The 551,004-nt window shown below is 42.6% G+C and overlaps 14 protein-coding genes and 1 pseudogene across 24 annotated transcripts; 6 read left to right on the top strand and 9 right to left on the bottom strand.

Moving 5' to 3' along the window:
• Positions 1-1,611: 1,611 nt before the first annotated feature.
• Positions 1,612-18,037, bottom strand: LOC139541764 (guanylate kinase-like). The gene is made up of 7 exons (XM_071346719.1): positions 17,926-18,037; positions 17,483-17,524; positions 6,285-6,381; positions 5,993-6,131; positions 5,467-5,551; positions 5,232-5,317; positions 1,612-1,647 (listed from the first exon to the last, which is right to left on the bottom strand). The coding sequence occupies exons 1-7, from the start codon at positions 18,035-18,037 to the stop codon at positions 1,612-1,614; spliced, it is 597 nt and encodes a 198-aa protein (XP_071202820.1).
• Positions 18,038-18,267: 230 nt separating this feature from the next.
• LOC139541742 (guanylate kinase-like) lies at positions 18,268-22,857 on the bottom strand. The gene is made up of 6 exons (XM_071346711.1): positions 22,737-22,857; positions 22,258-22,299; positions 21,952-22,048; positions 20,475-20,613; positions 18,490-18,574; positions 18,268-18,374 (listed from the first exon to the last, which is right to left on the bottom strand). The coding sequence occupies exons 1-6, from the start codon at positions 22,846-22,848 to the stop codon at positions 18,268-18,270; spliced, it is 582 nt and encodes a 193-aa protein (XP_071202812.1). The 5' UTR covers positions 22,849-22,857.
• Positions 22,858-30,009: 7,152 nt separating this feature from the next.
• Positions 30,010-81,993, bottom strand: LOC139540730 (E3 ubiquitin-protein ligase RNF220-like). The gene is made up of 15 exons (XM_071344647.1): positions 81,719-81,993; positions 78,615-79,357; positions 43,987-44,113; positions 43,135-43,177; positions 41,396-41,488; positions 41,178-41,220; positions 39,283-39,326; positions 36,982-37,069; positions 36,262-36,364; positions 35,889-35,975; positions 35,707-35,762; positions 34,084-34,174; positions 33,422-33,530; positions 31,448-31,522; positions 30,010-31,315 (listed from the first exon to the last, which is right to left on the bottom strand). Exons 2-15 carry the CDS (start codon positions 79,228-79,230, stop codon positions 31,244-31,246), a joined length of 1,647 nt encoding a protein of 548 aa, XP_071200748.1. The 5' UTR covers positions 79,231-79,357; positions 81,719-81,993; the 3' UTR covers positions 30,010-31,243.
• A 38,648-nt stretch (positions 81,994-120,641) lies between these two features.
• Positions 120,642-123,357, bottom strand: LOC139541765 (uncharacterized). 2 transcript variants are annotated; one of them, XM_071346720.1, is made up of 3 exons: positions 123,155-123,357; positions 121,689-122,332; positions 120,642-121,468 (listed from the first exon to the last, which is right to left on the bottom strand). In XM_071346720.1, exons 1-3 carry the CDS (start codon positions 123,170-123,172, stop codon positions 121,120-121,122), a joined length of 1,011 nt encoding a protein of 336 aa, XP_071202821.1. In that variant the 5' UTR covers positions 123,173-123,357; the 3' UTR covers positions 120,642-121,119. The 2 variants fall into 2 exon arrangements, with proteins under 2 accessions (XP_071202821.1, XP_071202822.1); XM_071346721.1 differs by lacking the exon at positions 123,155-123,357 and adding an exon at positions 122,550-122,994.
• A 924-nt stretch (positions 123,358-124,281) lies between these two features.
• On the bottom strand, positions 124,282-128,354 carry LOC139541743 (DNA methyltransferase 1-associated protein 1-like; annotated as a pseudogene).
• Positions 128,355-129,796: 1,442 nt separating this feature from the next.
• LOC139540732 (galectin-3-binding protein A-like) lies at positions 129,797-141,186 on the bottom strand. The gene is made up of 6 exons (XM_071344648.1): positions 141,061-141,186; positions 135,417-135,507; positions 135,021-135,212; positions 133,579-133,710; positions 132,685-132,958; positions 129,797-132,555 (listed from the first exon to the last, which is right to left on the bottom strand). The coding sequence occupies exons 2-6, from the start codon at positions 135,475-135,477 to the stop codon at positions 131,463-131,465; spliced, it is 1,752 nt and encodes a 583-aa protein (XP_071200749.1). The 5' UTR covers positions 135,478-135,507; positions 141,061-141,186; the 3' UTR covers positions 129,797-131,462.
• A 13,355-nt stretch (positions 141,187-154,541) lies between these two features.
• LOC139540734 (adenine DNA glycosylase-like) lies at positions 154,542-171,972 on the top strand. Its single transcript, XM_071344651.1, has 15 exons — positions 154,542-154,847; positions 155,138-155,262; positions 155,795-155,834; positions 155,907-155,980; positions 156,095-156,136; positions 156,233-156,304; positions 156,855-156,968; positions 157,094-157,191; positions 157,596-157,740; positions 157,862-157,949; positions 158,231-158,413; positions 160,786-160,931; positions 161,165-161,317; positions 169,330-169,380; positions 169,581-171,972. Exons 1-15 carry the CDS (start codon positions 154,736-154,738, stop codon positions 169,707-169,709), a joined length of 1,572 nt encoding a protein of 523 aa, XP_071200752.1. The 5' UTR covers positions 154,542-154,735; the 3' UTR covers positions 169,710-171,972.
• A 2,225-nt stretch (positions 171,973-174,197) lies between these two features.
• Positions 174,198-179,271, top strand: LOC139540735 (very long chain fatty acid elongase 4-like). Its single transcript, XM_071344652.1, has 8 exons — positions 174,198-174,289; positions 174,714-174,777; positions 175,530-175,717; positions 175,969-176,049; positions 176,142-176,198; positions 176,626-176,740; positions 177,815-177,942; positions 178,304-179,271. The coding sequence occupies exons 2-8, from the start codon at positions 174,720-174,722 to the stop codon at positions 178,469-178,471; spliced, it is 795 nt and encodes a 264-aa protein (XP_071200753.1). The 5' UTR covers positions 174,198-174,289; positions 174,714-174,719; the 3' UTR covers positions 178,472-179,271.
• A 70-nt stretch (positions 179,272-179,341) lies between these two features.
• LOC139540733 (zinc finger protein GLIS1-like) lies at positions 179,342-425,647 on the bottom strand. Of its 2 annotated transcripts, none has more exons than XM_071344650.1 (11): positions 425,415-425,647; positions 424,916-425,232; positions 235,860-236,085; positions 232,841-234,275; positions 214,492-214,653; positions 211,328-211,426; positions 207,636-207,813; positions 204,267-204,453; positions 182,083-182,237; positions 180,551-180,709; positions 179,342-180,242 (listed from the first exon to the last, which is right to left on the bottom strand). In XM_071344650.1, exons 2-11 carry the CDS (start codon positions 425,184-425,186, stop codon positions 180,106-180,108), a joined length of 3,009 nt encoding a protein of 1,002 aa, XP_071200751.1. In that variant the 5' UTR covers positions 425,187-425,232; positions 425,415-425,647; the 3' UTR covers positions 179,342-180,105. The 2 variants fall into 2 exon arrangements, with proteins under 2 accessions (XP_071200751.1, XP_071200750.1); XM_071344649.1 differs by having other exon boundaries at positions 211,316-211,426.
• A 4,005-nt stretch (positions 425,648-429,652) lies between these two features.
• Positions 429,653-432,388, top strand: dio1 (iodothyronine deiodinase 1). Its single transcript, XM_071344653.1, has 4 exons — positions 429,653-430,234; positions 430,355-430,498; positions 430,792-430,991; positions 431,566-432,388. The coding sequence occupies exons 1-4, from the start codon at positions 429,895-429,897 to the stop codon at positions 431,629-431,631; spliced, it is 750 nt and encodes a 249-aa protein (XP_071200754.1). The 5' UTR covers positions 429,653-429,894; the 3' UTR covers positions 431,632-432,388.
• Positions 432,389-435,558: 3,170 nt separating this feature from the next.
• On the top strand, positions 435,559-436,662 carry LOC139541744 (dynein light chain Tctex-type 5-B-like). Its single transcript, XM_071346712.1, has 3 exons — positions 435,559-435,570; positions 435,705-435,776; positions 436,297-436,662. Exons 1-3 carry the CDS (start codon positions 435,559-435,561, stop codon positions 436,660-436,662), a joined length of 450 nt encoding a protein of 149 aa, XP_071202813.1.
• A 671-nt stretch (positions 436,663-437,333) lies between these two features.
• Positions 437,334-462,788, bottom strand: LOC139540737 (single-stranded DNA-binding protein 3-like). 5 transcript variants are annotated; one of them, XM_071344655.1, is made up of 17 exons: positions 462,608-462,788; positions 461,839-461,911; positions 461,643-461,704; positions 461,467-461,551; positions 452,970-453,059; positions 442,626-442,700; positions 441,999-442,061; positions 441,715-441,852; positions 441,360-441,424; positions 441,230-441,278; positions 440,778-440,813; positions 440,500-440,554; positions 440,278-440,342; positions 439,858-439,936; positions 439,385-439,413; positions 439,040-439,141; positions 437,334-438,597 (listed from the first exon to the last, which is right to left on the bottom strand). In XM_071344655.1, the coding sequence occupies exons 1-17, from the start codon at positions 462,661-462,663 to the stop codon at positions 438,568-438,570; spliced, it is 1,152 nt and encodes a 383-aa protein (XP_071200756.1). In that variant the 5' UTR covers positions 462,664-462,788; the 3' UTR covers positions 437,334-438,567. The 5 variants fall into 5 exon arrangements, with proteins under 5 accessions (XP_071200756.1, XP_071200755.1, XP_071200758.1 ...); XM_071344654.1 differs by having other exon boundaries at positions 437,334-438,600; positions 462,608-462,787; XM_071344657.1 differs by having other exon boundaries at positions 437,334-438,600; positions 461,839-461,873; positions 462,608-462,768.
• Positions 462,789-465,844: 3,056 nt separating this feature from the next.
• On the top strand, positions 465,845-473,616 carry LOC139540738 (acyl-coenzyme A thioesterase 11-like). 5 transcript variants are annotated; one of them, XM_071344660.1, is made up of 8 exons: positions 465,893-466,141; positions 467,638-467,707; positions 467,873-467,933; positions 469,156-469,251; positions 469,393-469,516; positions 470,120-470,239; positions 471,219-471,362; positions 472,482-473,616. In XM_071344660.1, exons 1-4 carry the CDS (start codon positions 466,006-466,008, stop codon positions 469,231-469,233), a joined length of 345 nt encoding a protein of 114 aa, XP_071200761.1. In that variant the 5' UTR covers positions 465,893-466,005; the 3' UTR covers positions 469,234-469,251; positions 469,393-469,516; positions 470,120-470,239; positions 471,219-471,362; positions 472,482-473,616. The 5 variants fall into 5 exon arrangements, 4 of the variants coding, with proteins under 4 accessions (XP_071200763.1, XP_071200761.1, XP_071200760.1 ...); XM_071344659.1 differs by lacking the exon at positions 469,156-469,251; XR_011668265.1 differs by lacking the exons at positions 469,156-469,251; positions 469,393-469,516 and having other exon boundaries at positions 466,008-466,141.
• Positions 473,617-481,009: 7,393 nt separating this feature from the next.
• Positions 481,010-484,083, top strand: LOC139540740 (fucose-1-phosphate guanylyltransferase-like). Its single transcript, XM_071344663.1, has 4 exons — positions 481,010-481,259; positions 481,428-481,595; positions 482,116-482,208; positions 482,391-484,083. The coding sequence occupies exons 1-4, from the start codon at positions 481,187-481,189 to the stop codon at positions 483,785-483,787; spliced, it is 1,731 nt and encodes a 576-aa protein (XP_071200764.1). The 5' UTR covers positions 481,010-481,186; the 3' UTR covers positions 483,788-484,083.
• Positions 484,084-506,247: 22,164 nt separating this feature from the next.
• Positions 506,248-526,615, bottom strand: erich3 (glutamate-rich 3). The gene is made up of 15 exons (XM_071344664.1): positions 526,439-526,615; positions 524,531-524,624; positions 522,254-522,379; positions 521,835-521,906; positions 521,554-521,682; positions 519,803-519,961; positions 519,354-519,566; positions 517,260-517,437; positions 516,873-517,059; positions 516,380-516,612; positions 514,881-515,015; positions 513,188-513,640; positions 511,559-511,693; positions 507,861-511,460; positions 506,248-507,740 (listed from the first exon to the last, which is right to left on the bottom strand). Exons 1-14 carry the CDS (start codon positions 526,477-526,479, stop codon positions 507,886-507,888), a joined length of 5,730 nt encoding a protein of 1,909 aa, XP_071200765.1. The 5' UTR covers positions 526,480-526,615; the 3' UTR covers positions 506,248-507,740; positions 507,861-507,885.
• Between the last annotated feature and the right edge of the window lie 24,389 nt (positions 526,616-551,004).

Raw genomic sequence — 551,004 nt, forward strand, 5'->3', positions numbered from 1 at the left:
GATGGCCACTCCAATACCTTGATTTTGTTGTCCTTAAGCCATTTTGCCACAACTTTGGAAGTATGCTTGGAGTCATTGTCCATTTGGAAGACCCATTTGCGACCAAGTTTATACTTCCTGACTGATGTCTTGAGATGTTGCTTCAATATATCCACATCATTTCCCCCTTCTCATGATGCCATCTATTTTGTGAAGTGCACCAGTCCCTCCTGCAGCAAAGCACCCCCACAACATGATGCTGCCATCCCCGTTCTTCACGGTTGGGATGGTGTTCTTCGGCTTGCAAGCCTCCCCCTTTTTCCTCCAAACATAATGGCAAACAAGCAGTTCTATTATTGTTTCATCAGACTAGAGGACAAAAAGTACGATCTTTGTCCCCATGTGCAGTTGCAAACCGTAGTCTGGCTTTGGAGGTTTTGGAGTAGTGGCTTCTTCCTTGCTGAGCGCCCTTTCAGGTTATGTCGATATAGGACTCGTTTTACTCTGGATATAGATACTTTTGTACCTGTTTCCTCCAGCATCTTCACAAGGTCCTTTGCTGTTCTGGGATTGATTTGCACTTTTCGCACCAAAGTACGTTCATCTCTAGCAGACAGAACGTGTCTCCTTTCTGAGCGTTATTACGGCTGTGTGGTCCTATGGTGTTTATACTTGCGTATTATTGTTTGTACAGATGAACGTGGTACCTTCAGGCATTTGGAAATTGCTCCCAAGGATGAACCAGACTTGTGGAGGTCTACAATTAAGGTCTTGGTTGATTAAGGTCTTGTGATTTTCCCATGATGTCAAGCAAAGAGGCATTGAGTTTGACGATAGGCCTTGAAATACATCCACAGGTACACCTCCAATTGACTTAAATTATGTCAATTAGCTTCAGAAGCTTCTAAAGCCATGACATCATTTTCTGGAATTTTCCAAGCTGTTTAAAGGCACAGTAAACTTAGTGTATGTGAACTTCTGACCCACTGGAATTGTGACACAGTGAGTTTAATAAGTGAAATAATCTGTCTGTAAACAATTGTTGGAAAGATTACTTGTCATGCACAAACTATAGTTTGTTAACAAGAAATTTGTGGAGTGGTTGAAAAACTAGTTTTAATGACTCCAACCTAAGTGTATGTAAACTTCCGACTTCAACTGTACCTATCAAATGCCCTATTCCCTTACCCATGATCTATTGACTCTAAGAATGTAAGACAATCTTCTTGGGTCCTAGGCAGGTGTTGGAAACAAAATTGTTTTCCAATCGTTTTGTTCTGAACAGAACCATTATTATAAAAATGTCAGAAGTGTAAAATAACGTTATTAACCGGTTTTCAGTTTTTTTAAATAGTTTCCTTGTTCTGGAACAGTATAGATCACTTTCATTCTGATTCTGTTTCTCGAATCAGTTCCAACACCTGGTCTTAGATGCATATTGTACGTTTCTCTACAACGCTCAGAACAGTTGTTTATGTGGCTAAATCAGCTGATGTCAGGGGAGTGGATCTTATTGTGTTTCGGTGTTGATGCAGTATCATAGATGGTGTCGTTCATACTGGAGTAAAAGTCTTCATATCTCCTGTAAAGTACCAGGCAAGAGGAAGACTGGGACACTGTTACTGTAGCTCCTTATGACTTGATGACCTCCTGAACTTTTGTTATTTCCTGTTGAGGAGAGGAGTAGAAGGCGCTCAAAAAACGTGAGTAGCGGTGCGACCCACAAATTATGAGCATTAGGCCATACAAATGTAATTAAATGCTTAACTGATTACCTTCTTTACTTTTCGCAAAAATAAAATCGAAATCGAAAACATTTAAAAATTGTACAGGAAAAATTGCACGATTATAGCAAAAATAATGTCCTCAATCTTTCAGTAAAGAGATACACAACTTCCTCTAAGATTATAGCTGAACTATGCCTCTTTTAGCCTCACCAAGAGGTTAGCCTCACCAAGAGGCTTGATTGGGTCGGTAAGTGTTGGGCTAAGGTCGCCATAGTATTTGAAGAAGGCACACTTGCTTTTTCCATTCGCTTTTTGCCTCAATTTTCAAAAAATAGAATCTGTGAAACATTTAATAAAATCTGTATGGCCTTGGGAAGGAAAAGGCACAACTCTCGCACACAATTGCCAACTTGGGTAACACTGTACCATCATTTAAGATGCACCTATAAATATGTAACTACACAGCAATAACTGTAGAAAAAACATTGTAGTTGCATATGAAGTGTTATGTAATAACATAGTAAGAGTTTATCAGTATAGGTTATTACACAACCGGAACACAGACTGCCATTGAAGGTAAATCCACATATGTTGCGAAATGACTCGTGTTCTATATTATGTTATTACACATTTCTTTGTTCCAGTATGTAACTCATAGGTTTTGTAGTTACACTTTTGGAAGTCACCGGTGTATTACCATGTTATGAACTCCTAACCCAACGGGTAACATTGCTACATGTAACTACAACGGGCCAGTAAAACCAAATCACCAGCTAGTCTCACGGGTTGACATGGTCTTGATATGTGGATCTTAGTAGACTAGGACCTGGTAACGACACTTGTAACAAGGATAAAGATTGAGTCTGTCAATAGAAAATCACATGAAAGGTATACCGTATTTAAACAGATGGCTTAAGATGAACGTACCGAAACCCCCATTAAATGAAAACTCTGTGAGAAAATCTGTTGGCCAGTAAGTGGGAGGGTTTTCAGTGGTTGAATGAACTGTATTCAGAGCAAGCTAGGCGACTGAAAAAAGGTAAGCGTGAATACCAAATACTGAGAAGTGCCTAGGAAAGGAATACTGTACATTCTTAATCGGGATCGGGCCCTTAATGCCCACAACATTACATCTAGCTCTAATGTAGGAGTAGCAATACTTTTTGATGACATCATTAATCAATCAAACACGCCTGAGCCAGCATCGGGCTGTCACTCACACGCTCAGCATGGAATAATGCGACCAGCAACAACAACCGCTTAAAACAACCTGTGGTGGCCTAACACCATCACTATCTCACTATCACCAATAGCCTAGTGGTGACAACAGTGACACATCAAATTGGCGAGAACAATTTTTGGAAAACATATAGACATGGCATAAAGAAAGAGAGCATTTACACACAGCATGCTGTTAAAAGCAACTCATTCCTTTGAAATGCACAACTATTACTTCCCATTGCAGACATATTTTATCACGTTCAGCAGATCAGCAGATCTAAAGTTTAAATGCAACAATGTTTTGCAGGCATTATTTTCAGAGAGATAGCTAACAGCAAGCGAGCTGAATAAAACAGTGGCACTCACCAAATGATGATCGTTTGAAAACAGTAGGCCTTCAACTTAAGTTACTCAATGAGAGGGTGCAGCGCTGAGCTAGCCTGCAACTTCACTTCCTGGAGTAGCTCAAACTGCTCCAGTTGGTTTCAATGCGCTATTGAGTCTTCACATAGGAATTAATGGTGTCACGTGATGATTGCTTTGTCATTCATATATAGGGGCTCCCGAGTGTCGCAACGGTCTAAGGCACTGCAACTCCGTGCTAGTGGCGTCACTACAGACTCTGGTTCGATTCCAGGATGTATCACAACCGACTGTGATTGGGAGTCCCATCGGGTGGCACACAATTGGCCCAGCGTCATCCGTGTTGGGGTTTGGCCAGGGTAGGCCGTCATTGTAAATAAGAATTTGTTCTTAACTGACTTTCCTAGTTAAATAAAGATTTCATTAATTAATTAATATGCGGTCTAGTGTCTGAGGGCCTCGCCAATGGCTGATTTAGCTAGCTAGATTTTTCTCCCCAGAGACCACCAAAGAAAAATCCTGATTGGACCTTTTTTTCTCTTCAGTGTTTAACCCTTCCCTTTCCAACACAAACTGAAGAGGTGAAATCCGAATATCATTTAAATGATAGAAAAAATATTAAATTAAAAATGTTAATAAAAAAATAATACATAATTCTACACATCCTTAGAGCTTTTCTGAAGGCTTTTTCTCCCGGATCCCCACTGATCAAATGTTACGGTTAGAAGAATGTTGTTACAAAGGTTGCATATGAATTTACAATGTGCTTACCCAAGAGCAAGCAACTTAAGGTAGAGTGAAGTAACCTTTTGAATTACTATATAGTTACAAAGTCTCTTTATTATAGGTCTATTAAAGTATTTTGCCTTGTGATCTCATGTGGCAAGCCAAAAATTCCATCCATGCAAAACCCGCTGAATAGAAGATCCTGTATAGATTGTATTTTCAACCAGCAGCTATCAGGACATAACACTGATCACATTTTTTCACACTTTTTACAGTGTTAGTTTCATCAGCCGTGCAAAATGATACAAAACACAGGAAAAAAACAGAAGTTTGACTGCACTGGGCCTTTAATGGATTTAATAAAGATTCATTTTCAAAATCAATCTCATTTAATACAATGCTGTAGATGAGTAGCTAGGCCTGTAGCTACATTACATTGTCAAAAACAAACATTGTTAACAATGTACAAATCTGTGTCTTCAATTGATTGTGTATCTAAAAAGTTCCTTTATGATTATTTTGAATTGATTTTATGCCATAAATGCTAAAACGTTATCATTAGGAGATAGTGTCCAGGTAAACAAAATCAAAGCATGTCGTACCTTTTCCAAAAACGGTAATTACATATTAAGTTGCTTGCTCTTGGGTAAATACATTGTAAATACATGTATATTCTTTATAACAATATTGCAATTACAATGTTGTTTGTCAAATGTTGTTACGTAGTACAAAGTAACTAAAAGGGTTATGCCTAATGTCTCCTCAGTTATCCATTTGGGTAGGAGTTCTTGACATGGTAATACACAGGTGACTTCCAAAAGTATAATTACAAAACATATTTGTTGCATACTGGATCAAGGACATGTGTAATAAAATAATAACATAAAATAGATCATGAGTCACTACACATGTGGAATTACCTTCAGCGAGTGGATTTGTGTGGAATTACCTTCAGCGAGTGCATTTGTAATTACAAAGTCCTTGTTCCAATTGTGTAATTACCAATAAACGCTATTAAAATGATATTAAATAGCAGGTTTGGCCTTGAAAGGCCTTCATCAGAATCACATCCGACATTTCCTGTTGAGACAGATATGAGAATATAAAGTATGTTTACAGAACCTCAGTACATATGATTCTTGTCCAACATGGACATCTAGTCATCAGCAACTCCTCCATCTACTCATTAGACAATCGTCTTCTCTTCAGACTCACCTCCTTAAGAACACTTTGCAACTTCTCATAGGCCTCATCCAAGTCATCGTTGACAATGACAATGTCAAACAATCCAGGCTCGTTGCCTGAAATAGGAGAGTGAAGAAACAATTATGAGAACACTACTCAAATCATTGTCAAAGGCATGTAAATGGACTATCCTTAGTTCAATTCCTATCCGTCAAGCATGTGTAGTCTTAAAACCAGTTAACACAGGATAGTATGGGGGACCTACACTCCTCCATGTCAGTCCGGGCTTCTTCTAGACGGCTCTGTATTTTCTCCTCTGTCTCCGTCGCTCTACCCCTCAGACGTTCTTCCTGTCCATATCAATGGTCCCCAAAACAATGACAGTTTATACAGTAGCAGAGAGGTAGGCAACTAGATTCAGCCGTGGGCTGATTCTTTTCTGAGCGAATGGTCAGTGGGCTAGAACACAATTATAATAATTTGTACACTACAAACGGACCACAAATAAGCTCAAATGTATTACGTATTTCACAATAGCATAATTTCATAATCACATATTTCTCAATTTATTCATGGGAATAGTTTGGAACAGGATTCATGAATGACATTTATTTTTTCGTTGAATTCCTAGTGATATAACAGTCTTCTTGGTCCAACAACATATGTTTTCTTATTTTTTTACTTAAAACTTTGGGGGGCCAAATAAAAATCGCTTAGGGTCCAAATTTGTTGCCTGTTGCGGACCCCTGCAGTGGAGGAACCCTGTGGAATGTATGGTTGTGGACTCTTACCAGGACCTCAATAGAGGGGGGCTGGATAGAGATGTAGATTGGGTCCAGGTTAGTCTCCTTGATGTGCCTCACTCCTGCGATATCCACGTCCAAGATACAAATGAGGCCCTTGGCCCTCACGTCCTGTACAGCGCTCTTACTGTGGAGAAAAACAAATAAAATAGCTATGTTTATTCATTGCATCCACGATTCCACAAAACAAACTAGAAATGATATATCTTTCCACAACTATCACTGATTCATACTGTAAAACATTTCGGTTCCAACAGAAAGTTCCGGAAATATACTCGACCTTGTTCCGTACAGGTTGCCCGAAAACTCATCAGTCTCAATGAATTCCCCCTTGTCAATATCCTCCTGCATAGCCTCCCTGTTTGTGAAGTGGTAATCTTGAAACGGACAGGAGAGAAGAAGAAGAAGACGAGGTTAGTCATCAGTCAGGCTGGATGGAGTTCTCTCAAAACAACAATGGGTAAGTTCACAGGGTACAATGCATTTACATTGTTTAGTATTCAGGCGCTAGAACATGTTTTATAGAATGAATGCAAGGACACGTATTGGTAGACAGGGAAATTAGCATTCACATCACTACACATTACTGTGTCCCTACCATTGCGATTATCTTATTCCTCCACAACATCACAGTGGATCAAACACAGTGGGGAGAACTCTGTAGGTAACACAGGACAACCTTGTCACGATCACATTTACAGGGACAACAACACTCAATATTGAACCTAGAGCCACTGACGTCAACACATACTCATTAGCATTACAACATTACAGGTTGGTTCAGAATGAATCCCAGCACATTACAATGTGTCCAGGTAAAAGGTAGATGGATAGAGGATTTCAATGGATGAAGGTGAAAATTATTTAAACGATTAATGAAAAATAGACAATGAATGTATAGGGGGTAGTAAACTATCACAGACTGAATCCAACAAAGCTCACTGTCATGGTGGTGCAGTTTCTGTGTAATTTTTCGTTGGAAAACACAAAGGTATATTGATCAAAGAAATAGAAGAGTCTCAAGGATATTTGCCTTTACAACAGGACCAGACCTCACTAGCAGCTATGATCCATACTATACATTAATATTATTGAACTGGAGCTATATTAAACAAACGGCTGTACTATGAAGCCTATCAATTTCAACAAATTGTTGTGATGCTAATGATGGGTACATAACAGATGTTTTATAGGTGTGACGACTTCTCTCTTTGGGTCTGGAGAGGGGATCCACTACTGAGGAATTACAGGGGGCTAATTTCAAATGCTTTTTACTCCAAAGTGCAAACTGGCATTTATGTTCCTTTGAATAATAGATTGAGTACTTTCCGTGACTACTAAGCCCTTGGTGTTTGGTCACTCTGTACTTGAAATATGAAAGTAACCCCCATCACTCTCTCTTAGTAATGTGTTTATGAATCACATTTAGGTGTGGTTCGATAGAAGCCTAAATTTGGAGGATAGCTACACCTGCGGATGAAACAGAGGATAGGACGTCTGCTACGGGCAGTAACGTAGCTCCCAGAAGCATAGGCAGACTGAACAGGCCTATGGAGAAAACAAAAAAGGCATAAACAAATATGTATATCCCTGTATCTAACAGGGGGATACTTGGGAGAGCCATTGGTGCAGTTCGCTTGGGAGTAAGAAGCATTGGCGCTTCAGTGTCAGTAGGTATGGAGTAGTGTACATATAGTACATATCCTTTATCCCTTTACACTTGTGTGTATAAGGTAGTAGTTGTGGAATTAACATCTGCTAACCATGTGTATGTGACAAATAACATTTGATTTGATTTGATTTAGTGTGGGAGAAGAGGTGGTGTGTAGGCACAAAAAGGGCAAAAGGGTATTGAAAGAGTGGATTTTTTAAAATGTAACCTTTACTTAACTTGGCAAGTCAGTTAAGAACAAATTCTTACTTTACCATGACGGCCTACCCCGGACAAACCCTCCCCTAACCCGGACGGCGCTGGGCCAATTGTGCGCCGCCCTATGGGACTCCCGATCACGGCCGGTACTGAAAAACCTGGAAGTAGTTTTTTTATATATACAGTACCAGTCAAAAGTTTGGACACACCTACTCATTCAAGGGTTTTTCTTTATTTTTATTATTTAATACATTGTAGAACAATAGTGAAGACATCAAAACTATGAAATAACACACGGAATCATGTAGTGAGAAAAAAAGTGTTCAAAAGATAGCCACCCTTTGCCTTGATGACAGCTTGCACACTCCTGGCATTGTTGCAACCAGCTTCATGAGATAGTCACCTGCAGTGACGGATTTAGGTATAGACGACATGGGCATCTGCCCAGGGCGGCATCTTGTCCGGGTGCGGCACAGCGCGCACGCACAAAAAAAATAAATTGGGATGGTGACATTTGTGCGATAGAAATTAGGTGGTATACAGAAGATAGCCCTATTTGGTAAAAGCCAAGTCCATATTATGGAAAGAACAGCTCAAATAAGCAAAGAGAAACTACAGTCAATGCGGAAAATGTCAAGAACTTTGAAAGTTTCTTCAAGTGCAGTCGCAAAAACCATCAAGCGCTACGATGAAACTGGCTCTCATGAGGACCGCCACAGGAAAGGAAGACTCAGAGTTACCTCTGCTGCAGAGGATAAGTTCATTAGAGTTACCAGCCTCAGAAATTGCAGACCAAATAAATGCTTCACAGAGTTCAAGTGACAGACACATCTCAACATCAGCTGTTCAGAGGAGACTGCGTGAATCAGGCCTTCATGGTCAAAGGGCTACCCAGACCCCTCTTTTACGCTGCTGCTACTCTGTTTGTTAACTATGCATAGTCTCTATAACTCTACCTACATGTACATATTACCTCAATTACCTTGACTAACCGGTGCCCCCACACGCGGACACCAACGCCAGACAAGCTAAACACGTTATTTTCCCGCTTTGAGGATAACACAGCATCACCGACGAGGCCAGCTACCGAGAACGGTGGGCTCTCCTTCTCTGTGGCCGACATAAGACAAGGCTGCAGGCCCAGACGGCATCCCTAGCTACCTCCTCAGAGCATGCGCAGACCAGCTGGCTGGTGTGTTTACGGACATATTCAGTCTCTCCTTATCCCAGTCTGCTGTCCCCAAATGCTTCAAGATGGCCACCATTGTTCCTGTACCCACTGAAGTAAATGACTATCGCCCCGTAGCACTCACTTCTGTAATCATGAAGTGCTTTGAAAGACTAGTTAGTCAAGGATCAGATCACCTCCACCTTACCGGTCACCCTAGACCCACTTCAATTTGTTTTCCGCCCTAATTGGTTCACAGATGATTCAATCGCCATCACACTGCACACTGCCCTATCCCATCTGGACAAGAGGAATACCTATGTAAGAATGCTGTTCAATTACTATAGCTCAGCATTCAACTCCATAGTACCCTCCAAGCTCATCATTGGGGTACTACCCCACCCTGTGCAATTGGGTCCTGGACTTCCTGAAGGGCCACCCCCAGGTGATGAAGGGAGGAAACAACCTCTCCACTTCACTGATCCTCAACACTGGGGGCCCACAAGGGTGCGTGCTCAGTCCCCTCCTGTACTCCCTGTTCACCCATGACTGCGTGGCCATGCATGGCTCTCAGAGTGTGGTGTCAGGAAAACAAAGGAGATGATGGTAGACTTCAGGAAACGGCAGAGGGAGCATATCCACATCGACGGGACAGCAGTGGAGAAGGTTGAAAGTTAAGTTCCTCTGCATACACATCACTAACAAACTGAAATGGTCCACCCACACAGACAGTGTGGCGAAGAAGGGGCAACAGCGTCTCTTCAACCTCAGGAGGCTGAAGAAATTTGGCTTGTCACCTAAAACCCTCAAACTTTTACAGATGCACAATTGAGAGCATCCTGTCTGGCTGTATCACCGCCTGGTACGGCAACTGTACCACCCACAACCGCAGGGCTCTCCAGAGGATGGGGTGGTCTGCAAAACGCATCACCAGGGCACACTACCTGCCCTCCTGTACACCTACAGCACCCAATGTCACAGGAAGGCCAAAAAGATCATCAAGGACAACAACCACCCGAGCCCCTGCCTGTTCACCACACTACCACCCAGAAGGTGAGGTCAATACAGGTGCATCAAACCTGGGACTAAGAGACTGAAAAACAGCTTCTATCTCAAGGCTAACAGACAGAGAGGTTGCTGCTTAAATACAGACTTGAAATCATTGGCCACTTCAAAAAAATGGAACACAAGTCACTTTAATAATGCCACTTTAATAATGTTTACAAATCTTGCATTACTCATCTCATATGTATATACTGTATTCTATACTATCTATTGCATCCTAGCCTATGCGCTCTGACATTGCTCATCCACATATATATTCTTATTCCATTCCTTTATTTAGATTTGTGTGTATTAGGTATTTGTTGTGGAATTGTTCGATATTGCTGCACTGTCGGAACTAGAAACACAAGCATTTCGCTACACTCGCAATAACATCTGCTAACCATGTGACCAATAAAATTTGATGTGATTAGATTTGTTTTTCAAAAGCACAATGACCCAACACACCTCCAGGCTGTGTAAGGGCTATTTGACCGAGAAGGAGAGTGATAATCAAATCAATTCAAACGTTTTGTCAAATGCACCAAATACAACAGGTGTAGACCTTACAGTGAAATGCTTACATACAAGCCCTTAACCAACAATGCTTTAAGAAGTTAAGAAGAAAACAGTTAAGAAAAAGTTAAGAAACAAATGTAAGTAAAAAAGAATTAAACAGCAGCAGTAAAAAAACAATAGCGAGGCTTTATACGGGGGTACCGGTACAGAGTTAATGTGCGGGGGCACCGGTTAGTCGAGGTAATTGAGGTAATATGTACATGTAGGTAGAGTTAAAGTGACTATGCATAGATAACAAACAGAGTAGCAGCAGTGTAAAAGAAGGGTCTGGGTAGCCCTTTGATTAGCTGTTCAGCGGTCTTATGGCTTGGGGTAAGAAGCTGTTAAGAAGCTTTTTGTCCTAGACTTGGCGCTCCGGTACCGGTTGCCGTGCGGTAGCAGAGAGAAACAGTCCATGACTAGGGTGGCTGGAGTCTTTGACAATATTTAGGGCCTTCCTCTGACACCGCCTGGTATAGAGGTCCTGGATGGTAGGTAGCTCGGCCCCAGTTATGTACTGGGCTGTACGCACTACTCTCTGTAGTGCCTTGTGGTCAGAGGCCAAGCAGTTGCCATACCAGGCATTGATGCAACCAGTCAGGAAGCTCTCGATGGTGCAGCTGTAGAACCTTTTGAGGATTTGAGGACCCATTGCAAATCTTTTCAGTCACCTGAGGGGAATAGACTTTGTCATGCCCTCTTCTGTCTTAGTGTGTTTGGACCATTCTAGTTTGTTGGTGAGGTGGACACCAAGGAACTTGAAGCTCTCAACCTGCTCCACTGAAGCCCCGTTTATGAGAAAGGGGGAGTGCTCTGTCCTGCTTTTCCTGTAGTCCACAATTATCTCCTTTGTCTTGATCACATACATTGAGGGAGAGGTTGCTGTCCTGTAACCACACGGCCAGGTCACTGATCTCCTCACTATAGGCTGTCTCATCGTTGTTGGTGATCAGGCCTACCAAAGTTGTCATAAGCAAACTTGATGATGTTGTTGGAGTCGTGCTTGGCCATGCAGTCATGAGGGAACAGGGAGTACAGGAGGGGACTGAGCACGCACCCCTGAGGGGCCCCCGTGTTGAGGATCAGCGTGGCGGATGTATTGTTACCTCCTACCCTTACCACCTGGGGGCAGCCCATCAGGAAGTCCAGGATCCAGTGGCAGAGGGAGATGTTTAGTCCCAGGGACCTTAGCTTAGTGATGAGCTTTGAGGGCGCTATGGTGTTGAACGCTCAGCTGTAGTCAATGAGTAGCATTCTCACAAAGGTGTTTATTTTGTCCAGGTGGGAAAGGGCAGTGTTGAGTGCAATAGAGATTGCATCATCTGTGGATCTGTTGTGGCGGTATGCGAATTGGGCAGGTTACCTCAGTGTTCTTGGGAACAGGGACTATGGTGGTCCGCTTGACACATGTTGGTATTACAGACTCCGTCAGGGACAGGTTGAATATGTCAGTGAAGACACTTGCCAGTTTGTCAGCGCATGCTGATGGTAATCCATCTGGCCCTGCGGCCTTGCTCTTATGCATGCTTCAGTGTTATTTGCCTCGAAATGAGCATAGAAGTGATTTAGCTTGTCTGGTAGGCTCTTGTCACTGGGCAGCTCGTGGCTTTGCTTCCCTTTGTAGTCTGTCATAGTTTGCAAGCCCTGCCACATCCGACAAGCATCGGAGCCGGTGTAGTACGATTCCTTCTTCGTCCTGTATTGACACTTTGCCTGTTTGATGGTTCATTGGAGGGCATAGCGGGATTTCTTATAAGCTTCCGGGCTAGAGTCCCTCTCCGTGAAAGCGGCATCTCTACCCTTTAACTCAGTGCGGATGTTGCCTGTAATCCATGGCTTATGGTTGCGGTATGTACTGTACATACGGTCACTGTGGGGACGACGTCATCGATGCACTTATTGATGAAGCCAGTGACTGATGTGGTGTACTCCTTAATGCCATCGGAAGAATCCCGGAACATATTCCAGTCTGTGCTAGCAATACAGTCCTGTGGCTTGCTTAGCATCTGCTTCATCTGACCACTTTCTATTGAAAGGGTCACTGGTGCTTCCTGCTTTAGTTTTTGCTTGTAAGCAGGAATCAGGGGGGTAGAATTACGGTCAGATTTGCCAAATGGAGGGCCAGGGAGAGCTTTCTACACATCTCTGTGTGTGGAGTAAAGGTGCTCTAGAGTTGTTTTCCCTCTGGTTGCACATTTAACATGCTGGTAGAAATTGGGTCAAACATATTTGAGTTTCCCTGCAATTAAGTCCCCGGCCACTAGTAGTGCCGCCTCTGGATGAGCATTCTCCTGTTTGCTTATGGCCGTATACAGCTCATTGAGTGCTGTCTGTGCCAGCATCGGTTTGTGGTGGTATATAGACAGCTACGAGAAATATAGATAAACTCTCTTGGTAAATAGTGTGGTCTACAGCTTATCGTGAGATACTCTACCATAGGCGAGCAAAACCTCAAGACTTCCTTAGATTTCGTGCACCAGCTGTTGTTTACAAATATACATAGACTGTCACCCCTTGTCTTACCAGAGGCTGCTGTTCTATCCTGCCGAAAAACCTTAAAGCCCGCCAGCTGTATGTTATTAATTTCGTCGTTCAGCCACGATGAAACATACGTTTTACAGTTTTTAATGTCCCTTTGGTAGAATATACATGATCGTAGTTTGTCTATTTTATTATCGATTGATTGTACATTGGCTAATAGGACCGATGGTAAAAGGTAGATTACCCTCTCGGCGACAGATCCTTACAAGGCACCCAGATCTTCGTACTCGATACCTCTGTTTCTTTCTCCTGCGAATGACGGGGATGAGGGCCTTGTCGGGCGTCTGAAGTAAATCCTTCCCATCTGAATCATTGAATAAAAACTATTCCTCCAGTACGGGGTGAGTAATGTCCTGATATCTTGAAGATCTTTTCGGTCATAAGACACGGTGGCAGAAAAATTACGTACAAAATAAGTTAATAATGCAAAAAAACATACAAAATACCACAATTGGTTACGGGAGCGTAAAACGGCAGCCATCTCCTTCGGCGCCATTCTTCTGAATCAGATGACCTGGCCTCCACAATCACCCGACCTCAACCCAATTGAGATGGTTTTAGGATGAGTTGGACTGCAGTGTGAAGGAAAAGCAGCCGATAAGTGCTCAGCATATGTGGGAACTCATTCAAGTGTTGGAAAAGCATTCCTCATGAAGCTGGTTGAGAGAATTCCAAGAGTGTGCAAGGCTGTCATCAAAGCAAAGGGTGGCTACTTTGAAGAATCTAAAATATATTTTGATTTGTTTAACACTTTTTTGGTCACTACATGATTCCATATGTGTTAATTCATAGTGTTGATGTTCTACAATGTATAAAATAGTAAAAATAAAGAAAACCCTTGAATGAGTAGGTGTGTCCAAACTTTTGACTGGTACTGTATATATTTTACAGTTTATGGGCAATATGATATGATAGTTGTTTACAATTAGGCTAAATGTCTTATAAATGTCCTATGAATATAAAATTATAAAAAATGACTCAAGAGCCATAAGAGTCTAGTAATATATCTCTGATATAAACTCAGCAAAAAAAGAAACGTCCCTTTTTTAGGACCCTGTCTTTCAAATATAATTCATAAAAATCGAAATATCTTCACAGATCTTCATTGTAAAGGGTTTAACACACTGTTTCCCATGCTTGTTCAATGAACAATAAACAATTAATGAACATGCACCTGTGGAATGGTCGTTAAGACACTAACAGCTTACAGACGGAAGGCAATTAAGGTCACAGTTATGAAAACTTAGGACACTAAAGAGGTCTTTCTATTGACTCTGAAAAACATCAAAAGAAAGATGCCCAGGGTCCCTGCTCATCTGTGTGAACGTGCCTTAGGCATGCTGCACGGAGGCATGAGGACTGCAGATGTGGCCAGAGCAATAAATTGCAATGTCCGTACTGTGAGACGCCTAAGACAGCACTACAGGGAGACAGGACGGACAGCTGATTGTCCTCGCAGTGGCAGACCACGTGTAACAACACCTGCACAGGATCGGTACATCCGAACATCACACAGCGGGAGAGGTACAGGATGGCAACAACAACTGCCTGAGTTACACCAGGAACGCACAATCCCTCCATCAGTGCTCAGACTGTCCGCAATAGGCTGAGAGAGGCTGGACTGAGGGCTTGTAGGCCTGTTGTAAGGCAGGTCCTCACCAGACATCACCGGCAAAAATGTTACCTGTGGGCACAAACCCACCGCCGCTGGACCAAAACAAAGATCTCTTCACTGACGAGTCACGGATTTGTCTCACCAGGGGTGATGGTCGGATTCGCGTTTATCGTCGAAGGAATGAGCGTTACACTAAGGCCTGTACTCTGGAGCGGGATCGATTTCGAGGTGGAGGGTCCGTCATGGTCTGGGGCGGTGTGTCACAGCATCATCGGACTGAGCTTGTTGTCATTGCAGGCAATCTCAACGCTGTGCGTTACAGGGAAGACTTCCTCCTGCCTCATGTGGTACCCTTCCTACAGGCTCATCCTGACATGACCCTCCAGCATGACAATGCCACCAGCCATACTGCTCGTTCTGTGTGTGATTTCGTGCAAGACAGGAATGTCAGTGTTCTGCCATGGCCAGCGAAGAGCCCGGATTTCAATCCCATTGAGCACGTCTGGGACCTGTTAGATCGGAGGGTGAGGGCTAGGGCCATTCCCCCCAAAAATGTCCGGGAACTTGCAGGTGCCTTGGTGGAAGAGTGGGGTAACATCTCACAGCAAGAACTGGCAAATCTGGTGCAGTCCATGAGGAGCAGATGCACAGCAGTACTTAATGCAGCTGGTGGCCACACCAGATACTGACTGTTACTTTTGATTTTGACACCCCCCCCCCCCTTGTTTCAGGGACACATTATTCCATTTCTGTTAGTCACATGTCTGTGGAACCTGTTCAGTTGATGTCTCAGTTGTTGAATCTTGAAATGTTCATACAAATATTTACACATGTTAAGTTTGCTGAAAATAAACGCAGTTGACAGTGAGAGGATGTTTCTTTTTTTGCTGAGTTCATGTCATACTACGTACATTCACTTTAATGTTGTTTTCTGTCTTTAGTTATACTTATGTATGATGGAAAACATCTCTTTTGGCTCTTCAGCGAGCTGTCTGAACATTAATAGTCTATGCAGTAATATAACATTTGTGTGCAGATACAGTGCCTTCAGAAAGTATTCAACCCCTTGGCTTTTTTGTTGTGAAACAGCCTGAATTGAAAATGGATTACATTGATATTTTGTACCACTGGCCTACACACAATACCCCCTAATGTCAAAGTGGAATTATATTTTTGAAATGAACAAATTAATGAAAAATGAAAAGCTGAAATATCTTGAGTCAATAGGTATTCAACCCTTTTGTTTTGGCAAATTTTCTCAACAAGTCACATAATAAGTTTTTTTTTAATGACTACCTCATCCCTGTATCCCAACACATACACTTATCTGTAAGGTCCCTCAGTCGAGCAGTGAATTTCAAACACAAATTCAACCAGAAAGACGAGGGAGGTTTTCCAATGCCTCAAAGAAGGGCACCTATTTGCAGATAAAAAAACAGACATTGAATACCCCTTTGAGCATGGTGAACTTATTAATTGCACATTGGATGATGTATCAATACACCCAGTCAATACAAAGATACAGACGTCCTTCCTAACTAGTTGCCGGAGAGGAAGGAAACACCTCAAGGATTTCAACATGAGGTCAGTGGTCACTTTAAAACAGTTAGAGTTTAATGGCTGTGGATGGAATAACAACGGTGCAGTTACCTCCAAAATACTAACCTAAATCACAGAGTGAAAAGAAGGAAGCCTGTACAGAATAAATATATTCCAAAACATGCTTTCTGTTTGCAATAAGGCATAAAAGTAAAACTGCAAAAAATGTGGCAAAGAAGGAACTTTCCAACACAGCACATCACCGAGTACCACTCTTATATCATATTTTCAAGCATGGTGGTGGCTCCATCATGTTATGGTTATGCTTGTCATCAGCAAGGACTAGGGAGTTTTTAAGGATGAGAAGAAACAGAATAGAGCTAAATCCGAGGGGAAAACCTGGTTCAGGCCGCTTCCCAACAGACACTGCGAGTCAAATTCACCTTTCAGCAGGACTATAATCTAAAACACAAGGCCAAATATACACTGGGGTGTCTTACCAAGACAACGTTGAATGTTTTTGGGTGGCCTAGTTACAGTTTTGACTTAAATCTGCTTAAAAATCTATGGCAAGACTTGAAAATGGCTGTCTAACAATGATCAACAACGAACTTGACAATACTTTTTTAAAGAATAATGTGCAAATATTGCACAATCCAGGTGTGCAAAGCTCTTAGAGACTTACCCAGAAAGACTCACAGCTGTAATCGCTGCCAAAGGTGATTGAACCATCTATTGACTCAGGGGGTTGAGTACTTATCAATATATACATTCTTTTTATTATTATTATTATTCTTTTTACAAATGTTTAAAAAATTCTTCCATTTTGACATTACAGAGTATTTGGTGTAGATTGTCAGAAAATTACAATTAAATCCATTTTAATCCCACTTTGTAACATAACAAAATGTGGAAAAAGTCAAGGGGTGTGAATACTTTCTGAAGGCACTGTAACTGCCACCACTCAACATTCATGGCACTGCAACACACATTAAGTTTGAGGCCTGGCGTTCATACAGTAGGAAATTCTTACTAAAGATACAGTAGAAGACCAGCTTCATTCTTGGCCTGGAGAGCACCACCAATATCCTTCTGGGTTTACTGACATGATCTGTGTTTATGAGTAAGAGAATGATACTGTACCTTTGCCATCTACCTCTCCTGGACGTGGGTCCCTTGTTGTATCTGTAAGGACACATTCAGTGAGCATAAATGTAACACTCATCTTATTCTGTGAGCATACATGTCATAAATGATATCAATAACCTCAACTAATGATGAGCATTCAAAGATATGCCAGACAACCCTAACTGTATGCCGTTTCTTTTGTGCTCAGTGGTCTACCTCATGATCCAGTCGATAGCCATCAAGAAGTGAAATGGTGACAGTGGATATCCCTGTCTCGCACCAATCAGCACAGCCATAACTAAACTGTTATACAATTGTTTGAATATGAGTGGTCTACAGAAATATCACACTCCAAGTACTATGACATACGGCCTGTAGTTAGATAAGGCTGAGACAGTGGGGATAGATCCTGCTGCGGCTACCACTGGAAACTACATGTTGGGTGACACAATACGTACGTGATACGCTGAAGCCGAAAACTCCCTTGTAGTCCTTCAGCAGCTTCTTCAGCAGAGTGCTCTTCCCTGCCCCTGAGGGGCCACTTATGACAACAGGCCTGGGTCCTGACATAATACTGACGCAAAGGGAGAGAGGGATTGAATACAACGAAGGATTTTGTTACAGGACACGTGTGGCATAATAACAAAATGATTCTTACGAATTGCATCTTTCTTTCTTGGTTGACTGAACTTTAGTAATTTCCTGTAGAGACAAACGTGTGAGAAAAATGTATGTGAGACCACTACCGACTGACTCAAATTTTGAGAATTCTACTTTGTCCCTATTCTACATGCAGACAATTATCCTCTCTTCAGACTCACCTCAATAAGAACACTTTGCAACTTCTCATAAGCCTCCTCTAAGTCATCATTGACAATAAGCATGTCAAACACTCCAGGCTCGTTGCCTAAAATAGGAAAGTGATAAAATAAGGCATAGCATGGATTATTATTGGTTCCATCCATATTTTCCAAAGATTTGCAGTACAACTATGTCTATATGGGATCGTAAGGGGGACCTACTGAGCTCCATGTCAACCCGTGCTGCCTCCAGACGCTTCTGCAGACTCTCCTCTGTCTCCGTATTTCTGTCCCTCAGACGCTTTTCCTGTACACATCAATTGTCCCTAAAGCTATTACAATATCTACATTTCAAGAGTACATTCATACGTTTCAAGAGACTCATGTCACTAGCTCAAGGATGACAGTTCCAAGGGCTAGCATATGTGACCCGTTTCAAGATGTCGCACGTCACTACTTTGCAGAAGAGGCATTTCAATGTTGTTGTTGTTTTTTTAATCAAAAGGCGTTTTTGGGCAGAAATGCCTTCTTGAACACGTGAACTTTCATGTGCTTTAATAACAAACTTGTATGACATCTGTAAATACTAATAAACATTTTCAATTACAAGCCTAGTTGGTTTAGCCACTGACAAAGGCAGGAACCTTCCCACTTGCCATGATTGGTTCAGATAATGGATGGGTTGGACATGCTGAGAGAGGAGTTCGGATTGGTTTGCCATGTAGCCCACTTCTGTCTATAACATGAGCTGCTCAGTATGTGTAGTAGATCATCCTGGCTTTTTTGAAAGACAATGTTAGCCATAGAGAACTGCAAAAGTGTGGCTACTCCTCTCAACAACATTGTTGCCCCGAATTTAGCAGACGCTATCGACAAAGATCAGTGGGAAAAGGTTGTGATGGACTGACGTTCCTTTCTGCACACGGTTGACCGGAGTGACTTGACACAATAACGGGCCAAACAAGCTATAACAAGCTACAAACCAAATGGAAAATACACGCTTCTGTGAAGCATTCAACCATATATACGGGTAAGAGTCTAGCTACATTTTTAGATATTATATGTTTCTAATTTGGTCAGAACGTCGTTTTCTTTGCAAGTTAAAGTGTACTAGTGAAGGTTAGCTTGCTGGCTCGTGTATGATATGTGTAGTAATATTATTCGTATCTCAGAAATATATTTGCATTGCTAGTTATAGCCTAATGTTAGCTAGCTAGCTAACATTGAAACTAGTTGGTTAGCTTTAGCTACCTGCAAATTCATACTCAAGCATTTCATGGGTGGTAGCTAGCTATGCCAATTGTTTGTACTGTAGCTATAGTTTGGGAATATGGTTAATTGTTTAGCTAGCTAGCTACATGTCTAAACAAAAGACTTCACTTCGCAAGAGAATGATTACATGACCCATCAAGTTAGCCAGGTGTGTCTACTGGAGATTACGGCCATCTATTATATTTAATGAATATGTGTACATGTGTAGACAATAGTGGCCCATCCACTTAGCTAGATGTGGCTGGGGGATGGTTATAGCATTTCCTTCACATGACCCATCAATTTAGACAAGTTTCTGGGTAAGCATAATCTAATAATAAAAATATATATATATTATATTTTTATCTGGACACTGAAAGTCAGATTCGGATATAGGCCAAGGACTAGATAAAGTGTATTTTTACCTGGAGTTTTACCTTATTGTAGGTTTCTACTTTCACCACTTTTAGTCTTGAAATCTTTGGTTATTCACCTTAAAGAGATGGGTGGGGCTAAGGCTTAAGAGGGTGTGAACGATGCTGAATGTCTGTAGACAAAGAAGAGCTCTCCGCTATTGTAGGTGTACCAAAACATTCAAGGGACATTTTCTCAAAAGTGGGGTTACAAGCTTATCAAATTTCAAAGCAGAATAACGTTCCCATTCTTCCTCATCTGCAGTGTATGATATACCATTTTGTAGCGCAGAGTCTCTACTTTTATCCAATAATAGCGGTCCAAGCACAGAACATTGAGGAACGCCAAAGTACACAGTAGTACCCTTTGCGTTGTTTGATTGTGGACTTGTTGCAGAGTTTACAGTCGCTCAGCCATGATAGTCTGCATTCCAGTGTGACATATGTCTACACCTCAATAGGAGTATATCAAATGAGGTTCTTAAATGTTTCATAATGGGCCATGCTGACTATTGCGGCTCTCAACTCTGAATTGGGCATTACCAGGATCTCTATAGAGGGGGGCTGGATAGAGACATAGATAGGGTCCAGGTCAGTCTGCTTGATGTTCCTCACTCCCTGGATGTCCACATCCAGAATGCAGATGAGACCATTGGCCCGCACTTCGTCTACAGAAGACTTGCTATGTAGAAAACAGAAGATATAAGTAATGTTCATTCATTGTTTCACAGTTCCATTGAACAGCAGAGACAAGGACATATGCATCTTTCCACCTGGATATGGACAGTAGGCTTACAACATGGGGGCTTTTAAACAATAAATATGGACAGCGTAAGAGTGACTCCTCACACCAGTGACTATTCCTCACATGCTCCAGTATGACTAGGCTAGAGGATAGTGACATTAATCCTAACACCAAAAGCAGGGTCCAGTGGTTCTCCGTTAGCGTCAAGACTTATCCTCAGCAGGGGAGGGACAGATTAAACATGACACTGCAGGTCACGAGCTCTACGGTGGCTCCTGTGCTATCTGGGTATGTACAATGGAGGATAAAGCTAATTCTGTCCCAGGGATCACAATGGACCAGCTCTTAAAGGAGAAGTTCACTTTTCTTTAAACCAGGTCTGTATTTTGGATGTAAATGGCATGTTATAGAAGAGTCCAGACTGTTTGTTTTGTGCGTTCACTTGGTTTTGAGAAACTTACCCCAACCAGCGATACAGTTACTCATGCCTGTTCTGCAGTTCCAGGGCGTGAGTAAAACAAGCTCCCAAAACACCCGAATACATCCTTAAAAAAAATCTGCAACACTCTCAGTATGGTGATGCAGATCTTTAGATGATGTACACATGAAATTGGTGTCATTCCGAACTTTATCCTTAACGTTATTTTCCATTTTGTGTGACTCGAGCGGTTTCCCTTATCCATCTATGATACTTCTCTGTGTAGCCCGTGCATGCCCACTTGGAAAAGTATGTCTTGAGTTGCACAAAATGTAATATAAATGTTGCGGATAAAGTTTGTAATGACACAATTTCATGGGTAAAACATACTGAGAGCGTTGCCGTTTCTAATAGGGCTTATTTGTTTTAAGTTTCTTTAGATTCTGTATCCTTGCCCAGGCACTGCAAAATGAACAGGAGGAAGTGTATCGTGGGTTGGGGGGTACATTTCTCAAAACCAATTTGGTTAAAAAGTGAACTTCTCCTTTAAAGTGATCTATTCAATCCCATGACAGTAGAATCACTTGTGGGTTCTAGTCACTAGTGGAACAATTACTGTACTTGTTTATTTAAAACCCAATGAACTAGCATACTGTTCCAAAACTGCAGTACCATTCCCCACATTCTCAGGTAAAAAATAAACACATAAAGATTCCTGGATTTCCTGCCTATTCCCTCCTTGATTTCAGTCATCTTTCATCTGGGATTTCTGGAAAACCTGAGAAGTCACCGGAACTTTGCAACTCTGACTGTAAGACATTTTGATGTCAACAGAAAGTTATCAAAATGTACTCTACCTTGTTCCATACAGGTTCCCTGAAAACTCTGCATTCTCAATGTATGTCCCATCGTCAATATCCTCCTGCATAGCCTCCCTGTTTGAGAAGTGGTAATCTTCAAATAGACCGGAGAGGAGAATAATCCGTTAATTGCTGAAGCCAGCATTTAAAGTTACAAAATCAGAAGTGAAAACCAGAAGTTACAAAACCAGCGTGGATTAGAAGCCTGGAGAGCATCACTGATATCCATCTGGGATTACTAACATGACTGAGATGGGTTTACTGACACGATCTGCGTTTATGAGTGAGAGAATGTTACTGTACCTTTGCCATCTACCTCTCCTGGTCGTGGGCTCCTTGTTGTATCTGTAAGGACACATTCAATGAGCATAAATGATCAACATCCATCATCGACATCCAGGCATACAGAATGCCATCAACAACCTTAACCTTATGTGCATTCAAAGACATGCCAGACAACCCTAACTGTATGCCGGTTCTTTTGTTATTCAGTGGTCTTCCTTGCAGCCAGCAAGAAGAGGAATGGAGATGGAGGACATCCCTGTGTCACACGGATCAGCACAACCATAGCTAAACTGGACATGGGATGGTATACAGAAATATCCCACCCCAGGTCCAATGACGAACAGCCTATGCTTGGATACAAATTGGATGCACTAAACCAGACCAAAGTCCTATGACAAACGTGGCCTAGAGGTAGAGAAGGCTGAGACAGTAAGGACAGATAGGGCCAGGCAGGATATCGGGATAGGAGTCAAATGGCGGGTAAAGCACAAACGTACGTGATACGCTGAAGCCAAAGACTCCCTCGTAGTCCCTCAGCAGCATCTTCATAAGAGTGCTCTTCCCTGCCCCCGAGGGGCCGCTCAGAACAACAGGCCTGGGTCCTTCCATAACACTGGAGAGGGAGAGAGGAAATACAGTGAAACACCCTCTTGTACTGTAAAATTATGTACATTTAGATCTTTTTTTTTACATTCACCAATGCATTTGCTACACAAAGAATCTTAAACTAATTGAATGGAGCCACGCAATCCGTTTTAGACACTTTGGGATAATTTAGGCATGACATTTTTTGGGACAAAAATGCTTCAGTTAGTATATGGTGGCACCAGCCATGTAAACAAAACCAAAGCATGGATTGTTGTCTCTCTTTGTACAAAGACTGCTTATAGGGTAGTCGAAGTCTGTGCACGGTTGTGTGACAATAGCGACCTTCTATGCAAAGTAGCGAAGACTGACGTAGCCTTTCGCTGTTCAGTAGCCCACCACTGTCTAACCTGCCACTACCACAACCAGGAACAGATATACCAAACAAAAAGAAATGCAGCACACTCAAGATTTATTCTGTAACCTTCAAAATTATTAAGTCAGGCCCTGGCTAACTCCACTCGTAGGAGCCAATCTGCGTAGAGTGCTTGGAAGCTAACCAGCTAGCGAGGCCTATAGCTGAGCAGTTCTTCCTCTGGCCTTAGGCTCAGATGCTAACGTCTAATCCACTGATCCAGTGGATTTAATGGCTACGCTACGATCAGACATGGGGGGGGGGGGACGACGACATGTGACTGCACATTAGGACCACACAATGAGTGTCAATTAAAGGGTCAAACACAAAACCCACAAAAACCTTAAGAGAAATTGCATTTTCTACCCCTGGGTGTTTAATCTAGCTAGGTGGTCATAATCACTACTTTCATTTAGATCAGAGATGTGCAGCTATTCCGGTAACACTCTGTCAGCCCTATGGGAATTATGCAATAATTTTCCACGAAACCAACATTAGGTTCACAACAAATTCATCACATCAGCAATAGCCCAACTCAACATTATACAAATGGGTAGACATGTGATTTGATGGAGCAGGTTGGATGATAGGACCTTGTAAGAGGGATTAGGCCTATATTTCACGGGCCACTACAAACAGATGCCACGCTCTCGAGGTGCATTTAAAAAGGCCTTTTAATTAAGTCAATCCAGGTCAATGAGGATGATCGCATAGGAACTGGTCCAAATGGATCATCAGGTACAGAGCTGGGTCAACACCCTTACAGTGTATCTGCCAGAAGAAAGGCCTATTGTTTTGTCTATTGTGACTCGGACAATAAGGATATTCCCAGATATACACCATGTTCAAATAGGTGCGTTTCAAGTCAGTCAGTAGTGGTGGCAAAACACTGGAGGTAATGTCTGAAGCTCTTCATCCTATTGGTGAAAGGATGTTCTTGCTGACTTTAGACTCAGTGGCTAATCAGCCAATCTGACCTATTTCGAGTCCTGTTTGACTCCCTATATCAATGAGGTCGTGACCATTCAAGGATGTTTCCTGGGAGAACACACTCAAGGCTGTCAAACTCTTTACTTATTTCATTGGAGTGTATACCAGACGTAACTCTAAGAGATCCGCAGATCATTGAACCATCACAACCCCAGATTCCTGTCTGCTGACCTTAGTTGGGCATTTCATGAAAACAACAGACCAGACCGGCCATAATTGAATAAATGAGTTAAGGGTCTATTGTCTACCCCTTAAGATGACTCAACTTCACAAAGACAACATACTGTAGCTGTTACTGATGTTAGATCTAATCATTGTATAACCTGTTCAAATATACGTTGTCAATATTTCAGGGGAATCCTACTAACGCGTACAATTTATAATCTCCAAGCACCGCAACAAAATAACATTCAAGGACTGCACACTTGTTAATGAATTCCAAATGTCGATGTGGAGTCCATAAAAAGCAGTTAGTTGTACATTAAGTAATTGCCAGGTTACATTGATTACTGAAGACAGACCTCAGTTTCAACTTGATGTACTGTATAATAGCTATGTCCTACTGTATATTAGCTATGTCCTACTGTATATTAGCTATGTCCTACTGTATATTAGCTATGTCCTACTGTATATTAGCTATGTCCTACTGTATATTAGCTATGTCTTTCTTACATCTTTAAAGTTGAATGTTTGTCTTACCTTATCTCAGTGGCTGTACTGTGTGGCTGTAGAGAGGATGTCTCGGAGGGATTGGGACAGAGGAGAGAGCTTTACCTGGGTGTGTGTGTGTCAGTTGTTGGTAGGTGTGTGTCAGACTGATTGACATAGACAGCTTACTGACAGCCTCAATTACCACCTCCTCCCGTCAGCTCATCAGCCAATCGCATGCTGGCCTTGTTTATCTGAGCCGTCCGAACAGGTAGCGCCTTAATTACTTCAAGTCATGTGACAAGGACTGGTTCTGTTGGCTTCTCGGCTCCGTTTTTTCCTGATTTGTCACAATGTATCACTGGTCAATCAGGTTGTCGTCCTCCGCTCTTGGCTACCAAACCCTGTTTAATGATAAACTTCTTAATGAGGAGGAAATGTGACTAAGGGGAACAAAAGGCCACACCATCATCCACTTTAGTATACACAGACACAGTCAAGAGATAGAGAGCTTGTTTGATCTAGTAGATTTGCAGTCTGTAAGTGAGAGGTGGCTGTCCTGGCATGGTTGGTGTTACATGCAACACTGGTCTCACATAGAGGATGGGTCCAGATTAGGGTTGTGGCGGTCTTGACATTTTGTCAGTCGGGTGATTGTCAAGCAAATAACTGCCGGTATCACGGTAATTTACCGTTATTAACATAAACACATTTAGCATCTCCTAGCTTCCATGCATAGCCTTCCATGCATAGCCATCTACATTTTAAAAAGTATTATAAATCCATGTAATATAGCCTACACTTTTACAATAAATCCATTATTTATTTTAGACAGGTCTAAAGAAACATGATATGAAGAAAATGTAGTCTATTTCAGAAGAACATAATTGCACACTCTGAGTTGTCCTTATGCTAGGTCCTGATCTGGCTATGCCATATTATCACAGCTCAGGCTAAGACCCAGATGCAGACACAGGAGGCGGATAGTACGAGTCTCAGAGTTTATTACAGTACAAGGGGCAGGCAATCGGTAGCTCAAGGCAGGCAAAGAGTCGTAATCCAAATCAGAGTCAGGCAGGTACAGGACGGCAGGCAGGGTCAGGACAGGCAGAAAGGTCAGAACTGGGAAGACTAGAAAAAGCTAAAACGAGAGCACAGGAAACACAGGAACACGCTGGTAGGGCTTGACGGGACAAGGCAACAGACAAACAGAAAATGCAGGTATAATACACATGAGGTAATGGGAGACACCTGTTGGGGGTTGGAGACAATCACAAGGCAGGTGAAACAGATCATGGTGTGACTGTAACCCCCTAAGGGCGCAACTTGGCATCCTACCCTGGGACATACCTGGTTGACTGGGGTGTTGACAGCGGAAGTCGGCGATGAGGGCTGGGTCCAGGATATTCCTGGCGGGGACCCAACACCTCTCCTCCGGGCCATAACCCTCCCAGTCAATCAGGTACTGGAATCCCCTGCTTCGACGTCGAACACTCAGGTGGCTGTTTACGCCGGATGGCCGTTGACAAGGCGGCGGGAGAGGTCTGGGCCCGGAAACAGGAGACAAAGGGCTGTGGGACAGGGGTGTAATCCTAGATAATGGAAAGTGGGATGTAGACGAAGGGTGCGGGGCAACAGAAGGCGAACAACAGAGGGGCCAAGGGCCTTAGAAATGGGGAAAGGGTCGATAAAACGGGGGGAAAGTTTGTGGGACTCCACCCGGAGGGGCAGATCCAGAGTGGAAAGCCATACCCTCTGCCCAAGACGGTAGCGGTGAGCAGGGGTCCGGTGGTGGTCCGCCTGTCGTTGATACCTGGGGATGTTCTTGAGAAGAGCGGCCCGGGCTCTCGTTTCCAGGTCCTGATTGGCTCGCTTTGACTGGCCGTTCAAAACCAGAGGACAGGCTGGCTGACGACCCAGTAAGGGTGCACAACGCCTTTCAGATCCGGGATGAGAACTGAGGACCGCGATCGGAGACCATGTCGACCAGAAGTCCATGGATCCGGAAGACGTCCTGAGTTGGGCCGTCTCCTTAGCTGAGGGTAACTTAGGAAGGGGGATAAAATGGGCGGCTCTGGAAAACCTATCCACCACCGTAAGGATGGTGGTGTTGCCATCTGACGGAGGGAGACCTGTGACGAAGTCCAAGGATATATGGGACCAGGGGAGGTGAGGAACAGGCTAAGACCCAGATGCAGACACAGGAGGCAGATAGTAAGAGTCTCAGAGTTTATTACAGTACAAGGTGCAGGCAATCGGTAGGTCAAGGCAGGCAAAGAGTCGTAATCCAAATCAGAGTCAGGCAGGTACAGGACTGCAGGCAGGGTCAGGACAGGCAGAAAGGTCAGAACTGGGAAGACTAGAAAAAGCTCAAACTAGAGCACAGGACACACGGGAACACGCTGGTAGGCGAACTGGCAACAGACAAACAGAAAACACAGGTATAAGTACATGAGGTAATGGGAGACACCTGTTGGGGGTTAGAGGCAATCACAAGACAGGAGAAACAGTTCAGGGTGTGACACATATGGCTGTAGTCTACACTACTTCATTTAGCAGAAAAGATTTGCTTAGAATTCCGTGGCATTATTTTATAGTATGAAGAATACAATTGAACATAGCCGAATAAAATACAAAGGATATTTTCTCCAAACGAGTTGACGGAGTGCGCACATACAGCTATTCAGTGTTGAGCAGTTAACAAAGAAACAGGCCCTCCTATATACTTAATTTAGAGTTATTTCTGCAACTTTAGCTGTGATACAAGCGTTAGGCTATATGTTTAGATTTTTAATACATTCTAAGGCTGCATGATCAGACTCTAATGATCATTTGAAAAAAATTGTTTGAAAAGCATGAACACTGCTTTGTTTGCACACACTTCATCAGTCTCTCATTCACAATTTGGCAAGCACTTGATAATTCCTCGAATTTCCCGGCTGCATCCCCTTTGTGTGGCTGTAATGCCCGCAAAAAAGAAATCCATGCCTTTTGCGGCCGGTGGCTGAATATAATCATTATAATTCCCTTCTCCCGACTGCGTGCTCCTCTCACCTCTCACTCACATGGCTCTCTCAGATATCTCAATTCTTATTAGCCAATGCCCGTCACGTGATCAGGTCCTTCTCACAGTCTACAAGTGCAGACAAACATTGGGGAAGCAACTGCAAATTCCGGGGTGCATATTGAAGATGTTGGAAGAACTGTCCACATTTACTTTTCGTCAGCCAACAAGATGAGGAGGCCTAACAGACAACAAAAGCACTAGCCTATGTCAATCGACTATCCTCTATAGTACAAAAGTTGACCTATTCTATTGGTTAATTAGAATCTCTGTGAGAAATAAATATTTAAAACATAGTCTGAGACAGTTGTGGGACGCGATAGATCCCAAGTTAATACAACCACTAGCATAAAAAATAAGTTGAAAGCAATGAGGCTGATGCAACAGATCAGAACGTTTAGCTTAAAATGTTGATGAACTGTTAGGCTATTTCTTCACATTTTTAACGCAGCAATGTGCACAAGGCAGAAGGCTATCAGCGTGAATGTTCCAAAATGCTATCAACTAGCGGGAGAACACCATTCTCAAAAGTGACCTCAAATGCGGTTATGCATGTAATGCTTTATTATAAAGGTGCATTTTTATGGTGAAAATTATCATCCCCAAACTCACCACCTATGTATGCCAGTTAGGCTCTGCACCGGTTGGAAAGCGGATGAATGTGCTTAATTTTAAGACGTTATTTGGCCGCTTTAATTGTGATACAAACCTTATTCAAAACATACAGGCCTACGGGCTAGGCTTACATGAGGTGTGCAACTATGATTTGAAAAAGTCCCTCAAAAAAAGGCATGAGCTGTTTCTTACCGTACTGCACACAAGCAGGGCATCATTCACAAGTGATAATACACCATTCACAAGTGATAGGCTAATATTGTCACCCATCAGACTAATCTTGATTTAATATTTTCTTTACACATACTAAATAATATATGTGTGAATTTTGTTTTGATTTACAATGGACCATTATCATGCACCGTCTTGAAACGGAGCAGGGGGGAAAATATATGTAATCTATGCACTTAAATAGCGAATGGAGGACGCTTTTCCCGTGGTTCATTTTCATGCAGGCCAGGTAGGCTGTACTCCTGTTGTAAAGAGAAGCAATGTGCTTAATACTAGGAAAGTTAAGAAATAAATATGAAGTGTTTTGATTTAGATTTTTGAATAGATTCGCATTGATGTCAGAGTGATTCGAGGGACAATAGAGTGCTGAGTACCAGGCAGTTTGGTAGGCTACTAATGACCATCAGCAGCATCAGAGCTTGCAGAAGCCTAGTTACCGTGAATAAACGGCCACGTGGAATTTGACTGCGCTCGTGACTCGTGACCGCTGGTAAATGGTCATCATAACAGTCCCAGTCCAGATGCTCCTTCCCCTCGGGTCCCCCACCCGTCTCAGGTGAGGTGATGGTATGACATGTGTTATTACATGTGACACTGGCATCTAACTCAATTCCTGGAGGGCAGAGTGTCTGCGTTTTTTTTCTCGCTCCTCCCTTGTAGTTAATTGATTAATTAAGGAATTGATAAGTTAGGAACTACCTGGTTGTCTAGGTCTAGGTGATAACAACAACCAGTAGACAAATAGCTTTTCCCGGGAATTGAGTTTGACATCCCTGGCATATAGAGGATGGGTCCTGACAATACTGATGCGTCATTGTGAAGACTCCACTTTTACTCTACTCAGCCCATGGAAATAGTCCCCCCCCCCTCTGGCTTCATTCGCTCTCTGTCCATCCCACCCTACTGCCCTACCAGGTCAGACTCCTTAGCTCATATCCTTTGTCTTGGCAGGAACAGTGGGCGGTCAGAACATGAAAAAAAGCTCTGAATAATAGGATTTAATGGCTTAGTCTTGACCTGACCTGACCTGGACTAATCCTGAAGTAACCCATTTGTTTCTTAAAGGACAATTGCATAGACATACAGTATATCAAGGCTCCGGACCGGACAGATCAACATGCAAGGAGCTGCTTGGCTTTTTATGATGGAACAAATCACACCATAGATAAGGGCAACAGGTCAGAACTATATCATCGAACTGTGAACATCATTTAGATCAAGAGACTTTGGTAAAACTTTATAAAAACTTTCATGAATAAGAATGAAGGAACTATTTATGAACTAAATAAGTATTTCATTTTTTTGTAAAAGTACAATTCATAAGCGTAACAATAATAATTTACAAAGCATTTAAACATGTATAAGCATTTATAATTGTTTACCGGTATTCATGACAGTTATTATAAAGTGTAAAAGCGAGATTATGGTTTTGATCTTTAACATTGTACACACATTGACTCTAAGGCCGGGATTAAATCCGATCGTGGGTTATAGGCATTGCAGCTTTTAAAGTCAATTTCCAATTTGAGCCGACACATGCAGCTTTACCGTGAATGGGATCTATGCGAACACGGGAACATTGCCTTTAAACGTCGCAGTGCCTATAACCCTCGATCAGATTGAATCTGGGCCTAAATCAAAAATCAGTGGAATAAATGTTTTTCAATGATATCGTTAGTGTAGATATTTTTTTGATATATATTTATGCAATAACCATCTTTTTTAAAGACACATTGTTTTTTTGTAACATTGATTAATTACACTTTGTACTCCTGTACAAAGAAACACAACCTAAACGACAAACACAAAATAATTAAATCTCAAAATATGACAATTGCTATGTTCACACTTTCCTCCCACCCTAACTAACCAAAAAGCATGACTTTATAAGAACATGACCGTAAACACAACGGGAGTGTTAATCTTTTTCACATACACAATTGAAAACATACACAAAACTATTTACATGTGCTTTATCTTGATAAAAACAGACAACTATTATTTCTAAAAAGAGTATACAGAATATTATAATAGTCCAGAGTGATCTAAATCCATCTGAAAGCTTTCTTTCAGTGCCTGAGCGCTGAGAATACTTCAGTTCTTGTCATTTATTTCATTTACGTATATACCTTATGGTGATTAATGGATTGAGCACAGAGTCCTCCTCTTAGAACTGTCCTGGCTCACTAAAGGTGGAGGTGAGCTCGGTACAAACGAACACCATCCAGCTGGGCAAACCAAAGGTGAAATGTCAAACCTAAAACGTCAAAGGACATGAGGACTGATCGTTGTGCAATACCCAGTCATGGGTACCATCTATTCATGAGGTGCGCCCCTACTCAGTTCGGAAGGTGGGTGGGGGGGATAGGTTAAGGTGCAAAGACAAGGGTGATTTCTGACAGGCCAGCTGCCCTTATGTCCCCCTCAAAGGTCTGTGCTTCACTGGCCCCGCCGGGTTACAGATACACCCGTCTCAGGTCCCCAGGTGAAGTTATGGTGTTACACTGTGGACAAAGCTTCTTAGCCCCCTAGAAGACAAAACACAGCCATGTGTGACTGCTTGACAGAAATACCATTTGTTGTATGTAATATTTCTAATATCATGCTCCTTAGCTTAGCATTATCTGACAGGATTTCTTTCCGTTTTTCTTTATTCTTACCAGTGTGCGGAGCCAGCACTCCTCACAGTGGACGTGCCAGCACTGGATGGAGGTGAGGGGCGTAGTATATGTGTCCTATAGGGACAGGCACACAGACAGACATACAGACAGAGAGAGAAACAGTATGCGATTACAGTGCTGCACAGTAAAACACATTCCACATTCTGTCCTGTTCCCGCTCTGATTAAATGGGAGACAGCTGTCACTAGATGGCGCTACGTGTCTGTATCTGCTGTATTAGTGCGGCTTGAGAGGATGGATGAGTGGATGGAGGAGTTAAGTAGCTAGGATGGATGAAACAGCTACCCCTTGACTTTTTCCACATTTTGTTACGTTACAGCCTTGTTCTAAAATGAATTAAATCGTTTTCCCCCCTCATCAATCTACACACAATACCCCATAATGACAAAACAAAAACTGGGTTTTAGGTTTGTTTAAAATGTATCAAAAATGAAACACTGAAATATCACATTATCACAACATCACATATTCAGACCTTTACTCAGTACTTTGTTGAAGTGCATTTTGCAGTAATTACAGCCTCGAGTCTTCTTGGGTATGACGCTACAACCTTGGCACGCCTGTATTTGGGGAGTTTCTCCCATTCTTCACTGCAGATCCTCTCAATCTCTGTCAGGGTGGATGGGGGAGCGTTGCTGCACAGCTATTTTCAGGTCTCTCCAGAGATGTTCGATCGCGTTCAAGTGCAGGCTCTGGCTGGGCTACTCAAAGACATTCAGAGACTTGTCCTGAAGCCACTCCTGCGTTTTCTTGGCAGTGTGCTTAGGTTCGTTGTCCTGTTGGAAGGTGAACCTTCGCCCCAGTCTGAGGTCCTGAGCGCTGTAGAGTAAGGTTTTCATCAAGGATCTCTCTGTACTTTGCTCCGTTCATCTTTCCCTCGATCCTGACTAGTCTCCCAGTCCCCAATGCTGAAAAACATCCCCACAGCATGATGCTGCCACCACCATGCTTTACAGTAGGGATGGTGCCAGGTTTTCTCCAGACGTGACGCTTGGCATTCAGGCCAAAGAGTTCAATCTTGGTTTCATCAGACCAGAGAATCTTGTTTCTCATGGTCTGAGAGTCGTTTAGGTGCATTTTCTCAAACTCCAAGCAGGCTGTTATGTGCCTTTTACTGAGGAGTGGCTTCCGTCTGGTCACTCTACCATAAAGGCCTGATAGGTGAAGAGCTGCAGAGATGGTTGTCCTTCTCGATGGTTCTCCCATCTCCACACAAGAACTCTGGAGCTCTGTCAGAGTGACCATCGGGTTCTTGGTCACCTACCTGATCAAGGCCATCTCCCCCGATTGCTCAGGTTGGCCGGGCGGACAGTTCTAGGAAGAGTCTTGGTGGTTCCAAACTTCTTCCATTTAAGAATGATGGAGGCCACTGTGTTCTTGGGGACCTTCAATGCTGCAGAACATTTCCACTACCCTTCCCCAGACCTGTGCCTCGACGCAAACCTGTGTCGGAGCTCTACGGACAAGTCCTTTGACCTCATGGCTTGGCTTCTGCTCTGACATGCATTGTCAACTGTGGGACCTTATATAGACAGGTGTGTGCCTTTCCAATCAATTTAATTTATGACAGGTGGACTCCAATCAGTTGTAGAAACATCTCAAGGATGATCAATGGAAACAGGATGCACCGGAGCTCAATTTTCTGAATATTTATGCAGAGTAGCTGTGATACATTCCTCAAAGGTTAAATTAAATCAATTGTTCAATTGGAATGTGCTTACTTTGGGTCTCATAGTGTGTTTAATTAGTTCAATGAAAGGTTATCAGTATACAATTCAGTACATCCGTTGAACTAGATTCCTCCCAGTGCTGCTATACCAACTAGCCTGGATCCCAGACGTCTTTGTGCTCTCATCCAACTCAATTGTTCATTGTCAAGATAAACAATGATAATGAGTAACAAGGAGTTGGCAAGACAGCACAAACAGGCTGGGATTCAGGCCATACACTCACCATACAGATGAGACATTTGTATCTGTCTCCTCTGGACATCTGCTTCTCTAGGTCTCGTATCCGAGTTTTTAGTGCATCGAGTGTCGTGAGTGCCGAATCCTCAGAGACCCTGAACACACACACACACACACACACACACACACACACACACACACACACACACACACACACACACACACACACACACACACACACACACACACACACACACACACACACACACACACACACACACATACACACACACACACACACACACACACACACACATACAGTGAGAGAGAGGAAGGGAGTGACAGGAGAAGAAGAGGCCAGAGTCATTTATAAATCGAAGACGGATGAAATGATTAGCTGGTAGACATGTACATAGAGAATGAATTTTAGGAGCAGTCACATTGCCAGCATTCACTGTCTCATTTATCATGGGAAGAGAAAACAGTGCTGAGAGAGGGGGAGGGCAAGTACCACACACACAGACACACAGGCACACTCACATTCATACACACTCAGTCACCACCAGTCGTCCTCTATGAGTTGAGCTTGATTTATAGATGAGCTTAGGGGAAAGATAGAGTTTAGGTTGGGATTTCTGGGACGGTTTACAGTACCACGTAGTTAATGGTAATGTGGAACATTTTCACAATTTTATTTTCAGAACTTACGTCTCGATGTCACTGTTTTTACAGGTCCTGTGTAGGCAGATTATGCTGTTGTCCAGTTTGTTGCGTTCTCCGTTGCTGGTGGATGGACATCCTGTAGCAAAAGAGGACTATCATTTTAAATTGGGACACCCCCCAATCATTACAGTTCTTCTCAATCACGTACAAGCATTTTTTTGGGGAACAATGTTGTTGATTTTCAAAAACAGAGTCCACAAGACACAGAACTCTGTGGCCTTTCGCAAAACAGTAAATGCGTTTTCAAAATGTGGTTGCCTTCTCAAAACAGAAATACATTCATCAGAACGATATTATAGCATCAAAATTGCAAATGCATTCATCGAAAGAACACGACTGCCTGCAAAAAAGATTACCGCATCAATAGCTACTTAAATCTCGAGTCCAAGCAGAGGAAACAGAAAGTTAGTCTGTTTTAGAAATCCCAGTAGATCAACACATTTTCTGTGCAGTCAGCAAATCCTCATAATCCGAAGTAAAACGATCCAAAGGTACTCTCCTTTTATGCATATTTCACCAAACAATTTCATACACATCGAATCAAGTATTACTCCAGGTAAAAAATAAAAATAGGATTCATTCATCGGTATCATCACAATCCAATTCTATGTATTCAATACGAAGGTTGGTTTGCTCATCGTTTTGGAGACTTTCCATTGGTGCACAGAAACACAACAGAAATAAGGAATGGAGGAACACAGCTGATATGAATGTATAGGCCTAAATCCCAAGCTCTATAATAGAAGGTCCAATGTTTGAGATGATCACCCAAAGTTACTTAGACGTAGCCCAATTTCATTCTCTGCAACTCTCCATGTCCGCAATATTGTAAAAAATCATAGCAATAAGTCTGTCCCCATTGACTAGATCTTTCCATGTACTGTACATGCTATGGCACTGATGGGATGACTTAGAATTTTGTACAGTAGTATTTACTGATTGACGGAAACAATGAACACAATTGCACACATTTCTCTTCTGATGAAAACAATGTGTTAATATTCTGTGACGAAAACACTTAAAGGTGCAATACGCAGGAATCGATCCGCCATTTCCTGGTTGCTAAAATTCTAATAGTTCGCCTAATTTCAGTTTATGTGACAAAACAAGCAGTCATTGTATAGAGTATAATTGTACCATCTAAACCAAAAAAATCTTGTATTTTTAGCTATTTGAAAGTCAAAAAACGTGAACTAAAGAACGGGACGCATAGAAATAGCGAACATCGAACATACCTACCGCTTCTTAGACTCGCTTTCAATGACAACGAGAGATCTATAACTCTCATTTCTATGTGAATTTGGTCGGGCCGCCCAAAAAGTGACACATTGTAGCTCTAACAGCGAATTTTGCATTCAATGCTGACATTTGTATTTAATGGTTTGCAAAAGGTGGTCTAAGATATGCAAGTCGGGGAACCAAGGCAAGAAAATGATCAAAAGTTGTGTAAGTGTATTTGATCATTGCTGTTCTGCTTTAGATACATTTCAACACAGATCCAAAAATGACTTGTACACAATTGAGAAAAAGTGTCATATCCAACTAATGAAGTACTACACATGAACTCAATCGAGAAACCACATGTACTGATACTGTAGCTGTTCTCACCCTCATTTGTCCATTTCGAATGTTCCAGAGTTACTCTGTTGGACAGAGTTCCAACACTGAGAAGCAAAAGTAGGATCGTATTTACAACTAATAAGACAGTTAATGCAGATAATAATAACAACACAAAAATGAGGCAGTGATGGAACATAGGCCATGGAAGTACCGCCTGTGATGGTGCGTACTTTAAAACAGCCCCCCTCAGTGCTTTCCTCTCCTCCACCTCCCCAGGCTCCCGTTGTGAACAGGGGATGATGTCTGCCTCTGTATATCTGGATCACCAGGCTAAGGAAACACATACATGCAGTGGAACCATAGAAATATACATGGTCGAATGGATGTTCCAATTGAGGGGAATACGAGCACTTTGTGATGTCCAGCATTTCTCACCGTAGGTTCATTTCTTCTTTCTATGCCTGACTGTTGCTGCATTCAACAACGGCACATTGTTCCCTTGTTGAATTATTTGTTCTGTGTGCAACAATGTAAACCTCTTCAATGCTGACACATTCTTGTCAATCATGTGGAATTTCGGAGATTGGTCAATTAGAAGGATACTGTGCTCTTCCGTAGTCCGCGGTGTCGTCTCCATCAACGTCCAGGTCAGCATCACTGTCACCGCGGCCCTCATTAGATGTGCTGCTGCTCACAAATACCGACCCTGAGGAGAGCCTCATTATTATCTCCATCCCAAATGGCACTCTATTCCCTATATGGCGCACTACTTTTGCACGGTAAAGGGAAAAGGGTGCCATTTGGGACATACCCTCTCTGGCATCCTCACTTTCACCTAGCAGATTCTCACATGGTAGACGGTGTCATGTTGACTATTGAGTGCTAAGAGCAGATGCTCAGGGCCAATGAGAGGTGAGCTGTTTTTGCCTGTCTAAGGCCATTGAAAGGTGACACTTGAAAACCCATTTTCAGTAGTAAATTATGAAAACCACATGAGATTTCTCCATGTCACCTACAGTATCTCCCCTAAAGAATTCCGGGAACGTTCCCAAAATTCCCTGGTTTTCCAGACATCCTGGTTAGAAGATTCCTGGAATTCGGAGGGGAATATGATTTCTGGAATACCTGGAAATGTTGGAATCCTATCTGCAACCCATATACTTAGGGTAGTGCTTTCTTAGGTAAGGGAGCGCAAATTCAGCCTTATAGATACTGCAGCATAATCTGGACTGAAAGGTCCAGTGTCTTTCTAACCGCCACCCAGTCACATTATCCACCCCAGTGCACCAGACCCAAGACCCAGTCAGAGGGTCACCCAGTTACCTTTAAACCCCCCCAGCATGGATGTCATCTGTAACCTCCTCCGCTCCCTCCACTGCACCCCCTCTCCTCCCAGGTCCACCAAAATGTCCTGAAAAGACACACACAGACACGTATGCATGATGAAGCCACGCAGCCAGACACATACACACAAACTCACAGACACACACACCATTTTGTTTTTGCCTAACGCAAATGCATATCTCATAGCCCTTGGTTGTCACTGATGTATCTCCTAGGGGTAACCTAAGGTACAGTAGAAACATGGCCACACTGAGCCTAATGGGCAGCAAACAATATCAGGGGTTTAAGCACAGATGGGCACAACACTCTTTTAACCTGTTTCAGGACCAATTCACCTGACCTATCCGTCATCAATCTTTCTAAGACATCCAGTACGGTATACAATATGACGGCTGCCAAGAAATAGCTAGGCTTGCTGTCGCGCAGGTTAGCATTTGTATCATGAATCTTGTTCTGGAGGCAGCTTTGCAGTGGTCACTAGCTGGCACAGTCACAAAAGTCATAAAATCATTCATTACGCACACCTGGCCCCTATTCCCACTGATTGTATTTGTATATAAACTCAGCAAAAAAGGAAATGTCCTCTCACTGTCAACTGCGTTTATTTTCAGCAAACTTAACATGTGTAAATATTTGTATGAACATAACATGATTCAACAACTGAGACATAAACTGAACAAGTTCCACAAACATGTGACTAACAGAAATGGAATAATGTGTCCCTGAACAAAGGGGGGGGGGGGTCAAAAGTAACACTAACAGTCAGTATCTGGTGTGGCCACCAGCTGCATTAAGTACTGCAGTGCATCTCCTCCTCATGGACTGCACCAGATTTGCCAGTTCTTGCTGTGAGATGTTACCCCACTCTTCCACCAAGACACCTGCAAGTTCCTGGACATTTCTGTGGGGAATGGCCCTAGCCCTCACCCTCCGATCCAACAGGTCCCAGACGTGCTCAATGGGATTGAGACTCAGGCTCTTCGCTGGCCATGGCAGAACACTGACATTCCTGTCTTGCAGGAAATCACGCACAGAACAAGCAGTATGGCTGGTGGCATTGTCATGCTGGAGGGTCATGTCAGGATGAGCCTGCAGGAAGGGTACCACATGAGGGAGGAGGATGTCTTCCCTGTAACGCACAGCATTGAGATTGCCTGCAATGACAACAAGCTAAGTCCGATGATGACGATGATGATGATGATGCTGTGACACCGCCCCAGACCATGATGGACCCTCCACCTCCAAATCGATCCCACTCCAGAGTACAGGCCTCGGTGTAACGATCATTCCTTCGACAATAAACGCGAATCCCACCATCACCCCTGGTGAGACAAAACCGCGACTCGTCAGTGAAGAGCACTTTTTGCCAGTCCTGTCTGGTCCAATTGCTGGATTTGAGCCCACAGGTGACGTTGTTGCCGGTGATGTCTGGTGAGGACCTGCCTTACAACAGGCCTACAGGCCCTCAATCCAGCCTCTCTCAGCCTATTGCGGACAGTCTGAGCACTGATGGAGGGATTGTTCATTCCTGGTGTAACTCGGGCAGTTGTTGTTGCCATCCTGTACCTGTCCCGCTGATGTGATGTTCGGATGTACCGATCCTGTGCAGGTTTTGTTACACGTGGTCTGCCACTGCGAGGACGATCAGCTGTCCATCCTGTCTCCCTGTAGCACTGGCTTAGGCGTCCTGAAAAGGACGTTTATTTTTTTGCTGAGTTTATGTGCCCTTTGGTTTCCATTGGGGTGTCGATTATTGTTAAAATGTCCGTTGGTGTGTGTGAGTATCTGTGCTGTGTGTTTTGTGCTTTTTGTGGACTTTGCAGATGGTTACGGTCTCATCCCGTGTGTTAAGCATTGTGCACGTGTGTTACTTATTCAAGGTACACCTCGCTCTTTTGTTTGGGTTTCAACACTGTGTTTTTGTTAGGTGTTTGTTTGGGATTCGTCCCTGTGCCTTGGCACGCCGTAATTTTGGTTATAATAAAAAAGACTTTTACGCATTCCTGCGCCTGTCTCCCGAATCATTCATGCCAACCTTAGAAAACCAAACCCTAACCTTAACCACCCTGCTAACCCTAATGGCTAACCCTTACATTAATTTAAGAACAAAAAGCACTTTTTTTTTCATGAATTTGTACAATAATGCCAATTTTGACTTTGCAGCTGGCCTATCTAAGAGGAAATTGCTCAGTTTTGCATCCAGGACAACACTCATGACAATACATTTCTACTTGCTACTGTCGCCTACAATACAATGCCAGTTACTATTTAAGAATATACCTGAACTTCGTCAGCTTTCCTCCTCTTCAGCTTGCCGATCCTGACTGAAAGAGCACCCACACAGACAGACATGCAGAGAGGGTTAACTAGAATATGTCCGTAGAGCTAAGTATTAGCAATTGGCTGCACAACTCCTTATTTGGAGTGAATGAGCAACACATGGTACAGTAAACACCCACATAAAGACCCGAAGGAAGGAGGTAAAGTAGAGAGGTATTGCTTCTGCTTTCTAACAATGGGGGTAAACATGAAAGACGCTCCTAATAATAAATATAGACCGGAATACAGACAAATACATGCACAAGCACGCACACACAGTCTTGTATAACTAACCTTGTGGGGACACACAATGCAGTCCCATTCAAAATCCTATTTTCCCTATCCCCTAATCCTAAATCTAACCCTTAAACTAGCCCTAACCTTAACCCTAACCCTAGCTCCTAAACCTAACCCCAGACCTAATTCTAACCCCAACACTAATTCTAACCTTAACTCTAAACCCCCCTAGAAATAGAATTTGACATAGTGGGGACTAACAAAATGTCCCCAGTTGGTCAACATTTGTGTTTGTTTACTATTCTTTTGGGGACTTCTGGTCCCCACAAGTATAGTTAAATACGTCTGCCCACCCACCCACCACACACACCCACACGCACACCCACACACACACACCCTACCCTACCCCCACACACTAAATGACACACACAATAAGAAACATAACACAGTAGAACAATAACTGTGGACTTCTCTTTTTTTTTTTAATTGTTTTCTTAACTGCAGATTGCCTATGGGGACATTAACTTTTAGGAGAGTGTAATTTCAGTAGGATGACAGTAGCCACCAGGGACAGAGAGCCACTAACCATGACCCACCCGGATAATGAGGGTTAAGGAGATGGTAATAGATGAGGGCCTCGGGTGTGTCCCAAATGGCAAACTATTCCCTTTATGGTGCACTACTTTGGACCAGGGCCCATGAGGATCTGGTCAAAAGTAGCACACTATACAGGGAATAGGGTGCCATTTGGGAGCCATTTGGGACGCAGCTCTTGTCAAACGGACAAAAAAAAAGACAGGCTGATTAACTAACAGCTAGAGGAGGCCAATCTTCTCCCCGACGTCTCTTTAGAAACTCATTATACTGTACTGTATAATCTGTCATAAAAGCTAGTAGACCTCGACAAAGCCAACGGAGACCTATTCACGTTGGAGATAGAGGAGGAGGAAAGGTAGGTTTCTCTACTGGATACTGGACAAACCATGGTTTCAGAAGTAACTACTTATACACGTGTACTGCACAGCAAAGATATGGCGAACGATCAGCAGACTACGAGCTACAATGTGGAACATTGCTCGTCTAAATTATTTTTGTGTTTATGGTTGAAAAATCGAAAGTCTGTTTCCCAAAATATATAATTTATTTAAAAAAAAATGTCTGTGAGAATAGTTGTCAATATAATTATTGGGGTATAAAGTCGGCCATATTGTGGCTCGTGCCTCTTACCAGTTTGTGTGCTGTCTGGGGAGTTTCGTTGTGGGGATGAAATGGGGTGGGTTTGGCGTAGCACCTGCACCAGCGGAGGTAATCGACTGTTAACATATCACGAGGTGAAAGGTCAAGGGGTTAATAGATCCTCTGCTCGTGTTGGTGCTAGGTCAAAAATGGACACTTCCTCTCAGTGACAGTTGTAGGGACAGTCAGACTGGTTGCTCAGTTGCCCCCAGTTCAATGCCTCTTCTAACAATCTCCATAAATATATCCTACCCGATGACTGGCCTTTTGAGTATAATTTTACAGCCAAATACCCCATTGCAAAAGCAGCAACCCAACTACCCCACCCATCGGAACCGACAAACAGCTCTTCTTTGAAATCACATTTATTTCTGACCACATACCATTCAGTCTTGTATGTCTGTTGGTCCTCACACGAAGAAACGTCTGTGCAATAAGAAGAGAAGATAAAAAGAACTGTCAAATGTGTGTGTGTGTGTGTGTGTGTGTGTGTGTGTGTGTGTGTGTGTGTGTGTGTGTGTGTGTGTGTGTGTGTGTGTGTGTGTGTGTGTGTGTGTGTGTGTGTGTGTGTGTGTGTGTGTGTGTGTAGTGAAGCGCCTACCTGGTATCTGTCTGAGTGGGGGTCTTCAGGTGGGCAGGGGGGAGTGGTGGGGGATCCCCCCTCACGTTTAATGTGCAGAGATAGTGAGAGGGACTGTGGACAAAGCACAGAGTCAAACAAAGGTGTGGGTATGTGTGTGCGTGTGCATGTCAGTTCACGTTTTTTCCCACATTTTGTTACATTACAGCCTTATTCTAAAATAGACTACATCATTTCCCCCCCCCCCCCCCTCATCAATCTACACACAATACTCCATAATGCCAAAGCGAAAACAGGTTTTTAGACTTTTTTGCAAATGTATAACTTTTTTTTTTACTGAAATACTGAAATAAGTATTCAGACCCTTTGCTATGAGACTTGACATTGAGCTCAGGTGCGTCCTGTTTACGTTGATCATCCTTGAGATGTTTCTACAACTTGATTGGAGTCCACCTGTGGTAAATTCAATTGATTGGACATGATTTGGAAAGGCACACACCTGTCTATATAAGGTCCCACAGTTGACAGTGCATGGCAGAGCAAAAACCAAACCATGAGGTCAAAGGAATTGTCCGTAGAGCTCAGAGACAGGATTGTTTCGAGGCACAGAACTGGGGAAGGGTACCAAAACATTTCTGCAGCATTGAAGGTACCCAAGAACACAGTAGCCTCTATCATTCTTAAATAGAAGAAATTTGGAACTACCAAGACTCTTCCTAGAGCTGGCCGCCCGGCTAAACTGAGCAATCAGGGGAGAAGGGCCTTGGTGAGGGAGGAGACCAAGAACCTAATGTTCACTCTGACAGAGCTCCAGAGTTCTTCTGTGGGGATGGGAGAAACTTCCAGAAGGACAACCATCTCTGCAGCACTCCACCAATCAGGCCTTTATGGTAGAGTGACCAGATGGAAGCCACTCCTCAGTAAAAGGCACATAACAGCCCACTTGGAGTTTGCCGAAAGGTACCTAAAGGCTCTCAGACCATGAGAAACAAGATTCTCTGGTCTGATGAAACCAAGATTGAACACTTTGGCCTGAATGCCAGACTCGATATCTGGCATTCTCGATGTCTGGAGGAAACCTGGCACCAACTCCACGGTGAAGCATGGTGGTGGCAGCATCATGTTGTGTTTTTCAGCAGGAGGGACTGGGAGGATCAAGGGAAAGATGAACGGAGCAAAGTACAGAGAGATCCTTGATTAAAACCTGCTCTACAGCGCTCAGGACCTCGGACTGGGGCGAAGGTTCACCTTCCGACAACAACCCAAAGCACACAGCCAAGACAACGCAGGAGTGGCTTCGGGACAAGTCTCTGAATGTCCTTAAGTGGCACAGCCAGAACCCGCACTTGAACCCAATCTAACATCTCTGGAGAGACCTGAAAATAGCTGTGCAGCAACACTCCCCATCCAACCTGACAGAGCTTGAGAGGATCTGCAGAGAAGAATGGGAGAAACTCCCCAAATACTCCCAAAAACTCCCCAAATACAGTTTGCGTCATACCCAAGAAGACTTGAGGACTTGAGGCTGTAATTGATGCCAAAGGTACTTCAACAAAGTACTGAGTAAAGGGTCTGAATACTTTTGTAAATGTGATTTAAAAAATAAATAAATAATTTAACCTGTTTTTCCTTTGTCATTGTGGGGTATTATGTGTAGATATATGTGGGGGGAAAAAACGATTTAATCAATTTTAGAATAAGACTGTAATGTAACAAAATGTGCAAAAAGTCAAGGGGTGACCATAAGTGCATGTATTTACCTTTGAAGCCCCTAATGGATTGTCCCTCTGCACTGAATTAATACTGTCAAAGGGAAGATAGAAAGAACATTTAAAGGGTGCCCAGACAGGAAACAAATGCTACAATATTGAACATTGACACTGTTTATTGTTGCCTAATTTCCATGCCAGTGGTACCGATAGCCTATCTAATGTCCAAGGTTCACATACATGCGCACACAACACACAACACACGCACACACCTAGTACCCAAGGGCCATGTTTAATTTGAAGCCATTATTGTCCTCAGCACGGTTGTTAAGCAGATTTGGCAAGTAATGTCTTTATTGGACAAATCATTCTTGTGGCCTAAGCAGGTAGTGTGTGTGTGTGTGTGTGTGTGTGTGTGTGTGTGTGTGTGTGTGTGTGTGTGTGTGTGTGTGTGTGTGTGTGTGTGTGTGTGTGTGTGTGTGTGTGTGTGTGTGTGTGTGCGCGCATGTTAGCTGATTATGGGCATTGAGAGCAGGCATTATAGAGGCATTATATTGGCCTAGCTGTAGGAAGTGTCGCCTGGGGCAGGAGGGCCGTTATGAAATATGCTGAGAAAAATGAGGCACCTTGTAAACATTACACTCCAGTGACAAAGGAGACAGGAAATATGATGGAGGGGCCCTCCAGCTATCTGTAAATATTAATAATCACAACCACATCTGGAAGCACTAAACGAAAGAGAGAGCGAGAGAGACAGAGAGAGAGAGAGAGAGAGAGAGAGAGAGAGAGAGAGAGAGAGAGAGAGAGAGAGAGAGAGAGAGAGAGAGAGAGAGAGAGAGAGACAGAGAGAGAGAGAGAGACAGAGAGAGAGAGAGAGAGAGAGAGAGATGCCTATATGCCTACCTGATTTGTAACTGTGTCAGTCTGCCCATCTCCTGCTCCATGTGCTCCTGTAGCTCACCTGGTCGTAACACAGCATGGCACACAGGACACACTGGGGCCTGGGAGTCATACAGGACGTTCCCCTTACCTACTGACACAGAGAGGGGAGGAAAGGTGGAGGGAGGAGGCAAGAGTACGTCATTAGAATATTCGGTGTCAAATCGGATTCAGGTTTAACACACACACGTGCTCGAATGCTAATGCAAACACACACACACACACACACACACACACACACACACACACACACACACACACACACACACACACACACACACACACACACACACACACACACACACACACACACACACACACACACACACACACACATGAACACAAGTACACACACACACCGCCCCCCACACACTCACCACCACCCTGTCAGTGAGCCTACATCATAGGCTGTCAATGGGAACATTAGCCCGGCCCACCCGGCCCATTGGGTTTCACTGATGGTATATGGCCATAAGCAGCCAGCTGGGAAGGGAGTTATACTATATCAACATTTTACCAGGTAAATGAGGTGATTTACTCCTGAAAGCCATTAATCACATGCAGAAAGGTATGGCCATCTCTCTGCATCGTATTTCCCTCTATATCTCAACACAACCAGACTAGAGAACGCCATAATATAGCCATTACAGAGGGAATATACAGTACGGTCAATAGCAAGGACATGAATAAAAACAAAGGCCTCATACAGTAGGCCGACTTATCACCATTAAGAACACCGTCACGGTATCACGCCAGCCATTTCACATTTACATCATTTAGCAGATGTTCTTATCCAGAGCAACTTACAGTGGTGCGGGAATACATGTTCATACGTGTCCCCCGTGGGAATCGAACTCACAACCCTGGCAATGCAAGTGCCATGCTCTACCAAGTGAGCCACACATATTTTTTAAACCTGAGAGCCTATTAGGGGCCTGCAGCATGTATAGTCACCTATCTGCTTCCCTCAGGAACCTATTACACAACACATCAGCGACACTCATAAGGACAAAATACATGACATGTGGCATGCTGGGAGCAGGTTGGCGTCCCCTCTGACATCAGCTGAGCTACGAGTGCCTAATGAGCACCCAAATAGGGAAAAAATGGTTGCTGAATAAAACATGGCCGCAAATAGCAAAAAAAAACACTCAGTGTCCTTGGGAAAGTGACAGGTCATTCTGTGTTCCTCACGCCTTTTTTGCATCCCTCGCGGAAGCCTAAATGAGTTTTCCCGACACGCATCGAGCGTTGCCGGGCTTTCAGCGCTCCCCGGCCCGGAACATGCAGGCATTAGTAAACAATGAAATCTCGGGGCTGAAATTGAATTTATAACCACATTACCTGGTGAGATAAGCGTCTCTGAATGGCGCCATGATAAGAGGAATGGGATTTGATTTTCAGGTGGTTTATTGTCCCCGTTTTTGTAGACTCTCCCTCCCCATCCTCCCTCCACCATATCCTGTCGACTCTTGTCTGCACCAGGCAACCTCCATGTTAGGGATGGTTTCCCAGCCCTGATTGAAGCTATATCTGTCCTAAAAAGCACTTTAATGACCAAGACTTAATTATGGCGCGTGTGTGTGTGTACCTGCATGCGTGCACGTTCGAGACATCCCAACCACCCTGTACACATGCTTCCTCCCCCTCCTTTCCTACTTCTCTCCCTCCCATAGCCGCGGGAAGTAGGGGTGCTGCACCCCCTAAAAAATCAGAATAAAATAAATATATTATTATTATTTTTATTTTTTTGTCTTGTCCTGTATTACTGGACCGATATAGTCACCTGTAGCGCTGGCAAAAATGTAATTCTGCGCCATCATAGGTGAAAAAAATCTCAGAACCTCCACCCCCCAAACATCTTCCTGCGGCTATTCCCCCTCCCATTCCCCCTTCCCCCTCCCAGAAAAATGTGTCAGCACACACCGCTGAGCCTGGGGGGGTCTCAGACACATAACAAGGAGGCAGTAAACTAGCCTATGTGGCTAGCTAGCTATCTCCCCATTGAACAGGAGCTGATGGATTCCCCCTCTGTCTGGAAAGCTGTTCCCCCCAGGCTACCAAAGCTGTGTAGCACTCTCATCTGTTCTGTTCTCTGTTCAGCGGTTGTCCCATCCCTCACTAAGGAGGCTGGTGGTTAGGCCAGTGGTTAGGCTACACTGTCTCTGTTTCTGAGGACAAACACATGCATGGTGGCATCATGGTTAGGCTACCTCCTAGGTTACATCCTGAAGCCTTTGACTCTACAATAATATCCATACAGTTGTAGATGTACTGTACAGCTAACTTGCCGTATGTTGTGGCCTGTCAGAGGAAATGGTTTGTTGCAACAACAAAAAAACGGAGAATGTCAGAAGGAAGTTTACAAGTCACTTCATAACACTCCTGTAATATAATCTAATGCCATTTAGTAGACGCTTTAATCCAAACCGATTTATAGACATGCGTGCATTTTTTTACTTACGGATGGTACCGGGAATCGAAACCACTATCCTAGCGTTGCGAGTTTCATGCTCTCCCAACTCCTATGGTAACATTTTTTGTATCTATAGTAGAAATCCCATTTTCAAATCTCAAAATCAATCAAGATTCAGGAAAGAGTCTTTCTGTTATGGTTTGTTGTTATCAGGAGGAAATCATATGGACGACGGAGCAGTATGACTGCATGTCAGCACAAAATAAATGCAATCTATATCTTATCTTCCAAGGCCTTTCACAGGAGACACCTGTGAGACGAATGTTCTGTAGAAATACTGTGTTGAGTTTTTGTCTAATCCCCTCACAATTAAATTACATAAAATAGGAACCCTCATATGGTTCGTGATGTACAATGTATTTCAATACACTAATGCTCTATTTGAGGGAAATTATATTTGATGACCGACAGAACTGTTGATATTGATAGGTTATAGGATCCTGGAAACACAGGAAGTGCTTAAAGTCATAGGCCTGCTGTATGTATGGGACATCAATTCTATCCCGTATAGCCACACCACCAATACAGAGAGATCAGACAACCACACACACACACGCACGCACGCACGCGCACACGCACACACATGCACGCACACACACACACACACACACACACACATCCCTAAAAAGACCATAGTCACCCTGTGGGCTGTGGTAATCGCTGATGCCAGCGCCCATATGACGGGTGCCACTACTGTAGAGACACACGTAGCTGAGATGGCTGACGTGACCTTTACAGAATGCCACATGTCATCAGGGCTTGATGTCACCCAGGGCATGAACAAGGCTATATGGACATGTTGTAAAGAATAACCCGCAGTGACAAAATCTGAAGATGTGGTATAACTATGATTGATAGACATGGGCAATGGTCAAGATTGGATTGTTTTGAATGGCTGGGTTATGGTACAGGCAAGCCTCCAGAAAAGAAATGAGGATTATTTGTGTGCCTTGCTGTATGCCAGTCTCAAGGTGCCGTCCTCGTTCATCACACAGCTCCTGAAAGGAAGGCTGGAAATCAAGGCTGTATGCCTATCTGGTATGATAAAATATTGACACCTCGCCCTAACTACCATCATCAGACCAAAAACAATTAGTTTCCCTTTCCACTTTAACGTCATAATAAGCACAGGCTCTATTATGTGAAATCAGTGGGTAGATTGCTGAGGCTTGTGGGGGCTGTAGTTGGCAAGCGTTCAGAGGAGACCTGAGTCGTAAAAGTAATTGGCTCCCACCACACCTGTGCCCCGCCCCTTCCTGTCTCCCACGACAACCTGCTTCCCATTTAAAACATCACATCAAAAAATATGAAAGGATATTACTCAGCGCTTTTCTTCCTACCTGTAACACACTTCCTACCTACGTCCCAAATGGCACCCCATTCCCTATGTAGTGCCTATGGGTCCCTATGGGTCGTGGTCAAAAGTAGTACACCATATAGGGAATAGGGTGCCATTTGGGACGCCGTCAAGCTCTCTGAAGTAAGTGGCGGAAGGAAATGGGCTGCCGTTTGTTTTTATTGGGGAAATAATGGCCTATTGAGAGGTAGGCTATTTAACGAGTGACATAATAGGCCATGTACTGTAGCTGCTAACACATATGCTGAGGAGAGCCATTTCCCATTTCCGTGGTTTTCAAAAGATTGGTCGTTTTTTCCCCAGAATTTTTATTTGTCCCAGAATTTCCCGGGTATACAATAAAAAATAAAAGCAAATGTGATGTTGAGAAATACCCTTGCCTAACTGTTTTTACTGGTCAATTACCGTAATACACACATCCTCTGATTCCCAAATGGCACATTATTCTCTACATAGTGCACTACTTTTGACCAGAGGATCCCAGTTCCACCTCACACCACCCAATCCATTGTGTATAATGTCTTAAAGATACTGCACCACCACCACCATCCTCACCGCCACTCCCTCATTGCATTTAATCAATGTCTCATTAGGACTGTAATGACTAGTCATTGACTAATAAAGGCTGTATTAACTCATTGTTGAGGGGTCTTATGTCTACATTGTACATTAGAAGTACACATGGAGGACAGCACTGTAATTCCCAGTAGGACAGGGGCCGGGGAACCCTTTTGTAATAGGAAATTCATCAGGGACCCGCTCATAATCAGAACACAACTTGAGTGAGATATAAATAGGATACAATAAGTTTGACTTTGACTTTGAAACGCATGGCCCGAACGAACAAAGTCTTGAGACCTGCGAAGGAACATTTTGTAGTTTTCAAGCTAATTTCCTGCAATTCTACACATTTTGTCACGGGGAAGAGAGTTTGTGTCGATGCAGCTTTAATGCAGAAATCCTGCTATTCTACACAATTTGTCATGAGGCAGGGAGGGGAAAAAAGGCGTTTTAAAGCTTGAATTACAGTGCATTTATGTTACATTTTAAATGGATTGCATTGAGTTGACAAATGTATAATTGGTGGAGCATGGCCGCGGGAAGGTGGGGTTCTGAGGGTGCTGCACCCTCTGAAAAATCTGAATTTAAAAAATATATCATTACAAAAATACCAGTCAAAAGATTGGATGCACCTACTCATTCCAGGGTTTTTCTTCATTTTTACTATTTTCTACAATGCAGAATAATCGTGAAGACATCAAAACTATGAAATAACCCAAAAAGTGTTAACTTCTTAGGGATAACCCCCTTTTTCAATTTTTGCCAAAATGACATACCCAAAACTAACTGCCCTGAACAGGCCCTGAAGCAAGGATATGCATATTTTTTTCATTTTTTATTATTTCACCTTTATTTAACCAGGTAGGCCAGTTGAGAACAAGTTCTCATTTACAACTGCGACCTGGCCAAGATAAAGCAGTGCATCAAAAACAACACATGGGATAGACAAACGTACAGTCATTAACACAATATAAATATCTATATACAGTGTGTGCAAATGTTGTAAGGAGGTAAGGCAATAAATAGGCCAATAGTAGCAAAGTAATTACAATTTAGCAAATTAACACTGGAGTGATAGATGTGCAGATGATGATGTGCAAGTAGAAATACTGGTGTGCAAAAGAGCAAAACAAGTAAATAAAAACAATATGAGGATGAGGTAGGTAGTTGGATGGGCTATTTACAGATGGGCTGTGTACAGTTGCAGCGATCGGTAAGCTGCTCAGATAGCTGATGCTTGAAGTTAGTGAGGGAGATATAAGTCCAACTTCCGAGATTTTTGCAATTCGTTCCAGTCATTGGCAGCAGATAACTGGAAGGAGGGGAGGCCAAAGGAGATGTTGGCTTTGGGGATGACCAGTGAGATATACCTGCTGGAGCGCGTGCTACGGGTGGGTGTTGTTATGGTGACCAGCGAGATGAGATAAGGTGGAGCTTTACCTAGCAAAGACTTATAGATGACCTGGAGCCAGTGGGTCTGGCAACAAATATGTATTGAGGGCCAGCCGACGAGAGCATACAGGTCGCAATGGTGGGTGGTATAAAGGGCTTTGGTGACAAAACGGATGGCACTGTGATAGACTGCATCCAATTTGCTGAGTAGAGTGTTGGAGGCTATTTTGTAAATGACAAGTCGAGGATCGGTAGGATAGTCAGTTTTACGAGGGTATGTTTGACAGCGTGAGTGAAGGAGGCTTTATTGCAAAATAGGAAGCCGATTCTAGATTTCATTTTGGATTGGAGATGCTTAATATGAGTCTGGAAGGAGAGTTTACAGTCCAGCCAGACACCTAGGAATTTGTAGTTGTCCACATATTCTAAGTCAGAACCATCCAGAGTAGTGATGCTGGTCGGCGGGCAGCAATCGGTTGAAGAGCATGCATTTAGTTTTACTAGCGTTTAAGAGCAGTTGGAGGCCACGGAAGGAGTATGGCATTGAAGCTCGTTTGGAGGTTTGTTAACACAGTGTCCAAAGAAGGGCCAGATGTATACAGAATGGTGTCGTCTGCATAGAGGTAGATCAAGGAATCACCCGCAGCAAGAGCGACATCATTGATATATACAGAGAAAAGAGTCGGCCAGAGAATTGAACCCTGTGGTACCCCCATAGAGACTGCCAGAGGTAAGGACAACGGGCCCTCCGATTTGACACACTGAACTGACACTGAAGCCTTGGCCAGGTCGATGAAGAAGGCTGCACAGTACTGTCTTTTATCGATGGCGGTTATGATATCGTTTAGTACCTTGAGCGTGGCTGAGGTGCACCCGTGACCAGCTCGGAAACCAGATTGCACAGCGGAGAAGGTACGGTGGGATTCGAAATGGTCAGTGATCTGTTTGTTAACATGGCTTTTGAAGACTTTAGAAAGGCAGGGCAGGATGGATATAGGTCTGTAACAGTTTGGGTCTAGAGTGTCACCCCCTTTGAAGAGGGGGATGACCGCGGCAGCTTTCCAATCTTCCAATCTTTCCAATATTCTTGGTACCATTTGAAAGGAAACATTTTGAAGTTTGTGGAAATGTGAATTGAATTTGGGAGAATATAACACAATAGATCTGGTAGAAGAAAATACAAAGAAAAAAAACAACCAGTGTTTTTTTTACCACCATCTTTGAAATGCAAGAGAAAGGTCACACTTATAGCCATCACACTGGTTGTAATTCCGATAGTGTCCACGAGATGGCAGCAGTGTATGTGCAAAGTTTCAGATGGATAACTTGAAGTATGACTGAACCTTTTAGTGTGAAGTCCCCAGGTACATTTGGACAAATCGTGAAGGAGACATTCGCATTCATATTCCATTTTTTCTGCAAGAATATCATCAAATTTGTATACTTGGACTTTGATTTAGCTTTCCAAGTATTAGTAGCCATATTATAAATTCCACATGTGCAAAACAACCAGTTTTCATAACTTCATAACTATGAATATCCTTAGAATTTTTGTCCAAAATAAAAAGGCATGCAGTCGTAGAAGGTTAGTTGTTACATTTTACGACATATAGGATACTCCTCGTAAAGCCCAGCTCATTGGCTATCTAGCTAGCTTTGTTTGATCCCGATTGGTGCTTATTTTACAAAGATACAGTCGTTCAAGTGATGGCCACCCACGTCATCGGCGTGCCATGAAGGCGACCAAATATAGTGACCTATAGGATATACTACCCCCCTAATGAATATATGCTATATGGACCTTTTTAGGATATGAAAAATGATTTTATCTAACAAAACGACACTTCATGTTATCTCTGAGACCATTTGGATGATAAATCAGAGCAAGATTTCAGAATGTAAGTACACATTTCACCTTCAGAGGTGAATTTATCAAACCTATCGCATTGAAAAAAGTGTTTTGTTGTTAGGAGCTCTCCTCAAACAATAGCATGGCATTTCTTCGCGGTAATAGCTACTGTAAATTGGACAGTGCAGTTATATTAACAGGAATTTAAGCTTTCAGCCGATATAAGACACTTATACTGTATGTACCGACATTTGTTGTTTCTCTAAAATCTGCGATCTTGACATAACGTGCTGCATGATTTACAACTGTCCTGTTGACGGGACAAATCAAAATATATTTTATATTTGAGATTCTTCAAAGTAGCCACCCTTTGCCTTGATGACAGCTTTGCACACTCTTGGCATTCTCTCAACCAGCTTCATGAGGTAGTCACCTGGAATGCATTTCAATTAACAGGTGTGCCTTGTTAAAAGTGACTTTGCATTTGAGCCAATCAGTTGTGTTGTGACAAGGTATCTGACCTGCCAAAACATTACAATACATTAACTACAGAATTCACAACACACTAAGTGGTAGGGGTGGGGTGATACACAGGAGATAGCCCTATTTGGTAAAAGACCAAGTCCATATAATGGCAAGAACAGCTCAAATAAGCAAAAGAAATGACAGTCCATCATCACTTTAAGACATGAAGGTCAGACAATTCTGAAAATTTCAAGAACTTTTAAAGTTTCTTCAAGTGCAGTCTCAAAAACCATCAAGGACTATGATGAAACTGGCTCTCATGAGGACCGCCACAGGAAAGGAAGACCCAGAGTTACCTCTGCTGCAGAGGATAAGTTCATTAGAGTTAACTGCATCTCAGATTGCAGCCCAAATAAATGCGTCACAGAGTTCAAATAACAGACACATCTCAACATCAACTGTTCAGAGGAGGACACTGCGTGAATAAGGCCTTCATGGTCGAATTGCTGCAAAGAAACCACTGCTAAAGGACACCAATAAGATTAAGAGACTTGCTTGGGCCAAGAAACACAAGCAATTGACAGTATGAGTCCAAATCTGCGATTTTTGGTTCCAGCCAATGCAGAGTAGGTGATGATCTTCACATGTGTGGTTCCCACTGTGAAGTATGGAGGAGGAGGTGTGATGGTGCATTGCTGGTGATAAAAAAAAAAATCAAGGCACACTTAACCAGCATGGCTTCCACAGCATTCTACAGTGATACGCCATCCCATCTGGTTTGTGCTTAGTGGGACTATCATTTGTTTTTCAACAAGACAATGACCCAACACACCTCCAGGCTGTGTAAAGGCTATTTGACCAAGAAGGAGAGTGATGGAGTGCTGCATCAAATGACCTGGCCTCCACAATCACCTGACCTCACCCCAATTGAGATGGTTTGGGATGAGTTGGATCGCAGAGTGAAGGAAAAGCAGTGAACAAGTGCTCAGCATATGTGGGAACTCCTTCAAGACTAGAAAAGCATTCCAGGTGAAGCTGGTTGAGAGAATGCCAAGAGTGTGCAAAGCTGTCATCAAGGCAAAGGGTGGCTACTTTGAAGAATCTCAAATATAAAATATATTTTGATTTGTTTAACACTTTTTTGGTTACTACATGATTCCATATGTGCTATTTCAGACTTTTGATGTCTTCGATATTATTCTACAATGTAGAAAATAGTACAAATAAAGAAAAACCCTTGAATGGGTAGGTGTGTCCAAACTTTTGACTGGTACTGTATATATGGCCTATATGTACATATATATATATTATTTATTTTTTGGTGCACTGGGCCTTTTCTACTCCTGTGTCCAGGCCTGGTTCTGGTCAGTCAAAAATATTGCTGCCCCACAAAACTAGAATAATCCCAGTAAGCAAAATGAGGTTGAAAAGACATCTAAAATACGTATTTTCCAGACGTTGAAGTTAGGTTCAATTTAAATTATTGGGCACACAAAATTGCATTCAAATGGATCCCGATTCCGATTTACGAAATGTACCGTATGCCTTTCCTACGCACGTCTTTCCTACGCATCTCTCAGTAGTTGCTATCGTCCGGGTTTGGCCGGTGTAGGCCGTCATTCTAAATAAGAATGTGTTCTTAACTGTCTTGCCTAGTTAAATAAAGGTAAAATAAAAAATCAAGAAATACAATTTTAAAAAGTATACTTTTTTTTAGACTTATCTTATTCCAGTAGCGTGTTTAGGGAAGCCAAGCCAGAGAAAAAGGCATATTACAACCTATGTGTTGTGATAATTACGTTTTTTGCTCTATAACCTGTTTGCTCTACAACCTGCTACCCTCTGTAGCGCTACGGTCGGATACCAGGCCGTTGCCATAACAAACGGGGATGCAGCCAGTCAAGAAGACCTCAACAGTGCAGCTGTAGAACCTTTTTGAGGATCTGAGGGCCCCTGCTAACTCTTTTCAGCCTCCTGAGGGTGATGAGGCGTTGTCGTGCCACCGAAAAAACTTGAAGCTCTAGACCCGCTCCACTACAGCCCCGTCGATGTGAATGGGGGTGTGCACGGCCTTCCGTTTCCTGTAGGCCACGATCAGTTCCCTTTGTCAACAGGGTTTTCACTGCATTTATCTAAAGCCAACCCTTTAAATTTGGTGTACCTTTAATTATAATTTTCGACAGACTCAGTAGAATATATGGAGAGAACAGTTCAGAATATTATGGATTAATGAAAGAAAGCAATGTAAACACACTCATAGGTATATTCGTCTCCTTTTCAACACCTATTGGGAGATTCACTCTGGTCTTGTATATTTTTTAGGCTTAGGAAAATATTTATGAATGACAAAGAAAAACAGTATATCAGAGTAAATCTCCCACTTGGTGCTGAAAAGGAGACAAATATTGAGTTGAGCAGCTGTGCTCCTAGTGGAATTCAACCTCAAATTGACTCATTGTGAACCACCTCAGCCCCATAGCCCTTCTCTGATGACCCACCGATCAATGACAAGGCCCTTTGACCACAGGTCAATCAGAACAAAGACCTCCAACCGATATTGCAAACCTCTCTTTTTCTCTCTGTGTCTCTTTCTGTCTCTCTGTGTCTCTCTGTGTCTCTGTCTGTCTGTCTGTCTGTCTGTCTGTCTGTCTGTCTGTCTGTCTGTCTGTCTGTCTGTCTGTCTGTCTGTCTGTCTGTCTGTCTGTCTGTCTGTCTGTCTGTCTCTCTCTCTCTCTCTCTCTCTCTCTCTCTCTCTCTCTCTCTCTCTCTCTCTCTCTCTCTCTCTCTCTCTCTCCTCTCCTCTCCTCTCCTCTCCTCTCCTCTCCTCTCCTCTCTCTTCTCCATTACAGGTCACTATAGTTCCGACAGCTGTGGCCATGGCCGTGCATGTCCTCGGCCAATCATCTCTTTCTATCCGCAAATAAGAAAGAGAGTGGACTCGACAGCCATGTCTCAACTACCAGGTTCTCCTCTTAGACCGTGTTCACCCCGAAGGCAAACTCTGCCTCTAGTCTTTTCAGACTGTAATCAATCCCGCCTCTTTGAAATGCATGGCTCAATGATCTTTGATACTGATCTACAAATCTGGGAAAAAAGGGAAAGGAGAGAGTGTGAGTTGCGGTGAAGATAAGGTTGCCCTTAGGGCTGGTCATTATATAGATAGGACTATATCTAAACCTCAGAACTACAAACACAATATTTATGGGGTAAGCTTTCTCTGTCCAACACCTGTAGAGGAACAGTGCCCCTCCGCTTCAGTTTCCCATTGTGTCATATGGATGCCTCTGGCTTTGATGTTACTCTAACACATTATGAAGGCTCACACATACTTATAACAAGCGTTATACCTGCATTATAAAGCTTTATGCCTGCAGGTTTTAAGTGAAGCGTTAGTGACGTGATGATATAAGCCGGTTCACAAATCAAAATCAAATCCAATCAAAGTTTATTCGTCTGAGAGGTAACAGCTGTCACAGGCTAAGTGACGGTTAGGTCAGCTGAACACTGGTAATCAAGTGGGAGATAACATTTACATTTAGCGGCTGAGCATAGGCCCTACAGTGACCGTTGGATCCCGCTGTCATGATGACACTATCATCCGGCTATAAATCTTGGTGGACTGCTCTAGTTTTCTTATCTGAATTATCTGGACTATGAGTACACCAGTCCTTCCACCTGAAAGAGAGACATTTCTCTCTTGTCAATAAAGTGTGTGGTTGGCTGTGTGTGTGTGGCCTGAGTGGGTCTGAATGAGGCATTAAGAGGCTAATAGAGTAATCATAGCCCCTCGTTAAAGGTCTAATTAGATTGGCCCTTAAAATACAGATTGCTATTAGTCGACCCACTGATTAACACACACTGCTGGCCTGGGCTTTTCTTTCTCTTTCTCTCTCTCTGTCTCTCCCTCTCTCTGTCTCTCTATCGCTCCCTCCCTCTCCCCCTCTGTCTCTCCCTCTCTCTCCCTCTCTCTGTCTCTCTATCGCTCCCTCCCTCTCCCCCTCTGTCTCTCCCTCCCTCTCCCTCTCTGTCTCTCCCTCTCTCTGTCTCTCTATCGCTCCCTCCCTCTCCCCCTCTGTCTCTCCCTCCCTCTCCCCCTCTGTCTCTCCCTCTCTCTCCCTCTCTCTGTCTCTCTATCGCTCCCTCCCTCTCCCTCTCTGTCTCTCCCTCTCTCTCCCTCTCTCTGTCTCTCTATCGCTCCCTCCCTCTCCCCCTCTGTCTCTCCCTCTCTCTGTCTCTCTATCGCTCCCTCCCTCTCCCCCTCTGTCTCTCCCTCTCTCTCCCTCTCTCTGTCTCTCTATCGCTCCCTCCCTCTCCCCCTATGTCTCTCCCTCTCTCTCCCTCTCTCTGTCTCCCTCTCTCTCCCTCTCTCTGTCTCTCTATCGCTCCCTCCCTCTCTCTCTCCCTCTCTCTGTCTCTCTATCGCTCCCTCCCTCTCCCCCTGTCACCCACTCTTTTTTTCATGCTCTCTCTCCCCCTCTGTCTCTCCCTCTCTCTCCCTCTCTCTGTCTCTCGCACTCTTTTTTCGTGCTCGCTCCCTCTCTCCCTCTCCCGCTCTCCCTTTTCCTCTGTCTCTCACTCTTTTTTCGTGCTCGCTCCCTCTCTCCCTTTTCCTCTGTCTCTCACTCTTTTTCGTGCTCTCTCTCTCCCTCTCCCGCTCTCCCGCTCTCCCTTTCCCTCTCTCCCTCTCTCCGTCTCTTTTTTTTGTTCTCCCTCTCTCCCTATCTCGCTCTCTTTTTTGTTCTCCCTCTCTCCCTCTCTCTGTCAACAGCCTGTCAATTAGTGCTTAATGGGGGAAAATGAAAGGCTCATTCTACGAAGCTGATTGCATCAAGTACTTTGACCCTGAACGCTCACAGTCAATGGGACTTCTAGATAGCAGGGTACCTCGAGTCACGGACGCACGAACGCATGAACGCACGCAGACACACAAACACACGCAAGCACGCGCACATACTGTACATAGTCACACCCAGACACAGAGACACACACACACATACACACTCACACCTGTCCCCCATACACCAAAGGTGTGAGAGGTTGGAAACAGGAAAACAGTACTAATAGCGACCAGCACCACATCACACGTAGCCCTCAAAGTGATCCGGCTTCCTATCATGTCTCTCCGCATACAGATAACATCAGATGCTGTCTCACAGTCACATACCACTGTTGCTGGGATGAGGGACATAGCAGAGAAAGCTAGCATTCCTAAAGTGCCGATCTAGGATCAGTTTGAACTGTTGGATCATAATGACCAGGATCACATGGACAGGTCCTAGATCAGCAGTCTTACTCTGAGGTGCTTTGTGAATACGGGCCCTGGTGCACTGATCAACCAGTGTTTGTGTTTCCCCACACAGCCTGGCATAGTAACTGTCTGTGTGTCTGTGTGTCTGTGTGTCTGTGTGTCTGTGTGTCTGTCTGTCTGTCTGTCTGTCTGTCTGTCTGTCTGTCTGTCTGTCTGTCTGTCTGTCTGTCTGTCTGTCTGTCTGACTAAACGTCAGCTTCTGTATCTGAGAGACGATCCTTTCGTTACGGAATACATACAACTCACTGGGCACAAATGTCAAATCAATGTTTCAACGTAATTTGATTGAAATGACGTCGAAACAACGTTGATTCAACCAGTGTGTGCCCAGTGGGAAGACACATGTCTAAACACACACAGAGTCATGCAAGAATCGCTGGCAGGTCTGGACGTCTGACCCCCCCCCAGAGTAGCTGGTTCACATTTAGTGTGCCAGTGTGGTTGAACAGGGCAGTGGTTGACTTATTCAGGGTAAGACAATCAGTCAGACAAGACACACAGACACCGACCCAGCACTATCACTGGAATAAGGGCAGCCAAACAAAGGGAGCCTTCACACCACAGTGGAGAAACACAGTGGCCGATGTTTTGTGCCAGCGTGTGTGCGTTTGTGTGTGTGTGAATGCGCATTTGCCTGTGTGTTTGTGTGCACGTACAGTACCAGTCAAAGGTTTGGACACACCTACTCATTCAAGGGTTTTTCTTTATTTTTACTATTTTCTACATTGTAGAATAAGAGTGAAGACATAAACACTGTGAAATAACACATATGGAATAATGTCGCAACCAAAAAAGTGTTAAACAAATCAAAATATATTTTATATTTGAGATTCTTCAAAGTAGCCACCCTTTGCATTGATGACAGCTTTGCACACTCTTGGCATTCTCTCAACCAGCTTGACCTGGAATGCTTTTCCAACAGTCTTGAAGCAGTTCCCACATATGCTGAGCACTTGTTGAGTGCTTTTCCTTCACTCTGTGGTCCAACTCATCCCAAACCATCTCAATTGGTTTGAGGTCAGGTGATTGTGGAGGCCAGGTCATCTAATGTAGCACTCCATCGCTCTCCTTCTTGGTCAAATAGCCCTTACACAGCCTGGAGGTGTGTTTTGAGTCATTTTATTCTTGAAAAACTGTGTAACCAGCAAAGCACCCACACACCATCACTCCTCCTCCTCCATGATTCACGGTGGGAACCACACATGCGGAGATCATCCGTTCACCTATTCTGCGTCTCACAAAGACACCAAAAAAATCTCAAATTTGGACTCAAAATGACGGACTGTCATTTCTCTTTGCTTATTTGAACTGTTCTTACCATTATATGGACTTGGTATTTTACCAAATAGGGCTGTCTTCTCTGTACCACCCCGACCTTGTCACGACACAACTGATTGGCTCAAATACATTAAGAAGGTTGTTAACTACATGATTCCAATGTAGAAAATAGTCAAAAATAATGAAAAACCCATTGAATGAGTAAGTGTGTCCAAAATGTTGACTGGCACTGTACATGTGTGTGTGTGTGTGTGTGCGTGCGTGGGTATACGCGGGCGGGCGTGCATTCGCGCAAATGCACGCATTTGACCGCATACGTGTCTGTAGCCCTGGTGAGCTCGCTCCTCGCTCATCAATACGCCCCCAGCGATATTCCCTCCCCGTCTGCTAACACAGGAGAACAAAGACCATTGGCAACGCGGGCCAGTTATAGATCCTCGCTTCTCTGTTCTTGTTCAATCCCAAGTCGTGCCGCGGTGCTGTAGCCAGGCCACTTCCAGCTGAAAGGTCAAGCTCCTCTCTCCTCCACTGAACAGAGCTTCAAAAGAGTGGCTTGAGCTAATGAGGCTGGACCTCCGCCAGTTAGAACCTGGCCTCGGTTCTAGCCCACCCAGACCCAGTGGTACGATACTGCTATAACAGTGACTGTCCTGGGATTTTGTATACTCAATACTGTATAATTCTGTATAACATTATCTGCATTACAATGTGCGTGGCTGGCATAGAATATAATTAATCAGATCGGGGACCCCCCCCCCCTCCCCAACACACACACACAGTAATGCTGTTAAATCTATTTGAGAGTTTTCGAAAAAAAATTCTTAGAGAGACAGACGCACGGCTTAACCGAGGAGTAAGCTTACACTACGGCAAGCGAGATATGGGGAATTTCACACCGTCGCAATTCCTACAATTATTTTGATTATTTTATGACATTGGGTTCTCATTCCATTATGGACTGACCTCTTCATTCGCCTGCCTCTAACCAGGTTTATACTGTCCAGCACTGCTTGTGTGGTCTACGAGGACAATTAGCATCATCCACCATCAACCCTCCTCAAGCACTCTGCCAAATCACCCCTGACACAGACACACACAGACACACACACACACACACACACAGACTCTTTACCACCATAATAAATAGCTGAGACAACACATAAAAGGTTATATACAGCTGGACCACTGTTTTCCTACCAATTACCAGATCAGTGATTTAAGGCCACAGTGGACTGGTATTCTCAGTGGTGCACAGAGAGGTGTTTAGTTTACACCCCTCATACAGAGCTGGGGGTGTAAGGAGGGGGTGAGGGGTCACTCTCTGTACACTTTTACCTTTAAGGGGTACAGTACCAGCTCATTACTAGGCACTATAGGTAAGCTGAATGTAATGACTTATCAGTGGAATACTTATTGGTCAACTGGTCGCTGTGTGTTTAGTGGTGGACATTCATGGTTACTTCATCTGTATTGAGGGAACAGAATCACGTCCCAAACGGTACTCTATTCTCCATATAGTGTACTACTTTTGACCAGACCCCGGTATTCAAGTTTTTAAAAAGGCTTCTAAAGTTAATAATTGACACTTTAAAAATGTAAGACTTTATTTGCCCTAATGAATAATGTATCCACCCCTACAACAAAATATCAGGATAACAGTTAACATTTCCTGTCTCTGCAGGATTATTTTATTGCTGTGAAAAAACGGGTCAAATTAAGATAGCACACCTGTATAGGGAATAGGGTATCATTTGGGATGCATAGAGGTTTGTGAGAAAAAATGTGTGTTGTTGCTGTGGTTCAGAGGTCACAGGTCATATGAGTAGCACTTTCTAGGTCTGTGGGTCCCTCTGCTTTTATAGATCTGCCTCACAGCTGGGTGAGAAGTAAGCAGCAGGAGGTCTGAGTCTAATGCTGTATAATGAGGTCTGTGGCAACACACACATGCATGGATCGGCGCGCGCGCGCACACACACACAAACACACAGAGTATACACACGCACGCTGGCACGCACACTGGCACGCAGGTAGGTACGCAAACACACACACACACACTCCCTCCCTCCCTCGCTTCCAACTGCCCACACACAAACAAACAAACAAACAAACACACACACACACACACACACACTGTTAGACTGTCATCTTGTGTGTGCTGATCTTCAGTAAGTGTCTGTTTAAGCTGAGCATTTGCCCTTCCTGCCCTTTCTATCTGCCTGAGTGATTTGTTAGACTCCGGGGACAGAACAGGGGATGTGGTCTTTTTTGACTGAGCCAGTGATCGACAACCGCAGCCCCATTCCCCTTCGCCCTAGGATCCGTCCCAAATGGCAACCTATTCCCTATACAGTGCACTACATTTTGACCAGAGCCCATAGGACCGAGGTTGGCTATAACCGTGATTTTTTTGGGGCCCTTCAAAGTAAAAAAAAAAGAAAAGTTTTTTTTTTAAATAAATAAATACAAAAATTACCAGGAATTCAGCTACAAATTTGTTTCATTTAGGAAATAAAAAGACGTGATTGTGTCTCAATGTAATCAAGGTATTAAATTCTCTTTGAGGTCAATTTGTAGTGTACAATTATAAATATGTTTCAGTCACCCGACCATCCGCTCCGAAAAAAATCGGCCCACACTTAGATAAAAAGGGTTCTAAAAGGGTTCTTTGCCAAGGGATTGGGTTTTTGCCAACAACCATTTTCATCTGAAGAACCCATTGTTGGAAAACAAGAGTTCAAAGATCCTTTTTGGAAGATGAGGGTTCTTTGTAAGGGAAAGGGTTCTACCTAGAACCTTTAACATCCTAAGAACGTTTTTTGGGGGGGAGGCAGGATGGATTCCTTGGAAGGCAAAAAGGATTCTACATACAGTAGAATCCTTCTGAATCTGAATAAGCTTTTTTATTGTGATTTTGTTTTTATTTCTTTTAAATAGTGCCTTAGCATTAGAGTTTACCTCAGTGTTGACACTTTAACACGAGGAGTTGGAGAAATCTGAAACTGCTACGTTTAAAAAGAGAACGTGAGAATGTTTCAAACCGTACCTATATGGGAATATGTGTGCATGTATCTGCTATTCCCTTAATCATTTTACATAATATGTCAAATTATTCATTGCTGACCTCGATATCTTTGCTGAGATTCAAATGAGTGTTTTCTGTTATTTTATTGAGCAGAGAGTAGGAGAAACAAAGGGAACATGAGTGAACCAGCAGTGTATTGTATGCTATACAGCAAATTGGCCAATTTGACCTACTGTTGATTCAGAAGTTAAATTAACTCAACACTCAGTGGTGTAAAAAATGTCCAGTTTTGGTGTTAATCAGAGTAACCAGAGTTTAGTGTGATTGTGTACTTTCTTCTCTGTGTAGAGTAAAACACTCAAAACCACGCCCATCGTTATTGTTACGGTAGTCCTCCTCCTCTTCAACCGAAGAGGAGGAGTAGTGATTGAACCAAGGCGCAGCATGTGGAAAATAAGCCATCTTCTCTTTATTAAATGAAGACACGACTAAACAACTAAGACAGAAAACGAACTAGACTTGCATAAACTAACAAAATAACAAAACGAATGTGTAGACAAACCTAGACATACGAACTTACAATAAAACACGAAGAACGCACGAACAGGGAAAAATAGACTACACAAAAATGACGATGTACAAACATACCGAACAGTCCCGTATGGTGCGACAAACACTGAAACAGGAGACAACCACCCACAACGAACACTGTGAAACAACCTACCTAAATATGACTCTCAATTAGAGGAACGCCAAACACCTGCCTCTAATTGAGAGCCATACCAGGCAACCCTTAAACCAACATAGAAACAGACAACATAGAATGCCCACCCAAACTCACGTCCTGACCAACTAACACATACAACAAACTAACAGAAATAGGTCAGGAACGTGACATAACCCCCCCCCTTAAGGTGCGAACTCCGGGCGCACCAGCACAAAGTCTAGGGGAGGGTCTGGGTGGGCATCTGACCACGGTGGTGGCTCAGGCTCCGGACGCTGTCCCCACACCACCATAGTCACTCCCCGCTTCTGTATCCCCCTCCCAATGACCACCCTCCAACTAAACCCACCTAAATGAAGGGGCAGCACCGGGATAAGGGGCAGCAGCTCCGGAATAAGGGGCAGCAGCTCCGGGATGAGGGACTCTGGCAGGTCCTGGCTGAGGGACTCTGGCAGGTCCTGGCTGAGGGACTCTGGCAGGTCCTGGCTGAGGGACTCTGGCAGGTCCTGGCTGAGGGACTCTGGCGGGTCCTGGCTGAGGGACTCTGGCGGGTCCTGGCTGAGGGACTCTGGCGGGTCCTGGCTGAGGGACTCTGGCGGGTCCTGGCTGGCGGCTGGCTCTGGCGGATCCTGGCTGGCGGCTGGCTCTGGCGGATCCTGGCTGGCGGCTGGCTCTGGCGGATCCTGGCTGGCGGAAGGCTCTGGCGGATCCTGGCTGGCGGAAGGCTCTGGACGGTCATGGCTGGCTGACGGCTCTGGACGCTCATGGCTGGCTGACGGCTCTGGACGCTCATGGCTGGCTGACGGCTCTGGACGCTCATGGCTGGCTGACGGCTCTGGACGCTCATGGCTGGCTGACGGCTCTGGACGCTCATGGCTGGCTGACGGCTCTGGACGCTCATGGCTGGCTGACGGCTCTGGACGCTCATGGCTGGCTGACGGCTCTGGACGCTCATGGCTGGCTGACGGCTCTGGACGCTCATGGCTGGCTGACGGCTCTGGACGCTCATGGCTGGCTGACGGCTCTGGACGCTCATGGCTGGCTGACGGCTCTGGACGCTCATGGCTGGCTGACGGCTCTGGACGCTCATGGCTCGCTGGCGGTTCTGGACGCTCATGGCTCACTGGCGGTTCTGGCAGATCCTGTCTGGTTGGCGGCTCTGGCAGATCCTGTCTGGTTGGCGGCTCTGGCAGATCCTGTCTGGTTGGCGGCTCTGGCAGATCCTGTCTGGTTGGCGGCTCTGGCAGATCCTGTCTGGTTGGCGGCTCTGGCAGATCCTGTCTGGTTGGCGGCTCTGGCAGATCCTGACTGACGAATGGCTCTAGCGGCTCCTGACTGACGATCGGCTCTGACGGCTCGGGACAGACGGGCGGCTCTAATGGCACTGGGCAGACGGATGGCTCAGATGGCGCTGGAGAGACGGATGGCTCAGATGGCGCTGGGGAGACGGATGGCTCAGATGGCGCTGGGGAGACGGATGGCTCAGATGGCGCTGGGGAGACGGATGGCTCAGATGGCGCTGGGGAGACGGATGGCTCAGATGGCGCTGCGGAGACGGATGGCTCAGATGGCGCTGCGGAGACGGATGGCTCAGATGGCGCTGCGGAGACGGATGGCTCAGATGGCGCTGCGGAGACGGATGGCTCAGATGGCGCTGCGGAGACGGATGGCTCAGACTGATCCTGTCTAGCGGAAGGCTTTGGCTGCTCCTGTCTGGCGGAAGGCTCTAGCGGCTCCTGTCTGGCGGAAGGCTCTAGCGGCTCCAGTCTGGCGGAAGGCTCTGTAGGCTCATAGCAGACGGGCGGCTTTGCAGGCTCATGGCAGACGGGCGGCTTTGAAGGCTCAATACAGACGGGCAGTTCATGCGGCGCTTGGCAGACGGACAGTTCAGGCGCCGTTGGGCAGACGGCAGACTCTGGCCGGCTGAGACGCACTGTAGGCCTGGTACGTGGTGCCGGAACTGGAAGCACCGGACTGGAGACACGCACTTCAAGCCTAGTGCGGGGAGCAGGGACAGGGCACACTGGACTCTCAAAGCGTACTCTGTGCCTGGTGCGTGGTACCGGCACTGGAGGCACCGGGCTGAGTGCACGCACATCAGGACTAGTACGGGGAGAAGTAACAGTGTGTACAGGACTCAGGAGACGCACAGGAGGCTTAGTGCGTGTTGCCGGAACTGGAGGCACCGAACTGGATACACGCACCATAGGAAGAGTGCGTGGAGGAGGAACAGGGCTCTGGAAACGCCCTGGAAGCCTGGTGCGTGGTGTAGGCACTGGTGGTACTGGGCTGGGGCGGGAAGGTGGCGCCGGATATGCCGGACCGTGAAGGAGGACACGTGCTCTTGAGCACCGAGCCTTTCCAACCTTACCAGGTTGAATGGTCCCCTTAGCCCTACCAGTGCGGCGAGGTGGAATAGCCCGCACTGGGCTATGCAGGCGAACCGGGGACACCACCTGTAAGGCTGGTGCCATGTACACCGGCCCGAGGAGACGTACTGGAGGCCAGATACGTTGGGCCGGTTTCATGGCATCCGGCTCGATGCCCAACCTAGCCCTCCCAGTGCGGCAAGGTGGAATAGCCCGCACTGGGCTAAGCACGCGTACTGGGGACACTGTGCGCTTTACCGCATAACACGGTGTCTGACCAGTACGACGCCCTCTTACTCCACGGTAAGCCCGGGGAGTTGGCTCAGGTATCCAACCCGGCTTCGCCACACCCCCCTTTAGCCCCCCCCAAGAAATTTTTGGGTGAGCCTCTCGGGTTTCCAGCCACTCTGCCTTGCAAGCGCCTCATAGTGCCGCCTCTCCGCTTTCGCTGCCTCCAGCTCCGCTTTGGGGCGGCGACACTCCACTGGCTGTGCCCAGGGTCCTTTACCGTCTAGGACTTCCTCCCAAGTCCATTCCTCTTTCTCCCATTTCTCCAAATAATTAAGCCTCTCCTGTTGCGTGTTCCACTGCTCGAACTTATGCTGCTTGGTTCTGGATTGGTGGGTGGTTCTGTTACGGTAGTCCTCCTCCTCTTCAACCGAAGAGGAGGAGTAGTGATTGAACCAAGGCGCAGCATGTGGAAAATAAGCCATCTTCTCTTTATTAAATGAAGACACGACTAAACAACTAAGACAGAAAACGAACTAGACTTGCATAAACTAACAAAATAACAAAACGAATGTGTAGACAAACCTAGACATACGAACTTACAATAAAACACGAAGAACGCACGAACAGGGAAAAATAGACTACACAAAAATGACGATGTACAAACATACCGAACAGTCCCGTATGGTGCGACAAACACTGAAACAGGAGACAACCACCCACAACGAACACTGTGAAACAACCTACCTAAATATGACTCTCAATTAGAGGAACGCCAAACACCTGCCTCTAATTGAGAGCCATACCAGGCAACCCTTAAACCAACATAGAAACAGACAACATAGAATGCCCACCCAAACTCACGTCCTGACCAACTAACACATACAACAAACTAACAGAAATAGGTCAGGAACGTGACAGTTATTATATTTCCCAGCATGCTCTACTGCAGGTTGATTTTCAGAATTGTTTGTTTCAAGATCTGTATTTTTGTGCATTGATTGGTTGATCAACCTTATGCTATACACAAGATAAATAACATACATATTTCAAAACTAATCCAATCTGTTAGTTACAATTGTTGGATATCCTCACTCTGGCTGGATTCCAATAGGAATTACATCACTTTGAAAGCCCTCAAAGAAAGGCCTTGGGATATATGTTATGTGTCGTTAACAATAGTTACATTTTAAAGGCTAATAAGGCTGGTGGAACCGTTCATAGAGGGCTTCTAGGAAAAAATTGTTATTTGTAGAAGCATTTATAAAGGGCTTTAGGTAGAACCATTAACAGGGGGTTCTATGAAGAACCATCTGCAAAGGGTTTTACCTAGCACCAAAAACGGGTTCCCCTGTGGACAAACCGAAGAACCCTATATGGTTCTACTTAGCACCTTTTTTTTCTAAGAGTGAAGCCTTCCCTATAGCCACCCACCCAACGCCCCCTCCACCCTTCATCTCCTCCTCCCCACTGGGTTTCCCCCTCTCCCACTACCTCTTCCTCCATGGGTCTTTGAAGTGACATCAGAGAGAGAAGCGTTCGGAATCACATGATGCAGCAAGTCGATCAGGTGCAGGGAGACGGAAGCTCTGTTAAAGCAGACTGTTGATTTAACGACCCCTGGTCCGCTCTCATAATGAGACCCGCTCTCTCCTTCTCTCTCTCTCTCTCTCTCTCTCTCTCTCTCTCTCTCTCTCTCTCTCTCTCTCTCTCTCTCTCTCTCTCTCTCTCTCTCTCTCTCTCTCTCTCTCTCTCTCTATCGTTCTCGTTATCATTCTCGCTTTCGCTCTCTTTTATTTATTTACTTAGCTCTGTCTCTCTCTTTCTCTTTCTCTCTCTCTCTCTCGCTCTCTCTCCTCCCACATCCTGTTCAACTGTCGAATGATTATTTGTGACAACATGAGGGGAATGCAGAAAGATAAAAGGAAGACAAAAGTTTCCAGACAAATGGTAGTTAATACAGCTGTAAAAAGATTGTTCACTGAGCAGCCAAACAGGTGTCGTCAGTCCTCACCAATGACCACTGTGATAGGGACGCCCTCCCAGCATCATACAGTGTTACCCTGGAAGAGTCCCGAAAGGCACCCTCTTCCCTACATAGTGCACTACATTGGGAATATGGTGCCATTTAGGACTCAGAGTTACCCTCTCTCTCTCCCCATGCTACTGTAAAAATCCACTGCCAGACCTATAACTCCAGTCTCGCCCCATGCCATGGAGCTGTGGGGGCGCTGGGCTGACTGACACATTGTAACTGGGCTCCTTTTTAGACCTGGAGAATGAGAACATATGGATTCCATGTCACTGGCAGACAACCCCCCCTTGTCCCTATACACTGAACGGGTGTGTATGGTGAGTGGATGAAGATATGTGCACTATACACTGAATGTACAAAACATTAAGAACACCTGCTCTTTCGATTACATAGACTGACCAGGTGAATCCAAACTGAAAGCTATGATCCCTTATTGATGTCACCTGTTAAATCCACTTCAATCAGTGTAGATGAAGGGGAGAAAGCAGGTTAAAGAAGGATTTTTATGCCTTGATTCAATGGAGACATGGATTGTGTATGTGTGCCATTCAGAGGGTGAATGGGCAAGACAAAAGATTTAAGTGCCTTTGAACGGGGTATGGTAGTAGGTGCCAGGCGCACCGATCTGTTTTTCACGCTCAACAGATTCCGTGTGTATCAAGAATGGCCCATCACCCAAAGGACATTCAGCCAACTTGAAACAATTGTGGGAACCATCGGAGTCAAAAGGGTCCATGTCCCGGCGAATTGAGGCTGTTCTGAGGGAAAAAGGGTGCAACTTAACATTAGGAAGGTGTTCCTAATGTTTTGTACACTCAGTGTAGATAACAGTACAGTGAAGTTTACCCGGGACTATAGACTGGAGTGGGTGACTAGAACTATGATGCCGTTTAGGGCATACATTGGGTTGGAATAAGTCTAAAAGTCCCCATGTAGTCTTTTTATTTGTATTTTTAAATCATCACTATATGTCTAAGAAATCACTGTGTGTGTTCATTTCATAAAAATAACTCCAAATATATATATTTTTTCATTTATTTCCCTGAGCCTCCTTTTGCCATTGATATAGAAAGTCTGATCGTGTGGGCGCATTGATACAAATGTAAAGATATTTACATACACAGCCCTGATTGGCGGATAGGATCTGGTATAGACTCTAGAGCAGGGGTCTCCAACCTTTTCGAGCGTGAGAGATACTTTATCAAAAATGAAATGTGGAGAGCTACAAATGTTTTTCTAGCCATTCAATCGGCCCATTCTTCTCTTCTCCCATGAAACTCTTCCCCACAACTCTTTCCAAGTTCCTTAATGTTAGTGTGCAAGAGAAAGTAGGGCACTATGTTCTGCCAATATAACTGGTAAAATAATGTTTAATACACAACTCGAAGGGGGGCCCCCCCTGTCTATTTTCCAAAATGATGTTCTCAGTTAAATTTTTCCTGGCTTTAGATTTTGTTTTGTTTTTCACTCTCAAAGTTACAATTGTTCGTAGAAAAACAATGAAGTTGGATGTTCGGAGTCCATTTCAATCCTGAAAGCACATCACACAACCATGTTTATCTAGGACTGGAAGAAAACGAACTGTTTCATTTTTTAGTGTAATTCCCACTTAATTGCATGTGTGGCCCTTTAATTTCACATCTAGCGAGTGAGGAATGTGCCATCTAATGTGCCAGTCTAGCGATGGTTCTGTACTGCTGCTGCTCATTTCATGGCAAAGTTTGCAAATGATAGACACAAATGATATACTTACTCGTGATATACTGTACCAGTCAAACGTTTGGACAAACCTACTCATTCAAGAGTTTTTCTTTATTTTTACTATTTTCTACATTGTAGAATAATATTGAAGACATCAAAACTATGAACTAACACATATGGAATCACATAGTAACCAACCTTCTTAATGAGTTTGAGCCAATCAGTTGTGTTGTGACAAGGCCCTACACAGAAGATAGCCCTATTTGGTAAAAGTCCATATAATGGCAAGAACAGTCCAAATAAGCAAAGAGAAACGACAGTCCATCATCACTTTAAGACATGGAGGTCAGTCATTTCTGAAAATTTCAAGAACTTTGAAAGTTTCTTCAAGTGCAGTCACAAAAACCATCAATGATGAAACTGGCTCTCATGAGGACCGCCACACGAAAGGAAGACCCAGAGTTACCTCTGCTGCAGAGGATAAGTTCATTAGAGTTAACTGCATCTCAGATTGCAGCCCAAATAAATGCGTCACAGAGTTCAAGTAACAGACACATCTCAACATCAACTGTTCAGAGGAGACTGCGTGAATCAGGCCTTCATGGTCGGATTGCTGCAAAGAAACCACTACTAAAGGACACCAATAAGAAGAAGAGACTTGCTTGGGCCAAGAAACAAGAGCAATGGACATTAGACCGGTGGAAATCTGTCCTTTGGTCTGATGAGTCCAAATTTGAGATTTTTTGTTCCAACCGCTGTGTCTTTGTGAGACACAGAGTAGGTGAACGGATGATCTCCGCAAGTGTGGTTCCCACCGTGAAGCATGGAGGAGGAGGTGTGATGTTATGGGGGTGCTTTTCTGGTGACACTGTCAGTGATTTATTTAGAATTCAAGGTACAATTAACCAGCATGGCTACCAAAGCATTCTGCAGCGATACACCATCCCATCTTGTTTGTGCTTCTTGGGACTATCACTTGTTTTTCAACAGGACAATGACCCAAAACACACCTCCAGGCTGTGTAAGGAATTTTTGAACAAGGAGAGCGATGGAGTGCTGCATCATATGACCTGACCTCCACAATCACCTGACCTCAACCCATTTGAGATGGTTTGGGATCAGTTGGACCGCAGAGTGAAGGAAAAGCACTCAACAAGTGCTCAGCATATGTGAGAACTCCTTCAAGACTGCTGGGAAAGAATTCCAGGTGAAGCTGGTTGAGAGAATGCCAAGAGTGTGCAAAGCTGTCATCAAGGCAAAGGGTGGCTACTTTGAAGAATTTGAAGTATAAATACATTTTAATTTGTTTAACACTTTTTTGGTTAATACATTTTTGTACATTAGTGTTATTTCATATTTTTGATGTGTTCACTATTATTCTACTATGTATAAAATAGTAAAAATAAAGAAAACCCATTGAATGAGTAGTTGTGTCCAAACTTTTGACTGGAACTGTACTTCTGTCAGGTAAGCCTACTTTGCAGTTAATATTTATTTGAGAAGGTTTGGGGGAAAGTATTTCTGTCAACCCACAAGACGGTTATCACACCAATTGGTTACACACGTTGTGATAGACAAACACGCGCACCACACAGGGTAAATATTGCTGGAAATTAATTGGCAGATATTGTTTTAGGTTTGGCTTTTTAAGCCAATAGTGGCTAACCAGGGGTTGGATAATATCAATGTTGTATTGATTAGATAGTAGCTAGGAGTTTGCGGTGTCTAATACTTTTGAGATTTGTTTATGACAGTTTGCAGTGGAACACGTGAAAATTGAATGTACTTTCAGAATTGTTTGGCGAGCTATATAGGTTGGCTGCGACCCCTGCTCTAGAGACTACCTCTTTAAAGTAGGAGGATACATATGCAAATAAAAGATGACTGGTTATTGTTCACAATAATCTGATCAGATTGTGATGTCATGATCTGGGCCATGACATCACAAAACGCCATCCCACCTGAACAGGTTTAAATTCCAGGTATTTTTTTTAAACAGCTCTTACACAATAGGGCATTATCAAAATGTTCACATTATCTGTGTAACTTTTTTGACTGCACTGCCCCTTTAAGGATTGTTTGGGATGGGGGTTTATCCTCTTGTGATATACAGTGCATTCGGACAGTATCCAGACTTTTTCCACATTTTGTTAGGTTACAGCCTTATTCTAAAATCAATTTACACACCATAAATGACAAAGAAAAAGCAGGTGGTTACAAATTTTTGCTAATTTATAAAAAAATAAAGAACGGAAATATCACATTTACATAAGTATTCAGACTCAGTACTTTGTTGAAGCACCTTTGGCAGAGATTACAGCCTTGAGTCTTCTTCGACATGACACTTGTCACACTTGTATTTGGGAAGATTATCCCGTTCTTCTCTGCAGATCCTCTCATGCTCTGTCAGGTTGGATGGGGAGCGTTGCTGCACAGCTGTTTTCAGGTCTCTCCAAAGATGTTCAATCAGGTTCAAGTACGGGCTCTGGCTGGGCCACTCAAGGACATTCAGAAACCTGTACCGAAGCCACTGCGTTGTCTTGGCAGTGTGCTTAGGGTCGTTGTCCAGTTGAAAGGTGAACCTTCGCCCCAGTCTGAGGTCCTGAGCACTCTGGAGCAGGTTTTCATCAAGGATCTCTCTGTACTTTGCTCCGTTCATCTTTGCCTCGATCCTGACTAGTCTCCCAGTCCCTGCTGCTGAAAAACATCCCCACCGCATGATGCTGCCACCACCATGCTTCACCGTAGGGATGGTGCCAGGTTTCCTCCAGACGTGACGCTTGGCATTCAGGGCAAATAGTTCAATCTTGGTTTCAGCAGACCAAAGAATCTTGTTTCTCATGGTCTGAGAGTTTTTAGGTGCCTTTTGGCAAACTCCAAGTGGGTTATTATGTGCCTTTTACTGACCAAGGCCCTTCTCCCCCGATTGCTCAGTCTGGCAGCCAGCTCTAGGAAGAGTCTTGGTGGTTACGAATTTTTTCCATTGAAGAATGATGGAGGCCACTGTGTTCTTGGGGATCTTCAGTGCTGCTGACATGTTTTGGTACCCTTCCCCAGATCTGTGCCTCGACACTATCCTGTCTCGGAGCTCTACGGACAATTCCTTCAACCTCATGGGTTGGTTTCTTGCTCTGACGTGCACTGTCAACTGTAGGATCTCATAAAGACAGGTGTGTGCCTTTCCAAATCATGTCCAATCATTTGAATTTATCACAGGTGGACTCCAATCAAGTTTTAAAAACATCTCAAGGATGATAAATGGAGAAAGGATGCACCTGAGCTCAATTTCGAGTCTCATAGCAAAGGGTCCGAATACTTATGTAAATAAGGTATTTATGTTTTTTATTTTTAATACAATGGCAAACATTTCAAAAAATCTCTTTTTGCCTTGTCGTTTTAGAATAAGGCTGTAACGTAACAAAATATGGAAAAAGTCAAAGGGTCTGAAAACTTTCCAACGGCACTGTATCAATGTGCTGTGTGTGGGTGCCGTGGATGGATAACTTCCACAAACTGCCTCTCCTGTCCAGAAAAGATTAAGGTAAAAAAAATAGAATAACAGAGGTCCCCATCCCCTGCGAAGATGAAAGCTCGTCAACTTAAGAGTACATTAGAAGAACCAACTACTGCCACAACAGGAGGGCAACAGTCAAACATAGTCAACCACGGCCCTTGAACATCAAACACAGTCGTCATTACATTAAAAATATTTATTCTCTTATGTGTCTGAAATCAGCCCACACGGTCAACACAGAGCAGCAGTGAAGATCCAGGCTCAGACATTCTCTTCATCTATGGTAACACAGCTGTCAAATGGATCGTACCATTAGAACCTTTAGATTAGGGGATTTTTGGATGGGTTATTCTCTCTCTTTCTTATTTTAATGACCCCCCCCCCCCCCCCCTTGCTGTGTGTGGCAAGGAGAGGGAAGACCACTGTAGCAGATGTACAGTACAACCACAAACTCAAACCGTGACTCGGGAACTCAGCAGCTTGACGGAATCTCGGATTAACGCGCCCTGCTCCCAGTTTCTTGAATTCGACACAGATATGGTGGGAAGCCTTCCTTATCAGGATGGGTGGTGGAATCTGCTGTTGAGGGAATGAGTTATTATTCTATGGGATAACTGGAATAACTGGAGAGAGCTGCTAAATCCTCCACTGATGGGGAAGCGAGGCCCAAGGAAGTTAACAGAATGGGAGTGGGCAAACATTTGAGCATTGCACTCCAGGGCTGGATTCACCAGATGTGTTCAGTGTTCAAGAGTCGTTTACGGTATGTTATACAAGCCTGTGACGGGATTCAAGGTAACACCAACCTGCCTGTACAGAATCAATATCCCATAGATTAATCGTAGGCTACTTCCTAAATGACACCCTATTCTCATAGGCCTCCCAAAGTAATGCACTTTGTAGGGAATAAGGTTTTTGGGACACAGATTTCAACTTGGCACAGGGATTACTTCTCATGTGATGCTTTATGGGTTTAGTTGGTTCCAGACACAGTTTCCATATGTTGTGTGTGTGTGTGTGTGTGTGTGTGTGTGTGTGTGTGTGTGTGTGTGTGTGTGTGTGTGTGTGTGTGTGTGTGTGTGTGTGTATGCGTGCGTGCTTGCGTGCGCACTTGTCTATCACCTATGTGTGTGTGTGTGTGTGTGTGTGTGTGTGTGTGTGTGTGTGTGTGTGTGTGTGTGTGTGTGTGTGTGTGTGTGTGTGTGTGTGTGTGTGTGTGTGTGTGTGTGTGTGTGTGTGTGTGTGTGTGTGCGTGCGTGTGTGTGTGTGTGTGTGTGTGCGTGCGTGTGTGTATGCGTGCGTGCTTGTGCATGCGTGCGTGCGCACTTGTCTATCACCTATATGTGTGTGTGTGTGTGTGTGTGTGTGTGTGTGTGTGTGTGTGTGTGTGTGTGTGTGTGTGTGTGTGTGTGTGTGTGTGTGTGTGTGTGCGCGCTGAGTGTGTTCATACAGTGTGTGTGGTGTGGGTGCAAGGTAGACTGCCTCTTATCAAAGCTGTGGGTCCTCATTCAATAACTGGGAGGCATGTTATCCAGTGCAGCTGTCCAGCTGAGGGTGTATTGAGTGAAGCCTCCTGTAAGACACAGTTTACATCTAGCTGACAACCCAGGGGAGGAGATCAACAGGAACCGCTCGATGCTCATGCATACACATCTATCTGCTCCACTCTCTATTCCCAAGATGTAGTCTCTCACACACGCACCCATACACACGCATAGACGCACACACAAACATGCTCAGACACAGACACACACACACACACACACACACACACACACACACCTGCTCCTTTCTCTGATGGCATAATTATTCTACCAACTGCTTTTCTCACATGCTCACGTTTACTATTCTTATAGCTAGACGCTCCAGCTGCGTCCAGTTATCCGAACTCTCCCTTACAGTAACTGAAGCTCGCCACCACACTGTGTGATAACGACGCAGGGAATCACGGGAAGATCAACACTGTCTGTCTGGGTCTTGAACGCTGCGGTAGGACGTGGTGTTTTGTCATTCTCTTCCTCTGTTCCCACTTCTGTCCTCGTACCCCGTTAGTTACAGCTCAAGTTTGAAACATCTCCCTGAGGAAAATAAGCATGATTCGCCTCGCTGGAGACATCTGCCCTTTGAAAGAGAGAGGCTGTTTGAACAGCTGTCACATCCCACTGCTCGTCTGAACATCTTCAGATGAAACAGAGAACGTCTGGGGCCGTATGTATCTCAGCTTCTGATCTTGGATCAGCCCCCCCCCCATCCATGTAGTCATCCGTTGTTATCTAAAAAGTGATCCTAAATTACACTCTGAGACGGTTGATACATATGGCCCCTAGGGTAATGTTGTGGTTTGGATACTAGAGGAGACGTCAACGAGCAACACGACGATACAGAAGACAACAGGCGAACCCAGTAAGGATTGCCACATTAAGCCTGTCTGGCCAAAGCAGGTAGAACCGTTTTAAACTGATACACTCACACCAAATATCCCCATTCACAGTGAGATACTGTAGGTAGACATCCACTGGAGAGTGTACGCGAATGAATGAATCTCTAAGCGCATAGAAGCGGATAGAACAGAGAGAGATACCTGTATATAAAGAATGCCTGTGAACAAATGTGCTGCTTTTTTGTGTGTTTTCTGTGTTCATTGTGATGCATACGGTCACACATTTCCATATGTCGGCTACGTTATGTTCATGTACTGTATTGTGTCATGTATTGTCATGTACGGGCCAGGTGGTCTACATAGCAACCAAAGAGTTCCATCCCCGAAGATTTGAAGCTTAACACATAAGACCTGAAGTGGCTGCCTGTTAGTCAGTCAAGAGGAACCAAACGTCAGCCTTTCGAAAAGTCCTGGGAGTTCAATTGCATTAAAGCCCTTAGTTTGCCTGAGCTTCGATAAAATTGGATAAAGCAGGAAAAGCTGCTTCCATCAATCAGAATTAATTTTCCCCAAACTGATTTGAGCTGCATAGTACCCACTATGGGTTGGGGAACCCTATTCTGCCCCTGTCCATCTCTGTACTTTAATCAAATGATCCTCTATGTTTGGAGGTAATTTAAACTAGGTTTGTCATGATACCAGTATCGCGATACTAGGACGTAAGGAAGGAAGGGAAACAAAACATGAAGTAGACTTACTTTCTTGAGGAAAACAGTCCTAATGTTGGAAAAATCTGCTTTATGTTGTCACCAATGTTCCCTATAAGCTGTGCATGGGCGCGCAGCTCCCCCGAGACTGCCGCACAGAAGAAATATCAGCCCGCACAAAGAAGCACGACTTTCTAGTGTCCGCTATAGTTAACACTATCAACGTTTCCCTTTACTGTGCGAATTGTGAATGAATCAACGCAATACTAGCCACTTTTAATGCAACATACCGAAACAAAACAAACTATACAATACATTTTCTTGTAGGCAGAACACATTGGAGTAGGATTCTATTGCATTAACAGGCTCGACTCAGGCCCATACTCTACACAGACCTGTGCGCCATAACCACTCAGAGCTGCAGTATTCAAATAGACCATTGCCATATATGGATCTGTGCCATTCACTTTGAACTGGACTGTGTTTACAGCATGAGCAGTCATGAGTAGATGCGCTTGTTTTGAGATCAAAGTGAGAGCTGCATGTAGCCAGGTGTGTACACTTGTTCATGTTCTTTGCTAGTAAGTGAGCCCAGGTATAGCTAATTTCTAGTCAGCAATGAGGGAGTGGCTGCTTCTTACAAGTGCACAAAACATGTGCATTTCTAGCCATCTTCGAAAAACATATTTTTTTCTGTCTTAAAGGGGCAGTGTTGTATTTTGAGACAGGCTTGAATAAGCTAAGTAGCCAATAGACAGAGGGCATTTGTCTGAGTCTTTGTAATAATGGTATGGGAATAATAATAAATCGTTTTTTGTAAAGTGGTTTCTTGCATCAAACAACACAATATTTTCAGTCACCTCCTTGTCTGGAGGACAAGTAGATAAACAGGTTAATGTCAATGCCCTGCGTGTTTTCTTCAAAAGTCTCATGGAATGTAGTCCTACATTGAACACCACACATCGGCTGCTACTGTAGGCTGAATGATAGAACACTTATTTCCATGTTAAAAGGTTATGGGATGCATTTTCGCCATAGTTTTTCTATGGTAGGCCACTCTGATAGGCCTATGTTATGATCAAATAGCCACAGAAGCCTACTTGGCCACTGTTATAACTGTAAATTAAAGCAGGTACAGCCTCAGTGTTTTTACATTTACATTTAAGTCATTTAGCAGACGCTCTTATCCAGAGCGACTTACAAATTGGTGCATTCACCTTATGATATCCAGTGGAACAACCACTTTACAATAGTGCATCTAACTCTTTTAAGGGGGGGGGGGGGGTTAGAAGGATTACTTTATCCTATCCTAGGTATTCCTTAAAGAGGTGGGGTTTCAGGTGTCTCCGGAAGGTGGTGATTGACTCCGCTGACCTGGCGTCGTGAGGGAGTTTGTTCCACCATTGGGGTGCCAGAGCAGCGAACAGTTTTGACTGGGCTGAGCGGGAACTGTACTTCCTCAGAGGTAGGGAGGCGAGCAGGCCAGAGGTGGATGAACGCAGTGCCCTTGTTTGGGTGTAGGGCCTGATCAGAGCCTGAAGGTACGGAGGTGCCGTTCCCCTCACAGCTCCGTAGGCAAGCACCATGGTCTTGTAGCGGATGCGAGCTTCAACTGGAAGCCAGTGGAGAGAGCGGAGGAGCGGGGTGACGTGAGAGAACTTGGGAAAGTTGAACACCAGACGGGCTGCGGCGTTCTGGATGAGTTGTAGGGGTTTAATGGCACAGGCAGGGAGCCCAGCCAACAGCGAGTTGCAGTAATCCAGACGGGAGATGACAAGTGCCTGGATTAGGACCTGCGCCGCTTCCTGCGTGAGGCAGGGTCGTACTCTGCGAATGTTGTAGAGCATGAACCTACAGGAACGGGTTCAGTGTTCACAGTACACGCTCGCCAGAAGTTGCATAGAATTTTCACAACGTTCAAGTTTGCGCTCAGCAGACCTGGAATTTGCTAAAAAAAATTGAGGGAACATTGGTTGTCACCAAGAGTCACGTTTGTTTATTTTGCAAGCTATAGCACACAATTGTTACAACACTAACTTAGGAACACACACACACGGGTGCAAGCGTACACACATGCATGCACACACACAGCCACGCATGCGCGCACACACACCTGTTTGGCATCTTTCCTATCCTGTCCTTATTTGGGGCTTCATTATTGGGATTCCTGCTGCTCTGTCTCCCAGTCAGCATCCACCCTGTCCCTGTTATTCAACCAGCAGCATGTTGTCAAAAACAATAAGTTTTCTCAGAGTCACACACACACACACACCCAAACGTTTCTCAAGACAACTCATCCAGGCGCCAGGCCTTGATGTGTGGGATGAAACGTTTCTTTAAGGTGATACGGGGGGATATCACCCCTCTTCCCCGCTCCATCCTCCCTCCATCCTTCCCCCATCTCTCCCTCTCTCTCTCACACTCTCACACTCTCTCTCCTCACTCATTGTCATTATTTTCAACATGGCCCTCCTCTGATCTACTAAGGATTGTGGGTCCTCTCTCTACGGGGGATTTCAACGTCAGGCGCCACCTTGATGGCCGTGAGGGGGTTTGATTTCCCATCATGCTTTGTGGTGGCGTGTCTACCTTCCTTCCCGCTCTTTGGAGGTGGAGGCGAGGGGAGGCGAACGCTGTGGTGCCCCCGCACTGTCGGGCAATTATCCTCTAGCATAATAAGGAGTGGCTCTCGCCCTGCCGCTCTGACTGACACCTCTCCTCCTTATTTGTCAACAAATCAGATGGCTCATCATGGCGTGGGTGGCCATATTGAGCTAAGGGTGTCGTTTGTGGAGCTGAGCGTCTCTCGCTCTCTGTCACCTCGTTATCTCTGACAGGGTGTCGCTTGCTCAAACTTCCCCTCCTTTGTCATCTCTACATACTTGTGTCTGTGTTCAACCAGAATGGCAAAAAACTATATTCAGTGTAGGTACTAATGTTCATTTTGTGACCAATGACCAGAAACATGGACTAGGGGCTGTTTTCCACCAAGTGTCACATACTTTGCACAACCAGGAAAAAAACTTTGGTTAAGATTGTCAAAGAGTAAAAAGGGCACACTCCATAAAGACACACATACACTGACAAGATGCAGGCCATAACTGTCATTCGATCGATTGTATTGAAACCATGGATTTTTAAAAGAGTGCAATGCGCACAATTCTTACATGACAACATATAAATGTGTTATGATGAGCAGTACACATGACAATAGGGCGATACTCACAGCCTTCCTTACGGTCCTCAGGACTAGACAAGGCCTCACTGTCTGACAGCAGGCCAGACACCGCAAACAACTTCCTCCCAGAATCCTCAGCGGCTTTGAGCGACCACGGCGAACCAGAGAGAATACGCCCTCCTCCAAACTCATACTGCTTCCTTTCCGAGTCGGTATAGCAGCCCTTGAGCCTCTTAGCAGGGGTGAAGGCTGACTGATAACCCCTGACCTCCCTCTCCTCAGGCGGGGAGGAGAAGGGTCTGAAGGCCCCTACCCCGCTGTGGTTGAGCATCCCTAGAGATGAGCAGTCCAGGTTGGGGGGGTGGAACTGGGGGTGGAGGTGGAGCAGGGAGGCAGGGAAGTCTCTGGCGGGGAAGGTGCCATGGCTGGAGACGGGCCCCTGGCGGTGGTACATGGAGGCAAATGTGTAGGAGCCGGAGGGGAAGGGGAGGTGGAGGTCCTTCTCGGAGATGGGGACCCCGAAAGGCCGTGGGGCCTGGCAGGGGATGGTGGAATCGTGGCCAGCCTCGGCTGTGGAGGCCAGCACCATCAGGGCTGGGGAGGCCAGGGGACTGGGCAGGTAGGAGGAGCTGTTCATCTTAAAGGAGGGCCGGTGGAGGTCCATCCAATCCACGCCTCCCTTAGTCCTATAGAGGGAGGGACTGGTCAGGGGGAGGGGCTGAGTGTTGGTGTGATTTGAAGATGATGTAGTCAAGGTGGAATAACTTCACTGTGAGTCCATTCTCATAGGGCTATATAAGGAGAGAAGAGCATTGATTATCCAAATACAATTGTCAAGAACGAAGGGTATTTAAGAAAGAGATATGGAAGACAAAAAGAGAACGATGACTCTCACAATGAACTAATGCAAATGCTGAATAATAAGGTTAAAATAAAACATGTGCAAAATGTTTTTTTTGTAAATCTGGACAATTCTGTTAAGAAATACTTTGATAGCACTGGAGAAACTGTGTTCGTTATTTGTAACTGAGAATATATTTAATTAAATGAAGAGTTAAGCTTAAAAAGAAACACGAAATATAGCAGAACATATTGTAATAATTAATATAATGTAAATAAAATCTTGAAATGTTGGTGTAGTTTACGGGGTATTTGTTTATGACTTATTAATAGCCTATCAATCTGTATATGTCTGCAATCTGCCCAATATCAAAAAAAGATGATAATAATCATCACAGTAAATAGGAAAATGTGGCTTATTACTTATTTTCCTTTTTTTCTATGATATTTATATGTGAAACAGCAGTTATTGTCAAATTAATATTCTATGACAAGTTAATGAAATATGAATCCAATAGAAAATATTTTAATACTCTTACATTTCCATGTGATTGACACTACAACTTATCGATTGATCTTGGGATGAAATTCGTTTTCGGTTGTGGCCCGCATAAAAGGTTATAAAATCATCCCAATATTGGTGTCTAACAAAAGATCATTCTAAAATCTAATTGTACGGATGTTCAAGAGGATTGTGAAACGAATAATTCATGTTTTTCGATGTTAAAGTTTCTGAAATTAACTAATTTGTAGGCTAAAGAATAATATCTGAACAGCAGTTTTATTTAATTGAAAATTATCTTTAGTTGTGAAAGAGAGAGTTTTGTTAGTGATAATCTCCACTTTTATTGAACAGTAGCTAGGTTTCTATCCAATTGGCGACAGATTTTCATGCGAATATTCTAAAATCCGCATAAAAACAAGATGCGCATTTTCCCACCAGAGATGTGCTTCCATCTAATTGACTTTTTGCAGATAAAGGCTGTGCGTGATCACATAGTGCACATAGAAAACTTTTGCGGTTAAACTCCCATATACAGAATCCAAAATACAAGTGTAATTAGTTTCCATCTAATTTTGTATTATACTGATGGTTTTCTCACCCACAAAATGTGCGTTATATAGCGAGTGTGCCAGATCTGGTACTGGCATGTGCGCTCTAGCCAACAGCGCGCAGATACCCCTACATCCCTCAAACTCAACTCTGGACCTCGAAGCCAGTGCCACTGCGTTTTTTCATTGTACCCTTCTAACCAGCGACTGATTTAGACCTGGGTGCAATTCATTATCAGATAGAACAGAAAACCAGCAGACTCCGGACCTCGTAGGGTAAGAGTTGAAACACCCCTGGCCTACGTGATTAGATTTTTACGGTCAAAAGAGCAAGATGTGTTTTATTTGTCAAACGGCAGCCAAGCATCGATGATCATGTCACCAGCATAAGACCCTCCATATTTGGAAAAGACATCAAGCGCATCATCCTGCACTTTCACCCCCCTGCGAAGTTCATCATCATTTATTTCACCTGTAGCCTAATAAACTGCATGCTTTCACGGCGACATCGCGTGACTCCAAGTTTACTTCGAAACCTAGTTTATGATAGACTCACATTTTTACTGTATGAATGTGCAAAATTCTAAACTTTTGTTAAACGAAAAGCAACACAATCCCATGAAGGAGCCCGCGTGTCAACGGCATTCGTGGCTTGTGCTCCCGGTGAATTTTGAACCCCTTAGCATACTCATTCCAACAAGTGTTATAACATCCCTCAGACCCCTTTCAAGAAATTATGTCATTTTCGTTTATTTTATGTATTATATATTTCGACGTAACACGCCAGGGTAAGTTGGAAATATTTCACGCAAAAAAACTCCTCAGGAAAAACCTGCCGTTCCATGTATTTGATCTGTTCAGAGCTAGCTCACCTGATTAAACGTGTCAACTAAGCAGCAAGCCCTTGAGGCGAATCAGAGCTAGTTCAGGGCTACAACCAAATTGTGAAACGGCTCGGTGTCCCCGAGGAAGAGATTTGAGAACCGCGCAAGATGTTGGACAACTGAATGCCCAACAAACATCTTGGAAAGTAGGCTATTCAAATGAAATGCAAACCCTAATTTGCGTGAAACACGACAGCAGTCTTCAAGAGCAAATATCTGATCTTGTCAAACATTTAGCCAGATAGGCCCTAATGATCAATTATAATAATTAATAGGATATTGCATGAAGGTCTTACAGAAGCCAACAAAATGTAATTTAACCCATTAGCCCTACCACAACAATTTTACAGGAAAAGTTGCCTGTAGCCTACTTACCTAGTTAAACGCTGTCTCGGAGTTGTTTTAGCCACACAACGAAATCTTTCTCTAGTTCGAATGTCAGCGATGGTCGACACTTTATTCCGTCCGAGCAAAAGAGAAACACGCGCTTGCAAAGGTAGAGATTATTTCCAAGTATTTTTGCAGTAAAATGTAAGCTTGGCTACAGTATTTTTTTTTTACATGGACAGACCAGTTAGAATTTTAAGATAAGAAGTGGAACAACGTGAGGACGAAGCGAAGCTCACAGGGCTGCGGCTGCTGCTGCTCAGAGGCTTTCCGCGCTTCGAATGACGATTCCCTCATCCTCTCCCACTCTAGCCTATCTCTCTCCTCCGAATCACTCTCCCGGGAGGGTCTGCGACCTGCCTTCAGAATGTGCAATGTTACCCTCAGTAGGTTACTAGCCTCTATTCTCCACGTGCAATTGGAAAATGTTCTGAAATGTGATTAAACCGTTATCAAACTGTTTTAAAAAAATAATTCCGCTTTCTGGCAGAGCCAACAAATAAGTTACATGCAAGACCATTCAAATCCTTAGAACAAGATGCTTTAGTCCTGATTTTAAATGTGCGGTATATTTTAGATCCAAAACACACATACATGTTCAGGTACAGATATTGTCTCACTGTATGAATAGTTAGTTGCAGGATAGGACCCCTCATACCCTTTGAGATTTTACATTTGTCATTATTTCAATGCACCCAAATGACACATTTAGTACATTTCAGTATAATGAACTACTAGGCCACTTAAGTGTAACCGTGACAGAGGAAAGTCATTCACCTTAAAAATGACCAACACTAAGCCTGGTCCAGGCTTACTAAGATGCATAAAAGGTCTGTCTCACATGTTAAGGAAAACAAATGGACATTTCTACAGAACTGTGAAGGGGAGAGGATGGAATTGTCTCCTTTCCTTTATTCAGTACAGGCCTGCTTAGTTTGATTGCCATGTCCTGTGTTTTTGATTTGGCAAAACATCCTTAAGGGGATTACGATGCAAAAATAATAATTTCATACTGTATTTATTGGGTGTCTGATTTTTATTGACTGAGGGCATAGGCCATGTAGCCTACCTCCATCAGCTTAAAACTCTTAAGGATTATCCCCTTGGTACCATTTGAAAGGAAACACTTTGCCATTTATGGAAAGGTGAAAGGAATGTAGTAGAATTTAACCCAATAGATCTGGTAAAAGAGAATAAAAAGAAAAAAAAACAGTTCTTTTGTATTTTTTTGTACAGTCATCTTTGAAATGCAAGAGAAAGGCCATAATGTATTATTCCAGCCCAGGTGCAGTTGAGATTTTGGCCACTAGATGGCATCAGTGTATGTGCAACGTGTTAAACTGATCCAATGAACCATTGCATTTCTGTAAAAAAAAATGGTATCAAGATTGCCCAAATGTGCCTAATTTGTTTATTAATAACTTTTCATGTTCAAAGTTGTGCACTCTCCTCAAACAATAGCATGGTATTATTTCACTGTAATAGTTACTGTAAATTGGACAGTGCAGTTAGATTAACAATACATTTAAGCTTTCTGCCAATATCAGATATGTCCATGTCCTGGGAAATTTTCTTACAACCTCACTTACAACCTCATGCTAATTGCATTAGCCTACATTAGCTCAACCGTCCCATGGAAGGGACACCGATTAAATATACTTGAGCGTTCCATTATAGAAGAAACCCACATATGAATTAACACTGTTGGATGGAATAACTCGAGAAAATCACAAATCACTCTTAATGTGTTTTTATCAGTATTGGTATCGCTTAAAGACTTTTGGGGAATAATGTAATTGAAATAATTCCGTCTTCCCCTGAGCCAATCCAGAGGTTCCGTTGGGCTAATCTAATGTGACATGCAATTTTGTGTCTCTGACGGTCCGACTATTGCTTCCCCTCAGGTCTCAGTCTGTAATGAACAGCCATTTGAGCGCCAGCGAGCCCCTGTGGAGAGACCTCTGAGACTGGGAATAGGAGTGTTGGGAATATTTGGGAATGTCACAATCAAGGAGAAGATGTGGGGGGGGGGGAATTACTTTTGGTGGAAAATTTGGAATGGTAAGTCCAATGTGGCATAACTTGGCATGTGACAGAAAATCTAAGAATGCATTGCCTTGCCACATGCTGGCTTTCAAAACTGTCCCCGAAATTGGTAGCTTTTCCATTAGAATTGTATAGAGAAATTCAATCCCCACTGTACCCTATGTTGTCTACTATCATAAAGTTGAACTCTTCACTCACCTCTTCCAGTCCTCAAACCCTTCACTGCCCACCCCAGTTTCTGAGGGGAAATAGGGAGGCAGACAGCAGACTGACTTTTACGGGAATATACAGAGGGGACATCAGACTGACTGGCTGCCTCTTTGTCTCACCTCCAGACTTACAGTATGTAACATGCCTTGATGTGGGGTCTGACATGGGATGGTCGTTACTTCAGTAAGGGAATTGTGCTAGCTGGTCTGTGATGTTCTTTAAGGGTTAGACTCACCGACCATACTGCACCGGATAAATAGGGTTTACCGATATATAAATGGCCATTCCAGCATTAGCCGCCTTTGGAAGTCTGGAAAACATAGAGACAGTTTAACATTAGACTCACAGTTCTACGTGATTGAATGAACCATTTAATTTACAAGGCACTGCCAAATTCCAATTTTGCCCTTGGCTGGAAATGACTGGTTAGTGAACATCCAAACAGACACACACCATCCTGTTAACAGCTGGCTTATACCCCTCCGTCCTATTATCCCATTCCACAGGGACGGACTGGGACCAGAAATCATCCTGGGTATTTGTAACACACCGGTTCCTATTTTTCCTCGAGGCGCCCACACCGGCCCGTTTGTTTTCCTCGAGGCCCCCATTATTAGACAAATAATGATTATTCTGACAAAGCAACGACAATCTAGACGGGCCCACTGGGCTAAATATGGACCAGCCCATCTGGCATTTGCCTGAACTGCCCTATGGCCAGTCTGTTTCTGCCCTTCCGTCCTTCACAGACCACTTGTGGCTCTGGGTGGTGGTGATCCTTGCCTTGTGTGTCCTGCAGGCCCACTCAAGTGTAATGATGTCCCTGCCTTTGCCAGGTTATGGCACAGTGGCACTAGGGCCTGTCCTGTATTGGCCGGGGGTGTACTGCACTGACTGGCGCCAAGAATAAATTGTCACCCCCAGCCACAGAATCTGACTGGTCAGTCAGCAGCAGCCAATTAAAGGGCTGCCTGGGCAGCAGAGAATGATGTGATGTTGATTGGATGTCTTCATTTGTGGCAGGTTGTGAGTCATTTGGCTGGCTCATGTTCATCCCTTCTGGAGGCAGTCATTTTAATCCGTTTGACCACATACTTCTTTACAATACGTGCATCGTCAATTTAGATAAGCCTACATTTTGAATGGCTCTTATAGTTTACATGATGTAAATATTCCTAGCAACTGCTGTAGTATTAACCAATATTTATATAAATTAAAATGAGCTTGTACGGTAAACTCAGCTCATAGAGTAACAACATTGTCGTGACTTTACTTTCATTAATCTGAAGACTGTTAATTATCTAATCAACTAACTATTTTTAATTGTTACCCGTTTACATTAATCATGTAACAATTAACTCATTAGGATTTGGGGCACCACGAGAGCGGTTCTTTAAAGAGCTACCATCTCCTGAATTAAATTCTAAAGGTCTATCACATCCATAAACAGTCAACGTATTTAACATAACCTTGTATCATATTGTTATTCTGAATAATCGAAACCTCCTGCATCTGCAAACCTCCTGGACTGACACAATATGGCTGCTTGTTACAAAAGACACGGAGAGGGTGAGAGAGAGAGAGGGACAGAGACATAATACTTTGGTACATTCAGAAACTACTCTCACAGTAATCATATACTTTGCACACAAACCGCCGCCCTTTGAGTAAGAAATCATTAATGTATTTACGTGAAATGTCTTTTTTCTTTGTGTATTTCTGTCAGAACCAGGCCGCCTTGGAAAGGGAATTGGGCATTTTTGCTGCACGCTTGTAAGGCTCTGATTTTCCAAAAGGGGTCCCCACCCGTCTTCTACTGTTGTTCTCCTCTGCAATTGTCCTGTATCCAGTGACTTTTTGGGTAGTCCTGAACAGAACTAGAGTTTATTCTACTTCCATTCACTCTGGAAGATGCTTCTTTGAAGATAGGCTAGCCAGCCCTGTCGATGGTTCCCAGTGGGGTGATGAGAGTAGCGTACTATGGTGGTTTGAGAAGAGTAGTAGAATGGTCACACTTAAGTTCACTTCTCTAGAGACTTTACTTAGGACAGCTAATCAGCCGTACCAGTGATTGTCCGGGTGGTGACTTTATCGTCTCAACCTCGTGTTGAGATTCAGAGTTCGAACCACTTTGGACGTAAGCTGCAGCTCCACGTCTCTCTGGTCTAATATTTTTATTCTTAACCCATCATTTTATACAGTTCGTTCAAAAGGGGCGGTTCCATCAGGCTGACACCCTTTATAACATGTTTAATGACATCACAAAATAACAACCAAACCAACATCAGTGTTATTTTAGGCCGTCTCTGACCCGTGTTCTATGTTAGAAATATTGTTCCAGTATTCGCTTTAGAACGTGTTAGAGTTTCGGCGGGAAAATGTCTGTGAAACAAAAGCACATTCCTGTGGTGAACATTGGAGATGTTGCTGAATGTTCTGTCCTTGGTTTACAACAGGGTGTGAGCTGTCAACCCCCACCAGTTCCCTTCTCCCTGGTTGAAGTTATTTATTGCCAAGCTGATCTGACCTATTTGGATCCTCACACGACAGTCATGACAACATACAGTGTAACAATATAAGCTCAAAACATACAGTGTCCTAACGAGATTTTGTCATGGGTCCGAAAGTTACTTTTAAATCCATGTATTACTTTTTTTTTGTCTTCCTCTCATTTGGTTCATTCCAATTTCAAACGTTTTCTCTTGAACCAGATTTATACATTCATCTTTCTCATAAAAGCAATCATAGGATAACTGAGGTAAATTAAATTAGCGTTTGATATGAGATTTCTACTTCCTTATTATGATGCCAGAGAAGATTATTAACCCTATAACTTAATTAAGTAAGTCTTTTAACTTTCTTACTTCCTAATTGGATAGTTGGAGTACAACAGAGAGTAAATACTGAGAGTTAATCACTATTTCTGCATCCCAAATGACACCCTATTCCCTATATAGTGCACTACTGTTTGGGCCCTGATCAAAGGTAGTTCACTATATAAGGCATAGGGTGCCATTTGGGACTTAGGCTATTCCTCCTACCTGTTCAGTGCCAATAGTAAACCTCGTTACAGCAATCATCTCCACATACTCATTAGAGGGAGTTAAGATTTAAGGTTGATTTTGAGTTCTCCAGAAGTCCAGGAGGTCCATAGCAATACAAGTATTTTGCACAACACCTAACCTTGAATGTGACCATATTTAGCGTTTCCTCTATGTTTTAGCAGAGCAGCCCTGACAGTAAAAAAGGCTAACCTTAATATCGAAACAGATGGAGAAGTGGTGGTTGCATTTGGACAGAGAGAACCAGAGGCTGGCAGTGTAGTACAGGGACTCCAAAACGCACACTAGCCAGAGCTCAGTATGTTAGAGACAGCTGGGTAGTGGGTAGTTGTACGACTGAGTCCTACGGTGCTCAGTATATTAACATAGAGACAGTCAGCTAGTACTGCCATGGAGAGAGAGGTTAGCCACTATATTAACATAGAGAGAGACAGCGCTGGAGCAGTCTGCCAAAGAGTGAGCAGAGAGCGAGAAAGAGAGAGAGAGAGAGAGAGAGAGAGATGAGCTGTCTTCACGGCGACTGTGTGCGTACGTGTGTGTGACAGCTCCCAAAGCAGCCGGCGAGCGTGAATGTGAGGAGGAATACAGAGAGGTGCATTATGGTCCCAATCATTGATCGCTTCCTCCCAGGGGGCTGATGTCAGACCCCCCCAAACATATGAAGGGTTAACCCCTGACACGCCCCAGCATCCTCTGTTTTCAAAGCACTCTAACTCCGGTCATCTGGCAGTTGAGTTGCACATCCGATAGTAAACTTTGCTTCGGTGCTGGGAAACGTGAACATATCGTGTTGAGTATATATTTAAGGTAAGGTGTCAATGGAAAATACTAAATCTGAATCTGTCTGTATCTGAAAGGTATCGAAAACAAGACATTGTTTCTGCAGGTAAATTGTCACATTCAACGGACAGGAGAAGAAATAGGATCTCTGAGAGATAATGCTGTCCATTCATTCTGTATCCACCAGTCTTTTGCTTTCAGTGTTGGGCAGTCAAGTGGCTAACAGTGTGGAGCGGTGACAGGCTGTGTCCTCACCTCCCCCCTCCTACCCATCACACTCTCCACACCCACCCCGCCTCCACCACACCACACCACACCCCATCCGCCAAACCCCTTTCCCCCTCGCAGCCACGAGGCTGACGCTAATGTGACACCCTTGAAATAATTAGCCACAAACGCACTGCTGACTGCAAACAGCTCGCGCCCCTCAGTGGACTGTCACTAGTCATTAGTCTGGACCCACAGAGAGGACAGGCCCACGAGACGAAGGGTAGAGGGAAGTGGGGAGGGGCAAATGACCCTACCATTATTACCGAGGAGGGAGGGGAAGGGAAGCAACAGATCTTGAAGATATAGCGGAATATGCATGGAGATATAGGTTTTCCTCTGTCTCTTTTTCTCTCTGCCTCTGTTTCTCTCTCTCTCCAGTTCTCTAAGGAGTAACCCTGCAGTTTGGATCTAGGCCCGTATTTATAAAGTGTTTCAGGTTACAAGTGCTGATCTACGATCAGGTAAATGTCATTTTTTTCATTGTGATATAGAATGCAGAACTGATCCAAAATCATCACTCCTAGAGACGGACATGTCAGGTGTGCCTGTTGTTATCATTGGCCCCCTCTGGTGGTCTCTTCTTACAATATCTAACACAGGCACACCTGACCTTAGACAGCCTTTCTTCAATACCGTTATTCAATCCCTAACACACAAACCCCTAGCCTGGTCCCAGATCTTTTATTGCGGCCTATATAGTCTGATTGGTACCTTAACCTCTGACTGCCATCTAAAACAGGCCACTTCGCAAATGGCACCCTATTCGCTATGTAGTGCACTACTTTGGCCAGGACCCGTGTACTACATACAGAATAGGGTACCATTTGGGATGCATCCAATATTAAAGTTTTCACTGCTCAATAACCACATCATGCAAAAGTTTAATCTGCGCGAGAATCTATTTCTGTCAAGCTGGTGAACACAACTCTTTAGTCACGAGAAAGGGGGCATTATTTGACACCTATTCTTCACACACGGACCTGTCCACAATAACACATGCTCTAGACGACCTACCACAAATACCCCATTCAGTAAGCATTAATGTAAGGTGGCCATATTAGGACATCCTCAGACTCGGCAGCCTCAGCCTTACCAAAGATAGCTTGGTAGGCTCAGGACCATGTCACAGGCACATATGGAGAACCCATCCCTTAATTTATTGTTAGAGTACCTGAAACCGGAGCAGTATTACCACAGGTTGTCATAGACCACTGGTGACTGTACTAATTGGGCTCAGACCAGCAGAGGGAGAGAGAGAGAGAGATATGCTGTGGCTTTATCCAGTCTTATCCTGAACCACGAAACCACAGTGCATGACACCCCTCCATGCTCAGAATAGATATGCCTATTCACTCTCATCGCAGAGATTTGACAAGGCAGACTGCTCCCACTGTGCAACAAGACCTCCTCTCTCTCTCTCTCTCTCTAATGTCTCTCTCTCTCTCTTTCAATCACCCACCCTCATTTCCCCTCTCCCCATCTTTTCACTCTGCCTTTCTCTCACAATCTTGAAGTTATGCTTGTTCAAATTGGAAAGTTCAACCAGCCACAAAGGACCTAAATGAGAGCGAGGGGACCTTGTATTGTTCAAAGACTCCAATCAAGTTCCAAAGCGATAAAGCTGAATTAAAGTCAGGGCAGGTGAGAGAGTTTAAATGGATAACCTCAAGTCTTGGAATATGGCACTGTCACTAATACATGCTTAACATTAATATTTGATGTTAAGGGATAAAGGGGGCCACTCAATGAATGGTGGAATGAGGCTCTGATGTGGTTCTCATTCTTCAGATGCACACACACACAGACACAGACACAGACACACACAGACACAGACACAGACACACACACACACACACACACACACACACACACACACACACACACACACACACACACACACACACACACACACACACACACACACACACACACACACACACACACACACACACACACACACACACACACACACACACACACACACACACACACACACACACACACACACACACACACACACACACACACACACACACAGTCAGGTAAAGGTCTCCCAGTGGTGATCTGTGAGAGGCCCTCAGTTCAAACAGATCAATATGACACTGGCACGTCCCTCCGCCAACCAGGAGAAAACAATTAGAAGCCATCGATTCTGTGCCAGTCCCATCCATGAATATGCATCTGTCCTTGACCTTCCCTTGGAGAGAGAGAGAGAGAGAGAGAAAGAGAGAGAGACCAGAGAGAGAGAGAGAGAGAGAGAGAGGGAGAGAGAGAGAGAGACCAGAGAGAGAGTGACAGGTGATTTTTTTCTCTTCCATCTAGGTCATTTTTACTCCTTCATTCTCAAAATCTTTAAATGTAGCTAACAACCATAATTGTTACATCTTAAAAGCGTTGCGTGTACACTTAGAGTTAGGGGTAACTTAAAGAACCCTGGGGATTCTCGAGGAACCCTGGAGTTCCTCAAGGAACCATTGCAGTCAATGGGTTCATATTTGCACCTTTGGCTAGTTGAGGGGTTCTCGGAGGAACCTTTAATATCAATATAACAAAGGGTTCCAGGAGGAACCTTTTTGCTGGCGTATGCGGAGCACTTTGAATTTATTTCGCAGTTGGATTGTGGTGCTGCCAAACTCAGAAGAAGGTAAAAAAATATGTGGTTTTCTGTGATGGCTTTAGGGGATGGCTAGCAACTTGTAAATAATGATCCATTCTTTTATGAGTGCTATTTTAAGGTTGATCACTGACAGTTTTGGAGCTTCAATAAGGCTTATAGAGGTGTATGAGTTCCTCAAGAGCCTATGCAAATCCCAATGTTGGAATAGTTAACACTTTATTACTATATGTAATCAACAATGTTAATATTATTAGTATTATATTACAATGTGTAATATGCATACATATTTAAGGATATTGTTTTTTGCCGTGTACAGTACAAACTTAACATGATGAACAGGAAATACATTTATTCTCATGGGTTGCCAAAAATAACTATCTGAAAGACGCGCATTCCAAAAAGCCTCGCCTCCAATCTTCTGATAGGCTGCCGCCGCTACAATACCTTATTAAAAAGGTTAAGATTGAACCCCTCCCATCACAAAAAGGTTACTGTTTGAACCAACCCACTGGGCACAGACGTCAATAAAATGTCTATTCCACATTGGGTTTTCACGTCATTGCAGTGTAATGACGTGTAAAGAACGTTGATTCAACCAGTGTGTGACCAGTGGGTATCTTTTTAACCTGAGAAGGTTCCCCCACAGTGGCACTCTTTTGAACCCCAAAAGGTTATTCTTGGCTCCTTTACTTTTAAGTGTATTGAACAAGTTGCTCACTGCATGAAATTCACTACACCTTTTAAGCGTTTGTGAAACACACTGCTATTTCAACGCCTCTAAAATATGTATTTGAAGACCGCTGCTCTTTTAAAGCCTGTTGTAGAGATCCCCAGATCCTTCATTGGGAGCAGCCGTCCCCTTGAGCTGCCTCTCCTTCTGCTTAGTGATGGCACAGACAGGGACATCTGCATTTTAGCACAGCCAATCTGCTTTTCCACACACACACACACACACACACACACACACACACACACACACACACACACACACACACACACACACACACACACACACACACACACACACACACACACACACACACACACACACACACACACACACACACACACACACACACACACACACACACACACAGAAAGACACACGCACATACAGCCCCTCTCTGCACTGACCTGACATTACTTCATCCTGTGGCCAATGCCAAAGGGCGTGACAGGTCAACCCTGGCCTGTGTCTTGTCAACACGTCACTTAGCATTAGCATGGTACGGCTAATGCAGAGGGGTCATGATGACAACTGTCAACAGCCTGGTTTAATTAGCCACCCCATAACGTATGGGCAGGAGTTCATTCAGAGCCGTTATGGCGATGGATGTGTATACGGTTTACACAGTGTGTTTGTTAAAAGAACATCTGTCCAAGTACACACTTGGGGAAATGTGTTATAAGTGGAGGTGTGTGTGGTGGTACATGTGTGTGTGTGTGTGTGTGTGTGTGTGTGTGTGTGTGTGTGCTCGCACGTGCGTGCGTGTGTGTTTGCGTGTGTGCCTGTGCATGTGCATGTGTGCGTGTGTGATGTTGTGTGTACGGAGGTGTGTATGGGCAAAATCTGAGAGATGTCAGTGTATAATGGACGTGTGTGTGTGAATCAGTGGAGGCTCATCACAGGAGGAAGGGAAGGACCATCCTCCTCAGTGAATTAAAAAAACGGATCATGTTTTGATAAAAGTACACTAAATATATTCACGTCACCAAATAATTTATAAAAACACCCTGTTTTGCAATGAAGGTCTACAATAGCCTCAACAGCACTCTGTAGGGTAGCACCATGGTGTAGGCGGAGGACAGCTAGTTTCTGTCCTCTGGATACATTGACATCAATGCAAAACCTAGGATACTTGTGGTTCTCAAGTTCTTCCATTGACTTACACAGTAATTATGATAACACCCGGAGGATGTCCTCCAACCTATCAGAGCTCTTGCAGCATGAACTGACATGTTGTCCACCCAATCAAATGATCAGATAATTAATCTAGTACTGAAAGCATAAGATACAGCTAGCTAGCACTGCAGTGCATAAAATGTGGTGAGTAGTTAACTCAAAGAGAGAAAGACAATAGTTGAACAGTTTTGAACAAATTCATTTATTCAAAAAGGAAGGAGATGCAAGAGAGACAGAGAGAGAGGGAGGGAGAGAGAGAGAGAGAGAGAGAGGGAGATAGAGAGAGAGCTAGCTATATTTAATATTTGTTTCACTTTCACTTGCTTAGCTAGCAAATGCAGCCTGCTAGCTAGTTTAGTCTACTCAAACACCCAGCTCAAACAGAGAGGAATGCTGTTACCTAGCTGGCTATGGCTATCCAACACTAGAACTCTTTAAAGTCAAGGTAAGCTTTTGGTGGCGTAACGGTCTAAGACACTGCATCTCAGTGCTTGAGGTGTCACTACAGACACCCTGGTTCGAATCCAGGCGGTATCACAACTGGCTGTGTTTGGGAGTCCCATAGCGCGACTCACAATCGGCCCAGGCAAAATGATAGTAAATGAAAACTGAAACGAAAACTAATCCGGGAAAAAAAGCAAACTGAATTTTTTTTTTTAACAAACCTGTTTGAAAATCAAAAACTACTCTGAAATTACACTCGTAATTACACTTTGTTTTTACTAAGCAGTATGTTCTAAATAGTATGTAATACGATTAGTACACAGTTTAAGTAAGTACACTGAACAAAAATATAAACGCAATATGCAACATTTTCAAAGACTTTACTGAGTTACAGTTCATATAAGGAAATCATTAAATTAATTAATTTGTCTCTAATCTATGGATTTCACACGACTGAGAATACAGTTGGTCACAGATTCCTTAAAAAAACGTTAGGGGCGGGGATCAGAAAACCAGTCAGTATCACCATTTGCCTCATGCAGCATGACACATCTCCTTCGCATACAGTTGATCAGGCTGTTGATTGTGGCCAGTACTACTGTTCACTATGAGCATCTACATTTACATTTTGCAGATGCTCTTATCCAGAGCGACTTACAGTAGAGTGCATACATTTTATTACATTTTTACATACTGAGACAAGGATATCCCTACCGGCCAAACCTCCCTACCGGCCAAACCCTCCCTAACCCGGACGACGCTATGCCAATTGTGCGTCGCCCCACGGATCTCCTGGTTGCGGCCGGCTGCGACAGAGCCTGGGCGCGAGCCCAGGCGCGAACCCAGAGACTCTGGTGGCGCAGCTAGCACTGCGTTGCAGTGCCCTAGACCACTGCGCCACCCGGGAGACTATGAGCATCTACATCATCTTTCTGAGTCTACCTTTAAACCTAACCTAACCTATGGCCTGACCCATCACCGTATGCATTACAGTCCCACAGTGGCAAGAAGTGACATCCCCAAAAAACAAAACAAAAAGACATAACACAAAAATGGCTCCTAGCCTCCCACACACAGGCTACATTCTGTACAACACTTAAACTAAATAATCTAAAAATGACATCGATTTTTATTACAAATCTTAAACTAAATAAAAACGAGTAAATCAGATCTGAAAACTAAACTTGTTATTTTTTTTCATCTTAAAACAAATAGAAATAAAAACAAATACAAAAACACAAAACTATAATAACCTTGGTGTGTGGAGTCTGTCAGACTCCACAGCAGTGCATCATCCCACTCGCTTTGTGTGGCTGTCCTATCCTCAGCTGCTCTGTGTGATGTGTGTGTGTGTCAGGTCAGTACCAACCAGCCATCCCTGCTCCTGTTCAAAGGCCACATCCCACATCCCTGAGCTGACACTGGCACAAAGCTGTCCTCGTCACACTGATGGTCCCCGGGAAAGTCAGAGTAGGATGGCGTGACTGTCACTAGCCTGGTCACAAAGCATTTACCTGCTGACAGCATTCCAATTAGTCCAGGGAATGTTGTTACTGGATATAGGGAGGGAGAGAGAGGGGGAGGGATGGAGTGAGGGAGAGAGTGGAGTTAGAGTGAAAGGACGGGAGGAGGAGAGGATAGGAGATAGAGAGCTTTTCAGGACAGTGGTTTTCAGGACCATGGACAACTCCAGGTAGCTAGCTATTTCCATACTATTTCAAATCAACCAATAACAGCAAATATAATATAACACATTGCCGTTGAACAACGTTTTTCATCCATAGAATCTCCATCAACAGTCCTGTGTGTAGGCCGGCCCAACTCCCGACCTCTCCTTTATCAATACTGTATGCAAGAGTTCCTTTGTGTCGTCTTAGGAATGCTGCATTATCTCACCAGCCCCCTCGTGTCACGCCTCTGTGAAGCAAGTGGTGCTGTTGTCTTTAGATCCTGTAGGTTTGACATCTGATTGGAAGTTAACTCAACAGAAATGCTATTGGTTACAACTCAGATTTTGAATCTAAACATGGTTGAGCGGTTATAGAGGAGTCTCAGATGCATTGCTCTTTCTCTTTTTGTTCCTGACCTGTTCTGGTGAGATACACACTAAATAGTAGGCAATGTATGTAGGCATTTATAATAGTAGGCATGTATGTGACATTTTGAAAATTGAGAATGCTTTCAAGGCCAGAATGTCATACTCATTTTCGGCTTTTCATCTAGTAGAATTCGCTGCACACTACTGAAGAAGAGAATCATCTTTCGAGACCCACGTGTGACTGACAACAGCTGCCAATCAGGTGAGGCAACCCGCTGTTCCAGAATGAACAAATGGCGGGAATCAACGCATTTGCGCATTAGATTACGCATTCTCGGTACGATGAGCCAAGTATGCTGATATTTGCTGCTTATTGCATTCGTTTTTACTAAACAGTATGTTCTAAATAGTATGTAATACGATTAGTACACAGTATGCAGTTTTAGTAAGTACACTGAACAAAAATATGAACGCAAACATGCAACAATTTCAAAGATTTTACTGTTACAGTTCATATAAGGAAATTAGTCAATGGGAATACATTCATTAGTCACAGATAACTTTTTTTTAAAGTAGGGACTGGATCAGAAAACCAGTCAGTATCTGGTGTGACCCCCATTTGTCTAATACAGCACGACACATCTGCTTTGCATAGAGATCAGGCTTTTGATTGTGGCATGTGGAATGGTGTCCCACTCCTCTTCAATGGCTATGTGAAGTTTCTGGATATTGGCGGGAACTGGAACACGCTGTCGTACACATCGATCCAGAGCATCCCAAACATGCTCAATGGGTGACATGTCTGGTGACTATGCAGGCCTTAGAAGAACTGGGACATTTTCAGCTTCCGGGAATTGTGTACAAATCCTTGCAACATGGGGCCGTGTATTATCATGCTGAAACATGAGGTGATGGCGGCGGATGAATGGCATGACAATGGGCCTCAGGATCTCGTCATGGTATCTCTGTGCATTCAAATTGCCATCGGTAAAATGAAATTGTGTTCGTTGTCCGTAGCTTATGCCTGCCCATACCATAACTCCATTGCTACCATGTGGCACTCTATACACAACGTTGACATCAGCAAACCGCTCGCCCACACAACGCCATACACGCTGTCTGCTATCTGCCCGGTACAGTTAAAAACCGGGATTCATCCGTGAAGAGCACACTTCTCCAGCGTGCCAGTGGCCATCGAATGTGAGTATTTGTCCACTGAAATTGGTTACGACACAGAACTGCAGTCAGGTCAAGACTCTGGTGAGGACGATGAGTACGCAGATGAGCTTCACTGAGAGAAATTTTTCAGTTGTGCAAACCCAGAGCTCGCTCAGCTGTCCGAGTGGCTGGTCTCATACGATCCCGCAGGTGAAGAAGTCCTGGGCTGGAGTGGCTACACGTGATCTGAGCTTGTGAGGCCGGTAGGAGGTACTGCAAAATTCTCTAAAACTACTGTACGTTATGGTAGAGAAATTAACATTATATTCTCTGGCAACAGCTCTGGTGGACATTCCTGCAGCATGCCAATTGCACACTCACTCAAAACTTTAAACATCTGTGGCATTGTGGTGTGTGACAAAACTGTACATTTTAGAGTGGGCTTTTATTGTCCCCAGCACAAGGTGCACCAGTGTAATAATCATGCCGTTTAATCTGCTTCTTGATGTGCCACACCTGTCAGGCGGTTGTATTATCTTGGCAAAGGAGAAACGCTCACAAACAGGGATGTAAACAAAATGGTGCACAATATTTGAGAGAAATACCTTTTTTTGTGCATATGGAACATTTCTGGGATCTTTGACTTCAGCTCATGAAACATGGGACAAACACTTTACATGTTGCATTTCGGACACGGGCAGTCTCCCTCTCTTTCCTTCCCATGGCCTGTTGGGGCATGGCCTTGACTTCTCTCTCGCCCTCTCTGATCATGCCTAGATTGTGAATACTATGTTGAAGAAAAAAAAGAAAAAATCCCCACCTCAACATCAACATCAACAGATGTAAAAATATTGCGTGTTTCTATATTTTGTAGTAAAAAAGACAGAGGAAGATAAGTGCTTCCAATGACAACATCTTCCAATTAGTAGACAATTAGTGGGAATTTAGTAGGCAATGCCTACTCATAATTGGTTACAATTGCATGATGCACACAGAGGATGTCATTGGAAACGCTTATCTTCCTCTATATTTATTATTACAAAACATAGAAAGGCAACATTTTCACATACTGTATGTTGATGTTGTGTTGGTGCTGAAGATGACGAATATGAAATTGAGACATGTTGAAATGTCACTTTAACGTCAGTAATCCCTTGCAACTTACAGTTGAAGTCGGAAGTTTACATACACCTTAGCCCAATACATTTAAACTCAGTTTTTCACAATTCCTGACATTTAATCCTAGTATAAATCCCTCCTTAGGTCAGTTAGGATCACCACTTTAAGAATGTGAAATGTCAGAATAATAGTAGAGAGAATTATTTATTTCAGTTTATATTTCTTTCATCACATTCCCAGTGGGTCAGAAGTTTACATACACTCAATTAGTATTTGGTAGCATTGCCTTTAAATCGTTTAACTTGGGTCAAACGTTTTGGGTAGCCTTCCACAAGCTTCCCACATTAAGTTGGGTGAATATTTGCCTATTCCTCCTGACAGAGCTGGTGTAAATGAGTCAAGTTTGTAGGCCTCCTTGCTCGCACACGCTTTTTCAGTTTTGCACACACATTTTCTATAGGATTGAGGTCAGGGCTTTATGATGGCCACTCCAATACCTTGACTTTGTTGTCCTTAAGCCATTTTGCCACAACCTTGGAAGTATGCTTGGGGTCATTGTCCATTTGGAAGACCCATTTGCGACCAAGCTTTAACTTCCTGATTGATGTCTTGAGATGTTGCTTCAATATATCCACATAATTTCCCTCCTCATGATGCCATCTATTTTGTGAAGTGCACCAGTCCCTCCTGCAGCAAAGCACCCCCACAACATGATGCTGCCACCCCCGTGCTTCACGGTTGGGATGGTGTTCTTCGGCTTGTAAACATCACCCTTTTTCCTCCAAACATAATGATGGTCATTATGGCCAAACAGTTCAATTTTTGTTTCATCAGACCAGAGGACATTTCTCCAAAAAGTATGATCTTTGTGTCACGATCGTTATAATGAGTAGACCAAGATGCAGCGTGGAATGGTTCCATCCTCTTTATTTTGAAGTGAAACTCAAAGAAAACAACAAATGCAAACCGAAACGTGAAGCTGCTATTGTGCTCACAGGCAACTATACATAGTCAAGATCCCACAAAGCACAATGGGGAAATGGCTGCCTAAATATGATCCCCAATCAGAGACAACGATAAACAGCTGTCTCTGATTGGGAACCATACCAGGCCAACATAGATATATAAATCACATAGATAACCCACCCTAGTCACACCCCGACCTAACCAACATAGAGAATAAAAAGTTCTCTATGGTCAGGGCGTGACACCATGTGGCTTTTTAATGGCAGTTTTGGAGTGGCTTCTTCCTTGCTGAGCGGCCTTTCAGGTTATGTCGATATAGGACTCGTTTTACTGTGGATATAGATACTTTTGTACCTGTTTCCTCCAGCATCTTCACAAGGTCCTTTGCTGTTGTTCTGGGATTGATATTTACTTTCCGCACCAAAGTACGTTCATCTCTAGGAGACAGAACGAGTCTCCTTCCTGAGCGGTATGACGGCTGCGTGGTCCCATGGTGTTTATACTTGCAGACTATTGTTTGCACAGATGAACGTGGTACCTTCAGGCCTTTGGAAATTTCTCCCAAGGATGAACCAGACTTGTGGAGGTCTACAATTTTTTTCTGAGGTCTTGGCTGATTTCTTTTGATTTTCCCATGATGTCAAGCAAAGAGGCACTGAGTTTGAAGGTAGGCCTTAAAATACATCCACAGGTACACCTCCAATTGACTCACATTATGTCAATTAGCCTATCAGAAGCTTCTAAAGTCATGACATCATTTTCTGGAATTTTCCAAGCTGTTTAAAGGCACAGTCAACTTAGTGTATGTAAACTTCTAACCCACTGGAATTATAATACAGTGAATTATAAGTGAAATAATCTCTCTGTAAAATGACTTGTGTCATGCACAAAGTAGATGTCCTAACCGACTTGCCAAAACTATAGTTTGTTAACAAGAAATGTGTGGAGTGGTTGAAAAACGAGTTTTAATGACTCCAACCTAAGTGTACGTAAACTTCCGACTTCAACTGTATGTCTATGCCTTGTATAATGTAATAATAAAGTTATAATGATATTAAACATTTTTGCTTTTGATAGACAATTCTCAGACCTTTCTTGGTAGTTTATTCCTTCAACTCAACAATAATCCTGCTTGCACATAGCTTAATCATTTTTATGGAGTCAGATATTTCATTTTAATAAAATGTAATAGTTCCTATTAATTGCATAGTCTTATCACGGGTCACATGTGTGGTATATATAATACTCATATATGATAAATAAGACTTCGCTACATGTGCAGCTCAGAGCTATAAGTACAGCCACCTGTGTCACTACCTGAAGTGAACCCTCCTACTCTTTATCCAAATGGAATCCATCATGAGTCACTAACGACATCATCCAACAGAAAACCGCCTTCCTCTCATTCAATCCCTCAACTAATTCTCACACATTCTTTGCTGTGTTGACAGTGTGTGTACCCTGATTCTTATAAGGCAGTCATTGCCTGCATCCCAAATGGCACCACATTCCCTATTTAGTCCATTCCTTTTGACCAGAGCCCTATGACCCCCATAGGGAATAGGGTACCATTTGGGGCACAGCCATATGGTTCCTCTATTTTCCTCTGCCCCCTGTGGGAGCTAGCCCAACTGTGACAGATACTCAGTTCCAAACCAAGCAGAAGAGAAGACTGGCCCAGCATTGAGATCAATAGTGAATTAGCCAGTAGACTGGCTCTGTGGTGGGGTCGGTGGCGGGGCCTGCTGATCCCTGCTCCCTTCTGGCTCACGCTGCTACAGGAGACACCAGAGTGGCATAACGACAACAGCAAGGACCTCTGGGCATCTGTGAGTCGTTCCACTGCTGCGCTATTGATATGTTACTTAACTGGTTTATAGAACATGGGTTACAGTGTCCATACAGTGTTCCAACTATAGAACATGGGTTACAGTGTCCATACAGTGTTCCAACTATAGAACATGGGTTACAGTGTCCATACAGTGTTCCAACTATAGGACATGGGCTACAGTGTCCATACAGTGTTCCAACTATAGAACATGGGTTACAGTGTCCATACAGTGTTCCAACTATAGGACATGGGTTACAGTGTCCATACAGTGTTCCAACTATAGGACATGGGTTACAGTGTCCATACAGTGTTCCAACTATAGAACATGGGCTACAGTGTCCATACAGTGTTCCAACTATAGGACATGGGTTACAGTGTCCATACAGTGTTCCAACTATAGGACATGGGCTAATGGGCTACAGTGTCCATACAGTGTTCCAACTATAGAACATGGGCTACAGTGTCCATATTAGGACAGCCTCAGTCTCAGCAGGAGTTTAGGGGTCAATTTCGGGGCTTGAGGGCTGGGCAGTATGTACTCCATAGGTTTTTGTCTCAGCTCGGCCTGGCACTAACTGACTCAATTAACCAATTAAACATGGACTTCAGTTTAGACAATTACATTATTTGAATGAGGCGGGTTAGAGCTGGGCTGGGACAAAAGCCTGCACATTCTGTGGTTCTAAGGGACCTCTGCAGTGGTTCCAACCCTCCCTGCCCAGTTCAGTTATAGTGGATTGTCGAAGAGGAAGAGGAGGGGCTATACTCTCTATGACATCATCCTACCCATCATTCTCTCCGAGTCTGAGCTGCAGGTGTGAGCGAGCACTCCACTAAACTAACCTTACTGTTCATCATCACCTTCCCTGATCCCACAGCACGGGGATCTAGAGGATAAGACAACTTACCACTTGAAACCGTGTGTGTGTGTGTGCGCACGTGAGTGAATGCGCGTGCACGCACCCGTGTGCGTAATGATTAATGAGCGAGAGGGCCTGATGGATTGGCCCGATCACTAGAGGGACACCACGGCGAACACTACGAGCAGACAGCCACACCCCTCACGTCACACACACACACACACTTTGCCTTCATTTTAATCCAATCCATTACAAAAGAGACTTTTCACGTGGTTTGAACAAACACGCAGAGCACCAACCCCTAGTGTATTATACCAGCCCATTCATACACCTGAACCCCTCTCCTGTCAGTCCACAAACACAGCTGTAAAATGGACATGGATATGCGACCTGTAGCAGCAGACATCCTCTTTATCTATATATCAGGATGGTTATATGTGATGATGAAATTGGATATATATCCACGCCTGGAGCTAAGAGCACAGAGATAGGTTAGGGTTATAGGGAATGTGGATGATTCCTATGGGCATCCTCTGTGCAATGTCTATTTTTTACATGTTGGCTTTTTGTTGTTGTTGCCTTCCTGTTATGTTTCGCTATCTCCTGATTATCATCACTTACTGTATTGTTCAAGTGGTCCTCTTCCAGACGCTGGATGTTCTGAAATACTCAAAATCTCATTCGCAACCTCCAATCACACACACACACACACGCGTGTACACATGTGCACACGCACCCGCGCACACTCACACACAAACACAGGCCAAAATTGCCTTTTTACAAGTGAGGACTGGTAAAATGTCTAAACTTGTCCGAATTTTAGTTGGTTTACTGTTCTTGTGAGGACTTCTGGTACTTACAAGTATAGTAAAACTTGTACACACACACGCACACGCACACGCACACACACACACACACACACACACACACACACACACACACACACACACACACACACACACACACACACACACACACACACACACACACACACACACAATGCATCCAATGCATTCGTTCAATACCCCCAGCAGTAGTCAGATAAGGTACTCTTATCAAGAAGGGACGGGGGCGAGGGGGGGCTATCTGTGTGATAATGGTTTTCACCAAATCCCTGCTCTGTCACAGCTTGCGTCCCAAATTGTATCCTATATAGTGCACTACTTTTAACCAGGGTCGATAGGGCTCCGGTCAAAAATAATGCACTATATAGGGAATATGGTGCCACTTGTGTTGCATCCTAAAATGTCTGGTTGGAGAGAATTAGTAATCTCTCTTCTCATCAGTCTTTTTTGTTGGAGCACGCCACCGGATTTCTCTGCCAATCTATTGTTGCAGGCCTGCCACAGACACAAGGAGAAGTCAACCTCAATCTGATAGGCCTTTGTCTTATTCTCCCCATCGCTGATTCCTGCCCAAGCTATTGATCGCAAGTCCGTCCCGGTCCTCGTCACATTGGTTTGTGTGTGTATGTGTGTGCGTGGACCCCAATATGAAGGATTGGAAAAAGGCAAGGAAAAGAAGCAACTTGAAATCATTGTGACACAGCCCTCGCTTCCCCCACACCTCCTCACCTCCTCCTCCTCGTCTGCACCTCCTCCCAGACAGCAATGTTGTCCTCCCCCTCCTCTTCCACTCCTCCCTTTCACCTCCTCCCTCTCTTCTTCTGCACCTTCCAGACATCGAACGCCTCCTCCCACTCCCACTCCTCCTCCACTTCCCCCTTCTCCTCCTCTTCCTCCTCCTCCTCGTGTCTGTCACTCCTCTGTAATTATGAGAGGTGAGAGTAATGTGTCTCAGTATGAATAGGATCGGGGGCCTGATTGTGATGTATAGTGTTTCATTACCATGTCCGGGGCCGGGTGACCGCGGGCTTCGCCATGTAGGAAATCCTATTTAGGCCCTCATTTAGGTGGCTCCCCGTCCCGCCTGATAGCAATCACACTCTGTAATTGTGTGCAGGGCCTGACAGAGTGGGACTCAGACAACAGAGCGAAAGAGAAGGAAGGAGGGAGAAAGAGAGAAAAGGAGAGAGAGAAAATGAGAGAAAATGAGAGAGAGAGAGAGAGAGAGAGAGAGAAAAAAGGAGGGCGAGAAGAGGGAGAGGTATGACACCATGTCCACATAGGTACATTAATCCATCTGTCTCTTGGATTTGAAGACGTATTTCAATGCATTATGGGAGAACATGTTTATAATGCAATAATGCTCGACAAGGCTTCATTTCGTTATGATTTATTATTTAGATATCATTTACTACATGTAGAATGTCACAGGTATGGCATGATTTTGCGTGTACATCCGGCCCCTTTTGGCCTCCTCACTCATTCCAGTTTTAATACGCACATCGCTAATTGGGAGGAGAGATCCCGTTAACTCAATAATTTAGATTTATGACACAATCTCTGGCAGATATTACACATTTCCGTCCCGATTTCAGGACAACAACTAACCAGCCCTCTAGCAATCAATATTTGCACATTTTCCATGTCTAAGTTGTTAACTAGTTTAGTATTTCATTAGTACCATTTTTCCAGACATTTATGCAGATCTGACCGTGTGTGTCTGTGTGTGTGTGTGTGTGTGTGTGTGTGTGTGTGTGTGTGTGTGTGTGTGTGTGTGTGTGTGTGTGTGTGTGTGTGTGTGTGTGTGTGTGTGTGTGTGTGTGTGTGTGTGTGTGTGTGTGTGTGTGTGCATGCTTCTAGTGCTCCTAGACCAGTGGATAATGGCTGTCTAATTGACTCATTTAAATGCTGTTTGCCTGCAGGAGGCCCTTTGCATTAAATGTTTGATTGCCCTCGTATTTAACATCATTACTCCCATCCTCTCTTAATAAGGACTTTATGAGGCTTTCTTAAAAGTCAAAGTATCCCCATCTCCCTCTCTCTATTCTCTTGCATAATTAATTTGAATATTCAAAAATATGGAAATGAAGAAGCTCTCTGTATTAGCATAATGTTCATTATTCCATAGTATGAGAGCCTAATTAGAAGCAAACCTTTGTGTTTTTGAGGTTTGGGTTCATGTGAGCAGAGGCAGGGGAGGTTTTCTATGGCTGCATCCCAAATAGAACTCGATTCACTACAAAGTGCTATGGGCCTTGGTCAAAAGTAGTGTACTACTGTAGGGAATTTGAAATAGGACATTGGTCACCGGTCACGGCTCATCACCCCAGGTCAGTGTGGCTGCTCTCTGCTCAGTTAGTTTATGACTCCTAAACTAGGTCCAGTTTAACGATACTGTAGGAAACATTACGTCCAATAGCATTGATTGATTGACATTTACGTGTGGGTAAACTAGAGTCTCTCAGCTATGGAGGGATCCAAAGAGGTTAATCAGATATCCACTTTACTGGGGTGTTGAGCACTGAATTTAGGATGTATGGTGCTATGGAATGCATGCTCACACCAAGAACATACCTATGAAAGACAAAAATGGTTGTGTGTGTGTGAGAGAGAGAGAGAGAGAGAGAGAGAGAGAGAGAGAGAGAGAGAGAGAGAGAGAGAGAGAGAGAGAGAGAGAGAGAGAGAGAGAGAGAGAGAGAGAGAGAGAGAGAGAGAGAGAGAGAGAGAGAGAGAGAGAGAGAGAGAGAGACCTAGTTGGACCTAACCAACCAAGCTGACACCGGCACTGCTTCAAAATAAAGAATTCCAATAAACAAAATCATGAACCAATCAAAGGACTCATATTTACAACATTGGAAAAACGAAACAAAATCCCAAAGCCGACTAAATTACTATCTGACCCTAAACAGAGAATATGAATTGGCTGAATATCTCTACTCTGTCAGAGATTCGAAGCAGAGACAGATCCTTACCAAGTACAGGCTGAGTGACCACCGATTGGCAATAGAAACCGGCAGACATAAAAAGACATGGCTACCCAAAGAGGAGCGTGTATGTGGTCACTGCACGACAGGGGAGGTAGAAACAGAGATGCACTTTCTCCTTTACTGTGATAAATATTCCTCACCAAGAGATTCATTATTCACAGAAATGACTACATTTATTCCAAATTTTAACTTATTAAACCCAGAGGAAAAACTAAAAATACTCATGGGCGAAGGAGCAATGGCTCCTCTTGCAGCCAAATATGTATTTGCCTGCCATAGCCTGAGGGACACTGAATAATAACATCTGCATAGTAAGCAGTAACTTACTTATTATGACTGTTATTGTTATTACTGTTATTGTTATTAGTATTATTATTGTTGTTTATCATTCCAAATAGTAATGGTATGGGTGGTAATGGTAATGATAGCAGTTTAATGATAGTGGTGGTGGTAGTGGTGCATTACACCATACATTACATTCGACTATTGACTGTTACCATTTTATTGTTACTATTTTTTATATTTAATTTTGTATTATTATTTACTGCCATTCTATATTATTATTTGTCATTGTTTTAATTGTATTACAATGTATATTGTATACATTGTTGCTTTGGCAATATTGACACAATGTTTTTCATGCCAATAAAGCAGCTTGAATTTGAATTTGAGAGAGAGAGAGAGAGAGAGAGAGAGAGAGAGAGAGAGAGAGAGAGAGAGAGAGAGAGAGAGAGAGAGAGAGAGAGAGAGAGAGAGAGAGAGAGAGAGAGAGAGACGACAGCACTTTCCCCCACAGTTCCTTGTAGTACTTCTTACACTGTACATATGAGAGAGAGAGAGACCACAGCACTTTCCCCCACAGTTCCTTGTAGTACTTCTTACACTGTACATATGAACAACAATTTTCTTTGTCTAAATTACAAAAATTGGACTGGAACAGGATCATTAATAGAGTTGGAAAGTAGGGAAAGGCAAAAACTTATCTAAGATTCAAAGTGATCCTCTTATTCACCAACTCCTCCAGTCTCTCTCCTCGGCGCTAATCTCTGGTGGGTCTTACTGTGGATTCTTACCGGTCCTGGGCGACAGTGTGTCAGGCAGTCAACCATGGTGTCTGTGGATCACGCACACACATACACACTCACAGTGTGGAAGGCAGAAGTCTGTCAACCATGGTGTCTGTGGAGGGACAGCTCAGTCTGGGGGTATCACAAAGCCTCCCCACACACACCGCCTGGGATCATCCCTGACCCTGTCAAGCACAGTCACATGAGGGTGCATGCATCCAGGCACAACCACAGAGAGACACAGACACACACACTCACACACACGCAAAGCTGCAATGGCTTAAACCGACAATGACTAAATTCAAGGTGTGCGCTTGGTTAGGACCCTAGTTAGTACCTGGGTCCTTCGGTGCCTTTTGAGAAGTGTAACTTGGTCAATTTGTTTTTTTACCTAATTGGACAATCTTGTCTTAAAGAGCACATGTTCAACTTAATAAAATAAAAAAAATCCATCTCAATAGGTTAAATTTGAAAAAAGACTATAGTAAAAGCACCTATTAAGTGCCAAATAAAGTAAAAGAGTTGACCGTAACAGGGTTGAACAATTCATGTTATATCAGCCATAAATCCCCTTGCGACTGAGGGAATGGAAGCTTGTTGCATGCAATTGAATGCAAGCTTAATTTTGATTTATTTTATTGTTGTTAAAACATTTGTAGCCTGTCTATGGGTAACAGGGTTGACGTGTTCTACCCCACCACCTCAGTTTTCCACCACAAAACACCAGAACATGGCAAAAAGGAGTGGAACCAGCTCACATGCTTTTAAACTATGATTTGACTATTAGATGTTCAATGTTTCCTTTGATCAAAATAAAAAAAAAATCTGAATAATTTCACCATATTAAAAGTTCAGTTCACGTAACAGAGTTGACCTTAAAATGAGGGACAGACGTAAATGAACAACTAGTCACATGAAATAAATAATCATCTTCAGAATGACTTTGTGAAAGCAACAAAATAACTAGGGCTTTACAATGACGGTGGATACCTGGAAAAATGTTAGGGTTAATTGGGTTTAATTCTTCCTAGAAGTCACAGAAGGTGCACGGAAGGGCATGTCAAAATGTAACATTTTTGTCTTGATTCAGATTGATTGAATTCTCCATGTGGTCTATATGAAAGGGCACTTCATTTAATATAACATCCTTTAACAATTCTATATTGGTGCACACACACAGTCTTCCCTATACGCACTTCCTGGTTTAAGAGCATTTGTTAAACGACTATAATGTAATGTGTGTGTGACTCTGACACTGCCAGCTTATGAGGTTGTAAGGCAGTGAGACATGAATCCTTACCTCTCCTTCACTCCCTCTCTCCTTCCTTCCCTCCCTCCCTCTCTCCTCCTCTTCTCCTCTCCTCTCCACGCCGCTGTGCGCCTCGCTGCCTCTTAGCCACGGGATCAGCTGCAGCCCCTAATGAAACGTCAGTCAGGTAATTGAGGCTTCGGTGGCTGCCGGGTGGCCAGGCAGACAGACAGAGCCACTATCCCAAATAGCACCATATTCCATATGTAGTTCACTACCTTTGACCAGAGTCCATACGGTTCTGGTCAAAAGTACAGCACTATATAGGGAACAGGGTGCCATTTGCGACGCAACCTGGGTGATGGCACAGGAACGCTAGCAAGCCTAGCGAGACGCTACCTTAACAGTCGCAACTCCCAGAGTTTAGCATTACCACCAATTCACAGGCTACTGACTCGGTAGGGTGGAAAACATTGCATTTAGGTTGAGGGGACGCCATTTTGATAACAGTTCCTTTGCCTGCGTTTGTTAGAAATGTGACGGACAGGTAATTCAGGTGAATTTGTTGAATTGTCCACCACAGCCGTTCTTAACCCACCGGCCACAAAAGAACCTGACAGGTAAAATCCTGCTGAGGCTGTCCTATTATGGACACCATAAATAGGAAAGGATGAAACAGACGGGGTTAAAGGTTACCATCCTCGCCGTGACACTGTTATTGCACCCTAGAGTGATGTCACTACGCCTGCCATGGCTCTGCCAGAGACGCGACCCGAGGAGCGCCCAGAATGAATTATGGGTAATGTTTAATTCCCTTCCGTGACAGCCGCCGAGCCACATGGTAAATTGGATTTTGGGGAATTGCGCTGAAGCAGGTAAAGAAGACGTGCCGTGTTGCCTCCCCTTTGTCAGGTATTGTTGAGAGCCTTCTCTATCTCTCTCTGACAAATCAAATCAGCTCTCTCTCTCTCTCTCTGTGTGCGGGCTGTTGATGGGACAGGGCAGTGGAGGTCTAACCTAATCTCATCTATGGTCAGGCTCCAATCAGGGCACTGCCTTAATGGGTCAGACTGGGATGCCCCCCGTGACACTCTTCCTCTCTCAGCCTCTGGCAAACACACACAAGGAAGCATGCACATGCGTGCAAGCATTAACGCACGCACACCTGCAAACGCACACACCTTCCACGTTCAACGAGTGTATCAACCAAGTTTGGTTTGGACTCTATCTGGACTCCTGTGTGAGGAAGTCGATCTTTTCATGACACTCCAAAGGTGACCCTATCAAAATGTCCTACACTCTATTCAGTCACAGGCTCCCTGGTGATAGAGTTCCAGGGGATGAGAAGTCTACTTTTAGAGTCATTCACTCCTTCCTCTCTCCACGCCATTCTCTCCTACCATGTACTTAGGGCACAAATGTAGGGAGACTGTTGAAAGTGGACAGAGGGGTTAATACTTAGCTGTCAGCACTACTCTTGACTGGTGATTGGGAATGTGTTGTGTGCTATAGCTTGAGCCTTATCCATGGGCTAAAAGCAGTGGAAATTACTTCTCATTCCAACTGTACGCCTTTGGGCGATTCTTGCGATTATGCCCGTCTAAGAATTCAACTACATCGCTGTAAAGTAGCTCATGAAACGAGTTGAACTTCAAACATATAAAAGCACAATTAAAAGTTTTTTCTCCCAGGTGACTCAGCTAGGAAGGGGTGGAAGTCGGAATGACATTGGACAGAGACATGGAGAAATGGGGAACGGCTATAGGGTAACACAGTACATACACTATAAAGCACCCCTTGTTGTAGCTTGGATATCAAATATGATGGAATTCAATGTGCTTATCACATGTTGAAGAAGTTCTCATCCCACGTGGCCAAAGAGCTCTATTTTCATGTTCTCCAACAGATGGAATCACCTGGAGTTTGCTAAACATCACTGGCACTTGGATAGAGTGGTGTTTGTCAGACCATGAGACTTCCCGAAAATCCGTCTTCTCACGAAAACGTCTGTAGCGTCCGAACGGTTTGTAGCATCCGAACACTAATGCGTCTCCTCGGTGGAAAGCTGAGACTCTCGTGAACACGGTGGTGTTCTCTGTTTCGCTCTAGGACGCCCACAAGCCTCACAAGACTTATCTGAAGGTACCCAGTACCAGTTTTTTTTAAATGAATGGAAGTACGGTATATATGGAGATAGTTTAGTGCCTAAAATAAGGGGATAAATACATGTTAAAAACAATAAAAATAGATATAGGACTGACAATTCAGAACAAACTTCCTTTTGATTTGGTTTTGGACTATCTGTTGTTCCATGTAGTGAATCTGTTATTCAATGCGTTTCTATTGGCTAATAGCAGTAATGTGAAATTCAATGTTTCGTCCAATAATTTGTTTATACAGTATATGTTTGTGATGCCTTCAGGGGTCTTAAATTCAAAATCAAATTGCTAAATAATCCTTTGTATATCAGAACTCAGAAAAAGATCCAAATGCAGACAGTTCGAATCACAGAAGTTTATTTACAAAACAGGGGGCAGACAAACAACAGGTCAAGGGCAGGAAGAATAGACAGAGGTTTAATCCTTGACACATGAAAAGTGGGATGTATACGGAGGGTGCAGGGCAACAGAAGACGAACAGCAGAGGGGCTAAGAATCTTAGAGATGGGGAAAGGGTCGATAAAACAGGGGGAAAGTTTGCAGGACTCCACCCGGAGGGGCAGATCCCGGGTGGACAGCCATACCCTCTGCCCGAGACGATACCGGGGAGCCGGGGTCCGGTGGCGGTACGCCTGTCGTCGATACCCGGAGGTGGTCTTGAGAAGAGCAGACCGGGCTCTCTTTCGGGTACGGCGACAGCGGCGGACGAACATCTGGGCCGAGGGTAAGCTGACCTCTTCCTCTTTCTCATGGAAGAGTGGGGGATGATAACCGATCGGACACTCGAAAGGTGAGAGACCAGTGGCTGAGCAGGGGAGGGTGTTGCAGGCGTATTCCACCCACACGAGTTGCTGGCTCCAGGTGGTGGGGTTGGCGGAGACGATGCAGCAAAGAGTTGTCTCCAGGTCGTGATTGGCTTGCTCCGACTGGCCGTTAGATTGGGGGTGAAACCCGGAGGACAGGCTTGCCGATGACCCAATGAGTGTGCAGAACGCCTTCCAGAACAGGGACGAGAACTGAGGACCATGGTTGGAGACACCTGCGTGTCTTTTGACACTATATAAACGAGTAATCCCGCAGTGTTTGTGATTATACCCTGGTGAAGACAGCTTGGCTGTCGAAACGTTGGATATTACATTTTTGCATCTGAGCTCCTAGAGTGTGCGGCTCTTCTTTATTTTCAAGGAGACCATGTCCAACAGAAGTACATGGATCCGGAAGACATGCTGCACCATGAGCTGGGCCGTCTCCTTGGCTGAGGGTAGCTTGGGGAGGGGAATGAAATGGGCGCCTTTGGAAAACCTGTCCAGCTCCGTAAGGATAGTGGTGTTGCCATCAGACGGAGCGAGACCAGTGATGAAGTCCAGAGATATATGTGACCAGGGCTGGTGAGGGACAGGAAGTTGTTGAAGGAGGCCAGCAGGAGCTTGTAGAGGAATCTTATTTTGAGCACAGACAGTGCAGGCAGCAACGAACGCGGAGACGTCAGGGACCATGGTGGGCCACCAAAAGTGTTGTCAAACAAAGGCCTGGGTCCGACTGGAGCCAGGGTGACAGGCAATTCCAGGACCGGGGAGCGGGCAACGTCTGGGGCAAACATCCGACTAGCTGGGTCCGGCTAGGAACACTGTGCCTCACAGACCTTGTTATCTATTCCCCAGATGTCCAAGGGTGAAGCAGCGGGGCTGTAGTGGTGGGAAAGCGCATCTGGCTTACGTTCTTGGACCCCGGGCGGTAGGAGATGGTAAAGTTGAACCGAGTGAAAAGCAGGGCCCATCGAGCTTTCCTGGAGTTGAGACGGTGCAGAGATATTCCAGGTTCTTGTGATCCGTCCACACAATGAATGGATGTTCCTCCCACTCTAACCAGTGCCTCCAGTTCTCCAACACCATCTTCACCGTGAGTAGTTCTCGATTTCCCACATCATAATTCTTCTCTGTGACGTTAAGACGATGGGAGAAGAAGGCGCAGAACACTGGGACAGGACAGTCCCGACTCCGAATTCCGAAGCGTCGACCTTTACCATGAACTGACGGGACAAGTCCGGATTAATTAATATGGGAGCTGTGGTGAAGGGGTGTTTAAGGTCCAGGAACGCCTGGTCAGCAGCTGGAGACAACGTGAATGGAACCTTGGGAGAGGTGAGGGCTGAAATGGGGGAAGCCAGGGTGCTGTAACCCCAGATAAAATGGTGATAGAAATGGTAAAATCACAAGAAGCGCTGCAGCTGCACTCTGGACGTGGTTTGAGACCAATCCACCACCGCTCTCACCTTTCCGGGATCCATCTGCACATTACCAGCAGCGATGATGTATCCAAGGAAGGAGATGGTGGAGCGATGGAATTCGCATTTTTCTGCTTTCACAAAAAGCTGGTTCTCCAGGAGAAGCTGGAGGACTTGTCGGACATGGAGAACGTGTTATTGAGCTGAGAGGGAAAAGACGAGGATGTCGTTGAGGTAGATGAACATGAACCGGTTCAACATGTCGCGGAGAACATTGTTAACCAGTGCCTGGAACACAGCAGGAGCGATGGTCAGACTGAATGGCACCACCAGGTATTCGTAGTGACCGCTAGCCATGTTGAAGAATGCATTCCACTCGTCATCTTCCCGTATCTGCACCAGATGGTAGGCATTCCGCAGGTCCAACTTAGAGAAAATGGTGGCACCCTGAGCGGCTCGAAAGTCGAGGCTATGAGTGGTAGCAGGTAGCGGTTCTTAACCGTGATGTCACTGAGGCCCCGGTATGCTGGCGGGGAAAAGCAGAAAGACAACCTGCAGCCAGGGAGTCCTCAATGTACGTTTCCATAGCCTTGGTCTCTATACCCAACAGTGAATACAGCTGTCCCCGGGGTGGTGTAGTGCCCAGGAGAAGGTCTATCAGGCAGTCATAGGGTCGATGCGGAGGAAGCGAAGTGGCCCGGGTCTTTCTGAAAACCTCCTAGAGGTCCTGGTACTCCGCCGGAAAGGCGGAGCGGTCCGGGGCTTCTTCCGAGCCCATAAGAAGATGTCCCGGAGCAGGCTGCGCCGACTTCAGGCATTGAGCGTGGCAAAATGGGTTCCAGCCCATGATAGCACCAGCGGTCCAGTCGATGAGGGGATTGTGACGCTGGAGCCAAGAAAACCTCAATACCACGGGTACCTGAGGAGACTTGATGAGCATGAACTGCATACTCTCACTGTGGTTCCCTGACACTCGCAGGTTGATAGGAGTGGTATTATGGGTGACTGCCTATAGAGCGCCCATCCAGCGCTCTAACGTCCATGGGAATGGAGAGGGGCTGAGTGGGGTTGCCCAGCTCTGACACCAGGTGTCCATGACATTCTAATTGGCCCCAGAGTCAATGAGTACCTGGAGAGATTTATACTGGTCGCCCCACCGCAGGATTGCATGAGGATGGGTACGAGTAAGGGGAGTATGAAAATTCTCCCTATGGCCTACCAGAGTACTCGTACCTACTGATGTCTTTTAATGGACAGGTAGACATGTAATGACCGGTAGTGCCGCAATACAGACAACTCTTGATGTTAGCTCTGCCGAGGTGCATCGGCTCCGGAAGAGGCGAGTCGGCAGACCTCGGAGACTCTCAGGCGAACTCGGATAACCTCGGATTCTCTGAAACGTAGACGCCGGGGACTTCCGGTTTTCCTCAGAGGCGAGGTGGTATCCTTGGGCGAGCGAGTGGGACAGGAATTAGATCTCTACCTCCTATGTTCCCGTAGCCGCCCATCGATCCGGATGGTCTGGGCGATGAGTGAGTCAGGCTGCGAGCTCGTCTTTAACCTCCTCCGATAATCCGTGGAGGAACGTGTCGAACAGGGATTCTGGGTTCCAGGCACTCTCGGCAGCCAACATACGAAAATCAACAGCATAGTCTGCCACACTGCGGGAGTCTTGACAAAGCTGGAGTAACTTCCGGGCAGCCTCTCTCCCGGACAACGGGAGAGTCCTCCAGACTGAAGCATATGGCAGATTGTTGTTCCCACACCGCCGTAGCCCAAGCAAGGGCCCTCCCAGGCATCAGCATTATGAGGTATGGGGCTGCAGCTCGAAGATGAGGGAACACAGAGAGAGATACACCCAACAGGTTCCTGACTCTCCAGCAAAGCATTTCAGGGGAGTTAAGCGGAGTTCTCGGGAAGCCGGGGTTACTGAGGGGTTACTGCTGACAGAGGGGTTACTGAGGGGCTGGGAGGTTACTGTCGTGTCTGGCCACCTAACAAACATTCCACGGAAGTCTGCTGGGGCAGTCATGGCAAGTTCGTACTATCAGAACTCAGGATAAGACCCAGATGCAGACAGTTTATTTTCAAAACAGTAGGCAGGCAAATGACAGGTCAAGGGCAGGCAGAGGTCACTAATCCAGGGCAGTGTCAAAAGGTACAGAACGGCAGGCAGGCTCAGGGTCAGGGCAGGCAGAATGGTCAAAACCGGAAGAACTAGAAAGCAGGGACTAAAGCGAGCAGTTGTACCGGAAAACACCCTGGTAGGCTTGACGAGACAAGACGAACTGGCAACAGACAAACAGAAAACAGAGGTATAAATACACAGGGGATGATGGGGAAAATGGGCAACACCTGGAGGGGGTGGAGACAAGCACAAGACAGGTGAAACAGATCAGGGTGTAACATGGTATTTCTATTCCATATGTTAGCTTAGAACCCCCACAGTCAATTCTGCTCATCTTAATAAAATATTTCACTAATTTCATATTGTATATGACCACATTGTATAGGTATTTATCATGGTAGGAGACATGAGGTCAATAAACACTTTTGTCCATTCGCAGGTTAATTGAAGGGAAATAGGATGGAACAGAGCTTGGCCGCAGAGTTTTGTGTTGGGAAAAATGAGATCGAGAAAATGTAACACACCACCTACAAAACCTAATGTAACCAGCAGAGGAATCCACCATCTTCAGACAAGAACAGCCCTTCTATATCACTTCCTGTAATACCTGTCTGCATCCCAAATGGTACTCTATTCCCTTTATAATGCACTACTTTTTACCAGAGGCCTTTGGTCAAAAAATGGTGCACTATATAAAGAGCATAGGGTGCCATTTGGGATGTGACCCTCTTCTGTCTATGTCTTTTACCAGACGTCTCTCCTCTTAACTCTGTGTTCAATCATGCCTCCTCGCTTCCCAGTCATAGCTTGTTCAGCCGGCACAGCCATGCAACAGTGACATATAGCTACGATTATCCAGGATACAGTTCAATTATGATAAACCCCCCTCACACCTCTTAGGCCCTGATTAAAGGCGTAGTCCACGGGTTGATAAAGAGACCCCATCTGCCTCCCATCACCTAACAGCCATTGCTGTTAGATTATAAACCACTCTGCCATAGAGTTCTGCCTCATGCTTTTCACATCACCGCCACACACGTGGACACACACACACGCTCGCGCACACACACATACTGGAGCAGAGGAGCGTGTGGTGTAGCTTACAGCTGATCCAGATGGATTTGGTTGGGAGTCTTTATCATTCACACATGAGTAGCGAGTCATCCCACCTACCCATCTTTGACCTGTTTTTATTAATATATATTTTTTATTAATATCATGTCTGTGTTTATACTCTACACTCGCATGCGTGTGCACGCACACACCACACATGCATACACACGCACACACACCTTCTAGATCTCAGAAGCAAAGTCACTCTCATAGTAGCAGGTTTGATAAATGGATGAGCGGTGATGAAAAGAAGATATCAAAAGAGCATGAAAGGAGAGAGAGGAAAGGAGAGCATTAATCCAACATGAGCCTAGCGCTCCACTGAATACAGGGGGATGGAAAGAGAGAGAGAGAGAGAGAGAGAGAGAGAGAGAGAGAGAGAGAGAGAGAGAGAGAGAGAGAGAGAGAGAGAGAGAGAGAGAGAGAGAGAGAGAGAGAGAGAGAGAGAGAGAGAGAGAGAGAGAGAGAAAATAAGAAAGATCGCTTCTCGTCTGTGTTCCGTCAAGGGAGAAATTACACATTTACAGAGGTTTTTTCAAGCGGCGAAGGGTTCCATAGATCAAAACCAGTGGATTTACGAGCCAATTTTCAACATGAAATATAGACACCAGGAATCCATTTACCCATGTTTACCCGCCTCTCACCACCTCCCACGCTCAGGGATGAAGTTTCCCCTAGGTACAGATCAAGGATCACACCCCCCCACCCCCTCCCTAACCGTAACCATTAGTGGAGAAGATGCAAAACTGACCCCAGATCAGCATCTCGGGGCAATGTACACCTCCTTCCACTGAAAACAGCTTGTGAGTCCCTCAGATATGCTCTCGCCTGTCCAACTCCAGCAGATTCCTCCAAATTAAAAGCATATGGCATGATTACAAACACACGCACGCACAGTTAGAAATAAACCATTCAGATGGTATTTACAGTGCCTTCAGAAAGTATTCATACCCGTTGACTTATTCCACATTTTTATGTGTTACAGCCTCAATTCAAAATCTTGCCATAGATTTTCAAGCCGATTTAAGTCAAAACTGTAACTAGGCCAATCAGGAACATTCAGTATCGTCTTGGTAAACAACTCCTTGTGTTTCAGATTATTATCCTGCTGAAAGGTGAATTTGTCTCCCAGTGTCTGTTGGAAAGTAGACTGAACCAGGTTTTCCTCTAGGATTTTGCCTGGACTTGGCTCTTTTCCGTTTATTTTGATCCTAAAAAGACTCCCTAGTCCTTGCCAATGACAAGCATATCCATAACATGATGCAGCCACCACCATGCTTGAAAATATGAAGAGTGGTACTCAGTGATGGGTTGTGTTGGATTTGCCCCAAACATAACGCTTTGTATTCAGGACATAAAGTTCCTTTCTTTGCCACATTTTTTTACAGTTTTACTTTGTATTTGTATTTATCAAGGATCCCCATTAGTTCCTGCCAAGGCAGCAACTACTCTTCCTGGGGTCCAAACAAATGATGGAAAAAAAACAAAAATTCAATAAAACAGTACATATAACATTATTACACCACTACATATCTAAAATACAACATTTATAATAGCACCATACATACACATGTGTAGAGTGCATGCTCTGGTGTGTGTGTGTGTGTGTGTCTGTGTGTGGGTCTCCTCACAGTCCGCATTGTTCCATAAGGTGTTGTTTAAAAAAAATCTGATTCGACTGCTTGCATGAGTTACTTGATGTGCAATAGAATTCCCTGTAGTCATGGCCCTGTGTAGTACTGTACTTTTTCCAGTCTGTTCTGGACTTGGGGACTGTGAAGGGACCCCTAGTGGCATGTCTTGTGGGGTATGCATGGGTGTCTGAGCTGTGTGCTAGTCGTTTGAACAGACAGCTCTGTGCTTTCAACATGTCAATACCTCACACAAAGACAAGTAGTGATGCAGTCAATCTCTCCACCACTGTGAGCCAGGACAGATTAACATGCATCTTGTTGTTCTCTCCGTGAACATTTAAGCTCAGCCGTGCTACTCTTTTCTGGCAAACTGTAATTTGCCTATGTCCCTCTTTGTGACACTTGATCATATAACTGGGCAGTAGTCCAGGTGTGACAAAACTAGGGCCTGTAGGACTTGTTTTGTTGATGGCAATGTCAAGAAAGCAGAGCAACGCTTTATTACGGAGAGAACTCTCCTCATCTTAGCTACTGTTGCATCAATGTTTTGACCATGACAGTTTACAATCCAGGGTTACACCAAACAGTTTAGTATCCTCCAACTGCTCAATTTCCACATGATTAATTACAAGATTTAGTTGAGATATAGGGTTAAGTGAATGATTTGTACCAAATCTAATGCTTTTAGTTTTGGAAATATTTAGGACTAGTTTATTACTTTCCACCAAATCTTAAACTGACTGCAGCTCTTAAGTGTTGCAGTGATTTCACTTGCTGTGGAGGGCTGACGTGTATAGTGTTGAGTCATCAGCATACATAGACACACAGGCTTTATTCAGTGGAGGTGGCAGGTCATTAGTAAAATAATTTAAAAAATTAAGTAAGAGGCCTAGACAGTTGCCCTGGGGAATGCCTGACTCTACCTGGATTATGTTGGAGAGGCTTCCATTAAAAAACACCATCTGTGTTCTGTTAGATAACTTTCGATCCACGCTATAGCAGGGGATGTAAAGCCATAAAACGTACGTTTTTGCAGCAGCCGATTATGATCGATAACGTCAAAAGCTGCAGTGAAGTCTAACAAAACAGCTCCAACTATCTTGTCAATTTATTTCATCCAATCATAAGTGCCCTACATGTTGAGTGCACTTTCCTATAAACGTGCTGAAAGTTGATTCTTTGTTTACTGGGAAATAGCATGGTATCTGGTCAAACACCATTTTTTCAAAAAGTTTACGAAGGGTTGGTAGCAGGCTGATTAGTCAGCTGTTTGAACCAGTAAAGGGTGCTTTGCTATTCCTGGATAGCGGAATGACTTTTGCTTCCCTACAGGCCAGAGGGCACACACTTTCCTGTAGGCTTAGATTGAATAGACGGCAAATAGGAGTGACAATACAGTTCGCTATCATCCTCAGTCATTTTCCATCCAAGTTGTCAGACTCAGCTTTGTCATTGTTGATAAACAACACATTTTTTTGAACCTCTTTTACACTCACTTTACAGCATTCAAAATTACATTTGTCTTTCATAATATTTTCAGTTATTCATGGATGTGTAGGTTCAGAATTTGTTGTTCGCATGTCATGCCTAAACTTGCTAATCTTGCCAATGAAAAAAAAATGTTTAGTAGTTGGCAATATCAGTGGGTTTTGTAATGAACGAACCATCTGATTCAATGAATGATGGAGCTGAGTTCACCCTTTTATCCAAAATTTCATTTAAGGTGCTCCAAAGCTTTTTACTATCATTCTTTGTGTAATTTGTTTCATAATACAATTTCTTATTTTAGTCACATGATTTCTCAATTTACAGTACATTTGCCGATCAGCTGTTGTAACGATGTGCGCTGAGAGTCGGGAAGCAAATTCAGGGAGTGAGTGTTTTAATAAACACAACATAATCCAAAATAAGAAGCACGGACAGACATGACACAGGAACAGAAACAATAACGCTTGGAGAAGGAACCAAAGGGAGTGACATCTATAGGGAAGGTAATCAGAGAAGGGATGAGTCCAGGTGAGTCTGGTGACGTGTAGGTGCGCGTAACGATGGTGACAGGTGTGCGCCATAACGAGCAGCCTGGTGACCTAGAGGGAGCACAAATGACAGTACCCCCTCCGACGCGAGGCTCTAGCCGCAGGACGCTGACCAAAATGACGATCAGGAGTGTACCAGTCACCTCTGCTGAGGCGTGGGAAACCTGTCAGTCCGGCTGAGACGCGGAAGCACGGTGACCTAGAGAGAGAGCATACGTGACGGTACCCCCTCCCCGGCGCGTTCGGCTCCAGCCGCAGGACGCCAACCAAAGGGATGTCCTGGGAATCAGGAGCGGACCGGTCACCCCTGCTGATGCACGGCAACCTGACAGACCGGCTGAGGCAGAGGAGCCTGGCGAACCAGCTGAGGCATGAGAGCCTGATGAACCGGTGGAAGCAGGGGAGCCTAGCGATCCGGCGAAGGCATGAAAGCCCGACGAGTCGGCTGAGGCAAGGGAGCCTGGCGATCTGTCTGAGGCATGAGAGTCTGTAGCGGCTCCCGGACCCGATGTCATTCCCACCGAAGAAAAAAAACAACTCAGCCAGTCAGGATGCTTCCCTTAGGTGAGGAGGTGAGGCGTTATTCTGTAAAAATGTGCGGGGAGAGTTGGGAAGCAAGTTCAGGGAGTGAGTTGTTTTAATAAATAAACTCAACATAATACAAACTAAGAACCACAAACAACACACAGACATGACACAGAAACAATAACACCTGGGGAAGAAACCAAAGGGAGTGACATATAGGGAAGGTAATCAGGGAAGTGATGGAGTCCAGGTGAGTCTGATGACTTGCAGGTGCGCGTAACGATGGTGACAGGTGTGCGCCATAACGAGCAGCCTGGTGACCTAGAGGCCAGAGAGGGAGCACAGGTGACAGCTGTGCAGCCAGACTAATTTGCCATTCCTTATGCCTGGTCCCTCTCAACCATACAAGTTTTTAATACCATTTTTTAATTCCTCATCAATCCATGGGGATTTAACAGTTTTTAAAGTACTTTTCTTAAGGAGTGCATGCTTATTAGTAACTGGAATAAACAATTTTATAAATGCGGAGAGGAAGGCTTTAGTGCCTTTTGCAAACAGGATGCATGTTTTGGTACATTTTTATTCTGTACAGGCTTCCTTCTTTTCAATCTGTCATTAATGTTAGTCTTGTGGAGTAACTACAATGTTGTTGATCCATCCTCAGTTTTCTCCTATCACGGCCATTAAACTCTGTAACTGTTTTAAAGTCACCATTGGCCTCATGGTGAAATCCCTGAGCGGTTTCCTTCCTCTCCGGCAACTGAGTTAGGAAGGATGCCTGTATTTTTACCCATCTACCAATAGTTGCCCTTCTTTGTCAGGCATTGGAAAACCTCCCTGGTCTTTGTGGTTGAATCTGTGTTTGAAATTCACTGCTCGACTAAGGGACCATACAGATAATTGTATGTGTGGGGTACAGAGATAAGGTAGTCATTCAAAAATCATGTTAAACACTATTATTGCACACATGGAACGTATGTGACTTGTTAAGCACATTTTTATTCCCGAACTTATTTAGGCTTGTCATTACAAAGGGGTTGAATACTTATTGACTCAAGACATTTCAACTTTTCAATTTTAATTCATTTGCAAACATTTCTAAAAACGAAATTCCACTTTTGATATTATGGGGTATTGTGTGTAGGCCAGTGACAAAACAAATCTCAATTGAATCCATTTTAAATTCAGGCTGTAACACAACAAAATGTGGAAAAAGTCAAGGGGTGTGAACACCTTCTGAAGGCACCGTAAATCCCATCTGAATGAACCAAAACCCCATCACAAATCAGTCATTTAAATAACACACTCTAGATGAATGAGGGGAAAAAAGCGCCAATTGACACTGAAACAAACTCACTTTTTCACAAGCTCAAAGATAACCACGCGCTGTATAAAAGCGAATAAGATATAGAATCATTAACGTAAATCCATTTATTTCAGCGCAATCAAGTGCATTTTAGAAGCTCATTTATTTCATGCGTCTGGATGCTTGGATGGACATATCATCCTCATATATCCCATCCTGCGGATCAACACATCTATATTCCTTTCGGGGAAGTAATATGACATATCAGTTATTCAATATTTTGTCCTACTATACCTGGTAGAGATTCATTGCTATAAGTGGCTCTTATGCCAGTGTAATGGAGGAATTATCTATTGGCCTAATTGTTAAGATGGTGGTTTCTCACGCAGTCGACCAGGGTTCACATCCCACCTGTGACTCCATCAGTTCATGACGTTTTAGACTAGTCAAATGCACAGACACAGCAACCCTACAATGCTACACTTCTCTGGTTGTCATGGCAGGATTTTCAAGGTGAATAAAAACACAAGAATGACTGTATTCATGCTAATGAAAATATGAATTGTATATAAAAAAGATAAGATACTGCAATCCTCAAGAGCCATCCTTTTTTGTGTGAGCCTATGTGTGAATATGTTCCGGGGTTGGGGTCAATTCCTTTTAAATTCAGAAAGTAAACTGAACTTCCAATTGCAATTTCTATTTTCCTCAAAGCCTTTACTGATGTGTGCATATGAATGAGTGAATATCAGCAGATAAGCTCCCGCCTCTTTCCTACTGAGGAAGCGTTTGGGCGAGCTGAGGTCTCCAAATCACCAGTTGTCGTCTTCCTGGAGCCAGATTCCCTCCATCAGCACATTGCCGTGCTCCCCGGAGAATTGCCAGTTGGCTTTGTAGCGCTGGTCCCCTGTGCCCTCCCCGAGGTCCCAAAGCTCTATAGACAGTCTCTCCTCGGGCATGTCCAAGAAGTCCATTAGGTCAGAGGTCATGCCCATTAACTGGAGGTCAAAGGTCCTCGGTGTGACAGTGGCGGCTAAGTACTGGGCCAGGGAGGGGCTGAGACGGTTGGCTCGTGGAGTCGGCTGAGGCTGGCCTCGCCCAGTGCTGCCCCACAGGCCTGTCAGGTTCTTCGTAACCTCCAGACGACGAGGTTCTTCAGCTCTATAGGATACAAACACAACCTCACATAACACCTTGTTCCTGGCCTGGTTCCATACTGTACTGGTATGTGTTGTAGCCAACTCTTCTATCATTGTACAGTATGGAACCTACCTTGTTTCTAGACTTCAAGGGAAATGAGAGCTATTGAATTCTATTGGGTCATTAAATTAACAAAATCATACAAATTCCATAATACAGTATTAGCTGTAAAGATATTTACCCAGTGTCTGTATTGTTCCGGGCGTCTCCTGTGGACTGACCAGGCTTGAGCTGGGCCAGATCTCCAGAGATGTCCTTCTTGGCTGCTCTCGTGCACCCCCTGCTGCCATACACCTTATCGGCTGGCCTCTTCCTCTGTCGCTGCTGCTTCTGTCGTAGTGGGCTGGGGTCCTTGGGGGCCCTGATGCTGGGGACCAGTTTAGGCCTCTTGGGCTGGCTCACCTTCTTCTGTTCCGCAATAAAATCGTTCAGCCTCCTCTTCTTCCAAGAAAGGTACGAGGATACCTGACTGGCTTTGGCACCGGCCTCCACATGCGGCACAGCACCCTGGGACAGCTGGGTCAACTTGGGGCATGACAGTTTAGGCCTCTTGAGCTGGCTCACTTCCTGATTGACAGTAGGACTATCCTTCAACCAAGGAATGTAAAGATTTCTTGCCTTCAACAGCTCCACTGTCAAGGGGCAGGAAAGGTCATGGCTGGCATTGGCACTGGCCTCCACGTGGTGTACAGCCCTCTGGGGCACCTGTGGCAGCACAGGACTCCACACAGCCTTCTGAGATGAGCCTGGAAAACCAACCCTTCTCAGGATCATCCTGATTGCTGAGGGATTTGTGGGGTGGACACACAGGTTGGACTCCCAAACCTGAAAAGTGTGTTATGAGTTAACAATTGGAATTTCTAAATACATGGACATCATGATTTGAAAGGCTCTGGGAATTTGTTCTACACTAGTAAGGATGTCTTTCATAGGCCTACAGGCCAAACCTGTCGAATTGTTTATAAAAAAATATATTAAGGTTACCTCAAAACAGTAAACCTGTCAACAACTGAAAAACGAGCAAGTACATTTGCCTACTCACTTTGCCCATTTTTGAATTCCTTTGTTGAGAAGTTTGGATAAATCTTAGTTTGCGCTGAATGGAAGTCTGAAAGATCTTGTTTGAAATGTCATCCAAGTGATAGCCTATCGAATTTATTTGTTGGAGTTTATCAACCTACAGATTCTGGAATGAAACGTCATAAAGGAGCGCATGGAATAGTGGCGTTGCCTCCATTTCAATGCGCAACCTTATTAAACGAGTTTTCTAATATGTCTAGCTATGCAGTTATCCCTGTGTGATATCATTCAAATCTTCCCCAAATATATATCTTTTTTAAACTATCGATAATTCTCATTTAAAGAAACGTGCATACTTTACCAGCCAACCCCTTTTACGTGACATTTGCATACAAATTCATGCGTAAATGAGCTCAATAGCATCATTGACATGCAATTAGCAATATGATGAGAAATCTAATGCTGTTCCAGATGCCAGCGTAAACAAAAAATTAACATGGCCTAATTAACATATTAATGAACTCATTTGTAATTTAACTGGAATGGCATGCAAGGCCAACATGTCATGATCTTACAGCTTTACATCACATTTATTTTCAACATTAATTGTTTCGGAATAAGTCTTACATCACTGCTGCAGAGCATAATTTAAATGTAGACCGATTAGTACTTAGGGATGCTCCCTGGCAAAGCGACGGGTCTATGAGCACAACACGTTGAGAATAGCTTCTTTTTTTTGTCGTTGCTGGAAAGACATTGAAAAGCAGCTTTTCAACTCCTCTCGGTAAACACTCTATTCTGCGCTGTTTTCTCAATCTCGTTCCACCCCATGCCGGATCTTCTGGTGTTAGCTTCAAGCTCGTGCCTTTAGATGTTTTATGTGCTGATTACAGACCGATTATACTACATTCTAGCATGACTTCAATACGAGAACTATGCTACAAATGAGATATTAGAACACACAAGACCATTTGAAAAAAAAATCGGTTTATTGATTTGGTCAATCTTGTAGGTTGCTTTCAACTCTTTTCTGATTCAGTGAGGACAGCTTAGCTTGATCAAACTCTCCCACAAGCCAAGATAAGCAAAAACCTTTTGACTTATCTGAAATGGCACTTACCGTGGCTGTTGCTTTTAATGCAATGACAGGGGGTGCCTCCACTAAGAGGGAACACAAAACGACATAACCCAGGAAACAAAACAGCACGATGAAACTGTGGTCAGAGAATGCCTTTATTTATGGGCCTGGTTTCCCAAAAGCATATTAAGGCTAAATTAAATTGTTAGAATTTAGCCTTAAGATGCTTTTGGAAAACCAGGCCCTGCTGGCCCAATCTCAAACAGACAGTAGGCTCATCTCTCCACCATGGCTCTATTAGCTCGGTCTGGCTATTTACAGTTTATCTGGCCTCATCTCAGCCTGCACAAAGGAGGGAGAGGAGGAGTAATGAAAAGGAATGCCAGTCGTTGTATTTGTCATGATATTGCTGTAAAGGGGAGAGTGGATGTTGGGCCTGGGGTGGCGGTGGGTGGGGGGGTTATTGTACAGGAGCATCAGTCACATTTAGGGGGTGGGGGGCAGGGGGCTTGGTTATTTGTTATTTGTCGGGGGGTGATGTGATGGATGACAAACCCTCCCCCTTCCTCCAGCCCTCAGCTCTACAGGCCGCTCCACTGAGGCCAGGGTGGGATGTGACCTCATCCTCTCTCCTTTCCTCCTCAGTCACATAAAACCCCAGGGCTCATTTTCCACGTCAAAGCTTCTTCACCTACTTGATGGACGAGGAACTGGAGGTGGACTCTCTGCGTTTATGCTGGAATGACAAAGAATGCACCAAACACTGTCAGCCATTGGTCCAGAACATATCTGCATAATTTCACATGCAACTATGACAGTGCCCATTGGAACACTGCCTAAATGTATTCTCTTTGACAAGTTCTATTCAGCCAACTCCTGTTAGACAGCCGGGCTGTATTCATTAGGGTACACTATATCAAAACGTATAGCGACGGACAACGAAAACAGGCATTCCTTATAGGACAAGCTCTGGTAGTCCCTCGTTTATATCAGTTGTATTCCATATGGTGCCTAATGAAAACAACCAAAGTTTGTGTGTGTGGGGTGGGTTAAAAGACTTGAGTTGGGGGTGAGTGGGGCTCCCACCACATCGATGATCTGCTCCTTGGCCTCCCCATTGATGTCATCGGGGCCGTGCACCTACAGACCACCCAGTCCTCCTCCCCCTGGGGGCCTGACAGGGCCCGCCCCTCCTCCAGCCTTCAGCAGCAGGGCCTTGTAGAAGTGGCGGAGCATCTGTTGTTCGTACTCACAGTTACCATGAGCCTGCTTCAGCTCCTAGACCAGCACCGTGCCAATGAGCAGCTCGTTGAACATCTGGACTATCTCCTCTGTGGGCGTGGGGTTCAGGTCTACACAGAGAGAACAGAGTAGGGAAAGATGGAGTTAGAAACAGGAAGTATCCCGCGTATCACTTTGAGGCCCTGATTTAGGTTGTGTGAAACCACAATGCACTGTCAGTAACCAAATTGTTTGCCTTGTTTTACTATTCCTACATGGATATGCAAACTCAAAAGGCGTTGTAACGCCACTACCTGGTAAGAGTGCGTTGGTATTTTTGGGATGGTCTCTCTTACAGGTTTAGACTATTTTTTTGTCAATACTTTCTGAGGTCTGTTTTCTCTATTCAGATTGGTGTGGTAGATGTTATTTCTATAGCTTGTGTGAGATAGTGCCTTGGTTTGCTTTCCGTATCATTTAGTCCTAGGATATGGTGGTGGTATGGCTAACTGTGCACTCACCCACTTCCCGCTCCGTCACAAACTTCTCAATGGCCTTGATCTTCTTCCGGCCTACCGAGCTCGGCAGTTTCATCTGTAACACACACACACAATAAGTCGGGGGTGTCAGGAATATGGGGATAAACGTCCTCACCTCTGGCGGTTTATTCGTATGAAATGCACTTCAGCGGGGCCGATCAAAATGTATTTATCCGGCCGAGTCTATCTGACAGATTATCCGAGGAGATCTCCACTCCTTTAGCCCTAATGCATTTTGCATAGAGAGTAACGGCTCCCCATCAGTCTTTCAGATGAATAAGCTCCCTCTGCTGCTACGTCTTACAGATATTAGTGCGCCACTAACGGCATAAATCATGGTTTTTGCTAATGAGAGCTAGGACTGTGTCCCACCTCCCAAATGGCACCCTGTTCCCTATAAAGTGCACCACTTTTGACCAGAATCCTATGGGCCCTGGTCAAAAGTAGTGCACTACATAGGAAATAGGGTACCATTTGGGACTTAAAAGCCAGGTCTAACATGCTCCAGCCACTCTCAGCATACATCACAAGCTATGAGACCACGCACGCTAGACCGGTGACTTAAAGTCAAATAAATGGATCTTTTGGACCCTTATAAAATGGAACGTTGGTGGAGAGTTTTCCAAAACCGTCTCAAATTGATTGTTTGAGACGAGTGCTTTATATTGGCCTTTTGTAAAGTTGAGGTCCTAGGATGATATTTTGGAGGGGAACAAGCTAAGCAAAACCCATATGCAGTTCCTATATACAAATCATATGCAACTGATCGTTTCATTGAATGGCCATGCTTACCCTCTGACTCCAGCTGATTTGAAGTCAGGGAATTTGATGCCTGCCATTTCAGGAACAGCCTGTTGTGGACAGACGGAGACAGTAGAGAGGTGAGCAAGACAGATTTAGCAACTTTTTTTTTTTTAAAGCAGGGTGGCATCAGGGTCCTTTTAAATGCAAAACACACTTGAAATCGTAACCACACACAACAACAAAAATATTGATAGGAGTTGAGAATTGCACATGGCCTATTGGAGGGCAAGGTGGAGCCCTTAACCATATTTCTCACAACTATTAGATACTCTCAGATCTCTACAAAAGCATGGGGGGGGTGTGATGGTTGATTTACCGGTTTCTCGGTCTCTCGTTTCAGTGGGAGCTTCTTCTTGCTGGCCTTGCGCTATGCACGTCTCATCTCTGTGCTGGTGTCGGCGGCCGTGATGAGCTTCTGCAGGACCTGGGCCTTCTTCTCACGCTCCTTTTTCCTGCTCTCAATCTTCCGCAGCTCCTGCATCAGATACTCCTCTTCTTCCACCTGCAGGGCAAAACGGGGAAGTGCAACGTGAGTGCTGGGTCATGTTCATCAGGACAAAAATGAACAATGAACTGAAACAGGGAGGTACTATCTGAACTTGTCCACTAAGAAAGCTTATTTTGGTTTTCCGTTGCAAAAAAAGTTTTGCCCTAATGAATACGACCCTGGACTATGACACAGCATAAAATGTTGGATCCAAACTGGGGAATCGAGACAGGAAGCTCAAAAAGGCACATCCATGAGAACAGGAGGTGAAATAAGCTGCACCTTCAAAACACTAACAGGGGAATTGTCTTAATAATAATACATTTATTTTGAATAGCGCTTTTCATACAGAACCTCACAAAAAAATAGAATGAAAAAAATAATCTTCCAGCCAGATGGCAGTTCATGGAATATGGTCCTCCACAGCTGGATGATGATGCAGTTCATTAAAGGAGTAGATTAAGTGGAGGTGGTGTCAATGGTCCAGCCAGGGAGTGAAAACATATGTCAGACTTGAGCATTTCCTTAGGCACCCCTGTCTCTGAAGTTCTATCAATCACATTTATTTATAAAGCCCTTTTTACATCAGCTGATGTCACAAAGTGCTGTATAGAAACCCAGTCTAAAACCCCAAACAGCAAGCAATGCAGATGTAGAAGCACGGTGGCTAGGAAAAATTCCCTAGAAAGGCCAGAACCTAGGAAGAAACCTAGAGAGGAACCAGGCTCTGAGGCGTGGCCAGTCCTCTTCTGGCTGTGCCAGGTGGAGATTATAACAGAACATGGCCAAGATGTTCAAACGTTCATAGATGACCAGCAGGGTCAGATACTAATAATCAGTGGTTGTAGAGGGTGCAACAGGTCAGCACCTCAGGAGTAAATGTCAGTTGGCTTTTCATAGACGATTATTCAGAGTTAGAGACAGCAGGTGCGGTAGAGAGAGAGTCCAAAACAGCAGGTCCAGTTCACAGCTACTCCTCTGTAGGTATGCTTAGGTGCGTGCTGCTAACCTAATCAGGCGTGCGGTTGAATGGTCTCTCCAACTGCTCTTTCCTGCGACTCTCGTGACGCACAACAAATATGTAAATCTTGGGCTCTGTCCATGTTGCGTTCCTTCAGGTAATCCGTTGAACGTTTCTGAAACCACAAATTCCTGGAATGTTTACGGGATGTCTATTATAATGGAAAGACATTGTATTTCATGAAGTATCATATTCCAAAATGTGCTTTTGAAAATGCCAATATTCAAATTGAAATGTTTTTAAATGTTTAAATCCTTCCTGACTGCAATGTGATTTGTGGATTCAAAATAAGTATTTAAAGTGTGTGTGTAGGAGCAGTTGTGGACGACGATGAAACGCAGGTCAAAGCACTTGCACAGGTCAAACAGTTGGACCGTCTCTGCTTTGGTACAGCTGTCGTCATGGAGATACATCTGATACTCCTGCTCCGGGTACACTGGCACCTGCACTGCCTCGAGATGGGGAGGGGGGGAGAGAGAGAAACGGGGGGAAAGCGGGAGTGAGACAGAGACACAGGGGGAGAGGAAAAGAGAGAGACGGGGGAGACAGGTGTGTGCCTTTCCAAATCATGTCCAATCAATTGAATTTATCACAGGTGGACTCCAATCAAGTTGTAGAAACATCTCAAGGATGATCAATGGAAACAGAATGCACCTGACCTTAATGTTGAGTCTCATCGCAAAGGGTCTGTTTTTTGCAAACATTTCTAAAAACCTGTTTTAGCTTTGTCATAATTGTGTGTAGATTGATGAGGAAAATGTTTTATTCAATCAATTTTAGAATAAGGCTATACCGTAACAAAATGTGGAAAAAGTCAAGGGGTCTGGATACTTTCCGAATATACTGTATGTTACATTTCATACGGTATGTAATTAATTTGTGAATGTCCATCATCCATTTCGTATGATATGATATGTTCTGTAGAGCCACAGTGCGTTCTCCTTTTGTTCTTTTGACACACATCCCACTGGGCACACACTGGTTGAAACAACATTGTTTCATTGAAATTACGTTGAACCAACGTGGAATAGATGTTGAATTGACATCTGTGCCCAGTGGGATGAAATCAACATCATACTACTCCTGGCCACTCTGACTCCACTTCTCCCAATGTGTCCTTCACCATCTTTGTGACCGCAAACAAGTTTCCCCAAAAACATTATTGCTCATGAACACTCCAACAGGGAATGAGGCATTATCACACCGAGGATTATCTTGATTTACAACTTTAGCCCTTTTAGCTCCATTATTAGGTGTTACAGTATTACACACATTGTCTCCATCTGCACTCGTGCCAACAGAATCAAACAGTCCTTCTGCCATTGCTCCGACCTAATTAGCGTTGTCAGGGCGGAGGTAAGACCATCTCATCCTTATATACAGTATCAATGAACAAGCTTCCATTGTTTCGTCTCTGGGGGCACCAGTTAAGCCAGTTGAGGTCTCTCCATGTGTGGGGGGTGGGACAAAAGAGCTATCTAAGGCAAGATAAGCGGGACTGAGGGCTCTACAGTGAAATAAAACAATAAGAACTAGCCGAGACAGCAGTAGACGAGGCATGTTGACAATGTTAAGACTACACAAGAGTTAAGTAACCATCGGTCTTATGTAACCATACCAAACATATCATACTCATTTGTGTGTCAGTTACATTTACTATGTTACGTTTAGTCTATGAGACCAGAATGTCCTGGAACATTGTTAACATTGTGGGAGGCAACCAGTGATGTACCAAATATTATAACTAACCCCTTTCATCTGTGTATATACATTATTGTAGGCAATGACGTATGCCTAGGGAGACTGTGACAATTAACATCCTTTTTGGTCTGTAGGTGCCCAACGTAACAGGTGGTGGTGGGTTGGACACAGTCACTCACATAGATATAGAGGTCTATAGAGCCTGTCTGCATTCCTGATTTCTGCAACCGTTAGCTAATCTGTGTAATATTGGCTTAAGCTAAGAACCAATTGTTTTGCAACACACTGATTAAATCAACGAAGTATCCAAGTATTTTAAATGAAATGACTTTTGAACCAACATGGAATAGACATTGAATTGATGTCTGTGCCCAGTGAGATGGTTCTGTTTAATCATAGAGAACAAAGAGACATTAACTTCACTAAAACTTTTATTAAAAACAACCATACATAGTTATTTGTCAGGAACATATGATCATGACCCACATTTTTCAAAGTAACATTAAACAGACATTAGAACGATCAGTGGTGACCCTGTTTTAAGCCCCACATTTTTTGTTTGGGGGGGGGGGGGGGGTTCTTGTCTGTTTTGCATGTTATTTTGGCATTAATATATGTCACGTATCAGTTTGCAAACAATGTAAAAAAAAAATATATATATAATTGAGTTAATAAAGCTGCATACAAACATGGTCTCTTTGTTGCTTTCTTGAGTAAGGCAGCTCCAAAAAGCAGGTGTTTTAGCCTAGCTCAGTGCTTTCTGTGGTGGTGGGGCAAGCCAGCAGAAAATACGGAACGTTGCGCCATGATTGGCTCAGTGTTCTGTCACTCATGGGGACACTACGTTACATTAGAAGTGCCCATACAAGAAGGATCAATGTCATTGGCCACCCATAAAATTACATCAATTCATGTTATCTGTACAGTAGCTTTGAATGGACTGCTTTCAAAATCTTAGCTAGCAGTCATCATCATGAATCAAGTCGACGATCTACTGTCAAATCCTTTTTAATCCTTGTCATATGAAGAGAAATAATGAAGAGAAATAATGAAGAGAAATTATAGATGAAACACATCGGCCATTGGACATAAACATTACACAACAAGTTTGAAATCGCAAATTCAACAATGAGTGGTTTGGAAGGAAGGAATCAGTGACAGTGGCTTTGTGGTCCCAAATCTGGGATTAAGGGGCTCTTTTCCAGGTTTAAAATGATAAACATTCAACATTGGCCATGCTGTCAATGAAGCATGATTTATGCCGCGCTCAAAACAACTGTTAACTCGGAACTGCAAAAACTTGACTTCATTGAGTTCAAGACAACTGGGAAATCCGGAAAAAATGAGCTACGACTGGGAAATACGTTTTGAACGGACATCCAACTCCGAATTGTAAATCGGGCACTCTGGCCTCTTTCTAGAGCTACGACCTGAAGATCAATGACGTCATCATGATTCAACCTTGTTTTTTTCAGAGTTCCCAGTTGTCTTGAAAGCACCATAAATCCAGAGAATGACAGAATTTGATCACAAAATTTGCCCACGAAGGACCGCCGTGTCCCCTTCCTGTTCAAGTGAGCACAGCACAACAAGGTGAGTCCAAAAATGTCTTGTATGCTGCTGCATAAATTATGTAATATGCCAGGGAGATATGTATACTGTAGCTAAGAAAGTAATACTAAGTGTATGTTGTGTAGTAAGCTGTTAGTAGCCCATGTGCCTCACCCATGCTTCTACATTGCTTGCTGTTTGGGATTTATGCTGGGTTTCTGTATAGCACTTTGTGACATCAGCTGATGTAAAAAGGGCTTTATAAATTCATTTGATTGGTTGATAATTTGGTCTATTTACCCCTCTTAATTTCACCTACTGTTCTGACTTGGTGCTGCACATGTAGCCTATAACCTGTTTTAGAGAAATGTCATAATCAAAATTTGTAATAGCTTTCATTGTCTACTTAAATGTCCCCTTTATTTATCCTACGCTTCTGACTTGGTGTACAGGTAGAACACTGTAAAAACTACTAACTACAAAGTGATCTTCGTTCACTTTATCTCCTCATATTCATGTCCCTCTACTTCCTGCTAATTCTCCTTGATCTCAGTGGTGTACACAGGCTGAACCACCACACGGTAGGTGAACTGGTCTGAGTGGCACGGATAGGCCTGGCCCGCAGTGATGTTTGCTGGGATCTGGGCCTGATTGCCGCCATTGACAATTGTGGCAAAATCCTGGACATGGAATACAAACTCCCCTTCACACATCAGGACAACCTTGTTGAGGTAGCGGATGCCGTCCTGATACTCTTGGGGCAACTCCCTGTTATTCTGGGCAGTTAGCGAGACCATCGGCAGCGACGGACAACGGATACCGATGTTTGAGCATTCATGGTTGTGGATAAAGACCCTGGTGTTCCAGTTTAGCTTTTTGAACAGGGAAAAAAAGGCACTGTTGTGCACAGGGCTGTCAAAGTTGGCACTGAGGCTGTTGAGGTTCTGGCCTGAGTGGGAATACTGTCCGATGTATCGGAACGTGTTGACATCCTTTGAGCTGAAAGTGAAGCTCCATGGCTTGCCAGTGTAGATCCTGGGTGTGTATTCCACCTTTTTAAGGAGGAGGCCCCTAGCTAGCGTCTGGAAGGGTAGTGCATTGAACTGAAAGCCCTGCAACATGCCGGCATTATAACGCTCTTGTTGGTCCATGTACAGTTCAGACTTGGCATTGAGGTTGAACAAATCTTCAACAGCGATCATGGGAAACCGGATGTGGTCCAAAATGGCGACCTGGTCTTCGTGGGTGGACGAGTTACCCTGTTCCAACACCCAGTCCTCCAAACCCTTTAGGAGGAAGGCCTCATCTGGCACTACCACGTCTGAACGGGCTAGAAGGGTCTTTACTGTGCCCAGGGCAAGACCAGTCCAGGCTGGGGAACGGATCAGTGACTCACAGTTCCAGGCAAGGTAGCGCAGACAGGTTTCCTGCAGAACTGGGTCGCCTGTGTAGACTGAGTACTCGTACAGAGAGGTCTGAGTCTGGAAGGAGGCATCATCGGGGAGCAGCCAGGTGAAGAGCCTCCCTGCCGCCTCCTGAAGCTGCTTCAGACCCCAGTTGGACGCCATCTTGTGGATGCACTGGGCAGAGGACATGGTCACGTTAATTTGCCGCGTGTACAGATACCTGCGGAAGATAAAAAGATTACAAAAATACATGGATTCTCTGCCACAGCAAAGCTTTGCTTTGCAGAACAATATTGTTGATGTAACAGTAACTAGATTAAAGTTTGTTAGCAGGTTAGTGCCACCTTACCTCAGGAAGTCGGTGACATGTGGCCGGCAGTTGAGGCTGACGTCTAGGTTGAGGTTACTGAGGTTCTCCTCTTGTGCGGTGTTTAAGATGGAGGCATTTGGGTCCAGAGTGACAATCAGCTTGTGAACACAGATCGTTTCCACAATGCTGTTTGCAACCCGCACCATGATGTCAAAGTCACAGTCGCGTCCACTGTCAAACAGCGCCCCCATGTGGTTACTGAAGCCTGTGTTGTGGTCCAGGGCGTAGACGCGACTGTTATTCCGAGAAGATTCTGATCAAACAGAACACATTGATTAAGCACATCATATGCTGAATAGCACAAACAGTTTATCAACAAAATATCAGAAATGTATCATATTTTCTTCAAATCCAATAGCCATTCATTGTAAACCTCTTTGAACATGTAACAGTTGTAACGTCTCTATTGGCATCGCAAAGTGAGCCATGGGCCAATAACTTCTGCTACTGCATACTTCAATTATGTCTTTGTGCCTTTCAATGACACTGTGTCTGGTTTCTAGGGCTTTGTGGATCAGTCACTGTGGTCACTGTAGACCTGGGTTCAAATATTATTTAGGGTATTTCAATAACTTTCAAAGACAAGGAGTTGAATATTGGAATGCATTTGGAAATACACTTGGAAAGTATTGGTATGAATTTGAAAATACTCATATATTCCGACTCAAATACCCCCATACATTTGATCAGTTTGGTATTTGAAATCATGTATTTGGAAATAACTATTAGAAAATACCTTAAAATAATAGGCTATTTATAGGAAACTATTTGAAAATAATTTCCAATACTTACAATAGAAGTTGATTCCAGCCACAATACTTGAACATACTAAAATAAGTATTTAATGTAACAAATAATCAAATACACATGTACCTCTTTCACAGACCACACCAGCATCCTCAGCATGTTGACAGTCAGTAACCCCCCAGCCTTTGAAGAGACAGTGGGACAAGTCTTTCTCTGTCCCCTCACAGTTTAGATCATCCATCCAGATAGGACCAGATCCTAAGGCCGGAATACAAACGTGTCACGGGTCTGTGCAAACAAACAGTGCAGACCTCCATTGTATGCTATACACTGAATGTACAAAACATTAGGAACACGTGCTCTTTCCATGACATAGACTGACCAGGTGAGTCCAGGTGAACGCTATGATCCCTTATTGATATCACTTCAATCAATGTAGATGAAGGGGTGAAGACAGGTTGAAGAAGGATTTTTAAGCCTTGAGACAATTAAGACATGGACTGTGTATGTGTGCCATTCAGAAGGTGAAAGGGCAAGACAGAAAATATGGTAGGGGTATTGTAGTAGGTGCCTGGCACACCGGTTTGAGTGTGTCAAGAACTGCAACGCTGCTGGGTTTTTCACAGTCAACAGTTCACGTGTGTATCAACAGTGGTCCACCACTCAAAGGACATCCAGCCAACTTGACACAACTGCGGGAAGCATTGGAGTCAACATGGGCCAGCATCCCTGTGGAACGCTTTCGACACCTAGTAGAGTCCACGCCCCGACGAATTGAGGCTGTTCTGAGGGCAAAAAGAGGTGCAACTCAGTATTAGGAAGGTGTTCAAATGTTTTGTACACTCAAGTGTATATGGTTCTGAATGGTGAGGTCATACAGATCTAACCTACCTTACATTTTACATTTACATTACATTTAAGTCATTTAGCAGACGCTCTTATACAGAGCGACTTACAAATTGGTGCATTCACCTTATGATATCCAGTGGAACAACCACTTTACAATAGTGCATCTAACTCTTTTAAGGGGGGGGGGGGTTAGAAGGATTACTTTATCCTATCCTAGGTATTCCTTAAAGAGGTGGGGTTTCAGGTGTCTCCGGAAGGTGGTGATTGACTCCGCTGACCTGGCGTCGTGAGGGAGTTTGTTCCACCATTGGGGTGCCAGAGCAGCGAACAGTTTTGACTGGGCTGAGCGGGAACTGTACTTCCTCAGAGGTAGGGAGGCGAGCAGGCCAGAGGTGGATGAACGCAGTGCCCTTGTTTGGGTGTAGGGCCTGATCAGAGCCTAAAGGTACGGAGGTGCCGTTCCCCTCACAGCTCCGTAGGCAAGCACCATGGTCTTGTAGCGGATGCGAGCTTCAACTGGAAGCCAGTGGAGAGAGCGGAGGAGCGGGGTGACGTGAGAGAACTTGGGAAAGTTGAACACCAGACGGGCTGCGGCGTTCTGGATGAGTTGTAGGGGTTTAATGGCACAGGCAGGGAGCCCAGCCAACAGCGAGTTGCAGTAATCCAGACGGGAGATGACAAGTGCCTGGATTAGGAATTAAAAGAAAAGAAGGAATTACCTTGTCCGTATATCCCACCCACCACAGCAGTGAGAGCACCAGGGTAGTTGAGATGGCGACACACCACCTGTGCCTCAGTAATGTCCCAGTTGTCATCACACACGGTCCCCCACTGTCCATTATAGTAGATCTCCACACGGCCCTCCGCGGCCAGCTCACCCCCCACCAGCCTCATGTCCCCATTCTGTACCCCTGAATGGAAGCATTAGAATACAGTCAGTAAGTCAGTCAAATAGTCCCCCAAAAGCACTGATAAATCTGGACAGTGGAAAATCTCCATTGAAATAGCTTTTCAGTCCAAGCCTAGGCTTAACCTGTCTCCGGGAAATGAATTGCACTTGGAAAATCAGTTGTAAGGGTTTCCAGCTGCAGAGGATGACCACTGCATGAACTCACCCACAGACAAGTTGACCATGAGCAGAAGGACACAGGAAATTAGGCAATATTCCCCTGACATGTTTCTAGCCAGGCTCCAGGTGATAAGTATCTGAAAAACATGCGTAACGAAGAATGTTGAGATATAAAAGTAATTAGAACAGAATAGAAAATAATAAAATACAATTTTATTGCCCATTAGTAAGACCAGAAATGTGTCTTCTGACTTTCCCAAAGCCCCCCCAGATACAGACACACAAACTACGGATGTTAACGGTTAACCTAGCTGTCGAAAATACATCTGACCGGTCATGCTATCAATCTATAGGTTCATTTGCATAATTTAGTAGAATTACATTTGAGTGTGTATTTTCCTTAGTCGTCATGCATCTTATTTATCACACGCGCAGAGCATACAGAGCCTAGTTTGAGGATCAGAATATCCTATCACCTGCCAGAGAGAGAGAGAGTAGGTCCTCAATGGAGTGAAAGGTGCTTTTGTAAGCCCAGTCATTGCGCAATAAATAATAACTCTAAATACAATCCCGTGTTAAAAACCTTGACGGCCAAGATTAAAATTAGCTATTTTTATTTCTCAACCCTCTACTCGTACTTAAAGCGCGCCTCCCATTTGCCATTCCAGTGCATAGGCTATAGTCAACCGTAGGCAGGCTATCAGCGTGTCACCCACCACTTTGCAATGTGAGCTTGAGGCAGGAATTGTCTGAAAGCTTTACTTAAAATAATGAGGCATGTCTTACCTTGCTTTAAAGTAGCCTTGAGAAAATCCATCCATAGAAACGAGGCGGCAATTATTTTACAAAGACTTCCTGGTGCCATTAAACAGCATTTCTCTCCTGTTCTATTGGTTTTCATGTCAACTTTCTTCATTGTTCAGAAGTCGAAGGCACAATCCTAGTTATATTAGCAACCAATCCTAGTTGTTGTTATAGATTCCCCCTCTTTCGAAGTTTCTAACAGAGATTTCCATCTGTCACATATGGAACCGCTCGCATTAGGTGCACTGTTTTGAACTGTGTTTCCCAGCGAATTCCATTTTTGCAAATGTTTGAAAATTCCTTTTTATTAACTACTTCATTACAGGAGTTGCATGTTCAATAACAGGCTATAGCATTTTGACTGTAAGGTGATAGGCTTGCTATTGTTGCATGTTTCCATGAAGCTCTTAATGAAAAATGTCCGGTCCTTATATGCATTTATTAACTGGGTGCGTCGAGCCCTGAATGCCGATTGGCTGACAGCCGTGGTATATAAGACCGTATACCACAGGTATGACAAAACATGTATTTTTACTGTTCTAATTACATTGGTAAACAGTTTATAATAGCAATAAGGCACCTCTGGGGTTTGTGATATATGGCCAATATACCACGGCTAAGGCCTGTGTCAGGGCACTCCGCGTTGTGGCGTGCGTAAGAACAGCCCTTAGCCGTGGTATATTGGCCATATACCACACCTCCTCAGGCCTTATTTAAGTGATAATGCCCGAGAAGCCGGTGTTTGGAGGATATATTGGCACGGGTGTTGTTAGGCCCGAAACGAAGTCGAGGACAGGCAAACCGTGCCATATATCCTCCAAACACCGGCTTCGAGGGCATTATCACTTTGATACAACGGGTTACCAACATACTCAAATAATGATTGACATATTTTAATTCAATGTTATTTTGATGAATGTATTCATACTATTTCATCCTTCCACAAGATATAGTCCCGAAACAAATCTAGTGTTGCTACCCAAGCCAGCTGGTCGTTCTTTCTATTGGTTAGGTTGCCAGAGATGGGACCCAGTTGTTCAGTCTTTTTGTTCTGTATCTTTGGACGTTTTATTCTGTATCTTTGGACGCGACCCAGTCGTTCATTCTAAATGTTCCATTGCCATACTGGCTGGCAACGTTCTTATCCCTTGCTTGCTAGCTAGCCAACTACGACTAACTACGATCACGTCAAACAGTGCAGGCAGAATAACAACAGTACCTGCATTTGTTTAAGCTGTTTTCTAGTGACATTTGGATACATCCATAACAATGGCGTAACGAGGCACGATTTCACCTGGCATAGAAAATGTGCTCTCTCGTTATGGACACTGTTGTTCAGAGGAGCTAGCTAACAACACAGCTAACACAATAACTTCAAACTGAAACTGCAAACTAGCTGCCCTCCATTCCTTTTACCGTTTTTCAATTGACATTTCTTTGTATATATCCATAAAAATGATGCCAGCTGATTCATGATTTCGACTGTCTGAGAAACGCTTCCTCTCGTCTCGTCTCGACTCCCGACCCCTACACGTTCATTACTATGGGCCAGCTGGAGATCGAATTTGAATATTGAAACAATTTTGCATATGTCGGAGACAGACAGTTTATACTGTTTATACAAATCTTTATACAAATCTCCGCTGTTGAAAACTAAATGTTATTCTAAACGAAATGTGAGATCATGTATAGATGCTTTTTATAGTGGAGATCAAGTTTATAACTTCCCTGCCTAGGTTGATGAGACAGTGGATTGCGCAGTCAGATGGAACAGAGTAATAGGAATATAACGTCATAGATTTACCCAGTGGTAACTTGTGGAATAGACACCGGCTGGAATGCACATCAACAGCATCCTTCCAGACACCCTAGACCCACTCCAATTTGCATTCTGCCCCAACAGATCCACAGATGACGCAATCTCAATCGCACTCCACACTGCCTTTTGCCACCTGGACAAAAGGAACACCTATGTGAGAATGCTGTTCATTGACTACAGCTCAGCGTTCAACACCATAGTGCCCACAAAGCTCATCACTAAGCTAAGGACTCTGGGACTAAACACCTCCATCTGCAACTGGATCCTGGACTTCCTGACGGGCCACCCCCAGCTGGTAAGAGTATGCAACAACACGTATGCCACGCTGATCCTTAACACCGGGGCCCCTCAGGGGTGTGTACTTAGTCCCCTCCTGTACTCCCTGTTCACCCACGACAGCTTGGCCAAACATGACCCCAACACCATCATTAAGTTTGCTGACGACACAACAGTGGTAGGCCTGATCACCGACAACGATGAGAAGGCCTATAGGGAGGAGGTCAGAGAATTGGCAGTGCGGTGCCAGGACAACAACCTCTCCCTCAACGTGAGCAAGACAAGGGAGCTGATCGTGGACTACAGGAAAAGGCGGGCCGAACAGGCCCCCATTAACATCGACGGGCTTTAGTGGAGCGGGTCGAGAGTTTCAAGTTCCTTGGTGTCCACATCACCAACGAATTATCATGATCCAAACATACCAAGACAGTCGTGAAGAGGGCACGACAAAACCTTTTCCCCCTCAGGAGACTGAAAAGATTTGGCATGGGTCCCCAGATCCTCAAAAGGTTCTACAGCTGCACCATCGAGAGCATCCTGACCGGTTGCATCACCGCCTGGTATGGCAACTGCTCGTGTAACGGATGTGAAATGGCTAGCTAGTTAGCGGGTACGCGCTAGTAGCGTTTCAATCAGTTACGTCACTTGCTCTGAAACCTAGAAGTAGTGTTGCACCTTGCTCTGCAAGGGCCGCGGCCTTTGTGGAGCGATGGGTAACGACGCTTCGTGGGTGATTGTTGTTGATGTGTGCAGAGGGTCCCTGGTTCGAGCCCGGGTATGGGCGAGGGGACGTACTAAAGTTATACTGTTACATTAGTGTAACGGATGTGAAATGGCTAGCTAGTTAGCGGGTACGCGCTAGTAGCGTTTCAATCAGTTACGTCACTTGCTCTGAAACCTAGAAGTAGTGTTGCACCTTGCTCTGCAAGGGCCGTGGCCTTTGTGGAGCGATGGGTAACGATGCTTCGTGGGCGACCGTTGTTGATGTGTGCAGAGGGTCCCTGGTTCGCGCCCGTGTCGGGGCGAGGGGACGACGTAAAGTTATACTGTTACATTGATGCTGTTGACCCGGATCACTGGTTGCTGCGGAAAAGGAGGAGGTTGAAAGGGGGGTGAGTGTAACGGATGTGAAATGGCTAGCTAGTTAGCGGGTACGCGCTAGTAGCGTTTCAATCAGTTACGTCACTTGCTCTGAAACCTAGAAGTAGTGTTGCACCTTGCTCTGCAAGGGCCGCGGCTTTTGTGGAGCGATGGGTAACGACGCTTCGTGGGTGTCAGTTGTTGATGTGTGCAGAGGGTCCCTGGTTCGCGCCCGTGTCGGGGCGAGGGTACGGTTTAAAGTTATACTGTTACACTCGGCATCTGACCTTAAGGCACTACAAAGGGTAGTGCGTACGGCCCAGTACATTGCTGGTGCCAAACTTCCTGCCATCCAGTGTCTATATAATAGCTGGTGTCAGAGGAAAGCCCATAAAATTGTTAGAATCCAGTCACAAAAGTTATAGCCTGTTTTCTCTGCTACTGCACGGAAGTGGTACCAGAGTCTAGGACCAAAAAGCTCCTCAACAGCTTCTACCCTCAAGCCGCAAGACTGCTGAACAATTAATAAAATCGCCACCAGACAATTTACATTGATCCCCCCCCCTCCTTTTGTACATTGCTGCTACTCGTTGTTTATTATCTATGCAAAGTCACTTCACCCCTGCCTACATGTACAAATTACCTCAACTAACATGTACCCCGCACACTGACTCGGTACCGGTACCCCTTGTATATAGCCTCTTTATTCTTATTGTGTTACTTTTTATTATTATTTTTTACTTTAGTCTATTTGGTAAATATTTCCTTAACTTTTGAACTGCACTGTTGGTTCAGGGTTTGTAAGTAAGCATTTCACGGTAAGGTCTACACTTGTATTCGGGGCCAGTGACAAATAAAGTTAGATTTTATTTGACTTTTAACCAATCAGCATTCGGGATTAGACCCACCCCGTTGTATAACGCTTTAACATTGTATCAGAGAGGAAGAGGCGAAGCGAGACGTTTCGCTCTCTCCAAAATCTATCCAGAACAAGCCCAATGCGTTTCTATGTCTCCTGCCTTCCAGCGGTGGGACGAATACCATTGTTAGGGCACAGAAATACGCATCTCGTCATTATATACAGATCTCTGATAGTATTTTCTGTTGGTAACATAATTTTACTGTTTGGGAAAAAAGTAACCATTTGTTAACCGGTTAATTTTTTAAACCTTTATTTAACTAGGCAAGTCAGTTAAGAACAAATTCTTATTTTCAATGACGGCCTAGGAACAGTGGGTTAAATGCCTTGTTCAGGGGCAGAACGACAGATTTTTTCCTTGTCGATCTTGCAACCTTTTGGTTACAACGCTCTAACCACTAGGCTCCCTGCCGCCCGTTAATGGGGGTCAGTTAGTTGACAGCAAAATTGACCGAAATGTGCATTCCTAACACACACTAAAGGAACATCCAGCAATCAAAGAAATTACAAACTGAAATACACACTAAAAACATAATAAAGCCATTGCAGAGGTATACATTACTTCAAATATAAAATCAGAACTACTACTACAAATCTTAAAAAGAAAGACATTTTACACTGTAGATTGTTACAATAGTTAACCACTGAGAGCAACCTATTGTCTCGGTCTCTCCTGATCATTGATTTTGCTTGATCACTTATTTTAATTGTTCCCTCCAGTATTATTAGCTTTTTGTATTTCAGTCACATGAATCATTGTACATTCAAATGTTAAAAATAATAATACTCTACCAATTGCCTCGCAGTGCCTTGCAGTTAGTTTCTGGTACCTCTGAATAAATACCCCCGTTGGAGTTGATAATCACTTTTTCTACATAATCCCCTCCCTGCTCGTTCTCGAGGGCTGGCCAAATTCATGAGTTTCGTTTCTTCAGAATGCTCAAATTACATTGAATAAGATATGCATGCATTCCTAGTCCTAGACTACCACATGGTACGACGCAACGCATTCAATGTGCGGCGTCCTATGTAGGTTAAACTGGCTATGATATTCCATGTATTTCGCAAATGTGTTCATGACCAAGCACGCTGGATTCCCAAAATTGCATTGCCACGAACGCTGGATTATAAACGTGTTATTACATCGTTTTTACATATCCTATACATTACTGTGTGGGAATGGGAAGACCCCCATTCCGGGTTAGCTAGCTAAGCAGTTGATTCAAACAACTTGAAAAGCTGTGGCTACCTTATATCATCTAATTTACTAATGAATAGTGATTTGTAGTTCGCGAACAATTCGTTCGTTTTGAACGACATTTTTTACTGATTCGAGAGTCGTGATTCGTCTTTGAGTGACTCGTTCATTTGACCTGTTATTAGTGCTAGCCGCAATGAGTCATAGCAGGATTAACTGTCCGTACCAGTGGACGCGTCATCATAATAACCATTAAACCTAGCCGTCAAACACGAAAATGGTTCAAATAGTTTTTTCACCATTCATTTTTCATATCATGGATTTTACAAAAACTTCAAACTAAGTATGTGTTTAGTGTAGGTTTACTTTGGCGTGATTCGCCAAATTGTAATTCGCTGCGTGACAAATTGAGTTTTATCAATAAATTTGCCCTGGGGTGAAAGTAGATTTAATTTCTTCCCGTTACAGCATATCTATGGGATGAAAATCATGACAAATGTATTCACAAATGTAAATCACCAATCCACAAATGTAAATTACCAATCCACAACTATAAAAACACTTTCCACAAATGTAAATCACTTTCCACAAATGTAAATCACTTTCCACAAATGTAAATCACTTTCCACAAATGTAAATCGCTATCCACAAATGTAAATTGCTATCCACAAACCCAATTCACTATCCACAAACAAACACCTTTTGATTTATATTTGTACATTTTTTATAACTGCAGATATGCATGTTATTTCCAAGTAAAATGACTGCCATAAAGATTTGCACATAGGAGAGATAAGTGCAAACATGACAGATATGGCAAACATGGAACTCCATATTTGGAAGCGCTTAGGTCACCTGACTTTTAGCAGCGATTTGACGACAAGAAAAATACAAAAAGTTCTCACACAGAAAAAACATTCTCACCGTAGAAAGCGATTTGTATTCATAGAAAAAATGTTTGTACCCATAGAAAGACATTTCTATAAATCGCTGGCAGACTCTCCCTCAGCAAAAAAAGAAACGTCCCTTTTTCAAGACCCTGTCTTACAAAGATAATTTGTAAAAATCCAAATAACTTCACAGATCTTCATTGTAAAGGGTTTAAACACTGTTTCCCTTGCTTGTTCAATGAACCATAAACAATTAATGAACATTCACCTGTGGAACGGTCGTTAAGACACTAACAGCTTACAAACTGTAAGCAATTAAGGTCACAGTTATGAAAACTTAAGACACTAAAGAGGCCTTTCTACTGACTCTGAAAAACACCAAAAGAAAGATGCCCAGGGTCCCTGCTCATCTGCGTGAACGTGCCTTAGGCATGCTGCAAGGAGGCAGGAGGACTGCAGATGTGGCCAGGGCAATAAATTGCAATGTCTGTACTGTGAGACGCCTAAGACAGCGCTACAGGGAGAGAGGATGGACAGCTGCTTGTCCTCGCAGTGGCAGACCACGTGTAACAACACCTGTACAGGGTCGGTACATCCGAACATCACACCTGGACAGGTACAGGATGGCAACAACTGCCCGAGTTACACCAGGAACGCACAATCCCTCCATCAGTGCTCAGACTGTCCGCAATAGGCTGAGAGAGGCTGAACTGAGGGCTTGTAGGCCTGTTGTAAGGCAGGACATCACCAGCAACAACGTCACTGGACCAGACAGGACTGGCAAAAAGTACTCTTCACTGACAAGTCGCGGTTTTGTCTCACCAGGTGTGATGGTCGGATTGGCGTTTATCGTAGAAGGAATGAGCGTTACACCGGAGGCGTGTACACTGGAGCGGGATTGATTTGGAAGTGGAGGGTCCGTCGTGGTGTGTCACAGCATCATCGGACTGAGCTTGTTGTCATTGGAGGCAATCTCAATGCTGTGCGTTACAGGGAAGACATCCTCCTCCCTCATGTGGTACCCTTCCTGCAGACTCTTCCTGACATGACCCTCCAGCATGACAATGCCACCAGCCATTCTGCTTGTTCTGTGCTTGATTTCCTGCAAGACAGGAATGTGTTCTGCCATGGCCAGCGAAGAGCCCGGATCTCAATCCCATTGAGCACGTCTGGGACCTGTTGGATCGGAGGGTGAGGGCTAGGGCCATTCCCCCGAGAAACTTGCAGGTGCCTTGGTGGAAGAGTGGGGTAACATCTCACAGCAAGAACTGCCAAATCTGGTGCAGTCCATGAGGAGGAGATGCAATGCAGTACTCAATGCAGCTGGTGGCCACACCAGATACTGACTGTTACTTTTGACTCCCCCCCCCCCCCCCTTTGTTCAGGGACACATTATTCCATTTCTGTTAGTCACCTGTCTGTGGAACTTGTTCAGTTTATGTCTCAGTTGTTGAATCTTATGTTCATACAAATATTTACACGTTAAGTTGCTGAAAATAAAAGTAGTTGACAGTGAGGACGTTTCTTTTTTTGCTGAGTTTAGTATGGTAAACATAATGTTAACCATATGTGTAACCATAGTATGTCCAACGTAAATAATCGAAACCCTGGCCCTAGATTACTCTAAATTTGGAACACTATTGCAGTGAACACCCATTCATCACCCAAATAGTTGAATTAGCTGTGTGATAGCACCACTAAATGGGAAGGATATGTCATACATTGTAAGTGATTATAATCCATCCACTGTCTCATGTTGCACAGACGATGAGCATTAAGGAGACATAAGTATTCCTGAGGCCTCTAACCATTTCCCCAGGAGAGGCATGCAAAAGGTAGAAGGGAGGTGTAGGACATGGGATCAGACTTTGTAACAGTATCGCTTCCGTCCCTCTCCTCGCCCCAACCCTGGTTTGAACCAGAAACCCTCTGCACACATCGACATACCTATCGTCCACAAAAGCCACGGTCCTTCCAGAGAAGGGGAAAAACTACTTCATGGTCTCAAAGCGAGTGACATCACCGATTGAAACGCTATTAGCGCGCACCGCTAACTAGCTAGCCATTTCACACTGGTTACACTCAACCCCCTTTTGACCTCCTTTTCCGCAGCAACCAGTGATCCAGGTCAACAGCATCAATGGAATCAACTTTTATTGGATCACCTTTTTTTCTACAACTACAAATCTCTTTCTACGCTTGACAACTTTTTGTCTTTATGGCAGTCATTTTAATTAATAAGACCTTTGGAAATTACCTGAATATCTGCAGTTATAAAAAAAAATCTTATGCAATATATCAATTTACAAATACAAATCAAAAGGTGTTTGTTTGTGGATAGTGATTTACATTTGTGGAAAGTGATTTACGTTTGTGGATTGGTGATTTACATTTGTGAATATGTGATTTACATTTGTGGATTGGTGATTTACATTTGGCATGATATTGATCCCATAGTATGACCTCCCACTCACATGCACCAAAAAAAATGTAGGCGAGACAAAAAATGGCCACCCTCCTATCCCTGCTAAACTAAAATAGGCAAGTGTACAGCAGGGGTCAGTAATAGGTTTTGCCTCGCAAATTTTTTTCTCGGCTATAGGTCAGCAGAACAGAATATATTAGCGGCGTAATTCATAGGCGAATTAAACACAATATTTTACACATCTGGAAAGCAGGCTATATAATCAGTTCAATGTCAATAACATATCATAATATGTTCGATCTGATTACACTGACCAAATAACCAATATCTCTATTCAATTAGTTTTACATTTCTTTGTGCCATTGATTGTGGAAAAACAGATTGCAATCAAGAGAAGATGTTCTATCAAAATGTCTCAAAAGAAAGGTGGACAATGAAAATAGAAGTTTCAGGGAAGAATGGACAGAGAAACAGGCATTCTTACCATATTTCTCCAATGTCAAACCAGAGTGTCTTGTTTGCAACAAAATGTTTGCTGTTTGCAAATAATTAAATAGCAAAGTTCATGTTTTGTTCAGAATGTCATAGTGAGGAATCAATATATCCCCATATGCATCAGTCGCGTCTTTTGTGGGTATTTTAAAGCTTTGTTTCTAGCATAATGCATCATGGAGTTAAGCATTGTTATAGAACGCTTTATATAATCTGCATGGTTTTTATTAAGTTATTTAAAAATATAAAGCTAACAATAGGTATAATTTTGTCCTTTTCTTTAACAAAGGGTATGGCATACCCTCACTCAATTTGACCCCTGGTTTTAACCAAACACACCAGGCCCTTCCCAGACACAGAGGTATTTAAGGAGTGCATTGTGACAGTATTGGAGGATTTGGCTACCAACCCATCTATTGATAGCATAATTGTGTCTGTCAAACAGGTAGGCCTACCTCTTTTTTTAATAGAACGAAATAGGCTCCAACAAAGCCCTCCTGTTGTTAGTGAAGTCAAATTAAAATTAAGACAATTGTTTAAATTAATTACTTTCAGCACCATTTGCTGTCCACCTCTGATTATGCCGCAGCCTCTCCAAAGCTGATGTCCGCTTGCCTTTTTAGTTGACGTTCTCACGTACTTTCTCTCTCGCCTCATTAATAAGTTAATGATTTAAAAAGTGTCTGTCTTATGTAATACATTTGGTCTCCAGTCTACGGGCTACAGAAAAAGCACAGGCTACTACTCTTTTTACCGTACTCTACATAATGTATGTTCACTTAATTTGATGGAGCATTGGAGAGGCGAGCTGGGCATAGACAAGCTAAATGTTTAGCACCCCTGCCTTTGGCAAAGTGGGCACTGCTTATCATGGGGCGGCATCAGCGCTCACCTGAATAGCCCACATGCCACTGGGTGAGAGAAGTTATCATTTAGGCAGAATAATGTGAGGTGTTATGTGTTGCTGGAGGTGCGTCTTGGTCAGTTTAACTCAGAAACGGCCATCCTCGTCAAACTGCCGCTCTAGGCAACTACCTAATCCTGCCTAATGGGGCCTCTGATTAGCCGTGGGGCCTAATCATAGAATTATATAAAGGGACGGTTTCACAGACAGGGCTTAGATTAAGCCAGGAGTAGGCCTTAATGTGTACTAGTTAAACTAGGACATTTAAGTAGCTTTCATGAATGTGGCTTAAATTTGGCTTAGTTAGTCGGAGACTATGGAGTCCTGGAGTAAGGTAAGTAGGCCTAAATGAGAACACCTGGTTTAAGCCTGATTAGGTTAAGTATGAACACATGCTGTTGGTCTAATGGTGCTCATAAGAACCCGGAATGGAATAGAAAACACCATTACTGGTGTGAATCTTGAGACAAAACAATGGCAGAGGCAAAAATAATTTGTTCAAAAAACTTGTGAGTATGAAAAAAATGCTACTAAAACAAGTTGTCAAACCATCCAGTTATTGAAATTCTCATTCTCATGGCTACCCATGTATTTCCATGGATATATAACGCTTATTTGGAAACGAATAAATATATATTTTCAAAAGCGTTCATGTTTTGCGTAAATGTAATATACTAACTATTACTCGTTAAAAATAGGAAATGGTATTACATTTGGTGAAGAACACATTATGACTTGTTTAGGACTCGAAACTCAAAGTTTAGGACTTGAGACTTGAGTGCTGAGACTTACTTGAGACTTACTTGAGACTTACTTGAGACTTACTTGTGACTTACTTGTGACTTACTTGTGACTTGTAAAAGAATGACTTGGTCCCACCTCTGATTTTAACCACCACAAACTACATTTTAAACCAGCCGTGGTTTAGTCACTCATTTTATTTCGCTGCACACTACTTGAATTTTGTACAGAACAAACATTATCTGAGCAAAAATAATCCATAATGAATACATTCCATATTTAAATGCATCTCATCTAGTTTAAGTGCTGCAATGTGAAAGCAACTCTGTGTGCAAGTCCTCGTTGGTCATTGCCTGCCTCAGCCATGGGCACATCTGCTTGATCCTGATCCTGAGCTAGCCACTGACTACACTTTAGCTAGCTAATTAGCAGAGCAGTAGATTAAAAAATCATTTTGTATTATTTAGCCTAGATAATTGTTTGTACAGTATGTCAACTTTGTTGTCTATTTCAGACCTTATAGCATTCTTCAAGGATGAGCATAAGAGCATTAAAAGGGGTGAAGACTGCTATAAATCTGGCCATGTGGAGAAGTGTAGCTATAGTGAGGGGAAGTTTACCAGTTTGGTCAGGGCCAGCATGAGAGATAAAGTTGATCCTGTGTCAGTGATTGTAGCTGTCAGTGGTATAAAGTATTTAAGTAAAAATACTTAAAAGTACTAATTAAGTATTTTTTGGGGTATCTGTACTTAACTATTTATATTTTTTACAACTTTTACTTTACTACATTCCTAAAGAAAATTATGTACTTTTTACTCCATACATTTTATCTGACACCCAAATGCACTCGTTACATTTTGAATGCTTAGCAGGACAGAAAATGGTTCAATTCACACACTTATCAAGAGAACATCCCTGGTCATCCCTACGGAGTCATTTTCTGTTAAGGTATCTTTACTCTTAAGTATGAGAATTGGGTACTTTTTCCACCAATGGTAGCTATTAAGTTAAGTTTGAGCATCTTAGTTTAGAACGATTTGTTCTAAAACGGCTGTCAACATTCGACAAGGAAAGAACCACAATCAATTACATCATCATTAATCAGATTACCACAGATACCAGACTTAGATGAGTGATAAATCAGTTCTAGAATGTTGTCATTGATGAGAATGAATCTAAAAATCTATTGACATTCAGACTTGACTTTGTTTAGACATCTAGCCTGTATTGTAGTTTCATGACCAGAGACAAATCTTTAAAGGCACAGTATGTATTTATTCGGTGTGGTATGCATTCACAGAGCCTTGATTTATAAGATCCTTCCCACTATATGATTGATATGTCGCTGCTAAAAAAGGTCCTCAGATCACAGTCGTTGGATGGGGTGTCATCTGTAAAGTGGGGCACAGATAACGAAGAGGAGGGAATCAAGTCATTCAAAATGCCTATAGGGATGGATGTGCCGGAGTCAGGGCTTTGGGTCATGCGGTCTGGGATCCTGGGTGCCTCACCGGATAGTCTTGTGGGCACCACGGCAGTGGTGGAGGTCAAGTGTCGCTATGGTTATCATGGACACAGTGGGAATTTATATCTGTGGTTTTAAAATAATTTACTTGCTGAAGACCCCAGGAATTCCTGACATGGTTATCATGATGAAACTGTGTGAAATTATATCCAATGTTATGTAAGCTAGTTGGACAGAAAAGGGAATATTGTCACCCAATGTGTAATAGCATAGCAAGCAACATAGGCTAATAAAATAAGTGTTATACTAGCCTATTTCATAACATGCATAATATTATACTCATAAAGAGATGACATTGGTGCATACCTTTATCTTTTGCACGTTTCTCCTCTTCTTCTTTCCTCTTTGTCCTAAACTGGGCACCTGATGACTTAGACCTTTTCTTATCCATTTGTGTTGATTTGGCACCCGAGCATCAATACATTACCCATCCTCCAACACTGTCAACCAAGAGTCAAGACTACATTACCCATCCTCCAACACTGTCAACCAAGAGTCAAGACTAAACCAATTCACCTTGGTGGTGTGCAGACTGGTTTTATATTATTCTTAACAATTTCGCACAAACCAGAAAAAAATGTCTGTGTCTGTGAAACTATATATTCACAATATTATGAATGAATTGTGGTATATTTGGTAGCATTACATAGTGTGACTGATTTTACTAATTGCATTAGTACTGTACAAAGTTAGAGGTGTGCTATTTGATAGATTCACTCGCTCCCCCTACCTCGGGCTTCCAGTGGGGAGACCGGAGGTCATCCTACCCCCACCCCCCTCCGCGTCTAGTACTTCTGAGTGGGAGACCTTCCCAGGCAGTAGCCTGCCTAGCTCACAAACTAGAATCAGGGCGCCCACTCCGACAAGGTTAATTGACCCACAGTCCCACACAGTGACATGATATCATTGACGTGACATACAAATGAGCAAAAGAAAACCGATCATGCACATGTCACTATTCCCCCCAAAATTTGTGCGGGCGCCCCGTGCCGCCCCCGGCAAGATGCCGCCCTGTCGCCCATACCTAAATCCACTACTGAGGGTCAGCCATAGTAGTACAGAGCCCCTGGAGCAAATTAGGGTTAAGTGCCTTGCTCAAGGGCACATCGACAGATTTTTCATCTTCTCGGCTTGGTTACTGGCCCAAAGTTCTAACCACTTGGCTACCTGCCACCCTACAGGAGAGCTGGCTACTGTGAAGTCAAATACTGAACAGGTAATAGCAGATATTTTAAGTTCTTAAAAAAAAGTTTAATTACACTTTTTTCTGCCATCATACTTTTTTTTGTTTGCCATCTAAAGCTAAAGTCTGAAGCTATACTGCCCTGATTGATCCCTGAATTGGAGAGCCAGAAGCTTCTGGAAGGGGTGTTGGTGGCCCAGTAGGGGACACTCTTCTCCACCACCGCATTTGTGTTCAGTTTGACCACTGCATTAATTTGCTTGTTTTCATCACAGTTTGATCCCATTTTGCATTGTTTTTCCCATAGAAATAGAATTAATAGAATATGATGACATCTGGGTAGAGTGGCAGCCATTCCGATTGTACCCGTAGGAGAAAAGCAGGAAGTAAAAGCAGGAAGTGTTATCAATCAGTCTATGCTGTGATTTGTTGAATCAACTCAACTGACATTACAATAAAATACATTCTATTGCATGACTACTTTAGTTAGCGTCCTTTGAATGAACATTCTTCATTACCATGGCAATTATTGCATCACAATACCAGGCAGCCAATGCGAGTGTACCCATGAGTTTCCCAATCAAAGTTGCCATGGTTAGAGGTTCCAAGCCTGTTCTATTCATTCTATTTCTATGGTTTTCCCCCTGATTAGCTGTTCCTCAACACTGGAGTTGAAGAGTATGCAAAGACAGATGCCTTCTGGCTTTATAGTTGGATTGGACTGGCAGACTTGAGAAAATAGGAGTTTTTCTTATGGGTTAACAACAACAAGCTGGCGTATAAACCAGAGTATGAGCCATTACTCCCTGTTTTCCAATGGCAATCATTCAATGCAATAATAACAAAAAAGGAGCCACAACACCTGCATGTTGTGGTGTATTTACTGTCATTATTTTATTGATTATTACCTCATTGTAACACATTAACACATTATATATAGGAACTTATTTTTATGTTTCACCATAATGGTTACCTGCATACTCCATGGCTCTGTTTGAATTCTGAATCTGAAATGGTTGGATTGGTGTAAGTAACAGGGTAGTAACCTTGCTTACACTTCGTATCCAATATCTTATAGATTCACTACGTCAAAGGAGAAATTGTGGTGAAGATATTGGGGGGGACGAATAGTAGATAGGGTCCTGGGGGGGACGAATAGTAGATTTGGTCCTGGGGGGGACAAATAGTAGATGGGGTCGTGGGGGGGACGAATGGTAGATGGGGTCCTGGGGGGGACGAATAGTAGATGGGGTCGTGGGGGGGGACGAATGGTAGATGGGGTCCCGGGGGGGACGAATAGTAGATGGGGTCCTGCGGGGGACAAATAGTAGATGGGGTCCTGGGGGGGACAAATAGTAGATGGGGTCCGGGGGGTACTCCCCAGTTTTTTAAATTATATTTTAAAACGCATTTCCTGCAATTCTACACAGTTTGACATGACTTATTATGCCTCTCTTGAGGGGTATATTGAAAACACAGTATAAGTGGAAGGATAAGTGGAAGCCCCCCCCCCCCCCCCCTTATTATTTAATTCCAAGTCATCATCTCATCTCTATAGAGCTGCTGCCTATGCTGTCTGACAAAATCACTATTTTGTAGTTCTTCAAAGTAAATAAGGCACACTTTTATGACTGCTGAATACCAACTATCTTTCACTTTGATCGTGTATTTTCAGGTAGCGATACCTTGCAAAGCAACAGCTGCTCTCTATATCCCCACACGATCCTGCATTCATGTCTCTTGGCAGGTGTAAAAGAGACACAGACCGGACAAGTATATGCGCAATGGATTATGGTCATTGTAGTTAATTACCACATTTTATGCACTAAACCAGGGTGTTTCCCCAAACTCGGTCCTCAGGACCCCAAAGGGTGCACGTTTTGGTTTGTGCCCAAGCACTACACTTCAAATAATCAACTAATCATCAAGCTTTGATCATTTGAATCAGCTGTGTAGTGTTAGGTCAAAAACCAAAACGTGCACCTCTAGGGGTGAAGAGGACTGAGTTTGAGAAACGCTGTGCTAAACTATGTACACCGAACAAAAATATAAACACAACAAGCAACAATTTGAAAGATTTTACTAAGTTACAGATCATAGAAGGAAATCAATCAATTTAAATGAATGAATTAGGCCCTAATCTATGGATTTCACATGAATACAGATATGCATCTGTTGGTCACAGATACCTTAAAAAAAGGTAGGGTCGTGGATCAGAAAACCAGTCAGTATCTGGCCACCATTTGCCTCATGCAGCGTGACACATCTCCTTCGCATAGAGTTGATCAGGCTGTGGATTGTTGTCCCACTCCTCTTCAATGGCTGTGGAAAGTTGCTGAATTTTGATGGGAACTGGAACACGCTGTCGTAGAGCATCCCAAACATGCTCTATGGGTGACATGCCTGGTGAGTTTGCAGGCCATGGAAGAACTGAGACATTTTCAGTTTCAGATCCTTGCGACATCGAGCTATGCATTACCAAGCTGAAACATGAAGTGATGGCGGCAGATGAATGGCCTCAGGATCTCGTCATGGTATCTCTGTGCATTCAATTTGCCATTGATAAAATGCAATTGTGTTCATTGTCCATAGCTTATGCCTGCCCATACCGTAACCCCACCATCACGGAGAACTCTGTTCACAATGTTGACATCAGCAAACGGCTTGCCCACACGACGCCATACATGCTGTCTGTCATCTGCTGGTACAGTTGAACATGGGATTCATCTGTGAAGAGCACACTTCTCCAGCGTGCCAGTGGCCATCGAGGTGAGCATTTGCCCACTGAACTTGGTTACGAAGCCAAACTGCAGTCAGGTCAAGACCCTGATTAGGACGACAAGCATGCAGATGAGCTTCACTGAGACGGTTTCTGACAGTTTGAGCAGAAATTCTTCAGTTGTGCAAACCCACAGTTTCATCAGCTGTACGGTTGGACGTACTGGCAAATTCTCAAAAATGACATTGGAGGCGGCTTATGGTAGAGAATTTTCTGGCAACAGCTCTGGTGGCCTTTCCTGCAGTCAGCATGCCAATTGCACGCTTCCTCAAAACTGTACATTTTAGAGTGGCCTTTTATTGTCCCCGGCACAAGGTGCACCTGTGTAATAATCATGCATTTAATCAGCTTCTTGATATGCCACACCTGTCAGGTGGATGGATTATCTTGTGAAAGGAGAGATTCTCACTATTTAAAAAAAAATGTATTTAACCTTTACTTAACTAGGCAAGTCAGTTAAGAACAAATTCTTATTTACAATGACGGCCTACCAAAAGGCAAAAGACCTCCTGCGGGGACGAAGCTGGGATAAAAAAATTATATATATAAATATAGGACAAAACACACAACACAACAAGAGAGACAACACTACACTACATAAAGAGAGACCTAAGACAACAACATATCAAGGCAACAACACAGCATGGTAGCAACACAACATGACAACAACATAGTTGAAAACAGCATGGTAGCAGCACAAAACACGTTACAAACATTATTGGGAACAGACAACAGCACAAAGGGCAAGAAGGTAGAGACAAGAGTACATCACGCAAAGCAGCCACAACTGTCAGTAAGATTGTCCATGATTGAGTCTTTGAATGAAGAGATTGAGATAAAATTGTCCAGTTTGAGTGTTTTTTTGTAGCTCGTTCCAGTCGCTAGCTACAGCGAACTGAAAAGAGGAGCGACCCAAGGATGTGTGTGCTTTGGGGACCTTTAACAGAATGTGACTGGCAGAACGGGTGTTGTGTGTGGAGGATGAGGGTGTGTGGAGGATGAGGGCTGCAGTAGATATCTCAGATAGGAGGGAGTGAGGCCTTAGAGGGTTTTATAAATAAGCATCAACCAGTGGGTCTTGCGACAGGTATACAGAGATGACCAGTTTACAGAGGAGTATAGAGTGCAGGGATGTGTCCTATAAGGAGCATTGATGGCACATCTGATGGCCGAATGATAGCCGCTCGAAAGCACCCTTACCTGCTAATCTATAAATGATGTCTCTGTAATCTAGCATGGGTAGGATGGTCATCTGAATCAGGGTTAGTTTGGTAGCTGGGGTGAAAGAGGAGCGATTACGATAGAGGAAACCAAGTCTAGATTTAACTTTAGCCTGCAGCTTTGATATGTGCTGAGAGAAGGACAGTGTACTGTCTAGCCATACTCCCAAATACTTGTACCTCAAGCTCTAAACCCTCAGAGGTAGTAATCACACCTGCGGGAGAGGGACATTCTTCTTACCAAACCACATGACCTTTGTTTTGGAGGTGTTCAGAACAAGGTTAAAGGTAGAGAAAGCTTGTTGGACACTAAGAAAGCTTTGTTGTAACAGGGATGTAAACACATTTTGAGAGAAATAAGCTTTTTGTGCATATGGAAAATATCTGGGATCTTTTATTTCAGCTGATGAAAAATGGGACCAACAATTTACATGTTTACTGCATTTATATTTTTGTTCAGTAGAGAATATTGCACAGTCCAGGTTGGATCTGATTTATCTGTAGGGAGACTGTGCAATGTGAGCATTGGGCTTACAGGTGAAAAAATAACGAAATGGAATTCAAATATTTGAACCGAAGTAGGTCAATTAGTTGTTTAAAAACCGAAAAATAACTCCGGTAATAGCTCAGCACTACCAGCTAGACTAGAGGGCCTGCAGCAGGGTCCTGATGTATTCCATTCCTCCCTCAGTGAACTCTGTGGCCAATCAATTACCATCAATTGATTAAATAACAAGTAGAAAATAAATACATGTTTGCCATAGTAGCTTATCTAAGTGCAGTGGCCCCTATCAAAACTTTCACTTTTATTTCTACCCAAATCAACAATAAATCCACCGTAAAGGCTATGCACCTTTAAATTTAGCGGAGTGTTTTAGCTAGTAGCGGATTGGACAAACGGCTTCCGTCCCCTCCGTTAGTAAGTAACATAAATCGCTATAGTGGCGGGAGATGTCATGCGTGCTGTCTAGAAGTAAAACAAACAGCTTGATCAGAGTATTGCATGAACAACAATAGTGAACCTTGTTGTTGATTGTGGATAATATCTCCATTAGTAGCTAGTTTAACTTGCCAACTATACGGACCAAAGCGGGGAGAGAGTTTGTTATTATGAGCAGGCTTCGATCAGCGATGCAGAAGGGGAAGAGAGTTGCGCTGGACAATACCGAGTCGTCGTCAGCAAAACCATTGCGGAAAAGAGCAAAAGCAACTGTGAAACAAGGTAGGCCTACACATTTGGGACTTTTGTCTCACTAGTCAAAAAAGTAAAAAATACGTTAGGACAACGGTGGAGACTCCTGGCACAAGTCATGCAACATGCCTCTCCCCCTCTCCTAATCTTTCTCTGTGCATTCACTCTCATTCTTCAATCTTTATTTCGAGATCTGTGTCTTAGTCATTTCTCTCTTTCTCCGCCTTGAGTCTCTATTGACCATTGATGGATTTGAGTGATTGCCACAACCCAACATGTGATTTCATAATGGCATGCTGTAACGTCTTCCCTCCCCTCAGAGCCGGATGAGACTGCAGCGTCTACATACCATTCATTCCATGATCCTGCTGACATTACACTCTTCAGGACACACATCCTGTACTGGTATGACCAGGGGAAGAGAGAGTTACCCTGGAGAACTGTGGTAAAGAGAATGATATAATATATTTTCCCATTACGGTTTCATTGATGCTTACACGCACAACAAGGCATGACCATTACTATTGAGTGTGTACGAATTTACTCCCTTATACCATTGGAACGTCTGTTAGAATATTTATTAGATATTTTGCAGGATGAAGTCTCTTGAGATGCACCATCTCATTTTCGATAGTGTCCAAATATTATCATGAATATAATCCATAATTTGACATATGGTATATGAAATTTACATCGGTGGGCTATTTTAGCAGTATTAGTTTCCTCCCTCTCAACTCAGGGTAAAGTGATCGTACCACAGCTCAAACCCGGGACCCTCCCTAACACGCATAACCGCCCTCCTTGACAACTTAACCACCTGTTGGCTCCAATTTGACAGAACGGTTGACGGCATTTCAAGCTAGCTGTGGAATGAGCTTATGGCACATTCTTATTTCCATTACGTATAGAACAGCTTAGCTAGAATAAATGTTACTTTCCCCCAAGGAATATGATTTCACGTAATGTTTCCTTAATAGGCTCTGACAGAACCGGACATCAACATCAGGACATATGCAGGTAAGACACTCTCATATAATAGTAACTAGTGGGCCTTTGTGTTATCCTAAATTGACCTTGTTTCCTCTCTAGTTTGGGTCTCAGAAATCATGTTACAGCAGACCCAGGTTGCCACTGTGATCGACTACTACAATAAGTGGATGAAGGTAGGCCAGTCTGTCGGTCTTGTATGAACTTGATTTAAGCAGACTTAGTAATCACAGAAACGATGCGTTTGGATTAATCTCTTCTTCTTGTGTTTTTGCCTCATTCTTTTCCAGAGGTGGCCATCAGTACAGGATCTTGCAGCAGCTACATTGGAGGTGATTACAATGAATGCAAATGAGGGTCTGTGAGGTGAAAATGCCCGTGTGCTCTGACCATCTTGTCATCAATTATCATCCTTTTTATCTGAGCAGGAAGTCAATCAGATGTGGGCTGGGCTTGGGTACTACTCCCGGGGAAAGAGACTTCAGGAAGGAGCTCAGAAGGTCTGTGTCTATGGCATATATTATTTCCAGTATGTCCTGGCTCAAGCAAGGCTTACCACCACACCAACGTGACACTTTTATGACAAGAGGAGAGCTGTCTTTGGTTCATTTTGTCGACTGCCTCTGCCTCGCTCAAAAACAGGATTTTATCTTTGATGTTAGGTCCTTACCTGTCTGTTTAGTTGGAGACATGGGCGGGAAATGTACTTTTTGGTGGCTGCCCAAATTTTACCAGCCTCAATTTTGAATGAAGACAAATCTCAGAAAATGCATGCACATGTTTTGTCATGTTAAAACACACAAACACGCTGTTGTTTTGTTGCATGTGGGCTTTGGATTGAACTGGGTGACCATCTGCCAATGTGACTGGTAAGAGTAGACGTTGTACTAGCCAATGCCAAAATCGACAAGCTGGTGGCTGGTGTTCATTTCCCACACTGGCTGTGTGACGTACTGTGTTGCTTGAACTATTGAGCGCCTGTTCTCGGTCTACAGTGACTTCTGAGTGTGTTGTTTTTGTTGTCCTGTCTGGCTGTGATTTGTACTACAGGTGGTAGCAGAGCTGGGGGGAGAGATGCCCAGGACGGTTGAGGCTCTGCTGAAGCAGCTGCCTGGAGTGGGCCGCTACACCGCCGCAGCTGTAGGCTCCATCGCGCTGGGCCAGGTCAGAGCTCTCTCTATACGCACACGCATGCTCACACACACCTTTTTTTAATTTAAAGTGATTTTTAACCCCTCCCTCTTTGACATCATCGTTCACTGACATGACCTGTGACCTCTGTTGCCCAGGTGACGGGAGCTGTTGATGGGAATGTGATCCGGGTCCTGTGTCGGGTGCGGGCTATAGGGGCCGACAGTACAAGCCCAGCAGTGACTGAAGCTCTATGGTGAGGTTGAAGATTTTTTTTTCCTAATGGTGATTCTTCAGTGGATATTTAACATCCGTCCAGTGCACTGGAGGTTGGTGGCACCTTAATTGGGGAGAACGGGGCGGCGTCAGTGGAATGGTCTCAAACACATGGTTTGCAGGTGTTTGATGCCATTCCATTTGCTTCGTTCAGTCCATTATTATGAGCTATCCTCCCCTCTGCAGCCTCCACTGGTCCAGTGGGGGTCATCTATTTTTAATACAAGCTGTTACAATGAAGACATAGTTGACCAATTCCAACACCTAAATCATCATACTCAATCTCATGTCGTTGACTTGATGCGTATTTTTACCTGGCTAGATACTGTATGGTTCCCTTGGTAATTGTTTGAAGGATTCATTGTTCCTCTGTGTGTATTCTAGGAGCATCGCCAACACGTTGGTGTCCCAAGAGAGACCAGGGGACTTTAACCAGGCCATGATGGAGCTGGGGGCGAGGGTGTGCACCCCTAAAGGCCCCCAGTGCACCCAGTGTCCCATACAGACTCTCTGCCACTCCTACAGGAAGGTACCACACCGAAGTCATCAACCATAACAGGACCAGGTCATAGCATTGGCCTATTCCAGACCAGTTGTGATGAGTCTCCAGTGCATATGTAGCTACTGTGTTAGTGTCTCTCTCTGTGCAGGTTAGCGTCAAACGAGAGGAGAACTCAACAAAGCTTCTGGGTAAATTGAACAAGGTACCTGCATCTCTGCCAGATATAGAGGATTGTGGTAAGTGTTTTTTTTTTCTTTCTTTTTTTTTCTCATTGTTTCAAAGGTCTGTGCATATAGGGATGGTAGTCATATACCTGGTATTTTGAATACAGTTATTAAAGCATATGTGATAGAAATATCTATTTTTGTCTACAAGTCTTTATAACAGATAGATACTCTAGCTCCCGGTATGTGTGTGTGTGTTGACGTCGCCAAATAATTCTCGCAACACATGTAAACACTTCCTGACTCCTCCCCTAACTTTGTCCTCCTAACTTTGCCCCCCCCCCCCCCCCCAGTGACCGCAGGAACATGTAACCTGTGCCCCACGGAACCCTGGGACAGCCAACTGGGCGTTCTGAACTTCCCCAGGAAGCCGGTGAAGAAAGCTCCTCGTGTGGAGCGCACACTCACCTGTGTGGTGGCCCGGCCAGGAGCAGGAGGAGATAGGGAGTACCTGCTCACCCAAAGGCCGAGCAAAGGTCAGCTGCCCTTAGTATAGTTTGTGTCTTAAATGGCACCCTAGTCCCTATCAGGGCTCTAAAGAGTGAACATTTTTGGCTGCATATGCTCCTAAATATTTAGCAGTGCGAACTGGAATTTTTATTTGGGAGCACCAGTGCCCCTAGAAGAAGAAAAACATCCAGATAATAATTAATTGTTGTAATGATTAGTCTTCTCTGTACCTTTTTGTTTCCTATAATTTCTTTCATTTCATTACTAAATAACTTCCTCACCTTTTCAGACTGATGGTTTCATAGTTTACTCACGAAATAGCCTATAGGCCAAAAACAAGTTAGGACAGGCAACCGTTCGTCCCATTTCTCTTTTAGTTGGTCCCACTTCACAGTCGTAAATAAATGAGATATTTCAAGCAGCCTATTTTGCTCTATGCGATCAGAAGCGCAGTTTAACGGTAGATTATGTGGTTCACCTTTTCCGTTGACGTTTTGTAGGCTACGTCTGAATACTGTAAAGTGCCATTTATTGTGTAGACAATATTTCACTTATGAACATAATACATGTATCATAACCATTCCTCACCTTTTCTGGCCATGACGAGTTCATATTCGCAAAGTAGCCATCAATATTGTAGTACCCGAGACCACATATTGAGTGTCTTGTCTCTGAGAGATACATTTTTAATCGGTCTTGACTTGGTCTCGGACAGTGAGGACTAGTCATTTCTTCCCGATACCAGCGGAGTAAAAAAAAAAAACTCTTATCAGCTTCCATTCAGTCCGCTTTGCCAGGCCAAATACATACACTCCTTTCTTGAAACCATGAATGTCTTAACAGCCTATTGAAACCCGGGCTTCCTACTTTACTCGTTACTGTCCTTTTACTTTTGTAGAAAAATATCCTTCGTCTTTGTCAGTATTTCCTTGACCCCCTTGGTAGGGAAGAGTGGGGGAACGTGTTGGAAAGTTGTCCGCTCACTATTAGTACAGTGGAGCCCGGGGGAAATTGTAACAGTCTTTATATCTATTATAGACATGTTAGTACAGGGGTGAACCTATTGGACCTAGACCTTCAGTGTATGACAGGCTAGTACAGTGGTGAACCTATTGGACCTAGGCCTTCAGTGTGTGACAGGCTCGTGATGCTGAAAGAACAACAACCGTAATACCAGCACACTCATGTAGGAGAGTTCACTTTTTGTCAAACACAAATGGCCAGTGGTGTAGTGGAGGCTATACGCAGCCCGTATACCCAGTTTTTTTTTTTTGACTGCAAAGTAGGCCAACCTGACAGAATGGTATCATGCTAATTTGTATCGATGGGTTTTTGCTCAATAGAATTAAAGGGCAACTTCACCCTCCCAAAATATATTTTGGGGATTTTTACAAGACCTCAAAAATGGTCTCCTGAATGCATCTTGTGAAAATATGAAAGAGCTACAGGAAAACTCGTTAAAAAAAAAACAGGAAAATATAGGATTTTTCACACAGGGCACCTTTCCTTCACCGGGCAGGCCGTTTGGCTAAATTTGAGGATACCCACTTCTCCAGGCACAGTTACCCCACTGCATAGTGCCAATGGAAAGACCACACTCACACACATGATTTTAAAGGATAAGCAGGCCATTCACTCAGACATAATTATCCAGTGGGTCCCAATCATAAGAATACCAAGACACAACCATTAGGTCAAGCATTTCCCAATCGAAATGTACAACTATTACTTCCCATTTCCAAAAACTTTTCACGCTTAGCGCACAAAGTAACCGGTGATCCAAAATGTATTAAAAAGTTATTTTCAAAGCGGTGGCTAGCAACAGCGAGTGAGCTGCAATAAACAACACAGTTCCACTCACCAGATGATGATCATTTGAAACTTAACTTCGTGTTGAAAGTTATTCTTGAAAAGGGAGAAGCTAACAAATTAGCAACAACATCTTCGATAACACCTGCTGCAGCTGCTGCAAACTAGCCTACAAAAAAAGCTAGCTAGCTAGACCGTCGGAGAACTACTGCTCGCTATTGCGAGTAATTAAAAAAAAAAAGTTGGGAGCACCAGTGCTACCAATGAAAATTGTTAGTTTAGAGCCCTGGTCCTTATATTCACTATATGGTGAATAGGGTACCATTTGGGACAGGGCTCTAGTATAGCACTAAAACACACCTTCCAAGCATTTTAATTTCGCACCATTCATGTTGTTTTCTGCATGATGTTTGTGCCGTTGTAAAGCTCCAAGGTGGGTGTGTTTACTATATCTTTACCATTGTTTTCACTAACATATCTATCAAAGATAACCTTTCATTATCAGTTGGGAATTTTGAGCACACTCATTAACTGTCTGTCTGCTTACCTTTTCCTTCCTTGTTTCCTTCCTTTCTTTGCTTCCTTGTAGGACTTTTGGCTGGTATGTGGGAGTTCCCTAGCCTGCTCCTGGAGGGGGAGAATTCTGAGATGAAACAGAGGGGGGCGCTGTGTGCTGGGGTGGGGAGAATGTTGGGAGTTCGGCTGGACAAGGGGCTGCTCCAGTATGTGGGGGAGGTATGTACAGGAGAACAGGGCCTACTGTTATGTTTTGCCTACCAGGGACATTAAAGAATATGTCCCAAATTGTCCCATGGTCCCTATGACTATTATTATAAATTTCTCTGTCAAAATTCGGAATAAATAACTTGTTATTCGGACTCGTGTCATTATAAGTTTGTATTAGTATGCTACGCTAGGCTTCTCCCTAAGTCATTGCAATTGACTGTTGGTGTTTTGCTATTGTACAGGTGGTTCATATCTTCTCCCACATCCACCAGACTTATGTTGTGTACAGCCTGTGTATGAATGTCTCTGGAGAGGGAGGGAAAGCCCAGAGTACTACACGGTGGCTCACTAGACCTTCCCTGCAGGAAGCTGCTGTATCCACTGGAGTGAAGAAGGTTTGTAATCGTAACTTGCTATGGTCTACTGTGTGTTTGTGTGTGCGCGCGTGTCACTAAGACAAGGGTAGGCAACTAGATTTTTGCCGCAGGCCGATTTTTCTCCGAGCAGATGGTCGGGGGCTGGAACACAATTGTAATAATTTGTACACTGCAAATTACATTGAGACGAGATCACGTCTCTCTTGTTATTCTTGGGAATATTTGGGAACATAGTTCCAATAATATATTTTTTTGCTGAACAACCCTAACAGTAATAGTGGTTAACATGATCTTTGAATTACCACTAAGATTGTACCCACACATACTTCTGAAAGGTCCCTCAGTCGAGTAGTGAAATTCAAGCACAGATCCAACCAAAAAGACCAGTGAGGTTTTCCAATGCCTCGCAAGAAGCCCTTACAAAAAAATATATCCGTTTTGAAGCTTCAGTAAAACTGCATTAACTGTGGTATTTTGGATGCAGTAATTGCAGAATAATTGCACTGTACTGCAGTTGAACTGCAGTTATACTGCACTGTAACTGCCGTTACACTGCAACATATCTGCAGTACATTTTTTATTTATTTTGGATGCAGTTTTTGCCGCAAACTACAGTTAAACTGCTCTCTGACTGCAATTTCTTTTCATAAGGGAAGGCACTGATTGTTTGAGCATGGTGAAGTTATTAATTACACTTTTGGATGGTGTATGAATACACCCAGTCACTACAAAGATACAGGCGTCCTTCCTAACTCAGTTGCCAGAGAGGAAGGGATCCGCTTAGCGATTTCACCATGAGGCCAATGGTGATTTGTTTAATGGCTGTGATAGGAGAAAACTGAGGATGGATCAACAAAATTGTAGTTACTCCACAATACTCACCTAAATTACAGAGTGAAAAGAAGGAAGCCTTTACAGAATACAAATCTTCCAAAACATGCATCCTGTTTGCAACAAGACACTAAAGTAATTCTGCAAAAATAAATGTGGCAAATAAACTATATTTTTGTCCTGAATACAAAGAATGTTTGAGGCAAACACAACACATGACTGACTACCACACTTCATATTTTCAAGCATGGTGGTGGCTGCATCATGTTATGGGTATGCTTGTCATTGGCAAGGACAGCAGAGTTTTTCAGGATAAAAATAAACAGAATGGACCTAAGCACGGGCAAAATCCTAGAGGAAAACCTGGTTCAGTCTATTTTCCAACAGACACTGGGATACATTTGCCTTTTAGCAGAACAATATCCTAAAACACAAGGCCAAATCTACATTGGAGTTGATTACCAAGACGACATTGCATGTTCCTAAATGGCGTAGTTACAGTTTTTACTTACATCTGCTTGAAAATCAACCTGGTCTCAGAGCATTTTGAATTATTCTGAATGTAAATCCAAGACACTGCATTTAGTATGATATGTCGTATGGTATGTATTAATTTGTGCATGTCCATCACCTATTTCGTATGATATGTTACGAATTACAATTTGTATTATATGTTAGGTATTTGCAAACGTAGAATATGTTATGGATTTGCAAAATGTACTATATGTTACGAATTTGCTGAACCTATGATATGTTACGAATTGTAGCTAGGTGGCTAATGCTAGCTAGCTGGCAAACGTTAGCTAGGTTAGGGGAAGGGTTAGCTAACATCCTAAGTAGTTGCAAAGTAGCTAAAAAGTAGTAAGTAGTTGAAGTTGCTAATTAACGGAAATGCTGACGTTGTCCGTGATGAGATTCAAACTCGCAACCTTTGGGTTGCTGGACGTTCGCGTTATATGCCCTCCCATTATTTTTCATTAATTCTTAAAAAACATATATATTTTTTAAATCTTCCACTTTGACGTTCAAGTATTTTGTGTAAATGGTTGACAAAAAAATGACATCCATCTTAATTCCACTTTGTAACTCAACAAAATCAAGGGGTGTGAATACTTTTGGAAGGCTTTGTTGGTTCACATTTCACAAATGGAGTGAAATATGTTGTGCAATTAATATAGCCATATGTCTACTGCACATACGAGTTAGCTTTTCTATTGCATGTACTTTGGTCCACAAACTTTGGTCCATAAACCACTCCTTATCTGAAAATATAATTTAACTCAAGACTCACTCACCTTCACTCTATGACACAACATTGGACTCTGTCTCTGCCTCTACGCTATATTTAGTCGGTCTCTACTTCTTAAAGGCCCAATTCAGCCATTTTATGTCAATATCAAATAATTTCTGCACCTTACTCTAAAAGATTTCCATTAATTTCTCAAGCTAGAATTTAGCTCGTACTGTCTGGAAGTGGTCTGAGTGGGGAGGGGAAAACTGAAAATTAGCGCTTTGGAACTTTGTTATTGGTCTATTAACCAATTACATGGTGATGTAACCATGGAAAGCCGAAACTCCCGGCCAATGCAAACCTGCTGATTAGAAGGTCCTGTGTAGATTGTATTTTCAACCAGCAACTATAAGCAAATGGCACTGACAAATTTTTTAAAACACTTTTACAGTGTTCGTTTCATCAGCTGTTTTACAATATGATATAAAACACAGCAAAAAAAGCAGTTTGACTGCGCTGAGCCTTTAAATTTCAGAAAGAAATTAGAACTCATTTAAAATCTGTAGCTGAAGGATCTACTTCCTGTAGACACAGCTACTGTGTATTAATGACAACTGGAATCAGGATGATCGGAAACGTGTCTACAGCTGCTCCCATTGCAGACCTTCACCCCAAGGCCTGCTCTGAAGAAAAATAACATGTTGGCTGAATTAGTGGAGAGACTGAAGAAGACAGGACTCCAAGCTGCTCCTTCTGCTCACTGTTAGCTGGACCTGGACATGTGGAGTGTGACATCTGCACTGGGAGAACTCCAAGCGTTGAAATGCTATCTGGTGTGCCTGACCTCATACTGTGAGACTCACCTCCAGCCTCACTATGAATCTCTTGCCTTTTTAAGAAGCACAAGTTGGTCAAAGCCTCCACACAACTACAGGAGAAAATCTGCTCATCATGACAAACGACTGGTTGCTTATTGAGGTACTGTTCAGCAGTGTATCTGTCTGCTGTGTACAATGGATAAACATGAGGGTCATGACACAGTATCGGCTGCAGCAAAAAGAACCGAGAGACAGAATCGGGTGAAATTGAGACAGGACCAATTCCAACAGATAACATAAGAAAAGCAGGGTAAGAGTTCAGAAAAGCTATGGTGTCACTGTAACATTCCGGTAAGGCCACAGTGGAGGACAGTCGGAGCATCTTAACTGAGCTGATCCGTTCAATTGAGAGAAGGCTGTCTGAGGTTAAGGAGCAGATCAGAGCACAGGAGAACGCTGTAGTGAGTCAAGCTGAAGGACTCCTGGAGCGACTGGAGCCAGGAGGTGGCTGAGGAGAAACATTAAGCTGGTGGAGCTCTCTCACACAGAGGACAATATCCAAGGATAAAATATAATCTTACTGTGAAATGCTTACTTACAAGCCCTTAACTAATAATATAGTTTTAAGAAATTAGAGTTAAGAAAATATTTACAAAATAAACAAAAAAAGTCACACAATAAAGTAACAATAATAATGAGGCTATATACAGGTGGTACTGGTACCGAGTCAATGTTAAAAAAAAAAAAAAGAAAAAAAAAAGGGAGGTAAGGCAATAAATAGGCCATGGTGGCGAAGTAATTACAATATAGCAATTAAACACTGGAATGGTAGATGTGCAGAAGATGAATGTGCAAGTAGAGATACTGGGGTGCAAAGGAGCAAGATAAATAAATACAGTATGGGGATGAGGTAGTTGGATGGGCTATTTACAGATGGGATATGTACAGGTGCAGTGATCTGTGAGCTGCTCTGACAGCTGGTGCTTAAAGCTACTGAGGGAGATATGAGTCTCCAGTCTCAGTGATTTTTGCAGTTCGTTCCAGTCATTGGCAGCAGAGAACTGGAAGGAAAGGCGGCCAAAGGAAGAATTGGCTTTGGGGGTGACCAGTGAGATATACCTGCTGGAGCGCGTGCTACGGGTGGGTGCTGCTATGGTGACCAGTGAGCTGAGATAAGGCGTGGCTTTACCTAGCAGAGACTTGTAGATGACCTGGAGCCAGTGGGTTTGGCGACGAGTAAGAAGCGAGGGCCAGCCAACGAGAGCGTACAGGTCGCAGTGGTGGGTAGTATATGGGGCTTTGGTGACAAAACAGATGGCACTGTGATAGACTGCATCCAATTTGTTGAGTAGAGTGTTGGAGGCTATTTTGTAAATGACATTGCCGAAGTCGAGGATCGCTAGGATGGTCAGTTTTACGAGGGTATGTTTGACAGCATGAGTGAAGGATGCTTTGTTGCGAAATAGGAAGCCGATTCTTCTAGATTTAATTTTGGATTGGAGATGCTTAATGTGAGTTTGGAAGGGGATGTGCGGGGATACAGGTTAGTCGGGGTAATTTTTACATGTAGATAGTGGTAAAGTGACTATTGCATAGATAATAAACAGCGAGTAGCAGCAGTGTAAAAACAAAGGGGGGGGGTGTCAATGCAAATAGTCCGGGTGGCCATTTTATTAATTGTTCAGCAGTCTTATGGCTTGGGGGTAGAAGCTTAGGAGCCTTTTTGATCTAGATTTGGCACTGTGGTACCGCTTGCCATGTGGTAGCAGAGAGAATAGTCTATGACTTGGGTGACTGGAGTCTTTGACAATTCTTTGGACCTTCCTCTGACACCGCCTGGTATATAGGTCCTGGATGGCAGGAATCCTGGCCCCAGTGATGTACTGGGCTGTGCGCACTACCCTCTGTAGCGCCTTGCGGTCGGATGCCGAGCAGTTGCCATACTAGGCGGTGATGCAACTGGTCAGGATGCTCTCGATGGTGCAGCTGTAGAAATGTTTGAGGATCTGGGGACCCATGCCAAATCTTTTCAGTCTCCTGAGGGGGGAAAGGTGTTGTCGTGCCCTATTCACGACTGTCTTGGTGTGTTTGGACCATGATCGTTTTTTGGTGATGTGGACACCAAGGAACTAAACTCTCGACCCGCTCCACTACAGCCCCGTCGATGTGAATGGGTGCATGTTCGGCCCACCTTCTCCTGTAGTCCACGATCATCTCATTGGTCTTGCTCACGTTGAGGGAGAGGTTGTTGTCCTGGCACCACACTGCCAGGTCTCTGATCTCCTCCCTATAGGCTGCCTCATCGTTGTTGGTGATCAGGCCTGCCACCGTTGTCGTCAGCAAACTAAATGATGGTGTTGGGGTCGTGCTTGGCCACGCAGTCATGGGTGAACAGGGAGTACAGGAGAGAACTGAGCACGCACCCCTGAGGGGCCCCAGTGTTAAGGATCAGCGTGGCAGATGTGTTGTTGCATACTCTTACCACCTGGGGGTGGCCCGTCAGGAAGTCCAGGATCCAGTTGCAGAGGGAGGTGTTTAGTCCCAAGGTCCTTAGCTTAGTGATGAGCTTTGTGGGCACTATGGTGTTGAACACTGAGCTGTAGTCAATGAACAGCATTCTCACTGTGACCCTCGTGTGTTTCACCTCGCGCCAACATTAACAGTTGTTGTAGTCTTGGTAAAGCAAAGAATTCTGTCTGTCGGAACTGAAGCAGCAGGCAGAGAGCTATTGTAAGAAGGGAGTGGTGGTAATAACCACGGCAGTACAAGCTGTGAAATCTGTCCAAAAGGAATTGTCATTAGTAGAATATTGTGAAGAAAATTAGACTCTTGAGTACTAATTAACGGTTTGTGTTGCATTTTACTTTCACAGTTGGCTGAACTCGCATTTGATTTGTCTACAGCTGGCTTCTTTGCAATATTATATTTGTACCACCAGTTATCCATTAACCGGTGTGTGTAACTCCTCCCTTAATTAACACATGCCTATGTAGGCCTACTCTGTTGGTTTAACTCGTTTCTGAATGTTTATTTGATTCAGCATCCTTTTTGGATTTGTAAAGATTGTATTCAAATTAAACATGCACTCAGTGAACAAAACATTAAGAACACCTTCCTACTGTTGAGTTTCACTCCCCCTTCCCCTTTTTTCCCTCAGAACAGCCTCAATTCATCGAGTCATGGACTCTACAAGGTGTCAAAAGTGTTCCACAGGGATGCTGGCCCATGTTGAATTTAAATGCTTCCCACAGTTGTGTCAAGTTGGCTGGATGTCCTTTGGGTGGTGGACCATTTCTTGATACACATGGGATACTGTTGTGTGAAAAACCCAGCAGCGTTGCAGTTCTTGACACAAACCGGTGTGCCTGTCACCAACTACCATTCACCCTCTGAATGGCACACATACACAATCCATGTCTCTATTGCCTCAAGGCTTAAAAATACTTTTACCTGTCTCCTCCCCTTCCTCTACACTGATTTGAAGTGGATTTAACAAGTGACATCATTAAGGGATCACCTGGATTCACCTGCTCAGTCTTTCATGGAAAGAACATGTTCATAATGTTTTGTACTCTGTGTATTATTTTCATTATGACATAGTAGTACAAAATAGAACATTTAAAAAATAAATAAAAAACCATTTTAATTAAAAATTAATAAAATTGTCAGACTCCAGTCACCCAAGTTATAGACTGTTTTCACTGCTACCACGCGGCAAGCAATACCCAGAGCGCCAATTCTAGGACCAAAAGGCTCCTCAACAGCTTCTACCCCCAAGCCACAAGACTGCTGAACAATTAATAAAATCGCCACCGGACAATTTACATTGACCCCCCCTTTGTACACTGCTGCTACTCGCTGTTTGTTATCTATGCATAGTCACTTCACCCCCACCTACATGTACAAATTACCTCAACTAACCTGTACCCCCGAACACTGACTCGGTACCGGTGCCCCCTGTATATAGCCTCGTTATTTTTATTGTGTCACTTTTTATTATTACTTTTTACTTTAGCCTACTTGGTAAATATTTTGTTAACTCTTCTTGAACTGCACTGTTGGTTAAGGGCTTGTAAGTAAGCATTTCACGGTAAAGTCTACACTTGTTGTATTCGGCGCATGTGACAAAGTTTGATTTGAATTTGAATTTGCCATTGTATCACATTTTCTGATTTATACAATAAGGATTTGTTATTTTGACCAAAAGATTAACTGAGTAAATTTAGAAGTCAATAACGGTTCCTAAGTGCGACATGTTCCTCTTGTCTCATTTTCTTCAACTAAATTTCCTTGGGTGGAACAAAACAGTGCACCCACTGAATCGATAGGGAAACTCAGGAGAACATAGTTAAAATCCAGAGTAAACTAACTAGCGCCCATGCAGTCTTTTTTTAATTGTATTTTCAAATCATCACTGTATGTCTAATAAATCACTGCTTATTTCATGAAAACAACTCGCAACATATTTATTTGTATTTCCCTTAGCCTCCTTTTGCCATTGAAATTCTGTTGGATCGTGTTAGCATGATGATACAAATTTTAATATATTTACATACATATCCCTGATTGGTGGATGTATCCTCTTCAAAGTGGATATATGCAAATAAAAGTTTTTTGTCATTGGTCAAAATAATCAAATCAGATTTGATGTCATGTTGTGGGCCAAAAACTCCATCCCACCTGAAATAAACTATAATAAAACTATAATAAATTAAAAATAAATGTACACTAAAAGGGCATTATCATAATTTTCTACATTTCAGAGTGTTATGGAAATATCTTTTAAGAAAAACAGGAAATACATTTTGAGTGCACTTCCTTTTTAAAATGACAAAAAATACATCTAAACTGTGTAGAAATTATAACGGACACTACATTTAGCTCACTAATAATCACCAAAATTAAAACTAGACAGTCTGAGTATCTAAAATTACAAAAAAGATGGATAGAGGACTATCTTTAAAAATGTTGACAGCGAGGAAATATAACCCTTTTTTGCGGGGGCCATCCGGACCTCGTTGAAGACCGAATGTGGCCCCCGGTACAACATTTGTTTGACACCCCTGATCTAGTGTGTGTGTGCATGCAGTGTTCTGATTTAGCACTGTTAACGTGAGCAAGAATAGTCATGCGTCATTTATCTCTTGCAGATCATGAAGCTGTACGACACTACGGAGGATCAAGAGGGACAAACTACCAAGGTATTTCACTACATCACATTCATTAGCAAGACACCCTTATCCAGAGTGAATATGATTATACTGTCTGCAATACAGTACATTCTGAATTTATACCTGAAATCCTTCTGTATTGACACCTAGACTAAATGACCCATTGATGACCCATACTGATGCCAGTGGTAACTCTTCTCTGTTCTTGTCTCTGTCCGGATGGGAAACAGAAGAAGGCTACTAACGCTAAGAGTGACGGACACCACAAGTCTAAAAAGCTCAAAGACAATTCAACAAACAGCGGGACCAGACAGCTGTCACTCAGTTCCTTCTTCAAGAGCCCAAAACAAGAAACTTGATCAATTTATACTTACAATGAATAACAATGTCGTTTTTTTTTTTTTTTTAAAGCTGATCAAGTACCATACAAGGACTACTACTGTGTCTTGCTGTCTGGATAACTGCCACAAGTGGTCTAGGCGTTTATTCCATGACTGGAATACTTTTTAAGAGCACAAAGTGTGTCATTATTGAGTTGAATGCTGAACACAATTTTAAAATTAACAAATTGCAACAGTGGCCTCCTATACAGTTGAAGTCGGAAGTTTACATACACGTCAGCCAAATACATTTAAACTCAGTTTTTAACAATTCCTGACATTTAATCCTAGTAAAAATTCCCTGTCTTAGGTCAGGTAGGGTCACCACTTTATTTTAAGAAAGTGAAATGTCAGAATAATAGTAGAGAATGACTTATTTCAGCTTTTATTTCTTTCATCACATTCCCAGTGGGTCAGAAGTTTACATACACTCAATTAGTATTTGGTAGCATTTCCTTTAAATAGTTTACCTTGGGTCAAGAGTTTCGGGTAGCCTTCCACAAGCTTCCCACAATAAGTTGGGTGAATTTTGGCCCATTCCTCCTGACAGAGCTGGTGTAACTGAGTCAGGTTTGTTGGCTTCCTTGCTCGCACACGCTTTTTCAGTTCTGCCCACAAATGTTCTATAGGTTTGAGGTCAGGGCTTTGTGATGGCCACTCCAATACCTTGACTTTGTTGTCCTTAAGCCATTTTGCAACAACTTTGGAGGTATGCTTGGGGTCATTGTCCATTTGGAAGACCCATTTGCGACCAAGCTTTAACTTCCTGACTGATGTCTTGAAATGTTGCTTCAATATATCCACATAATTTCCCTCCCTCATGATGCCATCTATTTTGTGAAGTACACAAGTCCCTCATGCAGCAAAGCACCCCCACAACATGATGCTGCCACCCCCGTGCTTCCCGGATGGGATGGTGTTCTTCGGCTTGCAAGCGTCCCCCTTTTTCCTTCAAACATAACAATGGTCATTATGGCCAAACAGTTCTATTTTTCTTTCATCAGACCAGAGGACATTTCTCCAAAAAGTACGATCTTTGTCCCCATGTGCAGTTGCAAACCGTAGTCTGGCTTTTTATGGCCGCTGAGCAGCCTTTCATGTTATGTCGATATAGGACTTGTTTTACTGTGGCTATAGATACTTTTGTACCTGTTTCCTCCAGCATCTTCACAAGGTCCTTTGCTGTTGTTCTCGGATTGATTTGCACTTTTTGCACTAAAGTACGTTCATCTCTAGGAGACAGAACTCGTCTCCTTCCTGAGCGGTATGACGGCTGCGTGGTCCCATGGTGTTTATACTTGCGCACTACTGTTTGTACAGATGAACGTGGTACTTTCAGGCGTTTGGAAATTGCTCCCAAGGATGAACCAGACTTGTGGAGGTCTACCATTGTTTTTTTCTGAGGTCTTGGCTGATTTCTTTAGATTTTCCTATGATGTCATGCAAAGAGGCACTGAGTTTGAAGGTAGGCCTTGAAATGCATCCACAGGTACACCTCCAATTGACTCAAATGATGTCAATTAGCCTATCAGAAGCTTCTAAAGCCATGACATCATTTTCTGGAATATTCCAAGCTGTTTAAAGGCACAGTCAACTTAGTGTATGTAAACTTCCGACCCACTGGAATTGTGATACAGTGAATTATAAGTGAAATAATCTGTCTGTAAACAATTTGTTGGAAAAATTACTTGTGTCATGCACAAAGTAGATGTCCTAACCGACTTGCCAAAACTATAGTTTGTTAACAAGAAATTTGTGGAGTGGTTGAAAAATAAGTTTGAATGACTCCAACCTAAGTGTATGTAAACTTCTGACTTCAACTGTATGTTGCATAAAATATGCTTGGTTCATTTAACCTCTATCATATGATATATTTAGGTGATAATGCACGAGAAGCTGATGTTTGGAGGTGGGTCAATATCACAAAACTATACCATTTGGACCATGCAACATTTACCATTTTTATTCCTTTTATGGAAATATTAGACTTGTAGAAAAACATGTTGGCCAAGCTCCAGCACTTAGATAATTACAAAACACATTTTCAGTGAATCAGCCATATGATAAGTCCACCCTGTTATGGACATGCACTTAACTATCTTTAATTACTTTCATTGGACTATTTTAGTAATGTTTACATTTTCATAAAGCTATTGTGTACCCTTGTCAACCCTGTCCATTTGTTCTGGTCAAATTATAAAGAAATAAGTTTTGTACAAGTTTTATACAAAACTTCATCTAATTTGCACCGTATCTTTCTAAATTGAGACAGGTATTAATGATATTTTATCCGAGTTTATAATTGTGTGGTGTTGGCCGTGTCTTACTCTTTAAAATACATTACACAAATTCTTTATATTTGACAATGTAACTGAATTAATTTGAAAAAGATGCCAAGATAACAGGGTGCACAGCTATAGCGGGACAGAACATAAATTAAACCCTGAATACTGAACACTGAATAGACATTACATAGTAATACATGTAGTAACAACATTAGAACTGCTATTTAGTTACATATTCATTGTGAAAAACAACAAATACATTGCCCCTACAAAAATCATTGGAATTAGCATTGGAACACATTCCTGTCCTTCTCTTCCTCACCCTCTTTCCATCTTTCCCCCCTTTCACCCCAAATGCTCTTCCACATACTTCCAAGTGGATTTTTCCATCTGCTCAGTGTTTATTAACAGCCTGTGGCTCTGGCATCAGACAGATTATCTGTCCATCAGAGTACCAACAAATATCTTCCTTTGGGCTTGGCCAGAAGAATTTGTTGATGCCATTCAGGTGCATGCACTTCCCCTTAATGTTATGTTCCTCTACATCCATGATGATGCCAGGGTATCCTTCATGGTCATAATGGACACACCACTCCCCTACGTGATTAAGTTCAATGGTGCCAGGTCGCCATGTGGTGTCAGCCTTGTCATGAGATGCAGGGAGCTGGTTAGATGCTGCAGGGTCACCCAGAGTTGCCTCTTTGAGCTGAAAACAAGGACAGTCCAACATGCCACTATCCTTCTTGCACAGACAAGTAATGTCCCTGTATTTTATCTGGCCTGGTGAGACACTGATACCCTGATGAATCTTCATCATTCCTTTAAATGGCATCTGAGGTGAGAAGAGATAGCATATGATATGATATAAAGAGTAACAACCACCTTATATATTTCAATACTCAACCAGCTACTGTACAAGAAAAATGTATATATGTGGGTAGGAAGGAGGGTTACCTCTGCTCTTGCCTCAACATCACTCTCAGTAATGAAGAACATCTCCACAGAGGAGGAGAGGAACCCAAGCTGATTTTCAGGAGTTGAGGGGGGTGTTTGGGACTGCAGCAACGCACTGGCTCTGAGTATCCATTTTGAATCTCTCCATTGCTTCCTTTCTGCACGCTGCACTCTGTCACTGAGTCCTTCTTCCCTGTCTCTTTATCTTTCCTCCATTTCTCCCTCTCTTTCTCTAGATACTCTTTCCTTCTTTCCGGGTCAGCATTACGTCGTTCTCTGTATTGCCGCTGTCTTTCAGCTGCACTAAAAGGAGTTGCCATTCCTTCAGAACGACCTGATTCAATTGATATTTATTTATTCTTAGAATACTATACATGCTATATATACACTGTAATTATGTGATACAATTTTATGAAGAAAAAAATTAGGAAATATATTTTTTTTATGTATACATTTATTCCTAATTATTCTCGTTGAAGTTGATTGAGCAGCACTTAGGACATTGAAACATTGCCTCCTTCCACTGAAGTAGAATAGTTTCAAATGTATCAAATTTACTTTGAAGTCTACGTCACTATGCTTCTATTATCATGAAGGCATACACACATTTACATTTACATTTAAGTCATTTAGTAGACGCTCTTATCCAGAGCGACACATAAGGATCCTTTTTAAATTTGATCCAGTGTATATATTTTTTATATACAATTTTGAATAATTTATCTCGAGGACAAGAAATAACACTTTTAATGATTTTGACCCTTTTTTTTTTTGTCTCGGGCCGTCAAACACCGGCTTCGGGGACATTATCCATTTTATACATAATGATTTACATATTTTCATTAACTTTATTTTGATGAATTCATTCATACTATTTCATCCTTCCATAATACATTGCAACAGTGGCCTCCTATATGTTGCATAAAATATGCTTTGGTGCGTTTTACCTCTGTCATATGATATAATCAAAGATGCACATGCATTGAGGAGACTAAAGACATGTAGACAGACTAAAACTGGAAGATACAGTGTATCGTCTTTGTTGTTGTTGATATCTAGCATACCATCATCTCCATCTTGAGCACGATAAAATAATTTAAACAAAACAACGATGTGGTTTATTTTTATGGAGCCTACATAAATATTATGGCAGCCTTTGGGTTTCGTCTTGCTGAACGCAAGCTCAAATGGTCAATAAGAACTGCGATTTCCGTATTCCCGAAGAACGTTGCGATACCCGCCTATACGAGCTGTTGTCGCAATGTCCAATCAAAATGCTGTGTGGAGCGCGCGCTGTCAGCAGTCCAACGCTTTAGTCGGGTAAGTGCAGTTCATTCACGTAGCACAGCTCTGTATTTTATTTATTCACGCGAAAAGCTTAACATAAATATCTTCACAAATATGGATGTTTATAACTATATGAATTTATGGCGCGCGTGAAACGCAAAGAAGCCTAATTAAATGAACGCTAACAACGTGATTACTTGCGTACTAAAACAATGTTTAAAGTCCACTGAATGCTTGTCAGATGCATTGAGGTTATACTGCGCCTCTCATGTGCAAGAAATTGACAAATTGTTTGGTGATTCAGTGAATTGTATCAGACTCACCAAGATATATAGAATGCGAAATGGGAAAGTGTAAATCCTACACTTTGGTCGTTGTGTGGTCTGTCTCACAACTTGATTATGCAAAGAGTGACCTCCGTTGTTAATTATCAATGACCAACGTTCTGTTCCAACAGTGTCAAATGGCTTCAACGTGGCAAAGCGTTCAGTCCATGCGCCAGTGGATTTTAGAGAATGGAGGTATTTGCATAATTTGTGTACAGTCTTTATGATAGGCTACTATTATACACTGTATTTGAATTAAAAGTGCAGTCATTTCTTTCAGCCTGTTTATCAGGAGAAAATAAAGCCTACAGTGTTATAGTGTGAAGGGGTAGTGAATGAAATGGTGGATGTGTATCACAGCTTGCAATGCAGCCAATTCTTACATAATGGCTGCTTTGTGGCCAAGAACACAGTACATCACAGGACTGACATGAAAATGGGATTATCTAGTTGCAATTGATACACACACTGTAGAACATGCATCACTAGCCTCCCTCACACAGTCAACAGATATCAGAATATAGGCTACTACAAATACAATCAACCCATCTCATTTACATTTACATTTAAGTCATTTAGCAGACGCTCTTATCCAGAGCGACTTACAAATTGGTGCATTCACCTTATGATATCCAGTGGAACAACCACTTTACAATAGTGCATCTAACTCTTTTAAGGGGGGGGGGGGGGGGGGGGTTAGAAGGATTACTTTATCCTATCCTAGGTATTCCTTAAAGAGGTGGGGTTTCAGGTTTCTCCAGGGTTGTATTCATTAGTGCACTCCGTTTCAAACCGTAGCCAAACATCTTGCAACAGAGAGTGAAAATGAGTGGCTCCTATTGGACAAGTTCAGGTAGGCCCGTCCTGTTTCAGTCCGCTTTCTTCTGTTTGGTGCCTAGTGAATATGACTCAGTTGTATGTATTAGTACTACAGTGATGTGTTGCAGATAAAAGGACAGACCCATGGCTACTGGTCTACTCCCCCATGCCAGTGGCCTTTATATTCCTCCTCTATCTTGGTGTGGTCTGGGCTGGGCCCAAGCTGATGAAACGCAGGGAACCAGTTGATCTCAAGGCTGTACTCATTGTCTACAACTTCGCCATGGTCTGCCTGTCTGTCTACATGTTCCATGAGGTGTGTATTCCTACTCCCATCAAAGTGTGTGTGTGTGTGTGTGTGTGTGTGTGTGTGTGTGTGTGTGTGTGTGTGTGTGTGTGTGTGTGTGTGTGTGTGTGTGTGTGTGTGTGTGTGTGTGTGTGTGTGTGTGTGTGTGTGTGTGTGTGTGTGTGTGTGTGTGTGTTTGTTTGTGGCAGCCACGGAACTGGAACTCATTATGCTTTATAATGACATGTTTCACCTGACTTATAAGTGTTTTGATGTTGCAGTTCTTGGTCACGTCCTTGCTGTCTAACTACAGTTACCTGTGTCAACCTGTGGATTACAGCACTAGTCCACTGGCGATGAGGGTGAGAGTGCATCTGAACACTCCATATTGTACAACCACCGTTGGACCCCTGATATAGTTGACCTAACTGGCCTAACTCTCTTTCTTCACCAGATGGCCAAAGTATGCTGGTGGTTTTTCTTCTCCAAGGTCATAGAATTGGCTGACACGGTAAAGCAGATTGAAAATCAGGGTCGTGTTCCCAGTATTCACTAGGCACCAAACGGAGGAAAAAGTACTGAAATGGGGAGCGACTACTTAATCAAATCAAATCAAATGTATTTATATAGCCCTTTTTACATCGAAACCCAGCCTTAAACCCCAAACAGCAAGCAATGCAGGTGTAGAAGCACGGTGGCTAGGAAAAATTCCCTAGAAAGGCCGAAAGCTAGAGAGGAACCAGGCTATGAGGGGTGGCCAGTCCTCTTCTGACTGTGCCGGGTGGAGATTATAACAGAACATGGCCAAGATGTTTTCCGTTCCAAAACTTTTTCTTACAGTATGCACTAATGAATATAGCCCAGGCCAGGATTAGCATCAGAGTCAAGAGAAACACTGGAAGCCCATTCTAAACCCATTTCAAACTCTTAATTGGCAGGTGTTCTTCATCCTGAGGAAGAAGAACAGTCAGCTGACTTTCCTGCATGTCTATCACCATGGCACCATGATCTTCAACTGGTGGGCAGGGGTCAAGTATCTGGCTGGAGGTCAATGTAAGTCTAGCATGACAAAGACTAGGGCTGCGGTCTAAACATTTAAAAGACACACCCTCGTCCACTTACCCTCACCTTATGCCCTTGGGGGAATCCCCGTTGCCATCTTGGAGGGCGGTCCAAATGATTTGCCAAGCAAGGGAAGTTTGCAACGTAAGCCCCTCAGCCCTCGTTTTTAGTCATCTTTGCGAGTGTACAATGATGTTCACTCCGGGGCCTGAAACTCCCCATAATTCAATTCACTACGATTGTACATCCACGAAGAAAAGTCAGCGAAAACGTAAAAACAACATCAATGGAGAAGTCAACATACAAGTGTAAGTAAAAACGAATGCAAATAAGTTAGAAATTGTGCTACTAATGCACATGACGGCACAAACACGTCTCGTAAAAAGTACATATGTTTTTGTTTGGTTAGCTTTTGGAAATTGTAGAAATAAAACATTTTCCTTCTTCAGAAGTTCCAGCTAGGCAGGCTAATGTTAGTTAGTTAATTCATTTGCTATATATCATACAGGAGGCTTATATTAATAATTATATATTTAATATAAGTAGACAAGCACTCATAATTGACTGTAGCGCATATAAAGCACCCCCAAACTACCGGTGGCTGAAAACACAATCATCGCGGGATGAACGAGTGACGAATTTCCGGCCAAGTGTGGTCCATTTAAAAATCATTCCTTCCTCCCTTGCCCCTTGCCCTGCAAGTGTACACTCTCTCAGAAGTCATGATACTTAATCAGAAGTGTCCACTTAATTTGAGGGCTGAGGGGATAGGGTGTGTCTTTTAAGTGTTTGGACCGCAGCCCAGGAGTTTTTCCTGATCACGTCCTGACCAGGAAGAACTCTGGGCCATACTTGTTAATGCCATAGATTTGTTCAATACTTGCTTCATTAACATCTTGTAACATTTCTGTTATCAACTCCCCGGGTTGGCACTTCTCATTACCTGGGAGAATATTCATAGTAGTATCACAATGGTATCCTATAGCAAATTGTCCAAAACTTTCATGACGTAGAGGTCGTGCAGCAGATGGCTGAGATGTTTCGTGTTCCTCTGTCTCCTCATAGCGTTCTTCATCGGCCTGCTCAATACCTTTGTGCACATCGTGATGTACTCTTACTACGGACTGGCTGCCCTGGGGCCTCACACGCAGAAGTACTTATGGTGGAAGCGCTATCTGACCTCACTGCAGCTGGTTAGTGGCTTTAGCTTCCGCTCTGCATACATCTAGTAGGGCTTAAACATAAAGTGGGTAGGCTTGCACTTGGGCCTCGTATCCTGAACCTAGATTAAGCCTGATCGTGGATGAAAAACCTATTTCAATGGAGAAACTTCTTTGAGCATGCTTTTTAATCCAGGACTAGGCTTAATCTGTGTCCAGGAAACTGGCCCTTTGAGTCTGTGGATAAGATTCTTTGGGAGCTTAGGATATTGGTACAAAACAGATCATGTTACGTCTATGAATGGATATACTGTAGTGTATAACGTATCTGAAAACTTTCTGTATCTGAAAACTTTCTGAACCCGAACCAATGTTCTCCCGACTGGTGTTTCAGCTCCAGTTTGTCCTGTTGACCACTCACACTGGCTACAACCTCTTCACTGAGTGCGACTTCCCAGACTCCATGAACGCTGTGGTGTTTGCCTACTGTGTCAGTCTCATTGCTCTCTTCAGCAACTTCTACTATCAGAGCTACCTCAACAGGAAGAGCAAGAAGACATGAAGGCTATGGACAATCATGCACTCACTGTGTCTTGCTGTACCTGAATTAAATTCACTGTCAAATGTAAACATTTTTAATACAGTATCTTGAGATGCGCTATTTTTGTGAAGCATTCTACAATGTTCCCTCTGGTCTCTACTTCCCTCTGGGTAGACGTCAATTCAACGTCTACTCCACATTGGTTCAAAGTAATTTCATTTAAATTGCGTGGAAACAACGTTGATTCAACCAGTGTGTGCCCAGTGCGTTATTGATGGCCTTGACTGGCTGTGAACCAATGAAAACATCTTTGTCATTCATTGAAAGGATAGAGACTGACATGGGTATTTTTGTTTGTCACGTATACAACTTAAATATAAAGTTAGAGGAGACATTTTGCAGGTTGTCTCAATACAACGGCATTACTTTTCAGATTGTTAGCGTGAAACGTCTTGGTTTGTAAGCCTGCTTGCAGTATTTGAGAATGCCCACAAGAGGGCAGAGTCGGTCTATGGTTGGGGCTTCACTTACCAGCGTGTCAAACTGTTCGCCACTGTCTAATTTGTCTGCCACTTGAACATTCCCATATGTATACACGACTTTATGAGGGGCTGCTGGTTATATGTTGGGCACATTTCACATTATAGCAGATATATTGTGCTTTAGTTATTTGAAACTTGAAATTAGGCAAGGATCATGTACTTTGTGCTATAACCATGTAATAACACTAAGTAAGGATCATAGGAAAATGAGAAGAATACCTGAACACTGTTTTATTTGAATGCTCCCATAATTAAAATGGTCTTCTTCTTTTACTATGACATGGCATTACCCTGCACCTGCGATAGTTCCATGGATGTGCATACCACCGTAAGAAGAAAAGAGTCACCATTTGTATTATTGTAATAGTATTTATTTCTTAAACTTGGGAATAACAAACATTCAGAAGATCGCTTTAAACAAACTGTACATTTATACACATGATAAAGTAGATTTGACTGTGTTCCAGAATATTTCACGAATGACCATCCACCACCATTTACCATCCAGAAATATCTTCAGACAATTCAAACAAATAAACAAACACAAAAAAAACAAATAAAGGAATGCAAACAATACATTTTTTTTCCACTTTTAAAAACACGGCAAAATGATATATATTTGTCTACATTTCAGTTCTTAGTAGATTGAATGATGTAGAGACAGAAAGAGAGAGAAAGAGGGAGTTCTGGAATAGGTCATGTTGAAATGTGTCCATTTGGATGCGTCTGAGTCCATGTGGTATCTGTTCGGGCAGAGCTGTAGGGAGCTCTGTCGTACTACAGAGTTACGACAGTTCTTTCAGAGCAGTAGAAAAAGCTACAAAGGATGGCCATTGACCTAGCGGAACCATGGAATAACTTATTATACTAGAGTCTATCTCAATACTCTAAAATGGCCTTTCCTAGTCCCCCTTCCCTTCATCCACCCTGATCTAACAAAAAAAGCAACACAGAGGTCTGGAAGCTTCCGATTGGCTTGCTTTCACTCAGCTTGTTTCCTCTAGATCAGTACAAACTCGAACGGAGACCAAGGAAAGGCTACCACTTCAGACTATTGAAATGCATATTCCATGAGAGGCCAGTATAGCGGTACATAGGGCAGCAACCGGTCCTCTATGTCTCTGTGTAGACAGAGGACATCTGGCTCAGGCTGCGGTCGAAGCTGTTCACCTGGAAGAAGATGCTCTCCTCTGGGCTGGAGGAGAACTGGCACCCCCCTGGCCCCTGGAGGTCCTGGGCCAAGCTGAAGCCTGAGGGAGGAGAAGTCACGACTCCTTAGACACAAGCTTTGATGCTACGCTTAGGTGTGTGTGTGTGCATGTGGTTAATCTAACCCGGCATCAAGATATCTTCAAATTCTGTCTTTAAATTGCTTTATCACACAGGCACATACAAGATACTGCTTGTTTAGGAAGTGAAGAAGTAGGCAAAAAGACAGAATAAACACTCAATTGCATAAAAAGGGGTGAGATGGAGAATAATGACAGGGAAGCACATAAAATGTCAGAGGAGGAGGATGAAAGGGAGGAAGTGCAGGTGATATATCCTAGAGTCTCACCTGCCGCAGAGCCACCGCTGGTGCTGGACATGTGGAAGCCGTTGTGTTGGTGGGAAGTGTAGCCATGTGAGTCCGCTGGTAAGTGAACACCACTCACAGACTGCTCCATTCTGTAGGAGTCTCCAAAATGGAAGCAGCTCTGAAAGCTGCCTTGGTAATCTACGGAGAGAAGGAAGGAGAGAGTGAAGAATTGAAATAGAATTACTAGAACGTGAAAAGCACTTCACCCCATGGCAATTTAAATGGAACACTCATGGATACACGAAATATGGCTGCTAGACCCAAAGACTTGAATGGGAATGCCTGTTTTAATCAATCTATCTCTATTTATTCATTTTATTTATTTATTCAACCTTTATTTAACAATGCAAGTCAGTTTAGAACAAATTCTTATTTACAATGACGGCCTACCAAAAGGCAAAAGACCTCCTGCGGGGACGGGGGATTAAAAATAAATGAAATAAAAATATAGGACAAAACACACATCAGCACAAGAGAGACAACACAACACTACATAAAGAGAGACCTAAGACAACAACATAGCATGGCAGCAACACATGAAAACACAGCACGGTAGCAACCCAACATAACAACAACATGTTAGCAGCACAAAACAGGGTACAAACATTATTGGGCCCAGACAACAGCACAAAGGGCAAGAAGGTAGAGACAACAATACATCACGCAAAGCAGCCACAACTGTAAGTAAGAGTGAGGTAAAGAGATGGGGAGAAAAGGAAATAAAAGTGTATGAAAGGGGCATTCTTTGTGACCATACAATACAGTATGTTAAGGAGTGATTATTATGTTTGCAAAGTGATTCCATATACTGTGTGGCTTCGAGTTATTATAACGCTACATTTGTGTTAGCGCGCTAACTCTTCCAGTTCCTCAGTGGTAGCGTTTGTCAATTGTCCCCTTCTCTTTTTCTACTCAAGTAATGATAATGTGAAAGCAGCCCATTTCTGGAGCGCTTTACGCAACTCCCCGACCACAGCGTGGTTTGAGAGACGTCCATGCGTAGATCTTTAACAGGGAAAGCTGTGTTTAAGGCATTAGGGAGCGGGTCTGGAGTGACAGCTAACTAGAGCAGCCTTGGTGGAGCTCTGAGAGAGAGAGACAGCTGACTACAGAAGGCAGCGTTTTGTTGGCTAATTCAGAGCAGAGGAGGCTTCCGCCTGTGGTTTCGCCTGCTCTGTCTCTCTGACAGCAATCTTCTCTCTCTGCGCAACGCTAAACGCTCTGACAGACCTACGGGCCGCGTCCCAATTCTACGACACTGCTTCCTCTACTTGTGTCCTTTCATGTTTATATGGTGGTAAAGTGTGAGGCCTATTCCATGGAATGGAATGTTTTAAAAGGTGCCGTTAGAAATGTATTGCGTAGAACTGCTTGCATGATCTATTCTACATGACAGAAAGTTGAGTCTGTAGCGTAAAACACATTTTAATCTTTAACCAATGCTCTGAGGCTTCCAGCCCACTAAATAGTCCAGTTGGGTTGAAATTGACTCTGGTCAGGGCTGATCTTACCGTCACTGGCAGCCTGGTGATGGTAATGAGAGTAGGGCTTGTGGTGGGGGTGGATGTGCTGTTGCTGCTGCTGCTGCTGCTGCTGCTGCTGCTGCTTCTCCAGGGGAGGAGTGCCTGTACCCTTCATCCCTGGGGAGAGGAGAGGACCCGGCACCCTGCAGGAGAGCGAGAGCGAGAGTGAGAATTCATTGTCTAATTTCCAAATATTTGTGCATAATCAGATGCTCAAGCGCACAAAGACAATGATTTCCCGTGTACACTCTAACAACTGTGGTTAACGTATGATTCTTTGAATCAAACGTCTCACTTCATCAAAGTGCTACGTACTCAGCAACACGTGATCTAACCGACACACTGGGGCAGTTAAAGAGTCCTGAACACCCCTCTGATGAACACATGTTGTACTGTATGTACTGTAGTCAGTAAATGGAAACTTCCTCCACCTATCACATGTTACGATCTAAAGTCAACAAACACGAGAGCGTGCATTCGACTGAAACCAAGCTCCCCGTTTCCTTAAACTCCTTGCCTTGTGGCCTGGGAGGAGAAAGCCTATTCGTGTTTACTTTCTCCAATATTTTAGAGATGGCATATGAGCATGACATGTTTGTGACAGAACGGCTCGGGGCGGGCAAGCAACGACCAATGCTTCCTCGTAGGCTTTCTGGATTGTGATGAAGTAAATAAAGCGTTGTCCGTGGTGGTATTAGACACAGATGTGTGCAAGCAAATGGTTAGAAACGTTAAGCAGAATAGCGCCAACTAGACGGGACTGTGCCAAATACCCGAAAGATCTGTGGAGTGTATTTCCCACGTTCTTCAGTTCACACTTCAAAGGGTCACACTTTGCGTTGAGTGCACCGCATTTCACAGAGGAAGGAAAACAACAACAAGGGGATGAATTGCTTTTTAAAATAGAGTTATAACTACCAGATGGGAACTTGTTCCAGCCATTTGAATTCGAAACATGGTTGCGCTGTTAGGACGTTGGAAAAACCTGCAATCAACGTGAAAGAAGTCATGGAACGCAGTGGGTTTTTGGTGAACTTCTATTGCATTCAAGCGTTATGACAGCAGATTGTCAAAAGGATACCATATGCTCTTACATAAATACTGTCCCAGAAAGCATCAATTGGATGTCATCCATTCAGTTCTTCTACCTATTCAGAAAGCTGCACTCTCTCCACTTTTTAATCTAACCTCTTCTTGTGTCCAGTCATTTACATTTCCAACAACAGGAAATGTCAGATTATTTTTTTGTAGCATTCTACAATATACAGTTGAAGTCGGAAGTTTACATACACCTTAGCCAAATATATTTAAAATCGGTTTATCACAATTCCTGACATTTAATCCTAGTAAAAATTCCCTGTCTTAGGTCAGTTAGGATCACCACTTCATTTTAAGAATGTGAAATGTCAGAATAATAGTAGAGAGAATGATTTATTTCAGCTTTTATTTCTTTCATCACATTCCCAGTGGGTCAGAAGTTTACATACACTCAATTAGTATTTGGTATTTGGTTAACTTGGGTCAAACGTTTCGGGTAGCCTTCCACAACCTTCCCGCAATTGAGGTCAGGGCTTTGTGATGGCCACTCCAATACCTTGACTTTGTTGTACTTAAACCATTTTGCCACAACTTTGGAAGTATGCTTGGGGTCATTGTCCATTTGGAAGACCCATTTGCGACCAAGCTTTAACTTCCTGACTGATGTCTTGAGATGTTGCTTCAATATATCCACATAATTTTCCTGCCTCATGATGCCATCTATTTTGTGAAGTGCACCAGTCCCTCCTGCAGCAAAGCACCCCCACAACATGATGCCGCCACCCCCGTGCTTCACAGTTGGGATGATGTTCTTCGGCTTGCAAGGCTCCCCCTTTTTCCTCCAAACATAACGATGGTCATTATGGCCAAACAGTTCTGTTTTTGTTTCATCAGACCAGAGGACATTTCTCCAAAAAGTACGATCTTTGTCCCCATGTGCAGTTGCAAACCGTAGTCTGGCTTTTTTATGGCGGTTTTGGAGCAGTGGCTTCTTCCATGCTGAGCGGCCTTTCAGGTTATGTCGATATAGGACTCGTTTTACTGTGGATATAGATACTGTTGTACCTCTTTCCTCCAGCATCTTCACAAGGTCCTTTGCTGTTGTTCTGGGATTGATTTGCACTTTTCGCACAAAGTACGTTCATCTCTAGGAGACAGAACGCGTCTCCTTCCTGAGCGGTATGACGGCTGCGTGGTCCCATGATGTTTATACTTGCGTACTATTGTTTGTACAGATGAACGTGGTACCTTCAGGTGTTTGGAAATTGCTCCCAAGGATAAACCAGACTTGTGGAGGTCTACAATGTTTTTTTCTGAGGTGTTGGCTGATTTCTTTTGATTGTCCCATGATGTCAAGCAGAGGCACTGAGTTTGAAGGTAGGCCTTGAAATACATCCACAGGTACACCTCCAATTGACTCAAATTATGTTAATTAGCCTATCAGAAGCTTCTAAAGCCATGACATAATATTCTGGAATTTTCCAAGATGTTTAAAGGCACAGTCAACTGACCCACTGGAATTGTGATACAGTGAATTATAAGTGAAATAATCTGTCTGTAAACAATTGTTGGAAAAATTACTTGTGTCATGCACAAAGTAGATGTCCTAACCGACTTGCCAAAACTATAGTATGTTAACAAGAAATTTGTGGAGTGGTTGAAAAACGAGTTGCAATGACTCCAACCTAAGTGTATGTAAACCTCCGATATCAACTGTACAAAACCCAGTAGGCCCTTGTCAGTATTAAAGGAGATCTGGGTGATACATTTAAGATGTCTTCTGAGTGCATTTCAACCCCCCCAAATAATCATGCCTATTTCTTGAAGATTTATTAGAAAAATAATTGTACTTAGTCCATTTGCAGAAACGAATATCCCATTTCTGCTCTGCTCCCAGCACCTAACTTTTAACAAAACAGATATCCAGACCAGTAAGACACAAATCTCCATAAACAGGCCCAATCTCCTCACAAATATTCAACAGCCACTTAGTACCCTTTTCCAGTTGCGTTTCTGGAACGCCAACACATAAACTGTTGCTGTGTTACTATGTGCCGTGGATGGATGCATATGGTTTGCAGTACGGGCTCTCTGAATGTGATGACAGAGAGTTGCCGGAGGCAGTGGAGCCCTCAGATGACTGCTCACCTCTAACGCCAGGATGACATAGCTCGAACTGTGTGAGAGAGCTAGGTCAGTACCACCCAGTGCTACCACCTGGCACAGCCTTTCTTCACCCCACAGGAACAGATTATGTTTCAGGCACAGCCAGGGCTCCCTTGAAAAATAGATTCTTATCTCAATGGGCATCACCTGGTTAAATAAAGGATGCATACGTGAATAAATAAGGCTATGTCAAATAAAAGAAAGACGTGTTAGAGATAGGTATTTAGACTGTGTCCAATATAGACCTTTCCATTTGAAACCTCACCATGCACGAACCACGGACTCAGGCGCCTCCTCTTATGCTACCACGTATCCTAAAGCAAACCCTCTCTGTCGCTCTCCTGCCTCTCGAGCTTAGAGAGCCACACGCCTCTCCACTGAACACACACGGAACCATTTGAACCAGCGCAGTGTCGAAACCAACGTCTTCTCCCTGCCTAGCGTTAGCATTGGAGCATTAGAACGCTTGCTAGCGGCGAGCGCGGCTAATCCGTCCATTGGCACGGGCCCAGTGCTGCGGCCATGTGTTTCTGCGGAGAGCGGCGCTCCCCCGGGAGCTGCTGTCAGCACAAACTCAGGAAACAGTTGTACTGTTCATATTTTTACAAGCAGCCTCTATGTGCAGCTAAAGTGAATCATACGCTAATCACTGCCAGCTGCCTCACGCTCAGGCTCAAGGAATGAGGGGAATCTTTCATATGCTGCCCCGAGAATAAATCTCTCCCCTGGTATTCACCTTCCCTGATAATCCTCCATCCTCCTTCTCCTCCTCCTCCTGTCATTACTGCCTTTTTCCAACCGGCCGTCCCTGACCCCTTCTTCTGCTGTGAAGGAGTCGTTTAACCCCTGACCCCTGAAAGATTCACATAGAGGCTATTAACAGATAGGCTATTGGCTATTGGTCGAGATCAGGGGCGGGATGACGAGGGCTGGGGTTAGATGTTGGGGTGAGGGTTTCAGATTGACGGGGTGAGTGTAAAAGAACTGAGGGCCAAGTGTTTGAGGGACCTCACTGCTCGGAGCATTCAGCCAGATAAGCTTTGACTCAGATTACTGGCAATAGTACAGTGGATAGACTATGGCTCAGCGACTGTGACTCAATTTACCTGATTTAGTGAATATGACCCAGTTAACCTAACGTATACTACTGAGTGAATATGACTAAGGTAATACGTCAAAGTGAACATGATGATGCAATCTCTATTGCACTCCACACTGCCCTTTCCCACCTGGACAAAGGGAACACCTACGCGAGAATGCTATTCATTGACTACAGCTCAGCGTTCAACACCATAGTGCCCTCAAAGCTCATCACTAAGCTAAGGATCCTGGGACTAAACACCTCCCTCTGCAACTGGATCCTGGACTTCCTGACGGGCCGCCCCCAGGTGGTGAGGGTAGGTAGCAACATATCTGCCACGCTGATCCTCAACACTGTAGGCCCTCAGGGGTGCGTGCTCAGTCCCCTCATGTGCTCCCTGTTCACCCACGACTGCATGGCCAGGCACGACTCCAACACCATCATTAAGTTTGCAGATGACACAACAGTGGTAGGCCTGATCACCGAAAATGATGAGACAGCCTATAGGGAGGAGGTCAGAGACCTGGCCGGGTGGTGCCAGAATAACAACCTATCCCTCAATGTAATCAAGACAAAGGAGATGATTGGGGACTACAGTAAAAGGAGGACTGAGCACGCCCCCATTCTCATCGACAGGGCTGTAGTGGAGCAGGTTGAGAGCTTCAAGTTCCTTGGTGTCCACATCACCAACAAACTAGAATGGTCCAAGCACACCAAGACAGTCGTGAAGAGGGCACGACAAAACCTATTCCCCCTCAGGAGACTGAAAAGATTTGGCATGGGTCCTCAGATCCTCAAAAGGTTCTACAGCTGCACCATCGAGAGCATCCTGACTGGTTGCATCACTGCCTGGTACGGCAACTGCTCGGCCTCTGACCGTAAGGCACTACAGATGGTAGTGCATACGGCCCAGTACATCACTGGGGCTAAGCTGCCTGCCATCCAGGACCTCTACACCAGGCGGTGTCAGAGGAAGGCCCTAAAAATTGTCAAAGACCCCAGCCACCCCACTCATAGACCGTTCTCTCTGCTACCGCATGGCAAGCGGTACCGGAGTGCCAAGTCCAGGACAAAAAGCTTCTCAACAGCTTTTACCCCCAAGCCATAAGACTCCTGATCAAATGGCTACCCGGGCTATTTGCATTGTGTCCCCCCGCCAACCCCTCTTTTACGCTGCTGCTACTCTCTGTTTATCATCTATGCATAGTCACTTTAACTATACCTACATGTACATATTACCTCAATTAGCCCGACTAACCGCACATTGACTCTGTACCGGTACCCCCCTTTACTTATCTATTGTTTACCTAATACCTATTTTGTTCTTAAAAATGGCACTGTTGGATAGGGCTTTTAAGTAAGCATTTCACTGTAAAGTCTACACCTGTTGTATTCGGGTCACGTGACAAATAAACTTTGATTTGATTCCGAGAATACGATTTGATTCAGTAGACATAGACTGAGGCCCCGCAATAAACTTGGCTTCAAGAACTTCTACGACAGAGCAAACGGATCAGGACTATGCATTCCCACCTGGACACTGTAACATCACCCTGGGGCTAAAACAATCCAGTCAAAATGATTCACATTCCTACAACACACGCAGGTATGTAAGGAGGACATGGACGTTATCAGCACTGGACTATCTGTCAGGTTGTATACAATCTATAACAAGCAGAAAATACAATTGCCAGTGACGCAATCCTTTGCCGTTCTAGGATCTGTCCTCTAAGGCTTGGTTCTGTCTACAGGGTTGAGGGGGATGGAAAGATTGGAAGAAAGACGGAAAAGAGCTGGATGCTCAGGATGAAGATTCATGAAGAAAGTTGCTCTGCTCCTCGTTCGTCTTCCTTCACCTGCCCTTCCTGTCCCACTGGGGACCTTGGATCAGATCCCCTTCAGTCCCCCCTCGGCGGCCCACCATTAAGCCCCTCTGATGGATGGGCATGGGCGCGGGACGCTGGGAACGCGCCTGGTTCTGGTTAGCGCGCTAAAGCCACGCGTGAGAGCTGGGCCGCGCTGAGCTAAGCTAACCCTACGGCCCAAGACGAAGCAGTCAATGAGCTTTTCCTGGGACGATAAAAGCTCCCTGTTAGTTTTAGTGAGATAACCTCTGAAAACACTGGAGGAAACACTGAAACACTACATACATCCCTGGAGAAGGGATTTTGACTTTGAATTGTCGGAATTGTTCTTTGAATCAGCCATTTAGCAAAGGCAGTTAAAAACCACGACTAGTCCTACTACTACCACGTCACGTCCAGAAACGTATATACGACTCCGGCCTGTCTGTTGAATTAATGACTATGATGGAATGTTTTTGTTTGACTTGGGAGATTGATACTCTGTGCAGATGATTTAGGGGTGATAATGAATGGAGGGAGGGATGGATGGATTGATGGCATTGAGTTACTCGCTGACTATGAATGACTGTCTCCCTTCAGAACCGTATCTCGTAATGCTGTCTCTGCAGCCACTCTAATTCAATTAGATTGTGTCAATCACAGTTCCTTGTACTCCACAAGGTATCAAACCATGTCAAACTAATATTTGCCGAGGGGCTCTAATATCAATACACAGGGAAAATTCTGTCTGCCCTGCCCCTGTAATTATAGAACGGCATATGGGAAAGAGGCACTGAATAACAACCTTTACCACCCATCGTCGCTTACAAGCCCCTCACCAACTGTAGAATGGCCGTGTCTGTGAGAGAAGCCCCGAGTGTCTCTAGCTCCTGCTCCGAGCTCCACATGCATGCCGCGGATCACAGAAATCATATTTTAACTGGCATATTTTAATATCAGCTTCAGAAAAATGACACTGATATTTACAAAGTCAAATTTGTCTAAATGGCCCATTTGAGCCAGAGTAAACACATTTAACTATGAGGTCAGACGTTGCCGCAGCACTAGAGTCAGGTTAGTTAGATAATTTTGTCAAAATGTTGAATGTCCTGCTAAACCGTTTGGGAAAAACAAGTGCTGCACGGCTATTGACTTTGGCAGCGGCCTGTATACTCAAGACTTTAAACATGTAAATCAAATGCTCAATCTTCAGGCAAATGTGAGTAGACGTTTCATACCAAGCTTGTTGTAGGTCCTGGCACAGCTCTCTCTCTCTCTCTCTCAGATGGCCAGATAAATCGGTACAGTTACTGTATGTATGTGTATAGTACATGCATTTTTGGTCAGGTATCGCAATTTGAAAAACTTGATGAAAATCCACAAATTGCTGCAATTCTCGCAATGAAACGCTGTCATCGCATCACAGTCATACAAGTAGGAGCATTGGGTGGGCAAAGAGACAGGCGTGGACAAGAACAATCACTTAGGCACTTGATCTTCATTTGTATGGAAACTTAGGAAGATTTCTCCACTCACATCATCCACTCACAGTGGTATACTTCAGATGGTACTCATCAACCTTACTGAAAACACTGACCCCTGACTCACTTCCAATATCTCATCATGTTGGTGTGTGTGTGTGTGTGTGTGTGTGTGTGTGTGTGTGTGTGTGTGTGTGTGTGTGTGTGTGTGTGTGTGTGTGTGTGTGTGTGTGTGTGTGTGTGTGTGTGTGTGTGTGTGTGTGTGTACAGTTGAAGTCGGAAGTTTACATACACCTTAGTTAAATACATTTCAAATCAGTTTTTCACAATTCCTGACATTTAATCCTAATAAAAATGCCCTGTTTTAGGTCAGTTAGGATCACCACTTGACTTTAAGAATGTGAAATGTCAGAATAATAGTGGAGAGAATGATTTATTTCAGCTTTTATTTCTTTCATCACATTCCCAGTGGGTCAAAAGTTTACATAGACTCAATTAGTATTTGGTAGCATTGCCTTTAAATTGTTTAACTTGGGTCAAACGTTTCGGGTAGCCTTTCACAACCTTCCCACAATAAGTTGGGTGAATTTTGGCCCATTCCTCCTGACAGAGCTGGTGTAACTGAGTCAGGTTTGTAGACCTCCTTGCTCGCACACACTTTTTCAGTTCTGCCCACACATTTTAATAGGATTGAGGTCAGGGCTTTGTGAGGGCCACTCCAATACCTTGCCTTGGTTGTCCTTAAGCCATTTTGCCACAACTTTGGAAGTATGCTTGGGGTCATTGTTCATTTGGAAGACCCATTTGCAACCAAGCTTTAACTTCCTGACTGATGTCTTGAGATGCTGCTTCAATATATCCACATAATTTCCCCCCCTCATGATGCCATCTGTTTTGTGAAGTGCACCAGCCCCTCCTGCAGCAAAGCACCCCCACAACATGATGCTGCCACCCCCGTGCTTCATGGTTGGGATGGTGTTCTTTGGGTTGCAAGCACCCCCCTTTTTCCTCCAAACATAACGATGGTCATTATGGCCAAACAGTTCTGTTTTTGTTTCATCAGACCAGAGGACATTCTTCAAAAAGTACGATCTTTGTCCCCATGTGCAGTTGCAAACCGTAGTCTGGCTTTTTTATGGCGGTTTTGGAGCAGTGGCTTCTTCCTTGCTGAGCGGCCTTTCAGGTTATGTCGATATAGGACTCGTTTTACTGTGGATACAGATACTTTTGTACCTCTTTCCTCCAGCATCTTCACAAGGTCCTTTGTTCTGGGATTGACTTGCAATTTTCGCACCAAAGTACGTTCATCTCTAGGAGACAGAACGAGTCTCCTTCCTGAGCGGTATGATGGCTCCCAAGGATGAACCAGACTTGTGGAGGTCTACAATTTTTTTCTGAGGTCTTGGCTGATTTCTTGTGATTGTCCCATGATGTCAAGCAAAGGGGCACTGAGTTTGAAGGTAGGCCTTGAAATACATCAACAGGTACATCTCCAATTTACTCAAATGATGTCAATTTTCTAAGATGTTTAAAAGCACAATCAACTTAGTGTATGTTAACTTCTGACCAAGTGTATGTAAACTTAGTGTATGTAAACTTCACTGTCATACAGTGAATTATAAGTGAAATAATCTGTCTGTAAACCATTTGTTGGAAAAATGACTTGTGTCATGCACAAAGTAGACGTCCTAAACTCCAACCTAAGTGTATGTAAACTTCAACTGTATGCGTGTGTTGTATAACTGGTGTTACAATATCCTAACAACACACTTTGCATATCTCTCCCAGTGGCAGTAATTGTGTGTGTATGTAGTACTACGTACCAAGGAATCCTGAAACCACATTATAATTATACAGAGTTCTATTCCTGCTGTTTTAATGTTTGACAAAACACAGCACCTTCCAGAAAGGGCCTGGCCTAACAACAACAGCACGCAAGCACGCACGCACACACACACACACACAAACACACACACACCATGCTTATGTAAAACTCTTCTTTTGTTACACTTTTTTGCAATGCTTGATTGTATCTCCCCATTGCCTCCAAATGTTTTTTAACGGTGAAACGTTTTTTCACTTTCTCTCCCTCTGGTTGTTTTGTACAGTACACACAGTGCCTCCTGACAACACGTTGGCTTTGTTACTGTGCTCTGCTGGATCTCCGGGGAAATCATAGACATTAATAGGAAACATGCTGAGAGAGAGAGAGAGAGAGAGAAGGAGACCGAGACCTAGAGAGAGAAGGAGAGATAGAGAGATAGAGAGAGAGATAGATAGATAGATAGAGAGAGAGAGAAGGAGACCGAGACCAAGAGAGAGAAGGAGAGATAGAGAGAGAGAGAGAGAGAGAGAGAGAGAGAGAGAGAGAGAGAGAGAGAGAGAGAGAGAGAAGGAGACCGAGACCTAGAGAGAGAAGGAGAGAGAGAGAGAGAGAGAGAGAGAGAGAGAGAGAGAGAGAGAGAGAGAGAGAGAGAGAGAGAGACAGACAACAAATTCCAATTGGCTATACTAAAACTCTTTAACATCGTCCTTAGCTCTGGCATCTTCCCCAATATTTGGAACCAAGGACTGATCACCCCAATCCACAAAAGTGGAGACAAATTTGACCCCAATAACTACCGTGGAATATGCGTCAACAGTAACCTTGGGAAAATCCTCTGCATTATCATTAACAGCAGACTCGTACATTTCCTCAATGAAAACAATGTACTGAGCAAATGTCAAATTGGCTTTTTACCAAATTACCGTACAACAGACCATGTATTCACCCTACACACCCTAATTGACAACCAAACAAACCAAAACAAAGGCAAAGTCTTCTCATGCTTTGTTGATTTCAAAAAAGCCTTAGACTCAATTTGGCATGAGGGTCTGCTATACAAATTGATGGAAAGTGGTGTTGGGGGTAAAACATACGACATTATAAAATCCATGTACACAAACAACAAGTGTGCGGTTAAAATTGGCAAAAAACACACACATTTCTTCACACAGGGTCGTGGGGTGAGACAGGGATGCAGCTTAAGCCCCACCCTCTTCAACATATATATCAACGAATTGGCGCGGGCACTAGAACAGTCTGCAGCACCCGGTCTCACCCTACTAGAATCCGAAGTCAAATGTCTACTGTTTGCTGATGATCTGGTGCTTCTGTCACCAACCAAGGAGGGCCTACAGCAGCACCTAGATCTTATGCACAGATTCTGTCAGACCTGGGCCCTGACAGTAAATCTCAGTAAGACCAAAATAATGGTGTTCCAAAAAAGGTCCAGTCACCAGGACCACAAATTCCATCTAGACACCGTTGCCCTAGAGCACACAAAAAACTATACATACCTCGGCCTAAACATCAGCACCACAGGTAACTTCCACAAAGCTGTGAACGATCTGAGAGACAAGGCAAGAAGGGCCTTCTATGCCATCAAAAGGAACATAAATTTCAACATACCAATTAGGATCTGGCTAAAAATACTTGAATCAGTCATAGAGCCCATTGCCCTTTATGGTTGTGAGGTCTGGGGTCCGCTCACCAACCAAGATTTCACAAAATGGGACAAACACCAAATTGAGACTCTGCATGCAGAATTCTGCAAAAATATCCTCCGTGTACAACGTAGAACACCAAATAATGCATGCAGAGCAGAATTAGGCCGATACCCACTAATTATCAAAATCCAGAAAAGAGCCGTTAAATTCTACAACCACCTAAAAGGAAGCGATTCCCAAACCTTCCATAACAAAGCCATCACCTACAGAGAGATGAACCTGGAGAAGAGTCCCCTAAGCAAGCTGGTCCTAGGGCTCTGTTCACAAACACAAACACACCCCACAGAGCCCCAGGACAACAGCACAATTAGACCCAACCAAATCATGAGAAAACAAAAAGATAATTACTTGACACATTGGAAAGAATTAACAAAAAAACAGAGCAAACTAGAATGCTATTTGGCCCTAAACAGAGAGTACACAGTGGCAGAATACCTGACCACTGTGACTGACCCAAACTTAAGGAAAGCTTTGACTATGTACAGACTCAGTGAGCATAGCCTTGCTATTGAGAAAGGCCGCCGTAGGCAGACATGGCTCTCAAGAGAAGACAGGCTATGTGCACACTGCCCACAAAATGAGGTGGAAACTGAGCTGCACTTCCTAACCTCCTGCCCAATGTATGACCATATTAGAGAGACATATTTCCCTCAGATTACACAGATCCACAAAGAATTTGAAAACAAATCAAATTTTGATAAACTCCCATATCTACTGGGAGAAATTCCACAGTGTGCCATCACAGCAGCAAGATTTGTGACCTGTTGCCACAAGAAAAGGGCAACCAGTGAAGAACAAACACCATTGTAAATACAACCCATATTTATGCTTATTTATTTTAACTTGTGTGCTTTAACCATTTGTACATTGTTACAACACTGTATATATATAATATAACATTTGTAATGTCTTTATTGTTTTGAAACTTCTGTATGTGTAATGTTTACTGTTAATTTGTATTGTTTATTTCACTTTTGTATAATATCTACCTCACTTGCTTTGGCAATGTTAACACATGTTTCCCATGCCAATAAAGCCCCTTGAATTGAATTGAATTGAATTGAGAGAGAGAGAGAGAGAGAGAGAGAGAGAGAGAGAGAGAGAGAGAGAGAGAGAGAGAGAGAGAGAGAGAGAGAGAGAGAGAGAGAGAGAGAGAGAGAGAGAGAGAGAAGAGACCGAGACCGAGAGAGAGAGAGAGAGAGAGGAGACCGAGACCAAGAGAGAAAGAAAGAGAGAGAGAGAGAGAGAGAGAGAGAGAGAGAGAGAGAGAGAGGAGACCGAGACCAAGAGAGAGAGGAGACCGAGACCAAGAGAGAAAGAAAGAGAGACAGACAGAGACAGAGACAGAGACAGAGACAGAGACAGAGAGAGTGAAAGACAGAGAGAGTGAAAGACAGAGAGAGTGAAAGACAGAGAGAGTGAAAGACAGAGACAGAGACAGAGACAGAGACAGAGACAGAGGAGACCGAGACCAAGAGAGAGAGAGAGATGGTTCCCATGCCAATAAAGCCCCTTGAATTGAAATTGAATTGAATTGAATTGAGAGAGAAGGAGACCAAAGGAGAGATAGAGAGAGAGAGAGAGAGAGAGAGAGAGAGTCATGCTCAACATGAGCTCCTGATATATTAGATTTTTTGGGTTTTTAGAATGAGATAAACACTCTAATCGAAGAAGAATTCCAGACAAGAAGTGATGAACAACAACTCTATACATTCAGAATAGAAAAAAAAGTAACTTGGCGCCTCAAGTTAAGAAGTTTTGAGTCTAGCTAGCTAGCTACACAACAAAGACCCAGCCAGCAGACTAACAAGCTAGCCATAAGAAACGAGCTAGAACAAAACTAGCAAGGTCAGTTAATACAACTACATCAAACGACCAAACTGAGTGAGTAAAACAAAAAGGAGCACGGACTAACTGTAAACATATCTTCAGTCTTTTGTGTGAGGATTTTTCACTATATTTGCTGATTTTTGAAAGTAGCGCGAACAGCAGACGAACAAATCGGTTGCCATGGCAACGGGGCAGCAGAACAGCGCAGCAGTAGCGGTAGTAGCAGAGCGCACAGACACCATGTCCCCACTCCCCATCAGCGCAGAATCCATTCTCTACCCAAAAAAGGTCAAAAATGACACAATGAGGAAAGCTTTCAAACAGAAACTACTAGAGAAGAGGCCAGAAACCCTTTTTGCAGACCTCTACAAAAACGGTGACGTGAGTAATCTCATCTTCCTCACTGACCAGCCAAATGCATGGCGCTCAGCAGTCTGCTCTCACTACCCATGCATAAAGAAAGAGGGAATCTGTAATGGGTGGAAGCTGAAAATCAAAGAGACAGACGACCCTGACAGCACCATGATAACAATCAACCTCTACAAGACTGGGACTGTCATGGTGCAAGGTAACATCAGGCTGTTTGAAACAGACTTTCAGACCATTAAGGAGAGAGTGGAGAGAGAGAAGGACACCACCAGTGACATGCCCTCCCACAACACAAACTCCACCCTCACCCCTACCCTCCCCACCCAAAAAGGCACATCCAGCACCTCTCTTTCCACCATAGTGGAGGACACGCCCCAGGAGGAGAGCGACCCCCTCAGTGCAGAGCAGGCTCAGGCCCTCCTCACCACCATGGCTGCCATGAGGGATGAGTTCACCAAACTGGAGGGGGAGGTGGTCCTGCTCAGGGAGAGCGTGAGCAAACAGCAACCAGACAACCACACCTTAGAGGAGCTCCTAACCAAGGTGAGGACAGAGCAGGACAGCAGCCTTGCAACACAGCTGAAAGAGGTTCAGCAAGAGAGAGACGGACTCAAGAGAGAGCTGGCTGATCTAACAAAGGAGGTGAGAGAGCTCCAAAAAGACAGGCAGAGCAGCAATAAGGAGCTGACCGCACTAAGAGAGGAGCTGCAGGAGAGAAAGAGAGCAGAGGACAGGCTGCAGGAGCAGATAGATCACCACCCTATGACCTGCCCTCACACAGCAGAGGAGCCCAGCTCAACCAGCCAGACTTCCCCAGCCCTGGCTGCTGCACCCCTCCTCCCCAACCCACAGAACAGCCTCCCACTGACAGTGGCACCCACACAGACCAGCCACACCCCAGCTCCAACACCCACCAGCCCCCCCTCTGCCCCCCCCAGTCCAGAAGAAACACTGGCTGACATCGTCCTGTTAATGGACTCAAATGGGAAGTATGTTCAGGAGAAGAAACTTTTCCCTAGACACAAAACGAGAAAGGTGTGGTGCCCAACAACGCAAAGTGCCATGGAGCTGCTTGATAAGAACCATCTCGGGTCGCCAAGCCACATAATCATACATACCGGAAGCAACGACCTGCGTGCTCAGCAGGAGAGGGTGGCGACTTCACTACGGGGAGTGATTGAGAAGGCCTCCGCAATCTTCCCCAACTCAAGAATCATAGTGTCAACCCTTCTACAGAGGAGGGACTTCCACCCTGCCACAATCCAAAGAATAAATGCCAGCCTATCCCGGGACTGTGCCCTGCGACCCAATGTACACCTGGCCCACCATCCCACCCTCGATCTGGACTGTCTCTATGACCATGTTCACCTGTACAGGGAGACAGTCCCCATCCTTGCCAAGACTCTCAAGGACGTCGCTCTAAACCGCAGCCCGACCTCTCCACCCAGGAACAGCGGAGCAATCTCCACCCTGCCGAGATCACCGAGACAACATCCCGGACCAGCACCCTGGACCCCCCAGCCACGACCACAGCACCACCAACCTCAATGCCCACCACAGCCAGCGCAGCACAGACCACCCCAGCCCAGCTTCAGAGCCACCCAGATGAGGCCTACCACCCCCCTCCTCCCCACCGCAGACCCACACCTGGAGGAGCCACAGCCCAGCAGGCAGAGCTACGCACAGGCTGTGAGAGGAGCAACTGGCCCAGCCCCCACCAACCAAATGAGTGACATTAAACAAATGCTGAGTCTACTATGCTCACATGTGATGGGCCGAGGGTCATGGTAAGATGAGCACAAGAACTCCACCATTCTCACACTACATCCACCAAAGTGGCATGACACAAATTCTATCTTAAATGATAAACAAATCACATTTGCAAAATAAGAGTTTACTTTAATTGAAAAATCCTATTTTAATGGTTCTTCTTGGATTGTGAGTGTTTGTCTCATTTTGAAAGGTAAAGAAAAGAGAAGAAAAAAAAGTTATGAAGTCTTTTTACGTTGCATGTTGGAATATACAAGGATTGAAGTCCTCTGCTTTTGGGCTAAAGAGCAGAAACCCAGACTTCCTGAAAGAAATTGATGATGTTGATATTTTAGTACTACAGGAAACATGGTGCAGAGGTGATGTTTCCACTGGCTGTCCACTAGGTTATAGGGAGATAATCATACCATCCACTAAATTAAAAGGAATCAAACAGGGCAGAGACTCAGGGGGAATGCTAATATGGTATAAATCTGAACTAATTAATTCAATCGAATTGATCAAAACAGGAGAATTCTTTATCTGGTTAAAAATCAACAAGGAGGCTATCTTGACAGATAAAAACGTCTTCCTCTGTGCCACATACATTCCCCCCTCAGAGTCACCCTACTTCAACGAAGAGAGCTTCTCCATTCTAGAGGGAGAGATTAGTCACTTTCAGGCCCAAGGCAACGTACTGGTCTGTGGAGACCTGAATGCTAGAATAGCAGAAGAACAAGACACTATTAACAGTCATGGGGATAAACACCTACCAGGAAGCAATAACCTTTCCCTCCCCACATACCCCCACAGAAACAACTATGACAAAGTGAAAAACAAAAATGGATTACAGCTCCTGAGGCTCTGTCGAACACTGGGTCTGTACATAGTCAATGGCAGGCTGAGAGGAGACTCTTTTGGTAGGTACACCTACAGCTCATCCCTTGGCAGCAGCACTGTAGACTACTTCCTCACCGACCTAAACCCAGAGTCTCTCAGAGCCTTCACAGTCAGCCCACTAACACCTCTCTCAGACCACAGTAAAATCACAGTGTATCTGAGAAGAGCAGAACCCAACCATGAAGCATCATGGCCCAATAAATTACATGGTACTAAACAAGCCTATAGATGGAGTGCAAACAGTACAGACATCTACCAAAAAGCAATTAGTAGCCAAAAAATACAATATCTCCTGGACAACTTTTTAGCCTTAACATTCTCCTTCAGCAATGAAGGTGTAAATTTGGCCGTTAGGAACATAAACTTTATATTTGACAAATTAGCCTCCTTGGCTAATCTAAAGAAGCATAAGAGCAAACCAAAAATAACAGATAATGAAAAATGGTTTGATAATGATTGCAAAAATCTAAGAAAGTCATTGAGAAATATATCTAATCAAAAACACAGAGAACCAGACAACAAAAATATACGCCTTCAATATGGGGAAACACTGAAGCAATACAAACGCACCCTAAGAACAAAAAAGGAACAGCACATTAGAAATCAGCTGGATGGAATTGAGGAATCCATAGAATCAAACCACTTCTGGGAGAATTGGAATAAATTAAACAAACCTCATCATGAGGAGTTGGCTATCCAAAATGGGGATATGTGGAGAAATCACTTTGCAAACCTCTACAGCAATATAACAAAGAGCCCAGAACAAAAAGATATACAAGAAAAATTACAAATCCTTGAATTAGCAGTCAAAGACTATCAGAATCCGGTGGATACCCCAATTATAGAAGAAGAATTATTGGAAAAAATATGCAATCTCCAACCCAAAAAGGCCTGTGGTGCTGATGGGATTTTAAATGAAATGATCAAATATACAGACCACAAATTCAAATTGGCTATACTCAAACTCTTCAACATTATCCTCACTGCAGGTATTTTCCCCGATATTTGGAACCAGGGACTGATCACACCAATCTATAAAAATGGAGACAAATTTGACCCAAATAATTACAGAGGAATATGCGTTAACAGCAACTTGGGGAAAATTCTCTGCAGTATTATAAATAGCAGACTACATCATTTCCTTGACGAACACAACGTCCTGAGCAGAAGCCAGATTGGATTTCTAAAAAATTATCGTACAACAGACCACATTTACACCCTCCACACTCTAATTGATAAACAAGTTAACCAAAACAAAGGCAAAATCTACTCGTGTTTTGTAGATTTCAAGAAAGCATTTGATTCAATTTGGCACGAAGGTCTTTTTTATAAACTAATAGAAAGTGGTATTGGAGGGAAAACATATGATTTTATTAAATCAATGTACACTAAAAACAAATGTGCGGTTAAAATTGGCAACAAGCAAACAGACTTATTCTCTCAGGGGCGGGGAGTGAAACAGGGCTGCCCAATAAGTCCAACATTATTTAACATCTACATGAATGAATTGGCAAAAACATTAGAAGAATCGACAGCACCTGGTATCACCCTACACAACACTGAAATCAAGTGTCTGCTGTACGCAGATGACCTGGTGCTGCTGTCTCCCACTAAAGAGGGGTTACAGCAACACCTAGATCATCTTCACAGGTTCTGTCAGACTTGGGCTCTGACCGTTAACCTAAAAAAAACAAATATAATGATATTCCAAAAAAGGTCCGGAAATAAGGATGACAAATATAAATTCTATTTGGACACAGTTCTATTAGAACACACCAAAAACTACACATATCTAGGACTAAATATCAGCAACACAGGTAGCTTTCACATGGCTGTGAATGAGCTGAGAGACAAAGCAAGAAGAGCATTCTATGCCATTAAAAGGAACATCAAAATTGAAATTCCAATTAGAATCTGGCTCAAAATTTTTCAATCAGTTATAGAACCAATTGCTCTATATGGCAGTGAAGTATGGGGTCCACTCTCTAATAATGAATTTACTAAATGGGACAAACATCCAATTGAAGTATTGCATGCAGAGTTTTGCAAGACTGTATTGCAAGTACAAAGAAAAACTCCAAATAACGCATGTAGGGCAGAATTGGGCCAATATCCCCTCCTCATTCGAATAGAAAAAAGAGCCATCAAATTTTACAACCATCTAAAAACAAGTGACCCTAAAACATTCCATCACACAGCTCTACAATGTCAAGAGATGAAACCAGAGAAGAGTCCCCTCAGCCAGCTGGTTCTGAGGCTCAGTTCACCAACCCAAACCAACCCCATAGAGCCTCGGGACAGCCCTCAGAAAATCTGGCCCAACCAAATCATCACAAAACAAAAAGAAAAATATATAACCTATTGGAAAGACACCACAAAAAATCAAAGTAAACTTCAATGCTATTTGTCTCTAAACAGACAGTACATGGTGGCAGACTATCTGACCACTGTGACTGATAGAAAACTGAGGAAAACATTGACTAGGTACAGACTCAGTGAGCACAGTCTGGCTATAGAGACCGGTCGTCACAGACAAACCTGGCTGCCCAGGGAGGACAGGCTGTGCTCACTCTGCTCCAGGGGAGAGGTAGAGACAGAAGTGCATTTCCTACTACACTGTGACAAATACTCAGACCTAAGAGCATATTTCTTTCCCAAAATTATAATTCAATACAAAGAATTTGAAACTATAAAAGATGAAGAAAAATTCAAATATTTGTTGGGTGAAAAGCCAAAATGTGCAGTTTTGGCAGCCAAATATGTGTCCTCCTGCCATAGCCTGAGGGACAGCCAGTGAAAAATGCAAAGTAATGTTGATAATATTTCCCATTTAGCTTAGTTTTGTTTTGTCTTTCGTACCAGGTCATGTGTCTTCTCAGTCATGTTGACACTGGTCTACTACTGTTGCTTTAATGTATTGTTGTTCTGATTAATATTGTTGTTGTAGCTGTTATTAATGGTAATCCCATGTCCACTACTACTATTATTATTACTGTTAGTCCCACCATTTATTTATATATAAATATATATATATTTTGTGTATATATATACATATATATTTTATTTAAATTTTTCGATATGTATACTTTGACAATGTAAGTAATAATAACTTGCCATGTCAATAAAGTCAATTGAATTGAATTGAATTGAATTGAGAGAGAGAGAGAGAGAGAGAGAGAGAGAGAGAGAGAGAGAGAGAGAGAGGAGACCGAGAGAGAGAGGAGACCGAGACCAAGAGAGAAAGAAAGAAAGAGAGAGAGAGAGACAGAGACAGAGACAGAGACAGAGACAGACAGAGACATAGACAGAGAGAGAGAGAGAGAGAGAGAGAGAGCGAAAGACAGAGACAGAGACAGAGACAGAGACAGAGGAGACCGAGACCAAGAGAGAGAGAAGGAGAGAGAGAAGGAGACCAAAGGAGAGATAGAGAGAGAGAGAGAGAGAGAGAGAAGGAAGGAGACCGAGACCTAGAGACAGAAGGAGAGAGAGAGAGAGAGAGAGAGAGAGAGAGAGAGAGAGAGAGAGAGAGAGAGAGAGAGAGAGAGAGAGAGAGAGAGAGAGAGAGAGAGAGAGAGAGAGAGAGAGAGAGAGAGAGAGAGAGAGATCACATCACAGCAGCAAGATTTGTGACCTGTTGCCACAAGAAAAGGGCAACCAGTGAAGAACAAACACCATTGTAAATACAACCCATATTTATGCTTATTTATTTTAACTTGTGTGCTTTAACCATTTGTACATTGTTACAACACTGTATATATATAATATAACATTTGTAATGGCTTTATTGTTTTGAAACTTCTGTCTGTGTAATGTTTACTGCTAATTTGTATTGTTTATTTCACTTTTGTATAATATCTACCTCACTTGCTTTGGCAATGTTAACACATGTTTCCCATGCCAATAAAGCCCCTTGAATTGAATTGAATTGAGAGAGAGAGAGAGAGAGAGAGAGAGAGAGAGAGAGAGAGAGAGAGAGAGAGAGAGAGAGAGAGAGAGAGAGAGAGAGAGAGAGAGAGAGAGAGAGAGAGAGAGAGAGAGAGAGAGAGAGAGAGAGAGAGAGAGAGAGAGAGAGAGAGAGAGAGAGAGAGAGAGAGAGAGAGAGAGAGCGAGAGAGAGAGAGCGAGAGAGAGAGAGGAGACCGAGACAAAGAGAGAGAGAGAGAGGACACCGAGACCAAGAGAGAAAGAAAGAGAGAGAGAGAGAGGAGACAGAGACCAAGAGAGAGAGGAGACCAAGACCAAGAGAGAAAGAAAGAAAGATAGAGAGAGAGAGAGAGAGAGAGCGAGAAAGAGAGAGAGAGAGAGAGAGAGAGAGAGAGAGAGAGAGAGAGAGAGAGAGAGAGAGAGAGAGAGAGAGAGAGAGAGAGAGAGAGAGAGAGAGAGAGAGAGAGAGAGAGAGAGAGAGAGACAGAGAGAGACAGAGACAGAGACAGAGACAGCGACAGAGAGAGAGGAGACCGAGACCAAGAGAGAGAGAGAGAGAGAGAGAGAGAGAGAGAGAGAGAGAGAGAGAGAGAGAGAGAGAGAGAGAGAGAGAGAGAAGGAGACCGAGAGAGAGAGAGAGAGAGAAGGAGACCGAGACCAAGAGAGAGAGAAAGAGAGAGAAAATAAAAGTTGGACCTGATCTCTCTCCGAGGAACTGAAGTTAACCTAGAGAGAGAGAGCAGCCAGAGTGGGAAATGTGTTTGATAATCTGCAGCAGGACTCAGTGCCTCTTCAATGGAACAGACGGTAGCTAGCGCTCTGTTAGCATCACTATTTGCTAAACATTGAGGAGCCTAGTTAGTACTGCACTTATCATACTCCAATGCCACAAAATAAAATACTGTAGGTATTGTACTAGTATTATATCACTATATTGTAATTCTAGCCAACATGTATTTCGAAAAAGAGAATCTTGTGAGAACTGTGCCTCTACTAAATACAATCAACACTTGTTCAGAATGAACTAGCTGACACACTTCGGCGCGAACAGTACATGTCAAATAAAAGTGACAACAGTTTACACGGACAGAGCTAAACCAACATGGAGTATGTTTAAAGATCTGAAGGTTAAGTGCTGTTAATGCGCTACACAAACACACAAGAGGAGTCATCATCACACTGCTTAGACAGTTTCATCTTTAAAACCTTTGTTAAATCCTGGGCCAAACCGTGAGGTCATCGGGAGTACTCTGTAACCCCCAGCTGGGACTCGAATGGACCTGTGGACCATTCCGTGAGGACACAATGCCAGAAACAGAGCGGATCTTATTGGCCGCATCATTCTGACCTCACCATGGCCTTTCCCGTGAGTGCTGTATCTGAAGGGTCATGGTTAAGCTACGTCCCAAATGCACTACCCTAAGTGCACTACTTTTGACTAGAGCCCTATGGGGCTCCCTATGGGCCCTGGTCAAAAGTTGTGCACTACATAGGGAATAGGGTGCCATTTGAGACTCAGATTGGGTTTTGATCTTGATTACGACAGCTAAAGTGATAAGATGCATTTGACGGTGGGCCCTAATATAGTTTTTGCACTAAAATGGGAATTGATTTTGGATGACACATAACAGGGTTTCTATTTCGCAAGTGTCCTCACACTGCGCTGGGAGCAGCGTGATAATATTGATGAAGTGTACAGTATGCTATAATGATGTGTACACATGTGTGTGTGTGAGAGAGAGAGAGAGAGAGAGAGAGAGAGAGAGAGAGAGAGAGAGAGAGAGAGAGAGAGAGAGAGAGAGAGAGAGAGAGAGAGAGAGAGAGAGAGAGAGAGAGAGAGAGAGAGAGAGAGAGAGAGAGAGAGAGGGAGAGAGGGAGAGAGGGAGAGAGAAAGAAAAGTGTGTGCGTGCACATGCGTGCGTGAGTGTCTGTCTGTGTTTAGGTGTATGTGTGCGTTAAGAAAATCAGTATTACCATAGGTATGTGACAGGAGGCTGCTGAGGGGAGAACGGCTTATAATAATGGCGGGAATGAAGCAAATGGAATGGCATCAAACACCTGGAAACCATGTGTTTGATGTATTTGATACCATTCCACAAATTCCGCTCCAGTCATTATCACGAGCCCGTTCTCCCCAATTAAGGTGCCACCAACCTCCTGCGGTATGTGACCTGTGACCACAATTCCATGTGTGCATGATGTCCATATATGATTTCACAGTAGTATGTTATAGGGGACTCACCCGTCACGTGTGCTCTCCATGGTGGACAGAGTGGACAGATGATGCGGGCTGCTCAGGTCCCGGTCCAGACGGGGCTGCCTGGGGGGCAGGTCAGGGGCGCAGGCTGAGCCAGGGGCGGGGGCTGGTCCTGGGGAGAGGAGCTCCACTGAGACACCGTGATGGGGAGTGCTGGAGCCAGTGTACAGGCCTGAAAGACAAACAAAGTTAATTCACTAAACGTGCCAACTTGAGTCCCTCACTCGGTCATGTTCCCTTTGACCAAATTAAAAATGTTTTCATGGCAACAAGCTTTTGTTTTCATAACTGATCATCCAATCAGTGAGAGCTTTGGAAAATAAAATGTTCTGTTGTTTTGTGCTGTTTGTGATTTACAGTACATTGTTTGTGCTGCCACAGGGGTTGTCCTCGGTTGTCCTTAAAATGTTTTGCTCTGGTTACAATACTATTTATTCCGTTCAATAGTATTGCGATTTCTGGTGAGAAGACTTTATAGGAATTTTGAACATGAGTGGAATTGAGAGAACTGGCACTGTGGCTCTCTCTCTGTGTGTGTGTGTGTGTGTGTGTGTGTGTGTGTGTGTGTGTGTGTGTGTGTGTGTGTGTGTGTGTGTGTGTGTGTGTGTGTGTGTGTGTGTGTGTGTGTGTGTGTGTGTGTGTGTGTGTGTGTGTGTGTGTGTGTGCGAGCGTACGTGTGTGTGCCCCTGTGCCAGTCCCTAAGTGTGTGTGTGTGTGTGTGTGTGTGTGTGTGTGTGTGTGTGTGTGTGTGTGTGTGTGTGTGTGTGTGTGTGCGAGCGTACGTGTGTGTGCCCCTGTGCCAGTCCCTAAGTATTTGTAGCAGTTTAAATGCATCTGACCTTCCTGTCTGAGCATCAGAAAAGAGTCAGTCTACAGATCTATGATCTTAATTTCAGCCAGTCTCCTACAGCAGGAAAATAATCTTGCAGCAACAGGAAATGTGAATTATTATGTGGATTATAATTAATGCACATTTTTTGCAGCGGTTTATACAGTATATTTTCATAAGGGAAAGTCAAGTCTGAAATTTCAAAGGTGAAATGACAAACTTCAGAAGCCTTTTTAAACGTCAAAACACTACAATTTTTTAAGTTATCCTGCAACAGGGTGATCAAATTAAGATTCCATATCTGTACTTCAGTTGGATGGTGATTCAGGCTCATGGCAAATCACAATGACAGCTGAGTGCTCTACTGAGAGCTCCAGTTGAAAGAGCTCAGCTCTTTCAAGGCAGTGAAGTCAGCAGGCCCCTCTGCTTCTCACTCCTTCTCCTGTACTGTAAATCTGTTCTCTCATCTCTCCTCACTCTGTCCTGTCTGTGATGTCTTTCCCAGTGTCCTGGGGGACAGCGTAGCGTCGTTGACTGTCCAGGGCAATGAGGCGGTGCGGAGAAGAGACGAGACGAGAGGAGCGCTCCTGGTTTCTGCAGTACTGTTCCCCCAGCTGTGCTCAAGTGGAAGCAGGGCCTATCTGACAGCTCTCTGAAATGGTTACAAGCTTGATTCATTACCACCAAATCATCAATCACAGACCTTAAATGGTTTCCCCTTTAGCCCCAACATCTGCTACCAGACCAGCAAACATTCTACAAATAATCGCTGTGATTGCTTCAATTTCATCGCAAGCCTCGGCGGTGCAGGGTTTCCCTGCGCGTTTGGGGATGATTGTAAGAGTGTTCTGTGTCGATTCTAAATGTTTTCTTTTTATGTGGGTTCTGAGAGGGTTATGTGATGGGCCTGAGAACATTTGGTTGTGACGGTCCTGACAAGTAGCTGACAGTTCTGAGAGTTTCCTCTGTAAGTTTTGTGAAGGTTCTTTGTGAGTTAGGAGGGGGTTCTGTAGGGTTATGAGGGGTTAGGGTGATGTTTGTGGTGGCATTAGTAGGCAGCATAGCCTACTTTCATAGCCTACTAGACTTGTAGCCTGTCATACTGAGATGGACCTATGGTCATCGACAGTAATGTGCTCTAGCAGTTGAATTTAATTTAGAAACACACTAACTGAGGTCCTAAAAGGAACAAAGATATTTTCCTGAGTAAGATCGAGCCTACTGAACATCTCTTTAGCCTTAGAAACTAAAACCTACAGATACCAAAAACCAACCAACAGGAAACATAAGATTCACAGCAACGAGAAGTGCTACTCATTGTCAGCTATAGAAGTGTCAACGTTGAAGAGCCTCCCTACTCTGCCCATCCTGCCGACTCTCCTCCCTCTGTTGGCTAGAGAACAAAGCTCAACACATGCAACGATGAATCCCATTTAATTTCGCCTGGCATAAACCCTAACAAACCCGTCGTCCTCGAACGCCTCCTAATCAACCAATGCGGCCACAGCAACACAACAGCTCCTGCGGGCTAGAAACCATTTGCACATTTTGTCACAATTGGAGCTAGCAACACATCCACTCAAAACAGAGGGAGAGGAGAAGGAAATATGCCAGTATTTCAAGAATCAATTCAATAATCAAAGACAACTGGAGCTCTCATAGTCCCATTACAATAACAGAGAGAGATGGGGAGTTTGGATTGGACAAACTGAGCAAACAACGACAGATGTGTCCATAAACTGTGGACACTGCAGGGCATCTCTCCTCTCCTACATCGTAACCCTGTATTTGATCCTGCTCATCAACCTCTCTTTCGCAAGCCATTTGACTGTAGTATAGTTTTTTGGGATCTCAATAGAGAGACTTCCAAGTTGAATCAAAAAGAATGTGAATCGGAAGATGTTCATATTCAGCATTAATTGCAAATCACAAATGTTAGCCATTTGCAGATGTTCCTTATTATGACATCTCAGTTTGATTTCCACCAAGTCCTAAATAACTCTCAACTAGCGGTCTCAACCAGCGGTTTCAGCCAGCGGTCTCAACCAGCGGTCTCAACCAGCGGGAAGGGAGGCGAAAGTTTCTCGTAAAACACGAAGGACTTGTTTCTCCAAACCGAATCAGGTATAATTAACGCATCAGGTGTCACATTCAGCATGAGATTGAGCTGAAGACACTCAGGACAATTGTCCTCAAAGCTGCAAATCAGCCCTGAGACAGTGTCTGCCAGTCTATCATGTCAAAATGTCAACGTTTACTGTAATATTAAAGATAGGTCAGTGTGTCGGTTGGTGAATTGGGGGTTAAGGGTTGGAGTAGGATGAAGTTGTCCTGGCCTAGAAGCTGAGCTAAGGTCAGTTTTGCATTAGAATATATTTTTTTTTTGGGAAAGATGATCCTAGATCTGAAAGCTGAGCTGGTCTTAGATCCTACAGGCACCTTTTACCTGGAGAATTAGGGTTCTGGGGTTATTGGTTAGCGGTTAAGGGTGAGGGGTTAGGGGGGGTAGAGTGACCTCCGTGCACCTGTGAAGATGTCCTGGCCCAGTCCCGGGGAGCGGCCATCCTTCCCGTTGAACAAATGCTGCTGCGAGGGGGTGGGGCAGTGCAGGTGCTGGTGCTGAGAGGGGGCAGAGCCCTGCAGGTGGTGCACAGACAGACACTCACTCAGGATGTCCTGCTCCAGGTGGGGGCAGGGCCTCAGCTGTCAATCAAGCAGAGAAGGGGAGGGGTTGTTGGACAATACATACAGGTGATTAGGAAGCATGAATTTCAGAGTTTGGTTGGACATCTTTCATACCAACACAAAGCCATGACATGAACAGCGATAACCTGTCTTTCTGCAATTGTATCTGGATGCGCAAACACACATGAAACTGCAGTCTATCACGCATTCCATGCCGGGGTGGAATTGGGGCAGCGTATTTGGGAACACTACTCCCAAAGTGAAAACATTACTATGACATGAAAAACGTGTTTTTGAGCTGAATTCCTGCACTCCCAGTGGATTTAGTTACCAATCTAAATCCACGTTTTAAATTCCAACCCTGGGTATATTAAGCTAGCAGTGGTTTCAAGGGAATCTACATCAGTTGGAATGATAGCTAGGTAGTCTGTCTTACAGATCAGTGAAATGGTTTACTCTCTTCTATACATCAGTGCAGTGGCTTGCACTGTAGTAAAATGTTATCGTAGGGTATGGTACAGGCCAAGGCAGTGCATTGCAGGAATCCTAACAACCATGTCTTTCTTCCCTTTCATCTGCAGGAGTACCTACCTGTCCCACTGGGCACAGACGTCAATTCAACGTCTATTCCACGTTGGCTCAACGTCATCGAAATGACGTGGAAACCATGTTGATCCAACCCGAGTGTGCCCAGCGGGGTGGTGACGTCAGGACATGGTTGATCACACCGAATGCCTGGTTTTAAACTGAAGGTAAAGGCAGGGATGTTTTTTATCCAACATGATTCTATGGTGTGGCTGGAAAGTTGCTGGACTGACGGGATAGGTGTGATCCCTCTATGGCTCTAATGAGAATCTCGTCGTTCTCTAGTCTCGTGGGCTGGTTTGCTCAGTTGATTAGAGCGCAGCGCTAACCATGTAAGGTTGTGGGTTTGATCCCAAACGAGGCTATATTTATCTATAGATTGCTCCACATATAAGCCACACTGAACGTCAGTCTCTCTCTTTCTGTATTCGAGCATCTGTTAAAAAGGCTGTAGTGTAATGTCAACCACTCTACGCGGACAGCGACGCCGACATAAGAAACATCAGGGCTATGGTAAGAATAAAAGGACATTTGTGTAAACTGGCCCACAAGCACAAAAGTCTTTAATAAAGCATGGAATCAGTTCGTTAGCGGTGGCATTTCAACCACAGAGACTGAGAGGAAATGACAGGCTTCAACGCCCGCTTCCCGACCACAGGCAGCCCACTTATTAGGACCAGGAGAAAGAGAGGGATCAGGAAAACTAGTCCATCTAGCTATCATTCTGTTCGTCCATTCTCTCGTTTACAGGTTGGACAAGCCAACGGAGCGAGCCAAGAGGATAGATACGCGGTTCGAAGCGTGCACTGCCTCGCTCACAGATATCCCAACAGATTAGTATGCCAGGACTGCCATCAGAACTAATTCAACGGAATTCATTCAGGATGGATTTAATAGCCAGTCTGGATGGATATTTGAGTTGGCATGAGGCTTTTCCTTTTATATCTGAGCCCTTGAATCAAGATTCCAGATGGAACGCTGTCTCTACGTATCACAGACCGGTTCGACAATCCTCACATTGTAAGTTGACACCCGGACAACGTCAGTAAGTGACCGAACACATGTGGTGATTGGCAACCGTTCCTTACGAGCGCCTTGCAACAATTCATCAAGTCTAATTGGGCCTCTGCCTTTCGCAACATGACGCTATAACAGATTTGGATTGTCTTTTTTTTCTATTCCGAGATAGAGTGAGCGGGTTTCTTTGACGTGTGTCCACAACATCTGGCCACTGGGGGTATACGGCTCGAGCTACAGCTTATTAACAATGGTGCAAGCCTCACATGTTTCTGTTTAACAGCAATGGTAAGCAAAGGAACACATTATCCAGGCCCGGCCACCACCGCTCAAGCCCTTTAGACACAATGAGACCATTCTGTCTCTCCATTCTCCCCATATTTACCGAGCCCGATCAGCAGAAGAGTGTGCTGTTGACCACGAACATGACGAAATGTGGTCCAACCTGATGTGGTCCAACCAGGGAAATGGTTTTCAAAGGCTCTGCTAAATTAAACCAACTGTGTGGAGCCGCGAGGAAGAGTAAGCACTAGAGCGGAGATGATTACACCTACTGGGGACATTTGCGACGCATGTGGCCTGACAAGACCGACAAGAGTCCTAACATGCTCTCAGTCGTCATTGAATTTCTTCACTTTGACTTGAAGAGCACCGGCGAAACTGGGCTCGTCTCTTTTGAATGTCAGCCATTTAACATTTGGTTGATCCGCATGGCGGAGTGGACCCTTTTTCCCGGCTTTTAAGTCATCAACAAGTCATCGATGTGCTACGCACTACTTACCTGGAAACGAGAACCAAGGACTAGCGCTAATATCGAGGGTCCTCCCGCTGGGGTGAAGAGGATTGTGGACCACAGGAAATGGAGGACCGAGCATGCCCCCATTCTCATCGACAGGGCTGTAGTGGAGCAGGTTGAGAGCTTAAAGTTCCTTGGTGTCCACATCACCAACAAACTAACATGGTCCAAGCACACCAAGACAGTCGTGAAGAGGGCACGACAAAACCTATTCCCCCTCAGAAGATAAAATATTTGGCATGGGTCCTAAGAACCGCAAAAGGTTCTACAGCTGCACCATCGAGAGCATCCTGACTGGTTACATCACTGCCTGTTATGGCAACTGCTCTGCCTCTGACCGCAAGGGTAGTGCGTACGGCCCAGTACAACACCGGGCCAAGCTTCCTGTCATCCAGAACCTCTATACCAGGCGGTGTCATAGGAAAGCCCCAAAAAATTGTCAAAGACTCCAGCCACCCTAGTCATAGACTGTTCTCTCTGCTACCGCACGGCAAGCGGTAACGGAGCGCCATGTCTAGGACCAAGAGGCTTCTAAACAGCTTCTACCCCCAAGCCATAAGACTCCTGAACATCTAATCAAATGGCTACCCAGGCTATTTGCATTTCCCACCCCCCCACCCCACCTCCTCTTTTACGCCGCTGCTACTCTCTATTATTATCTATGCATAGTCACTTAAATAACTCTACCTACATGTACATATTACCTAAATTACCTCGACTAACTGGTGCCCCCGTACATTGGCTCTGTACCGGTACCCCCTGTATATAGCCTCGCTATTGTTATTTTACTGCTGCTCTTTAATTACTTGTTCCTTTTATGTATTATTCTTATTCTTATTTTTTTAACTGCATTGTTGGTTAGGGGCTCGTAAGTAAGCATTTCACTGTACGGTCTACACCTGTTGTATTCGGCAAATGTGACTAATAAAATTTGATTTGATTTGAGTTAACTGGTCAGTGTGAGATGTACAGTGTGAGAAAGTGGAGGCTGGAGAAGGGAGGATGGCTCCTTCAATGAATTCTGGCCATGACAATGAGCCTATCCTCTGATTTAAAGTGACAGCTTTTTTTGGGGGGGGAGGGTCGTCAGTAAATTCTCTCACTCTCTCTTGAGTGTCTTACCTTTCTACGCACCTGTTGCTCTTTGGCCGAGTGGATCTTGACATGTTTGCGTAGGGAGCTGGGGTCGGTGTAGCGCTTGGTGCATCCAGGGATCTGACATGCGTACGGTTTCTATAGAGCATGATGAACATATGAATAGTGTAGGACAAGTGTCGGATTGCAAGCGACTAGTTATTGCGTAATGACAGTGCAGTGAAGCAACCCCAAGTCAAAGCAACCTAACATTTCGAAATGGATTCGTACAAAACCACATGTGAACTCAGGAACATGCAGTAGGCACTAAGTTACAAAGAAGAAGAAGAGCAAAAATCAAGAACAAAAATGCACACAAAAAAAAAAAACACACAGAAGAGTAATGAAATGCGATGAAATAAGAAGGCAAAGATAGCCTCCTACCTTTCAGCTGAGAATACAGAGAGCAATTGAAGAAATTGAGGGCAAGAGAGAAGGAATGAGAAAGAGAGTGAAGAGAAAATATAAAACATAAATTGAATGAAAATATTCAATTTGACAACATTTCTTTTAAAGCACTACAAGAAATCACATTTAAAGTAGCACTTTGGTGCTCCGTAGAAGATTGATGGCGTAAAGATCACATTTGCTATAAGGTCTATAAAGATATATTCTCGTGAAGTTATAGTGCAAACTGCGCCAAAAGATGTGAGGGGGCACTAAACATGATCACCAAAAGCAACAAGCACTTCGCTACACCCGCAATAACATCTGCTAAATATGTGTATGCGACCAATAACATTTGATTGGATCACTACACCAGTGGTGTAAAAACGACTGCACTCCCTGTCATTAACTTTCCTCATCGTCACACAATATTACTGAAGAAAACACAGCATGCAGCCTGATGATGGAGATATTTTCCCCTTGTGTTTACCTGACCAAAAGCATGTGGACACGTGCTCATCAAACATCGCATTCCAAAATCATGGGTATTAATATGGAGTTGGTTCCCCCTTTGCTGGTATAACAGCCTCCACTCTTCTGGGAAGGCTTTTCACTACAACATTGCTGCGGGGACTTGCTTCCATTCAGCCACAAGAGCATTAGTGAGTTCGGGCACTGATGTTGGGGGATTAGGCCTGGCTCGCAGTCCTTGTTCCAATTCATCACAAAGGTGTTCAATGGGGTTGAGGTCAGGGCTCTGGGTAGGCCAGTCAAGTTCTTCCACACCGATCTCAACAAACCATTTCTGTATGGACCTCGCTTTGTGGACGGGGGCATTGTCATGCTGAAACAGGAAAGGGCCTTCCCCAAACTGTTGTCACAAAGTTGGATGCACAGAATCGTCTAGAATGTCATTGTATGCTGTAGCGTTAAGATTTCCCTCCACTGGAACTAAGGGGCCTAGCCCGAACTATGAAAAACAGCCCCAGACAATTTCTCCTCCACCAAACTTTACAGTTGGCACTATGCATTTGGGCAGGTAGCATTCTCCGGGCATACGCCAAACCGAGATTCATCCGTCAGACTGCCAGATGGTGAAGTGTGATTCATCACTTCAGAGAACACGTTTCCACTGCTCCAGAGTCCAATAGCGGAAACCTTTACCCACTCCAGCCAACGCATGGCATTGTGCATGGTGATCTTAGGCTTGTGTGCGGCTGCTCGGCCATGGAAACCCATTCCATGAAGCTCCAGTTATTGTGTTGAAATTGCTTCCAGAGGCAGTTTGGAACTCGGTAGTGAGTGTTGCAACCGAGGACAGACGATTTTTACTTGCTACGTGCTTCAGCACTCAGCGGTTCAGTTCTGTGAGCTTGTGTGGCCTACCACTTTGCAGCTGAGCCGTTGTTGCTCCTAGATGTTTCCACTACACAATAACAGCACTTACAGTTACCCCGGGGCAGCTCTAGCAGGGCAGAAATTTGACGAACTGATTTGTTGGAAAGGTGGCATCCTATGACGGTGCCACGTTGAAAGTCCCTGAGCTCTTCAGTAAGGCCATTCCACTGCCAATGTTTGTCTATGGAGATTTAATGGCTGAGTGCTCGATTTTTATATACCTGTCAGCAACGGGTGTGGCTGAAATAGCCGAATCCACTCATTTGAAAAGGGGTGTCCACATACTTTTGTATAGTGTATGTATTTTCTCTCTATATACAGTGGAATATAAGTTGGCCATTAAAGTGAAAGGTGATACGCCTCTTTATTAGTTCTCCGTTTGTACCTCGCTCATTTCTGTAAATAACACATTGTTATTCCAAGCCGCTCTCAGCACCACTCATCTCTGCCCTGTTTGTTATTCCTACGCAACGCCACCCCGACACAGACCCAATGAGTGGAGAAAAGAGCCGGCGAGGGAGAAAAAAAAACACACACAACTTCTTTCTAGTATAAATATCATAGTTGAAAATGATTTTTCCCCAAAGTGTGTTTGGCAGGGTGGCGGGCGGCGGAATTAGACTCTCGGTGGGGCGCTAATGTGCGGCCATCAGCGTCTTGGGCTGGTGGTGGAATTGGCTGTGGCAGTACGGTAGTGAGGCTGGGGGGCTGAGGCTGGTTGAGGCCTGTGGACTGTGATAAAGTAGGACGTTGGAGGAGTAACGGAGACAGGAGGAATGAGTAGTGGCTGACTCAGGCTTTCCCTTCCTCTATATACAGTCATTGGTTACCCCCCTTTAGCAGAGAGAGACAAGGCAAAGCCCTGTCTGAGCCGAATGCTCCACGCTAACCTAACCGCTGCTTATTTCACATACTGTGACTCGAATCGGACTAATGGAAGTGATATTTCAATGATCTGTAGCCTGCCGTGGCACCGGCACAGCCTCTGGCTGATGGAGGGAGTGTGGGGCGAGTGAGAACGGCGTGTTACTCCCTGACTGATGGTTCGCTTATTGAACTGTGACACTGTCAAGGGATGGAAATGGGCATTGAGGTTTGGAAATGGGCACTGACTCTTTCATGTGTACAATTCCATTTTCCTTTACGTTTAGTGAATGGCAGCCTTGGAAAGGAAGGGGAAAAGAAGGGAAATCTAAACAAACACTTGTTAAATCAAAATCCCCCATACACATACACCGTAACCAGGGTTGGAAGTTTGGTGAACCCTGATTCAAACCCCTTATAACAGCCTTGATCCATGATCTACAGCAGAAAGGAAACAGGAGGTAGGAATTGTGGGTAGTAGAACCAGAGTGGAGGCTGTCTCCATGTGTTCTGACCGTGTCCAGGTGAGTGCGCTGGTGCTTGGCCCGGTCGCTGGAGTTGCTGAAAGCTTTCTGGCAGCCGGGGTGCTGGCACAGGTAGGGCTTCTCCCCCGTGTGGCTCCGTAGGTGGATCTTTAGGTTCTCCAGGCGGGAAAAGGCCTTGGTGCAGCCCTCAAACTGCAGGAGAGGATAGAAACACACACACAGAGAGAGAGAGAGAGAGAGAGAGAGAGAGAGAGAGAGAGAGAGAGAGAGAGAGAGAGAGAGAGAGAGAGAGAGAGAGAGAGAGAGAGAGAGAGAGGAGAGAGAGGAGAGAGAGGAGAGAGAGGAGAGAGAGGAGAGAGAGGAGAGAGAGGAGAGAGAGAGGAGAGAGAGAGAGAGAGAGAGAGAGAGAGAGAGAGAGAGAGAGAGAGAGAGAGAGAGAGAGAGAGAGAGAGAGAGAGAGATCAATAAGAGAGGAAGGCTGTACAGTAAACAGTGGTACAATGAAGCCACTGTGTCCATGTACCTCTGTGACTCAGAGCAGCGCATGCTCCCACTCATTCCCCCACTCCTTCTATCAGTCACATAGCTGGGTCCCTTCCTTGCAATGACACCAGGCCATGGAAACTAACAGATACTGTACCGCTTCAATTTTCACATGGGCTGGGAACTTGTGTTTCCACAGACCACTGTAAAAAGCTATTAGTAACCAAATTACATTGATTTAATCCCAAATGGCACCTTTTTCCCTGTTTAGTACACAACGTTTGACCAGGGCCCGTAGGGTTCTGGTCAAAAGGAGTGCATTATTTAGGGAATAGGGTGCCATTTGGGACTCAGTCATTGTCATATGAGCCAGGAACACCTCACATCTGTATTTTACAGATGTAGGATCTTACTTTGAGCCAGTTTGCTACAGCAGGAAAATAATCCTGCAGAGAGTGGAAATATGAATTATTATGTGGATTATAATTAATATACATTTTAATATACATTTACAATTAATTTACATCTTTCTTATGGGAAAACCAAGTCTGAAATTTCTAAATTGAAATGACAAACTTCAGAAGCCTTTTCAAACCTGAAATACACTACAAGTTTTACATTTCCTGCATTGCAGGAAAGTTCTTCTGCAACAGGGTGATCAAATTTAGATCCCACATCTGTATACACATGCCTACAGTATTAGTATTACTACAACTTGCTATGTAGCTACTGGTGAGGCTACAGTGCAGGGAGACGATAGTAAGCCCATACTACCAAGAGACAGGTAGTGGGTTGCAGGAGAAACGAAAGTAAACCTATACTGTACAGTGACAGTTAATGGGTGACATGCAGAGCATAGTAGATGAGGGTAGATGAACTAGATAAGTGGCAGTGAGTGTAAACAAGCCCATTACATCTGATCCTGACTGGCCACTCAGCCCATTTGATCCTATCCACTCAGCCAATGGACACCACAGATTTGCTAGCACACCCATTATTCATGAGTCTGCTCGCATATCCTCCCCCCGCTCATCAACACAAACACGGCTGATTGGGTGAGACAGTGGCCATCCTCCTCCTCCTCTATGCACGCTACTGTATACAGCCATTAAGTGTATGGAGCACCACTGTACATGTAGAGTACAGTACACATCAATGTAACTTATATCCCGCTTCATTAATCTGCCTTAACCATTCACGGGGACTCGCGGCAGTGGCTACGGTTAGCCTGACATCAATACCAGTCATGGTTGCTATCATGGTCCACAACAATGAGAGCCTTTGGGGTCACTGAGGAGCATCGCATCAAGGCCCTTTCCGTTACAATTACTTTCCTGTTACCCTATCTGAGGGCTCTGCCGGCTCCACCTCCCTGGCTATTATGCATCGATCAGGGGCGTGGACACACACACATGCGTGCGAGCAAACGCACACACACACACACGTAGGGAGGGGACTAGTAGGGTCGTCTCACTCTGTGGCCTGGGCAGCAGTGAAACCTGACATGGAGGAACTGCTCTCTATTGTCCCCTGACCTTTAGTGAAGCCTCTGCGTGTGTGCGTGTGTGCGTGTGTGCGTGTGTGCGTGTGTGCGTGTGTGCGCGTGTGTGTGTGTGTGTGTGTGTGTGTGTGTGTGTGTGTGTGTGTGTGTGTGTGTGTGTGTGTGTGTGTGTGTGTGTGTGTGTGTGTGTGTGTGTGTGTGTGTGTGTGTGTGTGTGTGTGTGTGTGTGTGTGTGTGTGTGTGTGTGTGTGTGTGTGTGTGTGTGTGTGTGTGTGCACTGGGCTGGGGAGTGTCGGGTTACGCCCAAGGAGAGAGACACACCATTCTTCTAATGGCCCTTCAGTCCTGATCTGAGCTCAATGCTCAGACATGGCCTCCTTCATTCACTCACAGCACAGGCAGGAAGCGCCCTCTATTCACAGCCCCCTGCATTTAATATGGACGAAACCTAACCCTGTCATGGGAGAGCTGGGTCAGATGACCGAGGTTTTGTGTGCGTGTGTGTGTGTGTGTATGTTTGTCCGTGCCTGTCTAAATGTGCTATTCAAACATAAAAAAAAGAGACCAGAAGATTCCTTTGTCTCACCACACTCACATAGCTTACTCATCAGCACAACAGCTCCGTACTTAGCAACCCCATAGAGACTCGTGTTTTTGTTGTGATAAGTGGACACCTTAAAGCCGTTAACACACACACGCACACACACAGCCGTAGTGGCAGTCGTTTGGATTGTAGGAAGGGCAAGGATAAATATCACACAGAAGACATGATACGGCATGTAATGTACAGTAGATTTCAGCACACTAATGTCATGGGATCAAACCGACCATGCTGCATCAACACAGGGCAGATAAATGTGCCTACTCAGGCCTCCTCGATCAGAGGGCTTGGGAAACATCTAAAAGTGTCAGACCACACAATACACACTGGAGTCGTATTATTCTAGAGGCAGGGTCATCAAATGTATAGGACTGAGAGGGGGGGGGGGGTGGAATTTCAATAAAATCTCAGAGAAGAAGCCCTGTATACTAGCATGCCAGTCCTGACAGACACACACCGTGCCGACTCTTGAAATACAGGGCCGAACATTTGAGTTTGGGAAAACAAATATAAACCTTATTGACGGGCCAAATGTGTGTATTTATGTAGAAGGGAAATAATCAGTATTTCATTCTTTCTTTGACGTAATACAAATTTGAAGCTAAATGAGAGTTCTAGGTCCGTGGAGAAAAAGCGTGCTAATCATGTTGCTCTGGATATTAAAGTGCCCGAGGTCGGCTGGCAGTGAGACGGTGCCTGTGTCCCAAATGGCACCCTTTAGCCCACACAGAGCCCTAGAATAGGGAGCCATTTGGGATGCAGGCAGGGAGGGTGAAGTTTCCCCGCCTGTTGAGAGCCTACTACCACCGCTGGGCAAGGGCACATGATTCACAGGACATTGGTTTACTGACCGGCTCATAGAGCATTTACTGTGCATGGTCAGGTGTTGCTAACCTGCCAGTCAAAATGGCATCTGTTAGTGTAGTGGGTTACTGGGAAGGTGTCGGCAAAGTCGAAAGCACGACTGGGGCATAGGTTGAAGTTCTACAGCGTGCGTATAACTTTGCTGCTGTGTGAGAGCTATTGAAGCTATTTTGTACGGAGAAGAAAAAAATGTCACAAGGAATTTGGTTGTTTATTTTTCCGTAAAATGGATGAGCATAGACGTAAAACAGGATGACAAGGAAGAAGGTATGGGTGGGAAGGCTTGGAGCCAGCCGAGGTGTCGAAACCACACAGGACAGCTTCAGCTTCTTCTAAACACGTCTTTGATATTATTTGTGAAAGCAGTTTAGACGCTAATCACATGAATTACTTTAAACATGTTTGGATTTCCCCTCTGAATGATTGGTTCTAAGGTAAACGGGCTCAATAACCACACGAAGGGAGCAGGCGAGCAGGGCCTGAGCAGCGTTTGACACCGTCTCACTCTGAGAGGGCGGCTTGGGCAGCTCGGTAAACATTGGGGTGACGGTGGGTACTGACATGGCCGAGGGGCCGGCAGCCGATCACAACAGACAGCTTATGGGCCCAGAGAGCTGGGCTGTGAAGGTACAGCGAGCTTGAGGCCTTCATGGGAAATTAATTCTGACTGGCAAAGAGAAGCCCAAACAGTTGGCCGCCTAAATGGCCGCAGTGTACCGCTAACCTACAAAAAAGAGCTCATTAGAAAGAGCCTGACTGAGATGCCGGAGAAGATCGAAACAAACCGCCCATTTATTGCGTGGCGTTGGGGGGAAAAAGCTGCCGCTGACATCTCAGACATCATTTTGATAGAAAGCCTTGAGAAAGAAAGAGAGGTAAATAAAGAGAGAGAAAGAGAGAGAGAGATGAAACGAAACAAGAGTTTTCTCAGGAGGTTAATTTCTTTAGAAATGCACTGTATTCGACTGTATCACCTCCTCAATGTGCTTTTTGTGAGGAATAACTTTTCGAAAGTTCTTTCTCTCGACAGCTATAGTCTCCAGTGTTGCTGCTGACAGGAGGGAATCCTTTGAGATCAGTGAAACCCCAGGGCCCTGTCATGTTTCTGGCCTGCTCTCACCACCATCCGTTTGACTGGCGGCTTCTGACTAATGATGAGAGGAATGGGATTAAAATGTTTGGCTGCTAACTAGCATGAAATCCCTATTACTCATTTTGAGAGGACCTTTAGTAAACGCAATAGGTACTCCGGGGTTTAACGAGGCCCACCGGTTTTCCGCTTTGATTAATTTCAGCTAATGCATCGAGGCTCTGTAATTGCATAAGCTTCTAACGGGGTGAAGTGTTCTCTTAAGGCCTAATCTGGGAATCCAACACACCGCCACAGAATAAAACCCTAGATAAAAAGTTATACTGGTTCCTTTTCAGTATTATTCTAATCTGAAAAAAAAAATAGGTACTGGAAGTGTGTTCATTTATCACAAGGTGCCTTTTTATACGCTGACCGACGAGGAAAACCACCAACACTTCAGGATCTGTTCAGCTGAAAAATGCTGGAGCGGAGTGTTCAGGCTGCGGCTCGGGGAAACATGTGCGTTTAATCTGCCTGCTTCCAAACGCCCCGTGGCAACCACAGCAAAGAGCAGAACAACGTAAATGGATGAAATTATATCCATATGATTCAACGAGACAGCTAAGGAGAGGCAGGTTTCTCATGTGCTTCGTCAGGGTACCAAATTAAAGCCAGCTTCGCTAAAACATTTGCATTACATAGTTTACACATATCATTTCCACAGCCAAGCAGGACCCCTTTTAGCAGCCAGACTCATCTGTTGCGAATAGAGGCCCTAATTTGAATCAAAGATAGGGGATGATTTTTTTTTCTCCTTTCCATTTCTCAATGCTGGATGGAGATGAATTCACACACACTTTACTTTGTTTTTCTTTTGCGTCATTCCCCCTTATCCTCAGCCCAAACTCTCACAGCACTTGATTTATGAATGGTGAGATATGAGTACACACATACACAGCAGTGACTAAGGCAGGACTGTTGTCCAGATGGAACCGAGTGAGCGAGCGCTGCCGAAGCGATAGCTCGCTCAGCCGATAAATTGGTGGAAGGAAGTAGTCATGTAAATGACTAAAGAAATTGTTCCGATCAGCCATTTTGTACTCACACGGTCCCGCATAGTTTGGGGCAGATGAAAAAGTTTGTGAATGGCATCGTCTACAACAGGAAGCATTCCTATGATGACTAAATGAGGCATCTAGAGTAATGGCCCACCAGCTGCTCTCTGCCACAACAAGGGATGCGTCCCAAATGGCACCCTATTCCCGATATAGTGCACTACTTTTGACCAGAGCCCTATGGACCTTGGTCAAAAGTAGTGCACTATAAAGGGAATAGGGTACCATTTGGAATGAATCCTAGCACTTTTGATGGAGATTGAGGGGGAACTATATGATGGATTTGAACCCTTGTTGCTATGGGGGACTGGTATAGAACGACTTATAGAACTACTTTGGGTAAGTCTGGCTCCAGAATACATGGTGAGTCGAGTCATCATGGAAGCACTTAACCTGTTGAGACTCAGGGGCCTGCGTTCACATATGTACCAGCTTCCAGGCCCTGTATTACATTAGAGAGCTAAGATGTGATTTCCTCATGATCGGGGCATCGCTGGGTTTATGGCCCAGTTTGAGAGGGAAAGGGAAGTGGGGTCACACACGCCTACCATAGTACAGCCCTTCTCTCTTTGATAAAAGTAAAAAGGATATATCTTATTTGCTGATCTGATGACCTTCACTGTTAGCGTTCAACAGCAACTGTTCATTCCCAAGCCGGACTCCCTGTTTCCACATAAAAGCGAAAATGCCCTCAATGTGCCATTGGTTCAGTGGCACACCTTGTCTGTGTGTTATCTTGAAACTGGCCCGGGTTCATTCATACCCCCCTGTATGAAAACAGACAAACTGTGCGGGAGTTCCCATTGAAATGCACTCAACTTCCAACACAAATGGGGTCACGTTTCAGCCAAGTGACCAACCGCATCCATATCAATGCGCTCAAATGAGAGTGGACAATGTTTAGACTGCACCAGTACTAAAGCCTTAACAGTAGTAGTTTTTTTTTGGCAGACTTTCGATGTTACAGGGCAGAAGTTGACTTTTAAATCATGGTTGCGCCAACAAACAAAAAAATTCTGAAGGGGTTTCTGAAACGTCAGTCCATTTGAGATTGAGGGAAGTTCAGTTGGAGGGCTTGTGTATTGGTTACAGCCAGAGTCTTATATTTAGGAGCCCTTAGATTTTTGTTCAATGTAAGGCTCTGGTTACAGCAATGAAGATAGGTAAAAGAAAGACATTGGTTTTGGTGGACGAAAATCATTCAGGATCTTTACTCGTGTGAATAACCATTCATTGAGAGGTGATTGAAACTCATTATTCAGAGTTGGTGCGTCATGACTGTGTTTTATGGAGCTGTATCTCTCTCTCTCTGATTACTGGCCCTGTGTTTACCCTAGCTGCCCTAACCATTTCTAATAGCTAATTAGAGTGTATTACACAGCCCTGGTGCCATGACCATTAGTAGACCATCAAGGCATTAATTATAAACCTTTTCGCCGTAACTCGAACCCCCCAGAGTGAGGGGAATGTTAGTGAAAATCCTTAACACGATATGTGCTTTGAGCCGGCTGCTGGACTGATGTTACTCCCAGTCAATACCGTATCATCTGTGACAGGTCTGAGAGCAGCATCCTCTCTCCTCTCTCTGCCAACCCGGGCTCAATCTGTCCAGGACCTCTCCCTCACACCTGCTTCCATTCCCCCCTGCACCTCTTCTCTCCTCTCCACACCCCTTTCTGGGCAAAGCTCCTCTCCCTCTTGAGGCTTCAGTCGGTTCCACAATGGGGACTGTTATACAAGTGGATGGATTCAGATGCCTATTAGATGGCATTTATTAGTTGATCGCTTTGATACTTTCTTCTTCCAGATTGTTCTATGTTAAAGCAGCTTGACTCATACCGGCTCTCTCTTAATTCAATCAACCGTTTCTTCATCTCTTGAATCCCTCTCTCTGTCCACCACTGTCCCTCTCTCCCTCCTCCTGTGTACCGCTGACGTCAGTCTCTCCTGCGTCTTCCGGCTCTCCCTAACTTCGAAAAAGTAGGAAAATGTATGCGCTCACTACTGTAAGTTGCTCTCAATAAGAGTGTCCGCTAAATGACTCAAACGTAAATGTACAATGTAGCCCTCTCTCCTTCTCTACCTCTACCATCCCTCTCTCAATCTCTCTCTCTCTCTCTCTCTCTGTACCCTTCTCCCTTTTGGCAAACTGCTCCTTGTCCACGCAACAAAATAAACATTTCAGAGGCGCCGCGTGCTGCCAAGCCAAACGCCTTGACGCCACAGGCCCCATAATATTCAGAGAGAAAACAGTCGCTGCGAAATTAAACAATAGGTCAAGATGGCATTGTGATCACCACCAAGCACTGGCCCAGCAAGGCGAAGAGCCGAAGAGAGAGAAAGGGCATTTTGCGCAACTAACAGTCCCTCGGAAAGAGATCGAACAGCGAACACCGGGCGGGCATCATTCACTCTGCTGGAGAACGTCCAGACCACTAGAGCCTTCTGGGTAATGGAGAATGGAGCGGCGGCTGCCCAAGACGTGGTGAAACTGAACTGCTAACGGTGCCCTCTCGGTTTGTTCAGTTCTTAGTGTGCCAAAGTCATGCTCTCTTGTCTTCTCTCTCTGGGCGTCGGGGAGTCCAGTTTCACGCCAACGCGGGGATACGGCTGGCTGTGATATATCAGCCTGCAACCGGCGTTCAATGTGTCAGTCCTTATCAAGGCTCAAGTATATCACCCCTCATTCGTACTTCTGCAGATGTCCAAGTATTCACTTCTGAATAAATCAATTCATATCAACATTTCAGTAAGTGGTTCCATGTTCACATTTAATAAGTCAATCCCCATTCACCACCAATCTGCATTACTGTTTTGGCCCATGTTCCTAATGCCTGGCTGCAAACACATTCGTTTAAGTGCAAAAACAGTCTCTGTTCCTGAGCAATTACTTTGGACAAAAGCAACCTGCCAACTGCAGGAATTGTGAGGTTCCAGTGTTCCGATTGGTATTCCACAGTAAACGTTTTTATATTTATGGAATATTTTCCATTACATTTCTCATCAGACACTTGTTTATGTTAGCCATAATATGAGTCTGGGCCTGGCACTTGCTGGCCGCACACCGTGGCCGCACAATGTTTTTTCACATGCAATATCCATTAACAGTACCATCGGTTGACCAAATTGTGCATGACCTAATGTAAATCTTGGCTTTATCCCTTTAAAATATGAAACTTGGCACATCGGCAACACTGATTTTGGTTTCATTTTGCTCTGTGAAATGGACAATCTGAAAGGATCGGTCCTACGTGCCACAAACTTAATCGTTGTTATTACAGAAACCAAAGCTAGCAGAAGACAGGAGAAACAATAAAAAGTTCCCAGACTTATCCTTAATTCTGTAAGGAAACAAAACCAATGGTCATAAATCCAGCATAAACCTTTTACATCTATGTTAAACTAATTCCAAGGCTGAACTGATCAAATGTGAAACACATGTTTGAAGTTGTACAGGATCATTTTCTGGAGACTGTTCAGCGTCACTGGAGGGGTGTAAAACTCTATGGGACGAATGTAAATCAGATGTCTACCAATCGAACTCTCTGTTTCTGAATAAACCAAGCCAGTAGCACCAAACAATGGGGTCTGTACAACGCCACAACACAGCAGGTTAAACATTCTAGGCGCCGGTGTCATGACAAAATTCTCCACTATGACAAAGCGTACCCCATCTCCAGATGGGGAAGTTACTGCGATGTCGTTGCTCCCCCCCCCCCCCCTCTCTCTCTCTTGCTCTCTCTTTCTCTCTCTGGTCTAGGGTTGCAAAATTCAGAGAACGTTCAATAAATTCTCTGGGTTTCCAGAAATCCTGGTTGGAGGTTTGGGATTTCCTGCTTATTCTCTCCTGATTCCGGGAACCCTCCAACCGGGATTTTGGGAAAACCAGTTCCTGGAATTTTGCAACCCTACTTTGGTCTCTCTCTCTCTCTCTGGTCTCTCACTCTCTCTGGTCTCTCTCTTTCTGGAGAGAGCTCTGATACAGCTCTGTGGTGCATCTCCATTATAACAAGCAGAGTGAAGGCTTGACAGTGTAAACAGACAGAGCCTGTAGGGAGAGTGGACAGCCTCATTGGCCTGGAGGACTGAACACTTTGCTGGGGAACGCTCCCAGCTCTAATTGCCCTGCTGAATTCCAGCTGTTAGTCAGCGTTACAGAGCGCAATGTTCTGCCAACGCTATGAATGCTATGAAAAAGCTCCCAAATATGGATCACATTCACATTCACAATGTACCAAATCACTTGCAGGTATATCACACAGCGTGTTGAGTTGATTCTGGGCTGACTACTTTGGGGATGACATCATTTTTATACAATGATTCAACTAAACTCTCTTCTACTTTCCTTCTGGCCTCCTCTTCCTTTCAAAACCGTCAAATGTCACCTGCTAGCTAGCCAACCTAGCCACTGAACACCACAGTGCGTATGTCAACATAACCCTACCACATAACACATTTTATTTCAATCCATTAAAAAAATGCTAACATCCATCCCTCTCTCTCGACAGTACCAGTGTCTGTACTGTAGCTACTTTATATTAGTTGCTGGCCCAGAGTGACACTGGATCCTGGTCTGACTCTGGAGTCTGGACTGGTCTGAGTAGAGGCGTAGTCCAGGGGCTGTGGTCTGGCGGCCCTGGCTCTGAGGCAGACATGGTCTGGGTCTGGAGAAGGGCATATAAAGGTGTCTCTTGTTGCTCTGTTTATTGGGAGATGTGACGGCGGTCAGGCTAGGCGAGGTAGATGATGTTTCTCTGGGCTCAGTGGTTTGTGTGATGCGTGTCCCACTGACACCCAGCCCCCCTGCTACATCAATACCTCAACAACACCCACTCCACCTCTGGGTACTGAGAGATTTACCTCTGTCCACATACTGTTCACACACTGTCCCACACACTCCCAACAGGCCCGGCTCACACACTGTCCCACACACTCCCAACAGGCCCGGCTCACACACTGCGGCTCACAGAGAATGTTTGCGGAATGGCTGCTGCTCGGTCACAAATTGTGTCTCGTCAGTCAGTACAAAACGAGGCTAGTGTTATGTAGGGAGTACTACGCTCGAGAAAGTATATTTTTCTTTTTCCTGGTAAACTGCCTCCAAATGTTTCCATAAGAAGCTTGTCTGTCCTGAGGATTTAAATGGTTTACACGCAAGACCCCATGTTTTATATGACCCTTGACACTGCAGCATTAGAGAACCCAAAGTGCTTTGTTTGGAAGCGTTAGGAACTGTGGCAGCATCCCAAACGGCAACCCATTCCCTATATAGTGCACTACTTTTGACGAGAGTCCTATGGGAACAGAGTGGATCTGGTCTAATGAGGCCCATTACCTCAGAGGGAAATCCCAGAACACATGTTAGACCAGTGTTCTACAACAGGCCTGTTCAGGTCCCCATCCATCCCTCAGAGATCCCAGGAACGTGCCTGGACAATAGACCCTGAACACGGCTCTGTTCGTCTCTCCCATGTATTAGAAAACTGATCTGGCCCACTGGTGAGGTTAAACTGATTAAGGACTTGGATGGGACACAATTATGACACAACCACTGCGCTATGTTAGAGTCAAGCCTGTCAACTTCAGCCCGGTCGATCAGGTTTCTGATACAAAACCGTGATTAAATGTTAAGGAAATTACAAACTCAAAATATTTCATTCCAGACAAATGTAATTAGGGTATCGCATATAGTGGATCGTCCATGCTTTGATACCTGGTTACGCAGTCTGAGACAGGGGAGCTGGTTCACTGCATCTCTAACTCTGTTTCACTGTGGCTTCATAATACTTTTATCTGTGTCAGCTGTAGTGAAATGAAATATAAAAAGGACTATTGAGGCTCTTTATTAGTGGTCGTAATCATGGTTCAGCGATGGAGAGGGAGAGGGAGAGGGAGAGGGAGAGGGACAAGACTGGATTGCATTACTGTAAAGAGATTGACTGGAAAACTTTTATGGCTTGACAAGAACTTGGCCTGGCCTATTCGACAAGGAAAACAAGCAAGATCCATCTATTTCCAGGCCTTTCATTGCCATGCCAAAACATCAGTCCCAGACCATTTCTGCCAGCAGTTTCATCATACTAATATATGTATCGCATATGGTCAGTGTTTCTCCACTATTAGCATGACGCCCGAGACAGCCAAGTGGCACATAGGATCTGACAGACGGCAGAAGATAACGATGGCATGACATTATGGCTTCATTGCACCAACAGAATACATGAAATAACAATTGGACATGGTTGACCACAGGCTTGATTGATAAGAGGTTGGGAGGGTGGGTACATAAACGATTGACAGCACGCTCCGAACCAACAGTCATACAGCGGTGGTAATCATGGGTTGACACTGTCATTTCCAGATACACCACAGACGGTTACTGTGAGCTCCTATTGCTTTGTGCTCCGAATTCAATTACTCTGGGCTTTCAAATTCTAGGCAAGCTATCAGAACTCAAGTTCCCCATACAATTATCCATTTAGTCCTGACATGTTAAAAAAAAACAAAAGAAGCCTCCTCTCTCTCGTTCTCCCCTATTGCTTCTGAGTATCCATGTTTAACTGCATCGTACAGAGTTCTCCCTCCCCTTCTCCTCCAGTACAGAGTGTGTGGGTCTCTGTGAGCGCTGAGCTGGCTCATGCCTACAGACCTGGCCGTCTAGGTTAAAATTCTGAATCACATGTCTTCATAGGTAGCTGCTACCTATGCCTCTGAAAGATTGCGCGGGCTAAGCAGTCCAGACAGGCCGGAGTGTCAGCGGCTCGTACTGGTACAAACACATTAATATCAACGTCAGTCGCCGCCTGTGCCCTACGCACAGACAGCTCCGGTTTCAGGACAGCGTTCAGGGGAAAAGTCGGGTCATGTGTAGAACCTCAGTTTTAATTAGCTAATGGCACTGGCCGTTTCATCTCCTGTGTCGGAGCTGATTGCTCACAAAAGACTCCATTTACCTGGAGAAAACACCACGCCATCTTGGCAACGGACGCCGCTGTATGTCTCAACGTCTGCTTGTGGGGGATTTGGCCACTCTCTTCCAAAAATCAGTCTAATAAATCTAAATATATATGTTTGCTGGTTTCACACCTGTGAAAAAAAATGAAATTCCATGATCTATGCTTTTTTTCCAGCAGGTCCCTGGCTGACTGCAGTCAATTTTACTTCTGCATATGGTGGTGTGTGTCGAGAGAGTGGTTTCATTAGGCAGGTGAGGTGGTGGCTGGGGTGTGTTTTATTATTATGATGTGGGTGGCTCAGTGCAACTCTGAGTTCTCAATCATTCTCAAAGCTAAAACCGAAACTTTATTCAATTTGGAGAGTAAAATACCAAATGTGTTCTTAAAGTAAAATGGGTAAGACTATTTTATTGTTGACAGAGAATACCTGGTATATACTTGGAAAGTACATGGTAAAATGGTAATTACATCTGTTCTAATTCTTTTGATGGCTATATCCAATATCTTTGAATGAATTATATGTAAAATAAAGCATATCTTCTATTTTATTATACAAATTGATAATTGAGCATATGTCCCCTCAGTTTCAGTGGGCATTATGCCTCTGGCCCTAACAGATACTCAAAAACCTGAAAAACATTGATGAAAGACAGAGAGTTATACAGTGCCTTCAGAAAGTATTCATACCCCTTGAACTTGTCCACATTTTGTTGTATTACAAAGTGCAATAAACATTTATTTGATTGTCATTTTTTGGTCAACGATCTACACAAAACACTCTGTAATGTCAAAGTGGAAGAAAAATTATAATATTGGTAGAAATAATTATGGAAAAAACAAGATAAGTAGATAAGTATTCAACCTCCTGAGTCAATACGTTAGAATCCCCTTTGGCAGTGATTACAGCTGTGAGTCATTCTGGGTAAGTCTCTAAGAGCTTTCCACACCTGGATTGTGCAACATTTGCCTATTATTTTTTCAAAATTATTCAAGCTCTGTCAAATTGGTTGTTGATCATTGCTAGACAAAAAATGTTCATGTCTTACCATAGATTTTCAAGCAGATTTAAGTCAAAACTGTAACTCGGCCACTCAGGAACATTCACTGTCTTTTTGGTAAACAACTTCAGTGTAGACTTTGCCTGTGCTTAGCTCCATTCCGTTTATTTTTTATCCTGAAAAACTCCACAGTCCTTAACGATTACAAGCATACTCATAACATGATGCAGTCAACACTATGCTTGAAAATATGGAGAGTGGTACTCAATAATGTGTTGTATTGGATTTGCCACAAACATAACACTTTCTATTTAGGACAAAAAGTTAATTTCTTTGCCAATTTTTTTGCAGTATTACTTTAGTGCCTTATTGCGTATTGTTGAGTAACTACAATGTTGTTGATCCATCCTCAGTTTTCTCCTATCACAGCAATTAAACTCTGTAACTGTTTTAAAGTCACCATTGAAATCTCTGAAAAGTTTTCTTTCTGTCCGGCAACTGAGTTAGGAAGGATGCCTTTATTTTTGTAGTTTCTGGATGTATTGATACACCATCCAAAGTGTAATTAATAACTTCAACATGCTCAAAGGGATATTTAATGTCTTCTTTTTTATATTTTTAACCATCTACCAATAGGTGCCCTTCTTTGCGAGGCATTGGAAAACCTCCCTGGTCTTTGTGGTTGAATCTGTGTTTGAAATTCACTGCTCAAACAAGGGACCTTACAGATAATTGTATGTGTGGGGTATAGAGATGATGTAGTCCTTCAAAAAATCATGTTAAACACTATTATTGCACACAGAACGAGTCCATGAAATGTATTATTTGACTTATTTAGAATTTATTTAGTCTTGCCATAACAAAGGGTTTGAATACTTATTGACTCCAGAAATTTCAGCTTTTCATTTTTAATTAATTTGTAAAAATGTCTAAAGACATAATTCCACTTCGACATTATGTGTGAAGGCCAGTGACCAAAAAAATCTCAATTGAATCCATTTTAAATTCAGGCTGTGACACAACAAAATGTGGAAAAAGTCAATGGGTATGAATACTTTCTGAAGGCATTGTAGGTTTAAAGAGTAAACTGAACCACAATGAGTTATATTGTCTAAAAGGTAACTTGACCCAGTCAACTTCTCAGGTAAGTCACTGAAAAAATTGAGGGAAGCACAAGCGAATCCTTCAACAGGCCTTCTCAACATTCATATAGTCCAACATTGTGCAATACTTTCAATGGACATGATTTCAAAACAATTTCATACCATTTTGCCATTCAGCTAATCTGTGGAGACATGGAGAGAACCAAGTAAAGAACCAACCGCAAGTTACGGTCCTACATGGTCCAGCATGACGTGTCTCATCAGGTTCTATATTATTTCGGGTTTAGATTAATATTAATCTGAACTTCAGGGTGCAGAGTGGAGCTATCCGACTCAGAGACATTAAGTCCGCAGGACCGTCTCGATATAACCCACTAAGTTATCAAAGCCTGTGACTATGTCAGGGCTCCGGTTGCTGGATATATTTTTAATATTTATGCAGACAAGATAAAAAAAAATCATAAACTAAAACAACACTCCGAATTAGGCATGAAACATAACAGGATATTGCAGAGAGATTATGCCATTTCCTTTTCGCCTGTGTGTCCCTGCCTGCCAGACTACCATACAACAGCCCTGGGGCCTGCATTAATTGTATGGGGGGGGCTTTACAAGTTCTCCGAACTCAATGGTTACAGATGGAGCCACAATTTTTATGTGGGACCGCGTTAAACATAGCCAGGTATGGACAGTGACAAGCGAGAGGTCGGAGTACGACTTTTGTGTTGTGATAATGACTTTTTCCTGCCAAGGCACCGCATGAAACAAATGCTGTGCAGCTGGAGGAGGCTGGAGGGGAGGGGAGTGTTATGCTTGGATGTGAGCGCAGCTCCAACTCATGAGCGCCCACTGGAATCTGCCGCTGGAAAGATAATAAAGGAATTAGCTGGGGGGGGGGGGGGGGGGGGGGGGGGTTCTGGAGCATTTGGTCCTGAATCAAAATGTCTCATCTGTTTCCTCTGTGCAAATAGCTGGAATTCCTAAATGCCTTTGTCTATTGCCTGAGTACAGCAAACACAACAGGCATCATTCAAACGCTTCTGACTGCAGTGGTCACAGACGCATAAGGACTAAATAAGGATACGAAATAAGATACGACGACATATACACACACATGCTGTACGTGTAAGTGCACACACACTACAGATCATAGCCCACATTTGTGACAAATTATGGCAGGGATATATCTCCATAGTATTGCACATGAATAACCACACACTCTCAACCATTATGCCAACACAAACTCATTGCCTCAGACACATGCAAAACACGTGCAGACTTTCTTCCACTTTCTCTAAGGCTTTCTGTCGAGCTGAATCTAAATACATACTCATTAGAAGTGTTTATGCAAGTCTGAATACATTTCTGTTTTTGTTCCGTTTGAGAACTGAGAGTGTTAGAATCCAACATGGATAGAATCAATACCTCCTATTGTAGGGGTTAACAGAAATTCAAGTAAGTGTGCGGGTGTGTGTGTGTGTGTGTGTGCGTGTGTGTGTGCGTGCGCGCGTGTGTGCGTGTGCGAGTGTATGTGTGTTTGAGGCCTTGCTGAGGTCTGAGTGATTGGGAGGCTGTGATGTGTAGCTTGGACCCGTACACACACTGCCTCCCGTCCCGAGATAGAGTCCAGCAGTTCCATTACACTGAGGCGAATTGTTCTAGTGTTAGCATCTGGTAAGCATCTCCCCACACAAACACACACATACATTTATACATACATGTAGTACAGTACGTACACATACAGACACACACAAACACACACACCGTCTATTTCCCTTCCTGTCCTACGTGGCACCAAACTGACCACAGGGGCAGAGTTCGAGACACACTCAGGTTATACTGGCATGAACAGTCACAAGAGAAGAAGAAATGTGAGTGTTTAACGTATATACAACACTCTCTGAAAAAAAACGAAACCAACAGCTGGACCAAAACACAGGGAATTTGTTCCCAGAACTCCCTAGAATTCCCAGAATTTGCATGAAAAACAGCACAGAGTTGAGAGAAGATTCACAGCCTGAGCACATTTTGAGCTACAACATGCACACCCACTAATGAATGATGGCTCTGAGGAACTTCCAGTAACTTCCAGCGCTCATTATACATTCAAATACTCCACTACGCATTCATGTCAAAATTCCTATCAAATGTAGCTAACAATGTAAAGCAGTGTTAAGTGTCACTTTAACACTTAGCCACTTAAACTGCATCTTATTTAACACTTCTTTATAACGCTCGCCAGTTTTCACACTTTCCCAATAATGAGCAGCCAGTAAATTATACCAAATATTATTCCCTTTTTTTTATATATCGCCTGGATTTCATAAAACATAAATATAAATAAAATAGGTATTTTTGTGGTGTTAGGCTACGATCGTATTGCACAATGATAGTTCTATTTTGGATGGTTTTCCTAGAACGAGGAAGAACATTTCTGACAGGGGTTGGGTGAAACTCTGAATTGAGCAAGACGAGATATTTTACCATCCATCCCTCTGCTCCGTAGCCTCTTCTTCCACTAGACTACTACATATTTCCCTGTGTTTGTTTTGGATTAAAAAAAGCCAGTTCACTTAATACTTGTGGGACAGCTAAACATTTAAACCTTCCATTTAAAGGGATCAAGTGTATGCATTGTTTGGTTATGTTAACCAGATGTGTTAGTTTTTCATGATCTGAATCCCTTCTTAAAAAACGGCAAAGCGAGAGAAAATAAACATGACATCGCCCTACACAAATTGTGGACTATTGTGTATTTGGACTAAATCCTTCTCTAGGTTGGAGGGCTTTTTCCATTTGCTAAGGGATGCTGGGGAGTGACAGTTTGACGTTGATTGGTGTGTTGACTTGTGGAATTGGAGAGTTTTACCTGTAAAGAATACAACCACAAAGCTATTTATACAGCAACGAGCTACACTGCTTCAATTATAACGCTTTTCTTCAATGGAAAATGTGTGCTTCAAACATTCTGCAAAAAAATACTGTGATTACAAATGTATCCATTTTCAATAAAAAAAAAACGATTCTGATTTTATCATTGAAAAAAAAACTTTGCAATGAAAAATCAGTCTTGCTTTTGGAAACAATGCATCTTGTTGATGTAGATGTTTCCTTGAATCACAATCGACCATCAGTCTCTGAGGATATAAAAAAAAATATTTCACTTCTATCACCTTAACACTGCACGTTTTTTGGTTGGACACCAACCAATTTCAATGAAATACCAAATAAGGGATATACTGTATTAGGAACTAATCTACCATCAACTTCACCTGTTCATGTTTTACACATGTACTTTTACACAGCAGCTCCAAAATGTATGTTTAAATAAATGCTCTCTTGGCCTGCTCTGTGGAAACTAGAAAAAGTCATATGCAGGGATACAATCAAACTGGTTGCACAAGCTGGGAAGTGTTAATTTCACACAGTAAAAATATACTGCGGAAACAAGAAATGTAACCTACAGTACAACGGCCCATAAAAAATGGCTTCCATTCAGAAAAGTGGGATGTGAACAACATTGGCTGCCGACACCAACCGTAATGGCTTGGTTCTCTACTCAGGGTGGGGAATTACTAGAACGGCATGGGTACATTCAATATGGCCGCCGGCGCACCCATCACGTTTACTTGAATGGGGATTTCCGTTCAATGATTTATATTTCTATGGTGGGGAGAGGGACTCACCATACACTTGTTGGGCTTCTCTCCCGAGTGGACCCTCATGTGGATGAGGAGTTTGTAGCGGGCGTTGAAGGGCTTGTAGCGCCGGATGCAGCCGGCCCAGAAGCAGGTGAAATCCTCCCCTTTACGCTGGTCGATGTGCACCTTCTCGATGTGCCTCACCAGCTCCTCCTGCTGCTCGTACGCCACACTGCAGTCAATCCAGCGGCAAACCTGCTTGTCGCTGAGCGGCCCACCGTCCTCTCCCCCGACGGGGCTCGATGTCTTGAGGCCCGAGAGGACAGAGGATGAAGATGATGTGGGCTGGTTCTGGAGGTGCAACAAGCCCCCCGGGCTTGGGCCCCCGTACTGGTGCAGGTGGTAGGGTGGGGGCATGGAGGGCCGCGGGGGGGCAGGGTGGTGGGGATGAGGACGGAGGTGGCTGGCAGCAGTGCGGCCAGTCAGGTGGTTATAATGGTGGTGATGGTGGTAGTGGTGCTGAAAGAGCTCCTCCTCGCTGGGAGAGAAGTCATCTAGAGGCTCCTGTTTCAGAGCTCCTCCACCAGCCCTCTGACAGCCCTCCAGCATAGACACGTTCCCAAGCAGGCTTCCCGTCATCAGGGCCCCACTCATCAGCAGACTCAGCACATCGGCGCCTGCTCCTCCTCCTCCTCCTCCACCCCCCGGGTGCATGGAGCCGGGCTCCTCACACAGTCCCTGGTTCTGCTGCTCCGGGTCCAGAGACGACACGGAGGAGGAGGAGGAGCCCAAGGAGGAGCCCGAGGAGAGGGACAGCAGGCAGGCGGCAGGCGAGGGCAGCTGACAACTCTCCTGCGAGAGGGGCTGCTGGGGGCTGCTGCACTGCTGGGGGGGTGGGGGCTTGTGGGGGCCAGCCCGGGAGGAGAAGCCGCCGCTGGGCTGGGGTGAGGGGTTTGTCCGGAGCCCGTTGACACAGGCCACCACGGACATCTGGGAGGAGCAGATAATGGCAGTGATATCGATCCCCTCGGTGGCGGCGGTGACGGCGTTCGCGACGGCGCTAGCGTTACTGCTGGCAGCGGCGGACTGGGAAGCCAGGGACAGGCAGCGTCTCTTCAGGCTGCTAGTAGTGAGCAGCCTCGCTGAATGACGGGAGCCGCTTGGGGACAAAGACAGCGGGGAGGAGCCATCTTCATTATTAAACGGGTACGCCGAGTCTGCCGATAGAGCACTGCCTAAGCCACTGCCGCCGCCGCTTCCACCGAGAGGTCCCTCCATCTCCCCCCGCCGGACCCCCATGTTTCCCCTGCTGTTCTGGAAGGCACCCTGGATTGTGGTGGGGACCCCTGGTCCCTGTGAGATGTTGTAGCCCATGGATGCCTCCTGTTTGATGGGATAGGAGAGAGGAAGTGCCCTGGCCCCGTTGGAGCTTCCGCAGCCTGGGTCGGGAGAGGCCAGGGATCTCTGGAAGGCAGAGGACCTGTAGAGGGGAAAAACACACGGCAGGGAATCTGAGCAGAGCGAGGCTATTAGGACAACACAGGGGAGAATATGAGCACTATTAGCCACCCGCTGTTGATAGATAAAGGCCACGGCTGTCTGGGTCCTGCCAAGTCATCCTTCCCACATGCCGCAGCTTTCAGTCCTCGCACAACAGCAAGGCTGTGAGCTGCAGACCTGGCCTAGAGTGGGCTCTCACTCTCTCCCCCTCTCTCTTTCTCTGCTCTCCCTTGCTTTCTTTCTCTAGCTACTAAAATAACATCTCACCCCAGAGAGCCCCCACAGAACTAAAAGTCTTAGTCAGGGGGTCTAACATCCACTTCACACAGCCAGAGAACTTTCAGAGAGAAACGGAAGGTTAGTTAGTGACTTGTGGTGTCCCTTTCAAAACAGGGCAGCATCCGCCAGCAGCAGATGATCCGGGAGTGATTTCATGAATAAATGAAAGGGGACCTTGAGCCCTGTGAGCAGTTATGAATGGGCATTTATGGCTAAGAATAGGAGAGCGGCAGATAGAGAGGACAGAAGGAGAGGCGATGGATGAGACTTCTTGTGTGTCACTAGTCTGACAGGCTTTGATGACACAAAGGGGTTAAACCTAAGCCTACATGTTGGGATAAATAGGAGTCACCTGGTTTGTTGGCATAATGGCGGCCTGTGAAGGGTCAGCGTTTACAATACTGTGTATTATGGTGGGAATCTTGCCCCCGGTGAATGGGGAGCCAGGTCGTATTTCTCCATGCGTCGCTGTGATGTCCTACATAATAATTCCTGTCAGTTCGCTCATTATGGATTTTGTGCAAAGCTCTTGAGTGATGTGAGAAGGCCCCTCTCTCTCTCCTGTCTCCATGAAGGAATTGTCTTTGTTCTCTCTCTCTCTCTCTCTCTCTCTCTCTCTCTCTCTCTCTCTCTCTCTCTCTCTCTCTCTCTCTCTCTCTCTCTCTCTCTCTCTCTCTCTCTCTCTCTCTCTCTCTCTCTCTCTCTCTCTCTCTCTCGACGCACACTGGGGAAAAGTGCTAGATAGAGCCAGAGACTGACTTTTTCGTAGTCAATAAAGAGTGGGTGAGAGAGAGAGAGTTCCCCCCCCCCCCCTTTCTTTCATGAGCGCTATTTCCTGTTTGGCTGCAGCGATGGCATTCAGAGACAATATGGGAGAATTGAATGTCTGTCCAGAAGCACTTTGGAGTGTATAGAGGCCAGAGAGGGTGATAGGAATCTTTTTCTGACCATTGAATAGATGTTACGTAGCGTACCTGCCTCCTCTATGAGAAATGTCATTACATGCTATAGGTAATTACATTTGACAGATAAAGTACGCATTTATATGGGGATTATTATCAATACCATTACCTGCGTAGAATGATTACTGTTCATTTTATCAGTATGATAATGTTATTAGTGTTAATACAATAGTATGATGTGTACTGCTAACATAATTTCAGGTGTTTCAAAAATACAAACAATCTGATCAACAGAAACAATCGACAGACAGCTATACTGTTTGGGTCCTGTACTGACCCCTATGTTGCCGGTGTTCTTGTCAGAACCTGTCTGTCGTTCTTACCTGGCTTCAGCGTGCTGCTGCTGGCTATCCTGCAGATGAAGGTTGTGGGTGGGTGTGGACCGCTCACAGTGGACACTGTGGTAATGACCCACTGGACCTGGCTGGCTCCCTGGTGGCACCGGCACCGCCAGACTCTGCCCACAGCGCATCAGTGCGCCCTCACTGCCCCCCAGCTCTGGCCCACTCTCCTTCTCTGGGCAGTAGGCACCGCTGCAACTGCCGTTCACTGGAAAAGGGGAAGAGAAGGGATGAAAATGACAACACTGTCTGTAACCCTCAAAGTCCCAAAAATAAGATCCGATTTTATTCACTCCCAACGGGGAAGTTTGTTTGCACAAGCAAACACACACAACACCAATAAATACAAACTTATGATGACAATGACAGCACTATAACCCCTCAGAGTCCCTCTCTGGATCTCTAGCTGGAAGTTGGCTCTGTTAGCCTGTTTCGCTACTCTAACGACAGAACAGAGAGATTAATAACTGCCATAGAGTGCAACAGATCTCCTCTGAGACGCTTCCATCAGTGACATGTTGAAATTGTATCAAATTACGATCGATCTCTCGAGAACAATCGCTGGCTTCGAGTTTGTGGATCTGTGGATATATGGAGTGGTTTTGTGCTCTTTGGTGACCTTTAAAAGCTGATGACGTCAAAAGATTAGACTTGTGTAAATTCTTGTTGAACTGTGTACAGATAAGCAAAAAAGTGTGATGGGTCCGTACTCAAAAAGATTGCATAAAGCTTACTTCATCTTTTTAAAATTATTATTATGTTTTACTACATCCAGTTAGCATATACAGACTTGTTGGCTTAACAGCCTTCTTCAGTGTGTAGACAATAACACTTTATAGTGTGGATCTCATTGATATTATTAGTAATGTGGGAAAACTAAAAAAGAGCGAGAAATTAGCTAATTGTTTGCATTGATGAATGTTACAAATACTCTTGTGTCAGCTGGGTAATTCTAATTCGATTACAGGAAATGTATTTGTGTTGAAATTGTGAGATAGTATGCTGAACCACTAGCATAAATAATCTATATATTTAGCACCACATGACATGAATATAACCAAGAAAAGCTTTTTGGGGGGCTTTTAGTGTGTCTAACAAAATGTTTCCATAAAACATATCAGAATATGACTAGAAATCTGAAATTTGACACATGAAAGTGAGTGAAGGGGGGGCTGTGTATGTCGAAATATTTCCAGAAGGAAAGACAATACCCCCGATGCTCGTTCGTGTGTAGGAGGCCACATGTCCCTGCTCCAACCTCCCTAACTCAATTTCTCAAATTGAATTTGCTCATAATGATGTTATTGACAATGTTATCACATCTCTTGAGCTATTATCAATGCAGGCACCCAAACACTCCTTAAGTGATATAAAGGAATCAAAGGAAAAAGGGATGGAGGAGGAAGGCATGAGGATAGAGAAAACAGAAAGACGAGGATAAAGTAACAGGCTGAGAAAGATTTTTTTTTAAACAAGGTGTAGTCAGCGAGAGAGAAGGAGGGAGGGAGAAGTTGTGAAGAAGTCATAGAAAAATAAGTTAAGGTGGAGATGCGTGATTGGCATTGGAAAGAGAAAAAGAGACTAGGGGAGAGGTGGCGAGAGGGAGAGGTGATGCATAGAGAGCGAGAGGGGAGAGGTATAGAAAGTCAGTGCAAACACTGCAGTGTCGCTCGCTGAGGGACTTTGAGAGGCATGCTGGTTTCACTCAGAGCCATAAACAGAAGGCAAGAACTCTTTCAGCTCTGTTCTGTTTTCAAGGAATACAAATGGTTCTGTTTATAAAGTTCTGGAGCGTTCTGCCTCTTCTTTTTTTTTCTTTTAGGCTGCGCGTTTCCACAGTTAGCATATCCAACTGTGTTTGTGTATGAAAACTTCAAGGCCTGTTGATTGACGGCCAAGTATTTCTTGCCTCATCTGGAATAAGAGTGATTCAATCAGGACGGCCAATGGTGACATGAGTCAGGATAGAGAATTCAAATGCGTGTATACCATGGCTTTGACCGTATGTAACCTTTCACTATGTGCAGTCACACACAGGTGCACACGCACACCTGTTTTAAAGAGTGAATACAGATGTAGGATCTTAATTTGAGCCACTCTGCTACAGCGGGAAAATAATCCTGCAGTAACCAGAAATGTGAATTATTATGTCGATTATAATTCATGGACATTTTTGTAGGGGTTGATACATTTTTCATTTTGGGCAAATCAAGTCTGACATGTCTTTTTTTCTTTTAGAATGGTTCTCCCTAATTTCGTGGTATCCAATTGGTAGATACAGTCTTGTCCCATCGCTGCAACTCCCGTACGGACTTGGGAGAGGCGAAGGTCGAGAGTCATGCATCCTCCGAAACACAAACCAGCCAAGCCGCACTGCTTCTTGACACAATGCCCGCTTAACCCGTAAGCAAGCCTCACCAATGTATCGGCGAAAACACTGTGCACCTGGCGACCGTGTCAGCGTGCATTGCGCCCGGCACAGGAGTCGCTAGTACAGGAGTCGCACAGGAGTCGCTAGTACAGGAGTCGCTAGTACTGCGATGCAGTGCCTTACACCACTGCACCACTCAAGTGGAAATGACCAACTTTAGAAGCCTTTTAAAAACTGAAATACACTTCAAGTTTGCATTTTCTGCTGTACAGGAAAATTCTCAGCAAAAAAAGAGTAATCAAATTAAGATCCTACAACTGTATTAGTATGTGCACTTCCAAGCACCCTATAAAATACACAGCCAAAGTGAGAACAGCATAAAGCCTATGGTCTAACCATACCATATACTATTTTCTGTACGGTATGTCTTTAAGATGTAGCTTATGTTCGGATCAGGTACAATGAACAATGAAATACAACATATACCCAGACAAAACAGATTGAGCCACACAATCAAGCCAAATAAAATACAATGCACTTCAGAAGAGGCATTCTCTGTTTCCCTGTTTGGAAACAGTTGCTGTTTGCCAGTAGAAAGTACTTTATGTAAATCAAGGCAAAGCTGCGCGAACACCCAAAAGCGGAGTGATTACCTATGATTTCTTCTGTTTATAGAGATTGGGGTGGCAGGTAACCTAGTGGTTAGAGCATTGGACTAGTAACCGGAAGGTTGCAAGATCGAATCCCCGAGCTGACAAGGTAAAAATCTGTCGTTCTGCCCCTGAACAAGGCAGTCATTGAAAATAAGAATTTGTTCTTAACTGACTTGCCTAGTAAAATAAAAAAATAAAAAATTCAAATACAAACAATTGTTTCAAGCTTTGCTACAGTGTGTTTGGCAATCTTTGAAGTTGCCTCCCTGAGCAATGACCTTTGACCTGGCACTCCAAGAGATACATCTCTACGAAGGAGAGGATGAGAGGAGGAACATGGAACTCCGGATCAGGAAATAGTGAGGTATAGAGGAGATGTTGGAGTAGGAGGAGAGGACATTGGGGAAAGGAGAAGACACACTGGAGGTGCTAGTTTGGGGCTACAAGCTCAGCCTGGTCTCATAGACTAGACGTAACATAGTAAAAGTACATCTAGCACACTCAAATTAGTATGTTACGTTTGGTATGGTTACATAAGACAGATGGTTACTTAAGGCAAAAATGAAGGTTGCGAATTCGAATCTCATCACGGACAACTTAGGCATTTTAGAAAATTAGCAACTTTTCAACTACTTACTACTTTTTAGTTGCTTTGCAACTACTTAGCATGTTAGCTAGCCCTTCCCCTAATCCTAACCTTAACCGTAACTCCTAAACTTAACTCTAACCCCCAATCCTAACCCTTAGCCTAGGTAACGTTAGCCAGCTAGCTAATATTAGCCATCTAGACAGAATTTGTAACATATCATACATTTAGCAAATTCGTAACATCTTCCATGTTTAGAAAATTCGTAACATATTGTAAATGTAGAAAATTTGTGACATATAAAACAAATTGTTATTCATAACATATACAAAATGGGTGATGGAATCGATAAATTAATAAATAACATACGAAACGTAACATATCCTACTCAAAAATGGCATGTTCTGGATTTACGTACAGAATAATACGAAATGCTTTGAGACCAGGTTGCGAGAGGAGCCTAAACTGTATGGAGATGATTAGGACACTGAGACCAGGTTGAGGAGGTAGGAGCTGGCTAGGGTATATCATCAGGAAAAACTGGCCCTAGTTATAGGCAATTGGTAGGACAAGGAGTTTTTCCTGATCGGGTCACACCCTAGACTACACCATATAACTAGTCTGTCTTTAGATCTAGATTAGAACAGTCACTCTTCTACAATAAACCAGGGTGCCTCCACTCCAGTCACTGTGTCTGTAATAAAGTCCTATAGTTGTTCTATATTCCATAAAGCATACAGACTGAACGCCCGGCTGAAAGCTTTGCTACATTAACAGAATCAGTCATGCTCAGGCTAGGAGGAGAAACAGGCTTCTCAACATATGGTGGCTTGGAAGGAAACCAACCGTAAATTCAGTTTATATTGAATATGCCATGGTAATTCAACATTGTGAGTATTTCATTGTGTGTTAGGGCTGGCTTGATCAGGAGGTGGAAGCCAGTGGAAGCACCTGGGACCGAGGTGAAATGGAAGACACACAGAGCCGGTGACAGAGATCGAGCGAGAGATGGAGGGAGGGTGAGAGAGAGGTCCATTGTTGCGCTGACACAGTGATGGGAACACGCAGGGGTCAGATCAGTGCTGACTGGTCATGTTGCGGTTAGGTCCTGTAAGAGTGGTCACGCGTGGTCTCTAAGGAATCATTTAGGGCTTCTTTTTTCCCCAATTCTCTCCAAAGTGTGAGCTGAAATGAACTCCATGATTTCAGTCATGTATTTTGTAAGTGAAATCGTTTTGAAGAAGAGGGGGGGCGGGGGGGGGGGGGGTCATTGGTTGCTCTGATAATGATATGCACACTTGCAAGCGTTCAGAGCCAATTAGAGGTGACAATCTCAGGGCATGGGATCAGGGAGAGACTCGTTACAGGCCGCTGCCAGAATCACCGCGGGCAACTGTGCTGCTCTATCAAGACCATGTACAGATGTGCTTTTGGCCCATCCTTACAAACACCCACTGATGTCAGCATCCGCAACCAGAGAGAGCTGAGATGAAGCCCAGAAGAAGGCCTCTATTGTTATCCTCCCTCCTTCTTGTTCTTACACACCTCCCAGAAAAACAACTTGTGGAACAGGACCACAGGAAAATACCCTGTTTGATATCATGGTTATAGATCTATTACTATCATTGCGGGATGATTAGAAACGGTTGAGCTCACTATTCCCCACGGGGGGAGATAGTGAGATTAGATGAGAAGAATATCTCTCTATTACACATGAACGAACACATGAACTATAGATGCAGACGTGGGGTAATTATAAAGGGATATATGTGGTTACTGGAGAACTTCTATTGAGGGACATATGTGATTCTTTTTTTTGGCTTGTGTCAAGGGGATAAATGAGGTTCCAATCACCCCTTATTAATTCAGTGCTCTTAGGTCATCCATTTGTCATGCTTCCTCCGTTTCAAACCCCCTCGAGAACACAAAGCAAAGCCATAAAGAAATCAGATGCATCGAAAACCACAAATGGAAAGCCCTTACAAACTATTTCCATGGATGAATGAATCCAGTTCTGCATTTAGAGATAAAGAGACAAGACAGGCAACAAGTACAATTAACCAGAACAAATGTCATGCTCTCTCTTTTGACTCGTTGACGTCGATCTGGTTTTAGAAAAACACGTATTTCCATTTGAGTGCCACATCTGTATCCCAAATGGCACCCTATTCCCATATAGTGCACTACTTTGGACCAGAGCACTATGGGCCCTGGCAAGAAGCGGTGCACTAAAGGGAATAAGGTGCCATTTGGTATACACATGTGTACAGTAAGGCTGTACTCTTGTTGCCAAAGGGGCAAATCATCAGAGAGTCATGTTGAGATAAATCAGTTTGTGCTTTGGCTAACTCCCTCTCTATCTGAATGACTAATAAATGACTAATAAAACAGAACATCCCACATGTCTCTAACAAAGAAAGAGCATAGCTAACCCCACAAAAACAGTGACTATTATCTCCAGATTTGCATGTCCTGTATTGTTTTCCTCAATGCATTCTACACTCAGAATGACCTGATATTCAATCACATCATCATATCACATCACGTGCTATCATTCTGAACCCAGCATTCCTCGAATAATGGATCTCTCTCATTTCACACAAATTACGATAGGATCCAGATTCTGATTGTCTGTCTCTCTTTTGGTCTCGGTCTCTTTCTCCTTCTTTCACAGTCTCTTCTCTCTATTTCTCTCTCTCTCTCTCTGTGTCTCTCTGTTCTTCGTCTATCTGATCTCTCTCTCTCTCTCTCTCTATAGTCTCTATGGACAATAGTACTGCTGCATCTGATCAGCAGATGTCCTGGTGCGGTGCATGATTAAGTGTAATTGGTGGTAATCTCAGGCGATTTTTTTTTTTCAGTGACACTTCATTTTCTATAATTCTCGCCTCTGCCTTTTAAGTCACCTAAGCGCTGTTTTAAGTGCTGGGGTGAGACTGCGCTTGTGCCAGTGTTTAATGTGTTTAAGTCTTCTGAGATCCCGGGGAATAAAAAACAGATGTGCAGATGTTTCGGGGGGAGCGGAGGCGGTGAGGAGGGAAGAGGAGGAGAGTGGGGGAAGAGAGGACGGGAGCGTTCAAGAGGTGTACTGTACTGAGTGAGGGCAGCTTGGTTCGGAGGGAACTGGCGGCATGGGCTTTGGTAAAAAATGTGTGCACTATATAGGGAATTGGGCACGATTTGGGACACAGCCCATGTTAGGGCCCAGACGCTAAAATATCTGAACTCAAGAAACAACAAGCTGCCAAAACCACATGACGGATGCACCTGGAAATCCAGCGTGACAATTCAACCCGGTGCCACTTTGGGCTCCATAAATAATAAGATGAGCACATGAACGGTTAATAATAATCAGTTAATTCTTCCTCTCCTCTCTTCTCGATTTATATAACACTTATAACACACAGCATGACTGGGGTGGGAGATGACAGGCTGGAGGAGTTTGCGGGACGCTCTGTGTTGTGTGACTGCTGTCCGCCGCAGATGTTGTGTATTACAGTCCAAAGCTGCCTTCTCCTGCTTTAAATCTCATAACTCATCTATATTTGTGTCTGCTGCATAGGCCCATAACTTATTTGTTTGCTTAGTAATGGATGTATGATTGAAAAACCTGGGGGCACAAGTAAATGAAAAATAACAAAGTCGAAAGGACAGCTCCTTTAAACAGGTGCTCGAAGGAGTGAGGGAAAAGAAAGGGGAAGAAGAAAAACAATTAAATTAGGAGGACAGAAATGTCTCTGTTTTCTTAGAAGGATTACCAGTACCAGCAGACATGGGAATTTTCATGAGGATGAAATCAGTTTGTTATGGATTTTAGCTGTGCTCGGAAAGGTATCCCATGTTTCTCCTTGATTTGTCATGAACAACTTCACCATGAATTCAAACTATGTGTGACTAAGAAAAACTATTTTCTGAAACAAGATGAAAATTTAAAGAACCAGAGCAAGTAATAGCAAATCCCCCCCAAACATCTCCAAACTCTGTGTAAAGTATGTTGTCCAATCACTGCATTCCCCTGCATGTTGTAATGACTCATCAAACATCTCCAAACTCTGTTGTCCAATCACTGCATTCCCCTGCATGGTGTAATGACTAGTCAAAATCTCCAAACTCTGTGTAAAGTCTGTTGTCCAATCACTGCATTCCCCTGCACGGTGTAACGACTAGTCAAACATCTCCAGACTCTGTGTAAAGTCTGTTGTCCAATCACTGCATTCCCCTGCATGGTGTAATGACTATTCAAAAATAGACAAACTCTGTGTAAAGTCTGTTGTCCAATCACTGCATTCCCCAGCAAGGTGTAAAGACCAGTCAAAAATCACCAAACTATGTGTAAAGTCTATTGTCCAATCACTGCATTCCCCTGCATGGTGTAATGACTAGTAAAACATCTCCAAACTCTATGTAAAGTCTGTTGTCCAATCACTGCATTCCCCTGCATGGTGTTCTCACTAGTCAAACATCTCCAAACTCTATGTAAAGTCTGTTGTCCAATCACTGCATTCCCCTGCATGGTGTAATGACTAGTCAAACATCTCCAAACTCTGTGTAAAGTATGTTGTCCAATCACTGCATTCCCCTGCATGGTGTAATGACTAGTCAAACATCTCCAAACTCTATGTAAAGTCTTTTGTCCAATCACTGCATTCCCCTGCATGGTGTAATGACTAGTCAAACATCCCCAAACTCTGTGTAAAGTATGTTATAAAATCACTGCATTCCCCTGCATGGTGTAATGGCTAGACAAAAATCACCAAACTCTGTGTAAAGTTTGTTGTCCAATCACTGCATTCCTCTGCATGGTGTAATGACTAGTCAAAAATCTCCAAACTCTATGTAAAGTCTGTTGTCCAATCACTGCATTCCGCTGCATGGTGTAATGAATATTCAAACATTTCCAAACTCTGTGTAAAGTTTGTTGTCCAATCACTGCATTCCTCTGAACTACGGAAAGACTAGTCAAGAATCTCCCCAACTCTGTGTAAAGTCTGTTGTCCAATCACTGCATTCCCCAGCATGGTGTAATGACTATTCAAAAATAGACAAACTCTGTGTAAAGTCTTTTGTCCAATCACTGCATTCCCCTGCATGGTGTAATGACTAGTCAAACATCTCCAAACTCTGTGTAAAGTCTGTTGTCCAATCACTGCATTTCCCTGCATGGTGTAAAGACTAATCAAAAATGTCCAAACTATGTGAAAAGTATGTTGTCCAATCACTGCATTCCCCTACATGCTGTAATGACTAGTCAAACATTTCCAAACTCTGTGTAAAGTATGTTGTCCAATCACTGCATTCGCCTGCATGATGTAACGACTCATCAAAAATATCCAAACTCTGTGTAAAGTCTATTGTCCAATCAATGCATTCCACTGCATGGTGTAATGAATATTCAAACATTTCCAAACTCTGTGGAAAATCTGTTGTACCATCACCACATTCACTGCATAGTGTAATGACTCATCAAACATTTCCAAACTCTGTGTAAAGTCTGTTGTCCAATCACTGCATTTCCCTGCATGGTGTAAAGACTAATCAAAAATGTCCAAACTATGTGAAAAGTATGTTGTCCAATCACTGCATTCCCCTACATGCTGTAATGACTAGTCAAACATCGCCAAACTCTGTGTAACGTCTGTTGTCCAATATCTGCATTCCCCTGCATGGTGTAATGACTAGTCAAAAATCTCCAAACTATGTGTAAAGTCTGTTGTCCAATCACTGCATTCCCCTGCATCGTGTAATGACTAGTCAAACATCTCCAAACTTTGTGTAAATCTGTTGTCCAATCACTGCATTCCTCTGCAAGGTGTAAAGACTAGTCAAAAATCACCAAACTCTGTGGAAACATTGCTGTCAATTACTGCATTCCCCTGCATGGTGTAATGAATTATCAAACATTTCCAAACTCTGTGTAAAGTCTGTTGTCCAATCACTGCATTCCCCTGCATGGTGTAATGACTAGTCAAACATCGCCAAACTCTGTGTAAAGTCTGTTGTCCAATATCTGCATTCCCCCTGCATGGTGTAATGACTAGTCAAAAATCTCCAAACTATGTGTAAAGTCTATTGTCCAATCACTGCATTCCCCTGCATGGTGTAATAAATATTTAAACATTTCCAAACTATGTGTAAAGTCTGTTGTCCAATCACTGCATTCCTCTGCAAGGTGTAAAGACTAGTCAAAAATCACCAAACTCTATGTAAAGTCTGTTGTCCAATTACTGAATTACCCTGCAGAGTGTAATGACTCGTGAAACATTTCCAAACTCTGTGTAAAGTCTGTTGTCCAATCACAACATTCCCCTGCATGGTGTAATGACCAATCAAAAATAGGCAAACTCTGTGTAAAGTCTGTTGTCCAATCACTGCATTCCTCTGCAAGGTGTAAAGACTAGTCAAAAATCTCCAAACTCTGTGTAAAGATTGTTGTCCAATCACTGCATTCCCCTGCATGGTGTAATGACTAATCAAAAATAGACAAAATCTGTGTAAAGTCTGTTGTCCAATCACTGCATTCCCCTGCATGGTGTAATGACTAGTCAAACATCGCCAAACTCTGTGTAAAGTCTGTTGTCCAATATCTGCATTCCCCTGCATGGTGTAATGACTAGTCAAAAATCTCCAAACTATGTGTAAATCTGTTGTCCAATCACTGCATTCCTCTGCAAGGTGTAAAGACTAGTCAAAAATCACCAAACTCTGTGGAAACATTGCTGTTCAATCACTGCATCCCCCTGCATGGTGTAATGACTAATCAAAAATAGACAAAATCTGTGTAAAGTCTGTTGTCCAATCACTGCATTCCCCTGCATGGTGTAATGACTAGTCAAACATCGCCAAACTCTGTGTAAAGTCTGTTGTCCAATCACTGCATTCCCCTGCATCGTGTAATGACTAGTCAAACATCTACATACTTTGTGTAAATCTGTTGTCCAATCACTGCATTCCTCTGCAAGGTGTAAAGACTAGTCAAAAATCACCAAACTCTGTGGAAACATTGCTGTTCAATCACTGCATCCCCCTGCATGGTGTAATTAATAATCAAACATTTCCAAACTCTGTGTAAAGTCTGTTGTCCAATCACTGCATTCCCCTTAATGGTGTAATAACTAGTCAAAAATCTCCAAACTATGTGTAAAGTCAGTTGTCCAATCACTGCATTCCCCTGCATAGTGTAATGAATAGTCAAACATTTCCAAACTCTGTGTAAAATCTGTTGTACAATCACTGGATTTCCCTGCATGGTGTAATGACTAGTCAAACATCTCCAAACTCTGTGTAAAGTTTGTTGTCCAATCATTGCATTCGCCTATATGATGTTACGACTCATCAAAAATATCCAAACTCTGTGTAAAGTCTATTGTCCAATCACTGCATTCCTCTGCAAGGTGTAAAGACTAGTCAGAAATCACCAAACTCTGAGTAAAGTAATTTGTTCAATCACTGCATTCCCCTGCATGGTGTAATGAATATTCAAACATTTCCAAACTCTGTGTAAATTATGTTGTCCAATCACTGCATTCCCCTGCATGGTGTCATGACTAGTTCAAAATCTCCAAACTATGTGTAAAGTCTGTTATTCAATCACTGCATTTCCCTGCATGGTGTAATAAATATTCAAACATTTCCAAACTATGTGTAAAGTCTGTTGTCCAATCACTGCATTCCCCTGCATCGTGTAATGACTAGTCAAACATCTCCAAACTTTGTGTAAATCTGTTGTCCAATCACTGCATTCCCCTGCATGGTGTCATGACTAGTCAAAAATCTCCAAACTATGTGTAAAGTCTGTTGTCCAATCACGGCATTCCCCTGCATGGTGTAATAAATAGTCAAAAATCTCCAACTACTGTGTAAAGTCAGTTGTCCAATCACTGCATTCCCCTGCATGGTGTAATGAATAGTCAAACATTTCCAAACTCTGTGTAAAATCTGTTGTACAATCACTGCATTTCCCTGCATGGTGTAATGACTAGTCAAACATCTCCAAACTCTGTGTAAAGTCTGTTGTCCAATCACTGCATTTCCCTGCATGGTGTAAAGACTAATCAAAAATGTCCAAACTATGTGAAAAGTATGTTGTCCAATCACTGCATTCCCCTACATGCTGTAATGACTAGTCAAACATTTCCAAACTCTGTGTAAAGTATGTTGTCCAATCACTGCATTCGCCTGCATGATGTAACGACTCATCAAAAATATCCAAACTCTGTGTAAAGTCTATTGTCCAATCAATGCATTCCACTGCATGGTGTAATGAATATTCAAACATTTCCAAACTCTGTGGAAAATCTGTTGTACCATCACCACATTCACTGCATAGTGTAATGACTCATCAAACATTTCCAAACTCTGTGTAAAGTCTGTTGTCCAATCACTGCATTTCCCTGCATGGTGTAAAGACTAATCAAAAATGTCCAAACTATGTGAAAAGTATGTTGTCCAATCACTGCATTCCCCTGCATGGTGTAATGACTAATCAAAAATAGACAAAATCTGTGTAAAGTCTGTTGTCCAATCACTGCATTCCTCAGCAAGGTGTAAAGACTAGACAAAAATCACCAAACTCTGTGGAAACATTGCTGTTCAATCACTGCATTCCCCTGCATGTTGTAATGAATATTCAAATATCTCCAAACTCTGTGTAAAGTCTGTTGTCCAATATCTGCATTCCCCTGCATGGTGTAATGACTAGTCAAAAATCTCCAAACTCTGTGTAAAGTATGTTGTCCAATCACTGCATTCCCCTGCATGGTGTAATGACTAGTCAACCATCTCCAAACTCTGTGTAAAGTTTGTTGTCCAATCACTGCATTCCCCTGCATGGTGTAATGACTAGTCAAACATCGCCAAACTCTGTGTAAAGTCTGTTGTCCAATATCTGCATTCCCCTGCATGGTGTAATGACTAGTCAAAAATCTCCAAACTATGTGTAAAGTCTGTTGTCCAATCACTGCATTCCCCTGCATGGTGTAATGACTAGTCAAACATCTCCAAACTTTGTGTAAATCTGTTGTCCAATCACTGCATTCCTCTGCAAGGTGTAAAGACTAGTCAGAAATCACCAAACTCTGTGGAAACATTGCTGTTCAATCACTGCATTCCCCTGCATGGTGTAATGAATAATCAAACATTTCCAAACTATGTGTAAAGTCAGTTGTCCAAACACTGCATTCGCCTGCATGATGTAACGACTCATCAAAAATATCCAAACTCTGTGTAAAGTCTATTGTCCAATCACTGCATTCCCATGCATGGGGTAATGAATAGTCAAACATCTACAAACTCTGTGTAAAGTCTGTTGTCCAATCACTGCATTCGCCTGCATGATGTAACGACTCATCAAAAATATCCAAACTCTGTGTAAAGTCTATTGTCCAATCAATGCATTCCCCTGCATGGTGTAATGCGTATTCAAACATTTCCAAACTCTGTGTAAAGTCTGTTGTCCAATCACTGCATTTCCCTGCATGGTGTAAAGACTAATCAAAAATGTCCAAACTATGTGGAAAGTATGTTGTCCAATCACTGCATTCCCCTGCAAGGTGAAATGACTAGTCAAAAATCACCAAACTCTGTATAAAGTCTGTTGTCCAATCACTGCATTCCTCTGCATGGTGTAAAGACTAATCAAAAATGTCCGAACTATGTGAAAAGTATGTTGTCCAATCACTGCATTCCCCTGCATGCTGTAATGACTAGTCAAACATTTTCAAACTCTGTGTAAAGTCTGTTGTCCAATCACTGCATTCCCCTGCATGGTGTAATAAATATTCAAACATTTCCAAACTCTGTGTAAAATCTGTTGTACAATCACCACATTCAATGTATAGTGTAATGACTCATCAAAAATCTGCAAACTCTGTGTAAAGTCTTCTGTCCAATCAATGCATTCCCCTGCATGGTGTAATGACTAGTCAAACATTTTCAAACTCTGTGTAAAGTGTGTTGTCCAATCACTGCATTCCCCTGCAAGGTGTAATGACTAGTCAAAAATCTCCAAACTCTGTGTAAAGTCTGCTGTCCAATCAATGCATTCCCCTGCATGGTGTAATGAATAGTCAAACATTTTCAAACTCTGTGTAAAGTCTGTTGTCCAATCACTGCATTTCCCTGCATGGTGTAAAGACTAATCAAAAATGTCCAAACTATGTGAAAAGTATGTTGTCCAATCACTGCATTCCCCTGCATGCTGTAATGACTAGTCAAACATTTTCAAACTCTGTGTAAAGTCTGTTGTCCAATCATTGTATTCCCCTGCATGGTGTAATAAATATTCAAACATTTCCAAACTCTGTGTAAAATCTGTTGTACAATCACCACATTCACTGTATAGTGTAATGACTCATCAAAAATCTGCAAACTCTGTGTAAAGTCTGCTGTCCAATCAATGCATTCCCCTGCATGGTGTAATGACTAGTCAAACATTTTCAAACTCTGTGTAAAGTGTGTTGTCCAATCACTGCATTCCCCTGCAAGGTGTAATGACTAGTCAAAAATCTCCAAACTCTGTGTAAAGTCTGTTGTCCAATCAATGCATTCCCCTGCATGGTGTAATGAATAGTCAAACAATTTCAAACTCTGTGTAAAGTCTGTTGTCCAATCACTGCATTCCCCTGCAAGGTGTAATGACTAGTCAGAAATCTCCAAACTCTGTTCAAAGTCTGTTGTCCAATCACTGCATTCCCCTGCAACGTGTAATGACTAGTCAAACATCTCCAAAATTTGTGTAAATCTGTTGTCCAATCACTGCATTCCTCTGCAAGGTCTAAAGACTAGTCAGAAATCACCAAACTCTGAGTAAAGTAATTTGTCCAATCTCTGCATTCCCCTGCAAGGTGTAAAGACTAGTCAAAAATCACCAAACTCTGTGGAAACATTGCTGTTCAATCACTGCATTCCCCTGCATGGTGTAATGAATAATCAAACATTTCCAAACCTTGTGTAAAGTCAGTTGTCCAATCACAGCATTCCCCTGCATGGTAAAATGACCAATCAAAAAAAGACTAAATCTGTGTAAAGTCTGTTGTCCAATCACTGCATTCCTCAGCAAGGTGTAAAGACTAGTCAAAAATCACCAAACTCTGTGGAAACATTGCTGTTCAATCACTGCATTCCCCTGCATGGTGTAATGACTAGTCAAACATTTCCAAACTCTGTGTAAAATCTGTTGTACAATCACCATATTCACTGCATAGTGTAATGACTAGTCAAAAATCTCCTAACTCTGTGTAAAGTCTGTTGTCCAATCACTGCATTCCCCTGCAAGGTGTAATGACTAGTCAAAAATCTCCAAACTCTGTGTAAAGTCTGTTGTCCAATCACTGCATTCCCCTGCAAGGTGAAATGACTAGTCAAAAATCACCAAACTCTGTGTAAAGTCTGTTGTCCAATCACTGCATTTCCCTGCATGGTGTAAAGACTAATCAAAAATGTCCAAACTATGTGAAAAGTATGTTGTCCAATCACTGCATTCCCCTGCATGCTGTAATGACTAGTCAAACATTTTCAAACTCTGTGTAAAGTCTGTTGTCCAATCATTGTATTCCCCTGCATGGTGTAATACATATTCAAACATTTCCAAACTCTGTGTAAAATCTGTTGTACAATCACCACATTCACTGTATAGTGTAATGACTCATCAAAAATCTGCAAACTCTGTGTAAAGTCTGCTGTCCAATCAATGCATTCCCCTGCATGGTGTAATGACTAGTCAAACATTTTCAAACTCTGTGTAAAGTGTGTTGTCCAATCACTGCATTCCCCTGCAAGGTGTAATGACTAGTCAAAAATCTCCAAACTCTGTGTAAAGTCTGTTGTCCAATCAATGCATTCCCCTGCATGGTGTAATGAATAGTCAAACAATTTCAAACTCTGTGTAAAGTCTGTTGTCCAATCACTGCATTCCCCTGCAAGGTGTAATGACTAGTCAGAAATCTCCAAACTCTGTTCAAAGTCTGTTGTCCAATCACTGCATTCCCCTGCAACGTGTAATGACTAGTCAAACATCTCCAAAATTTGTGTAAATCTGTTGTCCAATCACTGCATTCCTCTGCAAGGTCTAAAGACTAGTCAGAAATCACCAAACTCTGAGTAAAGTAATTTGTCCAATCTCTGCATTCCCCTGCAAGGTGTAAAGACTAGTCAAAAATCACCAAACTCTGTGGAAACATTGCTGTTCAATCACTGCATTCCCCTGCATGGTGTAATGAATAATCAAACATTTCCAAACCTTGTGTAAAGTCAGTTGTCCAATCACAGCATTCCCCTGCATGGTAAAATGACCAATCAAAAAAAGACTAAATCTGTGTAAAGTCTGTTGTCCAATCACTGCATTCCTCAGCAAGGTGTAAAGACTAGTCAAAAATCACCAAACTCTGTGGAAACATTGCTGTTCAATCACTGCATTCCCCTGCATGGTGTAATGACTAGTCAAACATTTCCAAACTCTGTGTAAAATCTGTTGTACAATCACCATATTCACTGCATAGTGTAATGACTAGTCAAAAATCTCCTAACTCTGTGTAAAGTCTGTTGTCCAATCACTGCATTCCCCTGCAAGGTGTAATGACTAGTCAAAAATCTCCAAACTCTGTGTAAAGTCTGTTGTCCAATCACTGCATTCCCCTGCAAGGTGAAATGACTAGTCAAAAATCACCAAACTCTGTGTAAAGTCTGTTGTCCAATCACTGCATTTCCCTGCATGGTGTAAAGACTAATCAAAAATGTCCAAACTATGTGAAAAGTATGTTGTCCAATCACTGCATTCCCCTGCATGCTGTAATGACTAGTCAAACATTTTCAAACTCTGTGTAAAGTCTGTTGTCCAATCATTGTATTCCCCTGCATGGTGTAATAAATATTCAAACATTTCCAAACTCTGTGTAAAATCTGTTGTACAATCACCACATTCACTGTATAGTGTAATGACTCATCAAAAATCTGCAAACTCTGTGTAAAGTCTGCTGTCCAATCAATGCATTCCCCTGCATGGTGTAATGACTAGTCAAACATTTTCAAACTCTGTGTAAAGTGTGTTGTCCAATCACTGCATTCCCCTGCAAGGTGTAATGACTAGTCAAAAATCTCCAAACTCTGTGTAAAGTCTGTTGTCCAATCAATGCATTCCCCTGCATGGTGTAATGAATAGTCAAACAATTTCAAACTCTGTGTAAAGTCTGTTGTCCAATCACTGCATTCCCCTGCAAGGTGTAATGACTAGTCAGAAATCTCCAAACTCTGTTCAAAGTCTGTTGTCCAATCACTGCATTCCCCTGCAACGTGTAATGACTAGTCAAACATCTCCAAAATTTGTGTAAATCTGTTGTCCAATCACTGCATTCCTCTGCAAGGTCTAAAGACTAGTCAGAAATCACCAAACTCTGAGTAAAGTAATTTGTCCAATCTCTGCATTCCCCTGCAAGGTGTAAAGACTAGTCAAAAATCACCAAACTCTGTGGAAACATTGCTGTTCAATCACTGCATTCCCCTGCATGGTGTAATGAATAATCAAACATTTCCAAACCTTGTGTAAAGTCAGTTGTCCAATCACAGCATTCCCCTGCATGGTAAAATGACCAATCAAAAAAAGACTAAATCTGTGTAAAGTCTGTTGTCCAATCACTGCATTCCTCAGCAAGGTGTAAAGACTAGTCAAAAATCACCAAACTCTGTGGAAACATTGCTGTTCAATCACTGCATTCCCCTGCATGGTGTAATGACTAGTCAAACATTTCCAAACTCTGTGTAAAATCTGTTGTACAATCACCACATTCACTGCATAGTGTAATGACTAGTCAAAAATCTCCTAACTCTGTGTAAAGTCTGTTGTCCAATCACTGCATTCCCCTGCAAGGTGTAATGACTAGTCAAAAATCTCCAAACTCTGTGTAAAGTCTGTTGTCCAATCACTGCATTCCTCTGCATGGTGTAATGAATAGTCAAACATTTTCAAACTCTGTGTAAAGTCTGTTGTCCAATCACTGCATTCCCCTGCAAGGTGAAATGACTAGTCAAAAATCACCAAACTCTGTGTAAAGTCTGTTGTCCAATCACTGCATTTCCATGCATGGTGTACAGACTAATCAAAAATGTCCAAACTATGTGAAAAGTATGTTGTCCAATCACTGCATTCCCCTGCATGCTGTAATGACTAGTCAAACATTTTCAAACTCTGTGTAAAGTCTGTTGTCCAATCACTGCATTCCCCTGCATGGTGTAATAAATATTCAAATATTTCCAAACTCTGTGTAAAATCTTTTACACAATCACCACATTCACTGTATAGTGTAATGACTCATCAAAAATCTGCAAACTCTGTGTAAAGTCTGCTGTCCAATCAATGCATTCCCCTGCATGGTGTAATGACTAGTCAAACATTTTCAAACTCTGTGTAAAGTGTGTTGTCCAATCACTGCATTCCCCTGCAAGGTGTAATGACTAGTCAAAAATCTCCAAACTCTGTGTAAAGTCTGCTGTCCAATCAATGCATTCCCCTGCATGGTGTAATGAATAGTCAAACATTTTCAAACTCTGTGTAAAGTCTGTTGTCCAATCACTGCATTCCCCTGCAAGGTGTAATGACTAGTCAGAAATCTCCAAAATCTGTTCAAAGTCTGTTGTCCAATCACTGCATTCCCCTGCAACGTGTAATGACTGGTCAAACATCTCCAAACTTTGTGTAAATCTGTTGTCCAATCACTGCATTCCTCTGCAAGGTCTAAAGACTAGTCAGAAATCACCAAACTCTGAGTAAAGTAATTTGTCCAATCTCTGCATTCCCCTGCAAGGTGTAAAGACTAGTCAAAAATCACCAAACTCTGTGGAAACATTGCTGATCAATCACTGCATTCCCCTGCATGGTGTAATGAATAATCAAACATTTTCAAACTCTGTGTAAAGTCTGTTGTCCAATCACTGCATTCCCCTGCAAGGTGTAATGACCAATCAAAAAAAGACTAAATCTGTGTAAAGTCTGTTGTCCAATCACTGCATTCCTCAGCAAGGTGTAAAGACTAGTCAAAAATCACCAAACTCTGTGGAAACATTGCTGTTCAATCACTGCATTCCCCTGCATGGTGTAATGAATATTCAAACATTTCCAAACTCTGTGTAAAATCTGTTTTACAATCACCACACTCACTGCATAGTGTAATGACTCATCAAACATTTCCAAACTATGTGTAAAGTCTGTTGTCCAATCACGGCATTCCCCTGCATGGTGTAATGACTAATCAAAAAGAGACCAAATCTGTGTAAAGTCTGTTGTCCAATCACTGCATTCCTCAGCAAGGTGTAAAGACTAATAAAAAATCTCCCAACTCCGTGTAAAGTTGTTGTCCAATCACTGCATTCCCCTGCATGTTGTAATGAATATTCAAATCTCTCCAAACTCTGTGTAAAGTCTGTTGTCCAATCACTGCATTCACTGCATGGTGTAATGACTCATCAAACATTTCCAAACTCTGTGTAAAGTATGTTGTCCAATCACTGCATTCCCCTGCATGGTGTAATGACTAGTCAAACATCTCCAAACTTTGTGTAAATCTGTTGTCCAATCACTGCATTCCTCTGCAAGTTGTAAAGACTAGCCAGAAATCACCAAACTCTGAGTAAAGTAATTTGTTCAATCTCTGCATTCCCCTGCAAGGTGTGAAGACTAGTCAAAAATCACCAAACTCTGTGTAAACATTGCTGTTCAATCACTGCATTCCCCTGCATGGTGTAATGAATATTCAAACATTTCCAAACTCTGTGTAAAGTATGTTGTCCAATCACTGCATTCCCCTGCATGGTGTCATGACTAGTCAAAAATCTCCAAACTATGTGTAAAGCCTGTTGTCCAATCACTGCATTCCCCTTAATGGTGTAATGACTAGTCAAAAATCTCCAAACTATGTGTAAAGTCTGTTGTCCAATCACGGCATTCCCCTGCGTGGTGTAATGACTAATCAAAAATAGACAAAATCTGTGTAAAGTCTGTTGTCCAATCACTGCATTCCTCAGCAAGGTGTAAAGACTAGTCAAAAATCACCAAACTCTGTGGAAACATTGCTGTTCAATCACTGCATTCCCCTGCATGGTGTAATGAATAATCAAACATTTCCAAACTCTGTGTAAAGTCTGTTGTCCAATCACTGCATTCCCCTTAATGGTGTAATGACTAGTCAAAAATCTCCAAACTATGTGTAAAGTCTGTTGTCCAATCACGGCATTCCCATGCAAGGTGTAATGACTAGTCAGAAATCTCCAAACTCTGTGTAAAGTCTGTTGTCCAATCACTGCATTCCCCTGCATGGTGTAATAAATATTCAAACATTTCCAAACTCTGTGTAAAATCTGTTTTACAATCACCACACTCACTGCATAGTGTAATGACTCATCAAACATTTCCAAACTATGTGTAAAGTCTGTTGTCCAATCACGGCATTCCCCTGCATGGTGTAATGACTAATCAAAAATAGACCAAATCTGTGTAAAATCTGTTGTCCAATCACTGCATTCCTCCGCAAGGTGTAAAGATAAGCCAGAAATCACCAAACTCTGAGTAAAGTAATTTGTCCAATCTCTGCATTCCCCTGCAAGGTGTAAAGACTAGTCAAAAATCACCAAACTCTGTGGAAACATTGCTGATCAATCACTGCATTCCCCTGCATGGTGTAATGAATAATCAAACATTTTCAAACTCTGTGTAAAGTCTGTTGTCCAATCACTGCATTCCCCTGCAAGGTGTAATGACCAATCAAAAAAAGACTAAATCTGTGTAAAGTCTGTTGTCCAATCACTGCATTCCTCAGCAAGGTGTAAAGACTAGTCAAAAATCACCAAACTCTGTGGAAACATTGCTGTTCAATCACTGCATTCCCCTGCATGGTGTAATGAATATTCAAACATTTCCAAACTCTGTGTAAAATCTGTTTTACAATCACCACACTCACTGCATAGTGTAATGACTCATCAAACATTTCCAAACTATGTGTAAAGTCTGTTGTCCAATCACGGCATTCCCCTGCATGGTGTAATGACTAATCAAAAATAGACCAAATCTGTGTAAAGTTGTTGTCCAATCACTGCATTCCCCTGCATGTTGTAATGAATATTCAAATCTCTCCAAACTCTGTGTAAAGTCTGTTGTCCAATCACTGCATTCACTGCATGGTGTAATGACTCATCAAACATTTCCAAACTCTGTGTAAAGTATGTTGTCCAATCACTGCATTCCCCTGCATGGTGTAATGACTAGTCAAACATCTCCAAACTTTGTGTAAATCTGTTGTCCAATCACTGCATTCCTCTGCAAGTTGTAAAGACTAGCCAGAAATCACCAAACTCTGAGTAAAGTAATTTGTTCAATCTCTGCATTCCCCTGCAAGGTGTGAAGACTAGTCAAAAATCACCAAACTCTGTGTAAACATTGCTGTTCAATCACTGCATTCCCCTGCATGGTGTAATGAATATTCAAACATTTCCAAACTCTGTGTAAAGTATGTTGTCCAATCACTGCATTCCCCTGCATGGTGTCATGACTAGTCAAAAATCTCCAAACTATGTGTAAAGCCTGTTGTCCAATCACTGCATTCCCCTTAATGGTGTAATGACTAGTCAAAAATCTCCAAACTATGTGTAAAGTCTGTTGTCCAATCACGGCATTCCCCTGCGTGGTGTAATGACTAATCAAAAATAGACAAAATCTGTGTAAAGTCTGTTGTCCAATCACTGCATTCCTCAGCAAGGTGTAAAGACTAGTCAAAAATCACCAAACTCTGTGGAAACATTGCTGTTCAATCACTGCATTCCCCTGCATGGTGTAATGAATAATCAAACATTTCCAAACTCTGTGTAAAGTCTGTTGTCCAATCACTGCATTCCCCTTAATGGTGTAATGACTAGTCAAAAATCTCCAAACTATGTGTAAAGTCTGTTGTCCAATCACGGCATTCCCATGCAAGGTGTAATGACTAGTCAGAAATCTCCAAACTCTGTGTAAAGTCTGTTGTCCAATCACTGCATTCCCCTGCATGGTGTAATAAATATTCAAACATTTCCAAACTCTGTGTAAAATCTGTTTTACAATCACCACACTCACTGCATAGTGTAATGACTCATCAAACATTTCCAAACTATGTGTAAAGTCTGTTGTCCAATCACGGCATTCCCCTGCATGGTGTAATGACTAATCAAAAATAGACCAAATCTGTGTAAAATCTGTGGTCCAATCACTGCATTCCTCAGCAAGGTGTAAAGACTAATAAAAAATCTCCCAACTCCGTGTAAAGTTGTTGTCCAATCACTTTATTCCCCTGCATGTTGTAATGAATATTCAAATATCTCCAAACTATGTGTAAAGTCTGTTGTCCAATCACGGCATTCCCCTGCATGGTGTAATGACTAATCAAAAATAGACAAAATCTGTGTAAAGTCTGTTGTCCAATCACTGCATTCCTCAGCAAGGTGTAAAGACTAGTCAAAAATCACCAAACTCTGTGGAAACATTGCTGTTCAATCACTGCATTCCCCTGCATGGTGTAATGAATATTCAAACATTTCCAAACTCTGTGTAAAATCTGTTTTACAATCACCACACTCACTGCATAGTGTAATGACTCATCAAACATTTCCAAACTATGTGTAAAGTCTGTTGTCCAATCACGGCATTCCCCTGCATGGTGTAATGACTAATCAAAAATAGACCAAATCTGTGTAAAGTCTGTTGTCCAATCACTGCATTCCTCAGCAAGGTGTAAAGACTAATAAAAAATCTCCCAACTCCGTGTAAAGTTGTTGTCCAATCACTGCATTCCCCTGCATGTTGTAATGAATATTCAAATCTCTCCAAACTCTGTGTAAAGTCTGTTGTCCAATCACTGCATTCACTGCATGGTGTAATGACTCATCAAACATTTCCAAACTCTGTGTAAAGTATGTTGTCCAATCACTGCATTCCCCTGCATGGTGTAATGACTAGTCAAACATCTCCAAACTTTGTGTAAATCTGTTGTCCAATCACTGCATTCCTCTGCAAGTTGTAAAGACTAGCCAGAAATCACCAAACTCTGAGTAAAGTAATTTGTTCAATCTCTGCATTCCCCTGCAAGGTGTGAAGACTAGTCAAAAATCACCAAACTCTGTGTAAACATTGCTGTTCAATCACTGCATTCCCCTGCATGGTGTAATGAATTTTCAAACATTTCCAAACTCTGTGTAAAGTATGTTGTCCAATCTCTGCATTCCCCTGCATGGTGTAATGAATATTCAAACATTTCCAAACTCTGTGTAAAGTATGTTGTCCAATCTCTGCATTCCCCTGCATGGTGTAATAAATAGTCAAAAATCTCCAACTACTGTGTAAAATCTGTTGTACAATCACTGCATTCCCCTGTATGGTGTAATAAATATTCACACATTTCCAAACTCTGTGTAAAATCTGCTGTCCAATCAATGCAATCCCCTGCATGGTGTAATAAATATTCACACATTTCCAAACTATGTATAAAATCTGTTGTACAATCACCACATTCACTGCATAGTGTAATGACTCATCAAAAATCAGCAAACTCTGTGTAAAGTCTGTTATCCAATCACTGCATTCCTCAGCAAGGTGTAAAGACTAGTCAAAAATCACCAAACTCTGTGGAAACATTGCTGTTCAATCACTGCATTCCCCTGCATGGTGTAATGAATATTCAAACATTTCCAAACTCTGTGTAAAATCTGTTGTACAATCACTGCATTCCCCTGTATGGTGTAATAAATATTCACACATTTCCAAACTCTGTGTAAAATCTGCTGTCCAATCAATGCATTTCTCTGCATGGTGTAATAAATATTCACATATTTCCAAACTATGTATAAAATCTGTTGTACAATCACCACATTCACTGCATAGTGTAATGACTAGTGAAAAATCTGCAAACTCTGTGTAAAGTCTGCTGTCCAATCAATGCATTCCCCTGCATGGTGTAATGACTAGTGAAACATTTTCAAACTCTGTGTAAAGTGTGTTGTCCAATCACTGCATTCCCCTGCAAGGTGTAATGACTAGTCAAAAATCTCCAAACTCTGTGTAAAGTCTGCTGTCCAATCAATGCATTCCTCTGCATGGTGTAATGACTAGTCAAAAATCTCCAAACTCTGTGTAAAGTATGCTGTCCAATCAATGCATTCCCCTGCATGGTGTAATGAATAGTCAAACATTTTCAAACTCTATGTAAAGTCTGTTGTCCAATCACTGCATTCCCCTGCAAGGTGTAATGATTAGTCAAAAATCTCCAAACTCTGTGTAAAGTCTGTTGTCCAATCACTACATTCCCCTGCATGGTGTAATAAATATTCAAACATTTCCAAACTATGTGTAAAGTCTGTTGTTCAATCACTGCATTCCCCTGCATCGTGTAATGACTAGTCAAACATCTCCAAACTTTGTGTAAATCTGTTGTCCAATCACTGCATTCCTCTGCAAGGTGTAAAGACTAGTCAGAAATCACCAAACTCTGAGTAAAGTAATTTGTCCAATCTCTGCATTCCCCTGCAAGGTGTAAAGACTAGTCAAAAATCACCAAACTCTGTGGAAACATTGCTGTTCAATCACTGCATTCCCCTGCATGGTGTAATGAATAATCAAACATTTCCAAACTCTGTGTAAAGTCTGTTGTCCAATCACCACATTCCCCTTAATGGTGTAATGACTAGTCAAAAATAGACCAAATCTGTGTAAAGTCTGTTGTCCAATCACTGCATTCCTCAGCAAGGTGTAAAGACTAATAAAAAATCTCCCAACTCCGTGTAAAGTTGTTGTCCAATCACTGCATTCCCCTGCATGTTGTAATGAATATTCAAATCTCTCCAAACTCTGTGTAAAGTCTGTTGTCCAATCACTGCATTCACTGCATGGTGTAATGACTCATCAAACATTTCCAAACTCTGTGTAAAGTATGTTGTCCAATCACTGCATTCCCCTGCATGGTGTAATGACTAGTCAAACATCTCCAAACTTTGTGTAAATCTGTTGTCCAATCACTGCATTCCTCTGCAAGTTGTAAAGACTAGCCAGAAATCACCAAACTCTGAGTAAAGTAATTTGTTCAATCTCTGCATTCCCCTGCAAGGTGTGAAGACTAGTCAAAAATCACCAAACTCTGTGTAAACATTGCTGTTCAATCACTGCATTCCCCTGCATGGTGTAATGAATATTCAAACATTTCCAAACTCTGTGTAAAGTATGTTGTCCAATCTCTGCATTCCCCTGCATGGTGTAATGAATATTCAAACATTTCCAAACTCTGTGTAAAGTATGTTGTCCGATCTCTGCATTCCCCTGCATGGTGTAATAAATAGTCAAAAATCTCCAACTACTGTGTAAAATCTGTTGTACAATCACTGCATTCCCCTGTATGGTGTAATAAATATTCACACATTTCCAAACTCTGTGTAAAATCTGCTGTCCAATCAATGCAATCCCCTGCATGGTGTAATAAATATTCACACATTTCCAAACTATGTATAAAATCTGTTGTACAATCACCACATTCACTGCATAGTGTAATGACTCATCAAAAATCAGCAAACTCTGTGTAAAGTCTGTTATCCAATCACTGCATTCCTCAGCAAGGTGTAAAGACTAGTCAAAAATCACCAAACTCTGTGGAAACATTGCTGTTCAATCACTGCATTCCCCTGCATGGTGTAATGAATATTCAAACATTTCCAAACTCTGTGTAAAATCTGTTGTACAATCACTGCATTCCCCTGTATGGTGTAATAAATATTCACACATTTCCAAACTCTGTGTAAAATCTGCTGTCCAATCAATGCATTTCTCTGCATGGTGTAATAAATATTCACATATTTCCAAACTATGTATAAAATCTGTTGTACAATCACCACATTCACTGCATAGTGTAATGACTAGTGAAAAATCTGCAAACTCTGTGTAAAGTCTGCTGTCCAATCAATGCATTCCCCTGCATGGTGTAATGACTAGTGAAACATTTTCAAACTCTGTGTAAAGTGTGTTGTCCAATCACTGCATTCCCCTGCAAGGTGTAATGACTAGTCAAAAATCTCCAAACTCTGTGTAAAGTCTGCTGTCCAATCAATGCATTCCTCTGCATGGTGTAATGACTAGTCAAAAATCTCCAAACTCTGTGTAAAGTATGCTGTCCAATCAATGCATTCCCCTGCATGGTGTAATGAATAGTCAAACATTTTCAAACTCTATGTAAAGTCTGTTGTCCAATCACTGCATTCCCCTGCAAGGTGTAATGATTAGTCAAAAATCTCCAAACTCTGTGTAAAGTCTGTTGTCCAATCACTACATTCCCCTGCATGGTGTAATAAATATTCAAACATTTCCAAACTATGTGTAAAGTCTGTTGTTCAATCACTGCATTCCCCTGCATCGTGTAATGACTAGTCAAACATCTCCAAACTTTGTGTAAATCTGTTGTCCAATCACTGCATTCCTCTGCAAGGTGTAAAGACTAGTCAGAAATCACCAAACTCTGAGTAAAGTAATTTGTCCAATCTCTGCATTCCCCTGCAAGGTGTAAAGACTAGTCAAAAATCACCAAACTCTGTGGAAACATTGCTGTTCAATCACTGCATTCCCCTGCATGGTGTAATGAATAATCAAACATTTCCAAACTCTGTGTAAAGTCTGTTGTCCAATCACCACATTCCCCTTAATGGTGTAATGACTAGTCAAAAATCTCCTAACTATGTGTAAAGTCTGTTGTCCAATCACGGCATTCCCCTGCATGGTGTAATGACTAATCAGAAATAGACAAAATCTGTGTAAAGTCTGTTGTCCAATCACTGCATTCCTCAGCAAGGTGTAAAGACTAGTCAAAGAATCACCAAACTCTGTGGAAACATTGCTGTTCAATCACTGCATTCCCCTGCATGGTGTAATGAATATTCAAACATTTCCAAACGCTGTGTAAAATCTGTTTTACAATCACCACACTCACTGCATAGTGTAATGACTCATCAAACATTTCCAAACTATGTGTAAAGTCTGTTGTCCAATCACGGCATTCCCCTGCATGGTGTAATGACTAATCAAAAATAGACCAAATCTGTGTAAAGTCTGTTGTCCAATCACTGCATTCCTCAGCAAGGTGTAAAGACTAATAAAAAATCTCCCAACTCCGTGTAAAGTTGTTGTCAATTCACTGCATTCCCCTGCATGTTGTAATGAATATTCAAATCTCTCCAAACTCTGTGTAAAGTCTGTTGTCCAATCACTGCATTCACTGCATGGTGTAATGACTCATCAAACATTTCCAAACTCTGTGTAAAGTATGTTGTCCAATCACTGCATTCCCCTGCATGGTGTAATGACTAGTCAAACATCTCCAAACTTTGTGTAAATCTGTTGTCCAATCACTGCATTCCTCCGCAAGGTGTAAAGATAAGCCAGAAATCACCAAACTCTGAGTAAAGTAATTTGTTCAATCTCTGCATTCCCCTGCAAGGTGTGAAGACTAGTCAAAAATCACCAAACTCTGTGGAAACATTGCTGTTCAGTCACTGCATTCCCCTGCATGGTGTAATGAATAATCAAACATTTACCAACTCTGTGTAAAGTCTGTTGTCCAATCACTGCATTCCCCTTAATTGTGTAATGACTAGTCAAAAATAGACAAAATCTGTGTAAAGTGTGTTGTCCAATCACTGCATTCCCCTGCAAGGTGTAATGACTAGTCAAAAATCTCCAAACTCTGTGTAAAGTCTGCTGTCCAATCAATGCATTCCTCTGCATGGTGTAATGACTAGTCAAAAATCTCCAAACTCTGTGTAAAGTATGCTGTCCAATCAATGCATTCCCCTGCATGGTGTAATGAATAGTCAAACATTTTCAAACTCTATGTAAAGTCTGTTGTCCAATCACTGCATTCCCCTGCAAGGTGTAATGATTAGTCAAAAATCTCCAAACTCTGTGTAAAGTCTGTTGTCCAATCACTACATTCCCCTGCATGGTGTAATAAATATTCAAACATTTCCAAACTATGTGTAAAGTCTGTTGTTCAATCACTGCATTCCCCTGCATCGTGTAATGACTAGTCAAACATCTCCAAACTTTGTGTAAATCTGTTGTCCAATCACTGCATTCCTCTGCAAGGTGTAAAGACTAGTCAGAAATCACCAAACTCTGAGTAAAGTAATTTGTCCAATCTCTGCATTCCCCTGCAAGGTGTAAAGACTAGTCAAAAATCACCAAACTCTGTGGAAACATTGCTGTTCAATCACTGCATTCCCCTGCATGGTGTAATGAATAATCAAACATTTCCAAACTCTGTGTAAAGTCTGTTGTCCAATCACCACATTCCCCTTAATGGTGTAATGACTAGTCAAAAATCTCCTAACTATGTGTAAAGTCTGTTGTCCAATCACGGCATTCCCCTGCATGGTGTAATGACTAATCAGAAATAGACAAAATCTGTGTAAAGTCTGTTGTCCAATCACTGCATTCCTCAGCAAGGTGTAAAGACTAGTCAAAAAATCACTAAACTCTGTGGAAACATTGCTGTTCAATCACTGCATTCCCCTGCATGGTGTAATGAATATTCAAACATTTCCAAACGCTGTGTAAAATCTGTTTTACAATCACCACACTCACTGCATAGTGTAATGACTCATCAAACATTTCCAAACTATGTGTAAAGTCTGTTGTCCAATCACGGCATTCCCCTGCATGGTGTAATGACTAATCAAAAATAGACCAAATCTGTGTAAAGTCTGTTGTCCAATCACTGCATTCCTCAGCAAGGTGTAAAGACTAATAAAAAATCTCCCAACTCCGTGTAAAGTTGTTGTCAATTCACTGCATTCCCCTGCATGTTGTAATGAATATTCAAATCTCTCCAAACTCTGTGTAAAGTCTGTTGTCCAATCACTGCATTCACTGCATGGTGTAATGACTCATCAAACATTTCCAAACTCTGTGTAAAGTATGTTGTCCAATCACTGCATTCCCCTGCATGGTGTAATGACTAGTCAAACATCTCCAAACTTTGTGTAAATCTGTTGTCCAATCACTGCATTCCTCCGCAAGGTGTAAAGATAAGCCAGAAATCACCAAACTCTGAGTAAAGTAATTTGTTCAATCTCTGCATTCCCCTGCAAGGTGTGAAGACTAGTCAAAAATCACCAAACTCTGTGGAAACATTGCTGTTCAGTCACTGCATTCCCCTGCATGGTGTAATGAATAATCAAACATTTACCAACTCTGTGTAAAGTCTGTTGTCCAATCACTGCATTCCCCTTAATTGTGTAATGACTAGTCAAAAATAGACAAAATCTGTGTAAAGTCTGTTATCCAATCACTGCATTCCTCAGCAAGGTGTAAAGACTAGTCAAAAATCACCAAACTCTGTGGAAACATTGCTGTTCAATCACTGCATTCCCCTGCATGGTGTAATGAATATTCAAACATTTCCAAACTCTGTGTAAATTCTGTTGTACAATCACTGCATTCCCCTGTATGGTGTAATAAATATTCACACATTTCCAAACTCTGTGTAAAATCTGCTGTCCAATCAATGCATTTCTCTGCATGGTGTAATAAATATTCACATATTTCCAAACTATGTATAAAATCTGTTGTACAATCACCACATTCACTGCATAGTGTAATGACTAGTCAAAAATCTGCAAACTCTGTGTAAAGTCTGCTGTCCAATCAATGCATTCCCCTGCATGGTGTAATGACTAGTGAAACATTTTCAAACTCTGTGTAAAGTGTGTTGTCCAATCACTGCATTCCCCTGCAAGGTGTAATGACTAGTCAAAAATCTCCAAACTCTGTGTAAAGTCTGCTGTCCAATCAATGCATTCCTCTGCATGGTGTAATGACTAGTCAAAAATCTCCAAACTCTGTGTAAAGTCTGCTGTCCAATCAATGCATTCCCCTGCATGGTGTAATGACTAGTCAAACATCTCCAAACTTTGTGTAAATCTGTTGTCCAATCACTGCATTCCTCTGCAAGATGTAAAGACTAGTCAAAAATCTCCAAACTCTGTGTAAAGTATGCTGTCCAATCAATGCATTCCCCTGCATGGTGTAATGAATAGTCAAACATTTTCAAACTCTATGTAAAGTCTGTTGTCCAATCACTGCATTCCCCTGCAAGGTGTAATGATTAGTCAAAAATCTCCAAACTCTGTGTAAAGTCTGTTGTCCAATCACTACATTCCCCTGCATGGTGTAATAAATATTCAAACATTTCCAAACTATGTGTAAAGTCTGTTGTCAAATCACTGCATTCCCCTGCATCGTGTAATGACTAGTCAAACATCTCCAAACTTTGTGTAAATCTGTTGTCCAATCACTGCATTCCTCTGCAAGGTGTAAAGACTAGTCAGAAATCCCCAAACTCTGAGTAAAGTAATTTGTCCAATCTCTGCATTCCCCTGCAAGGTGTAAAGACTAGTCAAAAATCACCAAACTCTGTGGAAACATTGCTGTTCAATCACTGCATTCCCCTGCATGGTGTAATGAATAATCAAACATTTCCAAACTCTGTGTAAAGTCTGTTGTCCAATCACTGCATTCCCCTGCATGGTGTAATGACTAATCAGAAATAGACAAAATCTGTGTAAAGTCTGTTGTCCAATCACTGCATTCCTCAGCAAGGTGTAAAGACTAGTCAAAGAATCACCAAACTCTGTGGAAACATTGCTGTTCAATCACTGCATTCCCCTGCATGGTGTAATGAATATTCAAACATTTCCAAACGCTGTGTAAAATCTGTTTTACAATCACCACACTCACTGCATAGTGTAATGACTCATCAAACATTTCCAAACTATGTGTAAAGTCTGTTGTCCAATCACGGCATTCCCCTGCATGGTGTAATGACTAATCAAAAATAGACCAAATCTGTGTAAAGTCTGTTGTCCAATCACTGCATTCCTCAGCAAGGTGTAAAGACTAATAAAAAATCTCCCAACTCCGTGTAAAGTTGTTGTCAATTCACTGCATTCCCCTGCATGTTGTAATGAATATTCAAATCTCTCCAAACTCTGTGTAAAGTCTGTTGTCCAATCACTGCATTCACTGCATGGTGTAATGACTCATCAAACATTTCCAAACTCTGTGTAAAGTATGTTGTCCAATCACTGCATTCCCCTGCATGGTGTAATGACTAGTCAAACATCTCCAAACTTTGTGTAAATCTGTTGTCCAATCACTGCATTCCTCCGCAAGGTGTAAAGATAAGCCAGAAATCACCAAACTCTGAGTAAAGTAATTTGTTCAATCTCTGCATTCCCCTGCAAGGTGTGAAGACTAGTCAAAAATCACCAAACTCTGTGGAAACATTGCTGTTCAGTCACTGCATTCCCCTGCATGGTGTAATGAATAATCAAACATTTACCAACTCTGTGTAAAGTCTGTTGTCCAATCACTGCATTCCCCTTAATTGTGTAATGACTAGTCAAAAATAGACAAAATCTGTGTAAAGTCTGTTATCCAATCACTGCATTCCTCAGCAAGGTGTAAAGACTAGTCAAAAATCACCAAACTCTGTGGAAACATTGCTGTTCAATCACTGCATTCCCCTGCATGGTGTAATGAATATTCAAACATTTCCAAACTCTGTGTAAATTCTGTTGTACAATCACTGCATTCCCCTGTATGGTGTAATAAATATTCACACATTTCCAAACTCTGTGTAAAATCTGCTGTCCAATCAATGCATTTCTCTGCATGGTGTAATAAATATTCACATATTTCCAAACTATGTATAAAATCTGTTGTACAATCACCACATTCACTGCATAGTGTAATGACTAGTCAAAAATCTGCAAACTCTGTGTAAAGTCTGCTGTCCAATCAATGCATTCCCCTGCATGGTGTAATGACTAGTGAAACATTTTCAAACTCTGTGTAAAGTGTGTTGTCCAATCACTGCATTCCCCTGCAAGGTGTAATGACTAGTCAAAAATCTCCAAACTCTGTGTAAAGTCTGCTGTCCAATCAATGCATTCCTCTGCATGGTGTAATGACTAGTCAAACATCTCCAAACTTTGTGTAAATCTGTTGTCCAATCACTGCATTCCTCTGCAAGATGTAAAGACTAGTCAAAAATCTCCAAACTCTGTGTAAAGTATGCTGTCCAATCAATGCATTCCCCTGCATGGTGTAATGAATAGTCAAACATTTTCAAACTCTATGTAAAGTCTGTTGTCCAATCACTGCATTCCCCTGCAAGGTGTAATGATTAGTCAAAAATCTCCAAACTCTGTGTAAAGTCTGTTGTCCAATCACTACATTCCCCTGCATGGTGTAATAAATATTCAAACATTTCCAAACTATGTGTAAAGTCTGTTGTCAAATCACTGCATTCCCCTGCATCGTGTAATGACTAGTCAAACATCTCCAAACTTTGTGTAAATCTGTTGTCCAATCACTGCATTCCTCTGCAAGGTGTAAAGACTAGTCAGAAATCCCCAAACTCTGAGTAAAGTAATTTGTCCAATCTCTGCATTCCCCTGCAAGGTGTAAAGACTAGTCAAAAATCACCAAACTCTGTGGAAACATTGCTGTTCAATCACTGCATTCCCCTGCATGGTGTAATGAATAATCAAACATTTCCAAACTCTGTGTAAAGTCTGTTGTCCAATCACTGCATTCCCCTGCATGGTGTAATGACTAATCAGAAATAGACAAAATCTGTGTAAAGTCTGTTGTCCAATCACTGCATTCCTCAGCAAGGTGTAAAGACTAGTCAAAGAATCACCAAACTCTGTGGAAACATTGCTGTTCAATCACTGCATTCCCCTGCATGGTGTAATGAATATTCAAACATTTCCAAACGCTGTGTAAAATCTGTTTTACAATCACCACACTCACTGCATAGTGTAATGACTCATCAAACATTTCCAAACTATGTGTAAAGTCTGTTGTCCAATCACGGCATTCCCCTGCATGGTGTAATGACTAATCAAAAATAGACCAAATCTGTGTAAAGTCTGTTGTCCAATCACTGCATTCCTCAGCAAGGTGTAAAGACTAATAAAAAATCTCCCAACTCCGTGTAAAGTTGTTGTCAATTCACTGCATTCCCCTGCATGTTGTAATGAATATTCAAATCTCTCCAAACTCTGTGTAAAGTCTGTTGTCCAATCACTGCATTCACTGCATGGTGTAATGACTCATCAAACATTTCCAAACTCTGTGTAAAGTATGTTGTCCAATCACTGCATTCCCCTGCATGGTGTAATGACTAGTCAAACATCTCCAAACTTTGTGTAAATCTGTTGTCCAATCACTGCATTCCTCCGCAAGGTGTAAAGATAAGCCAGAAATCACCAAACTCTGAGTAAAGTAATTTGTTCAATCTCTGCATTCCCCTGCAAGGTGTGAAGACTAGTCAAAAATCACCAAACTCTGTGGAAACATTGCTGTTCAGTCACTGCATTCCCCTGCATGGTGTAATGAATAATCAAACATTTACCAACTCTGTGTAAAGTCTGTTGTCCAATCACTGCATTCCCCTTAATTGTGTAATGACTAGTCAAAAATAGACAAAATCTGTGTAAAGTCTGTTATCCAATCACTGCATTCCTCAGCAAGGTGTAAAGACTAGTCAAAAATCACCAAACTCTGTGGAAACATTGCTGTTCAATCACTGCATTCCCCTGCATGGTGTAATGAATATTCAAACATTTCCAAACTCTGTGTAAATTCTGTTGTACAATCACTGCATTCCCCTGTATGGTGTAATAAATATTCACACATTTCCAAACTCTGTGTAAAATCTGCTGTCCAATCAATGCATTTCTCTGCATGGTGTAATAAATATTCACATATTTCCAAACTATGTATAAAATCTGTTGTACAATCACCACATTCACTGCATAGTGTAATGACTAGTCAAAAATCTGCAAACTCTGTGTAAAGTCTGCTGTCCAATCAATGCATTCCCCTGCATGGTGTAATGACTAGTGAAACATTTTCAAACTCTGTGTAAAGTGTGTTGTCCAATCACTGCATTCCCCTGCAAGGTGTAATGACTAGTCAAAAATCTCCAAACTCTGTGTAAAGTCTGCTGTCCAATCAATGCATTCCTCTGCATGGTGTAATGACTAGTCAAAAATCTCCAAACTCTGTGTAAAGTCTGCTGTCCAATCAATGCATTCCCCTGCATGGTGTAATGACTAGTCAAACATCTCCAAACTTTGTGTAAATCTGTTGTCCAATCACTGCATTCCTCTGCAAGATGTAAAGACTAGTCAAAAATCTCCAAACTCTGTGTAAAGTATGCTGTCCAATCAATGCATTCCCCTGCATGGTGTAATGAATAGTCAAACATTTTCAAACTCTATGTAAAGTCTGTTGTCCAATCACTGCATTCCCCTGCAAGGTGTAATGATTAGTCAAAAATCTCCAAACTCTGTGTAAAGTCTGTTGTCCAATCACTACATTCCCCTGCATGGTGTAATAAATATTCAAACATCTCCAAACTATGTGTAAATCTGTTGTCCAATCACTGCATTCCTCTGCAAGGTGTAAAGACTAGTCAGAAATCACCAAACTCTGAGTAAAGTAATTTGTCCAATCTCTGCATTCCCCTGCAAGGTGTAAAGACTAGTCAAAAATCACCAAACTCTGTGGAAACATTGCTGTTCAATCACTGCATTCCCCTGCATGGTGTAATGAATAATCAAACATTTCCAAACTCTGTGTAAAGTCTGTTGTCCAATCACCACATTCCCCTTAATGGTGTAATGACTAGTCAAAAATCTCCTAACTATGTGTAAAGTCTGTTGTCCAATCACGGCATTCCCCTGCATGGTGTAATGACTAATCAGAAATAGACAAAATCTGTGTAAAGTCTGTTGTCCAATCACTGCATTCCTCAGCAAGGTGTAAAGACTAGTCAAAGAATCACCAAACTCTGTGGAAACATTGCTGTTCAATCACTGCATTCCCCTGCATGGTGTAATGAATATTCAAACATTTCCAAACGCTGTGTAAAATCTGTTTTACAATCACCACACTCACTGCATAGTGTAATGACTCATCAAACATTTCCAAACTATGTGTAAAGTCTGTTGTCCAATCACGGCATTCCCCTGCATGGTGTAATGACTAATCAAAAATAGACCAAATCTGTGTAAAGTCTGTTGTCCAATCACTGCATTCCTCAGCAAGGTGTAAAGACTAATAAAAAATCTCCCAACTCCGTGTAAAGTTGTTGTCAATTCACTGCATTCCCCTGCATGTTGTAATGAATATTCAAATCTCTCCAAACTCTGTGTAAAGTCTGTTGTCCAATCACTGCATTCACTGCATGGTGTAATGACTCATCAAACATTTCCAAACTCTGTGTAAAGTATGTTGTCCAATCACTGCATTCCCCTGCATGGTGTAATGACTAGTCAAACATCTCCAAACTTTGTGTAAATCTGTTGTCCAATCACTGCATTCCTCCGCAAGGTGTAAAGATAAGCCAGAAATCACCAAACTCTGAGTAAAGTAATTTGTTCAATCTCTGCATTCCCCTGCAAGGTGTGAAGACTAGTCAAAAATCACCAAACTCTGTGGAAACATTGCTGTTCAGTCACTGCATTCCCCTGCATGGTGTAATGAATAATCAAACATTTACCAACTCTGTGTAAAGTCTGTTGTCCAATCACTGCATTCCCCTTAATTGTGTAATGACTAGTCAAAAATAGACAAAATCTGTGTAAAGTGTGTTGTCCAATCACTGCATTCCCCTGCAAGGTGTAATGACTAGTCAAAAATCTCCAAACTCTGTGTAAAGTCTGCTGTCCAATCAATGCATTCCTCTGCATGGTGTAATGACTAGTCAAAAATCTCCAAACTCTGTGTAAAGTCTGCTGTCCAATCAATGCATTCCCCTGCATGGTGTAATGACTAGTCAAACATCTCCAAACTTTGTGTAAATCTGTTGTCCAATCACTGCATTCCTCTGCAAGATGTAAAGACTAGTCAAAAATCTCCAAACTCTGTGTAAAGTATGCTGTCCAATCAATGCATTCCCCTGCATGGTGTAATGAATAGTCAAACATTTTCAAACTCTATGTAAAGTCTGTTGTCCAATCACTGCATTCCCCTGCAAGGTGTAATGATTAGTCAAAAATCTCCAAACTCTGTGTAAAGTCTGTTGTCCAATCACTACATTCCCCTGCATGGTGTAATAAATATTCAAACATTTCCAAACTATGTGTAAAGTCTGTTGTTCAATCACTGCATTCCCCTGCATCGTGTAATGACTAGTCAAACATCTCCAAACTTTGTGTAAATCTGTTGTCCAATCACTGCATTCCTCTGCAAGGTGTAAAGACTAGTCAGAAATCACCAAACTCTGAGTAAAGTAATTTGTCCAATCTCTGCATTCCCCTGCAAGGTGTAAAGACTAGTCAAAAATCACCAAACTCTGTGGAAACATTGCTGTTCAATCACTGCATTCCCCTGCATGGTGTAATGAATAATCAAACATTTCCAAACTCTGTGTAAAGTCTGTTGTCCAATCACCACATTCCCCTTAATGGTGTAATGACTAGTCAAAAATCTCCTAACTATGTGTAAAGTCTGTTGTCCAATCACGGCATTCCCCTGCATGGTGTAATGACTAATCAGAAATAGACAAAATCTGTGTAAAGTCTGTTGTCCAATCACTGCATTCCTCAGCAAGGTGTAAAGACTAGTCAAAAAATCACCAAACTCTGTGGAAACATTGCTGTTCAATCACTGCATTCCCCTGCATGGTGTAATGAATATTCAAACATTTCCAAACGCTGTGTAAACTCTGTTTTACAATCACCACACTCACTGCATAGTGTAATGACTCATCAAACATTTCCAAACTATGTGTAAAGTCTGTTGTCCAATCACGGCATTCCCCTGCATGGTGTAATGACTAATCAAAAATAGACCAAATCTGTGTAAAGTCTGTTGTCCAATCACTGCATTCCTCAGCAAGGTGTAAAGACTAATAAAAAATCTCCCAACTCCGTGTAAAGTTGTTGTCAATTCACTGCATTCCCCTGCATGTTGTAATGAATATTCAAATCTCTCCAAACTCTGTGTAAAGTCTGTTGTCCAATCACTGCATTCACTGCATGGTGTAATGACTCATCAAACATTTCCAAACTCTGTGTAAAGTATGTTGTCCAATCACTGCATTCCCCTGCATGGTGTAATGACTAGTCAAACATCTCCAAACTTTGTGTAAATCTGTTGTCCAATCACTGCATTCCTCCGCAAGGTGTAAAGATAAGCCAGAAATCACCAAACTCTGAGTAAAGTAATTTGTTCAATCTCTGCATTCCCCTGCAAGGTGTGAAGACTAGTCAAAAATCACCAAACTCTGTGGAAACATTGCTGTTCAGTCACTGCATTCCCCTGCATGGTGTAATGAATAATCAAACATTTACCAACTCTGTGTAAAGTCTGTTGTCCAATCACTGCATTCCCCTTAATTGTGTAATGACTAGTCAAAAATAGACAAAATCTGTGTAAAGTCTGTTATCCAATCACTGCATTCCTCAGCAAGGTGTAAAGACTAGTCAAAAATCACCAAACTCTGTGGAAACATTGCTGTTCAATCACTGCATTCCCCTGCATGGTGTAATGAATATTCAAACATTTCCAAACTCTGTGTAAAATCTGTTGTACAATCACTGCATTCCCCTGTATGGTGTAATAAATATTCACACATTTCCAAACTCTGTGTAAAATCTGCTGTCCAATCAATGCATTTCTCTGCATGGTGTAATAAATATTCACATATTTCCAAACTATGTATAAAATCTGTTGTACAATCACCACATTCACTGCATAGTGTAATGACTAGTCAAAAATCTGCAAACTCTGTGTAAAGTCTGCTGTCCAATCAATGCATTCCCCTGCATGGTGTAATGACTAGTGAAACATTTTCAAACTCTGTGTAAAGTGTGTTGTCCAATCACTGCATTCCCCTGCAAGGTGTAATGACTAGTCAAAAATCTCCAAACTCTGTGTAAAGTCTGCTGTCCAATCAATGCATTCCTCTGCATGGTGTAATGACTAGTCAAAAATCTCCAAACTCTGTGTAAAGTCTGCTGTCCAATCAATGCATTCCCCTGCATGGTGTAATGACTAGTCAAACATCTCCAAACTTTGTGTAAATCTGTTGTCCAATCACTGCATTCCTCTGCAAGGTGTAAAGACTAGTCAAAAATCTCCAAACTCTGTGTAAAGTATGCTGTCCAATCAATGCATTCCCCTGCATGGTGTAATGAATAGTCAAACATTTTCAAACTCTATGTAAAGTCTGTTGTCCAATCACTGCATTCCCCTGCAAGGTGTAATGATTAGTCAAAAATCTCCAAACTCTGTGTAAAGTCTGTTGTCCAATCACTACATTCCCCTGCATGGTGTAATAAATATTCAAACATTTCCAAACTATGTGTAAAGTCTGTTGTTCAATCACTGCATTCCCCTGCATCGTGTAATGACTAGTCAAACATCTCCAAACTTTGTGTAAATCTGTTGTCCAATCACTGCATTCCTCTGCAAGGTGTAAAGACTAGTCAGAAATCACCAAACTCTGAGTAAAGTAATTTGTCCAATCTCTGCATTCCCCTGCAAGGTGTAAAGACTAGTCAAAAATCACCAAACTCTGTGAAAACATTGCTGTTCAATCACTGCATTCCCCTGCATGGTGTAATGAATAATCAAACATTTCCAAACTCTGTGTAAAGTCTGTTGTCCAATCACCACATTCCCCTTAATGGTGTAATGACTAGTCAAAAATCTCCTAACTATGTGTAAAGTCTGTTGTCCAATCACGGCATTCCCCTGCATGGTGTAATGACTAATCAGAAATAGACAAAATCTGTGTAAAGTCTGTTGTCCAATCACTGCATTCCTCAGCAAGGTGTAAAGACTAGTCAAAAAATCACCAAACTCTGTGGAAACATTGCTGTTCAATCACTGCATTCCCCTGCATGGTGTAATGAATAATCAAACATTTCCAAACTCTGTGTAAAGTCTGTTGTCCAATCACTGCATTCCTCAGCAAGGTGTAAAGACTAATAAAAAATCTCCCAACTCCGTGTAAAGTTGTTGTCAATTCACTGCATTCCCCTGCATGTTGTAATGAATATTCAAATCTCTCCAAACTCTGTGTAAAGTCTGTTGTCCAATCACTGCATTCACTGCATGGTGTAATGACTCATCAAACATTTCCAAACTCTGTCTAAAGTATGTTGTCCAATCACTGCATTCCCCTGCATGGTGTAATGACTAGTCAAACATCTCCAAACTTTGTGTAAATCTGTTGTCCAATCACTGCATTCCTCCGCAAGGTGTAAAGATAAGCCAGAAATCACCAAACTCTGAGTAAAGTAATTTGTTCAATCTCTGCATTCCCCTGCAAGGTGTGAAGACTAGTCAAAAATCACCAAACTCTGTGGAAACATTGCTGTTCAGTCACTGCATTCCCCTGCATGGTGTAATGAATAATCAAACATTTACCAACTCTGTGTAAAGTCTGTTGTCCAATCACTGCATTCCCCTTAATTGTGTAATGACTAGTCAAAAATAGACAAAATCTGTGTAAAGTCTGTTATCCAATCACTGCATTCCTCAGCAAGGTGTAAAGACTAGTCAAAAATCACCAAACTCTGTGGAAACATTGCTGTCCAATCAATGCATTTCCCTGCATGGTGTAATAAATATTCACACATTTCCAAACTCTGTGTAAAGTCTGCTGTCCAATCAATGCATTCCCCTGCATGGTGTAATGACTAGTGAAACATTTTCAAACTCTGTGTAAAGTGTGTTGTCCAATCACTGCATTCCCCTGCAAGGTGTAATGACTAGTCAAAAATCTCCAAACTCTGTGTAAAGTCTGCTGTCCAATCAATGCATTCCTCTGCATGGTGTAATGACTAGTCAAAAATCTCCAAACTCTGTGTAAAGTCTGCTGTCCAATCAATGCATTCCCCTGCATGGTGTAATGACTAGTCAAACATCTCCAAACTTTGTGTAAATCTGTTGTCCAATCACTGCATTCCTCTGCAAGGTGTAAAGACTAGTCAAAAATCTCCAAACTCTGTGTAAAGTATGCTGTCCAATCAATGCATTCCCCTGCATGGTGTAATGAATAGTCAAACATTTTCAAACTCTATGTAAAGTCTGTTGTCCAATCACTGCATTCCCCTGCAAGGTGTAATGATTAGTCAAAAATCTCCAAACTCTGTGTAAAGTCTGTTGTCCAATCACTACATTCCCCTGCATGGTGTAATAAATATTCAAACATTTCCAAACTATGTGTAAAGTCTGTTGTCCAATCACTGCATTCCTCTGCAAGGTGTAAAGACTAGTCAGAAATCACCAAACTCTGAGTAAAGTAATTTGTCCAATCTCTGCATTCCCCTGCAAGGTGTAAAGACTAGTCAAAAATCACCAAACTCTGTGGAAACATTGCTGTTCAATCACTGCATTCCCCTGCATGGTGTAATGAATAATCAAACATTTCCAAACTCTGTGTAAAGTCTGTTGTCCAATCACCACATTCCCCTTAATGGTGTAATGACTAGTCAAAAATCTCCTAACTATGTGTAAAGTCTGTTGTCCAATCACGGCATTCCCCTGCATGGTGTAATGACTAATCAGAAATAGACAAAATCTGTGTAAAGTCTGTTGTCCAATCACTGCATTCCTCAGCAAGGTGTAAAGACTAGTCAAAAAATCACCAAACTCTGTGGAAACATTGCTGTTCAATCACTGCATTCCCCTGCATGGTGTAATGAATATTCAAACATTTCCAAACGCTGTGTAAAATCTGTTTTACAATCACCACTCTCACTGCATAGTGTAATGACTCATCAAACATTTCCAAACTATGTGTAAAGTCTGTTGTCCAATCACGGCATTCCCCTGCATGGTGTAATGACTAATCAAAAATAGACCAAATCTGTGTAAAGTCTGTTGTCCAATCACTGCATTCCTCAGCAAGGTGTAAAGACTAATAAAAAATCTCCCAACTCCGTGTAAAGTTGTTGTCAATTCACTGCATTCCCCTGCATGTTGTAATGAATATTCAAATCTCTCCAAACTCTGTGTAAAGTCTGTTGTCCAATCACTGCATTCACTGCATGGTGTAATGACTCATCAAACATTTCCAAACTCTGTGTAAAGTATGTTGTCCAATCACTGCATTCCCCTGCATGGTGTAATGACTAGTCAAACATCTCCAAACTTTGTGTAAATCTGTTGTCCAATCACTGCATTCCTCCGCAAGGTGTAAAGATAAGCCAGAAATCACCAAACTCTGAGTAAAGTAATTTGTTCAATCTCTGCATTCCCCTGCAAGGTGTGAAGACTAGTCAAAAATCACCAAACTCTGTGGAAACATTGCTGTTCAGTCACTGCATTCCCCTGCATGGTGTAATGAATAATCAAACATTTACCAACTCTGTGTAAAGTCTGTTGTCCAATCACTGCATTCCTCAGCAAGGTGTAAAGACTAGTCAAAAATCACCAAACTCTGTGGAAACATTGCTGTTCAATCACTGCATTCCCCTGCATGGTGTAATGAATATTCAAACATTTCCAAACTCTGTGTAAAATCTGTTCTACAATCACTGCATTCCCCTGTATGGTGTAATAAATATTCACAAATTTCCAAACTCTGTGTAAAATCTGCTGTCCAATCAATGCATTTCCCTGCATGGTGTAATAAATATTCACATATTTCCAAACTATGTATAAAATCTGTTGTACAATCACCACATTCACTGCATAGTGTAATGACTCATCAAAAATCTGCAAACTCTGTGTAAAGTCTGCTGTCCAATCAATGCATTCCCCTGCATGGTGTAATGACTAGTGAAACATTTTCAAACTCTGTGTAAAGTGTGTTGTCCAATCACTGCATTCCCCTGCAAGGTGTAATGACTAGTCAAAAATCTCCAAACTCTGTGTAAAGTCTGCTGTCCAATCAATGCATTCCTCTGCATGGTGTAATGACTAGTCAAAAATCTCCAAACTCTGTGTAAAGTCTGCTGTCCAATCACTGCATTCCCCTGCATGGTGTAATGACTAGTCAAACATCTCCAAACTTTGTGTAAATCTGTTGTCCAATCACTGCATTCCTCTGCAAGGTGTAAAGACTAGTCAAAAATCTCCAAACTCTGTGTAAAGTATGCTGTCCAATCAATGCATTCCCCTGCATGGTGTAATGAATAGTCAAACATTTTCAAACTCTATGTAAAGTCTGTTGTCCAATCACTGCATTCCCCTGCAAGGTGTAATGATTAGTCAAAAATCTCCAAACTCTGTGTAAAGTCTGTTGTCCAATCACTACATTCCCCTGCATGGTGTAATAAATATTCAAACATTTCCAAACTATGTGTAAAGTCTGTTGTCCAATCACTGCATTCCCCTGCATCGTGTAATGACTAGTCAAACATCTCCAAACTTTGTGTAAATCTGTTGTCCAATCACTGCATTCCTCTGCAAGGTGTAAAGACTAGTCAGAAATCACCAAACTCTGAGTAAAGTAATTTGTCCAATCTCTGCATTCCCCTGCAAGGTGTAAAGACTAGTCAAAAATATCCAAAACTCTGTGTAAAGTCTATTGTCCAACAATGCATTCCCCTGCATGGTGTAATGAATATTCAAAAATGTCCAAACTATGTGAAAAGTATGTTGTCCAATCACTGCATTCCCCTGCATGATGTTACGACTCATCAAAAATATCCTAACTCTGTGGAAAGTCTGTTGTCCAATCACCACATTCCCCTTAATGGTGTAATGACTAGTCAAAAATCTCCTAACTATGTGTAAAGTCTGTTGTCCAATCACGGCATTCCCCTGCATGGTGTAATGACTAATCAGAAATAGACAAAATCTGTGTAAAGTCTGTTGTCCAATCACTGCATTCCTCAGCAAGGTGTAAAGACTAGTCAAAAAATCACCAAACTCTGTGGAAACATTGCTGTTCAATCACTGCATTCCCCTGCATGGTGTAATGAATATTCAAACATTTCCAAACGCTGTGTAAAATCTGTTTTACAATCACCACTCTCACTGCATAGTGTAATGACTCATCAAACATTTCCAAACTATGTGTAAAGTCTGTTGTCCAATCACGGCATTCCCCTGCATGGTGTAATGACTAATCAAAAATAGACCAAATCTGTGTAAAGTCTGTTGTCCAATCACTGCATTCCTCAGCAAGGTGTAAAGACTAATAAAAAATCTCCCAACTCCGTGTAAAGTTGTTGTCAATTCACTGCATTCCCCTGCATGTTGTAATGAATATTCAAATCTCTCCAAACTCTGTGTAAAGTCTGTTGTCCAATCACTGCATTCACTGCATGGTGTAATGACTCATCAAACATTTCCAAACTCTGTGTAAAGTATGTTGTCCAATCACTGCATTCCCCTGCATGGTGTAATGACTAGTCAAACATCTCCAAACTTTGTGTAAATCTGTTGTCCAATCACTGCATTCCTCCGCAAGGTGTAAAGATAAGCCAGAAATCACCAAACTCTGAGTAAAGTAATTTGTTCAATCTCTGCATTCCCCTGCAAGGTGTGAAGACTAGTCAAAAATCACCAAACTCTGTGGAAACATTGCTGTTCAGTCACTGCATTCCCCTGCATGGTGTAATGAATAATCAAACATTTACCAACTCTGTGTAAAGTCTGTTGTCCAATCACTGCATTCCCCTTAATTGTGTAATGACTAGTCAAAAATAGACAAAATCTGTGTAAAGTCTGTTATCCAATCACTGCATTCCTCAGCAAGGTGTAAAGACTAGTCAAAAATCACCAAACTCTGTGGAAACATTGCTGTTCAATCACTGCATTCCCCTGCATGGTGTAATGAATATTCAAACATTTCCAAACTCTGTGTAAAGTATGCTGTCCAATCAATGCATTCCCCTGCATGGTGTAATGAATAGTCAAACATTTTCAAACTCTATGTAAAGTCTGTTGTCCAATCACTGCATTCCCCTGCAAGGTGTAATGATTAGTCAAAAATCTCCAAACTCTGTGTAAAGTCTGTTGTCCAATCACTACATTCCCCTGCATGGTGTAATAAATATTCAAACATTTCCAAACTATGTGTAAAGTCTGTTGTCCAATCACTGCATTCCCCTGCATCGTGTAATGACTAGTCAAACATCTCCAAACTTTGTGTAAATCTGTTGTCCAATCACTGCATTCCTCTGCAAGGTGTAAAGACTAGTCAGAAATCACCAAACTCTGAGTAAAGTAATTTGTCCAATCTCTGCATTCCCCTGCAAGGTGTAAAGACTAGTCAAAAATATCCAAAACTCTGTGTAAAGTCTATTGTCCAACAATGCATTCCCCTGCATGGTGTAATGAATATTCAAAAATGTCCAAACTATGTGAAAAGTATGTTGTCCAATCACTGCATTCCCCTGCATGATGTTACGACTCATCAAAAATATCCTAACTCTGTGGAAACATTGCTGTTCAATCACTGCATTCCCCTGCATGGAGTAATGAATATTCAAACATTTCCAAACTCTGTGTAAAATCTGTTGTACCATCACCACATTCACTGCATAGTGTAACGGTTTTCTAGATCTTCCTCCTCCTCAGACGAGGAGAGGAGAGAAGGATCGGAGGACCAATACGCAGCTAGGTATGATGACATAATATTTATTTAACAAGACAAAAGACGAAACGAAATACTCTTAAACAAACTACAAAACAACAAACGAAGTAGACAGACCTGGTGCGACGAACTTACATGTAACACAAAGAACGCAATAACAGGAAAACTGACTACATAAAACGAATGAACAAACAAAACCGAAAACAGTCCCATGTGGCGTAACATACAGACACTGACACAGGAGACAACCACCCACAACAATCAAAGTGAAAACACCTACCTTAATATGGCTCTCAATCAGAGGAAATGAAAACCACCTGCCTCTAATTGAGAGCCATATCAGGTCACCCTTAAACCAACACAGAAACACATAACAAAGACTACCCACCCAAACTCACGCCCTGACCGTCAAGCACATACAAAACAACAGAAAACAGGTCAGGAACGTGACACATAGTGTAATGACTCATCAAACATCTCCAAACACTGTGTAAAGTCTGCTGTCCAATCAATGCATTCCCCTGCATGGAGTAATGAATATTCAAACATTTCCAAACTCTGTGTAAAGTCTGTTATCCAATCACTGCATTCCTCAGCAAGGTGTAAAGACTAGTCAAAAATCACCAAACTCTGTGGAAACATTGCTGTTCAATCACTGCATTCCCCTGCATGGTGTAATGAATATTCAAACATTTCCAAACTCTGTGTAAAATCTGTTCTACAATCACTGCATTCCCCTGTATGGTGTAATAAATATTCACACATTTCCAAACTCTGTGTAAAATCTGCTGTCCAATCAATGCATTTCCCTGCATGGTGTAATAAATATTCACATATTTCCAAACTATGTATAAAATCTGTTGTACAATCACCACATTCACTGCATAGTGTAATGACTCATCAAAAATCTGCAAACTCTGTGTAAAGTCTGCTGTCCAATCAATGCATTCCCCTGCATGGTGTAATGACTAGTGAAACATTTTCAAACTCTGTGTAAAGTGTGTTGTCCAATCACTGCATTCCCCTGCAAGGTGTAATGACTAGTCAAAAATCTCCAAACTCTGTGTAAAGTCTGCTGTCCAATCAATGCATTCCTCTGCATGGTGTAATGACTAGTCAAAAATCTCCAAACTCTGTGTAAAGTCTGCTGTCCAATCAATGCATTCCCCTGCATGGTGTAATGACTAGTCAAACATCTCCAAACTTTGTGTAAATCTGTTGTCCAATCACTGCATTCCTCTGCAAGGTGTAAAGACTAGTCAAAAATCTCCAAACTCTGTGTAAAGTATGCTGTCCAATCAATGCATTCCCCTGCATGGTGTAATGAATAGTCAAACATTTTCAAACTCTATGTAAAGTCTGTTGTCCAATCACTGCATTCCCCTGCAAGGTGTAATGATTAGTCAAAAATCTCCAAACTCTGTGGTCCAATCACTACATTCCCCTGCATGGTGTAATAAATATTCAAACATTTCCAAACTATGTGTAAAGTCTGTTGTCCAATCACTGCATTCCCCTGCATCGTGTAATGACTAGTCAAACATCTCCAAACTTTGTGTAAATCTGTTGTCCAATCACTGCATTCCTCTGCAAGGTGTAAAGACTAGTCAGAAATCACCAAACTCTGAGTAAAGTAATTTGTCCAATCTCTGCATTCCCCTGCAAGGTGTAAAGACTAGTCAAAAATATCCAAAACTCTGTGTAAAGTCTATTGTCCAACAATGCATTCCCCTGCATGGTGTAATGAATATTCAAAAATGTCCAAACTATGTGAAAAGTATGTTGTCCAATCACTGCATTCCCCTGCATGATGTTACGACTCATCAAAAATATCCTAACTCTGTGGAAACATTGCTGTTCAATCACTGCATTCCCCTGCATGGAGTAATGAATATTCAAACATTTCCAAACTCTGTGTAAAATCTGTTGTACCATCACCACATTCACTGCATAGTGTAACGGTTTTCTAGATCTTCCTCCTCCTCAGACGAGGAGAGGAGAGAAGGATCGGAGGACCAATACGCAGCTAGGTATGATGACATAATATTTATTTAACAAGACAAAAGACGAAACGAAATACTCTTAAACAAACTACAAAACAACAAACGAAGTAGACAGACCTGGTGCGACGAACTTACATGTAACACGAAGAACGCAATAACAGGAAAACTGACTACATAAAACGAATGAACAAACAAAACCGAAAACAGTCCCATGTGGCGTAACATACAGACACTGACACAGGAGACAACCACCCACAACAATCAAAGTGAAAACACCTACCTTAATATGGCTCTCAATCAGAGGAAATGAAAACCACCTGCCTCTAATTGAGAGCCATATCAGGTCACCCTTAAACCAACACAGAAACACATAACAAAGACTACCCACCCAAACTCACGCCCTGACCGTCAAGCACATACAAAACAACAGAAAACAGGTCAGGAACGTGACACATAGTGTAATGACTCATCAAACATCTCCAAACACTGTGTAAAGTCTGCTGTCCAATCAATGCATTCCCCTGCATGGAGTAATGAATATTCAAACATTTCCAAACTCTGTGTAAAGTCTGTTATCCAATCACTGCATTCCTCAGCAAGGTGTAAAGACTAGTCAAAAATCACCAAACTCTGTGGAAACATTGCTGTTCAATCACTGCATTCCCCTGCATGGTGTAATGAATATTCAAACATTTCCAAACTCTGTGTAAAATCTGTTCTACAATCACTGCATTCCCCTGTATGGTGTAATAAATATTCACACATTTCCAAACTCTGTGTAAAATCTGCTGTCCAATCAATGCATTTCCCTGCATGGTGTAATAAATATTCACATATTTCCAAACTATGTATAAAATCTGTTGTACAATCACCACATTCACTGCATAGTGTAATGACTCATCAAAAATCTGCAAACTCTGTGTAAAGTCTGCTGTCCAATCAATGCATTCCCCTGCATGGTGTAATGACTAGTGAAACATTTTCAAACTCTGTGTAAAGTGTGTTGTCCAATCACTGCATTCCCCTGCAAGGTGTAATGACTAGTCAAAAATCTCCAAACTCTGTGTAAAGTCTGCTGTCCAATCAATGCATTCCTCTGCATGGTGTAATGACTAGTCAAAAATCTCCAAACTCTGTGTAAAGTCTGCTGTCCAATCAATGCATTCCCCTGCATGGTGTAATGACTAGTCAAACATCTCCAAACTTTGTGTAAATCTGTTGTCCAATCACTGCATTCCTCTGCAAGGTGTAAAGACTAGTCAAAAATCTCCAAACTCTGTGTAAAGTATGCTGTCCAATCAATGCATTCCCCTGCATGGTGTAATGAATAGTCAAACATTTTCAAACTCTATGTAAAGTCTGTTGTCCAATCACTGCATTCCCCTGCAAGGTGTAATGATTAGTCAAAAATCTCCAAACTCTGTGTAAAGTCTGTTGTCCAATCACTACATTCCCCTGCATGGTGTAATAAATATTCAAACATTTCCAAACTATGTGTAAAGTCTGTTGTCCAATCACTGCATTCCCCTGCATCGTGTAATGACTAGTCAAACATCTCCAAACTTTGTGTAAATCTGTTGTCCAATCACTGCATTCCTCTGCAAGGTGTAAAGACTAGTCAGAAATCACCAAACTCTGAGTAAAGTAATTTGTCCAATCTCTGCATTCCCCTGCAAGGTGTAAAGACTAGTCAAAAATATCCAAAACTCTGTGTAAAGTCTATTGTCCAACAATGCATTCCCCTGCATGGTGTAATGAATATTCAAAAATGTCCAAACTATGTGAAAAGTATGTTGTCCAATCACTGCATTCCCCTGCATGATGTTACGACTCATCAAAAATATCCTAACTCTGTGGAAACATTGCTGTTCAATCACTGCATTCCCCTGCATGGAGTAATGAATATTCAAACATTTCCAAACTCTGTGTAAAATCTGTTGTACCATCACCACATTCACTGCATAGTGTAACGGTTTTCTAGATCTTCCTCCTCCTCAGACGAGGAGAGGAGAGAAGGATCGGAGGACCAATACGCAGCTAGGTATGATGACATAATATTTATTTAACAAGACAAAAGACGAAACGAAATACTCTTAAACAAACTACAAAACAACAAACGAAGTAGACAGACCTGGTGCGACGAACTTACATGTAACACGAAGAACGCAATAACAGGAAAACTGACTACATAAAACGAATGAACAAACAAAACCGAAAACAGTCCCATGTGGCGTAACATACAGACACTGACACAGGAGACAACCACCCACAACAATCAAAGTGAAAACACCTACCTTAATATGGCTCTCAATCAGAGGAAATGAAAACCACCTGCCTCTAATTGAGAGCCATATCAGGTCACCCTTAAACCAACACAGAAACACATAACAAAGACTACCCACCCAAACTCACGCCCTGACCGTCAAGCACATACAAAACAACAGAAAACAGGTCAGGAACGTGACACATAGTGTAATGACTCATCAAACATCTCCAAACACTGTGTAAAGTCTGCTGTCCAATCAATGCATTCCCCTGCATGGAGTAATGAATATTCAAACATTTCCAAACTCTGTGTAAAGTCTGTTGTCCAATCACTGCATTTCCCTGCATGGTGTAAAGACTAATCAAAAATGTCCAAACTATGTGAAAAGTATGTAGTCCAATCACTGCATTCCCCTGCATGCTGTAATGACTAGTCAAACATCTCCAAACTCTTGTGTAAAGTTTGTTGTCCAATCACTGCATTCCCCTGCAAGGTGTAATGACTAGTCAAAAATCTCCAAACTCTGTGTAAAGTCTGCTGTCCAATCAATGCATTCCTCTGCATGGTGTAATGACTAGTCAAAAATCTCCAAACTCTGTGTAAAGTCTGCTGTCCAATCAATGCATTCCTCTGCATGGTGTAATGACTAGTCAAAAATCTCCAAACTCTGTGTAAAGTTTGTTGTCCAATCACTGCATTCCCCTGCAAGGTGTAATGACTAGTCAAAAATCTCCAAACTCTGTGTAAAGTCTGCTGTCCAATCACTGCATTCCCCTGCATGGTGTAATGACTAGTCAAACATCTCCAAACTTTGTGTAAATCTGTTGTCCAATCACTGCATTCCTCTGCAAGGTGTAAAGACTAGTCAAAAATCTCCAAACTCTGTGTAAAGTATGCTGTCCAATCAATGCATTCCCCTGCATGGTGTAATGAATAGTCAAACATTTTCAAACTCTATGTAAAGTCTGTTGTCCAATCACTGCATTCCCCTGCAAGGTGTAATGATTAGTCAAAAATCTCCAAACTCTGTGTAAAGTCTGTTGTCCAATCACTACATTCCCCTGCATGGTGTAATAAATATTAAAACATTTCCAAACTATGTGTAAAGTCTGTTGTCCAATCACTGCATTCCTCTGCAAGGTGTAAAGACTAGTCAGAAATCACCAAACTCTGAGTAAAGTAATTTGTCCAATCTCTGCATTCCCCTGCAAGGTGTAAAGACTAGTCAAAAATCACCAAACTCTGTGGAAACATTGCTGTTCAATCACTGCATTCCCCTGCATGGTGTAATGAATAATCAAACATTTCCAAACTCTGTGTAAAGTCTGTTGTCCAATCACCACATTCCCCTTAATGGTGTAATGACTAGTCAAAAATAGACAAAATCTGTGTAAAGTCTGTTATCCAATCACTGCATTCCTCAGCAAGGTGTAAAGACTAGTCAAAAATCACCAAACTCTGTGGAAACATTGCTGTTCAATCACTGCATTCCCCTGCATGGTGTAATGAATATTCAAACATTTCCAAACTCTGTGTAAAATCTGTTCTACAATCACTGCATTCCCCTGTATGGTGTAATAAATATTCACACATTTCCAAACTCTGTGTAAAATCTGCTGTCCAATCAATGCATTTCCCTGCATGGTGTAATAAATATTCACATATTTCCAAACTATGTATAAAATCTGTTGTACAATCACCACATTCACTGCATAGTGTAATGACTCATCAAAAATCTGCAAACTCTGTGTAAAGTCTGCTGTCCAATCAATGCATTCCCCTGCATGGTGTAATGACTAGTGAAACATTTTCAAACTCTGTGTAAAGTGTGTTGTCCAATCACTGCATTCCCCTGCAAGGTGTAATGACTAGTCAAAAATCTCCAAACTCTGTGTAAAGTCTGCTGTCCAATCAATGCATTCCTCTGCATGGTGTAATGACTAGTCAAAAATCTCCAAACTCTGTGTAAAGTCTGCTGTCCAATCAATGCATTCCCCTGCATGGTGTAATGAATAGTCAAACATTTTCAAACTCTATGTAAAGTCTGTTGTCCAATCACTGCATTCCCCTGCAAGGTGTAATGATTAGTCAAAAATCTCCAAACTCTGTGTAAAGTCTGTTGTCCAATCACTACATTCCCCTGCATGGTGTAATAAATATTCAAACATTTCCAAACTATGTGTAAAGTCTGTTGTCCAATCACTGCATTCCCCTGCATCGTGTAATGACTAGTCAAACATCTCCAAACTTTGTGTAAATCTGTTGTCCAATCACTGCATTCCTCTGCAAGGTGTAAAGACTAGTCAGAAATCCCCAAACTCTGAGTAAAGTAATTTGTCCAATCTCTGCATTCCCCTGCAAGGTGTAAAGACTAGTCAAAAATCACCAAACTCTGTGGAAACATTGCTGTTCAATCACTGCATTCCCCTGCATGGTGTAATGAATAATCAAACATTTCCAAACTCTGTGTAAAGTCTGTTGTCCAATCACTGCATTCCCCTGCATGGGGTAATGAATAGTCAAATATCTCCAAACTCTGTGTAAAGCCTGTTGTCCAATCATTGCATTCGCCTGCATGATGTTACGACTCATCAAAAATATCCAAACTCTGTGTAAAGTCTATTGTCCAATCAATGCATTCCCCTGCATGGTGTAATGAATATTCAAAAATGTCCAAACTATGTGAAAAGTATGTTGTCCAATCACTGCATTCCCCTGCATGATGTTACGACTCATCAAAAATATCCAAACTCTGTGGAAACATTGCTGTTCAATCACTGCATTCCCCTGCATGGAGTAATGAATATTCAAACATTTCCAAACTCTGTGTAAAGTCTGTTGTCCAATCACTGCATTCCCCTGCATGGTGTAATGACTAGTCAACCATCTCCAAACTCTGTGTAAAGCCTGTTGTCCAATCACTGCATTCCCCTGCATGGTGTAATGAATATTCAAACATTTCCAAACTCTGTGTAAAGTCTGTTGTCCAATCACTGCATTTCCCTGCATGGTGTAAAGACCAATCAAAAATGTCCAAACTATGTGAAAAGTATGTAGTCCAATCACTGCATTCCCCTGCATGGTGTAATGACTAGTCAAACATCTCCAAACTCTTGTGTAAAGTTTGTTGTCCAATCACTGCATTCCCCTGCATGGTGTAATGACTAGTCAAACATCTCCAAACTCTGTGTAAAGTATGTTGTCCAATTACTGCATTCCCCTGCATGGTGTAATGACTAGTCAAACATCGCCAAACTCTGTGTAAAGTATGTTGTTCAATCACTGCATTCCCCTGCATGGTGTAATGACTAGTCAAACATCTCCAAACTCTGTGTAAAGTATGTTGTCCAATTACTGCATTCCCCTGCATGGTGTAATGACTAGTCAAACATCGCCAAACTCTGTGTAAAGTATGTTGTTCAATCACTGCATTCCCCTGCATGGTGTAATGAATATTCAAACATTTCCAAACTCTGTGTAAAGTCTGTTGTCCAATCACTGCATTTCCCTGCATGGTGTAATGACTAGTCAAACATCTCCAAACTCTGTGTAAAGTTTGTTGTCCAATTACTGCATTCCCCTCCATGGTTTAATGAATAATCAAACATTTCCAAACTATGTGTAAAGTCTGCTGTCCAATCACTGCATTTCCCTGCATGGTGTAATGACTAGTCAAACATCTCCAAACTCTGTGTAAAGTTTGTTGTCCAATCACTGCATTCCCCTGCATGGGGTAATGAATAGTCAAATATCTCCAAACTCTGTGTAAAGCCTGTTGTCCAATCATTGCATTCGCCTGCATGATGTTACGACTCATCAAAAATATCCAAACTCTGTGTAAAGTCTATTGTCCAATCAATGCATTCCCCTGCATGGTGTAATGAATATTCAAAAATGTCCAAACTATGTGAAAAGTATGTTGTCCAATCACTGCATTCCCCTGCATGATGTTACGACTCATCAAAAATATCCAAACTCTGTGGAAACATTGCTGTTCAATCACTGCATTCCCCTGCATGGAGTAATGAATATTCAAACATTTCCAAACTCTGTGTAAAGTCTGTTGTCCAATCACTGCATTTCCCTGCATGGTGTAAAGACCAATCAAAAATGTCCAAACTATGTGAAAAGTATGTAGTCCAATCACTGCATTCCCCTGCATGCTGTAATGACTAGTCAAACATCTCCAAACTCTTGTGTAAAGTTTGTTGTTCAATCACTGCATTCCCCTGCATGGTGTAATGAATATTCAAACATTTCCAAACTCTGTGTAAAGTCTGTTGTCCAATCACTGCATTTCCCTGCATGGGGTAATGAATAGTCAAACATCTCCAAACTCTGTGTAAAGCCTGTTGCCCAATCATTGCATTCGCCTGCATGATGTTACGACTCATCAAAAATATCCAAACTCTGTGTAAAGTCTATTGTCCAATCAATGCATTCCCCTGCATGGTGTAATGAATATTCAAAAATGTCCAAACTATGTGAAAAGTATGTTGTCCAATCACTGCATTCCCCTGCATGCTGTAAAGACTAGTCAAAATTCACCAAACTCTGTTGAAACATTGCTGTTCAATCACTGCATTCCCCTGCATGGAGTAATGAATATTCAAACATTTCCAAACTCTGTGTAAAGTCTGTTGTCCAATCACTGCATTTCCCTGCATGGTGTAATGACTAGTCAACCATCTCCAAACTCTGTGTAAAATCTGTTGTCCAATCAATGCATTCCCCTGCATGGAGTAATGAATATTCAAACATTTCCAAACTCTGTGTAAAGTCTGTTGTCCAATCACTGCATTTCCCTGCATGGTGTAAAGACTAATCAAAAATGTCCAAACTATGTGAAAAGTATGTAGTCCAATCACTGCATTCCCCTGCATGCTGTAATGACTAGTCAAACATCGCCAAACTCTGTGTAAAGTATGTTGTTCAATCACTGCATTCCCCTGCATGGTGTAATGAATATTCAAACATTTCCAAACTCTGTGTAAAGTCTGTTGTCCAATCACTGCATTTCCCTGCATGGTGTAATGACTAGTCAAACATCTCCAAACTCTTGTGTAAAGTTTGTTGTCCAATTACTGCATTCCCCTGCATGGTGTAATGACTAGTCAAACATCGCCAAACTCTGTGTAAAGTATGTTGTTCAATCACTGCATTCCCCTGCATGGTGTAATGAATATTCAAACATTTCCAAACTCTGTGTAAAGTCTGTTGTCCAATCACTGCATTTCCCTGCATGGTGTAATGACTAGTCAAACATCTCCAAACTCTGTGTAAAGTCTGTTGTCCAATCACTGCATTCCCCTGCATGGGGTAATGAATAGTCAAACATCTCCAAACTCTGTGTAAAGCCTGTTGCCCAATCATTGCATTCGCCTGCATGATGTTACGACTCATCAAAAATATCCAAACTCTGTGTAAAGTCTATTGTCCAATCAATGCATTCCCCTGCATGGTGTAATGAATATTCAAAAATGTCCAAACTATGTGAAAAGTATGTTGTCCAATCACTGCATTCCCCTGCATGCTGTAAAGACTAGTCAAAATTCACCAAACTCTGTTGAAACATTGCTGTTCAATCACTGCATTCCCCTGCATGGTGTAATGAATATTCAAAAATGTCCAAACTATGTGAAAAGTATGATGTCCAATCACTGCATTCCCCTGCATGATGTTACGACTCATCAAAAATATCCAAACTCTGTGGAAACATTGCTGTTCAATCACTGCATTCCCCTGCATGGAGTAATGAATATTCAAACATTTCCAAACTCTGTGTAAAGTCTGTTGTCCAATCACTGCATTTCCCTGCATGGTGTAAAGACTAATCAAAAATGTCCAAACTATGTGAAAAGTATGTAGTCCAATCACTGCATTCCCCTGCATGGTGTAATGACTAGTCAAACATCGCCAAACTCTGTGTAAAGTCTGTTGTTCAATCACTGCATTCCCCTGCATGGTGTAATGAATATTCAAACATTTCCAAACTCTGTGTAAAGTCTGTTGTCCAATCAATGCATTCCCCTGCATGGTGTAATGAATATTCAAAAATGTCCAAACTATGTGAAAAGTATGTTGTCCAATCACTGCATTCCCCTGCATGCTGTAAAGACTAGTCAAAATTCACCAAACTCTGTTGAAACATTGCTGTTCAATCACTGCATTCCCCTGCATGGAGTAATGAATATTCAAACATTTCCAAACTCTGTGTAAAGTCTGTTGTCCAATCACTGCATTTCCCTGCATGGTGTAAAGACTAATCAAAAATGTCCAAACTATGTGAAAAGTATGTAGTCCAATCACTGCATTCCCCTGCATGCTGTAATGACTAGTCAAACATCGCCAAACTCTGTGTAAAGTATGTTGTTCAATCACTGCATTCCCCTGCATGGTGTAATGAATATTCAAACATTTCCAAACTCTGTGTAAAGTCTGTTGTCCAATCACTGCATTCCCCTGCATGGGGTAATGAATAGTCAAACATCTCCAAACTCTGTGTAAAGCCTGTTGCCCAATCATTGCATTCGCCTGCATGATGTTACGACTCATCAAAAATATCCAAACTCTGTGTAAAGTCTATTGTCCAATCAATGCATTCCCCTGCATGGTGTAATGAATATTCAAAAATGTCCAAACTATGTGAAAAGTATGTTGTCCAATCACTGCATTCCCCTGCATGCTGTAAAGACTAGTCAAAATTCACCAAACTCTGTTGAAACATTGCTGTTCAATCACTGCATTCCCCTGCATGGTGTAATGAATATTCAAAAATGTCCAAACTATGTGAAAAGTATGATGTCCAATCACTGCATTCCCCTGCATGATGTTACGACTCATCAAAAATATCCAAACTCTGTGGAAACATTGCTGTTCAATCACTGCATTCCCCTGCATGGAGTAATGAATATTCAAACATTTCCAAACTCTGTGTAAAGTCTGTTGTCCAATCACTGCATTCCCCTGCATGGTGTAATGACTAGTCAACCATCTCCAAACTCTGTGTAAAATCTGTTGTACCATCACCACATTCACTGCATAGTGTAATGACTCATCAAACATCTCCAAACACTGTGTAAGGTCTGCTGTCCAATCAATGCATCCCCCTGCCTGGAGTAATGAATATTCAAACATTTCCAAACTCTGTGTAAAGTCTGTTGTCCAATCACTGCATTTCCCTGCATGGTGTAAAGACTAATCAAAAATGTCCAAACTATGTGAAAAGTATGTAGTCCAATCACTGCATTCCCCTGCATGGTGTAATGACTAGTCAAACATCGCCAAACTCTGTGTAAAGTCTGTTGTTCAATCACTGCATTCCCCTGCATGGTGTAATGAATATTCAAACATTTCCAAACTCTGCGTAAAGTCTGTTGTCCAATCAATGCATTCCCCTGCATGGTGTAATGAATATTCAAAAATGTCCAAACTATGTGAAAAGTATGTTGTCCAATCACTGCATTCCCCTGCATGCTGTAAAGACTAGTCAAAATTCACCAAACTCTGTTGAAACATTGCTGTTCAATCACTGCATTCCCCTGCATGGAGTAATGAATATTCAAACATTTCCAAACTCTGTGTAAAGTCTGTTGTCCAATCACTGCATTCCCCTGCATGGTGTAATGACTAGTCAACCATCTCCAAACTCTGTGTAAAATCTGTTGTACCATCACCACATTCACTGCATAGTGTAATGACTCATCAAACATCTCCAAACACTGTGTAAAGTTTGCTGTCCAATCAATGCATTCCCCTGCATGGAGTAATGAATATTCAAACATTTCCAAACTCTGTGTAAAGTCTGTTGTCCAATCACTGCATTTCCCTGCATGGTGTAAAGACTAATCAAAAATGTCCAAACTATGTGAAAAGTATGTAGTCCAATCACTGCATTCCCCTGCATGGTGTAATGACTAGTCAAACATCTCCAAACTCTGTGTAAAGTATGTTGTCCAATTACTGCATTCCCCTGCATGGTGTAATGACTAGTCAAACATCGCCAAACTCTGTGTAAAGTATGTTGTTCAATCACTGCATTCCCCTGCATGGTGTAATGAATATTCAAACATTTCCAAACTCTGTGTAAAGTCTGTTGTCCAATCACTGCATTTCCCTGCATGGTGTAATGACTAGTCAAACATCTCCAAACTCTGTGTAAAGTTTGTTGTCCAATCACTGCATTCCCCTGCATGGGGTAATGAATAGTCAAACATCTCCAAACTCTGTGTAAAGCCTGTTGCCCAATCACTGCATTCCCCTGCATGCTGTAAAGACTAGTCAAAATTCACCAAACTCTGTTGAAACATTGCTGTTCAATCACTGCATTCCCCTGCATGGTGTAATGAATATTCAAAAATGTCCAAACTATGTGAAAAGTATGTTGTCCAATCACTGCATTCCCCTGCATGCTGTAAAGACTAGTCAAAATTCACCAAACTCTGTTGAAACATTGCTGTTCAATCACTGCATTCCCCTGCATGGTGTAATGAATATTCAAAAATGTCCAAACTATGTGAAAAGTATGATGTCCAATCACTGCATTCCCCTGCATGATGTTACGACTCATCAAAAATATCCAAACTCTGTGGAAACATTGCTGTTCAATCACTGCATTCCCCTGCATGGAGTAATGAATATTCAAACATTTCCAAACTCTGTGTAAAGTCTGTTGTCCAATCACTGCATTCCCCTGCATGGTGTAATGACTAGTCAACCATCTCCAAACTCTGTGTAAAATCTGTTGTACCATCACCACATTCACTGCATAGTGTAATGACTCATCAAACATCTCCAAACACTGTGTAAAGTCTGCTGTCCAATCAATGCATCCCCCTGCCTGGAGTAATGAATATTCAAACATTTCCAAACTCTGTGTAAAGTCTGTTGTCCAATCACTGCATTTCCCTGCATGGTGTAAAGACTAATCAAAAATGTCCAAACTATGTGAAAAGTATGTAGTCCAATCACTGCATTCCCCTGCATGGTGTAATGACTAGTCAAACATCGCCAAACTCTGTGTAAAGTCTGTTGTTCAATCACTGCATTCCCCTGCATGGTGTAATGAATATTCAAACATTTCCAAACTCTGTGTAAAGTCTGTTGTCCAATCAATGCATTCCCCTGCATGGTGTAATGAATATTCAAAAATGTCCAAACTATGTGAAAAGTATGTTGTCCAATCACTGCATTCCCCTGCATGCTGTAAAGACTAGTCAAAATTCACCAAACTCTGTTGAAACATTGCTGTTCAATCACTGCATTCCCCTGCATGGAGTAATGAATATTCAAACATTTCCAAACTCTGTGTAAAGTCTGTTGTCCAATCACTGCATTTCCCTGCATGGTGTAATGACTAGTCAAACATCTCCAAACTCTGTGTAAAGTTTGTTGTCCAATCACTGCATTCCCCTGCATGGGGTAATGAATAGTCAAATATCTCCAAACTCTGTGTAAAGCCTGTTGTCCAATCATTGCATTCGCCTGCATGATGTTACGACTCATCAAAAACATCCAAACTCTGTGTAAAGTCTATTGTCCAATCAATGCATTCCCCTGCATGGTGTAATGAATATTCAAAAATGTCCAAACTATGTGAAAAGTATGATGTCCAATCACTGCATTCCCCTGCATGATGTTACGACTCATCAAAAATATCCAAACTCTGTGGAAACATTGCTGTTCAATCACTGCATTCCCCTGCATGGAGTAATGAATATTCAAACATTTCCAAACTCTGTGTAAAGTCTGTTGTCCAATCACTGCATTCCCCTTCATGGTGTAATGACTAGTCAACCATCTCCAAACTCTGTGTAAAATCTGTTGTACCATCACCACATTCACTGCATAGTGTAATGACTCATCAAACATCTCCAAACACTGTGTAAAGTCTGCTGTCCAATCAATGCATCCCCCTGCATGGAGTAATGAATAGTCAAACATCTCCAAACTCTGTGTAAAGTATGTTGTCCAATTACTGCATTCCCCTGCATGGTGTAATGACTAGTCAAACATCGCCAAACTCTGTGTAAAGTCTGTTGTCCAATCACTGCATTCCCCTGCATGCTGTAAAGACTAGTCAAAATTCACCAAACTCTGTTGAAACATTGCTGTCCAATCACTGCATTTCCCTGCATGGTGTAATGACTAGTCAAACATCTCCAAACTCTGTGTAAAGTTTGTTGTCCAATCACTGCATTCCCCTGCATGGGGTAATGAATAGTCAAACATCTCCAAACTCTGTGTAAAGCCTGTTGTCCAATCATTGCATTCGCCTGCATGATGTTACGACTCTTCAAAAATATCCAAACTCTGTGTAAAGTCTATTGTCCAATCAATGCATTCCTCTGCATGGTGTAATGAATATTCAAAAATGTCCAAACTATGTGAAAAGTATGTTGTCCAATCACTGCATTCCCCTGCATGCTGTAAAGACTAGTCAAAATTCACCAAACTCTGTGGAAACATTACTGTTCAATCACTGCATTCCCCTGCATGGAGTAATGAATATTCAAACATTTCCAAACTCTGTGTAAAGTCTGTTGTCCAATCACTGCATTCCCCTGCAATGTGTAATGACTAGTCAACCATCTCCAAACTCTGTGTAAAGTTTGTTGTCCAATCACTGCATTCCCCTGCATGGTGTAATGACTAGTCAAAAATCTCCAAACTATGTGTAAAGTCTGTTGTCCAATCACTGCATTCCCCTGCATGGTGTAATAAATATTCAAACATTTCCAAACTATGTGTAAAGTCTGTTGTCCAATCACTGCATTCCCCTGCATCGTGTAATGACTAGTCAAACATCTCCAAACTTTGTGTAAATCTGTTGTCCAATCACTGCATTCCTCTGCAAGGTGTAAAGACTAGTCAGACATCACCAAACTCTGAGTAAAGTATGTTGTCCAATCTCTGCATTCCCCTGCAAGGTGTAAAGACTAGTCAAAAATCACCAAACTCTGTGGAAACATTGCTGTTCAATCACTGCATTCCCCTGCATGGTGTAATGAATAATCAAACATTTCCAAACTATGTGTAAAGTCAGTTGTCCAATCACTGCATTCCCATGCATGGTGTAATGAATAGTCAAACATTTCCAAACTCTGTGTAAAATCTGTTGTACAATCACTGCATTTCCCTGCAAGGTGTAATGACTAGTCAAACATCTCCAAACTCGGTGTAAAGTTTGTTGTCCAATCACTGCATTCCCCTGCATGGTGTAATGACTAGTCAAACATCGCCAAACTATGTGTAAAGTCTGTTGTCCAATCACTGCATTCCCCTGCATGGTGTAATAAATATTCAAACATTTCCAAACTATGTGTAAAGTTTGTTGTCCAATCACTGCATTCCCCTGCATGGGGTAATGAATAGTCAAACATCTCCAAACTCTGTGTAAAGTCTGTTGTTCAATCACTGCATTCCCCTGCATGGTGTAATGAATATTCAAACATTTCCAAACTCTGTGTAAAGTCTGTTGTCCAATCACTGCATTTCCCTGCATGGTGTAAAGACTAATAAAAAATCTCCCAACTCTGTGTAAAGTCTGTTGTCCAATCACTGCATTCCCCTGCATGGTGTGATAAATATTCAAACATTTCCAAACTCTGTGTAAAGTCTGTTGTACAATCACCACATTCACTGCATAGTGTAATGACTCATCAAAAATCTGCAAACTCTGTGTAAAGTCTGCTGTCCAATCAATGCATTCCACTGCATGGTGTAATGACTAGTCAAACATCGCCAAACTCTGTGTAAAGTCTGTTGTCCAATATCTGCATTCCCATGAATGGTGTAATGAATAGTCAAACATCTCCAAACTCTGTGTAAAGTTTGTTGTCCAATCACTGCATTCCCCTGCATGGGGTAATGAATAGTCAAACATCTCCAAACTCTGTGTAAAGTCTGTTGTCCAATCACTGCATTCGCCTGCAATGTAACGACTCATCAAAAATATTCAAACTCTGTGCAAAGTCTATTGTCCAATCAATGCATTCCCCTACATGGTGTAATAAATATTCAAACATTTCCAAACTCTGTGTAAAATCTGTTGTACCATCACCACATTCACTGCATAGTGTAATGACTCATCAAACATCTCCAAACTCTGTGTAAAGTCTGTTGTCCAATCACTGCATTTCCCTGCATGCTGTAATGACTAGTCAAACATTTCAAAACTCTGTGTAAAGTATGTTGTTCAATCACTGCATTCCCCTGCATGGTGTAATGAATATTCAAACATTTCCAAACTCTGTGTAAAGCCTGTTGTCCAATCATTGCATTCGCCTGCATGATGTTACGACTAGTCAAACATTTCCAAACTCTGTGTAAAGTATGTTGTCCAATCACTGCATTCCCCTGCATGGTGTAATAAATATTCAAACATTTCCAAACTCTGTGTAAAATCTGTTGTACAATCACCACATTCACTGCATAGTGTAATGACTCGTCAAAAATCTGCAAACTCTGTGTAAAGTCTGCTGTCCAATCAATGCATTCCCCTGCATGGTGTAATGACTAGTCAAACATCGCCAAACTCTGTGTAAAGTCTGTTGTACAATCACCACATTCACTGCATAGTGTAATGACTCATCAAAAATCTGCAAACTCTGTGTAAAGTCTGCTGTCCAATCAATGCATTCCCCTGCATGGTGTAATGACTAGTCAAACATCGCCAAACTCTGTGTAAAGTCTGTTGTCCAATATCTGCATTCCCATGAATGGTGTAATGAATAGTCAAACATCTCCAAACTCTGTGTAAAGTTTGTTGTCCAATCACTGCATTCGCCTGCAATGTAACGACTCATCAAAAATATTCAAACTCTGTGCAAAGTCTATTGTCCAATCAATGCATTCCCCTACATGGTGTAATAAATATTCAAACATTTCCAAACTCTGTGTAAAATCTGTTGTACCATCACCACATTCACTGCATAGTGTAATGACTCATCAAACATCTCCAAACTCTGTGTAAAGTCTGTTGTCCAATCACTGCATTTCCCTGCATGCTGTAATGACTAGTCAAACATTTCAAAACTCTGTGTAAAGTATGTTGTTCAATCACTGCATTCCCCTGCATGGTGTAATGAATATTCAAACATTTCCAAACTCTGTGTAAAGCCTGTTGTCCAATCATTGCATTCGCCTGCATGATGTTACGACTCATTAAAAATATCCAAACTCTGTGTAAAGTCTATTGTCCAATCAATGCATTCCCCTGCATGGTGTAATGAATATTCAAAAATGTCCAAACTATGTGAAAAGTATGTTGTCCAATCACTGCATTCCCTGCATGCTGTAAAGACGAGTCAAAATTCACCAAAATCTGTGAAAACATTGCTGTTCAATCACTGCATTCCCCTGCATGGAGTAATGAATATTCAAACATTTCCAAACTCTGTGTAAAGTCTGTTGTCCAATCACTGCATTCCCCTGCATGGTGTAATGACTAGTCAACCATCTCCAAACTCTGTGTAAAGTATGTTGTCCAATCAATGCATCCCCCTGCATGGTGTAATGAATATTCAAACATTTCCAAACTCTGTGTAAAGTCTGTTGTCCAATCACTGCATTTCCCTGCATGGTGTAAAGACTAATAAAAAATCTCCCAACTCTGTGTAAAGTTGTTGTCCAATCACTGCATTCCCCTGCATGTTGTAATGAATATTCAAACATCTCCAAACTCAGTTTAAAGTCTGTTGTCCAATCACTGCATTCCCCTGCATGGAGTAATAAATATTCAAACATTTCCAAACTCTGTGTAAAATCTGTTGTACAATCACCACATTCACTGCATAGTGTAATGACTCATCAAAAATCTGCAAACTCTGTGTAAAGTCTGCTGTCCAATCAATGCATTCCCCTGCATGGTGTAATGACTAGTCAAACATCGCCAAACTCTGTGTAAAGTCTGGTGTCCAATATCTGCATTCCCATGAATGGTGTAATGAATAGTCAAACATTTCCAAACTCTGTGTAAAATCTGTTGTACAATCACTGCATTTCCCTGCATGTTGTAATGACTAGTCAAACATCTCCAAACTCTGTGTAAAGTTTGTTGTCCAATCACTGCATTCCCCTGCATGGGGTAATGAATAGTCAAACATCTCCAAACTCTGTGTAAAGTATGTTGTCCAATCACTGCATTCGCCTGCATGATGTAACGACTCATCAAAAATATCCAAACTCTGTGTAAAGTCTATTGTCCAATCAATGCATTCCCCTGCATGGTGTAATGAATATTCAAACATTTTCAAACTCTGTGTAAAATCTGTTGTACCATCACCACATTCACTGCATAGTGTAATGACTCATCAAACATCTCCAAACTCTATGTAAAGTCTGCTGTCCAATCACTGAATTCCCCTCCATGGTGTAATGAATAATCAAACATTTCCAAACTATGTGTAAAGTCTGCTGTCCAATCACTGCATTTCCCTGCATGGTGTAATGACTAGTCAAACATCTCCAAACTCTGTGTAAAGTTTGTTGTCCAATCACTGCATTCCCCTGCATGGGGTACTGAATAGTCAAACATCTCCAAACTCTGTGTAAAGTCTGTTGTTCAATCACTGCATTCCCCTGCATGGTGTAATGAATATTCAAACATTTCCAAACTCTATGTAAAGTCTGTTGTCCAATCACTGCATTTCCCTGCATGGTGTAAAGACTAATCAAAAAAGTCCAAACTATGTGAAAAGTATGTTGTCCAATCACTGCATTCCCCTGCATGCTGTAACGACTAGTCAAACATTTCCAAACTCTGTGTAAAGTATGTTGTCCAATCACTGCATTCCCCTGCATGGTGTAATAAATATTCAAACATTTCCAAACTCTGTGTAAAATCTGTTGTACAATCACCACATTCACTGCATAGTGTAATGACTCGTCAAAAATCTGCAAACTCTGTGTAAAGTCTGCTGTCCAATCAATGCATTCCCCTGCATGGTGTAATGACTAGTCAAACATCGCCAAACTCTGTGTAAAGTCTGTTGTCCAATATCTGCATTCCCCTGCATGGTGTAATGAATATTCAAACATTTCCAAACTCTGTGTAAAGATTGTTGTCCAATCACTGCATTCCCCTGCATGGGGTAATGAATAGTCAAACATCTCCAAACTCTGTGTAAAGTATGTTGTCCAATCACTGCATTCGCCTGCATGATGTAACGACTCATCAAAAATATCCAAACTCTGTGTAAAGTCTATTGTCCAATCAATGCATTCCCCTGCATGGTGTAATGAATATTCAAACATTTTCAAACTCTGTGTAAAATCTGTTGTACCATCACCACATTCACTGCATAGTGTAATGACTCATCAAACATCTCCAAACTCTGTGTAAAGTCTGCTGTCCAATCACTGAATTCCCCTCCATGGTGTAATGAATAATCAAACATTTCCAAACTATGTGTAAAGTCTGCTGTCCAATCACTGCATTTCCCTGCATGGTGTAATGACTAGTCAAACATCTCCAAACTCTGTGTAAAGTTTGTTGTCCAATCACTGCATTCCCCTGCATGGTGTACTGAATAGTCAAACATCTCCAAACTCTGTGTAAAGTCTGTTGTTCAATCACTGCATTCCCCTGCATGGTGTAATGAATATTCAAACATTTCCAAACTCTATGTAAAGTCTGTTGTCCAATCACTGCATTTCCCTGCATGGTGTAAAGACTAATCAAAAAAGTCCAAACTATGTGAAAAGTATGTTGTCCAATCACTGCATTCCCCTGCATGCTGTAACGACTAGTCAAACATTTCCAAACTCTGTGTAAAGTATGTTGTCCAATCACTGCATTCCCCTGCATGGTGTAATAAATATTCAAACATTTCCAAACTCTGTGTAAAATCTGTTGTACAATCACCACATTCACTGCATAGTGTAATGACTCGTCAAAAATCTGCAAACTCTGTGTAAAGTCTGCTGTCCAATCAATGCATTCCCCTGCATGGTGTAATGACTAGTCAAACATCGCCAAACTCTGTGTAAAGTCTGTTGTCCAATATCTGCATTCCCCTGCATGGTGTAATGAATATTCAAACATTTCCAAACTCTGTGTAAAGTCTGTTGTCCAATCACTGCATTTCCCTGCATGGGGTAATGAATAGTCAAAAATCACCAAACTCTGTGGAAACATTGCTGTTCAATCACTGCATTCCCCTGCATGGTGTAATGAATATTCAAACATTTCCAAACTCTGTGTAAAATCTGTTGTACCATCACCACATTCACTGCATAGTGTAATGACTCATCAAACATCGCCAAACTCTGTGTAAAGCCTGTTGTCCAATCATTGCATTCGCCTGCATGATGTTACGACTCATCAAAAATATCCAAACTATGTGTAAAGTCTGTTGTCCAATATCTGCATTCCCCTGCATGGTGTAATGACTAGTCAAAAATCTCCAAACTATGTGTAAAGTCTGTTGTCCAATCACTGCATTCCCCTGCATCGTGTAATGACTAGTCAAACATCTCCAAACTTTGTGTAAATCTGTTGTCCAATCACTGCATTCCTCTGAAAAGGTGTAAAGACTAGTCAGAAATCACCAAACTCTGAGTAAAGTAATATGTCCAATCTCTGCATTCCCCTGCAAGGTGTAAAGACTAGTCAAAAATCACCAAACTCTGTGGAAACATTGCTGTTCAATCACTGCATTTCCCTGCATGGTGTAGTGAATAATCAAACATTTCCAAACTATGTGTAAAGTCAGTTGTCCAATCACTGCATTCCCATGCATGGTGTACTGAATAGTCAAACATTTCCAAACTCTGTGTAAAATCTGTTGTACAATCACTGCATTTCCCTGCATGGTGTAATGAATAGTCAAACATCTCCAAACTCTGTGTAAAGTCTGTTGTCCAATCACTGCATTCGCCTGCATGATGTAACGACTCATAAAAAATATCCAAACTCTGTGTAAAGTCTATTGTCCAATCAATGCATTCCCTTGCATGGTGTAATGACTAGTCAAACATCGCCAAACTATGTGTAAAGTCTGTTGTCCAATCACTGCATTCCCCTGCATGGTGTAATAAATATTCAAACATTTCCAAACTATGTGTAAAGTCTGTTGTCCAATCACTGCATTCCCCTAAATCGTGTAATGACTAGTCAAACATCTCCAAACTTTGTGTAAATCTGTTGTCCAATCACTGCATTCCTCGGCAAGGTGTAAAGACTAGACAGAAATCACCAAACTTTGAGTAAAGTAATATGTCCAATCTCTGCATTCCCCTGCAAGGTGTAAAGACTAGTCAAAAATCACCAAACTCTGTGGAAACATTGCTGTTCAATCACTGCATTCCCCTGCATGGTGTAATGAATATTCAAACATTTCCAAACTCTGTGTAAAATCTGTTGTACCATCACCACATTCACTGCATAGTGTAATGACTCATCAAACATCGCCAAACTCTGTGTAAAGTCTGCTGTCCAATCAATGCATTTCCCTGCATGGAGTAATGAATATTCAAACATTTCCAAACTCTGTGTAAAGTCTGTTGTCCAATCACTGCAGTCCCCTGCATGGTGTAATGAATATTCAAAAATGTCCAAAATATGTGTAAAGTCTGTTGTCCAATATCTGCATTCCCCTGCATGGTGTAATGACTAGTCAAAAATCTCCAAACTATGTGTAAAGTCTGTTGTCCAATCACTGCATTCCCCTGCATCGTGTAATGACTAGTCAAACATCTCCAAACTTTGTGTAAATCTGTTGTCCAATCACTGCATTCCTCTGGAAAGGTGTAAAGACTAGTCAGAAATCACCAAACTCTGTGTAAAGTCTGCTGTCCAATCACTGCATTTCCCTGCATGGTGTAAAGACTAATCAAAAAAGTCCAAACTATGTGAAAAGTATGTTGTCCAATCACTGCATTCCCCTGCATGCTGTAACGACTAGTCAAACATTTCCAAACTCTGTGTAAAGTATGTTGTCCAATCACTGCATTCCCCTGCATGGTGTAATAAATATTCAAACATTTCCAAACTCTGTGTAAAATCTGTTGTACAATCACCACATTCACTGCATAGTGTAATGACTCGTCAAAAATCTGCAAACTCTGTGTAAAGTCTGCTGTCCAATCAATGCATTCCCCTGCATGGTGTAATGACTAGTCAAACATCGCCAAACTCTGTGTAAAGTCTGTTGTCCAATATCTGCATTCCCCTGCATGGTGTAATGAATATTCAAACATTTCCAAACTCTGTGTAAAGTCTGTTGTCCAATCACTGCATTTCCCTGCATGGGGTAATGAATAGTCAAAAATCACCAAACTCTGTGGAAACATTGCTGTTCAATCACTGCATTCCCCTGCATGGTGTAATGAATATTCAAACATTTCCAAACTCTGTGTAAAATCTGTTGTACCATCACCACATTCACTGCATAGTGTAATGACTCATCAAACATCGCCAAACTCTGTGTAAAGCCTGTTGTCCAATCATTGCATTCGCCTGCATGATGTTACGACTCATCAAAAATATCCAAACTATGTGTAAAGTCTGTTGTCCAATATCTGCATTCCCCTGCATGGTGTAATGACTAGTCAAAAATCTCCAAACTATGTGTAAAGTCTGTTGTCCAATCACTGCATTCCCCTGCATCGTGTAATGACTAGTCAAACATCTCCAAACTTTGTGTAAATCTGTTGTCCAATCACTGCATTCCTCTGAAAAGGTGTAAAGACTAGTCAGAAATCACCAAACTCTGAGTAAAGTAATATGTCCAATCTCTGCATTCCCCTGCAAGGTGTAAAGACTAGTCAAAAATCACCAAACTCTGTGGAAACATTGCTGTTCAATCACTGCATTTCCCTGCATGGTGTAGTGAATAATCAAACATTTCCAAACTATGTGTAAAGTCAGTTGTCCAATCACTGCATTCCCATGCATGGTGTACTGAATAGTCAAACATTTCCAAACTCTGTGTAAAATCTGTTGTACAATCACTGCATTTCCCTGCATGGTGTAATGAATAGTCAAACATCTCCAAACTCTGTGTAAAGTCTGTTGTCCAATCACTGCATTCGCCTGCATGATGTAACGACTCATAAAAAATATCCAAACTCTGTGTAAAGTCTATTGTCCAATCAATGCATTCCCTTGCATGGTGTAATGACTAGTCAAACATCGCCAAACTATGTGTAAAGTCTGTTGTCCAATCACTGCATTCCCCTGCATGGTGTAATAAATATTCAAACATTTCCAAACTATGTGTAAAGTCTGTTGTCCAATCACTGCATTCCTCGGCAAGGTGTAAAGACTAGACAGAAATCACCAAACTTTGAGTAAAGTAATATGTCCAATCTCTGCATTCCCCTGCAAGGTGTAAAGACTAGTCAAAAATCACCAAACTCTGTGGAAACATTGCTGTTCAATCACTGCATTCCCCTGCATGGTGTAATGAATATTCAAACATTTCCAAACTCTGTGTAAAATCTGTTGTACCATCACCACATTCACTGCATAGTGTAATGACTCATCAAACATCGCCAAACTCTGTGTAAAGTCTGCTGTCCAATCAATGCATTTCCCTGCATGGAGTAATGAATATTCAAACATTTCCAAACTCTGTGTAAAGTCTGTTGTCCAATCACTGCAGTCCCCTGCATGGTGTAATGAATATTCAAAAATGTCCAAAATATGTGTAAAGTCTGTTGTCCAATATCTGCATTCCCCTGCATGGTGTAATGACTAGTCAAAAATCTCCAAACTATGTGTAAAGTCTGTTGTCCAATCACTGCATTCCCCTGCATCGTGTAATGACTAGTCAAACATCTCCAAACTTTGTGTAAATCTGTTGTCCAATCACTGCATTCCTCTGGAAAGGTGTAAAGACTAGTCAGAAATCACCAAACTCTGTGTAAAGTCTGCTGTCCAATCACTGCATTCCCCTGCATGGGGTAATGAATAGTCAAACATCTCCAAACTCTGTGTAAAGTTGTTGTCCAATCACTGCATTCCCCTGCATGTTGTAATGAATATTCAAACATCTCCAAACTCTGTGTAAAGTCTGTTGTCCAATCACTGCATTCCCCTGCATGGTGTAATAAATATTCAAACATTTCCAAACTCTGTGTAAAGTCTGTTGTACAATCACCACATTCACTGCATAGTGTAATGACTCATCAAAAATCTGCAAACTCTGTGTAAAGTCTGCTGTCCAATCAATGCATTCCCCTGCATGGTGTAATGACTAGTCAAACATCGCCAAACTCTGTGTAAAGTCTGTTGTCCAATATCTGCATTCCCATGAATGGTGTAATGAATAGTCAAACATCTCCAAACTCAGTGTAAAGTCTGTTGTCCAATCACTGCATTCCCCTGCATGGGGTACTGAATAGTCAAACATCTCCAAACTCAGTGTAAAGTCTGTTGTCCAATCACTGCATTCCCCTGCATGGAGTAATAAATATTCAAACATCTCCAAACTCAGTGTAAAGTCTGTTGTCCAATCACTGCATTCCCCTGCATGGGGTAATGAATAGTCAAACATCTCCAAACTCTGTGTAAAGTCTGTTGTCCAATCACTGCATTCCCCTGCATCGTGTAATGACTAGTCAAACATCTCCAAACTTTGTGTAAATCTGTTGTCCAATCACTGCATTCCTCTGAAAAGGTGTAAAGACTAGTCAGAAATCACCAAACTCTGTGTAAAGTCTGCTGTCCAATCACTGCATTCCCCTGCATGGGGTACTGAATAGTCAAACATCTCCAAACTCAGTGTAAAGTCTGTTGTCCAATCACTGCATTCCCCTGCATGGAGTAATAAATATTCAAACATCTCCAAACTCAGTGTAAAGTCTGTTGTCCAATCACTGCATTCCCCTGCATGGGGTAATGAATAGTCAAACATCTCCAAACTCTGTGTAAAGTCTGTTGTCCAATCACTGCATTCCCCTGCATCGTGTAATGACTAGTCAAACATCTCCAAACTTTGTGTAAATCTGTTGTCCAATCACTGCATTCCTCTGAAAAGGTGTAAAGACTAGTCAGAAATCACCAAACTCTGTGTAAAGTCTGCTGTCCAATCACTGCATTCCCCTGCATGGGGTAATGAATAGTCAAACATCTCCAAACTCTGTGTAAAGTTGTTGTCCAATCACTGCATTCCCCTGCATGTTGTAATGAATATTCAAAAATCTGCAAACTCTGTGTAAAGTCTGCTGTCCAATCAATGCATTCCCCTGCATGGTGTAATGACTAGTCAAACATCGCCAAACTCTGTGTAAAGTCTGTTGTCCAATCACTGCATTCCCCTGCATGGGGTACTGAATAGTCAAACATCTCCAAACTCTGTGTAAAGTCTGTTGTTCAATCACTGCATTCCCCTGCATGGTGTAATGAATATTCAAACATTTCCAAACTCTGTGTAAAGTCTGTTGTCCAATCACTGCATTTCCCTGCATGGTGTAAAGACTAATCAAAAAAGTCCAAACTATGTGAAAAGTATGTTGTCCAATCACTGCATTCCCCTGCATGCTGTAACGACTAGTCAAACATTTCCAAACGCTGTGTAAAGTATGTTGTCCAATCACTGCATTCCCCTGCATGGTGTAATAAATATTCAAACATTTCCAAACTCTGTGTAAAGTCTGTTGTCCAATCAATGCATTCCCCTGCATGCTGTAAAGACTAGTCAAAATTCACCAAACTCTGTTGAAACATTGCTGTTCAATCACTGCATTCCCCTGCATGGAGTAATGAATATTCAAACATTTCCAAACTCTGTGTAAAGTCTGTTGTCCAATCACTGCATTTCCCTGCATGGTGTAATGACTAGTCAAACATCTCCAAACTCTGTGCAAAGTTTGTTGTCCAATCACTGCATTCCCCTGCATGGGGTAATGAATAGTCAAACATCTCCAAACTCTGTGTAAAGCCTGTTGTCCAATCATTGCATTCGCCTGCATGATGTTACGACTCTTCAAAAATATCCAAACTCTGTGTAAAGTCTATTGTCCAATCAATGCATTCCTCTGCATGGTGTAATGAATATTCAAAAATGTCCAAACTATGTGAAAAGTATGTTGTCCAATCACTGCATTCCCCTGCATGCTGTAAAGACTAGTCAAAATTCACCAAACTCTGTGGAAACATTGCTGTTCAATCACTACATTCCCCTGCATGGAGTAATGAATATTCAAACATTTCCAAACTCTGTGTAAAGTCTGTTGTCCAATCACTGCATTCCCCTGCATGGTGTAATGACTAGTCAACCATCTCCAAACTCTGTGTAAAGTTTGTTGTCCAATCACTGCATTCCCCTGCATGGTGTAATGACTAGTCAAACATCGCCAAACTCTGTGTAAAGTCTGTTGTCCAATATCTGCATTCCCCTGCATGGTGTAATGACTAGTCAAAAATCTCCAAACTATGTGTAAAGTCTGTTGTCCAATCACTGCATTCCCCTGCATGGTGTAATAAATATTCAAACATTTCCAAACTCTGTGTAAAGTCTGTTGTCCAATCACTGCATTCCTCTGCAAGGTGTAAAGACTAGTCAGAAATCACCAAACTCTGAGTAAAGTAATATGTCCAATCTCTGCATTCCCCTGCAAGGTGTAAAGACTAGTCAAAAATCACCAAACTCTGTGGAAACATTGCTGTTCAATCACTGCATTTTCCTTTCATGGTGTATTGAATAATCTAACATTTCCAAACTATGTGTAAAGTCTGTTGTTCAATCACTGCATTCCCCTGCATGGTGTAATGAATATTCAAACATTTCCAAACTCTGTGTAAAGTCTGCTGTCCAATCAATGCATTCCCCTGCATGGTGTAATGACTAGTCAAACATCGCCAAACTCTGTGTATAGTCTGTTGTCCAATATCTGCATTCCCCTGCATGGTGTAATGAATATTCAAACCTTTCCAAACTCTGTGTAAAGTCTGTTGTCCAATCACTGCATTTCCCTGCAAGGTGTAATGACTAGTCAAACATCGCCAAACTCTGTGTATAGTCTGTTGTCCAATATCTGCATTCCCCTGCATGGGGTAATGAATAGTCAAACATCTCCAAACTCTGTGTAAAGCCTGTTGTCCAATCATTGCATTCGCCTGCATGATGTTACGACTCATCAAAAATATCCAAACTCTGTGTAAAGTCTATTGTCCAATCAATGCATTCCCCTGCATGGTGTAATGAATATTCAAAAATGTCCAAACTATGTGAAAAGTATGTTGTCCAATCACTGCATTCCCTGCATGCTGTAAAGACTAGTCAAAATTCACCAAACTCTGTGAAAACATTGCTGTTCAATCACTGCATTCCCCTGCATGGAGTAATGAATATTCAAACATTTCCAAACTCTGTGTAAAATCTGTTGTACCATCACCACATTCACTGCATAGTGTAATGACTCATCAAACATCTCCAAACTCTGTGTAAAGTCTGCTGTCCAATCACTGAATTCCCCTCCATGGTGTAATGAATAATCAAACATTTCCAAACTATGTGTAAAGTCTGCAGTCCAATCACTGCATTTCCCTGCATGGTGTAATGACTAGTCAAACATCTCCAAACTCTGTGTAAAGTTTGTTGTCCAATCACTGCATTCCCCTGCATGGGGTACTGAATAGTCAAACATCTCCAAACTCTGTGTAAAGTCTGTTGTTTAATCACTGCATTCCCCTGCATGGTGTAATGAATATTCAAACATTTCCAAACTCTGTGTAAAGTATGTTGTCCAATCACTGCATTCCCCTGCATGGTGTAATAAATATTCAAACATTTCCAAACTCTGTGTAAAATCTGTTGTACAATCACCACATTCACTGCATAGTGTAATGACTCGTCAAAAATCTGCAAACTCTGTGTAAAGTCTGCTGTCCAATCAATGCATTCCCCTGCATGGTGTAATGACTAGTCAAACATCGCCAAACTCTGTGTAAAGTCTGTTGTCCAATATCTGCATTCCCCTGCATGGTGTAATGAATATTCAAACATTTCCAAACTCTGTGTAAAGCCTGTTGTCCAATCATTGCATTCGCCTGCATGATGTTACGACTCATCAAAAATATCCAAACTCTGTGTAAAGTCTATTGTCCAATCAATGCATTCCCCTGCATGGTGTAATGAATATTCAAACATTTTCAAACTCTGTGTAAAATCTGTTGTACCATCACCACATTCACTGCATAGTGTAATGACTCATCAAACATCTCCAAACTCTGTGTAAAGTTTGTTGTCCAATCACTGCATTCCCCTGCATGGGGTAATGAATAGTCAAACATCTCCAAACTCTGTGTAAAGTCTGTTGTCCAATCACTGCATTCGCCTGCATGATGTAACGACTCATCAAAAATATCCAAACTCTGTGTAAAGTCTATTGTCCAATTAATGCATTCCCCTGCATGGTGTAATGAATATTCAAACATTTTCAAACTCTGTGTAAAATCTGTTGTACCATCACCACATTCACTGCATAGTGAATTGACTCATCAAACATCTCCAAACTCTGTGTAAAGTCTGCTGTCCAATCACTGAATTCCCCTCCATGGTGTAAAGACTAATCAAAAAAGTCCAAACTATGTGAAAAGTATGTTGTCCAATCACTGCATTCCCCTGCATGCTGTAACGACTAGTCAAACATTTCCAAACGCTGTGTAAAGTATGTTGTCCAATCACTGCATTCCCCTGCATGGTGTAATAAATATTCAAACATTTCCAAACTCTGTGTAAAGTCTGTTGTCCAATCAATGCATTCCCCTGCATGGTGTAATAAATATTCAAAAATGTCCAAACTATGTGAAAAGTATGTTGTCCAATCACTGCATTCCCCTGCATGCTGTAAAGACTAGTCAAAATTCACCAAACTCTGTTGAAACATTGCTGTTCAATCACTGCATTCCCCTGCATGGAGTAATGAATATTCAAACATTTCCAAACTCTGTGTAATGTCTGTTGTCCAATCACTGCATTTCCCTGCATGGTGTAATGACTAGTCAAACATCTCCAAACTCTGTGTAAAGTTTATTGTCCAATCACTGCATTCCCCTGCATGGGGTAATGAATAGTCAAACATCTCCAAACTCTGTGTAAAGCCTGTTGTCCAATCATTGCATTCGCCTGCATGATGTTACGACTCTTCAAAAATATCCAAACTCTGTGTAAAGTCTATTGTCCAATCAATGCATTCCTCTGCATGGTGTAATGAATATTCAAAAATGTCCAAACTATGTGAAAAGTATGTTGTCCAATCACTGCATTCCCCTGCATGCTGTAAAGACTAGTCAAAATTCACCAAACTCTGTGGAAACATTGCTGTTCAATCACTGCATTCCCCTGCATGGAGTAATGAATATTCAAACATTTCCAAACTCTGTGTAAAGTCTGTTGTCCAATCACTGCATTCCCCTGCATGGTGTAATGACTAGTCAAACATCGCCAAACTCTGTGTAAAGTCTGTTGTCCAATATCTGCATTCCCCTGCATGGTATAATGACTAGTCAAAATCTCCAAACTATGTGTAAAGTCTGTTGTCCAATCACTGCATTCCCCTGCATGGTGTAATAAATATTCAAACATTTCCAAACTCTGTGTAAAGTCTGTTGTCCAATCACTGCATTCCTCTGCAAGGTGTAAAGACTAGTCAGAAATCACCAAACTCTGAGTAAAGTAATATGTCCAATCTCTGCATTCCCCTGCAAGGTGTAAAGACTAGTCAAAAATCACCAAACTCTGTGGAAACATTGCTGTTCAATCACTGCATTCCCCTGCATGGTGTAATGAATAATCAAACATTTCCAAACTATGTGTAAAGTCAGTTGTCCAATCACTGCATTCCCATGCATGGTGTAATGAATAGTCAAACATTTCCAAACTCTGTGTAAAATCTGTTGTACAATCACTGCATTTCCCTGCAAGGTGTACTGACTAGTCAAACATCTCCAAACTCGGTGTAAAGTTTGTTGTCCAATCACTGCATTCCCCTGCATGGGGTAATGAATAGTCAAACATCTCCAAACTCTGTGTAAAGTCTGTTGTCCAATCACTGCATTCGCCTGCATGATGTAACGACTCATCAAAAATATCCAAACTCTGTGTAAAGTCTGTTGTTCAATCACTGCATTCCCCTGCATGGTGTAATGAATATTCAAACATTTCCAAACTCTGTGTAAAGTCTGCTGTCCAATCAATGCATTCCCCTGCATGGTGTAATGACTAGTCAAACATCGCCAAACTCTGTGTAAAGTCTGTTGTCCAATATCTGCATTCCCCTGCATGGTGTAATGAATATTAAACCCTTTCCAAACTCTGTGTAAAGTCTGTTGTCCAATCACTGCATTTCCCTGCATGGGGTAATGAATAGTCAAACATCTCCAAACTCTGTGTAAAGTCTGTTGTCCAATATCTGCATTCCCCTGCATGGTGTAATGAATATTAAACCCTTTCCAAACTCTGTGTAAAGCCTGTTGTCCAATCATTGCATTCGCCTGCATGATGTTACAACTCTTCAAAAATATCCAAACTCTGTGTAAAGTCTATTGTCCAATCAATGCATTCCTCTGCATGGTGTAATGAATATTCAAAAATGTCCAAACTATGTGAAAAGTATGTTGTCCAATCACTGCATTCCCCTGCATGCTGTAAAGACTAGTCAAAATTCACCAAACTCTGTGGAAACATTGCTGTTCAATCACTGCATTCCCCTGCATGGAGTAATGAATATTCAAACATTTCCAAACTCTGTGTAAAGTCTGTTGTCCAATCACTGCATTCCCCTGCATGGTGTAATGACTAGTCAAACATCGCCAAACTCTGTGTAAAGTCTGTTGTCCAATATCTGCATTCCCCTGCATGGTATAATGACTAGTCAAAATCTCCAAACTATGTGTAAAGTCTGTTGTCCAATCACTGCATTCCCCTGCATGGTGTAATAAATATTCAAACATTTCCAAACTCTGTGTAAAGTCTGTTGTCCAATCACTGCATTCCTCTGCAAGGTGTAAAGACTAGTCAGAAATCACCAAACTCTGAGTAAAGTAATATGTCCAATCTCTGCATTCCCCTGCAAGGTGTAAAGACTAGTCAAAAATCACCAAACTCTGTGGAAACATTGCTGTTCAATCACTGCATTCCCCTGCATGGTGTAATGAATAGTCAAACATCTCCAAACTCTGTGTAAAGTCTGTTGTCCAATCACTGCATTCGCCTGCATGATGTAACGACTCATCAAACATCTCCAAACTCTGTGTAAAGTTTGTTGTCCAATCACTGCATTCCCCTGCATGGGGTACTGAATAGTCAAACATCTCCAAACTCTGTGTAAAGTCTGTTGTTCAATCACTGCATTCCCCTGCATGGTGTAATGAATATTCAAATATTTCCAAACTCTGTGTAAAGTCTGTTGTCCAATCACTGCATTTCCCTGCATGGTGTAAAGACTAATCAAAAAAGTCCAAACTATGTGAAAAGTATGTTGTCCAATAACTGCATTTCCCTGCATGCTGTAATGACTAGTCAAACATTTCCAAACTATGTGTAAAGTCAGTTGTCCAATCACTGCATTCCCATGCATGGTGTAATGAATATTCAAACCTTTCCAAACTCTGTGTAAAGTCTGTTGTCCAATCACTGCATTTCCCTGCATGGGGTAATGAATAGTCAAACATCTCCAAACTCTGTGTAAAGCCTGTTGTCCAATCATTGCATTCGCCTGCATGATGTTACGACTCATCAAAAATATCCAAACTCTGTGTAAAGTCTATTGTCCAATCAATGCATTCCCCTGCATGGTGTAATGAATATTCAAAAATGTCCAAACTATGTGAAAAGTATGTTGTCCAATCACTGCATTCCCTGCATGCTGTAAAGACTAGACAAAATTCACCAAACTCTGTGAAAACATTGCTGTTCAATCACTGCATTCCCCTGCATGGAGTAATGAATATTCAAACATTTCCAAACTCTGTGTAAAGTTTGTTGTGCAATCACTGCATTCCCCTGCATGGGGTAATGAATAGTCAAACATCTCCAAACTCTGTGTAAAGTCTGTTGTCCAATCACTGCATTCGCCTGCATGATGTAACGACTCATCAAAAATATCCAAACTCTGTGTAAAGTCTATTGTCCAATCAATGCATTCCCCTGCATGGTGTAATGAATAATCAAACATTTCCAAACTATGTGTAAAGTCTGTTGTTCAATCACTGCATTCCCCTGCATGGTGTAATGAATATTCAAACATTTCCAAACTCTGTGTAAAGTCTGTTGTCCAATCACTGCATTTCCCTGCATGGTGTAAAGACTAATCAAAAAAGTCCAAACTATGTGAAAAGTATGTTGTCCAATAACTGCATTTCCCTGCATGCTGTAATGACTAGTCAAACATTTCCAAACTATGTGTAAAGTCAGTTGTCCAATCACTGCATTCCCATGCATGGTGTAATGAATATTCAAACATTTCCAAACTCTGTGTAAAGTCTGCTGTCCAATCAATGCATTCCCCTGCATGGTGTAATGACTAGTCAAACATCGCCAAACTCTGTGTAAAGTCTGTTGTCCAATATCTGCATTCCCCTGCATGGTGTAATGAATATTCAAACCTTTCCAAACTCTGTGTAAAGTCTGTTGTCCAATCACTGCATTTCCCTGCATGGGGTAATGAATAGTCAAACATTTCCAAACTCTGTGTAAAGTCTGCTGTCCAATCAATGCATTCCCCTGCATGGTGTAATGACTAGTCAAACATCGCCAAACTCTGTGTAAAGTCTGTTGTCCAATATCTGCATTCCCCTGCATGGTGTAATGAATATTCAAACCTTTCCAAACTCTGTGTAAAGTCTGTTGTCCAATCACTGCATTTCCCTGCATGGGGTAATGAATAGTCAAACATCTCCAAACTCTGTGTAAAGCCTGTTGTCCAATCATTGCATTCGCCTGCATGATGTTACGACTCATCAAAAATATCCAAACTCTGTGTAAAGTCTGTTGTTCAATCACTGCATTCCCCTGCATGGTGTAATGAATATTCAAATATTTCCAAACTCTGTGTAAAGTCTGTTGTCCAATCACTGCATTTCCCTGCATGGTGTAAAGACTAATCAAAAAAGTCCAAACTATGTGAAAAGTATGTTGTCCAATAACTGCATTTCCCTGCATGCTGTAATGACTAGTCAAACATTTCCAAACTATGTGTAAAGTCAGTTGTCCAATCACTGCATTCCCATGCATGGTGTAATGAATATTCAAACATTTCCAAACTCTGTGTAAAGCCTGCTGTCCAATCAATGCATTCCCCTGCATGGTGTAATGACTAGTCAAACATCGCCAAACTCTGTGTAAAGTCTGTTGTCCAATATCTGCATTCCCCTGCACGGTGTAATGAATATTCAAACCTTTCCAAACTCTGTGTAAAGTCTGTTGTCCAATCACTGCATTTCCCTGCATGGGGTAATGAATAGTCAAACATCTCCAAACTCTGTGTAAAGCCTGTTGTCCAATCATTGCATTCGCCTGCATGATGTTACGACTCATCAAAAATATCCAAACTCTGTGTAAAGTCTATTGTCCAATCAATGCATTCCCCTGCATGGTGTAATGAATATTCAAAAATGTCCAAACTATGTGAAAAGTATGTTGTCCAATCACTGCATTCCCTGCATGCTGTAAAGACTAGACAAAATTCACCAAACTCTGTGAAAACATTGCTGTTCAATCACTGCATTCCCCTGCATGGAGTAATGAATATTCAAACATTTCCAAACTCTGTGTAAAGTTTGTTGTGCAATCACTGCATTCCCCTGCATGGGGTAATGAATAGTCAAACATCTCCAAACTCTGTGTAAAGTCTGTTGTCCAATCACTGCATTCGCCTGCATGATGTAACGACTCATCAAAAATATCCAAACTCTGTGTAAAGTCTATTGTCCAATCAATGCATTCCCCTGCATGGTGTAATGAATAATCAAACATTTCCAAACTATGTGTAAAGTCTGTTGTTCAATCACTGCATTCCCCTGCATGGTGTAATGAATATTCAAACATTTCCAAACTCTGTGTAAAGTCTGTTGTCCAATCACTGCATTTCCCTGCATGGTGTAAAGACTAATCAAAAAAGTCCAAACTATGTGAAAAGTATGTTGTCCAATAACTGCATTTCCCTGCATGCTGTAATGACTAGTCAAACATTTCCAAACTATGTGTAAAGTCAGTTGTCCAATCACTGCATTCCCATGCATGGTGTAATGAATATTCAAACATTTCCAAACTCTGTGTAAAGTCTGCTGTCCAATCAATGCATTCCCCTGCATGGTGTAATGACTAGTCAAACATCGCCAAACTCTGTGTAAAGTCTGTTGTCCAATATCTGCATTCCCCTGCATGGTGTAATGAATATTCAAACCTTTCCAAACTCTGTGTAAAGTCTGTTGTCCAATCACTGCATTTCCCTGCATGGGGTAATGAATAGTCAAACATCTCCAAACTCTGTGTAAAGCCTGTTGTCCAATCATTGCATTCGCCTGCATGATGTTACGACTCATCAAAAATATCCAAACTCTGTGTAAAGTCTATTGTCCAATCAATGCATTCCCCTGCATGGTGTAATGAATATTCAAAAATGTCCAAACTATGTGAAAAGTATGTTGTCCAATCACTGCATTCCCTGCATGCTGTAAAGACTAGACAAAATTCACCAAACTCTGTGAAAACATTGCTGTTCAATCACTGCATTCCCCTGCATGGAGTAATGAATATTCAAACATTTCCAAACTCTGTGTAAAGTTTGTTGTGCAATCACTGCATTCCCCTGCATGGGGTAATGAATAGTCAAACATCTCCAAACTCTGTGTAAAGTCTGTTGTCCAATCACTGCATTCGCCTGCATGATGTAACGACTCATCAAAAATATCCAAACTCTGTGTAAAGTCTATTGTCCAATCAATGCATTCCCCTGCATGGTGTAATGAATAATCAAACATTTCCAAACTCTGTTTAAAATCTGTTGTACATTCACTGCATTTCCCTGCATGGTGTAATGACTAGTCAAACATCTCCAAACTCTGTGTAAAGTTTGTTGTCCAATCACTGCATTCCCCTGCATGGGGTAATGAATAGTCAAACATCTCCAAACTCTGTGTAAAGTCTGTTGTCCAATCACTGCATTCGCCTGCATGATGTAACGACTCATCAAACATCTCCAAACTCTGTGTAAAGTCTGCTGTCCAATCACTGAATTCCCCTCCATGGTGTAATGAATAATCAAACATTTCCAAACTATGTGTAAAGTTTGTTGTCCAATCACTGCATTCCCCTGCATGGGGTACTGAATAGTCAAACATCTCCAAACTCTGTGTAAAGTCTGTTGTTCAATCACTGCATTCCCCTGCATGGTGTAATGAATATTCAAACATTTCCAAACTCTGTGTAAAGTCTGTTGTCCAATCACTGCATTTCCCTGCATGGTGTAAAGACTAATCAAAAAAGTCCAAACTATGTGAAAAGTATGTTGTCCAATAACTGCATTTCCCTGCATGCTGTAATGACTAGTCAAACATTTCCAAACTCTGTGTAAAGTATGTTGTCCAATCACTGCATTCCCCTGCATGGTGTAATGAATATTCAAACATTTCCAAACTCTGTGTAAAATCTGTTGTACAATCACCACATTCACTGCATAGTGTAATGACTCGTCAAAAATCTGCAAACTCTGTGTAAAGTCTGCTGTCCAATCAATGTATTCCCCTGCATGGTGTAATGACTAGTCAAACATCGCCAAACTCTGTGTAAAGTCTGTTGTCCAATATCTGCATTCCCTTGCATGGTGTAATGAATATTCAAACATTTCCAAACTCTGTGTAAAGTCTGTTGTCCAATCACTGCATTTCCCTGCATGGGGTAATGAATAGTCAAACATCTCCAAACTCTGTGTAAAGCCTGTTGTCCAATCATTGCATTCGCCTGCATGATGTTACGACTCATCAAAAATATCCAAACTCTGTGTAAAGTCTATTGTCCAATCAATGCATTCCCCTGCATGGTGTAATGAATATTCAAAAATGTCCAAACTATGTGAAAAGTATGTTGTCCAATCACTGCATTCCCTGCATGCTGTAAAGACTAGTCAAAATTCACCAAACTCTGTGAAAACATTACTGTTCAACCACTGCATTCCCCTGCATGGAGTAATGAATATTAAAACATTTCCAAACTCTGTGTAAAGTTTGTTGTGCAATCACTGCATTCCCCTGCATGGGGTAATGAATAGTCAAACATCTCCAAACTCTGTGTAAAGTCTATTGTCCAATCAATGCATTCCCCTGCATGGTGTAATGAATAATCAAACATTTCCAAACTCTGTGTAAAATCTGTTGTACAATCACTGCATTTCCCTGCATGGTGTAATGACTAGTCAAACATCTCCAAACTCTGTGTAAAGTTTGTTGTCCAATCACTGCATTCCCCTGCATGGGGTAATGAATAGTCAAACATCTCCAAACTCTGTGTAAAGTCTGTTGTCCAATCACTGCATTCGCCTGCATGATGTAACGACTCATCAAAAATATCCAAACTCTGTGTAAAGTCTATTGTCCAATCAATGCATTCCCCTGCATGGTGTAATGAATATTCAAACATTTTCAAACTCTGTGTAAAATCTGTTGTACCATCACCACATTCACTGCATAGTGTAATGACTCATCAAACATCTCCAAACTCTGTGTAAAGTCTGTTGTTCAATCACTGCATTCCCCTGCATGGTGAAATGAATATTCAAACATTTCCAAACTCTGTGTAAAGTCTGTTGTCCAATCACTGCATTTCCCTGCATGGTGTAAAGACTAGTCAAACATCTCCAAACTCTGTGTAAAGTCTATTGTCCAATCAATGCATTCCCCTGCATGGTGTAATGAATATTCAAACATTTCCAAACTCTGTGTAAAATCTGTTGTACCATCACCACATTCACTGCATAGTGTAATGACTCATCAAACATCTCCAAACTCTGTGTAAAGTCTATTGTCCAATCAATGCATTCCCCTGCATGGTGTAATGAATATTCAAACATTTCCAAACTCTGTGTAAAATCTGTTGTACCATCACCACATTCACTATATAGTGTAATGACTCATCAAACATCGCCAAACTCTGTGTAAAGTCTGCTGTCCAATCAATGTGTCACGTTCCTGACCTGTTTTCTGTTGTTTTGTATGTGTTTAGTCGGTCAGAGCGTGAGTTGGGGTGGGCATTCTATGTTATGTGTATCTATGTTGGTTAATGGGTTACCTGATATGGTTCTCAATTAGAGGCAGGTGGTTTACGTTTCCTCTGATTGAGAACCATATTAAGGTAGGTTGTTTCACATTGTTTGTTGTGGGTGGTTGTTTCCGGTGTTTGTATGTTTGTTACCACACGGGACTGTATCGTTCGTTCGTTCGTTCGTTTGTTTGTAGTCTGTACCTGTTCGTGCGTTCTTCGTTGTATTTAAGTTCTAAGTCCAGGTCTGTCTACATCGTTTGTTGTTTTGTAGTTTGTTTAAGAGTTTTTCGTCTTCGTCTGTTTAAAAAAATATATATATCATGTCAAATTACCACGCTGCATTTTGGTCATCTGATCCTTCTCTCCTCGTCTGAGGAGGAGGACGAAGTAGACGTTCGTTACACAATGCATTCCCCTGCATGGAGTAATGAATATTCAAACATTTCCAAACTCTGTGTAAAGTCTGTTGTCCAATCACTGCATTTCCCTGCATGGTGTAAAGACTTATCAAAAATTTACAAACTAAGTGAAAAGTATGTTGTCCAATCACTGCATTCCCCTGCATGCTGTAATGACTAGTCAAACATTTCCAAACTCTGTGTAAAGTATGTTGTTCAATCACTGCATTCCCCTGCATGGTGAAATGAATATTCAAACATTTCCAAACTCTGTGTAAAGTCTGTTGTCCAATCACTGCATTTCCCTGCATGGTGTAAAGACTAATAAAAAATCTCCCAACTCTGTGTAAAGTTGTTGTCCAATCATTGCATTCGCCTGCATGATGTTACGACTCATCAAAAATATCCAAACTCTGTGTAAAGTCTATTGTCGAATCAATGCATTCCCCTGCATGCTGTAAAGACTAGTCAAAAATCACCAAACTCTGTGGAAACATTGCTGTTCAATCACTGCATTCCCCTGCATGGTGTAATGAATAATCAAACATTTCCAACCTATGTGTAAAGTCAGTTGTCCAATCACTGCATTCCCATGCATGGTGTAATGAATAGTCAAACATTTCCAAACTCTGTGTAAAATCTGTTGTACAATCACTGCATTCCCCTGCATGGGGTAATGAATAGTCAAACATCTCCAAACTCTGTGTAAAGTCTGTTGTCCAATCATTGCATTCGCCTGCATGATGTTATGACTCATCAAACATATCCAAACTCTGTGTAAAGTCTATTGTCCAATCAATGCATTCCCCTGCATGGTGTAATGAATATTCAAAAATGTCCAAACTATGTGAAAAGTATGTTGTCCAATCACTGCATTCCCCTGCATGCTGTAAAGACTAGTCAAAAATCACCAAACTCTGTGGAAACATTGCTGTTCAATCACTGCATTCCCCTGCATGGTGTAATGAATAATCAAACATTTCCAACCTATGTGTAAAGTCAGTTGTCCAATCACTGCATTCCCATGCATGGTGTAATGAATAGTCAAACATTTCCAAACTCTGTGTAAAATCTGTTGTACAATCACTGCATTCCCCTGCATGGTGTAATGACTAGTCAAACATCGCCAAACTATGTGTAAAGTCTGTTGTCCAATCACTGCATTCCCCTGCATGGTGTAATAAATATTCAAACATTTCCAAACTATGTGTAAAGTTTGTTGTCCAATCACTGCATTCCCCTGCATGAGGTAATGAATAGTCAAACATCTCCAAACTCTGTGTAAAGTCTGTTGTTCAATCACTGCATTCCCCTGCATGGTGTAATGAATATTCAAACATTTCCAAACTCTGTGTAAAGTCTGTTGTCCAATCACTGCATTTCCCTGCATGGTGTAAAGACTAATAAAAAATCTCCCAACTCTGTGTAAAGTTGTTGTCCAATCACTGCATTCCCCTGCATGTTGTAATGAATATTCAAACATCTCCAAACTCTGTGTAAAGTCTGTTGTCCAATCACTGCATTCCCCTGCATGTTGTAATAAATATTCAAACATTTCCAAACTCTGTGTAAAGTCTGCTGTCCAATCAATGCATTCCCCTGCATGGTGTAATGACTAGTCAAACATCGCCAAACTCTGTGTAAAGTCTGTTGTCCAATCACTGCATTTCCCTGCATGGTGTAATGAATAGTCAAACATCTCCAAACTCTGTGTAAAGTTTGTTGTCCAATCACTGCATTCCCCTGCATGGGGTAATGAATAGTCAAACATTTCCAAACTCTGTGTAAAGTCTGTTGTCCAATCACTGCATTTCCCTGCATGGGGTAATGAATAGTCAAACATCTCCAAACTCTGTGTAAAGCCTGTTGTCCAATCATTGCATTCGCCTGCATGATGTTACGACTCATCAAAAATATCCAAACTCTGTGTAAAGTCTATTGTCCAATCAATGCATTCCCCTGCATGGTGTTGTCGTGTCTTTGACTATGCCAGATTGATTGTTATGACATGCTATTCTATAAAATAACTTATCCGCAATTAATATTACCTGATTGAACTAATCATGTAAATATTAATTAACTAGAGAGGGACACCACGAAAGAATATTTATAGAGCTGTTATCTTTCGAATAAACTCTTAAAGATTTTGTAATATTTTACTAAATAGCCGTCACCTTAATCGTCATTTTATTCAGTCTCATCTGAAAGTTGTAAGTCCTTGATTATCTGCAAGAATCCTGGCTAACAAGTTGAATCAGCAATACAAAATTGGGTTTAATTATTTATTTACTAAATACCTAACTAATCACACAGAATCACACATATACAATTAGATCATAACTTGATCACAAATTACGTCATACAGAAAACGTCCCTAGCGGGCGGAATAGATATGACAGCTTGTTACACAAAGGGAGGGGCGGGATTTTAGTGAAAGAGCGGGAGATTCGGAACAGGGCAAAAGCTGTGCTCTCGTAAATATAGTTTCTTATGCATTCTAAATTACCGCCCATTTGACAAGGAAAATGCAATACATATTTACTCTGAGCTGCGCTTCAGTAGGTTGGTGGTAGATGGAAGGCCGTATCGACAACCCGAGTCCTCTGTCCTTTGGAGAATGTCTCTGTTGGTCACGGGAGACGTTGTGGGTAGTAGACGGGATACTCGGACTGTCCTTCCTAACCTGCGTTTGTAGCAGCTGTTGCCAACTCAACGGCTAGGAGATATCACTTCTGTAGTGAACACGAGTTCAAAGTTCATACCATTCACAATCAAAGTCCATGCTGATGTTGGCCTAGTTCTGTAGTTATTGTCTGAACCATCTTGACATCGGATCGTCATCCAAAATGTACCCGGAACAGGAAGTTACATTTTTGTCACTGGCTTTATATAGTGGAGGTAGAGAGGTGTGTCTGAAAAGTCTATTACCCAGGTCTCTTCACAGGGGCGGGCCCCTGGTTGAGCAGAAGCCAAATTTATGAAAACACAGATCTCTCATTTGGAAGGTAAAATTACATTTCACCTCTTCACAAACAATGTCATATTCAAACATTTGAATTAAACAACAATTCCATGTGAATCCGATACCTCTGACGTTTAAACTTTCTACAGTAGAGTTTGTCATTCTATCATTGATGAGAATGTGTCAGAGGGCAACCGAACTGACATAATATACCTTAAGTACCACCGCATATGTTCAGTGGGTCAGATTACCAGAATATAGTTCATTTCCCCCCACCTTCTGATGTCCCCAGAATCTCTATGTTAACCAAGGGGTTTTCTTATGTCACATCAGTAGGGAAGAGGAACGGGGGAGGGGGGAAAGAGGTATTTATGACTGTCATAAACCTACCCCCACTGCCAACGTCATGACAGTGTAATGAATATTCAAAAATGTCCAAACTATGTGAAAAGTATGTTGTCCAATCACTGCATTCCCTGCATGCTGTAAAGACTAGTCAAAATTCACCAAACTGTGTGAAAACATTGCTGTTCAATCACTGCATTCCCCTGCATGGAGTAATGAATATTCAAACATTTCCAAACTCTGTGTAAAGTATGTTGTCCAATCACTGCATTCCCCTGCATGGTGTAATGCCTAGTCAAACATCTCCAAACTCTGTGTAAAGTCCTTTGTCCAATCACTGCATTCCCCTGCATCGTGTAATGACTAGTCAAACATCTCCAAACTTTGTGTAAATCTGTTGTCCAATCACTGCATTCCTCTGCAAGGTGTAAAGACTAGTCAGAAATCACCAAACTCTGAGTAAAGTAATATGTCCAATCTCTGCATTCCCCTGCAAGGTGTAAAGACTAGTCAAAAATCACCAAACTCTGTGGAAACATTGCTGTTCATTCACTGCATTCCCCTGCATGGTGTAATGAATATTCAAACATTTCCAAACTCTGTGTAAAATCTGTTGTACCATCACCACATTCACTGCATAGTGTAATGACTCATCAAACATCTCCAAACTCTGTGTAAAGTCTGCTGTCCAATCAATGCATTCCCCTGCATGGAGTAATAAATATTCAAACATTTCCAAACTCTGTGTAAAGTCTGTTGTCCAATCACTGCATTTCCCTGCATGGTGTAAAGACTAATCAAAAATGTCCAAACTATGTGAAAAGTATGTTGTCCAATCACTGCATTCCCCTGCATGCTGTAATGACTAGTCAAACATTTCCAAACTCTGTGTAAGGTATGTTGTCCAATCACTACATTCCCCTTCATGGTGTAATAAATATTCAAACATTTCCAAACTCTGTGTAAAATCTGTTGTACCATCACCACATTCACTGCATAGTGTAATGACTCATCAAACATCTCCAAACTCTGTGTAAAGTCTGTTGTCCAATCACTGCATTTCCCTGCATGCTGTAATGACTAGTCAAACATTTCCAAACTCTGTGTAAAGTATGTTGTTCAATCACTGCATCCCCCTGCATGGTGTAATGAATATTCAAACATTTCCAAACTCTGTGTAAAGTCTGTTGTCCAATCACTGCATTTCCCTGCATTGTGTAATGACTAGTCAAACATCTCCAAACTCTGTGTAAAGGTTGTTGTCCAATCACTGCATTCCCCTGCATGGGGTAATGAATAGTCAAACATCTCCAAACTCTGTGTAAAGCCTGTTGTCCAATCATTGCATTCGCCTGCATGATGTTACGACTCATCAAAAATATCCAAACTCTGTGTAAAGTCTATTGTCCAATCACTGCATTCCCTGCATGCTGTAAAGACTAGTCAAAATTCACCAAACTCTGTGAAAACATTGCTGTTCAATCACTGCATTCCCCTGCATGGAGTAATGAATATTCAAACATTTCCAAACTCTGTGTAAAGTCTGTTGTCCAATCACTGCATTCCCCTGCATGGTGTAATGACTAGTCAACCATCTCCAAACTCTGTGTAAAGTATGTTGTCCAATCACTGCATTCCCCTGCATGGTGTAATGAATATTCAAACATTTCCAAACTCTGTGTAAAGTCTGTTGTCCAATCACTGCATTCCCCTGCATGGTGTAATGACTAGTCAAACATCTCCAAACTCTGTGTAAAGTCTGTTGTCCAATCACTGCATTCCCCTGCATGGTGTAATAAATATTCAAACATTTCCAAACTCTGTGTAAAGTCTGTTGTCCAATCACTGCATTCCCCTGCATCGTGTAATGACTAGTCAAACATCTCCAAACTTTGTGTAAATCTGTTGTCCAATCACTGCATTCCTCTGCAAGGTGTAAAGACTAGTCAGAAATCACCAAACTCTGAGTAAAGTAATATATCCAATCTCTGCATTCCCCTGCATGGTGTAATGAATAATCAAACATTTCCAAACTATGTGTAAAGTCAGTGGTCCAATCACTGCATTCCCATGTATGGTGTAATGACTAGTCAAACATCTCCAAACTCTGAGTAAAGTAATTTGTCCAATCTCTGCCTTCCCCTGCAAGGTGTAAAGACTAGTCAAAAATCACCAAACTCTGTGGAAACATTGCTGTTCAATCACTGCATTCCCCTGCATGGTGTAATGAATAATCAAACATTTCCAAACTCTGTGTAAAGTCTGTTGTCCAATCACTGCATTCCCCTTAATGGTGTAATGACTAGTCAAAAATCTCCAAACTTTGTGTAAATCTGTTGTCCAATCACTGCATTCCTCTGCAAGGTGTAAAGACTAGTCAGAAATCACCAAACTCTGAGTAAAGTAATATGTCCAGTCTCTGCATTCCCCTGCAAGGTGTAAAGACTAGTCAAAAATCACCAAACTCTGTGTAAACATTGCTGTTCAATCACTGCATTCCCCTGCATGGTGTAATGAATAATCAAACATTTCCAAACTATGTGTAAAGTCAGTTGTCCAATCACTGCATTCCCATGCAAGGTGTAATGAATAGTCAAACATTTCCAAACTCTGTGTAAAATCTGTTGTACAATCACTGCATTTCCCTGCATGGTGTAATGACTAGTCAAACATCTCCAAACTCTGTGTAAAGTTTGTTGTCCAATCACTGCATTCCCCTGCATGGGGTAATGAATAGTCAAACATCTCCAAACTATGTGTAAAGTCAGTTGTCCAATCACTGCATTCCCATGCATGGTGTAATGAATAGTCAAACATTTCCAAACTCTGTGTAAAATCTGTTGTACAATCACTGCATTTCCCTGCATGGTGTAATGACTAGTCAAATATCTCCAAACGCTGTGTAAAGTTTGTTGTCCAATCACGGCATTCCCCTGCATGGTGTAATGAATAGTCAAACATTTCCAAACTCTGTGTAAAGTCTGTTGTCCAATCACCTCATTCCCCTGGATGGTGTAATAATTAGACAGAAATCACCAAACTCTGTGTAAAGTTTCTTGTCCAAAAACTTCATTCACCTGCATGGTGTAATGACTCGTCAAAAATCTCCAAACTCTGTGGAAAGTTTGTTGTCCAATCACTGCATTCCCCTGCATGGGGTAATGAATAGTCAAACATATCCAAACACTGTGTAAAGTCTATTGCCCAATCACTGCATTCCCCTGCATGGTGTAATGAATATTCAAACATCTCCCAACTCTGAGTAAAGTAATTTGTCCAATTACTGCATTCCCCTGCATGGTGTAATGACTAGTCAAACATCTCCAAACTCTGTGTAAAGTATGTTGTCCAATCACCGCATTCAACGCATAGTGTAATGAATATTCAAAAATAGACAAACTCTGTGTAAAGTCTGTTGCCCAATCACTGCATTCCCCTGCATGGTGTAATGAATATTCAAACATCTCCCAACTCTGAGTAAAGTAATTTGTCCAATTACTGCATTCTCCTGCATGGTGTAATGAAGGGTCAAACATCTCCAAACTCTTTGTAAAGTCTGTGTTCTCATCACTGCATTCTCCTGCATGGTGTAAAGACTAGTCCAGAACTTCCCAACTCTGTGTAAAGTTTTTTTTCCAATCTCTGCATTCCCCTGCATGTTGTAATGAATATTCAAATATCTCCAAACTATGTGTAAACGTTGCTGTTCAATCACTGCATACCCCTTTATGTTGTAATGAAAGGTCAAACATTTTCAAACTATGTGTAAAGTCTGTTGTCCAATCACTGCATTCCCCTGCATGGTGTAATGACTGGTCAAAAATCTCCAAACTCTGTGTAAAGTCTGTTGTCCAATCACTGCATTTCCCTGCATGGTGTAGTGAATAGTCAAACATCTCCAAACTCTGTGTAAAGTATGTTGTCCAATACCTGCATTCCCCTGCATGGTGTAATGAATATTCAAACATCTCCAAACTCTGAGTAAAGTCTGTTGTCCAATCATTGTATTCCCCTGCATGGTGTAATGAATAGTCAAACATCTCCAAACTCTGTATAAAGTATGTTGTCCAATCACCGCATTCACCGCATAGTGTAATAACTCTTCATACATTTCCAAACTCTGTGTAAAGTATGTTGTACAATCACTGCATTCCCCTGCATGGTGTAATGACTAGTCAAACATCGCCAAACTCTGTGTAAAGTATGTTGTCCAATCTTGGCATTCCCCTGCATGGTGTAATGACTATTCAAAAATCACCAAACTCTGTGTAAACGTTGCTGTTCAATCACTGCATTCCCCTGCATGGTGTAATGAATAGTAAAAAAATCTCCAAACACTGTGTAAAGTCTGTTTTCCAATCACTGCATTCCCCTGCATTGTAACGCCCGGGGTGTGGTGGAGGAAGAAGTCAGGCGCAGCAAGCAGCGAGTTCAGGGTAGCGATACTTTTTTTACACCACACCGGTGCAAATGACGCCAACTCAAACAAATGCCCCAAACAGGGGGGGAACTAAATAGTTCAGCAAAACACCATATACAAACAACCGTGACGTACAGACGAGAACAAACGTCTACAGAAAATAATCCTGCACACCAGCAGGCGGGCCGGCTGGTAAATAAAGCCCAACCAATTAACCTAACTAAACACAGGTGCAACTAATAAACAGACAAGGGGAGAAAAAGGATCAGTGGCAGCTAATAGGCCGGTGACCGCCGAGCGCCACCCGAACAGGAAGGGGAGCCACCTTTGGTAGGAATCGTGACAGTACGGCTCCCGCAGCGCGCCGACACCGGCCTCGAGGGCGACCCGGAGGGCGAGGCGCAGGGCGATCCGGATGGAGGCGATGGAAATCCCTCAACATTGACGGATCCAAGATGTCCCCCAAAGGTACCCAGCACCTCTCCTCCGGACCGTACCCCTCCCAATCCACGAGGTACTGCAGGCCCCTCACCCGGCGTCTCGTGTCCAGAATGGCCCGTATCGTGTACGCCGGGGACCCCTCGATGTCCAGAGGGGGAGGAGGGACCTCCGGCACCTCACCGTCCTGCAGGGGACCAGCTACCACCGGCCTGAGGAGAGACACATGAAACGAGGGGTTAATACGATAATAGGAAGGGAGTTGTAATCGATAACACACCTCGTTTATCCTCCTCAGGACTTTGAAGGGCAACACACACTGCGGCCCCAGCTTCCGGCAGGGCAAGCGGAGGGGTAGGTTTCGGGTCGAGAGCCAGACCCTGTCCCCCGGTACAAACACGGGGGCCTCACTGCGGTGGCGGTCAGCAATCCTCTTCTGCCGTCCACTGGCTTGTTTGAGGGATTCCTGGACGGCCCTCCAGGTCTCCTTGGAGCGCTGCACCCACTCCTCCACCGCAGGAGCCTCGGTCTGACTCGGATGCCAAGGTGCCAGGACCGGCTGGTAGCCCAACACACACTGGAACGGAGATAGGTTTGTCGAGGAGTGACGGAGTGAGTTTTGGGCCAATTCCACCCATGGGACGTACCTAGACCACTCCCTGGGCCGGTCCTGGCAATACGACCGCAGAAACCTACCCACCTCCTGGTTCACTCTCTCCACCTGCCCATTACTCTTGGAGTGATAACCGGAGGTCAGGCTGACCGAGACCCCCAGACGCTCCATGAACGCCCTCCATACCCTGGACGTGAACTGGGGACCCCGATCAGAGACGATGTCCTCCGGCACCCCGTAGTGCCGGAAGACGTGGGTGATTAACGCCTCCGCAGTCTGTAGGGCTGTAGGGAGACCGGGCAATGGGAGGAGACAGCAGGACTTAGAAAACCGATCCACAACCACTAAAACCGTGGTGTTCCCCTGAGACGGGGAAGATCGGTCAGGAAATCCATTGATAAGTGAGACCATGGCCGTTGTGGAACGGGGAGGGGTTGTAACTTCCCTCTAGGAAGGTGCCTAGGAGCCTTACCCTGGGCGCATACCGAACAGGAAGAGACATAAACCCTAACGTCCCTAGCCAAGGTGGGCCACCAATACTTCCCCCGGAGGCCCCGCACTGTCCTCGCCACCCCAGGATGACCCGAGGAGGGTAAGGTGTGAGCCCATTGAATCAGTTGGTCTCGAACACCAAGCGGCACATACTTACGCCCAGCCGGACACTGAGGAGGCGCAGGCTCCGCCCGTAACGCCCGCTCGATGTCCGAGTCCACCTCCCATACTACTGGTGCCATCAGCCTCGAGGCTGGAAGGATGGGAGTAGGCTCGGTGGACCGATCCTCCGTGTCATAAAGATGGGACAGCGCGTCGGCTTTTACGTTCAGGGAGCCTGGTCTATAAGACAAAGTAAACCTACATTTGGTGAAGAACATGGCCCACCTTGCCTGACGTGGATTCAGTCTCCTAGCTGCCCGAATATACTCCAGATTCTGGTGGTCGGTCCAGATGAGAAAAGGGTGCCTAGCCCCCTCAAGCCAGTGTCTCCACACCCTCAGGGCCTTGACTACCGCTAACAACTCCCAGTCCCCCACATCATAGTTACGCTCCGCCGGACTGAGCTTCCTCGAAAAGAAAGCACAGGGGTGGAGTTTTGGTGGCGTACCCGAGCGCTGTGATAGCACGGCACCCACCCCAGCCTCGGACGCGTCCACCTCCACTATGAATGCTAGAGAGGGGTCCGGGTGCGCCAACACGGGTGCATCCGTGAACAGCGTCTTCAACCTATTGAAGGCTCTGTCCGCCTCTGCCGACCACCGCAAACGCACCGGCCCCCCCTTCAGCAGTGAAGTAATGGGAGCCGCTACCTGGCCAAAACCCCGGATAAACCTCCGGTAATAATTGGCAAAACCCAAAAACCGCGGGCACCTCCTTCACCGTGGTAGGAGTCGGCCAATTACGCACAGCCTTAATGCGGTCACATTCCATCACCACCCCCGAGGTGGAAATGCGATAACCCAGGAAGGAGACGGCTCATTTGGAGAACACACACTTCTCAGCCTTGACGTATAGGTCATGCTCCAGCAGTCTACCAAGCACCTTGTGTACCAGAGACACATGCGCGGCGCGGGTGGAGGAATAGATCAGAATATCATTGATATAAACGACCACGCCCTGGCCGTGCAGGTCCCTGAGAATCTCGTCTACAAAAGATTGAAAGACGGCTGGAGCATTCTTTAACCCATACGGCATGACGAGGTACTCATAGTGGCCAGATGTGGTACTAAATGCGGTTTTCCACTCGTCTCCCTCCCGAATACGCACCAGACTATACGCGCTCCTGAGATCCCATTTTGTGAAGAACTGGGCTCCGTGAAATGATTCCACCGCCGTAGCGATGAGAGGTAGTTGGTAACTAAACCCCACTGTGATGGCATTTAGACCTCTATAAACAATGCACGGACGCAGACCTCCCTCCTTTTTCATCACAAAAAAGAAACTCGAGGAAACGGGTGAGATGGAGGGCCGAATGTAACCCTGTCCCAGAGATTCCGTGACATATGTTTCCATAGCCAACGTCTCCTCCTGGGACAATGGGTACACGTGACTCTTGGGAAGCGCAGCGTTTACCTGGAGATTTATCGCACAATCCCCCCCCCCGGTCGATGAGATGGTAATTTAGTCGCTTTCTTCTTACTGAAAGCGATTGCCAAATCGGAATATTCGGGGGGGGATGCGCACCGTGGAACCCTGGTCTGGACTCTCCACCGACGTGGCACCGATGAAAACTCCCAGACACTTTCCAGAACACTCCTCTGACCACCCCTGGAGAACCCCCTGTCTCCACGAAATCTTAGGATTGTGACTAGCCAGCCAGGGAATCCCCAGCACCACTAGAAACGCAGGCGAATCGATAATGAAGGGACTAATTCGCTCCCTATGATTCCCCTGCTTCACCATGTCCAGTGGAACTATGGCCTCCCTGACCAACCCTGACCCTAATGGCCGGCTATCTAGGGAGTGCACGGGGAAGGGAGAATCTATCGGCACGAGCGGAAGACCCAGCTTGATCCATAAAATTCCCAGCTGCACCTGAATCGACTAGAGCCTTATACTGGGAAGAGGGGAAAATTCAAGAAAATAAATCAAGACAAACAGGTGACCAACAGGGGGTTCTGGGTGAGTTTGATGCTGACTCACCTGGGGTGACCGAGAAGCGTTCCTCCTGCCATCTCGACTCCCAGACGGGCCCCCCCAGCACCGATCGGCCGTGTGTCCTCTCCGACCACAGCTGGTGCAGGGGGAGCCCCCTCCTCTGGTACCCCTCGGCACGGCCCCTCCCAACTCCATAGGAATGGGAGCGGGGGCGCTGGGTGGTGGAACGAACAGGACCCTCTCCGAACGCCCGCGGGCAGCCAGCAGATTGTCTAGCCGGATAGACATGTCGATAAGTTCATCCAGAGAGAGGGCGGTGTCCCAACACGCTAGCTCCCTGCGGATGTCCTCCCGGAGACTACACCGGTAGTGGTCTATCAGAGCCCTGTCGTTATACCCAGACCCAGCGGCCAAGGTTCGAAACTCCAAGGCGAAATCCTGGGCGCTCCTCTTCTCCTGCCTAAGGTGGAACAGTCGCTCTCCGACTGACTCCGAAATCTGGGTAGTGCTCCTTCGCCGAGTCTGGGCCATTCCAGACCGCGTTTGCCCACACCAGAGTACGATCCGTCAAGCAGGAGATGAGGACACTCACTCTCTCCGCTCCAGAGGGAGTGGGCCTCACGGTCGCCAGGTACAGTTCCAGTTGGAGTAAGAACCCCTGACACCCCACCACCGCTCCATCATATTCCCTCGGGAGCGCAAGACAGAGAGCGCTGGAGCAGGAGGATGGGGAGAGAGGAGAAGAGGGGTCCAGAGCTGGGGAAACGGAAGATGGAGAGAGGATCAAATGCCCCAAACAGGGGGGAACTAAACAGTTCAGCAAAACACCATATACAAACAACCGTGACGTACAGACGAGAACAAACGTCTACAGAAAATAATCCTGCACACGAGCAGGCGGGCCGGCTGGTAAATAAAGCCCAACCAATTAACCTAACTAAACACAGGTGCAACTAATAAACAGAAAAGGGGGGAAAAAGGATCAGTGGCAGCTAATAGGCCGGTGACGACGACCGCCGAGCGCGACCCGAACAGGAAGGGGAGCCACCTTTGGTAGGAATCGTGACATGCATGGTGTAATGAAGAGTCAAACATCTCCAAACTCTTTGTAAAGTCTGTTGTCCAATCAATGCATTCCCCTGCATGGTGTAATGAATATTCAAACATTTCCAAACTCTGTGTAAAGTCTGTTGTACAATCACTGCATTCCCCTGCATGGTGTAATGAATAGTCAAACATCTCCAAACTATGTGTAAAGTCTGTTGTCCAATCACTGCATTCCCCTGCATGGTGTAATGAATAATCAAACATTTTCAAACTATCTGTAAAGTCTGTTGTCCAATCACTGCATTCCCCTGCATGGTGTAATGAATAGTCGAAAATTGTCAAACTATCTGTAAAGTCTGTTGTCCAGTCACTGCATTCCCCTGCATGGTGTAATGAATAGTCAAACATCTCCAAACTCTGTGTAAAGTATGTTCTCCAATCACTGCATTCCCCTGCATGGTGTAATGACTAGTCAAACATCGCCAAACTCTGTGTAAAGTCTGTTGTCCAATATCTGCAATCCCCTGCATTGTTAAATGACTAGTCAAAAACCACCAAACTCTGTATAAAATCAGTTGTCCAATCACCGCATTCACAACACGGTGTAATGAATAGACAAAGATTTTCAAACTCTGTGTAAAGTCTGTTGTCCAATCACTGCATTCCCCAGCAAAGTGTAAAGACTAGTCAAACATCGCCAAACTCTGTGTAATGTCAGTTGTCCAGTTGGCCTTTCTAGGGAGTTTTTCCTAGCCACCGTGCTTCTACACCTGCATTACTAGCTGTTTGGGGTTTTAGGCTGGGTGTCTGTACAGCACTTCGAGATATTAGCTGATGTACGAAGGGCTATATAAAATAAAATTGAGTTGTCCAATCACTGCATTCCCCTGCATGGCGTAATAAATAGACAAACATTTTCAAACTCTGTGTAAAGTCTATTTTCCAATCACTACATTCCCCAGCAAGGTGTAAAGACCAGTCAAAAACCACCAAATTCTGTATAAAATCAGTTGTCCAATCACCGCATTCACAACACGGTGTAATGAATAGACAAAGATTTTCAAACTCTGTGTAAAGTCTGTTATCCAATCACTGCATTCCCTTGCATGGTGTAATGACTAGTCAAACATCTCCAAACTATGTGTAAACATTGCTGTTGAATCACTGCATTCCCCTGCATGGTGTAATGAACAGTCAAACACCTCCAAACTCTTTGTAAACCTTGTTGTCCAATCACTGCATTCCCTTGCATGGTGTAAGGAATATTCAAACATTTCCAAACTCTGTATAAAGTATATTGTCCAATGACTGCATTCCCCTGCATGGTGTAATGACTAGTCAAACATCGCCAAACTCTGTGTAAAGTCAGTTGTCCAATCACTGCATTCCCCTGCATGGTGTAATGACTAGTCAAACATCGCCAAACTCTGTGTAAAGTCAGTTGTCCAATGACTGCATTCCCCTGCATGGTGTAATGACTAGTCAAACATCGCCAAACTCTGTGTAAAGTCAGTTGTCCAATCACTGCATTCCCCTGCATGGTGTAATGAATAGTCAAACATCGCCAAACTCTGTGTAAAGTCTGTTGTCCAATCACTGCATTCCCCTGCATGGTGTAATGACTAGTCAAACATTTTCAAACTATGTGTAAAGTCTGTTTTCCCATCACCGCATTCACCGCATAGTGTAATGACTCATCAAACATTTCCAAACTCTGTGTAAAGTATGTTGTCCAATCACTGCATTCCCCTGCAAGATGTAATGAATTCAAACATTTCCAAACTCTGTTTAAAGTCTGTTGTCCAATCACTGCATTCCCCTGCATGGATTAATAAATAGTCAAACATCTCCAAACGCTGTGTAAAGTCCGTTGTCCAATCACTGCATTCCCCTGCATGGTGTAATGAATATTCAAACATCTCCAAACTCTGTAAAGTATGTTGTCCAATCACTGCATTCCCCTGCATGGTGAATAAATAGTAAAAAATCTCCAAACACTGTGTAAAGTCTGTTGTCCAATCACCGCATTCACCGCATGGTGTAACGACTAGTCAAACATCTCCAAACTCTGTGTCCATTTTGTTGTCCAATCACCGCATTCCCTAGCATGGTGTAATGAATAGTCAAAAATCGCCAAAGTCTGTGTAAAGTCAGTTGTCCAATCACTGCATTCCCCTGCATGGTGTAAAGAATAGTCAAACATCGCCAAACTCTGTGTAAAGTATATTGTCCAATCACCGAATTCACCACAAAGTGTAATGACCCATCTAACATTTCCAAACTCTGTTTAAAGTCTGTTGTCCATTCACTGCATTCCCCAGCAAGGTGTAAAGACTAGTCAAACATCGCCAAACTCTGTGTCAAGTCATTTGTCCAATCTCTGCATTCCCCTGCATGGTGTAATAAATAGTCAAAAATCTCCAAACACTGTTTAAAGTCATTTGTCCAATCACCGCCTTCACCGCATGGTGTAATGAATAGACAAACATTTTCAAACTCTGTGTTAAGTCTGTTGTCCAATCACTGCATACCCAAGCATGGTGTAATGACTAGCCAAAAATCTCCAAACTCTGTGTAAAGTCTGTTGTCCAATGACTGCATTCCCCTGCATGGTGTAATGAAGAGTCAAACATCTACAAACTCTGTGTAAAGTATTTTGTCCAATCACTGCATTCGCCTGCATGGTGTAATGACTAGTCAAACATCGCCAAACTCTGTGTAAAGTCAGTTGTCCAATCACTGCATTCCCCAGCAAGGTCTAAAGACTAGTCAAACATAGCCAAATTCTTTTTAAAGTCAGTTGTCCAATCACTGCATTCCCCTGCATGGTGTAATGAATAGACAAACATTTTCAAACTCTGTGTAAAGTCTGTTGTCCCATCACCGCATTCACCGCATAGTGTAATGACTCATCAAACATTTCCAAACTCTGTGTAAAGTATGTTGTCCAATCACTGCATTCCCCTGCAAGATGTAATGACTAGTCAAAAATATCCAAACTCTGTGTAAACAATGCTGTTCAATCACTGCATTCCCCTGCATGGATTAATAAATAGTGAAACATCTCCAAACTCTGTGTAAAGTATGTTGTTCAATCACTGCATTACCCTGCATGGTGTAATGAATATTCAAACACCTCCAAACTCTTTGTAAACCTTGTTGTCCAATCACTGCATTCCCCTGCATGGTGTAATGAATATTCAAACATTTCCAAACTCTGTGTAAAGTCTGTTGTCCAATCACTGCATTCCCCTGCATGGTGTAATGAATAGTCAAACATCGCCAAACTCTGTGTAAAGTCAGTTGTCCAATCACTGCATTCCCCTGCATGGTGTAATAAATAGTAAAAAATCTCCAAACACTGTGTAAAGTCTGTTGTCCAATCACTGCATTCCCCTGCATGGTGTAATGACTTGTAAAGAATAGACAAACTCTGTGTAAAGTCTGTTGTCCAATCACTGCGTTCCCCTGCATGGTGTAATGACTAGTCAAACATCGCCAAACTCTGTGTAAAGTCTGTTGTCCAATCACCGAATTCACCGCATAGTGTAATGACCCATACGACATTTCCAAACTCTGTGTAAAGTCAGTTGTCCAATCACTGCATTCCCCAGCAAGGTCTAAAGACTAGTCAAACATAGCCAAATTCTTTTTAAAGTCAGTTGTCCAATCACTGCATTCCCCTGCATGGCGTAATGAATAGACAAACATTTTCAAACTCTGTGTAAAGTCTGTTGTCCCATCACCGCATTCACTGCATAGTGTAATGACTCATCAAACATTTCCAAACTCTGTGTACAGTATGTTGTCCAATCACTGCATTCCCCTGCAAGATGTAATGACTAGTCAAAAATATCCAAACTCTGTGTAAACTTTGCTGTTCAATCACTGCCTTCCCCTGCATGGATTAATAAATAGTCAAACATCTCCAAACTCTGTAAAGTATGTTGTCCAATCACTGCATTCCCCTGCATGGTGAATAAATAGTAAAAAATCTCCAAACACTGTATAAAGTCTGTTGTCCAATCACCGCATTCACCGCATGGTGTAACGACTAGTCAAACATCTCCAAACTCTGTGTCCATTTTGTTGTCCAATCACCGCATTCCCTAGCATGGTGTAATGAATAGTCAAAAATCGCCAAACTCTGTGTAAAGTCAGTTGTCCAATCACTGCATTCCCCTGCATGGTGTAAAGAATAGTCAAACATCGCCAAACTCTGTGTAAAGTATATTGTCCAATCACCGAATTCACCACAAAGTGTAATGACCCATCTAACATTTCCAAACTCTGTGTAAAGTCTGTTGTCCATTCACTGCATTCCCCAGCAAGGTGTAAAGACTAGTCAAACATCGCCAAACTCTGTGTCAAGTCATTTGTCCAATCTCTGCATTCCCCTGCATGGTGTAATAAATAGTCAAAAATCTCCAAACACTGTTTAAAGTCATTTGTCCAATCACCGCCTTCACCGCATGGTGTAATGAATAGACAAACATTTTCAAACTCTGTGTTAAGTCTGTTGTCCAATCACTGCATACCCAAGCATGGTGTAATGACTAGCCAAAAATCTCCAAACTCTGTGTAAAGTCTGTTGTCCAATGACTGCATTCGCCTGCATGGTGTAATGACTAGTCAAACATCGCCAAACTCTGTGTAAAGTCAGTTGCCCAATCACTGCATTCCCCAGCAAGGTCTAAAGACTAGTCAAACATAGCCAAATTCTTTTTAAAGTCAGTTGTCCAATCACTGCATTCCCCTGCATGGTGTAATGAATAGACAAACATTTTCAAACTCTGTGTAAAGTCTGTTGTCCCATCACCGCATTCACCGCATAGTGTAATGACTCATCAAACATTTCCAAACTCTGTGTAAAGTATGTTGTCCAATCACTGCATTCCCCTGCAAGATGTAATGACTAGTCAAAAATATCCAAACTCTGTGTAAACAATGCTGTTCAAACACTGCATTACCCTGCATGGTGTAATGAATATTCAAACATTTCCAAACTCTGTTTAAAGTCTGTTGTCCAATCACTGCATTCCCTTGCATGGTGTAATGACTAGTCAAACATCTCCAAACTATGTGTAAACATTGCTGTTGAATCACTGCATTCCCCTGCATGGTGTAATGAACAGTCAAACACCTCCAAACTCTTTGTAAACCTTGTTGTCCAATCACTGCATTCCCCTGCATGGTGTAATGAATATTCAAACATTTCCAAACTCTGTGTAAAGTCTGTTGTCCAATCACTGCATTCCCCTGCATGGTGAATAAATAGTAAAAAATCTCCAAACACTGTGTAAAGTCTGTTGTCCAATCACCGCATTCACCACATGGTGTAACGACTAGTCAAACATCTCCAAACTCTGTGTCCATTTTGTTGTCCAATCACCGCATTCCCTAGCATGGTGTAATGAATAGTCAAAAATCGCCAAACTCTGTGTAAAGTCAGTTGTCCAATCACTGCATTCCCCTGCATGGTGTAAAGAATAGTCAAACATCGCCAAACTCTGTGTAAAGTATATTGTCCAATCACCGAATTCACCACAAAGTGTAATGACCCATCTAACATTTCCAAACTCTGTGTAAAGTCTGTTGTCCATTCACTGCATTCCCCAGCAAGGTGTAAAGACTAGTCAAACATCGCCAAACTCTGTGTCAAGTCATTTGTCCAATCTCTGCATTCCCCTGCATGGTGTAATAAATAGTCAAAAATCTCCAAACACTGTTTAAAGTCATTTGTCCAATCACCGCCTTCACCGCATGGTGTAATGAATAGACAAACATTTTCAAACTCTGTGTTAAGTCTGTTGTCCAATCACTGCATACCCAAGCATGGTGTAATGACTAGCCAAAAATCTCCAAACTCTGTGTAAAGTCTGTTGTCCAATGACTGCATTCCCCTGCAAGGTCTAAAGACTAGTCAAACATAGCCAAATTCTTTTTAAAGTCAGTTGTCCAATCACTGCATTCCCCTGCATGGTGTAATGAAGAGTCAAACATCTACAAACTCTGTGTAAAGTATTTTGTCCAATCACTGCATTCGCCTGCATGGTGTAATGACTAGTCAAACATCGCCAAACTCTGTGTAAAGTCAGTTGTCCAATCACTGCATTCCCCAGCAAGGTCTAAAGACTAGTCAAACATAGCCAAATTCTTTTTAAAGTCAGTTGTCCAATCACTGCATTCCCCTGCATGGTGTAATGAATAGACAAACATTTTCAAACTCTGTGTAAAGTCTGTTGTCCCATCACCGCATTCACCACATAGTGTAATGACTCATCAAACATTTCCAAACTCTGTGTAAAGTATGTTGTCCAATCACTGCATTCCCCTGCAAGATGTAATGACTAGTCAAAAATATCCAAACTCTGTGTAAACAATGCTGTTCAATCACTGCATTCCCCTGCATGGATTAATAAATAGTGAAACATCTCCAAACTCTGTGTAAAGTATGTTGTTCAAACACTGCATTACCCTGCATGGTGTAATGAATATTCAAACATTTCCAAACTCTGTTTAAAGTCTGTTGTCCAATCACTGCATTCCCCTGCATGGTGTAATGACTAGTCAAACATCTCCAAACTATGTGTAAACATTGCTGTTGAATCACTGCATTCCCCTGCATGGTGTAATGAACAGTCAAACACCTCCAAACTCTTTGTAAACCTTGTTGTCCAATCACTGCATTCCCCTGCATGGTGTAATGAATATTCAAACATTTCCAAACTCTGTGTAAAGTCTGTTGTCCAATCACTGCATTCCCCTGCATGGTGTAATGAATAGTCAAACATCGCCAAACTCTGTGTAAAGTCAGTTGTCCAATCACTGCATTCCCCTGCATGGTGTAATAAATAGTAAAAAATCTCCAAACACTGTGTAAAGTCTGTTGTCCAATCACTGCATTCCCCTGCATGGTGTAATGACTTGTAAAGAATAGACAAACTCTGTGTAAAGTCTGTTGTCCAATCACTGCGTTCCCCTGCATGGTGTAATGACTAGTCAAACATCGCCAAACTCTGTGTAAAGTCTGTTGTCCAATCACCGAATTCACCGCATAGTGTAATGACCCATACGACATTTCCAAACTCTGTGTAAAGTCAGTTGTCCAATCACTGCATTCCCCAGCAAGGTCTAAAGACTAGTCAAACATAGCCAAATTCTTTTTAAAGTCAGTTGTCCAATCACTGCATTCCCCTGCATGGCGTAATGAATAGACAAACATTTTCAAACTCTGTGTAAAGTCTGTTGTCCCATCACCGCATTCACCGCATAGTGTAATGACTCATCAAACATTTCCAAACTCTGTGTAAAGTATGTTGTCCAATCACTGCATTCCCCTGCAAGATGTAATGACTAGTCAAAAATATCCAAACTCTGTAAAGTCTGTTGTCCAATCACTGCATTCCCCTGCAAAATGTAATGACTAGTCAAAAATATCCAAACTCTGTGTAAACTTTGCTGTTCAATCACTGCCTTCCCCTGCATGGATTAATAAATAGTCAAACATCTCCAAACGCTGTGTAAAGTCCGTTGTCCAATCACTGCATTCCCCTGCATGGTGTAATGAATATTCAAACATCTCCAAACTCTGTAAAGTATGTTGTCCAATCACTGCATTCCCCTGCATGGTGAATAAATAGTAAAAAATCTCCAAACACTGTGTAAAGTCTGTTGTCCAATCACCGCATTCACCGCATGGTGTAACGACTAGTCAAAAATCGCCAAACTCTGTGTAAAGTCAGTTGTCCAATCACTGCATTCCCCTGCATGGTGTAAAGAATAGTCAAACATCGCCAAACTCTGTGAAAAGTATATTGTCCAATCACCGAATTCACCACAAAGTGTAATGACCCATCTAACATTTCCAAACTCTGTGTAAAGTCTGTTGTCCAATCACTGCATTCCCCAGCAAGGTGTAAAGACTAGTCAAACATCGCCAAACTCTGTGTCGAATCATTTGTCCAATCTCTGCATTCCCCTGCATGGTGTAATAAATAGTCAAAAATCTCCAAACACTGTGTAAAGTCATTTGTCCAATCACCGCCTTCACCGAATGGTGTAATGAATAGACAAACATTTTCAAACTCTGTGTTAAGTCTGTTATCCAATCACTGCATACCACAGCATGGTGTAATGACTAGCCAAAAATTTCCAAACTCTGTGTAAAGTCTTTTGTCCAATCACTGCATTCCCCTGCATGGTGTAATGAAGAGTCAAACATCTACAATCTCTGTGTAAAGTATTTTGTCCAATCACTGCATTCGCCTGCATGGTGTAATGACTAGTCAAACATCGCCAAACTCTGTGTAAAGTATGTTGTCCAATCACCGAATTCACCGCATAGTGTAATGACCCATACAACATTTCCAAACTCTGTATAAGGTCTGTTGACCAATCACTGCATTCCCCTGCATGGTGTAATGAATATTCAAACATCTCCAAACTCTGTAAAGTCTGTTGTCCAATCACTGCATTCCCCTGCATGGTGTAATAAATAGTCAAAAATCTCCAAACACTGTGTAAAGTCTGTTGTCCAATCACCGCATTCACCGCATGGTGTAACGACTAGTCAAACATCTCCAAACTCTGTGTACATTTTGTTGTCCAATCACCGCATTCCCTAGCATGGTGTAATGAATAGTCAAAAATCGCCAAACTCTGTGTAAAGTCAGTTGTCCAATCACTGCATTCCCCTGCATGGTTTAAAGAATAGTCAAACATCGCCAAACTCTGTGTCAAGTCATTTGTCCAATCTCTGCATTCCCCTTCATGGTGTAATAAATACTCAAAAATCTCCAAACTCTGTGTATATTTTGTTGTCCAATCACTGCATTCACCTGCATGGTGTAATGAATAGTCAAAAATCTCAAAACTCTGTGTAAAGTCTGTTGTCCAATCACCGCATTCACCGCATGGTGTAATGAATAGACAACGATTTTCAAACTCTGTGTAAAATCTGTTGTCCAATAACTGCATTCCCCTGCATGGTGTAATGAAGAGTCAAACATTTCCAAACTCTGTGTAAAGTCTATTGTCCAATCAATGCATTCCACTGCATGGTGTAATGACTAGTCAAACATCTCCAAACTCTGTGTACATTTTGTTGTCCAATCACCGCATTCCCTAGCATGGTGTAATGACTAATCAAACATCTCCACACTCTGTGTACATTTTGTTGTCCAATCACCGCATTCCCTAGCATGGTGTAATGAATTGTCAAAAATCGCCAAACTCTGTGTAAAGTCTATTGTCCAATCACTGCATTCCCCTGCATGGTGTAATGACTAGTCAAACATCTCCAAACTCTGTGTAAAATTTGTTGTCCAATCACTGCATTGCCCTGCATGGTGTAATGACTAGTCAAACATCTCCAAACTCTGTGTAAAGTCTGTTGTCCAATCACCCCATTCACCGCATGGTGTAATGACTCATCAAACATATCCAAACTCTTTGTAAAGTCTATTGTCCAATCAATGCATTCCCCTGCCTGGTGAAATGAATATTCAAACATTTCCAAACTCTGTGTAAGGTCTGTTGTACAATCACTGCATTCCCCTGCATGGTGTAATGACTAGTCAAAAATCTCCAAACTCTGTGTAAAGTCTGTTGTCCGATCAATGCATTCCCCTGCATGGTGTAATGACTAGACAAACATTTTCAAACTCTGTGTTAAGTCTGTTGTCCAAACACTGCATACCCCAGCAAGGTGTAATGACTAGCCAAAAATCTCCAAACTCTGTGTAAAGTCTGTTGTCCAATCACTGCATTCCCCTGCATGGTGTAATGAAGAGTCAAACATCTACAAACTCTGTGTAAAGTATTTTGTCCAATCACTGCATTGCCCTGCATGGTGTAATGACTAGTCAAACATCACCAAACTCTGTGTAAAGTATGTTGTCCAATCACTGAATTCACTGCATAGTGTAATGACCCATCAAACATTTCCAAACTCTGTAAAGTATGTTGTCCAATCACTGCATTCCCCTGCATGGTGTAATAAAAAGTCAAACATCTCCAAACACTGTGTAAAATCAGTTGTCAAATCACTGCATTCCCCTGCATGGTGTAATGAATAGTCAAAAATCTCAAAACTCTGTGTAAAGTCTGTTGTCCAATCACCGCATTCACCGCATGGTGTAATGAATAGACAAAGATTTTCAAACTCTGTGTAAAGTCTGTTGTCCAATCACTGCATTCCCCTGCATGGTGTAATGACTCGTCACACATCTCCAAACTAAGTGTAAAATCTGTTGTCCAATCACTGCAATCCCTTGCATGGTGTAATGACTCGTGAAACATTTCCAAACTCTGTGTAAAGTCTGTTGTGCAATCACTGCATTCCCCTGCATAGGGTGATAACTCGTAAAACATTTCCAAACTCTGTGTAAAGTCTGTTGTCCAATCACTGCATTCCCCTACATCGTGTAATGACTCGTCAAACATATCCAAACTCTGTGTAAAGTCTATTGTCCAATCACTGCATTCCCCTGCATGTTGTAACGAAGAGTAAAACATCTCCAAACTCTGTGTAAAATCTCTTGTCCAATCACTGCATTCCCCTGCATGGTGTAATGACTATTCAAAATAGACAAACTCTGTGTAAAGTCTGTGGTCCAATCACTGCATTCCCCTGCATGGTGTAATGAATAGTCAAAAATCTCCAAACTCTGTGTAAAGTCTGTTGTCCAATCACCCCAATCACCGCATAGTGTAATGACTCATCAAACATATCCAAACTCTTTGTAAAGTCTATTGCCCAATCACTGCATTCCACTGCATAGTGTAATGAAGAGTCAAACATCTCCAAACTCTTTGTAAAGTCTATTGTCCAATCACTGCATTCCCCTGCATGGTGTAATGACTAGTCAAACATCTCCAAACTCTGTGTAAAGTTTGTTGTCCAATCACTGCATTCCCCTGCATGGTGTAATAAATAGTCAAAAATCTCCAAACACTGTGTAAAGACTGTTGTCCAATCACCGCATTCACCGCATGGTGTAACGACTAGTCAAACATCTCCAAACTCTGTGTACATTTTGTTGTCCAATCACTGCATTCCCTGGCATGGAGTAATGAATAGTCAAAAATCGCCAAACTCAGTGTAAAGTCAGTTGTCCAATCACTGCATTCCCCTGCATAGTGTAAAGAATAGTCAAACATCGCCAAACTCTGTGTAAAGTATGTTGTCCAATCACCGAAATCACCACAAAGTGTAATGACCCATCAAACATTTCCAAACTCTGTGTAAAGTCTATTGTCCAATTACTGCATTCCCCTGCATGGTGTAACGACGAGTCAAACATCTCCAAACTCTTTGTAAAGTCTATTGTCCAATCAATGCATTCCCCTGCCTGGTGAAATGAATATTCAAACATTTCCAAACTCTGTGTAAGGTCTGTTGTACAATCACTGCATTCCCCTGCATGGTGTAATGACTAGTCAAACATCTCCAAACTCTGTGTAAAGTTTGTTGTCCAATCACTGCATTCCCCTGCATGGATTAATAAATAGTCAAACATCTCCAAACGCTGTGTAAAGTATGTTGTCCAATCACTGCATTCCCCTGCATGGTGTAATGAATATTCAAACATCTCCAAACTCTGTAAAGTCTGTTGTCCAACCACTGCATTCCCCTGCATGGTGTAATAAATAGTCAAAAATCTCCAAACACTGTGTAAAGACTGTTGTCCAATCACCGCATTCACCGCATGGTGTAACGACTAGTCAAACATCTCCAAACTCTGTGTACATTTTGTTGTCCAATCACCGCATTCCCTGGCATGGTGGAATGAATAGTCAAAAATCGCCAAACTCAGTGTAAAGTCAGTTGTCCAATCACTGCATTCCCCTGCATGGTGTAAAGAATAGTCAAACATCGCCAAACTCTGTGTAAAGTATGTTGTCCAATCACCGAATTCACCGCATAGTGTAATGACCCATACAACATTTCCAAACGCTGTGTAAAGTCCGTTGTCCAATCACTGCATTCCCCTGCATGGTGTAATGAATATTCAAACATCTCCAAACTCTGTAAAGTATGTTGTCCAATCACTGCATTCCCCTGCATGGTGAATAAATAGTAAAAAATCTCCAAACACTGTGTAAAGTCTGTTGTCCAATCACCGCATTCACCGCATGGTGTAACGACTAGTCAAAAATCGCCAAACTCTGTGTAAAGTCAGTTGTCCAATCACTGCATTCCCCTGCATGGTGTAAAGAATAGTCAAACATCGCCAAACTCTGTGAAAAGTATATTGTCCAATCACCGAATTCACCACAAAGTGTAATGACCCATCTAACATTTCCAAACTCTGTGTAAAGTCTGTTGTCCAATCACTGCATTCCCCAGCAAGGTGTAAAGACTAGTCAAACATCGCCAAACTCTGTGTCGAATCATTTGTCCAATCTCTGCATTCCCCTGCATGGTGTAATAAATAGTCAAATATCTCCAAACACTGTGTAAAGTCATTTGTCCAATCACCGCCTTCACCGAATGGTGTAATGAATAGACAAACATTTTCAAACTCTGTGTTAAGTCTGTTATCCAATCACTGCATACCACAGCATGGTGTAATGACTAGCCAAAAATTTCCAAACTCTGTGTAAAGTCTTTTGTCCAATCACTGCATTCCCCTGCATGGTGTAATGAAGAGTCAAACATCTACAATCTCTGTGTAAAGTATTTTGTCCAATCACTGCATTCGCCTGCATGGTGTAATGACTAGTCAAACATCGCCAAACTCTGTGTAAAGTATGTTGTCCAATCACCGAATTCACCGCATAGTGTAATGACCCATACAACATTTCCAAACTCTGTATAAGGTCTGTTGACCAATCACTGCATTCCCCTGCATGGTGTAATGAATATTCAAACATCTCCAAACTCTGTAAAGTCTGTTGTCCAATCACTGCATTCCCCTGCATGGTGTAATAAATAGTCAAAAATCTCCAAACACTGTGTAAAGTCTGTTGTCCAATCACCGCATTCACCGCATGGTGTAACGACTAGTCAAACATCTCCAAACTCTGTGTACATTTTGTTGTCCAATCACCGCATTACCTAGCATGGTGTAATGAATAGTCAAAAATCGCCAAACTCTGTGTAAAGTCAGTTGTCCAATCACTGCATTCCCCTGCATGGTTTAAAGAATAGTCAAACATTGCCAAACTCTGTGTCAAGTCATTTGTCCAATCTCTGCATTCCCCTTCATGGTGTAATAAATACTCAAAAATCTCCAAACTCTGTGTATATTTTGTTGTCCAATCACTGCATTCACCTGCATGGTGTAATGAATAGTCAAAAATCTCAAAACTCTGTGTAAAGTCTGTTGTCCAATCACCGCATTCACCGCATGGTGTAATGAATAGACAACGATTTTCAAACTCTGTGTAAAATCTGTTGTCCAATAACTGCATTCCCCTGCATGGTGTAATGAAGAGTCAAACATTTCCAAACTCTTTGTAAAGTATATTGTCCAATCAATGCATTCCACTGCATGGTGTAATGACTAGTCAAACATCTCCAAACTCTGTGTACATTTTGTTGTCCAATCACCGCATTCCCTAGCATGGTGTAATGACTAATCAAACATCTCCACACTCTGTGTACATTTTGTTGTCCAATCACCGCATTCCCTAGCATGGTGTAATGAATAGTCAAAAATCGCCAAAGTCTGTGTAAAGTCTATTGTCCAATCACTGCATTCCCCTGCATGGTGTAACGACGAGTCAAACATCTCCAAACTCTGTGTAAAATTTGTTGTCCAATCACTGCATTGCCCTGCATGGTGTAATGACTAGTCAAACATCTCCAAACTCTGTGTAAAGTCTGTTGTCCAATCACCCCATTCACCGCATGGTGTAATGACTCATCAAACATATCCAAACTCTTTGTAAAGTCTATTGTCCAATCAATGCATTCCCCTGCCTGGTGAAATGAATATTCAAACATTTCCAAACTCTGTGTAAGGTCTGTTGTACAATCACTGCATTCCCCTGCATGGTGTAATGACTAGTCAAAAATCTCCAAACTCTGTGTAAAGTCTGTTGTCCGATCAATGCATTCCCCTGCATGGTGTAATGACTAGACAAACATTTTCAAACTCTGTGTTAAGTCTGTTGTCCAAACACTGCATACCCCAGCAAGGTGTAATGACTAGCCAAAAATCTCCAAACTCTGTGTAAAGTCTGTTGTCCAATCACTGCATTCCCCTGCATGGTGTAATGAAGAGTCAAACATCTACAAACTCTGTGTAAAGTATTTTGTCCAATCACTGCATTGCCCTGCATGGTGTAATGACTAGTCAAACATCACCAAACTCTGTGTAAAGTATGTTGTCCAATCACTGAATTCACTGCATAGTGTAATGACCCATCAAACATTTCCAAACTCTGTAAAGTATGTTGTCCAATCACTGCATTCCCCTGCATGGTGTAATAAAAAGTCAAACATCTCCAAACACTGTGTAAAATCAGTTGTCAAATCACTGCATTCCCCTGCATGGTGTAATGAATAGTCAAAAATCTCAAAACTCTGTGTAAAGTCTGTTGTCCAATCACCGCATTCACCGCATGGTGTAATGAATAGACAAAGATTTTCAAACTCTGTGTAAAGTCTGTTGTCCAATCACTGCATTCCCCTGCATGGTGTAATGACTCGTCACACATCTCCGAACTAAGTGTAAAATCTGTTGTCCAATCACTGCAATCCCTTGCATGGTGTAATGACTCGTGAAACATTTCCAAACTCTGTGTAAAGTCTGTTGTGCAATCACTGCATTCCCCTGCATAGGGTGATAACTCGTAAAACATTTCCAAACTCTGTGTAAAGTCTGTTGTCCAATCACTGCATTCCCCTACATCGTGTAATGACTCGTCAAACATATCCAAACTCTGTGTAAAGTCTATTGTCCAATCACTGCATTCCCCTGCATGTTGTAACGAAGAGTAAAACATCTCCAAACTCTGTGTAAAATCTCTTGTCCAATCACTGCATTCCCCTGCATGGTGTAATGACTATTCAAAATAGACAAACTCTGTGTAAAGTCTGTGGTCCAATCACTGCATTCCCCTGCATGGTGTAATGAATAGTCAAAAATCTCCAAACTCTGTGTAAAGTCTGTTGTCCAATCACCCCAATCACCGCATAGTGTAATGACTCATCAAACATATCCAAACTCTTTGTAAAGTCTATTGCCCAATCACTGCATTCCACTGCATAGTGTAATGAAGAGTCAAACATCTCCAAACTCTTTGTAAAGTCTATTGTCCAATCAATGCATTCCCCTGCATGGTGTAATGACTAGTCAAACATCTCCAAACTCTGTGTAAAGTTTGTTGTCCAATCACTGCATTCCCCTGCATGGTGTAATAAATAGTCAAAAATCTCCAAACACTGTGTAAAGACTGTTGTCCAATCACCGCATTCACCGCATGGTGTAACGACTAGTCAAACATCTCCAAACTCTGTGTACATTTTGTTGTCCAATCACTGCATTCCCTGGCATGGAGTAATGAATAGTCAAAAATCGCCAAACTCAGTGTAAAGTCAGTTGTCCAATCACTGCATTCCCCTGCATAGTGTAAAGAATAGTCAAACATCGCCAAACTCTGTGTAAAGTATGTTGTCCAATCACCGAAATCACCACAAAGTGTAATGACCCATCAAACATTTCCAAACTCTGTGTAAAGTCTATTGTCCAATTACTGCATTCCCCTGCATGGTGTAACGACGAGTCAAACATCTCCAAACTCTGTGTAAAATGTGTTGTCCAATCACTGCATTGCCCTGCATGGTGTAATGACTAGTCAAACATCTCCAAACTCTGTGTAAAATCTCTTGTCCAATCACTGCATTCCCCTGCATGGTGTAATGACTATTCAAAATAGACAAACTCTGTGTAAAGTCTGTTGTCCAATCACCCCATTCACCGCATGGTGTAATGACTCATCAAACATATCCAAACTCTTTGTAAAGTCTATTGTCCAATCAATGCATTCCCCTGCCTGGTGAAATGAATATTCAAACATTTCCAAACTCTGTGTAAGGTCTGTTGTACAATCACTGCATTCCCCTGCATGGTGTAATGAATATTCAAACATCTCCAAACTCTGTAAAGTCTGTTGTCCAATCACTGCATTCCCCTGCATGGTGTAATAAATAGTCAAAAATCTCCAAACACTGTGTAAAGTATGTTGTCCAATCACCGAATTCACCGCATAGTGTAATGACCCATACAACATTTCCAAACTCTGTATAAGGTCTGTTGTCCAATCACTGCATTCCCCTGCATGGTGTAATGAATATTCAAACATCTCCAAACTCTGTAAAGTCTGTTGTCCAATCACTGCATTCCCCTGCATGGTGTAATAAATAGTCAAAAATCTCCAAACACTGTGTAAAGTCTGTTGTCCAATCACCGCATTCACCGCATGGTGTAACGACTAGTCAAACATCTCCAAAATCTGTGTACATTTTGTTGTCCAATCACTGCATTCCCTGGCATGGTGTAATGACTAGTCAAAAATATCCAAACTCTGTGTAAAGTATTTTGTCCAATCACAGCATTCGCCTGCATGGTGTAATGACTTGTAAAGAATAGACAAACTGTGTGTAAAGTATGTTGTCCAATCACTGCGTTCCCCTGCATTGTGTAATGAAGGGTCAAACATCTCCAAACTCTGTGTAAAGTCTGTTGTCCAATCACTGCATTCCCCTGCATGGTGTAATGACTAGTCAAACATCGCCAAACTCTGTGTAAAGTATGTTGTCCAATCACCGAATTCACCGCATAGTGTAATGACCAATACAACATTTCCAAACTCTGTGTAAGGTCTGTTGTCCAATCACTGCATTCCCCAGCAAGGTGTAAAGACTACTAAAACATCGCCAAACTCTGTGTAAAGTCAGTTGTCCAATCACTGCATTCCCCTGCACGGTGAAATGAATAGTCAAAAATCGCAAAACTCTGTGAAAAGTCTGTTGTCCAATCACCGTATTCCCATGCATGGTGTAATGAATAGACAAACATATTCAAACTCTGTGTAAAGTATGTTGTCCAATCACTGCATTCCCCTGCACGGTGAAATGAATAGTCAAAAATCGCAACACTCTGTGAAAAGTCTGTTGTCCAATCACCGCATTCCCCTGCATGGTGTAATGAATAGACAAACATATTCAAACTCTGTGTAAACAATGCTGTTCAATCACTGCATTCCCCAGCATGGATTAATAAATAGTGAAACATCTCCAAACTCTGTGTAAAGTATGTTGTCCAATCACTGCATTACCCTGCATGGTGTAATGAATATTCAAACATTTCCAAACTCTGTTTAAAGTATGTTGTCCAATCACTGCATTCCCCTGCATAGTGTAATGACTGGTCAAACATCTCCAAACTCTGTAAAGTCAGTTGTCCAATCACTGCATTCCCCTGCATGGTGTAAAGAATAGTCAAACATCGCCAAACTCGGTTTAAAGTATGTTGTCCAATCACCGAATTCACCACAAAGTGTAATGACCCATCTAACATTTCCAAACTCTGTGTAAAGTCTGTTGTCCAATCACTGCATTCCCCAGCAAAGTGTAAAGACTAGTCAAACATCGCCAAACTCTGTGTAAAGTCATTTTTCCAATCTCTGCATTCCCCTGCATGGTGTAATAAATAGTCAAACATCTCCAAACTTTGTAAAGTCTATTGTCCAATCAATGCATTCCCCTGCATGGTGTAATGAATATTCAAACATCTCCAAACTCTGTAAAGTCTGTTGTCCAATCACTGCATTCCCCTGCATGGTGTAATAAATAGTCAAAAATCTCCAAACACTGTGTAAAGTCTAGTGTCCAATCACTGCATTCACCGCATGGTGTAACGACTAGTCAAACATCTCCAAACTCAGTGTACATTTTGTTGTCCAATAACTGCATTCCCCTGCAAGGTGTAATGACTAGTCAAACATTTCCAAACTCTGTGTAAAGTATCTTGTCCAATCACTGCATTCGCCTGCATGGTGTAATGACTTGTAAAGAATAGACAAACTCTGTGTAAAGTCTGTTGTCCAATTACTGCATTCCCCTGCATGGTGTAATGACTAGTCAAACATCGCCAAACTCTGTGTAAAGTATGTTGTCCAATCACCGAATTCACCGCATAGTGTAATGACCAATACAACATTTCCAAACTCTGTGTAAGGTCTGTTGTCCAATCACTGCATTCCCCAGCAAGGTGTAAAGACTAGTCAAACATCGCCAAACTCTGTGTAAAGTCAGTTGTCCAATCTCTGCATTCCCCTGCACGGTGAAATGAATAGTCAAAAATCGCAACACTCTGTGAAAAGTCTGTTGTCCAATCACCGCATTCCCCTGCATGGTGTAATGAATAGACAAACATATTCAAACTCTGTGTAAACAATGCTGTTCAATCACTGCATTCCCCAGCATGGATTAATAAATAGTGAAACATCTCCAAACTCTGTGTAAAGTATGTTGTCCAATCACTGCATTACCCTGCATGGTGTAATGAATATTCAAACATTTCCAAACTCTGTAAAGTCTGTTGTCCAATCACTGCATTACCCTGCATGGTGTAATAAATAGTCAAAAATCGCCAAACTCTGTGTAAAGTCAGTTGTCCAATCACTGCATTCCCCTGCATGGTGTAAAGAATAGTCAAACATCGCCAAACTCTGTTTAAAGTATGTTGTCCAATCACCGAATTCACCACAAAGTGTAATGACCCATCTAACATTTCCAAACTTTGTGTAAAGTCTGTTGTCCAATCACTGCATTCCCCAGCAAGGTGTAAAGACTAGTCAAACATCGCCAAACTCTGTGTAAAGTCATTTTTCCAATCTCTGCATTCCCCTGCATGGTGTAATAAATAGTCAAACATCTCCAAACTTTGTAAAGTCTATTGTCCAATCAATGCATTCCCCTGCATGGTGTAATGACTAGTCAAACATCTCCAAACTCTGTGTAAAGTTTGTTGTCCAATCACTGCATTCCCCTGCATGGTGTAATGAATAGACAAACATATTCAAACTCTGTGTAAAGTCTGTTGTCCCATCACCGCATTCCCCTGCATGGTGTAATGACTATTCAAAATAGACAAACTCTGTGTAAAGTCTGTTGTCCAATCACTGCATTCCCCTGCAAGATGTAATGACTAGTCAAAAATATCCAAACTCTGTGTAAACAATGCTGTTCAATCACTGCATTCCCCAGCATGGATTAATAAATAGTGAAACATCGCCAAACTCTGTGTAAAGTATGTTGTCCAATCACTGCATTACCCTGCATGGTGTAATGAATATTCAAACATTTCCAAACTCTGTTTAAAGTATGTTGTCCAATCACTGCATTCCCCTGCATGGTGTAATAAATAGTCAAACATCTCCAAACTTTGTAAAGTCTATTGTTCAATCACTGCATTCCCCTGCATGGTGTAATGACTCGTCAAACATCTCCAAACTCTGTGTAAAGTCTATTGTCCAATCACTGCATTCCCCTGCATGGTGTAATGACTAGTCAAACTTCTCCAAACTCAGTGTACATTTTGTTGTCCAATAACTGCATTCCCCTGCAAGGTGTAATGACTAGTCAAACATTTCCAAACTCTGTGTAAAGTATTTTGTCCAATCACTGCATTCGCCTGCATGGTGTAATGACTTGTAAAGAATAGACAAACTGTGTGTAAAGTCTGTTGTCCAATCACTGCGTTCCCCTGCATTGTGTAATGAAGAGTCAAACATTTCCAAACTCTGTGTAAAGTATTTTGTCCAATCACTGCATTCGCCTGCATGGTGTAATGACTTGTAAAGAATAGACAAACTGTGTGTAAAGTCTGTTGTCCCATCACCGCATTCCCCTGCATGGTGTAATGACTATTCAAAATAGACAAACTCTGTGTAAAGTCTGTTGTCCAATCACTGCATTCCCCTGCAAGATGTAATGACTAGTCAAAAATATCCAAACTCTGTGTAAACAATGCTGTTCAATCACTGCATTCCCCAGCATGGATTAATAAATAGTGAAACATCGCCAAACTCTGTGTAAAGTATGTTGTCCAATCACTGCATTACCCTGCATGGTGTAATGAATATTCAAACATTTCCAAACTCTGTTTAAAGTATGTTGTCCAATCACTGCATTCCCCTGCATGGTGTAATAAATAGTCAAACATCTCCAAACTTTGTAAAGTCTATTGTCCAATCACTGCATTCCCCTGCATGGTGTAATGACTCGTCAAACATCTCCAAACTCTGTGTAAAGTCTATTGTCCAATCACTGCATTCCCCTGCATGGTGTAATGACTAGTCAAACTTCTCCAAACTCAGTGTACATTTTGTTGTCCAATAACTGCATTCCCCTGCAAGGTGTAATGACTAGTCAAACATTTCCAAACTCTGTGTAAAGTATTTTGTCCAATCACTGCATTCGCCTGCATGGTGTAATGACTTGTAAAGAATAGACAAACTGTGTGTAAAGTCTGTTGTCCAATCACTGCGTTCCCCTGCATTGTGTAATGAAGAGTCAAACATTTCCAAACTCTGTGTAAAGTATTTTGTCCAATCACTGCATTCGCCTGCATGGTGTAATGACTTGTAAAGAATAGACAAACTGTGTGTAAAGTCTGTTGTCCCATCACCGCATTCCCCTGCATGGTGTAATGACTATTCAAAATAGACAAACTCTGTGTAAAGTCTGTTGTCCAATCACTGCATTCCCCTGCAAGATGTAATGACTAGTCAAAAATATCCAAACTCTGTGTAAACAATGCTGTTCAATCACTGCATTCCCCAGCATGGATTAATAAATAGTGAAACATCGCCAAACTCTGTGTAAAGTATGTTGTCCAATCACTGCATTACCCTGCATGGTGTAATGAATATTCAAACATTTCCAAACTCTGTTTAAAGTATGTTGTCCAATCACTGCATTCCCCTGCATAGTGTAATGACTAGTCAAACATCTCCAAACTCTGTAAAGTCTGTTGTCCAATCACTGCATTCCCCTGCATGGTGTAATGAATAGACAAACATATTCAAACTCTGTGTAAAGTCTGTTGTCCCATCACCGCATTCCCCTGCATGGTGTAATGACTATTCAAAATAGACAAACTCTGTGTAAAGTCTGTTGTCCAATCACTGCATTCCCCTGCAAGATGTAATGACTAGTCAAAAATATCCAAACTCTGTGTAAACAATGCTGTTCAATCACTGCATTCCCCAGCATGGATTAATAAATAGTGAAACATCGCCAAACTCTGTGTAAAGTATGTTGTCCAATCACTGCATTACCCTGCTTGGTGTAATGAATATTCAAACATTTCCAAACTCTGTTTAAAGTATGTTGTCCAATCACTGCATTCCCCTGCATGGTGTAAAGAATAGTCAAACATCGCCAAACTCGGTTTAAAGTATGTTGTCCAATCACCAAATTCACCACAAAGTGTAATGACCCATCTAACATTTCCAAACTCTGTGTAAAGTCTGTTGTCCAATCACTGCATTCCCCAGCAAAGTGTAAAGACTAGTCAAACATCGCCAAACTCTGTGTAAAGTCATTTTTCCAATCTCTGCATTCCCCTGCATGGTGTAATAAATAGTCAAACATCTCCAAACTTTGTAAAGTCTATTGTCCAATCACTGCATTCCCCTGCATGGTGTAATGACTATTCAAAATAGACAAACTCTGAGTAAAGTCTGTTGTCCAATCACTGCATTCCCCTGCAAGATGTAATGACTAGTCAAAAATATCCAAACTCTGTGTAAACAATGCTGTTCAATCACTGCATTCCCCAGCATGGATTAATAAATAGTGAAACATCGCCAAACTCTGTGTAAAGTATGTTGTCCAATCACTGCATTACCCTGCATGGTGTAATGAATATTCAAACATTTCCAAACTCTGTTTAAAGTATGTTGTCCAATCACTGCATTCCCCTGCATAGTGTAATGACTAGTCAAACATCTCCAAACTCTGTAAAGTCTGTTGTCCAATCACTGCATTCCCCTGCATGGTGTAATAAATAGTCAAAAATCGCAAAACTCTGTGAAAAGTCTGTTGTCCAATCACCGCATTCCCCTGCATGGTGTAATGAATAGACAAACATATTCAAACTCTGTGTAAAGTCTGTTGTCCCATCACCGCATTCCCCTGCATGGTGTAATGACTATTCAAAATAGACAAACTCTGTGTAAAGTCTGTTGTCTGTTGTTGGTTCCGGAGTTCCAAATTAAGCAGCAGCAGCTGAAAAGATGAGCTCCTACAAATATTGAAATTTAAATGTTTTTTTAGAGTAAAGTACATCGAAAAAAAATCAAAAGAAAACTGCAAACTGAATAGGAGACCAAACAAGCAGCAAACAAAGAAGAAAGGCTTTTGAAAAAGTAACAATTTTTCATAAAATTATACCGTTTTCTTAGCTAGCTAAGTTGTTTACCTGTTGCTAGGCAGTTGCTAGGGACATTCCTGAAAGAAGCTAGCTAGCTAACAAGGAGTGTCTAGTTGGCAGAAGAGAAGAAGGGACAAAGAAGGGACAAAGTGGGACAAAATAAGGACAGAAGAAAAGGGAAAGGGGACATTAAGGTGAAGCAGTCCTCTAAAGACACAAAAGACAATAATACAAGAAACAACACTTCTATTGCCTCTCCCTCTACGGTACGCACTTCCGGTTTGGTTTGGAGCGAGTAGTTGCATTCCGCTTTGCTCCACAGGTAGTATTACAGGTAGTATTACATTTCATTTCATTACAGTACAACAGTTTGATTTGTTTGATCTTAGCTGGCTACATAGCCGTCTTTGTATCCAAGATAATTGTGTAGTCTAGAGTAATTGTCGAGGTTACCTAGCCAGTTAGAGGTTACCTAGCCAGCTACACTTTCAAACAAAGTCAACAACGCAGCCACTGCTAGCTAGCCTATTTCACCAGCCAGCAGTACTATATCATTTTAGTCAATAAGATTTTTTGCAACGTAAGCTTAACTTTCTGAACATTCGAGACGTGTAGTCCACTTGTCATTCCAATCTCCTTTGCATTAGCGTAGCCTCTTCTGTAGCCTGTCAACTATGTGTCTGTCTATCCCTGTTCTCTCCTCTCTGCACAGACCATACAAACGCTTCACACCGCGTGGCCGCTGCTACTCTAACCTGGTGGTCCCAGCGCGCACGACCCACGTGGAGTTCCAGGTCTCAGGCAGCCTCTGGAACTGCCGATCTGCGGCCAACAAGGCAGAGTTCATCTCAGCCTATGCTTACCTCCAGTCCCTCGACTTCTTGGCACTGACGGAAACATGGATTACCACTGATAACACTGCTACTCCTACTGCTCTCTCCTCGTCTGCCCACGTGTTCTCGCACACCCCGAGAGCTTCTGGTCAGCGGGGTGGTGGCACTGGGATCCTCATCTCTCCCAAGTGGACATTCTCTCTTTCTCCCCTGACCCATCTGTCTATCGCCTCCTTTGAATTCCATGCTGTCACAGTTACCAGCCCTTTCAAGCTTAACATCCTTATCATTTATCGCCCTCCAGGTTCCCTTGGAGAGTTCATCAATGAGCTTGACGCCCTGATAAGTTCCTTTCCTGAGGATGGCTCACCTCTCACAGTTCTGGGTGACTTTAACCTCCCCACGTCTACCTTTGACTCATTCCTCTCTGCCTCCTTCTTTCCACTCCTCTCCTCTTTTGACCTCACCCTCTCACCTTCCCCCCCTACTCACAAGGCAGGCAATACGCTTGACCTCATCTTTACTAGATGCTGTTCTTCCACTAATCTCATTGCAACTCCCCTCCAAGTCTCCGACCACTACCTTGTATCCTTTTCCCTCTCGCTCTCATCCAACACTTCCCACACTGCCCCTACTCGGATGGTATCGTGCCGTCCCAACCTTCGCTCTCTCTCCCCCGCTACTCTCTCCTCTTCCATCCTATCATCTCTTCCCTCTGCTCAAACCTTCTCCAACCTATCTCCTGATTCTGCCTCCTCAACCCTCCTCTCCTCCCTTTCTGCATCCTTTGACTCTCTATGTCCCCTATCCTCCAGGCCGGCTCGGTCCTCCCCTCCTGCTCCGTGGCTCGACGACTCATTGCGAGCTCACAGAACAGGGCTCCGGGCAGCCGAGCGGAAATGGAGGAAAACTCGCCTCCCTGCGGACCTGGCATCCTTTCACTCCCTCCTCTCTACATTCTCCTCTTCTGTCTCTGCTGCTAAAGCCAATTTCTACCACTCTAAATTCCAAGCATCTGCCTCTAACCCTAGGAAGCTCTTTGCCACCTTCTCCTCCCTCCTGAATCCTCCTCCCCCTCCTCCCCCCTCCTCCCTCTCTGCTGATGACTTCGTCAACCATTTTGAAAAGAAGGTCGACGACATCCGATCCTCGTTTGCTAAGTCAAACGACACCGCTGGTTCTGCTCACACTGCCCTACCCTGTGCTTTGTCCTCTTTCTCCCCTCTCTCTCCAGATGAAATCTCGCGTCTTGTGACGGCCGGCCGCCCAACAACCTGCCCGCTTGACCCTATCCCCTCCTCTCTTCTCCAGACCATTTCCGGAGACCTTCTCCCTTACCTCACCTCGCTCATCAACTCATCCTTGACCGCTGGCTACGTCCCTTCCGTCTTCAAGAGAGCGAGAGTTGCACCCCTTCTGAAAAAACCTACACTCGATCCCTCCGATGTCAACAACTACAGACCAGTATCCCTTCTTTCTTTTCTCTCCAAAACTCTTGAACGTGCCGTCCTTGGCCAGCTCTCCTGCTATCTCTCTCAGAATGACCTTCTTGATCCAAATCAGTCAGGTTTCAAGACTAGTCATTCAACTGAGACTGCTCTTCTCTGTGTCACGGAGGCGCTCCGCACTGCTAAAGCTAACTCTCTCTCCTCTGCTCTCATCCTTCTAGACCTATCGGCTGCCTTTGATACTGTGAACCATCAGATCCTCCTCTCCACCCTCTCCGAGCTGGGCATCTCCGGCGCGGCCCACGCTTGGATTGCGTCCTACCTGACAGGTCGCTCCTACCAGGTGGCGTGGCGAGAATCTGTCTCCGCACCACGTGCTCTCACCACTGGTGTCCCCCAGGGCTCTGTTCTAGGCCCTCTCCTATTCTCGCTATACACCAAGTCACTTGGCTCTGTCATATCCTCACATGGTCTCTCCTATCATTGCTATGCAGACGACACACAATTAATCTTCTCCTTTCCCCCCTCTGATAACCAGGTGGTGAATCGCATCTCTGCATGTCTGGCAGACATATCAGTGTGGATGACGGATCACCACCTCAAGCTGAACCTCGGCAAGACGGAGCTGCTCTTCCTCCCGGGGAAGGACTGCCCGTTCCATGATCTCGCCATCACGGTTGACAACTCCATTGTGTCCTCCTCCCAGAGTGCTAAGAACCTTGGCGTGATCCTGGACAACACCCTGTCGTTCTCAACTAACATCAAGGCGGTGACCCGTTCCTGTAGGTTCATGCTCTACAACATTCGCAGAGTACGACCCTGCCTCACGCAGGAAGCGGCGCAGGTCCTAATCCAGGCACTTGTCATCTCCCGTCTGGATTACTGCAACTCGCTGTTGGCTGGGCTCCCTGCCTGTGCCATTAAACCCCTACAACTCATCCAGAACGCCGCAGCCCGTCTGGTGTTCAACTTTCCCAAGTTCTCTCACGTCACCCCGCTCCTCCGCTCTCTCCACTGGCTTCCAGTTGAAGCTCGCATCCGCTACAAGACCATGGTGCTTGCCTACGGAGCTGTGAGGGGAACGGCACCTCCGTACCTTCAGGCTCTGATCAGGCCCTACACCCAAACAAGGGCACTGCGTTCATCCACCTCTGGCCTGCTCGCCTCCCTACCTCTGAGGAAGTACAGTTCCCGCTCAGCCCAGTCAAAACTGTTCGCTGCTCTGGCACCCCAATGGTGGAACAAACTCCCTCACGACGCCAGGTCAGCGGAGTCAATCACCACCTTCCGGAGACACCTGAAACCCCACCTCTTTAAGGAATACCTAGGATAGGATAAAGTAATCCTTCTAACCCCCCCCCCCTTAAAAGAGTTAGATGCACTATTGTAAAGTGGTTGTTCCACTGGATATCATAAGGTGAATGCACCAATTTGTAAGTCGCTCTGGATAAGAGCGTCTGCTAAATGACTTAAATGTAAATGTAAATGTAAATGTAAATGTTGTCCAATCACTGCATTCCCCTGCAAGATGTAATGACTAGTCAAAAATATCCAAACTCTGTGTAAACAATGCTGTTCAATCACTGCATTCCCCAGCATGGATTAATAAATAGTGAAACATCGCCAAACTCTGTGTAAAGTATGTTGTCCAATCACTGCATTACCCTGCTTGGTGTAATGAATATTGAAACATTTCCAAACTCTGTTTAAAGTATGTTGTCCAATCACTGCATTCCCCTGCATAGTGTAATGACTGGTCAAACATCTCCAAACTCTGTAAAGTCAGTTGTCCAATCACTGCATTCCCCTGCATGGTGTAAAGAATAGTCAAACATCGCCAAACTCGGTTTAAAGTATGTTGTCCAATCACCGAATTCACCACAAAGTGTAATGACCCATCTAACATTTCCAAACTCTGTGTAAAGTCTGTTGTCCAATCACTGCATTCCCCAGCAAAGTGTAAAGACTAGTCAAACATCGCCAAACTCTGTGTAAAAACATTTTTCCAATCTCTGCATTCCCCTGCATGGTGTAATGACTCGTCAAACATCTCCAAACTCTGTGTAAAGTATTTTGTCCAATCACTGCATTCGCCTGCATGGTGTAATGACTTGTAAAGAATAGACAAACTGTGTGTAAAGTCTGTTGTCCAATCACTGCGTTCCCCTGCATTGTGTAATGAAGAGTCAAACATCTCCAAACTCTGTGTAAAGTATTTTGTCCAATCACTGCATTCGCCTGCATGGTGTAATGACTTGTAAAGAATAGACAAACTCTGTGTAAAGTCTGTTGTCCAATCACTGCATTCCCCTGCATGGTGTAATGACTAGTCAAACATCTCCAAACTCAGTGTACATTTTGTTGTCCAATAACTGCATTCCCCTGCAAGGTGTAATGACTAGTCAAACATTTCCAAACTCTGTGTAAAGTATTTTGTCCAATCACTGCATTCGCCTGCATGGTGTAATGACTTGTAAAGAATAGACAAACTGTGTGTAAAGTCTGTTGTCCAATCACTGCGTTCCCCTGCATTGTGTAATGAAGAGTCAAACATCTCCAAACTCTGTGTAAAGTATTTTGTCCAATCACTGCATTCGCCTGCATGGTGTAATGACTTGTAAAGAATAGACAAACTCTGTGTAAAGTCTGTTGTCCAATCACTGCATTCCCCTGCATGGTGTAATGACTAGTCAAACATCGCCAAACTCTGTGTAAAGTATGTTGTCCAATCACCGAATTCACCGCATAGTGTAATGACCAATACAACATTTCCAAACTCTGTGTAAGGTCTGTTGTCCAATCACTGCATTCCCCAGCAAGGTGTAAAGACTAGTCAAACATCGCCAAACTCTGTGTAAAGTCAGTTGTCCAGTCTCTGCATTCCCCTGCATGGTGAAATGAATAGTCAAAAATCGCAACACTCTGTGAAAAGTCTGTTGTCCAATCACCGCATTCCCCTGCATGGTGTAATGAATAGACAAACATATTCAAACTCTGTGTAAACAATGCTGTTCAATCACTGCATTCCCCAGCATGGATTAATAAATAGTGAAACATCTCCAAACTCTGTGTAAAGTATGTTGTCCAATCACTGCATTACCCTGCATGGTGTAATGAATATTCAAACATTTCCAAACTCTGTAAAGTCTGTTGTCCAATCACTGCATTACCCTGCATGGTGTAATAAATAGTCAAAAATCGCCAAACTCTGTGTAAAGTCAGTTGTCCAATCACTGCATTCCCCTGCATGGTGTAAAGAATAGTCAAACATCGCCAAACTCTGTTTAAAGTATGTTGTCCAATCACCGAATTCACCACAAAGTGTAATGACCCATCTAACATTTCCAAACTTTGTGTAAAGTCTGTTGTCCAATCACTGCATTCCCCAGCAAGGTGTAAAGACTAGTCAAACATCGCCAAACTCTGTGTAAAGTCATTTTTCCAATCTCTGCATTCCCCTGCATGGTGTAATAAATAGTCAAAAATCTCCAAACACTGTGTAAAGTCATTTGTCCAATCACCGCCTTCACCGCATGGTGTAATGAATAGACAAACATTTTCAAACTCTGTGATAAGTCTGTTGTCCAATCACTGCATACTCCAGCATGGTGTAATGACTAGCCAAAAATCTCCAAACTCTGTGTAAAGTCTGTTGTCCAATCACTGCATTCCCCTGAATGGTGTAATGAAGAGTCAAACATCTACAAACTCTGTGTAAAGTATTTTGTCCAATCACTGCATTCCCCTGCATGGTGTAATGACTCGTCACACATCTCCAAACTAAGTGTAAAATCTGTTGTCCAATCACTGCAATCCCCTGCATGGTGTAATGACTCGTGAAACATTTCCAAACTCTGTGTAAAGTCTGTTGTACAATCACTGCATTCCCCTGCATGGGGTAATAACTCGTAAAACATTTCCAAACTCTGTGTAAAATCTGTTGTCCAATCACTGCATTCCCCTGCATGGTGTAATGACTCGTCAAACATCGCCAAACTCTGTGTAAAGTATGTTGTCCAATCACCGAATTCACCGCATAGTGTAATGACCAATACAACATTTCCAAACTCTGTGTAAGGTCTGTTGTCCAATCACTGCATTCCCCAGCAAGGTGTAAAGACTAGTCAAACATCGCCAAACTCTGTGTAAAGTCAGTTGTCCAATCACTGCATTCCCCTGCACGGTGAAATGAATAGTCAAAAATCGCAAAACTCTGTGAAAAGTCTGTTGTCCAATCACCGCATTCCCCTGCATGGTGTAATGAATAGACAAACATATTCAAACTCTGTGTAAAGTCTGTTGTCCCATCACCGCATTCCCCTGCATGGTGTAATGACTATTCAAAATAGACAAACTCTGTGTAAAGTCTGTTGTCCAATCACTGCATTACCCTGGATGGTGTAATGAATATTCAAACATTTCCAAACTCTGTGTAAAGTCTGTTGTCCAATCACTGCATTCCCCAGCAAAGTGTAAAGACTAGTCAAACATTGCGAAACTCTGTGTAAAGTCATTTTTCCAATCTCTGCATTCCCCTGCATGGTGTAATAAATAGTCAAACATCTCCAAACTTTGTAAAGTCTATTGTCCAATCACTGCATTCCCCTGCATGGTGTAATGACTAGTCAAACATCTCCAAACTCAGTGTACATTTTGTTGTCCAATGACTGCATTCCCCTGCAAGGTGTAATGACTAGTCAAACATTTCCAAACTCTGTGTAAAGTATTTTGTCCAATCACTGCATTCGCCTGCATGGTGTAATGACTTGTAAAGAATAGACAAACTCTGTGTAAAGTCTGTTGTCCAATCACTGCATTCCCCTGCATGGTGTAATGACTAGTCAAACATCGCCAAACTCTGTGTAAAGTATGTTGTCCAATCACCGAATTCACCGCATAGTGTAATGACCAATACAACATTTCCAAACTCTGTGTAAGGTCTGTTGTCCAATCACTGCATTTCCCAGCAAGGTGTAAAGACTAGTCAAACATCGCCAAACTCTGTGTAAAGTCAGTTGTTCAATCACTGCATTCCCCTGCACGGTGAAATGTATAGTCAAAAATCGCAACACTCTGTGAAAAGTCTGTTGTCCAATCACCACATTCCCCTGCATGGTGTAATGAATAGACAAACATATTCAAACTCTGTGTAAACAATGCTGTTCAATCACTGCATTCCCCAGCATGGATTAATAAATAGTCAAACATCTCCAAACTCTGTGTAAAGTTTGTTGTCCAATCACTGCATTCCCCTGCATGGTGTAATGACTCGTCAAACATCTCCAAACTCTGTGTAAAGTCTATTGTCCAATCACCGCATTCCCCTGGATGGTGTAATGAATAGACAAACATTTCCAAACTCTGTGTAAAGTCTGTTGTCCAATCACTGCATTCCCCAGCAAAGTGTAAAGACTAGTCAAACATTGCGAAACTCTGTGTAAAGTCATTTTTCCAATCTCTGCATTCCCCTGCATGGTGTAATAAATAGTCAAACATCTCCAAACTTTGTAAAGTCTATTGTCCAATCAATGCATTCCCCTGCATGGTGTAATGACTAGTCAAACATCTCCAAACTCTGTGTAAAGTCTGTTGTCCAATGACTGCATTCCCCTGCAAGGTGTAATGACTAGTCAAACATTTCCAAACTCTGTGTAAAGTATTTTGTCCAATCACTGCATTCGCCTGCATGGTGTAATGACTTGTAAAGAATAGACAAACTCTGTTTAAAGTATGTTGTCCAATCACCGAATTCACCACAAAGTGTAATGACCCATCTAACATTTCCAAACTCTGTGTAAAGTATTTTGTCCAATCACTGCATTCGCCTGCATGGTGTAATGACTTGTAAAGAATAGACAAACTCTGTGTAAAGTCTGTTGTCCAATCACTGCATTCCCCTGCATGGTGTAATGACTAGTCAAACATCGCCAAACTCTGTGTAAGGTCTGTTGTCCAATCACTGCATTCCCCAGCAAGGTGTAAAGACTAGTCAAACATCGCTAAACTCTGTGTAAAGTCAGTTGTCCAATCACTGCATTCCCCTGCACGGTGAAATGAATAGTCAAAAATCTCCAAACACTGTGTAAAGTCATTTGTCCAATCACCGCCTTCACCGCATGGTGTAATGAATAGACAAACATTTTCAAACTCTGTGATAAGTCTGTTGTCCAATCACTGCATACTCCAGCATGGTGTAATGACTAGCCAAAAATCTCCAAACTCTGTGTAAAGTCTGTTGTCCAATCACTGCATTCCCCTGAATGGTGTAATGAAGAGTCAAACATCTACAAACTCTGTGTAAAGTATTTTGTCCAATCACTGCATTCCCCTGCATGGTGTAATGACTCGTCACACATCTCCAAACTAAGTGTAAAATCTGTTGTCCAATCACTGCAATCCCCTGCATGGTGTAATGACTCGTGAAACATTTCCAAACTCTGTGTAAAGTCTGTTGTCCAATCACTGCATTCCCCTGCATGGGGTAAAAACTCGTAAAACATTTCCAAACTCTGTGTAAAAGCTGTTGTCCAATCACTGCATTCCCCTGCATCGTGTAATGAATAGTCAATCGTCTCAAAACGCTGTGTAAAGTATGTTGTCCAATCACCGAATTCACCGCATAGTGTAATGACCAATACAACATTTCCAAACTCTGTGTAAGGTCTGTTGTCCAATCACTGCATTCCCCAGCAAGGTGTAAAGACTAGTCAAACATCGCCAAACTCTGTGTAAAGTCAGTTGTCCAATCACTGCATTCCCCTGCACGGTGAAATGAATAGACAAACATATTCAAACTCTGTGTAAAGTCTGTTGTCCCATCACCGCATTCCCCTGCATGGTGTAATGACTATTCAAAATAGACAAACTCTGTGTAAAGTCTGTTGTCCATTCACTGCATTCCCCTGCAAGATGTAATGACTAGTCAAAAATATCCAAACTCTGTGTAAACAATGCTGTTCAATCACTGCATTCCCCAGCATGGATTAATAAATAGTGAAACATCGCCAAACTCTGTGTAAAGTATGTTGTCCAATCACTGCATTCCCCTGCATAGTGTAATGACTAGTCAAACATCTCCAAACTCTGTAAAGTCTGTTGTCCAATCACTGCATTCCCCTGCATGGTGTAATAAATAGTCAAAAATCGCCAAACTCTGTGTAAAGTCAGTTGTCCAATCACTGCATTCCCCTGCATGGTGTAAAGAATAGTCAAACATCGCCAAACTCTGTTTAAAGTATGTTGTCCAATCACCGAATTCACCACAAAGTGTAATGACCCATCTAACATTTCCAAACTCTGTGTAAAGTCTGTTGTCCAATCACTGCATTCCCCAGCAAAGTGTAAAGACTAGTCAAACATCGCCAAACTCTGTGTAAAGTCATTTTTCCATTCTCTGCATTCCCCTGCATGGTGTAATAAATAGTCAAACATCTCCAAACTCTTTGTAAAGTCTATTGTCCAATCAATGCATTCCCCTGCATGGTGTAATGACTAGTCAAACAGCTCCAAACTCTGTGTAAAGTCTATTGTTCAATCACTGCATTCCCCTGCATGGTGTAATGACTAGTCAAACATCTCCAAACTCAGTGTACATTTTGTTGTCCAATAACTGCATTCCCCTGCAAGGTGTAATGACTAGTCAAACATTTCCAAACTCTGTGTAAAGTATTTTGTCCAATCACTGCATTCGCCTGCATGGTGTAATGACTTGTAAAGAATAGACAAACTGTGTGTAAAGTCTGTTGTCCAATCACTGCGTTCCCCTGCATTGTGTAATGAAGAGTCAAACATCTCCAAACTCTGTGTAAAGTATTTTGTCCAATCACTGCATTCGCCTGCATGGTGTAATGACTTGTAAAGAATAGACAAACTCTGTGTAAAGTCTGTTGTCCAATCACTGCATTCCCCTGCATGGTGTAATGACTAGTCAAACATCGCCAAACTCTGTGTAAAGTATGTTGTCCAATCACCGAATTCACAGCATAGTGTAATGACCAATACAACATTTCCAAACTCTGTGTAAGGTCTGTTGTCCAATCACTGCATTCCCCAGCAAGGTGTAAAGACTAGTCAAACATCGCCAAACTCTGTGTAAAGTCAGTTGTCCAATCACTGCATTCCCCTGCACGGTGAAATGAATAGTCAAAAATCGCAACACTCTGTGAAAAGTCTGTTGTCCAATCACCGCATTCCCCTGCATGGTGTAATGAATAGACAAACATATTCAAACTCTGTGTAAACAATGCTGTTCAATCACTGCATTCCCCAGCATGGATTAATAAATAGTGAAACATCTCCAAACTCTGTGTAAAGTATGTTGTCCAATCACTGCATTACCCTGCATGGTGTAATGAATATTCAAACATTTCCAAACTCTGTAAAGTCTGTTGTCCAATCACTGCATTCCCCTGCATGGTGTAATAAATAGTCAAAAATCGCCAAACTCTGTGTAAAGTCAGTTGTCCAATCACTGCATTCCCCTGCATGGTGTAAAGAATAGTCAAACATCGCCAAACTCTGTTTAAAGTATGTTGTCCAATCACCGAATTCACCACAAAGTGTAATGACCCATCTAACATTTCCAAACTCTGTGTAAAGTCTGTTGTCCAATCACTGCATTCCCCAGAAAAGTGTAAAGACTAGTCAAACATCGCCAAACTCTGTGTAAAGTCATTTTTCCAATCTCTGCATTCCCCTGCATGGTGTAATAAATAGTCAAAAATCTCCAAACACTGTGTAAAGTCATTTGTCCAATCACCGCCTTCACCGCATGGTGTAATGAATAGACAAACATTTTCAAACTCTGTGTTAAGTTTGTTGTCCAATCACTGCATACTCCAGCATGGTGTAATGACTAGCCAAAAATCTCCAAACTCTGAGTAAAGTCTGTTGTCCAATCACTGCATACCCCTGAATGGTGTAATGACTAGTCAAACATCGCCAAACTCTGTGTAAAGTATGTTGTCCAATCACTGAATTCACTGCATAGTGTAATGACCCATCAAACATTTCCAAACTCTGTGTAGTCTGTTGTCCAATCACTGCATTCCCCTGCATGGTGTAATGACTATTCAAAATAGACAAACACTGTGTAAAGTCTGTTGTCCAATCACTGCATTCCCCTGCAAGATGTAATGACTAGTCAAAAATATCCAAACTCTGTGTAAACAATGCTGTTTAATCACTGCATTCCCCTGCATGGATTAGTAAATAGTGAAACATCTCCAAACTCTGTGTAAAGTATGTTGTCCAATCACTGCATTACCCTGCATGGTGTAATGAATATTCAAATATCGCCAAACTCTGTGTAAAGTATGTTGTCCAATCACCGAATTCACCACAAAGTGTAATGACCCATCAAACATTTCCAAACTCTGTGTAAAGTCTATTGTCCAATTACTGCATTCCCCTGCATGGTGTAACGACGAGTCAAACATCTCCAAACTCTGTGTAAAATGTGTTGTCCAATCACCCCATTCACCGCATGGTGTAATGACTCATCAAACATCTCCAAACTCTGTGTAAGGTCTGTTGTACAATCACTGCATTCCCCTGCATGGTGTAATGACTAGTCAAAAATCTCCAAACTCTGTGTAAAGTCTGTTGTCCGATCAATAAATTCCCCTGCCTTGTGTAATGAATATTCAAACATTTCCAAACTCTGTGTAAGGTCTGTTGTACAATCACTGCATTCCCCTGCATGGTGTAATGACTAGTCAAACATCTCCAAACTCTGTGTAAAGTCTGTTGTCCAATCACTGCATTACCCTGCAAGATGTAATGACTAGTCAAAAATATCCAAACTCTGTGTAAACAATGCTGTTCAATCACTGCATTCCCCTGCATGGATTAATAAATAGTGAAACATCTCCAAACTCTGTGTAAAGTATGTTGTCCAATCACTGCATTCCCCTGCATGGTGTAATGAATATTCAAACATTTCCAAACTCTGTGTAAAGTCTTTTGTCCAATCCCTGCATTCCCCTGCATGGTGTAATGAATATTCAAACATCTCCAAACTCTGTAAAGTCTGTTGTCCGATCACTGCATTCCCCTGCATGGTGTAATAAATAGTCAAAAATCTCCAAACACTGTGTAAAGTCTGTTGTCCAATCACCGCATTCACCGCATGGTGTAACGACTAGTCAAACATCTCCAAACTCTGTGTAAAGTCAGTTGTCCAATCACTGCATTCCCCTGCATGGTGTAAAGAATAGTCAAACATCGCCAAACTCTGTGTAAAGTATGTTGTCCAATCACCGAATTCACCACAAAGTGTAATGACCCATCTAACATTTCCAAACTCTGTGTAAAGTCTGTTGTCCAATCACTGCATTCCCCTGCATGGTGTAATAAATAGTCAAAAATCTCCAAACACTGTGTAAAGTCATTTGTCCAATCACCGCCTTCACCGCATGGTGTAATGAATAGACAAACATTTTCAAACTCTGTGTTAAGTCTGTTGTCCAATCACTGCATACCCCAGCATGGTGTAATGACTAGCCAAAAATCTCCAAACTCTGTGTAAAGTCTGTTGTCCAATCACTGCATTCCCCTGCATGGTGTAATAAACAGTAAAACATCTCCAAACACTGTGTAAAATCAGTTGTCAAATCACTGCATTCCCCTGCATGGTGTAATGACTAGTCAAAAATATCCAAACTCTGTGTAAACAATGCTGTCCAATCCCTGCATTCCCCTGCATGGTGTAATGAATATTCAAACATCTCCAAACTCTGTAAAGTCTGTTGTCCAATCACTGCATTTCCCTGCATGGTGTAATAAATAGTCAAAAATCTCCAAACACTGTGTAAAGTCTGTTGTCCAATCACCGCATTCACCGCATGGTGTAACGACTAGTCAAACATCTCCAAACTCTGTGTACATTTTGTTGTCCAATCACTGCATTCCCTGGCATGGTGTAATAAATAGTCAAAAATCTCCAAACACTGTGTAAAGTCATTTGTCCAATCACTGCATTCCCCTGCATGGTGTAATGAAGAGTCAAACATCTACAAACTCTGTGTAAAGTATTTTGTCCAACCACTGCATTGCCCTGCATGGTGTAATGACTAGTCAAACATCGCCAAACTCTGTGTAAAGTATGTTGTCCAATCACTGAATTCACTGCATAGTGTAATGACCCATCAAACATTTCCAAACTCTGTGTAGTCTGTTGTCCAATCACTGCATTCCCCTGCATAGTGTAATGACTAGTCAAACATCGCCAAACTCTGTGTAAAGTATGTTGTCCAATCACTGCATTCCCCTGCATGGTGTAATAAACAGTAAAACATATCCAAACTCTGTGTAAAATCTCTCGTCCAAACCCTGCATTCCCCTGCATGGTGTAATGACTCGACAAACATCTCCAAACTCTGTGTAAAATCTCTTGTCCAATCACTGCATTCCCCTGCATGGTGTAATGACTATTCAAAATAGACAAACTCTGTGTAAAGTCTGTGGTCCAATCACTGCATTTCCCTGCATGGTGTAATGAATAGTCAAAAATCTCCAAACTCTGTGTAAAGTCTGTTGTCCAATCACCCCATTCACCGCATGGTGTAATGACTCATCAAACATATCCAAACTCTTTGTAAAGTCTATTGTCCAATCAATGCATTCCCCTGCATGGTGTAATTAATATTCAAACATTTCCAAACTCTGTGTAAGGTCTGTTGTACGATCACTGCATTCCCCTGCATGGTGTAATTAATATTCAAACATTTCCAAACTCTGTGTAAAGTCTGTTGTCCAATATCTGCATTCCCCTGCATCGTGTAATGAATAGTCAATCAGCTCCGAACTCATTGTAAAGTCTATTGTCCGATCAATGCATTCCCCTGCATGGTGTAATGACTAGTCAAACATCTCCAAACTCTGTGTAAAGTTTGTTGTCCAATCACTGCATTCCACTGCATGGTGTAATGAAGAGTCAAACATCTCCAAACTCTTTGTAAAGTCTATTGTCCAATCACTGCATTCCCCTGCATGGTGTAATGACTCGTCAAACATCTCCAAACTCTGTGTAAAGTATTTTGTCCAATCACTGCATTCGCCTGCATGGTGTAATGTCTTGTAAAGAATAGACAAACTCTGTGTAAAGTCTGTTGTCCAATCACTGCATTCCCCTGCATGGTGTAATGACTCGTCAAACATCGCCAAACTCTGTGTAAAGTATGTTATCCAATCACCGAATTCACCGCATAGTGTAATGACCAATACAACATTTCCAAACTCTGTGTAAGGTCTGTTGTCCAATCACTGCATTCCCCAGCAAGGTGTAAAGACTAGTCAAACATCGCCAAACTCTGTGTAAAGTCAGTTGTCCAATCACTGCATTCCCCTGCACGGTGAAATTAATAGTCAAAAATCGCAAAACTCTGTGAAAAGTCTGTTGTCCAATCACCGCATTCCCCTGCATGGTGTAATGAATAGACAAACATATTCAAATTCTGTGTAAAGTCTGTTGTCCCATCACCGCATTCACCATATAGTGTAATGACTCATCAAACATTTCCAAACTCTGTGTAAAGTATGTTGTCCAATCACTGCATTCCCCTGCATGGTGTAATGACTATTCAAAATAGACAAACTCTGTGTAAAGTCTGTTGTCCAATCACTGCATTCCCCTGCAAGATGTAATGACTAGTCAAAAATATCCAAACTCTGTGTAAACAATGCTGTTCAATCACTGCATTCCCCAGCATGGATGAATAAATAGTGAAACATCTCCAAACTCTGTGTAAAGTATGTTGTCCAATCACTGCATTACCCTGCATGGTGTAATGAATATTCAAACATTTCCAAACTCTGTTTAAAGTATGTTGTCCAATCACTGCATTCCCCTGCATAGTGTAATGACTAGTCAAACATCTCCAAACTCTGTAAAGTCTGTTGTCCAATCACTGCATTCCCCTGCATGGTGTAATAAATTGTCAAAAATCGCCAAACTCTGTGTAAAGTCAGTTGTCCAATCACCGAATTCACCACAAAGTGTAATGACCCATCTAACATTTCCAAACTCTGTGTAAAGTCTGTTGTCCAATCACTGCATTCCCCAGCAAAGTGTAAAGACTAGTCAAACATCGCCAAACTCTGTGTAAAGTCATTTTTCCAATCTCTGCATTACCCTGCTGTAACGGACTTCTAATTCTTCCTCCTCCTCTGACGAGGAGGAGCATGGATCAGAGAACCAATTTGCAGCGTGGTGAAATGACATAATGAGTTTATTAAAGTAAGACGGAAAAACACGAAAACACTTTAACAAACTACAAAACAACAAACGACGTAGACTGACCTGAACATAAGAACTTACATGACACGAAGAACGCATGAAAGAGGAACAGACTACATAAACCGAACGAACAAACGAAACAGTCCCGTGTGGTGCAAACAAACACAGACACAGGAGACAACCACCCACAACAAACAATGTGAAACCACCTACCTTAATATGGCTCTCAATCAGAGGAAACGTAAACCACCTGCCTCTAATTGAGAACCATATCAGGTCACCCCTAAACCAACATAGAAACACATAACATAGACTGCCCACCCAAACTCACGCCCTGACCGACTAACACATACAAAAATAACAGAAAACAGGTCAGGAACGTGACACCTGCATGGTGTAATAAATAGTCAAAAATCTCCAAACACTGTGTAAAGTCATTTGTCCAATCACCGCCTTCACCGCATGGTGTAATGAATAGACAAACATTTTCAAACTCTGTGTTAAGTCTGTTGTCCAATCACTGCATACTCCAGCATGGTGTAATGACTAGCCAAAAATCTCCAAACTCTGTGTAAAGTCTGTTGTCCAATCACTGCATTCCCCTGCATGGTGTAATGACTCGTCACACATCTCCAAACTAAGTGTAAAATCTGTTGTCCAATCACTGCAATCCCCTGCATGGTGTAATGACTCGTGAAACATTTCCAAACTCTGTGTAAAGTCTGTTGTACAATCACTGCATTCCCCTGCATGGGGTAACAACTCGTAAAACATTTCCAAACTCTGTGTAAAATCTGTTGTCCAATCACTGCATTCCCCTGCATCGTGTAATGAAAAGTCAATCGTCTCAAAACGCTGTGTTAAGTCTGTTGTCCAATCACTGCATTCCCCTGCATGGTGTAATGACTCGTCAAACATATCCAAACTCTGTGTAAAATCTCTTGTCCAAACACTGCATTCCCCTGCATGGTGTAACGACTAGTCAAACATCTCCAGACTCTGTGGAAAATTTGTTGTCCAATCACTGCATTGCCCTGCATGGTGTAATGACTAGTCAAACATCTCCAAACTCTGTGTAAAATCTCTTGTCCAATCACTGCATTCCCCTGCATGGTGTAATGACTATTCAAAATAGACAAACTCTGTGTAAAGTCTGTTGTCCAATCACTGAATTCCCCAGCAAGGTGTAAAGACAAGTCAAACATCGCCAAACTCTGTGTAAAGTCTGTTGTCCAATCACTGCATTCCCCTGCAAGATGTAATGACTAGTCAAAAATATCCAAACTCTGTGTAAACAATGCTGTTTAATCACTGCATTCCCCTGCATGGATTAGTAAATAGTGAAACATCTCCAAACTCTGTGTAAAGTATATTGTCCAATCACTGCATTGCCCTGCATGGTGTAATGACTAGTCAAACATCTCCAAACTCTGTGTAAAATGTGTTGTCCAATCACTGCATTGCCCTGCATGGTGTAATGACTAGTCAAACATCTCCAAACTCTGTGTAAAATCTCTTGTCCAATCACTGCATTCCCCTGCATGGTGTAATGACTATTCAAAATAGACAAACTCTGTGTAAAGTCTGTGTTCCAATCACTGCATTCCCCTGCATGGTGTAATGAATAGTCAAAAATCTCCAAACTCTGTGTAAAGTCTGTTGTCCAATCACCCCATTCACCGCATGGTGTAATGACTCATCAAACATATCCAAACTCTTTGTAAAGTCTATTGTCCAATCAATGCATTCCCCTGCCTTGTGTAATGAATATTCAAACATTTCCAAACTCTGTGTAAGGTCTGTTGTACAATCACTGCATTCCCCTGCATGGTGTAATGACTAGTCAAAAATCTCCAAACTCTGTGTAAAGTCTGTTGTCCGATCAATGCATTCCCCTGCATGGTGTAATGACTAGTCTGTCACGACTTCAACCGAGGCAGGCTCTCCTTCCCGTTCGGGTGGCGCTCGGCGGTCGTCGTCACCGGCCTACTAGCTGCCACTGACTCTTTTTCCTCCCCCTCCTTATGTGTTTATTTGTATCACCTGTGTTCAGTTAATTGTTAATTAGTGTGGCTTTATTAGTCAGCCAGCCCGTACGCTTCTTTGTGCGGGATTGTTTCATTGTGGCTTTTGGATTTCGGGAGTGGATGTTATTATTGTGGACTGGGTTTGTTTATCGTGTCGTTGGACCGTTGTGTGTGACACCCAGTACGTCCGTGTTGGACATTGCGTTTGCAAGTTGAGTATTAAAAGACTCAACATATTGAAGCTCTGCTGTTCCTGCGTCTGACTTCGCACCTCCCGACACTCAGAGCGTTACAGAATCCCGCACCACCAAATGGAGTCAGCAGGAGCAGCAGCCAACCCTCTCCCATCGATGGAGGAACGGGTTCTCCAGGGGTGGTCAGAGGAGTGTTCTGGAAGGTGTCTGGGAGTTTCCATTGGTGCCACGTCGGTGGAGAGTCCAGACCAGGGTTCCACGGTGCGCATTCCCCCCGAGTATGCCGATTTGGCAATCGCTTTCTGTAAAAAGAAAGCGACGAAATTACCACCACATCGACCGGGTAGGGATTGTGCGATAGATCTCCAGGTTAACGCTGCGCTTCCCAAGAGTCACGTGTACCCTTTGTCCCAAGAGGAGACGTTGGCTATGGAGACATATGTCGCGGAGTCTCTGGGACAGGGGTACATTCGGCCCTCCATCTCACCCGTCTCCTCAAGTTTCTTTTTTGTGAAGAAGAAGGAGGGAGGTTTGCGTCCGTGTATTGATTATAGAGGTCTAAATGCCATCACAGTGGGGTTTAGTTACCCACTACCTCTCATCGCTTCGGCGGTGGAATCATTTCACGGAGCGCAGTTCTTTACAAAACTGGACCTCAGGAGCGCGTACAGTCTGGTGCGTATTCGGAAAGGAGACGAGTGGAAAACCGCATTTAGTACCACATCGGGCCACTATGAGTACTGCGTCATGCCGTATGGGTTAAAGAATGCTCCAGCTGTTTTCCAATCCTTTGTAGACGACATTCTCAGGGACCTGCACGTGCAGGGGGTAGTTGTGTATATCGATGACATTCTGATCTACTCAACTACTCAAGCCGCGCATGTATCTCTGTTGCGCAAAGTGCTTGGCAGACTGCTGGAGCATGACCTATACGTCAAGGCTGAGAAGTGTGTGTTCTCCAAACAAGCCGTCTCCTTCCTGGGTTATCGCATTTCCACCTCGGGGGTGGTGGTGGAGAGTGACCGCATAAAGGCCGTGCGTAATTGGCCGACTCCAACCACGGTGAAAGAGGTGCAGCGGTTTTTGGGTTTTGCCAACTACTACCGGAGATTTATCCGGGGTTTTGGTCAGGTAGCGGCTCCCATTACCTCACTGCTAAAGGGGGGCCCGGTGCGGTTGCGGTGGTCAGCGGCGGCGGACGGAGCTTTCAACAGGTTGAAGGCTCTGTTCACGGATGCTCCCGTGTTGGCGCATCCGGATCCCTCTTTAGCATTCATAGTGGAGGTGGACGCGTCCGAGGCTGGGGTGGGTGCCGTGCTATCACAGCGCTCGGGTACGCCACCAAAACTCCGCCCCTGCGCTTTCTTCTCTAGTAAGCTCAGTGCAGCGGAGCGTAACTATGATGTGGGGGATCGGGAGTTGTTAGCGGTGGTCAGGGCTCTGAAGGTGTGGAGACACTGGCTTGAGGGGGCTAAGCACCCTTTTCTCATCTGGACCGACCACCAGAATCTGGAGTATATTCGGGCAGCTCGGAGACTGAACCCGCGTCAGGCAAGGTGGGCCATGTTTTTCACCCGGTTTAGGTTCACGTTGTCCTACAGACCCGGTTCCCAAAACGTAAAGGCTGACGCACTGTCTCGCCTTTACGACACGGAGGATAGGACCACCGAGCCCACTCCCATCATCCCCGCCTCGAGGCTGATAGCGCCAGTGGTATGGGAGGTGGACTCGGACATCGAGCGGGCGTTACGGGCGGAACCCGCGCCTCCTCAGTGCCCGGCGGGCCGTAAGTACGTACCGCTTGGTGTTCGGGACCGACTGATTCGGTGGGCTCATGTCCTACCCTCCTCGGGTCACCCTGGGGTGACGAGGACAGTGGGGAGCCTTCGGGGAAGGTATTGGTGGCCTACCTTAGCTCGGGACGTTAGGGTTTATGTCTCCTCCTGTTCCCCGTTCCACAACGGCCATGGTCTCATCTGTCCGTGGACTTCCTGACCGATCTTCCCCCTTCTCAGGGAAACACTACGGTTCTGGTAATTGTGGATCGGTTTTCTAAGTCCTGCCGTCTCCTCCCGTTGCCCGGTATCCCTACTGCCCTACAGACTGCGGAGGCCTTATTCACTCACGTCTTCCGGCACTACGGGGTGCCGGAGGACATCGTTTCTGATCGGGGCCCCCAGTTCACGTCCCGAGTATGGAGGGCGTTCATGGAGCGTCTGGGGGTCACGGTCAGCTTGACTTCCGGTTTTCACCCCGAGAGTAATGGGCAGGTGGAGAGAGTGAACCAGGAGGTGGGTAGGTTTCTGCGGTCCTATTGCCAGGACCGGCCAGGGGAGTGGGCGAGATACATTCCCTGGGCCGAGATGGCCCAGAACTCACTACGCCACTCCTCTACTAATGTGTCCCCCTTTCAGTGTGTGTTGGGGTACCAGCCGGTCCTGGCACCATGGCATCCGAGCCAGACCGAGGCTCCTGCGGTGGAGGAGTGGGTACAGCGCTCCAAAGAGACCTGGAGGGCCGTCCAGGAGTCCCTTCAACAAGCTACTAGGAGGCAGAAGAGGAGCGCTGACCGCCACTGCAGTGAGGCTCCCGTGTTTGTACCGGGGGAAAGGGTCTGGCTCTCGACCCGAAACCTACCCCCCCGCTTGCCCTGCCGGAAGCTGAGGCCGCAGTGTGTAGGGCCCTTCAAAGTCCTGAGGAGAATAAACGAGGTGTGTTATCGATTAAAACTCCCTTCCTATTATCGTATTAACCCCTCGTTTCATGTGTCTCTCCTCAGGCCGGTGGTAGCTGGTCCCCTGCAGGACGGTGAGGTACCGGAGGTCCCTCCCCCCCCTCTGGACATCGAGGGGTCCCCGGCGTACACGATACGGGCCATTCTGGACTCGAGACGCCGGGTGAGGGGCCTGCAGTACCTCGTGGACTGGGAGGGGTACGGTCCGGAGGAGAGGTGCTGGGTACCGGTGGAGGACATTTTGGATCCATCTATGTTAAGGGATTTCCATCGCCTCCATCCGGATCGCCCCGCGCCTCGTCCTCCGGGTCGACCTCGAGGCCGGTGTCGGCGCGCTGCGGGAGCCGCGCGTCAGAGGGGGGGGTACTGTCACGACTTCAACCGAGGCAGGCTCTCCTTCCCGTTCGGGTGGCGCTCGGCGGTCGTCGTCACCGGCCTACTAGCTGCCACTGACTCTTTTTCCTCCCCCTCCTTATGTGTTTATTTGTATCACCTGTGTTCAGTTAATTGTTAATTAGTGTGGCTTTATTAGTCAGCCAGCCCGTACGCTTCTTTGTGCGGGATTGTTTCATTGTGGCTTTTGGATTTCGGGAGTGGATGTTATTATTGTGGACTGGGTTTGTTTATCGTGTCGTTGGACCGTTGTGTGTGACACCCAGTACGTCCGTGTTGGACATTGCGTTTGCAAGTTGAGTATTAAAAGACTCAACATATTGAAGCTCTGCTGTTCCTGCGTCTGACTTCGCACCTCCCGACACTCAGAGCGTTACATAGTCAAACATCTCCAAACTCTGTGTAAAGTTTGTTGTCCAATCACTGCATTACCCTGCATGGTGTAATGACTAGGCAAACATCGCCAAACTCTGTGTAAAGTCTGTTGTCCAATCACTGCATTCCCCTGCAAGATGTAATGACTAGTCAAAAATATCCAAACTCTGTGTAAACAATGCTGTTCAATCACTGCATTCCCCTGCATGGATTAATAAATAGTGAAACATCTCCAAACTCTGTGTAAAGTATGTTGTCCAATCACTGCATTACCCTGCATGGTGTAATGAATATTCAAACATCTCCAAACTCTGTAAAGTCTGTTGTCCAATCACTGCATTCCCCTGCATGGTGTAATAAATATAAAAAAATCTCCAAACACTGTGTAAAGTCTGTTGTCCAATCACCGCATTCACCGCATGGTGTAACGACTAGTCAAACATCTCCAAACTCTGTGTACATTTTGTTGTCCAATCACTGCATTCCCTGGCATGGTGTAATGAATAGTCAAAATCGCCAAACTCTGTGTAAAGTCAGTTGTCCAATCACTGCATTCCCCTGCATGGTGTAATGACTCGTCAAACATCTCCAAACTCCATGTAAAGTCTGTTGTCCAATCACTGCATTGCCCTGCATGGTGTAACGACTAGACAAACATCTCCAGACTCTGTGGAAAATTTGTTGTCCAATCACTGCATTGCCCTGCATGGTGTAATGACTCGTCACACATCTCCAAACTAAGTGTAAAATCTGTTGTCCAATCACTGCAATCCCCTGCATGGTGTAATGACTCGTGAAACATTTCCAAACTCTGTGTAAAGTCTGTTGTACAATCACTGCATTCCCCTGCATGGGGTAACAACTCGTAAAACATTTCCAAACTCTATGTAAAATCTGTTGTCCAATCACTGCATTCCCCTGCATCGTGTAATGACTATTCAAAATAGACAAACTCTGTGTAAAGTCTGTGGTCCAATCACTGCATTCCCCTGCATGGTGTAATGAATAGTCAAAAATCTCCAAACTCTGTGTAAAGTCTGTTGTCCAATCACCCCATTCACCGCATGGTGTAATGACTCATCAAACATATCCAAACTCTTTGTAAAGTCTATTGTCCAATCAATGCATTCCCCTGCATGGTGTAATTAATATTCAAACATTTCCAAACTCTGTGTAAGGTCTGTTGTACAATCACTGCATTCCCCTGCATGGTGTAATGACTAGTCAAAAATCTCCAAACTCTGTGTAAAGTCTGTTGTCCAATATCTGCATTCCCCTGCATGGTGTAATAAATAGTCAAAAATATCCAAACACTGTGTAAAGTCTGTTGTCCAATCACCGCATTCACCGCATGGTGTAACGACTAGTCAAACATCTCCAAACTCTGTGTACATTTTGTTGTCCAATCACTGCATTCCCTGGCATGGTGTAATGAATAGTCAAAATTGCCAAACTCTGTGTAAAGTCAGTTGTCCAATCACTGCATTCCCCTGCATGGTGTAAAGAATAGTCAAACATCGCCAAACTCTGTGTAAAGTATGTTGTCCAATCACCGAATTCACCACAAAGTGTAATGACCCATCTAACATTTCCAAACTCTGTGTAAAGTCTGTTGTCCAATCACTGCATTCCCCTGCATGGTGTAATAAACAGTAAAACATCTCCAAACACTGTGTAAAATCAGTTGTCCAATCACTGCATTCCCCTGCATGGTGTAATGACTAGTCAAAAATATCCAAACTCTGTGTAAACAATGCTGTTCAATCACTGCATTCCCCTGCATGGATTAATAAACAGTGAAACATCTCCAAACTCTGTGTAAAGTCTGTTGTCCAATCACCGCATTCACCGCATGGTGTAACGACTAGTCAAACATCTCCAAACTCTGTGTACATTTTGTTGTCCAATCACTGCATTCCCTGGCATGGTGTAATAAATAGTCAAAAATCTCCAAACACTGTGTAAAGTCATTTGTCCAATCACCGCCTTCACCGCATGGTGTAATGAATAGACAAACATTTTCAAACTCTGTGTTAAGTCTGTTGTCCAAACACTGCATATCCCAGCATGGTGTAATGACTAGCCAAAAATCTCCAAACTCTGTGTAAAGTCTGTTGTTCAATCACTGCATTCCCCTGCATGGTGTAATGACTAGTCAAAAATATCCAAACTCTGTGTAAACAATGCTGTTCAATCACTGCATTCCCCTGCATGGATTAATAAACAGTGAAACATCTCCAAACTCTGTGTAAAGTATGTTGTCCAATCACTGCATTACCCTGCATGGTGTAATGAATATTCAAACATTTCCAAACTCTGTGTAAAGTCTGTTGTCCAATCCCTGCATTCCCCTGCATGGTGTAATGAATATTCAAACATCTCCAAACTCTGTAAAGTCTGTTGTCCAATCACTGCATTCCCCTGCATGGTGTAATAAATAGTCAAAAATATCCAAACACTGTGTAAAGTCTGTTGTCCAAACACTGCATACCCCAGCATGGTGTAATGACTAGCCAAAAATCTCCAAACTCTGTGTAAAGTCTGTTGTCCAATCACTGCATTCCCCTGCATGGTGTAATGAAGAGTCAAACATCTACAAACTCTGTGTAAAGTATTTTGTCCAACCACTGCATTGCCCTGCATGGTGTAATGACTAGTCAAACATCGCCAAACTCTGTGTAAAGTATGTTGTCCAATCACTGAATTCACTGCATAGTGTAATGACCCATCAAACATTTCCAAACTCTGTGTAAAGTCTGTTGTCCAATCACTGCATTCCCCTGCATGGTGTAATAAACAGTAAAACATCTCCAAACACTGTGTAAAATCAGTTGTCAAATCACTGCATTCCCCTGCATGGTGTAATGAATAGTCAAAAATCTCAAAACTCTGTGTAAAGTCTGTTGTCCAATCACCCCATTCACCGCATGGTGTAATGACTCATCAAACATATCCAAACTCTTTGTAAAGTCTATTGTCCAATCAATGCATTCCCCTGCCTTGTGTAATGAATATTCAAACATTTCCAAACTCTGTGTAAGGTCTGTTGTACAATCACTCCATTCCCCTGCATGGTGTAATGACTAGTCAAAAATCTCCAAACTCTGTGTGAAGTCAGTTGTCCAATCACCGAATTCACCACAAAGTGTAATGACCCATCTAACATTTCCAAACTCTGTGTAAAGTCTGTTGTCCAATCACTGCATTCCCCAGCAAAGTGTAAAGACTAGTCAAACATCGCCAAACTCTGTGTAAAGTCATTTTTCCAATCTCTGCATTCCCCTGCTGTAACGGACTTCTACTTCTTCCTCCTCCTCGTCAGAGGAGGAGCATGGATCAGAGAACCAATTTGCAGCGTGGTGAAATGACATAATGAGTTTATTAAAGTAAGACGGAAAAACACGAAAACACTTTAACAAACTACAAAACAACAAACGACGTAGACTGACCTGAACATAAGAACTTACATGACACGAAGAACGCATGAAACAGGAACAGACTACATAAACCGAACAAACAAACGAAACAGTCCCGTGTGGTGCAAACAAACACAGACACAGGAGACAACCACCCACAACAAACAATGTGAAACCACCTACCTTAATATGGCTCTCAATCAGAGGAAACGTAAACCACCTGCCTCTAATTGAGAACCATATCAGGTCACCCCTAAACCAACATAGAAACACATAACATAGACTGCCCACCCAAACTCACGCCCTGACCGACTAACACATACAAAAATAACAGAAAACAGGTCAGGAACGTGACACCTGCATGGTGTAATAAATAGTCAAAAATCTCCAAACACTGTGTAAAGTCATTTGTCCAATCACTGCATTCCCCACTGTATGGTGTAATAAATAGTCAAAAATATCCAAACTCTGTGTAAACTTTGCTGTTCAATTACTGCCTTCCCCTGCATGGATTAATGAATAGTCAAACATTTTCAAACTCTGTGTTAAGTCTGTTGTCCAATCACTGCATTCCCTAGCATGGTGTAACAAATAGTCAAAAATCGCCAAACTCTGTGTAAAGTCAGTTGTCCAATCACTGCATTCCCTAGCATGGTGTAAAGAATAGTCAAACATCGCCAAACTCTGTTTAAAGTCATTTGTCCAATCACCGCCTTCACCGCATGGTGTAATGAATAGACAAACATTTTCAAACTATGTGTTAAGTCTGTTGTCCAATCACTGCATACTCCAGCATGGTGTAATGACTAGCCAAAAATCTCCAAACTCTGTGTAAAGTCTGTTGTCCAATCACTGCATTCCCCTGAATGGTGTAATGAAGAGTCAAACATCTACAAACTCTGTGTAAAGTATTTTGTCCAATCACTGCAATCCCCTGCATGGTGTAATGACTCGTGAAACATTTCCAAACTCTGTGTAAAGTCTGTTGTACAATCACTGCATTCCCCTGCATGGGGTAACAACTCGTAAAAAATTTCCAAACTCTGTGTAAAATCTGTTGTCCAATCACTGCATTCCCCTGCATCGTGTAATGAAGAGTCAATCGTCTCAAAACGCTGTGTTAAGTCTGTTGTCCAATCACTGCATTCCCCTGCATGGTGTAATGACTCGTCAAACATATCCAGACTCTGTGGAAAATTTGTTGTCCAATCACTGCATTGCCCTGCATGGTGTAATGACTAGTCAAACATCTCCAAACTCTGTGTAAAATCTCTTTTCCAATCACTGCATTCCCCTGCATGGTGTAATGACTAGTCAAAAATATCCAAACTCTGTGTAAAGTCTGTTGTCCAATCACTGAATTCCCCAGCAAGGTGTAAAGACAAGTCAAACATCGCCAAACTCTGTGTAAAGTCTGTTGTCCAATCACTGCATTCCCCTGCAAGATGTAATGACTAGTCAAAAAAATCCAAACTCTGTGTAAACAATGCTGTTTAATCACTGCATTCCCCTGCATGGATTAGTAAATAGTGAAACATCTCCAAACTCTGTGTAAAGTATGTTGTCCAATCACTGCATTACCCTGCATGGTGTAATGAATATTCAAACATCGCCAAACTCTGTGTAAAGTATGTTGTCCAATCACCGAATTCACCACAAAGTGTAATGACTCATCAAACATATCCAAACTCTTTGTAAAGTCTATTGTCCAATCAATGCATTCCCCTGCCTTGTGTAATGAATATTCAAACATTTCCAAACTCTGTGTAAGGTCTGTTGTACAATCACTGCATTCCCCTGCATGGTGTAATGACTAGTCAAAAATCTCCAAACTCTGTGTAAAGTCTGTTGTCCGATCAATGCATTCCCCTGCATGGTGTAATGACTCGTCAAACATCTCCAAACTCTGTGTAAAGTTTGTTGTCCAATCACTGCATTCCCCTGCATGGTGTAATGACTAGTCAAACATCACCAAACTCTGTGTAAAGTCTGTTGTCCAATCACTGCATTCCCCTGCAAGATGTAATGACTAGTCAAAAATATCCAAACTCTGTGTAAACTTTGCTGTTCAATCACTGCCTTCCCCTGCATGGATTAATGAATATTCAAACATTTCCAAACTCTGTAAAGTCTGTTGTCCAATCACTGCATTCCCCTGCATGGTGTAATGACTCATCAAACATCTCCAAACTCTGTGTAAAATCTCTTGTCCAATCACTGCATTCCCCTGCATGGTGTAATGAATATTCAAACATCTCCAAACTCTGTAAAGTCTGTTGTCCAATCACTGCATCCCCCTGCATAGTGTAATGACTCATCAAACATCTCCAAACTCTGTGTAAAATCTCTTGTCCAATCACTGCATTCCCCTGCATGGTGTAATGACTATTCAAAATAGACAAACTCTGTGTAAAGTCTGTGGTCCAATCACTGCATTCCCCTGCATGGTGTAATGAATAGTCAAAAATCTCCAAACTCTGTGTAAAGTCTGTTGTCCAATCACCCCATTCACCGCATGGTGTAATGACTCATCAAACATATCCAAACACTTTGTAAAGTCTATTGTCCAATCAATGCATTCCCCTGCATGGTGTAATTAATATTCAAACATTTCCAAACTCTGTGTAAGGTCTGTTGTACAATCACTGCATTCCCCTGCATGGTGTAATGACTAGTCAAAAATCTCCAAACTCTGTGTAAAGTCTGTTGTCCAATATCTGCATTCCCCTGCATGGTGTAATAAATAGTCAAAAATCTCCAAACACTGTGTAAAGTCTGTTGTCCAATCACCGCATTCACCGCATGGTGTAACGACTAGTCAAACATCTCCAAACTCTGTGTACATTTTGTTGTCCAGTCACTGCATTCCCTGGCATGGTGTAATGAATAGTTAAAATCGCCAAACTCTGTGTAAAGTCAGTTGTCCAATCACTGCATTCCCCTGCATGGTGTAAACAATAGTCAAACATCGCCAAACTCTGTGTAAAGTATGTTGTCCAATCACCGAATTCACCACAAAGTGTAATGACCCATCTAACATTTCCAAACTCTGTGTAAAGTCTGTTGTCCAATCACTGCATTCCACTGCATGGTGTAATAAATAGTCAAAAATCTCCAAACACTGTGTAAAGCCATTTGTCCAATCACCGCCTTCACCGCATGGTGTAATGAATAGACAAACATTTTCAAACTCTGTGTTAAGTCTGTTGTCCAATCACTGCATTCCCCTGCATGGTGTAATAAACAGTAAAACATCTCCAAACACTGTGTAAACTTTGTTGTCCAATCACTGCATTCCCTAGCATGGTGTAACAAATAGTCAAAAATCGCCAAACTCTGTGTAAAGTCAGTTGTCCAATCACTGCATTCCCTAGCATGGTGTAAAGAATAGTCAAACATCGCCAAACTCTGTTTAAAGTCATTTGTCCAATCACCGCCTTCACCGCATGGTGTAATGAATAGACAAACATTTTCAAACTATGTGTTAAGTCTGTTGTCCAATCACTGCATACTCCAGCATGGTGTAATGACTAGCCAAAAATCTCCAAACTCTGTGTAAAGTCTGTTGTCCAATCACTGCATTCCCCTGAATGGTGTAATGAAGAGTCAAACATCTACAAACTCTGTGTAAAGTATTTTGTCCAATCACTGCATTCCCCTGCATGGTGTAATGACTCGTCACACATCTCCAAACTAAGTGTAAAATCTGTTGTCCAATCACTGCAATCCGCTGCATGGTGTAATGACTCGTGAAACATTTCCAAACTCTGTGTAAAGTCTGTTGTACAATCACTGCATTCCCCTGCATGGGGTAACAACTCGTAAAACATTTCCAAACTCTGTGTAAAATCTGTTGTCCAATCACTGCATTCCCCTGCATGGATTAGTAAATAGTGAAACATCTCCAAACTCTGTGTAAAGTATGTTGTCCAATCACTGCATTACCCTGCATGGTGTAATGAATATTCAAACATCGCCAAACTCTGTGTAAAGTATGTTGTCCAATCACCGAATTCACCACAAAGTGTAATGACTCATCAAACATATCCAAACTCTTTGTAAAGTCTATTGTCCAATCAATGCATTCCCCTGCCTTGTGTAATGAATATTCAAACATTTCCAAACTCTGTGTAAGGTCTGTTGTACAATCACTGCATTCCCCTGCATGGTGTAATGACTCGTCAAACATCTCCAAACTCTGTGTAAAGTTTGTTGTCCAATCACTGCATTCCCCTGCATGGTGTAATGACTAGTCAAACATCACCAAACTCTGTGTAAAGTCTGTTGTCCAATCACTGCATTCCCCTGCAAGATGTAATGACTCGTGAAACATTTCCAAACTCTGTGTAAAGTCTGTTGTACAATCACTGCATTCCCCTGCATGGGGTAACAACTCGTAAAACATTTCCAAACTCTGTGTAAAATCTCTTGTCCAAACACTGCATTCCCCTGCATCGTGTAATGAATAGTCAATCGTCTCAAAACGCTGTGTTAAGTCTGTTGTCCAATCACTGCATTGCCCTGCATGGTGTAACGACTAGTCAAACATCTCCAGACTCTGTGGAAAATTTGTTGTCCAATCACTGCATTGCCCTGCATGGTGTAATGACTAGTCAAACATCTCCAAACTCTGTGTAAAATCTCTTTTCCAATCACTGCATTCCCCTGCATGGTGTAATGACTATTCAAAATAGACAAACTCTGTGTAAAGTCTGTTGTCCAATCACTGAATTCCCCAGCAAGGTGTAAAGACAAGTCAAACATCGCCAAACTCTGTGTAAAGTCTGTTGTCCAATCACTGCATTCCCCTGCAAGATGTAATGACTAGTCAAAAAAATCCAAACTCTGTGTAAACAATGCTGTTTAATCACTGCATTCCCCTGCATGGATTAGTAAATAGTGAAACATCTCCAAACTCTGTGTAAAGTATGTTGTCCAATCACTGCATTACCCTGCATGGTGTAATGAATATTCAAACATCGCCAAACTCTGTGTAAAGTATGTTGTCCAATCACCGAATTCACCACAAAGTGTAATGACTCATCAAACATATCCAAACTCTTTGTAAAGTCTATTGTCCAATCAATGCATTCCCCTGCCTTGTGTAATGAATATTCAAACATTTCCAAACTCTGTGTAAGGTCTGTTGTACAATCACTGCATTCCCCTGCATGGTGTAATGACTAGTCAAAAATCTCCAAACTCTGTGTAAAGTCTGTTGTCCGATCAATGCATTCCCCTGCATGGTGTAATGACTCGTCAAACATCTCCAAACTCTGTGTAAAGTTTGTTGTCCAATCACTGCATTCCCCTGCATGGTGTAATGACTAGTCAAACATCACCAAACTCTGTGTAAAGTCTGTTGTCCAATCACTGCATTCCCCTGCAAGATGTAATGACTAGTCAAAAATATCCAAACTCTGTGTAAACTTTGCTGTTCAATCACTGCCTTCCCCTGCATGGATTAATGAATATTCAAACATTTCCAAACTCTGTAAAGTCTGTTGTCCAATCACTGCATTCCCCTGCATGGTGTAATGACTCATCAAACATCTCCAAACTCTGTGTAAAATCTCTTGTCCAATCACTGCATTCCCCTGCATGGTGTAATGAATATTCAAACATCTCCAAACTCTGTAAAGTCTGTTGTCCAATCACTGCATCCCCCTGCATGGTGTAATGACTCATCAAACATCTCCAAACTCTGTGTAAAATCTCTTGTCCAATCACTGCATTCCCCTGCATGGTGTAATGACTATTCAAAATAGACAAACTCTGTGTAAAGTCTGTGGTCCAATCACTGCATTCCCCTGCATGGTGTAATGAATAATCAAAAATCTCCAAACTCTGTGTAAAGTCTGTTGTCCAATCACCCCATTCACCGCATGGTGTAATGACTCATCAAACATATCCAAACACTTTGTAAAGTCTATTGTCCAATCAATGCATTCCCCTGCATGGTGTAATTAATATTCAAACATTTCCAAACTCTGTGTAAGGTCTGTTGTACAATCACTGCATTCCCCTGCATGGTGTAATGACTAGTCAAAAATCTCCAAACTCTGTGTAAAGTCTGTTGTCCAATATCTGCATTCCCCTGCATGGTGTAATAAATAGTCAAAAATCTCCAAACACTGTGTAAAGTCTGTTGTCCAATCACCGCATTCACCGCATGGTGTAACGACTAGTCAAACATCTCCAAACTCTGTGTACATTTTGTTGTCCAATCACTGCATTCCCTGGCATGGTGTAATGAATAGTCAAAATTGCCAAACTCTGTGTAAAGTCAGTTGTCCAATCACTGCATTCCCCTGCATGGTGTAAACAATAGTCAAACATCGCCAAACTCTGTGTAAAGTATGTTGTCCAATCACCGAATTCACCACAAAGTGTAATGACCCATCTAACATTTCCAAACTCTGTGTAAAGTCTGTTGTCCAATCACTGCATTCCACTGCATGGTGTAATAAATAGTCAAAAATCTCCAAACACTGTGTAAAGCCATTTGTCCAATCACCGCCTTCACCGCATGGTGTAATGAATAGACAAACATTTTCAAACTCTGTGTTAAGTCTGTTGTCCAATCACTGCATACCCCAGCATGGTGTAATGATTAGCCAAAAATATCCAAACTCTGTGTAAACAATGCTGTTCAATCACTGCATTCCCCTGCATGGATTAATAAACAGTGAAACATCTCCAAACTCTGTGTAAAGTCTGTTGTCCAATCACCGCATTCACCGCATGGTGTAACGACTAGTCAAAAATCTCCAAACTCTGTGTAAAGTCTGTTGTCCAATCACTGCATTCCCCTGCATAGTGTAATGAAGAGTCAAACATCTACAAACTCTGTGTAAAGTATTTTGTCCAACCACTGCATTGCCCTGCATGGTGTAATGACTAGTCAAACATCACCAAACTCTGTGTAAAGTATGTTGTCCAATCACTGAATTCACTGCATAGTGTAATGACCCATCAAACATTTCCAAACTATGTGTAAAGTCTGTTGTCCAATCACTGCATTCCCCTGCATAGTGTAATGACTAGTCAAACATCGCCAAACTCTGTGTAAAATCAGTTGTCAAATCACTGCATTCCCCTGCATGGTGTAATGAATAGTCAAAAATCTCAAAACTCTGTGTAAAGTCTGTTGTCCAATCACCGCATTCACCGCATGGTGTAATGAATAGACAAAGATTTTCAAACTCTGTGTAAAGTCTGTTGTCCAATCACTGCATTCCCCTGCATGGTGTAATGACTCGTCACACATCTCCAAACTAAGTGTAAAATCTGTTGTCGAATCACTGCAATCCCTTGCATGGTGTAATGACTCGTGAAACATTTCCAAACTCTGTGTAAAGTCTGTTGTGCAATCACTGCATTCCCCTGCATGGGGCAATAACTCGTAAAACATTTCCAAACTATGTGTAAAGTCTGTTGTCCAATCACTGCATTCCCCTGCATCGTGTAATGAATAGTCAATCATCTCAAAACGGTGTGTTAAGTCTGTTGTCCAATCACTGCATTCCCCTGCATGGTGTAATGACTCGTCAAACATATCCAAACTCTTTGTAAAATCTCTCGTCCAAACACTGCATTCCCCTGCATGGTGTAATGACTATTCAAAATAGACAAACTCTGTGTAAAGTCTGTTGTCCAATCACTGCATTCCCCTGCAAGATGTAATGACTAGTCAAAAATATCCAAACTCTGTGTAAACAATGCTGTTCAATCACTGCATTCCCCAGCATGGATTAATAAATAGTGAAACATCTCCAAACTCTGTGTAAAGTATGTTGTCCAATCACTGCATTCCCCTGCATAGTGTAATGACTAGTCAAACATCTCCAAACTCTGTAAAATCTGTTGTCCAATCACTGCATTCCCCTGCATGGTGTAATAAATAGTCAAAAGTCGCAAACTCTGTGTAAAGTCAGTTGTCCAATCACCGAATTCACCACAAAGTGTAATGACCCATCTAACATTTCCAAACTCTGTGTAAAGTCTGTTGTCCAATCACTGCATTCCCCAGCAAAGTGTAAAGACTAGTCAAACATCGCCAAACTCTGTGTAAAGTCATTTTTCCAATCTCTGCATTCCCCTGCTGTAACGGACTTCTGACGAGGAGGAGCATGGATCAGAGAACCAATTTGCAGCGTGGTGAAATGACATAATAAGTTTATTAAAGTAAGACGGAAAAACACGAAAACACTTTAACAAACTACAAAACAACAAACGACGTAGACTGACCTGAACATAAGAACTTACATGACACGAAGAACGCATGAAACAGGAACAGACTACATAAACCGAACGAACAAACGAAACAGTCCCGTGTGGTGCAAACAAACACAGACACAGGAGACAACCACCTACAACAAACAATGTGAAACCACCTACCTTAATATGGCTCTCAATCAGAGGAAACGTAAACCACCTGCCTCTAATTGAGAACCATATCAGGTCACCCCTAAACCAACATAGAAACACATAACATAGACTGCCCACCCAAACTCACGCCCTGACCGACTAACACATACAAAAATAACAGAAAACAGGTCAGGAACGTGACACCTGCATGGTGTAATAAATAGTCAAAAATCTCCAAACACTGTGTAGAGTCATTTGTCCAATCACTGCATTCCCCACTGTATGGTGTAATAAATAGTCAAAAATATCCAAACTCTGTGTAAACTTTGCTGTTCAATTACTGCCTTCCCCTGCATGGATTAATGAATAGTCAAACATTTTCAAACTCTGTGTTAAGTCTGTTGTCCAATCACTGCATTCCCTAGCATGGTGTAATGAATAGTCAAAAATCGCCAAACTCTGTGTAAAGTCAGTTGTCCAATCACTGCATTCCCTAGCATGGTGTAAAGAATAGTCAAACATCGCCAAACTCTGTTTAAAGTCATTTGTCCAATCACCGCCTTCACCGCATGGTGTAATGAATAGACAAACATTTTCAAACTCTGTGTTAAGTCTGTTGTCCAATCACTGCATACTCCAGCATGGTGTAATGACTAGCCAAAAATCTCCAAACTCTGTGTAAAGTCAGTTGTCCAATCACTGCATTCCCTAGCATGGTGTAAAGAATAGTCAAACATCGCCAAACTCTGTTTAAAGTATGTTGTCCAATCACCGAATTCACCACAAAAGTGTAATGACCCATCTAACATTTCCAAACTCTGTGTAAAGTCTGTTGTCCAATCACTGCATTCCCCAGCAAAGTGTAAAGACTAGTCAAACATCGCCAAACTCTGTGTAAAGTCATTTTTCCAATCTCTGCATTCCCCTGCATGGTGTAATAAATAGTCAAAAATCTCCAAACACTGTGTAAAGTCATTTGTCCAATCACCGCCTTCACCGCATGGTGTAATGAATAGACAAACATTTTCAAACTCTGTGTTAAGTCTGTTGTCCAATCACTGCATTCCCCTGAATGGTGTAATGAAGAGTCAAACATCTCCAAACTCCATGTAAAGTCTGTTGTCCAATCACTGCATTCCCCTGCATGGTGTAATGACTAGTCAAACATCTCCAAACTCCATGTAAAATTTGTTGTCCAATCACTGCATTGCCCTGCATGGTGTAATGACTAGTCAAACATCTCCAAACTCTGTGTAAAGTTTGTTGTCCAATCACTGCATTCCCCTGCAAGGTGTAACGACTATTCAAACATCTCCAAACTCTGTGTAAAGTCTGTTGTCCAATCACTGCATTCCCCTGCAAGATGTAATGACTTGTCAAAAATCACCAAACTCTGTGTAAATGTTGCTGTCCAATCACTGCATACCCCTGCATGGTGTAATGACTAGTCAAAAATCTCCAAACTCTGTGTAAAGTATGTTGTCCAATCACTGAATTCACCGCATAGTGTAATGACCCATCAAACATTTCCAAACTCTGTGTAAAGTCTGTTGTCCAATCTCTGCATTCCCCTGCATGGTGTAATAAATAGTAAAAAATCTCCAAACACTGTGTAAAGTCATTTGTCCAATCACCGCATTCACCGCATGGTGTAATGACTTGTCAAGAATAGACAAACTCTGTGTAAAGTCTGTTGTCCAATCACTGCATTCCCCTGCATGGTGTAATGACTAGTCAAACATCTCCAACTCTGTGTAAAGTCAGTTGTCCAATCCCTGCATTCCCCTGCATGGTGTAATGAATAGTCAAACATCGCTAAACTGTGTAAAGTCAGTTGTCCAATCACTGCATTCCCCTGCATGGTGTAATGAATAGTAAAAAATCTCCAAACTCTGTGTAAAGTCTGTTGTCCAATCACCGCATTCACCGCATAGTGTAATGACTCATCAAACATCTCCAAACTCTTTGTAAAATGTGTTGTCCAATCACTGCATGGTGTAATGAATAGTCAAAAATCTCCAAACACTGTGTAAAGTCAGTTGTGCAAACACTGCATTCCCCTGCATGGTGTAATGAATAGTCAAACATCTCCAAACTCTGTGTAAAGTCTGTTGTCCAATCCCCGCATTCACCGCATAGTGTAATGACTCATCAATCATTTCCAAACTCTGTGTAAAGTATGTTGTCCAATCACCGCATTCCCCTGCATGGTGTATTGACTAGTCAAGCATCTGCAAACTCTGTGTAAAGTATGTTTTTCAATCACTGCATTCCCTTGCATGGTGTAATGACTAGTCAAACATCGCCAAACTCAGTGTAAATGTTGCTGTTCAATCACTGCATTCCCCTGCATGGTGTAATAAATAGTCAAAAATCTCCAAACACTGTGTAAAGTCAGTTGTCCAATCACTGCATTCCCCTGCATGGTGTAATGAATAGTCAAACATCTCCAAACTCTGTGTAAAGTATGTTGTCCAATCCCCACATTCACCGCATAGTGTAATGACTCATCAATCATTTCCAAACTCTGTGTAAAGTATGTTGTCCAATCACCGCATTCCCCTGCATGGTGTATTGACTAGTCAAACATCTGCAAACTCTGTGTAAAGTATGTTTTTCAATCACTGCATTCCCTTGCATGGTGTAATGACTAGTCAAACATCGCCAAACTCAGTGTAAATGTTGCTGTTCAATCACTGCATTCCCCTGCATGGTGTAATAAATAGTCAAAAATCTCCAAACACTGTGTAAAGTCAGTTGTGCAAACACTGCATTCCCCTGCATGGTGTAATGAATAGTCAAACATCTCCAAACTCTGTGTAAAGTATGTTGTCCAATCCCCGCATTCACCGCATAGTGTAATGACTCATCAAACATTTCCAAACTCTTTGTAAAATGTGTTGTCCAATCACTGCATTCCCCTGCATGGTGTAATGAATAGTCAAACATCTCCAAACTCTGTGTAAAGTATGTTGTCCAATCCCCGCATTCACCGCATAGTGTAATGACTCATCAAACATTTCCAAACTCTTTGTAAAATGTGTTGTCCAATCACCGCATTCCCCTGCATGGTGTATTGACTAGTCAAACATCTGCAAACTCTGTGTAAAGTATGTTTTTCAATCACTGCATTCCCTTGCATGGTGTAATGACTAGTCAAACATCGCCAAACTCAGTGTAAATGTTGCTGTTCAATCACTGCATTCCCCTTCATGGTGTAATAAATAGTCAAAAATCTCCAAACTCTGTGTAAAGTATGTTGTCCAATCACTGAATTCACCGCATAGTGTAATGACCCATCAAACATTTCCAAACTCTGTGTAAAGTCTGTTGTCCAATCTCTGCATTCCCCTGCATGGTGTAATAAATAGTAAAAAATCTCCAAACACTGTGTAAAGTCATTTATCCAATCATCGCATTCACCGCATGGTGTAATGACTTGTCAAGAATAGACAAACTCTGTGTAAAGTCTGTTGTCCAATCACTGCATTCCCCTGCATGGTGTAATGACTAGTCAAAAATCACCAAACTCTATGTAAAGTCTGTTGTCCAATCACTGCATTCCCCTTTATGGTGTAATGACTAGTCAAACATCTCCAACTCTGTGTAAAGTATGTTGTCCAATCACCGCATTCCCCTGCATGGTGTATTGACTAGTCAAACATCTGCAAACTCTGTGTAAAGTATGTTTTTCAATCACTGCATTCCCTTGCATGGTGTAATGACTAGTCAAACATCTTCAAACTCAGTGTAAATGTTGCTGTTCAATCACTGCATTCCCCTGCATGGTGTAATAAATAGTCAAATATCTCCAAACACTGTGTAAAGTCATTTGTCCAATCTCTGCATTCCCCTGCATGGTGTAATGACTAGTCAAAAATCACCAAACTCTGTGTATAGTCTATTGTCCAATCACTGCATTCCCCTGCATGGTGTAATGACTAGTCAAACATCTCCAAACTCTGTGTAAAGTCATTTGTCCAATCTCTGCATTCCCCTGCATGGTGTAATAAATAGTCAAAAGTCTACAAACACTGTGTAAAGTAATTTGTCCAATCTCTACATTCCCCTGCATGGTGTAATAAATAGTCAAAAATCTCCAATCACTGTGTAAAGTCATTTGTCCAATCACCGCATTCACCGCATGGTGTAATGAATAGACAAACATTTTCAAACTCTGTGTTAAGTCTGTTGTCCAATCACTGCATTCCCCTGCATGGTGTAATAAATAGTCAAAAGTCGCAAACTCTGTGTAAAGTCAGTTGTCCAATCACCGAATTCACCACAAAGTGTAATGACCAATACAACATTTCCAAACTCTGTGTAAAGTCAGTTGTCAAATCACTCCATTCCCCTGCACGGTGAAATGAATAGTCAAAAATCGCAAAACTCTGTGAAAAGTCTGTTGTCCCATCACCGCATTCACCTTATAGTGTAATGACTCATCAAACATTTCCAAACTCTGTGTAAAGTATGTTGTCCAATCACTGCATTCGCCTGCATGGTGTAATGACTATTCAAAATAGACAAACTCTGTGTAAAGTCTGTTGTCCAATCACTGCATTCCCCTGCAAGATGTAATGACTAGTCAAAAATATCCAAACTCTGTGTAAACAATGCTGTTCAATCACTGCATTCCCCAGCATGGATTAATAAATAGTGAAACATCTCCAAACTCTGTGTAAAGTATGTTGTCCAATCACTGCATTCCCCTGCATAGTGTAATGACTAGTCAAACATCTCCAAACTCTGTAAAGTCTGTTGTCCAATCACTGCATTCCCCTGCATGGTGTAATAAATAGTCAAAAGTCGCAAACTCTGTGTAAAGTCAGTTGTCCAATCACCGAATTCACCACAAAGTGTAATGACCCATCTAACATTTCCAAACTCTGTGTAAAGTCTGTTGTCCAATCACTGCATTCCCCAGCAAAGTGTAAAGACTAGTCAAACATCGCCAAACTCTGTGTAAAGTCATTTTTCCAATCTCTGCATTCCCCTGAATGGTGTAATGAAGAGTCAAACATCTCCAAACTCCATGTAAAGTCTGTTGTCCAATCACTGCATTCCCCTGCATGGTGTAATGACTAGTCAAACATCTCCAAACTCCATGTAAAGTCTGTTGTCCAATCACTGCATTGCCCTGCATGGTGTAATGACTAGTCAAACATCTCCAAACTCTGTGTAAAGTTTGTTGTCCAATCACTGCATTCCCCTGCATGGTGTAATGACTCGTCAAACATCTACAAACTCTGTGTAAAGTCTATTGTCCAATCACTGCATTCCCCTGCAAGGTGTAACGACTATTCAAACATCTCCAAACTCTGTGTAAAGTCTGTTGTCCAATCACTGCATTCCCTAGCATGGTGTAAAGAATAGTCAAACATCGCCAAACTCTGTTTAAAGTCATTTGTCCAATCACCGCCTTCACCGCATGGTGTAATGAATAGACAAACATTTTCAAACTCTGTGTTAAGTCTGTTGTCCAATCACTGCATACTCCAGCATGGTGTAATGACTAGCCAAAAATCTCCAAACTCTGTGTAAAGTCAGTTGTCCAATCACTGCATTCCCTAGCATGGTGTAAAGAATAGTCAAACATCGCCAAACTCTGTTTAAAGTATGTTGTCCAATCACCGAATTCACCACAAAAGTGTAATGACCCATCTAACATTTCCAAACTCTGTGTAAAGTCTGTTGTCCAATCACTGCATTCCCCAGCAAAGTGTAAAGACTAGTCAAACATCGCCAAACTCTGTGTAAAGTCATTTTTCCAATCTCTGCATTCCCCTGCATGGTGTAATAAATAGTCAAAAATCTCCAAACACTGTGTAAAGTCATTTGTCCAATCACCGCCTTCACCGCATGGTGTAATGAATAGACAAACATTTTCAAACTCTGTGTTAAGTCTGTTGTCCAATCACTGCATTCCCCTGAATGGTGTAATGAAGAGTCAAACATCTCCAAACTCTGTGTAAAGTCTGTTGTCCAATCACTGCATTCCCCTGCAAGATGTAATGACTAGTCAAAAATCTCCAAACTCTGTGTAAAGTATGTTGTCCAATCACTGAATTCACCGCATAGTGTAATGACCCATCAAACATTTCCAAACTCTGTGTAAAGTCTGTTGTCCAATCTCTGCATTCCCCTGCATGGTGTAATAAATAGTAAAAAATCTCCAAACACTGTGTAAAGTCATTTGTCCAATCACCGCATTCACCGCATGGTGTAATGACTTGTCAAGAATAGACAAACTCTGTGTAAAGTCTGTTGTCCAATCACTGCATTCCCCTGCATGGTGTAATGACTAGTCAAACATCTCCAACTCTGTGTAAAGTCAGTTGTCCAATCCCTGCATTCCCCTGCATGGTGTAATGAATAGTCAAACATCGCTAAACTGTGTAAAGTCAGTTGTCCAATCACTGCATTCCCCTGCATGGTGTAATGAATAGTAAAAAATCTCCAAACTCTGTGTAAAGTCTGTTGTCCAATCACCGCATTCACCGCATAGTGTAATGACTCATCAAACATCTCCAAACTCTTTGTAAAATGTGTTGTCCAATCACTGCATTCCCCTGCATGGTGTAATGACTAGTCAAACATCTGCAAACTCTGTGTAAAGTATGTTGTCCAATCACTGAATTCACCGCATAGTGTAATGACCCATCAAACATTTCCAAACTCTGTGTAAAGTCTGTTGTCCAATCTCTGCATTCCCCTGCATGGTGTAATAAATAGTAAAAAATCTCCAAACACTGTGTAAAGTCATTTGTCCAATCACCGCATTCACCGCATGGTGTAATGACTTGTCAAGAATAGACAAACTCTGTGTAAAGTCTGTTGTCCAATCACTGCATTCCCCTGCATGGTGTAATGACTAGTCAAACATCTCCAACTCTGTGTAAAGTCAGTTGTCCAATCCCTGCATTCCCCTGCATGGTGTAATGAATAGTCAAACATCGCTAAACTGTGTAAAGTCAGTTGTCCAATCACTGCATTCCCCTGCATGGTGTAATGAATAGTAAAAAATCTCCAAACTCTGTGTAAAGTCTGTTGTCCAATCACCGCATTCACCGCATAGTGTAATGACTCATCAAACATCTCCAAACTCTTTGTAAAATGTGTTGTCCAATCACTGCATTCCCCTGCATGGTGTAATGACTAGTCAAACATCTGCAAACTCTGTGTAAAGTATGTTTTTCAATCACTGCATTCCCCTGCATGGTGTAATGACTAGTCAAACATCTGCAAACTCTGTGTAAAGTATGTTGTCCAATCACCGCATTCCCCTGCATGGTGTAATGACTAGTCAAACATCTGCAAACTCTGTGTAAAGTATGTTTTTCAATCACTGCATTCCCTTGCATGGTGTAATGACTAGTCAAACATCGCCAAACTCAGTGTAAAGTCTGTTGTCCAATCTCTGCATTCCCCTGCATGGTGTAATAAATAGTAAAAAATCTCCAAACACTGTGTAAAGTCATTTGTCCAATCACCGCATTCACCGCATGGTGTAATGACTTGTCAAGAATAGACAAACTCTGTGTAAAGTCTGTTGTCCAATCACTGCATTCCCCTGCATGGTGTAATGACTAGTCAAACATCTCCAACTCTGTGTAAAGTCAGTTGTCCAATCCCTGCATTCCCCTGCATGGTGTAATTAATAGTCAAACATCGCTAAACTGTGTAAAGTCAGTTGTCCAATCACTGCATTCCCCTGCATGGTGTAATGAATAGTAAAAAATCTCCAAACTCTGTGTAAAGTCTGTTGTCCAATCACCGCATTCACCGCATAGTGTAATGACTCATCAAACATCTCCAAACTCTTTGTAAAATGTGTTGTCCAATCACTGCATGGTGTAATGAATAGTCAAACATCTCCAAACTCTGTGTAAAGTATGTTGTCCAATCACCGCATTCCCCTGCATGGTGTAATGACTAGTCAAACATCGCCAAACTCAGTGTAAATGTTGCTGTTCAATCACTGCAGTCCCCTGCATGGTGTAATAAATAGTCAAAAATCTCCAAACACTGTGTAAAGTCAGTTGTCCAAACACTGCATTCCCCTGCATGGTGTAATGAATAGTCAAACATCTCCAAACTCTGTGTAAAGTATGTTGTCCAATCCCCGCATTCACCGCATAGTGTAATGACTCATCAAACATTTCCAAACTCTTTGTAAAATGTGTTGTCCAATCACTGCATTCCCCTGCATGGTGTAATGAATAGTCAAACATCTCCAAACTCTGTGTAAAGTATGTTGTCCAATCCCCGCATTCACCGCATAGTGTAATGACTCATCAATCATTTCCAAACTCTGTGTAAAGTATGTTGTCCAATCACCGCATTCCCCTGCATGGTGTATTGACTAGTCAAACATCTGCAAACTCTGTGTAAAGTATGTTTTTCAATCACTGCATTCCCTTGCATGGTGTAATGACTAGTCAAACATCGCCAAACTCAGTGTAAATGTTGCTGTTCAATCACTGCATTCCCCTGCATGGTGTAATGAATAGTCAAACATCTCCAAACTCTGTGTAAAGTATGTTGTCCAATCCCCGCATTCACCGCATAGTGTAATGACTCATCAAACATTTCCAAACTCTTTGTAAAATGTGTTGTCCAATCACCGCATTCCCCTGCATGGTGTATTGACTAGTCAAACATCTGCAAACTCTGTGTAAAGTATGTTTTTCAATCACTGCATTCCCTTGCATGGTGTAATGACTAGTCAAACATCGCCAAACTCAGTGTAAATGTTGCTGTTCAATCACTGCATTCCCCTTCAGGGTGTAATAAATAGTCAAAAATCTCCAAACTCTGTGTAAAGTATGTTGTCCAATCACTGAATTCACCGCATAGTGTAATGACCCATCAAACATTTCCAAACTCTGTGTAAAGTCTGTTGTCCAATCTCTGCATTCCCCTGCATGGTGTAATAAATAGTAAAAAATCTCCAAACACTGTGTAAAGTCATTTATCCAATCATCGCATTCACCGCATGGTGTAATGACTTGTCAAGAATAGACAAACTCTGTGTAAAGTCTGTTGTCCAATCACTGCATTCCCCTGCATGGTGTAATGACTAGTCAAAAATCACCAAACTCTATGTAAAGTCTGTTGTCCAATCACCGCATTCCCCTGCATGGTGTATTGACTAGTCAAACATCTGCAAACTCTGTGTAAAGTATGTTTTTCAATCACTGCATTCCCCTTCATGGTGTAATAAATAGTCAAATATCTCCAAACACTGTGTAAAGTCATTTGTCCAATCTCTGCATTCCCCTGCATGGTGTAATGACTAGTCAAAAATCACCAAACTCTGTGTAAAGTAATTTGTCCAATCTCTACATTCCCCTGCATGGTGTAATAAATAGTCAAAAATCTCCAAACACTGTGTAAAGTCATTTGTCCAATCACCGCATTCACCGCATCGTGTAATGAATAGACAAACATTTTCAAACTCTGTGTTAAGTCTGTTGTCCAATCACTGCATTCCCCTGCATAGTGTAATGACTTGTCAAGAATAGACAAACTCTGTGTAAAGTCTGTTGTCCAATCACTGCATTCCCCTGCATGGTGTAATGAATAGTCAAAAATCTCAAAACTCTGTGTAAAGTCTGTTGTCAATTCACCGCATTCCCCTGCCAAGTGTAATGAATAGACAAACATTTTCAAACTTTGTGTAAAGTATGTTGTCCAATCATTGTATTCCCACGCATGGTGTAATGAAGAGTCAAACATCTCAAAACTCTGTGTAAAGTCTGTTGTCCAATCACCGCATTCACCGCATGGTGTAATGACTAGTCAAACATCTGCAAACTCTGTGTAAAGTCTGTTTTCCAATCACTGCATTCCCCTGCATGGTGTAATGAATAGTCAAACAACTCCAAACTCTGTGTAAAGTCTGTTGTCCAATCACTGCATTCCCCTGCATGGTGTAATGAAGAGTCAAACATCTCAAAACACTGTGTAAAGTCTGTTGTCCATTCACCGCATTCCCCTGCATGGTGTAATGACTAGTCAAACATCTGCAAACTCTGTGTAAAGTATGTTTTTCAATCATTGCATTCCCTTGCATGGTGTAATGACTAGTCAAACATCGCCAAACTCAGTGTAAATGTTGCTGTTCAATCACTGCATTCCCCTTCATGGTGTAATAAATAGTCAAAAATCTCCAAACTCTGTGTAAAGTATGTTGTCCAATCACTGAATTCACCGCATAGTGTAATGACCCATCAAACATTTCCAAACTCTGTGTAAAGTCTGTTGTCCAATCTCTGCATTCCCCTGCATGGTGTAATAAATAGTAAAAAATCTCCAAACACTGTGTAAAGTCATTTATCCAATCATCGCATTCACCGCATGGTGTAATGACTTGTCAAGAATAGACAAACTCTGTGTAAAGTCTGTTGTCCAATCACTGCATTCCCCTGCATGGTGTAATGACTAGTCAAAAATCACCAAACTCTATGTAAAGTCTGTTGTCCAATCACTGCATTCCCCTTTATGGTGTATTGACTAGTCAAACATCTGCAAACTCTGTGTAAATGTTGCTGTTCAATCACTGCATTCCCCTTCATGGTGTAATAAATAGTCAAATATCTCCAAACACTGTGTAAAGTCATTTGTCCAATCTCTGCATTCCCCTGCATGGTGTAATGACTAGTCAAAAATCACCAAACTCTGTGTATAGTCTATTGTCCAATCACTGCATTCCCCTGCATGGTGTAATAAATAGTCAAAAGTCTACAAACACTGTGTAAAGTAATTTGTCCAATCTCTACATTCCCCTGCATGGTGTAATAAATAGTCAAAAATCTCCAAACACTGTGTAAAGTCATTTGTCCAATCACCGCATTCACCGCATGGTGTAATGAATAGACAAACATTTTCAAACTCTGTGTTAAGTCTGTTGTCCAATCACTGCATTCCCCTGCATGGTGTAATGACTTGTCAAGAATAGACAAACTCTGTGTAAAGTCTGTTGTCCAATCACTGCATTCCCCTGCATGGTGTAATGAATAGTCAAAAATCTCAAAACTCTGTGTAAAGTCTGTTGTCAATTCACCGCATTCCCCTGCCAAGTGTAATGAATAGACAAACATTTTCAAACTTTGTGTAAAGTATGTTGTCCAATCATTGTATTCCCACGCATGGTGTAATGAATAGTCAAACATCTGCAAACTCTGTGTAAAGTCTGTTTTCCAATCACTGCATTCCCCTGCATGGTGTAATGAATAGTCAAACAACTCCAAACTCTGTGTAAAGTCTTTTGTCCAATCACCGCATTCACCGCATAGTGTTTTGACTCATCAAACATTTAAAAACTCTGTGTAAAGTATTTTGTCCAATCCCTGCATTCCCCTGCAAAGTGTAATGACTTGTCAAGAATATACAAACTCTGTGTAAAGTCTGTTGTCCAATCACCGCATTCACTGCATAGTGTAATGACTCATCAAACATTTCCAAACTCTGTGTAAAGTATGTTGTCCAATCACCGCATTCACTGCATAGTGTAATGAATTTTCAAACATTTCCAAACTCTGTGTAAAGTCTTTTGTCCAATCACTGCATTCCCCTGCAAGGTGTAATGACTTGTCAAGAATATACAAACTCTGTGTAAAGTATGTTGTCCAATCACCGCATTCACTGCATAGTGTAATGACTAGTCAAATTGATAGGTTCTCTTTCAGTTACATGTCATCTAGAAAATGCTGGATCCTTTTTACCCTAAAATGCATTACAATGCTTCCCTAACAGAGTTCTCCTTAGCAGTCTGTGGCCATTAGAATTGGTAGTGTCCAGAGGCAGATTGATATAACAGTGGTCAGATGAATGAATGGGTCCCCAGCATTACAGAGGAAACAGACACCAGCTTTTCTAAACAGAGCAGGGCTGACCGCAGTCTGAAAACAAACAAACAGCCGCCAGTAAACGCACCACCGCGTCCCCAGGCTCCAGTCCCCAGACTCCAGTCCCCAGGCTCCAGTCCCCAGACTCCAGTCCCCAGGCTCCATCCCCCAGTCCCCAGTCCCCAGGCTCCATCCCCCAGACTCCAGTCCCCAGGCTCCAGCCCCCAAACTCCAGTCCCCAGTCCCCAGGCTCCATCCCCCAGACTCCAGTCCCCAGGCTCCAGCCCCCAATCTCCAGTCCCCAGTCGTCAGGCTCCAGCCCCCAGACTCTAGCCCGCAGCCTGCAGCCCAATGATTGCATCCTCATCCCTACCACAACCCAATGAGTTCACCGCATGGCCGGACAACACAAGAGGTCACTGTAAATCAAAGCCCACATACTGGAGAAAACATTACAAAAGGCTGCAGTTTCATACACACACACACAGGCACGCACGCACACACACACACGCACACGCACGCACACGCACGTACAGGGACACACAACCTTACCCTCCCACATCCCCCCAACCCCAAGCCACACCCAAATTACATATCCATTAGTGCTCTTATAAACTGAGTGGCCAGTCCTGATTAAACTCCATCACCAATGACAGGGCTCTCCTCTACCAGCCCACAGCCAATCACAGTTCTCTGTTGTTCTCCTTTGTTGTAATTACAACTTTACACTTGTGCATGTCACCACCTGGTGGTCACACAATGTCACTGTTGGTGCCCAGTAGTCTCCCCACACAGGGGACATGTGGGTGCGTGTCATGTGATAAGGGTGAGATGTGTGTTCAGTGTGTAACCTGTCCATGGGCAGCTATACCAGATATACCGGACTGCTCCACATCTTCATCAACACAGCAGGCTCTACGTCCCAAATCGCACCCTATTCCTTATACAGTGCACCACTTTCGACCAGAGCGCTATGGGCCTTGGTCAAAAGTAGTGCACTACGTAGGGAATAGGGTGCCATTTTGGGATGCGATCTAATATCAGTACAAGTGTTCAGGTGAGTAACTGAGGCTCATACACCGTTAGCTATTAATTGAAACTTGTGAACGGCATGCAAGACACCTTGACAGTACCTCCATCCTCCATCTGTCTGTCAAGTCCACTGTCCCCAAAACCAGCTTCTCGTAGTAAGGATCTCCCTGAGTCTCTGTACTCAGATGGTCCACTCTAGGAAGCCATGTGTCCTCTTGCCAACACAAGGGAATGTAACCATTATCCCAAATCCAAGTTCAACCGTCCAGCTATCCTCAAACTGAATGACTTCAGTCAATGTGAATCTATCCAGCCAGACAGTATCTAAACTCGAAAAGTCTTAGTCTGAGTCTTAGTAGCTAAGCTAAGTCAACCGAGGTCATGTCACTCACTACTCACAACCAGGTCTCCATCTGTCTGCAGCCACAGCACAGAGGATGTGCTGTCTGTCTGTCTGTGTGTGTGTGTGTGTGTGTGTGTGTGTGTGTGTGTGTGTGTGTGTGTGTGTGTGTGTGTGTGTGTGTGTGTGTGTGTGTGTGTGTGTGTGTGTGTGTGTGTGTGTGTGTGTGTGTGTGTGTGTGTGTGTGTTTTTGTGATGGCACTGAGAACCAGACATGACAGGAGCCGCTGGCCGGGTGACAGACGCCTTTACGAGGTGAGCGACACAGAGCCAGGACTAAGCCAAGCTAGGGTCAAACCTGGATTCAAATACTACTTGACATCTTGCAAATACTTTTAGCGTTTGCGCTAGCCTGCTTAGATCTGGCAAACAGTAGGAGCTTGCCCTTTTAAGGCTATTCCATTTGTTCGATTGGGCCAGGCAAGCTCAATTTAGCCCAGAAATGATTTCAAAGAGTATTTGAACCCAGGTTTGGTCAGGACGCGGTTCAAAGCCAAACAAGAGGTCCGCCTGTTAGGGAAGGCAGCTGCAGTAAATAGTGACAGAGTGATGTAGTGATGGAGGAGTGTGGCGGGTCTGACCAGTGTCAAAAGCATCACCACACCCTGCTGCTTCACAAAAAAACAACACTTAACATTTCACTTTAAATTTGAATTTCATTTGAATAGTAATATTTCCACTTGCTTCCACGTGGACAAACCATCTTGGATTTTACTGTTGGAGATGATTTGAAATGTGTTTAGAATTTTAATGGTTGTTGGTGTGTGTGTGTGTGTGTGTGTGTGTGTGTGTGTGTGTGTGTGTGTGTGTGTGTGTGTGTGTGTGTGTGTGTGTGTGTGTGTGTGTGTGTGTGTGTCCCAACCACAGCCTTAGAATTTTTAATGGTTGTGGTTGTGTGTGTGTGTGTGTGTGTGTGTGTCTCAGTGCGTGTGCACACTTTCAAGTGTGAGCACATGCACGTGTGTGCATTGTGGTGTGTGTGTGTGTGTGTGTGTGTGTGCCCTTCTACAATCGCTCATGAGAATAACCACTGTATATAAATCTGCTGTGAAAAATAAACAAGACAAAGTTTGCGCAGAAACAGAGCTTTCCTCTAGAACAATAGGCCTCAGTCTCTCTCTGCGCCCGCTAAAACCATATAAAAACACTGTTGTATTCCCTGTGAAACGTATGTTAAATCTTATCCAGTTGTCAAACATCAGCATGTAGCTCTATTTGTCACAATTACCGTACTGACCTGCTGAAAACTGATCATTTTCTTTACATTTATTTTGTCAAACACGGGTTGACTCATATTTATATCTTTATAATGGTTCCCTTCACTTGTACCACAGATCCCAAGTGACAATTGTGAAGCACATGAGTTGTAGAGTTGCGTCTAAGCATTCCTATAGTATGACAAACAGTACGCAAAAGTACACTGTGACAGATAACGTTTCCTCTTTGTCACACAGACCTGGGACTCTGAGCCCTCAGAGCAGCACATCCTGCTCTTGTCTCTCAGTTCAGATTAACAGAGCTTTGTTAGCCGATCCCAAACCTCAGCCAACATCATGTTCACAGTTTGACTCAACTCAACTGGCTGATAGTGATAGTGTTCCAACGCAACACAGCGGCATGCTACGGTCCACCCAGCCTCAGCCAATTTCTAATATTTACAAGCAAGCCCAAATCTGTGAGAATTCGATTGAACACAGATGGCAGGAAATTCCCCCTAAACGACATTGGCCAAACTCGACCGCAAAACATGAGAGTAACCCGGAGAGTAGTAGACGCGCCTGAGCACATCTTATGGATCTTCTTTACGCTAGCCGCTCACCGCGTGTCTGCCATTGATTACCGTTTGACATGAGGGAAGATTTATAGGACTTCTGTAAAACAAGTAATCAATTGGCAGCAATTATTGTATATTTTTTAACGGTTTGAAGGGACGTAGGGAGAAATGAACTAATGTTTAGCTGACTGCGTGGAGGAACGTGGAGTCAGGGGGAAATTCCCTTGCTGGTCCGACTGACCACGGTCCAAATGAGGGGTTGGATTTAAGTGGTGGTAATTATATTGCTTTTAAATGGAATACATTTGAAAAGTATTAGTTTGTTACCTACACAGTACATAAACCTTCTGTTTATTCTCAGAGGGGATACTCGTTATTAAAAACCAGATGTTTACACCGCAAACGAGAGACGGAATCATATTTCACTTCCTATTGTTTTATGATTGTTTTAGTGGATGAGGAATCTTTTTAGGATACGTTCAAAGCATGCATTGTAATTGCTTTGGGTTTAATGTTTCCGGCTAGGGTTGAGACAGAATGCTCAATGAGTAGGCTATATTGGGTCATCAAGATGATTAGGGAAGGACTTTGCCGCATAATGTTTCTCTTTGGGGAGGAATGAGTTATTTTTTTTGTAAATGCACAATTTGCTTTGACAGCAGAGGCAGAGAGGGGAAGCTTGTATTTTGATTTGATTATTGGTATTGTTTCATGTCGCCATTTTCCATGCCCTCGGGTTTCAGAGAGTACAGTAAACTGATCTGCAAACATAGGAACTAAATCCCCCAGCCTATCCTCAAAACAAATGTCATCTCACAACTCAAGACAGATGTCACAGCCCTAATCCCATTCACTTTCATGTTGTGTGAGGGTACTGTTGGCCTACAGTCCAGTACAGCATACCCTCGGTTACACTGTCACAGTACAGTACCTGGACAATGCTTCTTCTCTATCTGCTCAGTCAGTTCAGGAAATGGCCCACAGGCAAACACTTGGGTGATGTGGTTAAACATCAAATCGGCTGTTGTGAATCCAACCAATCAATATTATTCTCTTTTGGGAAGGCGGCCAAGAGGCCTGCTGGGAAAAATGACAACATTTTCTTCATGACTCTCCACTTTTGGGACCTCCCTAGTGGGACCGAAGGCGCAAGAGTATCATAAGTCTTAATAACGCCACAGAATAAATAAAAGAGTACCCCTGCGCTTTTCCACTGTGTAAACCTGTGTTGAGTTTCAAACCACATATACCTAAGGAAGTGAGTAATACGATTCCCCTCTTTTATTGTGGGGGGAGTTATTTCTCACCAAAGGTTTTTGCTCTGAATCTCAGCTCCTTATACACACACGCACATGCACACGCACACATAAACACACACACACCCACACACTCACACACCCTGGCCTCCTCCGGCCCCTGCAGGTAACCTGAGAGAGACGGTCCAACAGACATTATATATCATCTCACATCAAACAGCGTCTCACAATACAGGCAGGAGTAGGACGAGGGGGAGGGGGCACCAGTCTGAGTCCAGTACTCATCTGACGGCAAACTCAGGAAGGACCCATGATGGGCCACCACATGAGAAATGATGGCATGACTTAGGAACCCTGGTGTTTCTGGGGGTTGGCCGACGTGGGGCCAATAAAAAATAAAATACGGTACCGAATGACACCTATGGAAACACATTCAATCTTGCATGGTGAGGGGTTAATATACAAGCAATTTATTCAGACAGCAGTCCAGTGCACAGGGAAAGACAGGGCCACCATCAAAGAATTTACAAGCAAATATATTGTCACTGTGTAAACATTTGGATGTCCAGGCATTCAAGCTCTCTGTGTTTTCCCTTCTCTTGTTTAATGGCTGTAATAAGAAGCCTTTTATTATTACTTCTTGCTCTCACAGCGCTCTTCCCACCGGATGCGGTGAGAATCGGGTCCCAGTATGCTGAGATTAAACCTGGGCTGCGTCTCAATACTGACTTAGCACTCTTTTCAACATCCAATCGCCGCACCTATTTGTTCATCTGACAGGACATAGAGAGAATTTCAATTGGTTTTGCCTGCCTCAATTGGTTCTCTCCTCCGGTCCTCTTCTTGCCTACTTTTGAAGAAAGTCAACGGTAATTGAGGAGAGGCGGCGAGGAGAGAGAGAACGTGGAAACAAATGTGCTTGTATGAAATGAGCCTCTTCTCTATTTGTGCATCATTAGGCAAATTATATTTACAGGGGTGGAAGTGGAATCCCAAAATAAATGTGTAAAGTCATAAAAAGAACTAATTTAGCTAGTTGTGCAAGACATTTTATAGATAAAAGGAGATCATTAGCATATAATTTTTAAATGTGTGCATGCTTTTCTCCTTTGAGAAAACAACAGCTGATTCAAAGGGGCTGTGGCGGATTTTCAAACACTTCCACGCCAGGCACCAAAAGGATACTCATGAGTATCCTCAGCGAAAGGAAGCTATCGAGGAGCCTACAGTACTAACGAATTGAGACTCTCCAACCACTCGACCACTTATCGGTTTCCAGGTCAAGGCGGAGAGGACTGATTATTAATTACCAATTGAGACTCTCCCATAGAAACAAGTCTACCACTTGGCAAAGAAGAATGTCGGCCATTTTGTCGGCCACCTAGGGATGAATCCCAAATCACCCCCTTCCCCTATCCCCTCGGCCCTCCATTTGCGCATTCACGTGTGCCTCTGCCCTTTGCACAAGTGTCCCAAAGCTGAGGGAGTGAAAATTATCAAGGGTGTATGAGCTAATTAGATCCTCAGATGGCCACTTTGACCGAGCCAGCAAGGCTGCAGGCTTCAGAGCGACGTGTTATCCCGACATGCACTGCGATATGTTTTGAGTTAACGTAATTTCGTACTACAGAATGGAGAAGTGTGCCTAATTATATGTCATGTGCATTTGTTTATGTCTGATTTCAACACCTGACACGTGTAACAGATGAAATACCTCCTAAATTAAATGTTTAACTGTTACTTAGGTTTATATCTTGTAAAACGACAGGAGGGATTTGTTCATTAGAATTTCATGCTTGTTTAATTATTTGAACGTGGAACATGAATTGCATCATTTAAGTCAGGAGTGTGTCCCAGGTTTATTGATCCCATCGCCACTCTATCAAAGTATCCCTCCCCTCGGAGTTTCGTCAACAACACGTGACAATAGAGGGCCCTCCGAGCGAGTTGGTAGGGCGTGGGGGTGGTTTGGGATTCACCATCGCTTTCACCTACCCAGGTGCAGATGGGAGGAAACACAAAGGAAATTCTGGCCTTTAACCGCTATTGGATCGGTTTGCGATTGGTTTTGTGGCGAAAGGCAGCATAAGTAGACGATAATGATGAGAAATAAAGAAATCATTCTTCTTTATTAAATGAATCACTCCGTCCTTGCCATCTGTGTTGTTGGCGCTGCATGGGCCATGATGTTTAAAGGCTGAATTAGGAGGGATTCTCTAAGGGCTTGAGGCTCAAGTTTTTCACATAACCTGGCATTCATTGAGAAGGACTTTATACGAACTATAAAAAAAATATTCATTTCGTCCCTGAACTGTTTTCCAATATAGACTCCAAGCCTATAAAAGGGTTTGCTTTTCATTTATTTTTATTTGAAGAACTTTGAAATGCAAATGTTTGTTTCCTTACGCATAAAAAATGAGGGAGAAAATGATCTTAAAAGCGAAATTTGATGTGAAATATGAATTCTCGCCATGTTACATCATCCCTGACACAAACATGGAGAAAAAATGCTGGGTTTACGGTGCAACTCGTTTTGTGCTCTTAAATCAGTGTACCTTGGCAGCGAGGAGTGTACATATCCTTACGCTCTGCCTCTCTCGCGCTCTCTCTCTCTCTCTCTCTCTCTCTTACTGGACTCGTTTCATGCCCCACAGCTCATGAGGCCTGTGGAAGACTTTACAGTGGCCAGGTTAGAAAGGGCTTCATGTCCAATGATAGGATTGTAACAGGACTGTACATGTAAAATGAGGTCTGCGTAACTAAATGGGCATTTAGATCAACTGCTAATGCTATCTACAACATGGCTAACAAGAGTCGACTTTCACTCAAATTGCGGTTTTCAGGGTAAACACGAAACGTTTCTTTGATTACACCCTTCTCCAGACCACTTTGCTTTACAGGGATATGGCTCTGGCTAGGCTAACCTGCTTTCAAAATATGCACTTATTAAATACATAGTTCATTGTCCCGTTTAGTTTATAGTCCCAGCTTGTTGCTAGTTGGAATCCAAAGCAAAATGCAGAAAACAATAATGATTGTTATTCTACAAATCACAAAAGATTTATTGTTCCCAGAATAAAGTACACCCAAACCCCTGAAACATTTACACATATAGAGACACATGCTTGTAGTTTAGTTGGAAACCAATACACCATGTGAATGATTTGTAATCAGATATCACTATGTGCATCAAAATAACAAAGAACAAAAAAAACATGACAGATGAATTTGATAAATAAAACAAACTCTAAAGACTTTAATAATTCCACTCTTCGCCTCAGATTTCTTCCAAAACCAATTGAAGGGACAATTTTTTTTTTTTTATGCACAGAACAGCCTGTTTTACTTGTAATGCTTATGCCCAGTTTAATAGAGCTATACTCCAAATGTAATTAGAATATTCTGTCAATTCTATAGAGGCAATCAACTTCAAGTGTAAACAGTTATGCTTTATTCAAAGTGTTGAGCATTGGCTTCGCAAATCTCCTAAAACAGCTCTACTCTGTTTGTGCCTGTAGAGGCAACCTGGTGTCACAGCATTTTCGTATTATTCTGTACGTAAATCCGAGACACTCCATTTACACTCCATCCACTCCATGATATGTTACGTTTGGTATGATTACATAAGACAGTTAGTTACTTAAGGCAAAAACGAAAGTAGAGTGATTGGTCACGAGTTCGAATCTCATCACAGACAACTTTAGCATTTTAGCTAATAGCAACTTTTCAACTACTTACTTATTTTTAGCTACTCTGTAACTACTTAGCTAACCCTTCCCCTAACCCTAACCTTAACCCCTTTAGCTAACCCTTCAACTAACCCTAACCTTAACCGGTTTAGCTAACCCTTCTCCTGACCCTAACCTTAATCCTTTAACCAAACTCCTAAACGTAACCTTAAGCTTAGCCCTAACATTAGCCACCTAGCTGAATAACATATCCTACATTTTGCAAATTTGCAACATGTTGTATGTTTTGCAAATTTGTAACACATAATACAAATTGTAATTTGTAACATATCATACGAAATGGGTGATGGACTTCTAGAAATGATTACATACCATACAAAACGTAACATATAATACTAAATAGAGTGTCTCGGATTTACGTACAGAATAATACGAAATGCTTTAAGACCAGGTTGCTAGAGGAGCCTAAACTGTATGGAGATGATTAGGACACTGAGTATTCTGAAGATGTGGCTAACCCCATGTAAACAAAGAGAGCGTATGAAAAGACATAGAATACGAGTCCTCTTAAAGATGAAAGATGTGTGGTTGGCAGCATTCTACTCATGTGGAATGTGAAACATGTCCATCTAAGAAACCATAAGGGGCTTTTCTTCAAGAGACGGAGAGAGGCAACAATGAAACCTTAGACGAGACAAAAATGTCTGTATTTTATCATCTAATTCTAAACCCACATCTTCCGATAAAAAGTTTGTCTTAATTATATTGTAGATTGTCGTAGGAAGTCGCTGTCATGTAATCTCTCGGGAAAATTAGGCGATCCATTGACTTTGGGATTACAGTGCATGTGGAGTTTCGTTCGATGTCAAGTGTCAAGCAAGCTGCCATGTAATCCACTGATTCTATCTATATCAGTTAAGGGAAATGTTAGCCACACGGTTGAGGGCTGGTATTAGAGTTGTCATGAGTTGTCGCAGTCATCTCAAGACACAGTCAACACTTAGATCCACATTTAGTCTTTCCGAATCACCGTAGTTGTTTCAAAATGCAAAAAAATTCAAATCCTCTTGAGCCAGGGCTATATATCGAACTACGCACCTTCGATGTCTCAATCTCAGGCATCGACTCTCCAACCATCTCTGAACCCACTGCGACACAGTAGGCCTATGTGTTCCCCCCACGGGAACAACAAACACACTGTCAAACTCGATGGATCGTTCCCAATGAGCCTGGGTAACGCTGCCGAGCAAAGCAGCAGGTATTTGTTAGTTAGCCACTGTTTGAATTAGGCCCTGTCTCAAGCAGCTATGCATACACTCGTTCAGGAGCGCCAAGCGTTCACAACTGTTTTGACTAAGGCATCTGAGAGGGCCCGGTCGTGGAGACTCCTAGCATTTGTAAAATATTAGTGGCCTAGGCCCGGTGTAGTGAGTCCCAGGTCAGGGAGAGTGCAGCAGAGCAGGCATGCAGACAAGGGAAGGCGGCGGTGGTGAGTAACTCCCAGATCCTATCTTCTCTTCCCATCTGTGGCAGGCCAGTTAGGCAGTTACACAGGCCGTCTGCCCTGTGTATACATGAGGCACAGGTCTGTAATGTAATTAAGGGTATGTAGTGACAGTGGGGGGGATGACCTTACAGGAGGCTAGGTCTTCAGGTCTGGTCGCCTAGTTTGACAGTCAATGCCAATGTCATGCCATAGAGGGCCTGGTGGATTGTGGGTGTTGTACTGTAGTTGTGATTGATAAATGCTGTCATGATTGACTTTTGTTTACAGGAGTAGTTTTCTGTTTGTTCTTCAGAACGCAAGGCATTTACGTCGGTAACATTGCATGTTTTGGTCAGATTGAATGTTTTTGATTTGACTAGCCCCAGTTAGGGTATGTACGAGCTGTACAACAAGGGGAATGGCCCACATGCTCTTAACCTAATCAGTAGCCAATAGCCAAAAGACTAAATGAAAACCAACTGTGCGGGAATAATACAATAATTTGTCAAGGGAAAAGGGTGCAGATAAATTCTGCAAAGCATTTTCCAATTGGCCGCCGCTGCCGTGCTCGGAGCCAGCTACTCAGCACCTGGCTGTCAGAGGCTCAGAGCTGCCTAACTTCATTTCAATTTGAAACGCAACCCTATTAGATCACTGTCGATACAAGCTCAAAGAGGCTGATATGGCTTTTGATCAGTATTAGTCCACATATGCTGCACGCTGAGTTTTTAAGGGCAAAAGTGAAATAAACAGATTGAAAAAGAACAACGAAAAACTACCCAGCTCCCCTTCCCCAATCCTATGACTCAGCCTAGAGCCCATACTGGGGCCAAGGCCAGACGTTTCTCCCAAATATTCTTGTCAAAAACTCAAAGTGATATATAAGAATTGCTTCCTGTTGCGTGTACCTTTAAATGGGAGCCTTGTGAGCCTACGCGTCCATTCTATGTCGATCCTGAGAATGCCAGCAAATCAGTTATATGGCATAGCTTCTCTCGATGGGCCGTGGCTCTGTCGTAAATGCTGAGTACAGCGCAGAGCTGGGGGAAAGGCCATAAACGTCAGGCCAGCTAGGACACTAATGACCTGGTTCTTACTAGAGTGAGATTGTTTTGCTTTTCCATGTTGGCTGCAGCCCCAATGAGCCCCCCCCCCCCCCCCCCCGCGTGGGATTAAGCTCTGTTTCAAAGCTCGGCTCAGTCAGATATGTTTTTCTTCTACTTCCAATCAGAAGCACATATAGTGTTGTGTACACACTGGTGCACATACACGTATACACACACAGAAACGCACGCACGCACATACCACTCCAGTCACATTCTGTGTTCATGTATCTGTCGGTCTCCGGTTCCCCCACTGTGCACCCGACTTCAGCTCTGGTCCGTACTTGTTAAACCCAGCTCGCTCCTGTAACTGCCAACAGTATAACCCCCTAAGAGATCCTAAGTGTCTAACATGATGTTTGCATTAAGTAGCTTTTTATATAAACGGACTGCTGAGCCTTGGGGGGAAAAGGTTTAACATGTAAGTGAAGAGGTGGCGGTGCAAAATCGGGGTGACGCGGGGTGCAAACTCGGGGTGCAAACTCACCCAATGCACATTTACAAGGAGACTGACTAGGAGATTAATCATGGATTTCAATGGGGTTTATCATTTGAGGTTAATCTTTGATATTAAGAAGTTGATTAAATTATATAGCAGCTTTAATCTTACTAAACACTTTCCATTGGCCGGGGCAGGTCGGCTTGTGTCAGACAGAAATTGATGACATAGAAAAGCAACATTGGGCAAGCCCTAGAGCTCTTACTGAGACAGAGTAAATAGAATGAGTCAAACAGATGAGTGATGCGATGATGCCTCTCCTATTCCAGTGGAAACGTCTGGAACGAGACAGCAGCTCATCTGTGAGATGTGGTTTCCAGCTCCAGAGGGCGAGATCAGGCAAACATCTCTGGGAGAGCAGTCAGCAACATCAGTGTAGAAGCTAAAAAGACCTAAGTCATGATCTCAAATGAGTTTGGTCAGAAGTCCACAGAACACTAAGATTGAAATAACATCTGACAAACCTCAGAAACATAATCTTCTTAATTAAAGTGGATAGAATTATTTTAGTTTTTTAGTTTTATTGTCACATTCACTGGATATGTGCAGTGACATGTTTTGTTTTACAGGGTCAGCCATAGTAGTACGGCGCCCCTGGAGAAAATTAGGATTAAGTGCCCCGATTTTTCAACTCGTCGGCACGAACCAGCGACCTTTTGGTTCCTGGCCAAACGCGCTAACCGCTAGGCTACCTGCCGCCCTATATCACTAGGTTAGTTATTCTGGGAGCTGGATGTCGGCAAAATGCAGACAAAAAATAAGAAAGAAAATAAGTTATAAGCATAAATAGGGATATGAAGAGAGTCTCTAAGAGTCCGTCCCAAATGGCACCCTATTCCCTATTTAGTGCACTACCCACAGGGCTCTGGTCAAACGTAGAGTACAATAGAGGGTGCCATTTGGGACGAAACCAGTCTCTTCCTCTAGGTCCCAGACAGGTAGGAGAGCGAAGACAATCTACAGCATTAAGGCGGGAGAAAAGGCAGAAGAAGCCCATCGTGGGAAATGGCATGTCCTTATCACATTGTGGCATCTTTCCCCTACAATATTAACCATCCCAACAGCGGCCTCTCATTTCAAATCTAATTGAAGTCTGTCTAAATAACCCAAAGCGTACCGGGTAATCACAGCACTGGCACGGAGCCTCCAAACTTTATTAACATCCCAGGCCATGTCTCAAATGGTACCCCATTCCCTACGTAGTGCACCATATAGGGAACGGGGTACCATTTGGGACGCAACCCATGTGTTGGGCTGGGTTTCTCAGTCAGTTCCTAGTCCCAGTTCAACCATGCTGGTGGATTAACCTGGACAGGGAACCACCGTCACCCCACGTCCCAGTAATACTCCACTTCCTCCCGGCATATGGTCTACTAGTATGTCTGGGATATGATTAGTGTATTACAGTGAGGACTAAATGAGAGGCACTGACACCTGTATACAGTGATCCCTCGCCACTTCGCGGTTCACTTATCGCGGATTCGCTATTTCGCGGATTTTCATAATGCATTTTTTATTTTTTTTTGGTGCATTGTGCTCTGCATTCTGATTCGCTAAAAACTCACTCCCGCTTCTTGTATCAAAACATGCTACGAATTGTGCTATCATTTTGTCGTCTCGTGCAGTTATGTGTACGTACATAAAACAGCTTGGCAAATTTACATTAAGTTGGCCAGGAAGGAAGGAAGGACTAACGCTTGGTCGCTTAGCAACCATGGTGCGAATGGCCACTGAACTTAAGCGAGTAGCTGAGGAATGGGACCCTTTGATGAGCCGTTCATTACAGTTCTCCAACGTAATCGATGGTGGCATGTCGGTGTACAAGGATCTTTTTGCAAAGAAGAAAAAAGAGCGACAACAGCTGCCTATCACTATGCTCTTCTCCCGAACAAACACACCTGCACCGCGGGCTTCAGAAGAAGAGAACACTGCAGAGCGCAGTCAGGATGCAGCGGCCCAGTCTGAAGAGCAGTGAAACGGCCTACACGTGAGTCACTGTATTTGTATACATGTAATAGTTGCTAATTGTAAAAAAAAAAGAAGTTTTCTATTTCGCGGATTTCACTTATCGCGGGTCATTTTCGGAACGTAACCCCCGCGATAAACGAGGGATTACTGTAGTTCAAAGTTACTGTATGTTAAGTGTGTGTGTGTGTGTGTGTGTGTGTGTGTGTGTGTGTGTGTGTGTGTGTGTGTGCGTGCGTGCGTGTGTGTGCGTGCGTGCGTGCGTGCGTGCGTGTGTAAGAGAGAGAAGATATTTGTGCATCTGCCTGAATTAATACCATTTTCAATATTCCATCTTTAAGTATGTTATGTGTCTGAAGTCTTGCCATTGGACTCTCATCGAGTAAAACTGGTCGAAGTCAAAAACAGTATCCATATTGCGAGACTGCAAGCAATGCGAGATTGTTTTATTTATTTCATGAATTCAAATGCAATCTTCACTGTAAGAAGCGAAAAGAAACTGGGCAGCACGTTAATTTAAACATGCTCTCTTGGAGCAGAATGTTGTTTTAGTTTTTCCTCGGAGACCTGTAACCCGTTTTGATTGAATAGGGCCTGTTGTCTTTACACAGCCTCATCGGTTGGATTGACGCTTTGGCACGGACAACGTTGTAGCCTTGGTGTGGTGTCAAACAAGTTGTCAAAGTGAACCCTGTTCTTAAATTGGAGAGAACAACAAAGGAATCCAAAACCTTTGCCCCAAACACATGTTGACAGGCGGACAAAACTGAGACGAATGCCTCATAACTGCACATTACCGTAAAGCAGGCAAGCAACGTACAGAATTAAAACATAGGCTATTTTTCTTATTCTATTGCGCAATCACTCATTACGTTTCTAATTTCCCTAAATATTATGAGAGGATATAGACACATCTCTATCTTGAAAAACGCTTAACACACAGCACTCTTCTGAACGTACAAGTCAGAAGTAGCAAGGTACAGTAACACAATTTGTCTTTCTTCGGTTTATGATGGATGACAGCCCACATCGTTCACGAGCATTGCGAAAGAAGCAAAGTGTTTTTTCTCTAAACAAACTTAATTCAGTGCTTGCTCATGTGCGGTTATTAGTCCAGGCAGGGGAAAGCTTGGGAGTGTCATTTAATATTGCAGCAGGGCTGGATTGGATTACCCAGGACTAGAGAATAACTAATTCTTCCAGAACGCTGGGCTTTTATTAACGAGCAGTAATAAAATATATAAACTGCACTATTAGACTTTATAATGTCTTTCATAGTCCTCTGGGGCCGAGCCAGCCAATCGCGTCGTCCGCTCAGTGGGCACTGCCCCATGGCAGCTTCCTGGCACAGACGCACAGCGAACAACAGAGAGGATAAAACTGAGCCTTTTGGCTGATTCCTCCCCTTCGCTAATGAAGGCATAAAACAGCTCTGCAAGCATCATGTTTGCCCGTTCTCTTTTTGACCACTCAGATGAAGCCAATGGCTGATTGGCTTGGTGATTAGTCGGTGACATACCCAGCCTTGTAAAAGCTAGGGCCGTTGGTTTCAGACACTATCCACAAGAGACTGTGTACTGTTATTGTACTGTACATTGGAAGGGAGAGCGAGTTGCTGTTGCAATAGGTTTGGCCTCAAAAGCTACATTTGCTCATACCAGTAACTACAGGTAAGTACCAGCTTAGATATAAGGCATATTCTGGAGCACAAGAGCAGCACCGGGTGATTACTTAGCCACATCTTCAATAGAAGAGAACGAAGCTGACCCACCGACTCAGCGCAGTACTTTTTATCAGCCTGGCCCCCGGGGAGGGAGGAGGTCAAGGGTCAAGTGAAACAAGGCCCTGATGACCGGTATCTCCGTCAGCCTTTGGACCCATCCATCTTCCGCGGGCCTCTGCTAAGCACAGCCTATCGAACTGCCGCAGAGCCAGCAGATCTTTTCCCCCCCCTCTTTGATGAAACAAGGCAGAGGTGAGCCAAGAACAGCAAGTGCCACAGCCGACATGTAAATCAAAAAAAAACCCGGGCGCTAAAGTCATACACGGGAAGGGTCCGGGAGACGCAGTCGCTGTCGTCTGAAAATGCATGAGTAATACAGGCTCTATGGACGCGTGGTTAGCTAGAGGCATGTAATGCCTCCCCTGGCACAGAGAGAGAAAGAGAGAGGAGATGTAGAGAGAGAGAGAGAGAGAGAGAGAGAGAGAGAGAGAGAGAGAGAGAGAGAGAGAGAGAGAGAGAGAGAGAGAGAGAGAGAGAGAGAATCATCTCAGCTAAGAGTCAGTGAAAGAGTTCAGGCAAAACAATCAGATCCATTTCACGTGTAGGAATTTAATCCGCCATATCAAGACGAAAAAAGGAGGAACGTGTGGGTGAAACTTTATGAGTGATTCTCAAGGCAAAGTTCATGCTAAAAATACATTTCATGATGACATATCTGAGCCAATGCTGTTTTTCTTCGATTAAACCAAGGTCCAACGCACAATTCCTCTGGTGTTCCAAAGATATTTCGACACTCATTCAAACCAGATCAGATTTTTGCAGAATGACTGTTGGGGCTACATTGGCAGAGTGCTCTGGCTCTGGAACGTCAGGATGCCTTTGGTTAGTGTGACATGCCAGTCATACCACACTAATATAATAACTTTGAGGAGAGGATTCACCAAAAGACAATACATTCTGTACTAGTTTACTCACAGAACAGTGAAACAAGTGAAAACCTCATTGGTGAGAGAACTGCTGTTATTTGAAAAATAAACATGCAGTACAAAGTGTTTCACTACATCTTCAGCACAAACCATATAAAAAATGTTTCAAGTCATATCTGATGGTGTGAGTTGGTGTGTGTGTGTGTTTGTCCGTGTGTGTGCCCGGTGTGTGCGTGTGTGTGCTCGCTCACATACGTGTGTTTGTGCGCGCACATTCTTGCGTAGGTGTGTTTCCCGATGGTTGTGTCACAGTTGCTTTTTCAGAGGACACTCAAGAGGAAATGCTCTGTCACTACATAACCTCACACCAATAAACATCTCAGGGTCTTTAAAACAACCTCAGCAAAGCTGACGCAACACCCGTTACCTAGTTCCATCTCCGATCAGCTCTTATTTCCACAAACGTCATGAGTATTCCTGGGACACCTTTGTGTGACTGAAGAGATTCAACCCACTCTACTGCCAGAATCAGGGTGTTCTCCCTCTCTTTCTTTCTCTCTCTCTCTCTGTCTTCTTTCTCTCTCTCTCTCTCTGTCGGTCTGTGTCTCTCTTGTACGCTCTCTCCCTCTAGTATCTCTTCCCTCTCTCTCTGTGTCTCTCCCTCTATTATCTCTTCCCTCTCTCTCTGTGTGTGTCTCTCTCTATTATCTCATCCCTCTCTCTCTGTGTGTGTCTCTCTCTATTATCTCTTCCCTCTCTCTTTATTATCTCTTCCCTCTCTCTCGATTATCTCTTCCCTCTCTCTCTATTATCTCTTCCCTCTCTCTCTGTGTCTCTCTCTCTCTATTATCTCTTCCTTCTCTCTCTATTTTCTCTTCCCTCTCTCTTTCTGTGTGTCTCTCTCTCTCTCTAGTATCTCTTCCCTCTCTCTCTATTATCTCTTCCCTCTCTCTCTATTATCTCTTCCCTCTCTCTCTGTGTCTCTCTCTCTCTATTATCTCTTCCTTCTCTCTCTATTTTCTCTTCCCTCTCTTTCTGTGTGTCTCTCTCTCTCTCTAGTATCTCTTCCCTCTCTCTCTATTATCTCTTCCCTCTCTCTCTATTATCTCTTCCCTCTCTGTGTCTCTCTCTCTATTATCTCTTTCCTCTCTCTCTCTGTGTCGCTCTCTCTCTATTATATCTTCCATCTCTCTATTATCTCTTCCCTCTCTCTCTCTCTGTGTCTCTCTCTATTATCTCTTCCCTCTCTCTCTCTGTGTCTCTCTCTATTATCTCTTCCCTCTCTCTCTATTATTTCTTCCCTCTCTGTGTCTCTCTCTCTATTATCTATTCCCTCTCTGTGTGTGTGTGTGTGTCTCTCTCTATTATCTCTTCCCTCTCTCTATTATCTCTTCCCTCTCTCTCTCTGTGTCTCTCTCTCTAGTATATCTTCCCTCTCTCTCTCTCTATTATCTCTTCCCTCTCTCTATTTTCTCTTCCCACTCTCTCTCTCTCTCTATTCTCTCTTCCCACTCTCTCTCTCTCTATTCTCTCTTCCCACTCTCTCTCTCTCTTCCCACTCTCTCTCTCTCTCTATTCTCTCTTCTCTCTCTCTATTCTCTCTTCTCTCTCTCTATTCTCTCTTCTCTCTCTCTATTCTCTCTACCCTCTCTCTATTCTCTCTACCCTCTCTCTATTCTCTCTACCCTCTCTCTATTCTCTCTACCCTCTCTCTATTCTCTCTACCCTCTCTCTATTCTCTCTACCCTCTCTCTTCTCTCTCTCTATTCTCTCTTCTCTCTCTCTATTCTCTCTACCCTCTCTCTATTCTCTCTACCCTCTCTCTATTCTCTCTACCCTCTCTCTATTCTCTCTCTCTCTCTCTCTCTCTCTCTCTCTCTCTCTCTCTCTCTCTCTCTCTCTCTCTCTCTCTCTCTCTCTCTCTCTCTCTCTCTGTGTGTGTGTGTGTCTCTCTCTCTGATGACTAAGGAAGTGCTTTCATTCCATCAGTGAACATTCCCTCCTCTCCTTTTCTCAGGTCTGACTTCAGATTTTTACTGGAATACCGCAACAGAGCCATCATCAACCCTGGCGTTATGAATCAATGGAACATACTGCAAACATTACACACCTCCGTCCCAACGTCCGCGGAAGCACCATCACATTTACCCACGCCTCATGGCTGAGGTCATGTGACTCACACACTGTGAGAGACGTGGGCTGGCGCTGGGACTCCTGGCAAAAGGAGTCAGTGGTGTTTGTGTGTGGGTGGGGGATAAGTGTGTGTGTGCGTGCATAACAACACTTGGGTTGCGTTCCGACTGGCACCTTTACAGTACACTTCTTTTGACCAAAGCACCTATTACAATCCCTATATAGTGCAAACATTTTGAAGAAGTGCACTATATAGGGAATAGGGTGCCATTTGAGAAACAACCTTGGTGTTTGTTTATGCAAGCATCTTACATTGGAGTCCAGCACAGAGAACAGAAGATGGAAATAGATGGTAAAGAACAGCAGCACTGTTCTATGATACAGTAGCAACTAAAAGCATGGGGAATAATGTTTGACTGTTTCCCATAAACACTCAGATTATCACTCCTCAATCAGAGGGGCACAAACACAGGTAACTAAGTCAGTTATGGGGAATTCAACATGGGTGCCAATGCCACTTCATGAAGAGTTGTGGTGTGATCCAACTGTGTGTGTGTGTGTGTGTGTGTGTGTGTGTGTGTGTGTGTGTGTGTGTGTGTGTGTGTGTGTGTGTGTGTGTGTGTGTGTGTGTGTGTGTGTGTGTGTGTGTGTGTGTGTGTGTGTGTGTGTGTGTAATGTCATAGCTGCCTCACAGACTCATTCCAAAGTCGATTACTCATCTTTTCACGAGCTGAATAAACAGACAGACCGGTGCATTTATCTGAGAAAGCGTAGGATTCCAGCACTCCGCTCTAATTAAAACATTTTCCTCAAATAAGCTCATAACCTGCATCCCAAATGGCACCCTATTCCCTATATAGTGCACTACCTTTTTGACCAGGGCCCATGAGGCTCTAGTCAGAATTAGGAACCAGTGTTAGGCAAATGAGAAAAATCTAGAGTTTTTTAGATGAGTTCCAAGTCTTACAAAACCGATCTGTTGAGGGACAAGCATTGCGTATGAGTGACGCCATCTGACTTGAGACAATGCCGTATGTCATGTAAAAATCTTCCCAGCGTGAAATAGTTCCCGTTCGTTCTGATTGTGTTGTGATTGTGACTTCGTGTTGAAAAATTTCTCACTGCGGATGTTTCTTTCACACCCTTACTCGACCTCGACACCGTATACTTTCCCTATTCACATCCATCATTTTTTTTGCCCGGTACCGGGTTACCTTCAGACCAGTCCATGACACTTTTGGGGGACTTAGAGGAAAACGGAGAACACCGTGTTTGTGAGAGTCTCAGCTATTATATTGTAGCCAAAACCATTCAGATGCTGCAGACAGAAGTGGGGGGGGGTCGCAGAGCAAAACGGAAACCTTTCGGATGATACAGACATTTTTGTGAGAAGACCGATGGTCTCCTGGTCTGACAAACACCACTCTAGTTCTGCCACCTTCCACCGCAGACGCGGAAGGCTGATATCAGTGGATGTGGTGGCTTGAGACGCAGCCCATAAAAAAAACAAGATATCCCTACCTTTAAAAAAAAAGATTTTGATGGGGATTTTTTTATTATTATGCCGATTAGATTTCCGCTCGGACATCGACTCTAAATGCCTGAGAGCCAAATTGAACCGAACTGTCACATAATGGGGATTTAGTCAGAGACACTGAGATGTGATTGGTGTGTTGAATTCCTGATGTGTTCCATATGGAATGATCCATATGGGCTCTGGAGGGGAGACCCAGAGTGAGAGTCAGTGAGATAGAGCTGAACGGGTTTGAATCAATAGTGACTCCTTCCTCCGCACTAGCAGAATGGACCGGCCCAGCAGCCAAAGATAATAACAAATATGGCTTAGACTAAAGGCCTTATTTCATCAAAACCGCTAAGTGGGATTGGGGATATTCAAAGAAAAGTGTGTTGTTATGCCATAAGAAATGTTTGAAGTGAAATGAGATAGATATATTATCTTCTTTTTGTGCAGCACAATCTTTATTCGAATCCCCAAACTCCAGTTACTGGTTTTGTTTCAATAGCTAGGTCCCTTAAGTCCAACCCTAGTTGTTGTAAACCTTTAGAAAAAGAATTGTAATCAAAAATGATGATGATGTTAAATGTTCAAATTGAAACAGATATTATAGTCGCAGGGAGAAAAAAGATTTGCATGAGATCTGTATACTTTGTTGGTCTATGGAATCCTGGTGTATTGTCTACAGAACCTTCTATGGGAATTTCAGGGAGGCAGGCCAGGTATTGCTTCAGGTATGGTAGTGTACTCAGTCAGTGGCAATACCCTTAACAAAGGAAACAGCAGTTAATCTGCAGTGTAGCCTACCTTGGGGCTACTGCACTATACATATCAGTGCCCACCAGCAAATACAATATTATCTAGCATAGACAAATGGCCTCCTCATGATCATGTTTTTTAAGCTTGTATTTTTTATTTAATTTGATACCTTATTAAAGTTTCTCCTGGCTTGGCCAATGTTGCCGGAGATTCTATGGCTCTGTCCCAAATCTCAGCCTACTCGCTAAATAGTGCACTACTACTGAAAATCACTCCGCTCTCAGTAGCTATTACGCACTGGCTACTATGGCAAATTATGCTTGATTAACTGAGCAAATGTACTCCAGCTAGCAGCCTAGTGCTAACTGGTTTCAATGGCCATACGTTTGCCAGCTTGTTGATGAAGTTGTACGGCACCAAAGTTAAGGGGATTGTTCTCAGAATTCTGCATTTATCTGACTCTGACAGCTGGCACTGTCCCTCGCTACTTTGTAACATTTGGCCAACGCAATAACGTCGCAGAGAAGAAAGAGTCGGCTGTGCTGTAGAACTCAGCGCACTAATCACGGCAGAACAGATATCATGAAAACGAATTTGTGCATTAGCTAGAACTTCACTACAAGTTAGCTAGCTAGCTAGAGGGAGTATTCAGCATTAAGTGTATGAACTGGCGTTGTTAGCAAGAATCAGGGTTATGGTCAGATTTGCCAAATGGAGGGCGAGGGAGAGCTTTGTACACGTCTCTGTGTGTGGAGTAAAGGTGGTCTAGAGTTTTTCTCTCTGGTTGTACATGTAACATGCTGGTAGAAATGAGGTAAAATGGATTTAAGTTTCCCTGCATTAAAGTCCCCGGCCACTAGGAGTGCCACCTCTGGATGAGCATTTTCTAGTTTGCTTATGGCCTTATACAGCTTGTTGAGTGCGGTCTTAGTGCCAGCATCGGTTTGTGGAGGTAAATAGACAGCTACGAAAAAATATAGATGAAAACTCTCTTGGTAAATAGTGTGGTCTACAGCTTATCATGATATACTCTACCTCAGGCGAGCAAAACCTAGAGACTTCCTTAATATTAGATTTTGTGCACCAGCTGTTATTGTCAAATAGACACAGACCGCCACTCCTTGTATTACCGGAGGCAGCTGTTCTATCTTGCTGATTCACCGAAAACCCAGCCAGCTGTATGCTATCTATGTCATCGTTCAGCCACGACTCTGTGAAACATAAGATATCACAGTTATTAATGTTCAGTTGGTAGGATAGTCTTGATCGGAACTCATCCAGTTTATTATCCAATGATTGCACGTTGGCTAATAGGACGGATGGTAGAGGCGGATTTCACACTCGCCGTCAGGATCCTTACAAGGCACCCCGACCTACGTCCCCTATATCTCTGTCTCTTCTTCTTCTTGCGAATGACGGGGATTTGGGCCTTGTCTGGTGTCTGAAGTAAATCCTTCACATCCGACTCTTTCTTATATCTCTCAGACATAGGACAAACACTTCAAAACATTCTTACATTTGATTTATTTTTGACTATCTGTTTGTCCATGTATGAATCTGTTATTCATCGTGTTTCTATGGGCTAATAACATTAAGGCCAAATTCAATGTTTCATCAAATCATTTGTAAATATTTTTTGGGGGGATACCTACAGGGGTCCTAAAATTCTAAATCAAATAGCTAAATGATCCATGGCATGATCATCTTAAAACAATTAAGGCTTCGACACGAGATTAAGGCATGGACATTTTTGATGGTTTCACGTGGTTCGCATTGTTGTCTACAACTCTTCTGATGAAGCCTTTTGCCTGGAAAGAAATTGGCCATATTCTTCTATCATTACATGTAAAGTTTCCTTTCTTGTATAAAAGACATACAATATTACTAAAGGCAGGGCCGAAAAGTTCACTTTCTCTGAATAAATGTTTGATAAATGTATGCTCTTTACTCTAAAACCATTGTCTCAACTCCGCACAGAGAGAAGTTCCTCATCTGTTGAGTCCAGGCTATCTATGACATAAATCTAAAATAATGGTCCAACATTCCACGTGAGACCCTATAGTCTCATCCAGAGACAGGCGAATGAAATAAGATTAGGCTGAAATGAAGCATGATACTAAAGCCTGATGAGCCCTATAGATCATTTACATGTACTGTCCATAGATTCAGTACTGTAAAACACACCACAACGTGAGCATAGGGATTAGGGCTGAGGCACTACCCTAGGAAAGAGGCTGAACTGTGTTAAGACAAAAAAAATACGTGAAACTATTCCACAAAACTTTACCCCAAACAAAGAACTCAATCGCTGTTATTACTTCGGAACATATTTTTGTCTGCTATAAAAAATACCTTCGGACAGCTGAAGCAAGAAAAAAAAATGTATATGCATGTTTACCTTTCATAAATATTTCTAAATCCACAACACTGAATAATCATCTGAATGTCTTTCAAGAAAATGAAAAAAGGACTATAAATTATCTCCTGAATATTCATCCACACAGACCATAACTTCCTCCACAGCATATCTTGCATTCCCACATTCACAACAACAAATCCAGTACAAAAGCATCGTAAAAAAAAAAATGTCATGATTCATGTTGGTCTGGGACGATGGTGAGGGCACAACGGTGCTCAGCTCAGAGGAGTCAGTCCTCATAAATGCTGAGACACATTCAGAGACATATGGTTTGTGTTTGGCCAGGAAGAACAATAATCAAATCCTTTGAGCCTCTTTTTGTTAAAGGATGAATGCTAATATAAAAGTGGGTTTTGTATCATCATAATTTAGGATGAGGGAGTAATTACATCGGCCCTCTCTCTGCTGCACAACAGCAACATAATATAATATCTTCTCAACAGGATGTAAAGTAGACCAGGCTTCCCCCCCCCCCCACATAATCCGGGTAGGTATACAATGGTGTCTGTCTATATACAATTATGGGCACCCTTGATAAAGACGAGCAAAAAGTAATACTAATAATAAGCCGTATTGTATGAAATGTTTTGTGACAATTATAATATATTATACTAATACAATTGCTCAGATAAAGATTTTGTTCGACCATTCCTCCATACAGAATCTTTCCACATCCTTGATATCCTTTGTCTGCGCTTATGGACTGCCCTCTTCAAATCAAACCACAGGTTTTCAATGGGGTTCAAGTCCAGAGACTGAGATTATCATTGCAAAATATTGATTTTGTGGTCAATTTAAAAAAAAAAAAAGTGGATTTTGATGTGTGCTTGGGGTTATTGTCTTGCTAGAAGATCCACTTGCGGCCAATTTTTAGCCTCTTGGCAGAGGCTACCAGGTCTTTGGCTAGGACACCCTGGTACTGGATAAAGTTCATGATGCCATTGACCTTAACAAGGGCCCCAGGACCAGGGAAAGCAAAATAGCCCCATAACATCAAAGATCCACCACCATATTAAAATAGTATACTGTATGCATTGGTTGAAGCTCAATGTTAAATTCCAATCTCCCTACTGTCATATCTATGCCAATATGACACCAATGTCGATGAAAATTAGCAAATCAACTTGATTGGAGGTACACAACACACTCCCAGCCTCTCGTCATGAGCCATCTGGCCATTACCAAGAACCACATACCGAATTGGGTCATTGGCATTAGGAAAAAAATACAATTTCTTGCCCTGACCTAGCTGAATATCTAGGCATCAGTAAGGACGAGACTACAGCATCCATAAAGTGACCATTAGACTTGCCACCTTTCGGACTGAATATGTTTGTAGGGGAAACTGTTTTGATTAAATGTATCATTTATCGCTCTCACATGCTCATTTCTGTCCTAAAAGAACCAATGATGTGCTACCTTTTTTGTAGCATTTCTGACAATGCTAACATCTTTTCAGCTGAATCTCAGAGTTCTAAAATCAGGCCAAAGCACTTGGGTTGCACAGAAATAGCGCTAGTAGCTAGCTAACACCAGTTGGATGAGAGGCAAACTACAAGCAAAGGAAGCTAGCTATTTCACATGGTTGAAGTTATCTGTGTAAACTGTTGGCCTTGAAACTTGCGTGTAATCAGAACACAACCACATAAGCACAAACAAGATAGCGAATGTCCTTAGCCGCTATTGCCAATTAGCTAACCAACTAACATTAGCCAGTAACATTAGCTAGTTAGCTAAAAGCCAACAAGACTGTAACATTAGCTGCATGGACAGATTGCGATGCACCGGGACAACTCAATGTTGAAAATATCTCCCACATTCTTCCAAAAAGCACAGCTAGCTAGCTAGCTAAGTAAAGTTCATAGTCAACACCAAACTTTGGGAAATTGCCACACTGCTAATGTATAATACATGTAATGGGCATTGCTCATCTAACGTTAACATTAGCTAACGTTACTCCAAACACTAAGTAACCTGGCTTGAATCCTAAGCAACCTGCATACACATTGTTTGAAGTACAATAGATCAACATTGCTACTGTAGTGCTGGAAAACCTTGGTAGAGCATGGGTGGAGTAGGCATTGTGGTGCTCATGTGAATTTCCTTTATTTTTCGGCCTCTGACTAATGCCTACTTCTCACTTAAAACATCGTTATTAGTGTTTTATTTTACAGTAGGTATGGGATTATTTTCTGCTTATGCATCCTTATTTCAACACCAAAGAGTTCTATTTTCATGTCATTTTCATGTCGGCACTGGCACTTGGATTGAAACTGGTGCTATAGTCAGATGATATGAAAATAGAGCTCTTTAGCCACATACACCACTGGTGATTTTGGTGTTGAAATAAGGATGCATAAGCAGAATTTTTAAAAATTTAAATTCAGCATACAATATTAGATATAGCTCAGTATTTGTATTACTTATTTTATACAGTCTTTTTTGCTCATCTTTATCAAAGGCGCCAATCATTTTGGACCTGACTGTATATATCTGACCGTTATTTCAAGACACGGGTATGAAAGGGTCTGAAGACTAGTCACTGCACTCACGGCCTGTGCAGGATTCACAGTCAAAAATAATTTATGATTGAAAAAATGGGAATATCAAACAAAACAACAGAAATTTTTCAGTTCAACAAATTCTATAAAATCTATATTTCTGAATGATGAAAAGGATAAAAATATAATTCTATCTTCAAAGCATGACAGAAAGAAACTACAAATAATACTGTATGGTTGACGTAGATTTGAAGCAGACGGTATGTGTGTGTAACTAACGGCAGAGTATCAAACCCAGACCATCTGCACAACTCACCATCGACATGTTAGCCCACTGAGCGAACGTTTTAGGGGTTAGACATAGGCGCTAACACAAGTATTTAAGTCACAGACAAGATATTTGCCGCATAATACCTCTACATCATGAAGCACTACCTGCATTCATCCCAGTTCACAATATCCAATAATTAAAGGGGGAATTTTTTTTTAAACAATTTAATGTTCGTTAATAAACCTGAGTGAGGAGGTTACAAATTAGATTATAGAAAAGCCTTGAGGAATGTTTATTAATCTCAATGATGCTTAAATTCAAACTATTTTTAGGTAATTCACCAAACAAATGGCATTTCATCTTAAAATATCTACTATTACATTTACGCTTAAAATGAATTTCTTAAAATAAACTTGTGCTAATAGGCTACATAAATAATGTTCTATTCAATTTGTCTATTGAAGTTAGTTTGTACCTATCCAATTACAGTATGTTATCTGTAACAGCTCAATAAAATGGTATCCGCTCATATACTCCAGAGATGTCCGCATCTGTCCACCTCAATCTGTCCTCATACAGAACGTGTTCAATGAAGCACTTTCCCTAAAGTGAGTGCAGTCACATCTGTTGATGATCCACAGAGGAGAAGTCAAAGTGCTCCATTCTCTGGCTGTCCCTTCACATGTATCCCTTTAATATCTTCACGGGGCTGCGCTGTGTTGCTGAGATGACTTTGATTGTGGTGCTCTTTATGAAATTGGCAAGACTATACATCAGTGACCTCTGCACTTAATTAATGAGGTTGTTATCAACAGTAGAATCCACAACTGCAAACACAGATCTGTCAACTAAATATACAGTAGGGCCCCACCGCTTTATCAAAGAGCAGTGCACTTATAAAGACTCCATATGTAGCCAACTAGAAACTCTGGCACAATTTCAGAGTAACCAGATGGATGGGCTGGAAGGAATGACAATAAGGGCTGGAAGGAATGACAATAAGGGCTGGAAGGAATGACAATAAGGGCCGGAAGGAATGACAATAAGGGCTGGAAGGAATGACAATAAGGGCTGGAAGGAATGACAATAAGGGCCGGAAGGAATGACAATAAGAGCTGGAAGGAATGACAATAAGGGCTGGAAGGAATGACAATAAGGGCCGGAAGGAATGACAATAAGGGCTGGAAGGAATGACAATAAGGGCTGGAAGGAATGACAATAAGGGCTGGAAGGAATGACAATAAGGGCTGGAAGGAATGACAATAAGGGCTGGAAGGAATGACAATAAGGGCTGGAAGGAATGACAATAAGGGCTGGAAGGAATGACAATAAGGGCTGGAAGGAATGACAATAAGGGCTGGAAGGAATGACAATAAGGGCTGTAAGGAATGACAATAAGGGCTGGAAGGAATGACAATAAGGGCTGGAAGGAATGACAATAAGGGCTGGAAGGAATGACAATAAGGGCTGGAAGGAATGACAATAAGGGCCGGAAGGAATGACAATAAGGGCTGGAAGGAATGACAATAAGGGCCGGAAGGAATGACAACAATAGGATATTATTTGATACACTTATAAAATAGAATCCCTGTTTAGCATAAAAAGTGCAAATTAGAAGCTATAAATGTTAGTGATTGTGTTAATATTTCCCCAATATTGGCATGATACAATTTAGACAGCATGTTTCACCGCCCAACAAAACTGTTGCTTTAAACAACTAACGTTAGATTTTACTGATAAAATACATTATGCGATACAGATGAGCGCGTTGAATCAAAGGTTTAGCTTTACCTTGTTCGGGGGAGAGAGAGAAGCATGCGCGGGGAGATTTGGCTGTCAGAAGGCCTTTATCTTGAGGTCCATAGCGCTCTTCTGGCGCGGCATGCCGCTTTGGACTCGGACATTGCATATGACTCTGGGCTCCAAAACCGTCGTTCCCGATGCGTCTGGCGCAGATGTCCGATTTACTGCTGTACATGGAGAGAGTCAGTCCCGTGAAGTCTGAAAACGATGGGGTTTGGCAGTGACTGACCATTCCGAAGAGTGCTGAGGATTTCTGCATCGGAATTTCGTTGTTCCCAGTGTGTATTTTCTGTGTTCACATTTACCTGTGTTCGGGACAGAAAAGCACATATCTCCTTTAAAAGATTTGAAGACACATCAAACCATCTCCTAAACGTTTGGCATTGTTTTCCGAATTGGAAAATAACATGGAATCTTTGGGGATGATAAATGCAAGAATATACACTGACAAGAAGTGAATGATCTTCATTCTCTTGACGACACCTACCTTAACCGACTAATGAACCGACAAAAGGGGAGAATATGTATAGCCTATGGTCGGACTCGGTCAACATCAACATCGTCGGCCAAATGCGAAGAAAAGCACGTCTTAACCAACAGCATCCTTTCTGCTTCCATAAACTTGTAACACTTTTCTAAAGTATCAATTCTCAGCATCCAAAACATGCGTCTTCCCTTTGACTGACATCTGATGCATCCACTGAGTCGGCAGTATTCGAGTCATTGCGTTTCTGCACCAATGAAGGCACTGTCAGTTGGCCAATGGGAGGTTATGAAGATATTGATCGAGGAGAGTCGTTTTACGGGAGAGAAATTGATGTGCTATTGACGAAACAGCAGATCATGGACAGGTGCCAAGTAAATTATGAGCAAATATCACTACAACCATATGGCTTTAGGTTACTTAGGACTACAGGCACTTGTAGAGTACTGCAAACTTCAGTTAGAAATCGATTAGGAATAAGGGAACATTTATTTTATAAGACAAAGACAAATAAGGGAACATGTTGGGGGGGGATTTCATTGAAATGTATGGTAGCTCTGGTTCACATTGTGATTTGTTTAATTATTTTTATTAAGAAACTATAAAAAGGAAATAGAACAAGTGTCGATGATTTCATAATGATTAATTAAAAGACAGTGCACACGCACCAACACGCGCGCGCACACACACACACACACACACACACACACACACACACACACACACACACACACACACACACACACACACACACACACACACACACACACACACACACACACACACACACACACACACACACACACACACACACACACACAGAGAGAGACAATATAATAAATAATCTAATTTGTGACAACATAGATGTTCGATGTATTTCCAAATGAAGCACATTATTGAAGTATTCAATGTATTTTATTTGAGCTTGTAAGCCTAACCTTACAGTTGTTATAGTTGTATTTTTATTTCCGTTAAATTGTTTGTGTAGGTCAGGGAATTGAAAAGCCTATATGCTTATTTTTCATAAATTACAGTGTATATCGTATGTTGTTAAGGCATGCACCTATGCATCTGGCTCTTATTAGGTCAGTTTAAAAGTAAGAATTATCATGTGTCGCAAAAATAGACTGGAATTATAAGGCCTATGTGAACTAAGCCTGTTCGAGAAAATTATAGGCCTATAGACGTCCATCCATATTAACATGAATCACCTAAACAAATTATGCATTTGATTAGTAAAATAAATCAATTTAACAATATAGGCCTATGCCTATGAATTGTATAAGCATGATAGCACATGCTGTGAGGTTGAGGGTCTAGGATTGACATTTAAAAGAAAATAATAATAATAATAATGTGAAATATATTATTATAATTGTATTATATTATTATATATTTCTCTTAAATAAAATATAGGATGTGAATAGCCATTCGAGCATTTTCGTAATTTAGATAATTATTTAGAAATAGTGGTAGGCCTTGTGGTTTACAACACGTCAACGATATTAGATATAGGGTCATTCCATTTGATTTCAATCACTTTTTGACCGCACCCCTTTTGATTTCAATAAAACTTTCTATATATATTTGCCCATGGTAGAAGTGGTCAGAAAGTAACTTAGGGGACCTGAATGCCAAAACATTCAGGAGAATGAGGTGCTCAAAGTTGACTCATTTTGCATACTCCACCCTACCATGAGACATAATATTAATCAAATGAATTTTTCAATCAATCAAATGTATTTATAAAGCCATTTTTACATCAGCAGATGTCACAAAGTGCTATACAGAAAAACAGCCTAAAACCCCAAACAGCAAGCAATGCAGATGTAGAAGCACGGGTGCAGATGTAATATGTGTGTGTCTTCATCTCTGGATAGGATAAACATTGGAGTTTGACATAATTTAAAAGCTTACAAACAGGGTTGTCAAACTATTTTATAAAAATGTATCTAAAAATGTCTGAACTCTGTTTTTATATTTCATTTTAGCATATGTTGTAGCTTAGACCCTATTTTACATCATCTGAGATGTCTGTGTTGTGCCCGCCATTGGTTGAGACACAGCATGCTCTTGAATACGGGGTGGGTGCACCATGCGTGCCAAGGTTTTGGCTGATAAATGTACTAAAATGGAATAAAATAACATTTTCAACTTTCAAATGGTAGCACAAAGATGGTTGCAGGTCCATACATCAGAGAATGTGGACTTGAATGGGAATATCAGTTGTTTTAAATTATACTGTCGGTCTTCAATGGGAAACCTATTGGAATCATAGAAATATAGATAATAGAATAGAACTTCCTATTTATATGGACATTCAGGTGGGTTGACCGGTGGCCATCTTTTGTGGTAGTAATTTAAAGTTTCATTTCTCACATTCCTGATGGCAATTTCCCTTGTCACAACTGTGTTCACTGTAATGCTATGATCACAGGTTGGAGGTGGAATAACTTGTAACACAAATATGTTGTACATCTCCTTAAGTGTTGTTGTAACTTTCATTATGTGGGTAAGACCAAACGTGAACTTAAGACAAGGGTTTGTATGCATGATGCCTCCATTCGTAACCACAATGAAAAATCACCTGTTGCCAGCATTTCAATTGCAATAATCACAAACTGTGTGCCTTACATTATTTGGGCATTGATTAGTGAAGGCGTCACGTAGGGTATAGGAGATAGGAATAAATTACTTCTCCAAAGAGCGACACATTGGATAGATCGCTTGGGCACCCTTGCCCCAGCAGGTCTCAAAAAATAATGTTCCTTTTCTTCTTTTTTTTGTAGAAGGCTATAAATATGTAGGCTGAGTATACGCTCCCAACATTTAGGCTGATATCATAATGTATCTTTATTGTGTGTTTTGTGTATACACTGAGTATACAAAACATTAAGAACACCTGCTATTTCCATGACATAGACTGACCAGGTGAATCCAGGTTAAAGCTATGATCTCTTATTGATGTCACTTGTTGATCCACTTCAATCAGTGTAGATGAAGGGGAGGAGACAGGTTAAAGAAGGATTTTTAAGCCTTGAGACATTGATTTTTTATGTGTGCCATTCAGAGGGTGAATGGGCAAGACAAACGATTTAAGTGCCTTTGAACAGGGTATGGTAGTAGGTGCCAGGCGCACCGGTTTGTGTCAAGAACTGCAATGCTGCTGGGTTTTTCACGCTCAACAGTTTTCCGTGTGTATCAAGAATGGTCCACCACCCAAAGGTCATCCAGTCAACTTGACACAATTGTGGGATGTGGGAAGCATTGGAGTCAACATGAGCCAGCATCCCTGTTGACCGACACCTTGTAGAGTCCATGCCCCAACGAATTGAGGCTGTTCTGAGGGCAAAAAAGGGTGGGGTGGGGTGGGGGGGAGCAACTCAATATTAGAAAGGTGTTCCTAATGTTTGGTATACTCAGTGTTTTTTCATGTTTTCCCCAAAGCTCCCTCTGCTGGGATCTCTTGATTGGGCCAATATTGACTTTGTGAATCTATAATTATGCCCCCTTGTGTGTAGCCTGTATTGTTGTTGTAACATTGCCTCCTATGCATTCTGAAGAAGGCGTCATACCCAAAACGTTTGTAAGGCAATAGAAATATGTTAATTTAAGTTTATTTAGCGGAGAGCTGTCTTATTTTTGTTCAACTTCAATTTCAATAATGTACCAGTTAAATTGCAGTGATCTGAAGGAACATGTCCATTCTATTAATTATATTTCTATGATTAAAATGATGCCCGCCCTGTATTCAAGAGTATGCTATGTCTCAACCGATTGTGAGCACAACACAAACACCTCAGATTATGTAAAAAGGGTCTAAGCTATAACATATAGATGGGAAAAAAACACGAGTTTACATGTTTTTAGACAATTTGACAGCCTTGTTTGTAAGCTTTTGAATGATATAAAACTCAACCGTTTATTTTTTCCAGTGATAAAGACATGGATGCCTCGTGGTAGGGTGGGGTATCGGTATCACTTTCAGACAACTTCTACCATGGGCAAATAGTATGGAAAGTTATTGATATCAAATGGAACGACCCAAAATGCTACTGGTTGACGACAATAGGAGACATGAATATCAGTGATGTACGGCTGAGTAGTGACATCTAGTGGATGATTCAGTGTCTGGTCAACACACATACGCACTTCTTATTCCTAGTCCTAGAGATATAATTGTTAAGTGCGCTCACAAGGTGTAGTTTACGGTAAATTCAATCGTCAAAATTATCCAAAACGGATCTCAAATACCTGGATGGGCTAAAGCAGTATGGTGTAAAAAAATTGGGCCAAAATGTATTACAAAATTCTACTTTACTCTGTCAAATCGCATACATGTCAGGGGTAAAAGTAACATTTAGACAAAAGCCCACAAAGACGGTCGACGAGGAAGTGTTTGTTTGCACAACGTTCCACTCTGCCATAAAATAGGCTAGAAATCACGCATAGGCTATTGTTTCGCTGAGCACCAAAGAAAAAGATGATATTAATATGGAAATTGTTCATTTATCTGTCAATGCCATGTTTATTTTGCTTTGCGTTCATGCAATTTGTCTTTCTCACGCTTCTGAATTTGATTTCACGAAGCTTGACCAAGAAACTTATCTTAAAAATGGGCGAAAAGGTAACTATGACCCAGAATCCGAAGTTCAAGTATGAAGATTGGGGACCGACTTTTATGTCATGGAATTTTGTCAAGACCATCCTAGGGCACATGTGGACTAATGTCGGCCAAGAAGCTTTTGTGGGCAACAATGCTCCTGACTCACCAGTGATTACATTGGACGGCAAGATTACCAGTATCTACAACTATTTGAAAGGTGAGTAGACGATTGCTCGTGTGCAGTAAGTATAGTCAGTAGTATCATGCCAGTTATTTTATCAATTTCCTTTCTAAATACTAGGCTACTATAATGTTCTCTCTGTTTTTTGTCTGTCAGACAACAGACCACTGGTGTTGAGTTTTGGAAGTTGTACCTGACCCCCGTTCATGTATAAACTTTGCGAGTTCAAGCAACTCGTCAAGGACTTCAGCGATGTGGCAGACTTCCTGGTGGTCTACATTGCCGAGGCGCATTCAACAGGTGAATGATGTGGAGGTGGTCATTGGTCAAATATCCGGACACTTCCGCCTTTGCTCAATTAGCCTGGGAACGATGCTATTGGTCAAATTAATAGTACAAGACCATATAGACATATGTGATGATGGCTTTGTAATCTATCCTAAACCTGGAGAAATTATTATAATGCTAATTTAAGAATTAACTGATTGTGGCTTTTTATAAATCGGTTGTATTAAACTTTATAAGCTATATAGCCTAGGCTACACAAATATCAAGCCACTACAATCCTCACTGGGATTTTGTCTCTGCTTCAGATGGTTGGGTCTTTGCCAACAACTTTAACATTACTAAACACCGAAACCAGGAGGAGCGTCTGGCTGCAGCACAGTTCCTGGTCAAAGAGGACCCCCTGTGCCCCATCGTAGTGGATGAAATGAAAGACACCACAGCTAGTAAATATGGTGCTATTCCAGAGAGGCTGTATGTGCTGCAGGCAGGAAAGGTTGTTTATAAGGTAAGGACAGTTAAGAGTTAAGAAAAAAGGAAGTAGTAAAAAGACAACACATAGATCAAATGTCATTTTTTCTGCATAACAAAACTGATGGTGTGCAAAGGTCAACGAGAAATCAAGGTGCACTTCTTGTCTTGAGTTTTTGGAATCCTACCAAAGCATTCTTTGCTTTCTGGCTCACATGGACACATCCTGACTCAGTAGTTTTTCAGAATTATGGGAAAGGATATTTGGAACACAGTGAAGGCTGTTGAACTTCTGTTACACAGGTATTTTATTGTATTTTTATTTAACTAGGCAAGTCAGTTAACAACAAATTCTTATTTACAATGACGGCCTACCAAAAGGCAAAAGACCTTCTGCGGGGACAGGGCCTGGGATTAAAAATATATAAAGAATAAATAACAAATATAGGTACAACCATATCATACAAAGGTATAGGCCTATAAGACCTGTTAGGCACCTGAATCTCTCACTTTCTTTTGTGAGCCTCAAAGAGAGGAGTCTGTCACTCACAGTTCACCAATAAATCCACTTGTTGCTCCTGTCTAATCACCAGTCTTCTGTCTGTTACCAGGGAAAGATTGGACCAAGAGGCTACAGCCCTGAGGAGGTGCGCTCCTTCCTGGAGAAAATGAAGTAGGAAGAGGTGAATCACATCTGTCACTTTAAAACTCTGTTTTTCTGTTATTTTTTATTATCTTATCCCATGCCCATATTATTGTGTGTAATTCTGCTCTCTGGGATCCCAATTATTCACCTTTGAGTTTGGAGACTGACACACAGATCAAGCCTACGGCCTCTGTAACCCGATGAAGAGAAACATGGAGAGACACCATTCAATCAGAATGGGTGGGTTGATAAAACAAGGAATTTATCATAGGAAGTAAAGGTGGATGTTAATTCCGACTTTTTTTTATTCCAGGTTCAGGTCAGAGTTATTTTATTGTATTAACATAACTGCAATATCACAATATCATACCTTTCCAATGGCTGAATGTGAAACAAGCCCTTTGGCTGCTAGATTATCAATATATATGTCGTACTGGATCTTGTATTTGACATAACATTAAGAATTTTTTAAATGTAGGTAGGTCTATTTGATGTGTAATAGCCATATGGTAATTGCACTGGCATATCTGTAACCATTCTCTTGATACATTGTCTATGAATGTTCGTAAGTTACTTTGGGATACAACTGCTTTTTCCATGATGGTTACAGTGCAAACCTCTGGTCACTGTAATTTGATGAACTGAAAGCAGTTTTTTGCTAAATCATTTAGGAGCATTTAGAGCATGTGGTGATGAGGATATACCTGCTTATTAAAAACTCTTCATGAACTGATGTTGCCCTTGGGATCATTGTTTATAAATAAAATAAAAAATAAAATAAATTGTTACATGTTTTCATTATATGATTAATTGTTCCGAATTCTCACAAGATTATTGACTTCATACACTGAGTATACCAAACATTAGGAACACCTTCCTAAAATGAGTTGCCCTCAGAACAGCCTCTATTTGTCAGGGCATGGACTATACAAGGTGTCAGTCCTCGGCTGCTGGCACATGTTGACTCCAATGCTTCCCATAGTTGTGTCAAGTGGGCTGGATGACCTTTGGGTGGTGAACCATTGATGCACACAACTGTTGAGCGTGAAAAAACCAGCAGCATTGCAGTTCTTGACACACACCGGTGTGCCTGGCACCTACTACCATATCCCATTCTAAGGCACTTAAATCTTTGTTTTAAACAGCAACATCAATAAGGGATCACAGCTTTCACCTGGTCAGTATGTCATGGAAAGAGCAGGTGTTCTTAATGTTCTGTCAATTCAGTGTATCGTAACAGAAGACGAGACAAAGAAATTGTTCTCATCAGTCCATCTGCACATCACATGACTGTGCCTCACCTTGGACCTGTCCCAATGGCACCCTATTCCCTATATAGTGCACTATATGGGAATTGACTACCATTTTGGGACACAAGCCGCGCCTCACCTTGTTATTGAACAGGTCACCACCCAAGCAGTAAAAATAAATATTGCAGACGCCTGCCAGATCTAAAAACGCCTGGATAGGTGTTTAACATATCAGCTAACCACATCATATGATATAGGAATCTGATAGCCGACTGCACAGTCGATTACGTGGCATGCCACCATTCGTTAATGCAATACAATGTCGGCCTGGAACGGGACCAAGGCCACAAACAGAACAAAGACAGAAGGAACTTTGGCCCAGACATCCACCCATTTTTACAAGATAAATCAATAATCTGGCTCCATGCAGTGTATACTATTCCCATGACAGCCTCAGCTCGTAAGACATAAACACACAAATAAAAAAGCACAGTGGGAAAATCAAAGAGAAACCTGAGGCATCATAACTCAAGGTTATATGTGAATTACTAGGATACAGTGAACAAACTGTTTAGTGTTGCTACAACTTTCCAAACAATCTTGTGAGGAGGACCTAAGCCAGCGAGGGAGAGGTTGGTTGGCTCGTCCCCAGCCAGGCCACATCCTGTTGCAGTGGATGTGTCCCAAATCACATCCTATTTCCTTTATAGTGCACTGCTTTTGACCAGCTCCCTATGGGTCCTGGTCAAAAGTAGTGCATTGCAACAGGACTAGCGCGCCATTTGGGACGCGTAGAGTGAGGAAAAACGACTGGATTCACTGGAGCAGTTTAGGCCTAGTTCCTATTGTGAGGCAGGAGCCAACATGCTAGATGTCTGTCAGACCTCTTCCCCTATAAGACTGGCTGCATTTGAATCCAAAAATGTTGTATCCTTCCACACTGTTTCCCCCTTAGCAAATCTGAAATAACTAAATAGGTGAGAGCTATATGAAACTCTATAGGAGCTATATGAAGTTATTTCCTAATCCCCACAGCTATCCAGTGGTTGCAGAATCAGAGAGGAGAGAAGTGGGCAATAGCTGGGACAAGTGGATGAGCTTTCGGATTGGAATACAGCCCTGAGCATAGTAAAGTGATGGGCTTGCCCAGTGTGCAGAATAAATGCAGAGCCTTATATTGGTTTGCTGTAAATATTTTGTACAGTGACAGGAGCTTGGCAGTGCTGCAATGCAAGGTGAGGGGGGCTGAGTGGCAAAGGCAACCCACAGAAAGCACATAAGGGGGAGGGAACAGGTACGAGTGTAACGATTGCTCCTGTCCATTCCCCATTACAGCAGAGCCAACCTGGGCAGATAAGAGAAAGACCTCAGCAGAACCATCTATTCATCTGTAGTGGGTCACCGAGCTCTATCGGATCAGAGCTCAGGAGCTTAGCAGTGCTGCAATGCAAGGTGAGGGGGGCTGAGTGGCAAAGGCAACCCACAGAAAGCACATAAGGGGGAGGGAACAGGTACGAGTGTAACGATTGCTCCTGTCCATTCCCCATTACAGCAGAGCCAACCTGGGCAGGTAAGAGAAAAACCTCAGCAGAACCATCTATTCATCTGTAGTGGGTCACCGAGCTCTATCGGATCAGAGCTATGTTGCATTGTAAAACAAGACATTTTGTATAGTAGATATTGATTATTTGCTTAGCATCAATATCAGCTACATATTTAACAGTTTACAGTTGTTTAAAATTGAAATTATTTTCAAATGTGTGGTTTATGGGCAAAAAATATATAATGTGGTGTGGACATCATCACTTGTACTTACCACTACTGTTTAGAAATGGCAGCCAAGCACGCCAGAGGCAGCGAGGTTCCAGCCACTGCCTCAGTGAGAGAGAGCCAGGAGAAGAGCAGCAAAGCAGTAGAGGTACAACAAGGGACCATATAAACCTATAACTATTGTAACGGGGGACAACATTTTTTTATATTTTTTAACAGTACATGAGTGTTGCCTGGTCAATTTGGAATGTTTTCGTGTCCAGCCTTGAAACAGAAAGTACACAATGATGAATGTCTTCTCAGTATCTACTAGATGTTTATTATTCAAATGGTTACCACCAAATGGGGTGTCCACTGATCTTTTGTGTCTATATGTTAAATCACAGGTGTCAGGGGGAGCCCCTTCATTGCTCCGTAGGCTGTCGTCTAGGCCAGCTCCCAGCCAGGCTCATGCCCACACTAAACCCCAGGCCCTCTTCAGCCTGAAAGGGCTCGTCGCCACCCAGAAGTTCTCCAAGGCACTTAAGGTGGGGGCACAGTATTCCCTACATAGTGCACTACTTTTGACAAGGGCTCTGGTCAGAAGTAGCGCACTACATAGGCAATAGGTTGTACTTTGGGATGTAGTCAAGGTAAAGCCCCTCAAGGAGCCAGAGGACCCATTCAAACCAATGGGACATGTTCAGTAGGAAGAAAACATTTAAGAACAGAGTGAAACTGGGAAGTTCACTATGAATATAAACGCATGTTGATGCAAACTGTTTTGCAATGGTGTGCCCTACTGAACACGACCCAGTGTTTCTTATTGAATACCTAATTGAATCACTACAGTCTGCCTGTTAAGTATCTCTTTTTAGCTTTCACGTTGTATTAATTCGGATGAATAAATGATGGATATAGAACATAAGTAGACATTGGTCGTATTCACTGGGAACAAAATGGAAGCAACGGTATGGGACGACCTGAACTTGTCCTGTAAGAAACGCTCGTTTTTGTTTTCTGTATTTTGCTACGGTGTTCACTAATGAATATGACCCTGTTGTCATACTGGATCTCTGTTAAGTTTTTAATTGTGTGTACTCAGGAACGCATTGCACTGAAGATTGCAGTGAGGAACATCCCGGCAAGGAAACCTATTGTTATAGTCAATGAGCAGGTCAGATCAACACATTCATATAGCTACACACTAAAGTTGAACAGAACAGCCCTGATCTTTCACCAGTAGTCCAGCCACTTAGCCAACAGTTACCCCTCTCCCTGGCCTGGGCATCTCTCAGTCTAAAGTGGCTTCGTTTCATCTCATTTCCTTCATCTGCACTGATATAGAAGAAACCGGACAGACAAAAGCAAATTCCTGGTGGCCAACCGCCATGTTGCATTTACCTTTCCTCTGTTTTCAGAGCAGTGCCTATAAATGAGATAAATAAGACAATATAAATAAATAAGACAAAGGAATTTTAGACTTAAGACACATCCCTGGCTGTCTCTTCGGATTGAATCTCAATTTTAGGTCCTTGATTCCTCGTGTCTTCTCTCCTCACCTTCCCAAAGTGCATTGGAGGAGAACGGCAGAGGGGAGGAACCACAGATCTTGTCCTCCAATGCATTTGGAGAAGAAAGTGAGGAGGACTTGAGAAATCAAGGAAATATAATTGGGATTCACCTCTGCTCTTCAGGTGCCAGCGGGTTCAGCCCAGCCTGCCAAGAAGTTCCCCTGCGGCCTGGTCCATCAGATGCTGCAGGACTTCCTGTCATCTCGGCTGGAGGCGGTGGGTTATAGCGCCCCCTCCTGTGGTGGTCTGGTCAAGGCGCTGAGTGAGGAGGTGAAGGCTCTGGTGAGGACTGTGTGTCCTGACCGCTACCGGCTGGTGTGTACTGTGGCGCTAGGCCAGCTGGGTCCAGAGGGGCAGCAAGGATATGGAGGGCTGGTACTGGCTAGTCGTAGTCTCTGGGATCCCCATACAGACACCTGTGTTGCCCACACCTACCGGAGCCAAGAGATATTCTGTACTGCAAATGTGTTTGCTGTGTACTTCGAGTAAGGTAGAAGTTGACAAAGGCACTAATCCGATATGAAAGTGGTCCAAAAAAATTAAAAAGAGCTGTGACAGGGTATGCATCCCAAATGGCACCCTATTCCCTATATAGAGCTCTGGTCAAAAAATAGTGCACTATGGTCCCTAGTTGAAAGTAGTGCATTAAATAGGTTAAAGGGTGCCATTTGGGATGCAGTCTCTTGAACTAGAGGTCACCAGCACTAGTCACTTCCTGTCTGTCCAATTTGTATGAAAGACTCATCTGCTGTTCTTTATAAAAACAGCAATAATCATATTTGGAGTGTACTTGAATAAAACAAATGTATTTATGTATACAAGTTGTTAGGTTTAAATATTTGTTACTAGTTCTTCTCTTGGACACTTCCCTGATATCTATTGTCAGACATTTGGAGTGAGTCAGGGCGTTTTGTGTGTGGCTGCTTGTATTACTATCCTCGTGGGTACCAGAAATCCCCACACAGATAATAAAACAGTTATTTTAGGTTACGGGTCAAGGTTAGTGTAAGGGAAAATAGGATTTAGAATTGAAATGAATGTGTTCAGACAAGGATAGTAAAACATGTGAGTGAGAGAGTGTCAAGGTAATTAAATAGTATCCAAATCACCCTACTTGCTTTGAAAAGTGGCAAACAGGAAAAAAGAAAATGGACAAGAAGTTAAGTTATTGTAAAATTATATTAACAGCACTTTCCCCAAATTTGAAAAAAATATATATATACCAGCAACAGGTGTATAATGCTTAATATTCACAGAAAATGAAATAAAAGTTCACATTTACAAGACTGCCGCTAAGTTTATGATACTAGAATTGGTTTACAAAGCTTTAACTAATCTTGAAATAACTGGGCCAATATACGTAGTCAAATTTGTATCAAAATAAAAAATAAAAAAAATAATACCTTAAGAAAAAAATAAACTGCCAATCTGCATCTCAGGTTACAATGGGTTTAACTTTCATCATCACCGTGATGGAACAGTAGGAAAACACTGACTGCTACAACGATGGCGAGAAAAAAAGGGCACAGAGTGTTAAGCACAGGCAGGGAAGAGGTTAAACACACCACATGTGGACTGGAGCAGCACTAGGTAGTATGATGTACAAAGATCTTAGTCATGCACCCCCCCCCCCCCCCATTGCATCCACACCCATGGTTTAGCCCAAGTTAGCTTTCCCCTTGACAGAACAAGAACAGCAGTCCGACTGTTTAAATAAAAAGCAACATAAAACCAGTGCAGAATAAGATCGCTCTCCTCGACAAAAACAGAACCCACAAAAACACATTCCCTACCGACGCGTCGCATCCGATCCGACATTTTAAAAACCTCACTGAGCACTTCGAAACTGTTACAGGCCCTATTCTTACTGAGGCCCAATTCGATCACGCCACTTCCCTTTGAAAATGTGGCTAAATAGTGCAAGCTAGTACATCGGGACAGTCATTCAATGGAGTGGTCAGAGTAACAGGCAGATTCAGACTCCATGTTTTCAGACTAGTTTTGTGACATACTACCTGTGGCTGAACGCGGGACCTGAAATATGAAAACAAAAAGATACATTTCTCCTAGTTCACAATGCACACGTCAGTGTTTTCGGTGGCAAAAACTGACACGTGTTCTGCACATCGCGCACTACAAAGCAATAATTAAAGCACGTATGCAGTAGTTTCCGTCGCTGGTTTCGTCACACTTGGGGTGGTGACTATAGAAGAACTGTCCTTCATTTGGAACGAGGAGGAGCAGAAGTCACCAGCCATTTTGAAAATGTGTATATCAGCATTCTGGAATTGTGTGGATCCAAAATGGCACCCTGTCCCTAGTTCTGTGCTGATGTGTTTTGGCCATGTCCTGTTATGAGCTCAGATCCTCAGTGATGGCAGATGGAGGGGGATGTCACACACTCATCGTCATGGTAGGGGAGTACTGCTGAGGGGTACAGACGGGAAAGAGTTAAAAATCAGGAAAGCCTATTAGAATGGCCTGACAAACAAACAGTAGAGCACATACCGCAACCGTAGATATGAAGTGCACTTCCTCACTCTAGCCAAAACTGTTACTTGGCAACCGCCCAGTGCCCCCACACTACACCGCCACTCTAGTCAATGATGCGGTCACTGTGGCTTTGCCTGACTGTCAAGGTACCACCACTGGAGTCAATACTGCCCTCTAAGCCCTACAGTACATAGGCTTCTTCAAAGCTTTATTACTGGCAACAGTGGCCTCAACTTGGTCGTGTTCATTAGGCATTAAAAGGAACAAAATTGGACAGAAAAAAAGTAGGGGACAACTCATTTTTTAAACGTTTTCTATTGCATGCCCTAATGAAAACGGTCCATAGAGATGCATGGTGGGGTAGGGAACTTACATTCTCACTCTGAAAGGAGTGCAGGAAGTTTCCGCCCAACTCGTCGCCATCCCTCGGGGTTCCAGGAGGGTTGCTAATGCCACTTAGATTGTTTGGGGAGTTCTACGATAGGGCAGGAAAGAGAGTAAGTAAATTGGGCAACTAGCAGTAGCCTCAGTGCCAGTCTGTTGTGCCATCATGCCCACTCTTGACATTGACAGCAATGGAGTTGGCAAGAGCATAAACAGATCTGGGACCAGGCTAAACAATAAGTAGTAGATGCAAACAAATGTATTGCTTACGTTTTATGAAGGAAGTCAAAATGATTTGATAGGAATCTAGATATGGCCGTGTTATAATATTCACCTTGTTGAGTCCGTCCATGTCGCCAGAGCCTAAGAAAGAGAGAAAACAATTCACAGTCCAAAATTAAAACCTTCCATTCTAACTTGAACTCGTAATGCAAAAGGTGCCCCCGGTGGAAGCGTTCCTTGCATATTTGGCCAGATTAAGCGAAAGCCTGGCACCTCTGCTGAGAATCCGCCTCCTTGCTTCACATCACTGGTTTGTCTATTAACGGTGTACGTCCCATAGGACACCCTATTCACTATATAGTGCACCCCTTTTCACCAGAACCCTTTGGGCCATGGTCAGCAGTGCACTACATAAGGAATAGGGTGCCATTTGGTACCGTACCATATGTTCAGATTGACTGAGTCTGCAACTATTCCCAGCCAGTCATACACTAGTCAATACTGTTATTCCCTAAACCAAATCCCAAATTGAGACTTGCAGCTCCGGTGTTGTTGTGTCGTAACAGTGGCGGAGTAGAGTGTTACCTAGCGATCCATTCATGTGGTGTGGCTCCATGCCCGCCATGGCGCCTAAGGGTCCGTCAGAGCCGGGGCCCATAGGGAACTGCAGCATAGGAGACATAAGCACTGCCTTAGTGGTGCTTGTCCTGTTGACATGGGTACTATCAAACGAGACTGGGCCAGGGAGAAACAGTGTGCATCCCAAATGGCACCATATTCCCTACATAATGCACTACCTCTTACCAGGGCCCCCCTAAGGCTCTGGTCAAAAGTAGGGCACCATGTAGAGAATAGGGTGCCACTTGGGATGCAGCACAGTTTCATTATGGAGGACGAGAAAACTCGTAAAGATATGACTGGAAGAAACATCTGGCGATGAAGAAACATGAAACTACGTGACTGCAACAGATGTGAGGAGAGGGCTGGGGCGAGAAGGAGACTCACATTTGATCGGTTGCCAGGTCCAGTGTTGATCATAGTGTAGAGATTGTCCCCAGAGTTGTTAGAGTCTGAAAAGTGGTTCATACACAAATCACTCTAGATTATGATGATCAATAGACTAGTGTACGTTAGGTAAATGAGAACAGACAAAGATGGCAAACAGTCATTGAAGACTAAGGTTTTGACATGCATTCCTGTTCCTCCCTGAAGACTTGGTGTACCTACCAGCAGGGCTGGGCATAACGGGGGTTCCAGGAGGTCCCCCTCCACCAGAACCTCCCTTTAGAGTGGTTGGAGAACAAAGAATTATTACAATTACACAGGAAATCACAATACCGGCAATGCATCTGTATCAGGTCAGATTCTACCTACACCAATACAATCAATTAAGAACCTTGAAAGACAATACTACAATAGTGGCTTCAAATGGGTGAAATATAAACACTGGCGTAATGGCCAGTGTGTGCGTTTGTGTGTGAGAGCTCATCAGAGAGAGTGCTTACCCCATACGCTCCAGGAGAAGGTGATGAGTAAGGCATCTGAATAAATCACAACAGAAACATTACCGCCCAGGAACAGGGAATGGGATTTATGTACTCACCTCTCAAAACATCACCATTCATCGTTTTAGCATCATCCTATCATCGTCAGTATCTATGGGGTGTGTCCCAAGTGTCCTTATTCTCCACGTAGTGCACTACTTTTGAACAGAGTCAAAAAGGCCCCTGGTCGAAAGTAGTACGCCAGAAAGGGAATATGGCGTAATTTAGGACGAAGCCTGGGATACATAATACTACAATTACATCCAGAACTGGGTAACTTGGTAATGCATTGGGCCTCCAGAGCTCTTACTGAGAGAGGATAGACACAGACCGGTGCAATCTGAGCCGATAACATCATGGTGTGTGTGTGTGTGTGTGTGTGTGTGTGTGTCTAAAGTGGAAATTGGACTCACAGAGTTGCCATTGTTCGGATTGGGCCATGGCCGTCCAGCACCTGGGCCCCTGCAATACAGCGAGAGAAACCCGTTAGATATCAACACACACTGGTGATGTATAATGTATTAAGAAGGAGAGGGGGCTCACATGTTCACTCCTGGCATCCCGGGGCCCATAGAGTTGTGTGGTGGCCGCATCCCACCACCAAAGTTCTGCAATGACAACCAAGGGTCAGACTACCATAACCAAAACCAGAGAGCGGGGGGGGGTTGGAAAGACATGGTTCGTGGGGAGGGTGTCTGAAGCGTAATCAACAACTTGGATTCCAAGGAGACCAACTGGAAGGGTGATGTTGCACGGGCAGTTTCAAAAACAAAATGGGCTAGTCTGAAAGACTACAAGCAAACTGCTGAGAAATACTAGCTGCTCATAGATGAGTGTGTGTAACAGTACTAGTCTGACAAAAATAATAGAATTGGGGCATATCAGTAGTGTGGTCTACCTGGGGTCCTGGCCCCATAGGGCCCATGCCTCGAGGGCCACTCATTCTCTGCATCGGTCCCAAGTTAGGATGGCCTTGTGGTCGTGTGTGGTCCATGTTTTGGAGCATGGGATGGGGGCCAGGGCCACCGCCAGGAGGCTACAAGGAAGAAGAGGGGTGAACACACGTCAAATAAAAACGACGACAAGACATGTTATCAAACAGCAACTCATACTGAAGTAAGGCTCTTTTGTTAAACTGATGGTAGTACTGGTGGAGAATTATGGGTACAGTAGTTTGTTTACCTGGTTGCCCATCCGGATAGGGGGACCTCGCGGGCCTCCAGCGACGCGTAGGTTCATGAAAGACTAAACCGCAATACATTTATCAGCGTTTCCTTCACAAAAACAATTACACTGAACAGCCATGTATTTTCCCCCCTCACTGATTTTCCAGCCTGAGTAATACGTTTCACTTTTAATAGAACATAGCCTAGTTTATACCCTAAGCAAATACACAACACAAGAACTAGCTACACAAAATGGCGATCCTGCGTAGCTGTATCGTGTTACAAATATGCTATGAGAGTACGCAGAACGGCCATTTTGCGTAGCTAATTGCACAGGGTATAAATGAGGCTTAATGGTATAGTTTCCGATAACATATTTTAAAACAAGTGTGATTATGCACTGCCGCCAAAAGCATCAAGCCAAATGACAGAGGGTACAGACATACATCAAGTGGGCATGGGTGGGGTGAAATGACCGTAGTCTTCCCAATATGAAAGCATATAAAGAAACAGGAGTGCCAACAGAGAGCAGTTGTGTCCCAAATTACACCCCATTTCCTAGATAGTGCACTACGTTTGACCTGGGCCCTGGTTAAATGTAGTGTACTATATCATTTGGGACATCCTGAGAGAGCATCGGTACCTGGCTGTGGGGTCCCATCATAGTGTTAGGGGGAGGAGGCTGGGGATGAGGAGAGCCTTGGGGACCAGGTGGACCCTGTGGCGTCACAGAGAAAAAGTGGGAGGGAGAAAGAAGCAGAGAACGGCGGGTTACTGAGCGGAGGAGAGTGCAAGAGGGTGGTGGGCAAATGCAAAAAGCTGTGCTTAGGAAAGAGGGTTGGGTGTATCCGTTGATCATTCTCTCCTTCCAGGCGCAGTAAGAGAGTGTGAAAAAAGAGACGGTGCAAGAGAGAAAGGGGGGGGGGGGTAGAGAGAGGTAGAGAGGATGTGTGCTAGCCAGAACAGCAGCCAGCTTGTGATCACTGGCAATTTACCCTATCTGCCAATTACCACCGAATCAATTAAGCCCTGCTTTACAGCAGCTGCCCCAAACACTGTCACTATGGAGCTAATGACTGGGTTGTCTAATTAACACCACTTGCATATTCGAATGACTGATAAAGAGTGTGTGTCCGTGTGTCTGCCTGCAGCGTTTCCCCTAGGGCGTTTTTCAGCAGCGGGGATTTACAGAACTACTGAGGTCACTTCTGGTGACTTTAAAAAGACATTCTACTCCGAAATGCATGGACATGTTGACACCATCTGAATAACTGATGCGCGCCACTGCGCTACAGGGAGCTGAGGAGAAAGCGGTGGCTGTGCGCTCGTGGCTCTCATTCGTGCCACTGCTCGCTCTGTTTGCTACAAACATAAGCCCCATTTCTACTTACCCAGAGTCAGATGAACTCATGGATACCATTTTTATGTCTCTGCATACCGTTTGAAGAAAGTTTCTAATTAGCGTTAGCGCAATAGCTAACTAGCATTAGCGCAATGACTGGAAGTATACAGGAACAGCTAGCATGCTAGTAAAAGTATTAATTTGAAATTATTCACACCTCTTTTTCACATTGTGTTAGACTGAATTGAAAATGGATACAATTTAGATTTTTTGGGTGACTGGCCTACACACAAATGTCAAAGTGGAATTGTGTCCAAATTTTTACCAATTAATAATGAAAAAGTTGAAATGTCTTGAGTCAATAATTATTCAACCCCTTTGTTATTATGGCAAGTCTAAATAAGTTCAGGAGTAAATTTTTTTACTGCAGACACACTTATAGATGTTGGTTTGTTGCTGTTGTTTGGGCACTTTTCAGCATCTCTCATTATCACATGTGTGCAACCACTCACACTACTGATTACACACACCATTGTTAATTGTATTTAGTTTACTTCAGTTAATAAATATATTTTGTTATTCCTTATCTCCACGTTGTCTCCCTCTTTGTTACGAACTTCGAGCCGGTTCGCGACAAGTCTCATCTGGGATCTTGAAGGTATTGTGTTCGGGAGAAAACGTGGAGTTAATGTTGAGAACTCTAGGTGCTTTAACTTTTGTTACAGCTTTTGAGTTGTAATGTTTGGTAGGCCCAGTGTTTGCCTTTGTTTGGTAAACTTGCCACTGTGGTGGATAGTTGGTTGTGTGCTACGTTGGAGAAAGTATATCGGTTAGTTTCCAGGACCGAGGCCGGAGACTCTTGCTCTACTCGCTGTTGGGATATCGGTCTGAGGTGAGTACAATCGGCTGTGTACCCCAGTGGGAGATTTGGGTAGGGTAGTGAAACTTGCTTCCGGGAGCTATAGCCTTTCTTTTTCCCGTTAGACTTAGCGATGCGTTTCACTTTGGAATACGTTGGGCATGGTTATTTTGTTTATTTTTGTGTGGCGTCTGGACGGCGCAGTTGTCTCGGGGGCACATCTGTGGCTTGGGGGAATCTGTCAGCGTACTGGGTGGTTTATTTCCTTGCCAGCGGGCTACAGTGCGTAATTACCCACCGCAAATCCGCACGAAGACTAGGGTTGAGTTATTGTAGATTTTGGGGACGCTCCAATATCATCTCTATTCTGTGGTGCACAGTGTGATTGTTATTTATCTGGTTGTGGTCCAGTCTGGTGTGCTCAGCAGAGGGGACAAGTGATATTTTCTTGTGACTATGGTGTCTTACGTAGACGAGTTCATTCGCTTTCCGTCAGAAGAACTGTTAGAATTATGTACTAAAGAACAGCTGTTGAAGATTGCTGAACGAGAAGGTTGAAATTAGTGAGAAATGTCAAATTTTATTAGGTTAATATTGAAGGCCAATCTGATGGAGTGTTAGTCTTGAAGGTACCACTGGGGCAGCCTCTGCTGAGGACTCGCCATCTCCCGGTAACATTACAATAGCCACGCCATCCATTAGGCCGTGTCTTCTTTTTTAACAGCAGAAATAACTGCTTCTGTCACAGCTAGAGCATGACCGTGTAAAGTATGAAAAATAATTGGCATTTGAAGCGTGCTAAAATCAAGCTGCGACTAGAGCTGGTTAGGGAATATAAAGCTCTCAAGGGAGTTTGCTCTGGGAAGGTGACCCAGATTTACCTAGGGGTCGCTCTTTTGGTCGTGCCCCGGACACATTTGACATCGTTGGGAACTTACGGTTGTTGCCTAAATTTAAATGAAGGACCCTGAGACGTTCTTTTCGTTGTTGGAGCGTGTTGCTGACGCTAGGAGTTGGCCTGATTCTGACCGCACTTTAATGTTGTAGTGTGTGTTGACTGGTAAAGCGCAGGAAGCATATTCAGCTCTTAGTGTAGCCGACAGTGTAAGTTAAGGTTAAAATGGCTGTTAAAGATTTACGAATTGGTTCGAGGCTTACCACTAACGAATTAGAACTTTAAAAAGGGATAAACGGACTCATGTTGAGTTTGCGCGACTGCTGTCCTCAGTTTAATCGCTGGTGTTCCGCCTCTGCAGTTATGACTTTCCAAGGGCTGTGTGATCGGATTATGCTAGAGCAATTTAAAAGGACACAATCCCTGATCGTATAGCCACGTACATTAACTTAAAGTGAAGACTGTCTCTGAAGCTGCGGTTTTGGCGGACTAGCATGTTTTGACTCCCAAGTGTCTTTGCAGAGCCCCGTATTCGGAGAGTTTTGGGCCTCTCTCACCGAGAAACTCTGCTTCAGGGGCAGTTTCATTCAACTAGGGTTGAGCCTGACTCCTGTGGTAAAGCTGACTTTGGTCAAGAGTGTCACTACTGTCAAGATTCAGGTCATTGGAAAAACAAATGTCCGGTTCTCAGGGCTAAGGGTAAATTCAGTACTTGCGCTTACGTTAAATCTAAGCCTACGGCATTAGAAGCGCCTGTCCCACATCAGTTCACTCCTGACACATTGTCTCAGGCGCAGGGGCATGTGAAAGTCCATATTGACCCAGACTATTTACCTTTCATTACGGATGGTTTTGGGTCTATGTTAGGAAGTAAGGAATTAGTGCAAGTGAAGATCCTCAGTCTCACACAGGTGCCTCAGTCCTTTTGTGTTGGAGTCTGTTACCCTTCTCTGCTGAGTGAGTCGGGAAGTGTTCTAATTAGGGGAATAGGTTTGAACACCATTGCATAAACTGATGTTGGATTGTGGACCGGTGAGGTTGTTGTGGGGGTGCATCCTTTGTGGCCTATTGAGGGGGATCAACGTTATCCTTGGGAATAACTTGGCTGGTGAGCGTGTATGGCCTGTCGTATTTGCATATCTAGTGGCTTCTGCTAAGCCGTCATTTGTAGGGATTCCTGATGAGAGTGCGCAGAGTTTCTCCAGAGGTGTTCTCTGCGTGTGCAGTGATGCGTTCTATGAGCCGTGGCGACCTGGTCACTGTACCGGCTAACGAGAATGGCACAAAGAAATGTCACTACTTTCCCTGTTATCCCGTTATCTGTACCCCGCTCTGATCTAATCAAGGAGCAAAGGGCTGACCCCACAGATCTGTGTTTCGGAGTTCTACAGACAATTCCTTTGACCTCATGGCTTGGTTTTGTTCTGACATCCACTGTGGGACCTTCTAGACAGGTGTGCCTTTCCAAATCATGTCCAATCAATTTAAATGTACCACAGGTGGACTCCAATCAACTTGTAGAAACATCAAAGATGATCAACAGAAACAGGATGGACTGGAGCTCAATTTCAAGTCTCATATCAAAGGGTCTGAGAATACCTATGTAAATAAGGTATCAGTTTACTTAAAAAAAAAATATATACAAACCTGTTTTTGTTTTGTCATGGAGTACTGTGTGTGTAGATTGAGGACATTTTTATTTAATCCATTTTAGAATAAGGTTGTAACGTAACAAAATGTAGAAAAATTCAGAATGCACAGTATATATTTTTGGGGAGTGGCGGCAATGTTTTAGCAGTGGTGAGCGAAAATGGGGGAAATGCTGGTGTGTGTGCTTTGGCTCTCACCACACCACGCTACAAAGAATCGCTTCTCAATAAACATCTATGACTAAATTCCCATACAACATACCTGCAAGTATATACTTAAAGGTCCAATGCAGCCATTTCTTATTATCATAATGTTCAGAATATTACTTCAACCTCAGTGTAGAAATAATATATAGAAGACGCAGGAAAATCCCATTTTACTGCAATGGGCCTTTGAAGAAACAGAAGTGGATGCTTTGACTTGTGCTACAGAATAATACTGCATGGAATGTAGAAGCTGCTAAGCGTTCATTCTCATGAGATATTGATCTACGGCAGGTGGTGCAGCACCTTTTAAAATGTCTCCAGTAAGGGCTAGGCCCAACCGCGCCTCCACGTTTCACTACAGTACACTGGAGTGGGTAGTCAGACAACAGCACTACACGGGACACGTCCCAAATGGCACCCTATAGAGTAAGTGCACTACTTTTCACCTGGGCCCATAGGGCTTGGTCAAAAGTAGGGCACTTTGTAGGGTGCCATTTGGGATGAAGACAGGCTCAGAGCAGAGACGAGACACAGCCTACGGACCACAGCAGAGCAGAAGCAGCATCATCATTGACACACGCAGAGCTTTAAGCCCAGCCAAGTTCACAGGTACGAATGTGGAATGCACATCAGCAGGGCGGTAGAACAGGTGAGAGACAGAGCAGATGCCAGTGTGAGGAGCAGTTGCACAATAGTGTGTTCCATGCATGCACATACAGGCTAAATTCTTTACTTGAGAATCAGACATACAGTAAATCAACCCTATATTGACGACAAAGGAATTCAGCAGTAATTGAAGTCAGTTTTTCATGCTGGCGGAGCCCAAGTTAGGATTCAGCCCATAGAGCAGTGGTCTACACATTCCCCCCATAACATGATAAAGATATGTTGGTCCTCAAAGGAAAGGGTTGGGATATATATACACACACACACAGCAAAAACGAAACAGCCCTTTTTCAGAACCCTGTCTTTCAAATATAATTCGTAAAAATCCAAATAACTTCACAGATTTTCATTGTAAAGGGTTTAAAGCACTTTCCATGCGTGTTCAATGAACCGTAAACAATGAATGAACATGCACCTGTGGAACGGTCGTTAAGACACTAACAACTTAGACGGTAGGCAATTGAGGTCACAGTTATGAAAACTTAGGACACTAAAAAGAAGCCTTTCTACTGACTCTGAAAAACACCAAAAGAAAGATGCCCAGGGTCCCTGCTCATCTGCATGAACGTGCCTTAGGCATGCTGCAAGAAGGCATGAGGACTGCAGATGGGGCCAGGGAAATAAATTACAATGTCCGTACTGTGAGATGCCTAAGACAGCGCTACAGGGAGACAGGACGGACAGCTGATCGTCCTCGCAGTGGCAGACCACGTAACAGCTGCACAGGATCGGTACATCCGATCATCACATCTGCGGAACAGGTACAGGATGGCAACAACTGCCCGAGTTACACCAGGAACGCACAATCCCTCCATCAGTGCTCAGACTGTCCGCAATAGGCTGAGAGAGGCTGGACTGAGGGCTTGTAGGCCTGTTGTAAGGCAGGTCCTCACCAGACATCACCGGCATCAACGTTCACGTTTCCTATGGGCACAAACCCACCGTCGTTGGACAAGACAGGACTGGCAAAAAGTGCTCTTCACTGACGAGTCGCGGTTTTGTCTCACCAGGGGTGATGGTCGGATTCGCGTTTATCGTCGAAGGAATGAGCGTTACACCGAGGCCTGTATTCTGGAGCAGGATCGATTTTGAGGTGGAGGGTCCGTCATGGTCTGGGAAGGTGTCACAGCATCATCGGACTGAGCTTGTTGTCATTGCAGGCAATCTCAACACTGTGCGTTACAGGGAAGACATCTTCCTCCCTCATGTGGTACCCTTCCTACAGGCTCATCCTGACATGACCCTCCAGCATGACAATGCCATCAGCCATACTGCTCGTTCTGTGTGTGATTTCCTGCAAGACAGGAATGTGAGTGCTTTGCCATGGCCAGCGAGGAGCCCGAATCTCAATCCCATTGAACACGTCTGGGACCTGTTGGTTCGGAGGGTGAGGGCTAGGGTCATTCCCTCCAGAAATGTCTGGGAACTTGCAGGTGCCTTGGTGGAAGAGTGGGTTGGGTAAAATCTCACAGCAAGAACTGGCAAGTCTGGTGCAGTCCATGAGGAGGAGATGCACTGTAGTACTTAATGCAGCTGGTGGCCACACCAGATACTGACTTACTTTTGACTTTGACCCCACCTTTGTTCAGGGACACATTCAATTTGTTAGTCACATGTCTGTGGAACTTGTTCAGTTTATGTATCAGGTTGTTGAATCTTAATGTCATACAAGTATTTACACATGTTATGTTTGCTGAAAATAAATGAAGTTGAGTGAGAGGACGTTTCTTTTTTGCTGGGCACATACTTGTGTATATATTGTATGTGGACACCCCTTCAAATTAGTGAATTTGGCTATTTCAGCCACACCCGTTTCCGTCAGGTGTATAAAAATCGAGCACACAGCTATGCTATCACCATAGACCAACATTGGCGGTAGAATGTCCTTACTGAAGAACTCAGTGACTTGCATGGCAGTCATAGGATGCCACCTTTCCAAAAAGTCAGTTAATCAAATTTCTGCCCTGCTAGAGCTGCCCCGATCAACTGCAAGAGCTGTTGTGAAGTGGAAACATAAAGGAGCAACAACGGCTCAGCCACGAAGTGGTAGGCCACACAAGCTCAGAGAACGGGATCGCCAAGTGCTGAAGCGCATAAAAATCATCTGTCCTCTGTTGCAACACTCACTACAGAGTTCCAAACTTCCTCTGGAAGCAACGTCTGCACAATAAGTTTGTCGGGAGCTTAATGAAAATGGGTTTCCATGGCCGAGCAGCCACACCATGCACAATATCAAGCGTCGGCTGGAGTGGTGTAAAGCTCGCCGCAATTGGAGCAGTGGAAACGCGTTCTCTGGAGTGCTGAATCACGTGTCACCATCTGGCAGTCCGACGGATGAATCTGGGTTAGACAAAATGCCAGGAGAACGCCACCTGCCCCAATGCATAGTGCCAACTGTAAAGTTTGGTGGAGGAGGAATAATGGTATGGGGCTGTTTTTCATGTTTCAGGCTAGGCCCCTCAGTTCCAGTGAAGGGAAATGTTAAAGCTACAGCATACAATGGCATAGATGATTCTGTACTTCCAAATGTGTGGCAACAGTTTGGAGAAGGCCCTATTGTTTCAGCCAGCTAATCTTTATAGTTTAAATTTAGCCAACTACAATCTATTTGCTAGCAAGGTAGAACTGTTGAATTATTATAAACACACCCTTCTGCAGTGGTGTAAAGTACTTATGTAAAAAATAGTCATTTTGACAACTTAAATCACTACATTCCTAAAGAAAAGGTACATTTTACTTCATACATTTATCCAGACACCCAAAAGTACTCGCTACATTTAGAATGCTTAGTATGACAGAACATTTTTCCATTCACACACTCTTAACAAGATAACATCCCTGGTCATCCCTACTGCCTCTGATCTGGCGGCGGAGTCACTAAAACACAAATGCTTAGATTGTAAATTGTCTGAGTGTTGGAGTGTACCCCTGGCTATCCGTAAAGAGAATAAAACATGAACATTGTGCCATTTGGTTTGCTTAATATAAGCATTTAGAAATTATTTATACTTAAGTTTATTTCACAGATACTTTTACGCAAGTAGTATTTTACTGGGTGACTCACTTTGAGTAATTTTCTATGAAGGTATTTTTACTTTTACTCAAGTACTTTTTCCACCACTGCCCTTCTGTCAGTCTCCAACTGTTTGAACATAATGCTAGCCTGTCCACTTTGTTATGTCGAAATCAAGTGGCCTAACTTATTTCTCAGAATGATAACAAGTAGTCAATTAACTATATACAGTGCATTCGGGAAAGTATTCAGAGCCCTTGACTGTTTCCACATTTTGTTAGGTTAAAGCCGTATTCTATTCTAAAAATGTATAGAAAATGTCCCCCTTATCCACACACACAATACCCCATAATGACAAAGCAAAAACAGGTTGTTAGAAATGTTAGTAAAAATAGAAAACAGAAATCACATTTACATAAGTATTCAGACCTTTTACTCAGTACTAAGTACACCTTACCCAAGAAGACTCAAGGCTAATTGCTGCCTATGACGCTATATGCTTGGCACACCTGTATTTGGAGAGTTTATTCCATTCTTCTCCGCAGATCCTCTCAAGCTGTTAGGTTGGATGTGGAGCGTCGCTGCTTAGCTATTTCCAGGTCTCTCCAGAGATGTTCGATCGGGTTCAAGTCCGGGCTCTGGCTGGGCCACTCAAGGACATCGAGACTTGTCCCGAAGCCACTGCTGCATTGTCTTGGATGTGTGCTTAGGGTCATTGTCCTGTTGGAAGGTGAACCTTCGCCCTAGTATGAAGTTCTGAGCGCTCTAGAGCAGGTTTTTAATCAAGGATCTGTGTACTTTACGCCATTCAACTTTACCTCGATCCTGACTAGCCTACCAGTCCCTGCCGTTGAAATACATCCCCACAGCATGATGCTGCCACACCCATGCGTCACCATAGGGATAGTGCCAGGTTCTCCATATGTGACGCTTGACATTCAGGCCAAAGAGTTCTATCTTGGTTTCATCAGACCACAGAATCTTGTTTATCATGGTCAGTCCTTTAGGTGCCTTTAAGCAAACTCCAAGCAGGCGGTCATCTGCCTTTTACTGAGGAGTGGCTTCAGTCTAGCCACTACCATAAAGGCCTGATTGGTAGACTGCCGCAGAGATGTTTGTCCTTCTGGAAAGTTCTCCCATCTCCACAGAGGAACTCTGGAGCTCTGTCAGTGACCTTCAGGTTCTTGGTCACCTCCCTGACCAAGGCCCTTCTCCCCGATTGCTCAGTTCTAGGAAGAGACTTGGTGGTTCCAAACTTATTCCATTTAAGAATGATGGAGGCTACTGTGTTCTTGGGGACCTTCAATGCTGCAGACATTTTTTGATTCCCTTCCCCACATCTGTGCCTCGAGACAGTCCTGTTCACAGATAATTCATTCGACCTCATGGCTTGGTTTTTGCTCTGACATGCACTGTCAACTGTAGGACCTTAGACAGGTGTGTGCCTTTCCAAATCAATTGAATTTACCACAGGTGGACTCCAATCAAGTTGTAGAACCATCTCAAGGATGATCAATGGAAACATGATGCACCAGAGCTCAATTTCGAGTCTCATAGCAAAGGTTCTGAATACTTATGTAAACAAGGTATTTCTGCTTTTTATACATTTGCATTCTAAAAAAAACTATTTTTACTGTCATTGTGGGTTATTGTGTATATTGTTGATGATTTTTTTTTTTCATCCATTTTAGACGTAACGTAACAAAATGTGGAAAAAGGGAAGGGGTCCGAATACTTTCCGAAATCACGGTAATTGTGTTTTATGCTTAATGGCACATTTATAAAAACAGACTAGACAGCTAGTATAACAGTCTGTTTAAAATGCTGCTAGCATTACATGGTACGATATTCTGGAAAATGAATGCTCAGTTTCAATGTTCATCGAAAGTCCGTTTTAGTAGTCAGCTCACAATTTGAGGAGTTGAGACATAAAAAGGGTATCATTAGAAAGGCTAACCTTTATTACAGTGAAATAATGTCTCACCGTGTTCCAGTGTCCATATGATCTATTCTGTTGGACCAAATAGCAAGTTGAAACCATTTGTCAGAGTACAAAGTGATCTCTCGTCTTCGCGGTGAATTGCAGGGGTAGGGGCTTGGTGTGTGTGTGTGTGTGTGTGTGTGTAAATGAGAAGGTGCACACAGCCTACAGTCACTGCACACAGCACAGAAGGAGCGAAGGAGACAAGACTAAAAAGACAACGAGAACAATTGGACATAAACGCTCAAAAATGGGGAACCCCCCCTAAAAAAACACACTTGATGCACAAAAACTTAGATATATCACCCAGCCCTAAAACCACTGCCATAGAGAGTGTAGATGGAGGTGTGTGTGAGAGAGTAGGAGGAGACTGACCTGGAAGAATCCGGGGGGCATGGGTCCACTGGGCATCCCCTCACCAGGGGGCATCCCCCCCATCACTGGACTGGGGGCTGCAGCCGCACTCTGTAAAGATAAGACAATACAGAGTTAGGGGGGTTAGAACTGAGATAAGGATATTTGGTAGTCACTATTGGTGTTTAATACCAGAGTTTCAGCATGAAATATCCTTTATATTTTTTCAGATAGTAAAATAAACTATTTCAAGGTCTTTGTTGCAAATGTTTTTGCGCCAAACTGGTGGCAGTTTTGAAAAAGTCAATAGTTGGAAGTGTTGCAGAGTTAATTGAAATTGTCATTGTTTCTCAGATGCTTTTCTCATTAATTAGGCAAATTTTCTCAACCCATATGGTTTATCCACTAGAAACTCAGACAATATGGACACAAATAAAATATTATATTTCTTAAAAGCTATTCAAGTATAAATCACCTAAATTACCATAGATTGATGGTTACTTTGGTAAATTACCACTAGCGTTGCAACCATAGTCTGGTATATTGATCGTTCAAGTTTATCATTGACTGGTTGGCTCTATGAGCTCTTTAAAGTTTAGAAAACCGGTCAACGTGTGTTATTATGCAAAATGCCAGGAGTCAAACCTTTAAAACAATTTGCATAGACAGAATGGTAAACATGATTTCTTAGTCTAAGACCAGGCTTAATCTGTGTCCATGAAACGGGCCCTTATAAGTATCACACACACCAGACAGAACAAGCCTCTCAAGTTTGACCGGGGTGGAATCTAACTGCACAGCCAAACGTGCTGATCCAGCAAGTACCCAGTAGATTTGATAAGAATCTGTGGGTTTCATTCCAAAGTGCTCATATACAGCAAGGTCTCACTGCTAGGCCATTTCCTGTCCCAACCACAGCCATAATTCACTAATGTGCCATTTGCTTTGGTCGCACACTTGTAATTGACTTTTTTTTTGTAGGAGCATTTCAGCAGAGGCTAATGCCTACATTGCACACTTGTATTAGCATCTGGTATCAAAGGCTAGTTATGACAGGTGGTTTGTGAGAGCACGGAGTAGTCACAAGTAGGGTAACAGGATATAAAGTACCGCCACCAAAAACACACATCTTGAGAAAATGAAGTCACATCCAGGCACACACACACACACCTTACCATCGCCCTCTCACCTCCCTGCACTCTCTTAAGTGCTCAACCTCCACAGACCACATTAGTGGATATAACCGAACACACTCGCAGTCCCTGGTATATCGACTGACTGCACCCCTTCCTAATTATATCTGAGCCGGGTCCTGCAGGTCCACTGTGAAATACCACAGTAGGGGGAGAAGTGAGGCCAGAAGGACCCATCCAGCCCAGCTGTACCTGGAACACTGACAGAGTTAGCTACATTCAGGAGGCATCCTTCAACCCTATGACACCTGGGGGTGGGGGATGTCACAAAGTAGGATCGATGACAACCAGTCGACTTGCTTGAATGTTCAGAAATAACTTCACATTTCTAAAGAAGATATTGTTAAAAATGGGACTATATTGAAATGTAGATTTGTTAAATGACCCAGAAACAATGTATTTGTTTATCTAAGTTAGCTGGCTAACATGATCCTGCTTTGTAGGATCACTCTGGGTCGTAAGCTATTCACTGGGAACCAAACGGAAGAAAATTGACTAAAAACGGAATGGAGAGACTAACCTAAAAAGGTAATGGGTAATGCTGGGTTTGGTTGCAAAAGGTTTTGCAACAGAGTACCCTAATGAGTACAACCCTGCCTTGAGCCTACAGGAGGCAGACCTGCCAACCCTGTCCAACTTTTGAGTACCAGACACGCGCGTCAACTCGCGCGCATGGTATGCGCCGAATTGGGGTCCCCCCCCTCCCATGCTCACGCACACGGGCTGTCTGTTAGTCTGATCGCAACTACAGAATTGTACCAAATGAAGTCTATAAAAACGTTGGAATACTTTCTTGAAAGCATTCCATTTACACATATGGTCAAAGTCACTAACAAGATCTATTTAGAACACACAAAAGGGCCTTTATTCTTGGAGTTGTTTTATTTTATTAAACAAGTTATTTGTTTAGGTACAAAATGTACAAAGGTCTTAGCCACGATAAAAAAAACAATTACTCTAATATGGAAACAAATGTTTGAAGCAGATCATCAAATAAATATGTTAACCATAATCAAAACGAAAAAGCTATGATAGGAAACAGTGGGTTAGATCCAATCTTCTGGAGACCTTCAAAATGTTCAGGAAATCATTTCCTAGACAGATTTGCCTGGTAGCTAGCAGATTTAGCACTTTAGAGCCCACTGAATGTCCAGCTTATGTTCGCTAACGTTAGCTTGAAACAATTAGTGTTTACCTTCCCACAACACACGGAGTAGAAAAGGGATTGGTCCTTGTGTTTACGTACAGCTGACAGTCTGCAAACTCAGCATCACAACAAACAGGAGGGGCAGACACGGCGATTAATTATGTATTAATGTCCGTTGACAAACTCCGTACATGTCTGTGTGTTACAGCTCGAGAATCAGGATGTTAGATTTACTCCATTGATTCATTTTTTTTAATTAAAATGTTTAAAAAAATAAAACAGGCCCTATTCATTTCTGCATATGTTTAACTTGGATCTCGTACCTTCGAACGTGGACAGAGAATAGGTTTATAGATAAATGTCTCTGGGAGACTAGTATGGTTGTCATAGAATAGTGTGATCATCAAATCAAATGTATTTATAAAGCCCTTCTTAGATCAGCTAATATCTCAAAGTGCTGTACAGAAACCCAGCCTAAAACCCCAAACAGCAAGCAATGGTGGCTAGGAAAAACTCCCTAGAAAAGGCCAAAACCCTAGGAAGAAACCGAGAGGAACAAGGCCATGAGGGGTGCCAAGTCCTCTTCTGGCTGTGCCGGGTGGAGATTATAAACAGAACATGGCCAAGATGTTCAAATGTTCATAAATGACCAGCATAGTCAAATAATAAGCACTGCTATGCATGAAATGGAGGTCAGGTAGCTGTGGAGGGATATTAGAGCGTTGACACTTCATGGACTATGGGGATGTTAGTGTTACACCTAAGAATGATCTGTTACTTCAAAATGGTAACAATCATATTTATGTTCTAAAACAAGTCTACATTGCTCTTGTACCTTAACACATGAACTGTAAGCTCTCAAATGCACTAGTGTGCATGGAAAGTCTCCAGGAATGTTCCTTCTGATCCTTATCTTCTGGTACTAGAGCCCACTGCGGTGCATATTCAACTGTAGCTCTGCGTCCCCCACCAAATGGCAACATATACCCTCTGGGCCCTTGTGAAAAGTAGTGCACTCTAAAAGGGAATAGGGTGCCATTTGGGATGAACCCACTGTTCTGCTGCGGGAGAGGAGGGCCAAGACTCCCAGATGCTTTGGTACAGGAGGGGGCAGATGTCAGACTCCGCTGCCTGGGGGGCAGCTGAGTGGGGTGGTGCGGGGGCCCATCTCTAAACCTCCCCTAGGGGGGGGGGGGGGGCTTCTTTCTGACAGACTAGACCCATCCCCCTGGTTTTGTGTGTGTGTGTGTTGTAGGTCACAGCAGCTGTTGTCTCTGTACAAAGACAGACAGAGAAAGTGGGGGAGCGAGGACAAATAAAATAGGAAAGTGGTTGACTAAGGTAGCTCTGAGAAGGTAGAGACAGAAAGGGACAAGGGGGATGCAGCACAGCTCGGAGAAAAAGGGACGGGCCAGAGAGACCACACTAAACTAACTGTCCATGACCTAACCTGGGTCGTATGTATCAAGCGTCTTGGAGTGCCAGTTGTCTTTTACGTCACAATGAATAAAACTTCACGGACAGTAATATCTCTAAGACACTTGATACATACGGCCCCTGGACTGCTTTACCATCTCACTTCATCCACCTGAACCAAGCTATAAAAAGGAAGCCTGGGCCTAAGCTAGTCGATCTTCAACCATCCACCAACTCCATAAAAATTGCTTTGTTGTTTTCATAGCAGTCTCCTCCTTGTCCCTGATGGTGAAAGGTCTGGCAGTAGGACCCAGAGAAGAGAACTCAAGCTCTCTACCACTCCCCATCCCCCCCTTTCACATATTCTCTCTGCTCCTCCCTTGGTTGCCAGGCATATGCCACAGTGGCCACTCCCCTTTTCTAGTCTGTCCCTCAGCTCCCTGACAGCCATCAATCAGCTGCTGACACCATGGCGACGGAGCCCCGGGGGAGCATCCATCCGACCAGGCGTGAATACGCCAGGGAGGAAGGGCCCTGCGCTTTACGAGCCGCGATGCATCACTGCTTTCCTGCTAGCAGCCCAGCCAGCCACCTCCCCCCACCCAAAGAGACAAAGACAGCACTGGGACTACTGGGCATGGAGGGAGAAAGATAGAGAACGAAAGACAAACCCTAGGCCTACTGTACGCAAACAGAGAGCAGAGAAAGAGAAAGTCTGGGCCCACGCAAACAAAGAGAGAGCACTGGCCTCACATACATGTATTAGCCTAAGATGAACACAGAAAGAACCAACATCGATTCACAGAGATCCCATCTCCAAATGGGATCCCCGTTTGATGAACAGGACCTTTATTTGAATCTAGGTTTCTCTGTAGACAATTACAAATGATCTATAAAACAGAGGGTGGATAGGGCCCTGTATCAGTTTGACCAGATATAACCATTTAACAGGTGATCTAACGAGGTTTGACCGTGTAGACAAATCAAAAGGACCTTCGGAGATATGCTAAGTTGCAGTCAAAACAGCTCATAAGTCAGTCAGTGGTATGAATACTTAGTAAAACTGTAATACAGATACCAGTTACCCTCAAATGTACAGTGCTGTATTGGTGTGTGTTTTTTTACTGAAAATGTGATATACAGTGAGCTGCAGAAGTATTGGGACAGTGACACATTTGGTTTGGCTCTGTACTCCAGCACTTTGGAATTTAAATGATACAATGACTAGGAGGTTGTCATCTTTAATTTGAGGGTATTTTCATCCATATCGGGTGAACTGTTTAGAAATTACAGCACTTTTTGTATTAATATATTAGGTTAGCATGTCTTGGGGGTATGATATTTGTGCGTCTAACTTTCTCACTCATTATCCATAATCATGCTAGCATCCACATTAATGTAGAAATGTTTAGAAAAACATTTACCATTCATTTCTATTGGGCACAAAAAGAATCTGAAACCAAACGTAGTCATAGCGTGCTATAAATATGAGACCAAATACTTATGTTTATTAAAAAGTTAAGAGAATTTGTCCTAATACTTTTGGTCCACTAAAATGGGATTACAGCACTTTCTAAATACATGTTCCCCCCCAATTTTAGGGGACCAAAAGTAGGACAAATCCACTTATGTTTATTAAAAAGTTAAGTTTATGGCCCCCATATTCATAGCACGGAATGACTACGTTTGGTGTTTTCAGTTGTTGCCCTGTCCCTTTCTCTGCGATTATTAGTCTAGTGGAATCCAGAAAGAACAAGACCTTGTCCTCAAACATTTACATCAGAAGGTGCAATGTTATGGGCAAAGCAACAAAACATCCACAAATTAAATATTTTTCTTGATCAAATAACATGGAAACAACCACTTATTGTGCAGTATTAAATTGACCATCCATACAAACCAGTTAATTTAAATCACTGTATTGTACATAGGCTAGTCATCTAGGGTTGGTACCTTTAGACTTTGCATCAACATGAAGAAAAAGTGATTGAGACATCAAATCATCACAAACCTCTTGATATGTGGCTCAGTTGGTACAGTAGAGCTTAGCGCTCACAACGCTAGGGTTGAGGGTTCAAATCCCACGGGGGACCAGTATACACTCACTAGTGTAAGTTGCCCTGGATCAAAGCATATGCTAAAATGCAAACGGAATGAATATACCATTTCAGGTTACACAAAAATAAGTTGCATTTGCAAAGTATTTCAGGAAATTGGAAAACATAACAAGCAAGTATTTTTTATGCTCCACAAGTATTATCAGATTCACTGTTTCGTACAGATAATTAGACTCAAGTTACAAATGCTGGTTAAACACTCAAATACAAATATACGGAACAAAAATATAAAACGCAACATGTAAAGTGTTGGCTCCATGTTTCATGAGCTGAAATAAAGATCCCAGAAATGTTCCATACACACAAAAAGCTTATTTCTCTCAACTTTTGTGCACAAATTTGTTTACATCCCTGTTCGTGAGCATTTCTCCTTTGCCAAGATAATCCATCCAACTGACAGGTGTGGCATATCAAGAAACTGATTAAATAGCATGATCATTACGCAGGTGCACCTTATACTGGGGACAAAAAAAGGCCACTTAAATGTGCAGTTGTCACACTTCAATATCACAGATGTCTCAAACTGAGGGAGCGTGGAATTGGCATGCTGTCTGCTGGAATGTCCACCAGAGATGTTGACAGATAATTGAATCTCTACCATAAGACGCCTTCAATGTCATTTTAGAGAATTCGGCAGCATGTCCAACCGGCCTCACAACCGCAGACCACGTGTAACAATGTCAGCCCAGGACCTCCACATCCGGCTACTTCACCTGCAGAATCGTCTGACGGGGTGCTGAGGAGTATTTCTGTCTACAATAAAGCCCTTCTGTGGGGAAAACTCATTCTGATTGGCTGGGCCTGGCTCCCTAGTGGGCCTGAGGCCCTAGTGGGTGGGCCTATGCCCTCCCAGGCTGAACCATGGCTATGCTCTTGCCCAGTAATGTTAAATCCATAGATTAGTGCCTAATTAATGTCAATTGACTTATTCCTTATATGAACTGTAACTCTGTAAAATATTTTGAAATTGTTGCCTGTTGTGTTTATATGTTTCTTCAGTATACATTTAGTTTAAACGTTCACACAAAAGTAGCGCACTGGGCCTTCACTAGTCCTATATTAGCGGACTGATGTAGATGTCTCCAGCGCCGGCTTGGTAAAAGCACGGGCTAGTAATAGTTCACTTCCTGACAAATTTCTTATACCAGTAATTTCTTTTCAAATCAGTAAAGGGAAGTGAACAAGTGCACACTTTGGGAGGAAGAGGATATAATTGGGATGTAGCCATGGTTATTTGGATGCTTCCAATGGGGTTTCTGACTGCCTGTCCTGGGGCAGACTGACCTGACCAGCAGTAGTACGAGATAGGAATGAAGGAAGACTAAAGCCATTTCCCCAAATGCTGTGTTCTGAACATGTAAAGACCGTATGCAAATTGTCAATATGCAAGAGCAGGGTTTAGTGATAGGCCACAAGCACTGTGCATCCATTTTGGGAAAAATTATCTATTTGAACAGAAGAATCTTTAAAAAGTAACAGGCTCCGTAAATGACAGTTCCAATGGAGTACTACTATCCTGTTAGCTCAGGAAAAAAGCCCAATGTAGCTCAAGATGGAGATGGGTTCATCTAGAGTTTAAAATAACAACTCTTGGCCCCTGCCATCCTCAAGATAGTTGAGAATCTGAACCCATCTCTGCTCTTGAACATTGTGCAACAGTGACTGGCCACAACAAAGGGAGAGCTGGATCGTGTTCATTAGTACACACTTCGCAATGTTAAAGAAAAATAAGCATTTATTATTGGAAACATCTATAAGCAGAAGTGTAAGGTAACTAGCCCCCCTAAAAACCATGTCCAGTTGCTGACACAAAAAAGCAAAGGGAAATAAGTGGCTACAGTTTACACTTTATTTATTCAATTAAATGTTTTTAGAAAAGGGGCATTTTTCCCCAATCACCGGAGTAACTGCCCCCCCACCCACAAAAATGTGTTATGGTTTTATGAATTTTTTTTGTAATACTCTTAAAAGCTCAAGGTACTGAATTTTTTATTAAATAAATAAAATATTGAAACAAAATGTCATGCCACATGTCCCAATTAATATCCACACTATGAGGTTGATGCAAGATCCCTACCTACATTTTCACACCAAAACATATATATTTTTAGATACTTTAAGATGAGCAATAGTGGCAGCAATGGAATGTGTGTGTGGGGGGGGGGGGGGGATGTGACAAAGTAGTTTGTGAAAATTACAGGGGGGGGTCCATTTAAATTAAGAGTAGAAACAAACAGTCAGAAGAACATCTCTCCATTGCCACTACACATGGCATCAAAACTGTATGAGGTGGAACAAGGAAGATAGGTCTACATCAACAACAAAAAAGGTACTGATGGAAAATTAAACATTTTTACGTAAGCTGGGCTGAGGCCCATCTGGGTGCAATCTCATTCTACATTTGAAAATGTAGTAGGTGCAAATTAAACCAGGGTCCGTATTTATAGAGGGTCTCGGAGTAGGAGTGCTGATCTAAGATCAGTTTCCACTTTTAGATCATCTTCAAAACAATTATATGTACAGGAGGGGACCTGATCCTAGATCAACACTCCTACTCTGAGACCCTTTATAAATACTGCCCCAGGCTCTTCAGCAGAACACCGGCAACATGTACAGCAGCAAGTCTCATGAGGAGCAGAACTCACATAATCATGGAAGGCTTTCGCTTCACTGGAGTGGTCACATGTCTCTCTTCTCTCTGGTGCGGCACAATACAGGTCCCAAAATACACTGTGGACAAGACACACAAGTCATAAAGCAATAGAATACTATACACGGTAGAACTTGGTGCATTGTTAACAGTGACATAAGTAACACTTACCACCACCAAGAGTGTAGGAACCCAGGGGGTTCCCCAAGTGTGATGTTCTTTTCCCATCTTATCTGGAAAGTGGAGAATTAAAAATAAATAAAAGTCCATCAACAATAGGGCCTACTTAATTTTTTTTTTTAAATAATGGCTTCATATGGAAATGTGTTTGTTAGTATGCTACCGTGTTTGGTAGTACGATACTCACCTCTGATAAAAAGGTCTGTGCGGACTTCTGTGCTCCTATGTGTAACAAATATTCATAGACGTATAAAGCTAACCTGTGAACACATTTTTTAAAAACAGTTTGAACAATACAACAACAAAAAAGTGTTAGAACTACACAATTTAGCCAACTCTAAACTAACCTACTTTGACTCTATTAGGACTAATGAGTGTCTCTAATCAACTAATATTTCTTGCACTTTGGGGTACATGATCGACAGACATTCATTTTTCAGTAGTTTGCATGGACCGCCGACTCCAAAAGGCCTTTCTGACAATGGCTTTCCAAACACTTAAAATCGGAAACACTAATCAAGAAAACGCGTTATTATAAATAAAAGAGATTGAGTGTTGGAGACTGCCCTCATAGCCGCGAACTGAAACAAAGTAACGTTAGCAACCGAAGCACTGGTGGAAGCAAAAGTGTATCAATTAATGCAACAGAAACGACGTAAAACCAAATTGGACAGTACAATTTTTTTATGCTCATTTCACGTTTTCCGTACAAAAAATACTAAGATAGTTAGACGCTGAATTGCAAATACAAACACCAATTTACCCTCAGTAATGAGGCCCAGGAATAATATAAAGCCGAAGGCAGGGTAAGGAAGGAATGGCGAGCAGACAAGGCGGTTCATTCAATTCCATCCTCGAATGAGGAAATTCGCTCCTTTAATTCAGCTGTCCAACAAACCACACACCCGAGGGGGGAAACAATTTGCATTAGGTAAGACATAGGTTTTAAAACTTACTTTTCCCGTGCTTGGCCATCCGACGGTACAGCGGACACTTTGCCTTTAGGGAACATGGTTTTCTGAGGGAGGAGGACGCCCGTCTTCTCTTTCTGTATTTTCGCTATTTCATCTGTCAGACCATCAGTCAGCCTCGGCCGCGACCCTCTCACACTCCAACCGCACTTCTCAACCGAGCCTGGTCAATGGGAAGGGATGGGGCTAAATTGACTGGCGATTATTTTTCACCAATGAGCGTACAGTACTTCCATCTAGTCCTGCCCTAAAGTTATGTCATGCCTTTTGTTGCCAATTGGAGGTGGTTGTTACAGTAGGCAATCTACTTTACATATCCCAATGTTTATTGTCATGCAATGTTAGAATAAAAGGCAAGCTATCTTCAACATTGAGAGGTATCATCTCTAGACGATTATTTCAGCATTTCAACAAATCATTACATACCAGCACACTCCAGTTTCAGCCCTCTCTATGATGACTTATTAAATTGTCAGTTATTATTAGAGCCTTATCCATAGTATACCTTATCCATAGGACATAAGCAAATAAAACACATTTTATGTATTTTTACCCATATCCTGTTCCATTTCCATGGTTAAAATAGCTTTTGTGAAATACAAAGGTTTTAGTCCCTTAATTTAATAGATAGGCTATTAAATTGTGTGTTTTTATCATAGGCCTAGGCTACCACCTGTTTCCATCTAGTCTAATATGTATAATTGACCATTCAAGAGACTAGGCTAGATCTGAACTGAAGTAACAGCATCTTCCCCTTTAAGGACACTCAAAGTAAAAAGAGACATCTTATTGGTTGTTGATATGGAATCAGTTCACGGGTTCCTTAAAACCGCTGACTGTTCTACACGCTCTTTCACGCGTCTGTCTATCACAATTGTTGCAATTAGAATGTCCTGTTATCACATTTCTACCGTTTGTATTGTCATTAGCCTTCTGCTATTGGGAATTTTGAAAATTATAGCCTACTGTAGGCTCAAATGTAGTTGATCATTTTCCCAAAATGATTTAAGAATGTATTAATGTCTGCTCATTTTGTTTAAATCCGATTTGACTCAAACTAGGTCGCTGAAATACATTTTTCAGTTGTACATACATTTATCATCATACCTGGTGTTATGTAAATCAAATAGGCCTACAGTAGCCTTCAGATATGATAATGAATTTCAACTAAGCAGTCGATGTTCCACCATGAGAACCCACAGGATTCCGTCTAACTGGTCACAGATGGTTTATAGGGGGAACTTGAAACCGACAGTAGACTATTACTCATAGGGGTAAAATGTGACAGGAGAAACCTGCCATAGTGCGGCGCTCGTTTCACTCTGCAATGAAGAACATGGCTTTAGGCCTACAGTAAATATGACCTATAAAACAATGTAACCTGTAACCTATAACCTTATAACAACTATAGACTATTTAAGCAATAAGGCACGAGGGGGTGTGGTATAAGGCCAATATAGCACAGCTAAGGGCTGTTCTGATATCTATTAAAGGCAAATAACTCAAATAACAAAAATTAATTTACTATCTGTGTAAATAAAGTGATATATCCACGTTTCCATTTTTATTTTTTTGATGTATAGGGCCTACTTTCCTCCCAAACAGACTAAACAAATAAAAAAGCATGATTCGTGTGTGCCTATGCTACCACAGCCTCGGTCAAGAGGTCTGAACCCCTATGGCACAGTTAATAGTTCAGTACAGGGTCATTGGATCTGGATTAACTGGTGTGCCAGACTAACCGGTGTCTGTATGTAGCCTTGCTACTTTTATACCCTCGCTACTGTATATAGCCTGTCTTTTCACTGTTGATTTATTTCTTTACTTTCCTATTGTTCACCTAACACCTTTTTTGCACTATTGGTTAGAGCCTGTAAGTAAGCATTTCACTGTAAGGTCTACTACACCTGTTGTATTCGGCGCACGTGACAAATACACTTTGATTTGAAGCCCCATTTTTGGTTGTTTTCTCTCAATCGCTACATTGTTGTTAGTAGGCCAGCAACCGAAAGGTCGCTGGTTTGAATCACCGAGACAACTTTGTGAAAAAACAGTCGATGTTCCCTTGAGCAAGGCACTTAACCCTAATTGCTCCTGTAAAATCGCTCTGGATGAGAGCATCTGCTAAATAGCTGAAATGTACATTTAAATAGGGCCTAGGCCTAAGGCTTTTGATGGAAGTGTCCCCTGTTCACATTGGGGTTTGTCTATGGAACACTTCAGGAGAGTGGATTGTTGTTACCTCCCTTGTACACTGCCAATAGGTCTGGACCTATGGCACGTGTATCTATGTGTGTCTTTCGGAGGGGTTGGGTTAAAAGCGGAAGTCAAATTTCGGTTGGACCTTGTGTGCAATCAGTGGCGGATTTAGGTATAGGCGACATGGGCAGCCGCCCAGGGCGGCATCTTGCCGGGGGAAGCACAGGGCGCCCGCACAAAAAAAATCGGAATGTTGACAGTTGGCGATCGGTTTTCTATCGCTCATTTGCACGTCACGTCAATGATATCATGTCACTGTGTGGGACTGTGGGTCAATTAACCTTGTCGGAGTGGGCGCCCTGATTCTAGTGTGAGCTAGGCAGGCTACTGCCTGGGAAGGTCTCCCACTCAGAAGTACTAGATGCGGAGGGGGGCGGGGGTAGGTTGACCTCCGGTCTCCCCACTGGAAGCCTGAGGTAGGGGGAGCAGGGGAATCTATCAAATAGCGCATCTCTAACTTTGTACAGTACTAATGCAACTAGGAAATCAGTCACACTACGAAATGCTACCAAATAAACCACAATTCATTCATAATACTGTGAATATATAGTTTCACAGACATATTGTTGCAATTTTTCTGGTTTGTGCAAAATAGTTAAGAATAATATAAAACCAGTCTGCACACCACCAAGGTGAATTGGTTTAGTCTTGACTCTTGGTTGACAGTGTTGGGTGATGGGTAATGTAGTCTTGACTCTTGGTTGACAGTGTTGGGGGATGGGTAATGTATTGATGCTCAAGTGCCAAATCAACACAAATTTGTCAAATCAACACAAATTTGTTTATATTTGTCTTTATTACTTATTTTTAGATAATTATTAGTATAATTTTTGTATATATATTTTTTTATATATGTGTTTTAAATGTTATGATTATTTGTGTTGTTCCAAATGTCTGAATAAAAATTACAGTTAGTGCAGAATGGTGCTTTTTTGGGGGGGCAGGGGGCGCTGAAGAGGGGAGGGGAGCCATGCAAGCTAGAACCGCCGCTATGTGCCGCCAATAAAGTGATATTGATCTTAAAATTCCACCTTAAAAAGTTTAAATTAAATTGGTCACGCAACTCTAACAACAGGAGGTGTGTGATCTGTTTAGTGGCGACACCACACTGTTACGTCCGAGGAATGGGCAGAGAGGGGGTGGTGTTTGTTGTGCGGACTTTTCTGCGGACAGTCCGTGAGACTGCCTCTACGTACGTTTTGTTGTGCACATTCATTCAAGCAAATGTGACCGGGTCGTCTGCATATCATTTCAGTTTGGGTAAGTAATTTTTTGTGTCTTGGGAAATTATGTAAAACGTTTAATAATCGATTGCCTAATCTTTGTTTTTAGTCTGCTCTGTCAAATTACTCTGCAGACAGACTTGAGACTTTGTGGTGTGTGGATATGTACCTATAGTTTTCTACTCCCTCGGTAGTTTCACCACGCTAATAGCCTATAGCCTATCTCATGAGTGTGGGATGATAACCGGATAATCGAATAACGGGATTGATAACGGGACCAATCCAGTTATTGGAGGTCACTGCTACTGCTCGGCTATGTCGCCATGTCCGGTGAGCACGAGACAGGTAACCATTCCATGAGAGCTGGAACAGACAGTTGATAACTTTATGCCAAATGGCCCTATGACGATTCTATCCTTCTCAGCCGTGATGGATGCATAGTCTTGAAATTGACTGTGTTTTAACCAGATAATGTGTCGAACATAAATACTGCTTTTCTTTGGAACTAATGTGTGGAATAGATTCCAATCCAAAACGATATTATACAGTATTTCTCACCGTTCTTCGAGGAATAAATAATGGTTTTAAACATATGTCAGAGGACAAACTGAGCTGCAGATTACTCCCCAGTAAAGCATCTTGTTTTGTGAAGCACAATAACTTTTGTTGGCGCAGTGGTCCAACATTACTGCGCTGCTTGAGCGAATTGAACTGTAAAAAACAGCAATGAATTATTTATTTAGTTATTTGTTTCATTGAGAAATGTGACTCCTTCAGAAGTTATTTTTTAAATTTCGACGAGACCCATTGTATAAACACAGCAGTTTAGGGTGGGAATTGCCTCTTGTTCACCTCGAGCATTGTTTTAGACAGATCAAAGCCAAATCCTGCTGAGAGCCAAATTGTTTTCAGACAGGAAAAAAACTGTTTTGTTCTGTTTTCCTCATACCTAGTCATGATAGATTAGGATTTCCACGAATGGGGTGCTATTAAGACCTTTGCATAATGAAATAATATATTCAAAGAGCTTGATACAACTACAATATTCCTTGTTTGTGTTTTAAAACTATTCTAGGAGCACCTATATGATGACGAAACGTTATAATATATAATCTCGTCCACCAAACAGCTACATCTCGGGTAACAATTGAGCCTGGGGTCAATGCTATGTTGTATTATGATCCGTGACCGAATTGCAGTGGGATCGCGAAAGTACGTACAACTGTATGGGACGATATACTGTCCAGCAGGGGCACAACTTTGGTTTTAGAAGTGGGGGGGACATAATAATTATTATTTAAAAAATGATCCAGTCTGAAAAACACTCCAAACAGCCTACTTGATGCTCGGAGGCGTCCGCATGGTCCTGAAGCACACCGTTGCCTCGTTTTGTATCACATTCCAATGATAAAACTGGGGGGGACAAAAATACAATTTCAGAATGTGGAGGGGACATGTCTCCTCTGTCCCCAGTGACAGTTTGCGCCCCTGCTGTCCAGTATGTAATAGTTATGTTCTTCTATGTTGTCACAGCTGAAAGACACGCAGGGTCTCCCTGTATTACCAACTCTGTTGATGACATCCACTTTGACCACACTATAGGGTAAGTCTTTCACTCCCTAAAACAAACCTTTTCAGTATGTTTATACTGCCTTTTAGGCTTTTGCTCAGCCACAGAAAGGAGGGCCTGCCATTCTTCCGTTTACACAGTAACCACTGTCCAATGTTGATTCTATAAATATAAATGCTTCTGTCTGTTTGCACGCAGAGTCGGACAGGTTGTCAACATCAAAGCGAAAGTCAACAGAGCCTTCACATCCAGTATGGAGGTTTGTGGGGACATCTTCTTCTTTTTTTTAAAATCTTTGTGTAGTAGAAAGGAGAGAGAGTATAGAGTATTACTTTATTAATACCAACTTGGGAAATAGTTTTATCACAGCATTCATCATCAATGACTTACAATGACAGAACACGCAACAATGACCAACACATGATAAAAAATATATATAAACAGATTACGACAAAGGCACATGCACCAACGATAGTGTCCCTAAAATAATAGTCTGATTCAAGTGCTGTTTTCTATCCTACTCTGGGGAAAACAGATAACATTTTCCAATAGAAAGACCTCGTAAAAACGTTAACCCATTACAGTCATTAAAAAGCCTCATGGCTGTGGGTAAAAATGATCATTTAAACCTCTCTGTGGAACATCTGGGCAGGATGAACCTGCTACTGAAGCTGCTTCAATGTGAATCCATGGAATAGTTGGTTTGATATAATTAATAATGTATGCAAAATAATATTTGCATACATAATGCTGCTTCACAATAGATGATACAGGTCTAGATCATGTGTTCTTTACAGTAGCATCTTCTCCTGTTTATTTCACTAATTACTTAAACTGCATCCCAAATGGCATCCCTTCCCTATATAGTGCACTGCTTTTAACCAAGGCTCATAGGGCAGTGCTTCCCAAACTCTGGGGCGTGAGGCGTCGGCGGGGAAGGCGCAGGAACTCAAGTCGGGCTTTCAACTTACTCTTGAAAGTTGTAATTGTAGAAGGCACAGGTGCAATCTTGAAATTGGGTAGTGCCTCAGCAGTTTTCCCTTTTGTCATTGCAGACCTTAGAGAGCTATTTCTAACTTGTCAATAATGTCCAGATCAACTAGCCCTTATCAGCTAACTTTTTTTAAACTAGGTTTTTAGCCCATGGATTCTGTTTGAGTCACTCAGATATCACATGAATGCACATAAGACGTGGCAAAATGTGTAGAATTGCAGGAAATAAGCTTTAAACCTGCAACATTTTCTCCACCAACAAACATGGTGTGTACAGTTTGTTTCATGTACAGTGCTTGTGCCCATAGAAATAGATGTGGTGTGGGGCAGGGGGTTACCAATTGATGGAATGGGGGGGCCAGAGGGAAGAAGTTTGGAAACCACTGCCATAGGGCATATAGGGTGCCATTTTGGATGCCGACTTAGTAATAGATGTGTTGTGAAAATATATCTGACATGATGTGATGCCATGTGGGCACTACCCTCAGGTGGGCATCGCTGTGAGCTCCCGTTCAGTAACTGCCAGTGGAACGTGCGCAATGCCTTTGCCACCTTTTGTGGTGTGACGCACTGAGGCGGGGAAGGTGAGGGCTGAAGAGCGAGAAAGAGGGAGAGAAAGCACCCATCTTGGTTTGACAGTGTTGGACATATCAACCACATCAATATGTCATGCTCCAATAGGAGGACACACACCGCCCACCAACACGCTGTGTGTGCGTGTGCAGATGCAGGTGACTCAGGGGACGCAGACAGAGCAGATGGAGTACAGCATCGCGGCAGAGAGGAGGAGGAAGATGATCCCCGCTGAGATCATCACAGACCTACTGAGCAGCAGCACCGCTCAACTAGGTACAGTGCAAACAGGAAGCATTGGAACTAAGGCATGGAGTTTTTCCTTACATGACCCGACCAGGAAGGTCACAAAATGCTTTAGACGTCCAATTTCCCTCTTATCTCGAATGTAAAATAGCTGCCCTTATCAGTGGTAGTCACACCCATGCCACAGCCTGTTGTCCAGTGCAGTTGCATTGCGCTCTCGTGTGTGTGTGTGCGTACTTGTGTGCCAGGAGTACAAGGACGCAGTGCCAGTCGAGCGGACGCAGGTGGGGAGCGTGGCGCTGGTGCTGCCGCCCCATGCCAACCACCAGGTCAGCACCGTCGGCGGGCAGATCCATGGCCTGGATGGAGAACGTGGCCACCATCGCAGCCCATTGAGTCCTATTATATCTGTGACCTGCCCGTCTTTCTGAACTCATAGAGATACTGAGGTTTCTTATTGTGTCAAAATGTGGATGTAGTTGTAGTAGACTGAGTAGATTGGCCACAACAGGGTTGAGCCTCCGTAGAAGAAGTGAGATGGATTAATAGTCTCCCTCCCGCCTTGTTCCTCTCTCTCCCCTCTTTCTCTCTCGCTCTCTCTCTCCCACTTTCGCACACACATCCATTCTCCAGTCGTCTGTGTAGCGCCCACCCCACTCTGAGGACCATAGACATGTTCCACTTTCGGGCTCCGTCTCACATTGGTGACCGGCTGGTGCTGAAGGCCATTGTTAATAATGCCTTCAAGAACAGGTGAGGAGGAATTAGTCTGAAAAGTACACTGAACAAAAATATAAACGAAACATGTAAGAAAACTGAACAAAAATATAAACGCAGCATGTAAAGTGTTGGTCCCCTGTTTCATGAGATGAAATAAAAGATCCCAGAAATGTTCCATACACACACAAAGCTTATTTCTCAAAAAATGTGTGAACAAATGTATTTATTTATATCCCTGTTAGTGAGCATTCTCCTTTGTCAAGATACTCCATCCACCTGACAGGTGTGGCATATCAAGTAGCTGATTAAAGAGCAGGATCATTACATAGGTGCACCTTGTGCTGGGGACAATAATAGGCCACTAAAATGCGCAGTTTTGTCACCTAACACAATGCCACAGATGTCTAAAGTTGAGGGAGCGTGCAATTGGCATGCTGACTGCAGGAATGTCCACCAGACCTGTTGACAGAGAATTGAATGTTCATATCTCTACCATGAGCCACCTCCAACATCATTTTAGAGAATTTGAGAGTACTTCCAACCGGCCTCACAACCGCAGACCATGTGTATGGCGTTGTGTGGGCGAGCGGTTTTCTGATGTCAACATTGAGAACAGAGTGCCCCATGGTGGCGGTGGGGTTATGATATGGGCAGGTGATTATCGATTGGCAATTTGAATGCACAGAAATACCTCAACGAGATCCTGAGGCCCATTGTGAGGCCCATTTTCTTTTTTTTTGAATCTGTAACCAACAAATGCATATCTGTATTCCCAGTCATGTGAAATCCATAGATTAGGGCCTAATGACTTTGTTTCAATTGACTGGTTTCCTCATATGAACTGTAACTCAGTAAAATCGTTAATTGTTGCATGTTACATTTGTATTTTTGTTCAGTATAGCTACTGAACTAACAACAAACAAGAAATGGGAAACTGGTCTCATTCTATTTAACCTGTCAATGCGTGTTTGCTTGTCGGTGTGTGTGTGTGTCTCTGTGTGTTATGTTTCAGTATGGAGGTAGGTAGGTGTGTGTGCAGAGGCCTACCAGGGTGCGGGTGCGTTGCGGCACATCAACAATGCCTTTATGACCTTTTGAGGTGCTGGACAAAGGCAGAAAGCCACGCACGTTGCCCCGGATACGACCCGAACTGGTGGTGAGTTCTACAGAAGCCCTCTGATGCACAGACTACTGTACCTGTGGAGCGAGACAGTTTGTGTTTGGGGGGGTGTGCGAGTATGCGTGTCTGTGTTTGAGAGAGATAGTGTATGTATACGTGCAAGAAAGTGTGCATGTACGTGTGTATGGAGGTCAATTAAGCAATAAGGCATGAGAACCAGTGGACTATGAAGCAATAAGGTCTGAGGAGGTGTGGTATATGACCAATATACCATGGCTAAAGGCTGTTCTTAGGCACAACGCAACACAGAATGGCTGGACACAGCCCTTAGCCGTGGTATATTGGCCATATATCACAAACCCCCAAGGTGCCTTATTGCTATAATAAACTGGTTACCAAAGTAATTAGAGCAGTAAAAATACATTTGTCATACCCATGGTATACGGGCTGATATACCATGGCTGTCAGCCAATCAGCATTCAGGGCTTGAACCACCCAGTTTAGAATAGTGAATAACACACGGCTGTAATTAGGGGAAATAACCCTTAGGAGTGTCTTATTCACCATAATTCATGGGTCAAGTACCTTATTGCTTTTATCAAATGGTTAGCAAAATACAGTTGAAGTCAGAAGTTTACATACACTTAGGTTGGAGTCATTAAAATTTGTTTTTCAACTACTCCACAAATTTCTTATTAACAAACTATAGTTTTGGCAAGTCGGTTAGGACATCTACTTTGTGCAGGACACAAGTAATTTTTCCAACAATTGTTTACAGACAGATTATTTCACTTATAGTTCAGTGTGTCACAATTCCAGTGGATCAGAAGTTTACATACAATACACTAAGAAGTACTCTGTGCAGGCTTCAGTATCTGCGAGGAGTCCGACTCAGGGTGGGCCAATGGGGATCTTTGTTAGCTCAGCGAAAAGCTAGCCTGGTCCAAGATCTGCTTGTGCTGTAAAGCCTACTTTGGTCGTTCTCATCCCAAACATGACAATGACCGTAGTTGGCAAGACAGTACAAATAGATCTAGGACCAGGCTAACTGTGCTTCTTTTCTTCACACTGTGTATTCACCCTTATTCTATAAGCTGAGAATGTGGAAATCTATATGGACCACTGATCTCATTGTCTCTGTGTATTTTGCCTCAGATCTCCTACTACAACCAGGCCACACCGGGAGTCCTCCATTATATCTCCAACGACATCGCAGGCCCTTCTTCCAGCGTCTACGGCACCTTTCACTCCTGCAGCAAGTACCGAGAGGAGAACAGAGACAGCCTAGCCACCCTGCCCCCTTCCGACCTGTGACGGAATGGTATCATCCTGATCCCCTCTGTCCTGTCACAAATGGTACAGTCCTGGAAGCTCTGCCCCTTTGACCTATGATAGAATGGTACCATTCTCCTGGCCGCCTTGCACCACTCTGGCCTGTGAAAGATGGTATCCCCCAGCACCCTTCTGCCTTGTTACTGAATGACACCGTCCTGCTGCCCTGCACTCCTACCAATATGTGCACTTGGAAAGGACCAGGTAGCTTCTCCTTGGGAGACCTGATAACGCCAGTTCTGGGATATCCCCCGACCCCAACTGCCAAGGAAATCTGTACTTTTGCATTTCTAAAATGTGGGATTTTCAAATGTGGGACTAGTTTTGGGATTACTAATGTTTGTTACTCTTATTGGTTACTCTCTTTGTTACATCATGATCTTCCAGACCAGTGTACATTTCCACACTACAGGTTACTCTTATCTCTTAAGACTGTCAGCTGGTGAACGTTCATTAGAATAATATTATATAGAATTCACCTCATCTTTTGATATTATGTGCAATACTTAACAATATTTGTGTTTAGTTAGGATTTATCTGGACATTAAACAGTTAGTAGCCCTATGAACAGGAGAAGTATGCAAACTGGTTTGCTATGCAGTTGAGTCTGACATGTTTGTACATGTTTTTGTCTTGTCTCTTGCTACCGAACTGTGGATAAAAAAAGCAGACTAGTTCAAGTAGGAGTATTTACACGCATTTTTTTTTTTTATAATAGGCTATTTTCTACCTCCTTAAATCACATTCTTAATCCACCATTTGCCTTTCGAATCTGTAGTCGAGATATACATATACTGTATTTGTGATAGCATTTTGATTTGGGAGACTAGTGTACTGTATAATCTCAGAATGAGCCAAATACACTTTGCTTCACAACAGGAATTTCAACAAGAGTAGACGCCACGAGGTGAATAAATAGCCATGATTTCACTCAACAATAAACACAATAGACCAGTGACCCCTTTGTTCGACCTCTCCCTTGTGCCTTACTCCTTGTGGTTTCATAAACAGAATAAAAGAGAAACAAATACCCCAAAAAAACTGTACATAGCATTTAACCCTTGACAAGCACTGCAATGGCGGATGGATACTGGGGGGACCAGAGGTGGCGATTATAAGACCTTCCTAGATGCCTCTCAAATGATCAATAAGCTTGCGATGCTATGTAGGTGGTGGGGGAAAAGGGTCTGTTTTAACATCTTTTATACATTATGATTATAAATGTCATGTGAAGCATCTATGTTGGCTTTATAAAGGGTTTTCAAAATCATTCTGAATGACGATGCGATTAAGGTACATTTAGAGGTAGAGAACAGTTACAATCCACCTGTTGACCGTACAGTACCTGTCCTCTATGCATCCCTTGATGAGTTTCCAGTTTTCAATGATCTCGTCAGAGATCACAAAGTTATCCAGAGTCTTCAGTGACCAGATGCTGTTGACGATGCAGTGTCTGTATTTACCCTTTAAGCACAGGGGGCTTGTCGTAGAGGGTCAACGCTGTGAGGTTAAGACAGCCTGACAGATCCTCAATGTTCTTCCTAGTCCCCATGTTGTTATCATGGAGATGGAGAAGCTGGAGTCATCTCAGGCTGTCCTAGAACACTACGCCAGGCAGGGAAAAGACAGATGGAAAACATCTAGCTCTGGTCCAGGGCGTTAGTGCTCGTTCCTCCACTAGTGTACCTCATGAACACTAGTGGAGGAACGTGTACTAATGCCCTGGACCAGAGCTAGAATGCATCATGCTCACATTTCATGTTCTGCAAAATGTGGAACAAGTGTTCCACACGTCACACACATGTTGTTCCACATAATATAAAACTTCTTAAAAAAGGGGTAGAAGTCTGGCACATCCAAAGCATCCGTAAAACTCAAAGGCTGTATCTCATGACCAGAGCCCAATGAGGCATAAATGGGACAATAGTGAATAAGGTGTCATTTGGGACAAAACATTTAAGAGAGCGAGATATTAGTCATGACTCATGATGTTATAGTACGATACAGAATATAAATGGATCACTACATTAAACAAATCACATACACAAAGATAGAGACAGTAGCATCCAGGTATAGCGAAGTAATAAGATATACCACATAAATATCAAGTGAATTGAGTCGAATCCAGGTCTCCCTTCCGAAAGAGGTCTTCTGACCTCAATGGGACTTCCTGGTTAAATAAAGGTTAGGCTTAAATAAATAAAAAGTTTCATTTTATTCTAAATGACCTGCAGCATGCCCGATTGTCCAGGTTTTTCAGCAGTAAGCTGCCATAACAACCTGTTTAGGGTCAGTTTATTTCTCCTCCTTTTCCAAACCTGCCCATGGCTCAGTATAAAGTCCTCTGGGCATTGAGTGAATCATTTTCTCCAGGGGTATTCATATTTTCCCTCTGATTTGTTGAGGCATATTATAGGCTAGTCGTGAATATTACAATAGTAGCCTAGCCACATTTGTTGGAATTTACATCTAACAAAAAGTTAATAAAACCAAAAGTTGGCAATAAAGAAAATACCCTACAATGATATTAAATAAAATATTAAGTTAAATATTCAGCTTTTTTTGTTGAGAATTAGATTTCTGATAACAATTAAGGTATTCACTGTGCAGTGTTGCCATCCCAGTGTCAGTGAACATCAATATGTTTCGTGTTGTCATGGCTACAATTAATATGCACACCTTCAAAGGTTTGGCTTTGCAGAGGCAGAGAGCAAGCAAGGTGTGTTTCTCGCTTTGTTGTCACCTTTTATCAAATAAAATACAAAGGTATTCTCATAACATTTCGTCCAGTTCCAATAAAAGACAACCAACAGTTGTAGGTAATGGGGCTAGGGCTATTTACATGGCTGAAAGAAACGAACGGATGACTAAATGTTGAAAATAAATGTTTCTCTGAATGTAGGCTATGAATTGGACTGCATTCATCATTGAACCTTTAGCATACACATTTCTACAAGCATCACAACTAGTCCTACACTAACTAGCCCAATTGTTTTGGTCTGTTGCCTGTTACAGCCTATGTTGCGCATTTTACACATGGCAGCCCGGACCTGTGTGACCAAAAATTTAAATGGAAAATCCAGTGTTGGGGAGTATAGTTACATGTAGCTAAACTAGTAATTTAACTACATCTTGCAGTGCCTTGGTGGTAGTTTAACTAAATTCAAATCCTGGTTGTGTTTTTAGTAATAAATAACTTTTTTTGTGATGTAGCGGTGTAGCTACTGGAACTACACATTACTTATTTTGCAAAAATAAAAAACATATGGGTGAGGTAGGCAATAATTTGCTTTCTTTGTCAGCATCAGACCTGACATTGTTCTGTTAATAACATATGACTCCAAAGTGATCTTTTTATTGCAATTTTGTAGTCTACATATAACTCCAAAGTGATTTGTTATTGCAATGTTGTAGTCTACATATGACTCCAAAGTGATTTGTTATTGCAATGTTGTAGTCTACATATGACTCCAAAGTGATTTGTTATTGCAATTTTGTAATCTACATATAACTCCAAAGTGATTTGTTATTGCAATGTTGTAGTCTACATATGACTCCAAAGTGATTTGATATTGCAATTTTGTAGTCTACATATGACTCCAAAGTGATTTGTTATTGCAATGTTGTAGTCTACATATGACTCCAAAGTGATTTGTTATTGCAATTTTGTAGTCTACATATGACTCCAAAGTGATTTGTTATTGCAATTTTGTAGTCTACATTTGACTCCAAAGTGATTTGTTATTGCAATGCTGTAGTCTACACATGACTCCAAAGTGATTTGTTATTGCAATGTTGTAGTCTACATATGACTCCAAAGTGATTTGTTATTGCAATGTTATAGTCTACATATGATTCCAAAGTGATTTGTTATTGCAATGTTGTAGTCTACATATGACTCCAAAGTGATTTGTTATTGCAATGTTGTAGTCTACATATGACTCCAAAGTGATTTGTTATTGCAATGTTGTAGTCTACATATGACGCCAAAGTGATTTGTTATTGCAATGTTGTAGTCTATGACATTGAAAATTTAGATATGATGATTCATCACAAAGTACTTTGGATATAGCCAACTACTTTTTTAAAGAAACTTTAGTTGAGTAAACTATATTTTCTTACAGGTAGCTTTAGTGTATCTTAACTTCTTCCAGTGTGAAATCATTGGTAGCTTGGTAAACTATATTTTAAGAGTAGCTTCCCAAACACGGGTAAAATCCCAAACGCTCTTCGTTACGTTCGTTTTTACAACTCACCCTGTTGCTTGTTTTGTGATGGATATGATGTCCACACCTTGTTGCCTACTGACACTTTTTCCTTTTTCTTCTTCTTTAAATTTGTATAGGCAGATCGCAACCAACAGAGAGGTGCATACACGCCACCTACCGTACTGGAGTTTGAGGCCGTTCCTATTAATCTATTTCGCTTATCTCGCCCTGTGTTCCCGCCTACTGTTCTGGAGTGTGAATTCGTTACACTGTGACACAAAAGGGAAGAGAAAAAAGGACAGGAAAAAGGAAAGAAAATTGCCCTTCCAGCTAACCCTACCCCCATTAAAACCCAGCCACTATTCCACTACTTGACCCTATCTGATCCTACACCAGGCCGGCAGCCTGGGAGAACAGGACACTAGCATTCAACACAACTTGTAACTCCTCTGCAGTAACACATCTTACACCCAAGTACTTCTCTGCAGCTGCCACCACAACATATATTTTCTGTGATTTATGTTCACTTTCTACAGTACAGTTGATAAACCATGGCCATAAACGCTAAGAAGCCAACCTCACTGAAACATATGTTGTTCCTATCACTCTCTATTGGCCTCGGCCTACTCACAGGGAGCCTCTTAGGATCCCTCACCCTGGACCCATCTTCCTCTACTACTTTCTTCACTGTCTCAGCATACGACACCTTCCCCACTGGGCACAGACGTTAATTCAACATCTATTCCACATTGATCATTTAATTGAAATGGCGTGGGTCTATACTACTCTGATCCTGGCAACCTCGACCTGCCTTTCTCTCACCGGACACTTCTGATCTCCAGCACCATGGGTACCCCTACAGTTAACAGCTTTTTTAAACTGATACTACACATTCCTTTGTCTCATGCCCTCCTGTACACTTCTCACTTCTATGAATCTCCCTCCTACGCCCTGCTGCAACATAAGCATAAGCTTGGCAAACTGTAATGGGTTTGGGACAAAAGCTCTCACGGGATAACTGACACTTGACTTTGTCGGGTAAAGACGGCATCAAAACTCAGCAGGACAGACAGCGTCTTCTCTGTTTCACCACGCTCTACACCAGGTCTGCGTCGCTCCAAACGGCGGGCATCACAGACACTGGGAATCTTCCATTTCAGTTGGTCCTCCTCAACACGTAACATCATTCGAGTTATCACTCCTTTCAATGGCGGCCTGATCCGGAAAGCAAAGCAAGTCACAGGTCTTGTCCCGAGGCACGTGGTGCGGAGCGCCTGCTCCGTCTGGACAAAAAACACACAACAAATCATCACGATTTAACAGTCCCCAACCTCTTCTCCACCCACCCTGATACCCAGGGGCACAACTTTCACTGGGGACAGGGGGAGGACATGACATTCTGAAATTGCATTTCTGCAATTTTATAATTGGAAAGTGATACAAAATGAGTCAACAGTGTGCTTTAGGACCATGCGGACACCTCTGAGAGGTCGGGTAAGCTGTTTATTATAATTATGTCCCCCCCACTTCTAAAACCAAAGTTGCGCTCCTGCTGACACCACATATGGGTCAGCCAGAAGGCAAGGATTCCTTCTCTCCAAAAATCTCACTCAAACTGGGCTCCCACAGGCGTGAACTCGGCGGTGTTTACCGCACCTCAGGCCCTTCTCGGAGGTCTCTTAAGATGCTCTGGGTTCAGTGCAGGGGGCAGTGGACTCCGAACTCAAATCCACATGTTGTGCACTTTTCTTTCTCTTCTTCTTCTCCAGGACGGTCCGCACGAGCCCAAAGACTGTCTCATTGATGTTATCAGCAGGGCTGTCTTGGGGCCGGGCAGCCTTCTTATCAATGGTCTTCCATATCACAACCTATGTGTTGTGACAATTGCTTTGGTTGCTCTATAACCTGTTAATGCATATGCCTTGCGACTATGATATAGAAGCCTAAAGGCCGAGACAATAAGACAGTGGCGGAATAAATTCAACACCTTTGATTTATTGCAAAATCGTATAGCAACCTCGTCTGGTGAAGTCCACAACGCATATTGCACGTAACAAACAGTTATATGACCTACAACATGGTCAAGCAAGTTAATGTTTCCGACATTTTCGGACCACTAAACAACTATTGATTTAGAACCACAGAGATTTACCACACGTCGCAAAGAAAGCTGCCTCCAATATTCCAGCACCATTTCAACTTCAACATCATCAAATCACCTCTGCTTAGTCTAATACAGTGTCAACTAAAAGATACCAAAAACGATTTAGCCCAATCTACATAAGCTAAATATGATGTGTCTGGCCATGGTTCTGTTTTCTGTTTGCGCATGTCTGCACGCGCGTTCGTGCAGTAGAAAAACATGTTGACTCACCCTACTTGTAGAGAAACGCCGATGTCATCCTCCTCTCTTTCTTGTTGATGAAACGTCTATCAACCACTCTGTCATACAGTACACGCTTTTATTTTTTGTTGTCCTAGTCTAACTTCCATTCATGGACAACGTGAGCTAGTTAACATTAGCCTTCTACATCTAGCTACATATTGCACTTCCACCCTCACAGGCCAGGGGCACAACAATGTATGAATTAATGGTTGGATCAGAATCGCCGTTATAATCATTGGCCAGTACAGAGAACTAAGTAAAACCACAAGTCCAAATCACTATCTCCATCCATGGGTAATTTAGGAAAGGGACAATTTTAGCTAGCTAGCTAGCCACCAGAGGACAACAACACAATGAGACGCAACAATTCAAGTTGTTTATGTTATCTAAGTGATTTGATTGGAGAGACGCCAAATCCAAGCTGGCTTCCTTTCACACTTTTTTCAGGCAGGACCATTCACAGCTGAGCTAAACGCTGCTTGGCAAATGTTTTATACTTTTTTTGTCAAGTGATGCCAACTGCTCACTGCGTTCGCTTACATTCAATGCAACGGACGGCAGCAATGTCATACTCGTTTGGACCAGACAGCATCAGATAGATGGCCTTCAAGTAGAGAGACAGAGGGGCGCTGTTTCGCTCGCTCGGATGCTTTCTCCTGTGAGATACATTCAGCCTCTTGCGAATTGAAGGAAAATTATGAAACACAAAAAAATATGAGACAAAAGATACATTATTATTCCTTTTTATATATATTTTTTGGGGGGTACATTTTTGGGGGAAGCCTGGCTTCCCTTGGCTTCCATGAATACACGCCACTGCTCATCAATGTCATTTTCGGCCTTCTGTAGCACTATATCAAACATGTTCTTGCAGGTGTCCATGTCTGATGGATTTATTTATAAAGACGAGTGTGCTTGCATACTCCCTTAATAAAAGACATTCGCTTGAAAAACTCCCTAGTGGTGGTCTAAGGCACTGCATCTCAGTGCAAGAGGTGTCACTACTGTCCCTGGTTTGAATCCAGGCTGTATCACATCTGGCTGTGATTGGGAGTCCCATAGGGCGGTGCACAATTGGCCCAGCATCGACAGGGTAGGCCGTCATTGTAATTAACTGACTTGCCAAGTTAAATACAATTTAAAAAGCGGCAATAGTACTGTCTGTCCATTGTGAGACGCCGTAGACAGTATACACTTCCTCAAAGTAGCCAGAATTAATCTAAAATAACTCAAGAAATCGGTCATTAATTGCAGTATTTCTGGTGCAGTATTTCTCAAGAAAAAAAATGCATTCAAATGATTCGTCTCTTGTTGAATGACAACAAATACTTTATTGAATAATCCCTATATATATATATATTTTTTTTTAAATGTGTGTGTCAGACACCGCCAATCCACTAAAAACCTCTCGACCCACCAGTTGAGAATCGCTGGGTTATGTTGTAGCCAAAACCTTCTGTGTCATTGAATCGATTAAATAATAAGTTACTTTGTAACTAGTCTCTCGCTGCCTGACAGAATGGCTACTTTTTTGCAGTCTTGTACAACATTGTGGATAAATAAAGATGTCCTTTACCATTGAATAAAATGTATAATTTCCGGTCTACTTAAGGTCCCATAGACACCAATGCGATAGCAGCTGGGCCTGGTCTACTATGAACGAGAAGAAAATGAGGGAGTGGGATGTCTCGCATCCTCTTCTGTCTCTGATTGCAGCCCTCGGGCATAATAATAACCATGTGACCAAACCCGGAAATTAGGCAGGTGACATCACTGCAGCAGTTTCGAGTCAGAGCATTTAAATTTCAATCCATTCCATATCCACAAGAACTGAATAGGCTACATTTAAAAATTGAATGACGCAAATGTGATGTTAGTTGTTCTGCGGACGCCCGTTTCGTATGCATTAGACCACTTGACTTTGAGCCAGGAGAATGAACGAACAAGGAAGTAAAAAGTTGCAAATTGCAACAATGGAGAAACTTGATAGATTCGATACATTACGTGGTAAGTGTAGCCTATTGTAACTATTCAAACTTGAAGGGTTCAATGTAAAAGCTTTAGGATAGTGACTTCTACAAAATGTGATTGACTGATTGATTGATAGGCAGTAGTAGCCTAGTCACCAGTCATAGGCTATCAGTGTCATTTAAGTCATGTTTGCTTGTCATTTAGGTAAGCAGGTGCAACCTGGAGAGTTTTGGGATCTAGTTGTTTTAACCGCTGTAGATGACAACCAGAGAGAAGCATACGAGCTTCAGATCTCAGAGAAACTTGAGAGGAAAGAGATCCCACTTGGCATTTCATATCACGTGTTCTCAGATCCACCTGGAGCCAAAATAGGTGAGGATAACCCATCCTGATTTGTGCTGATTATGGACCAGTTTTGCCGGGTGGGTATAATTTGTGGAACGTTCCAACAGGAATCTGTTCTAAAAACGTAAAGTATAAGGTTGCCAACAAACAACGCATACAAAGTAGCACGATCAACTCACCACGTAGCTTATTCTTAATGTTTGTCCATAGGCTACCAGAGTGAGAACAGACATTTTCGGAATAAACATGGTGAGTGAAAAATGGAATGAAATAGCCCTCTCCCTACCCGGTGTCTCATTCGGCCGCTATACAACTTTGAATGCGTTGTTTGTTGACAACCTTGTTATTTACAAAGTTTTTGGTACAGATTCTCGTTGGAACGTTCCACAAATTATACCAACCCAGTTTTGCCTTTTGAATCACACTGAATAAGATTACATGGACAAGGCGGACCTGATCCTAGATTCCTACTCGGAGAACCTTGATACATACTGCCCCTAATTTCACTGAAGCATTTCACTTTGACTGAATGGAACTTCTCTCGCAGGAAACGGAGGCGCAACACTGTACTCTCTGCAACGGCTGGAAGACATCTATGGGAAGGCGCTGGGTGGATACAGGGTCCTTCTGATTCATGCAGGTATAATCGCTCATTACATTGTAAAACTGTATATTAGTTGGAAATTATTTGAAAGTGATATAAATGTAAGATAGGCCTATATTATTTAAAATAATTATGCAAGCACTACTGTAAGTCTATTGTAGGTAACTGCTAAATGGTGTATATTTTTGACTGTTATCAAATAACTTTGATTTTCCTAGGTGGATTCAGTCAGCGTTTGCCCAATGCTAGTGCCCTGGGGAAAATCTTCACCCCCATACCCCTGGGTGACCCTCTTTACCAGATGCTAGAGCTCAAACTGGCCGTGTTTGTGGATTTCCCCAAGCACATGAAACCGGGTGTGCTGGTGACCAGTGCGGATTGCATAGAGCTCTACAGCATAGCGGAGGATGAGAACATCAGGTTTGACAGGTCTGGGTTCACCGCTCTAGCCCATCCCTCCCCCATCTCCATTGGAACAACCCATGGAGTATTTGTGCTGGACCAGAAGGAGAAGTCTGTATTGGCTGACATGGAATACAGGACCTGCCTCCATTTTCTGCACAAACCTAGCGTCAAGAAGATGCATGAAAATGGTGCTGTGTGTAAGAACCAGGATAGCTGTATGTCACTTCTGAGTGATGCAGAGTTTGTGTACACAGACAGTACATATTATGTAGATTACAACACTGCAATGTCATTGCTTAGTCTATTCCGAGAAGTGGGTCCTTTGGGCTGTGAGATAGATGCCTATGGGGACTTCCTTCAGGCCCTGGGTCCCCAAGCCACGGTGGCTTACACCAACAACACTGTCAACGTCACCAAGCAGGAGAGCAACCTGGTGGAGATGCGTCAGAAGATCTTCCACTGCCTTAAGGGAACCCCGCTCAACCTGGTGGCTCTCAACCACTCCAAGTTTTACCACATCGGCACCACCACAGAGTACCTCTTCTACCTCACAGAGGACCCGTGCCTGAGGGGTGAGCTGGGACTATACAAGGTGCTAGGCTACAGCCAAAACTTTAGCTGTAAGGTCTGCTGTGCGATGCACAGTGACGTGACGCCCGGCTGCTCTTTAACACCAGGCTCGGTGGTAGAGTACTGTAGGCTGGAGGCCGGCGCTCATGTTGGCGGGCGGACCATTCTCAGCGGCTGCTGGGTAGGTGCGGGCCTGAAGGTGCCTGATGGAACCTTCATGCACTCCCTCTGCGTGAACCGGGAGGGCCAAACCTGTTTTGTTACCGTCGCCTTCGGCATCGAGGACGACCTCAAGAAGAGCGTGGGGGCCCCTGCGAATATGGAGCGCTTGAACCTGTTCGGGGACAGTTTGGTCGAGTGCCTGGCCAAGTGGGGCCTGAGTCCCGAGAGCCTGAGGTTTTCTGGTGACACATCGAGTTGTAGTCTTTGGAACGCCTGTCTCTTCCCTGTGTGCCCGGACATGCGCGACTCGTTCTCCCTGACTCTGGAGATGCTGCAGCCCGGCGGGTCCACTGTCACGTTGCCCCCAGGCACCAAGCTGATGTCTCTACAGGAGGCCCTGCAATGTAAAAACTTGGAGGAGATGCTCAAGTACAGGAAGAAACTAATGGAGGATGTAAAGATGAAGAAATGGAGCTGACTGTGATCTATAGTGATAACTAGGCTACTATTGATTGTAATACCATTGTGCCTTTTGTAATCATGATGGGAAGGATTGTGTGTTAAATTGAACAGAAGTAGGGATACAATGTGGTGGGCATTTGGTAGCATTCAGGTACAATGGCTGGATCAGCTGTTTGATACATAAACGGAACTTTTGGATGTAGCTTTTTTTGTTACAAAGATGTTATTTCTGTAGTATTTAAAAAATTGTCTATGGGGAAATTATTGGGTAATGACAATCCATTTTGTAATAATTACAAAAAATATTTGAAATTTGTGTTTGTCTCTTCATTGTCCTATGCTGGTGTGGGACACTTTCCTCAGAATTAAAATAGATTCTGGTACTGTGCTCAATTTCAGAGCGCAAGTGTAAGGGACAGCTTTTGACATCCTGTACAGCAGTGCAGTGCAAGCTCTAGACTTTTGGGGGCCCTATGAAGCAAGATTTGGTTGGGGGGCCCCCACCAAGTGAGCAATTATTTTTGGTGGCCCCCCTCTTGACAATGGAGAGAACATTTGATGTTTTAAAGCAAGTTTTCTGCAGTTCTACTAATTTTGCAATGGGGCAGAGAGAATTATCTGCAGTTTTAAAGCTAATTTCCTGAAATTCTACACATTACTTATTCCATGTTAATGATATCTGAGTGAGAGTGATGAACAAAATCAGTATGGGCCCCCTGGAGGTCAGGGCCCCTGGGCACGTGCCCTGCTTGCCCGGTCGGTAATTTGGCTATGATTACTACAAGATTAGCAAACTGACTAGATTAATATGTCAATTTAAAAATTGTCAGATGACATGGCTAATTGAGTGACTGAAAAAACAAGAGGAAAACTGCTGATGCACAACCACATTTCGAACTTGCATCTTGTGTATGCTACTATTCTAACTCAACAGTAAGTTGAGCCCCGACTGTCGCTGATGCCTGGAGCCGGCCCTGCAGCAGTGTTTCCCAACTCCAGTCCTGGAGTACCCCCAAAGGCACACAATTTTGTTGTAGCCCTGGACAAACTCACTTGATTCAACTTGTCAACTAATCATCAAGCCCTGGATGAGTTGAATCAGGTGAGTTTGTCTGGGCTGGGCCCACAACAAAAGTGTGTGCTGTTGGGGGTACTCGAGGACAGGAGTTGGGAAACAATGCTACACAGTAATATATAGGTAGTGGCCTATCGGCATTCATTCGGAGGCAAGTTTCTAGTCTATGATGTCATGCTGGTATGATTGTTTGGTTTCCCCAGAGAGAATATCAGATATCCACCAGTCTGAGGTCCTGAGGGCTCTGGAGCAGGTTTTCATCAAGGAACCCTCAGTACTTTGCACTGTTCATCTTTGCCTCAATCCTGACTAGTCTCCCAGTCCCTGCTACTGAAAAACATCCCCACAGCATGATGCTGCCACCACCATGCTTCACCGTAGGGATGGTGCTAGGTTTCCTCCAGACGTGATGCTTGGCATTCAGGCCAAAGAATTCAATCTTGGTTTCATCAGACCAGAGAATCTTGTTTTTCATGGTCTGAGAGTCTTTAGGTGCCTTTTGGCAAACTCCAAGAGGGCTGTCATGTGCCTTTTACTGAAGAGTGACTTCTGTCTGGCCACTACCATAAAGGCCTGATTGGTGGCGTGCTGCAGAGATGGTTGTCCTTCTGGAAGGTTCTCCCATCTCCACAGAGGAACTCTGGAGCTCTGTCAGAGTGACCATTGGGTTCTTGGTCACCAGAGGTGTAAAGTACTTAAATAAAAATACTTTAAAGTACTACTTAAGTCGTTTTTGGGGGTATCTGTACTTCACTGAACTATTTATATTTTTGACAACTTTTACTTTTACTCCACTACATTCCTAAAGAAAATTATATCATTTTTACTCCATACACTTTCCCTGACACCCAAAAGTACTCGTTACATTTTGACAGGAAAATGGTCCATTTCACACACTTATCAAGAGAATATCCCTGCCTATTCCTACTGCCTCTGATCTGGTGGACTCACTATACACAAATGCTTAGTTTGTAAATTATGTGTGAGTGTTGGAGTGTGCCCCTGGCTATAGGTAAATTTTAAAAAACAAGAAGATCGTGCTGTCTGGTGTGTTTTAATATAAGGAATTTGAAATTATTTATACTTTTACTTTTGTTACTTAAGTATATTTATAACCAAATACTTTTAGACTTTTACTCAAGTACTATTTTACAGGGTGACTTTCACTTTTATCTTTACTTTTACTCAAGTATGACAATTGGGTACTTTTTCCACCACTGTTGGTCGCCTCCCTGACCAAGGCCCTTCTCCACCGATTGCTCAGTTTGGCCGGGCGGCCAGCTCTAGGAAGAGTCTTGGTGGTTCCAAAATTCTTCCATTTAAGAATGATGGAGGCTACTGTGTTCTTGGTGACCTTCAATGCTGCAGATATATTTTGGTACCCTTCCACAGATCTTTTCGTCGACTCAATCCTGTCTCGGAGCGCTACGGACAATTCCTTCAACCTCATGGCTTGGTTTTGGCTCTCACATGCACAGTGAAATGTGTGACCTTATATAGACAGGTGTGTGCCTTTCCAAATCATGTCCAATCAATTGAATTTACCACAGGTGGACTCCAATCAAGTTGTAGAAACATCGCAAGGATTATCAATGGAAACAGGATGTACCTGAGATCAATTTCAAGTCTCATAGCAAAGAATCTGAATACTTATGTAAATAAGTTATTTCTGTTTTTCATTTGTAATACATTTGCAAAAAATTCTAAACCTGCTTTCATTATGGGGTATTGTGTATAGATTGCTGAGGAAAATGTTTTTTTAAATCTATTTTAGAATAAGTCTGTAATGTAACAAAATGTGGCAAAAGTCAAGGGGTCTGAATACTTTCCGAATGCACTGTAACTCAGTAAAGCAGGCTAACAATGTATAATCCTAACTCATATTAAGATGAGTGGAAGAAGCTGAGTGAGTCGTACTGCGTGATCATCGAGAGGCTTGAGGATTACCTACGCATCAAAGACAGAGAGCTGATAGACCTCAAACTGGTTTTCAGGAAACAGTAGCTCTCTGTGACTAAAGTGATGCATTCAACCCTATTCCTAGTCCTTCACATGTCATGATATCGCATCATCATAACATCACAGAAATAATATGAGACTCATGCCCTGTCTCCATGTACATTTCATATTTCTAGACAATGTCCAAAGTTTTTGCAACAGTTGTGTAACAAAACATATTCTGGGATGATTATTACTATTGGTATATGTTTTATTAAATATATTATATTTTAATGGCATCGATTATGTTTTACGTGAGTGTCCTTATTACAGTGTAAAGTACAATGTAATAACTATTGGAATTATACGTTTTTACACTCGATTTACAGTATGTTGTATTTGTACTGCTCAGCTCTGATTAAGCTTCCCAAAAGGTGAACTTCAATTACCGGACAGGGAGGGGGATGTCCCTGTTGCGTCTCTGCTGCATATTTGGAGGTATGAATGACCAATTACTGTTAATATCCTATTGCCAAAACATGACAGCGTTTTGACCTTTCATACAGTGATTGTGATGCATGGGGATATTTTATGGTGTTGCCACATGGTGGAGCACAAGTCACATCAAATATCACACATTATTGTCCTATTTTTCTTTCCTGATAAAATGCCTAGAGTGTGTCCTGTCCTGAGGTTTCAGGGGATCAGCAGTACAGATTTAGCCAGGTCCCTGATCTGTTTGTGCTATCATGTCAACTCCTTGTCACTCATTGTCATGCCAAACACTCTGCTCAAACACTACAAGCGTCCCCTGGATGACTCCCCTTGCAATGAGTACTCCCAGCCTGGAGGAGATGAGTGGAGGAGAAGGGGGTCACTGGGATACTCTGTCATACGCACTGACTGACTAATGTTCTCTATCTGATATTATACACTATATATACAAAAGGATGTGGACACCCCTTCAAAGTAGTAGATTCGGCTATTTTAGCCACACCTGTTGCTGACAGAGGTATAAAATTGAGCACACGGTCATGTAATCTCAATAGACAAACATTGGCAGTAGAATGGCCTTACAAAAGAGTTCAGTGACATTCAATGTGGCACCATCATAGGATGCCACCTTTTCATCAAGTCAGTTCGTCAAAATTTTCCCCTGCTAGAGCTGCCCCGTCACTGTTATTGTGAAGTAGAAATGTCTAGGAGCAACAACGGCTCAACTGAGAAGTGGTAGGCCACACAAGCTTACAGAGCGGGACTGCCGAGAGCTGAAGCATGTAAAAATTGACTGTCCTCTTTTGCAACACTCAATACCGAGTTCCAAACTGCCACTGGAAGCAACGTAAGCACAAGAACTGTTCGTCGGGAGATTCATGAAATGGGTTTCCATGGCCGAGCAGCCGCACACAAGCCTAAGATCACAATGCGCAATGCCAAATGTTAGCTGGAGTGGTGTAAAGCTCACCGCCATTGGACTCTGGAGCAGTGGAAAGTTATGAATCACACTTCACCATCTGGCAGTCTGATGGACGAATCTGGGTTTGGCGGATGCCAGGAAATCGCTCACTGCCCGAATGCATGCCAACTGTAAAGTTTGGTGGAGGAGGAATAATGGTCTGGAGCTGTTTTTCATGTTAAGGGCTAGGCCCCTTCATTCCAGTAAAGGGAAATCTTCACGCTACAGCGACATTCTAAACTATTCTGTGCTTCCATCTTTTGTTTCAACAGTTTGGGGAAGGCCCTTTCCTGTTTCAGCATGACAATGCCCTCGTGCACAAAGCGAGGTCCATACAGAAATGGTTTGTTGAGATCAGTGTGGAAGAACTTGACTGGCCTGCACAGAGCCCTGACCTTAACCCCACCAAACACCTTTGGGATTTGGACCAAGTCCAAATTAATGCCCATGATTTTGGAATCAGACATTTGATGAGCATTTATTTTTTAGCAGACACTCTTATCCAGAGGAACTTACAGTAAGTAGTGAGTGCCTACATTTAAAAAAAATAAAAAATCATTCTGGTCCCCTGTGGGAATCGAACCCACAACCCTGGCATTGCAAGCAGCATGCTCTACCAACTGAGCTACACAGGAACAGGTGAGCACATATTTTTGGTCATGGAGTGTATATAATGTATATCTAATGCTAAACTCAACAAAACAAGAAACGTCCCTTTTTCAGGACCCTGTCTTCAAAGATAATTCGTTAATATCCAAATAACTTCACAGATCTTCATTGTAAAGGGTTTTAACACTGTTTCCCATGCTTGTTCAATGAACCATAAACAATTAATGAACATGCACCTGTGGAACGGTCGTTAAGACACTAACAGCTTACAGACGGTAGGCAATTAAGGTCACAGTTATGAAAACTTAAGACACTAAAGAGGCCTTTTTAAAAGAAAGATGCACAGGGTCCCTGCTCATCTGTGTGAACGTGCCTTAGGCATGCTGCAAGGAGGCATGACAGGACTGGCAAAAAGTGCTCTTCACTGATGAGTCGCGGTTTTGTCTCATCAGGGGTGATGGTCGGATTCGCGTTTATCGTCGAAGGAATGAGCGTTACACCGACGACTGTAGTCTGGAGCGGGATTAATTTGGAAGTGGAGGGTCCGTCATGGTCTGGGGTGGTGTGTCACAGCATCATCGGACTGAACTTGTTGTCATTGGAGGCAATCTCAATGCTGTGCGTTACAGGGAAGACTTCCTCCTGCCTCATGTGGTACCCTTCCTGCAGGCTCATCCTGACATGACCCTCCAACATGACAATGCCACCAGCCATACTGCTCATTCTGTGCGTGATTTCCTGCAGGACAGGAATGTCAGTGTTCTGCCATGGCCAGCGAAGAGCCCGGATCTCAATCCCATTGAGCGCATCTGGGACCTGTTGGATCGGAAGGTGAGGTTCAGGGCCATTCCCCCCAGAAATGTCCAGGAACTTGCAGGTGCCTTGGTGGAAAAGTGGGGTAACATCTCACAGCAAGAACTGGCAAATCTGGTGCAGTCCATGAGGAGGAGATGCACTGCAGTACTTAATGCAGCTGGTGGCCACACCAGATACTGACTGTTACTTTTGATTTTGACCCACCCTTTGTTCAGGGACACATTATTCCATTTCTGTTAGTCACTTGTCTGTGGAACTTGTTCAGTTAATGTCTCAGTTGTTGAATCTTGTTATGTTCATACAAATATTTACACATGTTAAGTTTGCTGAAAATAAACGCAGTTTACATATCTGTTGTAAAGGAGAGGATGTTGCCTATTAACATTATTCATGTTTAAGTCTAAGATAACACATTACCAAGAGTACTGATACAACAGAAGTAAATATGTAATTTTCTTCAAAGGAATAGATGTTGAGCTAGCTTGGTCGCCAGTCTGTTTCTGCTCTCTTGACAACTCCTTGTGATAGCACAGACAGATCTGGGATCAGGCTAATGTTGAGCATGGTTTGAGCAGAAAACATGGGTGTTTCAGTGAACATCCTGTTTATCTTGTCACTACTCTTTCAGATTGGTCCTACGTGTCTGTGCTGTCCCCCCCTGGGCAAGATCAAAAGCATGACTAAAAGTACCCCAGCACTTCAGCTGATACACACACACATATACACATGCACATACACACACTCTGCGTAATCCATCGTCCCAGCAGCACGTCACATCCCTGTCAGCTGGCAGTGACTCACTCACCGGTTCACTGGTTACTGTTGCTATGGGACTTATTACAGAGTGTCTACCAAATAAAATAATATGGTACAACAAGCCAATGTAAAAAAAAACTCCCTGGATACTTTATTTAACTAGGCATGTCAGTTAAGAACAAATTCTTATTTACAATGACAGCCTACCCCTGCCAAACTCAGACAATGCTGGGTCAATTGCACACCACCCTATGGGACTCCCAATCACAGCTAGATGGAATACAGCCTGGATTCAAACCAGGGACTGTAGTGACACCTCTTGCACTGAGATGCAGTGCCTTAGACCACTGCACCACTCAGGAGCCCACTGTTGCTATGTCACTCAGTAGAGTGTTTCTCCTAATTATTGTCTGGTAATCAATATAGTAAACACCAAGCTAAACTCTCAGGAGCTCCCGAGTGGCTCAGTGGTCTAAGGCACTGCATCTCAGTGCAAGAGGTGTCACTACAGACACCCTGGTTTGTGTCAAGGTGGTCTTTAGTGGGTTAACTTTGTCATCAAAGTCTGGCATTCTCTGGATTTATGGTGCTTACAAGGTCAAATCATGATGATGTCAGAGCTCTAGAGAGAGAGACCCGACTTGCAATTCCAAATTGGGTGACCGTTTAAAATGTATTTTCCCAATCGGAGCTTGTTATTTTCCGAGTTCCCAGTTGTCTTGAACTCACTGAAGTCTGAGATTTCCCAGTTCCAAGTTTCCAGTTGTTTTGAGCACGGCAGAAGTCATGCTAGACAGACAGCATGGCCAATGTTGAATGTTTATCCATTTAAGATTGGAGAAGAGACCTTTAAACCCAGACTTGGACCACACACCCACTCCACTGAATAGCAGGCTTGTGATTGCTTTTCAAAGCTTGCAGTTAGCCACTGATTCCTTCCAAACCAGTCATTGTTTAATTGTTGATTTCCAACATGTTGTGTAATGTTTTTGTCCAATGGCCGATGAGCACTGATACGTTTTATCTATAATTTCTCTTCATTTCAAGGATTGAAAAGGATTTGCCAGTAGATTGTCAAGCGTGTGCAAAGCTGTCATCAAGGCAACAGGTGGCTACTTTGAAGAATTTCACATCTAAAATACATTTTGATTTGTTTAACACTTTTTTAGTTACTACATGATTCCATACAGTATGTGTTATTTCATAGTTTTGATGCCTTCACTATTATTCTACAATGTAGAAAATAGTACAAATAAAGAAAAAACCTTGAATGAGTAGGTGTGTCCAAACTTTTGACTGGTACTGTACATATTGGGGTGGTACCCTAAAAAAGCACATTTGAACCATAATAATCAGGGGCGTAACTTTGGTTTTAGAAGTGTGGGGCGGGGGGGGGGGGGGGGGGGCATTTAAATATATATATATACAGTTGAAGTCGGAAGTTTACATACACTTAGGTTGGAGTCATTAAAACTCGTTTTTCAACCACTCCACAAATGTATTGTTTGCAAACTATAGTTTTGGCAAGTCGGTTAGGACATCTACTGTGTGCATGACACAAGTAATTATTCCAACATTTGTTTACAGACAGATTATTTCACTTATAATTCACTGTATCACAATTCCAGTGGGTCAGAAGTTTACATATACTAAGTTGACTGTGCCTTTAAACAACTTGGAAAATTCCAGAAAATTATGGCTTTAGAAGCTTCTGATGGGCTAATTGACATCATTTGAGTCAATTGGAGGTGTACCTGTGGATGTATTTCAAGGCCTACCTTCAAACTTAGTGACTCTTTGCTTGACATCATGGGAAAATCTAAAAAAATCTGCCAAGACCTCAGAAAAAAAATTGTAGACCTCCACAAGTCTGGTTCATCCTTGGGAGCAATTTCCAAACGTCTGAAGGTACCACGATCATCTGTACAAACAATAGTATGAAAGTATAAACACCATGGGACCACGCAGCCGTCATACCGCTCAGGAAGGAGACGCCTTTTGTCTCCTAGAGATGAACGTACTTTGGTGCAAAAAGTGCAAATCATTCCCAGAAGAACAGCAAAGGACCTTGTGAAGATGCTGGAGGAAACAGGTACAAAAGTATCTATATCCACAGTAAAATGTGTCCTGTATCGACATAACCTGAAAGACTGCTCAGCAAAGAAGAAGCTACTGCTCCAAAACCACCATAAAAAAGCCAGACTACGGTTTGCAACTGCACATGGGGACAGTGTGGTCTGATGAAACAAAAATAGAACTGTTTGGCCATAATGACCATCGTTATGTTTGGAGGAAAAAGGGGGAGGCTTGCAAGCCGAAGAACACCACCCCAACCGTGAAGCACGGGGGTGGCAGCATCATGTTGTGGGGGTGCTTTGCTGCAGGAGGGACTAGTGCACTTCACAAAATAGATGGCATCATGAGAAGGGAAATTATGTGGATATATTGAAGCAACATCTCAAGACATCAGTCAGGAAGTTAAAGCTTGGTCGCAAATGGGTCTTCCAAATGGACAATGACCCCAAGCATACTTCCAAAGTTGTGGCAAAATGGCTTAAGGACAACAAAGTCAAGGTATTGGATTGGCCATCACAAAGCCCTGACCTCAAAACTATAGAAAATTTGTGGGCAGAAATGAAAAAGCGTGTGCGAGCAAGGAGGCCTACAAACCTGACTCAGTTACACCAGCTCTGTCAGGAGGAATGTGCCAAAATTCACCCAACTTATTGTGGGAAGCTTGTGGAAGGCTACCCGAAACGTTTGACCCAAGTTAAACCATTTAAAGGCAATGCTACCAAATACTAATTGAGTGTATGTAAACTTCTGACCCACTGGGAATGTGATGAAAGAAATAAAAGCTGAACTAAATCATTCTCTCTACAATTATTCTGACATTTCACATTCTTAAAATAAACTGGTGATCCTAACTTACCTAAGACAGGGAATTCTTACTAGGATTAAATGTCAGGAATTGTAAAAAACTGAGTTTAAGTGTATTTGGCTAAGGTATATGTAAACTTCCGACTTCAACTGTATATTTTTTTATACAGTCAGATAAACACTTCAAACCTGCAGGTAGATTTAAAAAAATATTTTTTCATATCTGTGTTTTTGCATGTACATTGATTGATTAACCTTATGCTACACAAAGACAAATAAAAATGTGTAAACTAATCCATTCAGTTAGTTCGATTTTTTTGCACCTGTTCCTGAAATGGTTGTTCCATTTGAAATGGCTTAGGTAGGCTCCTCACAATGTCCCTAACCCTGGTAGTCATTATGAATGCAGTTTGAGGGTGAATAAAAATTCCAACTGTTGGATATCCTACCTCTAGCTGGATTCCAAAAAGGAATTACACATCACTTTGCAAGCCAGAATAATGTTACATTTCTGGAAAAAATTTAAGGTTGGAAGATTTGACCACACGTAAGTGGAAATGTTGAACCACTCTAAGTGGTTTATGGTAGAGGTACATTGTACGTGTGGACTACAGTATATGTAATAAAGGTACTATCTGAGGTATGAACTGGGCAATAGTGACCCGTCATTCAGGGCAGTGCCCCACCTTTTTTGAGCGCCACCTGCTTAGCAATTTTTATTTATTTTTATTAACAACAATTAAAAATCTTCCCTGTTTTGCATGTTATTTTGGCATTAATACGTGTCACATATCAGTTTGCGAACAATGTAAAAAATAAAATAATAATTGAGTTAATAAAGTCGTATACAAACGTGGTCTCTTTTTTGCTTTCTTGAGTAAAGCAGCTTCAAAATGCAGGTGTTTCAGCCTAGGTCAGTGCTTTCTGTGGTGGTGGGGCAGCCAGCGGAAAATATGGAGTGTAGGGGTTGGTAATGTTATCTAGTTGCGCCGTGATTGAATCAGTGTTCTGTCACTCATGGGGACACGAAGGCAATGCACAATCTATGGGTGCTGCCCTAGAGTTACATTAGAAGTGCCCATCCAAGAAGGCTCAAGGTCATTGGCCACAGATAAAATGATGTCAAATCACGTTATATCTACAGTAGCTTTGATCATGTCAACATCATACTTTCAAAATCTTAGCTAGCAGTCATCATCATGAATCAAGCAGTTTAAGGTCAGACCATTACTTTTTCACATCAGCCACAGTTCTGTCTTGCTGCCCCACCTCGTTCACTGCAGCGGCGACAGACTCCCAAGCTACCTGTTTAGCTTTGGTTCACTATTTAGTCCACTGAATATGTGTTGCCTGTCTTCAATCTCCTCTACCATCGCCTTGATCTCATCTTCCAAAAAGTTTGCTTTTCTCTTTTGGTCCATGGCCTATCCTGACTAAACCCTCATTTGTGCCTTTATTCTATAAGGGGAAATCGCTGATTGTAAGGCACGTTCAGGTGCTGCCAATTTTAAGATAATTTCAGATTTAAAGATCACAGGTGCGTAGGTTACAAACGGGCTTCTTAGAACCTGCGTAAGCTAGGTTTTTTATGCTCAGTGTCTTTTATGAATCGAACGCAAGCACACCGTCGGAAAGAATCTTACGACTAAGTTCAAGTATAAATCTAAGATTTCTTTTAAATAAACGAGGTCCCTGGACTTTATTTGAGATAGGCACCAAAACTGCTCTGACACCAATGGAACTGTTATTGAGCTTCCTCGATAGATTTCTATCGTCTTCAAGAAGTGATTTTTTCTTTCAGTAATGCACGCCGGTTAGAAAAATTAGCATTCAGATGTTTTGAAAACAATTTGCCCAATGAGCTACAGATGCAGTTTTGCAGTCCGGTATAAACAGACTGGGTTTTTTCTCTTTCAATGAGAAAATAATTTCCTTTGAGTCTGTTTTTGAAACAGTGTTGACACTTTCAATCACAAAACTTGATTTATGGAACCATGAAATTGGGAACTACTCGATCGTCTGCAGTGGAAAAACTGTCAAGGGGTACAGGTACTCAGCTTGAATTTTCCTGATGGTGTTAAAGCCCGTGTTAATCTGATCTTGATCCATCATTTAACGAATCTCACCAACACGATTTCAATGATATCCCTTCTGAGCCCCCGAGTGAAATTAGCTTTGTGACACTCAGACGATTCCTGTCACACGGTTGAAGATACTTTTGTTTCAAGACTATCCTTTAGCAAACATCACTTCAGATAACTTCTGTTGCTTGATAAATCCGAAATGGCTGGATTTAAGTCGCTATCAAATCACCACTACTGTGGACTTTACATTTACGGGACTTGGTGAATTGGGATTCCTAGACCTAGGGGATAACAAGATCTCCCAATAGTTTATTTGGCCTGCAAAGCTTAGAGACCCTATTACTGGTAAATAATCCACTCATGCAAACTTCAGAATTTGCGTTCACCCGTCGCTGACGAACGTAGATTTAGGGAACATTCACCATCCATCCAGCCAATGTGAGAAACCTGCAAGTGTGAGTATGAATCTGACGCACATGTTCTGCTAAACATCACCGTCGGCAGTGACAGCACCCCGAAACCAGGCTTCCCCCTACAGCTCTTCACTCAATTGAGTGTGATCTTCCAGGACTGCTGGAGACCATTCTTTCAGTCTGTTGTCCACTTTAAGGCTGTCACATGTGGGCCTAACTTCGTCGCAAAGTACTTCCTCTCCATGCAGGAATTAGAGTTTGAGTTGGTTCTCACACCAGAGTTTCTGAGAGAACAAACTGTGGACATGAATAACCTGAACAGGCTTGTGCAGCTGAGGTATCTCAAGATAATAGAAGTGGATCTCAGTGTGCAGCTAGTGCTGGGCATCATGTTCCATAACTTGACCAGGCTGGAGAGCCTCTGTCTGATTGAATGTAGGATCCTCACTTTGGAGGAGGAGCTGAGCAGAGACCTGCACTCCCTCAGTGTGATTCAAGTTCAAGCCCGAGAGGAGTTTAGCATGTTTGAGGGCTTCCCAGAGCCCCTGACCAGCCTGCGGTAGTGTGCATGGATTTCTTCGGTCCTCGCCTATACCGCTACTGTCATAACGCCTGGCTGGACAACTGGGCCAGAGAACAGAAAAATGTCCAGGTCAACTTTTGGCTTAATGGGGGGTTGCTTCTCTTTTAGCTGGTGGTCCTGCTCCATCAGCTGGCTTGGGGACTATGTTGGTCCTGAGCCACATTGCCTGTGGCTGGCTGGAGGAGGCAGTACAGAGGCCCAACACCAGAGGGCACCACCCCTACGATGCCTTTGTGTTTTACAAAGTGGGAGAGACGAACGCTGGGTGGTGGAACAGCTGCTGCCTGGAGCAGGGGGGGCCTCCCTTCCTGCGTCTCTATCTGCATAGCAGGGACTTCCAGCTAGGGAAGGACATTGTGAACAACATCACAGACAGCCACTACAGCAGCCACCACACCCTGTGTGTGGTGAGTCATCACTACCTGCACAGTAACTGGTGCTCCCTGGAGCTGTGACTGGCACCCTGTGTCTGCTGGTGGAGCACAGGGACATTCTCATCCTGGTCTTCCTGTAGGACATCCCCCCCTAGGCAGCTGTCTACCCAAGACTGCCTGGCTAGGCTGGTCAAGACTAGAACCTACCTGGACTGGCCCCAGGACCCGGACCTGTAGCCTGCCTTTAAGGACCGCCAGTGGACCAAACAGACTCCTCCTGAACCAGGTCCCAGATAGTAACACAACACACAGATGCACGATTATCAACAGCATTATTCAGGGCCGGATTAATGCAGGGTCCTCCCAGGGCTGAAGCACTTGTGTCTAGGCTTGTACGGGGCTGAAGAGGCAGAATACAGTAAAAAATAAAAATAAATACAGTAAAAAAAATATATAATAATAATAAAGGAAATATGTACTGTACACAGTGCCAGTCAAAAGTTTGGACACATCTACTCATTCAAGGGTTGTTTTTTGTTTTACTATTTTCTACATTGTAGAATAATAGTGATGACATCAAAACTTTGAAATAACACATATGGAATCATGTAGTAACCAAAAAGTGTTAAACAAATCAAAATATATTTTATATTTGAGATTCTTCAAAGTAGCCACCCTTTGCCTTGATGACAGCTTTGCACACTCTTGGCATTCTCTCAACCATCTTCATGAGGTAGTCACCTGGAATGCATTTCAATTAACAGGTGTGCCTTGTTAAAAGTTAATCTGTGGAATTTCTTTCCTTCTTTAAGGCGTTTGAGCCAATCAGTTGTGTTGTGACAAAGTAGGGGCAGTATACAGAAGATAGTAAAAGACCAAGTCCATATTATGGCAAGAACAGCTCAAATAAGCAAAGAAAAACGACAGTCCATCATTACTTTAAGACATGAAGGTCACTTAATACGGAACATTTCAAGAACTTTGAAAGTTTCTTTAAGTGCAGTTGCAAAAACCATCAGGCGCTATGATGAAACTGGCTCTCGTGAAGACTGCCACTGGATAGGAAAACTCAGAGTTACCTCTGCTGCAGAGGATACGTTCATTAGAGTTACCAGCCTCAGAAATTGCAGCCCAAATAAATGCTTCACAGAGTTCAAGTAACAGACACATCTCAACATCAACTGTTCAGAGGAGACTGTGAATCAGGCCTTCATGGTCGAAATGCTGCAAAGAAACCACTACTAAAGGACACCAATAATAAGAGACTTGATTGGGCCAAGAAACACAAGCAATGGACATTAGACCGGTGGAAATCTGTCCTTTGGTCTGATGAGTCCAAATTTAAGATTTTTGGTTCCAACCGCCGTGTCTTTGTGAGACGCAGAGTAGGTGAACGGATGATGAGGCATGGAGGAGGAGGTGTGATGGTGTGGGGGTGCTTTGCTGGTGACACTGTCTGTGATTTATTTAGAATTCAAGGCACACTTAACCAGCATGGCTACCACAGAATTCTGTAGCGATACGCCATCCCATCTGGTTTGCGCTTAGTGGGACTATCATTTGTTTTTCTACAGGACAATGACCCAACACAACTCCAGGCTGTGTTAGGGCTATTTGACCAAGAAGGAGAGTGATGGAGTACTGCATCAGATGACCTGGCCTCCACAATCACCCGACCTCAACCCAATTGAGATGGTTTGGGATGAGTTGGACCGTAGAGTGAAGGAAAAGCAGCCAACAAGTGCTCAGCATATGTGGGAACTCCTTCAAGTCATGAAGGCAAAGGGTGGCTACTTTATTAGTTACTGCATGATTCCATATGTGTTATTTCATAGTTTTGATATCTTCACTACTATTCTACAATGTAGAAAATAGTACAAATAATGAAAAAACCCTTGAATGAGTAGGTGTGTCTAAACTTTTGACTGGTACTGTATATATACAGTACATATATTGCCTCTTAATATTGTACAATCTGTGTGTCGCTTCATTGGCCTGTGCTATTGTTTGTTTGAATTCAAGACCAGATTGATCTCGGTTTGTCAGTATCAGAGTAGCCACTCATTTCGGTCATTTGTGTGGTATTAAACAAGATTCAGCTAATGTCTTCTGTCATGTAAAATGACGAAGAATTGCATGAAATGCGTTTTTAAAAAGCAGATTTTTTTTCGGACCCGGCAGCAACAAAAAAATCCTAAAACGCCTCTGCTCAACTGTAGCCTATGCCACATGGCAATCATTATTATGGCTTTATTATAAAGAGGCTTTTTCTTCAACAGTAAATTTACCACGCATCCAATTGCATCTTGGTGCACGATTTTTTACAGAAAAGGGGGGGGGGGTAGTGTACCTATAAAAAAAAACAAGGACCCAGACAATTTGTTAATCCGACCCTGCCATTTTTCCTTCCTCTTACATACAATACCAAACAGAACTATATAACAATTTACAGAGTATGTTTGTGTAATTGGCTCTTCGTTAAATATTAGTATGTTATTATTTTATTAAGGATTGGCCAGTAATACATTACTTATAATGTTTGAATAAGGAAATACTTCATTAAAGCCTAATAAGACATAAGAAAGGCCTCATTAGCTACTTATATACACACTTATAAATTACACATTAGTGGCTAATATGTATACCTTAAAATAAGGGATACCTGTACCACAAATGGTTCTAGCAATGAAGAACAAAGTAATTCTCAGTGCCCGGCTGGAAACGTGTGTATCATGATAAAGGTAGGCTATGCATTATAAATCCACAATGAATACTGTCTGTCTCCATAGTAACTGTTTCAAGTCTCATTTCTTGGTACTGTCTCTACATCAGTCTTTCCCATCATTGATCTATACTAAGTGTTACTCTGCGTCTAGATGAAGTCTAACAGTCTATGAGCTGGCTCATTGATCTACTGCTGTGTAAAGTGGTATCAGTTGATTGGCAGGGCCAGGGAGCATCGATCTAAGTGTCGCTGTTGCTCCTCTAATGATGTGTAATGATGTGTCAATGGACAGGATCATCGACCAAGCTCATCATCGCCATTGACTTGGCCAAGGGCATGGAGTACCTGCACAACCTTAGCCAGCCCATCATCCACAGGGACCACAACAAGTAAATGTGGAGGGTGGGGGTCACTGTGTGTGTGTAGGGGGGAGGGGTGTGTGTCAGATTTAGTAGCATTGGTAGTAAGGTTGAATTGTGACTATGAAATTAACTGTTGTGAGTTATTCTACTTATGATGATATTTGCCATTTCTAGTCACAACATTCTACTCAATGAGGATGGACATGACGTGGTGGCCAACTTCGGAGGTAAGCAGTTACAACAAACCTTTACAGTATAATGAAGACAGATTACAGTAAAATAGCTATTTCCTGTAGTTAATTAGTCATTGACATCACTAACATCATTATCAAGATCATGAACCCTTTTGTTCCCTCTTCAGAATCCAGGTTCCTGTCACCTGAGGTTGTGGCCAATATGACCAAGCAGCCCGGGGTTAGTCCAACTTCCTTATTCACCATACTATAAATTACTACATCATGTGAATTAGGACCTGGAAGAAACTGCACTCAGGCAGAATGGGTCTAGATTTGCTGTGTCACCATTGGGGATAGTGCTAGGTCTGTGCTTTTCAGCTCAGATGCTGTGTGTGTGTGTGTGTGTGTGTGTGTGTGTGTTATGCTCCCTGGGGGAAGCCTTCGCTGAAGAACAATTTGTCTTCGGTAGCCAGAGTGTTTGTGCTGGTAATTGAACCTGGCATGGATGGCCCCAGAGACATTCACTCAGTGTACCCGCTACACTGTCAATGCAGACATGTTCAGCTATGCCCTGTGTCTGGGGGAGCTGCTCACTGGAGAGATTCCCTTTTCCCACCTGAAACCTGGTATTCCCTGCATGAATACAAACACACAAATCTGAAACGGTATTGGGAGAATGTGAAGCAATATGAGTAAATATTGAATTGTTCCAAACATGTAATGTAAACTCAGCAAAAAAGAAACGTCCTCTCACTGTCAACTGCGTTTATTTTCAGCAAACTTAACATGTGTAAGTATTTGTATGAACATAACAAGATTCAACAACTGAGACATTAACTGAACAAGTTCCACAGACATGTGACTAACATAAGTGGAATAATGTGTCCCTGAACAAAGGGGGGTCAAAATCAAAAGTCAGTATCTGGTGTGGCCACCAGCTGCATTAAGTACTTCAGTGCATCTCCTCCTCATGGACTGCACCAGATTTGCCAGTTCTTGCTGTGAGATGTTACCCCAATCTTCCACCAAGGCACCTGCAAGTTCCCAGACATTTCTGGGGGGAATGTCCCTAGCCCTCACCTTCCGATCCAACAGGTCCCAGACGTGCTCAATGGGATTGAGATCCGGGCTCTTTGTTGGCCATGGCAGAACACTGACATTCCTGTCTTGCAGGAAATCACGCACAGAACGAGCAGTATGGCTGGTGGCATTGCCATGCTGGAGGGTCATGTCAGGATGAGCCTGGAGGAAGGTTACCACATGAGGGAGGAGGATGTCTTCCCTGTAACGCACAGCATTGAGATTGCCTGCAATAACAACAAACTCAGTCCGATGATGCTGTGACACACCACCCCAGACCATGACGGACCCTCCACCACGAGTACAGGCTTCGGTGTAACGCTCATTCCTTCGACGATAAACACGAATCTGACCATCACCCCTGGTGAGACAAAACCGCGACTCGTCAGTGAAGAGCACTTTTTGCCAGTCCTGTCTGGTCCAGCGACGGTGGGTTTGTGTCCATAGGCGACGTTGTTGCCGGTGATGTCTGGTGAGGACCTGCCTTACAACAGGCCTACAAGACCTCAGTCCAGCCTCTCTCAGCCTATTGCAGACAGTCTGAGCACTGATGGAGGGATTGTGCGTTCCTGGTGTAACTCGGACAGTTGTTGCCATTCTGTACCTGTCCCGCAGGTGTGATGTTCAGATGTACCGATCCTGTGCAGGTGTTGCTACACGTGGTCTGCCACTGCGAGGACAATCAGCTGTCCGTCCTGTCTCCCTGTAGTGCTGTCTTAGGCTTCTCACAGTACGGACATTGCCATTTATTGCCCTAGCCACATCTGCAGTCCTCATGCCTTCTTGCAGCATGCCTAAGGCACGTTCACGCAGATGAGCAGGGACCCTGGGCATCTTTCTTTTGGTGTTTTTCAGAGTCAGTTAAAAGGCCTCTTTAGTGTCCTAAGTTTTCATAACTGTGACCTTAATTGCCTACCGTCTGTAAGCTGTTAGTGTCTTAACGACCGTTCCACAGGTGCATGTTCATTAATTGTTTATGGTTCAGTGAACAAGCATGGGAAACAGTGTTTTAAACCCTTTACAATGGAGATCTGTGAAGTTATTTGGATTTTTAGGAATTAACTTTGAAAGACAGGGTCCTGAAAAAAAATTGATTTTTCCTATCCTCATCACAGCTGCAGACATGGCCTACCACCACATCCGGCCTCCTATTGTCTACTCGATCCCCAAACCCATCTCTGAAATGCTAATGAGCGGCTGAAACGACTGTCCAGAGGTCAGTGTCCTCGTACAATATATAGCCCCTTTCAGAGAGTGTGAAATGACACGAACTCATGTGAGCTTAGTTCAAGTATGCTATGTTCATATGAGCTGAATGCTAATTATGCTAAGTTCAAATTAACTGAAAAAACATTTGTATAGTCACATACACCAGATAGGTGCAGTGAACTGTGTTGTTTTAAAGGGTCAGCCATAGTACAGAACACCTGGAGCAAATTAGGGTTAAGAGCCTTGCTCAAGGGCAGATTTTTCCCCTTGTCAGCTTTGGTATTTGAACCAGCGATCTTTTGGTTACTGGCCCAATGCTCTAACCACTAGGATACCTGCAACTATATGTGACAACTGATTTCATGTTCTAAGTATGCTAAATTAATGTTGTAAAGTATGCTAAGTTCATATGAGCTAAGTTTACTGTACTTGTATAGACCTGTAGAGGTGTTTCCACCAGAGTCAATGCTAAGGTCAGATGCTAGCAGAGGGGTTTAGAACGTATCATCAAACCTATAATTAATGGAACTCTATTCCCCAGGTGCTGTGTTGTTGCATGAATCCACACAGCCACACAATCTACAGCTACTCATGAACCGCATGGCCATCCCATAGAGTCAGGCTGTGACGAACCCACTAGATGTGGCATAGCTTATTATTCCCTCATTACCTGTTGCGGGCAGGTTGCGGCATTCATCTCTTATCTCCCATGATGCTCCAGGGTCCTAGTTCTTCTGTTTGTAGGGCTGGGTTGCCAGACAACCGTCTCTCTGGACTGAAATGTTGTGCTGTGGTGCTGTTATCAGCAGCTCTGCTCTCACGATCTCAACCGTAGTTACCTTCTCTTGTTAGGGCCTGAGTGTCCCAGCCTACCCATTCCGAAACTGTGCCAAAGGTCATGTGCTTTAATTTAAGGTCCAGTTGGGGGCAGAATCAACATGCTTCTATTTTTTTGAGGGTCGCCATGTACACGTAGTCCAACCCTTTCTAGGTGTCCACGGTTGTTCATTTTTGACTTTCATGTTTAAAAGTGTAGAAACATGTGAATGAACGTTGATTAAGGTGATTATTAGCAATATACATCGATTAAAGCCTTTTAATTGTTGATAAGGCTGATGAATATTGTGCATTTTAATAATAGACACTCTCAAGAAGCACAATTTGGATACTCTCTTGGGTTTGTTCAATGAAAACAGCACACAGACCATGGCCACTGTGAATGCAATGTATTATTGAGTACCTCTTCTCTGGTCTGTGTTAGTTCTCTTACAGTGAAGTAGGAGATCTAAAGCCTGCTTTTGAAGCAGGGTTCACCTTGGATGTATGCGTGGGTAGATCCAAATGACCACACAGACAGACTGAGAGAGCGCAGGTGTGTGTGTGTGTGTGTGTGTGTGTGTGTGTCTTTGTTCTGTTGAGAGTTGCTTAATATTATGAGGTGATTTAATTCTGCTTTGTCTCCTCTGAATCAGGATAGGCCTGAGTTCTCTGAGGTGCTGGCCACACTAGAGGTATACCTATGCAATGTTGAAGTATGGAGTTACTGCTTGGCTATCCACAAACATACAAAAAGCTTTCTAAAGTAAAAATCTAAATCAGGTGGGAATAAACATAGATGCGTGCTGCTTACATTTCAGACGTTTCCAGATTCCTTTCCTGACTGTCCTTATGATATGATACTTGTTGGATATAATGTCATATTTGTGTGTGTGTGCTTTTTTGTGTGTGTGATCCACAGTTGATGTCACTGGCCTCCCGTAACAGCAGCAGGTCCCTGTCGCCCTCGTGCTCCTCTGACTGCCTGGCGAGGTGCAGTCCTGGTCGGAGTCACGTGGCCGCCCTCTGCTCCTGCTTCGAGCTGGAGTACGCACTCAACGCCCACGCATACGCAGTCTGGACTCTGAGGTAGGGCATCACTATTTTGATCCTAGATCTGTCGTTGCCTGGCACTGATAATGATCGTAGGTGTTGACTACACAGCACAAAGTTATCTGGGACCAGACAAGGATATCATCATCTCCTAATCATGCAGTGGGGGTTAGAGTAAGAGTGGGTTAAATTAAAGTTTCACGTAGGGAGTTAAGACATTTATCTCTTCTCTATCTGGGCATGTTGGCTTGCGTTTCCTTTCTCTAAGTGCACAATAAACTGGATTGCTAGGCATAACCAAGTTGAGTGTAAAGTCCAGTACTAGTAGGAATTCCATGAATGTCATGTCTGGGCCTGTAATGATAGAATTGAGCTTTGTTGCAGATATAGCACTCGCCTTGACCCATTGTTTGAGCAGGGCACAACACTAGAGATACTTTACTGCAACGGTTAGAGGTGGAGTTGCCCGGATACGGGTCAGGGAAAACAAATGCAAGCAAATGCAATAAAACATGAATGATATTCTGACTAAGGACTAAAGACTCCACTGGTGGCCAGCCCTGTGTGTGTGTGTGTGTGTGTGTGTGTGTGTGTGTGTGTGTGTGTGTGTGTGTGTGTGTGTGTGTGTGTGTGTGTGTGTGTGTGTGTGTGTGTGTGGGTGTGTGTGTGTGTGTGTGTGTGTGTGTGTGTGTGTGTGTGTGTGTGTGCGTGCAAGTGCAAGTGTGTGTGGAGAGAGAAGGGAATAGAGAGCAGTGAGCCTGGCAACGGTCTCCAGGGACACAGTAACTGGAGTTGGATTTGTGTATGTGTGCTCTACTGCTGAAGTGTCTGTCTGTCCGTTAGAAATGTCCTGGCAGTAGATCAAAAGTTTCAGAAATTGTGTTTTTACTCAACGTGAAAGTGAGAGAGCGTGGTTATTAGGTCCTGGGGTGTCATGTTTGTCACGGATACACCCCGGTACTGATGCTCATTCTGTTCACCAGTTCCGGAGGTTTACGTCACCGGCTTTCTAGGCTTCACTGAACGGGATTCATTGTCATCAATCCCCGGACTGTCTTGTGTGATTACACACACACCTGGTTCCCATTTCCCCTGATTAGTATGCTATATATGTGCCCTCTGTTCCCTCGGTCTTTGTGTATTCCTGCGCGACAATTTATACCAGTGTGACAATGTTACCATCACACAGGGGGGGGGGGTCATGCTATATTCATCAGAAGACATCAGAGGTGTGTTTATACCTGCCTCATCTAACTCAACCTAATTTATCTTTCATTGGGGAGCACATACGAAATATACCCCAACCCTATGGCGCAGAATTGTCGTTTTAAGTTCCTAAAAAGTTGGAATCCGTTGCGGTGACACGGCCACGTCCGCTTGCGATATTACAACAACAAAGACACTCCTTCACACAACCACCACGGTTTTCTTTTCCTCTGACATCATTGCACACAGGATAGAACAGCAGAGTACCACGGCACTGGATGCACATCGCCTCTGTTCGATAAACAAAACAAACAACAATAACAAATGCGCCAAGGCAAACACCTTTAGTGCAGCTCAGCTTTAAAGTAAGTGGCGTAGTAGGGGTTATTTACTCTTTAAGCCATGGCATTGTTCAATACTCGTTTCTGATTGGCTAGAAGGGCATTCTAGAGTGGGAAGTACATTACAACCTTATAACGACTCGTGTATTTTTGGTTTTTAGCGAGGATGACGTGATTCCCAAGGTCCATCTCTGGATGAACTGAGGAGGAATATGCCGTTTCCACCAATTGACGGAAATGGTAAGAAGCACAGTAATGAACATACACAAAGCCATAGCCTTATTTATACGTTTATCACATAGATATATTGGTTTATCTAGTCTTGAGTGTTCAATTTGGGTAAAAGAAGAATAAGCTATATCGTTATCTGTATTCCTAAAGCTATCTTCTCCGTTCTCTCTGTTCATGGTGTTGAACTGTCTGAATAGGTTTTAGTTGGTTTTTATATCTTGTAAATATTTAGGCATTTTGGGGGTTTTGAAAATAGTATAGTATTCCGTTAAAACCATATTTCAGCCTCAGAATGCTCAGTCAATTTGTGCTTTTATTTTCAATAAAATAGAGAAATCACATGGAGTTTCATTCTAGATGATTTGACATTGATATAATATATATGTAAACAATTCATACGTAAACAAGAAGAATCCTAACCAAACTATGCCAAACTAGGCGACAGGTAGCCTAGTGGTTATAGCGTTGGGCCAGTAACTGCAAGGTCGCTGGTTAGAATACCCGAGCCGACAAGGTGAAAAATCAGTCGATGTGCCCTTGAGCAATGTCACTTAACCCTCATTTGCTCCAGGGGCGCCGTACTACTATGGCTGACCCTGTAAAACACCACATTACACTGCACATATTCGCTGTTTGTGACAATAAACACCTTACTTATTAAATACAGGATTCATTATGAATGGCAACTGAAGAAATAAATGAACCAAGAATGATACAGGTATTAAATGTGTTAGCCTCAACATATTTTGACACAAACTGTTTCCTACATAGGGCATTTCACAATTTCTCCAATTATTATTACTTGTATGTTTAACCTTTAACCTTTTATTTAACTAGGCAAGTCTTTATTATTACTGTTTGTGTAGTTGTGTACAGTAGGCATTAATTGTATGTTTTATGTATGACATACAATGTTTTCAAATGAACGGGGTGAATTTTATTTCAACGCATGTCCATTAAATTGGATAAGAAAATTCTCTAAAGGAATACATTGTAATTACTTTGAAAGTTGAATGGAAATGCAGGGATACAATTTGTGACAACAGATCATGTACACATTGCAGATAAAGTTAAACAAATCTCTGGAGAGTTATCACAATGTAAAATATGGAAATCTATCTCATAAATCTTCTTTCTGTGTATAAATAATGAACATTATCTGTGTAATTAAGGTTATACATCCAGTATAAAGAGCCAACTGTATTTCCTCGCCAGTGCCAAACTATAATCCAATCAGGTCTTTGTCATCAACGCAAAAGTGTTGTGGTGCTTTAAGTCAGTGGTGGCCGGGAGTATTTCATTTTCTCTCCAAACCAATCATCACACAACCATGCCTTGCGAAGTGTGTTACGGTGCTTTGGGGCAAGCTGACCTCCACAAGGCTTAACGACTATGAATGATTTATGTATTTGTGCAGCGTGAATTGAGGGGTATCTGTTTACAGGGGGCTGGTGACAGCACCTGTGCTTTATACCTCCAGCAGACAAGGCCTCACTGTTTGTCCCCAAAAAGGGATAGTTGTAAACATCTATGCTACTATCAAAACCTTTATAAACACACACATTTTCATGACCCAGACTTTTTTGTTGGTAAAAAGGGGGAAATCATTAAAGCTCTTAGTAAACTCAAACGTGCATTCACAATTGTGGAGCGACTGTTCCTGCAGTGTCATCTCATGAGAACTATTACAGCAAGTTCATCTCAAGAATAACGCAACTTCGGAAAGAATGTGATGTCGAAGAATACCCTTCCAGGCCATCCTGCAGTCATCTGATTGTCTCACGTGCTTTATAATATAGATAGAGCAAACGTCATTCAAAATAATAGGCCTATGTGTTATCTTACTTTCTTGTTCAGATGTCAACAAATCTCCGATATATAGAAATTGAATAATTGTGCAGCTTACCCTTGTGCCAGCCTGTTGCTTTCTTCTAATAATTACCGTCAGTCGGTGCAGTTGTCAACAGAGGGTATGAGGTGTGGCCAAACAGCGAAGAGTCTTCCACTGAGCAGGTGCTCAGCTGGTCAATCAGCTGTAGGTCTTCTTTGTCTCCCCTCCTGCTTCCATCCAGTTGTTTGGAATGGAGCTGTACACTTTGGGAGTATTCCTGGCTCTCATTCTCAGATTTCGAAATGACTCTTAGCTCTGTTATTTCTGTAACCTCTGCAGCCTCTTGCTCTTTCGGTTCCTTTGTATCTTTGGTGTCTTCTGGTTCTCTTGATGTTGTGCCAGATTCAGAGTGATTCTCTGGACTCTCAGACGTTGTCAGGGCGTTTATCTCTTCCAATGTTTGTTGCTCGTCCAACCCAGAATTGTCTTTGGTTTCTTCAGTCTCTGCTGGATTCTCAATGATATTTTCAGGCCTGCCACTGGCAGCTGAATGGTTAGAGCCCTGTATACTTTCAACGTCAGTTTTGGACATTTCTGTCAGATCAGTTTCTCCCTGCATTGTCATATCTTTGTCCTTGTCATCCTCAGACATCCCTGTTGTTCCTTTGAGCTCCTCTGAAGAACTCTGACCCTCCTCCTGTGGCCCAGCTGTGTCTTCTCTGCTGCTGTGTTCAAGTTCAGTAGAGAGTGTGAAGAGAGTGACTTCTGTTTCTTCTTTCACCTCAAGAGAGTATTTCGTTATCCCAGTTTCACTGGCTGCATCGTCTCTTGAGTGAGTACTCCTGCGATCTGATTGGATCACTTCCACCTTGTTATTACTGTTTGACTCATTTTCATCTTTTGTTGATGGGGCTGCCTCTTTAAGTTCTGTTACTGTACTCTCAACAATGGTGTCACCTCCGCCTCCAACAGCTGCGCTCCTCTCTGAGGCATTGGTATAATGATCGTCAGGTTTCGGCTCTGGTGTCTTTGCCGTTTTAGTAGGTCTCTCTGGTCTAGAAAGTTCGGTCACGTGTTTTGGCGCTATAGCCCTGGCATCCGAATTAGACTCACTGATGACATTGTCAGAAGTAAAGTCATCTAGGGGCTCTATGAATGTCTCGAAGAACTTTGAGGATTGATGTACATTCACCCAGTTAGTTACAAGATCCCTATTGTCTCCTTTCTCCAAAGTCTCTGGAGTTGCAGCATGGTCCTCAGCTTTAACACTTTCCTCAAGTACATTAGCTTCTTTACCTGATGCACTGCTTTCTTTTTGTGGTGTTTCTGACTGAGGTTTGAGCACAACGCTGGCTCCGTCTTCAGATGGCTTGCTTGACCCTTCTGTGGATTCGTCTTCCGTTTTATGTTCTTTTTCCTTCAGATCTGATTCAGTCTCTGTAATATCTTCTAACTCCATAGCTCTGGGTTCTGAAGCTTGAGCTTGTGTCTCTTCAGAAACAACAATCACCTCTGTAGTAGCATCATTAACTTTCTCTTTGCCGTCATCCAAGCTATCTGTGCTTGTATCTGGGTTCCTATCTTCACTCTCAAGTGTAGCATCTACAATTCTGTCCTTTGACTGAGTATTTTGTTCAGACTGCTCTTGAGACTCCACAGATGTCTCTATCTCCTTGACATTCTTAGTCTCCTTATCAGCATTCTCTGACATAGCCTCTTCTTTGGATTCAGCCCCAGTGTTAACTGGCTCTGGGTCTCCTACATGTGAACCAGCATGGCTATCTCTGTTAGATTTCTCAGCCTTAGATTCTTTGTCTTCTGTGTCTGCATCCTGATCTACTTTGGTACTTTCACATTTGTCATTTGCCTCTTCCTGGTCTTTAGGATCTTCCTCTGTCTCCACCTTGTTTGGGTCATCTGTCTTTGTTTCTGACTCCATGTCCTTTTCATCTACCTTGTCCTCTCCTGTATTGTTTTTGCCTTGAGTATCTTGGTTTGTGGACTCTGTCTCCTCTCTTGCGGTGTCACTCTGAACTTCAGAGGCTGCAGCTGTCTCTCCATTCTCAGAATCTACCTCACTGTCCTTTTTCTCTGTTTCTTTCCTGCTGACTCGGGTCTCATCTCTGGCCGCAGTGCTATCGCCAACAATTGGAGCTGAGCCACTCTCTTTATCAGATTCATCATCCTCGTCCACATCACATACAGATTCTTGAACATTGTCTTTGATCTCAGTCTCTTCAACTTTGACCTCAATTGTTGTCATGTTTTCTCCTTCCTCTGCTTTAAGTTCACCGGCTTCCTCTGCATCCACAACATTTTCCTCAACTACTTCCTCTCCCTCTTTCTCTCCTGTTTCATGCTCAGATACATTTGCTGCTTTATTTTCTTCAACCATTTCCCCACTTTCTAGCTTGCCCTCTTCTTTTACAATTTCTTCTCCATCATTGTCTTCCTTTTCTGCCTGTCCAGCCTTCTTCTCTTCACACTCCACCTTATCTTCTACTTCTGCTGCCTTCTTGCTGTCATCTGTTTCTTCCTCCTCTGCCTTATTCCCCTCTGCATTTTCTCCGCCCTGTGTACCCTCTTCTGCGTTATCCTCCCCATCTTTCTCACTTCTGTCTACCTTACCCTCACTAACTTTCTCTTCATCTCTCTTAGCTGCTCCAGTATTTACTTCCTCAGTCTCTTCCTTTTCTTCTTTCTTATCATTTCCAGTCTTTTCACCGTCCTTTACTTTCCCTTCTTCAATTTGGGCAAAATCATTTTCTACCTCATCCTCTGTAGTCGTTTCTCCTCCAACTTCATCCTGACCAGCTTCTTTTTCTAGGCTGTCTTCCTTCATAGCCTCACCTGTGTCACTCTCAAGTTTGGCTTCGGTTTCTCCAGGTGCATCCTCACTCTTCTCAGCTCCCCCTGCTCTCTTTTCAGCACAGACAGTAGTATCTCCACTTTTCTCTGACACGCTGTTGGAATTATCTGCTGTGACTTCTGTCTCTGTGCCTCCAACCGTGTCCTCCTCCTCATCTCCCTGCCTGTCTTTGTCAGTTATAGACATCTCTTTATGGCTATGGGACTCTGAATCCTCTATGGGCTCTGCTTTCATCTCTACTGTTTCACTCTCTGCCACCTCAGTCCCTGCCTCACCCGTCACAGCTGTTTCTATCTCAGTCTTGCTCGCTGGTTCTTCTGGTGCAGATGACTCATCATCTTTAGTGCTTTTCATCTCCTCTGACTCACTAGGTGGTATGTCAGGATCTGCTGTGGTGTTCTCTTCCTGCTGCTCTTTACTAGTTACAGAATCTCTTGCTTTAGCTGGCTCGTCTGCCTGAAGATCCACAGCCTCATCTTCTTCCTGGTTGCCCTTAGTTTCTTCACCCTCTTCTTTCCCCTTTGTTTCTACTTTGCTGTCTGTCTCTTCTTGATCATCCGTCTCTGGACTGGCTTTTGGATCCTCCTCTTTCTCCTCTGTCACACCACTGGTTTCTTCAGTTATCTGTTCAGACTCCGGTGCACCATCTTCCTCCTCTTTCTTCAGCTCAGTCCCGACTTCTTTTCCCTCGGCAGCACTCTGTGAGGTCATTTCCTGTGCACTGAGTGAACTTTCCTCACACTTCACTTCCTCTGTACTGATCTGACGCTCCAGAGTAAAAGCCCCGGCTTGCTCTGGTTCCGTACCTGCGGAAAAAATAGGCGGTATGTGAGTGACCAATGAAATTTTCTCACACACTAAATATACTGCACAGGTGTTAAGGACAAATAACTGGAGCTCTTACCAATGGTGTCCTGATGTTGGTTTTTCTCAGTGGGGTCTTCCTCCGTCTCAGTGCTGGTGTCACTCAGCTCTGGTTCTGAGTGACTCTGAGCCTCCTTCAAAATGGCCTCTGCTAGTTTCTCCTGCACAGACTTGGCTTGGGTTTGGCGTGGGAAGGAGACAGAGACGTGAAGCATGCAATGAATGACCTTTACATGTCAACAAACACAAGCAGTATAATCATATACAAAAAGAACATCATGAGGAGCCATTAAAACAAAATAAACTGAAAGCAATGATTGGACATTAGACAGAACAAAGTAAAATGAAACTTCATTTCAGAGAGAGACTCATTTTAATATTTACATTAGCCAATTGAAGGAGAATAGTATAATGTATATCACATTCAGATGTTCAGCATGCATGAAATAAATGCAGGTTGACGTTTATTGTCATGAATCTGGCCCTGGAGGCAGAACTGACCAATTTCTGCTAGATAGGCCAGCTGCAAAGTAAAAATCAGCTATATTGTACAAATTCATGAAAACAAACATTTGCTTTTTGGTCTTAATTTAAGGTTAGGGTTTTAGGCATTAGGGTTAGCAATGTGGTTAAAGTTATGGTTATGTTTAAAATCAGATTTTATGAGTTTGTGGCTATGCCAGCTAGTGACCACTCTACAGAGCTGCCCCCAGACCAAGATTCATGACGAAAAACGCTAACCAGCTAAATAAACAAGCAAAAAGCAATACAGAGATAAAGTTCATGGGCCCAAACAAATAAAAAAAAATGTTTGGGTGTTGGCCAAAATTACATCAACAAAGAACACAGGAGAGCAAACCCAAAACAGACCTCAGCTCAGTATTTTCAGACGTAATTTGTCAGGTATACAGTACAAAGTTGTTAATTAAGAATGTTAAATCTGTTCAACCAATTCTGAGGAAGAACTACGGCGAAGTAATACAAATTCCTCAGAGGCATTCTACAGATGTAGGATCTTAATTTGATCACGCTGTTGCAGGGGAACTTTCCTGCAATCCAGAAAATGTAAAACTTGTAGAGTATTTGAGGTTTAAAAAGCCTCCTGAAGTTCGTAATTTCCACTTTGAAATGTTTGACTACAAAAAGGTCCTTGAATTATAATCCACATAATAATTCACATTTCCTGTTGCTTTGGGATTATTTTCCTGCTGTAGCAAACTGGCTCAAATTAAAACCCTACATCTGTACATTACAATGTTTATCAAATTAAAGTCCAAAAACACTGGCACGCACTTGAATACAAACACAGATGAGACCAAAAAAAGCATGTTCCCACTTAGCTCCAACAGCCATATTATTCATCATCACAATTACAAGGCGTGAAGGAGAATGAGAAAAGGACAGGCAGGTCCAAAATGCAGCAGGAAATGGTTTCTCCCAAGCAACACACAGAATCACCTTTTCCACCATCCGAACTGACTGTTATCTCACAATACTCAGAATTAAATCGATGGATTCTTATGTAAAGGCCTGTATACATGGAAATATATAAAGCTCAACTAATGTATTATATAGAAAAACTGACAGCTCTGATTATGGAAAAGGCCCCAGAGAGGGGAGGGGTACAGCTCTCATTCAGGCGAGTCTGGATGTGACGGTACATACTTACCCCTCTCAGGCGCCTCCACCTGTGTAGACTCACCCTCCGCCTTAGCCCTACTCTCCTTGTCTTCCTCCTTAGCCTCAGCACTCCCATCATCATCCCCTTTCCCCTCCTTCTCCGACAGCCCACTTGTGTCTGACACCTCAAGCTCTGTGGGTCTCGCTGTGGTGTCCCCAGGGCTGTACCCCAAGGTCCCTGTGTCTTCCTCCCCAGTCGAGGTGGTCTGGGGTGGGGTAGGAGAGCTGCTCTCTGTGGCTGTGGTGGTATCCTCTGTGGGTGGTTGGTCCGGATCAAGTGCTATGGTGGTGGGGTTGTCTTTTGCCTGTTCAGCCTGGGGAGGAGCCTCCTCTAGGTCAGCTGCCTGGTTGACTGCTTGGTCCTCCTTGGCCTCAGCCTCACTGTCGTCCATGTCACTTCCTGAGGAGCTGGAGTCTGACCTTGACCTTGACCTTCTCTCTTCTACAAGGGAGACAGTGTTAACAGGAGACAAAGGAATATAACATTTATCATTTGAAGAGCTAAGATCTACGATGAATGGATGAAGTGGGCTATATTTGGATTGAGATCTACGATGAATGGATGAAGTGTGCTATATTTGGATTGAGATCTACGATGAATGGATGAAGTGGGCTATATTTGGATTGAGATCTACGATGAATGGATGAAGTGGGCTATATTTGGATTGAGATCTACGATGAATGGATGAAGTGGACTATATTTGGATTGAGATCTACGATGAATGGATGAAGTGGACTATATTTGGATTGAGATCTACGATGAATGGATGAAGTGGACTATATTTGGATTGAGATCTACGATGAATGGATGAAGTGGGCTATATTTGGATTGAGATCTACGATGAATGGATGAAGTGGACTATATTTGGATTGAGATCTACGATGAATGGATGAAGTGGGCTATATTTGGATTGAGATCTACGATGAATGGATGAAGTGGACTATATTTGGATTGAGATCTACGATGAATGGATGAAGTGGACTATATTTGGATTGAGATCTACGATGAATGGATGAAGTGGACTATATTTGGATTGAGATCTACGATGAATGGATGAAGTGGACTATATTTGGATTGAGATCTACGATGAATGGATGAAGTGGACTATATTTGGATTGAGATCTACGATGAATGGATGAAGTGGGCTATATTTGGATTGAGATCTACGATGAATGGATGAAGTGGACTATATTTGGATTGAGATCTACGAGGAATGGATGAAGTGGGCTATATTTGGATTGAGATCTACGATGAATGGATGAAGTGGGCTATATTTGGATTGAGATCTACGATGAATGGATGAAGTGGACTATATTTGGATTGAGATCTACGATGAATGGATGAAGTGGGCTATATTTGGATTGAGATCTACGATGAATGGATGAAGTGGACTATATTTGGATTGAGATCTACGATGAATGGATGAAGTGGACTATATTTGGATTGAGATCTACGATGAATGGATGAAGTGGACTATATTTGGATTGAGATCTACGATGAATGGATGAAGTGGGCTATATTTGGATTGAGATCTACGATGAATGGATGAAGTGGACTATATTTGGATTGAGATCTACGATGAATGGATGAAGTGGACTATATTTGGATTGGGGTGTAAACTCGTCTATTAATTAATTTCCCTTTGATTATAAATCAAGATTTTTCAAGATTATTAACTAACCATCTTTGTCATCATCCTCACTGTCAGACTGGTCGTCTTTCTCTCTATCCTCTCCGTCTCTTTCTCTGGAGGGAGGAACACTTTTCTTGTCCTCAGCCTGCCCCTCGTCGTCCGCCTCAAAGTCCTCTTCATAGTCTGTTGGGAAAAACAAATAGGGCCTTATGACTCCATAGCATAAAAACTATTCTTGACATGATTAACTATCTGATTAAGATGATTTTAATCGTGTACCATAGATAGTTAGACAGAGCAACTACTTATTCTTCTATTATGGGGTGGCAGGTAGCCTAGTGGTTAGAGTGTTGGGCCAATAACCAGAAAGTTGCTGGATCGAATCCCTGAGCTGACAAGGAAAATATGTCTTTCTGTCCTGAGCAAGGCAGTTAACCCACTGTTCCCTGAGCGCTGAAGACGTGGATGTTGATTAAGGCAGCCCCCCGCACCTCTCTGATTCAGAGGGGTCGGGTTAAATGCAGAAGACACATTTCAGTTTAATACATTCAGTTGGACAACTGACTAGGTATTATTAATAATTTTCACAAAAATATTGGTAACTTATGCCTTGTTTATGACAGCCTATGATGGATGTTATGTCTTCATGTACAGTTGAAGTTGGAAGCTTACATACACCTTAGCCAAATACATTTAAACTCAGTTTTTCAATTCCTGACATTTAATCCTAGTAAAAATTCCCTGTTTTAGGTCAGTTAGGATCACCAGTCCCTCCTGCATCAAAGCACCCCCACAACATGATGCTGCCACCCCCGTGCTTCATGGTTGGGATGGTGTTCTTCGGCTTGCAAGCCTCCCCCTTTTTCCTCCAAACATAACGATGGTCATTATGACCAAACAGTTCTATTTTTGTTTCATCAGACCAGAGGACATTTCTCCAAAAAGTACGATCTTTGTCTCCATGTGCAGTTGCAAACCGTAGTCTGGCTTTTTTATGGTGGTTTTGGAGCAGTGGCTTCTTCCTTGCTGAGCGGCCTTTCAGGTTATCTCGATATAGGACTTGTTTTACTGTGGATATAGATACTTTTGTACCTGTTTCCTCCAGCAACTTCACAAGGTCCTTTGCTGTTGTTCTGGGATTTATTAGCATTTTTCGCACCAAAGTACGTTAATCTCTAGGAGACAGAACGCGTCTCCTTCCTGAGTGGTATGACGGCTGCATGGTCCCATGGTGTTTATACATGCAGACTATTGTCTGTAAACAATCTGTCTGTAAACAATTGTTGGAAAAATGACTCGTGTCCTGCACAAAGTAGATGTCCTAACCGACTTGCCAAAACTATAATTCGTTAACAAGAAATTTGTGGAGTGGTTGAAAAACGAGTTTCAACGACTCCAACCTAAGTGTATGTAAACTTCCGACTTCAACTGTAGCTGTTATAAAGGCTTTATAAATGCATGTAAGTGGGGCTACAGTAAAGTGTGACCAAAATGTCAATATAATATTGATATAACTCTCAGGTCTCCATCTGTGTAGCTCAGTGTACCGTCTTTGGGTTTGTCCTCCACTTGTGGAATGTCTTCTTTGATCTCTGTCTCCATGTCCTGTGGCTGAGTTGTCTCAGGCTCTGGTTGAGAGTGACTGTCTTTACCAATCATCTCCTGCTCCACCTCTGCAGTGTCCTTCCCAGTGTCTAGAGGGCGGGTGCCTATGATTTCCTCTTTGACTCTCTTTGGAGGAGGGGTGGGCTTCTTGTCTAAACCCAAGGCTATGATACACCTGGAAAATGAAAATGGACCTCACATACTGTATCCTTGTGCACCTGATAAGACTGCAGACATTGAACGTGTATCACTGAGATTTCATCATAATTGGTGATTAAATGACAAATTCAGATAATAGAGGTGCTAAAAAAAAAAGAGTTTGGATTGAATATACATTTTCGAAACACTCAGGATAACATCTTTGCTTTCGACATGACCACTCCATTCACAGACAGTAACACGTACTTTTGAAATCCTGCTGATACTGTATCTTACCTGTAGCAGGGCGAGGCTCCCTCCGTGCTGGAGAATCCAAAATGTCCGTGGCGGCCGCCTAGCCGGGAGCCCTTCCTGTGTTTGAACTCACAGCAGGAGCTGAGGCGCTCCACCTGCAGCCCGTTGAGAAAGAACGTCAGGCTGAAGGGGAAGCCACGGTGGCGCCGCGACACAAACTGGAACGTCTCTAAAATAAATAGAAGTAAAGTAGATACTTTGTATTGTAGTATTTCATATTTTATGGGATGTTTACGCAATCTGCATGCAAATGAAAAAAATGAAGTGCTATTAAAAAAGTGTCTTTTTTAATTTGGGCAAGACCGAATAGACCTGAATCTGTCTGTCACACACTCACTGACCTCCCTTCCTGCATGTTCCCATACTGACCTCCCTCCCGGACTCTGCCCTTGTACACACACAGGTTCTCTCCCCCACAGTGCTGCTGGAACACCTTCACCTCATCCCTCATGTCCATCAGGTCATGTGACAGGTGCACTGTCTTTCCAAAGAACACCATGCTCACACATACTTTACTCTGCACAGAGGTCCGCAGGAGGGTAGAGTCCTGGAAGCAAAAACAGATTTGTTTTCAATGTGTCCTGCGGCCTTGATAATACTGCGAAGGAAGAATTAAGTCAGTAAGTACCCGCTTGGGCCATTCGTTCAAAATGTATATACGCATGACTGTAAGTCACTTCAGATAAAAGCATTTGCTAAATTGCACATATTATTATTATATTACACTAAGTAAGCACCATAAAACCTGAATGGTTTCTATTGGGTATGATAGAAGTGGGCAGCTAACTTACAGTCACTGTGCCTATCTGGAGAGCCCTTGTAATCAAACTGTACTATAAATTACAGCTGTGCACTGGTACTGGAGCATAGTATATCTGAGAGAAGTGTGATTTGGTCTGACATAAAAATGGTTCACTGTGTGTTTATTGTAGAGAATAAAAAAAATGTATAGAATGTCCAATCAAAACGCATATTTTGACAAATGGGTAGAATTATGTTAATGATGTAGATAATCCTCTAAGAAAAGCAATGGTCCAAACCTAATTTCTGTATCAGATAAAAAAAGTTTTTAAAAAATCTGGAAAATTGCATCGCGTCAGCTAGGCTGGATTCTGTGCAAGAATTAAGGCTACTGGCTACCTGACAGGCTCACTTTCCCGTTGAACTCCTCATCTTTCTTCTCGAATCCACAGGACATAAAAACAATATAGAGGTAAGATGGATATCGAGTTTGAGACATGACATGTAGTAGTTTCATATTGTAGTATACACTTTTAATATTAAGCGTATCTCTGTGAAATATTAACAGAGCTTATACCAAGCTTTTTATTTTCAAAGCCTTTTACATTTAATTCAGCTCGTGTCATGCTAATTTAGCTCTTTGCAACTGTTAGGATTTATGTTTATGTACTATTGCCTGCTAGCATATTGTTTGAAGATGAATATTGTTTTGTTACACACATACACAAACAATACAGTGTGTGTAGGTGTGTAATGACTGACCAACACAGGCCATAAAAGCTGTGGTCAAGCTGGAGAGGGGAGGGGTGCATCTCTCTAGGCCAACCAGGGAGGTTAGGGCACTGACCAGTACCATATTAGGAATTGTTTGAGTGAAGAATCAAGGGGGAGACACAAGATGGAGCTAATCTACCCAGCAACCAGATGTGGACAAAGGAAAGCACTAAGGGGCTTGGACAAGTCCGGGTGCCACCAAAGGCGGAGCAAGAGTTTGAACCGCGCTCAGCCTCTACTATGATAGGCCAACTGGACGAGTTGGAACTAAAGCTGTCATAGTATAAGAACTGCTATTTGAGTACATTCTCTGAGCTACCCTACGCGGAGATACAGTGAACCCGTATATACGAAAATTGCATTTACCATTTATCGATTGAGTTTAATTAAAATACTTAAAACATATTCGGTGACTCTGAATCACATTTTGTCCTGATACCAGATGTGAACTGACGCAAATCTCTTTCACAACCCGCAGATAACGATTTTGAAGACGACGATCCCGAAATGTAAAATCCTCAACAGTTGTTACGAGAACCCTGCACCACTATGCCAACAGAGCTCAGTGATTATTATCGGATGTATTAGGTTACGAAATCTGCGATATAATGTTAGAGAAAGACCCCAATGAACAATTCAAAACATGAATAATCATATTTGTCTTGGTAAAATGTATTTTATATCATAAGAAAGTGAAATTTCATAACCAAAGCACGTCTCCAACAACTCTGTTTGTTTATTAATAAAGGTACGTGGTGGAGCTCACGACTGTGCTGATTCTATTTATTTTATACCAACTTTTTTCGCCCCGCACCCCATAAAATAGTGTGCGTTTGATCAGACTTGACTATAGAATGGTTGGACACTCTACCATTTGTCATCTGAAGGGTGGAGGGAACTATGGCTGAAGAGGTAGAGAGGGAGGAAGGGAGAAAAGAAGAGAGAGACCTCCGTCATTCCGGGGCCACTTGGGGCCGTGGTGGGGCGCAGTCTCCGTCCCCTGAAAGTGCCATTGGGGGTACCCTTAAAACTGCCCCTCTCTTTCCTCTTAGTCGGAGGTGGCACTGGGGTAACAAAGTTGTTGATGACTGGAAGGCGGTAGGGGGATATACCACGGGAAAACTCTGCCCCGGTCAAATGTCTTCTGGAGTCTTTGTCCATCTGGAAAGAAAATACAAAATTTCTGTGATAATTCCGCTTCAATTACAAGTTGCCCGGATACGGGTACGGGAATACAAAGGCAAGCAAGTGCAATAAAACATGCATGGAATTCTGACTAACGGCTAAAGACTCCACTGGTAGCCAACCCCGTAAGTATGTGTGTGTCTGTGTGTGTCTGCGTGCGTGTGTGAGTGCTATAGTGTTATAAATAATACAGTCGACGTTGGTGGTCTCACAATGCAGTTGAAAGGCTGGTCCGTTTCATTGGAGGAGTCATGGGGCCTGTAGGGGGAGGTGTGTCTGTGGGAGGCTGTGGTGCTGTTACTATGGATGGGCTTCAGACGCACCGGCCTCTGCATCTTCCCTGGAGCCGTGTTGGGTCGAGACGAGCCCGGCTGAGGCACACACACACATCAACCATACATTATTTTTTTTCTTTCTTTTCTTTTTTTACCCCATTTTTCTCCCCAATTTCGTGGTATCCAATTGGTAGTAGTTACTGTCTTGTCTCATCGCTCAACTCCTGTACGGGCTCGGGAGAGACGAAGGTCGAGAGCCATGCGTCCTCCGAAACACAACCCAACCAAGCCGCACTGCTTCTTAACACAGCGCGCATCCAACCCGGAAGCCAGCCGCACCAATGTGTCGGAGGAAACACCGTACACCTAGCGACCTGGTTAGCGTGCACTGCGCCCGGCCCGCCACAGGAGTCGCTAGTGCGCGATGAGACAAGGATATCCCTACTGGCCAAACCCTCCCTAACCCGGACGACGCTAGACCAATTGTGCGTCGCCTCTGGCAACAGCTCTGGTGGACATTCCTGCAGTCAGCATGCCAATTGCACGTTCCCTCAAAATTTAAGACATCTGTGGCATTGTGTTATGTGACAAAACTGCACATTTTAAAGTGGCCTTTTATTGTCCCCAGCACAAGGTCCACCTGTTTAATCAGCTTCTTAATATGCTACACCTGTCAGGTGGATAGATTATTTTGACAAAGAAGAAATGCTCATTTACAGGGATGCAATCACATTTGTGCAATCTTTTGTTGTTGAGAAATAAGCTTTTTGTGCATATGGAAAATGTCTGGGATTTTTTATTTCAGCTCATGAAACATGGGCCCAACACTTTACATGTTGCATTTATATTTTGTTCAGTGTATGTTTAACCAAGTGCTTTTAATGATATTTGAAGTATTTTCGGCAACACTATATAGTAAGATTTGAACAAGCCCCGACATGCTTGTGATACATCTGTTTGCAGATTTTGTCAAGCGACAGCATCTAACTTCTAGTAAATACAACGATCAAAGCCAGAAAAACCAAGGCAGGCGTTCACCCCTCGACATATGTTGATTCAGCCATTAAGCTGAATCTTACATTACCACATCTTACATTTCAAAAGCGTGAGATAAACTTGTGTAATCCCACCACTTCACGTTGAATACACTCTTAAACGAGACATTGAGCAAACACAAGAGAGAAGTGTTCTTCAGACCTGCTGACTAGAATGTCAACACCAACCTGGCAACTATCTCAGCACGTACAGGCTATGTTTGCATCCTAAATGGCACCCTATTCCCTAGATAGTGCACTACTTTTGACCAGGGCCCATCCCTATATATGGAATAGAGTGCCATTTGGGATGCACAGGCCATGAATCAGCTCCACACACATCCATCAACATACAGCCTATAGCTACCAATGAAATACATTTTCCATGGCTGCTGTGTGGTTGAAACAAAGCTCAATTGGCTACATGTGTATAACTCTGGTAACAATAACTCTTAAAACGTCAAACGTGATCAAGTTTAGAAACAAACATCATAATCGCCAACACTGATACTTATTTTCCGAACCGTTGTCACAACTATCCGGCATTACCTTGTCACAATAATGCGACTCTTGAGCAATCATTATCAAAATTGTTATTAGAGATCCTAGTTGTGCATTTGCCTTAATTGCTATAGTCTCAGAGGCATCACTCACAGATTCCGAGGATTCAGAGTGCTCCCCCTCTGGCCCAGAATGCTGTGCGTGGGAGACCCTGGGGCCCGTGGGCGGCCGTGGAGACAGGATATGGATTACCTCCTCCTCGTACCTCTTGGAACGTTCCACCTTCACCAAGACAAAGACTATGGTTATAATGGCTTTACTCACGACTCCCTCCAAAATGCATGAGAGACATCGGGTTGCATACGATTATGTTTGATACAATAAATTCAAAGGAGTCACAGGTTATACAGAATATTCATATCCAAATGAGGCACCTTGATTTTATGCACTCTCTCCCTCCGGGCAAAATCCTCCAACTTCCTCTTGATCTCGATCTGATGGAGACGCTGGATGACAAGGACAATGTTTACGTTACATGCAGAGGTAGGAAGAACCCACCAATCAGAACAATGGGATCATGGTCTCTAGGACAGGGGTCATATTCAGGAGTGTAAATGCAATTTTATTTAGGCTAAATCATATTCTTATTGTTGTATGTTTGAATTATTTAATGTATTGATTGTTGCTGCCTTCTTGGCCAGGTCTCTCTTGAAAAAGAGACTCTGGCTCTCAATGGGCTTTCCTGGTTAAATAAAGGTAAAACAATTACTAAAATAAAAAACACTAGTGGGGGGAGGCAAAACTGACCCATGGTCAGCGTCTAGGGGCAACTTCTCCCTACTAGCCCTCTCACCTCCATGTCCAGCACCTTATGGAAGATGGCCTGGGCCAGGCATTCCCTCACATGCCTCTGGTGCGCCCTCTGCATCACATTGTGTCTGTACTCTTTGTCTGGGACAATCCGCCCACTCCTGGTGATCTGATAGAATATCACAATTCACATTAGGAAGTGTTATTATTAGCCTTGTACGGTCCTCAAAAGAAGATTTTTACTATCTTACCATTCGGTCTCCCATACACTTCAGTATCATCACTACATCATGATCATCATCAATACAAAACTGGTTGTTTGGATCCTGGATGCTGATTGGACGAGCAGCGTTCCAAGCCATGCTGTATTGGCCGTCGCAGACACACCTATGCCTGCTCTCTCAACTCGGTATTATTTCCCCTTACTTCAAAGCCTACAGTAGCATTTCGTTTGGTTCAGCGTTGGTTAATATAAGACTCGCTGTCTGCCTGTCCAACCTCAGAAACAATGTTTCACTTTTGAATTTCGATCTGTGTAGTACCATACATAGAGTGAACCATGCCCAAACGAGACGATACAACTTTTTATGAGCCAGTCGAAATCACACATCAACATCATTATCATGGACATACAGGCTGGTTCCAGGCATAGCTAAAATCCTTAGCCTGACCAAAACATTAAGAACACCTTCCTAATATTAATCCCCCCACCCACCTTTTTGCCCTGAGAACAGCCTCAATTCGTTGGGGCATGGACTCTACAAGGTGTTGAAAGTGTTCCCCGGGAATGCTGGCCCATGTTGACTCCAATGATTGACTGGGTGTCCTATGGGTGGTAGACCATTCTTGACACACACGGGAAACTGCTGAGCGTGAAAAACCCAGCAGCGTTGCCGTTCTTGACACAAACCGGTGTGCCTGGCCCCTACTACCATACCCACTTCAAAGGCACTTAAATCTTTTGACTTGCCCATTCACCCTCTGAATAGCACACAGACACAATCGATGTCTCAATTGTCTCAAGGCTTAAAAATCCTTCTTTAACCTGTCTCCTCCCCTTCATCCTCACTGATTGAAGTGGATTTAACAAGTGACATCAATAAAGGATCATAGCTTTTTCATAGCTTTCACAAAGAGCAAGTATCCTTAATGTACAGTATATAGTATATACAGTATATATATATATATTACTGTACCAGTCAAAAGTTTGGACACACCTACTCATTCAAGGGTTGTAGAATACATTGTAGAATAACAGTGAAGACATCAAAACTATGAAATAACACATGGAATCATGTAGTAATCAAAAAAGTGTTAAACAAATCCAAATATATTTTATATTTGAGATTCTTCAAAGTAGCCACCCTTTGCCTTGATGACAGCTTTGCACACTCTTGGCATTCTCTCAACCAGCTTCATGAGGTAGTCACCTGGAATACATTTCAATTATCAGGTGTTCCTTGTTAAAAGTTCATTTGTGGAATTTCTTTCATTCTTAATGCATTTGAGCCAATCAGTTGTGTTGTGACAAGGTAGGGGTGGTATACAGAAGATAGCCCTATTTGGTGAAAGACCAAGTCCATATTATGGCAAGAACAGCTCAAATAAGCAAAGAGAAAAGACATGAAGGTCAGTCAATCCTGAAAATATCAAGAATATTGAAAGTTAATTTTTTACCTTTATTTAACGAGGCAAGTCAGTTAAGAACAAATTATTATTTACAATGACAGTCTAGGAACAAAATAATAAAGAAAAACCCTTGAATGAGTAGCCGCGTCCAATCTTTTGACTGGTACTATATATATCTTAGGAACTCAGTCTGGATCTCAACTTACTATTGAGAGTAAGAATAGTAGAATACACCAGGTGCAATTTCAAAATGTGTTTGTGCATCAGCAGTTTTTCTCTTGCTATGTCAGTCACTGACAGTCACTCAATTTGCCATGATCTCCACTCCATGGCAAAATGAGTAGAATTGCAGGAAGCTTGCTTTAAAGGTCCAGCTCAGCTGTTTTTTTATCTCGATATCAAATCATTTCTGGGTAACAATTATGTACCTTACTGTGATTGTTTTTAATTAAAAGGATAAAAAAAGAAACAAAAAATAGCTTCTTAGCAAAGGCATTTTCTAAAGAAAGAATTTAGCTAGGACTGTAGTCTTGTGCCTTATTGCTTAATCACCATCATCATCATTAGCTCTGGTCCAAGGCGTTACGTGTGGCTTGTAATGCCCGGGACCAAAGCTACATCATCATCAACTAATACAAACTTTGAGGGGAATGTTGCTGATGAGAGTTAACCACTGGTGTACTTGACGTACCAGGCCAACTCTCTGGAGATGTCTCCTGATCCGGGTGTTGTTGAAGTATCCAGTAAGGTGTTTGTCTGTCAGACTGTTGTAGGCTGAGAGTAGCCTAAAGAGAGAAGGCAAGTCCTATTACATTATGACAGAAAGGCTATTTATTTTGTTATGTGAAAACATCATACGAACTGTATCCATTTAATGTGCCTAATATGTCATGCATCAGTAACGTAATTAATTTGGGCTGTTCTCCTTTATAGTGGGTTGTATTATGGATTGAGAATACCTGTCTAATGAATTATAGTGGTTCACCAGTCTGCATCACCTCTGAAAGTAACAATTATGCTTCATTTCATCATTACAACATCTAGCCTAAATGTCAATGAATCATCTGCGCCATTAGTAAAATTAGTTTAAAAAAAAAAAAAATCCATGTTGTTGTTTTTGTCATTAACTAGGCTATCATGGTGTCAGGTCTACCCTCGGATGTGTTCAACTTCAATTCTGCCTAGCTCTTTCCAACACAGACTTGATTTCCTGAAGCGTTAGTCATTGGGACGACAGTATCCCCACAACTTTCGGCTCTATTACCGGTGTCTGATGACCTTAGGAATTAAGGGATGGATAGCGCACTTAACCCAATCGCCCTTTTGTGCCCATGTCTTTCTCTCCTGCTCTAAATAACATCGGTACGGATTTCTCATCCGGATAGGGTCACCAGAGCTTGTCCAAGAGCATGGGATACATTGTCATCCTATACAAAGATATTCTGAGTGGCCAAATGATTTAGATAAAATACCATATTGGTTTCCTTACCCTGTAAGCATTCTATGGACAAGGTACGACGGCAATCCTTGCTTTGGTTTGTCTGACCACATCTTTTTTTTTTTTTTTTACGTGTTTCACAAATCCAGTACAAGTCAATGGAAACAATATAAGCATTTTCACGCTTCACGTCCAAATCATCTCTAAGTAACAAAATCATTTAAATATTTTATTTGATACTTTAGGACGACTTGGACATAAAGTGTGGAAATGCTTATATTGTTTCCATTGACTTGTATTAGATTTGTGCCACAAATGCTAAAAAGTTATAATTTGAAACAGTGGCCAGGTAAACAAAACCAAGGTTTGGATTTCTGTCATACGGAAATTAATATGTATTTTGTAATTTAAGTAAACTATCCCTTTAACACAACACCTAGTGAGTTTGTTAAGATCGGATCTCTTGGTGTAATGGCTAAAGTAAGGTGATGAAATTCACTGGACCAGCGTTCAAGTCCCGGTTGGGGCGACCCCCTGAATTCACAAAAAAACTGTTTTTGTCATAAGAGGGATGACGGACTTGAAGCCATCCGAGAGGCGTATACACACGAGGAACTTGGTTTATAGAAGCGTGGGACACGCTTTACCGAAGGAAGGGGTAATGTAGCGACCTGAACGCAACAACTTGTGATCTCGTCAAGAGGTTCGGATCTCTTGGCCTAACCGCCAAGGTGTTGCAATGACAGTAGCTGGACCAAGGTTAAGTTGCTATTTGCTAAACTATAATTAGCTATAAAGTCCTTAACAACTTTTATATTGTATATGAGCCACGTTACAATTCCCACCAATTCAGTTACGCCTAATGGCGAGATGCGTAGGGTGTAGGCTATGCCTTTCACGCCGGTGACCCGAGTTCGCGTCCCGTTCTTTCCATTCGCTACTAATATTTAATGTACACTCAATTCCATAAAGCCAGGCATTTTTTAAACAGAGTCCAATAGCCTATGAATAAAAAAATATTTGAAACATGAATAATAAAGTCTTAGAATTGTCAACAAGTAGGCTACCCTATCGTTCGCGTCTGTAGACATGCCCTACTAAAACCTCTATCATCACTAGGGAACGTCAACCTGTAGAAAATTTCCAAAGAATGGCACCTACCCTGGGTATAGGTGACTCATGATTTCGGGATGCAGTTTCATATAATAAACGGAGCACTCCGGGTCGGAAGACTGTCCTCCTTGCTCAAATACATGCAAATATAGAACCAGACGACAGAATACTGTCCTATTCGAATGCCCGACTTGGTAAACCCAGACTGTACTTGCTACACTTCTTTCCGAGCGGAACTGATGACAATTTCCCCGTTGCTATGGAAAGTCACGTGACGATGCTATCGAGGAGGCTGGTCTCCACTTACAACTACAGTAAGGATTATTTTCTTTTTCTGCAGGGTATTTTTCTATTGTATTTTATTCTAGAATAAAAAAACATGTCTGAATTATTGGACCTACATTATATTATATTCTATCCATTATCAGATATGCATGAACCCAATCTGTCGTTTTTTTGTTTAATTTATTTTGTATTTTATTTGTTATTATAATGATGTAGGTAGCAACCCTGGACTGTATTCAGAGCCGGACTGGCCATAGGGCAGTTCTGGCAAATGCCAGATGGGCTGGGTCATCTTTAGCCTACTGGGCCTGTTGAAATTGGGGGTTTTGCACAAAATGTATTTATTGGGCTGATAATGGGGGCATAGAGGTATAAAAAATGGTCCGGTGTCAGAAATGCCAGAGACGATTTCTGGTCCCAGTCCGTTCCTGACTGTATTCAATTCACCTCTACACTATAGATGTGTGTGGAACCAATATTGAACTTATGCATTGCACTACTGTAGGCCTACTACCAAGAACCCCTCACGGTATCCTTCTGCTGGAGATGAGAGACCAGACACAGTGATTACTAGTTACCAACAGCCCATGATATAGGAAATAACCCCAAATCCTCCTTATTGCAATGCATACCGTTGATCAAGTGACAAATTATACAAAATGCACTATTATATAATAATTAGGTGGGTGCTTACATTTGTCCTGTTTCACACATGTACAAGTGTGTGAACTGTAAATTGGATTGATGTGCAAAACAACAGCAACCCTGGAGCAATTAGGGTTAAGTGCCTTGCTCAAGGGCATATAGACTGATTGTCACCTAGTTGGTTGTAGGGATTCAAACCAACAACCTTTCAATTACTGGCCCAATGCTCTTAACCAATAAGCTACCTGCCACCCAACAAAACAGGTCACCGAGCTCCACATCTATGGTCCATTCCAAACAATATGAAAAGATGTAATTAGGAATATGATGTAAATAATGTTATCGGGTCTTCTGCATTCTTCACAGCGTGCTACGCATCTATCTCTGCCAGACAGAGCCTGTGTCTGTCTCTTTGATCAAGGTTGCCAATCTTTGCTCAGGAACAGTTCCTGGTCCTTAAGAAATGCCTCTCGCTACTGTCAGAGAGCAGCTGTTTGCTGAAGAGGCCTCTGCAGTGCAGCAGTTGACCAGTAGATAGAGCCATAGGTCTTATACGAATGTTTGTGGCTTACAGTATGATGACAATGTTCCTCACTGACCCTAGAGGCCAGCCAATCAAGGTCTGGGTGTTGTTTAGTTGTTTTTGTGCTAGGTTGAGACAGGAGCCTGCACATTCTGCAGCCCTCCAGGCAGGGATGGACTGGCCAAAGGGCAATTCTGGCAAATGTGTAGGAAATGCTTTTGATCCCAGTTTGTCAATGGTTGAAGAGCATGAGCTACTGAGTTCAGCATCTTCTTCACCCTCACAACCCATACTCGTACAGTGCATTCAGAAAGTATTCAGACCCCTTCCCTTTTTCCACATTTTGTTACGTTACAGCCTTATTCTAAAATGTATTGAAATATATTCTTCCTCATTCTACACACAATACCCCATAATGACAAAGCAAAAACAGGATTTTAGAAATGTTTGCTAATTTATAAAAAAATAAAAAAATAGAAATACCTTATTTACATAAGTATATAAGATACACAAGAAAATATTTAAAATATTCCTATAATTGTAATATCATATTTGATAATAATTGTGCTAATAAATCTATTCATTTTAATTTACGTCTCAATAACATTGAAATAGACTACCAGTCAAAAGTTAGGACACACCTAGTCATTCAAGGGTTTTTCTTTATTTGTACTATTTTCTACATTTTAAAATAATAGTGAAGACATCAAAACTATGAAATAACACACATGGAATCATGCAGTCACCAAAAAAGTTACCACATGATTCCATGTGTGTTATTTTATAGTTTTGATGTCTTCACTATTATTCTACAATGCAGAAAATAGCCAAAATAAAGAAAAACCCTCGAAGTAGTATATCCAAACGTTTGACTGGTACTGTATATAAATTCAATATCAAGCTATTTTGATTGTTTTTTTGTTTTCTAGTTAGATATTGAGAGCACAGAGGAGCAGTAATGAAGTCTGCTCTTATCTCTAGATTCCTTGACTTAGCTAGTGCCTAATCTGGTAATTATAACATAGTTGAAATAGTTCGAGTATTTGCAAGTACTGTAAAATCCAAGTATTGTAAAAGGATGTGGTACCAAAATGATTCCCTTTATGGTGAGTCAGTATGTACATTGCCTGTTCCAGGTATAAGATACATACAGTTGAAGTCGGAAGTTTACATACACTTAGGTTGGAGTCATTAAAACTCATTTTTCAACCACTCCACACATTTCTTGTTAACAAACTATAGTTTTGGCAAGTCAGTTAGGACATCTACTTTGTGCATGACACAAGTAATTTTTCCAATAATTGTTTACAGACAGATTATTTCACTTATAATTCACTGTGTCACAATTCCAGTGGGTCAGAAGTTTGCATACACGAAGTTGACAGTGCCTTTAAACAGCTTGGAAAATTCCAGAAAATGATGTCATGGCCTTAGAAGCTTCTCATATGCTAATTGACATAATTTGAGTCAATTGGAGGTGTACCTGAGGATGTATTTCAAGGCCTACCTTCAAACTCAGTGCCTCTTTGCTTGTCATCATGAGAAAATCAAAAGAAATCAGCCAGGACCTCAGAAAACTAATTGTAGACCTCCACAAGTCTGGTTCAACCTTGGGAGCAATTTCCAAACGCCTGAAGTTACCACGTTCATCTGTACAAACAATAGTATGCAAGTATAAACACCATGGGACCACGCAGCCATCATACTGCTCAGGAAGGAGACGTGTTCTGTCTCCTAGAGATGAATGTACTTTGGTGCAAAAAGTGCAAATCAATCCCAGAACAACAGCAAAGGACCTTGTGAAGATGCTGGAGGAAACAGGTACAAAAGTATCTATTTCCACAATAAAACGAGTCCTATATCGACATAACCTGAAAGGCTGCTCAGCAAGGAAGAAGCCACTGCTCCAAAACCGCCATAAAAAAGCCAGACTACGGTTTCAACTGCACATGGGGACAAAGATCGTACTTATTGGAGAAATGTCCTCTGGTCTGATGAAACAAAAATAGAACCGTTTGGCCATAATGACCATCTTTATGTTTGGAGGAAAAAGGGGGAGGCTTGCAAGCCAAAGAACACCATCCCAACTGTGAAGCATGGGGGTGGCAGCATCATGTTGTGGGGGTGCTTTTCTGCAGGAGGGACTGGTGCACTTCACAAAATAGATGGCATCATGAGGCAGGAAAATTATGTGGATATATTGAACAACATCTCAAGACATCAGTCATTAAAGCTTGGTCGCAAATGAGTCTTCCAAATGGACAATGACCCCAAGCATACTTCCAAAGTTGTGGCAAAATGGCTTAAGGACAACAAAGTCAAGGTATTGGAGTGGCCAACACAAAGCCCTGACCTCAAACCTATAGAAAATTTGTGGGCAGAACTGAAAAAGCGTGTGCGAGCAAAGAGGCCTACAAACCTGCTCTGTCAGGAGGAATTGGCCAGAATTCACCCAACTTATTGTGGGAAGCTTGTGGAAGGCTACCCGAAGCGTTTGAACCAAGTTAACAATTTAAAGGCAATGCTACCAAATACTAATTGAGTGTATGTACACTTCTGACCCACTGGGAATGTGATGAAAGAAATAAAAGCTGAAATAAATCATTCTCTCTACTATTATTCTGACATTTCACATTCTTAAAATAAAGTGGTGATCCTAGCTGACCTAAGACAGGGAATTTTTACTCGGATTAAATGTCAGGAATTGTGAAAACTGAGTTTAAATGTATTTGGCTAAGGTGTATGTAAACTGCCGACTTCAACTGTATGCCGGGAGGGCCCCCGACCCCAAATAATAGGGAACTCAGTTGGCGTCAACTTACTGAGAGTAAGAATAGTAGAATACACACGGTGCAATTTTGAAATTGTTTTTTCTCTTGTTACTTTCAGAAAGTATTAACACCTCTTTACTTTTCCCACATGTTGTTGTGTTGCAGCCAGAATTTTAAATTGAGATATACACACAATACCCCATAATGTCAAAGAGTACATTTTGTTAGTTTAATTTTTTTTTTAACTAATCAAAAACTAAAAGCTGAAATGTCTTGAGTCAATAAGTATTCAATGTATTCGTTATCCCAGTTAGTGTGGATTTTAGCATGTAAATATTGGTTGGGCAATGCCAGCAACAATAAAAACAAAGTGGGATGCATGCCAGCAAAGCTACAAAACAACATTAAACAATATATTAATTGCACTATAACGGTGACAAACGGTGCCCACAAGCTGTTAGTGTAACCGATGTGAAATGGCTAGCTAGTTAGCGGTGGTGCACGCTAATAGCGTTCAATCGGTGATGTCACTTGCTCTGAGACCTTGAAGTAGTTGTTCCCCTTGCTCTGCAAGGGCCGTGTCTTTTGTGGTGCAATGGGTAACGATGCTTCGAGGGTGGCTGTTGTTGATGTGTGCAGAGGGTCCCTGGTTCGAGCTCAGGTTGGGGCGAGGAGAGGGACGGAAGCCATGCTGTTACATTAGGGCCTACATAAAGCTGTCCCAGCAGCAGAGCTTTCTTTTCAGCACCTTACCACTTACCGCTGCTACACCTGGCTATCAGCGGAGCCTTGTCTGGCAGCAAAACAGTTCATTCAGCCTCATTTACTGCCTTTAAAAAAAACATAGCTGATATGGCTAACTTGCCTAAACAAATGTGGTTTCTCATGACAATTGAGATGTACAAACTATGGCATAAGTGGACGACAAGCAGATTAGAGGCAATCCGTAATTTTGATTAAGAGGTTAATGAGCGAGCTGGGATGGACGTAGTCAATATAACTATTTGTTTATTACTTTTGAAATGTACAGCGACAGAATTCAGAACTTGGGCCGTTTTTACCGGCCAAGTTGGGCCGTTCTGCCCCTGAACAAGGCAGTTAACCCACTGTTCCTAGGCTGTCATTGTAAACAAAAATGTGTTCTTAACTGACTTGCCTAGTTAATTAAAGGTTACATTTAAATTAAATTTAAAAAATACAGTGTTCTCCCTGTACACCAAGTCAGAACCATAGGATAAATAAAGGAGGCATGCTTGCAGACAATGAAAGTTCTTTCAATATTTGAAGATTTCATTTCTCTAAAACAGGTTATAGGCTACATGTGCACCAAGTCAGATCATGCTTCATTGACAGCATGGTCAATGTTGAATGTTTATCAATTTAAACTTGGAAAAGAGCCCCGTTATCCCAGATATAGGACCACACAGACACTCCACTGAATAGCAGGCTAGTGATTGCTTTGCAATGCTTGCAGTTAGCCACTGATTTCTTCCAAACCACTCAGATGAATTTGCGATTTCCAACTTGTTGTGTAATGTTTATGTCAAATGGCCAATGAGCACCGATATGTTTTATCTATAATTTCTCTTCATTACTTCTCTTCATATGACAAGGATTAAAAAATATTTTCCAGTAGATTGTCGACTTGATTCATGATGATCACGGCTAGTTAAGATTTTGAAAGTATGATGTTGACATGTTCAGTCAAATCAAAGCTACTGTACATATAATGTGATTTGACATCATTTTATCTGTGGCCAATGACCTTGAGCCATCTTGGATTGGCACTTCTAATGTAACTCTATGGCAGCACCCAGGGGGATAGAATTTTTGCGCTCTACCCCGATCACTGAGCCAATCCCGGTGCAACGCTTCTTATTTTCTGCTGGCTTGCCCCACCACCACAGAAAGCACTGAGCTAGGCTGAAACACCTGCATTTTGGAGCTTTCTTACTCAAGAAAACAAAAAAGCGACCATGTATGTATGCGGCTTTATCAACTCAGTGATATAGATTTTTTTTACATTGTTTGCGAACTGATATGTGACACGTATTAATGCCAAAATAACATGCAAAACAGGCAAGCCTTTTTTTTTTGCAAAAAATGTGGGGCTCAAAACAGGTGGGGTTCTGTCCCACCTGCCCTGAATGACGGGTCGCCACTGATGCCAGGCCTAAATAAGTTCAGGAGTAAGAATGTACTTAACAAATCGAATAATACGTTGCATGGATGCGTTCTGTGTTCAATAAAAGTGGTTAACATGATTTTTGAATGACTACCCCAACTCTGTACCGCACACATACAATTATCTGTAAGGTCCCTCAAACGAGTAATGCATTTCAAGGACAGATTCAACCACAAGGTGAGGTTTGTCAATGCCTTATAAAGAAGGGCACCGATTGGTAGATGTATAAAATAAAAAAAAGCAGATGCTGAATATCCCTTTGAGCTTGGTGAAGTTATTAATTACACTTTGGATGATGTATCAATACACCAAATCACTACAAAGACACAGGCGTCCTTCCTAACTCGGTGTCCGGAGAGGAAGGAACTCTTTAGAGATTTCACCATGAGGACAATGGTGATTTTAAAACAGTTACAGAGTTTAATGGTTGTGATTCGAGAAAACTGAAGATGGAGCAACAATATTGTAGTTACTCCACACAACTAACCTAAATGACAGAGTGAAAACAAGGAAGCCTTTACACAATAAAAATATTCCAAAACATGCATCTGTTTGCAACAAGGCACTTAAGTAATACTGTAAAAAAAAATGTGGCAAAAAATATCATTTTTGTTCTGAATACAAAGCATTATGTTTCGGGCAAATCCAACACGACTGAGTACCACTGTTCATATTTTCAAGCATGGTGGTGGCTGCATCATGTTATGGGTATGCTTGTCATCGGCAAGGACTAGGGAGTTTTTTTTTAGGATAGACAGAAACAGGATACAGTTATAAGCACAGGCAAAATAATGGAGGAAAACCTGGTTCAGTCTGCTTTCCAACAGACACTGGGAGACGAATTCACCTTTCAGCAGGACAATAACCTGAAGCACAAGGCCAAATATACACTGGAGTAGCTTACCAAGATGACATTGAATGTTCTTGAGTGGCCTAGTTACGGATTTGACTTAAACTGATCTAGCAATGATCAACAACTAACTTGACAGAAGGGCACAATGGCAGTAGGTGGCACTCGATATTCTGATGCTAGCAATTGTCTGGTTGCCATCTCATACTCCTAACAGATTTCCCATTTAACCCTGGGATTCAAACCATCAACCCTGCAGTTACTGGACTGCTTCTCTAACTTGGAGGCTAGTGTAGAAGCAGGAATCATAGACAGACAGACAGACACTGGCAGATGGGCAGACAACCAGACAGACAGACAAACATGGGCAGATTGACAGACAGACAAACAAACAGCCAGATAGCCAGATAGACAGACATGGACAGATAGGCAGACATACAGACAGACGGGCAGAAAGACAGACAGATTTGTATTTAACATTCCCCTCTCGTCAAGTTGGTGGACTCGAGAGGTACAGTGTGTGTGTATGAATACCTCCAATGCCCATATTAAACATAGTAATCAAGGCCGACATTTCCCTGGAAATAAACGTCTAATATAATTCTTAAAATAACAATTAGCCTGCAAATAGATGTGGGGTGATTATAAATTCCTTTCAGGAGGGGCGGCTTGGCTTTAAGCTGGGGGAGGGGTAGCAGGGAGATCTAGAGGAGTCATGCGGTTTGGGGATGAAGGGGGGGGGCAACCAGTCTTTGCAATCAGTGTTAAATAGAGCAGTTTTGTGCCTGTGTGATTGTCAAGTGGGCCATTACTGGCTGATAAGGGCACTTTTTCCCCCACGTCGCCCTGATTGGGCCCGAGTACGTCGCACCACCTTGCATGCTGTCCTGATGCAATCAGAGCCCTTTTGCCACTGCCATTTTCACCGCCGTGATTTCTACTGAATCCCTCATCGGCCCCCAGTCAACACCAGGCCCCCTTGAGCCTCAACGAGGAACCATTCACATCAAGGAGAAAAGGTCATGCCAAAGTCATTGTTTCAATTATAAACCACCACAATTTGGCCTCATTTCAATGAAACAAATAAGTAGTTGAAGCCCCAAAGTTTGAAAGAAAGCAAGGAAGTAGCAAATTATGGGATTTTAGAAACTCCTTTTTGGCCAATGCTTGTAGTTTCTATTATCAATGATGCTCCAAATCTTGCACTGTAATCTTGATTTGATCAAGCTGAATTATTATCTGTTCAAAACCCCTTGAATAAAACTATTGATATAATGACAATGTTTTGTTTCAATCAAATTCTTAGAGGAATCTCAAATAATCTACTACACTTATATTTGGTTGTGTGTGTGACTGGGCCCGGTTCCCCAAAAGCATTAAGGCTATTTTCATCGTTAGAACCTTTGTAGGAGCATTGTTAAATCTCTGAGCTGTTTCCCAAAACCATTCTTGCTAAGGTTGCTCTTGAAAGCGCTTGTTATTTAACGACTGTGTTTTTTTGTATATATGAGGATTGCTGAATCATTTTGGAAGTAGGCGTACACGGGGCACGTGATGTCACCGTGTAACTATATACACTACATGACCAAAGGTATGTGGAGAGCTGCTCGTCAAACATCTCATTCCAAAATCATGGGCATTAATACGGAGTTGGTGCCCCCTTTGCTGCTATAACAGCCTCCACTCTTCTGGGGAGGCTTTTCACTACATGTTGGAACATTGCTGCGGGGACTTGCTTCCATTCAGCCACAAGAGCATTAGTGAGGTTGGGCACTGATGTTGCGCAATTAGGCCTGGCTCGCAGTCGGTGTTCCAATTCATCCCAAAGATGTTCAATGGGGTTGAGGTCAGGGCTCTGTGCAGGCCACACAAGCTCACAGAACAGGACCGCCGAGAGCTGAAGCGCGCAGTGCGTAAAAATAATCTGTCCTCGGTTGCAACACTCACTACCGAGTTCCAAACTGCCTCTGAAAGCAACGTCAGCACAATAACTGTTGGTCGGGAACTTCGTGAAATGTGTTTCCATGGCCGAGCAGCCGCACACAAGCCTAAGATCACCATGCACAATGCCAAGTGCCGGCTGGAGTGGTGTAAAGCTCACTTCCATTGGACTCTGGAGCAGTGAAAACACGTTCTCTGGAGTGATGAATCACACGTCACCATCTGGCAGTCTGACGAACGAATCTGGGTTTGGCGGATGCCAGGAGAACCCTGCCTGCCCCAATGCATAGTGTCAACTGTAAAGTTTGGTGGAGGATGAATAATGGCGTGGGGCTGTTTTTCATGGATCAGGCTAGGCTCCTTAGTTCCAGTGAAGGGAAATATTAACACCACAGCATACAATGACATTCTAGACGATTCTGTGCTTCCAACTTTGTGGCAACAGTTTGGGGAAGGCCCTTTCCTGTTTCAGCATGACAATCCCCTCGTGTACCAAGCGAGGTCCATACAGAAATGGTTTGTCGAGATGAAGAACTTGACTGACCTACCACTTCATGGCTGAGTCATTGTTGATCCTAGACGTTTCTGCTTCACAATAACAGCACTTACAGTTGAAGTCGGAGGTTTACATACACTTAGGTTGGAGTCAATAAAATTAGTTTTTCAACCACTCCACAAATGTCTTGTTAGCAAACTATAGTTTCGGCAAGTCGGTTAGAACATCTACTTTGTGCATGACACAAGTAATTTTTCCAACAATTGTTTACAGACAGATTATTTGACTTATAATTCATTGTATCACAATTCCAGTGGGTCAGAAGTTTGCATACACCAAGTTGACTGTGCCTTTAAACAGCTTGGAAAATTCCAGAAAATGATGTCATGGCTTTAGAAGCTTCTGATAGGCTAATTTACATAATTTGAGTCAATTGGAGGTGTACCTGTGGATGTATTTCAAGGCCTACCTTCGAACTCAGTGTCTCTTTGCTTGACATCATGGGAAAATCAAAAGAAATCAGCCAAGACCTCAGAAAAAAAATTGTAGACCACAAGTCTGGTTCATCCTTGGGAGCAATTTCCAAACGCCTGAAGGTACCACGTTCATCTGTACAAACAATAGTACGCAAGTATAAACCGTTCAGGAAGGAGACGCGTTCTGTCTCCTAGAGATTAACGTACAGTACTTGGGTGCAAAAAGTGCAAATCAATCCCAGAACAACAGCAAAGGACCTTGTGAAGATGCTGGAGGAAACAGGTACAAAAGTATACATTTCTTCAGTAAAACGAGTCCTATATCGACATAACCTGAAATGCCGCTCAGCAAGGAAGAAGCCACTGCTCCAAAACCGCCATAAAAAAAACAGACTACAGTTTGCAACTGCACATGGGGACAAAGATCATACTTTTTTGAGAAATGTCCTCTTGTCTGATGAAACACAAATAGAACTGTTTGGCCATAATGACCATCGTTATGTTTGGAGGAAAAAGGGGGAGGCTTGCAAGCCGAAGAACACCATCCCAACCATGAAGCACAGGGGTGGCAGCATCATGTTGTGGGGGTGCTTTGATGCAGGAGGGACTGGTGCACTTCACAAAATAGATGGCATCATGAGGCAGGAAAATTATGTGGATATATTGAAGCAACATCTCAAGACATCAGTCAGGAAGTTAAAGCTTGGTTGTAAATGGGTCTTCCAAATGGACAATGACCCCAAGCATACTTCCAAAGTTGTGGCAAAATGGCTTAAGGACAACAAAGTCAAGGTATTGGAGTGGTCATCACAAAGCCCTGACCTCAAAACTATAGAAAATTTGTGGGCAGAACTGAAAAAGCGTGTGCGAGCAAGGAGGCCTACAAACCTGACTCAATTACACCAGCTCTGTCAGGAGGAATGGGCCAGAATTCACCCAACTTATTGTGGGAAGCTTGTGGAAGGCTACCCGAAGCGTTTGAACCAAGTTAACAATTTAAAGGCAATACTACCAAATACGAATTGAGTGTATGTAAACTTTTGACCCACTTGGAATGTGATGAAAGAAATAAACATTTCACATTCTTAAATAAAGTGGTGATCCTAACTGACCTAAAACAGGGAATTTTTACTCGGATTAAATGTCAGGAAAAGTGAAAAACTGAGTTTAAATGTATTTGGCTAAGGTGTATGTAAACTTCCGACTTCAACTGTACAGTTTACCGGGGCAGCACTAGAAGGGCAGAAATTTGACGAACTGACTTGTTGGAAAAGTGGCATCCTATGATGGTCGAACGTTGAAAGTCACTGAGCTCTTCAGTAAGGTAATTCTACTGCCATTTTTTGTCTATGGAGATTGCATGGCTGTGTGCTCGATTTTATACAACTGTCAGCGACGGGTGTGGCTTGAATATCCGTATCCACTAATTTGAAGGGGTGTCCACATACTGTTGTATATATAGTGTAGCTCCCCTACACATTTTATTGTAAATGTCTACTGCTTGCAAAATATTTTTTTCCAACTAGGTTATGAAATAACGTTTTTTTGCAGGACAAGAATTGTCTTGACTTTCAAGAATGACTAAATTGGTTTGTCTTACTATTCTGGTTGGCTGGCAAGTTTCACCATCAACTATTTCAGATTTACAGGTGTGCAGGTTTCACCATGGCACATACCGTTGTGACAAGTTGGCACATGATAATTATTATAATATGGCAAATATTAGTCAATTATTACATTCTAGCCATGCTGGCATTCACGACCTAGGCCTACGTGAGACATGAAACAGATATGCCCTCCCACCTACCGCGGATTTGTTTGCCTAAAAGGGTAATGGAAAAACTTCAACCACTACATTTGTATTGCAATAAAATACATGTTATTTATCTACACAAGATAGTTGGGCTGAATAGAAACAAACCCTAGCATGCAGGCAATTGTGGCATCTATTTTCTGTCCGAACTTAAATGTCGAAAGAAATATCACTGGACAAGTTCATGGAAACATTGCTACTGATAATAATACAAAGTTACCAATTTCTTTGCATATCTAGTGAAAGATATCGATGCTACAAATGAAAACCGATATTACTGTATTAAAATTACTGTAATTTTTGCCTTGATATTTTTCGTGATGAGTAACATGTGCGCAATGATGTGCCAAATCTTGATTTAGTACATTATTATAGGGTAAGCATTAGAATAAGCCTCAATATTTGTAACCATAGGTGATAATATTTCTCTAGAACAGTGCTATTCAAACATTTTCAGCAGTGACCTCCTTTTTTGGCACCAGAATTTCCAGGGGACCCCATTATATCCCCAAGAATTTCTCCCCACCCCAACCTAAATCAAAAAATTGTCACATTTTGGTATTTGTTGATTTTTTTCCATCAACAAATATCATTAAATTCTAATGCATTTTCATCTCAAAGAAACCAGTAAGTACATTTACTCAATACAATTTTTTTCCCTCAAATTATGTTTCTCAAAAACATTTTCCCATAGAATAATCTGTAATCTTAATTTTTATTCCAATTTTCTTTTTTTTACAACTTTGAATATCACTGCTCTAGGAGCTGATCTATCATCAGTAGGCCATTGGGTTTGAAGGCTCCGTTGCGAGATCGACACGGCATACTTTTATTTTTTATTTAACCTTTATTTAACTAGGCAAGTCAGTTAAGAACTAATTCTTATTTACAATGACGGATTACTGGGGAAAAGTGGGTTAACTGCCTTGTTCAGGGGCAGAACGACATATTTTTACCTTGTCATCTCGGGGATTCTATCCAGTATAACCTTTCGGTTACTGGCCCAACACTCTAACCACTAGGCTACCTTCTGCCCCACTTGCTCTGTATACTTGCTTTGTATAGCTCCGCATTGACGTGATTGGTTGACGGTAGGTGAGGGCGGGGAGGTCCTGTATAAACACAAACTCACTTCCTTGACACTTCCTTCACAACAGCTCTGCACTGCTCGGCTAAGCACAATAAGTATGAATACCCTAACTTCTGCAGAGGCCATATAACCATAAATGCTGCACGGACGATGCAAACGTTGGATTGGCCATGATCGCTAAAAGCGCTAGCTTTTAAGCCTAAAAGGCGCTGCAGGGTCAATCTGACGTCTGCATTGGCCGCACAGCATTTACGGTGATGAGCAGATGAGGTCCCAACATTTTCAGCATGTTTTTACCAAAAGATAGATTTAGAGTTAGATAAACTTAGATTTTTTGGAAGGGACATATCCAGGATGCTACCCTCCACAACATAACCTTCACTCCAAATCAAAACTCCCAACCTACAACCTGATTTTGGACGGAATTACCTGGAAGGCTTCCTAATACCAATGATTATTATTCCCAAGCTATACAGCAAATGCTCTGGCAAACAAACAGAAACCTGAAAACACCATCCAACCTGGAACTGAGTGAGTAATGTTGAGTCAAAAGTAATTTTTTATTTTCAAAAGCCAAGAAGAAAAATACATTACAATGATATATTTGACTTTATAAGGACTGAATGCTAAGTTAAGGCTACCAAGCTTGCTAGGACAAAGAGATACAACTTAATTTAGCACTGACGTGGGAAGTGAGAGGCGTCAAAGCCCTTGAGCCCAACAATGGCAGGAGAGCCGCACAGCCTGCCCCAACCAAATGCAGAGGCCTTTGAAGCCCCCTCCTGCTGTTCAGAGGTAATTAAAATACAGTACCCTCTGTATGTAAAAAAACAATAAGGCACAAAAAGAGTACCAAATGAAACTCCTTATGGAAAATCAAGAGACACTTTTTGCTGACTGTTATAAAAATGGGAACATAAGCAACTTAATCTTCCACACAGACCATCCCCACAGACAATGTTACCGATGGGTGGAAACTCAGGATACTAGACAACGAGGACTCTGAGTCAGCAAATGTGAATGTGTATACATCTGGAACAGTAAAGGTACAGGGAAACCCCAAATAGTTTCAGCTGGACTTTCACATTATCAAAGAGAGAGCTCAGCCGGATAATCTCTCTCTTGAGAAAGATACCCCCACCCTGAACGTGTCATACCAGACCTCTTCATTACACAACCACGCAGACGAGCAACCCCAAGCGGAAAGTCAACCTCCCAGCACAGAGTACTACTGGTTGCCCTCTAGGTCACAGAAAGCTGGTAGTCCCATCCACCAAACTACCAGGTGTGAAACAGGGAAGGGACTCAGGGGGTATGCTAATTTGTTATAGAGCAGACCTAACTCACTCTATTAAATTAATCAAAACAGGAACATTATACATTTGGCTAGAAATTTCAACAGAGAAAAATGTCCTCCTGTGTGCTGCCTACAGTATATCCCACCCACTAGAATCCCCATACTTTAATGAAGACATCTTCTCCATCCTGGAGGGGAAATCAATCATTTCCAGGCCCATGGACATGTACTAGTCTGTGGCAACATAAATTCCAGAACTGGACAAGAACCTGACACCCTCAGCACACAGGGGGTAAAAACACCTACCTGGAGGTGACAACATTCCCTCCTCCATATGCCCCCCTAGGTGCAACTGCGACAACATAACCAACAAAAATCGCACGCTGGGTATGTACATAGTCAAAGGTAGGCTTCGAGGGGACTCCTGTGATAGGTACACCTATAGCTCATCTTTTGGCAGTAGTACTGAAGACTACTTTATCACTGACCTCAACCCAGAGTCTCTCAGAGCGTTCACAGTCAGCCCACTGACACCCCAATCAGAAAACAGCAAGATCACAGTCTACTTGAACAGAGCAATACTCAATCATGAGACATTAAAGTCAAAGGAACTGAATAATATCAAGAAATGCTATAGATGGAAGGAATGTAGTGTGGAAACCTACCAAAAAACAATTAGACAACAACAAATTCAATCCCCTTAGACAACTTCCTGGACAAAACGTTCCAATGTAATAGTGAAGGTGTAAACTTCGCAAGTAGAAAACCTAAACTGTATATTTGACCTCAGCCTCCCTATCAAATCTGAAAATGTCAAACAGAAAACCTAAGAAAATTAACAACAATGACAAATGATTTGATGAAGAATGCAAAAAAAACAAGAAAGAAATTGAGAAACCTATCCAACCAAAAACATAGAGACCCAGAAAACCTGAGCCTTCACTATGGTGAATAACTAAAACACTACATAAATACATTACGGAAAAAGAAGGAACAACACGTCAGAAATCAGCTCAATGTATTTGAAGAACACATAGACACTAACCACTTCTGGGAAAATTGGAAAACACTAAACAAAAAACAACATGAAGAGTTATCTATCCAAAACGGAGATGTATGGGTAAACCACTTCTCCCATCTTTTTTGGCCCTATAACAAAGAACAAACAGCAAAAACATATACATGATCAAATACAAATCTTAGAATCAACTATTAAAGACTACAAGAACCCACTGGATTCTCCAATTACATTGAGTGGACTACAGGACAAAATACAAACCCTCCAACCCAAAAAAGCCTGTGGTGTTGATGGTATCCTCAATGAAATGATCAAATATACAGACCACAAATTCCAATTGGCTATACTTAAACTCTTTAACATCATCCTTGGCTCTGGCATCTTCCCCAATATTTGGAACAAAGGACTGATCAGCCCAATCCACAAAAGTGGAGACAAATTTCATCCAAATAACTACCATGGGATATGCGTCAACAGCAACCTTGGGAAAATCCTCTGCATTATCATTAACCGCAGACTAGTTAATTTCCTCAGTGAAAACAATGTACTGAGCAAATGTCAAATTGGCCTTTTACCAAATTACCATACGACAGAACACGTATTCACCCTGCACACCCTAATTCACAAACAATCAAACCAAAACAAAGGCAAAGTCTTCTCATGCATTGTTGATTTCAAAAAAGCTTCTGACTAGATTTGGCATGAGGGTCTGCTATACAAATTGATGGAAAGTGGTGTTGGGGGGAAAACAACAATATTATAAAATCCATGTACACAAACAACAAGTGTGCGGTTAAAATTGGCAAAAAACACACACATTTCTTTCCACAGGGCCGTGGGGTGAGACAGGGATGCAACGCTCATCAACATATATATAAACAAATTGGCCATGGCACTAGAACAGTCTGCAGCACACGGCCTCAACCACTAGAATCTGAAGTAAAATGTCTACTGTTTGCTGATGATCTGGTGCTTCCGTCACCAACCAAGGAGGGCCTACAGCAGCACCTAGATCTTCTGCACATATTCTGTCAGACCTGGGCCCTGACAGTAAATCTCAGTAAGACAAAAATAATGGTGTTCCAAAAAAGGTCCACTTACCAGGACCACAAATACAATTCCATGTAGACACCATTGCCCTAGAGCACACAAAAAACTATTACATACCTCGACCTAAACATTAGCGTCACAGGTAACTTCCACAAAGCTGTGAACGTGCTGAGAGACAAGACAAGAAGGGCCTTCTATGCTATCAAAAGGAACATAAAATTCGAAACATACCAATTAGGATCTTGCTAAAAATACTTGAATCAGTTATAGAACAAATTGCCCTTTATGGTTGTGAGGTCTGGGGTCCACTCACCAACCAAGAATTCACAAAATGACTCTGCATGCAGAATTTTGCAAAAATATCCTCTGTGTATAACATAAAACACCAAATAATGCATGCAGAGCAGAATTAGGCAGACACCCGCTAATTATCAAAATCCAGAAAAGAGCTGTTAAATTCTACAAGCATCTTAAAGGAAGCGATTCCCAAACCTTCCATAACAAAGCCATCCCCTACAGAGAGAGTAACCTGGAGAAAAGTCCCCTAAGTGTAACGATCTGAGTGTCGGGAGGTGCGAAGTCAGACGCAGGAACAGCAGAGCTTCAATATGTTGAGTCTTTTAATACTCAACTTGCAAACACAATGTCCAACACGGACGTACTGGGTGTCACACACAACGGTCCAACGACACGATAAACAAACCCAGTCCACAATAATAACATCCACTCCCGAAATCCAAAAGCCACAATGAAACAATCCCGCACAAAGAAGCGTCCGGGCTGGCTGACTAATAAAGCCACACTAATTAACAATTAACTGAACACAGGTGATACAAATAAACACATAAGGAGGGGGAGGAAAAAGAGTCAGTGGCAGCTAGTAGGCCGGTGACGACGACCGCCGAGCGCCACCCGAACGGGAAGGAGAGCCTGCCTCGGTTGAAGTCGTGACACTAAGCAAGCTGGTCCTGGGGCTCTATTCACAAACACAAACAGGACAAAGCCCCAGGACAACAACACAATTAGACTCAACAAAATCATGAGAAAACAAAAAGAGAATAACTTGACACATTGGAAATAAGTAACAAAAAAACTGAGCAAACTAGAATGCTATGTGGCCCTAAACAGAGAGTACACAGCGGCAGAAAACCTGACCACTATGACTGACCCAAACTTAAGGAAAGCTTTGACTATGTATAGACTCAGTGAGCATAGCCTTGCTATTGAGAAAGGCTGCCGTAGGCAGACCTGCCTCTCAAGAGAAGACAGACTATGTGCACACTGCCCACAAAATGTGGTGGAAACTGAGCTGCACTTCCTAACCTCCTCCCAACTGTATGACCATATTAGAGACACATATTCCCTCAGATTACACAGATCCACAAAGAATTCGAAAAATAAACCCAATTTTGAGAAACTCCCATATCTACTGTGTGAAATACCACAGTGTGCCATCACAGCAGCAAGATTTGTGACCTGTTGTTACAAGAAAAGGGCAACCAGTGAAGCACAAACATCATCGTAAATACAACCCATATTTATGTTTATTTATTTTCCCTTTTGTACTTGAACTATTTGCACATTGTTGCAACACTGTATATAGACATAATATGACATTTGAAATGTCTTCTGTGAGTGTAATGTCTACCTTTGTCACGCCCTGACCTTAGAGATCCTTATTATTCTCTATGTTTGGTTAGGTCAGGGTGTGACTCGGGTGGGAAATTCTATGTTTTCTGTTTCTTTGTTTTTGGCCGAGTATGGTTCCCAATCAGAGGCAGCTGTCTATCTTTGTCTCTGATTGGGGATCAATCAATGTTTTCTGTTTAGGTACTGTTGCCTGACAGAACTCTGCGTTTTCGATTTTGTTATTTTGTTTAAGTGTTTTTTGAATTAAAATCATGAACACTTTCCACGCTGCGCCTTGGTCTACTCTTTCTACCACCAACGAGAGCCGTTACAACTCTTAATTTTTATTTCACTTTTGTTTATTATCTACTTCACTTGCTTTGGCAATGTTAGCCTATGTTTCCCATGCCAATAAAGCCCTTAAATTTAAAATAGAAATAGGCCTCTGCAGATGGCAGGAGATTAAAACGGTGCAGAGCTGTTGAGCAGAGCTCTTGTAAAGGAAGTGAGTTTGTGTTTATACAGGACCTCCCGCCCTCACCTACCGTCAACCAATCATGTCAATGTGGAGCTGTAGGGAGCCCTCCGCATTGTTATAACATTTGGGAGGTGCACGGCGATGCGGTACGGAGCTCAAATTGGCATCTGCATGCCTCCAGAGCTCCTCCAACCACATTTTTGGATCAAATTTATTTAATCAAATGTATTTATTTATATAGCCCTTCTTACATTAGCTGATATATCAAAGTGCTGTACAGAAACCCAGCCTAAAGCAATGCAGGTGTAGAAGCACGGCGGCTAGGAAAAACTCCCTAGAAAGGCCAAAACCTAGGAAGAAACCTAGAGAGGAACCAGGCTATGAGGGGTGGCCAGTCCCCTTCTGGCTGTGCCGGGTGGAGATTATAACAGAACATGGCCAAGATGTTCAAATGTTCCTAAATGACCAGCATGGTCAAATAATAATAATCACAGTAGTTGTCGAGGGTGCAACAAGTCAGCACCTCAGGAGTAAATGTCAGTTGGCTTTTCATAGCCAATCATTGAGAGTATCTCTACCGCTCCTGCTGTCTCTAGAGAGTTGAAAACAGCAGGTCTGGGACAGGTAGCATGTCCGGTGAACAGGTCAGGGTTCCAGGAAACTGGAGCAGAAGCACGGCCAGGTGGACTGGGGACAGCAAGGAGTCATCATGCCAGGTAGTCCTGAGGCATGGTCCTAGGGCTCAGGTCCTCCGAGAGAGAGAAAGAAAGAGAGAAAGAGAGAATTAGAGAGAGCATACTTAAATTCACACAGGACACCGGATAAGACAGGAGAAATACTCCAGATATAATAGACTGACCCTAGCCCCCGACACATAAACTACTGCAGCATAAATACTGGAGGCTGAGACAGGAGGGGTCAGGAGACACTGTGGCCCCATCCGATGATACCCCCGGACAGGGCCAAACAGGCAGGATATAACCCCACCCACTTTGCCAAAGCACAGCCCCCACACCACTAGAGGGATATCTTCAACCACCAACTTACCATCCTGAGACAAGGCCGAGTATAGCCCACAAAGATCTCCGCCACGGCACAACCCAAGGGGGGGCGCCAACCCAGACAGGAAGACCCCGTCAGCGACTCAACCCACTCAAGTGACGCACCCCTCCTAGGGACGGCATGGAAGAGCACCAGTAAGCCAGTGACTGTAATAGGGTTAGAGGCAGAGAATCCCAGTGGAGAGAGGGGAACCGGCCAGGCAGAGACAGCAAGAGCGGTTCGTTGCTCCAGAGCCTTTCCGTTCACCTTCACACTCCTGGGTCAGACTACACTCAATCATATGACCTACTGAATAGATGAGTCTTCAATAAAGACTTAAAGGTTGAGACCGAGTCTGCGTCTCTCACATGGGTAGGCAGACCATTCCATAAAAATGGAGCTCTATAGGAGAAAGCCCTGCCTCCAGCTGTTTGCTTAGAAATTCTAGGGACAATTAGGAGGCCTGCGTCTTGTGACCGTAGCGTACGTGTAGGTATGTACGGCAGGACCAAATCGGAAAGATTTGGATCAAGCATAAATTGGCTTGAAGTTCCATCTACTGGTTTTTCAAAAGCATCTGTCATATTCTGTTTTGTTCATATTCATTTTGTTACCACAGAGAAAGACTCTACAGGATGGTAACATCAGAAAGTTGAACAATGAGACAATATTTCTGAAATGTAAGGGTCCGTTGGTACTTAAAGAAAACGATGTCAGATCAGTCATTGTTTTGGTAGATTGTTACTGATGATAGGACGACAGAATTGTATCTTTGAAAGTCTACACATTCTAAACTCAGCAAAAAAAGAAACCTCTCACTGTCAACTGCGTTTATTTTCAGCAAACTTAACATGTGTAAATATTTGTATGAACATAACAAGATTCAACAACTGAGACATAAACTGAACAAGGTCCACAGACATGTGACTAACAGAAATGGAATAGTGTGTCCCTGAACAAAGGGGGGGGGTCAAAATCAAAAAATAACAGTCAGTATCTGGTGTGGCCACCAGCTGCATTAAGTACTGCAGTGCATCTCCTCCTCATGGACTGCACCATATTTGCCAGTTCTTGCTGTGAGATGTTACCCCACTCTTCCACCAAGGCACCTGCAAGTTCCCGGACATTTCTGGGGGGAATGGCCCTAGCCCTCACCCTCCGCTCCAACAGGTCCCAGACGTGCTCAATGGGATAGAGATCTGGGCTCTTCGCTGGCCATGGCAGAACACTGACATTCCTGTCTTGCAGGAAATCACGCACAGAACGAGCAGTATGGCTGGTGGCATTGTCATGCTGGAGGGTCATGTCAGGATGAGCCTGCAGGAAGGGTACCACATGAGGGAGGAGGATGTCTTCCCTATAACGCACAGCATTGAGATTGCCTGCAATGACAACAAGCTCAGTCCGATGATGCTGTGACACACCGCCCCAGGTCATGACGGACCCTCCACCTCCAAATCGATTCCCGCTCCAGAGTACAGGCCTCGGTGTAACGCTCATTCCGTCAACGATAAACGTGAATCTGACCATCACCCCTGGTGAGACAAAACCTGAAGAACACTTTTTGCTAATCCTGTCTGGTGCAGCGACGGTGGGTTTGTGCCTATAGGCAACATTGTTGCCGGTGAGGACCTGCCTTACAACAAGCCTACAAGCCCTCAGTCCAGCCTCTCTCAGCCTAATTCTGTGGTTCTGCAACTCGCAAACATGACAGCTCACTGGCTAACACTGTCAAACAAGCTCGGAATGAACACCCACAAACTTACTATCATAGGCTTCGTTCAGCTTACTTTGGCCTACTTACAGAAACAGGAATGGAAGAGCTGTTACCATTCAAATGTTTCTGTTGAACATGTATCCCAACTTCATTACCTACTTTGCCAATCTCTGAACTCAGACAGCTTACGCGCACAACTTTTGAGGCATCAAAAGTGCACAGCTCTGAGAGCCCTGACATCCCAGTTCTGAAGTTTGAACAGGAGCACACACTCCAGTTAGAGGGTGCATTGTTAGGTATTGAAGCGTCAAGAGATGACACACAGCAACAGTTTCTACCACAAAACCACAATACTAATACCCACTGTGGTGGGTATAACTGTAAAGTACGTCGCCAACGAAACGGCTACCGTTACAATCGACCGGATCATTACGTTCCTGCACCACATCCACCCGAAGTGTCAGAACACAAAGGTGATGAAGGGTTCAATAACGACTGAAACATACGTGAATACTCTCTAAAAGCTCTGCTAAGAGAAGTGGAAAAAATGTGATAACCCAGACAAGTCACTATTACTAGACGTGGAATTGCCGGACAACAGGTCCGCCAGAATTTACACCCTTAGCAAGGACGTTAACAATCAAATTACCCCCGCGCTCACTCAAAACCCTATCCAGGGCCAGCTAGATCAAGACACAATCACGCAGGCTTTGTCGATAGACTCTGATAAAAAGGTTGCGAAGAAAAAGGTCAAAAACTTCGCAGGATCAAATTCCACTCGAAACCCGAGAAGTCAATCTGTTTTCACAACCCGAGAAGTCAATCTGTTTTCACCATGAAGAAATTAAATGACACACCACGTCATTGCGAACGATCACCCCACTTTGTGGGCTACATGACCACAAAACGCAACTCAAGGCGCCCATACCTGGAAACAGTCCTGGCGGACTGCTTAACCTGTCATGTGCTAATTGATTCGGGCTCGACTATATCACTCATCTCTCAAACGCTGTTCGATGATCTCAAAAATGCTTTGAGCCCAGCTAAACGTTTGTTGAAAACAGAACAATGCAATACTTTCCTTTGAGGTGTCACTCAGGCTACCTCGCCTCTCACAACGCGAATCATGCTGAAACAACTTTTCCAAGACGTATCGCTTGTTCACCCTGTGTATGTTACCAGCCTCGAATCTGAACCACTGCTACTCGGAACAGACTTGATGGATCGTTTGATCCCTCTGATGGATTGGAAGACCAACCAAGTATGGTCAAAGGCAGCTGTGCAGTCTCCATCGACCACACTGTCGTCTCCAACCGTTGACTGCAACACAGTCACCCACAAGAACCATTTATCACAAGGACCCCTTTTGAAAAAGATATCTCAACACTTCTCGGTGCTGTATCTGACCCAAGGAGATAGTATGATATCTCGTAACCTTCAATCAGCAAACCTGATTGAAAAGCCTGTTCATGATTTAGAGCCAGTAGTCTCTGTGAATGGCCAGCTTCCCTCCTCCTTGGAGTCACGCGATTCTGTTGCTGAGATTAACCTTTCTAGCCCAGGGGTTCCGCTAGCGGAACACCCACAACATGCCGCTGAAAAGGCAGCGCAAAATTCTAAAATATTTTTTGGAAATATGTAACTTTCACACATTAACAAGTCCAATACAGCAAATGAAAGATAAACATCTTGTTAATCTACCCTTGGTGTCCGATTTCAAAAATGATTTACAGCAAAAACACATATGTTTTTGCTGTAAGCAAAAACTAAGCAAAAACACATAAACATATGATTATGTTAGGTCAGAGCCAAGTCACAAACACACACAGCCATTTCTTCAGCCAACGATAGGAGTTACAAAATGCAGAAATATAGATAAAATGAATCACTTACCTTTGATTATCTTCATCAGATGACACTCATAGGACATCATGTTATACATGTATTGTGTGTTTTGTTCGATAATGTGCATATATATATAAAACAAATCTCAGTTTACATTGGCGCGTTACGTGCAGTAATGTTTTGATTCCAAAACATCCGGTGATTTTGCAGAAATACTCATAATAAACATTGATAAAAGATGCAAGTGTTATTCACAGAATTAAAGATAAACTTATCCTCTATGCAACCGCTGTGTCAGATTTCAAAAAAACTTTACGGAAAAAGAATAATCTGAGAACGGAGCTCAGAACCCAAAATAGCCAAAGAAATATCCGCCATTTTGGCGTCAACAGAAGCTACAAAAAAACACTATAAATATTCACTTACCTTTGAATATTTTCATCAGAAGGCAGTCCCAGGAATCCCAGTTCGACAATAAATGACTGATTTGTTCCATAAAGTTCCATAAAGCCCATCATTTAGCCACTTGTTGTTAGCATGTTCAGCCCAGTAATCCATCTTCATGAGGCACGAGCAATTCCTCCAGTCAAAAGCTCAAAAAGTTCCGTTACAGGTCGTAGAAACAAGTCAAATGATGTATGCAATCCATATTTAGGATGTTTTTAACATGAATCATCAATAAGGTTCCAACCGGAGAATTTCATTGTCTGAAGAAAAGCATTGGAACGAGAGCATACTCTCTCGTGACCTCGCATAATGAGACCGAGGCTTTCTGCAGACCACTCAGTAAAATAGCTCCTATGAGCCCCTCCTTTATAGTAGAATCCTACAACCAGTATCTAAAGACGGTGACATCTTGTGGAAGCCCTAGGAAGTGCATGCACATCCATAACTAACAGGGATTTCAATAGGCACTGTTTTGAAAATCGATTTCTCACTTCCTGTTTGGATTTCTTCTCAGGTTTTTGTCTACCATATGAGTTCTGTTATACTCACAGACATAATTCAAACAGTTTTAGAAACTTCAGAGTGTTTTCTATCCAATAGTAATAATAATATGCATATATTACCATGTGGGACAGAGTAGGAGGCAGTTCAGTTTGGGCACGCAATTCATCCAAAGTGAAAATGCTGCCCCCTATCCCAAACAGGTTTTAACTTCCCTTGTCCTCCGGACACTTCCGCAAGCACTGCGGGCGTCTCAGGATTAAAAACATCAACGAGCAGAGTGTACTCTGCTTCCGATGATACATTTTCTGATTTGAGGGGGACTGAAACCCTGTACAATGAATCTAACGGCGTCAGTCCCGCAACTTACCTGATGATTTGCAGGTACTAGAACGGTCGCTACACACGGACGCTGTGGTGACTGAGAGGCCTCGACAGCCACTGAGCGTTTTGAAGCACAAACACCAGGAGATTTGGTTGAATGGTTACAGCCAATCTACAAACTACGCGGCTGCT

This window comes from Salvelinus alpinus, chromosome 16, assembly GCF_045679555.1.
Source record: "Salvelinus alpinus chromosome 16, SLU_Salpinus.1, whole genome shotgun sequence".
Classification (NCBI taxonomy): Eukaryota; Metazoa; Chordata; class Actinopteri; order Salmoniformes; family Salmonidae; genus Salvelinus; species Salvelinus alpinus.

Coding starts and splice junctions, on each gene's coding strand:
- LOC139540730 (XM_071344647.1), bottom strand. CDS start 79,230: ATGGACCTCCACCGGCCCTCCTTTAAGATGAACAGCTCCTCCTACCTG. Junction 43,178..43,986: donor CTGACACAGTTACAAATCAG/GTAGGCATATAG, acceptor TCCCTTTGACAG/TATTAATTCAGTGCAGAGGG. Junction 36,365..36,981: donor CATGCTGGGGGGGTTTAAAG/GTAACTGGGTGA, acceptor GGCTCTCCTCAG/GGTCGGTATTTGTGAGCAGC.
- LOC139540737 (XM_071344654.1), bottom strand. CDS start 462,663: ATGTTCCCTAAAGGCAAAGTGTCCGCTGTACCGTCGGATGGCCAAGCA. Junction 461,552..461,642: donor TTCCTACACTCTTGGTGGTG/GTAAGTGTTACT, acceptor TCTTGTCCACAG/TGTATTTTGGGACCTGTATT. Junction 441,425..441,714: donor CTATGGGGCCAGGACCCCAG/GTAGACCACACT, acceptor TTGTCATTGCAG/AACTTTGGTGGTGGGATGCG.
- LOC139540740 (XM_071344663.1), top strand. CDS start 481,187: ATGAACGAACAAGGAAGTAAAAAGTTGCAAATTGCAACAATGGAGAAA. Junction 481,260..481,427: donor TAGATTCGATACATTACGTG/GTAAGTGTAGCC, acceptor CTTGTCATTTAG/GTAAGCAGGTGCAACCTGGA. Junction 482,209..482,390: donor GGTCCTTCTGATTCATGCAG/GTATAATCGCTC, acceptor TGATTTTCCTAG/GTGGATTCAGTCAGCGTTTG.
- LOC139540735 (XM_071344652.1), top strand. CDS start 174,720: ATGGCTTCAACGTGGCAAAGCGTTCAGTCCATGCGCCAGTGGATTTTA. Junction 174,778..175,529: donor GTGGATTTTAGAGAATGGAG/GTATTTGCATAA, acceptor GATGTGTTGCAG/ATAAAAGGACAGACCCATGG. Junction 175,718..175,968: donor CTGTCTACATGTTCCATGAG/GTGTGTATTCCT, acceptor TTGATGTTGCAG/TTCTTGGTCACGTCCTTGCT.
- LOC139541742 (XM_071346711.1), bottom strand. CDS start 22,848: ATGGAAGGACCCAGGCCTGTTGTTCTGAGCGGCCCCTCGGGGGCAGGG. Junction 22,049..22,257: donor AGGAGAGGTAGATGGCAAAG/GTACAGTAACAT, acceptor GTCTATTTGAAG/ATTACCACTTCTCAAACAGG. Junction 18,575..20,474: donor CCCCCTCTATAGAGATCCTG/GTAATGCCCAAT, acceptor TGATGTGTACAG/GAAAAGCGTCTGAGGGACAG.
- erich3 (XM_071344664.1), bottom strand. CDS start 526,479: ATGAAACTGCATCCCGAAATCATGAGTCACCTATACCCAGG. Junction 517,060..517,259: donor GGGCAGAGTCCGGGAGGGAG/GTCAGTATGGGA, acceptor TATTTATTTTAG/AGACGTTCCAGTTTGTGTCG. Junction 513,641..514,880: donor TGAGGATGATGACAAAGATG/GTTAGTTAATAA, acceptor TCTCCCTTGTAG/AAGAGAGAAGGTCAAGGTCA.
- LOC139540738 (XM_071344662.1), top strand. CDS start 466,006: ATGGGCAGAGAGGGGGTGGTGTTTGTTGTGCGGACTTTTCTGCGGACA. Junction 466,142..467,637: donor TGCATATCATTTCAGTTTGG/GTAAGTAATTTT, acceptor ATGTTGTCACAG/CTGAAAGACACGCAGGGTCT. Junction 467,708..467,872: donor CACTTTGACCACACTATAGG/GTAAGTCTTTCA, acceptor GTTTGCACGCAG/AGTCGGACAGGTTGTCAACA.
- LOC139540734 (XM_071344651.1), top strand. CDS start 154,736: ATGAGCAGGCTTCGATCAGCGATGCAGAAGGGGAAGAGAGTTGCGCTG. Junction 155,981..156,094: donor ACTACAATAAGTGGATGAAG/GTAGGCCAGTCT, acceptor ATTCTTTTCCAG/AGGTGGCCATCAGTACAGGA. Junction 156,137..156,232: donor TTGCAGCAGCTACATTGGAG/GTGATTACAATG, acceptor TTATCTGAGCAG/GAAGTCAATCAGATGTGGGC.
- LOC139540733 (XM_071344649.1), bottom strand. CDS start 425,186: ATGCAGAAATCCTCAGCACTCTTCGGAATGGTCAGTCACTGCCAAACC. Junction 236,086..424,915: donor CTCTCTCTCCCCCGAACAAG/GTAAAGCTAAAC, acceptor CCCCTTTTCCAG/TGAACGGCAGTTGCAGCGGT. Junction 180,243..180,550: donor CAGCGGTGGCTCTGCGGCAG/GTGAGACTCTAG, acceptor CTCCTCCCTCAG/GCTTCAGCTTGGCCCAGGAC.
- LOC139540732 (XM_071344648.1), bottom strand. CDS start 135,477: ATGTCAGGGGAATATTGCCTAATTTCCTGTGTCCTTCTGCTCATGGTC. Junction 133,711..135,020: donor GGGTGGGATATACGGACAAG/GTAATTCCTTCT, acceptor TTCCGGCCTTAG/GATCTGGTCCTATCTGGATG. Junction 132,959..133,578: donor TGGTGTGGTCTGTGAAAGAG/GTACATGTGTAT, acceptor CTGTTTGATCAG/AATCTTCTCGGAATAACAGT.
- LOC139541764 (XM_071346719.1), bottom strand. CDS start 18,037: ATGTCAGGACCCAGGCCTGTTGTCATAAGTGGCCCCTCAGGGGCAGGG. Junction 6,382..17,482: donor AGGAGAGGTAGATGGCAAAG/GTACAGTATCAT, acceptor GTCCGTTTCAAG/ATTACCACTTCACAAACAGG. Junction 5,552..5,992: donor CCCCCTCTATTGAGGTCCTG/GTAAGAGTCCAC, acceptor TGATATGGACAG/GAAGAACGTCTGAGGGGTAG.
- LOC139541744 (XM_071346712.1), top strand. Junction 435,777..436,296: donor TTGTTATAGTCAATGAGCAG/GTCAGATCAACA, acceptor TCTGCTCTTCAG/GTGCCAGCGGGTTCAGCCCA.
- LOC139541765 (XM_071346720.1), bottom strand. Junction 121,469..121,688: donor CGGAACAATACAGACACTGG/GTAAATATCTTT, acceptor TGTATCCTATAG/AGCTGAAGAACCTCGTCGTC.